This window comes from Manis pentadactyla, chromosome 16 (genome assembly GCF_030020395.1).
Source record: "Manis pentadactyla isolate mManPen7 chromosome 16, mManPen7.hap1, whole genome shotgun sequence".
Taxonomy (NCBI): Eukaryota; Metazoa; Chordata; class Mammalia; order Pholidota; family Manidae; genus Manis; species Manis pentadactyla.
In genome coordinates this window covers 53331902-53908617 of record NC_080034.1, presented here as the reverse complement: position 1 = coordinate 53908617, position 576716 = coordinate 53331902, and the positions used below count along the sequence as shown (strand labels likewise).

General features: G+C 40.8%; 5 protein-coding genes and 3 long non-coding RNA genes across 15 annotated transcripts; 4 read left to right on the top strand and 4 right to left on the bottom strand.

Annotated features, from left to right (window-relative positions):
• Nucleotides 1–99949: 99949 nt before the first annotated feature.
• LOC130681199 (uncharacterized) lies at nucleotides 99950–159581 on the bottom strand. 2 transcript variants are annotated; one of them, XR_008994264.1, is made up of 3 exons: nucleotides 159172–159581; nucleotides 158962–159063; nucleotides 99950–100604 (listed from the first exon to the last, which is right to left on the bottom strand). It is a non-coding gene; the product is annotated as an uncharacterized LOC130681199 (long non-coding RNA). The 2 variants fall into 2 exon arrangements; XR_008994263.1 differs by having other exon boundaries at nucleotides 99950–100582.
• Nucleotides 159582–159681: 100 nt separating this feature from the next.
• On the top strand, nucleotides 159682–204062 carry LOC130681196 (enoyl-CoA delta isomerase 2-like). Of its 2 annotated transcripts, XM_057493681.1 has the most exons (6): nucleotides 159705–159802; nucleotides 160788–160927; nucleotides 161501–161663; nucleotides 163787–163885; nucleotides 164092–164280; nucleotides 203791–204062. In XM_057493681.1, exons 3-6 carry the CDS (start codon nucleotides 161556–161558, stop codon nucleotides 203941–203943), a joined length of 549 nt encoding a protein of 182 aa, XP_057349664.1. In that variant the 5' UTR covers nucleotides 159705–159802; nucleotides 160788–160927; nucleotides 161501–161555; the 3' UTR covers nucleotides 203944–204062. The 2 variants fall into 2 exon arrangements, with proteins under 2 accessions (XP_057349665.1, XP_057349664.1); XM_057493682.1 differs by lacking the exon at nucleotides 160788–160927 and having other exon boundaries at nucleotides 159682–159802.
• A 14032-nt stretch (nucleotides 204063–218094) lies between these two features.
• On the bottom strand, nucleotides 218095–330107 carry LOC130681192 (bromodomain adjacent to zinc finger domain protein 2B-like). Of its 4 annotated transcripts, XM_057493672.1 has the most exons (32): nucleotides 329975–330107; nucleotides 317378–317471; nucleotides 316298–316414; nucleotides 310396–310520; nucleotides 305435–305568; nucleotides 304902–305023; nucleotides 293278–293488; nucleotides 288542–288634; nucleotides 288365–288426; nucleotides 285120–285185; nucleotides 283408–283473; nucleotides 276647–276712; nucleotides 274955–275020; nucleotides 267381–267446; nucleotides 265690–265755; nucleotides 258232–258297; nucleotides 255864–255929; nucleotides 251929–252147; nucleotides 249421–249675; nucleotides 248275–248489; nucleotides 247336–247410; nucleotides 246328–246538; nucleotides 241379–241441; nucleotides 240306–240450; nucleotides 235664–236248; nucleotides 235332–235487; nucleotides 234786–234946; nucleotides 230257–230567; nucleotides 229734–229869; nucleotides 221663–221799; nucleotides 221241–221390; nucleotides 218095–220966 (listed from the first exon to the last, which is right to left on the bottom strand). In XM_057493672.1, exons 6-32 carry the CDS (start codon nucleotides 304956–304958, stop codon nucleotides 220840–220842), a joined length of 3897 nt encoding a protein of 1298 aa, XP_057349655.1. In that variant the 5' UTR covers nucleotides 304959–305023; nucleotides 305435–305568; nucleotides 310396–310520; nucleotides 316298–316414; nucleotides 317378–317471; nucleotides 329975–330107; the 3' UTR covers nucleotides 218095–220839. The 4 variants fall into 4 exon arrangements, with proteins under 4 accessions (XP_057349655.1, XP_057349656.1, XP_057349653.1 ...); XM_057493673.1 differs by lacking the exon at nucleotides 310396–310520 and having other exon boundaries at nucleotides 317374–317471; XM_057493670.1 differs by lacking the exon at nucleotides 310396–310520.
• Nucleotides 327022–330388, top strand: LOC130681258 (basic proline-rich protein-like). Its single transcript, XM_057493891.1, has 2 exons — nucleotides 327022–327069; nucleotides 329429–330388. Exons 1-2 carry the CDS (start codon nucleotides 327022–327024, stop codon nucleotides 330386–330388), a joined length of 1008 nt encoding a protein of 335 aa, XP_057349874.1.
• A 26557-nt stretch (nucleotides 330389–356945) lies between these two features.
• Nucleotides 356946–374277, top strand: LOC130681193 (anthrax toxin receptor-like). Of its 3 annotated transcripts, none has more exons than XM_057493675.1 (14): nucleotides 356946–357037; nucleotides 359592–359944; nucleotides 365047–365118; nucleotides 366248–366319; nucleotides 367509–367590; nucleotides 367703–367736; nucleotides 368626–368705; nucleotides 368788–368856; nucleotides 369227–369307; nucleotides 369393–369453; nucleotides 370531–370623; nucleotides 371761–371830; nucleotides 372392–372482; nucleotides 374043–374277. In XM_057493675.1, exons 2-14 carry the CDS (start codon nucleotides 359757–359759, stop codon nucleotides 374247–374249), a joined length of 1200 nt encoding a protein of 399 aa, XP_057349658.1. In that variant the 5' UTR covers nucleotides 356946–357037; nucleotides 359592–359756; the 3' UTR covers nucleotides 374250–374277. The 3 variants fall into 3 exon arrangements, with proteins under 3 accessions (XP_057349658.1, XP_057349659.1, XP_057349657.1); XM_057493674.1 differs by lacking the exon at nucleotides 356946–357037 and adding an exon at nucleotides 358310–358565; XM_057493676.1 differs by lacking the exons at nucleotides 356946–357037; nucleotides 368788–368856 and adding an exon at nucleotides 358309–358565.
• A 25839-nt stretch (nucleotides 374278–400116) lies between these two features.
• On the bottom strand, nucleotides 400117–406302 carry LOC130681197 (uncharacterized). Its single transcript, XR_008994260.1, has 4 exons — nucleotides 405411–406302; nucleotides 405208–405261; nucleotides 404195–404310; nucleotides 400117–403366 (listed from the first exon to the last, which is right to left on the bottom strand). It is a non-coding gene; the product is annotated as an uncharacterized LOC130681197 (long non-coding RNA).
• A 2448-nt stretch (nucleotides 406303–408750) lies between these two features.
• Nucleotides 408751–414916, top strand: LOC130681257 (uncharacterized). Its single transcript, XM_057493890.1, is given in 3 exon segments — nucleotides 408751–410450; nucleotides 410453–411914; nucleotides 413077–414916. Coding segments are annotated over 3 exon segments (3249 nt in total). The 5' UTR covers nucleotides 408751–409031; the 3' UTR covers nucleotides 413445–414916.
• A 227-nt stretch (nucleotides 414917–415143) lies between these two features.
• On the bottom strand, nucleotides 415144–507194 carry LOC130681200 (uncharacterized). Its single transcript, XR_008994265.1, has 3 exons — nucleotides 507047–507194; nucleotides 416047–416150; nucleotides 415144–415565 (listed from the first exon to the last, which is right to left on the bottom strand). It is a non-coding gene; the product is annotated as an uncharacterized LOC130681200 (long non-coding RNA).
• Nucleotides 507195–576716: the final 69522 nt, after the last annotated feature.

The window sequence follows — 576716 nt, the reverse complement described above, 5'->3', positions numbered from 1 at the left end:
CAGAGATCAAGCAATATATGGAGACAAATGAAAACAACAGTACAAAACCCCAACTACTGTGGGATGCACCTAAGGCAGTTCTAAGAGGACAGTATATAGCAATCCAGGCCTATTTAAAGAAGGAAGAACAATCCCAAATAAATAGTCTATATTCACAATTATTGAAACTGGAAAAAGCAGAACAAATGAAGCCCAAAGTCAGCAGAAAGAGGGACACAACAAATATCAGAAAAATAAATAAATAAAATTGAGAAAAATAAAACAATAGAAAAAATCAATGAAACCAAGAGTTCTTTGAGAAAATAAACAAAATAGGTAAAGTCTTAGCCAGACTTATTAAGAACAAAAGAGAAACTACACAAATAAACAGAATCAGAAATGAGAAAGGAAAAATCACTATGGACACCATCAGAAATACAAAGAAAATCTGAATGCTAACAAACTGGTAACTGTCTTGCCAATGGGTTTCAGCCCCAGGCAAGTTTGCTATGGATTCAATGTGACCAAAGAAATTGACAGCAAAATGTTCTTGGGATGAAAGGGTTATACCCAACTTTATTTCCAGGTAGCAGGTCAGTCATTAGAATCCAATTCACTCAGAGCAAGTCTGCATGCAGCAAGCCAGTCTCTGCCTCTGGGCCCCTCTGTCTGCACAGCCGTCCTCTGGGTCTCTCTGCATAGTCGTCCCACACAGCCATCCTCTGGGCCTCTGTCCTTGGTGCTGCCATCACTCAAGCCTCCTCTCTGCTCTCCTGCAGCCTTGCAGCCCTGCCTCCATGTAATGCCCAGAGCACTGGGTGGAGCTCTTTATATAGAGTCAACAGCCATGTATCGCCCATAGGTGTGCAGTGAGTTAGTAAAACAGGGCCAGGTGAGAATCCTGGCCACAAGAAATCTCATTTTATCCACAATAACCTAGAAGAAATGGACGACTTTCTAGAAAAATGCATCCTTTCAAGACGGACCCAAGAAGAAACAAAAAATCTGAACAGACCAATTACCAGCAATGAAATTGAATCAGTAATCAAAAAACTACACAAGAACAAAACTCCTGTACCAGATAGATTCATTGCTAAATTTTATCAGATGTTTAGAGAAGACATAATACCCATTCTCCTTAAAGTTTTCCATGGAGTATGTCTAACTCCATACACAAAAATAGAAGACAAGGGAATACTTCCAAACTCATTCTATGAAGCCAGCATCACTCTAATACCAAAACCAGGCGAAGACACCAAAAAAAAAAAAGAGAGAGAAAACTACAGACCAATATCCCTGATGAATATAGATGCAAAGATACTCAACAAAATATTAGCAAACTGAATTTAAAAATGTACCAAAATGATCACCCACCATGACCAAGTAGGATTTATTCCAGGGGTGCAAGGATGGTACAATGTTAGAAAATCCATTAACGTCATCCACCATAACAACAAAAAGGACAGAAACCACATGATCATCTCCATAGATGCTGAAAAATCATTCAACACAATGTAACATCCATTCATGATAAAAACTGTCAAGAAAATGGGTATAGTGGGCAAGTACCTCAATATAATAAAGGCCATATGTGACAAACCCACAGCCAACATCATACTTATCACCAAAAAGCTGAAAGCTTTTTCTCTAAGATCAGGAACAGGACAAGGATGCCCACTCTCCCTGCTTTTATTCAACATAGGACTGGAGGTCTTAGCCACAGTAATCAGACAACACAAAGAAATAAATGGCATTCAGATTGGTAAGAAAGAAGGCAAACTGTCACTGTTTGCAGATGACATGATATTGTATATAACAAAACCTAAAGAATCCACTCCAAAACTACTAGATCTAATATCTGAATTCAGCAAAGGGGAGGGATACAAAATTAATACACAGAAATCTGTTGCATTCCCATACACTAATAATAAACTAACAGAGAGAGAAATCAGGAAAACAATTCCATTCACAATTGCATCGAAAAGAATAAAATACCTAGGAATAAACCTAACCAAGGAAGTGAAAGACCTATATACCCTGAACTACAAGACACTCTTAAGAGAAATTAAAGAGAACACTAATAAATGAAAATTCATCCCATGCTCTTGGGTAGGAAAAATTAATATTGTCAAAACTGCCTAAAGCAATCTACAGATTCAATTCAATCCCTATCAAAATACTGACAGCATTATTCAATGAACTGGAACAAATAGTTCTAAAATTCATTTGGAACCTCAAAAGACCCCAAATAACCAAAGTAATCCTGAGAAGGAAGAATAAAGCATGGGGGGATCTTGCTTCCCAACTTCAAGCTTTACTATAAAGCCACAGTAATTAAGACAATTTGGTACTGGCACAAGAACAGACCCATAGATCAGAGGAACAGAATAGAGAGTCCATACATTAACCCAAGCATATATGGTCAATTAATATACAATAAAGGAGCCATGGATACACAATGGGGAAACGAGAGCCTTTTCAACAGCTGCTGTTGGCAAAACTGGACAGCTACATTTAAGAGAACAAAACTCAATTACTGTCTAACTCCATACACAAAAGTAAATTCAAAATGGATCAAAGACCTGAATGTAAGTCATGAAACCACAAAACTTGTAGAAGAAATCACAGGCAAAACTCTCTTGAATATAAACATGAGCAACTTCTTCATGAATATATCTCCCCAGGCAAGGGGAAAAAAAGAAAAAATGAATGAGTGGGACTATGTCATGTTAAAAATCTTCTGTATAGCAAAGGAGACCATCAGTAGAACAAAAAGGCATCCTACAGTGTGGGAGAATATATTCATAAATGACATATCTGATAAGGGGTTGACATCTAAAATATATAAAGAGCTCACATGCCTCAACAAACAAAAAGCAAATAATCCAATTAAAAAATGGGCAGAGGATCTGCACAGACACTTCTCCAAAGAAGAAATTCAGATGACCAACAGGCACATGAAAAGATGCTTCACATCGCTAATCATCAGAGAAATGCAAATTAAAACCACAATGCGATATCACATCACACCAGTTAGGATGGCCACCATCCAAAAGACAAATAACAAGTGTTGGAGAGGATGTGGAGAAAGGGGAACCCCCCTACACTGCTGGTGAGATTGTAAATTAGTTCAACCATTGTGGTAAGCAGTATGGAGTTTCCTCAAAAAACTAAAAATAGAAATGCCATTTGACCTGGGAATTCCACAGTTAGGAATTTACCTAAAGAAAACAAGATCTCAGATTCAAAAAGACATATGCACCCCTATGTTTATCGCAGCACTATTTACAATAGCCAAGAAATGGAAGCAACCTAAATGTCTATCAGTACATGAATGGATAAAGAAGATGTGGTACATATACACAATGGACTATTATTCAGCCATAAGAAGAAAACAAATGATACCATTTGCAACAACATGGATGGAGCTAGAGGGTATTATGCTCAGTGAAATAAGCCAGGTGGAGAAAAACAAGTACCAAATAATTTCACTCATCTGTGGAGTAAAAGAACAAAGCAAAAACTGAAGGAACAAAACAGCAGCAGACTCACAGAACCCAAGAATGGACTAACAGTTACCAAAGGGAAAGGGACTGGGGAGGTTGGGTGGGCAGGGAGTGATAAAGGGAATAAGGGGCATTGCAATTAGCACACATAATGTAGCAGGGGGGCACGGGATTGGTAGTATAGCACAGAGAAGACTCTATAGCATCTTACTATGCTGATGGAAAGTGACTGTAATGGGGTATGTGGTAGGGACTTGATAATGGGGGTAGTCTTGTAACCACAATGTTACTCATGAAATTGTATATTAATGATACCAAGAAAAGTTATAGTTAATTTAGGGGACATTCATTATGCATCAGGATGATGTTAAGCATTTTTCAATCACTAATTTATTTAACCCTTACAACTTTACAGTGTGTATACTAATGTTACGCACATTTTGTAGACAGAGACTGACACTTAAAGATCGAAAGTTTATGCTGAAGTTTACACAGAGTCTGAACTTGAAACCCAGTGTGTCTAAATTCAGGATCCATGCTCTTTAAATTGCTTTTCTCAGTTATTCCAAATAGTAATAGCAGTGATAGCACCAGCAAACATTGATACACTGCTTGGTATGTGCCAGATCTTGTTCTAAGAGTTTTCCATTACTAACTCCATTAATCCTTGTACATCCCTTTACTAGGTAGGTACTATGACTGTCTCCATTTTTCAGGTGAGAAAACTGAGGTATTGAAAAGTTAAGTAAATGTCATAGCTAGTATTAAAACTCAGACCATCCAGAAGGCTCAAGAATCCATGCTCTTATTCCATATCATTTCAGTTACAGGATATTTGGGAATCAGGAAAACATGAAAGCCATTCACCAATTTGATGCAATCCTTATCAAAATTCCAATGGTATTTTTCATGGAAATAGAAAAAACTATCTTGAAATTTGTATGGAACCATTAAAGACTGCACACATAGCCAAAGCAATCTTCAGAGAGAACAACACCAGAGGCACCACACTTCCTGAGTTCAAACTATATTACAAAGCTGTAGTAATTAAAACAGTGTGGTAGTGGCATTAAAAATAGACACACAGTTTAGTGGAACAAAATAAGGGCCCAGAAATAAGGCATTCATATACAGTCAACTAATCCTTGACAGTGACACCAAAAATATATAATGACGCAAAGATAGTCTCTTCAATAAATGGTCTTGGGAAAACTGGATAGCTACATGCAGAAGAATGAAATAGGACTCTTAGACCATACACAAAGATTAACTCAAAATGGGTTAAAGCCTTAAATGTAACACCTGCAAACATAAAACCCCTAGGAGAAAAGCTAGACATTGGTCTTGGCAGTGATTTTTTAGATGACACCAAAAACAAAGCAACAGATGCAAAAATAAAATGGGAGTATATCAAACTAAAATATTTCCACTCAGCAAGGAAACCATCAGCAAAATGAAAAGGCAATCTATGGAATGGGAGAAAATATTGCAAACCATTTATCTGACAGGGGGTTAATATCACAAAAATATATAAGGAACTCATACAACTCAGTAGCAAAAAAAAAAATTACCCAATCAAAAAATGGGCTAAGGAACTGAATGCAAAGAGCCAATGGATACATGAAAAGGTGCTCCACCACTAATTATCAGGGAAATGCAAATCAAAACCACAATGAGATATCACTTCCCACTTGTTAGAATGGCTGTTCTCAAAAAGATAAGAGATAACAAATGTTGGCAAAGATGTGGAGAAAAGGGAACCCTGGGGTACTGCTGGTGGAAATTTAAATTGGACACCTACTATGGAAGCAGTATGGAGTTCCATAAAAAAAAATTAAAAAGGAGCTACTATATGATCCAGCAATTCCACTTTTAGGTATATACCCAAAGGAAATGAAACCTCTTACTTGAAAAGTATCTGCACCCCTATGTTCATTGCAGCACCATTCACAGTAGCTAGGATGTAGGAACAGCATAACTATTCATCAATAGTTGGAAAAGAAAATGTGCTGTGTATCTACACAGTAGAATAACACTCAGCCATAAAAAGGAAAACTGGCCCTTTGTGACAACATGGATAAACCTGGAGGACATTTGCAAAGTAAAATAAGTGAAGTAAAGTGCTAAGTGAAATAAGCTAGACACAGCAAGACAAGTGTATGGTCTCACTTATTTATTTATTTTTTACACTTTGTATTAAGGTATGATTGATATACACTCTTATGAACATTTCACATGAAAAAACAATGTGGTTACTACATTTACCTATATTATCAAGTCCCCACCCATACCCCAATGCAGTCACTGTCCATCAGTGTAGTAAGATGCCACAGAGTCACTGTTTTCCTACTCTGTGATACACTGTTTTCTCCCTGACTCCCCCACACCATGTGTACTAAACATAATACCCCCTAAACCCCCTCTCCCTCCCTGCCCACCCGCCCTCCCACACGCCTCCCCTTTGTTGACCACTACTCCCTTCCTGGAGTCTGTGAGTCTACTGACATTTTTTTTCTTCAGTTTTGCTTCATTGTTATACTCCACAAATGAGGGAAATCGTTTGGCATTTCTCTTTCTCTGCCTGGCTTATTTCACTGAGCATAATGTTCCCCACCTCCAACCATTCTGTTGCAAATGGTAGGATTTGCTTCTTTCTTATGGCTGAAAAGTATTCCATTGTGAATATGTACCACATCTTCTTTATCCATTCATCTACTGATGGACACTTAGGTTGCTTCCATATCTTGGCTATTGTAAAAAGTGCTGCAATAAACATAGGGGCACACATATCTTTTTGAATCTGAGAAGTTGTATTCTTTGGGTAAATTCCAAGGAGTGGGAGTCCCTGGTCAAATGGTTTTTCTATTTTTAGTTTTTTGAGGAACCTCCATATTGCTTTCCATAATGGTTAAACTAGTTTACATTCCCACCAGCAGGGTAGGAGGGTTCCCCTTTCTCCACATCCTTGCCAGCATTTCTTGTTCTCAGTCTTTTGGATGGTGGCCATCCTAACTGGTGTGACGTGATATCTCATTGTGGTTTTAATTTGCATTTCCCTCATGATTAGTGATGTGGACCATTTTGTCATGTGTCTGTTGGCCATCTGAATTTCTTCTTTGGAGAATTGTCACTTCATTTGTTAATTGGGTTATTTGCTTTTTGGGTGTTGAGGCATGTAAGTTCTTTATATATTTTGGATGTTAACCCCTTGTCAGATACGTCATTTACAAATACATTCTCCCACACTCTGGGATGCCTTTTTGTTCTGTTGATGGTGTCCTTTGCTGTACAGAAACCTTTAGTTTGATGTAGTCTCATGACTTCATCTTTGTTTTTGTTTCCCCTTCTTGCGGAGATGCGTTCAGGAAGACATTGCTCATGGTTATATTCAGCAGATGTTTGCCTATGTTGTCTTCCAAGAGTTTTATAGTTTCATGACTTACATTCAAGCTTTTAATCCATTTCAAGTTTACTTTTGTGTATGGGGTTAACCAATAATCCAGTTTCATTCTCTTGCATGTAGCTGTCCAGTTTTGCCAACACCAGCTGTTGATGAGTCTGTCGTTTCCCCATTGTATGTCCATGGCTCCTTTGTCATATATTAATTGACCATATGTGGTTGGGTTTATATCAGGGCTCTCTAGTCTGTTCCATTGGTCTATGGGTCTGTTCTTGTGCCAGTACCAAATTGTCTTGATTACTGTGGCTTTGTAGTAGAGTTTGAAGTTGGGGAGCATAATTCCCCCTGCTTTATTCCTCCTTCTCAGGGTTGCTTTGGCTATTCGAGGTCTTTTGTGGTTCCATATGAATTTTAGGATGACTTTCTCTAGTTCATTGAAGAATGCTCTTGGCATTTTGATAGGAATTGCATTGAATCTATAGATTGCTTTAGGCAGGATGGCCATTTAGACAATATTAATTCTTCCTATCCATGAGCATGGGATGTGTTTCCATTTATTGGTATCTTCTTTAATTTCACTCGTGAGTGTCTTGTAGTTTTCAGAGTATAGGTCTTTTACTTCCTTGGTTAGGTTTATTCCTAGGTATTTTATTCTTTTTGATGCAACTGTGAATGGAATTGTTTTCCTGATTTCTCTCTCTGCTAGTTCATTGTTAGTGTATAGGAATGCCACAGATTTCTGTATATTAATTTTGTATCCTGCAGCATTGCTGAATTCAGATATTAGATCTAGCAGTTTTGGAGTGGATTCTTTAGGATTTGTTATGTATAATATCATGTCATCTGCAAACAGGGACAGTTTAACTTCTTCCTTGCCAATCTGGATGCCTTTTATTTCTTTGTGTTGTCTGATTGCCATGGGTAGGACCTCCAGTACTATGTTGAATGGAAGTGAAGAAAGTGGGCATCTTTGTCTGGTTCCCGATCTTAAAGGAAAAGCTTTTAGCTTCTCACTGTTAAGTGTAAGGTTGGCTGTGGGTTTGTCATATATGGCCTTTATTATGTCGAGGTACTTGCCCTCTGTACCAATTTTGTGGAGAGTTTTTAGTGTGAATGGATGTTGAATTTTGTCAGATGCTTTTTCAGCATCTATGGAGATGATCATGTGGTTTTTGTCCTTCTTTTTGTTGATGTGGTGGATGACGTTGATGGATTTTCAAATGTACCATCCTTGCATCCCTGGAATAAATCCCACTTGATCATGATGGATGATCTTTTTGATGTATTTTTGAATTGGTTTGTTAATATTTTGTTGAGTATTTTTGCATCTATGTTCATCAGGGATATTGGTCTGTAATTTTCTTTTTTGTGGTGTCTTTGCCTGGTTTTGGTATTAGAGTGATGCTGGCCTCATAGAATGAGTTTGGAAGTATTCCCTCCTCTTCTATTATTTGGAAAACTTTAAGGAGAATAGGTCTTACATCTTCACTAAATGTTTGATAAAAATTCAGCAGTGAAGCCATCTGGTCCAGGAGTTTTTGTTTTTAGGTAGTTTTTTGATTACCAATTCAATTTCATTGCTGATAATTGGTCTCTTCAGATTTTGTTTCTTCCTTAGTCAGCTTTGGAAGGTTGTATTTTTCTAGAAAGTTGTCCATTTCTTCTAGGTTATCTAGTTTGTTAGCATATAATTTTCCTAGTATTCTCTCATATTCTTTGTATTTCTGTGGTATGTGTCATGATTTTTCCTTTCTCATTTCTGATTCTGTTTATGTGAGTTGACTCTCTTTTTTTGTTGATAAGTTTGGCTAGGGTTTTATCTATCTTGTTTATTTTCTCAAAGAACCAGCTTCTGGTTTCATTGATTCTTTCTATTGTTTTATTCTTCTCAATTTCATTTATTTCTGCTCTAATCATTATTATGTCCCTCTTTCTACTGACTTTGGGTCTCATTTGTTGTTCTTTTACTAGTTTCCTTAATTGTGAGTTTACGGCTTATATGGGATTGTTCTTCTTTCCTGAGGTAGGCCTGTATTGTAGTATACTTTCCTCTTAGCACGGCCTTGGCTGCATCCCACAGATTTTTCAGTGTTGAATTATTGTTGTCATTTGTCTCCATATATTGCTTGATCTCTGTTTTTATTTGGTCATTGATCCATTGGTTATTTAGGAGCTTGTGGTGAAGCATCCATGTGTTTGTGGGATTTTTCATTTTCTTTGTGTAATTTATTTCTAGTTTCATACCTCTGTGGTCTGAGAAACTGGTTGGTACAATTTCATTCTTTTTGAATTTACTGGGGCTCTTTTTGTGGCCTAGTATATGATGTATTCTTGAAAATGTTCCATGTGCACTTGAGAAGAATGTGTATTCTGTTGCTTTTGGGTGTAGAGTTCTGTAGATGTCTGTTAGGTCCATCTGTTCTAAAGTGTTGTTCAGTGCCTCTGTGTCCTTACTTATTTTCTGTGTGATTGATCTGTTCTTCAGAGTTAGTGGAGTGTTGAAGTCTCCTAGAATGAATGCATTACATTCTGTTTCTCCTTTTAATTCAGTTAGTATTTGTTTCACATATGTAGGTGCTCCTGTGTTGGGAGCTTAGATATTTATATTGGTTATATCTTCTTGTTGGATAGATCCCTTTATCATTATGTAATGTCCTTCTTTGTCTCTTGTGACTTTCTTTGTTTTGAAGTCTGTTTTGTTTGATACAAGTACTGCAACTCCTGCTTTTTTTCTCTCTATTAGTTGTATGAAATATCTTTTTCCATCCCTTCACTTTTAGTGTGTGTATGTCTTTGGGTTTAAAGTGAGTCTCTTGTAGGCAGTATAGAGATGGGTCTTGTTTTTTTATCCATCCAGTGCCTCTGTGTCTTTTGATAGGTGCATTCAGTCCATTTACATTTAGGGTGATTATCGACAGGTATGTCCTTATTGCCATTGCAGACTTTAGATTTGTGGTAACCAGAGGTTCAAGGTTAACTTCCTTACTATCTAAGAGTTTAACTTAACTCACTTAATATGCTGTTACACACACAATCTAAAGGTTCTTTTCTTTTTCTCCTCCTTTTTCTTCCTCCTCCATTCTTTTTATATTAGGCATCATATTCTGTACTCTGTGTCTATCCCCTGGTTGACTTTGGGGATAGTTAATTTAATTTTGCATTTGCTTAGTAATAAGCTATTCTACTTTATTTACTGTAGTTTTATTACCTCTGGTGACAGCTTTTAAGCCTTAGGAACACTTCCATCTACAACAGTCCCTCCAAAATAGGCTGTAGAGATGGTTTGTGGGAGGTAAATTCTGTCAGCTTTTGCTTATCTGGAAATTGTTTAATCTCTCCTTCAAACTTAAACTGTAATCTTGCCAAATAAAGTAATTTTGGTTCCAGGCCCTTCTGCTTCATTGAATTAAATATATCATGCCACTCTCTTCTGGCCTATAAGGTTTCTGTTGAGAAGTCGGATGATAGCCTGATGGGTTTTCCTTTGCATGTGATCTTTTTTCTCTCTCTGCCTGCTTTTAATAGTTTGTCCTTATCCTTGATCTTTGCCATTTTAATTATTATATGTCTTGGTGTTGTCTTCCTTGGGTCCCTTGTGTTAGGAGATCTGTGCTCCTCCATGGCCTGAGAGATTGTCTCCTTCCCCAGATTACGGAAGTTTTTAGCAATTACCTCCTCAAAGACACTTTCTATTCCTTTTTCTCTCTTCTTCTTCTTCTGGTACCCCTATAATGCAAACATTGTTCCGTTTGGATTGGTCACACAGTTATCTCAACATTCTTTCATTCTTAGAGATCCTTTTTTCTCTCTGTGCCTCAGCTACTTTGTATTCCTCTTCTCTAGTTTCTGTTTCATTTATCATCTCCTCCTCCACATCCAATCTGCCTTTAATACCCTCCATTGTGCTCTTCAATGATTGGATCTCTGACCAGAATTCATTCCTTAGTTCTTGAGTATCTTTCCATACCTCCATGAGCATGTTAATGATTTTCATTTTGAACTCCCTTTCAGGAAGATTCATGTGGTCCATGTCATTTAAATTTTTCTCAGGGATTATATTAATGTTACTCTGAACCAGGTTCCTTTGGTGTTTCATATTGGTATATAGCGCCCTCTAGTGTCCAGAAGCTCTACTGTCTGGAGGTGCTCAGCCCCTGAAGCAATGTCTGGGGTTGCAGGGGAGTTGTATTGGTGCCTGTGGGGAGGAAAGAGCTGTTTCCTGCTTCCCAGCTTCTATGCCTGTCTCCACTGCCTGAACCAATGGGCTGAGCACAAAGGTATAAGCCTCTATGCTTTGCATTTTTAGTTGCTGTAAACAGATCTTCTCTCTGGCTGGCCTAATGCCAGGGTAGGGTTTGCTGGTTTTGGAGCCAGGTGGGACTTGCCAGGAGAAAGGCGCAGTAGGCTGTGTATCACAGAGGGGGTCCTTGGAGCTGTGTAGCCAGCCAGGGAGCTGGAGCACCTTCAAATCATGAAATCTCCCAAGCTGCTGGGCAGAGTGCACCTCTAAAATTTTGTCTACCTGTCCTTCCACCTGAGCAGTAAGCTCTGTGCCATCCTTGCCCCTTTAGCAGCCCTCTTGCCAAGGGCTTCCTTGTTAGAAAATTTCTCAGACTGCCCACCTTTCTTTTTTCCCAGAGCAGCTGGACATGGATCCCTGCTTTCCACAAGTGGCTGGAATCTCAGTCTCTCCAGGAATTCTGCCTGTCTTAGCTTTCCAATCCCCTAATCACTAGAGTATCATGAAAGAACCATGAAATGTAGGTTTGTGCTCCCAATCTCCAGGGCTAGGTGTTCAGCAGTCCCAGACTTCCACTCCCTCTCTGCTCTGTTTCTCTTCCTCCCACCAGTGAACTGGGGTGGCGGAAGGGCTTGGGTCCCGCTGGGCCATGGCTTTGGTACATTACCCTGTTCCATGAGGTCTATTATTTTCTCCAGGTGTATGCAGTCTGGCACAGTCCTCTTTCCTGTTGCTCTTTCAGGATTCGTTGTATTAATTATATTTTCGTATTATATGCAGTTTTAGGAGGAAGCCTCTTTCTCACCTCTCATACCACCATCTTTAATCCTTTTTCTGGTCTCACTTATAAGTGGAATAAAAAAAAGTGTCAAACTCATAAAAATAGAGTTGAATGATGGTTTCCAGGAGCTCAGGGGTGGGGGAAATAGCGAAATGTTGGTGTGGGCAAAATTACAATATTTCTAGAATCTCTCACCTGGCCTTAGTGCATCTCTGTATCAATAGGTGTTTCCAAGGGGTGGAGAGTAGTCCATCTCCACATCAATAGGTAATTACAAGGGGCAACAAGAGCATATGTGGACCTGAGAGGTTGGGTGGGGCCCTTTCTGCAGCCAGGTCACAAGAGACACAGGCGAGCAGAAGTGGATGACTGCTTGTAAGCAATAACCGAGTTTCTCCCACTTTATTTCTCCCTTTGACTGATTTTGATTTCAAAGGTATTTTGACTAAGATTAATAATATTGTACTGCACACTTGAAATTTGCCAAGTGTATCGTAAGTATTCTCAGCAACAAAAATAGGTAACCATGTAAGGTGATGGGTGTGTTAATTAACTTGATTATGGTAAATATTTCACAATGTAAACATATAAATCATCACATTGTACACCTTAATAAAAAACATCACATTGTACAGCCTTTAAAATAGAAAACCACTAACTACTATCAACCACAGCTTAATTTATCTCTTGCTGATTTGAGGAGGATGCAACTGCCTACATCATGTCAGATGCTCCTTCACGTCAGGCTCACTTTTGGCTTTCTATGGCAGAAACCCTTGCAAACATCTTTCTTCATCTTGGAAATTCTTTCAGCAAGCTACGTCTCCTGACTTCTTCCAAATAAAGGGTATTGTGTTGCTTTCTTAGAATTATTCATCATCTCTTTGACAATCAAGTGTTGAATTTTTAAAATTCTATATGCAGATAAAAGGAAACAATTCCACTACCTTTTAAAGTGTGTGCTCCCTGGGAATCCATGTTTTCTGTGCTGGGATTATCCTTCCTATCAGAAGGTAGTCATTTCCCTTGCTTTCAACCTGGACAATTTACCCGGTGGAGTTGCCACTTACATTGGTTCTAATGTTTGTCCCTTAGGAATCATAGGTAATTCCTCACTCAACTTGCTTCAGCAAGAATGCCTTCAATAACAAGGTAGAATTATTAGTCCAAAATTCTTTATAACATGCTTAAAATGAAAACATAACAGTTTAAAACATGAAAGAGGTTTAGTCCAGCTCAGGTTCAAGCTTGCAACCTGGAGAGGAGAGGGCTACCTTTTAAGACACTCATTGAACAATCATAGTTAGTGTGCTAGCAAATGGGTGCATGGACACAGCTTTAAGGTGGGTCTGCCTTTGCCTGTATTACCCCTGCCATCGCCATCACTGAAAGTGCATCTACTCCAACCTCTGAATAAGCTGGGGCTGGATAAGGGGCCATGTGTATGACTTTGCCAAGTTGCTTATAATGAGGCCTAACGCAATTAAAATGGGATGGGATGTTAGGATTAATTTTATGTATGAACTTGACTGAGCTACTGAATGCCCAGAAAGCTGGTACAACAAGCATTTCCAAGTGTACCTGTAAGGGTATTTATGCAAGAGGTCAGTATTTGATTCTGCAGCTGAGTGAAATGATCACGCTCACCAATGTGGGTGGACATCATCTAAACCATGGTGGGCGTGAATGGAACAAAAAAGCAAATGAAGGGCAAATTCCATCTCTCCTTGAGACAGAATGTCTATCTGCTCCTGTCATTGGACATCAGAGCTCCAGGGCCTTTGGATGTCAGGACCCACATCAGCAGCCCCTTGGTTGTCAGGCCTTTGACCTGGGTCTAAGTTACACCATTGGTTCTCAAGCCTTCAGCGTCAAACCAGCTTATAGCACAGGCTTTCCTGGTTCCCAGCTTGTGAACAGCAGATTGTGGATTTCTCAGCCTCCATAATTATGTGAGCCAGCTCCTATGTGTGTGTGTGTGTGTGTGTGTGTGTGTGTGTGTGTGTGTGTATCCTAAATTTTTGGTTTTGCTGGAGAATCTTGACTAGTACAGTCACTATGAAGGATGGTTGCAAAAGGAGAGTTTGATACTGAGAATCTTGGTTATTCCACAAGAGGAGCTTACTGTTCTGACCATGGCCTGTCCCCACAGTTCTCAGACAAAAGCCTTTGACAGGGGGAAAGAAATGAAGGAAGAGCAGCTTAGAGGCAATCTCTGCAGCTTGGTGCAAATGAAGCTGTCCTTTTGTCTGACAAAATATAACCTGCTAACCATTCTACCAAATAGGTACACTCCTCAAAGGTGCTAACCACTCTGTTATCTCTATTCCCACCTTCTGGATTTAAGAGCCTCAGAGGCTAGCTTATAGTTCACATTCTAATGAGGTCTCGGATCAATTCAAACGTCAGAAAATCCAATGAGAAGAGGTGCTGAAATGTATGTGTTTATTTAAAGCTTGCTGTTCAACAGTCACATGCATCTTACTTATAATCAGCTACTACAGTTCATAAGGTACTACCCACAGCAGATTATGGGGCTTTTGAGATAGGAAAATAAATTAAGTTCTCTGCATTTTATGGTATGTCTATCTGACAGTCCAAGATGAGAAGCCATGAAAGCATTGTAACCAGGAGAGGTTCTGGTGTGTGTGTGTGTATGTGTGTGTGTGTCCTCTCTCCTTCAGCAAAAGGAGAGCATAGCTAAGGAATAGCACACTGCAAAAAGTTGGCCAACAGCTATTTACTGATATCTACTTTGTACCAGGCAGTCTGCTAGATGCCTTTCAGGAACCTGAATATCCATCTGAAAATAAGGCTAACACCAAAAGACCGATTGAGATAATTTTCAAAGAAACTTTAGACAGTAGATGTTGCTAGAGTTCAGAGGAGAAAGATGTGCACCTTCTGGGAGGCCAGGGAAGGCTTCCCGGAGAAGGATTTAATATGAGTCTTTAGAATGGTCAGCATTTGGGAGGCAAAGGCAAGGGGAGAGAGGATGTTCAGGGGGAACCATCTGCCCCAGGCACAGAGCTGGGGGCAGCTAAGGTGTCTGGGGAAAGAGAATTCACTCTCTGGGGTGGAAGGGATTAGGAAATAAGGCCTGAGGGGAGGCAGAAGCCAGGTGTGAGGAATCAGAATGCGCCTCTCCTCTGTGTCTGAAATAACGCTCAAATAGGTACTGACCCAGGGTGCCTGTTAGAGTAGCTTCACCCTGGAAGAAATGAAGTTGTAAGGGTGGGGAGACTTCAGAAGCCTCCTTCCCTCCTCAAGCTTCTGGGAGACCCCTGCTTGCCACTTAGTTCTAGTATACTAATGGTTCCCTGGTGCCTTCAGTGAGTGGGAAATAAAGATGCCACACATCCCTACCACAGGTAGTTGTTAACTAGGAAGGCCACCACTCCCCATCTCTTCCCCACTGTTTTTTAAAATGAAAACAATGAGAGGCCAAGAGAGGAAACAACTGCAAAAAGTCTCCCCTGGTGTACAAGGAACAAACTAAGCAAAACACCAAGGGTCTTGGCAGCAGCACTATAAGGAGTAAATTGAGATCCTGTTGTTGCCAGATGCCAGCTGTGACCAAACCAGATAAGGTCCAAAACCTCATGAATCTACCCAATGCATTGAGGAAAGTAGACATTAAGCAGGGGGAAATATGGAGGAAAAGAGTAGGGAGCCTGTAAGAGACTACAGTAGGGGAGCAGGGAGTGACCAACTGAGGAAGCGGCTTTGGGCTGAGATCTGCGGACCAGTGAGCATTGATTGGCCAAGGGAAGTGCGGTGGGGGCTGGGAACGACCCCTGGCCCTTCAACCACTCCTCACCCTCAATGCTAGCAACCCTCCTTCTGTTATTTTGACAACCTTCTCACTGTGACTATGGGCTGTAATTAGATCCCTGAAGACCAGGTGAGTCTGCAACTACTTTTTTTCCTCCTCATAATGCAGAGGCACCTTTCAGATTCCAAGGTGCAGCTCAGTTCGCAGGTCCTGGGTATTTGCAGATGCTGTGAGGAGGCTTTTCCTACATATTGGTTTACAGTTAACCCGGGGCCCCATTTACTTAAACCACCATTGACCTCTGAACCATCAAATACAGCGTCTTCATCCTCCTGCCTCATCCTCTCCCTCCCTTTGGGTCACTTCTTTGAAATTCTGGCTTTTTTGGTTTCCATGACACTGAATCACTCCTGTTCAAACTCTCTGCACACTTCTACCTCATCTATTGTTCCTTGTGCTGTGATAGTTAAGATTAAGTTTGGCTGCAAGCAACAGACCCATCATAACAGTGGCTTAAACAAGATAGAAGTTCATCTCTCCCTCATGTGAAGTCTGGGAATCGGAAGTCCAGGGATCAGAAGGCTGGGGCTGGTATAGTAGATCTGCAAAAGCATCTAGAGCCTTGAGCTCCATACCAACTTCTTTTGCTCCATCCTGAGGATGTAGCACTCATTCTCATGGTTCAAGGAGGCTGCTAGAACTCCAGCCCTTCACATTAGTATTCCAGAAAGGAGGATGGCACATGGGACAAAGGGCACATGCCCTCTTAGGACAGGTTCCCGAAAGCAATCACATGACACTGATTCTTACATTTCTTGGATAAAACTGAGCGCCATGGCCAAGTAGTGATAAGGGAAGCTGGGATATATGGTCTTCATTTCAGACAATTTCATGCTCAACTAAAAAAAATGAGAGTTGTGTTATTATGGAAGAAGGTGAGTTGTATAAGGGTCAACCACTAATCTCTGCACATACACATAGATGTGGGCCATGAAAGATTCTGACTTGGCTCTCATTCTTTATAGCCTGCACTTGGCAGTTCAACTTTTTTAAAAATTTGATATATAAGTGATACCATATAGTATTTGTCTTGCTATTTCATTTGTCTGGCTTATTTCATTTAGCATAATGTCCTCCAGGTATATCCATGTTGTTTCAGATGGCAAGATTTTCTTCTTTTTTTTATGGCTGAATAATATTCCACCTCATATGTATAATCACATTTTCTTTATCCATTCAGCCACTGATGAACAGTTAGGTGGTTTCTATTACCTTGATTATTGTGAATAATGTTGCAGTAAACATGAAAATGAAGGTAGCTCTTCAAGATATTGACTTCATTACTTTTGGGTATATATCCAGAAGTGGGATTGCTGGATCATATGGTAGTTCTATTTGTATGTTTTTTAATGTTTTCTATAATGACTGTACTAATTTACATTCCTTCCAACAGTGTACAATGGTTCCCTTTTCTCCACTTCATCATCAACATTATCTGTTGTTTTTTTGGTCATAGCCATCCTAACAGAAATGCAATAATTTTTCATTGTGGCTTTGATTTGAATTTCCCTGATAATTAGTAGTGTTGAGCACTTCCTAATGTACATATTGGCAATCTATGCATTTTTGGAAAAATGTGTGCTTAGTTCCTCTGTCAATTTTTTAACCAGGTTATTTGGTTTTACTGAGTTGTATGAGTTCCCTATATATTTTGGATATTAACCCCTTTCTGGATATAGGGTTTGCAAATATTTCCTCTTATTCCAGAGGTTGCCTTTTCACTTTGCTGATGGTCTTTTTGCTCTGCAGTAGCTTTTTAGTTTGATGTAGTCCCACTTGTGTATTTTTGCTTTTGTTTCCCATGCTTTGGTGTCATGCCAAAAAAAATCATTGCCAAGATCAGAGTCAAGGAAATTTTTTCTTACATTTTTTCAAGGAGTTTTATGATTTCATGTCTTATATTTAAGTATTTAATTCATTTCAAGTGAATTTTTGTGAATGGTATAAGATAGGAGTATAGTTTTTCATTCTTTTGCTTGTAGATATCCAGTTTTCCCAAAACCATTTATTTAAGAGACTATCCTTAACCCATTGTGTGTTCTTGGTGCCTTTGTCAAGATTAGTTGACCATATATGTGAGCATGTTTTCTGGGCTCTCTATTCTGTCCCATTGGTCTATGTGTGTCTGTTTTTATGCCAGTACCATACTGTTTTGATTACTGTAACTTTGTGATATACTTTGAAGTCAGGAAATGGGTTACCTCCAGCTTTGCTCTTCTTTCTCAAAGTTGCTTTGGCTATTCAGAGTCTTTTGTCATTCTGTACAAATTATAGGATTGGTTTTTCTATTTCTATGTAAAATGCCTTGGGAATTTTGATAAGAACTTTGTTCAAACTGTAGATTGCTTTGGGTATTATGGACATTTAATATTCATTCTTCCAAAACAAGAACACAGAATATCTTTTCATGTATTTGTACTTTCTTCAGTTATTTTCATCAGTGTCTTACAGTTGTCAGTGTAGGTTTTTCACCTCCTTGATTAAATTTATTTCTAAGTATTTTATTGTTTTTAATGCTATTGTAAATGGGATTGGTCTCTTAATTTCTCTTTCAGATGGTTTGTTGTTAGTGTATACAAATACAGGTGATTTTTGCTGTGTGTGTTCTGACTGCTCCATTGACTGGCTCCTCACTGTCTCTGTCCTTCTCTTCAGGTCTTTCTATGCACTGAGACAAAAACTATTGACATTAGGCCAATTAATAACCATATAATGACCTTTAAGTGAAAGGAGGAGAATCATGTTTCTCACTTTCAATCAAAAACTAGAAATGATTAAGCCTAGTGAGGAAGGTATGTTGAAGGCCAAGAATTAGCTAAAAGTGAGGCTTCTTGCCCTGAACAGTTAGCCAAGTTGTGAATACAAAGAAAAAAATTCTTGAATTGCAAGTGCTCCTTCAGAGAATACATGAATGATAAGAAAGCAAAACAGCCCTATTGCTGATATGGAGAAAATTTTAGTAGTCTGAATGAAAAGTCAAACCAGCCACAACATTTCCTTAAGCCAAACCTAATCTAGAGCAAGGCCTAACCCTCTTCAATTCCACGAAGGCTGAAAGACATGAAGAAGCTGCCTAAGAAAGGTTTGAAGCTAGCACAGGTTGGTTCATGAGGCTTAGGGAAAGAAGCTGTCTCCATGACATAAAAGTACAGGTGAAGCAGCAGGTGCTAAACTAGAAGCTGGAGCAAGTTATCCATAAGATCTAGCTAAAATCATTAAGAAATAGGCTACACTAAACAATATATTTTCAAATGTTTTAAAACATATTTTCATGTTTGTGTAAACAAAAGAGCCCTGTATTGGAGGAAGATGCCATCTAGGACTTGTATAACTAGAGAGGAGAAGCAAATGTCTGGCTTCAAAGCTGCAGAGAACAGGCTGCCTCTCTTATTAGGGGCTAATGCAGCTGGGGACATCAAGTTGAAGCCAATGCTCTTGTACCATTCTGAAAATCTCAGGGCCCTTAAGAATGATCCCAAATCTACTCTGCCCGTGCTCTCTAAATGGAATGACAAAGCCTGGAAGAGAGCAGAACTTTTTACAACATGGTTTGCTGAATATTTCAAGCCCACTGCTTAAACTGCTCAGAGAAAAATATTTCTTTCAAAATATTACTGCTCTTTGACAATATATCTACTCATCTGGAGCTCTGATGGTGATGTACAATGAGATTAATATTGTTTTCATGCCTGCCAACACCACAATCATTCTGCAGCACATGGACCAAGGAGTAATTTTGAATTTCAAGTCTTATTATTTAAAAAACACATTTTGTATGGCTATAGCTGCCATAGACAATGATTCCTCTGATTGGTCTCAGCAAAGTAGATTGAAAACCTTCTGGAAAGGATTCACCACTCTAGATGCCATTAAGAAGTTCTCATGATTCATGGGAAGAGGTCAAATTATCAACATTAATGGGAGTTTGGAAGAAGTTGATTCTAAACCTCATGGAGGATGTGGAGGGGTTTAAGACTTCAGTGGAGGTAGTAATTGCAGATGTGGTGGAAACAGAACTAGAATTAGAAGTGGAGGCTGAAGACATGACTGAATTGCTTCAATCTCATGATAAAACTTTAATAGAGGAGGGGTTGTTTTTTATGGATGAGCAAAGAAAGTAGTTTTTGAAATGGAATCTACACCTGGTGATGATGCTGTGAAGATTATCGAAATGACAATGGATTTAGAATATTCCATAAACTTACCTGTTAACACAGCAGCAAGTTTGAGAGGATCAACTCCAATTTTGAAAGAAGTTCTACTCTGGGTGAAATGCTATGAAACAGCATCACATGTTACAGGGAAATTGTTCATGAAAGAAAAATCAGTCAGTGTGATTCTTGAAAAACTTCACTGCTGTTTTATTTTAAGAAATTGTCACAGCCACCCAACCTTCAGCAGCCACCACCCTCACCAGTCAGCAGCCATCAACATGGAAGGAAGACCCTCCACCAGAAAAAAAGATTGTGACTCACTGAAAGTTCAGATGTTGGTTAGTACTTTTAGCAATAACATATTTCTTAATTAAAGTATGTACTCTTTTATACATAATGCTATTGAACACTTACTGGATTACAGATTAGTGTAAACATAACTTTTATATGCACTGGGAAACCAAAAAGTCATTTGACTCATGTTATTGTGATATTCATTTTATGGCACTGGTCTGGAACCAAATCCACAATATCTATAATGTATGCTTCTATTTCTTTTCCTTGCCTAGGTGTTCTGGCTAGGAATTAGTACTATATTGAATATATGTGGCAAGAGTGGACATCCTTGTCTTGTTCCTGATATTAGAGGAAAAGGTTTCAGCTTTATGTCATTGAGTAGGATTTTAGCTGTGGGTTTATCATGTATGGACCTTATTTTTTAAGGTACATTCTTTCTATGCTAATTTAAGAATTTTTGTGATGAAAAGGTGTTGAATTTTGTCAAATGCTTTTTTCTGCATCTATTGAGATGATCCTATGATTTTTATCCATCATCGTCTTACATCTGGTGTATTACATTTATTGACTTGCATATATTGAACCATTCTTGCATTCCAGGGATAAATCCCAGTTGGCCATGGTGTATGATACTTTTAATGTAATTTGCTGTTGAATTTGATTTGCTAGTATTTCTTTGAAGACTTTTTTCATCTATGTGCATAAGGAATATTAGCCTGTAATTTTCTTTTCTCATAGTGGCCTTGTTTGGCTTTAGTGTCAGGGTGATGCTGGCCTCTTAAAATGAGTTTGTAAGTATTCCCTTCTCTCAGTTTTTTAGAAGATTTTGAGAAGGATTAGTGTTGAATTCTTCTTTAAATTCTATATGTAAATAATTAAATTATTTCCCACATTCCCTTTTTGTTCTCCTGTGCTTCCTACTTTCATATATCATCTTTCTTCTCCCCCTCTTCCCATCGCCCACATCCAAATCTTTGCTGCCACGTAAAACTTCTCCTTGTCTCCTCCCTGCACATTCTCTCTGTGGCTAAGCCCCTGTTATCTTTTGCCTGGACTCCTGCAACAGCCTTTTGGTGGTTTCCTTTGTTTCTAGTGGTCAGTGTCTTCTCCAGTCTCCCTGGTATATGACTGTCTAATTAAAATTCTTAATATCTGGAGTGGGCTGCCTCCAACTCTTACTCCCAAGACATTCAAATGTCTCCCTGTTACTTACAGAATAAAACCAATACTCCTCAGCCTAGTGCTCAATTCTCTACAGAGTGATCCTAGGCTCTGTCACTCAACAAATGCTGTTAAGTTTCAAGTATGTGCCAGACTCTATTCCAGGTGCTTGAGGTCCATGATACAAAAAGCAGATACACACACACCGAACTCCCACACTGTGGAGCTCATATTCTCACTTTCCACTGTTTTGCCTCTTTACATACCTTCCATTCCAGGAAAACTGATTCACCTGCTGTCCATGCAGGGCCTGTTCTTCACTCATAATATTTACTCTTTCTGGAACATTCTTTTGCATATTCCTTTATAGCAGAGGCTCTCAACCAGGGTGATGTTTTTCTCTGTGGGGGACATTTGGCAATGCCTGGAAACATTTTTGGTTCTCACTACAGGAGGGATTCCTGCTGGCACCTTGTGAGTAGAAGCCTGGGATGTGGTTAAATGATGCGATGTACAGGACAGCCCCACAATAGAGAATCATCTGGGCCAAACTCGGTAGGGCCAAGGCAGAGAAATACTGCTCTAGATCCAAGTCCTAACCATCCTTCAATGCCAGCTCAAATTTCACCTTCATGACAGGCCCACGATTCTTTCTCCCACTCCTTTGCTCAAAGCTATTAACTCCCCAGCTGAATTCCCAGTTCCCCTGTGTATTAGAGCCGTTTACTGGCACTCAACACTTTTCATAAGGAAGAAAGTCTTCAAGGACAGATTTACACCTGATTCATCTGAGTTCTCAAAGGCTATCCTGGAGCTTACTCCACAGGGAAAGGGCCCTCAGACATTTGTTATGTGCCTGACTGGGGAATACCCAATGTCTGTCTTTTCTCCCGGACTTCAGCTCCTAGGAACTGAGCAGCCTGAAAGTTCCAGCTTCAGAGAGGAATCTTCCAGGCCCCTCCTGGCCAAACCTGGAAGAGACTCAACTGACATCAGGTCACAAGAAAGACTCTGCCTCTACCAGCCTGGAGGGAAGGGGCCAGTAAAAAAAGAGACTAAACAAACATGGCAAGAAATACGACTCTGTGCAAACAGAGGTTTCCTACAAAAATAACTGCCAGCAGGAAGGACATTTGACTGGATGGGAGCTTGACCAGTATTATTAAGTGCATTAGGGAAACCAGTAACCTTAGCTGCCCTTGAAATCCTAGTCCTAACAGTGCAGAAGCTAGGAGCCACACACAACCACACCAGGGGCTGGCTGCCAGCCACAGGGTCCTGTGCTGTCCCTGGGTCGCCTCCTAACAAAGGCCTGAGCACAGACACCGCTGCTGCAGGGTGCAGGATTGTGTATCAACCATCACTCATTAATACAACTTTTTCTATCTGAGTCCTGGGGCTGTCTAGGGGCCTGAAGTGTCCTGGCAAGACTAGGAAACTGCTAATCTCAAGAACTGGCTCAGTTACCTCAGAATTCTCCTGAATCCAAATGTGCCAGCTTGAGCTGTTTGGAGCAGGGAGCTCTGCCATGCACCACTTTTTTAAAATCTGCCTGGCAGCCAAAATGTCAAATAGGTCTGTGGAGTCCCAGCTCTGAATCAGGCACAAGGGAGCTGCGCGACTTTGCAAAAGGAGTGACTGAACTCAAGCGGAGGAGAAGAAAAATGGCTAAAAAGCTGCAATCAAAGCCCAGAGCCACAGAGCATTTGGTGAGCACTTCATAGCCAGATTTATTCCACCTGGAGGTATCTGTCACTCATCCAGCTTTACACAGAATGAATCTCACACTTAATAAAACAGCATAACCCACTAAATTAGTTCTCTCATCTATTACCTAATCCTCTGTTTCCTTATGCTCCAGGATAGGGTTGGATGTTCAGAGAGGGTGAGACAAGAAGAAACTTGCTGACAATTTCACCTCTTACCCAGGGTTCTGGAGGCTTGAGCAAAGAGCAGGGGGATGTGCATTCCAGGGGGAATGTTGGTGGAGTGCCCCAGACTCTAACTCTAAGCTCAAAATTAGCCAGTCCAAGAGAAATACAATACCAGCCACAAACACAAGCCACATACATAATTCTTAATTTTCTAGTAGCCACATTAAAAATACATAACAAGAAATTAATTTTAATAAAATAGTTCATTCAATCCAATATATCCAAAATATCATTTTAATATGTAACTGATATAAATATACTCTCAATAAGATAATTTATGTCCTTTTTATAATACAAAGCCTTTGGAATTCAACATGTATGTTAGTTTTACAGGATACCTCAGTTTTAACTAAACATATTTCAAATACTCAACTACAGTGCAGATCTACAGTAATTCAGCCCTTTTACAAGGCAACAGTTAGTGCCCAGGCATTAATTATGTATCATGTATACAATGGGGGCTAAAATAACACATGAAATAAAATGAAATGGGGAATTTTTAAATTATTATTAATAAGGTATCACTGATACTTTATAAAGTTTTCTCATGAGCAACATTGCAGTTACTGCATTTATTCATACTATCAAGTCCCCCCACACCCCATTGCACTCACTGCCCGTCAGCTATAGTAAGATGCTATAGAGTCACTACTTGCCTTCTCTGTGCTATACTGCCTTCCCCGTGAACCCCTACACTACGTATGTTAACCATAATGCCCCTTAATCCCCTTCTCCCTCCTGTGAGATGGGGAATTTTTAAAAAAATATTCTAGAAATCCCCCTGTGGGGAACACATCTCACATGTGGTTGGGAGAAATCCTTCGGAAAACTTGCTATAGCCAGGATGAGGGGAGGAGTTGGAGGTGGGAAACTCCCACAGAAAATGCTGAGGTAACAATAGATTGACAGTTAAACTTGAAGCTATCAGGGATTTCACTGACACCTGAAACTGAAGCAACCTTTAATTATTTTTCTAGGACCAAACAGATGACACAGGAAGATATAACAACACTGATTCATTTTATTATTGGAAAATTTATAATAGCGTCAATGTCTAATGAGAATAAAAATATTCTATTTTTAATTAAATACTATTTATTAATATTAAATATTAAATATTATATCTGATTAGAATTATATTTAGAAATACTATTTAGAAATATATCAAATATATTTGATACAGAATTAAGTAGGAGAGAGAAGCTGGATTCGACACAATTGCTTATATGAGTTGATCTGTATTTAATAAATGCAAAGAAAAGAAATATGCTAAATGTTTCCATTGTTTTTACTAGGAAGGAGCATTATGGGTGATTTTTCTGGAATTTCTAATGCTTTTGTACTGAATACATATTACTTTGAGAAATAGGAGGAAGAGAAAATGAAAAGCAAAATTCAGTGACTCACTTCCCAGAGATCCCCACTGTGTAAATACTTAACTACGTGCATATGTTGTAGTGTGTGTGTCTATAGGCATGCAAGTGTGTGTGTGCAAGGTTTATGTGCTGTCTTCCTGAGTCTTCTCCTGAACCTGATCCACGAATAATGTTCAGTAGCTCTGGAGAAAGGTAACCTCTTCCACTCTAACACAATTATTTCCTTGGGTTTTGTTAAATTGATTGAAATAACATTTCCATAGCTATTCTGGACTCATTCCTAATTCCCTCATCCCCAGTTGCTTTTTGAGAGACTGCATCTCTCATGCACATTTCCAGCTAAGTGTAGAATGGTTTTCCCCTTCACTTTATGTGTAAATAAGACAATAAATCACCTCTGATCTCCAAGTTCTAAACCCAGAGGCAAAGAATTTGAGGTGATTATGCAGCCAAAAAATTAAGCCACATCACTGTCATGACATGTAATCATATCAGCCTGACTGCACGATTTTTCAGAGGGTCATTTTTCAATTGCCTGTTTTATATTACTGGGTTACGAGGCAGAAAGAAAGCTGACAGTATATTGAAAGTAGAAATTTTAAACTATACAGAAAAAAATCCCCAAGTAATGATAAAAAAGTTTAATCACTAAATATTTATGACTGCCATATATTCAGTTAAGAAATGTATGTTAAGCAGTTAAGTGTGTGCAAAAGAAAATCATATATTGTGGGAAACTCTTTTTTCAGCAGTATGAAAAATTGGATACTCTGAATAACCTGTTCAAGTAAAATAACTCACATACTGAGTAAGAAATTTTTTTAAATCCTTTTTGAACACTATGCTTGTGCAAAATATATGCTCATCTCGAAATGTGGTATCCACATATAAATCAAGTATAAAAATCAAATGAGTATTCATATTTGAACTGACTGTTTATAGTTCATAATGCATGAGCAAAACCGAAGGTTTCTGCGATGGCTGCCCTTGTACTGTTCACCATGTAAGAACTCATTCACTATGTAAGAATTTGTTCTCCATGTAAGAACTTGTTTGTTATGCCTCAGAAGATTGGAGACTGACGAAAATTAGGCTTGGGGTGGATTAATGATTGTGCATTGAGCATTGACTCCCCTATACAGAATTTTATTGTTGTTAACAACCATTTGATCAATAAATATGAGAGATGCCCTCACAAAAAAAAAAAAAAAGCATACACTTCCAATGGTAAAATAATAAGTAACCGGGATGTAATGAATATAGTCAAGATATTGTAACAGCTTGGTATGGTGATAGCTGGTATCTAGAATTGTCATGTATATAAATGTTGAATCACTATGTTGTACACCTGAAACTAATGTAATGTAATACTGTGTGTCAACTACCCTTCAATAAAAAAATAATTATCTACAAAAAATAAAAAAATAAAAAATAAAAATAAAGTGTTGATCTAAACTTAAAAAAAAAAAAGTATATGCTCATCTCTGAAAATAAGTGAAACGAAGAACTCCAACAGTGCCAAAACCAGCATCTACCCTAGAAAATTTAACAAAACCTGGAATCCTTGAGCTTGTGTTTTAATGACTCTACCAGGTACAGGTGACAAAATGTAAAGCTTAGAGCATAGCCAATGTGAGGACTGAAATTGAGATTCGCATAAAAAGCTGGGACTCCAAAGAGCTTTACCCACAGTGAAGCCTCCCTGAGCAGAGGGGAACAGCAAGGAAACTGGCCGGCAATCCTAGAGGAAGGAGTAAAATTAAAATAATCCCCTGGGATACCCAAAAGTAATGTTGTATAACTACTATACATTTTATAAATCCCCTGGGAATTCATGACTACAAGTTGGACTTCATGACCATCCAGTTTCCTGTTACCTACATAGTCTAAAAAAACCTCATGGGGAAAATTTAATTTAAGGTAGTTATTGATCAGTAGTGCTCCAAAGTAACTGGCAGAGAAACACAAGTCCTCAACTTCAGCCCAGGCCTCAAAGAATCTCCATAGATAAATTTCTAGTAAAAGTGAGCAGTTCACAATAAAAAATAAAAAATAAATTAAATAAAGCACATTCTATTGGCTTTACATGATGGGTTAGTTTTCTGGACAAATCCTCCCAGTGGAGAAAGGGTAAACATTCTGGCTTAAGTCTGGGATAATCTCTTGCCAACAACATTGAATTGTTTAAAAAAAGTAAATCCTCCCTATGAAAACATCTTCCCCAAGAAAAGAGAAATGGATGTGGAGTACAGGGGATGTGCAAAAATGTGGGTGCATGTTTAAGGTGTCCATGGACATTCAAGTGAGGATACTCACTGGGAGTAGAAAATAAGGGACTGAAGTTCAAGGAAGAGGTTGGGAGTGGAGATACTCCAAGAAAACATGGAGTCCAAAAAGGACTTGGCACAATATATTTCAAGAGATAAAAGAAAAATAAAATATGTTAACCCAGAACCCTACACCCAGGAAAAATGTCTTTCAGGAATGAAGGGAAAATCAAGACATTCTCAGGTAAAGGAAAACTAAAAGAATTTGTCACCAGCACACCTACCGTAAAAGAATGGCTAAAAGAAGTTCTCTAAACAGAAAGAAATGATAATAGAAGGCACCTCAGGATATAGGGATGCAAAGGAATAGCATAGTAAGCCAAACTATGGGTAAATACAATATGAGTAAGTCTCCTGTTGAGTTTTCTAAATTATATTTGGTAGTTGAAGAAAGAATTACAGCACTGTCTGATGTCATTCTAAAAAATATTTGTAAAAACATCAAAGATTTAACAAGAAAACAAGATAGTAGCAATGTTTCTAAAGTTCATTTCTTGAAATAAAGGTTAACACACATGAAGGAAATTATAAGGTCCTATCTTCTGTCTTCTCACAGTTTCAGAATAAGACAATAGGGGAATAGGAAATGTTCTACAGATAAAAGATGAAAATTTTCCAGAATTATTGAAATACATCAATGCTCAGGTATAGGAAACCCAACAAATATCAAAAATAAAAGAAAGCCCCAGATCGACACTAGACTTATTATAGTGTAATATTAGAACATTGCAGAGATTTTAAAAGAAGCCAGATATCATCAACAAATAAATAGCCAATTAGACTGACTGCTGACCTCTTATAATAACAATGGAAGTGAGAAGATAATAGAACAAATACCTTCAAACTGAAAGAAAGTAATTATCAGTCTAGAATTTTATAAAGAGAAGAACTAACTTTCAAAGATAAGGGAAAAACTATCTAGACAAAAATTAAAGGTTTGTCACCACAACCTTCTCACTAAATTAAATTCTAAAGGATGTAGGTCAGGTAGAATAAAAACAAGCACAGATGGAAGGTCTGAGATGTAAGAAGGAATAGTGAGCAAAGATTCTGGTAAACATGTAGGTAAATTCAAACAAGCATTGACCTTCTCAAACAATAATTACAATAAGTGGGGAGAATGGGCTGTAAGTAAAATACTGGAAAACTGTGCATTAGTTTAGATAGAGGTGATTAGAGTTAATGCATTTCAAGCTCCTTACTTTATTGAGAAGGATAAATAATGTAAAAATAAAAATATTTAAACTCAAATATGGAAAACATTTGATCAGATGAATACTAATAAAAAGTCTGACTTGCTGTATAAATATCACAAAATATAGACTTTAAGGCAAAAGCTATGCTAGTATTAAAGAATGTCACTTAAAAATGATAAAAAGCCTCAATTAACCATAATCCTAAATTTGTATGCAGTTAATAACACAATCAGCCTCAAGGTAAGTGAGACCTATAAAGAAATATTGACAGACCTATAAAGAGAAAATGACAAGTCCACTTTATAGTGGGAAATTTTACTTTCCTCTCTGCACTTGGTGAATTAAGGAAACAAACAAAAAAATCAGAAAAGATATAGAATATTGGAATAGCACAATGAGTAAACTTGTCCTGGAAGATAGCACATGACAAACACACATGAAGCATTTATGAAAATTGATCATATACTAGATTTCAATGAATTTCAAAGAAGTGGTGTCATACAGACCAAATGTAATGATCTCACATGCACTTAAATTATGAATAAATAATACAAACAAGATGCAATTACAGGCTGTTTACAATGTCAGAAGTAAAAGGATAGAAAAAATACACCATGAATACACTAACCAAAGAATAGCTGGAGAGGTTATGTTAGTATTAGACAAAGTAGCAGTTAGAGCAAGAAGTATTACTAGATAAAGAGGAACATTTCATTATCATAAAAGGGTAAATTCAGTAAGTCAACACAGAAATCATAAATTGGCATATATGTAATACTTAGTTTCAAAATATAAAAAGCAAATAACAGAGCTAAAAAGGGAAAAGATTCCCTTTCTCAGTTATAATTGGGAATTTTTTATGAGCATACAGTTTAATGGATTTACACAGAGTGAACATACCCAGTTTGAAAAGAATGTTACTTATGCCACAGAAGCTCCCCTCAAGCCCTTTCCCAGACAACTCTCCCTCCCTTGACTTTTCAAAATACATTTTATTTCTTTGAGCTGTTTTAGATTCATGGCAAAACTGAGGGGAAGTTAATGGACCAGAATACATGGAACCTTGCTCTTCACATTTGTAACCGGCTCCATTAATCAAGATTCTCCACCAGAATGGTACACGTGTTACAAACAATGAACATATACTGATGCATCATTATCAGTCTACAGTTAACCTAACTAAGGCTTTACTCTTGATGTTGTACATTCTGTGGGTTTGGAGAATGTATAATGCCATGTATCCATCATTACACTATTATACAGGGTAGTTTCACTGCTCCCAAGATTCTCTGTGCTCTACCTATTCAGCCCTCCCTCCTCACTAACTCATGAAAACCACTGATCTTTTTACTGTCTCCATAGTTTTGCCTTTTCCAGAGTGCTAGAATCTTACAGTCTGTAACCTTATTATATTAGCTTGTTTTATTTAGTGATATGTACTTAAGTTGCCCCCATGTCTTTTCATGGCTTAATGTCTCATATATTTTCAGCACTGAATGATATTCCATTTTCTGGATATACACAGTTTATCCATTCACCTACTGAGATCATCTCGACTGCTTCCAAGTTTTGAAAATCATAAATAAATCTTCTATAAACATCCATATGCTGGTATTTCTGTAGAGTAATTGGGAATTTTAACATTTCTCTCAGTACCTGATAAAAAATATCAGCAAGAATATAGTCGATTAAAGCAACATGATTAATGGATTTGATCTAATTGACTTAAGTAGTACACAAACCCAACAATTATAGACTATAGAATCTTTCAAGAGCACATGGAACATTATCAAGACAGACTGTAAGTTAGGCCATAAAGCAGGTCTCAACAAATTTTGAAATTATACAAAATATGGAATTAAACTAGAAATTAATGTTTTTATAAGGACATTAGAAAATACCCAGAAACTGGGCAAAAAATCATACATAACCTTTTTGGAGGGTAAATAACCTCACTCTCCTTTTCCTCCATTCTTATATAGCATATATATGTGTATCTGTGTGTTTATAAACACACACACATACATATACATATACATATACATAACCTTTGATGGCTGCCAACCATTTTGTCCTAAATATGCTACATTGTATTAACATTTCTGTAAATTCCTGAAGGTCAGGAAGTTATCCTGCATCAAACCACAATGTCAATTGGACTCCAAGTCTCTGTACCCCAAAAGGAGCTCCAAAGCAAAGACTGCCCTTAGAAGAGTCCTGTGTTGGGGGGAAAGGGCTAGTCTCTTTCCTTCCATCTGTGTCAGTCACTGATTGAGATCTGCCCGAGAAGAGCATGCAATCCGATTACCACTGCTTTGCTTAGACATTAGCTGGGTGGTTTCTCCAAGAAAAGCAGGATGTTGGCTTGAAAACCGAAGCAGACCCTAAGGGAGATGATGACTGGAGGCTCATCTAACTCTGCTCATAGGAGCTGGGCAGGTTCTGTCTTGAGGGGTCATCTAAGCAGCATGTCTCCATGTCTGCCACAGCCTGGTCCAGAGGAGAAAGGCTGAAAAATCAGTAAGTCAAGTGTCCACATCAGAAAGCTAGAAAAAGAATAGGAAATAAATCTCAAATTAAATAAAGAGAGGAAATTATAAAGACAAGAGCAGGAAGCAATGAAATAGAAAGCAGATAAACAAGAGAGAAATCCATGAAGTCAAAAGTTAGGTCTTTGGAAAGACTAATTAAATTGATAATCCCCTAGTGAGACTTCAAAAAAAAATCAGAGAAAAAGGTAAAGATAATATAAGCTGTCACTATCAAGATTCAATACACTGAAAACATAATAAAAAGATATTTTGAACAATTTTATGTCAATACATTTAGCAATTTAGATGAAATGTCCAAATTCCCTGAAAGGCACAACTTACTAAAATAGTCACACAAAAACAGAGAATTTCAGTAGTCCTGTATATGCCAAAGTAATTGAATCCATAGTTAAAAACCTTTCTACAAGGAAAACTCTAGTCCCCCGAGGCATCACTCGGAAGTTCTTCCCAAGGTTTAAGGAAGAAATTAGACCTCTCTCAGGTAGACTCATTTAGAGATTAGGGACGAGGGCTCCCTTCCCCACTCACTTTATGAGGCCCTGGCACCACAATCTGACAAAGATACTACAAGAAAGTTAAATTGTAGGCCAAAATTTGAAACAAAGAAAACCCAGTAAATACGGTTTATCCCAAGAATGCAAGATTGATTTAGCATTCAAAAATCAATTAACACGCTAGGAAGAATTAATATCGTCAAAATGGCCATCCTACCCAAAGCAATATACAGATTTGATGCAATCCCTATGAAACTAACAGTAACATTCTTCAATGAACTGCAACAAATAATTCAAAAATTCATATGGAAACACCAAAGACCCCGAATAGCCAAAGCAATCCTGAGAAAGAAGAATAAAGCAGGGGGCATCTCACTCCCCAACTTCAAGCTCTACTATAAAGCCATAGTAATCAAGACAATTTGGTACTGGCACAAGAGCAGAGCCATAGACCAATGGAACAGACTAGAGAATCCAGACATTAACCCAGACATATATGGTCAATTGACATTTGATAAAGGAGCCATGGACATACAATGGCGAAATGACACTCTCTTCAACAGGTGGTGCTGGCAAAACTGGACAGCTACATGTAGGAGAATGAAACTGGACCATTGTCTAACCCCATATACAAAAGTAAACTCAAAATGGATCAAACACCTGAATGTAAGTCACGAAACCATTAAACTCTTGGAAGAAAACATAGGCACAAACCTCTTAGACATAAACATGAGTGACCTCTTCTTGAACATATCTCCCCGGGCAAGGAAAACAACAGCAAAAATGAACAAGTGGGACTATATTAAGCTGAAAAGCTTCTGTACTGCAAAAGAATACACCATCAATAGAACAAAAAGGAACCCTACAGTATGGGAGAATATCTTTGAAAATGACACATCCGATAAAGGCTTGACGTCCAGAATATATAAAGAGCTCACACGCCTCAACAAACAAAAAACAAATAACCCAATTAAAAAATGGGCAAAGGAACTGAACAGACGGTTCTCCAAAAAAGAAATACAGATGGCCAACAGACACATGAAAAGATGCTCCACATTGCTAATTATCAGAGAAATGCAAATTAAAACTACAATGAGGTATCACCTCACACCAGTAAGGATGGCTGCCATCCAAAAGACAAACAACAACAAATGTTGGCGAGGCTGTGGAGAAAGGGGAACCCTCCTACACTGCTGGTAAGAATGTAAACTTGTTCAACCATTGTGGAAAGCAGTATGGAGGTACATCAAAATGCTCAAAACAGACTTACCATTTGACCCAGGAATTGCACTCCTAGGAATTTACCCTAAGAATGCAGCAATCAAGTATGAGAAAGATCAGTGCACCCCTATGTTTATCACAGCACTATTTACAATAGCCAAGAATTGGAAGCAACCTAAATGTCCATTGATAGATGAATGGATAAAGAAGATGTGGTACATATACACAATGGAATACTACTCAGCCATAAGAAAAGGGCAAATCCAACCATTTGCAGCAACATGGATGGAGCTGGAGGGTATTATGCTCAGTGAAACAAGCCAAGCGGAGAAAGAGAAATACCAAATGATTTCACTCATCTGTGGAATATAAGAACAAAGGAAAAACTGAAGGAACAAAACAGCAACAGAATCACAGAACTCAAGAATGGACTAACAGGTACCAAAGGGAAAGGGACTGGGGAGGATGGGTGGGTAGGGAGGGATAAGGGGGGGCAGAAAAAGAGGGGTATTAAGATTAACATGCATGGGGGGGTAGGAGAAAAGGGAAGGCTGTACAACACAGAGAAGGCAAATAGTGATTCTCAACATTTTGCTATGCTGATGGACAGTGACTGTAAAGGAGTTTACAGGGGAGATCTGGTATAGGGGAGAGCCTAGTGAACATAATATTCATCATGTAAGTGTAGATTAGTGATATCAAAAACAAAACAAAACAAAAAAGGGCAGTTCCTGTGTGGTAACCTCCAATGAGTTCTACACAAGGGTATAAAGGGCATATAAAAGTGTAGGCAAAGGGTCTGTTTGTGTTTATACAGAAGATCAAAGCCTAATTGGGCTACCCCAAAAATGAACTAAGATACGATATGAAAGAGAACTTCCAACATCAGCACTCTCTGGAAGACTCATGCCAGAAGATGATCATCAAAAAACCCCAACAAAGATCCACACACTGCTACAGCTGTAGATGCACTCATCCCACCAGCTCCTGGACTTGCCACGGGAATGAAGGAGATATCTAAGCTTGCCTGCGCATACAGTAAAACAACAAATTTGACTGGATCTATACTGTTGGAACTCAACCAAGAATTAGGAGAAGTGCAAATTGTAGCGCTCCAAAATCTTACAACTACAGACTATTTACTGTTAAAAGAACATAAGGGTTGTGAACATTCCCCAGGAATGGGTTGTTTTAATTTGTCTGATTTCTCTCAGACTGTTCAAGTTCAGTTGGACAATATCCACCATATCATAGATAAGTTTTCACAAATGCCTAAGGTGCCTAACTGGTTTTCTTGGTTTCACTGGAGATGGCTGGTAATTACAGATATGCTTTGGTTATGTAACTATACTCCTATTATGTTAATGTGTGTGCGCAATTTAAGTAGTAGCTTAAAACCTATACATGCTGAAGTTACTCTACAAGAAGATATGTCAAAGAAACAATCAATCTTCCCATGTTTTCTTCCGCCTGCTACTTCTATAGCTTTGCTTCTTCCTTCCTAATTACAACCCTTAAATAGAATTCGTGCCTCATATCAAATTTACCGAGTATCATAATTCTTCCAAGTGGTAAAGATACCTCAAGACAAATGCTGGGCATAGAAGCTACAGGGCATAAATATGCAAAGAAATAAAAAGCTAACCATTTCAAACAATAAGGCTTCTCTCTCACTTACCAACTTGACATTTCCCTGTATGGCCCCGGAAGATGACTGGTTTGCCAGAGACGGGTAAGATTCCTGAAGGGAGGAACAACCTAAGACAGGCACAGTCGCAGGGGGCCATCAGGTGAGAAATTGGGGATCAACAGAGGTGAGGCTTAGAACCTCACCCCCCCGTTCTGAGAGAAATCTTCTGCATACGTGGATGTTTTATTGCCCTTGTCTAGCTTGGATTAACACATAGTCTACAGGCACACACCTGATCATCTACATTTGCTCTCTTACAACACTAAACTATGTTTTCTACCTTTATCTTGTATCTACCTACCACTTCAGCATTTTATTAAAAATAATAATAATAAAGAGAGAACTGTGGTATCCACATATAAATCAAGTATAAAAACCAAATGAGTATTCATATTTGTTTTTTTTGTTTTTTTTATTTTTTTATTTTTTTATTGAAGGGTAGTTGACAACAGTATTGCATTACATTAGTTTCAGGTGTACAACACAGTGATTCAACATTTATATACATGATAATTCTAGGTACCAGGTATCACCATACCAAGTTGTTACAATATTTTGACTATATTCCTTATGCTATACATTACATCCCGGTTACTTATTTATTTTACAATTGGAAGTGTGTTTATATATATATATATATTTTTTTTTTTTGTGAGGGCATCTCTCATATTTATTGATCAAACAGTTGTTAACCACAATAAATTTCTGTATAGGGGGGTCAATACTCAATGCACAATCATTAATCCACCCCAAGCCTAATTTTCATCAGTCTCCAATCTTCTGATGCATAACGAACAAATTCTTACATGGAGAACAAATTCTTACATAGTGAATAAGTTACATGGTGAACAGTGCAAGGGCAGTCATCACAGAAGCTTTCGATTTTGTTCATGCATTATGAACTATACACAGTCAGTTCAAATATGAATATTCATTTGATTTTTAAACTTGATTTATATGTGGATACCACATTTCTCTATTATTATTATTTTTAATAAAATGCTGAAGTGGTAGGTAGATAGGAGATAAAGGTAGAAAACAGAGTTTAGTGTTGTAAGAGAGCAAATGTAGATGATCAGGTGTGTGCCTGTAGACTATGTGTTAATCCGAGCTAGACGAGGGCAATAAACATCCATGTATGCAGAAGATTTCTCTCAGAACATGAGGGGGGAGGTTCTAAGCCTCACCTCTGCTGCTCCCCATTTTCTCACCAGATGGCCCCCTGCGACTGTGCCTGTCTTAGGTTGTTCCTCCCTTGAGGAATCTTACCCGTCTCTGGCAAACCAGTCATCTTCCGGGGCCATACAGGGAAATGTCAAGTTGGTAAGTGAGAGAGAAGCCTTATTGTTTGAAATGGTTAGCTTTTTATTTCTTTGCATATTTATGCCCTGTAGCTTCTATGCCCAGCATTTGTCTTGAGGTATCTTTACCACTTGGAAGAATTATGATACTCGGTAAATTTGATATGAGGCACGAATTCTATTTAAGGGTTGTAATTAGGAAGGAAGAAGAAAAGCTATAGAAGTAGCAGGCGGAAGAAAACATGGGAAGATTGATTATTTCTTTGACATATCTTCTTGTAGAGTAACTTCAGCATGGATAGGTTTTAAACTACTAATTAAATTGTGCACACACATTAACATAATAGGAATATAGTTACCTAACCAAAGCATACCTGTAATTACCAGCCATCTCCAGTGAAACCAAGAAAACCAGTTAGGCACCTTAGGCATTTGTGAAAACTTATCTATGATATGGTGGATATTGTCCAACTGAACTTGAACAGTCTGAGTATCACCATACCAAGTTGTTACAATATTTTGACTATATTCCTTATGCTATACATTACATCCCGGTTACTTATTTATTTTACAATTGGAAGTGTGTTTATATATATATATATATATTTTTTTTTTTTGTGAGGGCATCTCTCATATTTATTGATCAAACAGTTGTTAACCACAATAAATTTCTGTATAGGGGGGTCAATACTCAATGCACAATCATTAATCCACCCCAAGCCTAATTTTCATCAGTCTCCAATCTTCTGATGCATAACGAACAAGTTCTTACATGGAGTACAAATTCTTACATAGTGAATAAGTTACATGGTGAGCAGTGCAAGGGCAGTCATCACAGAAGCTTTCGGTTTTGTTCATGCATTATGAACTATACACAGTCAGTTCAAATATGAATATATTTGATTTTTAAACTTGATTTATATGTGGATACCACATTTCTCTATTATTATTATTATTTTTAATAAAATGCTGAAGTGGTAGGTAGATATAAGATAAAGGTAGAAAACAGAGTTTAGTGTTGTAAGAGAGCAAATGTAGATGATCAGGTGTGTGCCTGTAGACTATGTGTTAATCCGAGCTAGACGAGGGCAATAAACATCCATGTATGCAGAAGATTTCTCTCAGAACATGAGGGGGGAGGTTCTAAGCCTCACCTCTGCTGCTCCCCATTTTCTCACCAGATGGCCCCCTGCGACTGTGCCTGTCTTAGGTTGTTCCTCCCTTGAGGAATCTTACCCGTCTCTGGCTAACCAGTCGTCTTCCGGGGCCATACAGGGAAATGTAAAGTTGGTAAGTGAGAGAGAAGCCTTATTGTTTGAAAAGGTTAGCTTTTTACTTCTTTGCATATTTATGCCCCGTGGCTTCTATGCCCAGCATTTGTCTTGAGGTATCTTTACCACTTGGAAGAATTATGATACTCGGTAAATTCGACATGTGGCACGAGTTCTATTTAAAGGTTGTGATTAGGTAGGAAGAAGAAAAGCTATAGAAGTAGCAGGCAGAAGAAAACCTGGGAAGATTGATTATTTCTTTGACATATCTTCTTGTAGAGTAACTTCAGCATGGATAGGTTTTAAACTACTAATTAAATTGTGCACACACATTAACATAATAGGAATATAGTTACCTAACCAAAGCATACCTGTAATTACCAGCCATCTCCAGTGAAACCAAGAAAACCAGTTAGGCACCTTAGGCATTTGTGAAAACTTATCTATGATATGGTCTATATTGTCCGACTGAACTTACACAGTCTGAGAGAATTCAGATAAACTAGAACAACCCATTCCTGGGGACTGTTCATATCCCATACGTTCTTTTAACGATAAATAGTCTGTGGTTGTAAGATTTTGGAGTGCTACAATTTGCACTTCTCCTAATTCTTGGTTGAGTTCCAACAGTATAGATCCAGTCCAATTTTTGTTTTACTGTATGCACAGGCCAGCTTAGATATGTCCTTCCTCATTCCCATGGCAAGTCCAGGAACTGGTGGGATGAGTGCTTCTACACCTGTGACAGTGCGTGGATCTTTGTTGGATTTTTTTTTTTTTTTTGCTGATCATCTTCTGTCATGAGTCTTCCCGAGAGTGCTGATGTTGGAAGTTCTTTTTCATATCGTATCTTAGTTCATTTTCGGGGTAGCCAAATTAGGCTTTGATCCTCTGTATAAACACAAACAGACCCTTTGCCTACACTTTTATATGCCCTTTATATCATTGCGAAGAACTCATTAGAGGTCACCACATAGGAACTGTTTTTTTTTTTTTTAAATCATTTATCTACACTTACATGATGAATACTTTGTTTACTAGGCTCTCCCCTATACCAGGTCCCCCTATATACTCCTTTACAGTCACTGTCCATCAGCGTAGCAAACAGTTGTAGAATCACTACCTGTCTTCTCTGTGTTGTACAGCCCTCCCCTTTTTCCCACCCCTCTATGGATGCTAATCTTAATACCCCTCTTTTTCTCTCCCCCCTTATCCCTCCCTACCCACCCATCCTCCCCAGTCCCTTTCCCTTTGGTACCTGTTAGTCCATTCTTGAGTTCTGTGATTCTGTTGCTGTTTTGTTCCTTCAGTTTTTCCTTTGTTCTTATATTCCACAGATGAGTGAAATCATTTGGTATTTCTCTTTCTCCGCTTGGCTTGTTTCACTGAGCATAATACCCTCCAGCTCCATCCATGTTGCTGCAAATGGTTGGATTTGCCCTTTTCTTATGGCTGAGTAGTATTCCATTGTGTATATGTACCACATCTTCTTTATCCATTCATCTATCAATGGACATTTAGGTTGCTTCCAATTCTTGGCTATTGTAAATAGTGCTGCGATAAACATAGGGGTGCACTGATCTTTCTCATACTTGATTGCTGCATTCTTAGGGTAAATTCCTAGGAGTGCAATTCCTGGGTCAAATGGTAAGTCTGTTTTGAGCATTTTGATGTACCTCCATACTGCTTTCCACAATGGTTGAACAAGTTTACATTCTTACCAGCAGTGTAGGAGGGTTCCCCTTTCTCCACAGCCTCGCCAACATTTGTTGTTGTTTGTCTTTTGGATGGCAGCCATCCTTACTGGTGTGAGGTGATACCTCATTGTAGTTTTAATTTGCATTTCTCTGATAATTAGCGATGTGGAGCATCTTTTCATGTGTCTGTTGGCCATCTGTATTTCTTTTTTGGAGAACCGTCTGTTCAGTTCCTTTGCCCATTTTTTAATTGGGTTATTTGTTTTTTGTTTGTTGAGGCGTGTGAGCTCTTTATATATTCTGGACGTCAAGCCTTTATCGGATGTGTCATTTTCAAAGATATTCTCCCATACTGTAGGGTTCCTTTTTGTTCTATTGATGGTGTCTTTTTGCTGTACAGAAGCTTTTCAGCTTAATATAGTCCCACTTGTTCATTTTTGCTGTTGTTTTCCTTGCCCGGGGAGATATGTTCAAGAAGAGGTCACTCATGTTTATGTCTAAGAGGTTTGTGCCTATGTTTTCTTCCAAGAGTTTAATGGTTTCGTGACTTACATTCAGGTCTTTGATCCATTTTGAGTTTACTTTTGTATATGGGGTTAGACAATGGTCCAGTTTCATTCTCCTACATGAGCTGTCCAGTTTTGCCAGCACCATCTGTTGAAGAGACTGTCATTTTGCCATTGTATGTCCATGACTCCTTTATCAAATATTAATTGACCATATATGTCTGGGTTAATGTCTGGATTGTCTAGTCTGTTCCATTGGTCTGTGGCTCTGTTCTTGTGCCAGTACCAAATTGTCTTGATTACTATGGCTTTATAGTAGAGGTTGAAGTTGGGGAGTGTGATCCCCCCTACTTTATTCTTCTTTCTCAGGATTGCTTTGGCTATTCGGGGTCTTTGGTGGTTCCATATGAATTTTTGAATTATTTGTTCCAGTTCATTGAAGAATGTTGCTGGTAGTTTCATAGGGATTGCATCAAATCTGTATATTGCTTTGGGCAGGATGGCCATTTTGACAATATTAATTCTTCCTAGCCATGAGCATGGGATGAGTTTCCATCTGTTAGTGTCCCCTTTAATTTCTTTTACGAGTGACTTGTAGTTTTCAGAATATAAGTCTTTCACTTCTTTGGTTAGGTTTATTCCTAGGTATTTTATTTTTTTTGATGCAATTGTGAATGGAGTTGTTTTCCTGATTTCTCTTTCTGTTGGTTCATTGTTGGTATATAGGAAAGCCACAGATTTCTGTGTGTTGATTTTGTATCCTGCAACTTTGCTGTATTCCGATATCAGTTCTAGTAGTTCTGGGGTGGAGTCTTTAGGGTTTTTTATGTACAGTATCATGTCATCTGCAAATAGTGACAGTTTGACTTCTTCTTTGCCAATCTGGATTCCTTGTATTTTTTTGTTTTGTCTGATTGCCGTGGCTAGGACCTCCAGTACTAAGTTAAATAACAGTGGGGAGAGTGGGCATCCCTGTCTAGTTCCCGATCTCAGAGGAAATGCTTTCAGCTTCTCGCTATTCAATATAATGTTGGCTTTGGGTTTTTCATAGATGGCCTTTATTATGTTGAGGTACTTGCCCTCTATTCCCATTTTGCTGAGAGTTTTTATCATGAATGGATGTTGAACTTTGTCAAATGCTTTTTCAGCATCTATGGAGATGATCATGTGGTTTTTGTCTTTCTTTTTGTTGATGTGGTGGATGATATTGATGGACTTTCGAATGTTGTGCCATCCTTGCATCCTTGGGATGAATCCCACTTGGTCATGGTGTACGATGGTTTTGATGTATTTTTGAATTCAGTTTGCTAAAATTTTGTTGAGTATTTTTGCGTCTACGTTCATCAGGGTTATTGGTCTGTAGTTTTCATTTTTGGTGGTGTCTTTGCCTGGTTTTGGTATTAGGGTGATGTTAGCTTCATAGAATGAGTTTGGGTGTATCCCCTCCTCTTCTATTTCTTGGAAAACTTTAAGGAGAATGGGTATTATGTCTTCCCTGTATGTCTGATAAAATTCCGAGGTAAATCCATCTGGCCCGGGGGTTTTGTTCTTTGGTAGTTTTTTGATTACCGCTTCAATTTCGTTGCTGGTAATTGGTCTGTTTAGATTTTCTGTTTCTTTTTGGGTCAGTCTTGGAAGGTTGTATTTTTCTAGGAAGTTGTCCATTTCTCCTAGGTTTCCCAGCTTGTTAGCATATAGGTTTTCATAGTAGTCTCTAATAATTCTTTGTATTTCTGCGGGGTCCGTCGTGATTTTTCCTTTCTCATTTCTGATACTGTTGATTTGTGTTGACTCTCTTTTCCTCTTAATAAGTCTGGCTAGAGGCTTATCTATTTTGTTTATTTTCTCGAAGAACCAGCTCTTGGTTTCATTGATTTTTGCTATTGTTTTATTCTTCTCAATTTTATTTATTTCTTCTCTGATCTTTATTATGTCCCTCCTTCTGCTGACCTTAGGCCTCATTTGTTTTTCTTTTTCCAATTTCGATAGTTGTGACATTAGACCGTTCATTTGGGATTGCTCTTCCTTTTTTAAATATGCTTGGATTGCTATATACTTTCCTCTTAAGACTGCTTTTGCTGTGTCCCACAGAAGTTGGTGCTTAGTGTTGTTGTTGTCATTTGTTTCCATATATTGCTGGATCTCCATTTTGATTTGGTCATTGATCCATTGATTATTTAGGAGCGTGTTGTTTAGCCTCCATATGTTTGTGAGCTCTTTTGCTTTCTTTGAACAGTTTATTTCTAGTTTAATGCCTTTGTGGTCTGAAAAGTTGGTTGGTAGGGTTTCAATCTTTTGGAATTTACTGAGGCTCTTTTTGTGTCCTAGTATGTGGTCTGTTCTGGAGAATGTTCCATGTGCACTTGAGAAGAATGTGTATCCTGTTGCTTTTGGATGTAGAGTTCTGTACATGTCTATTAGGTCCATCTGTTGTAATGTGTTGTTCAGTGCCTCTGTGTCCTTACTTATTTTCTGTCTGGTGGAACTGTCCTTTGGAGTGAGTGGTGTATTTAAGTCTCCTAGAATGAATGCATTGCATTCTATTTCCTCCTTTAGTTCTATTAATATTTGTTTCAGGTATGTTGGTGCTCCTGTATTGGGTGCATATATATTTATAATGGTTATATCCTCTTGATGGACTGAGCCCTTTATCATTATGTAATGTCCTTCTTTGTCTTTTGTTACTTTCTTTCTTTTGAAGTCTGTTTTGTCTGATACCAGAATTGCAACACCTGCTTTCTTCTCTCTGTTGTTTGCTTGAAATATCTTTTTCCATCCCTTGACTTTTAGTCTGTGCGCATCTTTGGGTTTGAGATGAGTCTCTTGTAAGCAGCATGTGGATGGATCTTGCTTTTTTATCCATTCTATTACTCTGTGTCTTTTGATTGGTGCATTCAGTCCATTTACATTTAGGGTGATTATTGAAAGGTATGAATTTATTGCCATTGCAGGCTTTAAGTTTGTGGTTACCAAAGGTTTAGGGTTAACTTCTTTACTATCTTACTGTCTAACTTAACTCGCTTGTTGAGCTATTATAAACACAGTCTGATGATTCTTTATTTCTCTCCCTTCTTATTCCTCCTCCTCCCTTCTTCATATGTTGGGTGTTTTGTTGTGTGCTATTTTTAGGAGTGCTCCCATCTAGAGCAGTCCCTGTAGGATGCCCTGTAGAGGTGGTTTGTGGGAGGCAAATTCCCTCAACTTTTGCTTGTCTGGGAATTGTTTAATCCCTCCTTCATATTTAAATGATATTCGTGCTGGATACAGTAGTCTTGGTTCGAGGCCCTTCTGTTTCATTGCATTAAGTATATCATGCCATTCTCTTCTGGCCTGTAGGGTTTCTGTTGACAAGTCTGATGATAGCCTGATGGGTTTTCCTTTGTAGGTAACCTTTTTTTTCTCTCTGGCTGCCTGTAATACTTTGTCCTTGTCTTTGATCTTTGCCATTTTAATTATTATGTGTCTTGGTGTTGCCCTCCTTGGATCCCTTGTCATGGGAGTTCTGTGTACCTCTGTGGTCTGAGAGGCCATTTCTTCCCCTAGTTTGGGGAAATTTTCAGCAATTATTTCTTCAAAGACATTTTCTATCCCCCTTTCTCTCTCTACTTCTTCTGGAATACCTATGATTCTTATATTGTTCCTTTTCGTTTGGTCACTCAGCTCTCTTAAAATTCTTTCATTCCTGGAGATCCTTTTATCTCTCTCTGCATCAGCTTCTCTGCATTCCTGTTCTCTGTTTTCTAGTCCATTAACGGTCTCTTGCATCTCGTCCATTCTGTTTTGAAGTCCTTCCAGAGCTTGTTTTATTTCTGAATTCTCCTTCCTTAGTTCTTGCATATTTCTCTGCAAGTCCATCAGCATGGTTATGACTTTTGTTTAGAATTCTTTTTCAGGAAGACTGGCTAAATCTATCTCCCCAGATTCCTTCTCAGCGGAAGATGTAGCAGATGCCGAAGCTGTCTGGGTTAGTCTTGTCTAGATCATATTTTTTTGCCTTTTCATGTTGACAGGTGCTATTGACTGTCAGCTGGGAGGGCCAAACTTTCACTTGCTACTGGCCTTTCTTTACTGGGAGAACTGCGACCCCTAGTGGCTTGTGTTGGGTAATTGCGTGTAGACTGGGTCTTTGTGTCTTGCCTGGCCGGAAAGGAGAAATTTCCCTTTCTGTGGTCGGAATTTGTCTCAGGCTGCTTCTCTGCTTTCGCAGCGCCCAGTGGGGTAGTGGATGGGGGGGCTGCTTGACTGTTTGCCTCCGTGAGGGGTCTCAGAGCTGTTGCCCAGGGGGTTATTGCACCCGGTTTTCCCTGTAATTTCCAGCTGCTGTACTGTGACCTGGGTTGTTTCCGTCAAGCTGTTAAGTCCCTGTCCCTTTAAGACTTTCAAAAAGCCCCCGCTTTTCTTTGTCACAGGGGCATCAGCTTCGGCACCCGCTCAGAGGTCTTACTCCCAGTTTCCCCAGTATCCAGGGCCCCCTGGGCACGTACTGTGTCTGCGCTCTGGCCTGGATGGCTGGGGCTGGGTGTTCAGCAGTCCTGTGCTCCGTCTTCCTCCCGCTCTGCCTATTGTTCTCCCGCTGGGAGCTGGGGGGAGGGGCGCTCGGGTCCCGCCGGGCCGGGGCTTGTATCTCACCCCTTTCACCAGTGGCTGGGTTCTCGCTGGTGTAGCTGCAGTCTGGCCACTGTCCTGCGTCTTCTGGTCTCTCTTTTAGGGCTAGTTGTGTTTGTTGTATTTTCAAAAGTATATATGTTTTTGGGAGGAGATTCCCACTGTCCTACTCACGCCGCCATGTTGGCTCTGCCTCGAGTATTCATATTTGAACTGACTGTTTATAGTTCATAATGCATGAGCAAAACCGAAAGTTTCTGTGATGACTGCCCTTGCACTGATCACTATGTAACTTATTCACTATGTAAGAATGTGTTCTCCATGTAAGAACTTGTTTGTTATGCCTCAGAAGATTGGAGACTGACGAAAATTAGGCTTGGGGTGGATTAATGATTGTGCATTGAGCATTGACTCCCCTATACAGAACTTTATTGTCATTAACAACCATTTGATCAATAAATATGAGAGATGCCCTCACAAAAAAAAAAAAAAAAAGGACAGACTTCCAATGGTAAAATAAATAAGTAACCAGGATGTAATGTATAGCATAAGGAATATAGTCAAGATATTGTAACAGCTTGGTAGGGTGATAGCTGGAACCTAGAATTATGTATATAAATGTTTAATCACTGTGTTGTACACTTGAAACTAATGTAATGTAATACTGTGCATCAACTACCCTTCAATAAAAAATAATTATCTAAAAAAAAAATCAATTAACACAATTCACCACATGAACAGGATAAAGGATAAATATGTGATCATCTCAATAGACCCAGAAAAAATATTTGCTATAATTCCATACTCATTCACAATTTTTAAACCAGAAGGAAATTTCCTTAGTCTGATGAAGGGAAGACACAAAAACCTGCAGCTAACAACCTACATAAAGTTGAAATTTTGAGCCTTTTCCCCTGAATTTCAGACTGAGCCAGATAAGGAAATCCACAACTGTTGCTTTTTTCAACCTTTTGTTGGTGGCCTTAGTCTCTATAATGGAGCCAGAAAAAAAGATAAGAGGTATAAAGCTTCCATAGAAAAATATAAAACTCATTTGAAAATAATGTTTGTGTACCTAAAATTTGCAAAACAATCTACAAATTATTATAATTAAGGTTGAATTTAGCAAGCTTGTTAGAAACATGGTTAATATGAAAACATCAGACCATTTAGGAAGTAGTGTCACATATTCTAGAGGTCGGCTCAGTCTTCCCTACGCTTGGCACTTCTCCAAAACCCTTGGATTTTCTCCATCCAGGCGATCTTCTTAGTGTAGATAGGAGGAAAATGTCTAGAACAACTTCCATATTCCTTGGAGATGGTAAGGGTGCTTCCAAAAGGGGTAGTTGCTCTTTTGTTTAGGGAAATAGATCTTTAGAGGGTTGTTGGATGTGAAAGGTAAAACCCAAGGTATTGACTACAATGGGGAGGTCCCATAAAAGAAAACCAAAGTCCTCTTTATAATAACACAAAAGGCTGGTTCCTGTGAGGTGGAGTATGGCCTCATTTTAAATGATTCTCAGCTCCCTCTGGAAAAGGAGAAAAAAGAGACAGCAGAAAGGATGCTAGCTAAAGTTAAAAACATGATACTCATGCAAATATAGAATGAACATGCTTTGAAATTTACTTTACTCATTAATGAAAGAACTAGCAGAGCTGTAAACCTGGTTGAAAGAGGATTGGGGACACTGAATATGTAGGCACTGAAAGAAATAATGCTGTAATAATTGTCAGGTTAGACATAAAACTGGTTACTGATCTACAGGGACATAAAACCATAACCTTTATTACTACCTTTTCTAAAGGACAGAAAGTGTGTGCATCTCTGCTGGACAAAAACCATTTCCACCTTACAAACCTACAAGTTAACATTTACTTTCACAGAATCTGAGCCCTAACCACGAGTAAGTAATAAATAAAACAAAGATACAATCCTCCTAGATGATGCTTAAGTATGAACAATAGAGACATGGACATCTTTTTATTTTATATCCAAGTTTAAGATATTTTTTCTTAACACTTAGAATGTATGAGAATGAATAAAACAGACTGTAACACATGGTTGTAAGAATTTAGCTTTAGCTTTTCAACCAAAAAATGGCAACAAGTTTCCCTGGGACTTATGTTTTTATTGGTAGGTTTGTTTGTTCATTCCTTATTTATTTTTGCAACAAGCAAAGAGACCCCAAGATTGTTTTGTTTTCCCAAGAGAAAACACACTTCATGAAAATATCTGATCTCCTTTCCTTTGCTATTGCTGATGCCTTTAGCAAGGACAGACCAGAGGAATACAGAGTTGAGAACATTCAAACCTTTTCCTAAACCGTTGGACCAAATTTAAAGAACTTGATGATTATTCTTTAAAACAAAAATACAGAAACAAACCTTCAGGAAAACAGATCAGGCCAACTCTGAGAGAAACAGAAATTCAATCGACTTTGCTAAGAATATACCTATCAAATTTTATGAAGGAAGGTGGTTAAGAAAAGGCAAAACAGATGCTGGAGCAGCCTGCGTCATCCAAGTATGCTTCAGCTCTTATGCCTTGTTCTAGGGGTGAGAGGGCAGCCATGGCGTTATACAGGACATTTCATGATGGACATGGGTGGGACCCCTCTCCTGCTCAGACTCCTAGCAGGAAGGGGCTCTGAGCACTGAATACTGATGACAAAGAGATATCACAGTGAGGGAGAGCACACCAGGGCAAAGAGCAGCACTTACACGACACACAAAGATAAGGGGTTGTAGCCTTGTGCAGCCAGAGCCCTTAACTAAGGAAATTGGCAGCCATAGCACCTTGTAGGGCTACTTGGAGGGAAACAAAGTCTACCATAAAAATCAATAAATGAAAACTTGGTGTTTTATGACTCCTAAAAGTCCAGGCTCATTTGGAATCTTTAATCAGAAGCCACAAATGCCAAAAATATCAGCCCAGGCAGTCACATCCTCTAACGTGTCATGAGCCCTGTGGGGGTTTTAGGGAACTGGAAAGTCCCTGTTCTGTTGAAAGTGGATGACAACTTCCCGGGGCCACTGCTTCCATCCACAAACAATGGCCTAGTGTTGCTAATTCTTTCTCTTTATGCTGGGGATTTCACTTTGTATGCACGATCTTCTAGTTTTAACTCTGACTCCTTTTTTTTAATGTTAGTGAAAGACAAACAAAACACATCTAAGAGTCAATGGTTTGTGACCTCTGCACTGACGGCTCCCTTTCTTCTCAAATCCAATATCACCAATGCCCTATAAAAATCCTTCTTCCAGACCATCTGATCCTCATCCCCAGACGCCTCATCCCTAGATTATCTTTCTACCTTACTTCTTTGGAGAGAAGACTGACAAAATTTTGATTCAGGCCCTCCTAAGATTGCCTTTCAAATCATCTTTCTTGTCTTAATCCCCTGCACTCTTTGGATGAGTGATGTTCCACCTCTCTGTTTGACCTTGGTATCCGGAGAAGGCATCCCACTTTGGGTCTGGTATCCCTACCACTGCTTGTATAAACAGGAATTCTGAGCTAGAGTGTGTGTGTGAGTGTGAGTGTGTGTGTGTGTGAGAGAGAGAGAGAGAGAGAGAAAGACAGAGAGGATAGTAATAACAATGAAGAATTAACTTGGAACTGATTTGTTCTAACACATAGGTTGGGATATAAATAGAACAGAACATTAAGAATTAGAACTTGACAAATCAATACTATTCCCTTATCCACAATAGTTAATAATTATTGGCAGTGGCTCTCAACCCTGGCTTCACATTACAATTACTTAGGATGCCTATAACATACAAATGATTAGATACTATCCCAGAGATTCTAATGCAATTTGTCTGCATTATATGATTTGGTATATAAATTCTCCAGTGATCTTAATGTGCTGTAGGGTTATAAGCCATTGAGGAAAAGCCCCAGAGCATAATGGTTCTGATGGTGGACTTTAAAGTCAGCTTTAAAGTGAGCTTCTTCTACTTAAAGATGGTGGCATGAGAGGTGAGACAGAAACCTCCTCCCAAAACCACATATTATTTGAAAATACTGCAAATACAACTAATCCTGTAACAGGAAAGAAGGCTTTGACAGACTGCCTACACCAGGGAAACAGAGAAGACTTCACAGAAAAGGGTGAAGTACCAAACCTGTGATCCGGTGGGACCCAAGCCCTTCCCCCACCCCAACTCACTGGAGGGAGGAAGAGAAAAGGAGCAGGGAGGGGGTGGAGGCCTAGGACTGCTGAACACCCAGCCCTGAAGATCTGCTCTGGGAGCACGAACCTACATGACATGGTGCTCTGGAGATTAGTGGGGTTGGAAAGCTAAGACAGGCAAAATACTTGTAGAGACTGATATTCCAGCCACTTGTAGAGAACAGGTACATAGAACCATCTGCTCTGGGAGGAAAGAAAGATGGACACTCTGAGACTTCCTAACAGTGAGAGGGCTGCTGAAGAGCCAAGGATTGCCCAGAGCTTGCTGCTCAGGAGAAAGGACAGGTGGACAAAATAGTCCCAGAACACTCAGCCTAGCAGGATGGGAACTTTCAGGGGCTTCAGATGCTCCATCCCCATGGGGGGCAACATAGATATGAGGCCCCCCACTGTGATATGCAGCATGCCACTCATTCCTCACAGCCAGAACTGGCTCACGAACCAACTGCACCTGACACTGCACAAAGCCAGCCAGAGGGCAACCCCATATATGGCAGCAAAAAGTGCTTAGCATAGAGGCTCCTCCTTGTACACTCTGCCCACTGGCTCTGGCAGTGGAGGCAGGCACTACAGCTATAAAGAGGAAAGACCTCTTTCCTCCTGGCAGGCACCAGCACTGCTCAACTGCGAACCCAGCCATCACTCCAGGGGCTGAGCAGCTCCAGAAAGTAGAGCTTCCTGGCACAAGAGGGAGCCACCTACAAATATGAAAAGGCAAAGGAAATTGGTTCACACCAAAATCCCACAAACACCAAAAAAGAAGGCAAAGTGAAACTCAGTTCACCAATCTTCCTGAAAGATATTTCAAAATAGAAATCATAAACATTCTCAAGGAGCTACAGGAAAATATTCAAGACCTCAGGGAGGAATTCAAGAATGAGATACAAACATTGACAAAATACAGTATCAAAAATGAAACATACAATGGAGGAATTTAAAAGCACATCAGATGAAGTAGAGGAGATGGTAAATTAAATATAAATTAGAGAACAGGAATGCAAAGAAGCTGAGGCACAGAGAGAAAAAAGGATCTCTAAGAATGAATGAATATTGAGAGAACTGTGTGACCAATCCAAATGGAACAATTTGTAATTACATCATAGGGGTACCAGAAAAAGAAGAGAGAGAAAAAGGAATAAAAAGTGTCTTTGAGGAGGTAATTGCAGAAAACTTCCCCAATCTGGGGAAGGAGATAGTCTCTCAGGCCATAGAGGTGCACAGATCTCCCAATACAAGGGACCCAAGGAAGACAACACCAAGACATATAATAATTAAAATGGCAAAGATCAAGGATAAGGACAAACTATTAAAAGCAGCCAGACAGAGAAAAAAGATCACATGCAAAGGAAAACCCATCAGGCTAACATCAGACTTCTCTGCAGAAACCTTACAGGCCAGAAGGGAGTGGCATGATGTATTTAATGCAATGAATCAGAAGGGCCTTGAATGAAGAATACTCTACTTGGAAAGATTATCATTTAAATTTGAAGAAGGGATTGAACAATTTCCAGATAAGCAAAAGTTGAAAAAATTTACCTCCCACAAATTGTCTCTACAGTGTATTTCGGAGGGACTGCTATAGATGGAAGTGTTCCTAAGGTTTAATAGCTATCACCAGAGAAAATAAAACACAGTAAAGAAAGTAGACCAATTAATTACTAAGCAGATACAAAATTAAACCAACTACCCCAAAGTCAGTCAAGGGATAGACAGAGAGTACAGAATATGATACCTAATATATAAAGAATGGAGGAGGAAGAAAAGGTAGGGGGGAAAAAAACCTTTAAATTGTGTTCCTAATAGCATACTAAGGGAGCTAAGTTAGACTGTTAGATAGTAAAGAAGTTACCCTTGAACCTTTGGTAACCACAAATCTAAAGCCTGCATTGGCAATAAGTACATACTTATCAATAATCACCCTAAATATAAATGTTCTGAATGCACCAATCAAAAGACACAGTCAATAAATGGATAAAAAAACAAGACCCTTCTATATGCTGCCTACAAAAGACTCACTTCAAACCCAAAGACATACATAGACTAAAAGTGAAGAGATGGAAAAAGATATTTCATGCAAACAATAGGGAGTGAAAAACAGGAGTTGCAGTACTTGTATCAGACAAAATAGACTTCAAAACAAAGAAAATAACAAAAGACAAAGACAGACATTACATAATGATAAAGGGGTCAGTCCAGCAAGAAGATATAACCAATATAAACATCTATGCACCCAACATAGCACCACCTACATATGTGAAACAAATACTAACAGAATTAAAGGGGGAAATAGAATGCAATGCATTCATTTTAGGAGACTTCAACACACCACTCACTCCAAAGGACAGATCAATGAGACAGAAAATAAGTAAGGAAACATAGGCACTGTGTTGTCCAACAAAGGTTGTGCTAAGAGAGAAGTATGTTGCAATACAGGCTAACCCCAGGAAAGAAAAACAATCCCATAAGAACAGTCTAACCTCACAATTAATGAAACTAGAAAAAGTAGAACAAGTGAGGCCCTAAGTCAGTAGAAGGAGGCACATTATAAAGCTCACAGCAGAAATAAATAAAATAAAGAAAAATAAAACAATAAAAAGAATCAGTGAGAGCAGGAGCTGGTTCTTCAAGAAAATTAACAAAATAGATAAGCCCTTAGCCTGACTTATCAAGGCAAACACAACACAAAAAAAAGAAAACTAAAGACCAATATCCCTAATGAATATAGATGCAAAAATGCTCAACAAAATATTAGCAAACCAAATTTGAAAATACATCAAAAAGATCATCCATCATGATCAAGTATAATTTATTCCAGGGATGCAAGGTGGTACAATATTCAAAAATACATCAACATCATACACCATATCAACAAAAAGAAGGACAAAAAACACACGATCATCACCATAGATGCTGAAAAAGCATTCGACAAAATTCAACATCCATTCATGATAAAAACTCTCAACAAAATGGGTATAGAGGGCTAATACCTCAACATAACAAAGGCCATATACGACAAACCCACAGCCAACATCATACTTAACAGTGAGTAGCTGAACGCTTTTCCTTTAAGATTGGGAATAAGACAAAGATGCCCACTCTCCCCACTTTTACTCAGCTTAGTACTGGAGGTCCTAGGCAGGGCAATCAGACAATACAAAGAAATAAAAGGCATCCAGATTGGTAAGGAAGAAGTTAAACTGTCACTGTTTGCAGACGACATGACATTGAACATAAAAAACCCTAAAGAATATACAGCAAAACTACTAGAATAGCTGAATTCAGCAGAGTTGCAGGATACAAAATTAATACACAGTAATCTGTTGCATTGCTGTATACTAATGATGAACTAGCAGAAAGAGAAATCAGGAAAACAATTCCATTCATAATTGCATCAAAAAGAGTAAGATACCTAGGAATAAACCTAACCAAGGAGGTGAAAGACCTATACCCTGAAAACTATAAGACACTCATGAGAGAAATTAATGAAGACACCAATAAATGGAAATTGGATAGGAAGAATTAATATTGTCAAAATGGCTATCCTGCCTAAAGCAATCTAGAAATTCTATGCATTCCCTATCAAAATACTGACAGCATTCTTCAATGAAATAGAATGAATAGTTCTAAAATTCATATGAAACCACAGAAAACCCCAAATATCCAAAGCAATCCTGAGAAGGAAGAATAAAACTGGAAAAATTATGCTCCCTGACTTCCAGCTCTACTACAAAGCCACAGCAATCAAGACAATTTGGTACTGGCACAAGAACAGATCCATAGATCAATGAAACAGAATAGAGAGCCCAGATATAAATCCAAGCACATATGGCCAATTAATATGCAATAAAGGAGCCATGGATACACAATGGGGAACTACTGCTGTTGGCAAAACTGGACAGCTACATGTAAGGGAATGAAACTGGATTATTGTCTAACTGCATACACAAAAGTAAAGTCAAAATGGATCAGAGACCTGAATGTAAGTCATGAAACCATAAAGCATAGGCAAAAATCTCTTGAATATAAACACAACCATCTTTTTTTCTGAACATATCTCCTTTAGCAAGAGAAACAAAAGAGAAAATGAAAAAATAGGACTATATCAAACTAAAAAGCTTCTGTTCAGCAAAGGACACCATCAGTTGAAGAAAAAGCCATCCTACAGTATGGGAGAATCTATTTGTAAACAACATATCCGACAAGCGGTTAACATCCAAAATATATAAAGAACTCACATAAAGAACTCAACACCCAAAAAGCAAACAATCCTATTAAAAAATGGGCAGAGGATATAAACAGACACTCTCCAAGGAAGAAATTCAAATGGGCAACAGGCATATGAAAAGATGCTCATCATCATTAATTATCAGAAAAATGCAAATTAAAACCACAATGAGATATCACTTGGCATCAGTTAGGATGGCCAACAGGTGCTGGTGAGGATATGAAGAAAGGAGAACCCTCCCACACTGCTGGTGGGAATGTAAATTAGTTCAACCACTGTGGAAAGCAATATGGAGGTTCCTCAAAAAACTAAAAATAGAAATACCATTTGACCCAGGAATTCCACTCCTAGGAATTTACCCAAAGGAAACAAGACCCCAGATTCAAAAAGACATATGCACCCGTATGTTTCTTGCAGCACTGTTTACAATTCCATTCATAACTGCGTCAAAAAGAGTAAGATACTTAGGAATAAACCTAACCAAGGAGGTGAAAGACCTATATCCTGGAAGCCACTTAAGTGTCCATCAGTAGATGAATGGATAAAGAAGAGATGGTACATATACACAATAGAATATTATTCAGCCATTAGAAGAAAATAAATCTTGTCATTTGCAACAACATGGAGGGAGCTAGAGGGTATTATGCTCAGTGAAATAAGTCAGGCAGAGAAAGACAGTATCAAGTGATTTCCCTCATTTGTGGAGTATAACAACAAAGCAATACTGAAGGACTCCAGGAAGGGACTAGTGGTTACCAAAGTGGAGAGGTGGGGGAGGGTGGTTAGGGAGGGAGGGAGAAGGGGACTTAAGGTATTATGATTGATTTACATGGTGTGTGTGGGAGTCACGGGGAAGACAGTGTAGCACAGAGAAGATAAGTAGTGACTCTGTGGCATCTTACTAAGCTGGTAGACAGTGACTTCAATGGTGTATGGGGTGGACTCGATAATATGGGTCAAGGTAGTAGCCACAATGTTTTTCATGTGAAACCTTCACAAGAGTGTATACCAGTGATATCTTAATTTAAAAAAAAGTAAGCTTCTTCCAGCTTTGTCACCCATTAGCTATGTGACCTTGGCCAATGTACCTAGAATGTCTAAGGCTCACTCAGTCACAGAAAGCACAGAAACAAATGCCTGCTTCATAAGGTTGTTTAAGATGAGGCACTGTTTGTAAAGTGCTTGCAAGTATGGAATAAATGATAGCTATTATTATTATTATGCATTCCCTAGGTGTGCATATGATAGCTATTATTCTATGCATTCCCTATCAAAATACTGACAGCATTCTTCAACGAACTAGAATGAATAGTTGTTAAATTCATATGAAACCACAGAAGACCCCAAATATCCAAAGCAATCCTAAGAAGGAAGAATAAAACTGTGAGGGAGAATTTCCTGACTGTTCCTTATTTAACAATATTTTCAATAATCTTGTTATTTAAAAATAACATGTTAAGAACCCATATTAAAATACATATTAAACATAAATTCAAAAATAAATATATTATGGTACATCCATGTAATGAAATGCTATCCTATCATTAAATAAATCACTATACTTTCATGCTTTCAAATATTTCTAAATGACATAGGAAAGTGCTCACCAAAAAGTGTAAGTAATAAATATACATCCAAATAGGAAAAAATTAAGGGAAAACTTCAAAATGTTAGTGATTATCTCTGGGTAGTGGGATTGTGTGACTTCTGTATTTTTGCAAATTTTCCATAATAAACCTGCATTGTTTTTATAAAAAGAAACCTTTTATAAAACTTTTAAATATTATATTGCCAAAAGAAAGTAAAACAATATAAGCAGCTTCCTTGAAAGAATTATATTTTAATAAAGCTTATTTGTGTCTATAGACCAACATCACAAGTAAATTCTATTCAAAACATTTTGGAACAATGAGAGACTCTCTTGCCAACAAAACAGAATTGGTTAGTAGAATGAATCCTTCCCACAAAAGTACTTTTCTCAAGGAAATAGAAACAGGTGTAAGTGTATAAGGGGAGTACAATAATAAGGGTGTATGAAGTGCCCCTTGGGAATCCAATTAAAGATGTCCAATGGCAGCAGAAAATAAGGGACCAGAGCTCAAGGGAGAAGCTAGGACTAGAAATACAGCTCTAGAAGTTAAGGACATAAAGGTAGAAGCAAAGGATGAGATTAATTTACTTAAAATTATATATGTAAAAGGAATACATGGTCAAGGACTGAAATCTGGTAAAAATTATAATTTAAATAATGAGGATGAAAAAGATAGCAGTGGTGGACAGCCTCTCTTTTACTCTCCTCAAACCTTTCCACAAACACAATAAAAGAAACTAGGATGTCAAAACTAAAGCCCATGGACAATAGTTCTAATACAGTGAGATTGACAAGATGTTCCACAAATTCCAAAATCCGAGCAATTGTAGACAAATCTCTGGCAGCCACCAGATCTGCATGTCATTAGCACCTGTACCTTAGGAAGCTGATGGGAGAAACATGGCTCCTGATGGATCAAAGACTCCCAAAATAACCATCAGTTATTGAGAAGCTCAACAGCCGAAATGGAGGACAGCCAATGACACTGGAAGGCGCTTGCAAACCTCAATAACAGATGAGCTTGAGGGGTCCTGAGGAAGGTCCACAGGAGGTGAAATGGTCTACAAACTCTCCAAACAACATACCAAAGTTATGCACCACACTGAGAAACTGCTGGAAATAGAATCCCAACTGAACAGGACAGGGACAATGGACACAGGACAAGAGAAGACAAAGGAAGGGACAGTAAACATGGGGGAGGCAGTGGAACCAGGAAATAACAGGCAGCAAATGATGTATTTTTAAACACTGTGTAAAAATCAATAGAAGGGAAAGGTTTATGAAGTCAGGAAAGCTCTCTTGAACCCTATCTCATTCTAAAAGTTCAGGAAAACTAATTTCATATAACAATGATCAATAAAAAATGATTGAGGTCAGAGATAAAGAAGCAGAATAACATCCCTCAGAAAGAATCCCACAGAAACAGAAGAAAAGTAAAACCTAATATTTTTTTAAATGAACAAAAAGACATGTAAAAATGGTAAAATATATAAAAGGAAAGTACACATTTGAAACAGAAATCTCAGAAAAAAGTAATAAGATTCATCAAAGATTTAGAAATAAAGAAAACTAAATTAGAAGGAACACAGGAGCAAATAAATATAATCATACCTTAATAAAAAGAGTACATTAAGAAATGAAGAGAAAGATAGATTAAATTATGCAGAAAGTGACTAATACAGAAGACAGGTAAAGAAAATGTAATAAATAAATAAAAGGAGTCCCTGTACAAGAAAATTAAAGCAAGAAAACAGAACAAATACTAAAAATTATAATTCAGGTAAACTTTCCTGAAATAAAGGGATTTGCAAAACTACCTACATATTAGTAAGTATCTCACATGCCTGGGTTGACTCAGAGTAACCAATATCAAGACATATTCTGGTAAGATTATCAGACTTTATGAAAAAGAAAAAAATTCTTCAGGTACCCAGGTTAAACTAACAAGTTATATAAAAGGGAAAGAAAATGTAATCATGATCAGATGTTTTGATGGTAATAGTTTTTCCTGGAAGAAAATGGAGTAACATATTTAAGGTACCCAAAGGAAGAAAATGTGAGCCAAGGACTTTATATCCAGGCAGACTTATAAAGACAGCAGATGAATTGTCATCAGCCTTCAAGAATTAAGGGAATATTGTTCTCATGAGACCTTCTTTAGAATTTGCTAGAGAAAGAACTATAATCAACCAGAATGCCTCAGAGAGACATTAACTTAAATGGTAGTGAACATTAAAATATCTATTTAAATGTACAATATATTTTAATGAAAGATATGAGAGAGGAAGTATAGCATAGCTATGTGCTCTAACAATGTAGATTGAAATACAATTGTAAAAAATGGGGAAAGCATATGCAAAACATTTTTAATTTTGATTGTCTTCAATAATCCTTTTGGTATGTGTTGGGACTATTCTGCAAATGTTTTGGGAGAAACAAGTTAATGATTTTGTGATATCTAATTCTAATATCAATATGTCCTTGAAAACCAGGATTCTTGGTTTGGGGATAGATACAAATGTAAGATAGAAGAAGTTGATCATCCTGTACATTTGAATTCGAAATGAAAGTGACATTATGAATTCATGAGGTATTTCAATTTAATCTTTAAGTATCCTGGTTCAGCCCAGTGAAAGGGCCTACAAATGATGTGGTAACCAACAGTAATGAGTGTTACTAGTTTCCACATGGTGGTCCTGAAGAAATGGCTGATTGCAGGTGTGAGACAGGAAATGCCCCAGCTGAGCCTAGAAACTCGTCGTACAGCAAGAAAGCTACCAAAGACCATTTGGGTTGGCCAAAGAATGCAGGAACCAACTTGAAAAGATCCCCACTGAGCAAAGATACAACAACTTGAGCATTAATAAAGATAATTGCTGTCATGAGTTAAAATGTACTGAACATTATTTGACATAAGGTCATAAATCATACCCCATCCCCCCAAAAATACCCTAAACCTAACCAATTGCATTTAAAGAATGAGAGGGAACTGAGTTTATTTTGAAAAGCATTAAATAAAGAAGAGTATTTCAAGCTATTATCCTGTCTTTCCTTTAAAAACTCTACCACTGGATAATCAAATAGTAGATGAGGGAAAGTTTTTCTTTATACAAGTAGCCCAGCTAATAAATGAAGAAGAAATGGTGAATAGGGCTATCACCATTTTGCAATATCTAATAAAATAAAGGATCTAGACTTTGATTTTCAGTGGCTGCTAACAGCACAAAAAGAGAGACAATTAGACACTATATGCCTCTCAATGAAGAACAAAACACCACCTATGACAAGATTTACCAGAAAAAATTAGGAGGCACATAGGAATTAGACTTAGGAGACATATTTTAAAATAAAGCTTAGGCCATCCCTAAACTACAGTGTTTAGCAGCAGAACATGGTGATAAAACAGTAAAGAAAAGTAAGAGGTGACCATAAAGACCAGAAAGTGGTTATAGTGAGAGGTTTAGGACTGATCAAGGGAAGGTGGCTGCCAAGGTTCCATTCCTTGACCCGGCTGGTGGTTACAATGGTTATTGCCTTATGGAGGAGAGTGTGTGGTTTGAGAAAAGAGGGCTGGGGACAGAACCCTGGCAAGAGCATCAGTGCTTAAGGACAAAGTGGAAGAAGAACAGGAACCCAGGGGATAGAAAAGGAGCAAAGATCTAGAAGGAAACCTAAAAAAAAGTGGTCCAGAACCCCAAGGAAAAGAAGGCAGGAGTGAACGATAAAGAAACCAAGTGAAATAAGGATGATTCCCATGGCAACCATTGATATCCTACTTGACTCCTTAGTCATCTCACAGGATTAACAGCCAACATCTGGGAAGTTCTCATTCCCTGACTCAGCCCATGTGGTTGTTCTCATTCTCATCCTGTGCCTGTTTCTTCATGGACACATTTGCCTGATCAGATACTGTAAATATTAGGATTCTTCCCAAGTTCTAGCATGATTTTGTTTTTCTTTCTGAGCCATTCTCCAGTGCCAATTTCTAATGCTCCCACTATTTTATTATCATGTCCTTGGTAGGAAATCTATGTGTCCAGTTCTAAACTTTCTCTTTAGCTCCCAACTGCTTGCTGAACATTGCCACAATTGCTCCCATTAGCACTTCACGTCCAACATGTATAAAACCAGATCTGCCAACTCCCAACCATCATTTCCTTCCTCTGTCTGCCCTGATTCTGTGCGCACTGTCACCATTCTTTCCACGAGTTTGAAATCCTGTGATCATCCAGGCTTTTCCATCTCCTTCCTACCTAAGCGCCATATCCCATCAGGTCTGCCCTCAAAATTACCCTCTTTCCGTTTCTCCTGCTACCTCCCCAGTGCAGGACCTCCATATCACCACCCCTGCTTATTGCAATAGCTCCCTGACGGCCACAACTTTCTGGTCTGTTCTTGCCTGCCTGCCTCCAGACTAAGCTTCCTGAATAGTAATGTTGATTGTAAGGGGACAGCAGGATTCTCGTAACAATCCTAAAATCACACCAAATAAGTAATCCCTCACCATCTGCAGCAAATCATCACTCAAACAAAGGGAAACCATGTTATCATGGCATATGTTTTACCACCAGAAAACACAAAGTAAATGCAATACACCTTTATGGGTCAAGTTCACTGTTGTCAGCAAGTAGAACAAGTTGCCCTTATTCCTTTAAACTCTTGATTTTTCACAGAGATTGAGAAGGAGTTGCATAGGTACAAAAAGAATGCATGGAGAAGACAGCCACAGCAACATTGGCAATGGAAAAGCACACCAGGGCCCTGTGCTGTGCTGGAACTAATAATGAAAAGCATGTTGTACTTTCCCAACCCTTGGCACAGACCCATCCTTTCACTAATGCTGTCACACAGTCAGAATCACAGCTGGCTGGAGGATGATAAGCCAAGGGTTGGAGGCACACAGTGAGCCACCACTTGTCGTAAGTCTTTCCCATAACCCATTGCAGCAGTACACGTCCAGGCCATGTCATTTTCTTTATTAACATAATAAGCAGATAATTATACACCTATTGAATTTGCGTATTCTGAAATGTCTGTCCCATTCCATTTAAAATTTAATCCATTTTCTGCAATGCTGAAAATTGCAAGGGCGAGATGTGTGTGTGTGTGTAGAAGTCCTTGGAGGAGGAACATGCTAGGAATAGGATCTTCCAGCAGTTCTCAAACTTGGCTGCACATCAGAATCATTTGGGGAAAGTTCAAAAATCCCAGATGCATAGACTTTTTCCTCCTCCCCAAACCAAGTTAATCAGAATCTCCAGGGCAAGGCAGGCATCAACATTTTTCAGAACTCCCCAGGGTGTGTGCATGTGCAGACAATGTCGCAAACCACTGTCCTGTCTCCCAAGTCATCTAATCTTTCTCTTGGACCATAAACAGTACTACAAAATCATGCCTCACCATCTCCCACATTTAAAAACTCCTTTGACCAATGTTGGGAATCAACACTATCAACTGGGTTCCTTTAGGTTTCCCCAGAAATGGCTTTATTCTTCTCACTGTTCATTTTAATATAATGGAGCAGCCAAGTGAAAAAAAAGTTGGCCTCTGAAAGTCATTTGGGTTGGCTTAAAGTGAGGGTACTCCCTACCTCTTAACAATTTATGCTGGTCCCATTCATCTGGCTTTTCAAGGTGCTGTTGTTTGGTGATCATTCGGGCACACAGAGGCTACGAACTTCCTGAAGGTGGGGCTGCAGATGACACCGGACCACTCCCAGCACTTTGCATCATGCTTTGCAAACATTAGTGCTCTAGTATGGCCTTCTGGTTTTCCTAGGGTCTCATTTCCATTAGACAGAAATATTTAAAAACATTTTAAAACGTGTCATGCTTTTCTGCTGCCTCTGACTTTATTTCTGTTTGCATTTCTAATGTAATTCTGAGATCAATGCCTTCTCCCTTACCTCCCTTGTGCTTTGCCACACCCATTCTGACAAGCTCTGCCTCCCTGGGATGTTCCCTCTAGGTTTGGTTCCCATGGAAATCCATCTCTGGGGGAGAAAAGCAGATTTCCTGAAAAAGGCCTGTTGCCTCCTGGTGTAAAGGAGTCACCCAGGGAGGTGGACAGAGTTAGGAAAGAGTTGCACCAACTCCAGTGAGAAGCTGATGCATTTCATGCCCTCCAATCCTGTGTCCACATGGTCGAGGGTTTTTGAAAACTCACCTCAAGACAGTAGCAAATTAATAGCATTGCCTTGTCACACAGAGGCAGGCATACTGTTATAAAACAAAATTCAAATGGGTAAATTAAAAATCTTGTTGGCTTTATTCAATGATGCATGAGTCAGGCAGCATCCTGTCTAGCAGACAGAAAGGTGCTCTGAGAGATGGTATGAAATGGCAGATTTTCATAGGCAGAAAGGGGCAGAGACGGGAAGTTAGTCCAGCAAAAGGCAGGTGGGTTGAAGCAAGGTCACCTTCCTTTGGGGGATGGCAGGGGTCTATCAGGCAGATTACCTCTCTAGTGCTGACCAAGGGATTTCTGATGGACTGATCAAAGATTCCATTCCTGGGATTGAACAAAACTGTAAGTAAGTATTAAGTCTCGGTTTGGTGATATGGGACTTGGCTTTAAGTGACTCAGGTCAGGGTTGCTACATAGAACAGAGGCTGGGTGCAATCGCCAGCCATGCCCACAAGGTGTCACAGGGATTCTGTGTAAGGTTAATCCTCAACTTGAGAAAAAGTAACATCCTTAGCGCTTGCTAGCTCTGTTCAAAGATGCAGAGACTCTCAGAAAATCCAGAAGCGGTGGTACATTGAAAAGGAAGCCATGACAGCAGGGGCAGAGGCTATGCAAACAGAGCCTCCCCTCACCCACCCCAGCCCCCACCCCCGGTCCACCTAATGCACTTACCAGTCAGCAGGGCGCAGTTTCAGATGCAGCCAAAATGTGTTTTAAGTTTGTTTCTAAAAGAAACAGTGGGTGGTGCAGATACTGTAATAGCTGTCTTAATTTTTAAATGCTTTCATCTGTGTGCTTAAATACACATACACCCAAACTACTCTTGAATCTAATAACCACTTATTTCTTAACCAGGCAATCAGGAACACTGGGAAATAAACTCTGAGGGGAGGTGGGGGCAAAAGTACATGCCAGCTGTATACTGGAGTTCTCAGAAATCATCCCAGACCCCAGGCAGAAATGTCTGTCTCTGAGCCCTGACAGTTGCTTTGGCCACAGGGCAAACTTTTCGATAAACTACTCCAACTACACAGAGATATTTTCCCTGTCTCCACTGATTACTCATTTAATAAATATACACTTCCACTTAACTATACACATGCAGTGTGCTAGATGCTAGGGAATCAAAGATAGATAGTAGAGGGGGCCTCCTTTGAATGGACTCAAAATTAGGTGTGGAGATAGTTTTAAAGCCAAATATGGTAGTGCTTGTGGGGCCAATCAGCTATTGGGGTGGTATGTTCAGGCCCTAGTGGGGACTTTGAGGGCTAGCTAGTATTTAGTCTCGATAAGGCAGCATTAGAGATGCCCCTAACTTGAGCAAAGTATCCTAGGAGGAAAAAAACACTTGCCTTTAAGTGATGTCAAGATTCATAGACACCACCCTGCCCGCACCAGCTCTGCGGTCTGACAGTATTCCAGCGGCCCACCCAATGACCTGAGACAGGACCAGCAGAAACCCAATCAGCTAAGCCCGTGTTTAAGCCCCATGTACCATCTGAGACCTAAGCACTGCAGCGAGGCAGGAAGCTAACATTAGGAATCAAAATTCAACTTACTATGCATCATAGTAATTGACTGGCATAGGCCTCAAGTAGGTTCAAAATCCATAACACCCAAATTTCAGGTCCTGATACTAGATTTTAATATAACTGACTCTGCCTCTCTTTGACCTTTCCTCTTGCTTCCTCCTTCAGCTCCCTCTTCTGCCCTTCCATTCCAATAGTAACTATTTTCGTTGGTTATGTCCCATCTCTTTCTACCATTTCATTATTTGATGGTTGAGATGCCTCCATGGTGATGCTCAGATGATTTGCATAGAGATTCAGATACAATAAACTTTTAGGTTCTTAGCATGTCTTGCAAGACTAGTTCATCTGTCTCTGGGATCCAATTAAGTCCAAAGAGCAGTGGGCATCCCTCTCCTCTCTGCATCTGTGTGTTTGATGGGTGAAGGAACGTTGAATTTCCAGAGATGAGCACTTACATGGATCAGAGGAAGCAATCCTTGAAGATATTTCTTTTGTTGTCTTGAAGCTGCCTGCGTAACATGTCAATGAGGGCTTCCAGACTAAAATCTTGAGATCAGCAGGAAGAGATCCTCCTGGGAGTGATCTTGGTGATGCTACTCAAACGTCCTCTAATCTAATCTTTGAGAAAACTTGTCCTCTAAGAATTCACTACAGGCTGCATAAATCAAAGAAGAGACTACTTTGGGGGAACTGTTCTTGACAAAAGTTCTGACCACCTAACATTTTCCCGGAAGAGTTGCTCTTATTCATACAGGTGAAAGTTGGCCCTCCACCCGGTTACCCCAGTGGTGACAAATGGAGCCAAAGAAAGGGAAAAACAGTAGATAATACCAGAGCTCTCTCATTTGGCCATCATACTTAGTGAGGGTCTATTATATGCTAGGCACTGGAGAGGCACTGAGGTGGCAGATGTGTCACTTCTGGCTGGTGAGAAGAGCAGGAGCAGAAAGATAAGGACCTTAAAGCAGGAACACTTTGAAGACAGCAGAGGCAAAATAATCAGAACCCAAGGTGAAAGGAAAGAGGACAAGAAAGGGCTTTGAGAGCAGTTATTCCGCTGACAGCGGTGCCACTGTTGGCCCTGAGTGTACCCACATGGACCGGGAAATGGAAGACACAAAGGTAATTACCACCCAGAAGATGGGTGCTATTAATAGAAGCAGGAACAGGGCGGAGTGGGAGCACAGAGAAGATTCTTCCTGCTCCTCAGGGAGAAGACAGCAAGAAAGGAAGAGCTTTGCATTGAAGAGTAACGGTCCCAGTGGCCACAAGGAACCCTAGGGGGCAGATGGGCCTGGCTAAATCGTAACAGGGGCAGGGGCAGGGGTGCACCAGAAGTCGGATCGACGGAATAGAGATCTGTACGTAGGTGGATCCACCGATTACTTCAAACACTTAGAAATTGCTCTTTATCATCCAGGCAGGAAGTACTCACAGGCAAGCAACAAAATTCAAAGAGGAAAATGTGCAGATAAATGTGGTCTAAAAAGTACTTAACTCATAGGTTTCTGCCACCGCCTCTCAATTATCTGAAAAGAAATCGCTTGCTCCTTAATTACAGCTCTTTGGAGTCCACAGGGCTTTCCGAAATAATGGCATCTTGTGGTTAGAACCAGGGGCCCTTTCTCTGGATAGAAACTGTAACTTACAGCACCAGGAATAGGCAAGGAAGCTGGCAGGACGCCTCCCCTCCCGGCTGGCCTGTGGCTGCCCCTGGGGCACTGGCTGCTGTACCACGAAGAATTCTAGCAGGGAAGCCACCAGCAACCCAGAGGAGCCAGAGGCACATCAGCAAAGGAGCAGGGTGCTGGTTGGGTGCTATTCTGATGTAAGTAACTCTTGAAACACTGTACAGATAGCCTCAAAGCAGAAGTAAATCAACATTGTTTATCTGAAAATCTGAAAACAACCGTGTGAAGACAGACTAAATGCAATAGTAACTCCAGCCGAATTGTCAACCAGAAAAAGGGAAGAAAAAAGAAAGTGTCCAAAGCTAACTTGGGAAACATACATGTAAAATAAGTAAAACTCCCACATAATTATCATGTTTATTTTAGGGGTTACTGAACTGATGATCCGAATCTGCTTCTTGGTGAGTTGAAATCAAAAGCCTTCACTAGAAGTAAATTTTATTTGCAGCAAATAAGGAGACCACAGGGAATCACTTCTCAAAGCCACGACTGCTCACCCAAGGGAAGGCTAGTTCTTTTAGTGGGGCAGGGGAGGCATATTCAAGCAGGGAGGCTCTGTCATGACATGCAGAGGCAGGGTGAAGTCAGAATCACGAATGATTCTCTCAGTTTTCCACTCCACTTGGAACCACAGCTTTTACTTGTGGTACTCTTTGCAGCCTAACTAAGCTGTACTCAGAACCCAGAAGGATCAGAAGTAGTGTCCAGAAAGGAAAACTGAAGTGGGAATTGGGCAGTTGGAGTCTTAAAGGACTTTGCAGGGTTCTCAAAACTTGACCCTGAAATACATTAGCTGGCTTTCTGTGACCTTTAATTTTTCTCACCCTCACTGTGCCAGCCCCTTCTCTCATGTTAGTACCACTTCCTGTAACTGTAACGTCACTTCCTTTTTTGTGTTTTTCACCTATATTGCAGTAATGCTGAGTTTTCCTCAGCAGAAATAGAAAGTGTAAAGAATTTGATGTGGGGGCCTTTTCCATTTTGCACACTCTGGCCTTTAGACTTTTAACTATGATTGTTGCGGTAGGGTCTATTGCATATAACAATTACGGAAGTATTGTTTTTTTCTTTTAAACTCAAGACTTTAAGTAGATGTGGGTAAAACTGAAGCATTTCCAGAATCTCTCACCTGGCCTTAGTGCATCTCCACATCAACAGGCATTTCTAAGGGGTGGAGAGAAGTAGTTCATGTCCATATCAATGGGTAATTACCTGGGCCACTGAGGGCTTATCTGAACCTGAGAGCCTGGGGGGAGGATTCACTAGCTTCTGCTACTTGAGGAGAGAGACAGATGCCGCATGGTTTTTTTGTAAGCAATAAAAGGTTTTAAACTTTATTTCTCACTTTGACTAATTTCAGTTTTAGAGGTATTTTGCCTGGGGATTTACTCTCCCTGGAGTTACATCTGGTAGTAGTTGGCACGACCTCTGAACCCAAAATTTGTCTAAATAGGTGCGACTTTTGGGAGGGCTGCCCCTAGGATGGTGGGGAGATGCCTGGAGCACCCCCTGTGGATAGTTGTGAGGCCCCAGTGGATGCAGCAGCAGAGGGTTCAGCTTCACCTGGAAGCCCCCTATCTGTGGGGCTTCCAGTTTGGGAGCCCCTAGTGGCGAACTGGTCTAGGATAAAGCACCTCATAGAGGGGTAAGGTCTTCTCCAGAACTGTGGAAGGGTGGAGACACCGGGAACTGTGGAATTAGCCCTCTGTGAGAAAGAAGACTGCTTAGAGGCCCTGAGTGGCCATGTAGCAGCTGGCATTATAGGGTCCCGTTTCCTCGAGATAGTGGAAAATGTTCGAGAGAGAGAGAGAGAGAGGGCTACCAAGGAGAAAGAGAGGGTGATTGAGAGGGTTATCGAGGACAGAGAGGGACTTCAGCAGGAGAGAGACACACTTTGGCGTCGCTTGGAGGAGCTGAGTGATGACCTATGGGATTCCCTAAGGAAGAGAGACAGTTATTGAGAAAATGCATCACTGTCCTGGAAGACTCCTTAGCAGCGGAGAAGGGGGAGGCATCAGGAGCAGCCACGTTGCAGGAAGCAGTGGGGGAAGGGAAGGAAAGACTGGTGCCTTCAGCCCCAGAAATGGTGAAGAAGCCAAGGAGAGAAGATAAGGAGGGGCCGTGGGCCGATCTGCTGCCGAGGCCACTACCCAAGGTACCAGCCCCTCCCATATTAAAGGCCCACTCAGCTATAATTAAAAAACAAAAATGAAACAACTACGGGATCCTCAGGGCAAAGAGCCATCCCCTCCCAGGTTGTAGAGCACTCCATGCTCCACCCCTATGCCCACATGAGTGTCCAGTAGAGGCAGAAGCCATCAGAATCTCTGCCTACATGACTTTTACATTTCTGGGATATGGGGGTGGAAAACATTGTTATGTCGGGTTCTGAGATGAGTGGACTGGCTTCCTTGACAACTCACCCCTCCCCTCTGGCAGCAGTTGCAAGGTGTCCATCATGCCTCAGGGAATCAGACACTTCTGGAATGGCTCACAGCTTCCATCAGGGCAGTTTGGCCTAATCAGAGTGATTTACCATATTTACCCACCAGCTGGAAAACATACGTAGAGCTCCAACAGGTACTGCAGGAACTGGGTATGAAAAGTAGCATCTATAATATGGACGCCCAGGGCCCCAATGAATAGATGTTCACTATAGGAATGAGAAATCTGGTGCTGCATACAGCCTCCCCATCTCTCTTTGGGTCCCTAGTGACTCCTCTTGCCCCCACATGGGACTACTGGTAAGTGAGGCTATTCATACTTTAGCAGATCTGGGGGAGGTTGAAACAATAAGGGCACTGAGGAAAGTAGGGGCCACAACTGAAAGGACAGGTGCAAAAGGCCCCGTGAAGGTCTCAAGGACCCAAATCTGGGTTGATTTGATAAAGGCCGGGGTAGTGAAAGAAACACTTGATGGGCAGCCCAACAGAATCTTGTTAGAACTGTGGCACCAAATAAACCCAGAGCAGCAGCTCCAGCCACTGAGGTCCAGGACACGGAAACTGGAGTCAAGGCCACGTGCCCCTCCAGTGTCCCTGTGAAACTTCCTGGGGAACAATACTCAGGATACACCTGGGCCCTCACCCCCACAGGAGGATGATTGGGCATCACTGTTCAACAGGGGAGGTTCAAGGTTCCTACCTTCTGTGACGTGGTGGGGACTGGAGGCCACATGTAGAATTACCAGTTCATTGGTCTGCTGTGAATGTACGTGTCCTGCTGTTGGTGGACACAGGAGCTCAGTGTTCTCTGGTTTATGGCAACCCTGAGCATTTTCCTGGGTCCCCTGCTGTGATAGATGGCTATGGGGGTAAGGCAATTAGGGTGTAGAAAGCCCAAATCCCATTGGGGATAGGGCATTTACCACCAAAGGAGTATACTGTATACATTTCTCCTATCCTGAATATATTTTGGGGGTAGATATCTTGCAGGGCCTGTGGTTAGAGACCACTATAGGGAAGTTCAGAGTGGGGGTTCATGTGGTAAAGGCATTTCTGAGGGGACATGCTAAGCACCCACCTGTAGCTCTGCCTATACCTCAGCAGGTGACATTACTAAGCAGTATAAATTGCCTGGGGGCACAAGGAAATTGGAGACACTACAAGAGTTGGAGAGGGCAGGCATCATAAAGCCTACTCACAGTCCATTTAATTCCCCAGGGTGGCCAGTGAAAAAGCCAGACAGCTTCTGGCATATGACCGTGGACTACAGGGAATTGAATAAAGCCACACCCCCTTTGCATGCTGCTGTCCCCTCTATAGCAGCCATTCTGGACACACTCAGCCATGAGCTGGGCACATACAGTAATGTTGTAGACTTGCTAATGCTTTCTTCCCTATTGACATAGCACAGGAAAGCCAGGAACAGTTTGCCTCCACCTGGGAATGCCGGCAGTGGACAGTCACTGTCCTTCCACAGGGATACTTCCACAGTCCCACCATTTGTCACAGACATGTAGCCCAGGACTTGGCCACATGGAAGAAACCGCAAACAGTGCAGCTGTAACACTACATTAATGATATCCTGCTCGCATCTGATTCTCTTTCAGATTTAGAAGGGGCAGCTCCTAGACTGCTGCAACATCTACAAAACAAAAGATGGGCTGTGAACAGCACCAAGATTCAGGGACCTGGTCTGTCTATAAAATTTTGGGGGGTTGTCTGGTGAGATAAAACTAAAGTTATTCCTGAAGCAGTCATAGACAAGATCCAGGCTTTCCCCACCCCTACCACTGCGGCAGTATTACAAGAGTTTTTATGTCTTTTGGGCGACTGGAGTGTTTATCTTGCAGTTGGCACAAATCCTGAAGCCCTTATACCATTTGGAATGAAATGGCATCAGGTGGGACTGGGATGAGACATGGGAGCTACTTTTACAGTTGATAAGTAAGCAGTCAGTGCCATGCAGGCCTTGAGTGGAATGGACTCATCAAGGCCCTGTGAGCTAGACGTTCATGTAACCGAAGAAGGTTATGGATGGGGTCTTTGGCAGCAGCTTGAATGGACATGCCAGCCTATTGGCTTCTGGTCACAACTATGGAAAGGAGCAGAGGTACGGTACACCTTGATAGAGAAGAGACTGACTGCTATGCACCATGCTTTGCTGGCTATGGAGCACATAACTGGAGCAGCTCCGACCAAGGTAATAAACACCTATCCTATCACAGGGTGTGTATGAGACTGGACCCAAAGTCCACAGAGTGGCGTGGCACAGATGCCTACACTGGCCAAATGGAGTGCATATTTACAGCACTGTAGTGCCCTCTCTACTAGCCCCTCAAGTGGAGAACTCCAACGCTTATTGGACCAGTGACCTACACCAGTGGAAAGCTGGAAGAACTTGCTTTGAGCCATTGGTAGCTAAGAGGCCTTATCAGGAGGGAACCGGAAGATGCTTGGTATACAGACTGCTCCACTTGTGGTCAGCACCCAAAGTCGAGGGCTGTGACTCTCCATCCTAAGAATGAGACAATATAGATAGAAGATGAAGAAGGGAAGAGCAGACAATGGGCTGAGTTGCAGGCAGTATGGCTCATAATCATCCAGGAGCCTTCTCCTATAGTTGCATGCACTGACAGCTGGGCCATGTATCACGGCTTCACCCTGTGGCTACTGACATGGTACTGTGTCAACTGGATGGTTGGTCACCAGCCCCTTCAGGTGCAAGAGCTGTGGTAAGAACTATGGGCCTCTGGTCAGACTAAGACAGTTACCGTATGTCAGGTGACTGGCCATTTGCCTTTGGCATCCCCAGGGAATGATAAAACAGACACACTGGCCCAGGTGCATTGGCTAGAAGGAAAGCCTGCCTCTGATGTGGCCCAATGGCTACACCAGCATTTGTTGCGAGAGGGGCAAAAGACAATTTGGGCTGTAGCCCTTTGGTGGGGCTTGCCATTGACCTTTGAAGAAGTCAGCAGAGCCTGGAAGGAGCTCTTTGTATGCTTTAAGAGGGACTTACACCGAGTCCCACAGCAACATGGGACTGATACCTCTTGTCAGGTGGCAGATAGACTATATTGGGCCTCTGCCCATATCAGAAGGATATTGGTATGCCATAAAGTGTGGACACGGCTACTGGACTGTTGGTTGCTCTTCCTGTATGTTGTGTAGATCAGCAAGTAACAAAAGGGGCCTAGAGCATCTCTTTGCAACCTATGGCTGGCAGCAGGTGATTGAGAGCAATCAAGGCACCCACTTTACTGGACATGCATTATAAGAATGGGTGCTGTAGCAATTAGGACTAAAGTGGAAGTGTCATGTACCATATAACCCTACTGGGACAGGCATGATAGAGAGGTACAAGGGTTTGTTGAAATATGGCCTGAAGTCAGACACCAATAGTCTATGGGGCGGTCAGTTTGCTTATGGACAGTGCTATGGCATCTGAATGAGTATATCCCAAAGGAGCCTTGAGCCTGTGCACATGCTAACACATGCTGCTGCCTCTCCTATGCAATTGCATGTGCAAACCAAAGAGGACTTATTGAGGCCAGGATATGGCCAGCAGAGCAACATCCTGCTGCAGCCCCTACTGCATTAAACCCTGGAGACACTGCTGAGTGGATGGGGCCAGGGACACTTTGGCACATGGACCAGTGATGGCTGGCCCTTCTGGCACCTTGGGGGAAAGGCCCGGAAGCTGGCTTCCTGTGTGTTCCCGGAGTAATAGCAGAGCAGCCCCCAAAGATCATGGTAGGGTACCCAAAACATCTGGGAGGTAAGAGCATCTTACAGGGAAGTTTTGTTTCATCTTTATGTCCAGTGCATGTGCCTCCCGTACTCTATATATTGACCCATCTGTAACTTCCACAGGGAGGGGGGTGAACGTCTGGTATACTGGACCAGAATGAGATCCCATTCCTGCCACTGTCATATCCAGGGCCACTTGTTTGCCTGCATCCTATCTGATGGATAAGATTTGCCTATGCTGGTATCATTAAAACATGTATCTTATCACCCTTAAGGTTATTTTCTTCTACAGTCCCTGAGACCTGGAGCCAACCCCTGGCTGCAGCTGCCACATGATGATTGCTCTGAACCCTCTATCTCTTCAGCTGCTGCCTGCCTGTGGAATGGGCAAGCTATGGTCTTAATCTGTATAGGGCTTTGAACCTAGCTGGATCCTCCAGCTTGAGGATTATCATGATTTTATTGCTGTTGCTATTGTATGTCATTAGTCTATTTACAATGCTCTGGTTTTCTTGCACAGGGACCACTGCAGAAGATGGGGAATGAGTAGATTGTAAGATGAGATTTCTGGAAGAGTGGCCTGTGGGTAAAATAGCAGTATTTCCAGAATCTCTCACCTGGCTTTAGTGCATCTCCATATCAACAGGCGTTTCTAAGGGGTGGAGAGAAGTAGTTCATCTAATGGGTAATTACCTGGGCAACCAAGGGCTTCTCTAAACCTGAGAGGTTAGGGGGAGGATTCACTCACTCCTCCCACTTCAGGAGAGAGACAGACGCCAGACGGTTTTTTTGCAAGCAATAAACGGGTTTTAAACTTGATTTCTCCTTTCGACTGATTTTGGTTTCAACTAGGTATTTCATCCCGGGATTTCCTCCCCCCAGAGTTACAGTAGACAACTAAGGTATTAGTCAAGAATGACCACACTCATGCTGTGTAGTAAGAATTATGTTCAATCATAACATAATATATAAAAGATATAGAGTGCATTCTGAAATCGATTTCTCAGTTCTTCCAAGGAATCAAGAGTTAGTTAGACCGTGCCCTCCCCTGCATACCCCGCATTGTTCCTAAGTGTGGTGGTTTGAAGAATGACTGATCAGAAAGCTCCAGGGAGGCACAGGAGTGGAAGATGAATGGTACATACAATTTTTCAAAGTCTGATAGAAGAGTGAAAGATGCATAAGAGTAACAATCGTGAAAACACTGTGTGGTTCTCCCTGTTCTCCCACAGGGAAATCGCCACAGTCTCTTCCATGTACAACATGACTACCCAAAAGGGACCTCAGGGGCACCGCATAGGAACTACCAATTATCCGCACCTTTCACCTTCTCCAGTTCTGTTTTCTTTTTTCATGAGAGAACCTGTGATATCTACCTAAGCCAAAGACCACTGCCTGAAGGAACACCCAAATTATCTTAAGTGAAACAGGTCTAAAGTCACAGGAGGGAAATGACTGCTGTGCTGAGTAACAGGATAGGGAACGAGGTATGGTGAGTCACAGGGCAGGAGCCAGCAGGCGGATCCAGGCAGAATGCAAAGGCCAGTGGTGGAGAGCTCAGCTGAGGACAGCACGGAGGCCTGCTCTTACATCTACCTGCATGTGATGTGAGGGTGCGCTCAATAGCACTGAGAAGCCAGGTGGCAATGATAGGCAAATACAGCAATGGGACAAAGCAGTGAACCCAGAAGAATGTCCACACACACGTGTTAGTCCCTCTAGAAGCTCTGAGATAAGAATCTGTGTGCAGGCCTTTTTATTTGGGAGGTGTGAGCAAGTGCAGTAGGGAGAGAGGTAGTCTGTAAGGGGCGAGTAAGGAGGCAGCCTCAGCAGTGGGCTCTGGAGCTCTTCTCCAGGGGAAGCTCTGGGAAAAGGCCTAGAACATGTCTCAGAACTGTCCCACCTGCAGAGTGAGGGAGGGAACTGGGACACTCGTAAGCTGAGTCCTTTCAGACTCTGCTTGTGAACCGCACTCAAGCCAGCACCTGCCGGCTTCTGTGTTTCTGCAAAAGTCCTCTGGTCAGAGAGGAGATCTTGGCAATCAGAGGACCTCAGGAGCTCACTGAAAAGGCATAGCACACATGTTCTCCATGGCATGTGAAAGAGGTAACCCTACAAATGAGTGAGGGGAAAATGGACTGTTCAATAAATGATGTTGGGACAAATGACTATCCATATGGCAAAAGATAAAATTAGTTCCCTACCCCACACTACACAAAAATAAAGCACAGATGGATTAAAGCCCTAGACACAAAAAAAGAGAAAATATGTAAAATATCTTGGGGAAATATCTTTATGACATCCTAACATGGACAGACTTGTTAAGATGTGCAAATCACAAATTCCAAAGAAAAAAATTATATATATATATATATATATATATATATATATATATATATATATATATATATATATATATATATATCTCAATTTGACTTTTTTAAAAATTAAAACATCTGCACCATAAAAGAGGACAAACAGCATGAAGAACCAAACTATAGACTTAAGGATGTTACTGGCAGCCAGCAACCAACAAGTATGATAAAAGATCAATATCAAGAGTACACAAAATTATCCTTTCAACTGATAAGGAAAAGACACCAGGCAGAGTAGGGGGAAAAAGGTAATTTGCAAAGAATACTTAAATTATACCTTTAAACCATCTATTTAAACAAAAAGAAAAAGAGAGTGTAACTGTTCATGTATACAAAAATGTGCCAGCTGGTAAAAGAACAAAAGATATAAACAGGGTTTACAAAGAAGGAAACCAGTCCATTAATCATATGAAAAAATGTTCAATCTCAATAAAACTCAGGGACACGCAAATTAAAACAATAAGATAACGTGTCACACACATATCATGGATGAAGCTTCATGTCTGGTAACACCAAGTACGAGCGAGGATGTGGAGGAGCGGGAACCGCAGGCCTCCCTGGGGGCAGAGTGAGAGCGATTCTGTCCCCGTGAGGAAGCTGGGTGCCTACAATGGAGCGATTCCACCGCCAGATCCACCCCGGAGAGACGTACACATAACCCAGGAGACACCCAAAAGGGTGACCACTGCTGTTTGTGATAAAAAAAAAGAAGGAAAGGCAGCAGAAAGGGAGGGAGAGAGGGATGAAGGAGGAATCTAAATGTCCCTGAGTAGGAAGAACATACAAATTAACTACGTTTAATTGCATATGAAATATTGTTCAGCAGTTAAAATGGCTGAGGTAGGTATAAGCATATGGTTAAATCTCAAGAGCATCCTGTTGAGTAGGGAGAGAAAGGTAATTTGCAAATACTTAAATGACACCTTTAAACCATCTATTTTTAAGTTTTTAAGCCAAAAAAAACACAAAACTGTGTAATTGTTAATGGATACAAAAGAGTGCCAAAACATATGATGAATGTTGGTGACCTCTGGAAAGGGCTGGAAAAGGGAACTTCCAAGAAGGAAGAAAACTATTTAGGAATGTTTTAATGCTTCTTAAAAAGATCTAAACAAAAATAGCAAAATCTTAATTCACATACATTGAGCATCTGTGGCGGGTATATGGGTACCTGTTATGTTATTTTTGTACATTTGGAGATGTTTGAAATATTTCATAATTTAAAATGTTAAAAATAAAGTACAGCTATACATCATCTTATTGTGCTCCACAGATAGCGTGTTTTTTACAAACTGAAGATTTGTGCCAACCCTGCATCGAGGAAATCAGTCGGCACCATTTTGCCAATAACATTTGCTCACTTTGTGTCTCTGTCACATTTTTGTAATTCTCACAATGTTTCAAATGTTTTCATTATTAAATTTGTTATGGTGATCTATTATCAGTGATTACAACTTGCTGAAAGCTCAGATGACAGCATATTTTAGCATAAGATATTTTTAATTAAGTATATATGTGGGTTTTTTAAAGATATAATGCTATTGCAGACTGAATATAACTACAATACAGTGTAAACATAACTCTTACATGCACTGAGAAACCAAAAAATTCATTGTCTGAGCTTTGCTGTGATGGCCTGGAACCAAGCGCACAGTACTTCCCGGGTGTGCCGGTGTCACTGTCGGAAGCTGCAGTTGTAGGTATCTAGAGCACCCACCCCGGGGTTCTCACCCCGCGGGGTTTTCCCACACCCAGGCAGACATGACTTTGCAGAACATCACCCCATCACCTGTGATGGTACCTGGTACCATTTCCCAAGCCTTGCCACAAGCCATTCCTTTCCCGCAGACGTGATCATTTTGAGTCAAGTGGATTTGCCAAGCTCAGGATAAGCCAAGCTTGTGGCTTACATTATTTCATTAATAAGTAACCACATGAAATACTAATATGACTCCCCTCAGCAGTTATTTTATTTATATATGTATTACATAACATTTGTTTTTATAATTGTATTTATGAATTCATTCATAATGTGATCATATTTATAATGTATGTCTTAGTTTTATGATTTCATGTACAGACTTATGCATTTATATATAATTATTATAATTACTGTTGCCCCTGTTTTATAGATAAGTTAACAGATGCTGGGTGGCTCCAAGAGCTTGGATAGTTTCTCATGAGTACAATGGAGCCGAGCTGGGATCTAGACTGAAGTCTGTCTTCCTCTGAAGACAAGAGTCTTCTTTGCACCAAACTGTTGTGTGGGAAGAACATTTGCTAAGAAGCTCAAAGTTCCAAGATTGGCCTTCAGGTTTTTGTCACTTTTTGATTTTGATTTGGGGAGTGTGTATTGGAGGGGAAATAAGAGAATTTTTGAAAAAGGGATGATGAGATCATAGGGGTGCGTTTCCATTTCAACTGAGAACAGCTCTGGGAACTGGTGTCTCCTCCGCAGGCAGCATCCTTTTATCAAGTGGGTGGGTGTCAAATGGTGGTGCTTCTGCTAGGCTCACTCCAAGCCTGCGAGCTGGGGCTGCGCAGAACCTCAATAGCAGGACATCAGATTTGGAACACAGCACCTGCCTACACAGTCAGTTCCTGCCTTATCCTTCCTCCTTTCCCTAGGCTACTCTATTTTTGTTCCCCTAACAGCTCAGAGCTTATCCCAGCTCTGAGTCAATTCTCACCCCCAAGTCCAACACTGTATCAATATCAGGTTCACATGGCAGCCACCATGGCCCCATGTTCATACCCAAAGCTTGTTTGAGCCCCTCCCTTGTGCCCCAGGAGCCAACCTCCTGCAGCCTGGGGACCCCATGTGTTCATAGTTCCCACGGGGTGCTGCTTACAAACCCAGACTTGGGAGGAAAACCTAGGTTTTAATCTCAGTTCCTCTTCCTACTTTCCAGTTCTGGGACTTTGCGCAGACTACTTCACTTTTCTGGGCCTCAGTTTCCTCATTTGGGAATAGAATTAATGACAGTAATTATTTATAGGGTTATGTGAGGAGTAGATAAGGGATGAAATGTACATATTAGTACCATGCCTGTCACTGGAGGACCCCTTGGACTTTAGCTATTGTGAATATTAGGTTTCCATTCCAGCTGCCCTCAAGCTTTTGAATAACACCCTCTCCTGGATTGCCATTGTCCTGTTTCATCCGCCTAGGAGGCCTTCAGATTACATTGCTTCTGTCCCCACACATTTCAACTGCTGACTTATTTCTACAGATGGGTTTTCTCCCGGGGCTTATAGCTGCATATGTCCTCATGGTGCCTGTAATACCCTAGAAGGCTAAGACAAGACCAAATATTGGATGCTGGATTCTCCCAGTCATGGTCTCTCTGCAGTCTGGCAGATATCCAAGCTAGATTTTGCCCTAAGACATGACAGAAATTACAACAGACTGTTGGTGTTCCCCGAGAAAGGTCTGCTTGCCTCAGAGGTAGAAGAGTTAGTGAGAATAGAAGATTCAGTAGAAACCAAGCCCTCCAGCCTTAGACATTTCACTAACTCATTCACTTAACTAATTGCAAAGTAAAGAGAGCCATCAGTTTGTTGGCGCCTATGCCGTGGACATCTGGGGATGGATGATCCTTTGTCGAGGGGCTGTCGTCCACATTGTGAGATGTTCAGCAGTATCCCTAGCCTCTACCCCCTAGATGCCATAGCATTCCCCCCCACAACTTTGTAACAACCAAAAGTCCCCCAGGGTCCAAAATCACTCCCAGCTGAGAAACCAACCAGTGTTCACAAGTGTGGGGAAAATTGCAACATTTCCAGAACCTCTTCCTGGCCTTAGTGCATCTTCATATCAATAGGTGAATCTTACAAGGGTGAGTGGGGACATACACGGGAGAGCAGAAGTGGATGACTGCTTGTAAGCAATAAATGGGTTTCTTCCACTTAATTTCTCCCTTTGACTGATTTCAGTTTCAACGGTTTTTTGCCCAAGGATTTTCCCCCTGGAGTTACATCTGGGGGAGGGAGAGGGAAAAGCAGTGCCTTCAGCCCAGGAGATGGTGGAGGATATGCTGGGAGCAGATGAGGGGGTGTGACCAAAGGCCCCTCTGTTGCTGAGGCCACTGCCCAAGGCTCCAGTCTCTCCTGTATTAAAAGATCTGCCCAGTTGTAATTAAGAAAATAAAAACAACAATGGTGGGCTCCTCAGGGGGAGAGGTCAGCCCCTCCCCAGGCTGTGGAGCACTCCCTGCTCCATCTGTAAACCCAGGATGAGCTGGTGGACATGAGTATCCAGTTTCAACAGAAACCGTCAAAACCTCTGCCTATGTTGCTTTTGCATCTCTGGGATATGGGGGTGGAAAATTTTGCTATGTCGGGTCCTGAAATGGGTAGACTGACTTCCTGGTGATTCACCCTTACCTCTGGCAGTGGTTGCAAAATGTCCATTACAGCTCAGGAATCGGATGCTTCTGGATTGGCTGACAGCAGCCATCAGGGCATTTTAACCTAACCAGGGTGATTTGCTATACTTACTCACTAGCTGGAAAATGTATGCAGAGCTCCAGCAGGAGTTAGGGGGGCTGGGCAAGAAATATCATATATTATATGGACCCCAGGAGCCCAATGAGGAGTTATTTACCATAGGAATGAGAAATCTGGTGCTCCATACAGCTCCCCCATCTCTCTTATGGTCCCTAGTAACTATTCTGTCCCCCCACATAGGGCAACGCATAAGTGATGCTACTTGTATGTTAGCAGATCTGGGGGAGGTTGAAACAATAAGAGCACAGAAGGATATATGGGCTATGACAGAAAGGAGGCGTGCAAAGTGCTCTGTGAAGGTCTCGAGGAACCAGACGTGGATTGATTTGATAAAGGCCAGGGTAGTGAAAGAAAAACTTTATGGGCAGCCCAATACAGTCTTGTTAAAACTGCGGCACCAATTAAACCCAGAGCAGCAGCTCCAGGTGTTCAGGTCCAGGACATGGAAACTGTAGTCAAGGCCTCATGCCCCTCCAGTGTCCATGCAAAACTTCCTGGGGGACAGTACTCAGGATTTGCCTGGGCCCTCATCCCCACAGGAGGACCACTGGGCATCACTGTTCAACTGGGGGGGTGTCAAGGTCCCCACCTTGGGGGATAAGGTGGGACCAGAGACCACATGTACAATTAGCAATTCATTAGTCCGCTGTGATTGTACAATATGTCATGCCACTGGTGGGCACAGGAGCTGAGGGTTCCCTGATTTATGGCAATCCTGAGCATTTTCCTGGGACCCCTGCTGTGATAGATGGCTATGGGGATAAGGCAACTAGACTGAGAAAAGCCCAAATCCCATTGGGGATAGGGCGTTTACCAAAAAAGGAGTATACTGTGTACATTTCTCCTATTTCTGAATATGTTTTGGGGGTAGATATCTTGCAGGGCCTGTGGTTATAGACCCCTGCAGAGAAGTTCAGACTGAGGGTACATGTGGTAAAAGCAGTTCTGAGGGAACATGCTAAGCACCTACCTGTAGCTCTGCCTATACCTCAGCAGGTGACAAATATTAAGCAGTATAAATTGCCTGGGGGCACAAGGAAATTGGAGAAACTCTACAAGAGTTGGAGAGAGTAGGCATCATAAAGCCTATTCACCGTCAGTTTAATTCCCCAGGGTGGCCAGTAAAAAAGCCAGATGGCTCCAGGCATATGACCGCTGACTACAGAGAATTGAATAAAGCCACACCCCCTTTGCATGCTGCTGTCCCCTCTATAGCAGCCATTCTGGACACACTCAGCCATGAGCTGGGCACATACAGTAATGTTGTAGACTTGCTAATGCTTTCTTCCCTATTGACATAGCACAGGAAAGCCAGGAACAGTTTGCCTCCACCTGGGAATGCCGGCAATGGACAGTCACTGTCCTTCCACAGGGATACTTCCACAGTCCCACCATTTGTCACAGACTTGTAGCCCAGGACTTGGCCACATGGAAGAAACCGCAAACAGTGTAGCTGTAACACTACATTAATGATATCCTGCTCGCATCTGATTCTCTTTCAGATTTAGAAGGGGCAGTTGCTAAACTCCTGCAACATCTACAGGAGAAAGGATTGGCTGTGAACAAGCACCGAGGTTCAGGGACTTTTCCCTTTCCCTACCACTGTGGCAGTATTGCAAGAGTTTTTGTGTCTTTTTGGTGACTGGAGAGTGTTTATCTTGCATCTGGCACAAATTCTGAGGCCCTTATACTGGTTGGTATGAAAGAGCATCAGGTGGGACTGGGATGAAACATGTGTAGCTGCTTTTACTGTTGCTCAGTGAGCAGTGAAGGCTGTACACACCTTGAGTGTAATGGACTCATCAAGGCCCTGTGAACTATATATTCATGTAACTGATGATGGTTATGGATGGGGTCCTTGGCAGTGACTTGAACAGACAAACCAAACTATTGGATTCTGGTCACAACTATGGAAAGGAACAGAGGTCCAGTACACCTTGATAGAGAAGCAACTGGCTGCTGTGCACCATGCCTTGCTGGCTACAGAGCCCATCACTGGAACAGCTCCAACCAAGGTAATAATTACCTATCCCATAGTGGGGTGGGTGCAAGACTGGATCCAAAGGCCATGTAGAGACATGGCACAGATGCCTACACTGGCCAAATGGGGTGCATATTTACAGCAGTGTAGTACCCTCTCTACTAGCCCCTCAAGTGGAGAACTCCAAGGCTTATTGGGGCCAGTGACATATGCCAGTGGAAAGCAGGAAAAACTTGCTTTTGAGCCATTGGTAGCCGAGAGACCTTATTGAGAGGGAAAAGTCCCTATACCTGAAGATACTTGGTATACGGACAGCTCCAGTTGTGGGCAGCACTGGAAGTGGAGGGTTGGGCTTTCCATCCTAAGACTGAGACAATATGGATGGAGGATGGAGAGAAGAAGAGCAGCCAATGGACTGAATTGTGGGCAGTATGGTTCATGAGCTAGATGTTCATGTAACTGAAGATGGTTATGGTGGAATCTTTGGCAGTGGCTTGAACAGACACGCCAACCTATTGGATTCTGGTCACAAGTATGGAAAGGGGCAGAGGTCTGGTACACCTTGATAGAGAAGCAACTGGCTGCTTCTCTATCACCCAGGAGCCCTCCCATAGTTTTCTGCACTGACAGCTGAGCTGTCTTTCAGGGCTTGACCCTGTGGCTACCAACATGGTACCATGCCACCGGATGGTTGGTCACTGGCCCCTTTTGGGGCAAGAGCTGTGGCAAGAACTATGGGCCCCTGGTAAGACAAAGACAGTTACTGTATATCATGTGACTGGCCATTTGCCTTTGACATCCCCAGGGAATGATAAAACAGACACATTGGCCCAGGTGAATTGGCTAGAAAGAAAGCCTGCCTCTGTTGTAGCTCAATGATTGCATCAGCATTTATTGCACATGGGGCAAAAGACAATGTAGGCTGTAGCCCATTGGTGGGACTTGCCATTGACCTTTGAAGAAGTCAGCAGAGCCCGGTAGGAGTGCCTTGTGTGCTCTAAAAGGGACTTACACCAAGTCCCATAGCAACATGGAACAATAGTAAAGGGGCCAATACCCCTTTTCAGGTGGCAGATAGACTATATTGGGCCGCTGCCCATGTCAGAAGGATATCAGTGTGCCGTGACTTGTCTGGACACAGCTACTGGATTGTTGGTTGCTTTTCCTGCATGTCATTCAGACCAGCAAATGACCAAAAGGGACCTGGAGTGTCTCTTTGCAGCCTATAACCAGCTGCAGTAAGTACAATCAAGGCATTCACTTTTCTGGACATGCATTACAAGAATGGGTACAGCAATTAGGACTAAAGAGGAAGTGTCATGTACCATATAACCCTACTGGGGCAGGCATGATATAGAGGTACAATGGTTTGTTGAAATATGACCTGAAGTCAGACACCAATAGTTTATGGGGTGGTCAGGTCACATATGGACAGTGCTATGGCATCTGAATGAGAGGCCCCCAAAAGGAGACTTGAGTCCTGTGCACATGCTAACACACATTGTTGCTTCTCCTATACAACTGTATGTGCAAACCAAAGAGGAGTTACTGAAGCCAGGTCAGCAGAGCAACATCCTGCTACCAGCCCCAACTGCATTAAACCATGGGGACTCTGTTGGGTGGGTGTGGCCCTGGACATTTTGACACATGGACCAGCGATGGCTGGCCCTTATGGCACCTTGGGGAAAAGGCCAAGAAGCTGGCCTCCTGTGTGTTCCTGGAGTAACAGCAGAGTGGCCCCCAAAGATCACGGTAGCATACCCAAAATATCCGGGAGGTAAGAGCATCTTATAGGGAAGTTCTGTTTGATCTTTATGGCCAGTGCGTATACCTCCGTAGCCCTATATATTGACCCATCTGTACCTCCCACAGGGAGTGGGGTGAAAATCTGGTATACTAGAGCAGAATGAGATCCCTTTCATGCCACTGTCCTATCAAAGGGCCACTCTCTTGCATGCATCCTACCTGATGGACAAGATTTGCCTATGCTGGTATCATTAAAACATGTATCTTATCACCCTTAAGGTTATTTTCTTCTACAGTCCCTGAGACCTGTATCTGCCCCCTGGCTGCAGCTGCCATGAGATGACTGCTCACTAGCTGTTCAGCTACTGACCACCTGTGCAATGGATGAGCTATGGACTCAATCTGCATAGGATTTTGAATTTAGCTGAACCTTCCAGCTTGAGGATATTATCATGATTTTATTGCTGTTGCTATTGTATGTTATTAGTCTTGTTACAGTGCTCCAGTTTTTCCCCACTGGGGCCATTGCTGAAGATGGGGAACAAGATTGTGAGGTGAGATTTCTGGAGGGGTGGGCTGTAGGTAATATTGCAATATTGCCATAATCTCTCACCTGGCCTTAATGCATCTCCATATCAATAGGTATTTCCAAGGGGTGAGGAGAAGTAGTCAATCTCCATATCTAAAGATAATTACAAGGTCGAGTGAGGGCATATCTGGATTGGAGAGGCTGGGTGGGGGCCCTTCTTCTGCAGCCAGGTTGTGAGAGACAGGGGCAAGCAGAAGTGGATGACTGCTCATAATTAATAAATGGGTTTCTCCCACTTAATTTCTCCCTTTGACTGATTTCAGTTTCAAAGGTATTCTGCCCTGGAATTTTCCCTTCAGAGCCACAACCAGAAAGAGGATAGATTGATTTTGGGTGAAAATGAGAGTGACCTAGAGAAACTCCATTTCTGGAGTCTTCCAGGATCACCAGAGTAGTGATTGTTTTCAGTTTGTTATAATCAAGGTTCCCAGGAAATACTGTCCATCCACACTGGTGTTTTCTTAGTCAGCAAGTTGCTAAAATAACACACTGGGGCTTACTTGGGGCCAAATCAGTGATGCTGTGGATCCTGTCCAGGACAAGAATTCATTTTCATTGGAATGAGTATGCTGGCTGATTTAGAAGTAATTAATATCAAAATTCTATCATCTTGGGATTTTTATATTCTTGCTTATGCTTATTTGTATTTTCATATTTTCTATTCTAAACATGTTTTATTTGTATAAAATTTATATTTATTACTAATAAGAGCTTTTTCATAAAATTTTATTTGCTAAAATTAGGAAAAGAGACTAAAAAAGTGAAGCAAATCATATCAGCTTTTAGCTCAAGATTTCTCATCTGTAGCATGAGTTGTCTGGATTATCCATGAGATAGATGGGTAAGTAAAAAGGTGTTTTTATCAAAAATATCGTTAAAAAAGGGAAATTCAGACATATTTCTTTCTCTGTGGGAAGGATACACCCTAGAATCACCCCTAGTGAGTCACACCCTCCTTAAGTACAGGCATGTGACTTGCTTTTAACCAGTAGAATATGGCAAAGATGCTTGGATGTTACCCCCTTAAGTAAGTTATATGATTAGAAAAGATAATCTAATGATTACATTGTGTAACATAAGACCCCTAACTGACTAAGGGATTCTCCTGGTGTCCTTGATGAAGCAAACATCCATGTTGTAAACTGCCTATGAAGAGGGCCATGGAGCAGGGAAATGCAGGTAGTTAAGACCCTCAGTCCTACACCCACAAGGAAGTGAATTCAATCAACAACTTTGTAATCTTGAAAGAGAATATCAAACTTCACTGGAGAACAGAGCCTCAGCAACACCCTGAGCAGAGGACACAGTTAAATCATGCCCAGACTTCTGACCCAGAGAAACTGAGTTTAAAGGTGTATATTGCCTTAAATTGCTAAATTTGCAATAATTTCTTACACAGCAGTAGGAAACTAATCAGATAGAACTTCACATTTGGAATGCAGCATTTTTTTAAATAGTAGGTGAAAAATCTCTCAAGAAAAAATGAAATAAGAATTCCAGGTTAAAATGAGAGATTGAACATATAACTTCACTCCTAAAATCACACTAAGTCAATGGTAAGAATTTTTTAAAATCCCACAAATATGGGGAGAACAGGCATGGTTGATTGAAATAGGGGTTGATTCTTCATTACTCCCTATTATCTATGCCCTTTGTTATGTAGCTGTGCAATTTCCTTACACTAAAGGGGGAGTATTTCTTGCTTCTTTATATATTCAGCAAAAATAGTCTTAAAAAATAAAAGCAGGATATATAAATTGATATAATTCATCACCAGATGGTCTGCACTAAAAAAGAATACTAAAGGGAATTCTTCAGGCAGAAGGAAAATGATCCCAGATAGAGGTAAAAATGCAGGAAAGATAACTGGAAAAGTATATGCATCTAAAATATACATGAATATTGACCATAAAAAACAATATTAGTTATGTCTTATGAGGCCTTAAATATATTGATAATTCAAATTCAAGATACATATGCATAAAATGCAAAATAGGAAAATTTACAGATTAGAATAAAGAAATTTAGTAATGTTGAAGACTATAATGTCAATATACAAAAATTAACTTAATTTCTATATACTACCAAATATTAGAAAATGACATTTTAATCAGATTAGAAATTTTTCCAAGACATACAGATGGCTAACAGACACATGAAAAGATGCTGAACATCACTAATCATCAGGAAAATGCACATCAAAACCACAATGAGGTATCACCTTAGACCAGTCAAAATGGCTATTAGCAAAAAGCCAAGAAATAAGAAGTGTTGGTGAGGATGTGGAGAAAAAGGAATCCTTGTGTACTATTGGTGGGAATGTAAATAAGTGCAGCCATTATGGAAAAAAAGCATAGAGGTTCCTCAAAAAGTAAAAATAGAACTGCCGTATGATCTAGCAATAACTTGTTACCTGCCCCCCCACCGCCACATGTTCATTGCAACACTATTTATAATAACCAAGATATGGAGATAACCCAAGTGTCCATCAAGGAATAAATGGATAAAGAAAATGTGGCATATATATATATACACACACACACATACATACACAGTGGAATATTATTCAGCCATGAGAAAGAAAGAAATATTGCCATTTGTAACAACATGAATGGACATTGAGGGCATTATGCCAAGTGAAATAAGTAAGACAGAGAAAGACAAATGCTATATGATTTCACTTATATGTGGAATCTAAAAATAAAACAAACAAAAAACTGAGATCATACATAAAAAGAATAAATTGTCAGAGGCAGGGGGTAGGAGAATGGGTGTAGGTGGTCAAGAGGTACAAATTTCCAGTTATAAAATGATTAAGTCATGGGCATGTAATGTACAGAATGGTCACTTAAGTTAATAATACTGTGTTGCATATTTGAAAGTTGCTAAGTGAATAGATCTTAAAAGTTCTCACACAAGAAAAAAATGTAATTATATATGGTTAACCAGACATTGTGGTGATCATTTTACAATGTATACAAATATTGAATCATTATGTTGGACACCTGAAATTTGTTATATGTTGATTATACCTCCTTTAAAAAAAAAGAAAATGACATTTAAAAAATACTATATAAATAGCATCAGAAAAAAATTAATCTATGGTATAAATCAAACAAAAGATTTTTAAGACCTCTATGTAGGAAACTACAAAATGTGTCAGGGAAAAAAATTAAGGCTAAATAAATGGAATTTCCATGTTCATGGAAAATTGAAGATTGAAAGAATATTGTAAATATGTTATTCTCCCAAAATTCAACTACAGATTCAATGAGATCCAAATCAATACCCCAACAGAGTTTTGTTGCTTTGTTTTGGTTTGGTTTAGTATGGAAAGAGACAAGCTGATTCTAAATATATAGAAATGTAAGGGCCTGTAATTACCAAGATGATCTTATAAACAGAAGACATATACCAACATATATCGAGACTTAGTATAAAAATTCAATAATTAAAATAATATGATATTGTTGAAAGGATAGACAAATAGAGGAATGGGCTAGTATAGAGAGTTCAGAAAAAGACCCACACATATATTGTTATGGGGAAGGAATGGTCTTTTTAATAAATTGTTTGGGACAATTGGCTTTTATGGAAAAAAGTAAATCCCAGCCCCTACTTCACACTAGACACAAAAAATAGCGGATTTTTAAAAATCTAAATATGAGAGGTAACACAATAAAACTTCTTTAAAGTAAAACAGGGAAGGATATTCATGACCCTTTAGTAGGCAAACATTTCTTAAATAGCACATTTAAAAAGACCAACCCTAAAGGACAAGACTGATGTATTGGAGAAAGCTAAGAATTTCTGTACTTTGTGAAGAAGCAAGTCATCAAAAGAAAGAAAATATTTGCAACTATGTATCTGTTTAAAAATTCATCTCAGGAACAAAATGAAGTATCACAAATCAGTAAGAAAAATCAGATAACCCAACAGAAAAACAGGCAAAAACTTAGTCACTCCATGAAAGAAAATACATAAATGACCTAAAGATACATAACATCATTGTTGCTCATTCTATTTATGCACATTAAAGCCACAGTGAGATACCAATATGCACCCGTTAGAATGGCTCAACTTTTAAAATAGATAATCCCCAATACTGGAAAGAATATGGAACTGAAACAGCTAGTGAGTGCAGGTGGGAGCATTGCCGTAATTCTGGGAAAATGGCAGTATCAATGAAAGCTGAGAAAACACATCCTCTAAGACCCATAAACTCCATTCCTACATATCTGCTAACAAATGCACCCAAATGTACACCAAAAAGTATTAACAGTAATGTTCACAGCAGTGTTACTTGTCCAACAAGGAAAAGAAAGGCATGACATCCAGGAGAGCAGGAATACAGCAGATAAAGAAAACAGAATTCCAAGAACAAGAGCAAAGAAAAATCCCAGGAGACCAGTTGCACAGTGGGCCCAGCAGACACCAGCACAGGGAAAAGGACAAGGGAGGTCCCCAAAGGGGCATCTCCAAAGGAAAAATGGAACCAATGGATTATTTGATGTGAATCACCTTGAGGAAAATTGCACTGAGATTTTGCACTATGGGATGTTGGGATGTGTGCAAAGAAAGAATTACCAATGAACAGTTAATTTCAGGAAAAATGAAATCATCATGGCACAATGACAACTATTAGTGTGTAGATTATCTGCACATGTATCTTAATATTCTGAATATTGTTTTCACCAAATTGAGTAACTATGTAGGGAGCACTGGGGAGGAGCCTCATTGATAAAGACATTGTAAGATTTCCTGCTCAAGATAGTGGTGTGAGTAGGACAATGGAAACTCCTCCCAAAGCCATATATATTTTTGAAAATACAACAAATACAACTATTCCTAAAAGAGAGACCAGAGGATACAGTACAATAGCCAGGCTATATCTACATCTGCAAGAACTCAGCATCTCATGAAGGGCATAAGATACAAAGCCGTGAACGAGCAGGACCCGAGCACTCCCCCCGCCCCAGCTCACTGGCGGGAGGAAAGGAGTCAGAGTGGGGAGGGAGTGGAAGCACAGGACTGTTAAATAACCAACCCTAGTAATCTACATGGGGAGCACAGACACACATTGCATGGTGTGCTGGATATTAGAGAAATAAAGGGTAGGATCCGAGACGGAGACTGCGAGCGGGTCCCCACAGCCAGCTCCCCTGGGACAAAAGAAAAGCGGGCACTTTTGAAAAGTCTTAAAGGGACAAGGGCTCAACAGCTGAACAAAATCATACCAGCACACTCAGCCCAGCAGGCTGGGAATCTTGAGGAACTTCGGGCCCCTTAATGCCCTGGGGGGTAAAGCAGCCCCAAAGCCCCTCACAGCAATAAGCAGCCTGCCATTCATTCCCCCCAGCTGGCACTACCAGCAAACCAGCTGACCCACTACAACTGCAGAGCAGCCAGAAAGCAGCCCCGCCCACAGCAACCACACAGAGTCTTCTCCCAGCACACAGCTAACTGGGACAGGCAGCAAAAGCTGTAGCAAGGTCCAGAAGGCAAGAAGGGGTGCCATTCTCACAGGAGAACACACCTGGCATGGTTGCAACTCCATGCAATGATCTAGGCTACCCCAAGGGCGACCTCACCACGGCAGCTCAGGAGATTGTCCAAAAGTATGCTCCAGGTGTGCAGGTAAGCAGCACAGGCAGCAGAAACCAGAGCAAGGTCTGGAACGCACTAAGGGGCACAGTTCTCACAGAACACGCCCGGCACAGCTAAGACTCCCTGCAGCACCCTAGGCTAGTCTGAGGGCAGCCCTTCCCACAGCAGCTCAGGAGATTGTTCCAGAGTCTGATCCCAGTGTGCGGGTAACTGACACAGGCAGCAGAGAAGGGAAAGGTGACCAGCAAGCAGGAATGGACTTTGTTCTCCCAGCTGACACATGCACCACCTGCCTGTGACCACTTCTATCACCATGAAAAGGCAGAAGAATCTGGTCCACTCAAAAATCACTCAGACAATCCCAGAGAGAGGACCTGGTGAAATAAATATAACCAATCTTCCTGAAAAAGAATTCAAAATAAAAGTCATAACCTTGCTGATGGACCTGCAGAGGAGCATGCAAGAGCTAAGGGATGAAGTCCGGAGGGAGATAACAGAAATGAAACAATCGATAGAAAGACTTAAGAGCAGACTGGATGAGGTGGAAGGGACTGTTAATGGAATAGAAATCAGAGAACAGGAATACAGAGAAACTGAGGCAGAGAGAGATAAAAGGATCTCTAGGAATGAAAGAATATTAAGAGAACTGTGTGACCAATCCAAGCAGAACAATATTCACATTATAGGGGTACCTGAAGAAGAAGAGAGAGAAAAAGGGATAGAAAGTGTCTTTGAAGAAATAATTCCTGAAAACTTCCCCAAGCTAGGGAAGGAAATAGTCTCTCAGACCATGGAAGCCCACAGATCTCCTAACACAAGGGACCCAAGGAGGACAACATGAAGACATATAATAATTAAAACGGCAAAGATCAAAGACAAGGACAGAGTATTAAAGGCAGCCAGAGAGACAAAAAAGATTACCTACAAAGGAAAAACCATCAGGCTATCATCAGACTTCCCAACAGAAACCTTACAGGCCAGAAGAGAATGGCATGATATATTTAATGCAATGAAAAAGAAGGGCCTTGAACTAAGAATACTGTATCCAGCACGATTATCATTTAAATTTGATGGAGGGATTAAACAATTTCCAGACAAGCAAAAGTCCAGGGAATTTGCCTCCCATAAACCACCTCTACGGGGTATTTTAAAAAGACTGCTCTAGATGGAAGCACTCCTAAGACTAAGTAGATGACACCAGAGAAAATAAAAACACAGCAAAGAAAACAGACCAACCAAATACTAACTAAAGGCAAAAAATAAAATCAACTATCCACAAAAACAGTTAAAGGAAACACAAAAGAGTACAGAATAAAACACTTAACATATAAAGAATGGAGGAGGAGTAATAAGAAGGGAGAGAAATAAAGAATCATCAGATTGTGTTTAAAATAGCTTAATAAGAGAGTTAAGTTAGATGGTTAGATAGTAAAGAAGCTACCCTTGAACCTTTGGTAACCACAAATACAAAGCCTACAATGACAACAACTACATATCTATCGATAATCACCCTAAATGTAAACAGACTGAATGCACAACTCAAAAGACACAGAGTAAAAGAATGGATAAAAAAGCAAGATCCATCTATATGCTGCTTACAAGAGACTCACCTCAAACCCAAAGGTATGAACAGACTAAAAGTGAAGGGATGGAAAAAGATATTTCATGCAAACAATGGGGAGAAAAAAGCAGAGGTTGCAGTACTTATATCAGACAAAATAGACTTCAAAACAAAGAAAGTCACAAGAGATAAAGGACATTACATAATGATAAAAGGGACAGTCCAACAAGAGGATATAACCATTATAAACATATATGTACCCAACACAGGAGCACTGACATATGTGAAACAAATACTAACAGAATTAAAGGAGGAAATAGAATGCAATGCATTCATTTTAGATGACTTCAACACACTACTCACTCTAAAGGACAGATCCACCAGACAGAAAATAAGTAAGGAGGCAGAGGCACTGAACAACACACTAGAATAGATGGACCTAACAGACATCTATAGAACTCTACACCTAAAAGCAACAGGATACATATTCTTCTCAAGTGCACATGGAACATTTTCAAGAATAGACCACATACTAGGCCATAAAAAGAACCTCAGTAAATTCAAAAAGACTGAAATTCTACCAACTAACTTCTCAGATCACAAAGGTATAAAACTAGAAATAAATTGTACAAAGAAAACAAAAAGGCTCACAAACACATGGAGGCTTAACAGCATGCTCCTATATAATCAATGGATCAATGACTAAGTCAAAATAAAGATCAAACAATACATCAAGACAAATGACAAAAACAGCACAAAGCCCCAACTTCTGTGGGACGTAGTGAAAGCAGTTCTAAGTGGAAAGTATACAGCAATCCAGGCATATCTAAAGAAGGAAGAACAATCCCAAATGAACAGTCTAAAGTCATAATTACTGAAATTGGAAAAGAAGAACAAATGAGGCCCAAAGTCAGTAGAAGGAGGGACATAATAAAGATCAGAGAAGAAATAAATAAAATTGAGAAGAATAAAACAATAGAAAAAAATCAATGAAACCAAGAGCTGGTTTTTTGAGAAAATAAACAAAATAGACAAACCTCTAGTCAGACTTATTAAGAGAAAAGGAGAATGTCTACACACATAAACAGAATCAGAAATGAGAAAGGAAAAATCATGATGGACACCACAGAAATACAAAGAATTACTAGAGAATACTATGAAAATCTATACACTAACAAGCTGGAGAACCTAGAAGAAATGGACAACTTCCTAGAAAAATACAACCTTCCAAGACTGACCAAGGAAGAAACACAAAATCTAAACAGACCAATTACCAGCAACGAAACTGAATCAGTAATCAAAAAACTACCCAAGAACAAAACCCTGGGCCAGATGGATTCACCACTGAATTTTACCAGACATATAGAGAAGACATAATATCCATTATCCTTAAAGTTTTCCAAAAAGTAGAAGAGGAGGAAATACTTCCAAACTCATTCTATAAAGCCAGCATTACTCTAATATCAAAACCAGGCAAAGACCCAACCAAAAAAGAAAATTACAGACCAATATCCCTGATGAACATAGGTGCAAAAATGCTCAACAAAATATTAGCACAATGAATTGAAAAATACATCAAGAGGATCATATACCATGATTAAGTGGGATTCATCCCAGGGATGCAAGAATGGTACAACATTCGAAAATTCATCAACATCATCCACCACATCAACAAAAAGAAGGACAAAAACCACATGATCATCTCCATAGACACTGAAAAAGCATTTGACAAAATTCTACATCCATTCAGGATAAAAACTCTTAACAAAATGGGTATACAGGGCAAGTACCTCAACATAATAAAGGCCATATTTGACAAAACCACAGCCAACATTATACTTAACAGAGAGAAGCTGAAAGTTTTTAACCAAAGATTTGGAAAAAGACAGGGATTCCCACTCTCCCCACTGTTATTTAACATAGTACTGGAGGTCCTAGCCATGGCAATCGGACAAAACAAAGAAATACAAGGAATCCAGATTGGTAAAGAAGAAGTCAAACTGTCACTATTTGCAGATGACATAATATTGTACATAAAAACTCCTAAAGACTCCACTCCAAAACTACTAGAACTTATATCTGAATTCAGCAAAGTTGCAGGATAGAAAATTAATACACAGAAGTCTGTTGCTTTCCTATACACTAACAATAAACTAGCAGAAAGAGAAATTAGGAAAACAATTCCATTCAAAAAGAATAAAATACCTAGGAATAAACCTAACCAAGAAAGTGAAAGACCTATACCCTGAAAACTACAAGATATTCCTAAGAGAAATTAAAGAGGACACTAACAAGTGGAAACTCATCCCATGCTCTTGTATAGGATGAATTAATATTGTCAAAATGGCCATGCTGCCTAAAGCAATCTACAGAATCAATGCAATCCCCATCAAAATATCTACAGCATTCTTCAACGAACTGGAATAGTTTTAAAATTCATATGGAACCACAAAAGACCCCGAATAGCCAAAGCAATCCTGAGGAGGAAGAATAAAGTGTGGAGATCTCGATTCCCAACTGCAAGCTCTACTACAAAGCCACAGTAATCAAGACAATTTGGTACTAGCACAAGAACAGAGCCACAGACACAGTGGAACAGAATAGAGAGTACAGATATTAATCCAAACATATATGGTCAATTAATATATGATAAAGGAGCCATGGATATACAATGGGGAAATGACAGTCTCTTCAACAGATGGTGCTGGCAAAACTGGACAGCTACATGTAAGAGAATGAAACTGGATCATTGTCTAACCCCATACACAAAAGTAAATTTGAAATGGATCAAAAACCTGAAAGTAAGTCATGAAACCATAAAACTATTTGAAAAAAACATAGGGAAAAATCTCTTGGACATAAACATGAGCAAATTTTTCATGAACATATCCCCCTGGGCAAGGGAAACAAAAGCAAAGATGAACAAGTGGGACTATATCAAGCCGAAAAGCTTCTGTACAGCAAAGGACATCATCACTAGAACAAAAAGATATCCTACAGTATGGGATAATATATTCATAAATGACATATCCAATAAGGTGTTGACATCCAAAGTATATAAAGAGCTTACATGCCTGAACAAACAAAAAGCAAATAATCCAATTTAAAAATGAGTAGAGGATTTGAACAGACAATTCTACAAAGAAGAAATTCAGATGGCCAACAGGCACATGAAAAGATGCTCCACATCGCTAATCATCAGAGAAATGCAAACTAAAACCACAATGAGATATCACCTCACACCATTTAGGATGACCATCCAAAAGACAACCACAGGTGTTGGTGAGGATGTGGAGAAAGGGGAACCCTCCTACACTGCTGGTGGGAATGTAAACTAGTTCAGCCATTGTGGAAAGCAGTATGGATGTTCCTTAAAAAACTAAAAATAGAAATACCATTTGACGCAGGAATTCCACTCCCAGTAAATTTGAAATGGATCAAAAACCTGAAAGTAAGTCATGAAACCATAAAACTATTTGAAAAAAATATAGGGAATACAGGAGCCCAGTTTGAGAAAGACATATGAACCCCTATGTTTATCACAGCACTATTTACAATAGCCAAGAAATGGAAGCAACCTAAGTGTCCATCAGTAGATGAATGGATAAAGAAGAGGTGGTACATATACACAATGGAATATTATTCAGCCACAAGAAGAAAACAAATTCTACCATTTTCAACAACATGGATGGAGCTAGAGGGTATTTTGCTCAGTGAAATAAGCCAGGCAGAAAAAGACAAGTATCAAATGATTTCACTCATCTGTGGAGTATAAGAACAAAGAAAAAAACTGAAGGAACAAAACAGCAGCAGACTCACAGATCCCAAGAATGGACTAACAGTTACCAAAGGGAAAGGGACTGGGGAGGGTGGATGGGAAGGGAGGGACAAAGGGGGAAAATGGGCATTACAATTAGGAGACATAATGTAGTGGGTGGTGGACACGGGGAGGGCTGTACAACACAGAGAAGACAAGTAGTTATTCTACAACATCTTCCTATGCTGATGGACAGTGACTGTAATGGGGGTATGTGGTGGGGACTTGAGTCTAGTAACCATAATGTCACTCATGTAATTGTATAATAATGATACCAAAAAAAAAAAAGACATGGTAAGAAAGATGTATCTTGGTTTGCATTCAATAGATAACACCCAAAATTTGGAAATAGATGTGTAAGTATCTTTATTTGCACAGGTAAAAGAATTGCAAGTGATCATCGCTGGAGTGTGAATCCAAAGAGATAGGAAGCCAGTGTCTTTTCATAAACTATTTGATTCTTTTAAAATGCTGTGCTCATATTACTTTGATAAAATAAAAATTAAGTAATTAAACAAAGAAAGAATGAAATGAGAAAAATCTAGAACATAAACCAAACTATTAATAGTGTGTGTTTCTAAGTCATTTGATTATCGGTTACTGTTTTTTCTTTCTTTTTGCTTCTCTCATTTTGCTCACACAATGGACATTTTTAACAATAAAAAGATACAATGAATTCTTAGGCAGAATGTTGGACTTTTCTGAGTTCATAATTGTCTTATCCCCAGGAACTCCCGAGGGAGCCCTTCCAGGTTGCTTGGCAATAGAATCGGAGCCCAGGAAGCAAGCTGGAGCCTGGCAAAGGTGACCCTGCTGCATCAGGAGACAGCATCAGAGGTCCCAGCTCCACCCAAAGGGCGCACCAGGCTGGGCTCTAATTCCTGAAGCAGTGTATGCCAGCCTGATGGCGGGGCTGTGGACAGCGGTGTGAGGAAGCCAGCTGCTCTTGTTTCAGAAGAGCTGTCATAGGAGAGGCCCTGGATCTGGACATTAGATGTCCCAGCAGGATCTGGTTCCAGGGAGAGTCATCCAAGCTGGGGACAGTTGAGGCCTCAATCTTGAAGGGGACATAGAGAATTAGGCACACCATCCTACACTCAATGAGGTCAGAAAAAGCTGAGATGCGGAGCCAAGGGTTCTACCGGACTCCAAACCCAGGCTTCCTGAAGGTGGAAACACCTCTCCTCCTTCTCTGCCTCTTGATGGATGCTGGTTCTTGCTTCCCTCTGAGGCCCGCATGCTGTGGTGTGTTCTCCCCAGGGAGCCGTGAGTACAACAAAACAGTAAAACGCTTCCTGATTTCTTTCTCTTGATCTGTGTCTGGTCTCCCCACGGTAATATGGTTAACAGTCCATTATGTGTCAATAAAGATGTTTTTAAAAAAGGAGAATGTGCAGATATTTAAATCCACCCCCTTCATTTTACAGGAGCAGAATAGAGAAAGCCTTCATCCTCCCACTGAGTGTGGGGCAGGACAAAGTGTGGAGGTCCTGAGCCAACTCCTCAGCTGTACAAATGGAGCAATTTCTAACTAGAAGCATCTAAACTACATTTAATGGGATGAGGAGTGAGTGGGGACGTATAGCATCCCAGGAACATTTTCCTTTGCAAGGAAAATGACAGCAGCAAACCCCAGGACAAAGAGAATAGAACTGGTACGTGAAGGGTGGAGCTGGCAGTGCTGTGCACGATGAATGAGTAAATAGCAGGACTGACAGGCTCCAAGCAGAATTGATACCAAGGTGGCCAGAGGGAGCTGAGGAGTGTGAACAGCAATCAGAGAGCCTGGGACAAGCCTGACAGGCCCGTAGACCAAAGGAGCTTTTCCCCTCAGGTGAGATTCCGGTGGCCAAACTGTTTCAGATAACGATGATCTTGGCAAGCAAAGGACAGCAGCTGCAGGGAGGTGAGCAAGGTAACAGGTGACTCACCACATACCCATCGCAGCAGCAAAGACAGAATGTGCTGTCTGATCCCTCCACCCCAACTAGTAGTTCAAAGCAGCCTCCCCGTTCTCCTTCTTCCCAGCACTGGCACCTCATGTCCTTTCCCACAGGCACAGCTCTGTGTGCCTGCATTTTGCCTGCTGACTTCTGCTGCAGCCAGCTCCTGCATGAGCCCGGCTCTGGCCGTGGAGGGCACAGAGGCCTCAGGAAAATTCTGCCCGCCTGCCACATATCATTTTAAGCTCCGACTCAGCCCAGGGGCTGAGCTGAGCTTCTCTACTTAAATTTTCCAACCTAACTGCGTTCATTAGACTGTGAGACAGGCCCTGGAGGGTTCTCATTCATTTCTCCAAACATCAATTCTTTAAAAACTAATTCACCACATGACCAAATTTTCTAAAGGGCTGATTCACCACAAGCCAATCTGCTCAGCTGTGGCTTGAGGCTGACAAATTATCAATCAGGGCCCAGCAATCCTGGGCCAGGGACTCCTCCCAGGCTGGGGGCCAAAGCCATAATATGCAGAGATTTTTCCTGGTGTCCCCTCATCCTTCTGGCCTAAGCCTCCCAAAGCCTGGGGGTATAATTGGCTCCTGGTCCAATAATCTGGGGATGCTGGGTCCTCTTTGTTGCTCTCTCAGCCTCTGGCCCAGGAGACGTGAATCCTGGTCCCCCAAGCTAAGGTCTCCCAATCGACTTGTACCAGCACCACAGGCCTCTGTGTGGGCAGTCCAGGCCGGCAGCCACAGGGGCAGGGGGCACAAAGCCTCATTTCCCAGGCTTTCTGTCTGTAGTCTAGCCTGAGGAGAGGCACATAGTCAGCCTGCCATTCTTGACAGATAAATCATGGGGTTTGGGGGTTTTGTTATTTTATTTTTTTCCAAATGGTGTCAGAACAACATCCCAACCTCTGGGATAAATAAGCACAAGTCATTCTTTGGGACAGAGAGACCACATCAGCATATTGGGCTTCCCTTAGGATTGCATCCTTGAGTTGCATCCCATTCAATTCCAATGCATCCAGCCCTGTCCATTTATTGGGGATAATTGATCTTTGCTTTTTCAAATATCCCCATGGCCATTTGATCAACAATCAGCCTCATCTTAAGTCAAACAAATAAAGGATAAGATCCATCTGTACTCTGTGCCCAGGAGAATGTATGTCATCGGCAAATTGGAATTCTTAATATAGTGGGTGTCAGCTGTTGTATACATTGGATGGAATGCTTATCAGCAGAAATGAGGGCAGCTTCCCCAGCAAACTTTGGCCTTTTGTGGTTCCCCTTTTGCTAGATATTTTATCCTATGTTGCTGTCAAGCACTGCCTTCCAACCCATTACACAGTCTGAAATCGCAAGAGATAAGCCTGTATATAATTTAAACAATAATTTTGAAATATGCCCTTACTTGTGCTGGAAATACATTCTGCAGGTTTTCTCATGGCCTACTTCAAAAATTGCCCCTTTTCCACAAAAGTAGGAATGCATTTATCACTGGGAGCCATCCTAGCTACACGTAGCAACTATGAAGCCAGCGGGCTCCTGCAGTCCGAGCTGCACTGAGGCTAATTCCATGTGCTTCAGACCCAGTGGCCCTCTGGGAGGACCAGACCACACTGAATCCCCTCTCTAGAGCTTCTGCGGGCACTTCAGAACCTGCTTTACTGACTTCTTTCATGGCAGGTAGTTCAATATCCAGCATCTCCCCAGACTTTTTACAACTTAACAGCAACATTTTATTAATTAAGGGTCAATGCCATTGGAGAATTTCCCAGGCTGTTGTCTCTTCCTCCCTGCTCCTTCTGGCTGCCACCCCCCAAAGCCATTGAGGGCTGTCAGCTTTCTGTGATCCCCCCAGGCTGTTTCACTTCAGAGAAGGGAGACCTGACTCTATGTTCAAAAGCTATTTCATCACAATATCTCGTCTCTGATCTCTCCTCCACATTTCTCACAGCAGGAAGAGAATAAAGGGGGTGCTGTGCTGGGGTCCTGTGAGTGGGCCTGCAGCAGCATGGCGGGGCTAGGAAAATAGAGGCATGTCATGGGGTCACTGGCTCTATTATTCCTTTCTTCATAACGGTACTTCTCCAGAAAAACTTTCCAAGCAGTAAGAAACCTCTTTATGCTTCACAAGAGCCTAAAAAAGTGATACTTCTGTCTAGGTGAATTTGACTGTTGAAAAAAAAAATCTGTTTAAGTCAGTGCTTTGAAATCAAAGTGTCTCAAAACACCTGCTGTTTTCCTGACCCTCTTAGTGCCCCTGAGAGGCTTTGCTCCCCCCACAAATACCAGAGTCAATGCCTTCACATACCTTTTGTCAACAACTGGAACTCAGGGCCGAGCTCCCAACTTTGGAAGTAAACACTGTTCCAGAAATGCCTGGAAATCTCAAAATAAGAACAGATACAAGTCCCATTTCCCCCAGATCATGCCTGTCTTGGGACAATCAATGACTTGGATGACACTCCCACCAAGGTTTTACCCCAGTAGGTCCCCTAACCCCCATTGTCCTCCCCACCCTCTCAAGGACCCCACGTTTCTCTCCTTTGAGGTATTTTTGCTTTTCACTTCAGTGGTATTTTTCTTTATAATCCTTTGTGTGCTGCTGGGCCTCTCCTATTCATAAATTTTAAAAAGGAGTGCCTTAAATTATGACCAGTCTTTCAGCCAATGAGTGTCCAGGAAGCCTCCAAGCAGCCACTGCATAGGTTTGGCCTCTTTCTTGCTCAAGGGTTGGTTAAGTTTTCAGCAAAAAGAGAAAGCACATCATCAAAGGCTATACCATTGAGAAACAGGTTGAGGTCAAGAACTCAGTAAAGAGCAGGCAGCTCTAATCTGGATGAGGCTGAGAGGATCGTCTGAAGCCAAGGGCAGTCTGAGATCTGAGGGGACAAAGCTCAGGAAAGCGATAGGAAGGAAAATGGAGTTTTTGCCGGGTGGCCAGTACATGATAAATAAGGCACAGGTCTCTGGGCTGGGCAGCTGACAGCCCCCACCTTTGGTGGTCTTTAAGTAATCTAGCCTGTATGTGCCTACAGCCTCCAATCTGGCTCTAATAAATCAGACTTATAAACCCATCTGCTTAGAAACGCCAAGCACTGGTGGAGTGACAGCACCCACTGTGCACATAAAACCACTCCTCCAAGACACAGGCTAGTTTTCTAAGCAAAAGCACTTGTCTTCCAGCTTTCACTGGCTTGTGGCCACTGAGGGCCCGAGCTTAGGACACTGCATTTGTCAGAACTTTTTTGGTTGTGGATGACAAAAATCTGGCCAAGAAAAGCTTAAACTATATCTTACGAATTCAGTTACTATAAATGATTTATTGAATGATTAAGAATTTATTGGATGACAGTAGAACATATCATGTGATCCAGGGATGGGTTGATCAGCAAGCTGCAAGAAAAATGGGACTGTGCTCAGGAGAGTTTGTTCTGACCTATCCTTGATGTAGCAGCTCCTGGGCCATTCATTGCAGAAGACAAGACACTTCCGGAGACCCCGAGGGCAGCCTCCAAAGCCAGCTCTGGGCAACCAACGGCAGTCACAGAGTCCTCCAGGACAGGCTGGATCGTGTTCAGTTCATGTTGTTTAAAGCAGAGAACTCATGTATTTGTTAAGGTTTCCATTAGAAAATAAAAAATGATTAAAAGAAGGATCATTTCTTTGATTTCTGTGAAATTGTGCTTTCCAGATTCCCCTCTCTGTTTTTGGTGAGGGCACACAACAAGCACCTGCCAGCTGTGAGGCCGACAGCCCTGGGTGGCAGAGCTGCACAGGCTACTCAGCCTGCCGAGGCCAGTGCAGGTCTTTGGAGAAGAGGGCAGAGGTGCTCAGTCCTGAGGGCGAGGAGCAGAGGGGCTGCTCTGTGGAGGCTGAGAGTGTGTGGATTTGGGCATTTGGGTTGCAACCACAGCATCCAACCCTGGCCGACTGAGACTAATGAAGAGAGACTCAGGGAAGTCAGGAGTTGGAGCAGATATCCAGGGGTGCAGGGGGTCAGCCAGCAAGGATTTACTGGCCATCTGTCAGAATTTCACAGCTGCATGAAGGAGCTCTTAGCATTTCTCACCCTTCCTTGTCACTTCCTTGTGTCACATGTCCAATCCTGAGATGAGGGCCCAGGGGCTGAGCCTGAATCGCACACCTTTCCCTGAGCCACAGAAGGGTGGAGCTTATAACTGGCAGATCCGCGATTCTGCATGTAATGGTGGACTAGAAAATAAAGAGGAAAGGAAATGACCAGGCAGTACAGCAGAAGTTAGCTCAGTGCAGAGGAAGAGGAGCACCTGCCAGTTTTAATGGAGGTGCCATGCTTGTATTACTGGAGCAGAAGGCCCAGGTCAGGAGTGACAAGACGGAGCAAGAGGAATAGCTGGGGGCGACGTCAAGGAGCTCTGTGGGCCAAGCCACAGTCTGGGCTTTATCCCAGCAGCCACTGGCAGAGTGGAACCAAGAAGTGACATGATGGGATTTGTATTTTAAAAGATCCCTGGCAGAAGGGGAACTGGCTGGAGGGAGCCACCTGGAAGGAAGAAGACCTATCAGGAAGCCATTGCGGAGTACAGGAGTGATGAAGGACAGGCGGGAGGTGAGGGCAGGAGCGGAGGGGCACCTACAGAGGACAAAAGGGACAGAACCCCTTCCGTTGATGGTATTCTGAATGTGGGATTGATGACTTAATATGGGAAATAGGGGCAGGGAGTCAAGGATGAAAATGGGACTTCGTCTTGATGACAAAGTATGTGATGAGGGGAAACGAGGGCAGAGAAGCGGCCAGGGAAGAGGGCCTAACAGGGTGAGCTCAGTTTTGCACATGCTGAGTATGAGAATTACAGGTCTTAAAATCCCAAGTTTACCCTCCTCCCAGTATAAATAAACAACAGCAAAAATGGCAACATTACTCATTCACCAAACATTTTTGACTGTCTACAATGTGCAGGTGCTGGGAATACAGTACTTAACCCCTAGCTTTAAGGGCTTACCCTTTAGTTGAAGCTAAGGAAGGCATACAGCACAGTAAGATGATATGCTGTCACGTAAGTAGTAAGACAGCTACAGTGAATTTCCCATTTACCATTTGACCTAAAGGCAGACCTAGGTGGAAGAAAGATCAGAGATGATTTTAAGTGTGCCCTGAGGTAATTTGTCTCGTAATCCTTCAAGTCTCTATTTTTAACTCTCCAAAGGTCTTCAATCTTCACTCTGTAGAGACATGAAATAATAAGAAGTCTTCCTCTATAATTCGTTTTAGTTGGTTTCAATTAAAGAAGTGTATTCATATGCACACGTAGATATGTATCACGCTGCTGCACACCCCGTAACCAAAGGTTTCCAAAAAACTGCAAAGAACAAGTTGGTGAAGCATAACTTGATAGAAAGCCAAGCTGCCAAGTAAACCCCAGTCCTCCTCACGACTGCCGGACGCCCAACTCCAGGGCAGCTGGGGAGTACAGCCAAGGCAAGCAACCTGGGAACTCCTCTGTGGCCTTCCCCTTCTTCCCCTAGCTGGTCTCCAGTCCTGGATCCAGAGGAGAACTTCTTGTGTCTTCATGGACACACACATCCCTACAGTCACCTGTTTTCAAATATCATGGTGCTGAACTTCTCCTGGAAATGCACCGTGAGGACACCTCTTCAACTGTGAGGCGTTGCATAAAGAGTAGAGGCCGAGGCGAAGGGAGAGCCTGTCTAGCTGCCCTGAATTCAGGAATGGGACATGGTCTTGGCTGACAGCTTGCCGCTTTCTAACTGGAGGCATACAACTAACTGCCATCCAACTGGTAGCCACCAAACACACCTGCTAAATGTTTCCCTGGTGCCTTGCTGTGATGGTTAATTTTATGTCACCATGTTAAATGAGATTAACATGTAAATCAGTTGACTTTGAGTAAAGCAGATTATACTTCATAATACAGATGGGCTGCATCAAATCAGCTGAAGGCCTTAATAGGACAAAGACTACCCTCCCCAGAATGAGAAGGAATTCTTCCAGCAGAACACCTTTGGACTGGACTGTAGCTCTTCCCTAAGCCTCTGGCCCACCCTGCAGATGTTGGACTTAACAAAGTTCTACAATCACCTGAGCTAAATCTTCAAAGTCTTTTGCCTTCTCTCTGTCATTGTCTCTATATACACACACTTGTTGGTTCTTTTTCTCTGGAAAACCCTGACTGATACACTTGGCCTGTCTTCAGCTGTGTCGTCCAGATATTCCTCCCCCAGCACCTGAAGTCAGTGGCCACTGCCCTCAGTCCCACATAGTTGCTGGAAGCTGCGACTTTGTAGAGAAGAAGAAAGGTGGAAGGAGTTGGACGGCAACAGCAAGGCCCTCCCTCAGGCTCCATGACCTTTTTGTACCCTTGGAGCTCACCTCAACCCATCTCTGAGAAGAGTGATGAGGGGCAGGAGGTAGGGGAGGGCGGGAGAGGGGGGTATTCGCAATCCTGTGGCATTGCATCTGAGATAGTGGCAGGGAGAAACAACACAGAAGTCCCGGTGCAACACAGACCACCTGTCAGGGACCAGAGCACCTGTCGGCCCCTCACCCCTCCACACTTACCAGCATTTATGGAGCACCTACTGTGACCCAGCTGGTGTGAAACAAGGGACGTGAATATTAGTAAAACACAGTCACTGCCCCAGGGAACCAGAATTCCATGACCTCTTTTCTTTTATTCTTCCTCATAACTGGAAACATCCAGACATCAAAATGTCACCCATTTTTTTAATCCTTTCAGAAGCTACTTAAAGGGAAAGCTGCAGAAGAAAAACTGTAGACCGCTGAGGGACTGAAGGTTGACATGTCCTAGTCTTCAACTGACTGTACCCAGAGGCATGAGATAACTTAAGTGCTGAAGAATGACAGGCATTTTTTTAAACAAATACAGCAGAGTTCTTAGAGACTGCTGTTAAGTGAATCTTGTTTACTCCCTGAATTGCTGACAAAGCTTTTTGGTTCTTTAAAATGAGGATTAATCCCTTACAATGCAGATTCGTTTGAACATGCATAAGACTTGGTGGAGTTTTAAAAATATATTTTTTAAATTTTAGTCAAAAGAGAGGCTTAGGGAGGAATTACAGGCTTCATTTTGGAGAGGTAAACACACTTCAAAACTTTTTGTTCCCAGTAGAAGACACAAGACTCTTTGTAGTTGTAGTCACACGGTCGTCACTAGGTGGCAGCAGAGGGATTTCTGTGACTCCTGCCCGTTAGTTTTGGAAGGTCCGAAGAGGGCAAGAGCAGAGCTGCTGATCTTTGTCTCAGAGCTCCTGTGACTCCAGGTGACTGTGGCACTTTTCCTCTTGGCACTGTTAACCCAAAAGTAAAGAGCTGCAATGAGAGGCAAACCAGTGTTTACTTGGGATTAAAGAATTGCAATTCCAGGAGCACAGTCAGATAGAAACCCAAATAGCATCCTGCTTGTAAGGTGAAAGCCATGGGGTTTTATAAGGAAAGGGAAGGGGGGAAATTACATGAGCTGAAGAAAAGATAAAGAAGTTTTCCAGATGTTAACAAACTAAGTTACTCTGCGTTGTATACTGATCGACTGCTGATACTCTCTTCAAAAAGTCCACAAGGGTCAGTCTTGGGATCCTCATGTCCCATTCTCCCACTGACTTCTCAAATAACTGCTTAACACAATCACCATTTTGCCAAATCCAAAGGTTTGGTCCAGTTCAAACAAAGGTGTGTAGGGCGGTTTGTCTGCAGTGGGCATTCTGACTGTATTCTAAAATGACTCTGGTCATGTGCATCTTCATATCAGATATGTCAAACTGCCATAGTATCTATTTATATTAAAAGTAAGTACCCCACAGTGTGGAATTTATTTGAATACATTATTAATCATATATGTGGGCAGGAGTTCCAGGAGTATGAGTAGCTCGCCCTTATCTTACAAATCTTCACAAAACTAGAAATGCAGTTCTAGAGACAATTCAAAGTTCACCTATTCCTTTACCAATCTCCAAACCTTCCCTGTTTATGGCAAAGGGTTTTTAAATCATTGGCCTTAGAAAACCAGTCCTTCTTGGAGGAACTTGCATTCTTTCTCTGTCCCCTGAAGTTATAAATTTTATCATGTCTTTGAAATGTAAACAAGCTCACAATGGCTGAGGTTAGAAAAAAAAAGAGAAAGACCTCTTTTTAAAATATAAATTGCTGAAAGGGCTCTGTTGCCCAGAACACAGCCTTCCCAAGGCAAACACAAATCTTAAGTGTTTTCTCCACTATTACCAACAATCATAAGGTTTCTGAGTCTATATGTTCAAGTATATCTATATATGTGTATTGTATTTGTGTGATATTTTTCTACCCCCAAAGATTAATTTGTAAAAGAGTTCTATTTAGTTGGCAGAAGACAAGCACTTGTAAGGGTAGGCTATTCTAAAACTCTCAAAAATATAAAAACCAATCCAAATGTTTTTCACAAAACTGGGTTTAGTCTTAATAAATAAAGGCTAATTTAAGTTGTTGGGTTTAATTAAACATGTCTTTACAAGTATCAATGCGAAATGAAAACTTGGATTTACTAAGCATAAAATCATGTTCTGTTACAATAACTTAGTATGACATAATTTTTACTTAAAAATAACTTCCAAAATCTTTTTGGTAACCTGAAACCTTATAGTTTTGCTAAGATAAATGATGAATTATTTTGAACTCAATGGATATCTAGATCATTTCCAAATAAGAGACAATGAAACAGTAATTACTCATCATAGGCTTATCTACTTTGGCTTCTTATTACTGACTAACTAAAATACATGTGCATGTGTTAGCGTTACACTGAAAAATTGAAAAAGGCATATGCTTCTAGGAATTATGAAGTACACAGATCATTTGAAAATATAAAGAACATTGTGTAACAGGCAGTACACAATTGCTTACTACTCAGCTTTCACTAGAAAGCAAGGCTTCTAAAAGAATTCTAATGTAATTAAAGCTACCAGAAATAATAAGAGAAATACCTCCTCCCATGAACACACCAAATCTACATCTGCACACCAAGCAATTCATCCTGAGGAAAAACTGAGACCAAGTAAACACCTTCTGCAGAAGGAACAATAAAAAGACCACATAAAAAACATCAGAAGAGAGAGACAAAGAGACACAGTAACACAGGGAGCCCGACCCCCAACTCGGCTCTGCAATATGGAGCGATATAATTGAGGGACTGGATGCAGATTTGCCTACCATTGGGCACAGAAAAAAAGCCATGGTTTAAAGGGTTTAAAGGCCAATCACACTATAAGTGAAGGAAACCAACTTTCAGAATTAAAGAACCTGACATGCAATGAGTGGATGGCTAGAACTCTCTCCAGGCCCAGAGACGCTGGTGAGGGCCATGTTTATGTTCCCTTGCACATTGACAGGGTGGAAGGAAACAGGATGAGTGCCATTGCTTACGCTCCTCACCCCCTGCCGCTGTCCCTCACTTCACTAGTGTGTACTGGAACAGGAAGAGAACCATTTTTACATTCCCCCACCCCACATATTGGTAGTGCATATGAAAGTAGGGTCTTGGAGCACACACCAGCTCCAGACCTAACCAAGGAGGTATCCCAGACTTCACCTGTATCCAAACACACTTACCAGAGACCCAGTAGTCCCACAAAGCTGGCACTAGAGCAGTACCCACACAGACTCACTGCCCTTGTTCCTTCCATCCCCAGCTGCCCCGTTAGTGAGGTCCAACTAATGCCCACTCAGGAGACCTCCAAACTATTCCCTTCCACTCTTGGCCACTCCATCAGTGCAATACCAGCCACTGCCCACCTGAAAGACCCCCAGACTGCACCCCTCTGCACCCAGGTCTCCACTAGGGAGATCCCTAGCCCATTCCCTGGGAGCCCTGACAAAGGAACATCCTGGCCCACACCCACTGGCCTCCAGCCAGCAAACAAAAACCACCAGACACATGTGGTCAACCCAGGGGATGTTCCTACACAAGGCCACAACTTAATGACTGGGAAATGAAGCCCTTTTGCCTAACCTGTAGAAACACACACAGAAAATCAAACAAAATGAGGACACAGAGGAATATACTTTAAACAAAAGAATATGACAAACTTCAGAAAAAGAATTAAATGAAACAGGCAATCTATCCAATAAAGGATTCAAAATAATGGTTATAAAGATGCTCACTAGACTTGAAAGAGGAGTAATGAACTCAGTGAGAATTTCAACAAAAAACAGTAAATATAAAAAAGAATGAATCAGAAATGAAGAATTCAATAAGTGAAATGAAAAACATATTGGAGGGAATGAACAGCAGACTAGAAAATGCAGAAGAATAGATCAGTGACTTGGAAGACAGAGTAATGGAAAGCACTCAAGCACAACAGCAGGAAGAAAAAAGAATAAAAGAAATGAGAATGGATTAAGGGAGCTCTGGGACATCAAACGTCCAAACATTCACATTGTAGGAGTCCCGGAAGGAGAAGAAAGAGAAAGAGAGAGAGAGAGAGAGAGAGAAAGGGGCAGAAAACATATTTGACAAAATAATAGCTGAAAACTTCCTTAACGTGGGGAAGGAAAGAGATGTCCAGGTCTAGGAAGCACAGAGAGCCCCAAACAACATAAACCCAAGGAAGACTACACTAAGACATCATAACTAAAATGTTAAAGATCAAGGACAGTGTGAGGTCAAAAAAGCCAAGGAAATGCAGGAGTCCACACTGGTGATAGCAAGATTTAATATAAGACTTTACTACAGAGTCAGTGAAGGGCTGAATCAGAGAGACTACAGCACTGGAAGGAAAAAATTCTGGGGTTTTATATTAATCAGTTTTTAGCCAAGCAGATGTCCCCAAGGGTCTGAGAAGGACAAAGGTGCAAGAATTTCCATTTTTTGGCTAGCAGGACTTGAGTCCTGCAGATGTTCTCAGTGTTTGGGCCAGATGTTTTCCAGCTCCTCTCTGGGCTTGTGATTTTTCTGAGAATTAAACTCAAAAGATCAGAATTAATTTTCTCGGTTCTGCCTTTTCTACAGACAGAGACTATAAAAAGAAGCAAGAAAAAAACAATGAGTTAAGTACAAGGCAAACCCCATAAGGTTATTGGATGACTTTTCAGCAGGAACCGTACAGGCCAGAAGGGAGTAGCATGACATATTCAAAGTGCTGAAAGGAAAAAACTCCAACCAAGAATATTCTACCCAGCAAGGTTATCATTCAGAATTGAAGAGGAGATAAACAGCTTCCCAGATAAACATAAGTTAAAGGAGTTCACTACCCCCAAAATGCCAGAGGGACTTTAAAAGGAAAAGAAAAAGCCATAGCTACAAGCAAGAAAATTATGAAAATAAAAAAATTTTAGTGGTAAAACATATAGCAAAGGTAGTCAATCAATAATTTAAAAGCTAGGAGGAAGGTTAAAAGACAAAAGTGGTAAAACCACTTCTAAAAATTACTTAAGGGAAGCAATAAATAAGAAGATATAGGAGGGGCAGAAGATGGCAGCGTGAGTGGAGCAGCGGAAATCTCCTCCCAAAACAACATATATCTATGAAAATATAACAAAGACAACCCTTCCTAGAATAAAGACCAGAGGACACAGGACAATATCCAGAACACATCTGCACCTGAGAGAACCCAGCGCCTCGCGAAGTGGGTAAGATACAAGCCCCGGCCCGGCGGGAGCCAAGCGCCCATCCCCCCAACTCCCGGCCGGAGAAGAATAGGCAGAGCGGGAGGGAGACAGAGCACAGGGCTGCCGAACAACCAGCCCCAGCCATCCGGGCCAGAGTGCAGGGCGCTCGATACTAGGAAAACAGGGCAGCAAGAACAGTGAGCGGGCACTGGAGGCCGGGTGTCGGATGACATAAGAAAAGCTCGCGACCGTTTTTTTTGTTTGTTTTTTTTTTGCTTTTTTGCTGTTTTGTTTTGGCGAGCACTTTTTGGAAGTCTTAAAGGGATAGGGACCCCAATACTAGGGAAACAGGGGAGCAAGACTGGTGAGCAGAGGCACGAGGCTGGCACCGGAGAATAAGAAAAACGAGCGACTACCTTTTTTTTTTTAATTAAAAAAAAATTTTTTTTTTTTTAAATTTAAAAATTTTTTTCTTTTTTTTTTTGTGGTCGTTTTGTTTTGGCAGGTTCTTTTTGGAAGTCTTAAAGGGGCAGGGCGGGACACTTAATCCAGAGGTAGGGAATCCGGGGATCTCTGGGCACCCTAACCACTGGGCTGCAGGGAGCAGGGAGGCCCCTTACGGAGATAAATAGCCTCCCAGCCGCTCCTGCTCCAACGTGACTCCACCACTTTGGAGCAGCTGCCCAAGCCAGGCCACGCCCACAGCAACAGCGGAGATTAACTCCATAGCAGCCGGGCAGGAAGCACAAACCCTGTCTGCACACAGCTGCGCAGCACAAGCCACTAGAGGTCGTTGTTCTCCCAGGAGAGGAGGGCCACAAACCAACAAGAAAGGAAGTCCTTCCAGCTGTCACTCGTCCCAGCTCTGCAAACTATTCATATCACCATGAAAAGGCAAAGCTACAGGCAGACAAAGATCACAGAGACAACACCAGAGAAGGAGACAGACCTAACCAATCTTCCTGAAAAAGAATTCAAAATAAGAATCATAAACATGCTGATAGAGATGCAGAGAAATACGCAAGAGAAATGGGATCAAGTCCGGAGGGAGATCACAGATACCAGAAAAGAGATCACAGAAATGAAACAAACTCTGGAAGGGTTTATAAGCAGAATGGACAGAATGCAAGAGGCCATTGATGGAATTGAAATCAGAGAACAGGAACGCATAGAAGCTGACATAGAGAGAGACAAAAGGATCTCCAGGAATGAAACAATATTAAGAGAACTGTGTGACCAATACAAAAGGAACAATATCCGTATTATAGGGGTCCCAGAAGAAGAAGAGAGAGGAAAAGAGATGGAAAGTATCTTAGAAGAAATAATTGCTGGAAAATTCCCCAAACTGGGGGAGGAAATAATCAAACAGACCACGGAAATACACAAAACCCCCAACAGAAAGGATCCAAGGAGGACAACACCAAGACACATAATAATTAAAATGGCAAAGATCAAGGACAAGGAAAGAGTGTTAAAGGCAGCTAGAGAGAAAAAGGTCACCTCTAAAGGGAAACCCATCAGGAAAACATCAGATTTCTCAACAGAAACCCTACAGGCCAGAAGAGAATGGCATGATATATTTAATACAATGAAACAGAAGGGCCTTGAACCAAGGATACTGTATCCAGCACGACTATCATTCAAATATGACGGTGGGATTAAACAATTCCCAGACAAACAAAAGCTGAGGGAATTTGCTTCCCACAAACCACCTCTACAGAACATCTTACAGGGACTGCTCTAGATGGGAGCACGCCTAGAAAGAGCACAGCACAAAACAACCAACATATGAAAAATTGAGGAGGAGGAACAAGAAGGGAGAGAAGAAAAGAATCTCCAGACAGTGTATATAACAGCTCAATAAGCGAGCTAAGTTAGGCAGTAAGATACTAAAGAGGCTAACCTTGAACCTTTGGTAACCACGAATTTAAAGCCTGCAATGGCAATAAGTACATATCTTCCAATAGTCACCCTAAATGTTAATGGGTTGAATGCACCAATCAAAAGACACAGAGTAACAGAATGGATAAAAAAGGAAGACCCATCTATATGCTGCTTACAAGAAACTCACCTCAAACCCAAAGACATGTACAGACTAAAAGTCAAGGGATGGAAAAACATATTTCAAGCAAACAACAGTGAGAAGAAAGCAGGGGTTGCAGTACTAATATCAGACAAAATAGACTTCAAAACAAAGAAAGTAACAAGAGATAGAGAAGGACACTACATAATGATAAAGGGCTCAGTCAAACAAGAGGATATAACCATTCTAAATATATATGCACCCAACACAGAAGAACCAGCATATGTGAAACAAATACTAACAGAACTAAAGGGGGATATAGACTGCAATGCATTCATTCAAGGAGACTTCAACACACCACTCACCCCAAAGGATAGATCCACTGGGCAGAAAATAAGTAAGGACATGGAAGCACTGAACAACACAGTAGAGCAGATGGACCTAATAGACATCTATAGAACTCTACATCCAAAAGCAGCAGGATATACATTCTTCTCAAGTGCACATGGAACATTCTCCAGAGTAGACCACATACTAGGCCACAAAAAGAGCCTCAGAAAATTCCAGAAGATTGAAATCCTACCAACCAACTTTTCAGACCACAAAGGCATAAAACTAGAAATAAATGTACAAATAAAGCAAAGAGGCTCACAAACACATGGAGGCTTAACAACACGCTCCTAAATAATCAATGGATCAATGACCAAATCAAAATGGAGATCCAGCAATATATGGAAACAAATGACAACAACAACACTAAGCCCCAAATTCTGTGGGACACAGCAAAAGCAGTCTTAAGAGGAAAGTATATAGCAATCCAAGCATATTTAAAAAAGGAAGAGCAATCCCAAATGAATGGTCTAATGTCACAATTATCGAAATTGGAAAAAGAAGAACAGATGAGGCCTAAGGTCAGCAGAAGGAGGGACATAATAAAGATCAGAGAAGAAATAAATAAAATTGAGAAGAATAAAACAATAGCAAAAATCAATGAAACCAAGAGCTGGATCTTTCAGAAAATAAACAAAATAGATTAGCCTCTAGCCAGACTTACTAAGAAGAAAAGAGAGTCAACACAAATCAACAGTATCAGAAACGAGAAAGGAAAAATCACGACGGACCCCACAGAAATACAAAGAATTATTAGAGAATACTATGAAAACCTATATGCTAACAAGCTGGGAAACCTAGGAGAAATGGACAACTTCCTAGAAAAATACAACCTTCCAAGATTGACTCAGGAAGAAACAGAAAATCTAAACAGACCAATTACCAGCAACGAAATTGAAGCGGTAATCAAAAACCTACCAAAGAACAAAACCCCCGGGCCAGATGGATTTACCTCGGAATTTTATCAGACATACAGGGAAGACATAATACCAATTCTCCTTAAAGTTTTCCAAAAAATAGAAGAGGAGGGGATACTCCCAAACTCATTCTATGAAGCTAACATCACCCTAATACCAAAACCAGGCAAAGACACCACCAAAGAAGAAAACTACAGACCAATATCCCTGATGGACGTAGACGCAAAAATACTCAACAAAATTTTAGCAAACCGAATTCAAAAATACATCAAAACCATCGTACACAATGACCAAGTGGGATTCATCCCAGGGATGCAAGGATGGTACAACATTCGAAAGTCCATCAACTTCATCCACCACATCAACAAAAAGAAAGACAAAAACCACATGATCATCTCCATAGATGATGAAAAAGCATTTGACAAAGTTCAACATCCATTCATGATAAAAAAACTTTCAGCAAAATGTGAATAGAGGGCAAGTACCTCAACATAATAAAGGCCATCTATGATAAACCCACAGCCAACATTATATTGAACAGTGAGAAGCTGAAAGCATTTCCTCTGAGATCGGGAACTAGACAGGGATGCCCACTCTCTCCACTGTTATTTAACATAGTACTGGAGGTCCTAGACATGGCAATCAGACAAAACAAAAAAATACAAGGAATCCAGATTGGTAAAGAAGAAGTTAAACTGTCACTATTTGCAGATGACATGATACTGTACATAAAAAACCCTAAAGACTCCACCCCAGAACTACTAGAACTGATATCGGAATACAGCAAAGTTGCAGGATACAAAATCAACACACAGAAATCTGTGGCTTTCCTATACACTAACAGTGAACCAACAGAAAGAGAAACCAGGAAAGCAACTCCATTCACAATTGCATCAAAAAAAAATAAAATAACTAGGAATAATCCTAACCAAGGAAACGAAAGACTTATACTCGGAAAACTACAAGTCACTCTTAAGAGAAATTAAAGGGGACACTAACAGATGGAAACTCATCCTATGCTCATGGGTAGGAAGAATTAATATCGTTAAAATGGCCATCCTGCCCAAAGCAATATACAGATTTGATGCAATCCCTATGAAACTACCAGCAACATTCTTCAATGAACTGGAACAAATAATTCAAAAATTCATATGGAAACACCAAAGACCCCGAATAGCCAAAGCAATCCTGAGAAAGAAGAATAAAGTAGGGGGCATCTCACTCGCCAACTTCAAGCTCTACTATAAAGCCATAGTAATCAAGACAATTTGGTACTGGCACAAGAGCAGAGCCACAGACCAATGGAACAGACTAGACAATCCAGACATTAACCCAGACATATATGGTCAATTAATATTTGATAAAGGAGCCATGGACATACAATGGTGAAATGACAGTCTCTTCAACAGGTGGTGCTGGCAAAACTGGACAGCTACATGTAGGAGAATGAAACTGGACCATTGTCTAACCCCATATACAAAAGTAAACTCAAAATGGATCAAACACCTGAATGTAAGTCATGAAACCATTAAACTCTTGGAAGAAAACATAGGCAAAAACCTCTTAGACATAAACATGAGTGACCTCTTCTTGAACATATCTCCCTGGGCAAGGAAAACAACAGCAAAAATGAAGAAGTGGGACTATATTAAGCTGAAAAGCTTCTGTACAGCAAAAGACACCATCAATAGAACAAAAAGGAACCCTACAGTATGGGAGAATATATTTGAAAATGACACATCCGATAAAGGCTTGACGTCGAGAATATATAAAGAGCTCACACGCCTCAACAAACAAAAAACAAATAACCCAATTAAAAAATGGGCAGAGGAACTGAAGAGACAGTTCTCCAAAAAAGAAATACAGATGGCCAACAGACACATGAAAAGATGCTCCACATCGCTAATTATCAGAGAAATGCAAATTAAAACTGCAATGAGGTATCACCTCACACCAGTAAGGATGGCTGCCATCCAAAAGACAAACAACAACAAATGTTGGCGAGGCTGTGGAGAAAGGGGAACCCTCCTACACTGCTGGTGGGAATGTAAGTTAGTTCAACCATTGTGGAAAGCAGTATGGAGGTACAACAAATTGCTCAAAACAGACTTACCATTTGACCCATTAATTGCACTCCTAGGAATTTACCCTAAGAATGCAGCAATCAAGTATGAGAAAGATCAGTGCACCCCTATGTTTATCACAGCACTAGTTACAATAGCCAAGAATTGGAAGCAACCTAAATGTCCATTGATAGATGAATGGATAAAGAAGATGTGGTACATATACACAATGGAATACTACTCAGCCATAAGAAAAGGGCAAATCCAATCATTTGCAGCAACATGGATGGAGCTGGAGTGTATTATGCTCAGTGAAACAAGCCAAGTGGAGAAACAGAAATACCAAATGATTTCACTTATCTGTGGAATATAAGAACAAAGGAAAAACGGAGGGAACAAAACAGCAGCAGAATCACAGAACTCAAGAATGGACTAAAAGGTACCAAAGGGAAAGGGACTGGGGAGGATGGGTGGGTAGGGAGGGAAAAGGGGGGGGAGAAGTAGGGGGGTATTAAGATTAACATGCATGGGGGTGTAGGAGAAAAGGGAGGGCTGTACAACACAGAGAGGACAAGTAGTGATTCTACAACATTTTGCTATGCTGATGGACAGTTTCTGTAAAGGGGTTTATAGGGGAGACCTGGTATAGGGGAGAGCCTAGTAAACATAATATTCGTCATGTAAGTGTAGATTAGTGATACCAAAAAGAAAACAAAACAAAAAAAAAGCAGTTCCTGTGTGGTAACCTCCAATGAGTTCTACACAAGTATATAAAGGGCATATAAAAGTGTAGGCAAAGGGTCTGTTTGCGTTTATACAGAAGATCAAAACCTAATTGGGCTACCCCGAAAATGAGCTAAGATACGATATGAAAGAGAACTTCCAACATCAGCACTCTCTGGAAGACTCATGCCAGAAGATGATCATCAAAAAACCCCAACAAAGTTCCACGCACTGCTACAGCTGTAGATGCACCCATCCCACCAGCTCCTGGACTTGCCACGGGAATGAAGGAGATATCTAAGCTGGCCTGTGCATACAGTAAAACAACAAACTTGACTGGATCTATACTGTTGGAACTCAATCAAGAATTAGGAGAAGTGCAAATTGTAGCACTCCAAAATCTTACAACTACAGACTATTTACTGTTAAAAGAACATAAGGGATGTGAACATTCCCCAGGAATGGGTTGTTTTAATTTGTCTGATTTCTCTCAGACTGTTCAAGTTCAGTTGGACAATATCCACCATATCATAAATAAGTTTTCACAAATGCCTAAGGTGCCTAACTGGTTTTCTTGGTTTCACTGGAGATGGCTGGTAATTACAGATATGCTTTGGCTATGTAACTATACTCCTATTATGTTAATGTGTGTGCGCAATTTAAGTAGTAGCTTAAAACCTATACATGCTGAAGTTACTCTACAAGAAGATATGTCAAACAAATAATCAATCTTCCCATGTTTTCTTCCGCCTGCTACTTCTATAGCTTTTCTTCTTCCTTCCTAATTACAACCCTTAAATAGATTTCGTGCCTCATATCAAATTTACCGAGTATCATAATTCTTCCAACGGGTAAAGACACCTCAAGACAAATACTTGGCATAGAAGCCACAGGGCGTAAATATGCAAAGAAGTAAAAAGCTAACCTTTTCAAACAATAAGGCTTCTCTCTCACTTACCAACTTCACATTTCCCTGTATGGCCCCGGAAGATGACTGGTTAGCCAGAGACGGGTAAGATTCCTCAAGGGAGGAACAACCTAAGACAGGCACAGTCGCAGGGGGGGTCATCAGGTGAGAAATTGGGGATCAACAGAGGTGAGGCTTAGAACCTCACCCCCCCGTTCTGAGAGAAATCTTCTGCATACGTGGATGTTTTATTGCCCTGGTCTAGCTTGGATTAACACATAGTCTACAGGCACACACCTGATCATCTACATTTGCTCTCTTACATCACTAAACTATGTTTTCTACCTTTATCTTGTATCTACCTACCACTTCAGCATTTTATTAAAAATAATAATAATAGAGAAATGTGGTATCCACATATAAATCAAGTATAAAAACCAAATGAGTATTCATATTTGAACTGACTGTTTATAGTTCATAATACATGAGCAAAACCGAAAGTTTCTGTGATGACTGCCCTTGTACTGTTCACTATGTAACTTATTCATTATGTAACAATTTGTTCTACATGTAAGAACTTGTTTGTTATGCCTCAGAAGATTGGAGACTGACGAAAATTAGGCTTGGGGTGGATTAATGATTGTGCATTGAGCATTGACTCCCCTATACAGAATTTTATTGTTGTTAACAACCATTTGATCAATAAATATGAGAGATGCCCTCACACACACACAAAAAAAGTATACACTTCCAATGGTAAAATAATAAGTAACCGGGATGTAATATATAGCATAAGGAATATAGTCAAGATATTGTAACAGCTTGGTAGGGTGATAGCTGGAACCTAGAATTATGTATATAAATGTTTTATCACTGTGTTGTACACTTGAATCTAATGTAATGTAATACTGTGCGTCAAGTACCCTTCAATAAAAAATAATTATCTAAAAAAAAAAAGAAGATATAAAAGACATCATATACATAAAAATATCTAGTGCTGTTGGAATGAGCTCAAACTTAAGTGATCATTAACTTAACATAGACTCTTACACACATAAGATGTCATATATAATCCCATTGTAACCACAAACCGAAAACGTATAATAGATACACAAATAGAGAGAAAGGAAGCCAACCACAACACTAAAGAAAGTCATCAAGAGAAAGAAAGAAAAGATAGGATCAGAGAAGAATGACAAAAACAACCAGGAAACATTTGGCAAAATGGTAATAATTGTACCTATCAATAATTACCTCAAATGTAAATGGACTAAATGCTCCAATTAGAAGATATAGGGCAACTGAATGCATAAAAAACAAGACCCATCTATATGCTGCTTACAAGAGACTCACTTCAGACCTAAATACACAAACAGACTGAAACTGAAGGGACAGAAAAAGATATTCCATGCAAGTAGAAATGGGGAAAAAAAGCTGGAGTAGCAGTACTTACATAGACAAAATTGATTTTAAAACAAAGACTTTAACAAAAGACAGAGAAGGACACTATACAATGACTAAGAGCACAATTCAGCAAGAAGATATAACAATTGTAAATATCTACAGACCCAACATAGGAGCACCTACATATGCAGAGCAAATATTAACAGACATGAAGGGAGAAATTTATCATAATACAGTAATAGTAGAGTACTTTTAACACTTCACTTACATCAGTGGATAGATAATCCAGACAGAAAATTAGTAAGGAAATTTTTTTGAAGGCACATTAGACCAAAAGGACTAGATAGCTATATACATAAGCATTACTTCCAAAAGCAGCAAAATACACATTATTTTCAACTGCACATGGAAAATTCTCTAGGATAGTTCACATGTTAGACCACAAAACACGTTTTAATAAATTTAAGAAGACTGAAATCAAACCAAGCATTTTTTCTGATCACAGTGGTGTAAAACTAGAAATCAATTATAAGAAAAAATCTGAAAAAAACACAAATACATAGAGGCTAAATAACATGCTACTAAACAACTAATGAGTCAAAGAAGAAATAAAAAAAATACCTGGAGAATAATGAGAATAAAAACACAATGGTTCAAAATCTTTGAGATGCAGGAAAATCAGTCCCAAGAGGGAAGTTTATAGAGATAAAAGTCCACTTTAAGAAACCAGGAAAATCTCAGAAGAAAAATCTAAACTTACACCTAAAGAAATTAGAAAAAGAAGAAAAAAATAAAACCCAGGGTTAATGGAAGGAAGGAAACAATAAAGATTAGAGTGGAAATAAATTAGAGACTAAAAAATATAAAAGATCAATGAAATTAAGAGCTGGTTGTTTGAAAAGGTCATTAGCTAGACTTATCAAGAAAAAAAGAGGACTCTACATAAAGTCAGAAATGAAAGAGGAGAAGTTACAACTGATTCCACAGCAATACAATTATAAGAGATTATGAAAAATTATATGCCAACAAATTGGACACCTTAGAAGAAATGGATAAATTCATTGAAATATGCAATCTTCTAAGACTGAACCAGGAAGAAATAGAAAATATGAACAGATCATTTACTTTTAACAAAATTGAATTGGTAATCAAAAACTCCCAACAAACAAAAGTCCAGTACCATAACCAGATGGATTCACAGGTGATTTCCACTAAACATTCAAAGGAGAGTTGATATTTATCCTTCTCAAGCTATTACAGAAAAATTGAAGAGTAGAGAAAGCTTCCAAATTCATTCTACTAGGCCAGTATTACCTTGATACCAAAACCAGATGAAGACACCACCAAAAAAAAGAAAATTAGAGACCAATATCCCTGATGAACAAAGATGCAAAAATCCTCAACAAAATATTAGCAAACTAAATTCAAAAATGATTTAAAGGATCATTCACCATGACCAAATGAGATTTATTCCAGGGATGCAAGGATGGTTCATTATCCACAAACCAATCAATGTGATACATCACATTAATGAAAGGAAGGATAAAAACCATACAGTCATGCTAAAAAATCATTGAACAAAATTTAGCATCCATTCATGATAAAAATGCACAACAAAGTGGGTATAGAGGGAACATACCTCATCATGATAAAGTGATACTTCCATCATAAAGTGACAAATAGTTCACTTTGACAAAAACAGCCTCAAAAGTGAGCCAATTGCTTATACTCATATTCGAAGTTTTAAAGAAAAAGAGTATAGGTTTAAGACAATGATTCTTGCAGAAAGTGGAAGTTTTAGCTAATTATGGCATGCTTGTAGCTCTGTTGTCTAATGGGAATGGACCCACTAAAATTGCTTGGAAACATGACGGTTTGGCTCAGGCCATTCTCCCAGTGAGAGTTCCAGTCAGGGCCAAGCTGCCTTTGGAGAGAGGAGAAACACTGGTGGTTCCATTTTGGATTTTACTATATTTTATAGTAGAAATAAGAGTGTACAACAGAGGTCAACATGCTTTTTCTCTAAAGGACCAGATAATAGATATTTGAGGCTTTGTGGCCGTATGGTCTCTGTAATACACTGAATTGTACCCCCACACCCATTAAATTCATGTGTTGAAGTCCTAATCCCCAGAATCTGAGAATGTGACTATATTTGGAGATGGATGATCAAAGAGGTAAAATGAGGTCATTCAAGGGCCCTAACCTAATCTGACTGGTGTCTTTATAAGAAGAGGGTATTAGGACACAGACACACAGAGGGAAGGCCATGTGAGGACACAGGGAGAAGGCAGCATGTACAGCCAAGGAAAGAGGCTTTAGAACCAACCCTGCCAACAGCTTGATCTCAGACTTCCAGCCTCCAGAACTGAAAGGAAATCAATATTGTTTAAGCCATGCAGCCTGTGGTATGTTAAGGCAGCCCTCCCAAATTAATACATGGTCTCCATTACAACTATTCAGTTCTGCCATTGCAGAATGAAAGCCACCACAGATGACAGATTAACAAATGGGTGCAACTGGGCTCCAATAAAACTCTATTCACAGAAATGGGTGGGAACCAGATTTGAACCAGGAACAATAATTAGCCAACCTCTGATTTAGCTTGATCAACACTTGTGAATGTCATTACATATGCAACATATAAAACTCTCGGTGAGAACTATAGGCCCAGTGAGTGGATTAAAATAAAAGAATATAAGGCCTTTGTTACCACTACACTTGACACCTCATTTTACTTTGTATCCAATTTGCTTCTGGGAAAAACATAGAGATTATTCTCCTAATTGTACTTGAAGATATATTGTGTAGCTTCCAAGGAAAAAATAATTCTGTTATTTTATTTTTTAATTAATAATGGGAACTATTGCATATAGAAAAGCAAACCCAGCACCATAGCCTACCACTGCAGAAACATTGCCTGCTGGCCCTTGTGCTGTGGAACCCCTTTGTAGAGGAACTTGCCTCTTGACAAGGTATTTCAGTAACTAACACCCCTTGGGTAGAGTTCAAGATCCTTGACTCAGCAACCTTTGTCTATGTAATATGATGAGTGGATAAATGTTCTCCTAGACAAATGCTCTAGCATTTTGTGATTCTTCTTACTGACATCCTAATCAACACACAGCACAACAAAAGGCACCCAGGAAATTAGGAAACATAAAGCATGGCTGCTCATTAACTCAAATGAAACAATCCATGAATAATTTTACACCATACATGATTAAGCACTATGTTCTACACCCTAGGTCTCAAAGCCTCATACATAGGATAATTCAGAGAGAAGATAGATAAAAGGATCAGGACCACATCAGAGAAAATATCAGTGTGGCACTTCAGTTGGTGAAAGATAACTGGAGCTTCAGCAGTGGAAGGAGGAAGGCATTTGAGATGTGAGGGACAATGTTAACATAAGGATGAGGGCTGATGGTTTATAGAGACAGGTAAAAGGTGGGGTGCAAAAGCTGTACTCAGAAAGACATGGAAGGTAAAACAGTGGTTCTCAATTCCCAGTGGCAGGAGTGTGAGTAAAGTGAGCTGGGAAGTTTTCTAAAACACAGATGCCGCTTCTTCCAGCATAATGTACAGAGGTGGTTACAATCTGACAGACCTTCCCAGCTGACTATGATGCCTCACCCCCATTCTGATGGGTGAGAGGCCAGTAATTTTCAAAGTGTGGCCCCTGTACATCAGTGTCACCTGGTAACTTACTGTAAATACAAATATGCACATCCCACTGCCACTAGGACAGAAACTGCACTAATGCATGGTAAAACCTGAGAAACCTGGACAGGAGGCCAGTGCTTTTCCATCCTGGTTGCACAGTTGAGTCACATGATGAGCTTTTAAAGATTTTATTAAACTGGTCTTGGGTGGAATCCCAACATATATTTTTTAAAATATCCCTAAATGATGTGCATACAGGATTGAGAACCCCTGAGCAACAGAGTTGAGCTAAATCACCAATGTGGAAAATAATCAAGGGACTTGCATTTAACTTGAGTTAAAAATAGGTACTAATACTCAAATAAATTCTTGTACATGAATGTGCATAGCAGCACTATTCATGATGGCCAAAAGGCAGAAACCATGCAAATGTCCATCAGCAGATAAACAAATTGTGGTATATACACATAATTCATTATTCAGCCATAAAAAAGAACGAAATACTGATAAATGCTACAATGTGGATGAACCTTGAAAACATTATGCTAAGTGAAGGAAGGAAACCACTCACAAAAGGTCACATATGGTATACTCTCCTTTATGTGAAATACCCAGAATAGGTAAATCCATAGATTGAAAGCAGACTGGTGGTTGCTTAATGGGGTTTCTTCAAAGTGATTAAAATGCTTTGGAAGTAGTAGTGATAGTTGTACCATATTGTGAATGTACTCAGCACCACTGAACTGTACACTTTAAAATGGTTAATTTTATGTTTTGTGAGTATCTTAATAAAAACAATAGGGATTTTAAAATACATATAAAATATATGAAATATATATATAAGTATATAAAATATAAATAAAAACATGTAAGTATATATATAATAAGAGTACATGGTGAAAAGGGACATGGGCATGTGGTTTGACTGTCCACACTGTCCTGTGGTCCTGGGCTGCTTGATTTTCCCACCTGCTCCCATTTCTCTTTGAAAGCTTAAGGAGTTTGAAGGGGTCCCTTCAAGTGTTGATGAAGAACGGGAAGAACTGGGCACAAAGTTTGAGGGTGGTAGGAGAGGGGCGAAAGGCCAGGTGGTAAGAGAGGACTTTGGATCCAAGAGAAGGGGAGCCAGACCACATTCCCTGCTGGCCCTTCTAGAAAGATGGCAGGGCCTCTGAGGCACTGAGAGGAAGTCCTACCTCTGCAACAACTGCCAGGGGGTCCCCAAATCTTGTCAGACACCATCAATGCAGGTGCCAGCAGAGACTGTGTTATCTTGTGGATCAGAGGACCCACCGCCATCTCACCGCCACCTAAGCTTGTGAACCTAGAGAGGCGGTAAAGCTCTAATAAGGACTAGCATTAGAATTATACATTAGGCAGAATGGGGGATTTGAATGGAACTTAACTTGAATTTAAGGTGATATTTAAAAATTAAGAAATATGAGTCTTTGTGCACACCCACACTGACTGCATCAATAGAAGTGTCCTGCCCAGAACACGGTAGTGGAGGTAACAGTTCAGCTGTACCTTGAACTTTCAGACTACGTCTGGAGTGTGTTAACAAGGGACACTGACAAATACGAAATAACCACCGCAGTGATTACAACTACTATTTGCCATGTGCTAGGCACTCTCTTAAGCACCTATACCATTATCTTCCATCACCTTATCTTATAATATCTTAATTCCATCTTATAAATTTGGAAACCACTTAACCAATATAGTAAGTGACAGAGCAGGGCTTAAATCCAGTTCTGTCCGATCCCAGAGTGGAAACTTGAGAGCAACCAAGATTTTCAATATATTCAAAAATTGTGTCAGTTGAGGGAAAGACTGGCAAAGAAACTTTAAGGCAAGTGAAGCTGTTAAATACTGGGAGAAGTACTATAATGTGGGCCAAACTAGAACCATAAACAGAATTGATGAGGAGGCAGGTTTTTTATTTAATGAAAGACTTCTGCATGGAAAACTGAATTCTATATGGACTTCTTGGTTTGTGGGGGTTTTGGTTGTGTTTCTTAATTTTATTTTAGCCAAACATGTCTGTCTTATTTTTTATGTGAATACATATACACACATATATACACTTATAAACATGAGATGTATAAATATATACATATATATATTCAACTTTTAAATGTAAATGTTTACAAGTAGGCTTGATGTGTTTCCACCACAGACATACAATTCAGACCTCATTGTCTCCTACCTTCCACCCTCCTTTCTTTTTTTATAGTCTTGTATTGGTTCTAATAAATGGTGGCTTTCCAAAAAAAAGTCTAGAAGAGCTTTCTAGCATTCATATTGGTACTAGTGAGACATGTGGGAAACAATGCTGGAGCAGCAAAGTGGGACCTCGGGGACCAGGCAGAGGAAGGGGAGGACTACTTAGAAGTGAGCAGGGCCCTGCGGGGTGACAGATGATGGCTGCATGTAAGCACAACCCCCTTGCAGTCAGTAATGTGGTTCACTTTCATTACATCATTTGTTGAGCTTCCAGTCTGATCTTTTGCATTCTTCTGAAGCACTTATATTTAGTCACCCTCCTGCAACTCTACCTTGAGTTATCTATGTTCATCCATACAACCACGTACACTGCAATCCACCAGGATTTCCAATAACCCATTCTACTTACAGGCTTCCAGACTCAGCTGTCCATTAGAATCACCTAGGGAATTTTAAATGGCCCCAAGCCCAGATTTCACACCATATCCATTAAATAAGAATGTTAGGGTGTGGAAGCAAGGCATCAGGACATTTTAAAGATCCCTAGGTAATCCCAACACACAGCAAAGTTTGGGAACCACTGCAGTACCATAATTACTTCGTGTGAGTTAATTTTGCAAATATTGAATTGTGCCAACACAAACACAAGGCACTGTTCTCATTTTCCTTTGAGTGCCTGAGTATAGAGAAACTTCCCTTTATGCATTCTACATAGGTGATAGAAGACTGCCATTTCAGGACAGGGTGCACTATGTATGTTCTATGGAATTGATCTTTTTTTTTTTTTTTTATTGAAGGGTAATTGACAACAGTATTACATTACATTAGTTTCAGGTGTACAACACAGTGATTCAACATTTATATACATGATAATTCTAGGTACCAGGTATCACCATACCAAGTTGTTACAATATTTTGACTATATTCCTTATGCTATACATTACATCCCGGTTACTTATTTATTTTACAATTGGAAGTGTGTTTATATATATATATATATATATATATATATATATATATATATATATATATATTTTGTGAGGGCATCTCTCATATTTATTGATCAAATAGTTGTTAACCACAATAAATTTCTGTATAGGGGGGTCAATACTCAATGCACAATCATTAATCCACCCCAAGCCTAATTTTCGTCAGTCTCCAATCTTCTGATGTATAACGAACAAGTTCTTACATGGAGTACAAATTCTTACATAGTGAATAAGTTACATGGTGAGCAGTGCAAGGGCAGTCATCACAGAAGCTTTCGGTTTTGTTCATGCATTATGAACTATACACAGTTCAAATATGAATATATTTGATTTTTAAACTTGATTTATATGTGGATACCACATTTCTCTATTATTATTATTTTTAATAAAATGCTGAAGTGGTAGGTAGATATAAGATAAAGGTAGAAAACAGAGTTTAGTGTTGTAAGAGAGCAAATGTAGATGATCAGGTGTGTGCCTGTAGACTATGTGTTAATCCGAGCTATACGAGGGCAATAAACATCCATGTATGCAGAAGATTTCTCTCAGAACATGAGGGGGGAGGTTCTAAGCCTCACCTCTGCTGCTCCCCATTTTCTCACCAGATGGCCCCCTGCGACTGTGCCTGTCTTAGGTTGTTCCTCCCTTGAGGAATCTTACCCGTCTCTGGCTAACCAGTCATCTTCCGGGGCCATACAGGGAAATGTGAAGTTGGCAAGTGAGAGAGAAGCCTTATTGTTTGAAAAGGTTAGCTTTTTACTTCTTTGCATATTTATGCCCTGTGGCTTCTATGCCCAGTATTTGTCTTGAGGTGTCTTTACCCGTTGGAAGAATTATGATACTCGGTAAATTTGATATGAGGCACGAAATCTATTTAAGGGTTGTAATTAGGAAGGAAGAAGAAAAGCTATAGAGGTAGCAGGCGGAAGTAAACCTGGGGAGATTGATTATTTCTTTGACATATCTTCTTGTAGAGTAACTTCAGCATGTATAGTTTTTAAACTACTAAGTAAATTGTGCACACACATTAACATAATAGGAGTACAGTTATGTAACCAAAGCATACCTGTAATTACCAGCCATCTCCAGTGAAACCAAGAAAACCAGTTAGGCACCTTAGGCATTTGTGAAAACTTATCTATGATATGGTGGCTATTGTCCAACTGAACTTGAACAGTCTGAGAGAAATCAGATAAATTAAAACAACACATTCCTGGGGAATGTTCACATCCCATATGTTCTTTTAACAGTAAATAGTCTGTGGTTGTAAGATTTTGGAGTGCTACAATTTGCACTTCTCCTAATACTTGGTTGAGTTCCAACAGTATAGATCCAGTCAAATTTGTTGTTTTACTGTATGCACAGGCCAGCTTAGATATCTCCTTCATCATTCCCATGGCAAGTCCAGGAACTGGTGGGATGAGTGCATCTACACCTGTGACAGTGCGTGGATCTTTGTTGGAGTTTTTTTTTTTGCTGATCATCTTATGTCATGAGTCTTCCTGAGAGTGCTGATGTTGGAAGTTCATTTTCGGGGTAGCCAAATTAGGCTTTGATCCTCTGTATAAACACAAACAGACCCTTTGCCTACACTTTTATATGCCCTTTATATCATTGTGTAGAACTCATTAGAGGTCACCACATAGGAACTGCTTTTTTTTTTTTTAATCATTAATCTACACTTACATGACGAATACTTTGTTTACTAGGCTCTCCCCTATACCAGGTCCCCCGTATATACTCCTTTACAGTCACTGTCCACCAGCGTAGCAAACTGTTGTAGAATCACTACTTGTCTTCTCTGTGTTGTACTGCCCTCCCCTTTCTCCCACCCTGCTATGGATGCTAATCTTAATACCCCCCTACTTCTCCCCTCCCCCTTATCCCTCCCTACCCACCCATCCTCCCCAGTCCCTTTCCCTTTGGTACCTGTTAGTCCATTCTTGATTTCTGTGATTCTGTTTCTGTTTTGTTCCTTCAGTTTTTCCTTTGTTCTTATATTCCACAGATGAGTGAAATCATTTGGTATTTCTCTTTCTCTGCTTGGCTTGTTTCACTGAGCATAATACCCTCCAGCTCCATCCATGTTGCTGCAAATGGTTGGATTTGCCCTTTTCTTATGGCTGAGTAGTATTCCATTGTGTATATGTACCACATCTTCTTTATCCATTCATCTATCGATGGACATTTAGGTTGCTTACAATTCTTGGCTATTGTAAATAGTGCTGCGATAAACATAGGGGTACATTGGTCTTTCTCATACTTGATTGCTGCATTCTTAGGGTAAATTCCTAGGAGTGCAATTCCTGGGTCAAATGGTAGGTCTGTTTTGAGCATTTTGATGTACCTCCATACTGCTTTCCACAATGGTTGAACAAGTTTACATTCCCACCAGCAGTGTAGGAGGGTTCCCCTTTCTCCACAGCCTCGCCAACATTTGTTGTTGTTTGTCTTTTGGATGGCAGCCATCCTTACTGGTGTGAGGTGATACCTCATTGTAGTTTTAATTTGCATTTCTCTGATAATTAGCGATGTGGAGCATCTTTTCATGTGTCTGTTGGCCATCTGTATTTCTTTTTTGGAGAACCGTCTGTTCAGTTCCTTTGCCCATTTTTTAATTGGGTTATTTGTTTTTTGTCTGTTGATGTGTGTGAGCTCTTTATATATTCTGGACGTCAAGCCTTTATCGGATGTGTCATTTTCAAATATATTCTCCCATACTGTAGGGTTCCTTTTTGTTCTATTGATGGTGTCTTTTGCTGTACAGAAGCTTTTCAGCTTAATATAGTCCCACTTGTTCATTTTTGCTGTTGTTTTCCTTGCCCGGGGAGATATGTTCAAGAAGAGTTCACTCATGTTTATGTCTAAGAGGTTTGTGCCTATGTTTTCATCCAAGAGTTTAATGGTTTCGTGACTTACATTCAGGTCTTTGATCCATTTTGAGTTTACTTTTGTATATGGGGTTAGACAATGGTCCAGTTTCATTCTCCTACATGTAGCTGTCCAGTTTTGCCAGCACCACCTGTTGAAGAGACTTTGTCATTTTGCCATTGTATGTCCATGGCTCCTTTATCAAATATTAATTGACCATATATGTCTGAGTTAATGTCTGGATTGTCTAGTCTCTTCCATTGGTCTGTGGCTCTGTTCTTGTGCCAGTACCAAATTGTCTTGATTACTATGGCTTTATAATAGAGCTTGAAGTTGGGGAGTGAGATCCCCCCTACTTTATTCTTCTTTCCCAGGATTGCTTTGGCTATTCGGGGTCTTTGGTGTTTCCATACGAATTTTTGAATTATTTGTTCCAGTTCATTGAAGAATGTTGCTGGTAGTTTCATAGGGATTGCATCAAATCTGTATATTGCTTTGGGCAGGATGGCCATTTTGACGATATTAATTCTTCCTAGTCATGAGCATGGGATGCATTTCCATCTGTTAGTGTCCACTTTAATTTCTTTTAAGAGTGACTTGTTGTTTTCAGAATATAAGTCTTTCACTTCTTTGGTTAGGTTTATTCCTAGGTATTTTATTTTTTTTGATGCAATTGTGAATGGAGTTGTTTTCCTGATTTCTCTTTCTGTTGGTTCATTGTTGGTATATAGGAAAGCCACAGATTTCTGTGTGTTGATTTTGTATCCTGCAAATTTGCTGTATTCCGATATCAGTTCTAGTAGTTCTGGGGTGGAGTCTTTAGGGTCTTTTATGTACAGTATCATGTCATCTGCAAATAGTGACAGTTTGACTTCTTCTTTGGAATCTGGATTCCTTGTATTTTTTTGTTTTGTCTGATTGCCGTGGCTAGGACCTCCAGTACTATGTTAAATAACAGTGGGGAGAGTGGGCATCCCTGCCAAGTTCCCGAACTCAGAGGAAATGCTTTCAGCTTCTCGCTGTTCAATATAATGTTGGCTGTGGGTTTTTCATAGATGACCTTTATTATGTTGAGGTACTTGCCCTCTATTCCCATTTTGCTGAGAGTTTTTATCATGAATTAATGTTGAACTTTGTCAAATGCTTTTTCAGCATCTATGGAAATGATCATGTGGTTTTTGTCTTTCTTTTTGTTGATTTGGTGGATGATATTGATGGACTTTCGAATGTTGTACCATCCTTGCATCCCTGGGATGAATCCCACTTGGTCATTGTGTACGATGGTTTTGATGTATTTTTGAATTCAGTTTGCTAAAATTTTGTTGAGTATTTTTGCGTCTACGTCCATCAGGGATATTGGTCTGTAGTTTTCTTTTTTGGTGGTGTCTTTGCCTGGTTTTGGTATTAGGGTGATGTTAGCTTCATAGAATGAGTTTGGGAGTATCCCCTCCTCTTCTATTTCTTGGAAAACTTTAAGGAGAATTGGTATTATGTCTTCCCTGTATGTCTGATAAAATTCCGAGGTAAATCCATCTGGCCCGGGGGTTTTGTTCTTTGGTAGTTTTTTGACTACCACTTCAGTTTTGTTGCTGGTAATTGGTCTGTTTAGATTTTCTGTTTCTTCCTGGGTCAATCTTGGAAGGTTGTATTTTTCTAGGAAGTTGTCCATTTCTCCTAGGTTTCCCAGCTTGTTAGCATATAGGTTTTCATAGTATTTTCTAATAATTCTTTGTATTTCTGTGGGGTCCGTCGTAATTTTTCCTTTCTCATTTCTGATACTGTTGATTTGTGTTGACTCTCTTTTCTTCTTAATAAGTCTGGCTAGAGGCTTATCTATTTTGTTTATTTTCTGAAAGAACCAGCTCTTGGTTTCATTGATTTTTGCTATTGTTTTATTCTTCTCAATTTTATTTATTTCTTCTCTGATCTTTATTATGTCCCTCCTTCTGCTGACCTTAGGCCTCATTTGTTCTTCTTTTTCCAATTTCGATAGTTGTGACATTAGACCGTTCATTTGGGATTGCTCTTCCTTTTTAAAATATGCTTGGATTGCTATATACTTTCCTCTTAAGACTGCTTTTGCTGTGTCCCACAGAAGTTGGGGCTTAGTGTTGTTGTTGTCATTTGTTTCCATATATTGCTGGATCTCCATTTTGATTTGGTCATTGATACATTGATTATTTAGGAGCGTGTTGTTAAGCCTCCATGTGTTTGTGAGCCTTTTTGCTTTCTTTGAACAGTTTATTTCTTGTTTAATGCCTTTGTGGTTTGAAAAGTTGGTTGGTTGGGTTTCAAACTTTTGGAATTTACTGAGACTCTTTTTGTCTCCTAGAATGTGGTCTATTCTGGAGAATGTTCCATGTGCACTTGAGAAGAATGTGTATCCTGTTGCTTTTGGATGTAGAGTTCTGTAGATGTCTATTAGGTCCATCTGTTCTAGTGTGTTGTTCAGTGCCTCTGTGTCCTTACTTATTTTCTGTCTGGTGGATCTGTCCTTTGGAGTGGGTGGTGTGTTGAAGTCTCCTAGAATGAATGCATTGCATTCTATTTCCTCCTTTAGTTCTATTAATATTTGTTTCAGGTATGTTGGTGCTCCTGTATTGGGTGCATATATATTTATAATGGTTATATCCTCTTGATGGACTGAGCTCTTTATCATTATGTAATGTCCTTCTTTGTCTTTTGTTACTTTCTTTATTTTGAAGTCTGTTTTGTCTGATACCAGAATTGCAACACCTGCTTTCTTCTCTCTTTTGTTTGCTTGAAATATCTTTTTCCATCCCTTGACTTTAAGTCTGTGCGCATCTTTGGGTTTGAGGTGAGTCTCTTGTAAGCAGCATATGGATGGATCTTGCTTTTTTATCCATTCTATTACTCTGTGTCTTTTGATTGGTGCATTCAGTCCATTTACATTTAGGGTGATTATTGAAAGGTATGAATTTATTGCCATTGCAGGCTTTAAGTTTGTGGTTACCAAAGATTTAGGGTTAGCTTCTTTACTATCTTACTGTCTAACTTAACCTGCTTGTTGAGCTATTATAAACAGTCTGATGATTCTTTATTTCTCTCCCTTCTTATTCCTCCTCCTCCCTTCTTCATATGTTGGGTGTTTTGTTGTGTGCTCTTTTTAGGAGTGCTCCCATCTAGAGCAGTCCCTGTAGGATGCCCTGTAGAGGTGGTTTGTGGGAGGCAAATTCCCTCAACTTTTGCTTGTCTGGGAATTGTTTAATCCCTCCTTCATATTTAAATGATATTCGTGCTGGATACAGTAGTCTTGGTTCGAGGCCCTTCTGTTTCATTGCATTAAGTATATCATGCCATTCTCTTCTGGCCTGTAGGGTTTCTGTTGAGAAGTCTGATGATAGCCTGATGGGTTTTCCTTTGTAGGTAACCTTTTTTTTCTCTCTGGCTGCCTGTAATACTTTGTCCTTGTCTTTGATCTTTGCCATTTTAATTATTATGTGTCTTGGTGTTGCCGTCCTTGGATCCCTTGTCATGGGAGTTCTGTGTACCTCTGTGGTCCGAGAGGCCATTTCTTCCCCTAGTTTGGGGAAATTTTCAGCGATTATTTCTTCAAAGACATTTTCTATCCCCTTTTCTCTCTCTACTTCTTCTGGAATACCTATAATTCTTATATTGTTCCGTTTCGATTGGTCACTCAGCTCTCTTAAAATTCTTTCATTCCTGGAGATCCTTTTATCTCTCTCTGCATCAGCTTCTCTGAGTTCCTGTTCTCTGTTTTCTAGTCCATTAACGGTCTCTTGCATCTCGTCCATTCTGTTTTGAAGTCCTTCCAGAGCTTGTTTTATTTCTGAATTCTCCTTCCTTAGTTCTTTCATATTTCTCTGCAAGTCCATCAGCATGGTTATGACTTTTGTTTAGAATTCTTTTTCAGGAAGACTGGCTAAATCTATCTCCCCAGATTCCTTCTCAGCGGAAGATGTAGCAGATGCCGAAGCTGTCTGGGTTAGTCTTGTCTGGATCATATTTTTTTGCCTTTTCATGTTGACAGGTGCTATTGACTGTCAGCTGGGAGGGCCAAAATTTTCACTTGCTACTGGCCTTTCCTTACTGGGACAACTGCGACCCCTAGTGGCTTGTGTTTGGTAATTGCATGTAGACTGGGTCTTTGTGTCTTGCCTGGCCGGAAGGGAGAAATTTCCCTTTCTGTGGGCGGAATTTGTCTCAGGCTGCTTCTCTGCTTTCGCAGCGCCCAGTGGGGTAATGGATGGGGGGGCTGCTTGACTGTTTGCCTCCGTGAGGGGTCTCAGAGCTGTTGCCCAGGGGGTTAGTGCACCCGGTTTTCCCTGTAATTTCCAGCTGCTGTACTGTGACCTGGGTTGTTTCCGTCAAGCTGTTAAGTCCCTGTCCCTTTAAGACTTTCAAAAAGCCCCCGTTTTTCTTTGTCACAGGGGCATCAGCTTCGGCACCCACTCAGAGGTCTTACTCCCTGTTCCCCCAGTATCCAGGGCCCCCTGGGCACGCACTGTGTCTGTGCTCTGGTGGGGGTGGCTGGGGCTGGGTGTTCAGCAGTCCTGTGCTCCGTCTCCCTCCCGCTCTGCCTATTCTTCTCCCACCGGGAGCTGGGGGGAGGTGTGCTCGGGTCCCGCCGGGCCGGGGCTTGTATCTCACCCCTTTCACCAGTCGCTGGGTTCTCGCTGGTGTAGCTGCAGTCTGGCCACTGTCCTGCGTCTTCTGGTCTCTCTTTTAGGGCTAGTTGTGTTTGTTGTATTTTCAAAAGTATATATGTTTTTGGGAGGAGAGTCCCACTGTCCTACTCACGCCGCCATGTTGGCTCCACCCTTCTGGAATTGATCTTTGGGGTCTCATGTTAGATGGCCCCATATCTGTCTTCTTAGGAAAATCTGGACTGAGGAAAGTATTCAGTTGGTCTATCATGGGAGTCTTTTTATTGAGGCCTAACAAGTACCCAGCATAATGATGATGATTTATTGCAAAGTTTCAGGACATTGGACACAAACATAAGATCTCACAAGCTTTCCAAGAGAAAAAGCAGAGGTCCTATATGAAAAGGTAAGTGATCAGAATATGCCTGCATTCTTTTTTTTAAGGTATACAGTCTCATGAAGATTTCACATTAGAAGCACTGTGGTTAGTACAATTTGCCCTATTATCAAGTCCCCACCACAACCCCATTATAATCACTGTCCATCAGCATAGTAACATTCTATAGAGTCACTACTTGTCTTCTCTGTGCTATAATGCCTTCCCCATGTCCCCCCTTTATTATGTGTGCTAATCATAACACCCCTTAATCCCCTTATCCCTCCCTTCCCACACACTCTCCCTAGTCCCTTTCTTTTTGGTAACCACTAGTCCACTCTTGGGTTCTGTGAGTCCATTGCTGTTTTGCTCTTGCAGTTCTTTTTTTTTTTTTTTTTAGAGGTTGAAGTTGAGGATTAGGGGTTAGTCTTAGGGTTAGGCTTAGCTTTAGGTGTAGGGTGTGCACATGGTTAAGGTGAGAGTTAGGTACAGGGTTCAGTGCTACGGCTGAGTTTAGGTTTTGGTTTAGAGTTATGATTAGGTGTGGGTGAAGGTGAGGGTGAGGGTAAAGGTTTAGGATGAGTGGCCAGAGTTAGGGTTTGGGTTATGTCTAGTGTTAAGGGCAGGGTGAGGATACGGTTATCGTTAGAGTTAGGTTTTGTATGTTAAGTTAGGGTTAGTGTTAGGTTTAGTTTTAGGATTATGATTAGGTGTGGATGAAGGTGAAGATGAGGGTGAAGGATTAGGTTGAGTGTCCAAGGATACGGTTAGGATTAGTTTTAGGGTTCAGTGTTGGGTGAGGCTAGGGTTACGGTTAGAGTTTAGTTTCAGTTTTACTTTTAGGGTTTGAGTTAGGTTTAGGTTTAGGATTATGGTTAGATGTGAGTGAAGATGAGGGTGAGGATGAGGAATTAGAGTAAATGGCCAGGGTGAAAATTAGGGTTAGCATTAAGCTTCAGTGTAGTGTGAGAATAAGGTTATGGTAAGAGTTAGGGTTCTTTTTTTTTCCTTTTTCCTTTTTATTAAGGTATCATTGATAAACAATTTTATGAAGGTTTCACAGGAGCAACATTGTGGTTACAACAATCCTCCCTATTATCAAGTCCCCACCACATATCCCATTATAGTCACTGTCCATCAGCATAGCAAGATGCAATAGAGTCACTACCTGTCTTCCATGTGCTATACTGCCTTCCCCGTTCTGCCCCCATATTATGTGGGTTAATCATAATACCGTTTGATCCCCTTCTCCCTCCCTTTCCAACCACCCTCCCCCACCCCTTTCTCTTTGGTAACCACTAGTCCCTTCTAGTGTTCTCTGAGTCTTCTGATGTTTTGTTCCTTCATTTTTTGCTTTGTTGTTATAATCCACAAATGAGTAAAATCATTTGGTACTTGTCTTTCCCCACCTGGCTTATTACACTGAGCATAATACCCTCTAGCTCCATCCATGTTGTTGCAAATGGTAGGATCTGTTTTCTTCTTATGGCTAAATAGTACTCCATTGTGTATATGTACCAAATCTTCTTTATCCATTCATCTGCTGATGGACACTTAGGTTGCTTCCATTTCTTGGCTATTGTAAATAGTGCTGTGATAAACATAGGGGCGCATATGTCTTTTTGAATCTGTCTTCTTGTTTTTGTAGGGTAATTTCCAAGGAGTGGAATTCCTGGGTCAAACGGCATTTCCATTTTTAGTTTTTTGAGGAACCTTCATATTGTTTTCCACAATGGCTGGACTAATTTACATTCCCACCAGCAGTGTAGGAGGGGGTCCCCTTTCTCTGAATCCTCACCAACATTTGTTGTTCTTAGTCTTTTTGATGCTGGCCATCCTAACTGGTGTGAGGTGGTATCTCATTGCGGTTTTAATTTGCATTTCTCTGATGATTAATGATGTAGAGCATCTTTTCATTTGTTTGTTGGCCATCTGAATTTCTTCTTTGGAGAACTGTCTGTTTAGATACTCTGCCTATTTTTTAATCAAATTATTTGCTTTTTGGATGTTGAGGTGTGTGAGCACTTTGTATATCTTGGATAAAAGCTTTTTAGTTTGATGTATAAGCTTTGTATAAGCTTTTTAGTTTGATGTAGAACCATTTGTTCATTTTTGCTTTTGTTATACTTGTCTGAGGAGATACATTCGGAAAAAATTTGCTCATGTTTATATTCAAGAGATTTTTGTCTATGTTTTCTTCTAAGAGTTTTATGATTTCATGACTTACATTCAGGTCTTTGATCCATTTTGAGTTTACTTTTACATATGGAGTTAGACAGTAATCCAGTGTCATTCTCTTACATGTAGCTGTCCAGTTTTGCCAATACCAGTTGTTGAAGAGGCTGTCATTTTTCCATTGTATATTCATTGCTTCTTTATCCTGCATTAGTTGGCTGTATATGTGTGGGTTTATATCTGGACTCTCCATTCTATTCCATTAATCTATGGCTCTGTTCTTGTGCCAGTACCAAATTGTTTTGATTACTGGGGCTTTGTAAGTAGAGCTTGAAGTTGTGACCCATAATCCCCGCCCCTCCCCCCACCCACTTTCTTCTTCCTTCTAAGGACTGTTTTGGCTATTTGGGGTATTTTGTGGTTCTATATGAATTTTAAAACTATTTGTTCTAGTTTCTTGAAGAATGCTGGTATTTTGATAGGGATTGCATTGAATCTGCAGATTGCTTTAGGCTGGATGGCTATTTTGACAAAATCAATTCTTCCTATCCATGAACATGGAAAGTATTTCTATTTACTAGTGTCATCTTTAATTTCTCTAAAGAGTATCTTGTAGTTTTTAGGATATAGGTCTTTCACTTCCTTGGTTAGGTTTATTCCTAGGTATTTTATTCTTTTTGATGAAGTTGTGAATTGGAATTGTTTTCCTGATTTCTCTTTCTGCTAGTTCATTGTTAGTGTATAGGAATGCAACAGATTTCCGTGTATTAATTTTGTATCCTGCAAATTTGCTGAATTCGGACATTAGTTCCAGTAGTTTTTGAGTGAATTCTTTAGGGCTTTTTAGGCACAGTATCATGTTATCTGTAAACAGTGACAGTTTAACTTTTTCCTTGCTGATCTGGATGCCTTTTATTTTTTGTGTTGTCTGATTTCTGTGGCTAGGACCTCCGGAACTATGTTGAATAGAAGTGGGGACAGTGGCATCCTTGTCTTGTTCCTGAACTTAGAGGAAAACCTTTCAGCTTTTCTTTGTTAAGTATGATGTTGGCTGTGGGTTTGTCATTTCATTGAGACAACAAATTTTATACCCGTTTTGTAAAGAGTTTTTATCATGAATGGATGTTGAACTTTGTGTGATGCTTTTTCAGCATCTATGGGGATGATCATGCGGTTTTTTAACTTCTTTTTGTTGATGTGGTGAATGACGTTGATGGATTTTCTAATATTGTACCATCATTGCATCCCTGGAATAAATCCTATTTGATCTTTTTGCTGTACTTTTTAATTTGATTTGCTAATATTTTGTTGAGGATTTTTGCATCTATGTTCATCAGGGATATTGTCTGTAATTTTTTTTGTGTGTGGTGTCTTTGCCTGGTTTTGGTATTAGAGTGATGCTGGCTTCATAGAATGAGTTTGGAAGTTTTCCCTCCTCTTCTATTTTTTGGAAAACTTTACAGAGGATGGGTATTAGGTCTTCTCAAAATGTCTGATAAAATTCAGCAATGAAGCCATCTGGTCCTGGCATTTTGTTCTTGGGTAGTTTTTCTTTTACCAGTTCAATTTCATTGCTGGTAATTGGTCTGTTTAGATTTTGTTTCTTCCTTGGTCAGCCTTGGAAGGTTGTATTTTTCTAAAATTTGTCCATTTCTTCTAGGTTATCCAATTTGTTAGCATATAATTTTTGATAGCATTCTCTCAGAATTCTTTCTATTTTGGTGATATCCATAGTGATTTTTTCCTTTCTCATTTCTGATTCTGTTTGTGTCTGTAGACTCTCTTTTTTTCTTGATAAGTCTATGTGTTTATCTATTTTGTTTATTTTCTCAAAGGACCAGCTCTTGGTTTCATCAATTCTTTCCATTGTTTTATTCTTCTTGATTTTATTTATTTCTTCTTCGATCTTTATTACATCCCTCTTTCTACTGACTTTGGGCCTCATTTGTTCTTTTCCTGGTTTCATTAATTGTAATTTTCAACAGTTCATTTGGGTTTGTTCTTCCTTCTTTAAAAAGGCCTGAATTGCTATATACTTTCCTCTTACAACAGCCTTCACTGAGTTCCACAGAAGTTAGGATGCTGTTCTGTTGTTTTCATTTGTCTCCATACATTGCTTGATCTCTGTTTAAATTTGGCCGTTGATCCATTGAATATTTAGGAGCATGTTGTTAAGCCTCCATGTGTTTGGGTGCCTTTTTGTTTTCTTTGCACAATTTATATCTAGTTTCATAATTTTGTGACCATAGGAGTTGTTTGGTACATTTTCAATCTTTTTGAATTTACTGAGGCTCTTTTTGTGGCCTAGTATGTGATCTATTCTGGAAAATGTTCTATGTGCACTTGAGAAGAATGTTTATCCTGCTGCTTTTGGGTGGAGTGTTCTGTAGATGTCTGTTAGGTTCGTCTGTTCCAATGCGTTGTTCAATGCCTCTGCCTCCTTACTTATTTTCTGTCTGGTTGATCTGTCCTTTGGAGTTAGGGGTATGTTGAAGTCTCCTAAAATGAATGCACTGCATTCTATTTTCCTCTTTAATTGTTAATATTTGTTGCACATGTTTGGGCGCTCCTATGTTGGATGCATAGGTATTTGTAATGGTCATATCCTCTTGTTGGACTGACCCCTTTATCATTATATAATGTCCCTCTTTGTCGTTTGTTACCTTCCTTGTTGTGAATTTTATCTGATACAAGTATTGCAACTCCTGATTTTTCTATTGTTTGCATGAAATATCTTTTACAATCCCTTCACTTTTAGTCTGCATATGGCTTTAGGTTTGGAGTGAGACTCTTCTGGCAGCATATGGATTGGTCTAGCTCTTTTATCCATTCTGTAGCTCTATGTCTTTTGATTGGTGCATTCAGTCCATTTACCTTTAGGGTGATTATTGATAGATATGCATTTATTGCCATTGCAAGCTTTAGATTCCTGTTTACCAAAGGTTCAAGGGCAACTTCTTTACTATCAAGTCACTTATTATGCTATTATGAACAGAATCTGAAGATTCATTTTTTCTCCCTTCTTTTTCTTCCTCCTCTACTCTTTATATGTTAGGTGTCATATTCTGTCCTCTTTTTGTATCCCTTGACTAACTTTTTGGGTAGCTGATTTAATTTTGTGTCTGCTTCCTTTACTGTGGTTTTATTTTCTCTGGTGACAGCTATTTGGCCTTAGCAGCACTTCCATCTAGAGCAGTCCCTTTAAAATACACTGTAGAGATGGTCTGTGGGAGCTAAATTCCCTCAACTTTTGCTTGTCTGGAAATTGTTTAATCCCTCCATCAAATTTAAATGATAATCTTGCTGGATACAGTGTTCTTGGTTCCAGGCCCTTCTATTTTATTGCACTGAATGGATATATATACACATTCTGACCTGTAAGGTTTCTTCTCAGAAGTCTGATGATAGCCTGATGGGTTTTCCTTTGTATGTGATCTATTTTCTCTCTCAGGCTGCTTTTAATACTCTGTCCTTGTCCTTCAACATTGCCATTCTAATTATTATATTTCTTGGTGTTGTTTTCCTTAGGTCCCTTGTGTTGGAAGATCTGTGCACCTCTTTGGCCTGAGAGACTATTTCCTTCCCCAGATCGGGGATGTTTTCAGCAATTATTTCATTAAAGGCACTTTCTATCCCTTTTCTCTTCTTCTTCTGATACCCCTATAATGAGAATATTGTTCTGTTTGGATTGGACACACAGTTCTCTCAATATTCTTTCATACTACAGATCCTTTTTTTCTCTATGCCTCAGCTTCTTTGTTTTCCTGTTCTCTAATTTATATTCCATTTACTGTCTCCTCTACCTCATCTTATCTGCTTTTAAATCCCTCCATTGTATATTTCATTTCAGCTACTGTATTTTTCAACATGTCTATCTCTGTCTTGAACTTGTTCCTTAGATTTTATGTGGTTCCATTAGCATGCTTATGACTTTTATTTTGAATTCTTTTCCAGGAAGATTGGTGATTTCCATTTCACTAAGCCCTCTTTCTGTTGTTTTAGGGATTTGGGATTGAACAAAGTTCTTCTGCCTTTTCATAGTCCTGGGATGATGGCAGGGGTCACAGGAGAGGGGTGCCAGTGCCTACCATTAGGAGGGAGCTCTTTCCTGCTTCCCAGCTGCAGTGCCTGCTTCTGCTGTCAGGGCCAGTGAGCCACGTGCAGGGAGCAGCCTCTGCATTAAGCCCCTAAGATGCTGTAGGTGGGGCTGCCCTCTGAGTGGCCTGGAGCCGCAGGTGAGTGACACTGTGGCAGAGGTCACAGGTCAGTGACACTGGTGATTGTCAGGAGGACAGAGCTCTTTCTTGCTTCCCAGCTGCAGTGCCTTCCTCCGCTGTCAGAGCCAGTTAGCTGTGCACCCAAGAAGCAGCCCTGCTTTAAGCCACTGTGGTTGCTGTAGGCAGGGCTTCCCTACAGCTGGCCTGGAGCAGTGGCAGGTGCAGCTGGTTTGAGCACAAGTGCTGGCTGGGAGGAAAGAGCAGCAGGCTGCTTATTGCAGTGGGGAGCCTCAGTGCTGCGCTGCCAGCCAGGGGGATGGAGCACCTAAACCTCCTGAAAGTTTCCAACCTGCTGGGCTGAGTGTGCTGAGACGATTTGTTCCACCTCTTCCTTCTCCTGAGCAGCAAGCTCTGTGTAACCCTTGTCCCTTTAGCAGCCCTCTAACTGTTGGGAAGTCTTTCAAAGCATCCACCTTTCTTTTGTCCCAGAGCAGCTGGTTGTGGGAACCTGTTCTCCACAAGTGGCTGGAATCTCAGTCTCTCACTTTACTTTTCAATCCCTTTAATCTCCACAGCACCATGCAATGTGGGTTTGTGCTCCAGATTAGATCTCCAGGGCTGGGTATTGGGCTTCTATTCCCTCCCTGCTCTGTTTCTCTTCCTCTGAACAGTGAGCTGGGGTGGGGAGAGGGCTAAGGTCCCACCAGGTTGTGGCTTTGTTACTTTACCCTTCTCCACGAGATGTTCTCTTCCCAGGTGTATGCTGGCTGGTGCAATCTTATTTCTCATCACTCTTTTAGGATTATTTGTATTTGCTCTATATTCATATTATATGTGGTTTTGGGGAGGAGATTTATGCCTCACTTCTCATGCTGCCATCTTTCCCCCTTTATGCTTGAATTCTTAATAGTAATACTGGTAGCCAGAAGATAATAAAGCAATGTGTTCAACATTTGAGGAAAATAAATTCTAACTTGGAATTCCTTACCCAGCCAAACCACCAATAATGTGTCAAGTATTCAGAGAAAAAGATGGCAGAGTTGGAAGGCAAGGCAGAAAGCTCATCCCAAAAACACACAAAAGAAGAAAATACAGCAAACACAACTAAATCTGAAAATGGTAAAGTGGCAGAGCCATGATCAAGAGGGACCCAAGCCCTCCACCAACCCCAGCCTACAGGCAAGAGAGGAATGGAGTGGGGAGGGGATAGGAGCCCTTCACACTGGCTTTCGAGATCTGTTATGGGCCCACATTACACTGGGCTCTGGTGATTAGTGGGGCTGGACACCAGGGACAAGTGGGAGGCTGAGACTCCAGCCACTAGTGGAAGACAGGCATGCTCTACCAGTCTTGAGATCCAAAGCAGAGGCAGCAGTTTGAAAGAATTGCCAGCAGTGTGATCGGTGCAGGAGGGGCGAGGGTTGGAATGAGCTCTCCTCAGGAGAAAGGGCACATTGACAATACCTCCCCAGCCATTCCTCAGCCCCAAAGGCCAGAAACTCTTGGGCACCCCAGATGCTCCAAGCTCCAAACTGGCAACTCACCCCTGAGCCACCACCCTGTGTTTACTTCTGGTGAGCCAATCCATTCAACCCAGCAGCAGTGTCAGATTTTGTTGCCTGGCAGGAAGAAGGAGACTCTTCCAGCTTTTTGGCCCCTTTTCAGCCCAACCAGGGCAGTGCCTGAAGAAGCCAGCCCCAAGAGCTCCTTCCTCCACAAAGGTGTTCAAACCCAGTGGTGCATATCCTGCCATGCCCCAGAGCTGCATATCAGTCCATCCACCCCCCCTTAATCCTACATTCCCTCCATTGCTGCAGGGCAGGCAGAGGGTGGCTCTGCCCAATGCAATCACAGAAGAGGCTTCTGTTCAGATCTCAAAGGTGGCAGCTAGAGTAAACTGCCAGTGCAGACACTACACAAGACAGACAGCAAGATGGTCCCACCAACTGCACACCAAGAACTGGGGATCCTGCAAAGTAGAACCAGGCACTGGAGAGTAAAGAGTCTTGAGCTTCTGCACTCCATAGGCTTCCTCCTTCATAAAGCTGTTTACTCTATAGGCCAGGGAGCAGAGCACATCCATCTGACTCAAAAGAAGAAACACAGAAACCCTGACAAAATGAGGGGGCAAAAGAATATGTTCCAAACAAAACTACAGGACAAGCATCAGAAAGAGGGCTAAATGAAATGGAGATCACCAATATTCTTAATAAAGATTTCAAAGTAAAAGTCATAAACATGCTCACTGACTTACAGAAAAATATTCAAGAACTCAAGGAGGGCCTCAACAAAGAGACGGAAGGACTGAAAAAGAGCCTCTCAGAACTGAAGAATACAGTAACTGAAATTAACCATACAATGGGAAGATTTAAGTAGATTACTGTAAGTAGAGGAGATACTCAACTAAGAGAAAAAAATGATCTCTAGAAATTAAAGAATTATAAAAGAGCTATGTGAGCAATTCAAATGAAATAATATTTGCATAATAGGAATACCAGAAGGAGAAGAGAGAAAAAGGGTTAGAAAGTCTCTTTGAGGAAATAATTGTTGAAAACTTCCCCAGTCTTGGGAAGGATATAAACATTCAGGTCATGGAAGTACAGAGAGCCTCTAACAAAAGGAACTCCAGGAAGACAACACCAAGGCACATAATAATTTAAATGGCAACAACAAGGATAAGGAGAGAGCACTGAAAGCAGCCATAGAAAGAAAGGAAGATTACTTATAAAGAAAGTCCCATCAGCCTATCAGCAGACTTTGCAGCAGAAACTTTCCAGGCCAGAAGGAACCTCTAGCCAAGAACCCTCTACCTGGAAAGATTATCACTTAAACTTGAAGAAGGGATTAAATAATTTCCCAAAAAACAAAAGTTGAAGGAATTCACCACCATTAAGCCAGTTTTACAGGATATGTTAAAGGCACTGCTGTAGATGGAAGTATCCCTAAAATAGCTTTCACCTGGTGAAAATAAACCCACAGTGAAGGTGGTAGACCAATTAATTACCAAGCAAGTATGAAATTAAAACAGAAGATCAACTATACACAAAATCAGTCAAGGGATACACAAGAAATGCAGATTATGACATCAAACACATAAAGTGTGGAGGAGGAAGAAGAAAAAGAAATGTAAATGGACTGAATGTACCAATCAAAAGACATAAAATGGCAGAATGGATGAAGAAATAAGAACCATCTATATGCTGCCTAGAGGAGACTCATGTCAGACCCAAAGACATACACAGACTAAAAGTGAAGGGATGTAAAAAGATATTTTATGCAAATAATAGGGAGAAAAAAAGCAGGATTAACAATACTTATATCTGACAAAAATCCGTTTCAAAACAAAGTAGTAAGAGACAAAGAAGGACATTACATAATGATGAAGGGGTCAGTCCAATAAGAGAATATAATCATTATAAATATCTATGTACCCAATATAGGAACACCTAAATATGTAAAACAAATACTAACATAATTATACAGGGAACTAGATTGCAAACATTCATTTTAGGAGGCATTAACACACTATTCACACCAATAGGCAGATCAACCAGACAAAAAATGGATGAATGGATGTTGAATTTTGTCAAATGCTTTTTCAGCATCTATGGAGATAATCATGTGGTTTTTGTCCTTCTTTTTGTTGATGTAGTGCCTGTTGATGGATTTTCAAATATTGCACCATCCTTGCATCCCTGGAATAAATCCTACTAGATCATGATGGATGATATTTTTGATGTATTTTTTAATTCAGTTTGCTAATATTTTGAGTATTTTTGTGTGTATTTTCATCAGGGATATTGGTCTGTAATTTTCATTTTTTGTGGTATCTTTGCCTGGTTTTGGTATTAGAGTGGTGCTGGCCTCATAGAATGAGTTTGGAAGTGTTCCCTTCTCTTCTACTTTTTGGAAAACTTTGAGGAAGATGGGCATTAAGTCTTCACTAAATGTTTGATAAAATTCAGCAGTGAAGCCATTTGGCCAAGGGGTTTTGTTTTTAGGTAGTTTTTTTATTACCATTTCAATTTTGTTGCTGGTAATTGGTCTGCTCAGATTTTCTGTTTCTTCCTGGGTCAGCCTTGGAAAGTTGTCCATTTCTTCTAGGCTATCCTGTTTGTTAGCACTTAATTCTTAATAGTATTCTCTAATAATTCTTTGTGTTTCTTTGGTGTTCATAGTGTTTTTTCCTTTTCATTTCTGGTTCTGTTTACATGTGTAGACTCTTTTTCTTCATAAGTCTGGCAAGGGGTTTATCTATTTTGTTTATTTTCTTGAAGAACCAACTTCTGCTTTCACTGATTATTTCTATTGTTTAGTCTTCTCAATTTTGTTTCTGCTCTAATTGTTATTATGTCCCTCCTACTGATTTTGGGCCTCATTTGTTCTTCTTTTTCTAGTTTCATTGACTGTAAATTCAGACTGTTCATATGTGATTGTTCTTCTTTCCTGTCATAAGCCTGTCCTTGGGCTAGTTTTTATATATAGTACAATTCTAGCACAGATCCACAACAAGTACCTAATGTAAATAATGGCCTCCTTGCCCTATACTAACAACCTGTGTTATTAAGCCACATGTAATGTAACTATAGCAATATAAAATATCTTAATCTCCCAACATCAAATCTTTTATTAGTAGATACAGGATGTTTCCTAATATATGTTTCCTATTACAAACCTTGTTAAAAATACGCCATCATTGCCTGTTGGGGAATACTTTGATAACCCAATTTATGGAGGCAGTAATGGGAAAGGGAAGGTGGAGTAGGGTGGATGCAAGCAGATGACAGTAAGGAGGAAGGCTGGACAATTTTGGTATGTCAGCATGTGCAACTGGGGCATGAGAACGATTAATTCCACATGTAATACTATTCTTTGTTTCCTTTGTAATTTACACCTACTTATCCACATTCTTGTTACATTTATAAATCTTTCTATATTCAATCTTTGCATTTCCCAATGTTCAACTCTATCAAACCACGAAAGCCATATTTCAGTTAAAACTTTGCTTTCTTAAACCTAACTCATCCCTCAGCAAGTTAAAATGTTTTCCTACCTAAATTGACCTTCCTACATTATTATGATATGAACACATCTTCTTTTAAAAGAGTATACAGTCACCCCCTTTTCATTGTCTTCACTGTGTTATCTTTCTTACTTACTATTTTCCTGGTTCACTAGGCATCTCTCTCAAAATCTTTAGGCTTCTTTCTTGCAAATTGTAATCAGCAGGAGCATCAGTGATATCTCCTATACTATAATGCAGTTTTTTACTGAAAGAAAACTGTTAACTAGAACCTCTCTGATACAAAAAGTTAACTTAGGTAGTTATCTGAATCTCAAAGTGAGTAGATGGGAAGCTGCTGAGTGTGGAGACACTGTCCTGGTCACTTTGGTCTTTCTCAGTACCAAGCACAGTTGGGTGCTCAAGAACTCTGCTTGAATGTAATTATCTTAACTGCAAGTTAACATCTCCATTTCTAAGTCTAATGTGCATTTTATAACAGTTGTATCTCATTATATATTGTAATCATTACATTATCCTAATATATATTATTCTATCTGTATCAAAACACTTTATTTCCTCTTTACTCAACTGTTCCTCTCCTAGTCTTCAGCTTTACTTAAACAGTACCACCACCTCTATCAAGCCAAATGTCTAGAAATTTTCCTTGATTCTTACCTTCCCACTTATCCCCTATCCATTCATCCAACCTAAAGTCCTATAAGTTCCCCATCCCTACTCCTCTTCATCTTCACTGATCCATTTTGGTTCAAGTTCATCTCTTACCTGAACTACCACATTGACAGCCTAACTATTCTTTCCCTCCCTAATCCTTTTTTCAACTCTGCAGCCAGATTGGTCTTGTTACAATATCTTTCTACTTTAAATTTTCCAATGACTTCCCTTCTAATCTTAGGATAAAATCCAAACTCTAAACACAACCTACAAAGTCCTACATGATCTGGTTATTTCCTGTTCTTCCTCCTTAGCTTTGTCCATTCTCCCAATAACTTGCTAGACTCAAGCCACATTAGTCTTCATTCTGTTGCCTGAATTTACCAAGCTTCCTCCTTCATCAGGGCTTTGGCACTTGTTCTCTCTCCTTAGAACAGTCTTCCCTGATATTCATGTGTAGCTTTTTGTCATCATCTGGGTTTCCACTCAAACATGACCTCCTCTGAGAGACATCTTTCTTGACAAACTCTCTCCCAGCACCTTTTAAAATCAGCACACTGCTGTTTTATATAAATAATATTTAATATGTGAAATTACTTTATCTATCTGCCTATTATTTTTTGCCTCCCTCCACCGGGATGTGAGTACCGTAAAAGCATGACCCTACCTGTCTGGTTTATCACCATCTCCCTGGTGCCTAGGACAAGAGTGGCACATGGTAACTGCTCAATAAGCACCTCTTCAAGACTTAAAGGAATGAACCCAAACTTTCAGAATCTCTAATTTATCAAAAAAAGTAAGCACTTTTCTGTGGAAAATTTCAGTAAGAAGGAACAAAGCTATCCAGAATAAAATGTGTATGTATTTTTAATGGGCTTCAGATCAGCAATAAGAACTTAATGTGAATTCAAAAAAGTATAACGGCAACAAGGAAGTTTTTGTCTTCTGACAATTAATAAAGGTGAGTACAAAGTTTAAGGAATAATTGCCTAGAAATCCACAATTACACATATTAGTTGCTGCTACAAATAAAAAGATTTGTGGCCTTTGGTGTGTCAGCCGCAACTTTAAGAAGGAATTTACTGCCTTTAAATAAGTAGAATCAGTCACAGAAAAGGCAAAACAGCCTATAGATCATCTCATGTTTTATCTAATATTTTTCTCTTTAAAAATATACCCTCCTACTGAGTTCCTTACTCCCTTGTAGATATTATATATAGTAGAATTCTCTGAAATACACATAAGTTTAGCACTACCTTCTATGGAGTTCTTACAGATGAATAGTGCATACTGTAGTTATATCCTACAATAGTGCATACTACTGATCTAAAACCCTGCTATCTGCCATGTGGTATGGGTGCTGCCTCTTAATATAGCTTAAGTATCTTCTGAAGATAGAGCATCTTCCCCACTCCTCGTGTTTCCATTCTTGCACATTCCTAAAGCCTTTCCTGACCCTTCCAGTCCACAACAGCAACTCCCATCTCCAACTCCACTAAGTTTGCCTATACAAATATTTCCTTAATATTTGCTAAGTCAAAATGCAAGGACTTTGCTTGTTTTGATGTTGGGAACAAACATTTATTCAGTCTCACAGTGTAGCTGCCCTTAGGGCCACCGGCGTACTTTGGAACAAGCACAGTTGTACAAGATTCATTACCTAAGAGGGCCTGGAAAAGGGACAAGTAGGGGCTGAAATCCAGCCATTCTGGTTTGCCAAACCAGGTGCTGGCTAAGTCATGTGTTCATGAGATGGCATGTGCCCAGCTGTGTCACCCTTTCTAATTCAAATAAAAATATGTCATGTAGATTAAGTTGATCTTGATCCTCATTTTGTGGAAAGGAAAAAAAAGATTTGTCAATGCACAACAAGGAGGCGGTCTCTCTTCTCAGACCAAATTTTGATTCTTTCAATTGAGAAGAGATGGAAATTGCAGAATATCAGAGGTCAGAGACTGACCCAAAGGGTTTTTATGGTCCCTTCATTCCCAAAGAAATGCAGTGCTAGGCAAAATTCAGATATTGTCCACACTGCTTCCAGACCTCTGCCTGAAGGGAGTACTCCAGTTGTCGGGATCATGCCCTCCTTTAACTGAGAGTTGATAACCAAGGGAGTACCATGTTATCCAGCTGAATGTCTTCACACTGGTGGGACATCCTCCAAAGCAGGGAGGTACTCAAAGCTCTTTGACTTGCTCTGGGGCAGAAATTATGGGAATTGGGATTAGTTACCATAACACTCTTATCTCAATTGGTTCAATGAAGAACAATTATTTCTTAGTTATTTTTCTGGGAGAAAATGGAAAGCTAGCTCATACAATTTATAAACCAAGAGAGTTTTTTCCAGAAGATTGGCAGAAATTACCTATTCTCCCCACTTATTACAATATGTAGCTTATCTTCTGGGAAAGAGACTCACAGATATTTGAAGAACATTAGTTAAAAATAATCAACTGGGTATTTACTCAAAAGAACTGGAAGCAGAGTATGCCTATATTTATAACAACACTATTCACAACAGCCAAAAAAAGGTAGGAGCAGCCCAAGTGTCCATCCACAGATAAAGGATAAACACAACATGTATTCATGCAGTGGAGTATTCTTAGCCTTATAAAAGAAAATTCTAGCACAGGCTACAACACAGATGAACCTTGAGGACATTATGTTGACTGAAATAATACAGTTGCAAAGAAGACAAATACTGTAGATTCTATTCATTTGAGGTCCCTACCATTGTCAAAGAAAGAACTAGCAGCACCAGAGGCTGGGGGTATGGAGGAATGGTGAGTTAATGTCTAATGGTATAGAATTTCAGGTCTGCTAGAAGAAAAGAGTTTTGCAGGTTGGATGTATGTACAACAATGTGAACTTATTTAACACTACTGAACTGTGAATTTTAAATGGTTAAAAGATAAATATTGGAGTGCCGGACGATGGTGGCATGAGTAGAGCAGCAGAAATCTCCTCCCCAAACCACATATATCTATGAAAATATAACAAAGACAACCCTTCCTAGAATAAAGACCAGAGGACACAGGACAATATCCAGACCACATCCGCACCTGAGAGAACCCAGCGCCTCGCGAAGGGGGTAAGATACAAGCCCCGACCTGGTGGGAGAAGAGCGCCCATCCCCCCAGCTCCCGGCGGGAGAAGAATAGGCAGAACGGTAGAGAGACAGAGCACAGGACTGCCGAACACCGAGCCCCAGCCATCCGGGCCAGAGTGCAGACACAGTACGTGCGCAGGGGGCCCTGGATGCTCGGGAAACAGGGCAGCAAGAACAGTGAGCGGGCACCAGAGGCCGGGTGCCGGAGGACACAAGAAAAGCGCGAGACCATTTTTTTTTTTTTTTTTTGCTGTTTTGTTTTGGCGAGCGCTTTTTGGAAGTCTTAAAGGGATAGGGCCCCCAATACTAGGGAAACAGGGCAGCAAGACCGGTGAGCAGTTGCCTGAGGCTGGCACCGGAGAATAAAGAAAAACGAGCGGCCACTTTTTTTTTTTTTAACTTAAATTTTTTTGTGTGTGTGTGGTCGTTGTTTTGTTTTGGTGGGTGCTTTTTGGAAGTCTTAAAGGGGCAGGGTGGGACACTTAATCCAGACATAGGGAATCCGGGCATCTCTGGGCACCCTAAACCCTGGGCTGCAGGGAGCAGGGAGGCCCCTTACGGAGATAAATAGCCTCCAGGCCGCTCCCCCTCCAACGCGACTCCACCACATTGGAGCAGAGGCCCGAACCAGGCCACACCCACAGGAACAGCGAAGATAAACTCCATAGTAGCCGGGCAGGAAGCAGAAACCCTGTCTGCGTGCAGCTGCCCAGCACAAGCTACTAGAGGTCACTGTTCTCCCAGGAGAGGAGGGCCACAAACCAACAAGAAGGGAAGTTCTTCTAGCTGTCACTCATCCCAGCTCTGCAAACTATTACTATCACCATGAAAAGGCAAAGCTACAGGCCGACAAAGATCACAGAGACAACAACAGAGAAGGAGACAGACCTAACCAGTCTTCCTGAAAAAGAATTCAAAATAAGAATCATAAACATGCTGACAGAGATGCAGAGAAATACGCAAGAGAAATGGGATGAAGTCGGGAGGGAGATCACAGATGCCAGAAAGGAGATCCCAGAAATGAAACAAACTCTGGAAGGGTTTATAAGCAGAATGGATAGGATGCAAGAGGCCATTGATGGAATTGAAACCAGAGAACAGGAACGCATAGAAGCTGACATAGAGAGAGATAAAAGGATCTCCAGGAATGAAACAATGTTAAGAGAACTGTGTGACCAATCCAAAAGGAACAATATCCGTATTATAGGGGTCCCAGAAGAAGAAGAGAGAGGAAAAGACATGGAAAGTATCTTAGAAGAAATAATTGCTAAAAACTTCCCCAAACTGGGGGAGGAAATAATCGAACAGACCACGGAAATACACAGAACCCCCAACAGAAAGGATCCAAGGAGGACAACACCAAGACACATAATAATTAAAATGGCAAAGATCAAGGACAAGGAAAGAGTTTTAAAGGCAGCTAGAGAGAAAAAGGTCACATATAAAGGAAAACCCATCAGGCTAACATCAGACTTCTCAACAGAAACCCTACAGGCCAGAAGAGAATGGCATGATATATTTAATACAATGAAACAGAAGGGCCTTGAACCAAGGATACTGTATCCAGCACGACTATCATTCAAATATGACGGTGGGATTAAACAATTCCCAGACAAACAAAAGCTGAGGGAATTTGCTTCCCACAAACCACCTCTACAGAACATCTTACTGGGACTGCTCTAGATGGGAGCACTCCTACAAAGAGCACAGCACAAAATACCCAACATATGAAGAATCGAGGAGGAAGAATAAGAAGGGAGAGAAGAAAAGAATCTCCAGACAGTGTATACAACAGCTCAATAAGCGAGCTAAATTAGGCAGTAAGATACTAAAGAGGCTAACCTTGAACCTTTGGTAAACATAAATTTAAAGCCTGCAATGGCAATAAGTACATATCTTTCAATAGTCACCCTAAATGTTAATGGGCTGAATGCACCAATCAAAAGACATAGAGTAATAGAATGGATAAAAAAGGAAGATCCGTCTATATGCTGCTTACAAGAAACTCACCTCAAACCCAAAGACATGTACAGACTAAAAGTCAAGGGATGGAAAAACATATTTCAAGCAAACAACAGCGAGAAGAAAGCAGGGGTTGCAGTACTAATATCAGACAAAATAGACTTCAAAACAAAGAAAGTAACAAGAGATAAAGAAGGACACTACATAATGATAAAGGGCTCAGTCCAACAAGAGGATATAACCATTCTAAATATACATGCACCCAACACAGGAGCACCAGCATATGAGAAACAAATACTAACAGAACTAAAGGGGGAAATAGACTGCAATGCATTCATTCAAGGAGACTTCAACACACCACTCACCCCAAAGGATAGATCCACTGGGCAGAAAATAAGTAAGGACATGGAAGCACTGAACAACACAGTAGAGCAGATGGACCTAATAGACATCTATAGAACTCTACATCCAAAAGCAACAGGATATACATTCTTCTCAAGTGCACATGGAACATTCTCCAGAATAGACCACATACTAGGCTACAAAAAGAGCCTCAGTAAATTTCAAAAGATTGAAATCCTACCAACCAACTTTTCAGACCACAAAGGCATAAAACTAGAAATAAATGTACAAATAAAGCAAAGAGGCTCACAAACACATGGAGGCTTAACAACACGCTCCTAAATAATCAATGTATCAATGACCAAATCAAAATGGAGATCCAGCAATATATGGAAACAAATGACAACAACAACACTAAGCCCCAACTTCTGTGGGACACAGCAAAAGCAGTCTTAAGAGGAAAGTATATAGCAATCCAAGCATATTTAAGAAAGGGAGAACAATCCCAAATGACTGATCTAATGTCACAATTATCGAAATTGGAAAAAGAAAAATAGATGAGGCCTAAGGTCAGCAGAAGGAGGGACATAATAAAGATCAGAGAAGAAATAAATAAAATTGAGAAGAATAAAACAATAGCAAAAATCAATGAAACCAAGAGCTGGTTCTTCGAGAAAATAAACAAATAGATAAGCCTCTAGCCAGACTTATTAAGAAGAAAAGAGAGTCAACACAAATCAACAGTATCAGAAACGAGAAAGGAAAAATCACGACGGACCCCACAGAAATACAAAGAATTATTAGAGAATACTATGAAAACCTATATGCTAACAAGCTGGGAAACCTAGGAGAAATGGACAACTTCCTAGAAAAATACAACCTTCCACGATTGACCCAGAAAGAAATAGAAAATCTAAACAGACCAATTACCAGCAACGAAATTGAAGCGGTAATCAAAAACCTACCAAAGAACAAAACCCCCGGGCCAGATGGATTTACCTCGGAATTTTATCAGACATACAGGGAAGACATAATACCCATTCTCCTTAGAGTTTTCCAAAAAATAGAAGAGGAGGGGATACTCTCAAACTCATTCTATGAAGCTAACATCACCCTAATACCAAAACCAGGCAAAGACCCCACCAAAGAAGAAAACTACAGACCAATATCCCTGATGAACGTAGATGCAAAAATACTCAACAAAATATTAGCAAACCGAATTCAAAAATACATCAAAAGGATCATACACCATGACCAAGGGGGATTCATCCCAGGGATGCAAGGATGGTACAACATTCGAAAGTCCATCAACATCATCCACCACATCAACTAAAAGAAAGACAAAAACCACATGATCATCTCCATAGATGCTGAAAAAGCATTTGACAAAGTTCAACATCCATTCATGATAAAAACTCTCAGCAAAATGGGAATAGAGGGCAAGTACCTCAACATAATAAAGGCCATCTATGATAAACCCACAGCCAACATTATATTGAATAGCGAGAAGCTGAAAGCATTTCCTCTGAGATCGGGAAGTAGACAGGGATGCCCACTCTCTCCACTGTTATTTAACATAGTACTGGAGGTCCTAGCCACAGCAATCAGACAAAACAAAGAAATACAAGGAATCCAGATTGGTAAAGAAGAAGTCAAACTGTCAATATTTGCAGATGACATGATACTGTACATTAAAAACCCTAAAGACTCCACCCCAAAACTACTAGAACTGATATCGGAATACAGCAAAGTTGCAGGATACAAAATCAACACACAGAAATCTGTGGCTTTCCTATATACTAACAATGAACCAACAGAAAGAGAAACCAGGAAAGCAACTCCATTCACAATTGCATCAAAAAAAAAAAAATACCTAGGAATAAACCTAACCAAGGAAACGAAAGACTTATACTCGGAAAACTACAAGTCACTCTTAAGAGAAATTAAAGGGGACACTAACAGATGGAAACTCATCCCATGCTCGTGGCTAGGAAGAATTAATATCGTCAAAATGGCCATCCTGCCCAAAGCAATATACAGATTTGATGCAATCCCTATGAAACTACCAGCAACATTCTTCAATGAACTGGAACAAATAATTCAAAAATTCATATGGAAACACCAAAGACCCCGAATAGCCAAAGCAATCCTGAGAAAGAAGAATAAAGTAGGGGGCATCTCACTCCCCAACTTCAAGCTCTATTATAAAGCCATAGTAATCAAGACAATTTGGTACTGGCACAAGAGCAGAGCCACAGACCAATGGAACAGACTAGAGAATCCAGACATTAACCCAGACATATATGGTCAATTAATATTTGATAAAGGAGCCATGGACATACAATGGCGAAATGACAGTCTCTTCAACAGATGGTGCTGGCAAAACTGGACAGCTACATGTAGGAGAATGAAACTGGACCATTGTCTAACCCCATATACAAAAGTAAACTCAAAATGGATCAAAGACCTGAATGTAAGTCATGAAACCATTAAATTCTTGGAAGAAAACATAGGCACAAACCTCTTAGACATAAACATGAGTGACCTCTTCTTGAACATATCTCCCCGGGTAAGGAAAACAACAGCAAAAATGAGTAAGTGGGACTATATTAAGCTGAAAAGCTTCTGTACAGCAAAAGACACCATCAATAGAACAAAAACGGTCCCTACAGTATGGGAGAATATATTTGAAAATGACACATCCGATAAAGGCTTGATGTCCAGAATATATAAAGAGCTCACACGCCTCAACAAACAAAAAACAAATAACCCAATTAAAAAATGGGCAGAGGAACTGAACAGACAGTTCTCCAAAAAAGAAATACAGATGGCCAACAGACACATGAAAAGATGCTCCACATCGCTAATTATCAGAGAAATGCAAATTAAAACTACAATGAGGTATCACCTCACACCAGTAAGGATGGCTGCCATCCAAAAGACAAACAACAACAAATGTTGGCGAGGCTGTGGAGAAAGGGGAACCCTCCTACACTGATGGTGGGAATGTAAGTTAGTTCAACCATTGTGGAAAGCAGTATGGAGGTATATCAAGATGCTCAAAACAGACCTACCATTTGACCCAGGAATTGCACTCCTAGGAATTTACCCTAAGAATGCAGCAATCAAGTATGAGAAAGATCAGTGCACCCCTATGTTTATCGCAGCACTACTTACAATAGCCAAGAATTGGAAGCAACCTAAATGTCCATCGATAGATGAATGGATAAAGAAGATGTGGTACATATACACAATGGAATACTACACAACCATAAGAAAAGGGCAAATCCAACCATTTGCAGCAACATGGATGGAGCTGGAGGGTATTATGCTCAGTGAAACAAGCCAAGTGGAGAAAGAGAAATACCAAATGATTTCACTTATCTGTGGAATATAAGAACAAAGGAAAAACTGAGGGAACAAAACAGCACCAGAATCACAGAACTCAAGAATGGACTAACAGGTACCAAAAGGAAAGGGACTGGGGAGGATGCGTGGGTAGGGAGGGATAAGTGGGGGGGAGAATTAGGGGGGTATTAAGATTAGCATGCATGGGGAGGTGGGAGAAAAGGGAGGGCTGTATAACACAGAGAAGGCAAGTAGTGATTCTACAACATTTTGCTATGCTGATGGACAGTGACTGTAAAGGGGTTTATAGGGGGGACCTGGTATAGGGGAGAGCCTAGTAAACATAATATTCATCATGTAAGTGTAGATTAGTGATACCAAAAAAAAAAAAAAAAAAGCAGTTCCTGTGTGGTAACCTCCAATGAGTTCTACACAAGAGTATAAAGGGCATATAAAAGTGTAGGCAAAGGGTCTGTTTATACAGAGGATCAAAGCCTAATTGGGCTACTCCGAAAATGAACTAAGATACGATATGAAAAAGAACTTCCAACATCAGCACTCTCTGGAAGACTCATGCCAGAAGATGATCATCAAAAAACCCCAACAAAGATCCACACACTGCTACAGCTGTAGATGCACTCATCCCACCAGTTCCTGTACTTGCCATGGGAATGAGGAAGGAGATATCTAAGCTGGCCTGTGCATACAGTAAAACAACAAATTTGACTGGATCTATACTGTTGGAACTCAATCAAGAATTAGGAGAAGTGCAAATTGTAGCGCTCCAAAATCTTACAACTACAGACTATTTACTGTTAAAAGAACATAAGGGATGTGAACATTCCCCAGGAATGGGTTGTTTTAATTTGTCTGATTTCTCTCAGACTGTTCAAGTTCAGTTGGACAATATCCACCATATCATAGATAAGTTTTCACAAATGCCTAAGGTGCCTATCTGGTTTTCTTGGTTTCACTGGAGATGGCTGGTAATTACAGGTATGCTTTGGTTATTTAACTATACTCCTATTATGTTAATGTGTGTACGCAATTTAAGTAGTAGTTTAAAACCTATACATGCTGAAGTTACTCTACAAGAAGATATGTCAAAGGAATAATCAATCTTCCCATGTTTTCTTCCGCCTGCTACTTCTATAGCTTTTCTTCTTCCTTCCTAATTACAACCCTTAAATAGAATTCGTGCCTCATATCAAATTTACTGAGTATCATAATTCTTCCAAGTGGTAAAGACACCTCAAGACAAATGCTGGGCATAGAAGCTACAGGGCATAAATATGCAAAGAAATAAAAAGCTAACCATTTCAAACAATAAGGCTTCTCTCTCACTTACCAACTTTACATTTCCCTGTATGGCCCCGGAAGATGACTGGTTAGCCAGAGACGGGTAAGATTCCTCAAGGAAGGAACAACCTAAGACAGGCACAGTAGCAGGGGGGTCATCAGGTGAGAAATTGGGGATCAACAGAGGTGAGGCTTAGAACCTCACCCCCCCATTCTGAGAGAAATCTTCTGCATACGTGGATGCTTTATTGCCCTTGTCTAGCTTGGATTAACACATAGTCTACAGACACACACTTGATCATCTACATTTGCTCTCTTACAACACTAAACTATGTTTTCTACCTTTATCTTGTATCTACCTACCACTTCAGCATTTTATTAAAAATAATAATAATAAAGAGAGAAATGTGGTATCCACATATAAATCAAGTATAAAAATCAAATGAATATTCATATTTGAACTGACTGTGTATAGTTCATAATGCATGAGCAAAAGCGAAGGTTTCTGTGATGGCTGCCCTTGCACTGTTCACCATGTAAGAACTTATTCACTATGTAAGAATTTGTTCTCCATGTAAGAACTTCTTTGTTATGCCTCAGAAGATTGGAGACTGACGAAAATTAGGCTTGGGGTGGAGTAATGATTGTGCATTGAGCATTGACTCCCCTATACAGAATTTTATTGTTGTTAACAACCATTTGATCAATAAATATGAGAGATGCCCTCACAAAAAAAAAAAAAAAGTACACACTTCCAATGTTAAAATAATAAGTAACCGGGATGTAATGAATATAGTCAAGATATTGTAACAGCTTGGTATGGTGATAGCTGGTACCTAGAATTGTCATGTATATAAATGTTGAATCACTATGTTGTACACCTGAAACTAATGGAATGTAATACCGTGTGTCAACTACCCTTCAATAAAAAATAATTATCTACAAAAAAAAAAAAAGATAAAAGTGTATTTTACAATTTTAAAAAATCAACAATTACAATCCATTAATTTCACTGGTGCCCTTTAAGAAAATTAGAATTTCCATGTTAATGTCTAATGGTTTTAGAACCTTAAATACATTTTCCTGAGTTTTCCTCGCACCTCTATAATTTGCAATTCTTTTCCATTTATGTAAAATTCATTATCCAAATTCAATTTAACATAGATTAGATTAATTTGGATTAAAATAACAAGGTATTTGATTTTTTGACACAGTAATTATATTTTCTGACTTTTATAAAAAGCACTGCTCATCAGAAACTCTGTATGTTCTCACAATAATCCATTTTTTTGGTCCTCTGATCACTGTAAGAATAATCAGCAGAGAGAACACCATGTTTCAGAGTTTAAGCTACAAGATCAGATAGCCACTTATTAACTCTGAGACATGGGCAAGCTATTTAGATTCTCTGTGCTTCAAAACTTTGATTTGTCAAATAACAAAAATAACTGTATCAACCTCCAAGGTTATTCTGATGAGGCACGTGGCACATTGTGGCCTATGACTATTGCTAAACTTGTTAATGAACTCTTATTGATAATGTTGTCATACGGTAGATATGAGCCTTAAAAACCCTCCCTCCCCTATGTATGCCTTCTCTCTCTTCTGGAATCTCAGTATCTCTTCTTTGTATCAACAGAAATTGCAGAGACCTGCCATTCCATAACTTGTCCTTAACTAACTAGTCAGCCCATAGGTACCCAGGGCTCTGCAGAAAAGCAGCAGCCTCACACTAACAGTCTTCCACTACTGCCTGACATATAATAAATGACCAATAAGTATCTGCTGAAGAAATGACTGAAGAATGAATCAATCAATCAGTCAATCAATTTTCCAGCCTTGCTAAATGCTGAAATATCTTAATGAAGAAGGTGACCATGCCAGATCATTACTTTTATATCCAATCATGTTAATAAATGCTATCTTAATATCCTGTGATTGACAGCAACACTGATACATTAATTCCATCTAGCCTGAGTACCTATGGAGTCTTTGTAAGATACAGAATTAGATTTATGAGAGCTCCCTGCATTTGTAATGGGGCTGAAAATATTGGGAGGTATGGCATGTGCACTACATTTCTGCTCCACGAAATTCCAAAGATGCTTGAAATGGAAGGAGTTACTCAAGATAATAATCACATTGTAATAAACAAAGTACTACATTGGCTGGACTGGACTTGTGATTTTTCTATCAGTGAATACATTTACTTTAACTTAATTCAAATTGTCCAACATGATCAAAGACACTGTTGGGAGGGAACAAAGAAGGAATCAGTGGTCCTAACCTAATCAGCAAAGATCTTATAGCCTCACTTGAGGTCCCAGGGCACTTTTGACATGGCATTCTCAAAAGCAGAACTGCCCAGTGCAGGGCTGGGCAATGAGAGTGGGCAAGCCAGCAAACAGTCTGGAGTCCCAAAGCCTCAGAGAAAATCCAAGTAGTCAAATGCAAAAGATCAAACCCATGAGGCAGTGTGAAATAAAACCAACAGGAGTCAATAATTTAAAGCAGACATTATAATCTTCCTCCATGAGATAAATGTGAGACTTCTGAAATGAAAATAAAGATGGGTGTTGTCAGCAGAGAAACTATTAAAAACAACCAAATAGAAGTTTTAGAACTGAAAAATATAGAAATGTCTGGCAGGAAAAAATACACCAGGTACGCTCAGTAACAAAATGGAGATGACAGAGAAGTGTCAGTGAATTTGAATCAATAGAAATTATTCAATCTGAAGAACAGACAAAAAATGGATTAAAACATAAACAGTCACTGGAACCTGTGGATCAATATCAATATCATTGGGATCCCTGAAGAAAAGGAGTAAGGTATGTGACAGATAATATTTGGAGAAATATGACTAAAAAACACCTCAAATTCAGTGAAAGACATAAATTTATAGATTCAAGAAGTTTACTGAGCCCCAAAAAAGATAAAAGCAAAAGGAAACAGTGCTTACACATCAAAACCAAACTGCTGAAAACCAAAGATAAAGAAAAAATGTTAAAGCAGCCATAGCAAAATGATCAATTACATATAGGGGAACAATTCACCTACTACAGATATTAGAGAACACTAAGGATTATTCCTCAGAAATCATAAAGGCAGTGGAGCAAAATCTTTCAAGTGCTGAAAGAAATGTCAATTCAGGTTTCTATATCAAGTGAAAAAAATCCTTCAGGAATGAAGGCAAAATAAGGTTATCCTCAGATGAAGGAAAACAAAGAGCATTCATTGCCAGTTTATCTGCTCTAAGAGAAATTGCTAATGGAAGTAAGGCTAAAGGAAAATGTTCCCAGAAGGGAACTGGGAACTTCAGGTATGAAGAAAAAAACAATAGAAATGGTAAATATCTAGTCAAAGGATATTTTCTTAAGTTCTCTAAAATATGTTTGAAAACTTTAACATTATCTGGAAATATATCAACATGCATAAATGTAATACATATAACAACTATAAGATAAGGGAGGAGGTAAAGAGGCCTACATTGCAACATAGAAGGTTGCAAGTCTTTTATATTTTACCTTAAGCTGTAAAATATTAATTCTAAGTAGACTGGAAAAATGTAGTCATGCCTTTTAGAATTCCCTAGACCAACTCCTGAAAAAAAAATACAAAGAAATATAGATACAAAAATACCAGCACTACAAAAATACAAAAAAAAAAAGCTAACAGATAAATTAAAATGGAATCCTAAAAAAATATTCATAAGAAGGCAGAAAGGGGAAGAGAAAAACAAAAGTAACAAAATGGTAGGTCCCACTCAACCATAGTAGTAATCACATTAAGTGTAAATGATTGAAACACACCATTTAAAAAACAAAATTGACATATTGGATTTAAACAAAAAACACCTATATACTGTCTACAAGAAACCAACTTTAAATATAATGATATACAGTTGACATTTGAACAACACAGGGGTTAGAGGTACAAACCCCAATGCAGGCAACATATATTACTCTGACTCCCTAAAATCTGACTACTAATAGCCTACTGTTGATCAGAAACCTTACCAATTAAGCAGTGAATTAACATGTATCTTGTATGTTATGTGGATCAGACACTGCATTATTACCATAAAGTGGGCCAAAGAAAATTTTTCAAATTGTTGCAAATCTCCTAAAAATTTACCAATATATTTATTGAAAAAAACCTGTGTATAAATGGACCACTGCAGTCAAACCCACGTTGTTCAAAGGTCAAATGTACAAGCTAAGAAGCTACACCTACAATTAATTCTCGTTATTCATGGTGGAAGTTAGATTCTCTAAAGTCACTATGAACATTGAATTAGTGAGTACTGAACCACATTGCTCTTAGGAAAAACACACAGGTAGGTTCCTGCAAGCCTCTGGTCACAGCACTGTCACCAACTAATCAATACATAACCTTGTTTTATGTGTGTTTCTGTTTAAAGACATACTTGACATACATTGTTGACTCATTAAGATCAAATTCAAACCAACAGCACTGTACATGCCTGAATGGCACTTATTTAACAGACATATTTTCTCCATAAGGCACATCATAGCCTTTTGCATTTAGGTGTGCTAGACAGCACTTCAGCACTGAACTTGGAGGCCATTTTAAACATTGAAATCACCAACCAACTAACAAAAAAAATATGTGGAAAACATAGTACTAAATAGATCATATAAAGAACACTTGTCAACAGTATGAGAACTAGAACAAGGCAGAGCATCTTCTTTTGTTCAACCTCAGCTGGGAACATGCAGACAGAGAGAAAGACTCAAACTTTTTGATGCTCTGCATGTCTGCAAATAACTGCACACCCTGGGAGTAGTTTTTGAGGTCACAAATAAGTTTTAGCAAGTAGTTGAATTCTCAGATACTCTGAGGATAATGAGGATTAACTATGTCTTTTTGAAGTCTTAATTTGGTGATTTATGAATTGAACTTTTAATTTACTTCTTTCTTATACAGAAAAGAGAGGCCAGGTCACCTTTGTTAGTTAACAAGGATGCCACCAGCTCCAGCAACTGCGGATGCCATTCTCTGACATCCTTCTCAGCCCTGGAACCAATGTGTGTTATGTAACACTGTGTTGAATACATAGCTTATGATTCTTTTTGTGACTTTCTTTGGTTCACTTTTTGTTGTAGCCATTGTTCTAATTCTATGTACTTTGACAGGTTGAAAGTTAAGCTTTGGTGTAAAAAAAAAACTGGAATGACTGTAGAAAAAACACCCACTTCTTAAACAATAATGGCTATAAGTTCCAATCATTCTCAAAGGATGAGACCAGATGGAACAGGATAGAGGAGGTGAAAAGTAATCCTTGAGTACAAGGTTGGCTGAATGTGCAACACACAAAAAATAAGTGGAAAAGCCAATTTTGGGGAAATGAACAAATCATACACATGTAGGAGTAAGGCAGAGGTGATACAGAGAGTCAAATGTTTGCTTCTGAAATGTCTTTCTTCTCTAAATTCTAACAATTGGGAAAAAGAAAGAACACTCGAAAGCATATAAGATCCCAGGATACTGTTTATGATATTTATGTTATGAATATCTAAGACTGTGTAGGAGGATGATACAAAACCTAAGAAAAAAAAAGAGGATTATTTGGGTAAAGAAGAAGAATAATAGCACAGATTTAACCGATCTCAAGCAATGTCACCGAATTTAAGCAGGAAATAATTATAATACAAAACACAGAACATGGACTAATAATCTTTAATGATTAACAGAAGATGTAATGTATTTCCACTCCAGAAATTATAGAGTTAAATAATACCGTGGTTTCCTTGGTACCACTTTTTCTAGTTCATTTTAGTGCAGGAACCTGGGAATAGTCAAATATTTCTCAAGTTACCATTCATTTAAAAAGAAATATTTCAAAGCACAAAAATACTTATGTTAATTCCTTCTGGCAACTTAATAAAAAGATAGCAATTCACTCACAATTTATTACCGAATATGGAAAGACATGGAGTAGGTAGAATGGCTCATCCACCATTCAACATGCATTCAGAGTATTTAGTGGCAGCAGTGTATCAGGAGATGGGAAACGAGGTTTCCTGGGAAGAATTCTCCCCAGGGTGTGCAGTTGGTAAGTAATGAGACAAATTACTAACCAGACACATAGTGGTAACACAGGTGCTAAGAGGAAGAGGAGACCTGGGGAGTGACAGGAGCTCAGCAGGAGAGAACATGCCTAGTGTAGGGTCAGAGGAGACTTCCTGGACTGAGGACATCCCAAGTTCATCTGAAACAGAAAGTCCAAGTGTGGGGCTGATAAGTGATGAATGGGCAAGTAGGCGCTTGAGGGCTAAGAAGTTTGGATTTGTTAGGAAGGCAAAGGTGTCCCACTACAAGGTTTATAATCACAGGGGATGATTAAGGGAGAATTCTGTGTAGTGTCAGGTTTATAATTTATGGAGATCAGTCAGGGAACAAGTACAGAATGGACTGCAATGTGGGGTTCAAGCCAGCAAAACTGTAAGTGGCTGTTACAGCAACCTAAATACTGATAGTCCAAGTAACAGTGACCCAAACATGATGAGGGCCTAAATTAAGCCAGTGGTAGAGGGAAAAGGATAAAAAAAAAAAAAAAGACAAACTATTTAAGAGACAAAAATCACTGGGACTTGGCAACTCACAGAAGTGAGGAGTCAGACACAGAGAGACCAGGATGCTTCCAGGTTCCTAGTTTGCATTGCTAATTGGACAATGGTGTCATAATAGTTCCTCATGACTGAATGTAATATACTTTTTACATATCATGACAGTATCTGATAGCTTAAATATTAGGAAAAAAATAATGCAAGCGACAGGAGAGTCATAAATGGTAGATTCTACCCTGTGACCTTAAAAAATAAACATTTAGCCCCACCACTGAGCACAATATTGTGAAGTGGACATCCTGGCCCCTAAGGTTCATTACAGCAGGACACAGCTCCTTCTGGGCGCCTGTGACTACTGGGGAGGCAATGAGGGGGTGGTGTTGACATTCTCTGTACCCAGAACAGCATTAACTCCCCATCTAGGCAGACCTCTCCCCTGCAGTCAGTCCTCTAAACTAGGACCTTATCTAATTCAGATAGGGCCTCCCCTACCCAAGGCTTTCATAAACTCCAAGGGAACCTGATCTTTTGACAGGGAGATTAAGGCTTTGGAAGAGTTCTTTCTTGCTCTTATCCAGAAGCATTCCCCCTGAGGATATAGTGGGAGTACAGGACGGCACTAAGAACTGGATAACGAGTCACACCAGTTATGTCTTCAAAGGTCCTCCACTGCTCTCAACACACAATCCAGACTCCATAGCCTCGGTACAGTGGTCTTCATGCTCACGTAGAGCATCTAACCAACTCACACTGCTTCCTTTTGGTGAGAACTGGTCTCTTCACCCACAGGCCCATGGCAACAATATTTAAATGACATGGTCTGGACTCCCTGTAACAGTTTAATAGACCACAGGTGGACCCAAGATGAACTTGGCTGGAGTATCTGTCTTCTTAACCATCTTCCCTCTCTCAAACACTAGTATATAATGTGTTCTTAGTAAATGACAGTGATTAGAGATGCAAATGATTTGTCCAATAGAAAAAAAAATTGCCCCAGAGGTTATGGTTTTAATGTTTTGTAGAATATTAACCAGTTTTGCACCTAAACTTGTAAACTGTTCTAGCGTTTTTTTACACTGATTATATAAAACAGCCTTTCAAATTCTTTACCATCATAATTAGTGAGCTAAGTTAATCTTTGACATATGCTCCTATGTTTTAAATTAGTCTTTGACAAAGATGGCTAATTCCCCACACCTCACTTTTGTGTGAAATATAGCATAAGCCTGAGAAAAGTTCACTTATATTATGAACAGTGTTACAATCCAAATATGCTTACTTTAAAAATACTCTTTCTATGAGAAGTGTTTCATCTTCTGGAGCCTAGTGAATCTTCCAGTATCTGTAATTTCTGGCTAATGCTTTTCCATTACCGCTGAGGGTCACCTAAGGAGACCTAAGGTCGCCCGGGAAAGGGTCAGGGTCTTTGATTCTGCTCAGCCTACCGACCATCACCTTGTAATATTTGAAGAAAGGTTTTAGAATAAGTCCAAATTGGTCCACCCAGACTTCAGTCTTGTCCCCACCTACACTATTATCCAGATCTACCTAATGAAACACAAATAATGGGATAATTATTGGAATAATCAGCACAGAATAATAAAATTCCTTGACACTTCAGCTCTAAGCACTGAGTTGAATCAGGACTCTACTTGCAAGTTTCAGATCTTTGGGAAAGCCTTTTGGGATCTCAATTTCCACATCAGCAAAAAGGGTCCACACCATTTTCCCCACAAGATTGCTGAAAGAAGTACAATTGGCCCAGCTCACTCACTGTAAGTAGTCCACAGTATCAGTTTCATTAATCTGGAACTCTGATTGGCCCCAGGCATACTTGGATACTATACCTTGAACACTTAAAAGAAAAATTTCAAGTAAGTATATCTGAAGATCTACTTGGCTTTATTAAACCATTCATCAATCAGCCAGTATCCCAAACAGCAAGTAGAAAGGAGCTCTGTCAACCTATAGAAGAGTTTTTAAAGGCAGACAGGGAATAGAAAAAAGGAAATCGCCAGTCAAGAATGCCTTGTTTTAAGCAAGGCTGCCCTCCTAACTGGAGTGGAAGGGTTTTCCTTGTGCTGGCCAGGAAATGCCACGCTGAGGTCTGAGGGTTACATTCCGGGGAGGGGGAAAGGAGCGTTGATTTTTAAATTGCAGTTAGGTTCGTAGGTCTTAAGTTTGCTGACCTGGGGCCTTAGCGTAAGTGACTCCATCTTGGCCTGTGGTTTTCTTTATAACAGCACCCGGTTCCAAGCAGTGATTTTTTTTTGTTGATTTTTCTCCTGGAACTGGGCGAGACGACAGTCAAAGGCCCTTCCAACTCTTAAGAACTCTTACCCAAATATTTTGTTAAATGCTTTGACAGAACTCGTAATTATCCATAGACGGTTACTGACCTGAAAAGATGGGTATGAAAAACCTGATAGACCTCGTTTGATACCCCAACCTCTAACAGGTCTGGAAGCCTTTCCTCCTTTGGAATGAATACAGTGTTTACCGTGCCCCTGCCCCTCTCTAACGGAGGGCTCCTCCGAGCCGGCGCCAGGCCTGGGGGGAAGCGACCCCTCCTCCGAACCTTCGCGGGACCGCCGCTCTCCCCCGGCATCCCAGCGCCCGCAGAGCTCCCGTGCTTCCTTTACACACTTGGCTCCTCCTCAGGCGCCAGTCGCGAGGCGCTCGCACAGCCGCAGGGACCAGCTTGCGCCTCCATCTCTCTGCCCTGGCCCCGCCGCGGGGGAAGGCGTGTCTCCACCGCGCGCCGTCACGCCCGGCTCCCGGACGGTGAGCGCACGCTCCCGGGAAGTCCCCGAACTACCGCCTCCTGGCCCACACAGCGCCCACCAGCCCCCGCGCGCAGGCCCCGCCCAGGCCCCGCCCCAACCATCGCGTCCCTGACCATCCCCGGCCCCGCCCCCGAACCCGGCTCCGCCCCTGCCCGAGCGGCTACCGGCCCAACCCACCCGGGGTGGCTGTGGCCGGGTTGGCTGCGGGACTGCGGCGACCCTGGTGTTCCAGCGCGGTCAGAAGGTAAGCGCTGAGTCTGGGCCAAAGGTAGCGGCCCACAGGAGCCGCCTTTTCTGTTACCTTGTCTCGGTAGCAGCAAGGTTATGCTTCAACGGTTTTCCAGGCAAAGAGCGACATCGAGTGTCCGCCAGCGCTGGGTCGGAGAGGGTCGTGAGGCCTGAGCTGCGGCTCTCTGTCCGCGCGTCCCGCGGGCCGCAGCCGGGTGGCTGCTTGCCGCCGCCCTGGCTGCTTGTGGTTGCACACGTAGTTTGCTAAAACGAGGTGGAACATGTAAGCACGCTTTGCTTATTTGCTGAACAGTGTAGATAGACACCCGAGCTGGTTATCGTCAGTGTGCGATTTAACTGTTTGCCCCTTGGGTGATACTTCTGCTGTAATGCTAAGCGGCAAGATACACAAGCTATGTAAAAACAGAAAACGAAGCTATGCAGAGGAAACAAGAAATCTTGGAAAGTGGTTGTTTCCTTGAAATGGTGAAATTACGAGTGATTTACCTGTTTTATGTATTAAACGTGTTTTGTAATTTTTTTAAACTCACTTTATTTTAAATAAATAGTTTTGCGTTATATTTTGTGAGAACTTGAGCAGTTAAGGCCTCCTATGGGCACTGTAGATTTTCCTTTCGTTTTCTGCTTGGAACTTGCCATTTGCCAAATAGACTTAGGATGCAGAACTTTTTCCCATTTCGGAAAGAAAAAAAAAAAAGGAATTCAAATATTTAATATGAAACTTACTGAACACTAATTTTGTTGAACTACACACCAATCCTTTGAATATTTCAAGGTTTGAACCTAAAGATCGTTATGCTGTTTGAGTTACATTATTGCAGAGATTATACATTTGTTAGATTTGGGCTTTATTTGTAACTGTATTATCTTAATCTTTGATGCCATTAACTTTATTCTCAGGGTCATCATTGTGAACATCCATTGTTTGCCTGTACCTCCATAGTGTTCATTGAAGCTTCCCCTTCTCCTTTGCTTAACAGTGTGTGTTTAAAAACTTAGCCCACCATGCTTTCCTGTTTTTACTCTGCTACTAGTTGGCTGGTTAAACATCAGGGGTGAAGACTGAGCATGCTCAGCCTGGCTTCACAGACTAACGTTCACGCCAGTAGATTTCCCCCAGGTAGGTACCCCACCTCTAAGAAAGAACTGGCTCTCTGGAGTACCAGTGGCTGCTCATCTGTACTTTTGAACATTTCTGGTCTCTCCTCCGCTCCTGCATTTGGGTATGTTGCAACAGACATTTTGCTGAGCAGGGAGGAAGGAATTGACCTAATAGTTTATAAATCCCTGAGTGCAGAGGCTGTTTCTCACCTTTGGACACAAACACCTAAACTTTTTCTGTGCACTCTACCCACTTGGTCTGTTTCCTGGTCACTTCTGTCTTGCATTTTCTGTACTTTCGTTTACTTGTTGTTTGGGTCAAAGTTTACTTAAGCCGTTTGGGTTCTGGCTACTTTTATCTCTATTTGATTAGAATTGCTACAAATACTGTGCTGGATTGTAACTTGCTTTTCCTTTATTTTAGAATTACTACAGTTAGTTTCTGTATTGATTTTGTATCTAGGGATTATTTTGGAAGCCACTAACCATTTGCGGCCAGCTATATAGGGGCAAGTATAGGGAAAATACAGGGAAACGGCATTTTGGTATATAAGATTTGAGAACAATTAGAAATCTGCCTGCCTGTTTGCAGCCCTCTGCAGGTGATTAGTTTCCAAGTATTTAAGCTGCATGTGAGTAGAAGCACAATGAGAGCCAGTCAGAAGGACTTTGAAAATTCAGTGAATCGAGTGAAACTGTTGAAGAAGGATCCAGGAAATGAAGCGAAGCTAAAACTCTATGCCCTATGTAAGCAGGTAAATGCCTAAGATCTGATATAAATTTGGAGCCATTTTGAACAAATGACTCTTCAAATAAATGCGTCATATATTTTACTAAAATGTAGCTTTAATATTTTCAGGGTTTGTCTTGCTGCCTTTCCTCTAAAGAGTGCATACATGAGAATTTTTGTATATTAGACTTTGATGAAAGTAATCTCTCAGGATCACTCCAGAGTAAAAGAGATTTAACAGATAAAACAACCAAGTGTGTGGACAGTATTTGGTGACATTACTGTAATCAATGAAAAGGTTATTTTGAGACATCTCGGGACATTTGAATATGGACTGAGTATGAGATAATACCTAGGAATTATTGTCAGTGGTATCAAGGTTCTGTAAGAAAATAAGAAAATGTTGATTTTTTTTTTTTTAGGAATGCACACTAAGTAGGTAGGGGTAAAATAGTGTGGTATTTGGGTTTCACTAAAATAAGAAAGAAGAAAAAGACTGACAAAGCACGTTTGGTAAAAAATGATCATTGTTGAACGTGGGTGATGAGTATAGGGATTTCATTATCTACTTTTGTGTGTATTTGAAAAATTTTATAATGAAAATTTAAAGTTAAGTTTGTAAAAATTAAGTTTGCAATGTTTAAAGATTACCCTGAAAAGTCAGCCCCTCAGGGCTCCTGTGTTTTATCTGTTTTTCTCTTTTTGTGATTCTTGTGTGCAAAAGAATTTTAACTTTGCCCAAAAAGAGTTCTGGACTTTGCCCTTGGCCTCTGGGAGGTACTCCCTAACCCTTGAAATGCCATGCCTGATAGGAGTTCTTTGTTTGCATCGGGAGTCTAACAATGTCATTTAGAGTGGGGGCTTCAGGTTACATTCAGTGATGCCTGAATATGCAGCTGCAAATGAAAACTGTGAACACGGAGGCTAGAGTAGTCTTCCCTGGCAGGCAGTGCTCCATGTGCGTTGTCACACATCATTCTAGGAGACGAATGCTGTCCTGACTCCATGGTGGGGGCTGGGGGGCGCTGGTGGACTGTGTTGCCTCTAATTTCTCAGGTGGCTTACTCTTGCAGAGTGATTCTTGTCTCTGTCTTTGGAAAGTCAAAGCCTCCTTTGTCTTCCCAATGGGTTTCAGCCCCAGGCAAGTTCGCTGTAGATTCAGTGTGACCAAAGAAATGACAGTAGAACATTCTTGGGGTGAAAGGGTTTATTACCCGGCTTGTTCTTTCGGCGGTAGGTCGAGCACTAGCGTCTCTGCCTCTGCCCAGAGCATTGGGCCGAGCTCTCTATATAGCGGGATTATAGCTTATTGCCTACTGGTGTGGAAGCACTAGCCTAGCGACAGGCCAGTTACATCATCAAGTGGTTTAAGTTCAGTGAGAATCCTGGCCATAGGAACCCTAACTTCCCCACACTCCTTTACTGCCTTTGTTTTTCAAAGTCTCTTCCTTCTTTCCTCTTTTAGCTAATTATAAAATTAAGAAATTTTTAATGTGGCTAAGTGAAGTTTTAAATTGTCATTTGTATTTTATTCATCTCAAAATACTCACCCCACCTATTCTCAAACAAGTGAAATTTAGTTGCTTTTTGCTTTCTCCTTGCTTCATCCTTCAGTTAAGTTTCCTTAGGGCCACTGGCTCTGACCACCTCCACCCCTGCTCCCCAGCTACAGCTCTGTTGCTCAATTACCAGGAATCTACTACTGAATTAATGGTGTTTTTTTAAATACCTTTGAATGAGCCTTTAGAATGTACTGTGGATTTCCAAGCATTTGTTGGCTAGTTACCTTCAAAGATTGTTTGCTTGGATACTTTGGTTGTGTGTGAAAAAAGTGATCATCAACATAAAAACAATAAACTATTAGAATTTTTTTTAAAGTACTCTTCCAAATCCCTTTTCTTACATTATTTTCATATGCGAGTTGTTATAACTTTAGGGACTGATAGCCAATTGCACATTTTGTCTTTCCACTCTTTTTTCCATTGTGCACTTTTAGCAACAGCATCAAAGAGAGGGCAAGAGGAAAGTTCAGATCAATTTATGTACTTATGGAAGTATTTGGGAGGGGAAGGTGCATTCATCCTAGTTGTACATTTTATGGATCTTAAATATTGAAGACTCCAATAATTCCCACTCTCATTTCCACAGGCAACTGAAGGACCTTGTAATACACCCAAACCAAGTGTTTTTGACTTGATCAATAAGGCTAAGTGGGACGCATGGAATTCTCTTGGCAGCCTGTCCAAGGTACATTTACTTGATTCACTTGTTTGCTCTTACTCTACTTGCTATACTCTTGAAGGAAGTTGGGTGCTTCTCATGAAACCATCATAGATGGAGCCTTTGAGATCTTGAGTGCTTCTGTTGAATCAGAACCTCTGTTCTTTCTTCACTGTAGGGTGCTAGTTTTTAGCCTAGAAAGTTTCTCAAAATGCTGTCATCTCCTCCTTCAGGAAACTGCCAGGCAGAACTATGTGGATATGGTGTCCAGTCTGAACTCTTCTTCTGAATCTTCTAGCCAAATAAAGCCTGGAGCCGACGGGGAACAACCGGGATATGAAACCCTGGTGGTGACCTCTCAAGATGGCATCACAAAGATCATGTTGAACCGGCCCACCAAAAAGAATGCCATCAGCACTCAGGTAACATCACCTGCCCTGACAGTTTGTCTGCTTTTCTTTTCTTCCTCTGTCTATTGCACTCAAAAACTCTAGTGTTGCAGCATCATTCCTATTTTTGTGTTATCTGTTGTTTGATCTGTGTGGGAAGATTAATAATTGTGGCTGCTACTTCGTGCAGCAGAATTGAGCATTCGTTATTTAGGATTTGTGAGCTTTGGGTAGATTCTACATGCTCAGAAGGCACTGCAACTTTCCTAAGGATGGAAGCACAAATAAATTAATATAAAAGAAACATACAGTGTTCTAATAGAATATGCATAGATGTTCGTTCTCTAGGTTTGTATAGACCATCCCCAGAAGTATCTTCATGTCAGTTAGACTTCAGAGTCAGTACTGTTCTACCTGCATGAACTTTATTTTCTACAGGTAGAGGAATGAAAGGACTTCATCTTAAATATATTTTAACCCACCTCTGCTTGAAATGAGCTTCTTGGCAAGGGTAACTTAGTCTTTCAATCTGTTACTGAACTAGAATGATAATGAAAATAACCACTTTAGCCCTTTCCCTTTGAAAAAAATATATAGGGAATTAGTTGGAAGTGTGGTGCTGAGCTGGGAGTAAAATTTGAAAGGGCTCCTAACTCCTTTCATGGGGCTTATTATCTATGTTGTGGTAGAAAGAGCAAACAAACTTAATATAGTCTTAAAGTAAGAATTCCTTGAAGTTGCATACATGCCACTCAGTTAATGAAGCATTGGATTCTTAAAACTTTATTTACTCTCCTCCTGACTCATTTTTATATAATCAGGGGAATAATATAGTGGTAATAATGATAGCTTCTCCTTACAATGTGCCTGGTATGTGTCAGTACTTCCCATTAATTCTCGTAAGGAGCATTCCATTAGCAATAATTAGATTAAGTAGTAACTTGCTCAAATTCATGTAACTAATAAACAAGAAAATCTAAATCCCTGATATATCCAAGTCCTAATCCTGGCTCTTGCCAGTACCCCATCATACTGTGTCATCATAACAATAGTAATAATGGAAGTACTTCCTGATTCCCACCCTCATGGATATGTTTTCACATTTATTTATATATGCAAAATCCATACATTTGTTTATTTCAGTGTCTCTGTTATCTAAATGTCAGTCTGCTTCGTCATTCTCTCCCACATTGATGTCTCATCTAAGATAGAAGCTGCACCTGTTTTAAAGGCAGGGAAGCTGTGATAACTACACATCCTAGATTTTTCAGAGATGTTGATGATTTAAAATACGGGGCCCATTGTCCTTCGCAACTATTACCATGTCTTGGAAATCCCAGCATTTTAACAATCATTAACCCCTCCCAGAATGCCTGGGACACTTGTGCTTCCTTTTTTTTTAACAATTTTTTTTATTCGGGTATTATTGATATACACTCTTATGAAGGTTTCACATGAAAAACAACGTGGTTACTATATTCACCCATATTATCAAGTTCCTGCCAATACCCCATTGCAGTCACTGTCCATCAGTGTAGTAAGATGCCAGAGAATCACTACTTCTCTGTGCTGCACTGTCCTCCCCATGAAACCCTCCCATGTATACTAATCATAATACCCCTCAATCCCCTTCTCCCTGCCTGCCCACCCGCCCTGCCCACCCCTCCTCTTTGGAAACTGGTGGTCCCTTCTTGGAGTTTGTGAGTCTGCTGTTATTTTGTTCCTTCAGTTTTGCTTTGTTCTTGTACTCCACAAATGAAGGAAATCATTTGGTACTTGTCTTTCTCTGCCTGGCTTATTTCACTGAGCATAATACCCTCCAGCTCCATCCATGTTGTTGCAAATGGTAGGATTTCTTTCTTTCTTATGGCTGAATAGTATTTCATTGTGTATGTTCACCACATCTTCTTTATCCATTCATCTACTGATGGACATGTAGGTTGCTTCCATATCTTGGCTATTGTAAATAGTGCTGCAATAAACATAAAGAATGCATATGTCTTTTTGAATCTCAGAACTTGTATTCTTTGGGTAAATTCCTAGGAGTGGAATTCCCGGGTCAAATGGTATTTCTGTTTTTAGTTTTTTGAAGAGGAACCTCCGTATTGCTTTGCACAATGGTTGAAATAGTTTACATTCCCACCAGCAATGTAGGAGGGTTCCCCTTTCTCTGCATCCTCGCCAGCATTTGTTTCTTAGTCTTTTCGATTCTGGCCATCCTAACTGGTGTGAGGTGATATCTCATTATGGTTTAAATTTGCATTTCCCTGAAGATTAGCAATGTGGAGCATCTTTTCATGTGCCTGTTGGCCATCTGAATTTCTTTGGAGAATAGTTTGTTCATAAACTACGCCCATTTTTTAATCAGATTATTTCCTTTTTGTCGTTGAGGCATGTGACTTCTTTATATATTTTGTATGTTAACCCTTTGTCAGATATGTTGTTTACAAATATATTATCCCATACTGTAGGATGTCTTTTTATTCTATTGATGGTGTCCTTTGCCGTAGACAAGGTTTTTAGTTTGATGTACTTCCATTTGTTCATTTTTGCTTTTGTTTCCCTTGCCCAAGGAGATCCGTTCAGGAAAATGTTGCTCATGTTTATATTCAGGAGATTTTTGCCTATGTTTTCTTTTAAGAGTTTTATGGTTTCATGACTTACATTCAGGTCTTTGATCCATTTCGAGTTTACTTTTGTGTATGGGTTAGACAATAATCCACTTTCATTCTCTTGCACATAGCTGTCCAGTTTTGCTAACACCAGTTGTTGAATAGGCTGTCATTTCCCCATTGTATGCCCATGGCTCCTTTACCATATATTAATTCACCATCTATGCTTGGGTTTATACCCGGACTCTCCAGTCTGTTCCATTGGTCTGTGGGTCTGTTCTTGTGCCAGTACCAAATTGTCTTGACTACTGTGGCTTGGTAGTAGAGCTTGAAGTTGGAGAGCATAATCCCCCAGCATTATTTCAGGATTGCTTTGGCTATTTGGTGTCTTTTGTGGTTCCGTGTGAATTTTAGAACTGTTTGCTGAACTTTGTTGAAGAATGCTGCTGGTATTTTGATAGGAATTGCATTGAATCTGTAGATTGCTTTAGGCAGGATGGCCATTTTGACAATATTAATTCTTCCTGTGCATAAGCACGGAACATATTTTGATTTATTGGTATCTTCTTTAATTTCTCTCATGAGTATCTTGTAGTTTTCAGGGCATTGGTCTTTCACTTCCTTCCGTAGATTTATTTCTGGGTATTTTATTCTTTTTGATGCAATTGTGAATGGAATTGTTTTCCTGATTTCTCTTTCTGCTAGTTCATCATTAGTGTATAGGAATGCAACAGATTTCTGTGTATTAACTTTGTATCCTGCAACTTTGCTGCATTGAGATATTAGATCTGATAGTTTTGGAGTGGATTCTTAAGGGTTTTTTATGTACAGTACCATGATATCTGCTAACAATGACAGTTTAACTTCTTCCTTACCAGTCTGGATGCCTTTTATTTCTTTGTGTTTTCTGATTGCTGTGGCTAGGACCTCCAGTACTATGTTGAGTAAAAGTGAGTGAGTGAACATCCCTGTCTTGTTCCCGATCTCAGAGGACCTGCTTTCAGCCTCTCGCTGTTCAGTATGATGTTAGCTGTGGGTTTATCATATATGGCCTTTATTATGTTGAGGCACTTCCCCTCTATGCCCATTTTGTTGAGAGTTTTTATCATGAACAGATGTTGAATTTTGTCGAATGCTTTTTCAGCATCTACGGAGATGATCATGTGGTTTTTGTCCTTCTTTTTGTTGATGTGGTGGATGATGTTGATGGATTTTCGAATGTTGTACCATCCTTGCATCCCTGGGATGAATCCCACTTGGTCATGGTGTATGATCCTCTTCATGTACTTTTGAATTCTGTTCGCTAATATTTTGTTGAGTATTTTTGCATCTACGTTCATCAGGGATATTAGTCTGTAGTTTTCTTTTTTGGTGGGGTCTTTTCCTGGTTTTGGTATTAGGGTGATGTTGGCTTCATAGAATGAGTTTGGGAGTATTCCCTCCTCTTCTATTTTTTGGAAAACTTTAAGGAGAATGGGTATTATGTCTTCTCTGTATGTCTGATAAAATTCTGAGGTTAATTCATCTGGCCCGGGGGTTTTGTTCTTGGGTAGTTTTTTGATTACCGATTCACTTTTGTTACTGGTAATTGGTCTGTTTAGATTTTCTGTTTCTTTCTGGGTCAGTCTTGGAAGGTTGTGTTTTTCTAGGAAGTTGTCCATTTCTCCTAGGTTTTCCAGCTTGTTAGCATATAGGTTTTCATAGTATTCTCTAATAATTCTTTGTATTTCTTTGGGTCCATCATTATTTTTCCTCACTCATTTCTGATTCTGTTAATGTGTGTTGACTCTCTTTTTCTCTTAATAAGTCTGGCTAGAGGCTTATCTATTTTGTTTATTTTCTCAAAGAACCAGCTCTTGGTTTCATTGATTTTTTTCTATTGTTTTATTCTTCTCAATTTTATTTATTTCTTCTCTGATCTTTATTATGTCCCTCTGTCTGCTCACCTTAGGCATCATTTGTTCTTCTTTTTCCAATTTCGATAATTGTGACATTAGACTATTCCTTTGGGATTGTTTTTCCTTCTTTGAATATGCCTGGATTGCTATATACTTTCTTCTTAAAACTGCTATTGCTGCGTCCCACAGAAGTTGGGGATTTGTGTTGTTGTTGTCATTTGTTTCCATATATTGCTGGATCGCCATTTTAATTTGGTCATTGATCCATTGATTGTTTAGGAGCATGTTGTTAAGCCTCCATGTGTTTGTGAGCCTTTTTGCTTTCTTTGTACAATTTCTTTCTAGTTTTATACCTTTGTGGGCTGAAAAGTTGGTTGGTAGGATTTCAATCTTTTGGAATTTACTGAGGCTCTTTTGTGGCCTAGTATGTGGTCTATTCTGGAGAATGTTCCATGTGCACTTGAGAAGAATGTGTATCCTGTTGCTTTTGGGTGTAGAGTTCTATAGATGTCTATTAGGTCCATCTGTTCTAGTGTGTTGATTAGTGCCTCTGTGTCCTTACTTATTTTCTGTCTGGTGTATCTGTCCTTTGGAGTGAGTGGTGTGTTAAAGTCTCCCAAAATGAATGCATTGCATTCTATTTTCTCCTTTGATTCTGTTAGTATTTGTTTCACATATATTGGTGCTCCTGTATTGGGTGCATATATGTTTATAATGGTTATATCCTCTTGTTGAACTGAGCCCTTTATCATTATGTAATGTCCTTCTTTATCTCTTGTTACTTTCTTTATTTTGAAGTCTATTTTGTCTCATACTAGTATTGTAACACCTGCTTTTTTCTCTCTATTGTTTGCCTGAAATATCTTTTTCCATCCTTTGACTTTTAATCTGTGTGTGTCTTTGGGTTTGAGGTGAGTCTCTTGTAAGCAGCATATAGATGGGTCTTGCTTTTTTATCCATTCTATTACTCTGTGTCTTTTGATTGGTGCTTTCAGTCCATTTACATTTAGGGTGATTATTGAAAGATATGTACTTATTGCCATTGCAGGCTTTAGATTCGTGGTTACCAAAGTTTCAAGGTTAGCGTGTTTACTACCTTACTATCTGACTTAACTTGCTTATTGAGCTGTTATAAACACAGTCTGATGATTATTTCTTTCCCTTCTTTTTCCTCCTCCTCCATTCTTCATATGTTGGGTGTTTTGTTCTGTGCTCTTTTTAGGAGTGCTCCCATCTAGAGCAGTCCCTCTAAGATACCCTGTAGAGGTGGTTTGTGGGAGGCAAATTCCCTCAACTTTTGCTTGTCTGGGAATTGTTTAATCCCTCCTTCATATTTAAATGATAATCGTGCTGGATACACTATCCTTGGTTCGAGGCCCTTCTGTTTCATGCATTAAATATATCATGCCATTCTCTTCTGGCCTTTAAGGTTTCTGTTGAGAAGTCTGATGATAGCCTGATGGGTTTTCCTTTGTAGGTGACCTTTTTTCTCTCTCTGGCTGCCTTTAATACTCTTCCCTTGTCCTTGATCTTTGCCATTTTAATTATTATGTGTCTTGGTATTGTCCTCTTTGGGTCCCGTCTCTCGGGAGTTCTGTGTGCCTCCGTAGTTTGAGCAACTATTTCCTCCGCCAGTTTGGGGAAGTTCTCGGCAATTATTTCTTCAAAGACACTTTCAATCCCTTTTTCTCTCTCTTCTTCTTCTGGTTCCCCTATAATGAGGATATTGTTCCTTTTGGATTGGTCACACGGTTCTCTTAATATTGTTTCATCCCTGGAGATCCTTTTATCTCTCTCTGTGTCAGCTTCTATGCGTTCCTGTTCTCTGGTTTCTATTCCATCAATGGCCTCTTGCATCTTATCCATTCTGCTTATAAATCGTTCCAGAGTTTGTTTAACTTCTGTTATCTCCCTCTGGGCGTCTGTAATCTCCCTCTGGACTTCATCCCTTAGCTCTTGCATATTTCTCTGCAGCTCTGTCAGCATGTTTATGATTTTTATTTTGAATTCTTTTTCAGGGAGACTGGTTAGGTCTGCCTCTGCAGATCCTTTCTCCGGTGTTGTTTGAACTATCTTGGACTGGACTAAATTTTTTTACCTTTTCATGGTGATAGCCGTGCCTGTAGGCAGGTTGCAAGTGTGTCAGCTGGGAGAAGAAAGTCCTTTCCTGCTTGCTGGATGCCTTGCCCTTCTCCGCTGCCTGTGTCGGTTACCCGCACTCCTGGAGCAGCCATTGGGTTAGTCCCCTAAGCTGCTGTCGGTGGTCTCTCCGTCCGAGCAGCGCAGAGCCCTGCGCAGGGTGGCAGGCACGCCAGGTGCGCTCTTCCGTGATACCGGTGTCCCTGCCGGGCAGCTGTGAGCAGCAGCGGCTTTTAGGTCTGGCCTGGGTGGCTGTGCGTTGGGCTGGGATTCTGGACGGCTGCTGGGAGCACACCTGCTCCCTCTGGCTCTGCTGCAGGTGCGCATGGGGCTCTTACGTGTGGTCATCTACCAGGCTCCTCTGGCTTCACTACCACCAGTGTGCATGAGCTGCGCCCGGGCTCTTTGGTTATGCCGCTGCGGGCTCGCACAAGCCTTTCCTGGTCCCGTCTGGCACCGCTGGTGCATGGATATGCTCCCGGTCCCTTCTGGCGCTGCCATCCCCGGTGCGCGCTGCCACTCTCCCGCTACTGGGCCGGTGTGTCGGGGTCTGCGCCAGTGGGAGGAACGACTGGCAGGGTGCTTAGTGCCATAAGGGGCTTCAGAGCTACAGTGCCTCCCCAGGGTTTAGGGCACCTAATTTTCCCTGATATTCCCAGCTGCCGGGACAAATTTCGTCCAGCTATGGGGTCCCTGTCTCTTTAAGACTTGCAGAAAGCACTCACTTTTCTTTTGTCTCAGGGGTGCCGGTTGCGCAGACCCGCCCACAGGTTTTGCTTTTCCGTTTCTCTAATATCCAGCACCCCATGCACCTTGTGTATGCGTTCCGGGTGCGGATTTCTAGAGCTGGTTGTTTAGCAGTCCTCGGCTTTCCCTCCCTCCCCGTTCCGACTCCTTTCTTCCCGCCGGGTTCTGGGGTGGGGGAGCATTCAGGCCCTGCCTGGCCACGGCTTATATCTTACCCCCTTCGTGTGATGCTGAGTTCTCACAGATGTAGATGTATCTTGGCTGTTGTACTGCATCCACTGGTGTCTCTTTTAGGAATAATTGTATTTACTGTATTTTCATAAATATATATCTTTTGGGGAGGAGATTTCCTCTGAACTACTCACCCCACCATCTTCCTGTGATCCCAAAGGAGTAGTTTTTGTATGCAAGTTAAGTTGGTAACAATTTAAGGTTGTCATGACTTTAGCATGTTATATGTAATCCCCATGGTAACCACAAAGAAAATATTCATAGAAAATTCACAAAAGGAAATGAGAAGGGGATCAAAATGTGCACTACAAAAAAAAAAATCAACCCAAAGGAGGAGAGAAAAAAGAGATCAAGCAATTATTTGAAGAAATAATAACATCATCTACTTCTGTGTCCAAGAGTTTTCTCCCAATGAGGACTCCTTCCCAATGCTTGGAGTGTGTGAAAATGGGCCCATCATGTGCTTTTGTACAGAGCCAGGCAGTTTATATTTTTTAGACAAAGAGCCAATAAATCTGAGTAATTGACACGGTTTTGTAGAAGGAAATGTGAGTCTTAATGGAGGAAATAAGGGACAAAAAAAGATCTAAGACATACAGAAAACAAAATGGCAAAAGTGCTTCCCTATCAGTAATTTACTTAAATATAAAGATTAAACTCAAAAAACACGAATTGACAGAATGGGTTAAAAAAAAACAATTCAGGATTCAACTATATACTGCCTACAAGAGTCTCACTTTAGATCTAGGGTCATGCATAGATTAAAAGTGAAAGTATGAAAAAGATATCCCATGAAAATAGCAACAAAAACAGAGTAGGGACAGCTCTGCTAATACCTGACAAAACAGATTCAAAAACTGTTAAAAGAGATAAGGACATACTATAATGATAAAAGGGCCAATACAACAAGAAGATACAACAATTATAAACGTTTACATATCAAGTATTAGAGCTCCAATATATATATATAAGCAGACATTGGCAGAATTGAAGGGAGAAATAGCTCTACAGTAATCGGAGACTTGAATAGCCCACTTTGATCAGTAGTTAGAAAATGAGACTGGATCAATAAGGAAATAGAGGATTTGAACAACACTATAGACCAATTGGGCCTAACAGAAATATACAGAACACTCCCCACAACTACATCAGAATACATTATTTTTCTCAAGTGCACATGGAACATTCTCCAGGAGAGATTATATGTTAGACCACAAAACAAGTCTTAATAAATTTAAATGATTGAAATCATACAAAATACCTATTTTAATCACAACAGAATGAAACTACAAATCAACAGAAGGAAAACTAGAAGATCCACAAATTGAGTGGAAGTTAAACAATATAGTTTTAAACAACCAACAGATCAAAGAAGAAACCACAAGAAAATAAGAATATATCTTGAGACAAATGAAAACACAACATACCAAACACCAAAACATACCAAGTGATAAAAAAAAAACCACTTCAGAGTATATACCCAAAAGAGTTGAAAGCAGTGATTCAAACAGCTATTTGAAGAGCTGCATTGTTTATGATAAACAAAGGTGGAAACAACCTAACATCCATTAACAGATGAGTGCATAAACAAAATGCAGTATACTCCTGTAGGCCTGGGAGCAAGTAACATCATCTACTCCTGTATCCAGGAGTTTTCTCCCAATGAGGACTCCTTCCCAATGCTTGGAGTGTGTGAAAATGGGCCCATGTGCTTTTGCACAGAGCCAGGCAGTTTGGTAGAAGGAAGGCAGTTTATATTTTTTAGACAAAGAGACTATAAATGTGAGAAATTGACAGGACACTTTTTTGTAGAAGGAAATGTGAGTAAATATGTGTTGTTTCTTATGTTCCAACAATCTAGCTATATTTTCAGAAACTAAACTAGAATGTAAAGTAAGATATATTAGCTAACATGAAGACACTATGGCCTAAAATTGAGGGGTATAAACTTCCTATGGTTGTGTAACTTTTTCTTTTTTATAGGCCTCCAAAGTAGGTCAAAAAATTTTAGCTTGAGTAATTAGGGATCATCGCTTAAAATAACTTCTACCCTGAACTGACAAAACTTCAGTGCTTTGCATTGTCCAAGAAGAAAATACCATGGCTCTAATCTTTCATAACACATCTCTGTCTTCCTTGAATAAGGATTTTTAAATCAAATTATGCTACTGAGGACACTAAAAACAAACTGGACAAGGAAATTATTTCCTTCAGGCAGTGACCCGGGGGAGGTTCCAGGACAGGCACATTCCTGAGCTGGAATTCTCTTCTTGTGTGTGTTACCTTCAAAACAGAGGACTCTGTTTTTGTAACAAATTATACATTCTTCCTTCATCACCCTAGCAACATTTTTTTAATACCTACTATGTGCAAAATGTAGGAATCATTTATCAGATATTGTACAGCAATACATGCAGCAATACTAAAGAAACAAATACAGGAACACCACCTGCCTGGCATAATCAGAGAAGGAAGTGTACCAACAAAGATGAGTTACCAAGGAACCAAAGTTTATAACTTTGAATGCCAGAATCCAAACAATTCTACATCCCCACCTCCTCCCACAAGAATCCGTATGGGAGCCAGAGAGGATTCAAGTTAGATGACATCACCTCTCTTTTTAAGAACGTGCAATGGCCTCCCATTTCTGCCACTATAAAATCAAACAGCCTGGGGATAAAGACAAGGTTCTACCATTCATATATATGGTACCCTAGACCCCTAGTCATGCTAGGGGTGACCTCGTGCCTCCTGACTCATGCAGCTATATGGCTGGGTCTTCCAGAATCCTACTCCAGCCTGTCTACATCTCTGCTCGCTAACCTGGAATTGCAGTGGGCCATGGGGAACCCACACACCTGCTCCTGTCTCCATGAGTTTTCCCAGTGAGGGTTCCTCCAGACCTGGGGGGTGTGAAAATGGGCTTACATGCTTTTTGTACAGAGCAGTGCTTGTTTCCATATTCACCATGTTTCTCGAAGACCACATTAAGTCATTTTTTTAGCTAAGGCATAAAAAGGTTTGTGTATATCTCTAAATATGTCTGCATAAAGCAAAAAATAGACACCTACCTGACAACTATGGTTGACATTGGAGGCTCTTTTATGTTTTTATTCCATAAGTAGCATTTCTTCCACCCATAACTTGCATTGTTGGTGACTTTCCTTTTCCCCAGGGGCATACTACTTGGTTTTGGGGTCAGATTAACCTCTCTTGGAAACTCATGTCTTGCTAAGATCCTTTCTAAGCCAGAGAGTTCAGAATTCTCACCTAGTAATAGAATAAGCATCAATGCAATTCAGTGTTCCTTTCCATCTTTGCAGAACACAAATAATATGGCATTCATTTGAGAAGGAATATTTATGCCACTTAATAATTGTTATATAGCTGTGCCATTCCTACATTGCAAAAATATTACTGAGCAACATTTAGCCTGGTCCTGGACATCTAATAGATGCACAGCCAATGAATGAACGAATGAACAAATAGATGTGCTAGAAACACCACAAATACTGTGCATGATTCTCAAGCTAATGGCAAGTTACTGTACAGTTATTTTTATCTTCAGTGATATTAACCACACTCTGAATTCACTTTGCTCCCACTGGCCCCTAACCAAATTGACCACCCATGATGAGACAAAGGTGTATCAGGACGTAATTCAATACACTGCCGCCTGCATCAAAACAGTTTTGCTTAATGAAAAAGGAAGGAAATGCTGGGAAGGGAATATTTTCCTCTACCCTGCAAGATTCTTATAGCTCGACTAATAATTAAATTGACATAAGACAGATCAACAGGAGAAAAAAACGGAAGTTTAATTAGGTACACACAGAGGTCCAATAATGAAATTGAGACCTAAAAACAATGACCAAGCCAGGCAGTGTTTATATTTTTTAGACACAGAGAAAATAAACCCATGAGGAATTGACAGGACAAAAAAACAAAGCAAAACAAAAAACCTTATGTTGGGAGCTTTTGTTAGTAAAGAATTTTAAACAGAATTTGGGCTGGGGTAATAAATTAGTAAACAAGGTTTGTTTACCGCCTTCTCAACTCTGAACTCCCTGTCTCTGGTGATAAGGATGTCTCTCTACTTCCTGTACAGGGAGGGCACCTTTCACACAGACTGATTCCTGGCTTTCTGGAGACAAAGTGGAATCAAGAGTATTCTCTTTGCACTGGCTGTTTCTTAAGTAAATTTTAATTCAAAATAATATGCCAAAGCAGCACATTTGGGGGCATCCAGCCCTTGGCCCCTGGAAGGAAGGAAGGAAGGAAGGGAAGGAAGAAAAGGGAGTCAGCTGAACCACATAGTGTGTTTAGGAACATGGTTTGGCTTTGGGGTCATGAGATGAACCGAAAGCCAGTTTGCAGTCTACACTGTGTGGAGCTTTGCAGTCCATTCGGGTGTATTAGAAACTAAGAGAGCTATTATAACGCAGGAAGAGACGCTGAGCGTCAGAGAGATTCGGGGTGACCCTGCACAGGAATTGATCAGAACTCATCCGTTCTGTTATTTCTCAGGTTGAATTACTGATGGTCCCTTCCAGACAGGGTAATTGGCACAGACCCCAAAGAACCAAGAATTGGCTCAAGGGACTTAAAGCTTAGTAATCCAAGTGATATAATGACTTGATGAAAAGAACAACCCATAGAGGCCTGAAAACCACTTCAAGTGAGTCAAGGCCAGAATGAGTATCCAGGGCTCCTGCCTAGAGGTGTGAGGCCTGCCCAGCTTCCCCTTCGCCCTTAGCAGCAGCTTCTTGGCTCACTGATCACAAGCTGGGGCTCCTGGAAACTCTCCCAGGCACACCTGGACAGGAGCAGTCATCACATATGGTTTGCTTTGCTTGTCAGACTCTGAAAGCTAAATTTAATATTCAACTGAATTAATTAACCCAATTTAAGTATTTGGTGACATCCAGTTTAAAAAATCTCTTTTTTCCCTCAAATTATATTTGTCTTATTGTATACACATATTTTAATACTGTAAACTGCCTCAGATCCTTTTTGTAAACAATGGTATAATATAGAGAGAATAACATTTAACATAAATTATCAATTATCATATTCTCCAGTATGAATAATTATATTTAGTACTGCACACCAAAAATAAAATAAAAACTCAGAACTCTCTTTAAATATTTAATTGGGTCTGACAGCCAGCCTTATTTGAAATTAAAGCAGAGTTCCTGGTTGTGAAAGAAAGTGCAATGAGCATAGGGATGCCTCAGGAAACTACTGGAAGTTAAACCAACATTGATAATAAATCTGTAGGTGAGATTTTGGAGATATTGGACTGTAAGCTGTTTGAATTTTTTTAATTTCTTATTTTAATGTGTGGAGTACAAAACTTGTTTGATGGATGGATGGACAGATGGAAGAAATAGATGGATGAATTAATAATGACAATACAAATCAGCATAGGTAAGGTATGTAAACCAGTATACAAGTCACCGTGCACACGTGTGCATGCATGCATGCATACATGCTTTCTGTGTGTGTGTGTGTGTGTGTGTGCATCAGAAACAGTACAAACAGGTACTTAAAACTGCAGGCTTCATGGTGATTTGTTACTTCTGCATCTCATGGCTGTCTTCTTTAACATGTGTACAAAATCCATGGGTTTGGTGGCCATCAGTGGCCTGCCAGCACGTGACTAGCACACAGGCCACTTCTAGAGTTGCCCCGCTGGTCTCCCAGGCCTGCTCTCATCTCCCACTGGGGAAACCACTCTTCCTGCCCACCCACCTCTCTCTGCGCCATCCCCCACTGTCCAGTTAGGCAACCTCCCAAAGCATCTGGAGGGAAAACTGTGAATTATCCAAAAGAGCTATCTTCCTAGGCAATAAGAACAGCAAACAAAAGCTCTAACCTTCCTCCCAATTCCTACTTTTTGGTCTGGTGCCAGTCGTTTAGGGAACTGTTATGGAGAATGTACTAAACATCGTAACACCTGTACAGATGAGCTATCAGGACCGCCCCTCACATTGCTGTCCTGGGGGTGGAATGAGGGGAGGAAGAGGGTAGAGTCTGTGATGTTTTGGAGACAATTATCTGGAAAGCAGTATTTCTAAATACTAGAGTAAAAGGTATCTTCATTGCTCAGTTTTAGGTGTTTCTTTGACTTAACTTCCTATTATTTAAAATGCAAAAGAAAAACCTGGGTTTTTAGCTATAAATTATCAGTTCTTTTTCCTTCTTTCTTCTTACAGTGGCTCTGGGTAGCAAATACAGTCAAATACAGGCAAAACTCCACCGCAGATGCAAAGGTGGCTTGGAGGTGGACGTGGTATGGATTAGGTCAGATGAAATTTCTATAGGAAGGAAGGTTTTAGACACAGTGGCAGTGAGACATCGGTATCCATTATCAATTCATAATCCAGCGGATGAAAGTGTGAGAAATAGGGTCATTGTTTCAGGGTGCGCCTTCAAGGCAATGGAGGCAAGTATCTCCTCAATGTCTGGATTCTGCCTTAGGCCCAGGTCCATCAAGCATAGAGTTGGGACTCAGAGGACACATTTCTTCTCCCGAATGCTGTTCACCTCAGCTAACTCATGCTTTTCTTTCAATTGGCTTCCAACTGTAGCAAAACATTCCCTTAACACTGGGCAGCAGTTTACAGGCAGGAACGCTACCAGTTGCTGACAGTGTATCACTGTCTATTCATGCCTATGTTGGGAGGCTAAGGGAACAAAAGTTCAATCCGCATGTAGTTGGAATATCACCAGAAAACCAAAACCCATTTCTCTACCTTCACATAAATACTACATTTCCAATTTTAACACTGAATTTTAATTACAAACTACATAAGAAGATTTCCACTGGAATCAAGTCAACTTAATGAAGCATACGTACTCAAGGGGAAAGCGTTTCTTCCTCCGACCTCTATCCTTTCTCCAGCCACAGACCTCAATTTGGTATGTCTCCTGCCACAACTCTTTTGTACACATTTACATACATATTTGTACATACAATTATACAGTCTTCTTTGGGCATAAATGGAATCATGGTTTCTTAGTTTGCAGCTAGTTGGTTAAAATTCTATGTTTTTTGTAGATATTTTAATGTCAACTTCCCTCTTAACAACATTGCACAGTATGGATGTATCAGTTTACTTAATTATTCTGCTATTGAATGGCATTAGGCTATTTGCATTTTTTCACTCGTATAAACAATACTTCAACACATACCCTGTTTCATGCATCAGTGGTTGCAGACGTATTTCTCTAGGATACTGATTAGAAGTGGAATTGCTAAATTGAAGGATATGTGCTATGTAACGGGATGCTGAAAAAATGAACTTTTTTTTGTTTCCTTGGTTTTGTCCTGAGGCCACAGCGGCCAAGAGAAATCCAGTAGGTGCTAGATACCCCGCTGTGTGCCACATATCTATCTGTATTAAAAAAAGCTGAAAATTCTTTAAGGTACGTGAAGTTGTCTTTAGGCAGAGTTGTTAAGCACTCTGTTCTATAGCAATCTCCCCTCCCCCTGGCAATTGAAGCTGGGCTGTGTCCCCTGATGCTGATGCGTTAGTTTCCTGGGGCTGCCATCACACAGTATTACAATCTTAAAGTGACTCATTGATTGTCTCACAGTTCTGGAGGCTAGAAATCCAAAACCAAGGTGTCATCAGGGCCATTGTCACTCTGAAACCTCTAGAAGAGAATCCTTCCTTGCCTTTTCCTTGTTTGTAGTATTTTCTGGCACTTTTTGGTGTTTTTTGACTTAGAGTTGCATCATTCCAATCTCTGCCTCTGTTGTCACATGACTATCTTACTGTGTGTCTGTCCTATAAGGACCAGTCACATTGGATTAAGAACCCACCCCACTCCAATATGACCACATCCTAACTTAATTGCATCTGCAACTTTGTAAAGACTCTCCAAATGAGGTCACATCTTAGGGTAGTGGGAGTTAGGACTTTGACATATTTTTGGGGGGGACACAATTCATCTCCTAAGACCTTGAGAACTAATGGTAAGTGGCTAGAGCCACAGCTGTCTGTGGCCACAGAGAAACACAGTCAGAGTTGGAAGCCAGTTGTACTTTGACCAACAGAGTCAAGATATGGAGGACAGGGGTTCAAAGTTTCTACAAGCCATATGTGAAGCTTCTGGAAAGTAGTTGGTTGCTTGACAATCAAGTTGCTTGAATAGGCCCTCAAGGGGGCCTCTGTCAAAGGGGAGGCATTCTGGGTTGACATAGGATAGAAATGGATCATACAAAAGCTGGGGAAGGGGTGGGGATGGAGGAAGGAAATGGCAGCAGGATGCTGTCATCTGACAGCCTCTAGCAATAAATGTGAAATCCACAATAGGAGGAAGGAGTAGTAAGGAAACAGAGCAAAGGAGTCAACTTCAGAGCCTGACCTTCAATATGGAAGGTCTCTCACTGTTCTTACAATCAAATATAAAGCTGAAATTGTAAGTTTAGTGGTATTTCCCATTTAGTCCCCTTTCCATCTTTCTGCAGATAATGCTATGCCTAAAGAAAGAGTGACAGACCTATCTGGGCTCATAAAAGACTACTTAAATGAAAGGGCATTTCAGAAATGATGGTGAAGTCAGTGCACAGGTAAATTCTACAGTGAGCTCTGAGGACATGAGCCCTACAGCATAATCAGTACAATGGGGCCATGTGTCTCAAAGACTGACCACATCTGCAATGGAAAGGAGAGCTCTTTTGGCTAGAACAAGAGGCATTTTGTACCAGGATTAAGCAAGTTCCCACCCTCCCTCTACACACATTTTGTTTTGTCCTCTTCACCCTTGTAGGTGTGAAGTGTCTCCATCAGATGATTTGGAAGCAGTTTGTGAAGGTTAGATAGAGTCCCAAAGGTGTGACGCAGAACTTCAGGATGGTTATAGTTTTGGGGGGTTTTACACTGCTCAAGGAGTGGGAGTTTCCACACAGTTTGATGTTTCTGGCTGTTCCCATGATGACCCATTGAGTCACAGAGAAGAATGAATAGAGTTTTTGAAGGGTGGAGTCCCTTGCAACTGTTCTTTCTCCAAGCTTCCCTCCATCCAGGAAGATAGCATAGAATCTATTTTCTGCTCTTAATGCTCAGCATTCTGACAGTCACAATGGCTCAGATCATAGACTGGAACCCTGAGTCCTCATCCTGCATCTTCAAACCAGAAGAAATCATAAATAAACCTCTCAAAAATACCCTACCAGGTCATATGGGAATTTTAGGCAGAAACTCCAGTCTCCTGTCTGGACACAGACAATGTCTGAAGAAAGCTGAGCACTTTCCTAAAGGGAATAGGGGGAGCTGGTGCACAGACATCCAGGGCCACTCTCCAATCTGGCACTTAGTAGGGGCTGTGCACCCACGTGTACATAATTAAGGCACCACAGACCTACCGGGTCCTGAGGGGGAGTGGTTACATCACACAGTCCTCCAGCAGAACAGAGGGAGGAGCTTCATCAGCCAAAACTGAGGAAATGTCCACATTAACACAGGTAAGGTCCCAAGATAATTTCTCTTATCCAAACTAACACTGAGGAAACAAAGTGAACAGATAAAAATGATCAACTCTAGCTTTACTGGAAGAAGCCATTTTTCATTGCAGACAAAAGCAGAGGGGCAGAAGTAGTAAATAATCTTAAAACCATCATGCATTATAGCACAGTCCTGAATAAGATAGAAGCTGCCAAGAACTCCCAGATTTGGGGCAGTAATGCAAATAATGAAATGTGTTACAGCTACCCCTTAGCCTCAGGGCACTCCATCAGCTGGGCCACGTGGGTCATAATTGCTCTCCATGTGCTGGCTGGGTCACACTGTGAAGTGGTAATAAACAGGGAAAGACATGTGAACCAAGCATGCCACAGAGAAAGCTGGTGGTGTTTGCCAGCATTTTACCACTTTAAAACCCCTGGCCAAAACTATCAATACATCATGATTGCATCATATAATACATTAGCACCCAGAAAAGGAGATATAAAATTCCACTTCTTAATTTTCAATTTGCAAACTTAAAACTAAAACTTTAGAGGGGGAGCCAACACGGCGGCATGAGTAGGACAGTGGGAATCTCCTCCCAAAAACATATATATTTTTGAAAATACAACAAATACAACTAATCCTAAAAGAGAGACCAGAAGACACAGGACAACAGCCTGACTACATCCACACGTGCGAGAGCCGAGAGCCTGGGGAAAGGGGTAAGATACAACCCCCAGCCCGGCGGAACCCGAGCACACCTCCCCCGAGCTCCTGGTGAGAGGGAGAGGGAGCCCAGGACTGCTAAACACCCAGCCCCAGCCACCCACACCAGAGCACAGACACAGTGCATGCGTGGAGGGATGGAAACTAGGGAAACAGGGCAGCAAGACCTCTGAGCGGGAGCCGAAGCTGATGCCCCTGGGACAAAGAAAAGCCAGTGCTTTTTGAAAGTCTTAAAGGGACAGGGATTTAACAGCAAGACGGAAACAACACAGGTCACAGCCCAGTTGCTGGAAATTACAGGGAAAACCGGGCGCACTAACCCCCTGGTCACAATCTCTGAGACCCCTCACGGAGGTAAACAGCCAAACAGCCCCCCCACATCCATTACCCCTCCTGGCGATGCGAAAACAGAGAAACAGCCTAAGGCAAAATGCCCACAAAAACGAAAATTCTTACACTTCGGCTGGGCAAGACACAAAGACCCAGCCTACACGCAATTAACCCAACACAAGCCACTAGGGGTCGCAGTTCTCCCAGTAAAGAAAGGCCAGTAGCAAGTGAAAGTTGGCCCTCCCAGCTGACAGTCAATAGCACCTGTCAACATGAAAAGGCAAAAAAATATGATCCAGACAAGACTAACCCAGACAGCTTCGGCATCTGCTACATCTTCCCCTGAGAAGGAACCTGGGGAGATAGATTTAGCCAGTCTTCCTGAAAAAGAATTCAAAACAAAAGTCATAACCATGCTGATGGACTTGCAGAGAAATATGCAAGAACTAAGAAAGGAGAATACAGAAATAAAACAAGCTCTGGAAGGACTTCAAAACAGAATGGACGAGATGCAAGAGACCATTAATGGACTAGAAAACAGAGAACAGGAACACAGAGAAGCTGATGCAGAGAGAGATAAAAGGATCTCCAGGAATGAAAGAATTTTAAGACAGCTGAGTGACCAATCAAAAATGAACAATATACACATTATAGGGATACCAGAAGAAGTAGAGAGAGAAAAAGGGATAGAAAGTGTCATTGAAGAAATAATTGCCGAAAACTTCCCCAAACTAGGGGAAGAAATGGCCTCTCAGACCACAGAGGTACACAGAACTCCCATGACAAGGGATCCAAGGAGGGCAACACCAAGACACATAATAATTAAAATGGCAAAGATCAAAGACAAGGACAAAGTATTACAGGCAGCCAGAGAGAAAAAAAAGGTTACCTACGAAGGAAAACCCATCAGGCTCTCATCAGACTTCTCAACAGAAACCCTACAGGCCAGAAGAGAATGGCATGATATACTTAATGCAATGAAACAGAAGGGCCTCGAACCAAGACTAATGTATCCAGCACGAATATCATTTAAATATGAAGGAGGGATTAAACAATTCCCAGACAAGCAAAAGTTGAGGGAATTTGCCTCCCACAAACCACCTCTACAGGGTATCTTAGAGGGACTGCTCTAGATGGGAGCACTCCTAAAAAGAGCACAGAACAAAACACCCAACATATGAAGAATGGAGGAGGAGGAAAAAGAAGGGAAAGAAATAATCATCAGACTGTGTTTATAACAGCTCAATAAGCAAGTTAAGTCAGATAGTAAGGTAGTAAACACGCTAACCTTGAAACTTTGGTAACCACGAATCTAAAGCCTGCAATGGCAATAAGTACATATCTTTCAATAATCACCCTAAATGTAAATGGACTGAAAGCACCAATCAAAAGACACAGAGTAATAGAATGGATAAAAAAGCAAGACCCATCTATATGCTGCTTACAAGAGACTCACCTCAAACCCAAAGACACACACAGATTAAAAGTCAAAGGATGGAAAAAGATATTTCAGGCAAACAATAGAGAGAAAAAAGCAGGTGTTACAATACTAGTATGAGACAAAATAGACTTCAAAATAAAGAAAGTAACAAGAGATAAAGAAGGACATTACATAATGATAAAGGGCTCAGTTCAACAAGAGGATATAACCATTATAAACATATATGCACCCAATACAGGAGCACCAATATATGTGAAACAAATACTAACAGAATCAAAGGAGGAAATAGAATGCAATGCATTCATTTTGGGAGACTTTAACACACCACTCACTCCAAAGGACAGATACACCAGACAGAAAATAAGTAAGGACACAGAGGCACTAATCAACACACTAGAACAGATGGACCTAATAGACATCTATAGAACTCTACACCCAAAAGCAACAGGATACACATTCTTCTCAAGTGCATATGGAACATTCTCCAGAATTGACCACATACTAGGCCACAAAAAGAGCCTCAGTTTGATTAATGATTGTGCATTGAGACCCCTATACAGAATTTTATTGTTGTTTACAACGATTTGATCAATAAATATAAGAGAAGCCATCTCAAAAAAAAAAAAAAGAGCCTGAGTAAATTCCAAAAGATGGAAATCCTACCAACCAACTTTTCAGACCACAAAGGTATAAAACTAGAAAGAAATTGTACAAAGAAAGCAAAAAGGCTCACAAACATATGGCAGCTTAACAACATGCTTGTAAATAATCAATGTTTAAATGACCAAATTAAAATCGAGATCCAGCAGTATATGGAAACCAATGACAACAACAACGCAGAGTCCCAACTTCTGTGGGATGCAGCAAAAGCAGTCTTAGGAGGAAAGTATATAGCAATGCAGGCATATTTCAAGAAGGAAGAACAATCCCAAATGAATAGTCTAATGTCACAGTTATTGAAATTGGAAAGAGAAAAACAAATGAGGCCTAAGGTCAGCAGATGGAGGGACATACTAAAGATCAGAGAAGAAATAAAAAAAATTGAGAAGAATAAAACAATAGAAAAAAATCAATGAAACCAAGAGCTGGTTCTTTGAGAAAATAAACAAAATAGATCAGCCTCTAGCCAGACTTATTAAGAGAAAAAGAGTGTCAACACACATCAATAGAATCAGAAAAGAGAAAGGAAAAATCATGACGGACCCCACAGAAATACAAAAAATTATTAGAGAATACTATGAAAACCTATATGCTAACAAGCTGGGAAACCTAGGAGAAATGGACAACTTTCTAGAAAAACACAACCTTCCAAGACTGACCCAGAAAGAAACAGAAAATCTAAACAGACCAAATACCAGTAATGAAAGTGAATCGGTAATCAAAAAACTACCCAAGAACAAAACCCCCAGGCCAGATGAATTAACCTCAGAATTTTATCAGACATACAGAGAAGACATAATACCCATTCTCCTTAAAGTTTTCCAAAAAATAGAAGAGGAGGGAATACTCCCAAACTCATTCTATGAAGCCAACATCACCCTAATACCAAAACCAGGCAAAGACCCCACCAAAAAAGAAAACTACAGACCAATATCCCTGATGAACGTAGATGCAAAAATACTCAACAAAATATCAGAAAAGCGAATTCAAAAATACATCAAGAGGATCATACACCATGACCAAGTGGGATTCATCCCAGGGATGCAGGGACGGTACAACATTCGAAAATCCATCAACATCATCCACCACATCAACAAAAAGAAGGACAAAAACCACATGATCACCTCCATAGATGCTGAAAAAGCATTCGACAAAATTCAACATCCATTCATGATGAAAACTCTAAACAAAATGGGCATAGTGGCCAAGTACCTCAACATAATAAAGGCCATATATGATAAACCCACAGCTAACATCATACTGAACAGCAAGAGGCTGAAAGCTTTTCCTCTGAGATCAGGAACAAGGGAGGGATGCCCACTCTTCCCACTGTTATTCAACATAGTACTGGAGATCCTAGCCACGGTAATGAGACAAAATAAAGAAATACAAGGAATCCAGATTGGTAAAGAAGAAGTCAAACTGTCACTATTTGCAGATGACATGATATTGTACATAAAAAGCCCTAAAGACTCCACTGCAAAAGTACTAGAACTAATACTGGAATTCAGCAAAGTTACAGGAAACAAAATTAGCACTCAGAAATTTGTAGCTTTCCTATACAGTAACAATGAACTAATAGAAAGAGAAATCAGGAAAACAATTCCATTCACAATAGCATCAAAAACAATAAAATACCTAGGAATAAACCTAACCAAGGAAGTGAAAGACCTATGCCCTGAAAACCACAAGACACTCTTAAGAGAAATTAAAGAGGTCACTAACAAATGGAAACTCATTCCATGCTCCTGGCTAAGAATAATTAATATCGTCAAAATGGCCATCCTGCCCAAAGCAATATACAGATTTGGTGTAATCCCTGTCAAATTACCAACAGCATTCTTCAATGAACTGGAACAAATAGTTCAAAAAATCCATATGGAACCACCAAAGAGCCCAAATAGCCAAAGCAATCCTGAGAAGGAAGAATAATGTGGAGGGAGATCTCGCTCCGCAACTCCAAGCTCTCCTACAAAGCCACAGTAATCAAGACAAATTGGTACTGGCACAAGAACAGAGACATAGACCAGTGGAACAGAATAGAGACTCCAGACATTAACCCAAACATATATCGCCAATTAATATATGGCAAAACTGGAAAGCTACATGTAAGAGAATGAAACTGGATCACTGTCTAACCCCATACACAAAAGTAAATTCAAAGTGGATCAAAGACCTGAATGTAAGTCATGAAACCATAAAACTCTTAGAAAAAGATGTAGGCAAAAATCTCATGGACATAAACATGAGCAACTTCTTCATGAACATATCTCCCTGGGCAAGGGAAACAAAGGCAAAAATGAACAAGTAGGACTATTATGAAGCTAAAAAGTCTCTGTACAGCAAAGGACACCATCAATAGAACAAAAAGGTATCCTACAGTATGGGAGAATATATTCATAAATGACAGATCTGATAAAGGATTGACATCCAAAATATATAAAGAGCTCACACACCTCAACAAACAAAAAGCAAATAATCCAATTAAAAAATGGGCAGAGTTGCTGAATAGACAGTTCTCTAAAGAAGAAATCCAGATGGCCAACAGGCACATGAAAAGATGCTGCACATCGCTAATCATCAGAGGAATGCAAATTAAAACCACAATGAGATATAACCTCATACCAGTAAGGATCGCCATCATCGAAAAGACAACAACAAATGTTGGCGAGGTTGTGGAGAAAGGGGAACCCTCCTACACTGCTGTTGGGAATGTAAATTAGTTCAACCATTGTGGAAAGCAGTATGGAGGTTCCTCAAAAAGCTCAAAATCGAAATACCATTTGACCCAGGAATCCCACTTCCAGGAATTTACCCTAAGAATGCAGCACTCCAGTTTGAAAAAGACAGATGCACCCCTATGTTTATCGCTGCACTGTTTACAATAGCCAAGAAATGGAAGCAACCTAAATGTCCATCAGTAGATGAATGGATAAAGAAGATATGGTACATATACACAATGGAATATTACTCAGCCTTAAGAAAAAAACAGATCCTACCATTCTCAACAACATGGATGGAGCTAGAGGGTATTATGCTCAGTGAAATAAGCCAGGTGGAGAAAGACAAGTACCAAATGATTTCACTCATTTGGTATAAGTATAAGTATAAGAACAAAGGAAAACTGAAGGAACAAAACAGCAGCAGAATCACAGAACCCAAGAATGAACTAACAGTTACCAAAGGGAAAGGGACTGGGGACGATGGGGGGGAAGGGAGGGATAAGGGTGGGGAAAAGGAAAGAGGGCATTATGATTAGCATGTATAGTACATGGGGGGCACGGGGGGGGCTGTGCAACACAGAGAAGACAAATAGTGATTTTACAGCATCTTACTATGCAGATGGACAGTGACTGTGAAGGGGTATGTGGGGGGTACTTGGTGAAGGGGGGAGCCTAGTAAACATAATGTTCTTCATGTAATTGTAGATTAATGATACCAAAATAAAATAAAATTAAAAATAAAAGTAAAAAAAAAGAAGAGGTGGTACATATACACAATGGAATACTATTCAGCTATAAGAAAGAAACAAATCCTACCATTTGCAACAACATGGATGGACCTGGAGGACATTATGCTCAGTGAAATAAGCCAATCAGAGAAAGACAAATGCCAAATGATTTCCCTCATATGTGGAGTATAACAATGAAGCAAAACTGAAGGAACAAAATAGCAGCAGACTCAGAGACTCCAAGATGGAACTAGTGGTTACCAAATTTGAGGGGTTTGGGAGGGTGGATGGGGAGGGAGGGAGAAGGGGATTGAGGGGTATTATGTTTAGTACACATGGTGTGGGGGATTACGGGGCAAACAGTGTAGCACACAGAAGGCAAATAGTGAATCCATGGCATCTTACTACACTGATGGACAGTGACTGCATTGGGGTATGGGGGGGCACTTAATAATATGGGTAAATGTAGTAACCACATTGTTTTTTCATGTGAAACCTTCATAAGAGTGTATATAAATAATACCTTAATAAAAAAGTTTTTAAGTGAATAACCCATGGTTCTTCTCCTCAAGGATGTCAACACATTAATCTATACCCATGCTGGGAAAGGATGGGCTCAGAATTTCGGGGAGAGCTGGGAGTTCCTGTAGCTTTAGATCAGCCATATATTCATGGCTGCTTTGGGAGTCCATGAATGAATCTCCTCATTTCCCCCCAGTGCTGTCATGTATTTTTCTGTAATTTGATGTAGTGGAAAGAGTGTGGAAATCCTGCTAAGAAAATGTGGTTCCTGCCATCCGCTGGCTGTGTGATCCTGGGCATGTTCCTTCAATTCTCTGTGCCTGTCTCTTTGCAGTAAAAGAAGGGGCCTGGGCTGACTTGACTAAATCTTCAAGGTCGCTTCTGGTCTAATAGTCTTGTATGTAATTAGGAGTCCCTATTTCCTTTAGCCTGATGTGCTCTTCCAGGTTACCCCCCCCCCCCATCAGGAAGTAACTGAGCACCACAGTGGGAATCTAAGCTCTTAAGATGCTGAAAGCCCATGTCTTGGAAGCCATACTGTCCCTCATGTCCATGGTGCAGTACCAAGGCACAGCCTTCCTGTCCCCCTGAGGAGTCCATGACCTCTCTGGCTCCTGCCCGGCCCCTCAGAGCAGTGAGGTGCTGCAGCACACCCCAGTATGCACACTGGGGCTGGAAGGGGCCTTTCCCTTTCAAGAAATCAGCTTCCTATGCCATGGAGCATCACCTCCCCATTGGCAGGACAGATTTCTGTGTCTCCCTGCTGCTCCTTGGCTGGAGTTGCTCTGCTTTTTGTAACATCAGTTCAGGCCTTGAGAGAGCTGTGTCCTTTTCTACCTGTTTCTCCTCTTTCTCCAAAGTGCAGATACCCGGAAAACAGCTGTAGGGAGAGAGTTGAGTCAGATCTTTGCTCTGTTCCTCTGCTGAGAAGGGCGATTCAAAAGGCAGGGGGCAAGTTTCTCCAACTCATAGGACTTGGTAGGGAGCAGTCCATCAGTAAGGAGTCTGAGGGCTTTGGTTTAATATTTGGTCATTAAGGATACATGATGTGTCTTTCTTCTGATCACATTAATCAAATGAAATTATTTCTTCTCTGGAAGCTAGGATGAGACCTCAAGCTTCCAAAGAACAAGGACTATGTCCTTTTCCTCTTTGAGATGTGACCTTGAGGAGAGAGCTGAGGCTTGGAATCAGCCAGCCTGGGCTGGAGGCTCCTGACAGTGTTACCTCAGGGATAAAATGACCACTGTTGGGCTTCTCAGTTCACTGGAGGGTGTAGATAGTGTGGACAGCAGTCCGTATCCCCTGCACCCAGGACACTTCCCTCCTAGGGTACCTGTAAGCAGGTGGTCATGACACATGGTTAGAGCCTCACTTTCAGTAGTTGGCATCTGCATTAAGAGCCCCTGGGAGGGCAGGGACTGTGCTGGGGGTTTCCTTTAACCAAAAAGATGGTGTAATGTGCTGGGGTTTCCATGGGATTGGAGATGAGGCTGACTTTGGCCATCTTCTCTTAAGTCACTTAGTCATCATTGTCAAAGATGAAAGTCTTTATGCCAGGCGCTTGGCACAGATTTAATCTCAAGAACACTCTGGGGTTGGTACTATTATTCGTATTTGGCCTTATGGATGGATGAGTGAACTGAGGTTCAGGGAGTTAGGGGCAGAACCCAAATTGGAAGCCCGCCTGAGTGTCTGCAGGTCCTGCTCCCCACATACCACCTGCACTGCCACATCTCCAGCCAGGCAAGCTGTCATGTTGGTCAATTTGGAAAACCCTTATCCTGGATTGCTCTGTGTCCCTCAGGTGTTAGCTGTTCTCAGGCCAGCCCTTAAGGGTCCTGGGGGTCCCTACTGCAGTATGCCCTCCAAGCTTGCCTGGGGCTTCTGTTTTCTCCTCAAATTTAACTTAATCCAACATTTTCTGAGCTATGTCTGTGTGCCAGGGACCATGCTAGCTTCTACAATAGATACAAAGGCTAATAAGAAAGCTTCGTGGGCCAGGAAGCTTGAAGTTTTGTCAAGGGATAGGACAGTCTTAAAGTAAGTAGAAAACGTGGCAAAACAGGTAAACATTTTAAGAGAGGTTCAAAGGGCTGAAGGAGAGGATCACAGTAAATGTGTCTGACACTTTGTAAGGTGGGAAGCACTATAAAATACACAATAATAAATGCCATTGTTGAGGGTCACGTAGTAGGCAATTCACATTTGTTCATTTGCATCCTCACAAAAGTCCTCCAAAAGACATATTATTTATGGTTCCCATTTTTGCAGATGAGAAAAATCAAGTTACAGTCCAGAGACTCTGACTATGGCTGTGTAGCCAGCAATAGCAGAGCTGAAATGCAAATACCTGTCTTCCTGGCCCCCAGGTCAGTCTATTCCCATCATCCCCCATCATTACCTATCACTTCATTTTAATCCCACTGTGTGGAGTTGGCTACCTTATGACCACCCCGCTGCTAAGTGGAGGGCTCAGACTCCTCGAGTCTGTTGTTTTGTCTGGGTCAAAGCTACTCAAGAGCTTCCAGCAAAGGCCTTGGTGAGAGTGCGCGTTTGGGAGAGTCTTAATAAAAATTAAGGCATGTTCACGTGGAGAGAAAGAGCTACAGGAGCATTTCAGGGGATTGGTGCTCATCTGGGAGTTGGAGAAGGTGGTGTGAGGTTGAGTTAGAGCCCCCTGTGGATGGCCTTCAGTGATACAGCATTTGAAACACAGACCAATCTATTCTCTATGGATTGAGACTTTCTAGTCGGAGGGTTTGTTTTAGCAGTTTCCTGACCTAAATGAGTTCACCTCTGGCTGCCAGTTAACATCTGTCTTCTGCCACCACAAGTTGACACTGAGTATTGTGGACACTTCTCCTCATGGCAGGAGGTCCCACTCCTGCTTTTCCTTCTTTATCAGCTGTTGCTTCCCAAGAAAGTACTGCTGCATGGCTGCTGCTGGGGCCCTGCTGGCTGTCAGCTGCTGATCCGTGTCTGGCTCTTGCCTGCAGCCCCATAGCTGGGACAACCTGGGGGCAGGCTGCGGGGAGCCGGAGACCAGCGGTAAACCAGGGCCAGCACCCCACTCTCGTGGCTGCCCTCTTCTAGGAAAGGATACCATCGTCCATTCACAGCTTCATTTGCCCACAGTACATTTGTTGTTTACCTGGTCCCAGTTGGCAGGTGCTGGGGATACAGGGGTGTGGCCCTGCCCTCGGGGTTCTAGTAAAGAACAGATGCCCTGTGATTGGATATGGCAACTTAAGGAGAATGCTCTAAATCCTTCTTGGTGGCAAACTAGATCTCTGTTCTTCAGAGGCCAGTGCTAGCCTCCTCCACCCTTTCACACAAGTGTTTGCTCCAGTCCCGACTTCTCCTTGTTCTGGATTCCAGGGGTCTGTGTGGGAAATCTGGCAAAGGGAGCCTCAGCCTCCACCAGATGGGTCTGGGCTCTGGACCAGATCAGTGGTTTAGGGAGCGTTGCAGGCTGTGGACCTATTTTATTAGTATTGCTGTATGGCTCTCTTAAGTGGGAAAGAAAACAGTGGGTCTAGAGTTCTTTTTCTGGTATGTTTACTACAGTGGATAAATATTGCAGGTGTATTATGGAGGACATTAACTGTTAGGGGTTAACTCTTAGGGGACATTAACTTTTAGGGGCTGACATAAAAACAAAACCATTACTTACACATTATATCTAAGAGCAATTACTCTGGGTTCCAAGCTAGCATATAGTTATATTTAGAATACCACTTTAGAATCAGGTAATGTTTGAAGTGTATTGTCATGAAAATGTAAAACACTGAATTTATGTCAAATTTGAAGTTGTCATAAATTCTTCTGCCTTTGCATTCCTGCACCTAACATTCTAAAATCTTTTTATGTAGTTGTTTGCTTTCAGCTGCCTCTTTTTTTTTTTTCCTAAGTTCAGTTTCCACTTATGGCAGCATGCTTTCTGCTTTAAATATTTTCTGTTGTCTGATTTTTGGCTAGTAATCAGGAATATTACACTTGTGAGAACTGGGCAGAAAGAGTAAATGGATCTTTAATGAAGATGGGGCTCACTTATGTCTGGTGCACAAACTTTGCTGCATCTGTTTTTCTGTTTAGAGATCTTCCGTTGTTTACTCCCAAATTATCAGATAGTTGAAATTGGAGACTAAGTTCCTGGAGTGTCTATTTTTTGTAGGTGGTTCTGGTTCTTTTTTTTTTTTTTTTTTTTTTTTGTGAGGGCATCTCTCATATTTATTGATCAAATGGTTGTTAACGGCAATAAAATTCTGTATAGGGGAGTCAATGCTCAATGCACAATCATTACTCCACCCCAAGCCTAATTTTCATCAGTCTCCAATCTTCTGAGGCATAACAAACAAGTTCTTACATGGAGAACAAATTCTTACATAATGAATAAGTTACATAGTGAACAGTACAAGGGCAGTCATCACAGAAACTTTTGGTTTTGCTCATGCATTATGAACTATAAACAGTCAGTTCAAATATGAATACTCATTTGGTTTTTATACTTGATTTATATGTGGATACCACATTTCTCTCTTTATTATTATTATTTTTAATAAAATGCTGAAGTGGTAGGTAGATATAAGATAAAGGTAGAAAACATAGTTTAGTGTTGTAAGAGAGCAAATGCAGATGATCAGGTGTGTGCCTGTAGACTATGTGTTAATCCAAGCTAGACAAGGGCAATAAAACATCCACGTATGCAGAAGATTTCTCTTAGAACGGGGGGTGAGGTTCTAAGCCTCACCTCTCTTGATCCCCAATTTCTCACCTGATGACCCCTCTGCGACTGTGCCTGTCTTAGGTTGTTCCTCCCTTGAGGAATCTTACCCGTCTCTGGCTAACCAGTCATCTTCCGGGGCCATACAGGGAAATGTAAAGTTGGTAAGTGAGAGAGAAGCTTTATTGTTTGAAATGGTTAGCTTTTTATTTCTTTGCATATGTATGCCCTGTAGCTTCTATGCCAAGCATTTGTCTTGAGGTATCTTTACCACTTGGAAGAATTATGATACTCGGTAAATTTGATATGAGGCACGAATTCTATTTAAGGGTTGTAATTAGGAAGGAAGAAGAAAAGCTATAGAAGTAGCAGGCGGAAGAAAACATGGGAAGATTGATTATTTCTTTGACATATCTTCTTGTAGAGTAACTTCAGCATGTATAGGTTTTAAGCTACTACTTAAATTGCGCACACACATTAATATAATAGGACTATAGTTACATAACCAAAGCATATCTGTAATTACCAGCCATCTCCAGTGAAACCAAGAAAACCAGTTAGGCACCTTAGGCATTTGTGAAAACTTATCTATGATATGGTGGATATTGTCCAACTGAACTTGAACAGTCTGAGAGAAATCAGACAAATTAAAACAACCCATTCCAGGGGAATGTTCACATCCCTTATGTTCTTTTAACAGTAAATAGTCTGTAGTTGTAAGATTTTGGAGCGCTACAATTTGCACTTCTCTTAATTCTTGATTGAGTTCCAACAGTATAGATCCAGTCAAATTTGTTGTTTCACTGTATGCACAGGCCAGCTTAGATATCTCCTTCATTCCCGTGGCAAGTCCAGGAGCTGGTGGGATGAGTGCATGTATAGCTGTAGCAGTGCGTTGATCTTTGTTGGGATTTCTTGATGACCATCTTCTGGCATGAGTCTTCCAGAGAGTGCTGATGTTGGAAGTTCTCTTTCATATCGTATCTTAGTTCATTTTCAGGGTAGCCCAATTAGGCTTTGATTTCTGTATAAACACAAACAGACCCTTTGCCTACACTTGTATATGCCCTTTATACCCTTGTGTAGAACTCATTGGAGGTTACCACACAGGAACAGTCCATTTTTTTTTGTTTGTTTTGTTTTGTTTTGTTTTTGGTATCACTAATCTACACTTACATGACGAATATTATGTTTACTAGGCTCTCTCCTATATCAGGTCTCCCCTATAAACCCCTTTACAGTCACTGTCCATCAGCGTAGCAAAATGTTGTAGAATCACTACTTGCCTTCTCTGTGTTGTACAGCCCTCCCTTTTCTCCTACCCCCCCATGCATGCTAATCTTAATACCCCCTACTTCTCACCCCCCTTATCCCTCCCTACCCACCCATCCTCCCCAGTCCCTTTCCCTTTGGTACCTCTTAGTCCATTCTTGAGTTCTGTGATTCTGCTGCTGTTTTGTTCCTTCAGTTTTTCCTTTGTTCTTATACTCCACAGATGAGTGAAATCATTTGGTATTTTTCTTTCTCCGCTTGGCTTGTTTCACTGAGCATAATACCCTCCAGCTCCATCCATGTTGCTGCAAATGGTTGGATTTGCCCTTTTCTTATGGCTGAGTAGTATTCCATTGTGTATATGTACCACGTGTTCTTTATCCATTCATCTATCGATGGACATTTAGGTTGCTTCCAATTCTTGGCTATTGTAAATAGTGCTGGGATAAACATAGGGGTGCACTGATCTTTCTCATACTTGATTGCTGCATTCTGAGGGTAAATTCCTAGGAGTGCAATTCCTGGGTCAAATGGTAAGTCTGTTTTGAGCATCTTGATATACCTCCATACTGCTTTCCACAATGGTTGAACTAACTTACATTCCCACCATCAGTGTAGGAGGGTTCCCCTTTCTCCACAGCCTCGCCAACATTTGTTGTTGTTTGTCTTTTGGATGGCAGCCATCCTTACTGGTGTGAGGTGATACCTCATTGTAGTTTTAATTTGCATTTCTCTGATAATTAGCGATGTGGAGCATCTTTTCATGTGTCTGTTGGCCTTCTGTATTTCTTTTTTGGAGAACTGTCTCTTCAGTTCCTCTGCCCATTTTTTAATTGGGTTATTTGTTTTTTGTTTGTTGAGGCATGTGAGCTCTTTATATATTCTGGACGTCAAGACTTTATCGGATGTGTCATTTTCAAATATATTCTCCCATACTGTAGGGATTCTTTTTGTTCTATTGATGGTGTCTTTTGCTGTACAGAAGCTTTTCAGCTTAATATAGTCCCACTTACTCATTTTTGCTGTTGTTTTCCTTACCCAGAGAGATATGTTCAAGAAGAGGTCACTCATGTTTATGTCTAAGAGGTTTGTGCCTATGTTTTCATCCAAGAGTTTAATGGTTTCGTGACTTACATTCAGGTCTTTGATCCATTTTGAGTTTACTTTTGTACATGGGGTTAGACAATGGTCCAGTTTCATTCTCCTACATGTAGCTGTCCAGTTTTGCCAGCACCACCTGTTGAAGAGACTGTCATTTCGCCATTGTATGTCCATGGCTCCTTTATCAAATATTAATTGACCATATATGTCTGGGTTAATGTCTGGATTCTCTAGTCTGTTCCATTGGTCTGTGACTCTGCTCTTGTGCCAGTAACAAATTGTCTTGGTTACTGTGGCTTTATAGTAGAGCTTGAAGTTGGGGAGTGAGATTCCCCCCTACTTTATTCTTCTTTCTCAGGATTGCTTTGCCTATTCGGGGTCTTTGGTGTTTCCATATGAATTTTTGAATTATTTGTTCCAGTTCATTGAAGAATGTTGCTGGTAGTTTCATAGGGATTGCATCAAATCTGTATATTGCTTTGGGCAGTATGGCCATTTTGATGATATTAATTCTTCCTAGCCACGAGCATGGGATGAGTTTCCATCTGTTAGTGTCCCTTTAATTTCACTTAAGAGTGACTTGTAGTTTTCAGAGTATAAGTCTTTCACTTCTTTGGTTAGGTTTATTCCTAGGTATTTTATTTTTTTTTGATGCAATTGTGAATGGAGTTGTTTTGATGATTTCTCTTTCTGTTGGTTCATTGTTAGTATATAGGAAAGCCACAGATTTCTGTGTGTTGATTTTGTATCCTGCAACTTTGCTGTATTCCGATATCAGTTCTAGTAGTTTTGGGGTGGCGTCTTTAGGGTTTTTTATGTACAGTGTCATGTCATCTGCAAATAGTGACAGTTTAACTTCTTCTTTACCAATCTGGATTCCTTGTATTTCTTTGTTTTGTCTGATTGCCGTGGCTAGGACCTCCAGTACTATGTTAAATAACAGTGGAGAGAGTGGGCATCCCTGTCTAGTTCCCGATCTCAGAGGAAATGCTTTCAGCTTCTCACTGTTCAATATAATGTTGGCTGTGGGTTTATCATAGATGGCCTTTATTATGTTGAGGTACTTGCCCTCTATTCCCATTTTACTGAGAGTTTTTATCATGAATGGATGTTGAACTTTGTCAAATGCTTTTTCAGCATCTATGGAGATGATCATGTGGTTTTTGTCTTTCTTTTTGTTGATGTGGTGGATGATGTTGATGGACTTTCGAATGTTGTACCATCCTTGCATCCCTGGGATGAATCCCCCTTGGTCATGGTGTATGATCCTTTTGATGTATTTTTGAATTCGGTTTGCTAATATTTTGTTGAGTATTTTTGCATCTACGTTCATCAGGGATATTGGTCTGTAGTTTTCTTTTTTGGTGGGGTCTTTGCCTGGTTTTGGTATTAGGGTGATGTTAGCTACATAGAATGAGTTTGGGAGTATCCCCTCCTCCTCTATTTTTTGGAAAACTTTAAGGAGAATGGGTATTATGTCTTCCCTGTATGTCTGATAAAATTCCGAGGTAAATCCATCTGGCCCGGGGGTTTTGTTCTTTGGTAGTTTTTTGATTACTGTTTCAATTTCGTTGCTGGTAATTGGTCTGTTTAGATTTTCTGTTTCTTCCTGGGTCAATCTTGGAAGGTTGTATTTTTCTAGGAAGTTGTCCATTTCTCCTAGGTTTCCCAGCTTGTTAGCATATAGGTTTTCATAGTATTCTCTAATAATTCTTTGTATTTCTGTGGGGTCCGTCATAATTTTTCCTTTCTCGTTTCTGATACTGTTGATTTGTGTTGACTCTCTTTTCTTCTTAATAAGTCTGGCTAGAGGCTAATCTATTTTGTTTATTTTCTCGAAGAACCAGCTCTTGGTTTCATTGATTTTTGCTATTGTTTTATTCTTCTCAATTTTATTTATTTCTCCTCTGATCTTTATTATGTCCCTCCTTCTGCTGACCTTAGGCCTCATCTGTTCTTCTTTTTCGAATTTCGATAATTGTGACATTAGACCATTCATTTGGGATTGTTCTCCCTTTTTTTAAATATGCTTGGATTGCTATATACTTTCCTCTTAAGACTGATTTTGCTGTGTCCCACAGAAGTTGGAGCTTAGTGTTGTTGTTGTCATTTGTTTCCATATATTGCTGGATCTCCATTTTGATTTGGTCATTGATCCATTGATTATTTAGGAGTGTGTTGTTAAGCCTCCATGTGTTTGTGAGCCTCTTTGCTTTCTTTGTACAGTTTATTTCTAGTTTTATGCCTTTGTGGTCTGAAAAGTTGGTTGGTAGGATTTCAATCTTTTGGAATTTTCTGAGGCTCTTTTTGTGTCCTAGTATGTGGTCTATTCTGGAGAATGTTCCATGTGCACTTGAGAAGAATGTATTTCCTGTTGCTTTTGGATTTAGAGTTCTATAGATGTCTGTTAGGTCCATCTGCTCTACTGTGTTCAGTGCTTCCGTGTCCTTACTTATTTTCTGCCCAGTGGATCTATCCTTTGGGGTGAGTGGTGTGTTGAAGTCTCCTAGAATGAATGCATTGCAGTCTATTTCCCCCTTTAGTTCTGTTAGTATTTGTTTCACATATGCTGGTACTCCTGTTTTGGGTGCATTTATATTTAGAATGGTTATATCCTCTTGTTTGACTGAGCCCTTTATCATTATGTAGTGTCCTTCTCTCTCTCTTGTTACTTTCTTTGTTTTGAAGTCTATTTTGTCTGATATTAGTACTGCAAACCCTGCTTTCTTCTCACTGTTGTTTGCTTGAAATATGTTTTTCCATCCCTTGACTTTTAGTCTGTACATGTCTTTGGGTTTGAGGTGAGTTTCTTGTAAGCAGCATATAGATGGGTCTTGCTTTTTTATCCATTCTGTTACTCTGTGTCTTTTGATTGGTGCATTCAACCCATTAACATTTAGGGTGACTATTGAAAGATATGTACTTATTGCCATTTGCAGGCTTTAAATTCGTGGTTACCAAAGGTTCAAGGTTAGCCTCTTTAGTATCTTACTGCCTAACTTAGCTCGCTTATTGAGCTGTTATATACACTGTCTGGAGATTCTTTTCTTCTCTCACTTCTTGTTCCTCCTCCTCGATTCTTCATATGTTGGGTGTTTTTTGCTGTGCTCTTTCTAGGAGTGCTCCCATCTAGAGCAGTCCCTGTAAGATGTTCTGTAGAGGTGGTTTGTGGAAAGCAAATTCCCTCAGCTTTTGTTTGTCTGGGAATTGTTTAATCCCACCGTCATATTTGAATGATAGTCGTGCTGGATACAGTATCCTTGGTTCAAGGCCCTTCTGTTTCATTGTATTAAATATATCATGCCATTCTCTTCTGGCCTGTAGGGTTTCTGTTGAGAAATCTGATGTTAGCCTGATGGGTTTCCCTTTATAGGTGACCTTTTTCTCTCTAGCTGCCTTTAACACTCTTTCCTTGTCTTTGATCTTTGCCATTTTAATTATAATGTGTCTTGGTGTTGTCCTTCTTGGTTCCTTTCTGTTGGGGGTTCTGTGTATTTCCGTGGTCTGTTGATTATTTCCTCCCCCAGTGTGGGGAAGTTTTCAGCAATTATTTCTTCTAAGATACTTTCCATCTCTTTTCCTCTCTCTTCTTCTTCTGGGACCCCTATAATACGGATATTGTTCCTTTTGGATTGGTCACACAGTTCTCTTAATATTGTTTCATTTCTGGAGATCCTTTTGTCTCTCTCTCTGTCAGCTTCTTTGCGTTCCTGTTCTCTGATTTCAATTCCATCAATGGCCTCTTGCATTCTATCCATTCTGCTTATAAACCCTTCCAGAGTTTGTTTCATTTCTGCAATCTCTTTTCTGGCATCTGTGATCTCCCTCCGGACTTCATCCATTTCTCTTGCGTATTTCTCTGCATCTCTGTCAGCATGTTTATGATTCTTATTTTGAATTCTTTTTCAGGAAGATTGGTTAGGTCTGTCTCCTTCTCTGGTGTTGTCTCTGTGATCTTTGTCTGCCTGTAGCTTTGCCTTTTCATGGTGATAGGAATAGTCTGCAGAACTGGGACGAGTGAAGGCTGGAAGGACTTCCTTTTTTGTTGGTCTGTGGCCCTCCTCTCCTGGGAGAACAGCGACCTCTAGTGGCTTGTGCTGCGCAGCTGCGCGCAGACAGGGTTTCTGCTTCCTGCCCGGCTGCTATGGAGTTAATCTCCGCTGTTGCTGTGGGCGTGGCCTGGCTCGGGCAGCTACTCCAAAGTGGTGGAGTCGCGTTGGAGCAGGAGCTGCTGGGAGGCTATTTATGTCCGTAAGGGGCCTCCTTGCTCCCTGCAGCCCAGGGGTTACGGTGCCCAGAGATCCCCGGATTCCCTTCTTCTGAATTAAGTGACCCGCCCTGCCCCTTTCAGACTTCCAAAAAGCACCCGCCAAAAAAAAACAACGACCACCAAAAAAAAAAAGGAAAAAAAAAGAAAAAAATTTTTTAAATTAAAAAAAAAAAGGTGGTCGCTCGTTTGTCTTTATTCTCCAGTGCCAGCCTCGGGCCTCTGATCACCGGTCTTGCTGCCCTGTTTCCCTAGTATTGGGGTCCCTATCCCTTTAAGACTTCCAAAAAGCGCTCGCCAAAACAAAACAGCAAAAAAGCAAAAAAAAAAGAAAATGGTCGCGCGCTTTTCTTATGTCCTCCGACACCCGGACTCCAGTGTCCGCTCACTGTTCTTGCTGCCCTGTTTTCCTAGTATCGAGCGCCCTGCGCTCTGGCCCGGATGGCTGGGGCTGGGTGTTCGGCAGCCCTGGGCTCCGTCTCCCTCCCGCTGTGCCTGCTCTTCTCCCGCCGGGAGCTGGGGCGAGGGGCGCTCGGCTCCCGCGGGGCCGGGGCTTGTATCTTACCCCCTTCGCGAGGCACTGGGTTCTCTCAGGTGCGGATGTGGTCTGGATATTGTCCTGTGTCCTCTGGTCTTTATTCTAGGAAGGGTTGTCTTTGTTATATTTTCATAGATATATGTTGTTTTGGGAGGAGATTTCCGCTGCTCTACTCACGCCGCCATCTTCCGCCCCTCGGTTCTGGTTCATTTTATTAACAGTTTCTAACACATATTTGTCATGATTCTCTATATGACATCATTATATTTTATATTTTTTAACTTTCCGTTTTTATAGCAGATTAACTTTGGGAAATTTGTGGGATGACTACCTAAAGGCAGAGAAAGACACTCCAACCCTTTTGGACTAGAGCGCATGGAGTTCACCTTCTGCTTCTGAGTATATTTTGCCTCGTGTTCTTCTCTAATGGCATCATCTTCTCTCTTCAACCGAATTGTATGTTCCTTTTATGCAGGAATTCATGGTACCTAGCACACTCTAGGTAAATAAACTCTCAATAAACTCCTGCTGATAAGAACTAAAATCAAGTGTGTCTTGGGGATGGCCTTACAGTGCCTGATAATGTGGGCTCCCTCAACGGGTATGTGTCCAGACTCCTAGGAATGTGCCAATATGGTGATGGGAGTCCTATGTAGATGTCAACTTTTTTAAAAGCCCCATAGGAGCCTTACCTAATGTGATTATGCCTGTAATACATTGTCTTTGCTTTTGCTAGGATCCCTTATAAACTTTTCTCATTCTAAGGAAAAAAGCAAACTGGCAGCTCCAAAGGGCACAGGCCCGTGGGCTCAAAGGAGGAGGGTTTCCTGCTGGGCATCTGAGGGCACTAGGTGCCAGCAGTTTCACAGTGGCCGGACTCACTGAAATGTAGTTGTTCCATGCCAGAAACCTGAGGCACACGCACACCTCTCATGTCCTAATGAAAATGCAGACGGCTTGGAAGACTGAGCCCACCATGCTGGAAGACCCTGGCAGGGAAGGGGCCACAGGGACTGGGTTATATGTCTTTGTTGATGTGGTGATGTTTGGTTGGCAACTGAAGGGGTTTTATAAGGAATAGAAAGAAACCAAAGTCAGCTCATTATCTGGTTCCTCTTATGACTGAAACAAAACCACTGTCAGTACAGAAGCCTAATGTTTGGGGTGTGTGGGAGTGAAACCTGGGTTCATCACTTCAAGGGAGTACCCAAATGAACTACAGGACCACCAAGTCCATAACAACTCATCCCCCACTCCATCCATCCAGTGAATCCATCATCCATTCATCCCATCCATCCATCCATCCATCCAACCAAACATCCATCCATTCATCCATCACCAATTCATCCCATCCATCTGATCCATCATTCATTCAGTCTATCCATGCATCCATTCAACTGTCCATCAACACAGTTTTAAAATTCATACCTATCAGATGTCAGGCATTCTGCTTTATGCTTGGAATAAAGAGGAGAACAAAACAGATGTGGTCCAGCTTTTGTTCTCATGAAGTGAATCTTACATTTAAGTAGATGAAACTAAGACAGATAATAGAACCTACTTAATAGATCAATTGATGCCTGAAAATCTCACAGAGGAATAGAACTGGTGTGACTCAACCCAACAGCTCATGCTATGAGAGGCTAAATATATCTCAGTGTCCCCTGAACATGGGTCATAGCTCTCCCTCCTCCACAGGAATCTCCTCCAGAAGGAAGTCATATGACCATTTCCTATAATGAATTCACCAGTGTCAACCACCTACAACCTTTACATGTGATAATAAAACTAAAGGGTGGAATTCAAACTATCTTTATTACAATTTGTGTGGTTTGGGGTTTTCTTAAGTAAGATGGTGACAGGCACAGACATATTCAGACTTCACAGGATATTGTGGTTCTGGAAAACACGAGCAGTGGGGCCAAAGGAAAAAAGGCTAAATACTGTCAATGTCAGAGGAGTTCTGGCCCCCACAGCCACGTCAGGTGACCCATGAAGCACAGCCCTCTTTGCAGGTATCTTCATTTCAGGATTCTTCAGGAGGTACCTGATTTCCAGCACAGTTCTGAGGTTTATCATTGGAGAGTGGTCATGTTTTTCATTCTGAGCCACCCCTATGGGACAGATTAGCTTGGCCACCAAGGGTTTCTGGGTTCCCTCTCAAGGGGCCCAAGAGTCCCCTGCCTTATAACTCTAGAGCCAGAGGATGTTTTCAGTGAAAAGCCAGGAGGAGTCTTTTAGTGAAAGGAAGCAATGTAATTATTCAATGTTAAGTGACAAAAAGCTGATTACAAATACAGAATATACAGACTGATACAACTTCATATGAATGGAATACTACAAAGACATCTACCAAAATGTTAACATTTTCATAGCTGATGTTTTACCTTGTGTCGGGTATGAGGCATGGGTTAAGCTCATCTTTCCACATATGGATAATTATCCCAACACTTTCCTGAAAAGACTCCTTTCCCCATCAACTTGTTTCTGCACTTTTGTCAATACTTTATTGGCCATATCAGTGCAGATCTATTTTTGGACTCTCTGTTCTAATCCATTGATCTATATTTATCTATCTTTAGCAAATACCACACTGGCTTAATTACTGTGGCTTTATAGTAATTCTTGAAATCAGGTGGTGTGAGTCCTCCATCTTTATTCTTCCCATCTACTTAGTTTTGGTACAATATTTCAGATATTAGGTATTTACAGACATTATGACATTTTCTCTTTATAGTTCATTATGCAGTGATATCACAAGCCACCATAATTCTTAAGAAAATTAATAGTAATTCCTTATTGTCCTCTAATTCTTTCCTCCTTTGATATTTCTAGGACACAATTACCTTTAAAAACTTTTTTATTGACGTATAGTTGATATACAATATTATATTGGTTTTAAGAATACAGCATAGTGATTCAACAGTTATATACATTATTAAGTCATCACCCCATTAGTGTAGTTACTGTCAACATAGAAAGATGTTACAGAATGATTTAATATATTCTCTATGCTGTACTTCCATCCCTGTGACTAATTTATATTATGATTGAGATTTTGTGCCACTCTATCCCCTTCACTTATTTCAGCCACCCACCCCAACCCCTCCCCATGGTAACCAGTCACTTCTCAATGTCTCTGTGTCTAGTGCTGTTTTGTTTTGTTTTGTTTTTAGATTCCACATATAAGTGAAATCATATGGTATTTGTCTTTCTCTGCCTGGCTTATTTCACTTAGCATAATTCCCTGTAGATCCATCCATGTTGTCACAAACGGCAGCATTTCTTTCTATGGCTAAATAATATTCCATTTATTCCATTGTGTTTATGTATCACCTTTCTTTATCCATTCTTCTACTGATGGACACTTCGGTTGCTCTAGGAAGCAATTACCTTTTAATTCTTGTTCCTCTCTCCCATTTAGATCCTTACCACCCTTCTAGAAGAAAATAATACAACTGGTCACCTGCCATCACCCACCACACCTCTTTCTTATCACTTCTTACCACATGCTGCTGCACTACAAAACCCTCCGCTAAGCACCTGCCCCACAAAGTACAGGAGAATGCAACTCTGACAATACATGCATTTTAATTCCACCATAACAAAATCATTGGGTCATCTTCTGTTTGGTGATATTTTGTTCCTACATGAAATTCAATGCATTAAAATTTTATAAATAAAATTCCAATTTTATCTCTGAATTGCTTCGTGGTCCTGAACCCATTCTCTCCTCATCCAACTAATCTTCTTAGAAGAATTATACTTTCTCTGAATCCTTGCATGAGATTAATAAACCATAAAAAATGTATGTGAAAGATATCAAGCAAATGACAAATGCCTCTTAATGTGACTGTGCTTTCAGAAACACTATCAATTAATCACAGTCTATTTCTGGTGTCACAGTAAGTCATATAAGGCAAGCACATAGAACTAGGTCCCTAAAAGGTCAAGAAAATCAATATTTCCAGAATAAGAGAATGATCAGAAGCATGCTGAATCATGGTGCAGTTAAAAAAAGGACCGAGGAAATTTCCTCAGTCTTGTTAATATTCTCAAGAGGTTTAAAGTAAAATGAGAAAAAGGAAATAAAGAGGAGAGAGAGGAAGGAAAACCCAACAGATGTGCATTAAGGAAGTTACTTTTTTGAAACGTGCAAGGTGCACCTCTGAGTGGCAGCCCATGTGGAAGACTGGCCACAACGTTCTAGGCACTACGCCTACGTGTAGGAGTTGATCATCAGTGGGAATGCCCCAAGGTGCTCCACTTCTTAAAACTCAGAAGGTAGAAAGTACAGGCAAAATTGTGTAAGCCTCCCACCCCAAGCCTAACTCAGACAAGAACTTGACTCAGGAATCATGTCCTGCAGTGATTATGATTTAACCCCAATTATAATAAGGGACACATGGGGAGTATTGACTCTGTCCCAGGCCTCTAAGCACAATACATCTAATAGTTCATTTAATCTTCACACACTGTTAAATAAGGACTCTATTCCCATTTTACAGATGAAGAAACTGATGTTCAGAATCTCGCCACATGGTAGCACTGAAGTCTGAAGTTAAGCAGTCGGGCCCTAAATGCAGAGCACACACAGTGATGCAGTGCACCATCTCCCTCAGCTTTCGGGCATCCTCTGTCCCAGGCGCTCAGCCCCTATGCAGACATGTGCATGCTGCATGGGCGTGCCCTGACATGCATGCGCAGGCAGCACACCTCAGCTGTTCAGGTCATGCTGACATTGATTTGATCAGTTACCATTGTCTCCCGCTGGCGGGCAGCATCCTCCCTTGGCAGGTGGCCACCAACTCTCATGCCTGCTGGGGACGGACAGATACATTGCCACCTGATTACTGGATTCTGTCTTGTCCCTTCCCAGGTGGCTGGCTCCTTCCTCGCTATCTAAGTCCTGCTTGCTTCGGGGACCCATTCTGACTGGGCTCCCCGAGCAGGTCTCCCTAGGACTGCTCACCCTGATCCAGGTGACCCACACTGAGCACACTGCAACTAGTTTCAAATAAAACTCAGGCTCTTAGGTTAAATTTGTTTTTCTTAAAGAACATTTTTATTTTTATATGTAAACATATATAGAAACACATCAGGTGCACCCATACTGTGTTATTATAAACAAATATTCCAGCCAGTGCCCGCACTGCAGAAAGGACAGAGGCTCCACGTGTGATGGGAAGAAGCAACCAGGGGACGCAAGCTCTGAGCAGGGGCCCTGGGGGGGCCGGGTGTGGGTCACTGTGCTCCCACCATGTGGGGCCAGCCCTGACTTCCAGGCGGGAGGCCTGACTGATCACAGAAGGTCTTATGCTCAGAAGATCCCCACACTTGGCTTGATGCTCTGCTGATGTCACCATCTTGATATTTTTTTAACAATATTTTTTGATAATTTTTGTACAAGGAATCCCTCACATTCATTGTGCACTGGGCCCAGAAAATTATGTATCTAGTCTTGGGTGGGCCTGTCTTCAGGGTAGAAGTGGCTCATTCTCCTGCCGTGTTGGCCCTTAGGGACCTATTCTCATGGTTTGACCTCCAAATGTTTCCAACTCCAGTCCTGACACAAACCAAAGCAGGACCTTCAGAGGGAGCGAGCCAGCCCTTCCATTTCCCTCTGCCTTGCCCCCAGGCCCCAGCAGCATCAGGTCCCAGAGGGGTTTCCACCTTACAAACGCTAGGGCTTCCATCATGGGCTGAGAATGGTCCTCTCCTCTGGGGGCTTTTAAATGCCCATGCACATCTCTTGCATTTTCATTGTGAAGTAGCATCTGTCTCATCTGCAGGTGAAGGCTGCAGGTGTTCAAGTAGAAACGGCCACTGTCGGGGCTGTTGTGGGCACATGGGGAGGCAATGACCTCTGATCTCAAGGTTCCTTTTGGTTACTTCTCTGTTGATAAAAGTAATCAAGAAGCCCATTGGTTAAGGTTTTCTTGTGCTTTGTTCACACAGTACCCTGAACAAAGGTCAGGGCTAAATCCTTCCCCTTTGGGCAGCACATTGGGAAACATCAGGACATTCCTTCACCTGCCTCTTGGCAGGCCATAGTTGTCAGGGGTACAGGTGATCATCAGCAAACCTGTCCAGGTGCCTGCATACGAGCCTCCCCCTGAAAATCTAAATCACTCTTCCTGTGTCCATGAAGGTCTAAAAACACAGTACTTATCGAAAGGAGCTTTGGGACACAGGGCATGGTGGGGGGCTTCCAGCCATTCTACACTCCCTGCTGAGCTAGACAATGGTTCTGAGGTTGCCTCAGTGAGGACAATGCCTGGAGCAGCATAGCCCCTAGGGAGCAATTCTCTGTCACACTGAGGCCCCCTCCATCATCACAAGTGAGGATTTAATGAAGTGGCCAGCAGGCGTGGAACCCTGCCCTTAGCATCGCCTTTCAGCCACACAGTCATCAAGTAAGTCACTCTTTCACCCACCAAGTCATAGATCACTTATTTTTCACCTCATTCACCCAACATTTATGGATATCTTGTATGTCTCAGACACTGTACTGGGCAGGGATGGCAAAAGAAATGCCACCTGTGGTCCTGCCCATATGCAGCTCACAGCCTGCTTGGAGAGACACACATAAAACAGCCAAATGAATTGAGGTTGGAGCTGTACAGTAACCTGGTCAGACTTGAGGAGGGAACCATCAGGGAAGGTGTCACTGAAGAAGTGTGACTGAAGAAGGCTGGCTTTTAAGTGTGTACAAGTTTGGACCAGGCAGAGGAAGGTTTTCTGGGCAATGGAAATAATGGGAGGCTTGCAAACAGACTAAACAGCTCACATTTGGGGGCCACTGAAAACCAGTCAGCCTCTCCACAGTGTGGCGACGTACCTGCAAGACCTCCCAACTTGATTCTGAAACTACTAGACAGTTGGTGTGTGTCCTTGAGCAGCCAGAACAATGTAACAAACCTAGTGCTGTATGGTTTTCGGACTACAGCAGTTTGCAGGGAGGATGGGCTAGAGGAGATGGGTTGGGGTCAGAGGTCACCTGGAGATAAAGGTGCAGGCCAGAAGGTGGCCATGGAGAGAAGCAATGAAACTTGGCTAAAGACTGGGTTAGGGAGCCTGGAAGCAGGAGCACACACAGTAAGTCTAAGGTTCCTAGCTTGGGCATTGCTTTGGATTGAATTGTGTTCCCCTCAAATTCATATGATGATTTTCTAGTGTCCAGTACCTCAGAATATGACCTTATTTGGGGATAGGGTCTTTACAGAAGACATCAAGTTAAAATGAACTCCTTAGGGTGGGCCGTAATCCAATATGACTGCTGTCCTAATAAAGGGAAATTTGGAGACAGGGAGAATCACACACACACACACACACACACGGAGAGCCTGGTGAAGATGCACACACACACACACACACACACACACACACACAGCCTGGTGAAGATGAACCAGGGAGGAGGTGCACCAAAAATCGTCAGCAAACCGCAAGGAGCCCTCAGAATGACCAGCCCTGCCAACACCTTATCTCAGACCTCTGGCACCCATTCTGTGAGAGAATAAATTTCTTCTGTTGTGTTTTTTTTTTAAAGCAGAAAAAAAAACTGTATTCTGAAATTCTGAAATAACAAGAATTCATAGACAGGCTTCAAAAGCTTGTTTTATCCTTCAAAAGAACACCTGCAAAGATATAGTCAAACCAATGTGAGCATCGACACTCATAAGAGGGGGACCCTTGTGTTAAATTTCATGGAAATACCTGAGTTGTTACCTATACCTACACTCAGGTTTCATTTCTACATCAAGTAAGAGAAGTCAATAAGTTGCTCAGAAAGAAACACTCAGATTTATAAGATTACAGTGATTTGGGAGTTAGGTAAAACTGTTTAAAAGGAATGTTTTGCAAATGAGTTGGCCAAACACACCAAAGAGGGTGCCTCAAATCTTTCCCCCTCTCACAGTCATCTGGCTCCCTCTAGAGGACCCCTTCGCCACACAAGAGTGATGGAGAACCTTTATGGTTTCACCCATGGTAGCTGACCTATCTTCCTCTCAACTTCCGCCCAGAACTGTGGGGAAAGGAAGCCCCAAATATGGTTTGTGGTTGAAATTCAGGAGAAACTCTTGGCTCAGACTTCATTCTCTTCAAAACATCCTTTTAACTGAATTGACATACAATAAATATTATATTGGTTTCAGATGTATAATATAGTAATTCAATTATATACATTATGAAATGCTTGCTTACAGTAAGTATAGGTACCATGTGTCACCATACAAAGTTATGACTATATTCCCTATGCTGTACTTCCATTCCCATGGCTTACTTATTTTATAACTGAAATTTTGTCCCTCTGCCTCCTTCACCTATTTCACCCTACCCGCAACCATCTCCTCTATTGCAACCACCAGTTTTTTCTCTGTGTCTATGAGTCTATTTCTGTTTTGTTTTGTTATGTTTTGTTTTTTTGATTCCACATATAACTGAAATAATTTGGTATTTCTCTTTCTCTGTCTGACTTATTTCACTTAGTGTAACACCTTCCAGGCCCATCCATGTGGTCGCAAATGGCAAGATTTCATTATTTTTTATGGCTGAGTAATGTTCCATTGTATATATGTACCACTTTTTTATTCATTCATCTGTTGACAGACACTTAGATTGTTTCTATATTTTGGTTATTTTAAATAATGCTGCAAAAATAAACATATCTTTTTGAGTTTGTGAGGGTTTTTCCTATGCGTAAATGCCTAGAAGTGGAGTTACTGAATTGTATCATATTTCTCATATTAGTTTTCTGTGGAACCGCCATACTGTTGTCAATAGTGGCTGCACCAGTTTATATTCCCACCAACATGTAGGAGGGTTCACTTTTCTCCACATCCTTGCCAATGCTGTTATCTCTTGTCTTTTTGATAATAGCCATTCTAACAGGTGTGAGGTGATATCTCATTGTGGTTTTGTCTTGCCTGTCCCTGATGATTAGTGATGGTAAGCATCTCTTCATTTATCTGTTGTCCATCTGCATGTCTTCTTTGGGAAAATATCTATTCAGGTCTTCTGCCCATTTTTAGTCAAATTATTTAGGTTTTTTGATGTTGAGTTGTATGAGTTCTTTATAGTTTTTGGATATTAGCCCCTTACCAGATATATCATTTACAAAGTATATTCTCCCACTCAGTAGGTTGCCTCTTCATTTTGCAGAAAGTTTCCTTTGTTGTGCATAACTTTTTAGTTTGATGTAGTGCTACTTGTTTATTTTGTTTTTGTTTTGCTTGCCTAGGGAGACATATACAGAAAAAAATTGCTAAGGCCAATGTCCAAGAGTTTATTGCCTATGCTTCCTTTTAGGTGTTTTATGGTTTCAGGCCCTCCATTTAGGTCTTTAATCCATTTCAACTTCATTTTTGTGTATGGTGTATAGAACAAGATAGAGAACCCAGAAATAAACCTGGGCTTATACAGTCAACTAATCTATGACAAAGGAGGCAAGAATATACAATGGGGAAAAGACAGTCTCTTCAATAAATGGTGTTGGGAAAACTGGTCAGCTACATGCAAAAGAATGAAAATGTCACCTCCTTTGTGAAGCCTTTCTAGATCTCCTCAAGTGGTTTATCACTTGCTCATGTGTGTTGATGCATTATGGCATAAAATATGTAATAGTTCATGCATGCCTGTCTTTCCCTCTTAACCATAACGTGCTTGAGTATGTATTTCTTTCTTTGTTCATTTTGTCTTCTTGGCACCTAGCCACAGGGCCAGACACATAGTAACTAAGTGTTTAATAAATAAATGCTTATTGACTTAATAAATGAAATGTTAGCTGATTCGTTCAGTCTCCTGCCTACCACATATTAAGGATTGATGCTTCCAAGGCTAATATCCTGTGATCAGTGAACTTGCTTCTGATCTGTAATAATGAAGGTATTGGGAGATAATAAGCCTTTTGTAATAGAGATAGTTAAAGAGATTTAAGGCATTAAGTTTCCTGGAAAAAATAAAATTTTAACTGGATGGCCAAACTTTTAACTTTCATGGTGAAATAAAAGTGTCCTTTTTCACAGATGAGCACAGGGCCCCACAGACAGAGAAGTTTTGATGAATGACTGAGGAAGCCCAGAGGGTCCCAGGGCTGCCAGAGGCAATGGGAAGAGTCTGGGGGCAAGGAGGCTCTCACTGAGTAGGTCTGATGGACTGAAAAGTTTCAGGCCCTCCACAGGAAATGACAAATGTGTGCTAAATGGAAATGATGCAGTATATGCTATGTGAGAAGCAGAGTATAAGGGACTTCAGGCCCCAGCAGCAGGTGGCTGGCTCAGAATCACACAGGGCGTCAGAGCTCCAGTCTTTGAATCATGCCCTCAGACTCAGCAGCACCAACGTGAGATCCTTCTTCCTGCTGCAATGACCAGCCCTTTGAATGTGTCCAGAAGTTCTGTCTGAAGCTTGAGGCCATAGGTCAGAGGGCAGCAGCTCTATCAGCAGCCACTAGGCAGGCAAATTGGTAAGAGTCAGCAGAAACCAAGGTGGCTGACCTGCAGGGCTCTCAGACTGCGGGACCAGATCAAGATGGATATTTTTGGATTGGCTATGACTATTGGGTCTAGGATTTGGGTTCAGGTCCAAGCAGTGTTCATAAGTGAGCCGGGTATGAGTCCCAGCTCTTCCACTTACTAGCTGGCTGATGTCAACAGCAATGGACTCTTGCTCACATTGCTTTTCTCTCCTTTGAAATGTAGCAGCTTAGTGGCTCTGGCCTCTGGCCTTCAGTATGACTGCTTGTTCTTATTCAAGCACTGCTGCTCAGCAGCAGGTTGACTGTGGACAGGCCAGTCACCATTTTGTTGGTGGATCTTCTCAAATGTAAAATGGGATGACAGTTATGTGCTCACAGAATCCGTGGGATGGTGAAGAGCAAGTTAATACAGGAGCCTACACATAGTAACTCAATAAATGTTAGCCATTTCTCGCAATTATTATTGGCCTTACTTTGGGGTTAATGATGCACAGAGTTGTGCCTAAGGTCCACTGTATGTGAAAGCCCTTTGTAACCTAGAAAGTGGAGGGTATGGGCACTGAAATGTGATAAATTTGGAAAATCACCTAGAAGAGGGCCTGGCACCAATCACGGTGTTTTTAACTGTTAGTGAGCAATAGGAGATATGATTGCAAAGTGCCAGTCTAGCCTTCAAACCACCTATTTGGGTTTGATTCATTCTCAGAACTTGCTCCTTATACACCTCTGCTCCTTCAATCCATCAGTCAATGAATGTTCATTGAAGCTGACCCTGTGCTGTGCTTTCTTCGGTGCTGGGAAAACAGTGGCAAAAAGGGCAGACATAATTCTTATCCCCTAATATCTATAGTCTGGTGGGAAAGAGAAATATTAAATAAATAATTACAAATTGGTTTTGCAATAATGTTAAAGTCTGAGATTGGATTTCAGCCTACTTATAAGCTAAGTCAGCCTGTTCCTGTGTCGTGAATGCAGGCAGAAGACATGAGAAAACTAGGTCAGAGACACTGGACTACCACCCACAGGCACATTCACCAGCCAGTGCTCCTCAGCCCAGTCCCCACTCAGGTGATGCCGTGGACTCAGAGGGACGCTCGGCATCACAGCTGAGGAACACAGAGCTTAAGTAATCCACTGCCTTTATAATAAGCAATAAGCAAGTCTATTCTTTGACTGGGGAGCAATATTACCTCATCTCTCAAGGTTGACAGCTGCACCAACCCAGACCAACAGGGCTGGAATTCCCAAAAAGATATGTAAGGAGTCAAAAGGCCCAAAGTGGACAATCTCTTCCAATAAAGACAAAAAAGATAAAAGACACAGTCCTATCACTTTAATGCGTTATTTTCCTTTTTTGGTTTTATCCTTACAGAATCTATCTTTGTACCTAAATATTTTTCGGAGTTATAACCATGGTATATATGCTACTGAATGTTGTGCTGTATTCATTTAACTTTATGTCACAAACAGTTCCCATGTTTCTGCAGTTTCCATAATTATCCTTCACACTTCACTGTGTTATTAGACCAAAGTGGTTGGGCATTTATGTTGTTTCCATTTTTGTTCTTGGCTTGTCTTTTTAAAAAACCAAGGTTAAGCCCTCAGCACAGTAAGGAAAACACTTGGGATATGGGCAGAGAAGACTCCAAGGCTGTGTTTTCTTTCTAGATCTTCACTTGCCCTTCTTCTGCCTCCCATTTTGCCACCACATTTGGCATCTTCATCCCAAGCAGACAAGAACATCCAGAGCTGTCAGATTCTTCCTGCTCAAAGAAAGTACCTGGGTCACAGAATCCCATTGTAGCAGTAAGTTTAAATGTTGTCCTACATCTATGTAGAGGGCTTCATTCCAGAAGAAAATGCCAAGGGCAGGCAATAATAAAGCCAAAGAAGAAATCCATTAACATTGTGCTTAGAGACCTAGGTAGGAGGCTTTAGGGACATAGGAGCTGCCCCTGGGTGCTAAGTGATATGTCCATGCCATGGTGGCCCTGGGGTTTGTTGAGATCTTGCAGTGAGATTCTTCATCAATTTATCCATCTAAAATCTACAATTCCTACCAACACATCTGTATATTGTTCTCTCTTAAATAATTGTTTTATTAAGAGTGATATTGTTTCAGTGTTCCAGCATATCCAGTGTATTCTGAAATTAGGAATTTGAACAGGGTTTAACAAAGGGGTGTATTTATAAAAGTGTGGACAGGGAATAAGGAAACCACAAAATAAAGTGAAGTTTACTCCTGCCCTTGTGAGAGGATCTTACCACTCCTAAGCATACTGAGAGCCCAGAACCTAGAAAAGGCCACGCAGAGGAGTGTGGGCTGGGATGTGGCTGCCCCCAGTAGAGCTGGGCCTGAAGGAAGGCTGCCCTCCTCCCTGGGCCCATGTGTGGTTCACTCTGACTGGCCCCCTGGGTCACCAGGCAGGTGGAGAATAGGTCTAGAGGGGCAAAAGGAAGAACTCTGGGACAAATTCTTAAGACAATTGTAAGTTTCTCAAAGGGCACAGACCATTTTCTAAGTCCCTAGCTTGGTAGAGTTAGACAAGAATATAGAAATATTTCTCATCTGTAAATGGGGAGCATAATAGTATGACAGTAATGAGGCCGCAGCCACTGCAGGAGGGCCAGCCTGAAAAACAGTATACTAGAAGAGGTTTACACTGATGAACAGGGTTCAAAGGTGTGTGGGTGATTAGGGGCCACTCTCCCTAATTCCTTCCTAGGGGCAGAGCCTTCATTCTAGCAGCTGCCACCTCAGGAGAGCCGCCTCGGGAAGGTAGCAGGGGGTATAGGAAGCAGCCCGCCCTAGCCAGTCTGCCCCAGGTACCTTTCACCAGTTCCTTTTAGTTTGCTGTTCTTGGCAACACCTTTGTCTCCACTCTGTTGTAATTGCCCAAGAGGAGGCCCCTACTACCCCAAAATTCGCTCAGCACCTGTGTGGGTAAACTTGCAACATTTCCAGAATATCTCGCCTGGCCTTTAGTACATCTGCATATCAATAAGGCATCCAGAGGTGGAAAGAAGTATGGCTTTAGTGCACTTGCATCATTCCTCAGGGGTGGAGAGAAGTTCCTCTCCATATCAATGGGTAATTACCTGGGTGAGGAGGGCTTATCTGTACCCAAGGGGTGCGGAGAGGGCCGGTTTTGCTTCTCCTGAAGCACGAGAGAGAGAAGGCCCCAGACTGCAGTTTGTAAGCAATAAACGGGTTTTAAACTTTATTTCTCCCTTTGACTGATTTCAGTTTTCAGAGGTATTCTGCCCCAGGATTTCCTTTCTCTGGACTTACAACCTGTTTGCCCAACCCACTCTCCGTCTGGGGGCCTCCTGGGGAGGAACAGAAACAAACAAAGGGCACCTTCTCCCTCGTGGAGCACCACTGCCCCCTCCCACTTGCTGCTCTTCTTTAACTGATCCTTCAGACTCCTGTGCTGAGCGTCTGGGCTGCAGGCAGCCCCCTCTGGAGGCAGAGAGTTGGGTCTCCAAAGAAAGCCTGGTGGTTGATGAGCAAGGCTGGTTCCTCCTGTCCTGTAGGTGCCTGAAGTCCGGGGAAAGGAAATCTTGGGGCAAAATACCTCTAAAAATTGAACTCAGCCAAAAGGGGAAATGAAGTTTAAAATCTGTTTATTGCCTACAAACTGCAGTCTGGGGCCTTCTCTTTCCTGCTCCAGCAGAAGCAAAACCGGCCCTCCCCTCACCTCTCAGGTATAGATCAGCCCTCCAGTTACCCAGGTAGTCATACATTGATATGAAGATGAACTTCTCTTCACCCCTGAGGAATGATGCAAATGCACTAAAGCCATACTTCTTTCCACCTCTGAATACCTATTGATATGCAGATGTACTAAAGCCAGGTGAGATATTCTGGAAATACCACAATTTTACTCACAGTGCCCCAGTCCTGTGCCTGTGCATCTAGGAACGTAGAAGCAGGAGTGTGGGTAGGAAGGAGTTGGTAAGGCCTGAGGTGGGAGGGAGAGAAGGAACCAGAGCTCTAAGTTAATGGATTGACCCACATCATGTTTGCTTTATGCATGTTTCTAGAATCAGGAGGCTGAGATATACAGGATTGTAATTTTCTCTAAATCCAATTTCAGTGGTGCCAGTGACAACAGGCATATAGGGGTGGGGAGAAACAAGGACTCTTAAGTCACCATCATCCAGAAGTAAGGCCAAGGCCCCTTGTTGGTGCCATGCAGCCTTGGGCTGGTGCTTTCTGACCCTTGTAAATGGATGCAGTTTTAGACATCCTCTCTCCAGCCCTCCAGCAAGGCCATTTGTCCATTCAGTGAAGCAAACCTTGTTACTTGCCAAGCTTTTTAAAAATGGCCCTTTAAAAAAAAACAAAAACATTACGAAGGTGTGATTGATACACAAAAAGCTGTACATATTTCATGTGTACAGCCTGATGAGTTGTAAATCTACATCCATGACCATCACCACAGTCTATGCCATAATGTATCCATCACTCCAAGTTTCCTCTCCACTCTCCTTTTTATTACCGCTGAGGAAATGTTACCTGATATTTAGCTGAATAATCAAAAACTGTCTAATGTAATGTTCACATCCAAATAAACTTCTCTATGTCGTTAAGTGGATTAAGAAAATTACAAGCATCAGATATCTTGAACTTAGCCTTGAAAGTTAAAATGAGACTTGATGTCAATAGCAGGGGCCTCTGAGGAAGCTATTGCTTTTGAGATTGTTAAGTACTTAATAACCGTTAGCCTTCACTTAGAAAGACAAGAGAGATTTAGCAAACACGTACATATCTTGGTACTAAGTATTTTAAATTGAATCTATACTTATTTTGTATGTTTTCATTTTTTAAAATGTGTTTATAAGTCTGTTTGGTTAGGACAGAAATTTCTAGGTAATATTGAAAGGTTTGGGTTTTCTTATTGTGTCCACCTCAAGACATGGATGTTTATCATAGGAAATGGTATTTGTTAGATTGCTTGTGGTAGAAAATTATGATGTGCAGGTCAAGCTGTAATCTGTTTGCCACAGAGGTTTGGTCTAATTCCCTAATCATGTAATGACTTGCCTGCTGATTATCACCTTGCTGATCTCTAATGTGTTAGCTTAAATACCAAAAGACTATATTGACCATTTGTAAGTCTGGGGAAGGGAAATCCCAGGGCAAAATACCCCTAAAAACCAAAATCAGTTAAATGGAGAAATAAAGTTTAAAACCCGTTTATTGCTCACAAACTGCAGTCCCAGGCCGTCTTCTCTGCTCAAGCAGCCACAACATCCCCCTTCCCTTTCACCTCTCAGGTACAGATAAGCCCTCTGTTACCCAGGTAATCACCCACTGATACGGAGATGAACTTCTCCACCCCTGAGGAAAGATGCAAATGCACTAAAGCCATACTTCTTTCCACCTCTGAATGCCTATTGATATGCAGATATACTAAAGCCAGGCGAGATATTCTGGAAATGTTACAGCCTCAACACCCGAAGAGCAAATAACCCGATTAAAAAATGGGCAGAGGATATGCAGAGACAATTCTCCAAAGAAGAAATTCAGATGGCCAACAGGCACATGGGAAGATGCTCCACATCACTAATCATCAGGAGCATGCAAATCCAAACCACAATGAGATACCACCTGACCCTTGTACACTGTGGGTGGGAATGTAAATTGGTGTAGCCACTAAGGAAAACAATATGGAAGTCCCTAAAAAACTTAAAAAAAGAAAATCCAAAATACCAATTCAAAGAGATATGCACCCCCATGTTCACTGCAGCATTATTCACAATAGCCAAGATAAGGAAGCCACCTAATTATCCATCAGTAGATAATTGGATAAAGAAGATAAATTTACACAAAGGAGGATTACTCACCAATAGAAACGAATGGAACCTTGCCATTTGTGACAACATGGGTGGACCTGAAGGGTAATATGGTAAGTGAAATAAATCAGACACAGACAAATACCATATTTCACTTGTATGTGGAAACTAAAAAAACAATACAAAGTAAAACAAAACAGACTCATAGATAAGGAACAAACTGTTGATTACCAGTGCAGGGAGCAGTGGGTAGTAGGTGAAACAGGTGACAGGGATTAAGAGGTAACTATAGTGTGAAGGTAACTTTTATATGCACTGGGAAACCAAAAAATCCATTTCACTTTCTTGCTTGAGATGCTTTATTGTGGTGTGGAACTGAACCGGCATTGTCTCTGAGATATGAGTGTCATTGGATACTGCATGCCAATTATACTAAAAAACAGAAAATAAACCTTGGGAGGAGCTTTTCTGGGTTGTGGGGCTTAGGATCTCTCAGCAAGTTGCAGTCCAGATGTTGTCTTGGGCTCCAGTTATCTGAACGAACGCTTGACTTGGGCTGAAGGATCCACTTCTAAAATGCCACAATCACATGGCTTCCAAGTTGGTGCAGTTCTTGGTTGTCCGTAGTTGGTTTTACTGAGAGCCAAGTGATCCAAGAGAACAAGGTAGAGGCAACAGCATATTTTATAACCTAGTCTGGGAATTTACCTGCCATCACTCTGCCATATTATGCTGGTCATCCGGGCTAACCGTGACACAGTGTGGAAAAGGATTACACCAGGGCATGAATACCAGAAGGTGAGAATCATTTGGGACCATTTTGGAAACTGGCTTCTACCCATGAGTCTGCATATGACACGTATGACAAGTCATTGCAGTGAAAAGGAGCTGCAGGCAACTCAAGTTTGCATTCCTAGAGAAATCTGGATGTTACTTACTTGTGATATATCCCTGTGATGGAGTACCTTGCAGCATCAAAGTCATTAACTAGATTTATATATTTTATTCAACTTGAAACAAAAACAGAATGAGGTTTATAGTATAATGCAACTGATAAGTCTAAAAACATTGCATGTACATATATTCTTCACACTATTTTTTTTTTAATTTTAAGGTTATTGATATACTCATAAAGGTTTCAAATGAAAACACAATGTGGTTACTACAGTCACTCATATCAAGTCCCCACCCATACCCCAATGCAGTCACTGTCCATTAGGGTAGTAAGACGCCACAGATTCACTATATGCCTTCTGTGCTACACTATTTTCCCCGTGACCCCCCATACCATGTGTACTAAACATAATACCCCCTCTATCCCCCTTCTCCCTCTCTCCCCCCACCCCTCCCCCCTCTGGTAACCACTAGTTCCTTCTTGGAGTCTGCTGGTCTTTTGTTCCTTCAGTTTTGTTTCGTTGTTATACTCCACAAATGAGGGAAATGATTTGGCACTGACACTACATTTTTTTTTTTTTTGAGAGGGCATCTCTCATTTATTGATCAAATGGTTGTTAACAATAAAATTCTGTATAGGGGACTCAATGCACAATCATTAATCAAACCCAAGCCTAATTCTCAACAGTCTCCAATCTTCTGAAGCATAATGAACAAGTTCTTACATGGTGAACAAGTTCTTACATAGTGAATAAGTTCTTACATGGTGAACAGTGTGCAAGGGCACTCATATCACAGAAACTTTCAGTTTTGATCACGCATCATGAACTATAAACAATCAAGTCAGATATGATTATTCGTTTGATTTTTATACTTGATTTATATGTGAATCCCACATTTCTCCCTTATTCTTTTTTTAATAAAATGCTGAAGTGGTAGGTAGATGCAAGATAAAGGTAGAAAAGATAGTTTAGTGCTGTAAGAGGGCAAATGTAGATGATCAGGTCTGTGCCTATAGACTAAGTATTAATCCAAGCTAGACAAGGGCAACAAAACATCCACAGATGCAGATTTCTCTCAAAATGGGGGGTGAGGTTCTAAGCCTCACCTCTGTTGATCCCCAATTTCTCACCTGATGGCCCCCCTGTGACTGTGCCTGTCTTAGGTTGTTCCTCCCTTGAGGAATCTTACCTGTCTCTGGCTAACCAGTCATCTTCCGGGGCCATACAGGGAAATGTAAAGTTGGTAAGTGAGAGAGAAGCAATATTCTTTGAAAAGGTTAGCTTTTTACTTCTTTACAGATTTATGCCCTGTGGCTTCTATGCCCAGCATTTGACACTACCTATTTTTAAAGATACATGTTGCTAAATAAATATATAAAAGGTTGACTGGAAAGACATTAAGGCTATCTATATATGGGGGAAGGAAACTGAAGAGCTCAAGGAAATTAGAGGAATTACCTCAATTTTATATAGTTGAAGTTTAAAAAAAAAATGTTTTTTAAGACAGATGCACCCCTATGTTTATTGCAGCACTATTTACAATAGCCAAGAAATGGAAGCAACCTAAATGTCCATCAGTAGATGAATGGATAAAGATGATGTGGTACATATACACAATGGAGTATTATTCAGCCATAAGAAGAAAACAAATCCTACCATTTGCAACAACATGGATGGAGCTAGAGGGTATTATGCTCAGTGAAATAAGCCAGGCAGAGGAAGACAAGAACCAGATGATTTCACTCATATGTGGAGTATAAGAACAAAGAAAAACTGAAGGAACAAAACAACAGCAAGAGAATCACAGAACCCACGAACAGTCTAACAGAAACCAAAGGGAAAGGGACTGGGGAGGATGGGTGGGGAAACAGAAAGGGGGCCTTACAATTAGCATGTGTAGTGGGGGGGGCTAGGGGAGGGCTGTACAACAGAGAAGACAAGTAGTGATTTTACAGCATCTTACTATGCTGATGGACAGTGACTGTGAAGGGGTGTGTGTGTGGGGACTTGGTGAAGGGGGAGCCTAGTGAACATAATGTTCTTCATGTAACTGTAGATAAGTGAAACCAAAAAAAAAAGTCTTTTTTTAAAGGTAGAGTTATAAAACGGCCCAAGCAAGCCTAAGAGATCTTATTGAAGTGAAATTCCTAGTAGATAAGGCTCTACTAGTTTCCCTGTGTTGTATGACAGTCATATTTCTCTGGAAGGAAAATTTTGATTCTCTTAGAATACCTCCCTTAACTTCTAGTTGTAATTAAATTATTTTAACAACACAAACTTCTTTCATTTCTTAAATGGAAATACTTAAGATATAAATAACGTTGAAAGAAGCCCACAAATAAAACTTACAATAAGGAGTAAATGATTGATATCAGATTTCCTTGTTGAGGATGTGTTTAATGAGAGGCTAAATTAATAGGATTTTAAATTTTTTGAAAAGGTATTGGGGGTGGAAGAAATGGAAAAAAGGAGCACAGAGGGGGTGCATAAGGTACCAAAGGCAGATTAGATTCCCTCATTTTAAAATTAGTGCTTTTAACAAATTTCATTTTGAGGTTGAAACAAGGAAAAGAGATCACTGTGCATTTATGATGACTTAATTCTTCTGAGTTCAAGATATCCCCATACCCATGGATAAATTTCACTTGATTTTCACTATGGTTAACAACTAAATAAACATTACTTTATTCTCTACATATTATTTCAAATTGATGATACCCTGGGTTTAACAGTAGAGCACTCATTGGTTATCATTCATTGATTACCACTTGAATGGCAATCGAAATATAAACTTGAGGGTAGGCCCGGGTTCTATAATCTGCAGAGCAATCAGGACTGAAATGATGGTGGTTACGGTGAAGGCCTCGTGCATCCGAATGAAAGTATGCTGTGGATACCTGTAACTGGGTGGCAGCAGAGGCTTAGGAGGACTTTGGTTATTTGAGGAGCACCGTGCCAGGGGCTTGAGGATACACTCAACCTAGGGCACCTCGAGTGCAAGTCAGTCACAGAACAAATGATACCCACAGGTACAGTGACAATGATTACTGGGCCAACTGCCATTTTCATACCATGCCCACTACTTCCTGCCCAGCTGCTCCTGCTGAGTATGTACCACCAGTGATGAAAACACCAGCCCAAAGTAGCCAATGTGCACACCAAGCTTTCCTTTTTTCAGGGATGTTGTATTTGTTTAAAAGAAAATGATCATTCTTGAAAGACTGTTCCGTGTGTGTGTTTAACCACTTTATTTCTTGTTGATGAGACCCCCAGATACCACACGTTATTATAAAGCTGCTTACGCATTTTTAATAACAACGTGTCTTCCATCCCTGAGGCGGAAACGCAGACGACTCCGTGTGCTGCGCTCCGGCAGTTCTACAAAAGGCCGTGCGTCTTCATGACTGTCCATTTCAGTAAGGGTACTAGAGAAAGTAATGTTTGAAATCAATATCCATGCTTTAGTTATCTACCTTTAGTAAAAGTTTAGCTTTCATTCTCTTCCAAGTAAAGACAATGCAAATTAATTCATAAAAACACATGAAAGAATACATTTACTTATAGTACACAGTTGACATTACATAGGAAAATTCCTATTTACACAAACGGTCATAAAGTCACTTTTAGTATGGTGGAAGGTTTCTAAACAAATACAATGGTATGTTATGAATATATAGGACAGGGGAACAAAAATTATACCTGGAAGGAGTCAGGTCGGAGTGGTCTTGCTTCATTTTCTTTACAGAATTAAAGCTTTCCTGGTTTGGTAAGTTACTGAAGGTGTTTTCCTCTATTTTTCTTTTTTTCATGTCTTTATTGAGACGAGTTTGCATTTTAGTAGGGCTTGTACTAGAGAAAATAATGTTTGAAATCAATATCCATGCTTTAGAGTTATCTACCTTTAGTAAAAGTTTAGCTTTCATTCTCTTCCAAGTAAAGACAATGCAAATTAATTCATAAAAAAAGATGAAAGGATATGTTTACTTATAGTACAGAGTTTACATTACATAGGAAAGTTCCTATTTACACAGTCAAAAAGTCACCTTTAATATGGTGGACGGTCTTTAAACAAATACAATGGGGTGTTATGAATATATAGGACAGGGGAACAGAAATAATACCTGCCAAGAGTCAGGTCAGAGTTGTCCTGTTTCAGTTTCTTTCCACGAGTACAGCTTTCTTGTTTTACTCCAGTACTGCAGGTGTTTTCCTCTATTTTCCTTTTTCTGTCTTTGCGGCCCCTTTTCAGTGAACTTGCCTTTAATTAAAAAAATAATATATGAGGTATAAGAAAATAACTGTCTATAGACCTTCTATTATTTTAAATGATGAAACTCTGACAGAATAAACAAAAAGAATACTCTTTCTCACCCAAAAAGTTGATAGTTTTATTATTTTCAAGAGAGATCTATGAATTTGATCTCCGATAATACTAGGCTAAAATCTAATGATGCATGAAAACTCTAAAGAATTTTAAAAACTCGAATATGTTGATCTCATGGCACCATGTTTGGTGCTACAGAACTTAGCAGTTTTCCTTTAGACTTTGAACGAATCAAAGATACTATTCTTTTGAATGAACTGAATGTCACTAATGGAATGAATTTAAAGACTATCCTTTAGAGCACAATATAATTAAGAATAAAAGGTGAATATACATAGAAATATAGAGATTACTAATAAGAAAGTTGAGGAGGTTATTAAAAAGGTAGCCGAAACATGAAAGAAGGCTCATGAAGTGTCAAACAGGAAAAAAAGTCTTTTATAAATGGTCAAATCTTCCGGAAACTGTTATTTTTTTGAAAAAAGCATTTGCTGTTAAGAAGAGAGTTCCAGAAACTTGTGGTTCCCAGGTGTGAACAAAGCAGTGTTATTAAAGATGAGGAGAAAAAAAAAAAGATGTGTTTTTGGGGAAAACAATAAAGAAATAGCATAAAATAGATCATATTTGGAATTAAAGTGTATGAATGCCAGCTATGCTCTGTCAGTAATTAGCTATAGAACTTTGTAAAAAAATATCTGTGAGGCTCTGTTTGCTTATCTGTAGAAGAAGATAAGTCACACAGTTGGTAAGGTCATTCTAGCTCTGAAAGTATATGGAAAAAAACAAACGAACCCCAATGTGGCCCTTATGCAATCTAACAATTTGTAGACAGCACATCAAGGTAACAATGAGAACCCACCCTCCTCCCAACATCCCCCAACTCAGAAATTGGGAAATAAGCATCTATTTTGTGAATTAAAGTTACAATGAATATAATAGATCAAAGAAGAGAAATATGCAAGGTCACTGGTAATATATGGTTTGTGTTTTGATTCTCTACAATAGCGTTTATCCTCTTTTAGGAAATTATTTACTCCTTACTCAGACTGTTAAGAAATCTTGAAAAAAAAATCTTAGAATGTGGAGTTAGATATTCAGTCTAGCCCTAATTATATGTTGCCTATATTCTTGAACTGAACTTGGCGGAAAACATTTCTTTAGAGTATTTCGTATCAATTTCCTCGAGGATTTCATGATTCTTTTAGCAACATTTTTTAAAAACTGCTTTTAAGCAATTACAATTATTTGGTTCTCTATTGGGATGTTAAACGCATAATTAAGGAGTTGTTTTAATGGATTAAAATAAGGCAAACTATAAATCTAACACCTTTCCCATATCATATCAAAGAATCACTACCTCTTGTCACTGATTGAAATAATTAAAATGTTTTACTAAGTCTCTTCTCCATTTAGTTTATTAATTTTTACTCAATAAAATCGGATGGAGTTTTCATATTATACTGAGCTTTTAGAACCCCCAAATCATAAAACAAAAGAGAAAGGAGAATGCTGAATATATAATGAGGAAAAAGTCCATTTAATTAAGATTAAGTTAGACTGAATAGTTGTCTTACATAAAAAGAACATTTCATGAATAATGGGCTAAAGCTTCTAGTTCCTATTTGAACTAAGATGTTACTTGAGATCATTTTCTAACAATACTCACAGTAAGAAAACATGAAATTTAAACCACAGAATCCAAAGACTTTTGTTACAAAATGGTAATAAAATCTATTTTTGTTTCTTTAATTATTGATGCTTGTCAGACAACTTCATTAGATTGTGCACATAGATACACTTTTAAAAACAAGCTTTTATTCAGTTACCTGATTACTTTATTAGACAGAGATATTTCCCTTGCACCCTTTCTACCTTGTCAGAATGCACAGAGGACCTTCAGTATGTCTTAAGCAGGACCTATCAGATTGTACATACAATCGCGTATTTGTTTTTGTACATTTATGTATCAGAAGTTGTAAAGCGGTGGCTCACAGACGGTAAACAGCCCACAGCATGTGTTGTTACTATGTTTGGCTCATGCTTGTAAAAATTCTGAATTTGTTGCCAACATTTAACATTTGTGAGGACATGCATAAAGATCCATAATCTTGAAATATTGGTAGATCCTAGAACACTGGACCTACATGTCTACATGACAATTGGCAGGAGTTGAGTGATGACTGACACTTAAATGGGGGCATGACTTCCCTGTTTGCCATAGTCTCAACTCTTCTGTGTTATTTGTGTGGCTTTCATAGGCATTGGACTTTGAAACTTCTTGTGTGTGTGTCTCTGTGAGTGTGTATAAATACGTATACATACACACACAAGGCTTTTTGATTCTATGTATATATCTTGGCATTAATATGCACATACACACAGGATAAAAATACTTAATCACAATAATGTGTATAGAAATAGCCATTGGAGTACAAGGTATACAGCATAAAAATTTGTAAATAACCACGAATTAACTAGGAAGATATTTCTAAAATTTAACTTTAAAAATCCTTATAAATCAAAATAGAATGTTTATTTTTTTATTGCTACAAGAAATGTAACATCTAATTCACTACATTTAAAAAACTAAGAAGAGGAGAGAGGCTCAGAAAGCTGTATTTACATAGAAGGGCTTGAATGAGGTTATATTTACATCTCCTGGTCTATACCCTGAATGAGAGATAGCCAGAATACTATTTAACCAAATTTATCGAATCAGAAATCTCCTATAGCCTACCAGATGATACCCCAGGACTTAAAACCCTAATTTGTTAGTAATTCATAAAGTATTAGAAAAACTTTCTATAGCTTGACTATGACTAAACTAAAAGATAATTCATGTACAACCAATAAAGGTTATTATTAAACTATAGTTGACTATATATGACAAAGATGATCAAGTAATAAGAAAGCAACTTAGTAAATATGATGCCATGTGAGACCCTCTGCTATTTTGTAAAACAGTCTGAAATACCATACACATTAATATAAACGTGTCACAGAACTTTAAATTCATAAAAACATTTACACTCGTGACCTTATTTTATCTTTACAAATCCTCGCCAGGCAGATAATATCCCACTTTACAGATGATAACCCTGAAGCTAAGAAAGCACTCCAATGCTTATCGATCAAGAAGGTAAGAAAACCAGCACAGGAAACTGAAAAGGAGCAAAGGCAGAAAGAAAACCAAGTATGGTACTAGAAGCCAAGTGAAAACAGGGTTTCAAGGAGGGTGTGCTCTGGAACTGATGGGTGGGTCAGGTGAGGCCTAAGCACTGATCCCCAGACTGACGAATGGCCACGATAGGAGCACTTTCAGAGAAGCTGTGAAGGTGAGAATCTGACTAGAAAGAGTCCCAGAGCGACTTGGAGAAGAGAAATCAGAGAGAATCAGAACAAAGCTGTCCAGCAGGAGTTATTCTGTAAAGGAAAGGAGAGAAATGCGGGAAGTGGATGCAGGAGAAGTGAAGCTAAGGAGAAGAACCCAGGGGAGGAGGAGATGCTGATGCAGGTGAAGAGAACAAGGGGGTGGGATCTGAGGCACAAGATGGGAACAGGCTTAGGGAGGGGCACTGAGCATGGCACCGAGAGAGGGGTTCTTGTATGAACGCAGTCTGATAATAAGCATATGCATTTTAAGTCTCTTGCCAGTCACATTTAAATTAGAACTGTGAAGGCTCATACCTATTGGTTAAAGCAATATGATAATATAGCAAAAAATGAGTTGGCCGAATTATAAAGTAAGGAGTAAGAAGTGTAAGGGGCAGCATGAACTGAGGGCCAGACTCTTTACTAGATGTTCCCTCCGTCAAGCACTCTTCTCCATGTTTACTCGCCTGACCTCATCAGTACGAGCAACTACCTTTCCATAAACTCAGTCCCAAACATCCACCTGCCCATTGCCTCTTTTTCTTTCCAGACCATTTCCTTTAGCACTTGAAACTACTGTGCTAAGGGAAGGCAGATACAAAAGGCAAACTATTTTATGATTCAGTTTATATATAATGACCAGCAGAGGTAAATCCGTGGAGATAGAAGGTAGATTAGTGGTTGCCAAAGGCTGAGGGAGAAGGGGGAGAGTGACAACTAATGGGTACAAGGATACTTTTTTACGGTCATGAAAATGTTCTGGAGTTTAATAGTGGTGATCATTATATAACTGAATATATAAAAAACCACTGAATTGCACACCTAAAAAGTGAATTTTATGTGAATTCTATCTCAAAAAAATCCTCACAAAACTCTAACTCTATTTTGATCTGGCCATTAAAAGGTTCCGTTTCCGATCCCTCTTACGCGTGACAAGGGCCGTCATATGTACTGCCATAGACCTAAGATTACAGCTATACCAGATGGATACTGCCAGTATCCTGTATATCTGTATATCCTGGTATAGCTGTAATCTTAGGTCTATGGCAGTACGTATGACAGCCCTTGTCACAGACATCACAAAGGAGGAGCAGTTCTTCATTATCGCCCTTTCAACAGATCTGGCAGTACTATGAAACATGAAAAATCATTTAAAATTAATACTATTATGAAGAACAGTTATTGGGATATTAAACATACCATAATTCCTAATTCATATTAGTAATGAACATTCTGCTTGCTAACAAATATACAGTAGCCATACACATCTATGTATCTCTTGTTACACAGATAGGGACCACATGACGGGGTGAGCAGTTTAGTTGGGGTAAATGCACATTTCAGGTACACTGCAAAGAACAAAGCTAGAGGCTGAATGCCTGTACACACTTTCGAAGCATGTACACATTAACATATGAAATAATTAACAGACATTAGAGCCCATAAAGCGATGAATGGCTTTAATACAGGGTGTGTAAATTTTTTAATATATTTCATTTTTTCCTTATCTTAGCATCCTCATGATCTCCTGAGAAAGAAATAAGAGTTAGAGTAATTTTCAAGATCAAAATTAGGAAACTTGTATTAGTATCAGAACTGTGTGTAATAAAAGGATATTCCTATATTTTGACTAAAATTGTCCACCCATTTGTGATTGATTAAAAAAATCAAACATGTCCAACCCAGGAAACTTGGGGAAATCAACCCATATCAAACAGATGACACAAATGCAGAAAATGGACCCTACAAAATGATTTCTAAGGGAAAAAAACATATAAAAATTAAACCAAATAATTTAAGAAGTCATAGATTTTCTAGAACTAAAAATAAAATTTCTCTCTTGAGAAATTTCTAATACCATTAAGAACTTTAAAATCTGTAAAGACAATGCTTTCTCCCATGCATACATATTCTGTATAACAAGTTTCACAAAGGGAAAGGAGGGAAGTTGGACAGTAAAAACTTTCAAGATGCCTTTAAAAAATGGTAAATAGTAACATCATATATTTTGACACTTCGTTTATACTCCCAGTCACAGTAGAGAATGTTCTGCAACCAGTATTTTCAAATAATGAAAAGACTTAAACTATAAGTTATTTATACGAATTGAAAGTTATGGATTCATATATTCTTATAAGCAAAATAGCTTAACTATTCAAACTTAACTTCAATACACTAAGTCTTAATCCACAAAAGTCTAAATAGTCTTATATAACACAGTATGTACACTAATGATAGCTTAAGAATCTTATCAAAATGGCAAATAGAAAACTATACAATTTAGTAAATACCTATCAACTATATGAGTACATATGTCATACTAAAATTGGCATGTGTACTAAGAGCAAAAGCTGCAGTTTAATGTTCTAACAGTTTTATTTTATGACCCTTCCTAATACCATACCACTAAATATGGTATTATTTCTCCAAAACTGAGTTACATCATTACACGTTCTATTGTAAAAATAGTCGCTGCAAAACATTTGGAAGGTTATACTTCAACCCCTCTAACAACAAATTTAATTCATAAATATTAAGTTAATTGTTTTCTAAATATACTAAAAATACCATGAAGTCTGTTTTACTTCGCACATTTTTCATTTAAAAATAAAATTATTTTCTGACACTTATTAGGAAAGGGTGACAGATAGCAACCTCGTATCACTTTTGAAAAATCACAGTAAATAGCTCACAATATGTTAGAACAAATGTATTAATGTTGGTTTTAATTCCTTTGCTGCTACAGTAAAAAATAACAGATGTTGCCTACTGTTTAATATTAGCAACAATATGAAGAACACCCTGGACAGAAAATTATCTAGAGGCAAATTATGCCGGCTCCTTCTTGGTAAGGCTGGTGTCTGGCAAATGGGTACTTCTAAAGGTATTGAGCACTTAAACATTATGCTAGGACTTCGAGGATTATTATAGGCACTGTTACATCTAACTAAAGGTTACAATGTACTCATTCAACTTGGACATGAAACTCTGCCTTCTTTTTAAGGTAGTTTCACAGCAAATACTGTATTATTGAACATTAAAAAGAGAATTATGAGAGATGGTGTTAATGAGAAATGTGTATTAATAATCTGGAAAAGGTTATGAATTTCCAAAAACAGAAAAAATTCTGTAAATTGTAGGAAGTAAGTATACTACAAATAAGCAGCTTTTGGTACCGGTTTTGTTTTTTTGTGTAAAGGTTGTAACAAAACTGGCCACATTGTGATGATTCTCTTGGTGGATGAGAAAAATAACCATTCAAATTTAATTGTGTTGTAGGAATTCACTATTTTTTGATCATTATAGCCTAGACTCCACCAAACATATTTGTCTAACGTGACTTTAAAATGGATTTTAATAGTTTTTACAAGAAAATATTTTTACCTGGTAAAAAATGCTACCAGATGAACTGGACACTGTCTTAAAACTCATGGTAAATTCTAGTCTACATTGGGAAAGACCAAAATTTGAGGATACTGTGAAAACTGCAGATTCACTATTCTGTGGACATTTTAGGAAGAACTGAAAAAATACAGAAGAAACCGAATTTATTTCTATAGAATGAATAAGGTCTTCAGTAAAATAAGCACAGATATGAGAATGAAGGAAAGAATGCTAAATTATTTAAGGCTCACTTCTTTTCTTTGGGGAATGACTATTGTTGAGTAATCTTACTTCCGGTCATTCATGCAGACAAATGTCAAATGTTTGAATGTTAAAGCTAATCTATAATTTAAAAGCAAATGGTAAAGCAATTCACAAAAGTCTATGTATAATAAATATTTCTCTATGTGATAAGAGACAAAAGGGACACAGACATGATTTAACACATATTTGGTGCCTGGTACAAAACAGGGGTCACTACATGATAGTAACTAACTGGGCTCAAACACAGAAGATGAAAAAAATTTTTGAATTATTAGACAAAAGACTTAAAAGATCTACTTTTCATGTGAACTGCATCTGATGTCAAATACATGATATTGGATAAAGTAAGAGCTCTCTGCTTATTTTGTATTTATTATCTAAGAATTTCTTAGCATTAAAAAAATTAAAATTGATAAAAACATAAGGAACATTTTAGGGATGCAATGAATGTATACTACAGGTAATGTTAGCAACTGCCATGTTTACAAAAGCAAAAGAATATTTGGATTAACAACTTCAGAATATTTACATTAACAACTATGATTAGATTAACAACATAATTAACTATTATGCTGACTGAACACAGAAGACAACTTCAGTCCATTATAAACAATATCTAAAGGAGGGAGAATCGAGATTAAAGATGAACACATTTGATTGATTACTTCAAAAAGCTCACAACAAGGAGGAAAGTATCAAACCATACAGCATTTAAGAACTAAGAAAACTCGGGTACAGCATACATTATTCTGACAGTAAGAAATGTAGAATTAAGAAAAATCTGGAGGTTGGGAAAAAAACAGGACAGAGTAAACTAGTTATAGTATTTCTTAAATAAAAACACTTACAGCTTTCATAATTGATTTTTCCCATGCTATGGATTTCTGTAACTGCTGAATGCACAGAGCCACCTGTGCAGCACTGCGAGCTTCTGATAATGCCCATCGCCATACCCTGAGACCGGGAACAATGTCCTCTTCAATTCTGCATTGAAATATAGAAAAATTAAGTAGGTCATGTCCACACTTACGGTTACTGAATCTGAAACAATCATCACACTGAAAGCCAAGTGATGATGAAACATGTAACAGCCAATAAGTATAAGGTTTAAGCAACTAAATTTGATGTAGTGCACAGACTGTGGCTACGTGCCTCAAAGCTTAGTCACAATCAGGTAAATGTAAGATCACTTCGCAGGATTATCAACACACATAACAAAAGAAAAAACATTTTTTACAAAGCACCATGCAAATAGCATGATCCATGTGGATCACAGACATACAAGAAGATACATAGATAACAGGCAATAGAAAATAGGCTCCAGTTAGCAAAGAAGCACAATAATTTTTCAAGTTAATTTCAATAACCTACCTGTCATCATCACCACTAATGGATGGTGCAGGAGCAGGGACAGTAACTGTGCCCACATTATCCAGTTTGATCTGAATGGTGGTACTTAAGGGGCTCTTCAGATACCTTCTTTCAATGTTTCGCTCCAACTCAGAGAGCCTGGTTACAGCTATATCTAGGGGGTTGTCACTCTTCCGCTCTAGTGCATGCGCACTGCTTTCTTCTTCGCCAGTAAATTCTCCATCGTGCTCCTTGCACAAGTTAGAAAATGACTTATGTTCAAAATAGACCAAGTCCTCCCTTTCTGATGCCGGTTCTGGACACATCCAACCCTATATACCAAGAGAGTAATGTTATCATGGTTTCCTCTTAAAATGCCTGATGGGTGAATTACCTTTACTTAAAATACAGAGCCGACACCAACAGATCTCAAGGATCATTACTACAAGTTTTTACCTTGTGTTTCCTAATGCTAGGTAAAAATAAGGAAGAAAATTATTAAAAAGTTAGAAGTTTGAAGAAGAAAATTTAACAAGTTTTGATATTATGAGAGGTAGAGTGGAGATCAGCCAAGTATTCCGAGGGACTTCACACCAACTGCTTGTTCTTTCACGGGCCCACTTTAGATGGGAATCTCTCGACAGCAGGGACTTTGTGCCTCCTGTTTTTTCATTCCTTCCGCCACTCCTCCTGCACAGGCCCTTGTACTGCCCATCCTGGCCTCAGGAGCTCTGCATGAGCTGCTACATTTGCCCGCAGAGCTTTTCCCCTCTCCTTTGCACCTAGTTAGTGACTGCACTCAGCCTGTGGCCCTCACGTGAGAATTTATTTCTTCAGGGAACCCTTCCCTGACCTCTTTTAGGAGGCAAGCCTCTCTCTTACAGACTCTCATAGAACCATGTGATATTCCATACCTGTGGCAGTCACAATCTGATACTGCTGTGATTATTTAATTAATATCTTTCTACTTCTAAATTCCTTGAGGGCAGGGACCATGTCTACTTTTACTCATTTCATCTCCAGCAGTGGGAAGGCAAATATTAGACACTCAAAATATATGTTGATCGAATAAATGAATGGTCTTATAATTCAGCTTGCTTACAATGATCCTTTGGCTCAAAACCCTTCAGAGTTCCTAATGTTCAGTCAAGTCCAGTTTACCATGACATTCAAGTACCTCAATCTCCCTCTTTCGCTCATATTCCCATTCAGGCATCCTACACTGCAATCGAATTCCATGACTTGTCACACCACAGACATGTCCTGAGCTTCCTGATCCTGGTGCTCTGCCCAGTTATTAACTCTTCCTAGTAGCACTCCTTGTTCTCTGTCAAAAGCTTCTCCATCTTCTCAAGTTCCATCTGGACTTCTACAGGCAATCTTCCTTGATCTTTCCCCTATCTTCACGAGAATCAGTGTATCCCTGTCCTAAATTCATGAATGACTTTGTACGTCTTCACAATCCGTTACTAGATTCTGCAGGGCTGTATATATGTATTATTGCCCTATTGTACGGAATGCTTTCTGAGGGCAGAAACCACATTTTATTCAACTTTGTGGTGTCCACTCTGATGTAGAATAGGTACTTTGTAAAAGAATATTAAGTAAAAAGTAGAATGAACATGATCCTTTTTATTAAATCTCTTTAGAGATAATTATTTTTCTTATATATCAGAATTCTTCCTCTTTACCTCAAGAGAATATTCATTTTTAGAAAGTATGGATGAATTTATAAAGGGTACATACAACACATTACTGCATCATATATGCCATGACAAATGAACCTCAGTCCCGTATTTTGAAAGGGATCTGAAATTGCTAAATCAAGGGAATCCTATAAATGTAACACATCTTGATTTTTGCAAGGCAAAAGACAAGAAAATGAGGACTGGATTAGAATTTGAGAAGGTGGATGGTTGAAAATTGTCTGCAAAGCCCTGTGACAGACACAGCTTACCACCTCAGAAAAGGTCCTCACTGCCACTCTCTAAGGGCTCTTTCTATATTTGGCTTGTCATGTTAATATACTTGTGAACAGCTCGGTTCAACTATTAAATATGCAGGTGACTTAACTAGGAAGGAAGTTTAATATTCTCTATGACAGGACTGTGATAAAAATAGTTTCATATGCTGAAAAATATACCCAAATGAAATTAATAAAAATAGAACAATGATAAATGTAAATTTCAGCTTTGAAGTTTAAGCAACCAATCAAAGAAATATTGGATGTGATACAACACACTTAAAAGCACAATAAAAGATGCAGAAGGATTTTTTTCTAAGAATGCATACTCAGTTTAGCAACGGTATGGTTTGGATGTTAAAAAGCTAGTACAAATTGGCATGAAGAGAAGTATAGTGCCAGTTTAAGGGAAGTAAAAGTCCCATGAACACATTAGGCATCTCTGTGTATAGTGAGGGGTACATTTTAAGAATATAGACACTGCCGTTTAATCAGAAGAGAATCGTGTGCCTGGAAACCATTTCACTGGACCGATGGCTGAAGGAATTAATCAGCTTATAAAAGAGAAAACTGAAAGAGAGACACAGGAACTGTGTTTACAGGAGCTAGAAGAGTAATTCGGCTTTCTACAGAATCAGAAGTAGATTCTTGCAGATTTTCCTACAATATAAAACAGAATTTCCATATTATCAGCAATATTGAAAATAGAAATGAATGCATCTAAGTAGTACCAAGGCCACCTGCTTAATGTGTCTTCACAATGGCTGGTTCCCAGGGCTGACCACATAAATATTTTGTTTTTAGGAAAAAAAATCATTAAATCTTTTATAGATGGTAAAATGTTTTGTGGTTATTTTCATCACTTGTTGTTTTAGATTCCTCAAGACTAATATAATTACAATTCATTTCTTTAAAAAATCCATAATAATCCCATAATACTGTATTAATAGGATGTTAGAGCATCTCACTTAAAAAACCAATTTCATTTATCTTAGCTAGTGAGAACATGGGCAAGAACATCTAAGCAGTCGGTAATGTGATAAGTCAATAAACCAAGATCTCAGTATGTCCCCAGGAAAACGTTAGGCCCACGCTCTGACTTTACATACAATTTCAAAAAGCTGATGATATGCTTTTCCAACCAATGGCCAATTAGAACCGGCAAATTAAAACCAGAGGGAGATGGTTATGGGAGGAAAACAGGGATAGTAGAACTAACCAAATTCAAACCGGCAAGTAGTAACAACCAACCATGAGAGATGATGAAGACAGACTATGGAAAGCAGATGTAGTAGTTTAAAAGGTAAAGCACACTAGGGCCTTTTAAATTACTGTAGGGGCAAAATCCCTTCACAGTCCCTGAGGGAATCATTACCCAATATTTGGTCTTCATACTGATGATCCGGTGTCACCAAGAGAATTTAAATCAAACTCACTATTCTCAATTTAAAAAGGCAGGGTAATGGTAACCTAAGCGATCCAACACACATGCTAAAAAATGATGGCACTAAATAGAATAATTTTCATTTCTCCAGAAAATTAACTTGTGTAGAAGAAAGAGTTCATTTGTTGAAGATGCCAGAAAGGTGAGGCATTTTTATATTGTATTATAGTACCAGGAGGAGGATACATATAGTTTGCTAGCACAATTTCAGTAAATGATAAATTTGTTTCCCTAAGTTGGTAACTATGTCTGTGGTAAAAAAAGGGACATTTTGTTAGCTCTGAAAAAATGACATTTTTTGAGATGAGATCCTCCAAAGTATTAAAGTAATTAATGCAGCTAGTTTGTAATCATGGTAGAACAGTATCATGGCATAAGTCTCACATTCTGAGTGAAATATGAAATATTCAATCAAATTACACAGAAACTACATTTTCTAAGCCTTTTCAAGTGTCTGTCTCATGCTTATTCATCATCCATCCATTTATTCTCAGAGACATCACATTATCAATTGAGAAGAGACATTTATATTCTTTTTAAAACCAAAAATTTTTGCACAAAGGTGAAGCTTTTCTTTTGTTGTCCTTTTAGTTTCAATCATTGCTGTGACATGGCAATGCCCAGTCAATAAATAATTAAAACTTTACATATATACATAGGATGTGAGTATGTGTAGCACAACGTAACGTATTTTAAAATTAGCAGTTTTAAATCATAGAGTGAAAGTTCAACATGTAACATGGCTATATAACATGGCTTGCATACAAGACAATTACCAGGCACATAGAAACATTGCAGAAGTAGTTTGCCATTACATTTATCGTGGCTGAAACTATGAAATCCTGCTTGTGGTGAAGAACTGCAGACCAGAAATGATATTTCTAATGCCACTGAGGAGGTGGGCAAGGTTTAGTAAGAAGAACTCGGGAGGACAGAGCTGGTTTGATCCCACATTTAGCCACTTACTATATTATGACCACTGACAGGTTACTTACTCTGAGTGTTGTTCCTTACCTGTAAGATGGGGGGAAATTAATCAAAGTGAGAACATTTAGCGCAGTAACTGGCATGTATCAGGCATACAATAAATATTAGTTACCTTCCATTATTCTAAAAACAGATTTTATTACAAGTCAATTTTACCTTTACTTGCAAACTTGCTGATGCGACTCTCCTTTCCAGATCTTCTACCTGTTGAAGAATCCTCAAATCCACTTCCATTGCTTGTTCTTCTACTGACCAGTTCTCCACAATATCTCGAGTTACCTGGTTTTCTTCATTTTCATTTAATTCAATAATGGTAACTATATTTGAAAGGAAATTTATTTTAAAATCCACTTTATCTCTCAATGATTTCTTCCAGAATGTGAATGAAATTCCAGGGGTACCACGTACAAGTACATTTAACACACACAAATTCACTTGTGAATAAGCAAGGCAGCTGACTCTTGCAAAAGGAGCAATAAGTACTCTTCTTTAGAAACAGAACAGTATGTCTGCAGGTTGTAACAAACTATCAAAAGTAGTACCAATTTAAGAAAATGTAAATTGTTTTTGGGCAAGATAGGAAAAAAAAAGCCTATTAGTAAGAAATTAAGATTAAGACATACTAAAATATGCTTTAAGATGAAAGAATTAATTCTCATAACTAAGCAAGAGAGCAGAAATAAATCTCTTTTAGGTGCCCACCATCCTTATTCTCGATGCAGGCTTGAGTGATGTAATCCAGGTGTTTCTGAATTTGTTTTTGTAATGCCTTTTCTCTTATGCCTCTGGGATGTAGCACTTTGAGCAAAGCTTTTAAATGCTCTGGGTCAGTAATTCTCCACCAGCCAAACTGCATTTCTAAGCCAAGATAAACATGTAGGGCATTTACAGATATTCAGAATATGAATTAATGGCATGCTACAAATGAAAAAATTTATAACTATATAAAAGCATCAAAGATTCAGCTATAATATAGAGATCTGTAACAATACAATAAAGTAAGTGGCTACAGCAAACCCTCTCAAGGTACCCACCTTCTGGAATAGGCTTTGGACTAGGATAATCTACTGGTTTGGCTACTTCAAGAGCTGCAGGTGACTTAGAGGGCGGCTGGGCCCGAGGAGTTGGTGAAGAAGCAGCTGGCGCATCGGCTTGGGTAAGGGAAGTGTCCTCCCAAGGTGTTCTTGGCAGTAACAACTGGTCCCTGGGGAGAGGACTGTAGACCTTGCCTGCACCACCTGAACCGGTACTGACCAGATTCGAGTCTGTCTCTTCCACGCTGTTCTGTGTCACCGTTGGCTGCATGCTGCCCGGTGAGTGTCTCCCACGGTTCTGGTGAGGCAGTGCGCACCCATCTGCACCGCTCTTTGGTTTGGGGGTCGTTACATCTGACTCAGGAGGCACCTTAGCTACTTCTAAAAGCTTGCTTAATTTGGAAAAAGAGCCAGGATTCTGAAGAATTAGATTTGTGTTATCTTTTTCGTTAGGATCTTCCTTTTGCTCACAATGATCCGGATTTGAACAATTTAAAGGGTCGTCAGAAGTATCAAATATTTCTTTGGTCTGGATGCTTTCTGCTTTTTTTAGTTTTTTTCTTTCTTTTGCAATTTCTTTCAGCCCTACAAAATCCAAAAGCATTAAGAAGATCAGTTCCTCTAGATCAAACCATACTATATTTACTGCTATTTATCAAATCATATGCATAAATACTTTAACAAATTTCTCTAGCTTACTTAATACTCTTCATTTTTTTCTTTTATACACTAGCTTGTTACGCTCATTGGAAAAAATTTTGTAATTTTGTAACTAACCACAAAAAATTACAATAATAAAAAATATTAAAAGCCATAATATACAAATTACTGCTAACATTTTTGTATTAATTTTTCCAGGAATTCTCTATGCACACATGAAATCCTATTTTACAGATTTCCAACCTGTACGTTTTACTGAATAATACTCTTTAATTATTCTGATGTGTCAATAAATATATACCTACGCCTTAAATTGTAATTACTATATTCAGTGGAATATATCATAAAAAATCAACCTTCTATTGATAGTTATTAATAGGGTCCAATTATTCATTAGTAGAAACAATGCTAGAAATGATGAATGATCTTAGATCTGTGTTAGGATTTTTTTTCTCCTGATTTACTTCCTTAGGATACATTTCCAGAAAAAAACTGAGTCCTAAGATATTACTTTTCAGAGTTTTTGAAATATATTGTCAAATTGCCCTCCAGAAAGTCTAGATCAATATACAATCATACTTACACAAGGGCATCTGTTTGCCTACACCCTCAATGAAACTGAAGACTATCAATAACTTTTGTCTTTGGAAATATCCGGGAGGTGAGAATCTAAACTCTATTTTTTTCTGATCATTAATAAGACTGGATATTTTTCTGTAGGATAATAGGTATTTCTCCTTAGTGAACTTCTTGTCCATATTTTTTACCAGTGTTTTAATAATAATTGATAAGAAGTGTTAGAAAAATATAAACCTACTTTATTTAATTTGAAAAACGATGTATGTTCACAGTAAAATATTCAGTAATAAGAGGCTAATGTAACCCTTTCCTGCCCTACTCCCTCAGTTCCTATTTCTAATCTTCAGATGTAACTGCTTAATCAATCATGTCCATACATCCATCCTTTGGGAAATCTTACATGCATGCATATGACTATTAGTTTGTGCTGTTACATAAATGGGATGCTACTGTTTTCTGCAACATTTTTATTTGGATAAAATTCAAATGCCTAAGCAAGGCCTCCAACACTGTATGATCTGGTTCCTGAAAACCACTCTTGTCCTTGCTAACCTTGCTCACCTTTCTCCCTTTTTTCAGCTTCTCAAACATGGTAAGTTATGTCCTTTCTTGGGGCCTTTGCACTGGGTGTTCCTCTGCCTGAAATCCTGTTTTGTTGACTGGCTCCTTACCCTTCATGTTTCAGATTAAGTATCACCTATTCACAAAGGTTTTCCCTGACTACTCTATTTCAAGTAGGGTCCCCATCTTATTATTCACCTTAGAATATCATCATCCTATATGTTTCTTTTGCAGAATTTACCATTATACACATTAACCTGCTAATTTTTAAATATTTCATTCCATACCCCACCCTACACACTACAATTTAACTCAACAAACGTTACTTAAAGGCAGAGCAATGTTTATATTGCTTTAACAGGATCCCAGCTACCTAACATGGTGGCTGCTATGAAACTGGGGCTCAATAAATACTTTTTGGATGATGAAATAAAAGGATGACTTTACTATTTTCACTATATACCTTAGATTGCTTTCTGTGGTGAAACATAGAACTGTACCACATTTTCCTTCAGTCAGCTGCATAATATTCTTATATGGGTATCATAATTTATTTATTCATATATCCAAAGCTCGCAAATTTCCTTAATTTTGTACAAGTTACTAGCTAGCAAGGAAGTACTAATATTTGTGCTTGATTTATTCTGAGAACTAGTATCTCAAAAATCACTTTCATATATCCAAAAACAAACAGATCAACTAACCACACTAGGTCTGAGACTAGTAGGGGATTTCAGAGGTGATACATTTTAATAGCCTATTCATGGGGTCGTTAACTTTAATATCCAAATTCTTACTTATAGACAGTTAAACCTCTCATTAAAATGTAAAAATTATTTTTAAAATCTTGGAAGTTTATAAGGATGTTAAGTACACAGAGATTTTTTAGATAGTTTTTCTTTCACCAATTTCACACAATCCCCTGTTCTTTCCAGCCCTTACTATGCTTCAACAGACACTTAGATTGGTCCCCTATCTTGGCTATTGCAAATAGTGCTGCAATGAACACGGGGATGCAGATACTGATTTGAGTTTCCATTTTCATTTGTTTGGATAAGTACCCACAAGTGAAAGTGCTGGGTCATATGCTAGTTCTAACTTTTCTGAGGAACCTCTGTACTGTTTCCAATAGTGGCCGCAACAATTTACATTCCCTGCAACAGTACCCAAGAGCTCCCTTCTCTCCACATCCTCACCAACACTTATTTCTTGTCTTTTTGATAAGAACCACTCTAACAGGATGAGGCGATATCTAATGTAGTTTGCATTTCCCTGACAGTTAATGATGTCGAGCCTCTTTTCAGGTACTTGTGGCCATCTGTGTGTCTTCTTAGGGAAAATGTCCACTGAGATCTTTAGATTGTTTATTTTGCTATTGAGTCATATTTGCTTTTGAGTTCTTTATATACTTTGGATAACAGGCCTTTATCAGATATAAGATTTGCATATATTTTTTCCCATTTAGTAGATTGCCTTTTCATTCTGTTCATGTTTTCTGTTGCTGTTCAGGGGCTTATTAGTATGACAGTCCCACTTACTTATTGACTTATTAGTTACTTAGTTTATGTTTTCCATGCTTTAAAATATTTTTATGTTTAAATATTTTAAGCAATCAGTTAAAAAAAGAACTCACTACACTCTCCTGTTTAACTAACATTCTGACCCATTCATATCAATCTTTAAAAATAAACACAACTGAAGCCTCTAAGTGCCCTCCCTGATTCTATCTCTATCAGCAACTTTTACCCTGGGAAGGCAGACCATGACTTTCACGCATCATTCCAATATACGATTTTATACCCATTCTTCATATTCTTTGACTCACAAGAAATAAATTACTGTGCAGAAGAGTAACTCTGCTTGTTATAGGCCAACAATATTTACATGCCAGCCACTATTCTAAACCATTTTCAATTATTATTAACCGTCCTTTGTGCCCCAAGGGTACTTACATTGTTATATAGTACCTGTTCTAGACACCTATGTGATTAATCAGTCCCTTCTTTACATTGGACTGTTAAACATCTACATGGATGGCATGGACTAATGTTTTGTTTATCTTTGAACATCCAGTGCCCAGAAATGCCCGACACATACTGCGTATTCAAAAAAAACGAGCTGAAAGAAGTTTTCGCCTCCCTACACCACCCTCGGGCAATGGCTACATGTAAGCACTGACTTGACGCTGTGGCCCCATCAGAATCTAAGCATTTGAAAATGCCCAGACATAGTATTCTGAAACATTCAATTCAAGACAGTTTACCGGGCCTATAAATGCACTGTGTACTGCGCTAGTTAATTTAACAGAAACGGAGCCAGAAAAGCAGAGTCTAAAGGTAGAATATGAAGGATGTGTGATAATACTTAAGAAAGTAAGAAGTTTAATGGAGAAGAAGGTAATCACAAATTTCAAACACATACAAGACTTCAAGATGAATGAGTCTTATGCTAAGGGTCTTAGATTTAAGCAGTTTACCTCCAGGGCTACCGTCAGGATGGATGGTTGCTGCAAAGGTTAAAGAGTAAAGCACATGTTGGAAAATTTGACAGTGCGAAGGAAGAGAAACGGAGCAGCAGCCACACAGTAAAATACAGGTAAACATCTGTGTCCACTAAATGGGTGGATGTCAGAAAGTGCAGAAGAAGAAAAATAATGGACTGGAAAGGAATATTTATCAGTGAAAGGGGCATTATGAGTTCAAAAGAAATGAAAAACAAGGTTTTACAATGTTTATCCACAATGCACATTTGATTCTGAAAGCACACAATATATCGAAGGAGTAACAGGGTTTTAAAACGTATGATTTGTTATATTACTTTGTAACAGATTAATGGCTCCTACCTGCAGCGCTCTCCATGCCTTCTACAAAAATCCCCCCACACTGGGGAAAAATCCAATACCGACGTCTGTAACGATCCTGGCCAAACATCATCGAACGTAAAGAGTGAGACGCATCAAAGAGCTCCCTTCTGTACTGACTCTGTTGCTGTTAAAAAATGATGCATACAATTACGCTATGGGTGTTAAGCACTTTAAAAATTGATATTTAAGTGACTTTATACTTATCATGGCTTTAGAGCAGGTAGATTTCACTATTGAAGAAAGGCAGCAAAAGAACTAATATCACACATCTGACTTCAGTTCCAGTAACAGTTGTAAAGACAGAAATTACTTTGAGGGTAATTAGAATATTTTTGTTGCCAAGGATTAAAAATGTTTTGTTTTATTAGGTATCTTATAGTAAAGCATGTCTTATATTTGGTAATAAACAATGTGATCAAGTGTTTCACTGAGCCAAAGAAAATTGGCTCAATTCTAATGTTACAGTGTGTAACAAATAACACTCACATATACCTGTATTTGCCAATTTTTATACTCATGCTGCAAACCTTAGGCAGCACATCACTAAATTTTGGAATAACTGTGTGATGAATCTAATGACATAAAATGCAGATATCTCATAATACTAATCCTGAAATACTTCACTAATGCTACTGAAATTCAGTTTTACATGAGAAGTACATACATATACAGTTTATAGATCCAGTGCAAATAAAACCCACAAATACACTAATGTAAAATACAACACAGGATGCTGAAACTATTACCATGAAATCTGACTGAATTTTAAAAGTAATGAATTCCAAGAAATAATTTATTGATATTTTGTATTTAAATAAAGAGCTAAAGAATATAGTTCTTGATTAAGTTAGTACCATGTCTTAAGAGGGAGGCCTTTAACATTGGCAAGAAACTTTTACGGTTTAATTGTGAGAATGTTTCTGGAGCTCTCCATTTTAATTACTTACAAGAAGCTTGCTTTTATTTAGCAGTCACAAAAAAGGAATCCCATACAAGGTGGATTTTTAAAACACTGCAAAAATGATGTACGCTATAATCTGAAAAGTGCTTACTTTACTCAGCTTTTCAATCTGTTTTTCTAGCTCTTCAACACTTGCTGCTTGGTCACCTTCATCCTATACATGACAAAATACTGTATCATTTACCGGTTTTAAGATTTATTCAATCAATCAGTGGATATTTAATGAAGGCCTCCTATATGCAAAGCACTAGGATAGGCCCTATGGAAATGAGTAAGCCTCAGCTCTCAGTTCTTTGTAAACTAATAATCTGGTAGGGAGACACATGCACATCACACTATGAAAATAAAAACCACTACACAGAGGAAGCCATAGGGACCCCAAAAGAGGTAGAGATTTAAGAGTCATGGAGTTCAGGAGAGGGTGAGATTACTTTTAGTGGGAATCTTTACCAGGAGAGGCTACATGGAAGAAGTTGTGTCTTAATTAGCTACCGAAGAGTGGTTCGGATTTGATCAATCAGAGAAAGGGCAGGGCATTCCAGAAAGAGTATGATGTATCTTGACATGAAAGGTACATGAAGAGGTAAGACAGGAGATGAGGCAAGGATGAGTTCAGGGTTAAACGATCTAGAGCTATAAATGCTTGACCACGGTCAATAACGTAATCCTTTGAGGGAGGTTAAAAGTGAGAACTATGCTTACAAAGATAATACGGCAATAGTTCTAAGATGGCCTGGAGCAGGGAAAGGATTAACATTGTCAAATCTGGTTAGGATTCCACTGCAGTGATTCAAGAGGGAGGGAGAATGTGGGACTTACATAGGTAAAAGAAACAGAAACGGACAAAAACAAATGGATATAAGAGATTATTACCTAATTAGAAATGTTAAGTCATGGCAACTCATGGGTATGAGGCAGAGAGGGGTGAGGGAGACAAAGGAAGGAGTAAATTATGGTAAGAGTTTAAATCTGGGAGACTGCAAAAATACTGGTACCATTCACCGAAGGAGTCATTTTTAGGGCAAAGAAGGTAAATTATATTTTGAACACATTGAGCTTTTAGAAGAAAAATAATCCGTACAATATATATTACTAATTTCATAAGTGGTACTTTACTGGTGATTACATGAAATTTTTCATTCTAGAAAATGAATATAGGAAAACAACCACCAAATTATATGTTTTAGAGGGAAAGCATCAAGTAAAAGGTACATGTCTTTTCTTTGTATCTTAGCCACGCTACTTCCTATGGGCAAACTACTTAACTCTTCTAAGACTATTTCCTTACCTGTAAATTGGTAACAACATTTCCTGTAACATGGGGGCATCTGTGAGGGCTGAGAAGAACAGATCTGAAAGTAACCAGCAAACTTCCAGGCACACAGTGTGCAAACTGGTTACTTTCCCTCTTTCTGAAAATTGTATCTAGAAAATGCAGGTACCTCTTAGGTTTAAAAAAGTAAAATTTGTTTCTGGTGCTCATTTTCTAGAAGCATTTTTAAAAAGCCACACTGCCACCAGCCACTCATGAGCAGGTATTTCTGGATGAGTATAGTTATCTCCGCAACAAAAGGAAAAGAAAAGAAAGCCTCAGTAGCTTTAGTATTAACTATCATTTATCTACTTCTCATCCACTTTAGGGGAGCAAGTTACAGAGGCATTTAGGCATACTATTTGTGCTAACAGTAACACAATTTCTACTTCAGGAAAGAAGCCTTAAAAGAGAACAGGCCCAATGACCCTCAAATAGATAATTACATAATTACATGTCTGTATGGTTCTAAAGTGATCTTTTTGACTCGCAGGGCAAATGTTTGATAATATGCTTACACACAAATACAATTCAAGCAGCAGTAATAAAAAATACTTGCAAAAGACATCAAAGTAACTATGTATCAGTCAAATAAACTTAGTGCTGTTTCTAAGACTCTCCCTAAGATGAAAAGGAAGTAAAGTGTCTACTAAGGTTTGTTTAAAGCAAAGCAGTTTTGACTAATAGTCCTTATAATTTTAAGAGATGTGTAGAACTTGAAAGGTCAGAGAGAAAGGCAAGGAGACTAGGCACAAAGAACTTGTCTCTGCCATGGTTCTCCATGATTTCCCAACCAAAACAGAGGTCATTGTATGTCCCTGTGTGTCAAAGTTCAATCATCCACATAACCTGTTACCAGGCCAACTTGTGAAGTTAGAGCTCACGTAGGTTTCAACACAATTCTAAGGTTTAGGTATACAGACTCCATGTGCTGAAGGAATGAGGAGTGTGGAGAAGAGGGAATCATCTTTGAGACAAAGGGGGATGGACTTAGTCAAGGGCAGGACCTTCTAACTGAAAGCGATCACACGGGTCTCAAGGGAAAGGCTACCTGAAATGCATCTTCCAGGGAGTTTTAATTCCTGGCACTCTCCCTAAACTTTAATCAAGAATCTAAACCTACTTTTTGAGGAATAATGTATCTATCTTTTCATTGGGCTCACTAAATAGTTAAATTTTTTAAGGCAATTGATAAGTGGCTACCAGTTCTTCATCATAACAGATAACTCTAAAATCACTTAAAAGAAATGTTATTTTGACTTGTTAGGTCCTAAAATTATCTTAAAAAGTTTTTAAACTGTTTTCTCACATTAATAACATATACATTTGCCAGGATTTTGCTCAATGAAACCCTATAATCTAACTATAATTCAATTAAAAAGTCACTTTAAATGATATATGTGGTTAAGATTTATCTACCTTGCCCCGTTGATTATTTTCTTTATATTTTCAACCCCCTCTCTTAATGACTCCCTTCAACCCGAAATCATATTTAGCCTTTCACATCTGAGTAATCCTTGGTTATCTGTCCCCCTTCAGGAACCACCTTTTCCTCTGAGGCACAATGCTTACAGAAGTCATCTCACCTCCTCACCTTCTACGGTGCTCGATCCGTCGCCGCCCAGCTCCTGCTCTGACCCGACTAACGACTATGCTGCCACTGGTCCCCAGTGACCTCTGCCTTGCCCGATCCCACGATCCCACAGACACTTTCGATCCTCATCACACTAGACTCCTGCTGCATTGTTTATCACTCCCTCCTTTTTGAAATGTTCAGTTTTCTTCATTTTTGCTACTACTACATGTGTAGAAAAGAGCTGACATTGCAGGTCTGACTGCTCTCCTTTGAAAGGCCTGCGCAAAAGGCTGGTCCCTGGCTGGTGTCTGGGAACTTGGATTTCAGAGGGTTTCCTCCCACGCTGATAGATTGGCTCACTGGAACCCAACTGTGCTAATGGGGTGTATACTGAACACCTGTTTTTCTCCTGGGAGTTTTATACTTGTCATAACTCATTCCTAGAAGACTTAAGCCCATCCTGTGTGATTCCACTGGGAAAAGACTCTTAACAGTGTGGGTCTGGTTTCCTCTGGGCTGTGGCTCACACGCCTTTTCTCTCTGCTGATTCTGATGTGTGAATCTTCCTAGTGAGTCACTGACTCTGGTGATGGCCTCAGAGATCCTTGACCCATTACAGACATCTCCTACCTCTACGACTGCTCCTTCTTCAACAAGAAGCCCTACGGGATCTTCTGAAATATTGACATCCCCTGGGGTTCCAACTTCAGTCTACTACTCTGTTCCCTAAACCAATCCCCCTGTACAGAAATCACCCACCTCATGATTTTAAACTACTGTCTGTGTGAATAACTTCCAGATCTATACGTTCATGACTGAACTGACCTTTACGCTTCAGATTCTTATATCCAACTTACTGCAGAACTGCTGCAAAGGCACCTCAAACTTAACTTGTACAAAATAAACCCACCATCGTTTCTTGTCTTCCATTATCTGTTCTGCACTCCCCTTCTCCTCTATTATCTATTTATTCTGTTCCTCCTGATTTCTCTAACTCAGTTAATGGCAAGAATACCATGCAGCCTCCCAAACCAGATGGTTGGGAATCAATCCTACCCTTCCATCAACCTACCAGTTCAAATACTACTCATTCTTCTTCCTAAGTATTTACTGAAATCTTTTCCTCCTTCTTCCCAACTACCATCGGACTCGTTTTGGACCCTACAACTCATTAAACTCTTGCAACATCTCCTCCTGACTGACCTTCCCACCTCTGATCTTCCCCTACCCCAAATCTACTTCTATTTTCCATGGAGCTGCCACAGTGAGCCACTAAAAAAAGCAAGTGTGACTCTGTCATTCTGTTACTTACAAAGAGGAAGCAATGGCTTCCTCCTACCAAAAAAGTGTAAATCCTAGTTCACAGTTGTTGCTAGGAGGCTCTCTAATAACAATGAAGCACTTGTCAGTCACTTAAGGCGCATCGTGTTTTCAGATTCCTACGTCCGTTTATGCTGTTCTTTCTGCCCGAGCACTTCTCTATGGGTTCTTCCCCAGGTTAACATTCAGCCCACCTTTTAGCCTCAGCCAGTGGGCCCAGAAAGCCTTCGTTGAGGACCTATACCTCATAAAGGTTCAATGCCCTTCCTTTCCGCCTGCCTAGCACAGCGTAAATACCACCGGCAAAGCAGTTAACATGTAGTACATTACATTTTCTTATGGCAAATCTTCCTCAGTGAGACTGCAAGTTGAGAGGACATTCGGTACCTTACTCATCTTTGATCAAAAGTGCCCAGAGCGAGGCACATAATAAACTGATGCTTCTGAAATACATCAGTTTCACTAAATGTGACAATACTTTCAAGGCATCAAGTATTGTACACATATAAGCTAGTATTTTACCAGAATGAAAGAGGATAACTGAAATTAAGAATCTACATGGTTCTTTGAAGAACTCTCAATATGTTCTATAAAAAGAAAAACTTGACTTTGTTTATTCAGTGTAAGCCCATCCCATGTGTGGGCAATTATTAAACCATCACAAAAAACTTTACGAGGTGATTGTTATAAATATTCAGTTTTCAGATGAAGAAACTGAGGCAAGTAAGTGTCAAAATGGAATTCAAACCCAAATCCACCTGACCCCCAAATTCTGTTTTCAGTATGTTATGTTACCTTTGTCAAGTAATAAAATCTACCTAAACTTGATTACCTCATCTTCACAGACATCAGTTTTCTTTCCTTTTTTGTCTTCCTTGTCTTCCTCCTCCTCCTCCTTGTTGCCATCAGCGTCATTGTCCCCGCCCTTCCTTCTTCGCTTGCATCCTGCAGTGGGGGTGGCCGACTCGTGCTGCTCTTCTCCAAGATCGATGCCACCTGAAGTGTCTCTCTTGCCTGCTTTCTTAGCATAAATGATTCGGAGCCTTTAAAATGTAACAAAATTATGATGTACAAGAAAACCTTCTCTTCATACTTTTTAGAGAAAATAATGTGTTTTAAGCAAAAATGCCTTACGGTGAGTAATAAGTCAATGGCAATAAAACTAGAGTTAAGGAAATTTAAGAAATATGTTTCCAGAAATTACAGAATATATTGACTTTTAAGAATTATTCTGGATCTCTTTGGAATTAGAATATATTTAAAAAATAAAACTTAGCTGAAAAAATTAACTAGCAATGACCAATGATAATTCCTGATCCCATGCTATCAGACTGAATAAATTTCTGTTCAAATTATGCAAAGAAATATCCTCTTACATAGAAATTGAGTAATTTCAGCATTACATTTCCTGGCGGGAAACTAATTAAGCTTTAATTCTGAATACATTTGGATATTTTAGACTCTATGAAAGCAAACTTTAATTAGAAAGCAATTTTAAAAAGTGGCAGTTCTAAACAGATTCTACTTATGACAAAAGTAACTTGATAACCAACAACAATCTTAGAAAACGTGATTGCTTGACTTCTTTGGGAGCAAAAATGTAAACTGACTTTTTTCTAAGTTTGAAGCATAAGATGTTCAATGACTCTAATTACAACTTTTGTCCATTGCAGACTCTCACCCTAGGTTTTATTAATTTCTTAATTCATCTTAATTAAGCTTTACCTTTTTTTATTTCTTAGACATAATAAACTTTAAATTCTGTGTTTGGAATTTATGTTTTACTGGGGAATTTATACAATGGGAAACAGTATACTAACTTTAATAAAACAGGACTTACTTGCGGAGTTTACCTTCTACCATCCATTTCTCTCTCCTCAAGTTTGACATATAATCAGTGTTCTTGTCAATTTCACTGTCAATGCAAAAATTTATTAGAAGACAGAAATTAATCCATTATGCAATATGTTAACATGGTGAGTAAACTGTTGCCATTTCTTGCTAAGTAAAAGTGATGTCAATGAGTAGTGAAAACAAGTGAAAAATTATATCAATACAGTATATCACAGCTAGGAGATGTACAGAAGACTTAGTATGTCCACCAATGGTAGTAAATGCATGGCTCTGAAATATACAGATTGATCCTTTTCCTAGAAAGGTAAAGAACTAAAAGTAACAATAATTAAAATATGCAAAATAATGAATAGAAAGAACAAGATGAATATGGATTTGTTCACCGGAACTTGAAATACTAGAGTGCAAAATTTACTTTGACTCTTAAACTTAAGTTTTTAAAAGTACATCACATCAATAAACTAATATTAAATTGTTATTAGCACATAAAAAAACTAAAAAGCTGGATAATTCTATTAATGGCTATGAAGGAAAATCACGTAGTTATTTCTCACTGAAAGATGTCACAGAAAGAAAAAATTCCGGATTCTTGCAAAGGTGCTACCTTCTGGTGCCATAGTAAGAAAAAACTATTTTTATGTTTCCTTATATGAATAATTAACAGAATTAAGTAAACAAAATGGTTGCAAAGCACATGCAGTTAAGATTCAAACTTTCAACAGACTGCAATAAATACATTAAAATAGTAGTAGTAGTAGTAGTCATCTCTGAATGGTGAGATTAAGTGTAATTTTTTTTTCTTTGTGCTTTTCTGTAACTTTGGATTTTGCATTGGTAATCTGTGTTACTTTGTAATATAAATCATTTCGATGAGACAAATTGAGAACAGGAAGGAAGCGCCAGAGAAGTCTAGGCACAGGCTCACCTCACCACCCTCCTGCTGCACGCCAGCTCACTGATCAGGAAGGCCAGCGCCGAGGCTTTCTGGGCCGGAGTGTGGGCCTGAAAAGCCTTGGTCCTCAGGCTTTCGGTGAGCTCAGTCTGTCCACAACGGGCCTCCATAAAGATCTGCAAGATCTCGGAAACATTGTCTCGATTCATACCAACATTCAGCAAATGTTCTCCAAGAGCTGTTTCGGCCTATAAAAGTTTGGCATTTTTGTCAGTATTGATCCTAACCGTACAGAACATAAAAACAATTAAGATTTTTAAATGTTTTTATTATATTATCTATATATTACTGAAAAGGGCTTTATTCAGACTTTAAATGAAGTGAAGATAAAAATAGACCACAGATGACAGACAGGTATTTGAGTACTTGCGTCTTTCTATTCCTTCTTTAGACAGGCAGGAAGGAGAGTATGTGAACTGATGAGTAGATATCATACCTTCTTCGACTATAGAAACTATCTCAAGCTTTCTAAGGCTTTATCTAGGCGTTCTATCAGTACTGGTTGCGGGAGGCCCAGGGGCACTACTGTTGTGTTTTCCAGCTCTAGAGTGTCATGGACTTTATTGTCTGGTATACTAAATAGGAAAATGGAAGAACAAGCAACTGGTGCACCTGGAAACTTCTCTCTCCATCATATTATCTACAGCAAAGCTGACTGAAATGTGTATCTTAGCTGGAATTATGATCCATTTGAATTTCTTGAGTATCCACTGAGAGGTAGAGTCTTAACATGCTGATCTTAGAGGTGCTGCCATTAGCCTCAATTGTTCACAGTGATTGAGAGCACACAGCATAATTTCAAAAGGCATACATAAATTTTAATTCTTTATGATTTATAAATTCTCTTTTGCTAATATCACTTTTCTTAAGTCAGCTTGGTTTTGGCCAAAAGCTAGAGAAAAATAAGAGTCATCTGGGAATATCTACATTCCCTAGGCTTTATGAACCAGGTTTTCCTAGATGTGGACCATTTGCAACTGAAAGCAAATCTACGCTTAACTTTGTGAGATGCGGAAAAAACTAGATCAGTGTATACACTCTTCTGCTAATATGCTAAAGCCAGTTATCAGTGCACTGAGGGTACAAATTAAAATAATTTTTTGTATTTTGTTTTTTTACCTTGTATCCTGTAATTAGACCTGGATCACACACAGCAGCTGACAGGAGCCTCACAAGCAGGTCTTGTACTTTATCCATGCTGTCCCCTAGATTCAGCAATCCCTCTTGAATAATACTCAGGTTTGGAACATCAGTATTTCCATTAAAGCCTAAAGCTTTACCAAACTCTCCTAAGAACTGCAGCACCACGAGACAGTTTGAAAATGTACTTCCAGAGAGAACAAGTCCTGGAATACGAGGCAACTCTGGCAAAGGCTGAAAAATAAAATAAAAAACTAATTAACTAAAAAGGCGATGACTTCAGATCTTCTGAAATAGAACAAGTTGCTGTCTTTCTTTGCTCTTGAATTCTGCCAGTGGTTTTCTGTCTAGACTGTGGATTCCCTGAGGGCATTTCTGCAACCCCATAGTACTAAGCACGGGATTTTGAAACCAAGCAACCATCAATAAATTTTAGTTGAACTCAATACGAACTCAGAATTCTGAAAAAAGAACACAATTTTAATTAACATATTGATAGAACATGGGTTACATAACTGGAGCAACAGAAGAAATAAGCATTTCAAAAGTACTTGGCCATGGACATACTAAGTAGGGCACGTGTACTAATTTCTTCTAATGACAGAGACTGATAATTCACGCTTTTTTGGTAGCTCAGAAACTACCGTGTATCTATGGGCCGATGGGAGGATGGTACCATCTTTGGCTAATTAATGCAGATAAATTATTCGGTCCACATGACCAGAACCCATGATCCTATCAAGAACCCAGTTACACTGCAACTAATAGTCTCTAGGCTTGTAGCAAAACACTAATATTGAATTTCAACACTAAAATTAGAAAGCAGCCTCTTTTGCTACTTCTCAAATATGCTCACATATTAACATTTTAATAACAAAGCTGTAGTACCAGTTGTCATGAATATTTAAGAAGTAAATAAGGCAATAAGGTCCATGAATGAGACTTAATAATAGTATTTTAAATTTTGATTAGAAAAAAATGAACTTTTAAATATTTCTATTTCACTGGTCTTTGTTAAACAATGTTCCTCCACCCTGCAGTTACTGAAACAACTAACCAATGACCTTTTCTAGTAATACTGTGTGGAAACACAGAACGATGGATAATATCTGATAGCATACAAACCTTACATGTTCCATTTGAAAACCATCTAAGTCTGAATCTTTTTTCTTGAACATATCAGACATACACATACCATATGATTAAAAAAATTTATATAACAAAGCTAACAAAAGTAAGGCTTAAAATGGACTTCTATATTTGATTTATTGCATATGGATTTAAACGGAAGTAACAAATTCAAGAAAATAGAGGTCATTTAGGATTTTTTAAATATTGCTCACTGTGAGCCTACTAAATGTGTCAACTAACCTATGTACCCTCTCTGGACATAGGAAAATTTAAACATGCAGTTTTACTAAAACTAGTGTTTATACTTTTATTTGTAGTTAAAAGCATTTGTGCAAAGAATATTATTATCACTAAATCCCCACTAGGATATTTTTGCTTTAAGTGCTTTAGAAAAAGCTGAAAAGAGACAATCACTCTTTGTATTATCAGATGAACATGGCATATAATATAGATGCTATTGACTAACTATAGTATTATCGACAGTATTACACAAATATGTATTATTGACGATTTTCTAGAAATACCATCTTAACTATAGCCAAACATAATTGATTTCTTCTGATAAGTATGTACATTATGCCAGTTAACATGATTATCTCGCTCTTTCCAAATTTCTACTTTTACGTATTTTAGCAACATCTGTGAAAACAACAGGAGAGAAAACACATGAGGTCCTCTGACTGGACACATTTCTTGGCTTTCAAGGTGATAAACAGTATGGACCCTGGAGTTTAACAAATTGGAGTTTGGATCCAAGGTGCCACTTATTAGTTGAGTCATCTTGGGCAAGTTCCTTCACCTCTTTGTGTCAAAGTTTCTCACTTGTAAATGGGCATAAATACCTCTTCTACAGGATTGTGGTGAGGATTAAATGGGAGAATTCATACATAAAAAACACTTAGCACAGTGCCTGGAAAGTAGTCAACATACTCAATGAAAGTTAGCTAACAAGGCTAAAGCACTGAAGGAGGTTACAGATTATAAATCCTGATTTATTTAAATATCTAAGGGGGTTTGAGGAGAAGGTAGATCTTTCTGTATCTAAACGTATAGGAAGGACCAAATGAAACAGAAATCTTATATACTTTTATCATTCACCCTTGTAGATTTGTACAGTGTTTTTATTTCAACGAAAAAGATTGGCAGCACTCCACCACTTATATATTTAGAACTTCCATTTCCAGCGCAGGAGGTTGATAGACTTATTGGTGGCCATCCAGGAGAAGCACACTGACCTAGACTTGGAAATCCACTGCTCAGCTGGAAGTGGAAACCTTCGTACTGGCAGCTCTGGCAGACGAATGAGGTGAGAACACAGCAAATTTATTTATTGAAATGGTTTACATGATAAATTACCTTTTGGTCTGCTAAGCACATGTCTTCATTAGGCTTCTTTAGTTCTTTTGCAATTTCTAATTCTAATCTTCGTTGCTCTAGTTTAAGCTCTTTCTTTAATCTTTTCCCAGCACGTTTTAGTTCTTTTGCAATTTCTAATTCTAATCTTCGTTGCTCTAGTTTAAGCTCTTTCTTTAATCTTTTCCCATCACGTTTTTCTTGCTTCGACCGTTCTTTTTCCTTAAAAAGAAAACCATGCCCACATAGTCTCTTTAACCATTATTAAGTTTGAAAAACCTTTAGTTAAAATTTAAAAAGTGATCTGTGTTATGTCCATGAACAGAACTGTCCAAGCAGGTTTAGCAACAGACATAGGATTGCATAGAAATAACTTATTTTGCTTTTCAGTATTGTCACTCTTTGAATTTCAAAATAATCTTATGACTGTATATATTTTTGTGCAGTTGATCCTTGAACAGCACAGGCTTGGACTGCATGGGTCCACTAATATGCAGGTTTAAAAAAAATACACACACCGGTAACTTTTTGGAGATCTGCAACAATTTGAAAAAAAAAATTTTCTTTTCTCTAGCTTTAGTGTGAGAATACAGCGTATAATACATATAACATACAAAATATGGTTGATGATCTGCTTATGTTATCAGTAAGGCTTCCCAGTCAATGGTAGGCTATTATAAGTAGTTAAGTTTCTGGGGAGTCAGGTGTTATATGCAGAGTTGTTTCCTTAATGTCACATTGTTCAAAGGCCAACTGTGTGTTGTGTGTGTGTGTGCGTGTGTATTCTTGGGCATCATTTTTAACTAGTGATGTGCAGTACTTTTTCCAATTAAAAAACCATAGCTATAATATGGAACAGAAGGTAAGAGTGTGGTCAATTTTTAGGATAAAACGGAGATTTCCAAGAAATCTTTGAAAATAGTAGGATCTTTAATACTTGGTGACAGGCATCCATTTTTTACTAATACAGATACTTCAAGGGAAACATGGCATCTCAAAATTCAGTGAATTTAGTGAACTTATCCACTAATTTATTATTTAGTCAAATTAGTCACTAATTTATTTAGTGAATTTTAATGAATTGTATAGGACTAATGCAAATCCTGCGGTTCTGGAGTAAGATGACTCAAAGAACCAGCTTCAAATGGCATGTGTAGACAGTCACAACCTAGCCCCACACAAGGTCAGTCTCACGTCTTACTCTCAGGGCATTCTCCAGGCCCTAGTCACACTGACACAGCTGGGTTGAGAAAAGTCTGCATGACAGTTGGAGGCACTGCTTGGATGATGATGTGATGATGCTGCTGAAGATGGAGGAGGAGGAGGAGAAAGAGAAGGAGACGCAGCAACAAAGCTAAGACAGGTGTACATACAAGGTTAAAACTGACTCGCTCTGCCCCTTCGTCTTCCCCACCCCAAGGGCGCTAACTCAGTCATCAGGCTGTACCTTAGTGTATGTCATCCCCGCCCTGCTTAGAATTCACAGCTCCTCCTCCTCAACACATACGCCTTTTTTTTTTTTTTACTCTTCCCACAACTACTTTAGGCACTTTAATATTTCTTTTTTGGCTTCCACATAATATAGCATTTATTGAACTCTGGGACAATTATTTGTTTAATGTCTCTCATGTTACTATAAACTTAGACTGGTCAGAAGAACTAATTTATTCACCCGTTTCTTTATGCACCTATTCAATTTCCAGCTGTACAATTTGCCAGGCACAGTTTTTAGTGATTTTTATCCTTTTCCCTGACTCTCAAGTCTGTATCATTTCAACATTCCTCACCCACTGGTCTAAATATTGTTTTCATTTCTGATTACAGTAATTATCATCTGACTCTAACAGACATATTTGGTGTGCTTTAGCATATAAAACTTATTTAAGCATGAATTAATGATTAATTCTACAAATGCCACATAAATAAAGATACGTTAACATCTATACTAGTAGTCATTGAACATATTCAATAGCCAGTCTTTTCTTTACTTTTTATACTTTATATCATGGACAAACATAATTGATGTTTTCAATTTTCATTTATACACAAACCTTGTATCCAAAAGGAAAGATGAATACATTTGTTAATAATTCTCAAGTTATATTTAGGAATTTTTAAGTATCTGAAATCACAGTCATGAAACCAATTTTTAACCCCTCAAAAGACCCTCAAACAACATCCCGGTAATTAACGGTAACTACTTTTATTATGGGTAAATAACTGATAAGTTAGGTTTTTGTTTCTATAGGCTTCACTTTTTAATACTGAAACAAAGAGAAAGTTATAATCTAAGGACATAATCAGATTTCAGATGCCATTTGAAACTTATAAGCAACACAAAATAGCTTTAGGGAGATCATTCTGATTGACAGAAACACCACACAGTACAAAGCATTATCCAACAGTTTGCATTTCTGAGTTGGGGGGTCTGCTACTTAAAGAGCTAAAGACATCACAAAAAACCCATATATAAACAAATATACACATACAATAAAAGCACACATTATATACATTTATCTGTGCTAAACATTATTTCATATAGTCATTTTGAGTTTTTATTTTTAATATAATTGATACTGGCATACCATGGCAGCGTTTATTTAAAAAAAAATAACATGCTGATTCAAAATGGATCAAAGACCTGAATGTAAGTCATAAAACCATAAAACTCTTGGATAAAAACATTGGGAAAACTCTTTTTGGACATAAACATGAGCGAATTCCTAGTATCTCTCAGGGCAAGGGAAACAAAAGCAAAAATGAACAAATGGGACTATATCAAGCTGAAAAGCATATGTACATCAAAGGACACCTTCATTGGAAAAAAAAGGAACCCTGTACTATGAGAGAATATATGCATAAATGACAGATCTGATAAAGGGTTGACATCCAAAATATATAAAGAGCTCACGCACCTCAACAAACAAAAAGTGAATAATCTAATTAAAAAATGAGCAGAGGAGCTGAACAGTTATCCAAAGAAGAAATTCAGATGGCCAACAGACACATGAAAGGATGCTGCACATCACTACTCATCAGAGAAATACATATTTAAATCACAATGAGATATCACCTCACACCAGTAAGGATCGCCACCATCCAAAAGACAAACAACAACAAATGTTGGCGAGGTTGTGGAGAAAGAGGAACCCTCCTACACTGCTGGGGGGAATGTAAATTAGTTCAACCATTGTAGAAAGCAGTATAGAGGATCCTCAGGAAGCTCAAAATAGACATACCATTCGACCCAGGAATTCCACTTCTAGGAATTTATCCTAAGAATGCAGCAGCCCAGTTTGAAAAAGACAGATGCACCCCTATGTTTATCATAGCACTATTTACAATAGCCAAGAAATGGAAGCAACCTAAGTGTCCATCAGTAGATGAATGGATAAAGAAGAGGTGGTACATATACACAGTGAAATATTATTCAAAAGAAGAAAACAAATCCTACCATTTGCAACAACATGGATGGAGCTAGAGGATATTATGCTCAGTGAAATAAGCCAGGTGGAGAAAGACAAGTAACAAATGATTTCACTCATATGTGGAGTATAAGAACAAACAAAAACTGAAAGAACAAAACAGCAGCACAATCACAGAACCCAAGAATGGACTCACAGCTACCAAAGGGAAAGGAACTGGGGAGGATGGTTGGGAAGGGAGGGATAAGGGCAGGCAAACAGAAAGGGGGCCTTACCTTTACCATGTATAATGTGGGGTGGGGGCATGGGGAGGGCTGTGCTACGCAGAGAAGACAAGTAGTGATTCTACAACATCTAACCACGCTGTTGGACAGTGACTGTAATGGGACTTGTGGGGGGGGACTTTGTTGAAGGGGGAAGCCTAGTAAACATAATGTTCTTCATGTCATTGTGGATTAAGGATAACAAAATAAATTTAAAAAACTAAAAACTCTGACTGTCCTCTAAATTTACCTGTTTTCGTTTCTCAGCCTCCAAAAATTTGGCTTTTGCAGCTTCTTCCTTCTTTATCCTCTTAGCCTGTGCATATAAAATAGGTCTCAAAGTCATGCAACAGCACCACCACAACCTGAATATAACCTCAGACTTGAAAATGGAGCTCCATGCCTTGCAAGGTACAAAACAGTATGTAACATGTATGTAGACAATTACAGATTTCCCCTCAGTTTGTTACATTTAACATACTAATTTCATTTCTAACATAGATTACAATTAAGATATGCAAAAAATTCTTAAATTTGTAAGAGTATGTCAGGTTTTTTACTTCAAACTTGTAAAAAGTCTGAAATAATTTGAGTGTTATTTTACCTTAAAACTTAATCACAGAAAAAATGATGTTATGGCATTTTTTGCTTTTTCTGATTTTTGAAAGTAAAACATGATCACTGTACAAAGTTTACAAAAACGGGATAGATTTTAACAATAAAGGTTAAAGGACAAATAAGTAGCATTTAAAAATGCATGTGTCTTACTTTATTTGAAGTTTCTTTTGTAATACTTAAAATTTGAGATAAATCCATTACTTAAATAACATAAATAAAACATGAAACCCAGAAATTGGGGATCAACAGAGGTGAGGCTTAGAACCTAACCCCCCCTGTTTTCAGAGAAAACTTCTGCATCTGTGGATGTTTTCTTGCCCTTGTCTAGCTTGGATTAATACTTAATCTATAGGCACACACCTGATCACCTACATTTGCCCTCTCACAGCACTAAACTATGTTTTCTACCTTTATCTTGCATCTACCTTCCACTTCAGCATTTTATTAAAAAATAATAATAAGGGAGAAATGTGGGATTCACACATAAATTAAGGATCAAAATCAAACGAATATTCACAATTGACCTGATTGTTTATAAATCATGATCCGTGATCAAAACTGAAAGTTTCTGTGATGACTGCCCCTGCACTGTTCACCATGTAAGAACTTGTTCACCATGTAAAAACTTGTTCGTTATGCTTCAGAAGATTGGAGACTGTTGAGAATTAGGCTTGGGGTCGATTAATGATTGTTCATTGAGACCCCTATACAGAATTTTATTGTTGTTAACAACCATTTGATCAATAAATATGAGAGATGCCCTCTCAAAAAAAAAAAAAAAGAAAACTGAAAACTCAGCAAAAATGGCAAATTACAGACCTCCAAAAATTTGCCCCTCCTTTAATAAAAGCAGTAACAACAACAACAACAAGAAAAAATACATTAAACCCTATTTAACCTACTGTAGTTAAATTCAAGGTTTTTTTCCTAATATAATAGAAACATAACCTTTAATGAAGCACATTCTGAATATCAAGCTCGTGCTATCAAATTTGAGCTTTATAATCTTCAAGTCATTACCTAGTAGCTTCATAATTATCTAGTAGTAATTGCCAATGTACTTTAATATTTTCAATTTGGAGGGTTTTAAAATTAATTTGAAATGGGTAAGAGAGTATGTGTGTATGTTTTTAGAAGGAAAAAACCTGTAACTGAAAACCTCAGCTAACCGCATTGCTCAGGGAATAACCCAATTTTTATGACAACAGTTTCCTGAACAGCTAAGGGTTTGGGTTATAATAATTTTCAACATTAAAAAGCTTATTTTGGACAAAAGTACTTTGGATGATTTTGAGACATATACACGTACAGCTTAAATAGACACAGTACACTTAACATAATTTGGCTTTTTCTTGAGGACTTGGGCAGTTATTCTTGACATCAGTTACTATACTACACAGTTTGATAACAGAAATGCCTTTGGGCCATTAAGATGTTGAAAATTCCTTCCTACTTAACTACCAGATTACAGACTGTTGCTAGGCTTCAGAGTTTCTGTTTTTCCTATTTTCCCTTGCTGTCTTTTAGCTATTCCTTTTGCTGTTGCCAGCATGTCCTTGAGCCCTATTCTGTCAGCCCAGTTCTGTCCAAACTCAGAAAACAAACCTGCTTAGACTATTTCCACATTAAACACAATTTTACTTTGGTCATGTTTTATTTCTAAATGAAAAGCAGGTATCTGACTATAAGACTTAATGACGTTTTGAAAAGTAAAGAACATGAGTTTTAACGTATGATCTTTATGACTATATTGGCTATTGAGAGGTTTCCCCTTTCTTTTTTTTCCTTTACTTATTTCCTGGATTTTTACTATTAGGATTAGATAAACTTGCCTAGTAAGGTTCAGAGAGGTCCTTATTCTATGCATTATGTTTAGAGATAATCTGTGATGGACATGTTAATTTGTATGAGTGAGAGAACATACTGATAAAATTTTCATTTTTCAGACTTGAAAATACATAACTATATTACTTTAATCATATCAACTTTAAAAATTCTACCTCTAGAATTTGCTGGGCTCGAAGTTCTTTTTCCATTCTGATTTGTTGTATTCTCTTAATTCTTTCCTGTAGGAAAAATTATGACAATTTTAGATAATAAACTAAATATCTAGGTGGAACGTATTTAAGTGTAATCAAATAATTAAAGATATAAGTACAGATTTTCCAAAAGTAGCCCATGCTGGATATAAATTTTAATTATTTACCTTAACATTATATATATGCCACCTGTCTTAAATTGGTATCACTTTATAAAATGTCTCAAAACAATTTTAAAATACAAATGCTAAATAAGTATATAGAAACAACATAAACCAAGCTGATTAAACTCAAGTCTTTATAAATATTTGCAAGTACAAGTAATACTCATTCGGAAATAAATATTGGACAGACAAGTAGGATAAAACAGTCTATCAGGAAATCAGGACCCCTAAGGATAGTCCTGAGTTACTGTCACTCATTGCATGAACTTGAACAAATAGAACTACTCTTGCATAAAATAGGGGAGGCACTTGCTCTTTTTTCTCACTGTCACAATTATATTAAAAAAGTTTAAAAAAGTGCACAGTACATCACGATTGTGTGAAGTATTAACAATTGCCGTAACATGATAAATGACATTTCTTTCAATAAATGCAGTAGGCCAAATACAGAAATAATTTGTAATAAATTATAAGTGGTGCTCAAATTCTCTAAATGTCATGTACTAGCTATTGTTTGAATTCAGCAATCTAAATTTTGATGTTACATTTTCATTTTAAAAAACCATTCCATATGCTATAAGCACATCGTTAACAATTTTGAATTCATATATCCCTTTGAAAGTTCCAAATTGGCACTGATGAGGATACTTTTAAAACAATACACCTAAATCCCCCTACTTGCAAATTGCAGCTTTCCTAGGATTTTCAGAGCCAACACATTTTATACTACTGTTTATTACAATACTAACCCCTATTTCCAATGCTAGTTGTACCTTTTGAAGCTATACTTTAATACATTTTTATTTCTTTTTTTCAATTGATGTTATTGATCCCCTGCAGGATAATGAGTTTTCTGGAATTTCTGTTGTGATTTTAGAAGTCTGATCACATTGTATGATTTTGCTAATTGTGATCTTGGTTTTGAATATTATAGCTCAACAAAAATAAACATACAAGTGTATCTTTTCTTTTATCTCCAAGTCTTAGAGAAGGTTGCACTGGATACACATTTGAAATATTTATTTAGATTAGAACTTCAGACCAAAGTATACTCTGAATTTAATCTTTAATCAAGTCAACAAAAGGCATTCATTATTCTCTTAAGCACAGAAATAGGTATAGAATCTTGGCCTTTACTCACCCAGTGTAGAGCTTTCTATTAGTCTGAGTGATTTATATGGATATACGAATATATACTTGGTAGTGCTTTCATTAGAAACAGCAGAGATAAGCATTATTTATAAATCATTACAGTGGAAGGAGCCAAGATGGCGGAGTGAGTAGAGCAGGGAAACCTCCTCCAAAAACCATATATATTTTTGAAAATACAACAAATACAACTATCCCTAAAAGAGAGACCAGAAGATACAGGACAACAGCCAGGCTACATCCACACCTGCGAGAACCCAGCGCCTCCGAAGGGGGTAAGATGGAAGCCACAGCCTGGCGGAACATGAGCACCCCTCACCGCAACTACAGGCGGTAGGAGAGGAGTCAGAGCGGGGAGGGAGAGGGAGCCCAGGACTGCTAAATACCCAGCCCCAGCCATCCGCACCAGGAGCATAGACACACAGTGTGTGGTGAGCTGGATGCTAGAGAAATGGGACAGTAAAACCTGCGAGCTGTCCCTGCAGCCAGAGCCCCTGGGACAAAGAAAAGCGAGTGCTTTTTGAAAGTCTTCAAGGGACAGAAGCCTCACAGGTGGACGGAAACGCCCCGGCGCAATCAGCCCAGTAACTGGGAATTCCGGGAAACTCCGGGCGCCCCAACCCCCTGGGTGGCAGTGGTACTCGGAGGCCCCTCACGGTCATAAACAGGCTCCCTCCCATTTCCACTCCAATGTGGCTCCGCCATAGCAGAACAGTAGCCTGAGGCCGGCCACTCCCACGGAAGCAGAGCAGAGCTTCCTCCACAACCGCCGGGCAAGAATAAGAAACCTCGTCTGCGTGCAGCTGCCCAGCACAAGCCGCTAGGGGTCATCGTTCTCCCAGGAGAGGAAGGCCACAAACCAGCAAGAATGGACCTTCACCCAGCCAACATACACGCCAGCTCTCCACAACTACTTCCATCGCCATGAAAAGACAGAAAAATTTGATACAGAACAGACAAACCCAGACATCCTCCCCTGAGAAGGAACCTGGGGAGATAGACCTAACCAATCTCCCTGAAAAAGAATTCAAAATAAAGGTCATAACCATGCTGACGGATCTTCAGGGAAGTATGCAAGAGCTAAGGGGATGAAGTTCGGAGGGAGATTACAGAAATAAAACAATCTCTGGAAGGACTTAAGAGCAAACTGGATGAGGTGCAAGAGGCGGTTAATGGAATAGAAATCAGAGAACAGGAACGCAGACAAGCTGACACAGAGAGAGATAAAAGGATGCCAGGAATGAAAGAATAAATGAGAGAACTATGTGGCCATTCCAAACGAAACAATATTCGCATCATAGGGGTACCAGAAGAAGAGAGAGAAAAAGTGAAAGTGTCCTTGAAGAAATAATTGCTGAAAACTTCCCAAAACTGGGGGAGGAAATAGTTGCTTATACCATGGAAGCACACAGAACTCCAAAGAGGACAACACCAAGACACATAATAATTAAAATGGCAAAGATCAAGAACAAGGACAGAGTCTAAAAGACAGCTAGAGAGAGGAAAAAGGTCACCTACAGGGAAAACGCATCAGGCTATCATCAGACATCTCAACAGAACCCTTGCAGGCCAGAAGAGAATGGCATGATATATTTAATGCAATGAAACAGAAGGGCCTTGAACCAACGATAGTGTATCCAGCACGATTATCATTTAAATATGAAGGAGGGAGTAAACAATTCCCAGACAAGAAAAAGTTGAGGGAATTTGCCTCCCGCAAACCACCTTTACAGGGTATTCTAGAGGGACAGCTCTAGATGGGAGCACTACCAAGGCTAAACAGATGTCACCAGAGAATATAAAATCATAGCAAAGAAACCAAACCAACCAAATACTAACAAAAGGCAAAAAATAAAATCAACTACACACAAAACCATTTAAAGGAAACACAAAAGAGCAGAGAATAAAACACCCAACATATAAACAATGGAGGAGGAGGAATAAGAAAGGAGAGAATTAAACAATCACCACACAGTATCTACAATTGCTCAATAAGCAAGTGAAGTTAGGCAGTAAGATACTAAAGAAGCTAACCTTGAACCATTGGTAACTACAAATCTAAAGCCTGCAATGGCGGTAAGTACAAATCTTTCAATAGTCACCGTACATGTAAATGGACTGAATGCACCAATCAAAAGACACAGAGTAACAGAATGGATAAAAAAACAAGACCCATCTATTTGCTTACAAGAGACCCACCTCAAACCCAAAGACATGTACAGACTAAAAGTCAAGGGATGGAAAATGATATTCCACGCAAACAACAGGGAGAAAACTGCAGGTGTGGCAGTACTGGTAGCAGACAAAATAGACTTAAATACAAAGAAAGTCAAAAGAAATAAAGAAGGACATTACATAATGACAAACGGGTCACTGCAAAAAGAGGATATAACCATTGTAAATATCTATGCACCCAACACAGGAGCACCAGTATATGTGAAACAAATACCAACAAAACTAAAAGGAGGAAATAGAATGCAATGCATTCATTTTGGGAGACTTCAACACACCACTCACTCCAAAGGACAGACCCACCAGACAGAAAATAAGTAAGGACACAGAGGCACTGAACAACACACTACAACAGATGGACTTAAAAGACATCTAGAGAACTCTATATCCAAAAGTAACAGGATACACAGTCTTCTCAAGTACACATGGAACATTCTACAGAATAGACCACATACTAGGCCACAAGAAGAGCCTCAGTAAATTCAAAAAGATTGAAATTCTACCAACCAACGTTTCAGACCACAAAGGAATAAAACTAGAAATAAATCATACAAAGAAAGCAAAAAGGCCCACAAACACATGGAGGCTTAACAAAGTGCTCCTAAATAATCAATGGATCAACGACTATATTAATATAGAGATCAAGCAATATATGGAAACAAATGACAACAACAGCAAAAAGCCCCAACTTCTGTGGGATGCAGCGAAAGCAGTCTTAAGAGGAAAGTATATAGCAATCCAGGCATATTTAAAGAAGGAAGAACAATCCCAAATGAATAGTCTCATCTCAATTATCGAAATTGGAAAAAGAAGAACAAATGAGGCCTAAAGTCAACAGAAGGAGGGACATAATAAAGATCAGAGAAGAAATAAATAAAATTGAGAAGAGTAAAGTAGAAAAAAAAAATCAAAGAAACCAAGAGCTGGTTCTTTGAGAAAATAAACAAAATAGATAACCCTCTAGCCAGACTTATTAAGAGAAAGAGAGAATCAACACACATCAACAGAATCGAAATGAGAAAGGAAAAATCACGAGAGACCCCATAGAAATACAAAGAATTATTAGAGAATACTATGAAAACCTGTATGTGAACAAGCTGGAAAACCTAGAAGAAATGGACTTCTTAGAAAAATACAACCATCCAAGACTGATCAAGGAAGAAACACAAAATCTAAACAAACCAATTACCAGCAAAGAAATTAAAGCGGTAATCAAAGAACTACCCAGGAACAAAACCCCAGGGCGAGATGGATTTTCCTTGCAATATTATCGCACATACAGAGAAGACATAATACCCATTGTCCTTAAAGTTTTCCAAAAAATAGAGGAGGAGGTAATACTCCCAAACTAATTCTATGAAGCCAACATCACCCTAATACCAAAACCAGGCAAAGACTCCATCAAAAAAGAAAATTATAGACGAGTATCCCTGATGAACGTAGATGCAAAAATACTCAAAAAAATATTAGCAAACCAAATTCAAAAATACATCAAAAGAATCGTACACCATGACCAAGTGGGATTCATCCCAGGGATGCAAGGATGGTACAACATTCGAAAATCAACCAACATCATCCACCACATAAACAAAAAGGACAAACACCACATGACTATTTCCATAGATGCTGAAAAAGCATTCGACAAAATTCAACATCCATTCATGATAAAAACTCTCAGCAAAATGGGTATAGAGGGCAAGTACCTCAACATAATAAAGGCCATATATGATAAACCCACAGCCAACATCATATTGAACAGCGAGAAACTGAAAGCTATTCCTCTGACATTGGGAACAAGACAGGGATGCCCAATCTCCCCACTGTTACTCAACATAATACTGGAGGTCCTAGTAACGGCAATTACACAAAACAAAGAAATACAAGAAATCCAAACTGGTAAAGCAGAGGTTAAACTGTCACTATTGGCAGATGACATGATATTGTACATACAAAACCCTAAAGACTCCATTCCAAAACTACCAGAACTGATATCGGAATACAGCAAAGTTGCAGGATACAAAATTAACACACAGAAATCTGTGCTTTCCTATACACTAACAATGAACTAACACAAAGAGAAATCAGGAAAACAATTCCATTCACAATTGCTTCAAAAAGAATAAAATACCTAGGAATAAACCTAACCAAGGAAGTGAAAGACCTATACCCTGAAAACTGTAAGATTCTCTTAAGAGAAATTAAAGAGGATACTAGCAAATGGAAACTCATCCCATGCACCTGGCTAGGAAGAATTAATACCGTCAAAATGGCCATCCTGCCCACACCAATAAGCAGACTTGTGGCAAGCCCTACCATATTACCAACAATATTCTTCAATGAACTGCAATGAATAGTTCAAAAATTCATATAGAAACACCAAAGACCCCAAATAGCCAAAGCAATCCTGAGAAGGAAGTATAAAGTGGGGGGGATCTCGACTCCCCAACTTCAGGCTCTACTACAGAACCACAGTATTCAAAAATTGGAAAACTATATGCAAGAGAAAGAAACCAGATTATTGTCTAACCCCATACAAAAAAGTAAACGCAGAATGGATCAAAGATCTGAATGTAAGTCATGAAACCATGAAACTCTTAAAAGAAAACACAGGCAAAACTTACTTGGACATAAACACGAGAAACTTCTTCATGAACATATCTCCCCGGGAAAAGGAAACAAAAGCAAAAATGAACAAGTGGGGCTATGTTAGGCTGAAAAGCTTCTGTAGAGCAAAGGACACCTTTATTAGAACAAAAAGGTACCCTGCAGTATGGGAGAATATATTCATAAATGACAGATCTGATAAAGGGTTGACATCCAAAATATATAAAGAGCTCACACCCTCAACAAACAAAAAGTGAATAATCCAATTAAAAAATGAGCAGAGGAGCTGAAAAGAGAGTTCTCCAAGGAAGAAATTCAGATGGAAAATCAGACACATGAAAAGATGCTCCACATCGCTTGTCATCAGAGAAATGCAAATTAAAACCACAATAAGATACCACCTCATACCAGTAGGGATCGCCACCATCCAAAAGACAAACAACAACAAATGTTGCTGAGATTGTGGAGAAAGGGGAACCCTCCTACACTGCGGGGGGGAATGTAAATTAGTTCAACCATTGTGGAAAGCAGTATAGAGGATCCTCAGGAAGCTCAAAATAGACATACCATTCGACCCAGGAATTCCACTTCTAGGAATTTATCCTAAGAATGCAGCAGCCCAGTTTGAAAAAGACAGATGCACCCCTATGTTTATTGCAGCACTATTTACAATAGCCAAGAAATGGAAGCAACCTAAGTGTCCATCAGTAGATGAATGGATAAAGAAGAGGTGGTACATATACACAGTGAAATATTATTCAGCCAAAAGAAGAAAACAAATCCGACCATTTGGAACAACATGGATGAAGCAAGAGGATATTATGCTCAGTGAAATAAGCCAGGCGGAAAAAAGACAAGTACCAAAAGATTTCACTCATATGTGGAGTATAAGAACAAACAAAAACTGAAGGAACAAAATAGTAGCACAATCACAGAACCCAAGAATGGACTAACAGTTACCAAAGGGAAAGGGACTGGGGAGGACAGGTGGGAAGGGAGGGATAAGGGCAGGCAAACAGAAAGGGGGCCTTACGATTAGCATGTATAATGCGTGGTTGGGGCACAGTGAGGGCTGTGCAACACAGAGAAGACAAGTAGTGATTCTACGAAATCTTACTACGCTGATGGACAGTGACTATAATGGGGCTTGTGGGGGGGACTTTGTTGAGGTGAGGAGCCTAGTAAACATAATGTTCTTCATGTTGTTGTGGATTTAGGATAACAAAATAAATTTAAAAAACTGTAAACTCTGACTGTCCTCTAAATTTACCTGTTTTCGTTTCTCAGCCTCCAAAAATTTAGCTTTTGCAGCTTCTTCCTTCTTTATCCTTTTAGCCTGTGCATATAAAATAGGTCTCAAAGTCATGCAACAGCACCACTACAACCTGAATATAACCTCAGACTTGAAAATGGAGCTCCATGCTTCGCAAGGTACAAAACAGTATGTAACATGTATGTAGACAATTACAGATTTCCCCTCAGTTTGTTACATTTAACATACTAATTTCGTTTCTAATGTATAGATTACAATTAAGATGTACAAAAAAATTCATAAATCGTAAGAGTATGTCAGGTTTTCTTCTTCAAACTCTGTAACAAGTCTGAAATAATTTGAGTGTTACTTTAAAGAAAAAATGATGTTATGGCATTTTTTGCTTGTTCTCTGACTTTTTTAAAGTAAAGCATGATCACTGCAGAAAGTTTAGAAAAACAGGATAGATTTTAATGATAAAGGTTAAAAGACAAATAAATAACATTTAAAAATGCATGTGTCTTACTTTATTTGAAGTTTCTTTTGTAATACTTAAAATTTGAGATAAATCCATTAATTAAATAACTTAAATGAAACATTAAACCCGATTTAAACTGTGGTTAAATTGAAGGTTTTTTCCCCCTAATATAATGGAAACATAACCTTTAATGAAGCACATTCTGAATATCAAACTCATTCTATCAAGATTGAGCTTTATTATCTTAAAGTCATTAACTAGTAGCTTCATAATTATCTAGTAGTAATTGCCAATTTACTTTAATATTTTCAATTTGGAGGGTTTAAAAATTAATTTGAAATGTGGAAGGGAATATGTGTATATATTTTTAGAAGGAAAAAACCTGTAGCTGTGAAAACCTCAGCTAACCACATTGCACAACGAATAAGCCAATTTTTATGGCAACAGTTTCCTTAACAGCTAAGGGTTTGGGTTATAATAATTCTCAACATTAAAAAGTTTATTTTGGACAAAAGTATTTTGGATAATTTTGAGACATATACATGTACAGCTTAGACACAGTACACTTAACATAATTTGGCTTTTTCTTGAGGACTTGGGCAGTTATTCTTGACATCAGTTACTATACTACACAGTTTGATAACAGAAATGCCTTTTGGCCATTAAGGTGTTGAAAATTGCTTCCTATTTAACTACCAGATTACAGACTGTTGCTAGGCTTCAGAGTTTCTGTTTTTCCTATTTTCCCTTGCTGTCTTTTAGCTATTCCTTTTGCTGTTGCCAGCATGTCCTTGAGCCCTATTCTTTCAGCCCAGTTCTGTCAGAACTCAGAAAACAAACCTGGTTAAACTGTTTCCACATTGAACATTTACTTCTACTTTTGCCATGTTTCATTTCTAAATTAAAAGCAGGTATCTGACTATAAGACTTAATGACATTTTGAAAAGTAGAGGGCACGAGTTTTAGCGTATCATCTTTATGACTATATTGGCTATTGAGAGGTTTCCCTTTTTTTCCTTTACTAATTTCCTGGATTTTTACTATTAGGATTAGATAAACTTGCCTAGTAAGGTTCAGGGAGGTCCTTATTCTACGCATTATGTTTACAGATAATTTGTGATGGACATGTTAATGTGTATGAGTGAGAGAACATACCAATAAAATTTTCATTTTTCAGACTTTAAAATACATGACTATATTACTTTAATCATATCAAATTTAAGAATTCTACCTCTAGAATTTGCTGAGCTCGAAGTTCTTTTTCCACTCTGATTTGTTGTATTCTCTTAATTCTTTCCTGTAGGAAAAATTATGACAATTTAAGATAATAAACTAAATATCTAGGTGGAAGGTATTTAAGTGGAATCAAATAATTAAAGAAAAAAGTACAGATTTAACAAAGGTTGCCCATGCTGGATATAAATTTTAATTATTTACCTTAACATTATATATATGCCACCTGTCTTAAATTGGTATCACTTTATAAAGTATCTCAAAACAATTTTAAAATACAAATGCTAAATAAGTATATAGAAACAACATAAACCAAGCTGGTTATACTCAAGTCTTTATAAATATTAGCAAGTACAAGTAATACTCATTCGGAAATAAATATTGGACAGACAAGTAGGATAAAACAGTCCATCAGGAAATCAGGACACCTAACGCTAGTCCTGAGTTACTGTCACTCATTGCATGAACCTGAACAAATAGAACTACTCTTGCATAAAATAGGGGAGGCACTTGCTCTTTTTCTCACTGTCACAATTAAATTAAAAACGCTTAAAAAAGTGCACAGTACATCACGATTGTGTGAAGTATTAACAATTGCCGTAACATGATAAATGACATTACTTTCAATAACTGCAGTAAGGAAAATACAGAAATAATTTCTAATAACTTATAAGTGGTGCTCACATTGTCTAAATATAATGTAGTAGTTATTGTTTGAATTCAGCAATCTACATTTTGATAACGTTACATTTTCATTTTAAAAAATCATTGCATATGCTATAAGCACACCGTTAACAATTTTAAATTCATAAATCCCTTTGAAAGTCCTAAATTGGCACTGATGAGGATAGTTTTAAAAAAATACACCTAAAATACCCTACTTGTAAATTGCAGCTATCCTAGGATTTTCAGAGCCAACACATTTTATACTACTGCATATTATAATACCCACCCCTATTTAAAATGCTAGTTGTACCTTTTGAAGCTATATTTTAATATTTTTATTTCTTTTTCTGCATTGATGTTATTGATCCCCTGTAGGGATTCACTGCAGGATAATGAGATTTCTGGAATTTCTGTTGTGATTTTAGAAGACTGATCACATTCTATGATTTTGCTGATTGTGATCCTAGGTTTTGAATATTATAGCTCGCCAAAAATAAACATACAAATGTATCTTTTGTTTTATTTCCAAGTCTTAGAGAAGGCTGCACTTGATCCACATTTGAAATATTTATTTAGAGTAGAACTTGAGACCAAAGCATACTCTGAATTTAATCTTTAATCAAGTCAACAAAAGTCATTCACTATTCTCTTAAGCACAGAAATAGGTATAGAACCTTGGGCTTAGCTCACCCAGTGTAGAGAGCTTTGTTTCAGTCTGAGTGATTTATAAAGATGTACATATATATATTTGGTAGTACTTTCATTAGCAATAGCAGAGATAAGCATTACTTATAAATCATTATAGGGGAAGGAGCCAAGACGGCGGCGTGAGTAGAGTGGCGGAAACCTCCTCCAAAAACCATTTATTTTTCAAAATAGAACAAATACAACTATCCCTAAAAGAAAGACCAGAAGATACAGGACAACAGCCAGGCTACATCCATACCTGCGAGAACTGAGCGCCTCCAAAGGGGGTAAGATGGAATCCGCACCCGGCGGGACACAAGTGCCCCTCAGCTCAGCTCACGGGGGGAGGAGAGGAGTCAGAGTGGGGAGTGAAAGGGAGCCCAGGACTGCTAAATACCCAGCCCCAGCCATCCGCACCAGGAGCGCAGACACACAGCGTGTGGGGATCTGGATGCTAGAGAAACAGAACAGTAAAACCTGCGAGCTGTCCCCACAGCCTGCGTCCCTTGGACAAAGAAAACGAAGTGCTTTTTGGAAGTCTTAAAGGGACAGGAGCCTCACAGCTGGAGGGCAGCGCCCCAGCGCAATCAGCCCAGTTACTGGGAATCCCGCAGAACTCCAGGTGCCCCACCCCCTTAGTGGCAGCGCAGCTCGGAGCCCCGTCACAGTGATAAACAGCCTCCCTCCCATTTCCCCTCCGACGTGGCTCTGCCATAGCAGGACAGTAGCCTGAGGATGGCCAAGCCCACGGCAACAGAGCAGAGCTTCCTGCACAACCAACGGGCAAGAATAAGAAACCCCGTCTGCGTGCAGCTGCCCAGCACGAGCCGCTAGGGGTCGCCGTTCTCCATGAGAGGAAGGCCACAAACCAGCAAGAAGGGACGTTCTCCCACCCGACATTCACGACAGCTCCCCACAACTACCTCTATTGCCATGAAAAGACAGAAGAATTTCATACAGACCAGACTAACCTAGACATCCTCCCCTGAGAAGGAACCTGGGGAGATAGACCTAACAAATTTCCCTGAAAAAGAATTCAAAATAAAGGTTATAACCATGCTAACGGATCTTCAGAGAAATATGCAAGAGCTAAGGGATGAAGTCTGCAGGGAGATTACAGAAATAAAATAATCTCTCGAAGTACTTAAGAGCAGACTGGATGAGGTGGAAGAGGCTGTTAATGGAATAGAAATCAGAGAACAAGAACGCAGAGAAGCTGACGCAGAGAGAGGTAAAAGGATGTCCAGGAATGAAAGAATATTAAGAGAACTGTGTCGCCAAATCAAATGGAACAATATTTGCACTATAGGGGTACCAGAAGAAGAAGAGAGAGAAAAAGGGATAGAAAGTGCATTTTAAGAAATAATTGCTGAAAGCTTCCAAAAAATGGGAGGAAATAGTTGCAGAGACCACGGAGGCACACAGAACTCCAAAGAGGAAAACACCAAGACACATAATAATGAAAATGGCAAAGATCAAGGCAAAGGACATAGTTATAAAGGCAGCTAGAGAGAAGAAAAAGGTCACCAACAAGGGAAAACCCATTAGGCTATCATCAAACTTCTCAGCAGAAACCTTACAGGCAAGAAGAGAATGGCATGATATATTTAATGCAATGAAACAGAAGGGCCTTGAACCAAGAATACTCTATTCAGCACGATTATCATTTAAATATGAAGGAGGGAATAAACAATTCCCAGACAAGCAAAAGTTGAGGGAATTTACCTCCCGCAAATCACCTTTACAGGGTATTGTAGAGGCACAGCTCTACATGGGAGCACTACCAAGGCTAAACAGATGTCACCAGAGAAAATAAAATCACAGCAAAGGAACCAGAACAACCAAATACTAACGAAAGGAAAAAACCAAAATCAACTACACACAAACCAGTTAAAGAAAACACAAAAGAGCATAGAATAAAACACCCAACATATAAAGAATGGAGGAGGAGGAATAAGAAAGGAGAGAAATAAACAATCACCACACAGTGTCTACAATAGCTCAATAAGCAAGTGAAGTTAGGCAGTAAGATACTAAAGAAGCAAACCTTGAACCTATGGTAACCATAAATCTAAAGCCTGCAATGGCAATAAGTACATATCTTTCAATAATCACCGTACATGTAAATGGACTGAATGCACCAATCAAAACACACAGAGTAATAGAATGGATAAAAAAGCAAGACCCATCTATATGCTGCTTACAAGAGACTCACCTCAAACCCAAAGACATGCAGAGACAAAAAGTCAAGGGATGGAAAATGATATTCCAAGCAAACAACAGGGAGAAAAAAGCAGGTGTGGCAGTACTAGTAGCAGACAAAATAGACTTAAATACAAAGAAAGTCACAAGAGATAAAGAAGGACATGACATAATGATAAAGGGGTCACTGCAACAAGAAGATATAAAAATTGTAAATATCTATGCACCCAACGCAGGAGCACCGGTATATGTGAAACAAATACCAACAAAACTAAAAGGAGGAAATAGAATGCAATGCATTCATTTTGGGAGACTTCAACACACCACTCACTCCAAAGGACAGATCCACTGGACAGAAAATAAGTAAGGACACAGAGGCACTGAACAACACACTACAACAGATGGACTTAAAAGACATCTAGAGAACTCTACATCCAAAAGTAACAGGATACAGTCTTCTCAAGTGCACATGGAACATTCTACAGAATAGACCACATACTAGGCCACAAGAAGAGCCTCAGTATATTCAAAAAGATTGAAATTCTACCAACCAACGTTTCAGACCACAAAGGAATAAAACTAGAAATAAATCATACAAAGAAAGCAAAAAGGCCCACAAACACATGGAGGCTTAACAAAGTGCTCCTAAATAATCAAAGGATCAACAACCAGATTAAAATAGAGATCAAGCAATAAATGGAAACAAATGGCAACAAAACAATGTCCCAAGTTCTGTGGGATGCAGCGAAAGCAGTCTTAAGAGGAAAGTATATAACAACCAGATTAAAATAGAGATCAAGCAATAAATGGAAACAAATGGCAACAAAACAATGTCCCAAGTTCTGTGGGATGCAGCGAAAGCAGTCTTAAGAGGAAAGTATATAGCAATCCAGGCATATTTAAAGAAGGAAGAACAATCCCAAATAAATAGTCAAATGTCACAATTATCGAAATTGGAAGAAGAAGAACAAATGAGGCCTAAAGTCAACAGAAGGAGGCACATAATAAAGATCAGAGAAGAAATAAATAAAATTGAGGAATAAAATACAAAAAAAAAAAATCAGTGCAACCAAGAGCTGGTTCTTTCAGACAATAAACAAAATAGATAAGCCTCTAGCCACACTTATTAAGAGAAAAAGAGAATCAACACACACCCACAGCATCGGAAACGAGAAAGGAAAAATCACCATGGACCCCATAGAAATACAAAGAATTATTAGAGAATACTGTGAAAACCTAAATGCTAACAAGCTGGAAATCCTAGAAGAAATGGACTTAGAAAAATACAACCTTCCAAGACTGACCAAGGAAGAAACACAAAAATTAAACAAACCAATTACCAGCAAAGAAATTGAAGCGGTAATCAAAAAACTTCCCAGGAACAAAACCCCCGGGCCAGATGGATTTACTTCTGAATTTTATCAGACATACAGAGAAGACATAATACCCACTCTCCTTAAAGTTTTCCAAAAAATAGAAGAAGAGGAAATACTCCCAAACTCATTCTATGAAGCCAAAATCACGCTAATATCAAAACCAGGCAAAGACCCCACAAAAAAAGATTACACACCAGTATCTCTAATGAACGTAGATGCAAAAATACTCAACAAAATACTAGCAAACCAAATTCAAAAATACATCACAAGGATCATACACTATGATCAAGTAGGATTCATCCCAGGGATGCAGGGATGGTACAACATTCGAAAATCAACCAACATCATCCACCACATGAACAAAAAGGACAAACACCACGTGAGCATCTCCATAGATCCTGAAAAAGCATTCGACAAAATTCAACATTCATTCATGAGAAAAACCGTCAGTAAAATGGATATAGAGGGCAAGTACCTCAACATAATAAAGGCAATATATGACAAGCCCACAGCCAACATCATACATAATAGTGAGAAGCTGAAAGCTTTTCACCTGACATCGGGAACAAGACAGGGATGCCCATTCTCCCAAATGCTATTCAACATAACACTGGAGGTCCTAGTAACGGCAATTACACAAAACAAAGAAATACAAGGAATCCAAACTGGCAAAGAAGAGGTTAAACTGTCACTATTGGCAGATGACATGATACTGTACAAAACAAAACCTAAAGACCCACTCCAAAACTACTAGATCTGATATTGCAATACAGCAAAGTTGCAGGATACAAAATTAACACACAGAAATCTGTGCCTTTCCTATACACTAACAATGAACTAACAGAAAGAGAAATCAGGAAAACAATTCCATTCACAACTGCAACAAAAAGAATAAAATACCTAGGAATAAAGCTAACCAAGGAAGTGAAAGACTTCAAACCTGAAAACTATAAGACACTCTTAAGAGAGATTAAAGAGGACACTAGCAAATGGAAACTCATCCCATGCTCTTGGCTAGGAAGAATTAATATCATCAAAATGGCCATCCTGCCCAAAGAAATAATACAGATTCAATGCAATCCCTATCAAATTACCAACAACATTGTTCAACGAACTGGAACAAATAGTTTAAAAATTCATATGGAAACACCAAAGACCCCGAATAGCCAAAGCAATCCTCAGAAGGTAGAATAAAGTGGGGGAGATCTCACTCCCCAACTTCAAGCTCTACTACAAAGCCACAGTATTCAAAAACTGGACAACTACATGTAAGAGAATGGAACCAGATTATTGTCTAACCCCATACAAAAGAGGAAAATCAGAATGGATCAAAGATCTGATTTTAAGTCATGAAACCATAAAATTCTTTAAAGAAAACATAGGCAAAACTTTCTTGGACATAAACACGAGCAACTTCTTCATGAACGTATCTCCCCGGGCAAGGGAAACAAAAGCAAAAATGAACAAGTGGGACTATATCAAGCTGAAAAGCTTCTGTACAGCAAAGGACACCATCATTAGAATAGGAAGGTATCCTACAGTATGGGAGAATATATTCATACATGACAGATCCAATAACAGGTTGACATCTAAAATATATAAAGAGCTCACGCACATCAACAAAAAAAAGCGAATAATCCAATTAAAAAATGAGTAGAGGAGTGGAACAGACAGTTCGTCAAAGAAGAAATTCAGATTGCCAACAGACATATGAAAAGATGCTCCACATCGCTTGTGATCAGAGAAATGCAAAGTAAAAGCACAATGAGACATCACCTCACACCAGTAAGGATCACCACCATCCAAAAGACAAACAACAAATGTTGGCGAGGTTGTGGAGAAAGGGGAACCCTCCTACACTGCTGGTGGGAATGTAAATTAATTCATCAATTGTGGAATGCAGTATGGATGTTCTTCAGAGAGCTCAAAATAGATATACCATTTGACCCAGGAATTTCACTTCTGGGAATTTACCCTAAGAATGAAGCAGCCCAGTTTGAAAAAGACAGATGCACCCCTATGTTTATCGCAGCACTATTTACAATAGCCAAGAAATGAAAGCAAACTAAGTGTCCATCAATAGATGGATAGATAAAGACGAGGTGGTACATATACACAGTGGAGTATTATTCAGCCATAAGAACAAAACAAATCCTACCATTTGCAACAACATGGATGGAGCTAGAGGATATTATGCTCAGTGAAATAAGCCAGGTGGAGAAAGACAAGTAACAAATGATTTCACTCATATGTGGAGTATAAGAACAAACAAAAACTGAAAGAACAAAACAGCAGCACAATCACAGAACCCAAGAATGGACTCACAGCTACCAAAGGGAAAGGAACTGGGGAGGATGGTTGGGAAGGGAGGGATAAGGGCAGGCAAACAGAAAGGGGGCCTTACCTTTACCATGTATAAAGTGGGGTGGGGGCATGGGGAGGGCTGTGCTACGCAGAGAAGACAAGTAGTGATTCTACAACATCTAACTACGCTGTTGGACAGTGACTGTAATGGGACTTGTGGGGGGGACTTTGTTGAAGGGGGAAGCCTAGTAAACATAATGTTCTTCATGTCATTGTGGATTAAGGATAACAAAATAAATTTAAAAAACTAAAAACTCTGACTGTCCTCTAAATGTACCTGTTTTCGTTTCTCAGCCTCCAAAAATTTGGCTTTTGCAGCTTCTTCCTTCTTTATCCTTTTAGCCTGTGCATATAAAATAGGTCTCAAAGTCATGTAACAGCACCACTACAACCTGAATATAACCTCAGACTTGAAAATGGAGCTCCATGCCTCACAATGTACAAAACAGTATGTAACATGTATGTAGACAATTACAGATTTCCACTCAGTTTGTTACATTTAACATACTAATAATATCATTTCTAATGTATAGAATATAATTAAGATATACAAAAATATTCTTAAATTCGTAAGAGTATGTCAGGTTTTCTTCTTCAAACTCTGTAAAAAGTCTGAAATAATTTCAGTATTATTTTACCTTAAAACTTAATCACAGAAAAAATGATTTCATGGCATTTTTTGCTTTTTCTCTAATTTTTGAAAGTAAAACATGATCACTGTAACAAATTTAGAAAACGGGATAGAGTTTAACGATAAAGGTTAAAGGACAAATAAGTAACATTTAAAAATGCACGTGTCTACTTTATTTGAAGTTTCTTTTGTAATACCAAAAATGAGATAAATCCATTACTTAAATAACTTAAATGAAACATTAAACCCGATTTAACCTACTGTGGTTTAAATACAAGGTTTTTTCCCCTAATATAGTGGAAACATAACCTTTAATGAAGCACATTCTGAATATCAAGCTCATGCTATCAAATTTGAGCTTTGTAATCTTAAAGTCATTAACTAGTAGCAATTGCGAATGTACTTTAACATTTTCAATTTGGAGGGTTTTAAAATTAATGAAATGGGTAGGGGAATATGTGTATATATTTTTAGAAGGAAAAGACCTGTAACTGTGAAAACCTCAGCTAACCACCTTGCTCAGGAAATAAGCCAATTTTTATGGCAACACTTTCTTGAACAGCTAAGGGTTTGGGTTGTAATAATTTTCAAAATTAAAAGGTTTATTTTGGACAAAAGTACTTTGGATAATTTTGAGACATATACACGTATGTACAGCTTACACACAGTACACTTAATGTAATTTGGCTTTTTCTTGAGGACTTGGGCAGTTATTCTTGACATCAGTTACTATACTACACAGTTTGATAACAGAAATGCCTTTTGGCCATTAAGGTGTTGAAAATTGCTTCCTATTTAACTACCAGATTACAGACTGTTGCTAGGCTTCAGAGTTTCTGTTTTTCCTATTTTCCCTTGCTGTCTTTTAGCTATTCCTTTTGCTGTTGCCAGCATGTCCTTGAGCCCTATTCTTTCAGCCCAGTTCTGTCAGAACTCAGAAAACAAACCTGGTTAAACTGTTTCCACATTGAACATTTACTTCTACTTTTGCCATGTTTCATTTCTAAATTAAAAGCAAGTATCTGACTATAAGACTTAATGACATTTTGAAAAGTAGAGGGCACGAGTTTTAGCGTATCATCTTTATGACTATATTGGCTATTGAGAGGTTTCCCTTTTTTTCCTTTACTAATTTCCTGGATTTTTACTATTAGGATTAGATAAACTTGCTAAGTAAGGTTCAGAGAGGTCCTTATTCTACGCATTATGTTTACAGATAATTTGTGATGGACATGTTAATGTGTATGAGTGAGAGAACATACCGATAAAATTTTCATTTTTCAGACTTTAAAATACATGACTATATTACTTTAATCATATCAAATTTAAGAATTCTACCTCTAGAATTTGTTGGGCTCGAAGTTCTTTTTCCATTCTGATTTGTTGTATTCTCTTAATTCTTTCCTGTAGGAAAAATTATGACAATTTAAGATAATAAACTAAATATCTAGGTGGAAGGTATTTAAGGGGAATCAAATAACTAAAGATATAAGTACAGATTTACCAAAGGGTGCCCATGCTGAATATAAATTTTAATTATTTACCTTAACATTATATATATGCCACCTGTCTTAAATTGGTATCACTTTATAAAATGTATCAAAACAATTTAAAAATACAAACGCTAAATAAGTATATAGAAACAACATAAACCAAGCTGATTATACTCAAGACTTTATAAATATTTGCAAGTACAAGTAATACTCATTCGGAAATACATACTGGACAGACAAGTAGGATAAAACAGTCCATCAGGACTGTATATTACCATACCCACCTCTATTTCCAGATGCCAGTTGTACCTTTTGAAGCTATACTTTAATACATTTTTATTTCCTTTTTTCCATTGATGTAATTGATTCCCTGCAGGGATCCACTGCAGGATAATGAGATTTCTGGAATTTGGGTTGTGATTTTAGAAGACTGATCACATTCTATGATTTTACTGATTGTGATCCTAGGTTCTGATTATAGCTTGCCAAAAATAAAAATACAAGTGTATCTTTTGTTTTATTTCCAAGTCGTAGAGAAGGTTGCACTTGATTCACATTTGAAATATTTATTTAGATTAGAACTTGAGACCTAAGTATACTCTGAATTTAATCTTTAATCAAGTCTACAAAAGTCATTCATTATTCTCTTAAGCACAGAAATAGGTATAGAATCTTGGGCTTAACTCACCCAGTATAGAGCTTTGTTTTAATCTGAGTAACAGCCAGGCTACATCCACACCTACGAGAACCCAGTGCCTCGCGAAGGGGGTAAGATACAAGCTGCGGTCTGGGGGAACACGAGCACCCCTCACCCCAGCTCAAGGCGGAAGCAGAGGAGTCGGAGCGGGAGGGGTAGGGAGCCCAGGACTGCTAAATACCCAGCCCAAGCCTTCCGCCCCAGGAGTGCAGACACACAGCATGTGGGGTGCTGGATGCTAGGGAAAAGGGACAGTAAAACCTGCGAGCTGTCCCCACAGCCGGCGCCCCTGGGACAAAGAAAAGCGAGTGCTTTTTGAAAGTCTTAAAGGGACAGGAGCCTCACAGCTGGATGGAACTACACAGGAGCAAGCAGCCCAATAACTGGGAATCCTGGGGAACTCAGGGCACCATAACCCCTGGGTGGCACTACAGCTCGGAGGCCCCTCACGGTGATAAACAGCCTCCCTCCCATTTCCCCTCCGACATGGCACCGCCATAGGAGAACAGTTGCCTGAGGCCAGCCACTCCCACGGAAGCAGAGCAGAGCTTCCTGCACAACTGCCAGGCAAGAATAAGAAACACCGTCTGCGCGGAGTTTCCCAGCACAAGTCGCTAGGGGTCGCCGTTCTCCCAGGAGAGGAAGTCCGCAAACCAGCAAGAAGGGACATTCTCCCAGCCAACATAAACGTAAGCTCCCCACAACTACTTCTGTCGCCAAGAAAAGACAGAAGAATTTGATACAGACCAGACTAACCCAGACATCCTCCCCTGAGAAGGAACCTGGGGAGATAGACCTAACCAATCTCCCTAAAAAAGAATTCAAAATAAAGGTCATAACCATGCTGACAGATCCTCAGAGAAATATGCAAGAGCTAAGGGATGAAGACCGGAAAGAGATTACAGAAATAAAACAAACTCTGGAAGGACTTAAGAGCAGACTGGATGAGTGGCAAGAGGCCGTTAATGGAATAGAAATCAGAGACAGAAATGCAGAGAAGCTGACACAGAGAGAAACAAAAGGAAGTCCAGGAATGAAAGAATATTAAGAGAACTCTGTGGCCAATCCAAATGGAAAAATATTCGCATTATAGGGGTACCAGAAGAAGAAGAGAGAGAAAAAGGGATAGAAAGTGTCCTTGAAGAAATAATTGCTGAAAACTTCCCAAAATTGGGGGAGGAAATAGGTGCTCAGACCATGGAAGCACTCACAACTCCCAACGTAAGGGACCCAAAGAGGACAACACCAAGACACATAATAATGAAAATGGCAAAGATCAAGGAGAAGGACAGAGTTTTAAAGGCAGCTAGAGAGAGGAAAAAGGTCACCTATAAAGGAAAACCCATCAGGCTATCATCAGACTTCTGAGCAGAAACCTTACAGGCCAGAAGAGAATGGCATGAATATTTAATGCAATGAAACAGAAGGGCCTTGAACCAAGAATACTCTATCCAGCACGATTATCATTTAAATTTGAAGGAAGGATTAAACAATTCCCAGACAAGCAAAAGATGAGGGAGTTTACCTCCCACAAACAACCTTTACAGGGTATTATAGAGGGACAGCTCTACATGGGAGCACTACCAAGGCTAAACATGTCACCAGAGAAAATAAAATCACACCAAAGAAACCAGAACAACCAAATACTAACTAAAGGTAAAAAATAAAATCAACTACACACAAAACCAGTTAAAGGAAACACAAAAGAGCACAGAATAAAACACACAATATATATAGAATGGAGGAGGAATAAGAAAGGAGAGAAAGAATCACCACACAGTGTCTACAATTGCTCGATAAGCAAGTTAAGTAAGCCAGTAAGATACTAAAGAAGCTAACCTTGAACCTTTGGTAACCACAAATTGAAACCCGGCAATGGCAATAAGTACATATCTTTCAATAATCACCGTACATGTAAATAGACTCAGTGCACCAATCAAATGACACAGAGTAAAAGAATGGATAAAAAAACAAGACCCATCTATTTGCTGCTTACAAGAGACCCACCTCAAACCCAAAGACATGCAGAGACAAAAAGTCAAGGGATGGAAAAAGATACTCCATGCAAACAACAGGGAGAAAAATGCAGGTGTGGCAGTACTAGTAGCAGACAAAATAGACTTAAAAACAAAGAAATTCACAAGAGATAAAGAAGGACATTACATAATGATAAAGGGGTCACTGCAGCAAGGGGATATAACCATTATAAATATATATGCACCCAACACAGGAGGACCAGCATATCTGAAACAAATACCAACGGAACTACAAGGAGGAAATGGAATGCAATGCATTCATTTTGGGGGGACTTCAACACACCACTCACTCCAAAGGATAGACCCACCACACAGAAAATAAGGACACAGAGGCACTGACCAACACACTAGAACAGATGGACCTAATAGACATCTAGAGAACTCTACATCCAAAAGCAACAGGATACACATTCTTCTCAAGTTCACAGGGAATATTCTAAAGAACAGACCACAGACTAGGCCACAAGAGGAGCCTCAGTAAATTCAAAAAGACTGAAATTCTACCAAACAACATTTGAGACCACAAAGGAATAAAACTAGAAATAAATCATACAAAGAAAGCAAAAAGGCCCACAGGCACATGGAGGCTTAACAACATGCTCCTAAATAAACAATGGATCAACGACCAAATTAAAATAGAGATCAAGCAATATATGGAAACAATGACAACAACAACACAAATCCCCAACATCTGTGCAACGCAGCAAAAGCACTCTTAAGAGGAAAGTATATAGCAATCCAGGCATATTTAAAGAAGGAAGAACAATCCAAAATGAATAGTCTAATGTCACAATTATTTAAATTGGAGAGGGAGAACAAATGAGGCCTAAAGTCAGCAGAAGGAGGGACATAATAAAGATCAGAGAAGAAATTAATAAAATTGAGAAGAATAAAATAGAAAAAAAAAATCGATGAAACCAAGAGGTGGTTCTTTGAGAAAATAAACAAAATAGATAAGCCTCTAGCCAGACTTATTAAGAGAAAAAGAAAATCAACACACATCAACAGAATCAGAAACGACAAAGTAAAAATCAAGACATACCCCATAGAAATACAAAGAATTATTAGAGAATGCTATGAAAACCTATATGCTAACAAGCTGGAAAACCTAGAAGAAATGGAGAACTTCTTAGAAAAATACAACCTTCCAAGACTAAGCAAGGAAGAAACACAAAATCTAAACAAACCAATTGCCAGCAAAGAAATTGAAGCGGTAATCAGAAAACGAGCCAGGAACAAAACCCCCGGGCCTGATGGATTTACTTCCGAATTTTATCAGACATACAGAGAAGACATAATACCCATTCTCCTTAAAGTTTTCCAAAAGATAGAAGAGGAGGGAATACTCCCAAACTCATTCTATGAAGCCAAAATCACCCTAAATACCAAAACCAGGCAAAGATCCCACCAAAAAAGAAAACTACAGACCAATATCCCTGATGAACGTAGATGCAAAAGTACTCAACAAAATATTAGCAAACGAAATTCAACAATACAGCAAAAGGATCATACACCATGACCAATTGGGATTCATCCCAGAGATGCAAGGATGGTATAACATTCGAAAATCCACCAACATCATCCACCACATAAACAAAAAGGACAAAAACCACATGACCATCTCCATAGATGCCGAAAAAGCATTCGACAAAATTCAACATCCATTCATGATAAAAACTCTCAGTAAAATGAGTATAGAGGGCAAGTACCTCAACATAATAAGGGCCATATATGATAAGCCCACAACCAACATTATACAGAATAGCGAGAAGCTGAAAGCTTTTCCTCTGAGATCGGGAACAAGACAGGGATGCCCACTCTCCCCACTGTTATTCAACATAGTACTGGAGGTCCTAGCCACGGTAATTAGACAAAACAAAGAAATACAAGGAATCCAAATCCTTAAAGAAGTCAAACTGTCACTATTTGCAGATGACATGATATTGTATATAAAAAAAACCCTAAAAACTCCACTCCAAAACTACTAGATCTTATATCAGAATACAGCAAAGTTGCAGGATACAAAATTTACACACAGAAATCTGTGCCTTTCCTATACACTAACAATGAACTAATAGAAAGACAAATCAGGAAAACAATTCCATTCACAACTGCTTCAAAAAGAATAAAACACCTAGGAATAAACCTAACCAAGGAAGTGAAAGACCTATACCCTGAAACTATAAGACACTCTTAGGAGAGATTAAAGAGGACACTAGCAAATGGAAACTCATCCCATGCTCTTGGCTAGGAAGAATTAATATCGTCAAAATGGCCATCCTGCCCACACCAATATGCAGATTTGATGCAATCCCTATCAAATTACTGACAACTTTCCTCAACGAACTGGAACAAATAGTTCAAAAATTCCTACAGAAAGAGCAAAGACCCCGAATAGCCAAAGCAATCATGAGAAGGAAGAATTAAAAGTGGGGGAGGTCTCGCTCCACAACTTCAAGCTCTACTACAAAGCCACAGTATTCAAAAACTGGACAAATATATGCAAGGGAAAGAAACCAGATTATTGCCTACCCCCATACAAAAAAGTAAACTCAGAATGGGTCAAAGATCTGATTGTAAGTCATGAAACCATAAAACTCTTTAAAGAAAACATGGGAAAAACTTTCTTGGACATAAACATGAGCAACTTCTTTGAACGCATCTCCCCGGGTAAGGGAAACAAAAGCAAAAATGAACAAGTGGGACTATATCAAGCTGAAAAGCCTCTGTACATCAAAGGACGCCATCATTAGAACAGAAAGGTACCCTACAGTATGGGAGAATATATTCATAAATGACAGATCCGATAAAGGGTTGACATCCAAAATATATAAAGAGCTCACGCACATCAACAAATAAAAAGTGAATTATCCAAATAAAATATGAGCAGAGGAGCTGAACAGACAGTTCTCCAAAGAAGAAATTCAGATGGCCAACAGACATATGAAAAGATGCTCCACGTGGCTTGTCATCAGAGAAATGCAAATTAAAAGCACAACGAGATATCACCTCACACAGTAAGGATCGCCACCATCCAAAAGACAAACAACAAATGTTAGCGAGGTTGTAGAGAGAGGGGAAGCCTCCTACACTGCTGGTGGGAATGTAAATTACTTCAACCATTGTGGAATGCAGTATGGATGTTCTTCATAAAGCTCAAAATAGACATACCATTTGACCCAGGAATTTCACTTCTGGGAATTTACCCTAACAATGAAGCAGCCCAGTTTGAAAAAGACAGATGCACCCCTATGTTTATCGCAGCACTATTTACAATAGCCAAGAAATGAAAGCAAACTAAGTGTCCATCAATAGATGGATAGATAAAGACGAGGTGGTACATATACACAGTGGAGTATTATTCAGCCATAAGAACAAAACAAATCCTACCATTTGCAACAACATGGATGGAGCTAGAGGATATTATGCTCAGTGAAATAAGCCAGGTGGAGAAAGACAAGTAACAAATGATTTCACTCATATGTGGAGTATAAGAACAAACAAAAACCGAAAGAACAAAACAGCAGCACAATCACAGAACCCAAGAATGGACTCACAGCTACCAAAGGGAAAGGAACTGGGGAGGATGGTTGGGAAGGGAGGGATAAGGGCAGGCAAACAGAAAGGGGGCCTTACCTTTACCATGTATAAAGTGGGGTGGGGGCATGGGGAGGGCTGTGCTACGCAGAGAAGACAAGTAGTGATTCTACAACATCTAACTACGCTGTTGGACAGTGACTGTAATGGGACTTGTGGGGGGGACTTTGTGGAAGGGGGAAGCCTAGTAAACATAATGTTCTTCATGTCATTGTGGATTAAGGATAACAAAATAAATTTAAAAAACTAAAAACTCTGACTGTCCTCTAAATTTACCTGTTTTCGTTTCTCAGCCTCCAAAAATTTGGCTTTTGCAGCTTCTTCCTTCTTTATCCTTTTAGCCTGTGCATATAAAATAGGTCTCAAAGTCATGTAACAGCACCACCACAACCTGAATATAACCTCAGACTTGAAAATGGAGCTCCATGCCTCGCAAGGTACAGAACAGTATGTAACATGTATGTAGACAATTAGAGATTTCCCCTCAGATTGTTACGTTTAACATACTAATTTCATTTCTAATGTATAGATTACACTTAAGATATACAAAAAAATTCTGAAATCGTAACAGTATGTCAGGCTTTCTTCTTCAAACTCTGTAAAAATTCTGAAATAATTTGAGTGTTATTTTACCTTAAAACTTAATCACAGAAAAGTGATGTTATGTCATTTGTTGCTTGTTCTCTGATTTTTTAAAGAAAAACATGATCAGTGTAGAAAGTTTAGAAAAACGGGATAGATTTTAACAATAAAGGTTAAAGGACAAATAAGTAACATTTTAAAATGCATGTGTCTACTTTATTTGAAGTTTCTTTTGTAGTACTTAAATTTGAGATAAATCCATTACTTAAATAACATAAATGAAACATTAAACCCGATTTAACCTACTGTGGTTAAATTCAAGGTTTTTTTTCCCTAATATAATGGAAACATAACTTTCATGAAGCACATTGTGAATATCAAGCTCATGCTATCAAATTTGAGCTTTATAATCTTCAAGTCATTAACTAGTAGCTTCATAATTATCTAGTAGTAATTGCCAAAGTACTTTAATATTTTCAATTTGGAGGGTTTTAAAATTAATTTGAAATGGGTAAGGGAATATGTGTATATGTTTTTAGAAGGAAAAAACCTGTAACTGTGAAAACCTCAGCTAACCGCATTGCTCAGGGAATGAGCCAATTTTTATGGCAACAGTTTCCTGAACAGCTAAGGGTTTGGGTTATAATAATTTTCAACATTAAAAAGCTTATTTTGGACAAAAGTACTTTGGATAATTTTGAGACATATACACGTACAGCTCAGATAGACACAGCACACTTAATATAATTTGGCTTTTTCTTGAAGACTTGAGCAGTTATTCTTGACATCAGTTACTATACTACACAGTTTGATAACAGAAATGCCTTTGGGCCATTAAGGTGTTGAAAATTGCTTCCTTTTTAACTACAAGATTACAGACTGTTGCTAGGCTTTGGAGTTTCTCTTTATCCTATTTTCCCTTGCTGTCTTTTAGCTATTCCTTTTGCTGTTGCCAGCATGTCCTTGAGCCCTATTCTTTCAGCCCAGTTCTGTCAGAACTCAGAAAACAAACCTGGTTAAACTGTTTCCACATTGAACATTTACTTCTACTTTTGCCATGTTTCATTTCTAAATTAAAAGCAGGTATCTGACTATAAGACTTAATGATGTTTTGAAAAGTAAAGAACATGAGTTTTAACGTATGATCTTTATGACTATATTGGCTATTGAGAGGTTTTCCCCTTTGTTTCCCTTTACTTATTTCCTGGATTTTTACTATTAGGATTAGATAAACTTGCCTAGTAAGGTTCAGAGAGGTCCTTATTCTACGCATTATGTTTACAGATAATTTGTGATGGACATGTTAATGTGTATGAGTGAGAGAACATACTGATAAAATTTTCATTTTTCAGACTTTAAAATACATGACTATATTACTTTAATCATATCAAATTTAAGAATTCTACCTCTAGAATTTGTTGGGCTCGAAGTTCTTTTTCCATTCTGATTTGTTGTATTCTCTTAATTCTTTCCTGTAGGAAAAATTATGACAATTTAAGATAATAAACTAAATATCTAGGTGGAAGGTATTTAAGTGGAATCAAATAATTAAAGAAAAAAGTACAGATTTAACAAAGGTTGCCCATGCTGGATATAAATTTTAATTATTTACCTTAACATTATATATATGCCACCTGTCTTAAATTGGTATCACTTTATAAAGTATCTCAAAACAATTTTAAAATACAAATGCTAAATAAGTATATAGAAACAACATAAACCAAGCTGGTTATACTCAAGTCTTTATAAATATTAGCAAGTACAAGTAATACTCATTCGGAAATAAATATTGGACAGCCAAGTAGGATAAAACAGTCCATCAGGAAATCAGGACACCTAACGCTAGTCCTGAGTTACTGTCACTCATTGCATGAACCTGAACAAATAGAACTACTCTTGCATAAAATAGGGGAGGCACTTGCTCTTTTTCTCACTGTCACAATTAAATCAAAAACGCTTAAAAAAGTGCACAGTACATCATGACTGTACGAAGTGTTAACAATTGCCGTAACATGATAAATGACATTACTTTCAATAACTACAGTAAGGAAAATACAGAAATAATTTCTAATAACTTATAAGTGGTGCTCACATTATCTAAATGTAATGTAGTAGTTATTGTTTGAATTCAGCAATCTACATTTTGATAACGTTACATTTTCATTTTTAAAAATCACTGCATATGCTATAAGCACATCGTTAACAATTTTACATTCATAAATCCCTTTGAAAGTCCCATATTGGCACTGATGAGGATAGTTTTTAAAAAATACACCTAAATTGCCCTACTTGTAAATTGCAGCTTTCCTAGGATTTTCAGAGCTGACATATTTTATACTACTTTATATTACCATACCCACCCCTATTTCCAGATGCCAGTTGTACCTTTTGAAACTATACTTTAATACATTTTTATTTCTTTTTTTGCATTGATGTTATTGATTCCCTGCAGGGATCCAGCGCAGGTTAATGAAATTTCTGGAATTTCTGTTGTGATTTTAGAAGACTGATCACATTCTATGATTTTGCTGATTGTGATCCTAGGTTTTGATTATAGCTTACCAAAAATAAACATACAAGTGTATCTTTTGTTTTATTTCCAAGTCTTACAGAAGGTTGCACTTGATCCACATTTGAAATATTTATTTAGAACAGAACTTGAGACCTAAGGATACTCTGAATTTAATCTTTAATCAAGTCAACAAAAGTCATTCATTAATCTCTTAAGCACAGAAATAGGTATAGAACCTTGGACTTAACTCACCCAGTATAGAGCTTTGTTTTAGTCTGAGTGATTTATATAGATGTACATTGGTAGTACTTTCATTAGGAATATCAAAAATAAACATTATTTATAAATTATTACAATATGTGTTCACCTAATAATACTGAGTATCCATGCAATGAACTGGGCATTTTATATAAAGTAGCTTATTGATCATTTAAAAAAATAACAATACAGGAGTTGAAATTATCTTCTTTTCACCTAAGAGAATATTGAAGGTCCTAGAAAATAAATATTTTGCCTATAGTCAAGCAGTTAGTGGAGAGCCCTGGTCAGTTCCCACTGCCTCTGCTCCTGCTTCATAACAAGGCCTCTTTACACTTCCGGAAAACTGCCTTGAGGACTGTCGGGTGGTATTTTTGGCCTACTAGGTGGAAAAAAAAATCTTGAGGATGAGAAGCACATGCTATTATTTTAATTATTTTATTCTAGATCTACTGCAACCTTTAAAATAGACTCTGCATGACTTTAATTTACTTTGCTGGCAATTAGGAATAAGTCAGATGGTAATCTAAGACTAGTCTCAGATAAGCATCTTGATCAATATCTAATATCAGTTCACTTGTATTACTGCTCCTGGAAACTTGGAAAATCAATTTTTTTTTTGATGAGTAGCACACTATGTAGGCTTAGGTCACACAAAGCCTAATTTAAAATGCTAATGGAATACAACTGGTCTCAAGCCATTTGGAAATAGGATAAACTATTAAAAACTGTAACAGAAACAACAGTATTTCAGCTTCAAATGAACTTATTTTCACATATACTGTAGTAGGCAGTAAATATTTACAGTATTTTAATAAATATATTCATCACACTATATATTTTAAAGTCAACCTTACAGTGTCTTTAGCAGTTACAATTAACAGAATTCAAGTTTACATTAAATTACAGTAAGAGTATACCAAACATTTTGATGTTTTATATCTATCTTTTAGAAAGCAAGCATTTGCTTTTTTTCCAGTCACGGTGGTAGGCACTTTACATTCATTCAATGTTCACATAATACAATTGTTTTTCTTTTACAGTGGAGGAAATCAAGGCTGAGAGGTTAACTAATTCATCTAAGGTCATGAATTATTAAATAGGAGAGCCGATATTTAACTCTACAAATGACCTGCATGCGTGACTACAAATTCTAAATTCTCTCTCAATTTTACATCAACTCTAATCATACTACTTTAGTCAATACAGAAAGTATTTAAGTAAATGTATTCATTACATTATTAGAGATAACCACATCAAGAACAAGCCAAGCCATTATTTAGCAGCTTCTCTATAAAACAACTGACTCAGAAATAACTACTTGCAGTTTAAAATTTTTAAAAGAATAGTACTTCCCCCCATTTCCTTTTTGCTTTAATAGATGAGTATGTGGAGATAGAGTAGTTTACACATTCTCATCTTAGAGGAAGTTGAGTATATTCCCATGTAGGCTTTATCTGTAAGAGTTAAAAAGTTATTTCATCTATCTATATTTAATTTTAAAAACTACACAGAGGAGAGCACTGGGTAAAACACTGGATATGCAAAAATAATGCTTTCTCATTTTGGGGGATAATTTTTAAACATTCAGAAGCAATGGGACCAAATCTTCAAAGTTGTTCAAGATGTTAATTTACATTCAGTCTATCAGGATACTAAAAGTACTTACATAATTGTATTGTTTGGTATCATTTCTTTAGAGACTTGGTTTAAAATTTAGGTGAATTTTAAATAAAGGAAGATGATAACTCTCTAAATAAGATATATAACAAGTATGAAAGTTATTTCATAAATTCAAATAAGAATAATGTACATATACAATAAGTATATCGACTCCCAAAGTACCACCTGTTATAAAACCAGTTCAGTGCATGAACATACCTGTTGTTTCATAATGTTTATCTGCTCTTTTTGCTGTCGCTTCTCCTCAGCAGCCATTATTGCTATGATGAAAAGCCAAAACACAGGTATCATCAGAAAAGGAACAAAGAAGAGAAGCCTCCTGTGAACTCCCCAGTACTCACTCTTCAAGTTTATGTTTTCGTTTAACTCACTCACCTTGTTGTTTTTTAGCTTCCTTGGCAATGCGAGCCTGTTCCTGCTTTTGGAGTTTGCTCAAAAGCTTTATTTGTGCAGCTTGTCGGGCTTTTTCTGAAAAACACAAAATTTCAAGGAATACTTTTAACAACTTTACCTAACTGTAAACCAAAAAACAATTAACTATGTGAATGGCATCATGATAAAGGACATACTTTTTAAGAAAATTGTTTAAAGTTAGATACTGGTAGAAAAATGGTGTGGCAGAAAGTACCAATGCTTACTTCCTTTAGAAATTGACCAACTTTTTCATCACATACAGCTCCATATACAGAAGCACACAAAAATGATGCTTCTCTTAATTATTATCACAGAAGCTAATTTAAGTCCATTTCTTTTCCACATTTCACATAATCCCTGTTTAGGAGGAAAGTAGCTGCTAATATGTAAAAAGAATGATTTAGCTTGTCTTACAAATAACAATAATGCAAAAGAACTCAAAATAGAATACAAAGCCCCCCCGCCAAACATAGTATTTCACTCAGCTATAAAAATGGTAAAGTTTCTGAATCCAGTGATTATTTCATTTATGACACAGAGGGACTAAATCTAAATAAAAATAATACAGAATATCAACAAGGTTTAAGGACAATCTAGTTCTCATTATTTTTAAGGACAATGTATGAAACTGGGAGAGATCTACATAATCAGTGGCCCCAATTCTTCATTCCTCCCTTTATCCATGTTACGTGCAAATGTGACTGCAGTTCCTTTCATCAAGAAGTGAAATTTACTTTCTTGTCCCTTGATACGAACTTCAGACACGTGATCTTTGCCCAACAGGATGTTAGCAGTTGTGACTGCAAGTGTAAGTTTGAGAGTGTACTCTGTACTAGTACAAGTGTAGTTTCACTCTTCTGTCTTGACCTTTATCATCAGGACATGTTAAGGCTGCGCTGCCAGAGGCTGGAACACAGGGAGTCAGCTGACTCCACACACGTGAACAAAGCCAGGTAAGATCAGTAGAGCTGCCTACCTTACCTCCGGTGGACTCTATCAGCCTAACCAATTACCACGTGGCATTGTTCACCACTGAGGTTTTGCGGGTGCTTGTTTCCCAGCATTACTGTGGCAATAGGTGACTGATACAGAAAGCTTGTAATGTCATGCTTTCTTCTGCTGGCAAACTTGGTCAGAATACTTCTAACTATAAAAGTGGTCTATCATAATATCACTTACAAAATCACTCTAGAATACTTAACATTAGATATTGCTTTAAATTTTGTAACAGATGAAGAGTTTTAAGAAACCTATATATTATATTCTCACTAGTAATGAATATACTTGACTAAAACCCAAATCACTTGAACTCCACTAATTTCCACCATTTATTGAACTGCCGTATTAAATTTACATGATCTTGTTTAATCTTCATAACAACCTTAGAGGATATGCAACATTACACACTGGTTACAAATGAAATAACTAAGGCTCACAGAGGTTAAATGGCAGAGCCAAGATATAAACCCACATCTTTCTGACTCCAGGTCTATATATGATACTAGTCCTAAAAATCTTTAAGAAAATTTAAATGCCTTGAGATTTTAAAAAGGACTTAACCATATGTTCTGTGACAGCTGAGAAACTCTGTAATGTATATGGTGTGTATTTGTGTGTGAATATATCAGCAATTTCAAACTCTACACAGGTGCACAGTTAACTTTTATTTTTAAACCCTTGGGACAGAAAAACACTAAAAAGTTCAACTCGCTATCTTTTCACTTTAGCAAGGAAGACATAATTTTTGTAAGTCATTAAAAATTCATATAGCTTAAAATTTTTTATTATAAGCAGTTAGAGAAGATGGGAAAAACAGGTTAAAAAATCAGGCACGCTATGGAGGAGGTACGAGAAGTTAAGAGGCACAGAAACTTCACCCAGGCTCTGAGGGATAAGCTACTACCAACGTCTCATTTATTTGGTTTATGATTGTTGAATATTATCTGTTATGACTAACTTTTGAAATGTTAACTTGACAAGTATCTTTTATGGTTTAGGACATTACTTTCTTAAATATCAAAAAGAAAAGTTTATTTTTGAAATGAAGTGTTTAAACATGTCTAAACCAGCATGTATCTAACAATTGGCAGCACTTTCCTTCTGCACTGGCCTATCTTAAAACAATGAATCATTGTACAGCAATGGCATTTCAGATTCTATGATAAATAAAATTGACTGGTATATTATTAGATATATTAGAGCATTTGAGATATTAATAGTATTGGTCAATTAACAAGCTAGTTTGTTTATATAGTTTGAAAGACTTTTTTATATTCAAACTGTCAGATTCTTATCTATATTCTCTGACAAGATAGAGAGCTCTCATTTCACATTCAAAATCCACATTTATTTTATTGTTCTAGACCTTCCTTCAAATTAAGACGTTTTACAAGCCTAGATGAGTCCAACTAGGATAATAAAATATGACAGAAACTCCTAGAATCTCCTCTGACAACACCCCAAAGTGTTAATGTAGAAGTCTTTTAGCAATAAAAGGGGTGATAAGGTGACTCATTTCTACTTTCTTTCCTTCCAAAGAACATGCATATTATACCAAATATACTTGTAAATATTAATAACATTTACTTACATTAACTATTTAATATTTATATATATATGTTGAGAAAAAATATGTACATAGGTCAAAGGTAACAATTTACGAAATGCAATATAATATAAGGGAGAGCTACGTCATAGAATACAAACCAATTTGAAATCTAAAAGGGGTGAAAACACTGGGCAAAAGTTGAGTAATCACCTTCTATTTTGTTAAAATAAAATCTAGTTAATTTTGCAAATATGAAGTTGCCATTTTGAATACTAAGTATGAATGGTACTTGTGATAGACATGCAAAACAGGCGTGAAAATCCCTTGCTTTGGTTATCAGTTAATTTCAAGCTTTCCTATTTTCATGTAAAAAATGCACACTTCCCACTATTATACATTCTTCAGAAAAGTCAGTGGTTTATTGACAATACTAATTTTAAAAATTCATCATGTATGTATATATCTTCATATATTAACATTTTTTAAACCTTCTCTAGTAACTATTTAGGAGAGATTAAAGTCTTAATAGTAACCCAATGAAATAACACAAAAAGTACTAAATTAACATTCTAAAGGAGAGAAAAACTTACAGGACATTAAGTTACAGGCCAGGCAGTTAACTTATATGCCACTGGTGGAAGTATGAATTGGAACAACCTCTTTGGAGACACTATTTGCCTGCTTTCTACCAAAATTGACAATGCACATACCCTTGGAGTAGAGATTCTATCTCTAAAATTTTATACTGTGGATAGCCATACCCGTCAAAGAATGAAGATATGTGTAATGTTTTTATTGCAGCATTGTTTGCGATAGCAAAGATGAGGAAATAGCTGAAACACTCATCAAAGGAGACTGAGTAAGTGAAGTATGGTACAGCCATACTTTGCCTCACCTACTATTCAGCCACTGGAAGTGTAAGGTTGATTTTTAAGTGCTGTATAGAAAGATGCCCAAGAAAAACTAAGTGGAAAAAAACAAAGCTGAATGGTATATACACCAGTAAGTTCATTTATTTTAGAAATCAAAAAGAACATATACATATATGAACATCACATTTGCATGTGTACACATAAGTATGTGTTTGAATGTGTGTCTGTGAGTGTATGTACACACTTCTGGATAGACTACCAAAAGTCTGTTAATTATGATCCAACTTGTGAGTGTCTTCTATTTTAAAGTCAGTGAGAGTCAATGTCTTACTTTAAAGCATTATGCTCTATGAGCTTTTATCATGCATACTTGTTTTATAATAAAAACAACAGAGCTACAGAGAAGTCAGTATTATAATGGTGTATACAATAAATAGAAGTCAGTCAACCTTTCCCTCCCAAAAAAAAAAACTATGAGAAGTAGTAAAATCCTGTCAGTCTTTTAAGTCAGTTTTTATTATTAAACCCTTATGGATATTATGTTTATGATACAAGCACGTATTGATATACATTTACATATATGCTTATGAACATAAGACATGAACACATTGATATATATCGAGACAGCCTCAAGAGGCTTCACACTTGTAACTACTTAATTCAAACTTCATAGCAGAACTATTTTATTGTAGTCAGCATTCTCTGTGTGAGACATAGCATGGGAACTTCATGTTGATAATTCAAGATAATTTTGAATCATGAACACATTTGAGGTTACTTTGAGCACGTTGTACTTGATAAATGATACTTTCTAGTGATCTTAAGATACTTTTTGATGTAAGTTTATTAGTTGGGCATTTTGAAAATAAATGTTATATATCCAGGCTACAGAAGAACCCAAACTAAAACTTACCGCTAATTGGAGTTCTCTGACTGAAAATTTACTCCACAGATCCACATATTTTGGAGTTACTCCCTTGTACCACCACAAGGAATTGGGAGCTGTTCAAATGAGTTTCCAGCCTGAAAAGTTCATCACCTACCTTTGTAATTCTAAACACACAGGGTATGATGTGTTTATGAGTATGACTCTTGAAAGGCGCTTATTAAATCAAAGAACTCCAGTTACCAGTGGGACTCCTTCTCATTTTATTTGAACACAATTACCTACCTTTTAGAAACTGAGAGTAGTTATCAATCATTCCTATGTCAAATACATGTAGAAATAATTAACACATTTTAGTACAGTTCTTACAGTGACTGATGCATGTTCCTACCTTGAGCTTGCAGTTGTCTTAGCAATTTGGCATCTGTGTTATCTACACATTCAGCACCGCCAACATCAGGAGGCCGACCGCTTCGCTGTCTCACGCTGGTATCCTCTCCTGGTCGCTCTCTCTCTGGATCTGGTGGTCTTCCTCCATGAGCTTCCATTGCCCTCACATGGGGAATGGCATCCTCTTCTTTCAAAGGACACCACTGCATTCCCTTTTAATTAACATTTTATAGAAATAAAATATTATGAACAAAATAAACACAAGTGATCAATATGTTGGAAAATTCTAGGTAAACCTGCACATATTAATTTTTATAAAGCTGTTGTAACCTTTAGAAATTTTAGTTTCTAATTCAAGTTACATTTATAATTGTTCATGGCTTTTGGTATATATTTGGTATTCTTACTTTAATGATTTCAACTTTAAATACACTGACAGATATATACCTGTAACTATAAACATATAAAGACATATATCTTAATCACCATTTCTGAACCATAATGACTATAAAGTTGGCAGGTATTTGAAAAGATTAGTTGAGTGATGACACCTCTATGGATTGCTCTCAGGAGTATCAGTTCAACCAAACATGAAGCTATCCAAATAACAACCAAAAGATTCTCTTTATAGAAAAAACACAGCTAATAAATCAAGAAGGAAAGTAAGAGTCAGACTATTAGCATTTTGCAATATCTGATGAATTAATGGATCTAAGCATTACATTTGAATGGTTGCCAATCACCAAAAAAGGGAGACAACTGGACCAACAGCCTCTTGATGGAGGTTCACTTCATCACCTATGAACTAATCCTCCCCCTCCCCAAAAAACCAAACCTGGAAATGATTAAGCCTCTAGATTAAATCACTATAACTTAACAACGGGGAAAATTTATTTGCCGTGTATATTAAATTACATGGCAAAATCCAGTCTGAAGGAAATCCCACAAATTACCCAGTTTATTCAACAAATAAATTTCAAGAAGTGAAAACACTGTGGGAAGATTAAAGGGGCCTTAAGGGATGTATCAAACATGCCCAATGTTTGGATCTTACCTAGATTTTCATTCAAATAGACAAACTGTCCAGGAAATTCTGACAGTTAAGAATTTAAACAATGAAAATTTTAACAATGTCTGATATTTGATGATATCAAGAAATTATCATTTTAAATTATGATAATGGTATTCTTGGTATTCTGATACTTTTGTAGAAAACAAGAATTCTTATCTTTTAGATACAATTACAGATGAAGTACAACGTCTAAGATTTGCTTCATCAAATTATGTAAGAGAAGGAGGAGATGGGAATACATGTAAAACAATATTGTTGATACGATAATTTCTAAAGCTGATGATAGATACATGATGTACATTATTTTGTCTACTTTTGGGATATTTCGGATTTCCCACTTTAAGTCTCCTCATGGAAACACATACACCAGCATAACACCAGTGTATTACAGGAATAAGCCTGCTTAGTGCAGAGGTAATAATCAAGAGCTGGTTGTCCTCCGTAAGGCAATCAAAACAAATATACTGTTACATGACCTCATTTAGAGTCCAAAGTAGTATGTCCAGACATAGGAAAAGCATCCTTTCAAAATAACCTTTCTAAAACAATTTTAAATTACCTTATACTTCTTCTCTGACAGAGAATTCCTTTGGTGTGAAGACTTAAGAAAATTTTTTTAATGTTTCTTATTCCTTCAAAGAATATCAAAGCAGGATTCAGCCTGAACCTGAACCACTCTGGGCACTTCTGCAGCCAGAGCCAGCAGTCCTGACTGCCCTTTATGCTGTGGTGCCAGGGTCAGAATCATGGCATATGATGACCTCACACAGCGGGTGCCATGGACACAAGCACTGCTCTTGCCCCCATCATGGATGACAGTTACACCCCACAGTCCAAGCACCGTGCTTTGTCCGAGGCATTTTGAATGCACTGTTTACTTTAATCTTCATAATCATTTTACCTAGGAAGGTGGGTTTTACTGTCCCTATATTACCATTGAAGGAATCACAGGCCCAGTGAGGTTAAATCATTCCCTGAGGTACACTGGCAATAAGGAACAGAAATGTGTGATTTGAACCCAGGACTGTCTCTCTCTCTAAAACCTGGGGTCTTAGCCACTACATGTACTTCACTGATATTACAAAGACATTTTTATACTTGATACTGATCACAGTATTCAGGCATGAAAGCATAGTCAAGATGATGCTATGGCAGGGTTACAGAAAAAACCAATGCATATACTCAGTGTCTACATGTCAAAAAAATCTCTATACTAAATCTTTTCAGTAATTCCCATTTTAAATATTAATTCTGAGAGAATTTTTGCTGAGATTTCAAAGGAAGTCAGTAGGATCAGTAGTTGTACTAACTGCATTTTTACACCATAAAACTCTAAGAAGGAAGCCAGCAGAACGGCTTTATGTTCACCAGCATGGGGAGCTTTTGATTGAATTTCAAGGGTTCAATCAATCTTTTTTTTTAATCCAATCATAATATTTAATAGTTATATTTTACTCAGTTAGGAAAATATACCTGTGTCCAAAAAGGAACAGATTATGTTGATGTCCAAAATTCACCTGACAAATGACATCATTTACATTTTTGCTTTTGGCATTTATAAATAAATACTTTCTAACGGCGTTTCATGTAACCGGCTATCCTCTGACTCCAGGATTTCATAAAATGAGAACTGGATTGTTAGGAAAATGTCAAGTTTGTATTAAAACTTTAATTCACTCAACAGTCAAAACAATTGTGGGTGACAAGAAAAAGAAGTATTTTTCTCAGTTAACTTTTCCTTAGAAAAAGGAAATACAATTTATATCATTTGATTCCTATGCTTTTTCATCATTCAGAAATTATGCATGAAAAGGAGTTTATTCTTTTTTTAATTTCTAAGACTAAGATAGTAAATGGTTCTTGAAAATCTTAAGATTTAAAAGAAACAGGATAAAGACAAAAGATGACTAAGAAGATAGAGATGGTGACAGATCAAGCCTTTTATACCATTATAGTTCTTTCTACAGTTACTAATTTTAATCATTAGCAGTAACACATTCATTTCTATAAATGCTATGGTGAGAGAGAAGAAAAAAAAAGGTTTATGTTTTTCAGACAGAATGAAATAATCACAGTAAATGAGTAAAATTCACTCTACACTGTAACACATACCAGTATACTATTAGCCTGTAATGATAAAGACAGTTTCCGCTACTTAAGACACTTGAGGCACCTACTCTATAAAGGCACATTCTCTACAGAGGTTAAGTTGGAGAGCGTCCTCTCCTCAAAGGACAAGCATCTCTAACTGGGAGCTCAGACTCGGGTCACTCTGACTCAGGCGATCCCAGAACCTCACCTTGAGTAGGTGATGAGACTGAAAAAGGATACAGAGGTCGGGACAGAAAGTTGTCTCAAATGTCCACTTAACAAAATAAAGATGGTCTGACTTAGGGCCTGAGAACTAGAGCTAGAAAAGCAGGTAAGTAATGAGGCTCTTTTCTTGGAGAGAGGACTGCCTGGATGTGACGGAGAGAAGCCTGACTGGAGACCAGGCAGGTCTGAAGTGGCCTCTCAGTAACATGGAAAAGGGAAAAAGTAGTAAAGTTTTCTTCCTGAACGAAGTTAAGATAGAAAATGGAGAAATACTTGAGGAAAATGGCGAATAAATTTATTGCTTTCAAGTATTTCAAGATTTTTAAAATTACCTCAAATGAATTGATTTTAGAATGTTTCCATTATTCAGAATTTTTTTAAGATTATGAAATTTTATTTAAATATGAGTTTCTATTTCAACACTCCCATTACTCTTCATAAATGATACTCCAAAGTATAGCTGAACGTCTCATGAGCAACTGGTCTGGGTTCACTGTGCCTTCTGGATACTGAGCTGTCTAAGTAACTGGACTTCCTGTCTCACTGACAGCCGGAGTCCCCTGTCCACCGGCCCATGTTCAGGTCTTAATAGGACGTGTGCTCAAGTCTCACTTGTGCTTTTATATCATCGCCGTCTTTATGTTCCTTTTGTTGCTCCCATTTTTGTTTGAGTTTATATACTTCAGGATGGTTTAATGTGGGGGGAGGGGAAGCAGTAAATAAGTAAATGAGGAAACACAATCCACCAAAAGTCAGCTTTCACTGAATGATTTGCCAACTTATTGAGATTTTTTTTGCTGTTGTTTTGTTCTTTAAGTTTTAGTATCACCAAACCTTTGCTTCAGGTATTTCCTCTCAGATCTGCAGTCCTAGGGAACTGTCAATTTCTCACATTAATATTTGGGATGCCTAGCACTTCCTGACTGATCAATGTTATATAAATGAATGAATGAACTTACATTTTCCAGAATTGGGAACTGTACCTATTCTAGGCCTGTTTCTTAGAGAAAATAAACAAAATAGGTAAGTCCCTAGCCAGACTTAAGAAAAAAAGGAGTCTACACAACTAAGCAGAATCAGAAATGATAAAGGAAGAATCACTATGGGCACCACAAAAATACAAAGAATGATGATAGAATACTATGAAAAATCATATGCTAACAAACTGGATAACCTAGAATGGACAACTTTCTAGAAAAATACAACCTGCCAAGACTGACTCAAGAAAAACAGAAAATCTGAACAGACCAATTACCAGCAACAAAACTGAACTGGTAATCAAAAAACGACCTAAAGAACAAAACCCCCAGATCAGATGCCTAAACCACTGAATTTAATGAAACATTTAGAGAAGACCTAACACCCATCCTCCTTAGTTTGCCAAAAAGTAGAGGAGGAGGGAATACTCCCAAACTCATTCTATGATGCCAGCATCACTCTAATACCAAAACCAGGCAAAGACACCACAAAAACAAGAAAATTACACACCAATATCCCTGATGAACATAGATGCAAAAATACTCAACAAAATATTAGCAAACTGAATTCAAAATTATCATCAAAAAGATCATCCACCATGACCAAGTAGCATTTATTCCAGGGACTCAAGGATGGTACAATATTAGAAAATCCATCAACAAAAAGAAGGACAAAAACCACATGATCATCTCTATGGACACTGAAAAAGCATTCGAAAAAATTCAACATCCATTCATGATATAAACTCTCAACAAAATGGGTATAGAGGGCAAGTACCTCTACATAATAAAGGCCATAAATGACAAACCCACGGCCAACATCATACTTAACAACTTACTACTTTTAAGATCGGGAACAAGACAAGAATTCCCACTCTTCTCACTTTTATTCAACATTGTTATGGAAGTCCTTGCCACAGCAATTAGACAGCACAAAGAAATAAAGGGCATCCAGATTGGTAAGGAAGAAGTTAAACTCTCACTGTTTGCAGATGACATGATATTGTACATAAAAAGCCCTAAATAATCCACTTCAAAACTGCTGGATCTAATATCTGAATTCAGCAAAGCTGCAGGATACAAAACTAATACACAGAAATCTCTTGCATTCCTATACACTAACGATAAAAGAGCAGAAATAGAAATCAGGAAAACAATTCCATTCACATATACACCAGTAAGAATAAAATACCTAGGAATAAACCTAACCAAGAAGTAAAAGACATATACTCTGAAAACTACAAGACACTCATGAGAGAAATTAAAGAAGATACCAACAAATGGAAACACATCCTGTGCTCATGGATAGGAAGAACTAATACTGTCAAAACGGCCATCTTGCCTAAAGCAATCTACAGATTCAATGCAATCCCTATCAAAATACCAACAGCATTCTTCAATGAACCACAGCAAATAGTTCTAAAATTTGTATGGAACAATAGAGAACCCAAATAGCCAAAGCAATCCCAAGAACAAAGAATAAAGTGGAGGGTTCGGGGGATCATGCTCTCCGACTTCAAGCTCTAATACAAAGCCACAGTAATTAAGACAATTTGGTACTGGCACAAGAACAGACCCATAGACCAATGGAACAGACAAGAGAACCCAGATATTAACCCAAGCATATATGGTCAATTAATATAAAATCAAGGAGCCATGGATACACAATGGGGAAATGACAGCCTCTTCAACAACTGGTGTTGGCAAAACTGGACAGCTACATGCAAGAGAATGAACTTGGATTGTTGTCTAATCCCATACACAAAAGCAAACTCAAAATGGATCAAAGACCTGAATGTAAGTCATGAAACCACAAAACTCTTAAGAAGAAAACATAGGCAAAAATCTCTTGAATATAAACCTGAGCAATTTTTTCCTGAACTCATCTCCTCAGGCAAGGGAAACAAAATAAAAAATGAACAAATGGGACTACATCATGTTAAAAAGCTTCTGTACAGCAAAGGATACCATCAGCAGAACAAAAATGCATCCTACAGTATGGGAGAATGTATTTGTAAATGACATATCCAACAAGGGGTTAACATCCAAAATACAGGACTCACACACCTCAACACTCAAAAAGCAAATAAACATTTTAAAAAATAGGGGGAAGATGTGAACAGACACTTCTCCAAAGAAGAAATTCAGATGGCAATCAGGCACATGAAAAGATGCTCCACATTGCTAATTATCAGGGAAATACAAATTAAAACCACAATAAAGTATTCACCTCATACCAGTTACGATGGCCAACATCAAAAGATTACGAACAACAAATGCTGGCGAGGATGGGGAGAAAGAGGAACAGTCCTACACTGCTGGTGGGAATGTAAATTAGTTCAACCATTGTGGACAGCAGTATTGGAGGTTCCTCAAAAAACTCAAAATAGAGATACCATGTAACCTGGGAATTCCACTCCTAGGAATTTACACAAAGAAAACAAATTCTCAGATTCAAAAAGACACATGCAACTCCCCCCTGTGTTTATTGCAGCACTATTTACAATAGCCAAGAAATGGAAGCAACCTAAGTGTCCATCAGTAGATGAATGGATAAAGAAGAGGTGGTACATATACACAATGGAATACTACTCAACCATAAGAAAGAAGCAAATCCCACCATTTGCAACAACATGGATGAAGCTAGAGGGTATTATGCCCAGTGACATAAGCCAGGTGGAGAAAGACAAGTACCAAATGATTTCACTCATCTGTGCAGTGTTAACAACCAAGCAAAAACTGAAGGACCATAACAGCGGCAGACTCACAGAACCCCGTCACCAAAGGGAAAGGGACTGGCGAGAGTGGGTGGGAAGGTAGGGAGAAGGGGAATAATGGGCATTACAATTAGCACCCATAACATAGTTGGGGGAACGAGGAAGACAGTATCACACAGAGAAGAAAAGTAGTGACTCTAGCATCTTAGTATGCTGATGGACAGTGACTGTAATGTGGTATGTGGTGGGGACGTGATAATGGGGGGAATCTAGTAAGCACAATGTTGCTCATGTGATTGTATATTAATGATACCAAAATAAAATAAATAAATATTTGATGAAAGAATAAATGAATGAAAAAAAAGACAGAACACTTGCTGTACAAGAGATTCCGGTAACTGGAGAGCTTCGCTGGAGAATTCTACCAAACTCTTAAAGAATTAATGTCAATCTTCCTCAAAATCTTCCAAAAAACTGAAGACAACAGAACACTTCCAAGCTCACTCTATGAGGCCACCACTACCCTGATATCAATCCAGATTAGTATGCCATGAAAAAACACGACTGCAGACCAATATTCTTATTGAAAATAGATGCAAAATTCTTACTATGCTGATGCACAGTGCCTGTAAAGGGGTATGTGTTGTGGACTTGATAATAAGGGGGAATGTAGTAACCACACTGTTGCTCATGTGAAACATTCGTAAGACTATATATCAATGATACCTTAATAAAAAAAATAACAATAAAATAGACGAGCATTTTCGAAAAATATTAGTAAACCAAATTCAAGGTCACATTAAAGGATTCCCCACATGACCAGCTGACGCTTATCCCAAGGAGGCAAGGATGGTTCAATATGCAAATCATGAGATTAGTAGAAGTAAATGAAAAAAATCACATCATCTCAGTAGAGTCAGAATAAGCATGCTACAAAATACAATATACTTTTACCATAAAAACCTGCAAGAAACAGCAGAGAAGGAACAACCTCAGCATGATAATGTCCATATACAACAAACCTATAGTTAACATTATACTCAGCAGTGAAACATTGAAAGCTTCCCCTCTAAGGCCAAGAAGACAAGGACTCTTAAGCCTGCACATAATGATGTTGGGAAAACTTTGGACTCTAACCCAACTGAGGTGACAAAAATGACAAAGTCTAAGGACCAGAATGCAGACATATTTTTCTCATAGTTGATGTACTTGCTGATATTTAAAGCTTGTCTGCAGGTAAGAATTATCAACAATTTTGATTTCCTAATGTGGGTCATGTAATATTTCTGTGGTAAATTGTGCCTCTAATTGGAAAAATACAGTGGACAATTTTCTATGATGGTGCAAATGTAGTGGTGCAGTGACCACTGGAAAATCTGAATGAAGGAATATCAGGGATATTGCAGGTTTTCTCTAAGTCTGAAATTATCTGAAAACACTCTTCTAAATGACTGTGTTCATACTATGCCATTAAGCCAATCTGACCACAAAATGTTACAGATGAAGAGCTTGATTTACCCCAGATGAACCAAGTTATAAAGCTAAAGCTAATCAACCTTGTAAGAAACTGAACATTTAGAAGGTAGTACATGAGTATTGTATTAATGTTACTGTACCTTCAGTGTGACGGATAATTTGTGGAGCCTGGGGAAACACTGAGAACTTTAAACCCCTTTTTCTATCATGATGCCTTTCCTCACCTGGTTACTATGAAAACTCTCTAACCCTTGCCACAGGGCACAGGACAGGGACAAGGGCATTCCCTCTTACCGCCGCTCCTCCCGTTAAGGCCCATGGCACCCCCAAACTACTGCATCCTGTCCTCTCCATCAGGCTGACGGAGGACGGAAGCTGGGGTCTCAGCTGTCATTTTGATTCTTGCGTGGTGCTGCTCTGAGTCTGTCCCTGCAGGTATGACCCAGCAACATGAAGAGGGGACTGGAGAGAGAGAATCACCACTCCGGCTCTGTTGGGGTGGGATTCTCTTAGGACAAATTACCAGGTAAGCGGCAGGAAGGAGCAACGTGACCTTGCAGGGAATTCATGGTGCAGAGGTATGTGGGCTATGTGATGGAAAAGACTAACCCCTGTGCTGCCGTAGGGGACTATATGTAATTGGTGCACTATGACACAGGTTAACATGACTCACAAGTTAATATATGGAATATCAAAGAATATACACTATGCTGAATCCAAATCTTGATACAAAATCATTATTAAATTGTATGCAAATTAGCACTGTGGAATGATATTTTGAGTACTGGAAATAAATTTTAGGTGTCTCCTGACAATTTTAAGACTCCTGAAAACTGAATTTAATCAAGCAGCATGATTATTAGTTTACTTGTTTTTAAAAAAACAATGAGAGGATATAAATTTAGAAGCATGTTGTATGAATGTAAAACTTTAGTAAGGCACACATATATACTTTATGAATTTGAAAATTAAAAACAGTAAATTGAAAATATTTCTGGCTTTATTTAGTATACAAATATGTATACTTGAAATATTACATTGTGAGATATAATACATACACTCTTTAAATATTTAAGAGAATTTCAATTATTCCAATGTCATAGGAAATTAACCATTAAGAGAATTAATAGAAGCATTGGTAAAAAGCATTTGAATTCCATGGTCAGATACTGCCCACAATTGAAGCAGACAATCCCCTGAATGTACACCTACTTCCCCTGTATGTGAATCTGTGTCAGGCTTCCTCCATGAAAACAATTAAGAAGTAAAACCTACAGCATGCTAATAGGTTTTATATACAGACACCCTTGTAAAATAAAGATTCTATACAATAGTTATGAGAAACTAAAACAAAACCCCTGTTAGTAGTCCAGAAAATTTTAGATTCCTTAAGTAATTAAGAAAACTTCCTCAGGAGTTGTAACACATAAAATACACAGTGCTAAACTCAGAAGCATGCTGGCACAGATAGACTCTCAAATTTAATGCAATTCATCATGATGAGATCATCATATGAATCATAAGCAAATGGTTAAAAAACAGCTCTAGTGAAAAACCAGGACAATATGTAATTCCTCCTGCTTATTAGAATGCCTGTCGTCTAGCATACCAATAAAGAACATTAGGTAGAAAGTATAGTAGAGGAATGTAAAGCTAAAGCAAGGTTTATGCACATTTTTTTCTGAAGCTCAAAATAGACCAAAAAAGTAAAGGAATGAGCATGCTAAAAAGAAACTTGAATTTTCCATTATTACAAGAAGGAAGCACATAAAAAAGGAAGGAGATTAGAAACATCTGTTATCTCAGAAACCAAGATACACAAAAGTAAAGTACCTTCAGATTTTCTACTTAGAACCTGAGAAAATCTGTTTTCCATAAATGCATCTCATTTAGAAAAAGCAGCCAATGTTTTGGCTCTTAAGCGTTAACGGTGATTTCAGTCCTAAAGATGTTTTGTAACTGTGCAGGTATTCCCTGTCTAATAAAGGCCCTCAGACATGTCATTGATACAGAAGACTGGGTCCATCAATTATCTCCCACAGTATGGGAATCAGAATGTATAAGTTAAGATTAAACAAAATGGGAGTTTGCAAACCAAGGTAAAGCGAACTAAAATGGCCCAGGACTCTGGTTTCCCCCTCAAGGCCACAGACAGACTCTTGACTCATGTATCCTTGACTTGTTTTCCAGGAATTTAGGCCCCACCAGACGAGCCACCTCCTGACAATGAGGAGCACGTGGACTCTAGCCTCGGTGGAGCCAGAAGGCTGACAGCTAACACTGCTCAAACAGTCCCCTGTCACCTCACCACGGACCCGTCAGAACAATGCCACAAGCTCATCACACATCCTGCAACCCTTTCCCATAACCTTTATAAGCCCTTGCTTAGAAGCCAATAGTGAGTGCAGGGCTTTAAGCTTTAGCTATCCATTCTCCTTGCTTGGGGAACGCCCACCTTCTTTCCCAATGTCAAAAAAGCCACATCCCAAAGTCAGGGTTTGGTTTCACTGCTAGGTCAGTGTTTGGCTTTGCTGTATGTTGGCTGAGTGGAAACAGGTTTGTTTCATTTGGTAACAACTTCACCTTAGATGGTTTTAAGCAGCAAGCAGTAGGTGGCATGAAGAGAAAAGACATCATATTTTGATCTTCTAAATCTGATTCATGAAATCTGCTCACTCCAATCATGTATCAAAATAGACAGATGTTCCCTTGGTTAATTTATGCATGTTTTAACAAATACATTCACACAGAGGTCTGGCAAAGAACATATTAGTGGATGAAGATAACTTTTAAAAATTATGATCAACACTAATTCAGGAGAAATCATCAAGCACAATGATAATCCCGTTTGAAAATGACAAGCTACAAGGGATATTAACATATTGATAAGTTAGCTTTTTGAAAGCTAGGGACATTAAAGCATACTAAATTCTGGTTTGGCATCAATAAAATAGTAGAACTCAAAATAATGTTCTGAATTTTAATGTACTTAAACTTCCACTTTTCAGTGGATCCCAATTACTTTAATGTTGGAAAAGTAACAATACAGGTGAGTGAAGGGACTTACTAGGGTATGACATTTTTCTCTTTGCCTCAGGTTGCAGGGAAGACTGGCTGGTCCCATTTCTTGATATGAATTTTATGACTGTGTATATGATGCTCAAGTGGGATTTCTCTACAGAAACAATCCTGAATCAAAATGATACAGAACAATATAAAGTTAATCCTTAGAAACCCTCAGTGAATGAGGAACATTGCACATTAATTATTACAGGGTCAGATCTTTAAAGATGATTCACAGAAGGGCACAAAGCTCTAAGAGCTGGCTCATTCCTCACTTGATCTGCTTCCATAAAGCATTTCAAATTCATGAAATATTATTCTTTCTGGGCACACACTATGCCCCAGACCCTGGAGGTATTATGTAATCTAATTCTGGTCTTTCGTAACAGTTTTATTGTATAGATAACACCAGCCCTATTTACCTTTCTAAGAAATTTTATGTAACACATGTAAAAAAAAAAAATGTTACAATACTATATGAGAATTTAATAAAGAAAGCATTTAGGTATGATAGAAAATGGCAGGTTCTGTACTCACTCCTTACAGAAACATCCAGAAGAAATAATGGCAAAGCCCCATGTGCAGGTGTCAGGACCCCACGCGGGAAGCATTTTCCTCCTGGTGGACTGCGCTCCAAGTCATCCCAAAGTTGCAGCCCAGCCTCCTGGGTCCTGCAGATACAAAAGCTCAAGTCTTCACTCTAGCAAACATACCAGAGCGCACAGGAGGAGCACACATGCTCAATGCGTGCCAGAAAAGGCAGGTTCAGGCATCCGATAGCTCAAACATAGTCACTACTGATGGTTGGGCCCCTTCTTAGAAGTCCTGGTAAAGGGCTCAAATCCAATATATGATTATTCAGTGAAAATATATGGTTAAGTTCAAACAGAAATGGAGCCTGATGTTCTGTGCCCAGATGGGATTTTACACATATACCATAAACTTAAGATCAAAGTGAACATAAAAATTTCTGATTTTCAGTCAACCATTAACATATGATTGGAATATGTAAGAAACAGTATCATTTATATACACCAAAACTAAAAAATGCAAAAATACAAATGCTCAAATATAAATGCAACAAAATACTTGTAGATCTCTGGGGAAAAACATGTAAAACATTTTTGACAGCAATGAAAGAAAAAACAAAACAACAGAGATATACTGTCCATGATCAAAATTCCATTACTTAGATGTCCATGTTCCTCAAATTGACTTAGAGACCCCAAGTAATCCCAACAATACCCTTACCACACTATATTGCAGGAATTGACAACTCATTTGAATACCTGTTCATCTATACAATGATAAAGAAAAAGGTGAACTCAAATGTTAAAATTTCAAGCTACAATAATCAAAGGAACATATTTAAAATGAATACACACAGGGACTCTATTCTCCCCACCTGGTGTGAGCCAGGAGTTCTTTATCTCTAAATAAAAGCCTGTACCTTGCTCTCCTACCATGAGAGTTTATGAAGCTCATTCTTCGGCTTCGTGAACAAGAACCCCGGCATCAGAATGACCCAAAACAACAAGTCTCCTAACAACAAAAGCACTGACACTTTCTCTGCCCTGATAGAAACCACTGAAGAAACAGAACTTGACAGCCCTTGACTGAGACTTCATGGTAACTGTCCAAAGCAGCAATTTCATCCTAATGGATCCAGAAGATGACCGAGAAATTAGATTTTGCCTTGCTATTAAAAAATCATCAAACTAACTACCAAACTTCTAGAAAAAAAATAACAGAGAACACATCTTATTAGTTGCCCTCTTTGTTATCTGTGCTCCAACAACAAGAATCCTCTTGGCTGCAAGTGGATAACAGACTTGCCAAGCATGTTAACTCCAATTTCAGGAGGCAAGCAACTTACATATTAGATAGTTATAAAACTGCACTAGATTAAGTGAACAAATTGCATTTCCATTCTACGGTATTACCTGATCTGTACACCTGTCTTCATTAGCCTGAATATTTTCAAACACCTAAAACTCAACTAGTTCTAATCATCTGCTTTACCAGTCAAAACCAAATGTGTGCTTGACACCCTCCATTTAAAAACCCCAGCTCTCTTGATGTTGATGTCTAGAACAAACACTACCAGAGGTTTCCACAGGTCATTCACACTTCTATTGGGCAGGTGTGTTTAGATGAAAACTTCTGATTTAAATGACAAGCCACACTATAAATTACACTTCTTTTCTCCTGATTAATAAAATAAAAATAAAATAAATAAATGAATACACACAAATAAATGAAATAGAACAGAGAGTTCACAAATGGAACCAACAAAATTACAGAAACTTGGACCTCGCCAAAGAAATGAAAGCACTTCCACATAGAAAACAGGACCTTTAGACTTTATTCTTCCATTTTCTTATTTAGAGTTCACCACCATCAACAAATGGAGACGAGGCAAAAGGATGGCCATATGTAAATGAACAGACAACTCAAGTCAGAAATGAAAGTGACAACTGACACAAAAGAAACACAAAGGACTGCAAGAGGCTGTTATAAAAAGCTCCTAGAAATGCACAATATTCCAAAACTGAACCAGACAGAACAGAAAATCTCTACTGACAGATTGACAGTAATGAACTGCACTGATAATCAAAAAAAAAAAAAAAAAAAAACAATCCTTACAAAGTCAAGGACCACATGGTTTTCAAAATTACTTCCATCAAACATTTTAAGTACAGTTAATATTTACCTTTCTCAAACTACTTCTAAACCTTGAAAAGGAAGGAAAACTTCACACCTTTTTATTAGATCAGCATCACCCCAATACCAAATCCAATAAAAACAGTACAAAAAGGGAACACTAAGACACCACCATCCTTGGTGAACACATTTGTAAAAATCCTCAAAAAAATTAGCAGCAAACTGAATTAAAAAATACATTACAAAACTCATTAACCAAGAAGAAGAAGTAGGATTTAGTCCAGGGATGCAAAGATGGTGAAGTCTCTGCAAATCAATGTGACACATCCCATTAACAAAAGGAAGGATAAAAACTATCGTCATCACAATAGGTACTAAAAAGGATCACAAAACCCAACATGCTTTTATGCTAAAAACTCAACAAAGTGTGTATAGAGGGAACATACATCAACATAACAAAGGCCATATATGACAAACTCACAGCTGCCATCACACTGAATTGCAGGTCAGGAACAAGACAAGAATGCCCACTGTCACCACTTTTATTAAACATAGTCCTGAAAGTCCTAGCCATGGCAACCAGACAAGTAAAAGGCATCCAAGTTGGTAAGGAAGAAGTCATATTTCCCCTACTTACAGGTGACATGATACTGTATAGAGAAAACCCTAAAAACTGCATAAAAAAACTACTAGAATTAATAAATGAACTCAGTAAAAGTCACAGCAAACAAAACCAATGTGCAAAAATCTGCCACATTTACACATACAAATGAACTACTAGAAAGAGATTTAAGAAAGAATCCCATTTATGATTGCCTCAAAAAGGATAAAATCACTGGGAATAAAATTCAACCAAGGCAGATAAAGACGTATACTCTCAAAACTCTAAGACACTGATGAAAGAAATTGAGGAAGACACAAATAAATGGAAAGCTATCCCATGCTCCTGGATAGGATGAATGAATATTGTTAAAATGGCCATATTATCCAAAGCAACCTACAGATTCAATGGAATCCCTATCAAAAAACCAATGGCATTTTTCACTCAACTAGAGGAAAAGATCCTAAAATTTATATGCAACCTCAAAAGACCTTGAAGAGTCAAAGAAATCTTGACAATGAAGAACAATGCTGGGGGTAAAGAGCTATACTACAAAGCTGCAGTGTATTAAACAGTATGGTTGCAGTGTATTAAACAGTATGGTACTGACACAAGAATATATGAATCAATGGAACTGAACAGATAACTAAGAAACAAACCCACACGTATATGGTCAGTTAAAATATGACAAAAGAGGCAAGAACATACAATGGGGAAAAGACAGTCTCTTCAATAAATGGTGCTGGGAAAACCAGACACCTACATGCAGGAGAATGGTATTGAATTGCTGTCTAACATCATGCACAAAACTTAATTCAAAATGGATTAAATACCTAAAGGCATGAAAGCACAAAGCTTTTTAAAGAAAAGATGGGCATGAATCTCTTGAAAATCAGCAAGAGTAAATTTTTTCGACACACCTCCCCAGGCAAGGGAAACAAAAGAAAGAATAAACAAGAGGGGCTTCATCGATCTAAAAAGTTTCTGTATAGTAAAGGACAACATCAACAAAATGAAAAGACAACTTACTGTAAGGAAGAACATACCTGAAAGTGATATATCTGATAAGGGGCTGACATTCAATATATATTGGATAAATGCACCACAAAACAAAGAACCCATTAAAATATGGGCAGAGAACCTGAATAGACATTTTTCCAAAGAGGGCACACAGATGGCCTACAGTCACATGGAAAGATGTGACACATCACTAATCATCAGGCAAACGCAAATTAAAACCACGAGGGGACTCACTCAAGATGGAGATGTGAGTAGGGTGGCAGCAGTATCCTCCCAAAACCATACAGATTTTGAAAATACACCAAATGCAACTACTCCTAAAAGAGAGACCAGAAGATACAGTACAACAGCCAGGCTACATCTACACCTGCGAGAACTCAGCATCTCACGAAAAGGGTATGATACAAAGCTGTGATACGGTGGGGCCAGAGGACTCCCCCCAACCCCAGCTCACTAGGGTGAGGAAAAGAATCAGACTGGGGAGGGAGTGGAAGCACAGGACTGCTAAATAACCAGCCCTAGTAATCTGCATTGGGAGCACAGACACACATTGCATGGTGTGCGGGATATGACAGAAATGGAAAAGCAAATTCCGAGATGGAGACCACGAACAAGTCCCCACAGCCGGCTGCCCTGGAACAAAAGAAAAGCGGGTACTTTAAAAGTCTTAAGGGGACAAGGGTTTAACAGGTGGACTAAATCGTCCTGGCACACTCAGAAAAGGAGGCTGGGAACGTGAAGGACCTCCAGGCGTCCTAATCCCCTGGGTAGCAACACAGCTCCGAAGCCCGTCACAGCGATAAGCAGCCTGTTCATTCCCCCCGGTGGGCACTGCAAGCAAACTGCTGACGCACCATTGCTGCAGAGCAGCAGGGGAGCAGCCCCGCTCACAGCAACCACACAGAATCTTCTCCCAGTGCTCAGCTAAACAAGTCAGACCCAGAAACTGCCCCCTGTGCGCAGCAGCTGCCTGGCACAAGCTTAATGAAGCCGGCGCAAAGTCCAGAAGTCATGAAGGGGTGCCATTCTCGCAGGAGAACACATGCGGTTTGCCTGCAACCCCTGCCAGTGCCTAAGGCTATCCTGAGGGCCGCCCCACCCAAGGTAGCTCAGGGGATTAACCCAGAGACTGCTCCCTGTGTGCGGTTAACTGGCACAGGAAGCAAAGAAGAGCAAGGTGACCAGAAAACAGGAAAGGACTTTGTTCTCCTACCTGACACACATACCACTCGCCAGGGATCACTTCTATCACCATGAAAAGGAAGAAGAACCTGGTTCAGTCCAAAATCACTCAAACGCCAGAGAGAGAGCCTGGTGAGACCAGTATAACCAGTCTTCCTAAAAAAAGAAGTCAAAATAAAACTCATAACCAGGCTGATGGAGCTGCAGAGAAAAATGCAAGAGCTAACGGACAAAGTAGGGAGGGAGACTACAAAAATAAAACAATCTCTGGAAGGACGTAAAAGCAGAATGGATGAGATGCAAAAGGCCATTGATGAAATAGAAACCAGAGAACAGGAATGCATAGAAGCTGACACAGAGAGAGATAAAAGGACCTCCAGGAATTAAACAATATTAAGAGAACTATGTTCCCAATCCAAAAGGAACAATATCCACATTATAGGGGTACCAGAAGAAGAGAGAGAAAAAGGGATAGAAAGTGTACTTGAAGAAATAATTGCTGAAAACTTCCACAAACTGTGGGGGGAAATAATTGATCAGACCATGGAAGTACACAGAAATTCCAAAAGAAGGGACCCAAGGATGCCAACACCAAGACACATAATAAATAAAATGGCAAAGATCAAGGACAAGGGGAGAGCTTCAAAGGCAGCTAGAGAGAGGATAAAGGGCACCTACAAAGGAAAACCCAACAGGCTATCATCAGACTTCTCAACAGAAACCTTAGAGGCCAGAAGAGAATGGCATAATATATTTAATGCAATGAAACAGAAGGGCCTTGAACCACGATTACTGTATCCAGCACGATTATCATTTAAATATGAAGGAGGGACTAAACAACTCCCAGACAAGCAAAAGTTGAGGGAATTTGCCTCCCTCAAACCACCTCTACAGGGTATTTTAGAGGGACTGCTCGAGATGGGAGCACTCCTAAGGCTAAACAGGTATCACCAGAGAAAATAAAATCACAGTAAAGATAGCAGACCAACCAAATACAAACTAAAGGCAAAAAATAAAATCAACTATTCACAAAAGCAGTCAAAGGAAACACAAAGGGGCACAGAATAAAACACCCAACATAGAAAGAATGGAGGGGGAGGAATAAGAAGGGAGAGAAATAAAGAATCACCAGACAGTGTTCATAACACCTCAATAAGCGAGTTAAGTTAGACAGTAAGATACTAAAGAACCTAACCTTGAACCTTTGGTAACCACAAATCTAAAGCCTGCAATGGCAATAAGTACATATCTTAAAATAATCACCCTAAATGTAAATGGACTGAAGGCACCAATCAAAAGACAGAGTAATAGAATGGATAAAAAAGACAGACCCATCTATATGCTACTTACAAGAGACGTACCTCAAACCCAAAGACATGCACAGACTAAAAGTCAAGGGATGGAAAAACACATTCTATCCAAACAGGGAGAAAAAAGCAGGTGTTACAGTACTAGTATCAGACAAAATAGACATCAAAACAAAAAGAGTCACAAGACATAAAGTAGGACATTACATAATGATAAAGGGGTCAGTGCAACAAGAGGATATAACCATTATAAATATATATGCACCCAACACAGGAGCACCAGGCATATGTGAAACAAATACTAACAGAACTAAAGGAGGAAATAGAATGCAATGCATTCATTTTAGGAGACTTCAACACACCATTCGCTACAAAGGACAGATCCACCAGACAAAATAAGTAAGGACACAGAGGCACTGAACAACACATTAGAAAAGATGGACCTAATAGACATCTATAGAACTCTAAACCCAAAAGCAACAGGATACACATTCTTCTCAAGTGCACATGGAACATTCTCCAGAATAGACCATATACTAGGCCACAAAAAGAGCCTCAGTAAATTCAAAAAGGTTGAAATCCTACCAACCAACTTTTCAGACCACAAAGGTATAAAACAAGAAATAAATTGTACAAAGACAGCAAAAATGCTCACAAACACACGGAGGCTTAACAACACGCTTCTAAATAGTGAATGAATCAATGACCAAATTAACATGGAGATCCAACAATATATGGAAATAAGTGACAACAACAACACAAAGCCCCAACTTCTGGGGGATGCAGCAAAAGCAGTCTTAAGAGGAAAGTATACAGCAATCCAGGCATATTTAAAGAAGGAGGAAGAAACCCAAATGAATAGCCTAACGTCACAGATATCAAAATTGGAAAAAGAAGAACAAATGAGGCCTAAAGTCAGCAGAAGGAGGGATACAATAAAGATTAGAGAAGAAATAAATAATATTGAGAATAAAACAATAGAAAAAAATCAATGAAACCAACAGCTGGTGCTTTGAGAAAATAAAAATAGATAAGTCTCTAGCCAGACTTATTAAGAGAAAAAGACAATCAACACACACCAACAAAATCAGAAACGAGAAGGAAATATCACGATGGACCCCATAGAAATACAAAGAATTACTAGAGAATGCTATGAAAACCTATATGCTAACAAGCTGGAAAACCTAGGAGAAATGGACAACTTCCTAGAAAAATACTACCTTCTAAGACTGACCCAGAAAGAAACAGAAAATCTAAACAAACCAAATACCAGCAAGGAAATTGAAGCGGTAATCAAAAAACTACCCAAGAAAAAAACCCCCGGGCCAGATGGATTTACTTTGAATTTTATGAGACATACACAGAAGACATAATATCCTTTCTCCTTAAAGATCTCCAAAAAAATAGAAGAGGAGGGAATACTTCCAAACTCATTCTATGAAGCCAACATCACCCTGATACCTAAACCAGGCAAAGACCCCACCAGAAAAGAAAACTACAGACCACTATCCCTGATTAACGTAGATGCAAAAATACTTAGCAAAATATTAGCAAACCGAATTCAAAAATACATCAAAAGGATCATACACCATGACCAAGTGGGTTCATCCCAGGGATGCAACGATGGTACAACATTTGAAAATCCATCAACATTATCCACCACATCAACAAAAAGGACAACAACCACATGATCATCTCCATAGATGCTGAAAAAGCATTCGACAGAAGTCAACATCCATTCATGAAAAAGACTCTCAACAAAATGGGCATAGAGGGCAAGTACCTCAACATAATAAAGGCCACATAAGACAAACCCACAGCTAACATCATATTGAACAGCGAGAAGCTGAAAGCATTTCCTCTGAGATCGGGAACTAGACAGGGATGCCCACTCTCTCCACTGTTATTTAACATAGTACTGGAGGTCCTAGCCACAGCAATCAGATAAAACAAAGAAATACAAGGAATCCAGATTGGTGAAGAAGAAGTTAAACTGTCACTATTTGCAGATGACATGATACTGTACATAAAAAACCCTAAAGACTCCACCCCAAAACTACTAGAACTGATATCGGAATACAGCAAAGTTGCAGGATACAAAATCAACACACAGAAATCTGTGGCTTTCCTATACAACAACAATGAACTAATAGAAAGAGAAATCAGGAGAACAATTCCATTCACAATTGCACCAAAAATAATAAAATACCTAGGAATAAACCTAACCAAGGAATTAAAAGACCTATACCCTGAAAACTACAAGACACTCTTAAGAGAAATTAAAGAGGACACTAGCAAATGGAAACTCATCCCATGCTCTTGGCTAGGAGAAATTAATACCGTCAAAATGGCCATCCTGCCCAAAGCAATATACAGATTTGATGCAATCCCTATCAAATTACCAACAACATTGTTCAACGAACTGGAACAAATAGTTCAAAAATTCATATGGAAACGCCAAAGACCGCAAATAGCCAAAGCAATCCTGCGAACGAAGAATAAAGTGGGGGGGATCTCGCTCGTCAACTTCAAACTCTACTACAAAGCCGCAGCAATCAAGACAATTTGGTACTGACACAAGATCAGAGCCACAGACCAGTGGAACAGAATGCAGACTCCAGACATTAACCCAATAATATATGGCCAATTAATATATGATAAAAGAGCCATGGACATACAATGAGGAAATGACAGTCTCTTCAACAGACTGATGAATGTAGTGCTGGCAAAACTGGGCAGCTACATGTAAGAGAATGAAACTGGATCACTGTCTAACCCCGTACACAAAAGTAAATTTGAAATGGATCAAAGACCTGAATGTAAGTCATGAAACCGTAAAACTCCTAGAAAAAATACAGGCAAAAATCTCTTCTATATAAACATGAGCAACTTCTTTATGAACATGTCTCCCCGGGCAAGGGAAACAAAAACAAAAATGAGCAAGTGGGACTGTATCAACTGAAAAGCTTCTGTACAGCAAAGGACACCATCAATAGAACAAAACGGTACCCTACAGTATGGGAGAATATATTCATAACGACGTATCCTGTAAAGGGTTGACATCCAAAATATATAAAGATCTCATGCACCTCAACAAACAGAAAGCAAATAATCCAATTAAAAAGTGGGCAGAGGAGCTGAATAGACAGTTCTCTAAAGAAGAAATACAGATGGCCAACAGGCACATGAAAAGGTGCTCCATATCGCTGATCATCAGAAAAATGCAAATCAAAACCACAATGAGATATCACCTCACACCAGTAAGGATCGCCACCATCCAAAAGACAAACAACAAATGTTGGCAAGATTGTGGAGAATGGGGAACCCTCCTACACTGCTGGTGGGAATGTAAATTAGTTCAACCATTGTGGAAAGCAGTATGGAGGTTGCTCAGAATTCTCAAAATAGAAATACCATTTGACCCAGGAATTCCACTACTAGGAATTTACCCTAAGAATGCAGCACTCCAGTTTGAAAAAGACAGACGCACCCCTATGTTTACCGCTGCACTATTTACAATAGCCAAGATATGAAAGCAACCTAAATGTCCATCAGTAGATAAATGGATAAAGAAGATGTGGTACATATACACAATGGAATATTACTCAGCCATAAGAAAAAAACAGATCCTACCATTCGCAACATGGATGGAGCTAGAGGGTATTATGCTCAGTGAAATAAACCAGGCAGAGAAAGACAACTACCAAATGATTTCACTCATATGTGGAATATAAGAACAAAGGAAAAACTGAAGGAACATAGCAGCAGAATCACAGAACCCAAGAATGGACTAACATTTACTAAAGGGAAAGAGACTAGGGAGTATGGGTGCGAAGGGAGGGATGAGGGCAGAGAAAAAGAAAGCGGGTATTACGATTATCATGTATAATTGGCATGTACGGGGTAGCATGGGGAAGGCTGTGCAACACAGAGAAGACGAGTAGTGATTTTACAGCACCTTACTGCACTGATGGACAGTGACTGTAATGGGGTTTGTGAGGAGGACTTGAAGGGGGGAGCCTAGTAAACATAATTTTCTTTATCTAATTGTAGATTAATGATAAAATAAAAAATAAATAAATAATTTGAAAAGTGCAATAAGGCCACAGCTATCAATTATCAGAATGAAAGGACAGACTTTCAATGCTCCAATCAAAAGACACAGGGTTAAAAGAAGGGATGAAAACTCAGGACCACCTACGTGCTCCCTTAAGGAGACTCACTTGAGATCCAAGGACAGAGACAAACTACAAGTCAAAGGGGTGGGGAAAGGTACCCTACACAAGTGAAATTGAAGGAAAAAAAAGATGGACTGATGGGATTAAAGACAGCGGCATGAGAGGGAGGCAGAAACCTCCTCCCAGAACCACATACATACGTACAATATGGAAATAGAACAACTACCCCAAATCCTGGAAGAGCAGCAGGGAAGAAGGCTGCTGCAGCAGGCTTGTCACCTCAAGGAGAAGGTTGACGTACAAAGCCGTGATCCAGACGGACCCCAAAGCCCTTCCCACACCTGAGCTCACAGGAGGGAGGAAGAGAAACGGAACCGGGGAGGCGGGTGGAGGCCTAGGACTGCTGAACACCCAGCCCTGGAGATGTGCTCTGGGAGCACAAACCTACCATACATGGTGCGCTCTGGAGGATCGGTGGGGTTGGAAAGCCAAGACAGGCAGAATACTTCCAGAGACTTGAGATTCCAGCCACTTGTGGGACAACACAGGGATCCACATCCGGCCGCTGTGGGACAAAAGAAAGGCGGGCAGTCTGAGAGACTTCCTAACAGCGAGACAGCTGCTAAAGGGACAAGGCTTCCAGAGCTTGCCACTAAGGAGAAAGGACAGGTGCACCAAACTGCCCAGATGCACTCTGCCCAGCAGGCGGGAGAACTTTTAGGAGCTCCAGTCGCTCCATCCCCCTGGCTGGCCTCGCAGCTCCGAGGCCCCGTACCGTGCTGTGACTGATACACGGCCTGCCTCCCCACCAGCACTGGCTTGCTAACTGGCAGCCCCCACCATTGCACCAGGCCAGCGAGAGGACGGCCCCACCTACAGCAGCTTCTCCCTGCGTGCTCCACAAACTGGCCCTGGCAGTGGAGACACGTGACCGGGAAGCAGGAGAGACCTCTTTCCTCCCGGCAGGGGAGGGCACCAGCGCCGCTCCCGTGACCCCTGCCATCCCCCCAAAGGGCTGAGCAGCTCCAGACAGTAAATCTGGGAGCTAGAGGGCACCACCTACAAATATGAACCGTCAAAGGAACCTGGTAACAGGACTCAAATCAATCTTCCTGAAACAGATCTCAAAATAAACATCAGGAACATGCTCATGGAGCTACAGAAAAAAACTGCCCATCTCTTGAGCGTAATTCTGTCTCTCTCTCTCTCTCTCTACCAGGAGCACTGCTGAGGCCTTGTTCTGAGAGGGATGATGGAACAGCCCAGGAGGAATGGCAGAATTCTCAGGTCCACCCCCACCGGTGCCAGGACAGTACCACACAGGGTCTGACAGAACTGCAAATGGGGGATGCCGCACGTCTAACTCTGCAGGAAAGATAACAGTGCCACATGCTAGCGTTCCCATTAATGGCTAGTGACTAGGTGGCTCCACTGATACCAGGTGATGTCAACACCCCGGGCTTTATCTCCTTAGCAACCTTTTTTTGCTATGACCCTTGAAAGCAGCACATGGAAAGATACTACCTACCAGTCTCCACACCATCTCACTTCTCAGCTTAGGCTCGATGTTCCTGTATCACATCTTCTCCTCTTCCTAACAGTTTTCTCGGTCAGTTGGTGTTCTGGAAAAAAAAAAATTAGAATTGGAATGAAATGGCAGGGGGTATAAGATTCTGTTTGGAACACCATCAGTAGAACAGAAAGAGATCCTACAGTATGAGAGAACATATTCATAGGTAACATATCCGATAAGGGGTTGCCATCCAACATATGTATTAAGAGCTCACGCACCTCAACACACAAAAAGCAAATAATCCAATTACAAAATGGGCAGAGCGTCTGAACAGACACTTCTCCAAAGAAGCAATTTCAGGTGGCAGACAGGTACATGAAAAGATGCTCCACATCGCTGATCAGAGAACTGCACATTAAAACCACAATGGGGTATCACCTCACACCAGTAAGGATGGCCACCATCCAAAAGATAGACAACAGATGTTGGTGAAGATGTGGAGAAAAGGGAACCCTCCTATACTGCTGGTGGGAATGTCAGTCAGTTCAACCATTGTGGAAAGCAGTATGGAGGTTCCCCAAAAAACCAAAAAACAGATACACCATTTGACCCAGGAATTCCTCTCCTAGGAATTTACCCTAAGAATGCAGGAGCCCAGTTTGAAAAAGTCAGATGCACCCCTATGTTTATCACAGCACTATTCACAATAGCCAAGAAATGGAAGCAACCTAAGTATCCATCAGTAGATGAATGGATAAAGATGTGGTACATATACACAATGGAATATTATTCAGCCATAAGAAGAAAACAAATCCTACCATTTGCAACAACATGGATGGAGCTAGAGGTTATTATGCTCAGTGAAATAAGCCAGGTGGAGAAAGAAGTACCAAATGACTTCACTCATATGTGGAATATAAGAACAAAGAAAAACTGAAGGAACAAAACAGCAGCAAAATCACAGAACCCAAGAATGGACTCACAGTTACCAAAGGGAAAGGAACTGGGGAGGATGGGTGGGGAGGGAGGGATAAGGGCAGGGGGAAAAAGAAAGGGGGACTTACGATTAGCATGTATAATGTGGGGGGGGATGGGGAGGGCTGTGCAACCCAGAGAAGACAAAGTAGTGATTCGACAGCATCTTACTATGCTGATGGACAGTGACTAATGGGGCATATGGGGGGGACTTGGTGAAGGGGGGAGCCTAGTAAACATAATGTTCTTCATGTAATTATAGATTAATGATAACAAAATGAAAAATAAAAAATTAATTAATTAATTACTTCTGGCAAGTAAATTGTAAAGACAAAGCAAGATTTGAAAATAAACTAAGAACAACTGTTCAAAACCTCCTAAATATAAAAAAAAGCCTCTAAATTTCAACTGCTTGATGAAAGTAGAAGTTGTAATCAGAGAGACCAAAAATCAAAGCATAATAAGCCTAATTTTTTTATTAAGAGAAGTTCCTGAAAAATAAGATACTTTGATTTTATGTGGGAATCTTTAAGGAAAAAAATCTCAATTACACAAATCAAAAAGTCACACACCTAGAAGCTATTGTTGGCATCATTTTAAATTCATACTTCAGAAAAACAAAACTTAAAATATTTACCTGTGAGCATTAAAAAATCAAATACTTAATCAGGTTTACATTTACTGTTTGCAAAATAAAATTCTAATGTACTGATACAGAAAACAAAAATGACAATAAAATCAGTAACAACAAAAATAACACCCAAGTAGATATGACTGCAGCAGGAGTACAGAATCTCAGAGCAGGTTTCATTACAAACACTTAACTGTGTGTCATTTGAAAAGAGTATTCAGTCTTGAATAACTTTGATGCAAGTTGCTAATCACCACCTTTACTATGATGATACATTAATAACAAATTTTCAGAAAACTATGACTAAGTAGTTAAGAGTTCCAGCTGAACAAATCAAATGAAATACTTCAAACATCCTATTGCTACCTGGAATGCAAACACAACCTTTATTTCCTTTATAGAAAATTTGATATAATTCTTACTAAATAGGTAGCTTTGATTATGTAATGCATGTAACAAAACAAAATTTTAAATTAGAAAATTATTATTTCAACTATTTCAAAGATCATGACTATCTTAGTTCAACACAATGAGTCAAATTTAGAGGGTAATGGAATAGAAATAAACGGGTGAAGAAAATTAATTTGAACTTTTGCTTCATTCAAGGTAACTTTTATCATTAGTCATTAAATTTTAGTATTAGTTTATAACTCAATCAAAAGGGCAGGGACAAAAACCAAATAATATCACCCTGTGAGTTAGAAAAAGACCCTTTCTGAGCCAACAAATGAGAATAAATCACCTTTTCCTTCTCTAGGATGTATTTTAGCCCTACTTGTTCTCTCAGTCAGGCACTTTCGTGTAGGGCACACTTAGCCTAACAAACTATACCTGGTAACTCGGTACAAGCAAAAAGCTTCAGAAAGGAGTTCACTGCCTCCTTGCAAGTCTGAGAAAGTACAGAAGAGTTCAGTCCTCCATGACTTAAGAAATTCGTGCAAGATGAAGGAGGGAGGATGCCGGGAAGGGAACACAAGGAAGAAGAAAGGCTCCTCCTCTTATTTGCTCGCCTTCTCCTTGAAATAAATAAGCTTCACATAGTTATTTATATCCCATGTTACTCCAAAATTATTTAGTGTAACTTACAGAAATATTAGTAGTAGAATAGAATGCTTTTGAAATACAAATTAGTATGAATAAAGGGAAAATAAGAGGATGCAAGAAAGATGAAACACAAGGTAAAGTTGGACCACAGAAACACCCAAGGCCTTGCACAACTCTAAAATGTGGGTGGTTCAGCTCTTAGCTTCTCAGCAACCCATCAAGTGGGAAACAAGATCTAATTACAAAATTTTCATTCCATATACGAAGTAATTTACAAATAAGCACCAGAACTTTTCCTAGTGCTCAGAAGTAAGAGAAATTTCTTCTATAGTTTTCAGTAACAGGACACTGGACAGTACTGTAATTTTCTAAACAGCATCTTTATATAAATTAAGTAATAGATTTCCTATGAAAGTTTCTTTTAACATTTCCTCAACACAGCTAGGGTCATAACATAAGGAAAGTTATCCAGAAAATGAACCATCTTGCTGCTAAAACCTTTTACAATTTAATCTGGGGTTATATGTATTCATTTATCAGCTTTGAAACATTTTTTATAGTGTGTTGCTTTTAGTAAATAGTTACACGAGAAAGTATTCATCTGGGACTTTAAACAAATACTAACAATCCTCAGGATATTTGTTACATAGTCCATTTTCATATTCCAAAGTCCTATTTCATTTTCTACATTCAGGTTCTTCTGATGGATGAGTAAGTAAAATGGTCATGCAAGCGACAACTGTGGCTCCAGGTCAGATGAAGATGACACTAATACATAGGTCCAAACACTACAAGGAGACCTCTTTTTAAAACTTAAAACAGTCCCTGTCTTACTTTCCCAGGGGGCCTTCTATCATCCTGCTTAATTCAGCAAGTGGGAGCCCAATCTGTGATGATTTTTATTCCTCAATTTGGTATTTCTAACCAAGAAATGGTAAAGTTTCTAGATTGATATCTTCCCATTCAGTCTACAGCAATTTAGGTTCATTTTAGAGTAAGAATCTTTACACACTTTGTGGCAGGTTTTATTTTTACGTTACTGGTGGGGGAGAAAAGACAGTAAAATTAGTATCAAAAGAATTTCCTATCTCCCATTTTGTCATACAAGAAAAAATAAGGTCCACAATGGCAGCATCTCAATATACCATATGTCTGGACTTAATACTACTAAAATTTAGCAAAGCTACAATCTGATATTTAATAAATAGGCAGTAGTAAATTGTATCTTCCATTACAGTTGGGTTTCCTCTTCTCTGTCTCCAGAGATGCCAAGTTTATATTCTCCTACCGCCTACTTTATGGTCATGTTATACCCCGTTGCTTTCCTACCTCATTATCAGTTTGAATCTCATCACTTTCAGGATGCTCCTCTCTCATAAGCCTGGCTATTTGGGCCCACATAACCTTCTCATCCTACTTGATTTAGCCCTGTATTACTCTCTAATTATTTTAGTATTTCCCTTACTAGATACTGGAATTCCTAGTTTTTACGTTACCCACTATGAATAATGAAATGCAAATGCTCTAAGTACAAATTAACTTAATATGATGCATTAATCAACTACATACTTATAACAGTTTATAACAAATTAACTTAATATGATGCATTAATCAACTACATACTTATAACAGTTTATGGTTGTTCAACATAACTAAGATATTTATTAGGCTTTCATCAAGTAAGCCAGAGGCCAATTTTTTACCACAAAGGTAATTTCCAAATGGCATACAATCAACCCATATTACATCAAACCTTAGGCTTTTCTACTTTCAAGATTGTCAGAAGAATTTTAGTTGTGAGGACAACTTTTGAGAACACTACCAAAAACCAAATAGATTTTGTGAATTACTGTCAGACCTCAAAATGACTAGATTAAATGACAGTGGTATCCAATACATTTTGATCCATATTTGAACTCATATACATAACCCAGAGTCAGGCAACCTCTTCTACTATTAAATGAACTCTTCCAGTGTGTAGCCACTGAAATTTGTTATTTCTGAATTTCCTATTTTATGAAAATTCAAACCTTAGTGATCTCAACATACAATCTTTAGTACTGCAAAAGGTAGCGGCATTTACATTTGGCATAATACGTACACTTGCTTAACATTTTTCTTGCAATTAAAAAAACACTCCTACATTTAAAAATATATTGGAAAGCATAAGCTTAAGAAGCTCAGTATTAATCATAAGCTTAAATCAATCAGTATTATATTCGATTAATTTAGAAAGTTATAGGATAATTAGAATTTTATATTAACCACATAAAATTGTTTACTTCAGAGAAAGTAGGAAACATCTATAAATTGAAAAGCTTTTACCAATTTAACAAGAGAAAGAATGTAATTCAATTTTTCTTTTTCTTAAAAGACAGACTGTAAAGAATAAACCAAAGAAAGCTACAAATATGTATGTATTCATTTAATGCAACATTAAATAGATACACAGAGCCTGTGAGAATACAATATTTATTTTGCTGCAGAAGAACAGACATTGCACAACAATGAGATTTGCTAATGAAATCAACCATCAACCTGGATGGAATACATATGTATTAAACCAAGAGCTCAGTGTCATTTTCTTTTTCTTTCATTTTTTTCTTGACCTTGTCAGCATTTCTGTCCTTTAGATTTTGGAACTTTGGTAAAGAAAAATCAAGGCTATAATGCAGTGTAGTGCTTTTTATTCATCACATTTATTTTTAAAGTAAATTCTAACTGTTCTGCTTCTATCAGCACTATTAAAGTATCTTTGAGAAAAAAAAAATCAATGGATGCTACCAGAAGAAACAAAGGAAGTTTATTCCTATTCAGAATTGCAACATCTGACATAAATTCCACACGAAAACTTTTATAGCAATGTTAGTACCTACTTGACAAGGAATATGAATATTTTTAAGTCACTTTTGTAATAATGCAATTCCTCCAGCAATTTCTACTACTGACAATTATTAAGTGAAATACTGTAGGGCTGACATAATAACTATCAGTATGAAAATTATTCTAATGTGTTTAGATAAAAATTCTGATTTTCCCCCCAAAACTGCTCTGCGGTCCTGATCTACAAAGTTAATTACTAATTTCCATTTATCAAAAGTAAATAATTCTGAGAGTTTTCTTTAAAAACTATTATTTAAATCTATGATTTAGTTATAATTTTCTATAAAAGCCCAAAAGACTATGAAAATGGTTATTACATATTTTAAATAAAATAATTAATGACCCTCAAAACTGATTTCTTTTTGAGTATAAGCTATTTAGCTAAATAACTGTCTCATTGGTTGTTTACACAAATTAGGTTTTCAATTCACATGTGCTACAGATAAAATTAACAGCTTAACTTGCTGTGGCATATAATTGCTGTTAATTCATGATAATAACAATTGCTTAAAAAAAAAAGCAGTACTTATACCAATACCAACTAAAACAGCCTCAGCCAAACAAAATAAAGCGCATGTGTGCAGTGGCCAAGAGGACACCTGGAGCTGTGAGCAGTATAACAATGATTTCTCCCAACCTGCCCTTTCCCTTGACTTACTTTGGTTTCACTGGAATTAGTTTCTGGAGGGGAGCCCCCCACCCCTTACTCCTGGAGCTACAGCCAAAAATTTCTATCAAAATGGCAAAATATAAATCAGACTGTAGAGAAACAGGCAGTTTAAGCAAATGTCTACTGTAATAATGAAACCCTGCTATCTAGTGCCAAGACTGCAGTCCTAAAATGTGGTGATAGGCTTTGGGAAGTCAGCTAGCTCCTTGCTACTCAAAATGTGGCCCACAATCCAGCAACGCTGAAACTTTTTTTTTTTTTTTTTTTTAAGAAAATCAGAATTTCAAGCCCCAGCCTACATGTACTGAATCAGAATCTTACACACATTAAAATTTACAAGCCATGATATAGAAAATTCTTCAGCCTAGCTAACAATTTGTATACCAATTCCCGTAATTTCTGATATTCTAACAACTCAGAAATTCACATTCAGATACAGAATATTCAGAAAACAGACAGCTTACTTGCTATACCCAAAGCCCATTACATATCATTTGCTTAACTTTTTCAAGTCTCGTATTCACTATAAACTACTGATCTGCAGTTTGCGGTAATAAAGGAGTAAGAGGGAAGGTCTTTTTGTAAGATCTTGGAAAACCTTAAATATATGGATAAACTTGAAGTATTTACACTCAGCGATTATTTTAAACAATTTCATCAGAAGAGTCTTTCCTAAATAAAATCTTGTTTAGGAAGGAGCCCAGCATAGTAAAATATAAATAACGGGCTGTGCTTTGGGGCAAGGAAGGCATCCAGCAGTAGCCAAAGCATCTCAACAGAACCAAGTGATTGGATTCCTCAGAGTGCACTTTGGAAAACTCGGCCTTAAAGGAACTACTTAAAAGTCTAAAAAACAAACTGAATAACTGTTACACTAATCACAAGTAAACTTCATTATTGATCAAAGTGAGCCCTAAAGATTTCTTTATAGAAACCTACTATTCTATTCAGTTTAATTTATTCTATGGTGTTTTAAAGACCACTACGTGTAATTATATAATTAAGCATCTTTTCTAATTCAAATTGATCTCTTCCCAAAATACTCCAATTGCTGAGGTTGGTTTTAATCAATATATTATTTTCAATTAAATTATTTTAGTTAATAGTATGCCTACCATATATAACACATTATGTTAAGTTTTACAAAGACAATATAAACAAACGAATGGACAAAGTAGTCTACTTAACACCTTGGGAAGATAATACATTGAACATAGCAAGTGCCAAAAAATCTATAATATAAATATAGTACTATGGGAGCAAAATTAACTGCAGGTGTTAGAGCAATTTAATTACTTCTAGGCAAACAGTGAATCTGTGGCATCTTACTACACTGATGGACAGTGACTGCAGTGGGGTATGATGTGGGGGGGACTAGATAGTATGTGTGAATGTAGTAACCACACTTTTATGTGAAACCTTCATAGGAGTGTACATCAATAATACCTTAAAAAAAAAATCTTACCGGTTTAACATCCTGGGTGTTAAAGTGCAATCTTATCTTTTAGATGAGATGCTTCCTGCCTTTTATTACATTGTCTGTGGCTGGGCTTACTTGCCATATTAATTGCCCAGGTTATATGTCACTTGATTAAGGGCTGGAGGAGGAAAAGCAGCATCTGGGCAAAGTTAAAGATAAACTGGGCCTTTTAGTGGGCTAAAATAAATTTCACAACAGCCTCATTTAATCGACACAATGAAGTCACGGGCCACTTAACTTCCTGGATGTTAAAATGCAATCTTATCTCTACGACAGGATGCTTCCTGCCTTTTACTATGTTGTCTGTGGATGGGGTACTATACATTGCTTGATTAGGGGCTGGGGGAGGAAAAGCAGCATCTGGACAAAGTTAAAGATAAACTAGGCCTTTTAGCAGACTGAAGTAAATTTTACAACAGCCTCATTTAATTGACACAATGAAGACGTGCGCTATGTGGCGGTATTTTCTTATCTGGGGGATGTTTAAACATACATTCCAGTCCGGGTTACTCCTGGCTTTTTAGTTTTAACTAATCTTCACTGAAAAATGCTTATACTCCCCCTAATTTGGTATTTTACGTTAGAGAATTAATGTGAATCTGACTTTGCTGAATTGTTTATTATTTGCTAGTTTTGGTAGGGGTCTTTTTCCAGAGGCCCTCACGCTACTCTGACTACACCCACGGTCCCTGTCTCAATTTTTGTGGCTAGTTATAAATTACTCGGCTGCAGATTACAAACAGAAAAGACAGAAAGATATTAATTTCTAAATACAAGAAAATGCACTGACAGTTCCAAAGTAAAGAACCTTCATTCAAAAAAAACACACGGGAGGTGCCTCGTGAAAAATTTTAATTCTAACGGCGCTGCGTATGGGCGGCCTCTCATCCGCCGCGGGTCACACTTGAACCTCAGCCCGTCCGGCCCGCGCCGTCGAGGACCCTGCCGAGAAAATCCACACACGGCAAAACGCTCACCGGCCTCCCCGTCTGCGCGGCGCGGCCCGTCCAGTCCCCTCCGCCTGCGGCCCCGTCCCGGACGGACGCGTGCCGCGGGGCAGAGAGCAGCCACCCTCACCACCCGGGCCCAGAAGGAGCAGCGGCTCCGGCGGACCCCCTCTCCCCCCGCCCCGGCGAACTTCGCCGGCCGCTCGGATGTCTGCCGCGAGCCCACCTGCTCCGCTCCCTCCCTTCCTGGGAGGCCCCTCCAGCGGAACACGCGAACTCTAGGCCCCCGGCCGGGCCCCGCGAACCTACCACGCGCGTTAGCCGCTTCCCATACCAGCGGGCCACGAGCTGCCCACCGAGCAACGTGCACGGTCGACCCCATGTCCGGCCCCCGACACCTTCACGCGGAGGCAGTGGTTCCCGCGCCCCGTCGGGTTCCCGCTGTGCCCCGTGGCCACGTAAGTTCCAACCCGCAGAGGTGTCGCTGTCGCCTTCACTCCTTAGTAGGGCACGATCTGGACCCTCCAACGAAGATGCGCGGCAGTGGGAGCCGTTTCTCCGCCGAGCTCTCTGAAGTCCGGACAGGGCAGCGGCTCCAAGTCCGGGCTGATCTCCACCACGCGCGGGGCGGCGCCCAGGCTGACAGCCGCCCTCCGCCCGCCGCGGGAGAGCCAAGAACGGGCGACTGCAGGCAGCGCTGATGATACCAGCGGGCGCGAGGCGGAGATACGACGCTGGGAGAGAGGTCGGTGCCGCCCCCGCATGCGCGCCGAGAGGATGGCGCCGCCGAGCACGCGACACATCTGGTCTCCGCGGACCCACTGCGCGGAAGGGACGGCGCGGGCCGCTCCTGCCCGGGCCGGCCAAACGAAGCACGGAGGAGCTGCCAGGAGCTGCTTCTCTCAGCGGCGCCCGGGACACTACTGATGAATACAGCGGCGGCGGCGCCTGCAGCTACTGCGCAGCCGCCGGACTTACGCTTTATGCGCCCAATGGCTGCCCGTCCCCGACAGACGGCCCTCACGGCCAATGAGCGCGAGGCGCCACGGCGCAGGCCCGCCCCCGACCAACGGCAAAGTTAGAAGATACAAAGAAGGAAAAAAATTAAATCACAGTGCAAGTAAATGAAATAAACACTTAAAAAAATGTAAAAGAACAATGAAACTAAGAACTGATTCTTTGAAGGCAAACAAAATGGGTAAACACTTATCTAGACTTATCAAGAAATAAAAAGGACAGGACTCAAAATCAGAAATAGAAATTTAAAGAGAAGTTACAAGTGACACCACTGAAATACAAAGGATTGAAGAGATAAGTATGAAAAATTATATGGCAATATATTTGGCACCCTAGAAGAAATGGATAAGTTCCTAGACTCATGTGATGTTAAAACCTGTTCTGGAGAAAATAGAAATCTGAACAGACTAACAACTAGTAACCAAAAACTCCACACAATCAAAAGTCCAAGATGTTTTCATAGAATTCCACTCAAACATTGAAATAAGAGTTAATACCTATCCTTCTCAAACTATTCCCAAAAATTGAAGAGGAAGGAAAGCTTACAAATTCATTTCTATGAGGCCAAAATCACACTGTTACCAAAACAAGATTAGGACACTACCAAAAAAAAAAAAGACAAGAGAGGAGCTGAAGAGACAGTTCTCCAAAGAAGAACTTCAGATGGCCAACAGACACATCGAAAGATGCTCCACATCGCTTGCCATCAGAGAAATGCAAATTAAAACCACAATGAGATATCACCTCACACCAGTAAGGATCACTACCACCCAAAAGACAAACAACGACAAATGTTGGCAAGGTTGTGGAGAAAGGGGAACCCTCCTACACTGCTGGTGGGAATGTAAATTAGTTAAACTATTGTGGAAAGCAGGATGGAGGTTCCTCAAAAAGCACAAAATAGAAATACCATTTGACCCAGGAATTCCACTTCTAGGAATTTACCCTAAGAATGCAGCAGCCCAATTTGAAAATACAGATGCACCCCTATGTTTACCGCAGCACTATTTACAATAGCCAAGACATGGAAGCAACCTGTGTCCATCAGTAGATGAATGGATAAAGAAGAGGTGGTACATATACACAATGTAATATTATTCAGTCATAAATGAAAACAAATCCTACCATTTGCAACAACATGGATGGAGCTAGAGGGTTTTATGCTCAGTGAAATAAGCCAGGCAGAGAAAGACAACTACCAAATGATTTCACTCATACGTGGAATATAAGAACAAAGGAAAAACTGAAGGACAAGAGAGCAGCAGAATCACAGAACCCAAGAAGGACTAACAGTTACCAAAGGGAAAGGGACTGGGGAGGATGGGTGGGAAGGGAGGGAGAACGGGGGCGGAGAAGAAAGGGGCCTTACAATTAGCATGTATAATATGGGGGGGGCCACAGGGAGGGCTTTGCAACACAGAGAAGACAAGTAGTGATTTTAAAGCATCTTACTACACTGACAGACAGTGACTAATGGGGTATGTGGGGGGGACTTGGTGAAGGGGGGAGTATGGTAAACATAATGTTCCTCTCATGTAATTTTAGATTAATGATACCAAAATAAATAAAACAAAATAAAATAAAAGATTCTTACTTCTTGGCAAATAGTGAATCTGTGGCATCTTACTACACTGATGGACAGTGACTGCAATGGGATATGAGGGGCCTGGACTAGATAATATGGGTGAATGTATTAACCACATTGTTTTTTCATGTGAAACCTTCAGAGGAATGTGTATCAGTAATACCTTAGTTTTAAAAAAAAGTATCTTGTTAACTTCCTGGCTGTTGAAATGCAATCTTATCTTTAAGATGGGATGCTTCCTGTCTTTAACTTTGTTGTTGGTGACTGGGCTTATTGCCATATTAGTTGCCCAGGTTATAAAGTACTTGATTTGGGGCTGGAGGAGGAATCTGGGCAAAATTAAAGATAAACTGGGCCTTTTAGCAGGCTAAAGTGAATTTTACAATAGCCTCATTTAAGGGACACAATGAAGACATGGGCTATGCTGAGGTACTTTCTTATCTGGGGGATGTTCAAACATTCCAGGCCGGGTTACTCCTGGCTTTTTAGTTTTAACTAATCTTCACTTAAGAATGCTTATACTCCTAGTTTGATATTTTACTTTAGAGAATTAATGTGACTCTGACTTTGCTGAATTGTTTAATACGGAGTTTTGGTAGGGGTCTTTTTCCAGAGGCCCTCACGCTACTCTGACTACACCCATGGTCCCTGTCCCAGAATCTCTGTGGTTAGTTATAAATTACTCAGCTGCGGATTACAAACCGAAATGACAGAAAAATACGAATTTCAAAATACAACAAAATGCCCTGTCAGTTCCCAGATCAAAGTAAAGAAACTTCATTCCCAAATAAAAAAGACGAGAGGTACCTCAAGAAAAAATGTTTTATTTTAAAGGCGCTGCCTCCAGGCGGCCTCTCCCCTGCCGCCCCGCCGCCTGTCACTCCTGAACTTCAGCCGCCCGGCCCTCGCCCTCGAGGCCCCCGCCGAGAAAATCCAAACACGACAAAACGCCCACCGGGGCCACCCCATCTGCGCGGCCACGTTTCGGGCGGCGGGGGCAGGTCGGCGGCGCGGCCCCGGGCCGGGCGGACGCGCGCCGCGGGGCGGGGACCTGCCGCCCTCACCACAAGGGCCGGGACCGAGGAGCAGCGGCTCCGGCGAGCTCCTCCCGCCCTTCCCTGGCGAACTTCGCCGGCCGCTCGGACTTCCGCCCCGGGCGCACCTGCTCCGCTCCTTCCCTTCCCGGGCGGCCCCTCCGGCGGAGCGCGCCTACTCCAGGCCCCCGGCCGGGCCCCGCGAGCCCACCACCCGCGTCGGCCGCTTCCCGGCCCCACGGGCCACGCGCTGCCCGCCGAGCAACTCGCACGGCCGCCCCCTTGCCCGGTTTCCCCGTGCCCTCAGGCGGAGGCATTGGTCCCTCCGCGCCCCGCGGCCACGTACCTTCCAGCCCGCAGAGCCGTCGCTGTCGTCTTTTCCCCTGAAGCGGGACCCGCTCTGGACCCTCCACCGCAGATCCGCGGAAGAGGGAGCCGCTTCTCAGCCGAGGTCTCTGAAGTCTGGCCGGGCCAGCGGCTCCAAGTGAGGGCCGTTCGCCGCCCTCCGCCCGTCGCGGGAGAGCCGAGAAGGGGCGAGTGCGGCGCCGGGAGCCCAACGGGTGCGAGGCGGCGATCCGACGCTGGGGGCCGAGATCGGGAGGAAGGCGCAGCCAAGCACAGAGCGGGCCCAGAACTTCGCGGGCCCATCATCTGGTCTCCGTCGGGCCGCCACGCAGACGGTACGGCGGCTCGAAGCACGGAGAGCGCAGCAGCCGCTGGTGTCCCTGCAGCGCTCAAGATGCTACTGACGGTTGAATAAAGGCGGAGGCGGTGCCTGCAGCTACAACTCCGCCCCAGGCTTACGCGTCTGCGCCCATTGGCTGCCCGTCCCCGACTGACGGCCCTCAAGATCATGTTCGGCTTGCCTGCCAAATTAAGTTCTGATTTTATTCTTTCAGAGATTGAAGGGTTTTAGATCAGGGGAAAGGATTCCATTTTTAAATGATCACTCTGGCCTCTCTTTGGAGACTGGATTCTTGGGGGCAAAGTGATAGCAGAAGGACTACTCAGAGGATGCTACAGGCATCCACAAAAGATTTGATGGGGTGATGTACAAGGGCGGTTGAATGGGTATACAGAGCTTAGACTGCAGAGATGTTTAGGAAGTAGGGTGGGTAGGACTTGGTGACTGGTGGGAGGGAGAAGGCACTCCTGCTCTAACAGGAGTCCACAGACTGGGTGGCTTAGTCAACAGAAACTAATTTTCATGGAGTTCTGGAGCTTAAGGACCAAGATCCACAGGCTGGCTGGGTTGGTCTGGCCCAAGGCCTCTCTCCTTGGCTTACAGACGGCTGCCTCCTTGCTGCACCTTCACATGGTCTTCGTGTCTGCCATGCACATACCTGGTGTTTCTCCATAGGCCCCAACTTCTCATAAGGACATATGTTGGAGTGGAGTAAAGCTCCACCCGAATAGCCTCATTTTTTTTTGGTATTATTAATGTACAATTACATGAGCAACATTATGGTTTCTACACTCCCCCTATTATCTAGTCCCCACCACATACTCCATTACAGTCACTGTCCATCAGCGCAGTAAGATGCTATAGAATCACTACTTCTCTTATGTGTTATAGTGCCTTCCCCGTGCCCCCGAGCCCCCAAATTATGTGTGTGAATCGTAATGCCCCTTTTCCCCCCTTACCCCATCCTCCCAGGTCCCTTTCCCTTTGGTAACTGTTAGTCCATTCTTGGGTTCTGTGAGTCTGCTGCTGTTTTGTTCCTTTAATTTTTACTTAGTTCTTATACTCCAAAGGTGACTAAAATCATTTGATACTTGTCTTCCTCCACCTGGCTTATTTCACTGAGCATAATACCCTCTAGCTCCATCCATGTTGTTGCAAATGGTAGGATTTGTTCCTTCTTATGGCTGAATAATATTCCATTGTGTATATGTACCACATCTTCTTTATCCATTCATCTACTGATGGACACGTAGGTTACTTCCTTCTGGGCTATTGTAAATAATGCAGCGATAAACATAGGGGTGCATCTCTCTTTTTCAAACTGGAGTGCTGCATTCTTAGGGTAAATTCCTAGAAGTGGAATTCCTGGGTCATATGGTATTTCTATTTTGAGCATTCTGAGGAACCTCCATACTGCTTTCCGCAATGGTTGAACTAATTTACATTCCCACCAGCAGTGTAGGAGAGTTCCCCTTTCTCCACAACCTCGCCAGCATTTGTGGTTGCTTGTCTTTTCGATGATGGCGATCCTTACTGGTATGAGCTTATATCTCATTGTGGTTTTAATTTGCATTTCTCTGATGGCAAGCGATGTGGAGCATTTTTTCATGTCTCTGTTGGCCATCTGAATTTCTTCTTTAGAGAACTGTCTATTATGCTCCTCTGCCCATTTTTTAATTGGATTATTTGCTTTTTGTTTGTTGAGGTGTGTGAGCTCTTTATATATTTTGGATGTCAATCCTCTTTCGGATCTGTCGTTTATGAATATGTTCTCCCATACTGTAGGATACCTTTTTGTTCTATTGGTGGTGTCCTTTGCTGTACAGAAGCTTTTTAGCTTGATATAGTCCCACTTGTTCATTTTTGCTTTTGTTTCCTTTTCCCGGGGAGATATGTTCATGAAGAAGTCACTCATGTTTATGTCCATGAGATTTTTGCCTATGTTTTTTTCTAAGAGTTTTATGGTTTCATGACTTACATTCAGGTCTTTGATCCATTTCAAATTTACTTTTGTGTATTTGGTTAGACAGTGATCCAGTTTCATTCTCTTTCATGTAGCTGTCCAGTTTTACCAGCACCATCTGTTGAAGAGACTGTCATTTCCCTATTGTATGTCCACGGTTCCTTTATCGTATATTAATTGGCCATATATGTTTGGGTTAATGTTTGGAGTCTCTATTCTGTTCCACTGGTCTGTTGCTCTGTTCTTGTGCCAGTACCAAATTGTCTTGATTACTGTGGCTTTGTAGTAGAGCTTGAAGTTGGGGAGCCAGATCCCGCCCACTTTATTCTTCCTTCTCAGAATTGCTTTGGCTATTCGGGGTTTTTGGTGGTTCCATATGAATTTTTGAACTATTTGTTACAGTTCATTGAAGAATGCTGTTGGTAATTTGGTAGGGATTACATCGAATCTGTATATTGCTTTGGGCATGATGGCCATTTTGTTGATATTAAATCTTCCTAGCCAGGAGCATGGGATGAGTTTCCATTCCTTAGAGACCTCTTTCATTTCTCTTAAGAGGGTCTTATAGTTTTCAGGGTATAGGTCTTTCACTTTCTTGGTTAGGTTTATTCCTAGGTATTTTATTCCTTTTGATGCTATTGTGAATGGAATTGTTTTCCTGATTTCTCTTTCTGTTAGTTCATTGTTAGTGAATAGGAAAGCTACACATTTCTGTGTGTTAATTATGTATCCTGTAACTTTGCTGAATTCCGATATTATTTCTAGTAGTTTTGGAGTGGAGTCTTTAGGGTTTTTTATGTACAATGTCATGTCATCTGCAAATAGTGACAGTTTGACTTCTTCTTTACCAATCTGGATTCCTTGTATTTCTTTCTTTTGTCTAATTGCCGTGGCTAGGACCTCCAGTACTATGTGGAATGACAGTGGGGAGAGTGGGCATCCCTGTCTTGTTCCCGATCTCAGAGGAAAAGCGTTCAGCCTCTCGCTGTTCAGTATGATGTTAGCTGTGGGTTTATCATATATGGCCTTTATTATGTTGAGGTACTTGCCCTCTATGCCCATTTTGTTGAGAGTTTTCATCATGAATGGATGTTGAATTTTGTCAAATCTTTTTCAGCATCTATGGAGATGATCATGTGGTTTTTTTCCTTCTTTTTGTTGATGTGGTGGATGATGTTGATGGATTTTCGAATGTTGTACCATCGTTGCATCCCTGGGATGAATCCCACTTGGTCATGGTGTATGATCCTTTTGATGTATTTTTGAATTCGGTTTGCTAATATTTTGTTGAGTATTTTTGCATCTATGTTCATCAGGGATATTGGTCTGTAGTTTTCTTTTTTGGTGGGGTCTTTGCCTGGTTTTGGTATTAGGGTGATGTTGGCTTCATAGAATGAGTTTGGGTGTATTCCCTCCTCTTCTATTTTTTGGAAAACTTTAAGGAGAATGGGTATTATGTCTTCTCTGTATGTCTGATAAAATTCCGAGGTAAATCCGTCTGGCCTGGGGGTTTTGTTCTTGGGTAGTTTTTTGATTACTGATTCAATTACGTTGCTGGTAATTGGTCTGTTTAGATTTTCTGTTTCTTTCTGGGTCAGTCTTGGAAGATTGTATTTTTCTAGGAAGTTGTTCATTTCTCCTAGGTTTTCCAGCTTGTTAGCATATAGGTTTTCATAGCGTTCTCTAATAATTCTTTGTATTTCTGTGGGGTCCGTCGTGATATTTCCTTTCACGTTTCTGATTCTGTCGATGTGTGTTGACTCTCTTTTTCTCTTAATATGTCTGGCTAGAGGCTTACCTATTTTGTTTATTTTCTCAAAGAACCAGCTCTTGGTTTCATTGATTTTTTTCTATTGTTTTATTTTTCTCAATTTTATTTATTTCTTCTCTGATCTTTATTATGTCCCTCCGTCTACTGACCTCAGGCCTCATTTGTTCTTCTTTTTCCAATTTTGATAATTGTGACATTAGACTATTCATTTGGGATTGTTCTTCCTTCTTTAAATATGCCTGGATTGCTGTATACTTTCCTCTTAAGACTGTTTTCACTGTGTCCCACAGAAGTTGGGGCTTTGTGTTGTTGTTGTCATTTGTTTCCATATATTGCTGGATCTCCATTTTAATTTGGTCGTTGATCCATTGATTATTTAGGAGCATGTTGTTAAGCCTCCATGCGTTTGTGAGCCTTTTCACTTTCTTTGTACAATTTATTTCTGGTTTTATACCTTTGTGGTCTGAAAAGTTGGTTGGTAGGATTTCAATCTTTTGGAATTTACTGAGGCTCTTTTTGTGGCCGAGTATGTGGTCTATTCTGGAGAATGTTCCATGTGCACTTTAGAAGAATGTGTATCCTGTTCCTTTGGGTGTAGAGTTCTATAGATGTCTATTAGGTCCACCTGTTCTATTGTGTTTTTCAGTGCCTCTGTGTCCTTACTTATTTTCTGTCTGCTGAATCTGTCCTTTGGAGTGAGTGGTGTGTTAAGGTTTCCAAAAATGAATGCACTGCATTCTATTTCCTCCTTTAATTCTGTTAGTATTTGTTTCACATGTATTGGTGCTCCTGTATTGGGTGCATATATGTTTATAATGGTTATATCCTCTTGTTGGACTGAGCCCTTTAACATTATAGTGTCCTTCTTTATCTCTTGTTACTTTCTTTATTTTGAAGTCTATTTTGTCTGATACGAGTATTGCAACACCTGCTTTTTCCTCCCTCTTGTTTGCATGAAATATCTTTTTGCATCCCTTGAGTTTTTTTTTAATTTTATTATTTTGGTATCATTAATCAACAATTACATGAAGAACATTATGTTTACTAGGTTCCCACTTCACCAAGTCCACCCACATACCCCTCCACAGTCACTGTCCGTCAGTGTAGTAAGATGCTGTAAAATCACTACTTGTCTGCTCTGTGTTGCAGAGCCCTCCCCTTAACCATTGTGGAAAGCAGTATGGGGGTTCCTCAAAATGCTCGAAATAGAAATACCATTTGACCCAGGAATTCCACTTCTAGGAATTTTTCCTAAGAATGCAGCACTCCAGTTTGAAAAAGACAGATGCAACCGTATGTTTATCATGGCTTCACTTTTAATCTGTGCATGTCTTTGGGTTTGAGGTGAGTCTCTTGTAAACAGCATATAGATGGGTCTTGCTTTTTTATCCATTCTATTATACTCTGTGTCATTTGATTGGTGCATTCATTCCATTTACATTTAGGGTGATTATTGAAAGATATGTACTTATTGCCATTGCAGGCTTTAGATTCGTGATTACCAAAGGTTCAAGGTTAGCTTCTTTACTACCTTACTGTCTGACTTAACTTGCTTATTAAGCTGTTATAAACACAGTCTGATGATTATTTCTCTCCCTTCTTATTCCTCCTCCTCCATTCTTCATATATTGGGTGTTTTGTTCTGTGCTCTTTTTAGGAGTGCTCCCATCTAGAGCAGTCCCTCTAAGATACTCTGTAGAGGTTGTTTGTGGGAGGCAAATTCCCTCAACTTTTGCTTGTCTGGGAATTGTTTGATCCCTCCTTCATATTTAAATGATAATCATGCTGGATACACTATCCTTCGTTCAAGGCCCTTCTGTTTCATTGCACTAAATATATCATACCATTCTCTTCTGGCCTGTAAGTTTTCTGTTGAGAAGTCTGATGATAGCCTGGTGGGTTTTCCTTTGCGGGTGACTTTTTTTCTCTCTCTGGCTGCCTTTAATACTCTCTCCTTGTCCTTGATCTTTACCATTTTAATTATTATGTGTCTTGGTGTTGTCCTCTTTGGATCCCTTCTATCGGGAGTTCTGTGTGCTTCCGTAGTCTGAGCAACTATTTCCTCTGCCAGTTTGGGGAAGTTCTCAGCAATTGTTTCTTCAAAGACCCTTTCTATCCTTTTTCTCTCTTCTTCTTCTTCTGGTACCCCTATAATGCGGGTATTGTTCCTTTTGGATTGGTCACACAGTTCTCTTAATATTGTTTCATTCCTGGAGATCCTTTTGTCTCTCTCTGCGTCAGCTTCTATGCGTTCCTGTTCTCTGGTTTCTATTCCATCATTGGCCTCTTGCATCTTATCCATTGTGCTTATAAATGCTTCCAGAGATTATTTCATTTCTGTAATCTCCCTCCGGACGTCATCCCTTAGCTCTTGTATATTTCTCTGCATCTCTGTCAGCATGTTTATGATTTTTATTTTGAATTCTTTTTCAGGGAGACTGGTTAGGTCTGTCTCTGAAGATCCTCTCAGGTGTTGTCTGAACTGTCTTGGACTGGACTAAATTTTTTTGCCTTTTCAAGGTGATAGCAGTGGCTGTAGGCAGGTTGCGTGTGTGTCAGCTGAGAGAAGAAAGTCCTTTCCTGCTTGCTGGATGCCTTGCCCTTCTCTGCTGCCTGTGTCGGTTACCCGCACTCCTGCAGCAGCCACTGGGTTAGTCCCCTAAGCTGCTGTGGGCGTCTCTGTCAGAGCAATGCAGAGCTCTGTGGGGAGTGGCAGGCACACCAGGTGCACTCCTCCGTGATAGCAGTGCCCCTGCACGGCAGCTGTGTGCCAGCAGCGGCCTTTGGTTCTGGCCCAGGTGGCTATGCGTTGGGGCTGGGATTCCAGTAGGTTGCTGGGAGTTTGGCTGCTCCCTCTGGCACCACTGCAGGTTTGCACAGCCCTCTCCCGTACAGACCTCTACCGGGCTCCTCTGGCACCACTGCCACCGGCATGCGCAAGCTGCACCCAGGCTGTTCAGTCGCCACTGCTACGGGCTCACGTGAGCCTCTCCCGGTCCCCTGTGTGTGTGTGTGTGTGTGTGTGTGTGTGTGTGTGTGTGTGTGTGTGTGGTGCTGCCGGCACATGCGATCTGCTCCCGGTCCCTTCCGGCACCGCCGACCCCAGCGCGCGCTGCCACTCTCCCACTACTGGGCCGTTTCGTTGGGTTCTGTGCCAGTTGAAGGAATGACTGGCAGGCTGCTTGGTGCCGTCAGGGACGTCAGAGCCGTGCTGCCTCCCCAGGGTTTAGGGCACCTAAAGTTCCCCGGGATTCCCAGCTGTTGGCTAAGTGTGCCAAGATGACTTCGTCCAGCTGTGGGGTCCCTGTCTCTTTAAGACTTGCAGAAAGCACTCGCTTTTCTTTTGTCTCAGAGGTGCCAGTTGTGGTGACCTGCCCACAGGTTTTGCTTTTCTGTTTCTCTAATATCCAGTACCCCGTGCACCTTGTGTCTGTGCTCCAGGGGCAGATTTCTAGGGCTGGTTGTTTAGCAGTCCTGGCCTTTCACTGCCTCTCCGTTCCAACTCCTTTCTTCCTGCCCGGTTCTGGGGTGGGGGACCGTTCGGGTCCCGCCTGGCCGTAGCTTGTATATTCTCCCCCCTTTGTGTGATGTTGAGTTTTCGCAGATATAAATGTATCCTGACTGTTGTACTGCATCCACTGGTGTCTCTTTTAGGAATAGTTGTATTTATTGTATTTTCATAAATATATGTTTTGGGGAGGACATTTCCACTGAACTACTTATGCCGCCATCTTCCCGTGATCTCCATTTGTGTAATTTAGATTACATCTATCAGCACCCTGGAAAAACAACAGTGGTCTCTGTTTACAGGTAGCAGGTCAACAGTCTTACCTTTATGTAGTAAATAAAATGAATTTCAGTGCACTTAAAATGGAAGGGTGGAGGTCCTTTTAAGGTAGGGCTGTATTGGCGTTTGGTTGGTCTCAGACTGGCCTACAGACTGAGCCTAGCGTCTGGCCTGGTCAGCAGTGACAATTCCTATGTATCATTATAGAAGACTCCTTTATAAGCAGCAGGACAGATCAAGCTCAGAAGTTACCCCATGATTACATAGTTTGGATGTTTAAATTTTTGAAATAAGGTCGGTTTCAGCCCACCTGTTAGGGGGGTGCAAAACTAAGTGGCGAAGGATTGTGGGAGAGGGGGCACCAAGCTGCCTGGTTATATTTGCAGTGTCTAATGTTTAACCCAGAACATTTCTCTCCAGGGAATTTCTGATGGCAGCCTAGGTGGCTTTTTGTTTTCCTCTCACCTTCTGGCAGTAAATGCGAACTTTCTGAGTTTCAGAGATTTATGAGCCTCCTTGTCCATCTTTGCTATTTCAAATATACCCCCTAATGTAACTGAGCTGCCACCTCTTAGAAAACGTTATAAAACAAGCCATTAATATTATCCAAGTTGCACTTTATAAACTTAATGTTAATTGATAAAATTCTGTATTCACAGACTGTTTTCCTAGAAGTAAAAAAATTAACACAATTTCCAGCACTACAAGTTTTGCATTAGCTAATATGGAATCTTTCACAGCTGGTTTTTAAAAGCTAGATTTTAAAAAGTGGTTTGAAATATCAATGTTTAAGTCATAGATGTAGCAAAGAGACTCTTTTAGTATGTCTTTTGCAAATATATGCAAATATATAGCTTATTTCTAACAAATGCTCAGTTGGCTAATATTTAATTTAGTCAAATAGTGTACAGAAATTGGACTAAATTACCTTCTTCTAGCTGGCACTTCTACTAATCAGATTGCTATTCCCTTGTGTTATTCCTGTTTCAATTATTTTATCAATTATATTGATTAACTTGGTTCTTCTCACCTATCAGTCCATCTAAACGCATTTGCGTGGGTGTATATGTATGTGATGAAGTATGGGCAATGTGATCTGCCCTTCAGGATTTTCAGCATTATTACTTAGTGACTCTTACTTATTTCTAAACTCCCTTCCCTTCCTCCACTCCCATAATTCAATTGCTTATATACAACCATGTTCAAATTGTGGTTCCCCATCAGTTTGGGAATTCCCTGTGCTCTGTGTGACACAAGTCAAGTCAGCGGAGTGGTGTGCACTGGAGTTCCTGTCCAATGGTTATTGTAAATAAGTTCATTCCTGGAAATAACAGCCTTCATTAGGGTATAGCTTGTGTGTCCCAGGCACCATGCGATTACTCTGAACATATGGACAGAATTAGAAATCACAATGGCATTCTTCCTCTCCCATTTAGGTGCTCCTAAAGGATTACAGTAGATGTCTTTGTTCGCGGTATCTGGGAAAGGGGAGTCTGGAGGTGAATTGCTCTGTCTCTGCTCTTATTTTAGGCATATTTTCATGTGGGAGGGTTTGGAGCTCAAGGAAATGTTACTAATCACAAATTTATGGCTCTTTTTGGTAAGAAAATATTAATATCACACATTTTTTTCATCAAAAAAGTTTTGAGCTCGGATTTATGTGCCAGGCTTCATGCTAATTATGTTTACAGTCGTGAGGAAGCCAGACAAGGTCACAGCCTTCGTGAAGCTTGTGGTCTAGTGGGAAGGCAGGTGAATAAACAAGCCATCATAATGAAGCACGCTGTATAGGGGCAGTACAGTGGCACAGGTGCCCAAGGGGCAGCTCCCACAGCCTAGGGGAATCCCCAGAAGCTTCCTGGAAGAAGTGGCATTTGAGTGGAGATCTAGCGGGGATGAGTAGATTGCAGCCAGGCAGATGGGGAGGAAGAGGGTTCCAGGCAAAGGCAGCAGCATGTGTGTATGTCTGCAGATGAGGGAGTGCATGGCACATTCACAGTCTTGCACAGATCCTGTTTGGCTGAAGCGTGGGAGAGCACTGGGCTGCAAGGGTGGGGATGGAGGCATCAGAAAGGGACCAAGGCTTTTAGGCGTTTTGACTTTCTCTGAAACCGATTGGAAGTTATGGAAGGGGTTTTAGCAGGGAATTGATATTATCACTCTTGCTGCTGCAGCAAGTTTGGTGGCCAGAAGACCACGCGATGGGCATGAATGTGGTACTTGTGACAGGAGAGGCTGTGGAAATGGTAGAAGGATCAGCTTTGAGAGGCAGGACTTAGTGACCAGTGGATGTGGGAATAATGAAAAGAGATTCACTGGACGATTCTTGAATTTCTGTCTTGGGCAGCTGGGTTCACTGAGACAGGGACAATGTTTGTTCCTAGGTAACAGTGGCAGAAATATTTGAAGTTTTAACTGTGAACATGGAGTCAATCCAAATGCTGGAAGATGTCTGAAACCAAACCTCACCATGAGTGTGTGACTGTGAGTGTGTGAGTGTGCATGAGTGTGTATTTCTTTACTGTGTGCTTAGTAGGGCTTAGGCACTTTACAAATACTACCTGATTTAATCTTCCCAACAACCTTATGAAGTAGGGATTGTTTTTATCCCATTTCATAGAGGAGGAAATTGGTGACTAAGTCATGGTCTTGCAAACCTCAGTCAGGAGGGACTGTGTGTTAGTATATTGTGAGTTAGTGCAGAGAGAAACATTTTCTACTGAGCTGACAGAATTAAATGGAGATGATCACTGGATGTCTTCTTGTTCTTAAAAGGGCATTTTGAGGGTGACCGGTTTTATTTATTTATGCTTTGATTTAATGATGATAGGAAGGAAAAGATATATAAAGGAAGACTAAAATTAGGAATTGAATCCAAAAAAGGGGCACAGTTTTCTTTCATTTTTCTTAATGTTCTTCTTTAACAAGCCGTCCTTGCCTAGAGTTATTTTAGTTGTATTTTCTATTGACCTTCTTTTTGCCTTTGCTAATATTCCCCATAGGACAGGCTATTTCTGTTGAATGTTTCCAATACAGCACTTGAAGTGGCTTTTACATGTCTGCTTATAAAAGGACTCTCACAGGAAACTAAAGATATTTTTACATGGAAATTTACTACAGAGTGCAAAGAGATTAAAGAAGAGATACTGAGCCAAGAATCACGAATTATTTATTTTTGTTTTCATGATGTTTACTGTCAAAAGGCCATTTTGTTTCTTTAGCATTTCTGACCAGATGGTTTGAGTAACATCTCCCAAGTCACTAGGCAAACAAAGCAACTTTGTAGGATTGGGAGAAGGGAAGAGGGAATGCACCGTGTGTTGGAGACAAACTGCAAACTGCATCGCCCCCCCAACCCCCCAGTATCTCAGGGTATAAGTCACTTGATCTCTATGGACTTCACATTCTTCATCTGCAGTATGAAAATAATAATACCTTCTTAAAAGAACTGTTGTGAAGATTAAAGACACGTAGATGTATACTAAATTCCTGGCACTGTGCCACTTACATTGGTGGAACTCAATGGATGGAAGTTTTACCACATTCCTTCTGCTGGTAATAAGGCTCATATGAATAGAGTAGCTGGTAAATGGAATAAGACATCATACTGGCTGCTTTTGCAGACCATGGCTGAAAGGAGAGGATGCACACATTTAAGTGCCCGATTGACTGTAAAGCCCTCTGCAGATGCTAGGTGATACTTACCAATCCTTCCCCCTGGAGTGACCATAGAGTAGGTGTTTTAAAAATGGTTGACATCATCATTACATAAATACATGAAAAAGGAAATATATCAGTAAGTAAAATAGCATAACATGAACTTTTTTGTGTTATTAAATCTTTGAGTTGTTCTTCAAATATTAAGGTTTTAAAATCTTCAGTGACTTCCTTTTTCTTGACATAGAGATAAATGCCTTAACATAGCCCATAATGCCGTAGGTTGGTGTTTTCCAAACATCAGGTCATGATGCTTTAGTATGTTGAAAGTCAATTTAGTTGTGACAAATATATACAAAAATTAAATAGACAATATTAGATTGCCATTTGGTAGCAAGGGTTATGTACTGTTTTGTGAAATGGTGATTTTGAATAAGTGTGTGTGTATGTGTGCGTGAATCAGGTTGCAGTGTAAGGTGTAGTCCTTGCTTTGAGTGGTGGTTAGTAAAATTTGAACAGTGCTGTCCTGTGCCTCATACCCTTCCAGACCCACTTTTCCACCACTTCCTTTGCTTTATGTTCTCTGCCATTACCACTCCCGCAGTAAGAGGTGGAGTCTGTTTTTCTCTCACCTGAACCTGGATAAGACTTTCGACAGCCTGGAAGAAAAGAATGCAGCGGACACAATGCTGTGGGACTGCCGGCCTTTGGCTCACGGTGCACCTCTCGGAGCTCTTATCTTGGGGCTTTTGCCTTTGGCTGTTCACTGCATTTGGCCCAACCTTCCCCATTCCTCCCTCTGCCTCTTCCACACACACTTACCCCAGCCAAACGCCACTTCCGCAGGCACGCCCTCTCTGACCGTCCTGACTGGACCTTGTCCCCAACTGTTGGTGCACATTGGGCCTTTCTCTTTTTTAGCACTTGTTATGAATGAACTCACCTTTGTGAGGTGAAGTAGTGGATTGAAATGTATCTCTCCCCTTAGACTGTGAACTCTAGGATGTCAGGTGTCGTGCCTGCTTATACTCCTCTGTGTACCACGCCAGGCATCAAACACAGTGCCTGGCACACAGAATTATTTATTTAATGAATACTAATCATGCTACTTTCTTGGTATATGAAAATGGCTATAGTCAGTTTTTGCCTTAAATACTTCTGTTTCCTTCATGTTTAACTTCTTATGATTATTTTTTAAACAAGGCATTCCAGTTATTCAGGGTGCACAATAAATTACCCCAAATCTAGGAGCATAAGGCAGTGATTTATTTTGCTTATGGACGCTGTGTGTCAGGAATTCAGGGAGGGCGTAGCAGGGATGGTTTTTCTCTGCTCCATGATGCCCGGAGCCTGAGATGCAGCTTTGAGAGTTGCAGGCTGGGATCTGTTGAGGGCTTTTTCACTCACGTGGGTGCTGGTGGCTGACGTGTGCTGTCAGCTGTGCCTCAGTTCCTCCTCCGCTTCCCTGCCCCATGGGGTCTCTCCCTGTGGGGAGCCAGATTTGGCTTCTTCACAGAATGGTGGTGGCTTCCCAGGATGAGTGCTGAGTGAAAGAGAGGGTGGGAGAGGAGGGAGGGGGGCAGGTGGCAAGGCTCGGGAGAAGGATGTGGGTCAGAAATACTGCTGTGGCCATTTTTAGGAAATGTAGTCTTCTACACCAGGAATTTGTTTCACTTCCAGCATTTAGACACGGTTTTGCACACCTTCAGGTGTCGGTGTGTTTGATGATGACTTGTTGGTTTAGCACAGAGGCTCTCCTTTCCTTATCTTATCCTGTAGCATCCCAAAATGAAGAATGGATTTTTCACTTAATTGCTTTTAGATTTAACTACACTATATAATTAATTGGTTCATTCTAATCCATAAACACTTTCTCATTCTTGGTTTTCTGGTTGCTGTGGAAGCACCACTCTGCTCTGGGAAGTTTTTCCTGTCCTGTAGAATATTGCCAATACAAGGAAAAGAACAAGAAGGAGCCATTTAATTTATATTCTGCAATATAATTTGTCGCTTGGACTCAATAAATATATTACTAACATGTAACACTTAGTCTTGATAAAATTGAACATTCAAGATACAGATAATCTAAAAGAAACACTTCATATAATTATGACAAAAATACTGAAAAGCATTTAAATATGTCCAGATATCGCTAAAAATTTTACAATCAGATATTTCTAAATATGTCTAAATATTATGTACAAATATATGTATTTAGATTTAATATAGAGGTTAATTCTAAATACAATTGTTTAATAACTTACATGCTAAATTTTTTTGTATCATAATATACAATTACATGAGCAGCATTATGGTTACTAGACTCCCCCCATTATCAAGTCCCTACCTCATACCCCATTATAGTCATTGTTCATCAGCATAGTAAGATGCTATAGAATCACCACTTGTCTTCTCTGTGCTATACTGCCTTCCCCGTGTGACCCCCCCAACATTATGTGCACTAATCATAATGCCCCTTTTCCCCCCTTATCCTTCCTTTGCCACCCATCCTCCCCAGTCTCTTTCCCTTTGGTAACTGTTAGTCCCTTCTTGGGTTCTGTGAGTCTGCTGCTGTTTTGTCCCTTCAGTTTTTACTTTGTTCTTATACTCCACAGATGAGTGAAATCATTTGATACTTGTCTTCCTCCACCTGGCTTATTTCACTGAGCGTAATATCCTCTAGCTCCATCCATGTTGTTGCAAATGGTTGGATTTGTTTTCTTCTTATGGCTGAATAATATTCCATTGTGTATACGTACCACATCTTCTTTATCCATTCACCTACTGATGGACACTTATGTTGCTTAAATTTCTTGGCTATTGTAAATAGTGCAGCAATGAACATAGGGGTGCATATGTCTCTTTCATACTGGGCTCCTGCATTTAGGGTAAATTACTAGGAGTGGAATTCCTGGGTCAAATGGTATTTCTCTTTTGAGTTTTTTGAGGAACGTTCATACTGCATTCCACAATAGTTGAATTTACATTTCCACCAACAGTGTAGGAGGGTTGCCCTTTCTCCACATCCTCACCAACATGTGTTGTTGTTTGTCTTTTGGATGTTGGCCATCCTAATTGGTGTGAGGTGATATCTCATTGTGGTTTTAATTTGCATTTCACTGATGATTAGCAATGTAGAGCATCTTTTAATGTGCCTGTTGGCCATCTGAATTTCTTCTTTGGAGAACTGTCTGTTCAGATCCTCTGCCCACTTTTTAATTGGATTATTTGCTTTTGGTTTGTTGAGGTGTGTGAGCTCTTCATATATTTTGGATGTCAACCCTTATCAGATATGTCATTTATAAATATATTCTCCCATACTGTAGGATGCCTTTTTGTTCTACCGATGGTGTCCTTTGCTGTACAGAAGCTTTTTAGTTTGATACAGTCCCACTTGTTCATTTTTGCTTTTGTTTCCTTTGGCCTGGGAGATATGTTTATGAAGAAGTTGCTCGTGTTTATGTCCAAGAAAGTTTTGCCTATGTTTTCTTCTAAGAGTTTTATGGTTTCATGACTTACATTCAGATCTTTGATCCATTCTGAGCTTACTTTTGTGTATGGGGTTACACAATAATCCAGTATCATTCTCTTACATGTAATTTTCCAGTTTTGCCAACACCAGTTGTTGAAGAGGCTGTCATTCCCCCATTGTATATCCATGGCTCCTTTATCATATATGAATTGACCATATATGCTTCGGTTAATGTCTAGACTCTCTATTCTGTTCCACTGTTCTGTGCCTCTGTTCTTATGCCAGCACCAAACTGTCTTGATTACTGTGGCATTGTAGTAGAGCTTGAAGTTGGGAAGCGAGATCCCCCCTGCTTTACTCTTCCTTGTCAGGATTGCTTTGGCTATTCAGGGTCTTTTGTGGTTCCATATGAATTTTAGAACTATTTGTTCCAGTTCATTGAAGAATGCTGTTGGTAATTTGATAGGGATTGCATTGAACCTACAGATTGCTTTAAACAGGATGGCCATTTTGCCAATATTAATTCTTCCTACCCAAGAGCATGGTATATATTTCCATTTATTAGTGTCCTCTTTAATTTCTCTAAAGAGTGTCTTGTAGTTGTCAGGGTATAGGACATTCACTTTCTTGGTTAGGTTTATTCCTATGTGTTTTATTCTTTTTGATGCAGTTGTGAATGGAATTGTTTTCCTGATTTCTCTTTCTGCTAGTTCATCATAAGTGTATAAGAATGCAACAGTTTTCTGTGTATTAATTTTGTATCCCACAACTTTGCTGAATTCAGATATTTGTTCTAGCAGTTTTGGAATGGATTCTTTAGGGTTTGTTATGTACAGTACCATGTCATCTGCAAACAGTGACAGTTTGACTTCCTCCTTACTCATCGTGATGCCTTTAATTTCTTTGTGTTGTCCAATTGCAGTGGCTAAGACCTCTAGTACTATGTTTAACAAAAGCGGGGAGAGTTGTTATCCTTGTTTTGTACCGGATCTTAACGGAAAAGCTTTCAGCTTCTCTGTGTTAGGTGTAATGTTGGCTGTGGGTTTGTCATATATGGCCATTATAATGTTGAGGCACTTGCCCTCTACACCCATTTTGTTGAGAGTTTTTATCATGAATGGATGTTGGATTTTATCGAAAGCTTTTTCAGCAGCTATGGAGATGATAATGTGATTTTTGTCCTTCTTTTGTTGATGTCGTGGATGCTGTTGATGGATTTTCGAATGTTGTACTATCCAAGCAGATGAATCACACTTGATCATGGACAAAATTCTTGATGAATTTTTGAATTTGGTTTGCTAACATTTTGTTGAGTATTTTTACATCTATGTTCATCAGGGATACTGGTCTGTAATTTTCTTATTAGGTGGTGTCTTTCCCTGGCTTTGGTATTAGAGTGATGCTGGCTTCATAAAATGAGTTTGGGAGTATTCCCTCCTCTCTATTTTTTGGAAAACTTTTAGGAGAATGGGTATTATGTCTTCTCAAAATATCTGATAAAACTCAGCAGTGAATCCATCTCATCCAGGGGTTTTCTTCTTGGGTAGTTTTTTGGTTACTGATTCAATTTCATTGCTGTTAATTGGTCATTTTAGATTTTCCTTTCATTGCTTGGTCAGATTTGGGAGGTTGTATTTTTCTAGAAAATTTTCATTTCTTCTAGGACACCCAGGTTACTAGCACATAGATTTTCATAGTAATTTCTAATAATTCTTGGTATTGTTGCAGTGTCCGTAGTGATTTTTCCATTCTCATTTCTGACTCTGTTTATACATGTTCAAGCTGTCTTCCAGCTACTGTGCACTCTCAGAGTGACTGTGTGGACTTTCATCCATATTGGTTTGCTTGTTGCTGATCTTTATATAGGAAGAATCATTTTGCCTGTCCTTTTGCGTCTGTCTCCTTCCACTCCAATCTATGTTTGTGAGATTCATCCATCCATGTTGTTGAATATAGTTTTAAATTGTTCATCTCTATTGTTGTATAATATTTCTTCATGTGAATACATGTAATATATATAAATGAAAACACCATGATGTATTTATTCATTCGACTGTTTTGACAGATGTTTGAGTAGTTTCCAAGTTTGGATCTATTGCAAATAATGCTGCTATAAATGTGTTAGTGCTGTATGTGAACACATGTATACAGTTCATCGGTGTGTGGACATACATATGCAGTTCTGTTCTGTATATTCCTGGGAGTGGAATTCCTGGTTCATAGACTAAGTATATGTTCGGCTTCTGTAGATACTGACAGGTAGTTTTCCAGAGCAGCTGTAGTAATTTGCAATCCTATCAGCAGTGTATCAGAGTTCCAGTTACCCACACTCTTCCCAGCACTTAGTATTTCCTACCTTATTTCTTTAGCCAAACCGGTGTGAGTGGCATCAAGGCATGATCTCCACTTCCATGATGACATAGGAGGCTGAACACATTTTTGGTACCTTTATTGGTCGTTTGTATAGCCATTCTAGTTAATTGTGACTTTGAGCCTTTTGCCTTCTTTTCAATGGGTTGCTTCTTATTTTTCTGATATCGTTAATGTACACTTACTTGAACAACATTATGGTTATAGACTCCCCACATCATAAAGTCCCCACCACATACACCATTACAGTCACTGTCCATCAGCGTAGTAAGATGCTATAAAATCACTACTTGTCTTCTCTGTGTTGTATAGCCATCCCTGTGCCCCACTCACATTGTGTGTGCTGATTGTAATGCCCCTTTCCCCACCTTGTCAATCCCTTCTCACCCACCCTCCCCAGTCCCTCTCCCTTGGGTAACTGTTAGTCCATTCTAGGTTCTGCGTGATGCCTGGTGTGTTATTCCTTCAGTTTTTTACTTGTCCTTATACTCCACGTATGAGTGAAATCATTTGATACTTGTCTTTTTCCGCCTGGCTTATTTCACGGAGCATAATACCCTCTAGCTCCATCCATGTTGTTGCAAATGATAGGATTTCTTTCCTTCTCGTGGCTGAATAGTATTACATCCTGTACATGCACCACCTCTTCTTTATCCATTCATCTACTGATGGACACTTAGGTTGCTTCCGTATCTCAGCTTGTGTAAACAGTGCTGCAGTAAACATAGGGGTGCACATGTCTTTTTGAATCTGAGAAGTTGTTTTCTTTAGGAAGATTCCTAGGAGTGCAATTTCCAGGTCAAATGGCATTTCTATCTTCAGTTTTTTGAGGAACCTCCATACTGCTTTCCAAAATGGTTGAACTAGCTTACATTCCCACCAGCACTGTAGGAGGGTTCCGTTTTCTCCTCATCCTCGCCAGCATTTGTTGTCCCTGGTCTTTTGGAGGTTGACCATCCTAACTGGTGTGAGGTGATTCCTCATTGTGGTTTTGATTTGAATTTCCCTGATGATTAGTGACATGGAGCATCTTTTCATGTGCCTGTTGACCATCTGAATTTCTTCTCTGGAGACGTGTCTGTTCAGATACTCTGCCCAATTTTTAATTGGATTATTTCATTTTTGTTTGTTGAGGCGCGTGAGCTCTTTATATAATTTGGATGTCAACCCTTATCGGATATGCCATTTATGAATATATTCTCCCATACCGTGGGATGCCTTTTTGTTCTACTGATGGTGTCCTTTGCTGTACAGAAGCTTTTCAGCTTGATATAGTTCCACTTGTTCATTTTTGCTTTTTTTTTTCCTTTTCCCACGGTGACATGTTCATGAAGAAGTTGCTCGTGTTTATGTCCCAGAGATTTTCGCCTGTGTTTTTTCCTAAGAGTTTTATGGTTTCATGACTTACGTTCAGGTCTTTGATCCAATCTGAATTTACTTTTGTGTATGGGGTTCGACAATGATCCAGTTTCATTCTCCTACATGTTGCTGTCCAGTTTTGCCAATAGCAGGCTTTGAAGAGGCTGTCATTTCCCCCATTGTGTATCCATGGCTCCGTTATCATACATTAATTGACCATATATGTTTGGATTAATATCTGTTCTCTCTATGGTGTTCCACTGGTCTGTGGGTCTGTTCTTGTGCCAGTACCAAATTGTCTTGATTAGTGTGGCTTTGTAGAAGAGCTTGAAGTTAGGAAGCAGTATCTCCCCTGTTTTATTCTTCCTTCTCAGGATTGCTTAGGCTATCCATGGTCTTCTGTGGTTCCAGATGAATTTCAGAAGTATTTATTCCAGTTTGTTGAAGAATGCCGTTGGTATTTTGATAGGGATAGCACTGAATCTGTAGATTGCTAGGATCGGCAGGATAGCCCTTTTGACAATATTAATTCTTCCTTATCCATAAGCACGGGACATGTTTCCATTTATTGGTATCTTTAATTTCTCTAATGAGTGTGTTGTAGTTTCATGGTGTATGTCTTTCACTTCCTTGGTTAGGTTTATTCCTAGGTATTTTATTCTTCTTGATGCAATTGTGACTGGAATTGATTTCCCGATTTCTTTCTCCTAATTCATCATTAGTGTATACAAATGCAAGAGATTTCTATGTATTAATTTTGTATCCTTCAAGTTGGCTGAATTCAGATATTAGCTCTCGTAGTTTTGGCGTGAATTCTTTAGGGTTTTTTATGTACAATACCATGTCATCTGCAAACAGTGACAGTGTAACTTCTTCCTTACCAATCTGGATACCTTTTATTTCTTTGTGTTGTCTGATTGCCATGGCTAGGAAGTCCAGAACTATGTTGAATAAAAGGGGGGAGAGTGGGCATCCTTGTCTTATTCCCGATCTGAAAGGATAAGCTTTCAGCTTCTCTCTGTTAAGTATGGTGTTGGCTGTGGGTTTGTCATATATGGCCTTTATTATGTTGAGGTACTTACCCTCTATACCCATTTTGTTGAGAGTTTTTATCATAAATGGATATTGAATTTTGTTGAATAGTTTTCCAGCCTCTATGGAGATGCTCATGTGGTTTCTGTCCTTTTTGTTGATGTGGTGGATGATGATGAAAGGTGTTGGAATGTTGTTCCATCCTCGCTTTCCTGGAATAAATCCTAGTTGATCATGATGGATGATCTTTCTGATGTATTTTTGAATTTGGTTTGGAGTATTTTTGCATCCATATTCATCAGGGATACTGGCCTGTGATTTTCTTTTTTGTGGTGTCTTTGCCTGGTTTTAGAGTGGTGCTGGCCTCATAGAATGAGCGTAAATCCCTCCTCTTCTACTCTTTGGAAAACTTTAAGCAGGATGGGTATTAGGTCTTCACTAAATGTTTGATGAAATTCTGCAGGGAAGCCATGTGGTTCAGGCGTTTTGTTCTTAGGTAGTGTGTTGATTGCAAATTCAATTTCGTTGCTGGTAATTGGTCTGTTCAGATTTTCTGTTTCTCCCTGGGTCAGCCTAGCTAGGTTGTATTTTTCTAGAGAGTTGTCCATTTCTTCTAGGATATGCAGTTTGTTAGCATATAATTTTCCATAGTGTTCTCTAATAATTTTTTTTCCTGTGGCATCTGTTGTGATTTTTCATTACTCATTTCTGATTTTGTTTATGTGTCTAGACTCTCTTTTTCTTCTTGAGAAGTCTGGCTAGGGGCTTATTTATTTTATTTTCTCAAAGAACCAGCTCCTGCTTTCATCGATTACTTACTACTGTTTTATTTTTCTTGATTTTTTTTTCTTCTCTAATCTTCATTAGGTCCCTCCTTTTTCTCTCATTGTGTCTCATTTGTTGTTCTTCTCCTAATTTCATTTTTTGTGAGTTTAGACTGCTTAGATGGGATTGTTCTACTTGCTTGAGGTAGGCCTGTATTGCAATGCACTTTCCTCTTAGCACAGCCTTGGCTGCATCCCACCGATTTTGTATTATTGACTTATTGTTGTCATTTGTCTCCATAGATTGCTTGATCTGTGTTTTTATTTGGTCATTGATCAATTGGTTATTTAGGAGCATGTTGTGAATCCTCCATGTGTTTTTCGGATTTGTCATTTTCTTTGCGTAATTTATTTCTACTTTCATACCTTTGTGGTCTGAGAAACTTTTTGGTAGACTTTCAATCTTTTTGAATTTACTGAGGCTCTGTTTGTAGCCTTGTATATGATCTATTCTTGAAAATGTTAAATGTGCATTTGAGAAGAATGTGTTGTTTGTGTGTGTGTGTTTGTAGAGTTCTGTAGGTGCCTGTTAGTTCCATCTGTTCTATTGTGTTGTTCAGTGCTTCTGTCTCCTTACTTATCTTCTGTCTGGTTGATTTTTCCTTCAGAGTGAGTGGAGTGTTGAAGTCTCCTAGAATGAATGCATTGCATTCTATTTCCCCTTTTAATTCTGTTATTATTTTTTTCTCATATGTGGGTGCTCCTGTGTTGGGAGCATAGATATTTATTATGATTATATCTTGTTGGATTGACCCCTTTATCATTATATAATGTCCTTCTTTGTCTTTTGTGACTTTCTTTGTTTTTGAAGTCTGTTTTGTCTGATACAAGTACTGCAACTCCTGCTTTTTTCTCTCTGTTAGTTTCATGAAAAATCTTTCCAGCCCTTCACTTTTAGTCTGTGTATGTCTTTGGTTTTAAAGTGAGTTTCTTGTAGGCAGCATATAGATGGTTGTTGTTTTTTATCCATTCAGTGACTCTTTGTCTTTTAATTGGTGCATTCAGTCTATTTACATTTAGGGTGATTATTGATAGGTATGTAGTTATTGCCATTGCAGGCTTCAGATTCATGGTTTCCAAAGGTTCAGGGTTAAATTCCGTACTATCTAAGAGTCTAAGTTAACTCACATAATATGCCGTTACAAACACAATATAAAGGTTCTTTTCTTTTTCTCCTCCTTTTTCTTCCTCCTTCATTATTTATATATAAGTATCATATTCTGTATTCTTTGTCTATCCTTTGGTTGTCTTTGGGGATAGTTAATTTAATTTTGCATTTGCTTAGTAATTAGCTGTTCTCCTTTCTTTACTGTGGTTTTATTTCCTCTGGTGACAGCTATTCAACCTTAGGAACACTTCCATTTATAGCAATCCTTCCAAAATGGACTGCAGAGATGGTTTGTTGGAGATAAATTCTCTCAGCTTTTGCTTATCTGGATGTTGTTTAATCCCTCCTTCAAATTTAAATGATAATCTCACCAGATAAAGTAATCTTGGTTCCAGGCCCTTCTGCTTCATTGCATTAAATACATCATGCCACTCCCTTCTGGCATGTAAGGTTTCTGCTGAGAAGTCTGATGTTAGCCTGATCGACTTTTCTTTGTATGTGATCTTATTTCTCTCTCTGGCTGCTTTTAATAGTCTTTCCTTATCCTTGATCTTTGCCACTTTTATTACTATACGTCTTGGTGTTGTCTTCCTTGGGTCTCTTGTATTGGGAAATCTGTGGATCTCCATGGTCCGGGAGACTATCTCCTTCCCCAGATTAGGGAAGTTTTCAGCAATTACCTCCTCAAAGACACTTTATATCCTTTTCTCTCCTCTTCTTCTGGTATCCTTATTATGCAAATATTATTCTATTTGGATTGGTCAAACAGTTCTCTCAATATTCTTTCATTCTTAGAGATCCTTTTTTCTCTCTGTGCCTCAGCTTCTTTGTATTCTTCTTCTCTAGTTTCTGTTTCATTTATCATCTCCTCCACTGTATCCAACCTGCTTTTAATACCCTCCATTGTGCTCTTCAATGATTAGATCTCCGACCGGAATTCATTCTTGAGTTCTTGGATATCTTTCTGTACCTCCATCAGCATGTTGATAATTTTTATTTTTGAACTCCCTTTCAGGAAGAGTCATACGGTCCATGTCATTTAAATCTTTCTCCAGAGTTATATTAATTTTACTTGGGACCAGGTTCCTTTGGCATTTCATATTTGTATATGGCACCCTCTAGTGTCCAAAAGCTCTACTCTCTGCAGCTGCTCATCCCCTGAAGTAATGTTGGGGGTCACAGGGGAGCGGTATTGGTGCCTGTGGGGAGGAAAGAGCTGTTTCCTGCTTCCGGGCTGCTATGCCTATCTCCACTGCCAGAAGCAGTGGGCGGAGCACACAGGTATAAGCTTTTGTCCCAGAGCAGCTGGATATGGATCCCTGCTTTCCACAAGCGGCTGGAATCTCAGTCTCTCCAGGAATTCTGCCTGTATTAGCTTTCCAACCCCATAATCACACGAGTATCACGAAAGCACCATGAAATGTAGGTTTGTGCTCCCAGAGCAGATCTCCTGAGCTAGGTATTCAGCAGTCCCAGGCCTTCCACTCCCTCCCTGCTCTATTTCTCTTCCTCCTGCTGGTGAGCTGGGGTGGGGGAATTGCTTTGGTACTGTTACCCTGTTACATGAGGTCTGCTCTTTTCTCTTGGTGTATACAGTCTGATGCAGTCCTCTTTCCTGTTGCTCTCTCAGGATTAGTTGCACCAAGTATATTTTCAAATTGTATGCAGTTTTAGGAGGAAGCCACTGTCTCACCTCTCACGCTGCCATCTTTCTGATAGGTGTTCTTTGCTGTACAGAATCTTTTTAGCTTGATGTAGTCCCATGTGTTCATTTTTGCTTTTGTTTCCCTTGGTGTTAAGTCCCTTTTAGAGCATACAGTGCACTCGTGCTGGGCTCTGATGACTTCTTCAAAGGTTAAAGTCCAGGCCCTGCTGAAGGGCTACAGCCCACATTGTCTTTTGCCCTGGATGCAACAAACATTTTTTTAACCATTGGGCGACATCAGAGTCAGGCTTTCCTTCTAGCCAACATACCTGGGCCAGTTCATCTGCTTCATCAACTCATGGAGATGCCAGCAGCAAATGGCATCTGCTCTTTTTTGGAATTTTGACCAGAATTCAATAAGTTGGTGAGTCCATTCAAGCTACTTCCAGGGAACCCAGCCATAACTGTCTTTGGTCACATGGACATCCATCTCACAAGGTCTTGACAGGTCTATCACACTCAAGGCCTAGAAGGCCTTGACTGCCCATTTTGCAGTGGTGAAAGAAAATGCACATGTCTCATCCTAGGCCCAACTGATGCCCTTATATCCCACATGGTATAAGGGCTTTATCATTTGTGCCAAGTGTGGGATAAACACTCTGCAGTAGCCTAAAAGACCAAAAAACTCTTGCAATAGTGTGATGGTTGTGGGGGTAGGAAAAGCCTGAACTTTATCTATAATCACTGCTTCTGTGATAACTTAAGTCTTACCTGACCAGACAACCCCCAAGAATTTGACTGGCAAACCAGGTCCCTGAAACTTGGTGCAGTTCACAGCCCATCCTTTCTCCTGTAAGTGTTGCAGCAGTCTAGGTGCTGCACAATGTTTGTTGCATGCAGGACTTCTGGTAAGAAAATAAACAGTAAGCATGATATCATCAATATAATCGTACAGCTGCACCATTGGCAGTTTCTTCCATGCTGCAAATCCTGGGCTCCAAGTCCATGACAGACAGTGGGGCTGTGGAGGTGCTCTCGTGGAAGGACAGTGACAGCCCACTGCCATCCTTCCCATGTGAAGGAAAACTGTTCCTGACTTTCTTGTGCTATGTTTATGGAGAAGAAAGCATTAGCAAGATCCACAACACAGTATGTCCCTAGTTCATGACTTAGGGTATTCATGAGGGCTGTAATAGAGGGGACAGCAGCCTGCAGAGGGGGTATGCTTACTCAGTACCCTGTAATCCACAGTCATATGCCAGGAGCCATCTAGATTTTTTACTAGACACACCAGGAGATTAAAAGGGCTATGAGTAGGCTTTATAATGCCCACTTTTCTAGTTCCTAGAGGGGTTCTCCAATTTCTTTATGCCCTCCAGGGAATTTGTATTCCTTGGCATTAGTCACCCGCTGATGCACAAGAAAAGCTACAGGCAGGTGCTTAGCATGTCTTCTCAGAACTGCCTTTACCACACATATTCTCAGTCTGAACTCACCTGCAGTGGTCGGCAACCACAGGCCCTGGAGGATATCAATCCCCAAAATATATTCCGGGATTGGAGAGATATACACAGTATATTCCTTCAGGTATAGATGCCCTATTCCCAATGGGATTCAGGCTTGTTTCACTCTGATAGCCTTACCTCTGTATCCAACTATAACAGTGGGGGGGGGGGTCCCTGAAAACCACTCAGGGTTGCCATAAATCAGTGACTATTCAGCTCCTGTGTCTACCAGAGCTGGGATGTGTTGAACATTCACTGGGTACCAATGAATTGATATTTGAACATGTGGCCTCTGGTCCCTACCTGGTTCCCCAAGGTGGGTGCCTTGACCCTCCACTCAGTAAAACTGTATAGCCCAATCACCTTCCTGTGTGGTTTCAGGTGAGGATGGCTCACTGTCTAGCAGGAAGTCTTGCAGGCTCACAGGCCAAGACTTGTGGCTTTGTCTCCATTTCTTGATCCTCAGCTGCTGGAACTGCTGCTCTGGCTTCAGTTGTTGCCACAGCTCCAATAAAATTCTATTTAACTTCCCATCCAATTTCTCTCTGTCCGCTCCTGCCCCTCTCAAATCAATCCATATCTGGGTCCTTACGACCGTCCGTCACAAGGGCCCTTTAAGCCCTTCCTCTCAGTAGGGGACCGCACTCCCTTCTGTGCCTTCATCACTTCAGCTTCCCCCAAATCTGTCACAATATTGGTAACCTCATTTATTGGCTGCCTTAAGTGAGGGGCAAGAATGGCTACTAAGGGCCCAAAGAGGGTTGAGGGAGCCATTTGCAGCACCATACCCTTATCCCCACCATAAACAGCTTCTGATTTGAGTCATAATTTACTGGGTTATACATGGTATTTTTCATGCCCCAATTCTGTAACACCTGTTAGAGCTTGGCATGCATCTGCCATCTAGTGGGGAATATGGTAAGTCACCCGGATTGGGCTGTACAGTGTGGAGTGTGGCCATCAGCCATTTGAGAAGGGAGTGGGTCCTAGGGGTCTGGTGTACATTCTGCACTGGCTGTTGCAAGGCAGGATGAGTTGTCAGGGAAGCCCGCTTTCCCATCTCTGATTCAGACAGGAGGATACTATCCACCTCTATGTCCCAAAGGTACAGGAGCCAGGCTGATATGGATTCTGTGGGTTTCTGCTGAAACTGGAAGCCCAAAGCCACCAGCTCTGCCTGTGTCTAGGGGAACATAAAGTGCACTATGCCCTGGAGAGGGGGCTGTACCTCTCCTGGAGGAACCTGCAGTTGCTATCTCTTCATTTACTTGATTACAGCTGGGCAGGCTTTCAATAGAGGAGGGTTGGTGTCTCCAGCACCACCTCTACCTCCTTATTCTTCTTCAGTGAACCCTCTGCCACTTCTGGAGCTGATGGGAGCTATCTTGCTCCACAGAGCATGTCCTCTGCTACATCCTTTACCTTCTCCACAGTGTCTCTCAGGAACGCTATCTCAGTGTGGGGAAATGGAAGCTCCTATGGCCAAGATCCTTACCTGACCCTAAACTACTTGATGATCTAATTGGCCTACTGCTAGGCTAATGCTTGCGCATCCATAGGCAATAAGCTAATATTGACTGAGCCTCGATCTAAAGAGCTCTGCCCAGTGCTCTGGGTGGAGGCAGAGACGGAGGAGGATTATGGACCTGCAGACAGTTGGATGCAGATGTGATTCTAGTGCTCATCAACCTTTCGCCAGGAGAATGAAGCTGGGTGTAACCCTTTTACCCCAAGAATGTTTCGTTGTCATTTCTTAGTCTCGCTGAATCCATAGTGAACTTGTGTGGGACTGAAGCACTCAGTCAAGACAACTGGCTTAGCCAGCAGGATTCATTGTAGACCAAGGAATGGAAAAGGCTACCCTCATGGGAGGGTTATTTCAGCAGGATACCCCTATGAATGGGGAGATATTTGAGCGTCCCCCAGTGGGCATGTGATCTGAGGTGGCTTGCCTTCTACAGGACTGGACCCTGTCCCAGGACTTGAGGAAGGTGGAGCCCACAGCATAATAAGGGGGTTCTTTAAGAAATAGTGTGGCCATTGGGCAGTGGGAACCGTGGTTTGGCTGTTTCTAATAGTACTGAAAAAGTCTACGGATGACAAGAATGTGCTCCTGCAAGAGACATTAGAAATGGCAGCACACGAATGTGAACTGCGAAGGTCTGCGGATTTACTGAAGAATAAAATGGCATTGATACAGGAGGAAGCAGCATGAGAATGCAAGCTGTAAGGTGCTGTGGAGGAAGTAAAAGATTTGTTAAAAAATCTTCCCAGGGAGCTGCCCGCCTTCCATCCCCTGTCCCTGGATCCCAGGCAGCCTGTTGTATAACTTTTCTCCCAGAAAGAATGCCCTTCCTTCCGGAAAGGATCTGTCTCCATCCTGGGGCGGCAGGTCCCTCTGTGCTCTCAGAGCTGGTGGGCAGTGGGAGTGTAGCGGGGGAAGTACAGCTCCCTGCAAGCCGGCTGCGCTCACTCTTGGATTCCCTTTCTTCTTGGGGTTTTTGCTGTTGGAGGAACAGGGTGAGGGCAGATAGAATGTAAAAGGTGCAGCTGTCTGGGCAGAGCACAGCGCTTTAACTCAACATCTCTGCTCAAAACCCTGAAACCTCATCCTGGCCCCACTTGTCTAAAATTCCCAGAGTGAACCAGACCCCTGGGAGCTGTAGTTCCTGCAAGAGGACAAGTGGTCAAGAGCAGGGCCTGAAGGGCAGCAGGGACACAAGGCAGGGTAAGATGCACGGAGCAGAGGGGCGCTGTGCACCGTTCCCAGGAGTGCCAGCACCTGCTGTGCCCTGGGCTCTCAGCCCTGCCCTGAGCTGCCACACTCCCTGTGTGTCACAGACATGGGAGTAGAGGCTGGGCCCAAACTTCCCCATGAGGCTCAGGCCAGCCAGGTCCCCTCTAGGGTTTCAGGCTCAGCAATCACAGCCCCATGAGTTGAAAACCAGAGCCCAGGGCATTCCAGAGGAGCTGCGTGATAGCTATTCAGCTGGGTCTAGAGCAGAGGTGCATCTTCTGCGGTCCTGGATTGGGCCCTGAGATCAGATCCTGAGCCTCTGCCTGCCAGGTGGTGGGGGGAACCACGTACCCTATTGAAACCCCACATTCTCTTTCCGCAAGAACAGGCCTGGCTTCCCTGGTTTCCATTCTGTCATAGGCCCCCAGAAAGACAGGGGGGAGGAACAGAAAATTGACTCCAGGTGGCAGAAAGTCCCCAGGCCCCCAGGTGTGCGTGTGCAGCTGAGACATGACCCAGGGCTGACTCACCAGGAGGTCTTGGCTCCTCTCTCAATTGTGTAAGGGTTGCCTGGTCCCTGCCTGTGCCCATTAGGGGGCATCTTGGTATTTCAGAGCAGAAACCCATGGCTGGGTTTGCCCCTAGGGATGGAAGTAGGCCGGGTGCCTTTAATGGGCTTCGGGGGTCATAGGAAGTGGGGAGCGGCCCCTGAGTGCCCTGGGCCCAGCCCAGGCTCCTGAGAGTAAGCCCTCAGTGACCCCAGGGGAGGATCCGGCCAGAGGGCTGCCCAGATGTTGGTTCAGATGCAGGCTCGTCCTCACAAGTTCCTGGGAATTCTGTTTGGGGGCGGCCTGCCATAGTTGTGATCTGAGGAAAATACCTCAGCCCTTCCTCACACAGACATATTGATGTTACTCTTGCAGTTAACAAGAACTTGAAGGTTTTTGGAAAAGGCTTTCAAAATGTAGACAACACAGAGGAAGTTATTTGTCAATTCAGATTTGGTAGCAAGAAATCCCCAGGTACGTAGGCCCTCCTTTCCTCCAGTGACAACCGTCCCGCATCAGGCTGCCTCCCCACAGTGAGCCCAGCCTGGACACCTGCCAGTGACACCCAGGAATTAATCCGTCCCCAGCACCACCACACACCTGGGAGTAGCCTTCACTGCAGCCCATGCTGGGTTTGGGGCAGGGTGTGCCCTCAGAGCTGTGTCCCCCTCTGTGTACCCCTGCCTGCACCCATTAGGGGGCCCCTTGGCATTTCAGATCAGAAACCCATGGCTGGTTTGGCCCCTAAGGAGGGAAGTAGGCCGGGTGCCTGATGTTCACTGGTAGGAGAATCCAGATAGCAGATTCAAATCCCTCCAAATGCATCTACATATTTAACTTTATTTTGCTAAGATACTGAGAAGTTTAGGTGAGTGGAGAGTTTTATGATATGATTCCAAAATTTACATGAAAGAGCAAGTGGGTTTTCCATGGAGGAAAGTCAACCCACTCCCACTCAGACATTTCTGAATTTCTAATCCACAGAACCTGTGAGCATATGAAATGTTTCTGTTTTATGTCCCTAGGTCTGGGATGGTTCAGTACACAGCAGCAGATAACTGGAATGTCCCTCATTCACAAAGGACACTGGCCTGCTTTCACAACCTTCCTCTAGATCCTTCTATCCCTTGGGTGACTTCAGTGTCCCCACAAATAAACTTTACAACACTCCTGTCTCCCCCTCCTCACTCAGTGATGTCCGTGTGTAGGCCCCCTCAGTACCCTCCTTCAGTTTACCAAAGGGCTGGGTTTCGTTGAAATTGTAAAGACCCTGGGATGGTTTGGGATAAGGGACAAATGGAGGCCTCATCTGACTACCCCTTCAAACTCCTGCCTGGGGTTGCCCACAGGGAGAACAGTGGGCAGAGCTGCAGTTCACAAGGTCACCATGGCAACTTATTGTCCATCATAATGGACATACCTCAGCAGGGCGCGGGGTGAAGGTGCATAAGTAGTGGGGCTGTCACCCCATAGCCAACCACTTGCTACTTGGACCCACAGGGCAGGTATCAGGTGGCTGCTTGCAGGTGCAAGGTATACTGATTAAAGTGTGAGTAGAGCTGAGTTTGGGAGTGCCGAGGCCCCTGAGCACAGGAGGAAGCAGAGGAGGTGTGGCTAGAGGAAGCCTGTAGTTTTCTGGGATGAGACAAGAACAGCGGCCCCAGGATGCTGGGTCCCACGCTCGTCATCTTCCTGCTGCTGCTGCTGCCGTCTCCGCTCCTGACCACCGGGAGCACCCTCCACCGCTACCTCACCCAGGACCAAGGTCACCACCCCAGCTCCAGGCTCCAGGAGAGCCCAGCAGATGGGGACTCCTGCTGGAGCACTTACGACGTGTACTTCGTCTTAGACTCGTGAGTGGCCCACCGGCTCTAGTCAGTGCCATAGAGCAGTGCTGTCCCTGGGGTCAGTTTGGGGCCCCAGGCTCTGAGAGAGGGAAGCAGGGACTGTCTTGGTCACATTCAAGGAACAGACTCTCTGTGGTCTCCCTGTTCCTAGGGCAGAAAGAATGCCCCAGGCATTTGTTCCCTGGGACTTTTTCTCCTGAAAAGGATGAAAGGCGATCATCTGGTTTCTAGATGACACAGTCCCTCCAACCACATGGCCCAGGTCTGTGACCTGCAGGCCCCTTAATCAGCTGGCGGGGAAATTCCTGGGAGCAAACTTCTCAGCGGTTAGCGCCCTCTGGGCTTCGCTGTTGGGTTTTGTCTGTTGGCTTGCTTGTTTTGTTTTGTTTTGTTTTTCACACCGATGACTATTGTGTAAATGGGCCCCAGGGAGATGGCCAGGTGGCTTTTGGGCATCCCCAGTGTCACTACTGAGAAAGGCCTTTGCTTTCATGCTGCCAAGTGCTTTGCTTCTTTCTTGGACACCTTGGAGACCCAAGTTACAGTGTATGTGCACTTCCAGGACACTTTGGTTTGTCCAGAGCCTGGGGGAGCTAGGCTGTGGGTTAGGCACCTGCAAGCCCTCAGAGAAGGAAGGTGGTCTCTGTCTTTGGAGGAGATGACCTTGCTTCCATTTTCACCTCCTGTGTTGGGCTGGGAATAAATGCTGCGTATTCAGTGTTGACAGTGGTATGACTGTCAATATATTTAAAGGATTCTGTGGTGTCCAAGGACTTTCTTGGCCTTTCTGTCATCCTCAGAACCATCCCTGGAGCGAGAGCAGGGCAGGCCTGTGATGTGCAGTCTCCTGAAGGGGGGCAGCTCCTGGGGGCTGGAGGAAACAGCCCAGAGACTTGGGGGGGGGCTGCAGGACCCAGGCCCACTGAGCTGAATCATTCCCTCCCAGGGGAGACGGCCTCTGACTCCCCCTAGTCTCCCTGGAGCCTGCTGATAGGGGAGTGCAGGCCCAGCTGAACCCGCAGAGCTGGGAGCGCCCCCTGCCAAGGAGGGAAGGTCCCTCGTCACTGTCTCGGGGAAGGCTCTGCGTTGCCCTGGGCAGCTCTTGCCTCCCTGATCCCCAGCCCAGCCCAGGGGGCTAGTGATTCCCACCTGGGGCTTGGGTTGCGGTCTGAATGGTCCTGGGGGACTGAGAGCCTCCTTGGGTCTGTCTTCCCAGAGAGGGCCAGTGGGCGCAGAGGGGCCTCTCAGCTGCCATGCTGTTTTAGTGCCCCTGCCTGCACCCTGGTCTCTGCTGGTGGGCCTGCTCAGGCACATCTAGGCCCTGGGGTGCATGGGGAAGGGCTCAGGGTGCAGGAGGGGCATGTGTAATAATAATAATTGGGCACTATGTGCCAGGCAACGTGCCCTCCCATGTAGGCCTCCCAAACCTTAAGGCAATGGATCTTTCCTGATTTGGGGATGACGGAACTGAGGCTGAGGTGCAAGTGATTTACTCAATGTCAGCCAAGCTTATTTGCTTCCAAACGCTAGACGGTGGGAAGATACTCCCCTCTCCCCCAAGGAGGTGTGACACGGGCGTGTGAGAAAGGCACTAGGGAAACAGCTCTTGGAGCCAGGACCTCCCCACTCCTGCCCCTCTCTTCCCACTGCCTCCTTTGGCTTCTTAAATGCTGGCAGGCAGCCCTTGCCCCTCCGACCACAGCTGGCTCTCCCGGCAGCTCAGGGTGAGGAGTACAGGCCTTGCCCTGAAGGTGGAGAGGGAAGTAGAGGGAGGGGAGCCACTGAAGTCCCTTGCACCCCACTCAGGCTCCAGGACAGGAGGTGCCACGGCACTGTGCCCCCCACCCCTCACCATGGCCGTCGCCTTGACACTTGCCATTTTGGTTGGCCAGGACTAAATCCTGCCAGATTGTGCAAATGGGAGGAGCAGCTGAGGGTGCCCAAGGAAGCATTTACACACCCACTTCCCAGCCCTGGGCCACCAGTGGGGAATGGGCCCAGAGTGTTGCTGCTGTGGCCAGGCCAGACCTGAAACCACGGCAACCTCAGCCCCGGGGCTGGGAGCTGCGCAGCCCCAGACAGGGCTGGCTGGGTGAGAAGTGCTTGGGGGTGAGAACATCCTCCCTCCTGGGGCCGCTCCCTGCCCTTCCAGGGGAACAGGCAGTGGGAGCCAGCCCCACCCCTATAATCAGGCAGACTCCATTCGCCATCAGAGAGGCTTGGGCCAGTTGCTTCATCTCTCTGTGCCTCAGTGTCCCCATCTGTACAGTCGGCGTCTTCATACCCATCTCACCGTGTTGCAATGAAGGTGAAGGGGAATTTGTAGGTAGTTTGCTCAGCACAGCATCAGACATAGTCACGCAAGATAAGTATAAAGTGAACTGCCAGTTAAGCCAAAATCACACCTCCTGGGATCTCCCTGCCCCCCAGGGGCCGCCGACTCAGCCCAGATTCCCTGACTCAGCCTTCCTCCCCATGGGCCTTCTGGGGTGGGGGATGTGTGAGCCTAATGTCTCTGCTGGGAGCCCTCCGGAGGTTCTCTGGGCGCCGTCATCATGTGATGAGTAGGCCTGTGCATTCATTCTATGCTGGGGGAAGTCAAGTAGGGTCCCGAGGTTGGTGTGCCCAGTGAGAGGATAATGGAGAGGCAGAATCCAGGGGAGCACCCACACGTGTGACAAAGGTGGAGGAAGAGGGGATGGCCTAGGGGCGAGAGCAGAGCTTCAAGATCCGTCCACTCCGGACATGGAGCCTGGGCAGGATGCTCATTAACCAACACCTTGGCGCCAACCCCTGTGCGACAGCATGGGCAGAGGTAGGATTAGGTGGAGCTTCCGTGCAGGTCTGACAGCCTCAGCTGGCACTCAGGGGTGTCCCAAGTTGGACCAAATGTTAGGGCCTCCCTTCACTGCGTGGGGCTACCTCGGGAAAGGCAGGGTGAGAGGTTCTCAGAGAGGATGACAGCTGAAGGGGCGTCGTCAGTGAAGCATCTGGACTCAGCATGTGTGCGTCCTGCACGGCTTCCTCCCGAGTTCCGGTGAGCGGAAGAGCAGAGCTGTGCAGGCCTGGCTGATGATCTGCGCTCCCCTTTGGATGGGCCGTTCCATGTCTTTTGTTTTTTCCTTCTCAGGGCCCTTCCCAGCTGTTCCTCACGAAGCGAGCCATGGCTTCTGTGCTTTCTCAGGGACAGAGGCTTCTCAAACTTGTGTAAACAATAACTCCACATTCATCCCTCCCCAACTCCTGGCAACCTCCTGTCTATTTTCTGTATCCACAAATTTGCCTGTCCCAGACACTTCAGACACTTCCGTTGGCATTTTGTGTTTGCCTTATTGTGTGAGGTCCACCCATGGTGTAGCATGTATCAGATTTAAGCCTCTGTTTGTTCAGTGTTTCTTTGTGGAATCTAAGGCTTAGAGCCTCCACGTCTGACATTTTCACACTTCATGCCACAATTCGTCTGTAATTTCATTTTTAAATTTATCAAGGAAATGCTTGAACATAAATTTAACATGGAACACTATTACAAATACACACACACACACACACACACACACACACACACACACAAAACCTTGAGGCTCTTGCCCCATACCACCCACTTCTGATCCTATTCCTCAGGGACAGCCATTTGCAAGTGTTCCAGATAGTATTTTTTTGACATTGTGACCATGTATCTAATAATATGTTCACACTCTAAAACGTGTTTATACTCTGTCATGTTCCTTGCTGCTTGAGGTTATGTAGTCTCTGTTAACTTCTTACTGTGGAAGAAGGGAAATGAGTTGAGTTACATCTCAGCTCCCTCACATGATTCTGCTCTATGTGTCTGTTCTCCCAGAATAGTTATATCACCAGGATGTTTTGGCCTCAAGGTTTAATTGTGGAGCTGTCTATGGATACCCATCTCTCCATTCTCATTTAGGAGAGGGGCACTGAATCATGACTGGAGCCCTGAATGCCAGAAGCCCACATGCCTGCTCTGTTCCCTACTGCCTCCTTGCTGGGGAACTGTAGGTCCCTGTGGTTGCCTGTGAGCTCTCACATTCTTGTGTTATAGAATCAAGGGTTTCCTTCAAAATTATCATAAATTAACAACTATCCCAGAGTAGATAGGTGGGTTGAAGACTCTTGTTTCCTATAAATTGTCTTTGGAGTGTCGTTTTCATTCAATGGGAAAACAGAGGAGAGAGGTAATGGGGAGGAAAATAGAAAGTGTTACCATCATTAGTTAGGCATGGAGTTGTCTTGGACTTTGGTGTGGGTCTGAGAGCAAATCTCTATTTCAGTAGGTGGACAAAGTCTGCTGCTTTGCTACCCAGCAGTTGTCTGACTCAGGGTCACTCTGATCTGCCAAGTGTGATGGGTAGAGAGTGGATTTTGCAGCCAGGGCTAGGTTCACATCCATGCTAGCTACTGGAATTGTGTCACATTCTATGACCTGTGGAATCCTGTTCTCTCATCTGAAAAGTGGGAATAATTGTACTACCATAGGGTTGTTCTGGAATCAGAAATCATGTTTGTAAGGGCCTGATAGATATGTAGTCACTGGGGAATCTTGATGTTCGGGTCATCTATCCTTAGTTTCCTCACTATTTGCTGACGGTTTTAGATGCAGCCGTGGAGGCAGAGGGAATGGTGGGGAGGAAGAGCCGAGAGCCATGACCCACCCCCGTGTTCAAGGGCTGGAAGAGGAGCAGAGGGCTGGGAATGGCGATTCCCAAGGGGAAATGGGGGACCAGGAGAGCCAGCATATCAGAATCTCTGGAGGCTTTACCGACCAATGCATCCCACCTCATTTCCTAACATTCCCAGGTAGCATGATCAACCATCCGTGTTTGCCACTAAAAGCCCCTCATCTGAGAAGTCCCTCATCCCCTACCACACAAGTCTAATTGGTCAATTGCTGCCACTCACATTGACTAAAGTCACTACGAGGGTAACCCACTGATTTCACTCCAGGAGCTGTGGTGGCCTTTAGCTATTTCAGGAGCTGGGGGCTCTCGTGGAGGAGCTTGCTAAGGGCCTGCAGGAAGGCAGGGAGGCAGAAACTATGCTCACATGATACATGCACCTCCGTCTCTGACTCATGTCTTCTTCTTTTTCAGATCCCACTGTGTAAATGACAACTGGGAGTTCACACAGAGCTTTGTGAAGGATTTGGTGAACAGATTTAAAAAGTACGGCTTTTCAGCTCTGTTGCGGGGCGTTTTCCTCTGACTGAGTACATTGCTATTTAGATGCAGCAGACATGGGACTGCCTCAGGTCCCAAAGCTCAGGGCAGTGTTCTGAAGCCGGAGAAAAGTACAGCTCACACTTGTTTCCTAAGATCTCTGCAGCCCTGCTTGGCTCCTTCCTGGGGGTCAGGCCTTGTTCTCAGGGGCATAGTCTTCCCTGGAGGACCTCACAGACTAGGAAATAGGCAAACTCCTTAACACTGTAACTAAACATCTGGATGTGGAAATTTTATCTAGATCTTGAAGGATGAGAAACACAGGGTAACAAGAACTATGAAGGTCATTTGAGCAGTAAGGGGTCTATTTGGCTGAACATGGTTAACATGGGAAGGCTGGGAGATGAAGCGAGAGGTCCACTTGTGGCCAAGGCAAAAGAGGCCAATAATGCCAGGAAGCAGGGCCTGGATTTCCTGCTGTGGGCTATAGGGAGCTCTGGGTGACGTGTGATCAGAGGGGACTAGTGAGACTCCAACTGTACTCTAGGCAGAGAAGTCTCATAATGGTGGGCAAGAGCCAGGACCAGTGGGGAGCTCATATAGGGACCTGTGGGAACAGTGTAACTAAAGGATAACGAGGGCCAGGTGATCAGAAGAGAGGGGCCAGAAGGTGAAAAGGGAGGGGAGAATATGAATGGTGATGAGGGAGGATGATTTCTTTGAGATGAGGGGAGGGAGGTGGGGAAAGATAGCCCAGGGAGGAGGAGAAGTGAAAGTACAGAGAATTTGACAGGAGAGGAGAGGCCAGCTTGGGAGGGCCCTCGTGGAAGAGCATGTCGCTGTCTATCCCCTTGTGCATGTAGCAGCCCTGTGTGCACGTGTGTGTGTGAGAGAGGTAGAGAGAGCAAACAGCCTTTTGGGATTTGGATCTACAGGGTGCTGGGCTGCACGCCTTCCAGGCCTCATGATCCTTCACAAAAGTGATGAGAACTTCTGGAGTCCAGGAAATGGACTCCACACTAAAAGAGACAGAATGGAGAACAGGGAACTTGGTGGGCACCCCCTCCCTGTTACATATCAGCATCACTTCCAGCCTGTGTGTATAGTTGCTCACAAGCCCATGTTTCCTCCCAAGCTCCACACAGCGTATGTCATTCATTACCTACTCGACACATGGCCACATCAATATGAAGCTGACCTCGAACAGGTAAGTGTTCCATTGATCCCCTAAAGCAGACCCAGCAATCAGAGCACAGGGAGGCCAGGGAGCAAAGGGGGCCCCTGTGCCCACACTGAGGAACCTACTGGTGTGCAGGCACGGCTGTCCTGGACCCTCCCCTCACTGCCCACCCTGACCTTCAGCCCTGGCCCCCTCTGCACTGGCACTGGCTGGACCCTGTACTAGTAGACAGACTCCTCCCTTCAGAGCCCAGCCCTCCACCCCACCCGAGTCCTTCCCTCTGTGCTCTACCCTTTCCCTAGAGCAGGCTGACTGTGAAGATTCCCAGATCAGGTGGAGCAGATGTGGGGGGCCTTTTGGGACATAGCCCGGCACCTGCTGTTGTGTGTCACTTTTTGCCCTGGGCCGCTGGGGAAAGGGGCAGACAGTCAGAACTAGGGAGAAAGGGATGGGTGTCATCCAAGTGTGGGTGCCTCAGTGGAGGGGAACATGTTCCCAGTGAGTCTGGTCAGGTGAGCCCAGGAGTGGGCTCTGAACCCCAGATGGACAGGGTGCTGGAGGAAGGCACCATGGGCCTGCATCTCAGGAGGGTCTAGGTGGGAGGTGGGACATCATGGAACTTCTGAGTAGCAGAGAGGTTAGCTTCTCATGTAGGAAAATGACTGGAGCCCCCCTGAGAGTGGGAGGAGCACCAGACAGAGCCCAAGGACACTGCACTGGAGGGTCCCAGGGTCTGTGGACAGGAGGAGCCAGTGGTGAGCATGGTGACCTTTCCAAGCTCTGCCTTAAGTGTGGGGGTACAGTGTGCCCTCACCAGGGCCCCCGGGGGGCAGTCATGCTGCCAGTCACACTGTGATGGAATCACAGTTGGGATCTCCCCATACTCACCATGGATAGTCAGCGTGTACCCCTGGGTGAGGCCCCCAGTTCTGCACGGCTTAGACAGAGCTGAGCACAGAGAAGCCCAGGCCATACCTATGAGGCTAGAAAGCAGCGTCCCCTTGCCACCCTGCTTACCAGATAGGGGACTGGAAAGGTGGGAACTAGGCCAGCCAATGCCAAAGGCACAGGACAGAGGGCTGGGACAGGGCTCCTTGATTTGGCCTTTCCCGTCCCAACAGGGCTGCATGTGCAGATGGACAAAGACAGCCAGAGGCTGGTTGTAAGAGGCAACCCCTCATTCCATCTCCCACCTGCTCTGATTTTTTTTTTTCAGAAAAAAAATAAGCACTTCTCTTGTCAAATTGCTCAATGTGCTGCCTACAGGAGCCCTAAATATGCAGCATGGATTGAAAAAGGTACAGAATCTAGATTTCTGAGATGTGGCTCTGCTTTATTAAGTTCTCAGAGGGTCATCATTGGGTCATCTCACTGTCCCCACAACACACATTTTCCTTCATTTTGTTGCAGGCCAATGAGCAGATCGAAAGAACACGTGCTGCAGGTAAGTGAGCTGCTTCCTGCCTTCTTGGTGATGATGTCCGGGGGAAGAGCCAGGCCTGGGCCTCAGTGAGGTCGGTGATGTTCCACAGCACAGCAAGGGGTCGCGTGTGTGATGCCATGGTTCCTAAGAAATAGGAGGCACTGGCCCTGGAGCTGGGCTGCATGAAGAAGAAAGTGGGAAACCCAGAGGGTCCTAGAGCAGTGGGGCCTAAGTGTAAGAAGGGAGCCTGACCTTCCCCCTTGCTGGGCACACACTGCTCCCTGACTCGTCCTCCCTCCAGCTCCCTCCCTTGGGCTGATGCTCCTGCTCTGTGTCTCCTGTAGTGCAAATGACTGTGCCTGTCCCAGAAACCTCTTCATCTTGGCTGTAGGGTCTAGGAAAGATGTGTGGCCCAGGGAGAGGCACTGAGCTGGGGAGGGGGTCTACTGCTCACCTGCCTCTGACCTCGAGCCCTGAGCCTGAGTCTACAGGTGCCCGCGGGAGAGCTGTGGGTGAGGCCCAGAGCTGGAACAGGCCTGCATGGACCTGCAGGAGTCTTGCACAGTAGGTGTGCCCACTCCTGCTTTTGCTCACCTGGAAGGCTGATGCTTATCCTGTGAAATTGCTGGAGTTGCCTTTCAGGGCAAAGGTTGTACTGTCTGGTAGAAGTGACAGTTCTGTAAGAAGAACCCTAAGCTGGGCTCAGTCTCCTCACCTGCAAAGTGGGTCCTGGGCTAGGGGCCCTTCTTGTTGCGTGATAAGCTGCAAAGCCTTCCAGGCATGTAGGTGGCAGGTGCTCAGGTCTGGTGGCCTCTCTCCAGGAGGGTGAGGTGTGGGGAGCAGTGCTTGGGACCTGGAAGCCTGTGGCAGTTGCTCTCATTGACCCAGTCATGCCCTGCCTCTCCCACAGGAGTGAAGGTACCCAGCCTCATCATCGTGCTGACAGGTGGAGAACTGCTGCCAGAATCGTTCGCAGAGACACAAGTTGAAGTGAGTCAAGCCCATTGTTACCAGCCTTTTGGTCCACAAATTTGGACCAAATTTATTATACCCAACACTTCCTCTATCTCAGGCTGCAAAATCCAAGCAGTTGGGGGCAACTCTGTATTTCGTGGGTGTGCAAGATTATCAGCTGTCCCAGGTAATTCTGAGCAGGTAATGAGGGGTCACTTGTGAGCCTAGCTGGGGAAAGCTTCAAAGACGGCTCTCTCAGGGTCGCCCAGAGGATGGGCCTCTACTCACCAAGGAGTGCCTGGGGAGTGGGGTGGGGGCCCTCTCTGCTTAAGCTGGGCCCAGGGAGTTGAAAGATGTGCAAGGTGGCCCTTCAGAATGAATAACAATTGTTGTGTAAGACCTACCCAGCAGAGGTGAGGGTGGAAGAGCTTTCCCTCCCCTGAGGGCGGGCTGCTGGCGGGTGCCAGGGTCTAGCCCTCAGTGTCTGTCTCCTGGGATGGGGACCTCTGGGTCATCACCCCTGGCTGTGGGCCCAGGCTGTCTCCTCTCCCTTTCAGCTACTGGAAATTGCTGGCGAAGAGGGTCATGTGTTTGGAGTGGACACTGGATACAGCGGACTCGAAGACATCGTTGACCCAGTGAGTGGGGGGAGATGAAGGGGGCTGCACACCGTGCCCCGCCGTTCCCTCCCGTGACCCTGCCACTCCTCTCTCTCTATTTCAGCTCCTAGAGAGGTCTTGTGTGCAGATTATATCTGTGAATTTCTCCTCTATCTGCACTAGAGGTAATAACTGGGGTCGCTGTTGTAAACGTAGGAGTGTGTGTGTGTTTGTTTTGTGCATGTGCCATGTGTGTGCTGGGAGTGGTGTACGTGGTTCCAGTCTGTGTGGTGTGTTTGGGCGCACCGTGTGTGTGTGTGGCACATGTGGTGTGAATGTGTATAATGTGCTGTGTGTACGTGTATGTGGTGTCTGTGGGGGGACTGTGGTTTGGAATGTGCATTGGGTCCATAGAATGTTTGTGTCAGGTATGTATGTAAGTCTGTGTGAGGTACGGGTGCCTGCGGTGTGCTGGGGTTGGGCATGTGATGACATCTTTGCCCAGGTTTGTAATGGGCCCCCTAGAGGCAGAAAACCAGAGCCCAGGGCGTTACAGAGGAGCTGCGTGATAGCTATTCAGCTGGGTGTAGAGCAGAGGTGGTATCCTGTGCAGTCCTGGATTGGGCCCTGAGATCAGATCCTGAGCCTCTGCCTGCCAGGTGGTGGGGGAAGCCACGTACCCTACTGAAACCCCATATTCTCTTTCCGCAAGAACAGGCTTGGCTTCCCTGGTTTCCATTCTGCCATAGGCCCCCAGAAAGACAGTGGGGGAGGAGGAATAGAGAATTGACTCCAGGTGGCAGGAAGTCTCCAGGTCCCCAGGTGTGTGTGTGCAGCTCAGACATGACCCAGGGCTGACTCACCAGGATGTCTTGGCTCCTCTCAATTGTGTAAGGGTTGCCTGGTCCCTGCCTGTGCCCATTAGGGGGCACCTTTGTATTTCAGAGCAGAAACCCGTGGCTGGTTTGCCCCTAGAGAACTAGGCTGGGTGCCTTTAATGGGCTTCGGGGGTCATGGGAAGTGGGGAGGGGCCCCCAAGGCTAGGCCCAGCCCAGGCTCCTGGGACTAGGCCCTCAGTGACCAAAAGGAGAGGATTTGGCCAGGGGGTTGCCCAGATGTGGGTTCAGCTACAGCTGCAGCTATAGCTGCAGTCTCCCAAGAGTTCATGGGGTTTCTGTTTTGGGGGCGGCCTGCCATAATTGTGGTCTGAGGAGGATAACTCAGCGCTTCCTCACAGAGACATTTGGATATTACTCTTGCAGGTAACAATGAAGTCAAGGTTATTGGAAACGGTTTTGAAAACATAGACAAAGATCAAGTTATCTGTCAATTTCGAATTGGAAAGAGAACCATCCGTAAGTAGCCCCTCCTTTCCTCCAGGGACAGCTGTCCCACAGCAAGCCAAGCCTTCAAAGCCCGTGCTGACCATTCGCTATGTACACACCGAAAACAAGTGACATAGACAGTGGAAGGGGTAACTGTTTGGGAGCCTGGGCACCTGCCACTAGTGCCCAGTACTTAATCGATCCCCAGCACCATCACACCCCTGGGAGCAGCCTTCCTGCAGCCCTGGCTGGGTGTGGGGTGAGTGTGCCCTAAGAGCTGCATGCCCCTCCCTTTCCTGGGCTCTCCCTTCCCTTGAGAGGCAAGGACTCAAGTCCATTAGTCTGTGGGAGGGAAGTTGAGGCAGCCCCAGGGCTCTGAGTCTCGGCCAGGTCTCCCAGGATGGTGTGTTCCCTTGAGATTGAAAGATGATGTCATAAAAAATCCTAAAGTATCCACTCCAAAACTACTAGAGCTAATATCTGAATTCAGCAAAGTTGCAGGATTCAAAATGAATACACAGAAATCTGTTGCATTCCTAATCACTAATGATGAACTAGCAGAAACAGAAATTAGGAAAACAATCCCATTCACAATTGCATCAAAAAGAATAAAATGCCTAGAAATAAACCTACACAAGGAAGTGAAAGACCTATACCCTGAAAACTACAAGACACTCTTAAGAGAAATTAAAGAGGACACTAATAATTGGGAATTCATCCCATGTGTGTAATATTGGTTTGAAAACTCCTTTCCAGTCAGTCATGTCTGTCCAGGCCTCTCTGCTTGCTGGGCTGCCATCCCATCATTCTCCTCTCTGGACGGTGCACATCCAACGGGAAAGTCAGCTTGCACCTCTTTGGGGATTTTTTCCCTATTCAATCCTAACCATTCCACACCCAGACACCTATCCTCTCCCCTGACCATACTTAGCATTTAGTGTTCATTATGAGCTCCGACAAAGGGGTAAGAATGTTCAGAAGGTCATAGCTAATCTGACAGTCGAGTCAGCAGCCTGGCACTTGGTGTGAGGTAGGTGCTCTGAGGAGGCAGAGAACAGAGGCTGACATCTGCCAAAGGGTGAGCTCTGCTTGCCAAGGGCCACAGGAGGGGAGACGGGGATGTGGGGACATGTCCATTTACATTATTTGCATGTAAATTTCTTCCAGGAAAAAAGGCAGTGTCTGTGCAAGATACCTCCGTTACATGCCCAGGACCAAAGATAAATAATCCGGGCCAGTAAGTGAAAAGCTCAGGGAACAGTGGTCAGTTTTTGGCACTATGGCGTGACCAGCGTGGAGGATGCCTCCTCTGGCGGAGCTGCTCACACCTGTTCTGGGAGGACTCAGGGCTTCCTCTGCACCCACCTGTGCGGGTGGTCCCCTGAGGGGCTGTGATCCCCCATCACCCAGGTTCTATCAAGGAGGGCAGGATGCAGGAGGTGACGGGCCCCAGGGATGGTCCCTTTGGCCCAGGCAGCCTTTCAGGGCCAAGTCAGCACACTGTGTCATAGAAAAGAGTTTGGAAGGTGACACCAAACAGCCAGCCTGGCCACAGAGCCCATGGCCACGAGGGCATCTGGGCCATGCAGGGCTCCTCGGCCCGCTCAGCCTTCATTGCAGAGGTTGACCTCATCTCTGCAAAGGGAAGGGAGAGTCCCGTGCTGCCTCCTACATGGTGTCCTGAATGCCTACTGATCAGAGCCACTACAAAGAGGACCACTGTTGGGCTGCAGGTTGAGCCAAGTGCACGCACTGCTGTCTGGGCTGCTGGTCACCGTCTGCCCTTTCTGTCCTTTAGGGCCGTCTTCATCGATATCAGCCTGGATAATGGCCTCACCTTCATCAAGACAGATTTAGATGTCAGCAGGAGGAACTGTGTGACTTCCAGGGTAAGACTGCTGCCTCCCTCTGGGACTATACTGAGTCCATTCACTGGACGGAGACACACACGCACTGGGAAGCAAAAGGCAGGAACAGTGTCCAGGGCTGGCCCAGCAAGTAGCTTGTACAGCTGGGCACCTGTGCAGCACGTCACAGCCACTACAGCCCCTTGAGCCCTTCCCTGGGGAGCTGTGCCCCACTCAGGCTTCAGAAGTGCCCTGGGGGTACCTCTGTAAAGCGTCTGGGGCCATGCAGCTCCTCTGCCCTGTTGCAAGCCCAGGGTCCCTGAAGGCACACGGCACTGACCACTTGGAGCTCTAAATAGACTCCGGAACAATGCTGAGACTGGCCCCCTGACTCCCACCTTGCTGCCTCCCTGGCCTAGTTCTCCTGGTGGGGAGTTCAGAGCTCCCTCTGGGTCTGGCTTAGGTGAGGGGTGGAGGCTGGAGGCTGTGTGCAGGGAGCTAGAGTCCAGGCCCTCGAACTGGGGTCCCAGACCCAGGAGCCCTGGAGGCTGGGACACCTGTGACCCTACACAGTCGAGGTGAATTTCCACTGCACTGGTGCTCCAGCCCAGCTGTGGGTACAGCCCTGAGCCCAGTTGTGACCATCACAGCCCCTGCCCCCAAACCTGGCTTCCAACAGCACTGACACTCCTGGGCATGTCTGTTTATACTTATCCCTGGATGTCTGCTCACAGATCAGCAGACAGAACTGACCCATTTGCCCATCAGGAGTCCCACCCGGTGACAACCGCCCTTCAATAGGCACATTGGGAAAAGAACTCAGGAGCCAAGCGGTGTCTACTCCCAGCACAGTGGCTTCTCCCCCAGCCCTGGCCTGGCCTCTCCTCTCCTGGGCCCTGCCTCCTGGGCACTGAGTCACTCTCGCCCTGTCCCTCTCCCACTTCTCTGACCATCTCACTTGGTTGAACGGTTCAGGCCTTGCAGCACCTGAGTGCACAGATGTAGTGAACTTCTCCTTGGCTATGACTAACAACAGGACAGTTGCCCCCATTCCTTATGGGCCTGCCCTGTACTAAGACATGCTATGAACTCTAAACCTCACAGGTGTCCCCTCACTTGCTCCTGCAGATGTGGAAGTGCAGGTTCAGAGGGGCTGAGCGGCTCTGTGGAAGGGGGCAGGGAGGGCAAGGCTATGCGGAGATAGACCCAGGGTGCTGCCCTGATCCTGCAATCCCCCTTCATCCCAGCCCCAGCAGCCCCCCCTGCACCCGCTGTGTGCCGTCACTGGTGTGCTCCTCCCCAGGCCCCTGTGCTGTCAGCCCAGCTGTGCAGTGGGGGCTGCCTGTGGCCCAGCACGGAGGATACCGGACTCCCTGACGGGGCTCTGGGGCAGAGCCTCTGAGCAGGGTCTGTGCCCCAGGGCTCTTCAGGGGCCCTCAGGGTCCAGCCCTGGGCTCCTAGTCCCACCGTGCCCTCTCAGAGTGGGGCAATCAGAGTGTAAGGGGGAAAGGAGGTTTGGAGGTATGGGGTGGGATGCCAAGTGACAGGCACCACAGGAAGCTGCCCAGGTGCACGAGGACTTAACATGTGTGCTTTCTTCAGGAGGGGACCCCACCTGCCCTACTGGATGCCGTACCACCAGCTGCCCAACAACATGTCGTTCAAATTGCTGAGCTGGAAGTCACACAGGATATTTCCCTGGATGAACAGTCTTCCCTTCAAGTTTTCTTCACTACCATCTCTCTCTACAGCTCTGTGTCTCTCGGGATTCTGCTCTTTTTTCTGCTGCTGTGCTGTTGTATCTGCTGACTGCATTAAATGTGTGGGTGACTCCTGACTACACAGCCCTGTGGCCCAGGCCCTCCCCAGCCCCCCAAAGTATCGGGACTCCTGGCTGCCCCAGGATTCCGCCTGTGGGAAGGTTCCCATCAGTTCCGAGGTCATCACCTGAGCACATGGTGGCTCAGAGCTGCCCTCCCATTCCTGGGTGCACAGCTGGCCTCTAAGGGGCTTTGTGCCTCAGACTTGCCTCAGAGAGGGGACCTGTGAGCTGCCCTCCCCCTGAGGAGAAGTGACCCCAGGCCCTGACTCAGGCTTCTGAAGGACTGAAAGGGGAGAGACCTCTACTGTGGATTGGAGGAAAACAGAGACCCTGCATGGGCAGGGATGGCCCCAAAGGGAGGGCCAGGTGCCCCAGGATTCCTCTCCACTCTGGCAGCTGTGCCTTTAAAAAGACATGGCCTCTGCCCGTCTCTAGAGCCCTGTCCTGCACCAGGGTGTGCTGGGCCCCATGCTGGGCAGGGGACAGAAATGAAGTGACCTCATTCCTGCCATGGCAGCTCCAGGTCTGGTGTGTTGACGAGTTTTGGACCCTGGGGTACCGGGGGAAAATGTCACCTTCATGGCATGTGTCCTGTGTCCTGCCTAACCAGAGCAACAGCAAAGCCAGAGGCAGCCCCTGGGGAGGGTGGGCACAGAGGCCTGGCTAGCTGGGCTCCCAAGGACAGGTGTGGGGAGCCCTGCGGGAGGAAGGACCGGCGGAGGTCAGCGCCAGCAAGATGCCGGCAGGCCTGAGGTCTGCAAACTGGGGACATGAGGACAGGAAGCCAGGGTGCTGGGTGGACTTCCCCTCAGGGCTGGGCACAGGGGCAGTTCAGAGTGTGCGGAGGAAGGGGAGAGAGCAGGAAGGGAAGGGGAAGATATCTTGTCTTCATAAGACATAGAGGCTGCTGATGAGAACCACCTGGTAGACACCTGTCCCAGGACGAGGCATGTCTCCCCAGGGACCCACAGGGAAGTGTGGACTCAGGCAGGGGGAGCCAGCCGGCCACAGACCCACATGCAGTGAGCACTCAGAGGGACACCCAAGGCCCTGGTCCGTCCCTCTGCTGCAGAGCAGGTCCCCTCCTGGGGGTGTGGCTGAGCCAGAGCCCTTCTCACCCTGCGTTCATCACTCCAACTTTCTATTTCCCAGAAGCTGCCACCAGAACCAGACGGGGTAGGTCCTGTTTGGTTGTGATGGTGTCAGAGCCTGCGGGCACCCTGGCCTTCACAATGAGGCCTCCCGAATCCCAGGGAGATCCCCCCACACCCTCCAGCCCTCATGACCTGAGCAGAGAGAGAGAGGGACCCCCTATAAGATGTGGGACTCACAGTGTCACACAGAGGACACCCTTCTCGTGCTCCCATCAGAGCCTGACCAAGGGCCTCTTTCATTGAAATAGCAACTCGGGCCTGTTTCAGCAACTGCTATGATTCCCACTGAAACAAGGTCTTTTGTTCAATTCCCAAAGGCCTGTGTGTTGGAGGCTCTTCCGTAGGACTCAGGGGAGTTATGGTGAAGTGACTCAGGTTTCAGGACCCGGTCCCCTCCTCTGGGCTCTCAGGTATGTGGCGCTGCATTTCCCAGGCCTTCATCCCTGAATCCTGGCTGAGAGAGGGGCTACAGTGGGGTTGGCCTTTGGGGGCAGCAAGGCTGGGGAGAGTGGAGGACATCTTATGTGGCATTAGGCTGTGAGGGAGGCCCAGCCCAGGTGTGCACAGAGCTCTTTCTTCCTCAGTACCTGCCAACCGAGTGCCCATCCACCCCTGCCATCTCTGGGCCCTGCAGGACTGGGTTCTCCTCACTGGGTGGGGCCCTGGTTCTTCCTGGGGGTGGTGGGTTCCTTCAGGCCCCTCCTCTAGGCGCCCGTCACCCTTTCTCAGTGGGTCACAGGGACCCTGCCGTTCTCTCCCTCACTCTGCTGAGGGGACTTCTGCAAGAGCAGCAGGTGACACTCATATTTCCGGGGAGTGTTAATGGCAGAAAGAACTTGGCACAGAACTTCCCCGCCTTTCCCTGACCTGTGCGGGCTCGTGCCGATCAGTTTGTTCTCCCCGATCCACCTGAGGGCCGGTGAAACCCGAGCTTTGCTGGGGCGGACGACAAGCTCTGCCCGAACCACGGACTGGCACCTGTCGGGCAGCCACCCGCATCCAGGAGCCAGAGCCAAGGGGGAGCCCTGGGGGCTGGGACCAGCCTGCTGGTGGGGGGAATATGGGCCCTCAGGCCTTTTCTCTCTCCCAGGCCTCTAGGGCCAGGATGGTGGCTTGTACAGTGGCGCCCAGTGATCGAAGCCCAGCACCCATGACCTCAGCACCACAGAAGCCAGGCCTCCTGGGCCCGTGCCTGTGGGGCAGGAGCCGGCTGCCCCTGTCCCCCTCCCGCCCAGCCTGGGGTATCAGCACCTGTCTAGGGCCCTTCTCACCTGCGCTCCTGTTTTGCCTTTATTACAACATGACATAATCACCACGGGGCACATCTGTGGTGACACAGGGCTCTAGAAAGAGAAAACAGTGTCTGCTTCCTCGCAGGCAGCTCCTGGGGTAGGGACACTGTAGCTGTTGCCCTGCACCTGTCACTGGCCACTCTGCAACGTTTGCTGGGACAACCCAAGGACCAAGGGGTAGCACCCTGTCCCTTAGGAGAGAGCCGTCCTGGTGAAAAGCCAGCAAACTCTTAGTTTGCAAAAAAAGCTGTTCCCCAAAAGGGCAAGAAATTCCATCATATCCCCTTCGTTCCGAGGCAGCTCTCCTTAGAGAAAACTGGTCCTGGGACTCTGTGACTCAGAGGGTGGCCAGGGTGAGAGCATTCGCAAGGACAGGGCTGTGCTCACATGACCACCCCCTCTCGAGGTCCTTTTTAGACAAAATGAGTGTCATTTCCTCCTACAGCTCCCTGCAGGGACCAAAGCTGCTGTTTACACACACTTAGGGAATTTGATCAAAATGATTCTAAAGTTGACCTGAAAAAATAAACAGTTAAGAATGTGCCCAAGAGAGAACAGTTCATCTCTTTGGGACTTCCCCATGGGCACAAGAAGACTGATGTCGGTGCTGAGAAGGGAGCTCCAGGTCCAGTGTTCTGGGGGCTGTAGGGCCAGAGTGCCCCCAGTTTGGCCTTAGGAATGTGGCATGACAGACAAGGTGGGGGAATGGGTGAGGAGAGTCTGCAAATGTGCAGTGGGCTTGAGAGGACGGGGTGTCGCTGGGCCCCTTGTGGCCTTTCACGCACTAACATAGGCAGCCTTGTTTGTTCTGCTCTGGCAAAGAGGTCAGGGGCTAGGCCAGGGGAGTGGACAGCTCTCAAGCAGAAAAGCACCAGGGACAGTGGGAGCTTAGGGACACACAGGGCAGGGTCACAGGCTTTGCATGCATGCAGGCCAGGCTGGGGACAAGGGAGGGGCTTGGTGGTGAGGAGTCTGGCAAGCCAGCTGGGCCCTGGAGCTGGATTCCCAGGCAGAGGGGAAGCACAGCTGCAGGTGGCAGCTGCCAGGAGCTTCTCAGGGAAGGTGATTTTGTGAGGCCTGGAGTGGGGTAGAGCAGAGCCAGGTGCCTAGGGGAGAGGAGAAGCTCGAGTAGGCCTGAGAAGGGAGGCCAAGGGCCTGGCCAGGCAGTAGGTACACAGGGAGCTGAGAGTGGACTTCCGACCAGAGACAGAGGAGCCTAGGACAGGATATGGGCAGAGTGCACTCTGGGGCTTGATGCAGGAAAGACAGGTTCTGGAAGCCTGATGTTATCACGCTCCATGGTGCCCCTACGCAGACCTGGCGGGGGGATCAGTGGGATTCGGGCCAGCAGGACAAGGGTGGGCTTGAGAAGACAAGGAACCTGGCCAACCCCATGAGTGAGGGAAACTACAGTCTTCAGCCCCCAGTTCCAGCGGCTTCTTGGTGACTTTCTCTCTCTCTCTCTCCTCTTCCCCACAGGTGATTCTGCTGTCCCCCAACTGATACCCCATTGTGGATCGTTGTCCTGCCACACATGGATCGATGATCAATCCAGCTGCCATTGCTCCAACCTCAGCAGCACCTGCTCATGGTGCCAGGGTGCCCAACCCAGTTGCTGCCAGCTGAATGATGCCACTCATAGCTGCTGCAGTCTGGACGCTCTGGAAAGCTGCTTTGCAACTCTCACCCCAAAACATCATCTCTGCAGCACCAAAACCCCAATATTATTTTCTTTGTGTGTTTCTTAAAATTTTGGTATCATTACTATACAATTACATGAGCAACACTGTGGTTACTAGATTCCCCCATTACTAAGCCCCCCCCACATACCCCATTACAGTCACTGTCCATCAGCATAGTAAGATGCTATAGAATCACTACTTGTCTTCTCTGTGATGTACTGTTTCCCCGTGCCCCTCCCCCCCCCACATTGTGTCTGCTAATCGTAATGCCCCTTTTCCCCCTTCTCCCTCCTTTCCCTCCCATCCTCCCCAGTCCCTTTCCCTTTGGTAACTGATAGTCCATTCTTGGGTTCTGTGAGTCTGCTGCTGTTTTTGTTCCTTCAGTTTTTGCTTTGTTCTTATACTCCACAGATGTGTGAAATAATTTGATACTTGTCTGTCTCCGCCTGGCTTATTTCACTGAGCATAATACCCTCTAGCCCCATCCATGTTGTTGCAAATGGTAGGATTTGTTACCTGCCATTGAGGAGTATCAGCTCCTTAGTTATCATCCCAGGTTGCTGTGGGACTTGGTGTAAGTCCCTTTTATTTTTTTATTTTTTATTTGTATTAAGGTATCATGGATACACACTGTCATAAAGGTTTCACATGAAAAACAGTGTGGTTACTACATTCCCCCATATTATCGGGACCCCCCATACCCCATTGCAGTCACTGTCAGTGTAGTAAGATGCCACAGTCACTATTTGCCTTCTCTGTACTACACTGTCTACCCTGTGATCACCCCTACACCATGTGTGCTGTTCATAATACCCCTCAAACCCTTCTCCCTCCCTCACCACCTGCCCTCCCCCACCCCTCCCCTTTGGTAACCACTAGTCCCTTCTTGGAGTCTGTAAGTCTGCTGCTGTTTTGTTCCTTCAGTTTTGCTTCGTTGTTATACTCCACAAATGAGGGAAATCATTTGGTACATGTTCTCCGCCTGGCTCATTTCACTGAGCATAATACCCTCCAGCTCCATCCATGTTGTTGCAAATGGTAGAATTTGTTTCTTTCTCATGGTTGAATAATATTCCATTGTGTATATGTACCACAACTTCTTTATCCATTCATCTACTGATGGACACTTAGGTTGCTTGCACATCTTAGCTATTAAGAATAGTGCTGTGATAAACATAGGGGTGCATATGTCTTTTTCAATCTGAGAAGTTGTTTTTTTTGGGTAAATTCCTAGGAGTGGTATTCCCAGGTCAAATGGTATTTCTATTCTTAGTTTTTTGAGGAACCTCCATACTGCTTTCCACAGTGGTTGAACTAGCTTACATTCCCACCAGCACTGTAGGAGGGTTCCCCTTTCTCCACATCCTCGCCAGATTTCTTGTTCTTAGTCTTTTCTTTGGTGGCCATCCTTACTGGTGTGAGGTGATACCTCATTGTGGTTTTAATTTGCATTTCCCTTATAATTAGCAATGTGGAGCATCTTTTCATATGCCTGTCGTCCATCTGAATTTCTTCTTCGGAGAAGTGTCTGTTCAGATACTCTGCCCAATTTTTAATTGGATATTTCATTTTTGTTTGTTAAGGTGCGTGAGCTCTTTATATAAGTTGGATGTCAACCCCTTATCGGATATGTCCTTTATGAATATATTCTCCCATACTGTAGGATGCCTTTTTGTTCTACTGATGGTGTCCTTTGCTGTACAGAAGCTTTTCAGCTTGATATAGTCCCACTTGTTCATTTTTGCTTTTTTCCCCCTTGCCCAGGGAGATATGTTCATGAAGAAGTTGCTCATGTTTATGTCCAAGAGATTTTTACCTGTGTTTTTTTCTAAGAGTTTTATGGTTTCATGAGTTACATTCAGGTCTTTGATCCATATCCAGTGTCCTTTTTTTTTTCTTGTTCTAACAGGAGACAACCAAATTTAATTTTGTACATATGGGAACCCCACATACATGAGAGGTTCAAAGATAGAAAAGTAAAGTGAGTTATCGATGCCATCCTAGGCTAAAGAATCCGATAAGGGCCTGGGGCGCAGAGGGGAGGCGGGCAATGCACTGAGCAGTTAGATGTTTGCCCTACCATACAGATACATCATCACTCAGAGAAAATGTGTTTCTGGTATTAACTCCTATTTTGTGAAAGACTCCAGTTTAAATTCTTCTGGAGAGTTAAGGGATAGGCACAAGTCTCTCTTAAGCCTATGGGGTCTCAGTTGCCTTTAACTCAAAATAATCCACACGCCAGTGAGGTACATGTTGGGGAAGCCTGCTCTGAGCCACTTCAATACATTATATGTACTTCTATTTGAGTGAATTAATTTTATTATTATTATTATTTCAAAAGAGCTCTTTATATCTAAAGATGTCAGTCCTTTGCCATTGTAAGTGATCTTTCCATTTATATTTTCTAATTTTATAAATTACATTGTACGTATACAGCTTTGCCTGTAGTTTTTTCATCTCTTTTTACGGTGAGAAAAGTTTCCCTCCTCCCTTATCACAAAGGTCACCAACAAGCCTCACCTTGAATTTTCCTCTTACTGCTTTATGATTTCATGTTTATATAAATATTTTTATGTAAGCAAACAAAAGTTTAAAGACACACAATATATGTATACTTTGAATTCAACTGCACTTGATTTTAGTGATGGTTTAAGGAAGGTATTAATTTTTTTCCCATCTAACTAGTTAATACATTGCTTCAACACTATTTTTAGTAATTCTCCTTTTCCTTGCTAATCCAAAACACCATCTAGAACACATACTTAATTCTTTCATGTGCCAAAGTATATTTCTTGGAACATGTTTAACATGTTCCATTGATCTCTATTCCTCGTCTTGGGCCAATACCATACTTTCTGCATTCTTGTAACTTCATAATGTGTTTCAGTAACTGTTTTCTTCTATTTTCCTTTAGTCACCCTTATGAGGAGTTCTAAGATGTTTTTAATTTTTTATTGAAGTACAACATACAGATGAAGGGTGCTTATGTCACAGTGATTGGCCTAGTAAATTTTCACAGAACTGACTACATCTACGCAGTTAGCAGGTAGATCAAGAAACAGAACATTACCGGCACCCAGGAGCACCGCCGACTGTCAAGCTCTCTTCCAGCTCCTGTGCACTCTCAGAGTGACCGAGTGGACTTTGATCCATATTGGTTTGCTTGTTGCTGAACTTTTTATAGGAAGAATCATTTTGCCTGTCCTTTTGCGTCTGTCTCCTTCCATTCCAATCTATGTTTGTGAGATTCATTCATCCATGTTGTTGAATATAGTTTTAAATTGTTCATCCCTATTGTATAATATTTCTTTATGTGAATACATGTAATATATATAAATAAATACACCATGATGTATTTATTCATTCATCTGTTGATGGATGTTTGAGTAGTTTCCAAGTTTGGATCTATTGCAAATAATGCTGCTATAAATGAATTAGTGCTGTATGTGAACATGTGTACAGTTCATTGGTGTAGAGGTTTTTTGGGGGGACCATGTAGTGTGAATTCCTATCCTTAGCTCAAGAAAAGGGAATGTATCAGTCAGTCCAATTTATCCTCTTATATTAGGCCAGGTTGCCCCAGAAACATAGCCTGAGAACTGAGTTGAGTGCAAGTAGTTTATTTTGGGGGTGATGTCAGATTGCCCCAGTAGGGGAGTTGGGAGTTAAGACAAGAAAAGTAATGGAGGAAGATGTTTGAAAGAGGAGGGGGTTATCTTTGGATATCTGGGATCAGTCCCACTGAGGTCCTCTGGGAGATGGCACAGACTGTGCATTACATTTGCCTGGTATGAGGGGTGATGAAATTCGGGTATTGACCAATTCCCAATCATTTATTGAGGACCACTCCCTCCAGGGCAGTAGCTACCGCCCTTCCAGCCCACCCAGCATGTAGAGAGAGAACAGCCAGGAACAGTCTTCAGGAAGACAGGCAAACTCCTGTTTGTAAGAGGAGAGTTCTCTCCTAGGTGCCTTGCCATTCAGAGAACTCAAGTAGTGCCTCCAACACACTTCTTTGCCTCACTGTTAGTCTGTACTCCTGCGACGGTTAATTTTGTGTGTCAACTTGACTGGGCCATCGGTGCCCAGCAGTTTGGACTAGCATTATTCTGTGTGATCTGTGTAGGTGTTTTTAGATGAGATCAACATTTGAATCAGTAGACTGAGTAGAACAGATTGCCCTCCCCAATGTGGGTGGTTGGGCCTCATCCAATCAGTGGAAGACTCACATGGACCAAAGGGTGGACCTTCCTTCAAACAAGAGGGAACTCTTCTTGTCTGATTTCCTGGGACGTTGGTCTCTTCCTGCCTCCAGACTGAAACTGAAACATCAGCTCTTCCTGAGTCCTGAGTTGCTGGTTTGGGGATTGGAATTTCCGCTCTCAGCTCTCCTGGGTCTCCAGCTTGCTGACTGACCATCTCGGGCCTTCTCAGCTGCCATGACCTTGTGAAGCAATTCAAGCAATCAATAATCTTCTAGTGGTTCTATTTCTCTGGAGGACCCTGACTAATACAGGGTGTTACTGAAACTGTGACTGAAGCTGAATATGAGCTTCCTAATTTTAATCTATTTTTTCCACCAGTAAGGGTTATGGAATGGCTTCCTCCCTAAGTTCTTTATGAAGTAAACAGATTACAGAGACAATTTTCCTCAGGGTCCAGTATTAGTCCAATCTTATATCAAAGAAAGGATGTTCTCCTATGAGCATGGCTCCGGTTTTACTCTCTAGGAGCTGTGAGTCCCCCTTGTTACTGTGCAGAAATGCAGCAAGCCCACTCCTATTCTCCAGACCCTGCAGGCATCACAGAACCCTGCAGAAATGTTTATAGTTTCTATTTTTTTCATTGTAACATGATGGCCACCCAGTCTTACAAATTTCTTTTTCTCCTGGATATCAGGGAGATTGACCAGTTGATGCCACAATACATGTGAAAAATACAGATGTTAGAACTGTGTTAGATTAGGCCAACTCAGGGAGAACAGACCTAGTAGACTATATAAGTGGGGGATTTGTTAAGAATGATAGAGAAACTGAGTTTATTTCCTCTATTATAAAAATTGAAGCCAATCAGCAACATATTTATTTTAATCCATCTTCATTACAAATGAACCATAAGAATACAAAAATAGGTAAGTAGGTTCATAATATTCAGCACTGGTAGTATATTTATGTGTAGCAGTCAGACAAGGTGTGTGTAAGTGTGGGAGGAGGGCCTTGGTAATGACAACAAGTGGATTTTAAACAGGTAGGGAGGTGGAGCAACAGAAACTGGTGGGAAATGGACACTTCTCAGTAGGAGTCTTGCTACATCCGTCTGTCCCGTCCAGTTTCTAATAGAGGATGTTTTCCATAGAGATGGAATAGAGCATTTCAGTGTCATGGCTCCCCACCTAGACCAGCGCTTCTCAAACGCTACAGGGCATATGCCTTTCCTGGGGCCCTTGTTAAACCAGAGATTCAGATTCAGTAGGTCTGGGGTGCTGGCCTGAGCGTCTGTATTTTACAAGCCCCTAGGGATCTCAGTGCTGCTGGTCCAAGGATGACATTTTAAACAATAATGCCTTAGAAAAATATTTACCCCGTAGTTCACTCTTACCTGCCTCAAATGCCACTATGAACACTACTTCTTAAAGTGCAAATGCTATCAACAGTCATTAACACACTATGTGAATTTGTTTATCAGAACTTTGTTGATTAGGTGGCAATCACTTATAAGCAAGGAATCATTTTCAACAAGAAAGTATTACTGAAAAACTGTTTCAGCTAAATCCCATTTTACATCACAGAAGACAGAGAAAAGACAGGAGTACCTCCTGAATAGTAGCTGTCAGTTCATGAATATGATGAGTTTCAGGTCTTATGAGGAGAGTAGGGTTGAAAGTGAAACGGTTGTGTAATAAGGATACTGTACTGAGCTTTCGCCACGTGCTGGACCCCGTCCCAGTGTGTTATGTGCCATGTGGTCCATCTCATTTAATCTCTGAAAACAACCTTGCTGTGAGTATTGCTCCCACCTTCATGTACATGCAGGGACACTGAGGCCTGGAGAAGTTCTCTAAATTCCCTACAGTTACTTCGGTGGTAGGTTGCAGCCCTATCTATCACCAAGGATCATTCATAAAATTTCATTTACCCACCTATCTAATCATTCAACAAATCCTTATCAGGTCTCTTTGTGCCTGGAGCCCTGCTTATGTGCTGAGTGTATAACAATGGATAAAGACAGTTTGTGTCCTCAGACTAGACTCAAAGCTGACTGAACACTCACTCAGAAAACCACCCAATGCTGACTAAATGGTGCTGTGTTGACGGCCTTCAGGAAGAAGACTTCTGACGTTTGCCAGTGTAAGATAACAGTGACGTCTGCCACAGAGGCAAGAGTGAGTCTTCTTAATTCCTCATTAACAGCAATGTTTCATACCTGCATGTGGCACTGCTCTCAAGGTGTAAACAAAGGATGGCTTGGTGGCAGCTGAGGCCTCTACTCCTAAAGTGGAAACAAGTAGTGGCTTGTGGCCTTGGTGGGTGAAGGCAGTCTGAGGTCCCTGGCATTGCAGGAAGCAGCCTCAGGGTCCCCATCAAAGCCAAGGAGATCTGGGTGATGGGGTCTGAAGTGTCTCTTGCAGAAGGAAAACATGACAGAATTCGGCAGGCCTAGGAAAGATGTGGCCCAGCTTTGTGTCTGGAGGATGGCCTTCTAAGGAAGGCATACGGCCTGGGTCTCATCCTGATCATGTCGAGGGAAAGCAAAGAGCTTTTATGGGAGCCTCAGAAGGTGACCACCCAGACCCCCACTTTCCTCTCGCTCTCATTCTTCCCATTTCTCATTGAATGTTTGAAATAGTAAATGATGCAGGACCTTGTGGATTCTTCCCATGTGTTCATTCTCTCCTCAGGCCTTAGTCAGAACCTCATCAAAACAGGGCACCCCAAATCCTACACAGGAGGTCTCCCTGGAGCAACAAGAAGCTTTGGGGGCCACTCTTCACAAGGCAAAGTGCTTCTCAATGATTATTTGGAATACTGTCTGCAGGGAAACCTTGGGTAGTCACTATTTGGTCAGGAGAGTGAAGAGCTTCCTTAAAACGTCCACAGCATGACTGGCAAGTAGGTGAGCATCCCTTCCGGAAGGGTGCTGCTGAAGGGCTCCATCCCGCTCCTTCACCGAACGGATTTCTGTCAAGCACCTCTGACTTGCCAAGCCCTGGGTCTGCCAATAAACGAATGTGTGAAGATGTCAGCAGATGCTACGGAGAACAATGAAGCAGGTAAGAGGGCTGGAGATGTTGTGGCCCAGGTGCTTGTGTTAGTCTGCACGGAGCGTTCAGGAATGCTGTCTCTGCCGATGGTGAGCGAAGACCTTCTGAAAAAAAAAACTATATAATTATATTTAGTTTCATACCAGGTGTAGCAGAGAACCAAAATTATAGGTGTACCCAACCTTCAGAAAAATGGACACATTAACATTCTCATACACAGTTATACTTGGAATGGATTTTTCACATTAAACACCTTTTGTTTCATTGAAATAATTTCCCCAGTGTAGTTGAAACAAGATCAACTTTTCAAAAAAATTCAGTTTACATCCAGCTTCTCAGCCTCTGTGGGAAGATGTTTATTGCATAGACAGGTACATCTGTCATGCTCTTTTCTCCCTCCCTCCCCCTGTAAGCTGTCACCCGCAGCGGGGGGCCCCCTCTGTGCCTGCCCACAGATCACACCCAGCCAGACCCTGGGGCTGGAGCTGTCCCCTGAGGACCCTAGGCTCCCCAGTCTTCTCTTGATCCCAAGCCCATTCCAGCTATTGCCTCATTTTTTGCTCCTCTTTCCACCAAACTCTTCAGAAAGTTGTCTGTGCCCATTGTCTCCAGTCCCTCTCCTGCATTCACCGGGCTTGCCCCTCAGCACTCCTCCAAAATTGCCCTTGTCAAGGTCACTGGCTGAGCCTGGTGGGCACTGCTCAGTCCTCATCTCAGCCTCTCAGTAATGGTCACACTCTCTGCTGTGAAAGCCACTGTTACTCGGCCTCGGGACCATCACGCTGTCATGTTTCACTTCCGGCCTCACTTGTCTCTCTTTGTCCCCCGCATGTCAACAGTCCCCAGACCCCGGGATATTCTGGGACTTGCCCCTCAGACTCCTCTCTTCCTCTGCACTCCCTCACTAGGTGGTAGCTTTGCTCACGTGGCCTTAGACATATCAAGAAACTATCGAATTCATTTTTCAGTTGGGACTTCTCCCAACTTCAAATGTAAGACCCAATGGCCTTATTCCGGGCTGCGCTTCCCCGCAGTGAGGAGACGAAGGCCACGGCAGATCGATGCAACAAGCAAGAGGTTTATTGTTATTCCAGCTAGCTGGGGTCCAAGTGTCTGCCCGACACAACGGGTTTCAACAAGGACCCCGAGCGCTCAGAGCAAAGGGTTTATATAGCATTTTCAAAGCACTTAACTCATAGTAATTTTCCACAGCTATACATTATTCTTGCAAGACATACATCCTGGGGTTAGGCAAGAGCAAGATAAGACCATTCCTCAATTGTCAGGGCGGTTCCGCACGATAAGCTTGGTATGTAGGATTAACTGACCAAGGTTAGCTGACCAAGGGTCACCGCTGCCTTAGTCCAGTGTTCATGATTGATCATCTTGTTTTTCTCAGCCTTACCCAGTTCCAGTTCACACACACTCAGGAAATGGCTATTAGGCCCTTAAGATGGCTACTCTTATGCTAACCTATTTCTATTCTTACACAAACTCATATGTCTTCCTACTTGCCCTTCTTGTTCATCTACAGTCTAGTCCACTTAAATGCCAGAGGGATCAGGTTGAAACATAAATTAGACATTAACATTGCTTTTTGGAAATGCTGAATGGCTCCCCATCATTCCATGTGGAACAAAAGCCCAAGTCCTTATCGAGGCCTAGGAGGGCCTGCACGATCTGGTGCCCGGATGCCTCTCTGAGCTCATTTTCTGCCCCTGCTTCGTTGCCCTCTGCCCCAGTCACACCAGCATGCCCTGGTTGGCGGGAGGTGCACCCTTCACAAAGGAGGACTTCCTGCTAGGAGCTGCCGCCCCAACACCCCCAACAATCCCCGTGACAGCCCCTGCTGAATGACAGGGATGCAAGGGCCCAGCCCTCTCTGTCCAGTGTGGGCTGGCTTGGAGGGGTCATCCCATCCTCAGAACTCGCTGTGGGCTTGTCCGAGGCTTTCGTTGGGACCGTGTTACAGCTCGTTTCCTTCTCCTGCCCAGTGTCCCTGCCCTCCCACCCTCCCCTCCCCCAGGCTGAGCCCCAGAGAATTCCCTAATAAACGCCCTGTTAATCACCCTCTCAGAGGCCGCCTCCAGGAACTGACTCGGAAAATGACTCCTTGGCTGTTCCTGACACTCCAGGCACCCTCGTCCTCAGGGCTTTGCCGTTCCTGCTCCTCCTGCCTGCAAAGCTCTCCTCCCAGACAGGGGCACAGCTCACTCCCCACTTCCTTCAAGTTTCTGCTCAAATAGCCTGTGGAGAGAGGCCCTCCCTGCCTACCACATGGAAAATAGCAGGCACTACCGTCACCAGTATTAGTATCCCCTTACAAAGAGGAATTGTTTTTGATACTATTTATCATCATTTGGTGTATATTTCCTTGTTTATTTCTCTCATTGTACTGTAGCTCCATAAGGGCAGGGACTTGACCTATTTCGTTCACTGCTATTTCCATGGCAACTAGAATAGCACCTGCCACATAGTAGAATCTCACCACCAAGTCAGGCTGGTGCTCGTCTTGCTCTGACCTGATGCTAGTCATTGGCCAGTGTCATACCATCTGTGACAAAAAGTCCTGCCTTCTGGGTTCCCACCTTGACCCTGTTGATCCCTTTGATTCTGAGTCACTGCCTTCAGGGTTCCCATGATCTCCTCCACCACTCATTGTTGCCTTATTATCTTCCCCTCAGACTTTCTAGAGATTGCCACCCTGCCCTCGAGGCCAGTGCCTGTCCATCTGCTGCTAGATTAGCAGGAATCCCACCTCTCACTCTCCAAATGCCCTTGTATTGTTGATTGCTGGAACGTCCCTTACAGTCCAAGTCCCCATTCTCATCAATCTCATCAATCAGTCCCACCAAGGTCTGCTTAGCTTCCCTGAAAGCCATGTCCAAACTGTGAGCCTCACCTTAACCTTCGGCATCAAAGAGAGCATCAAAAGGCAGCTTCATGCTGCAGGGAAGGAAGTGTGCATTTGGGCCGGCAGGGCCTGGGTGTGCACCCCCCGCTCTGTCACTCACAGTGGGGCACCCTTGTGCAAGTTGCTCACTTCCCTGTGCTACAGCTTCCTCCCTTTGAAAGCACAGTCAGTGACAGCCAACCTGCAGAGCGGCTGTCTACAACACACGAAGACATACAAAAGTGTCTGGCACATGGCTGGCAGTCAGCAAGTTTCTCCTGATTATACTGAAATCCTCTGAAACATCTGCTCCACTGTGTTCCATGGAGCAGCACAATGTCCTCAGGAGGAAACTTTGAGACTGGGTAGCTCTACATGCAAAATAAAATATTTCCCACGGGAAAACATTCAGCATTACAGGAATTCCCATGATAATTTCAACCGTACTGGAACAAAACAACAATAATGTATGCAGCAAAATTATGTTGTTGGCCAAGGGTACTAGGTCCAGGCATTAACCCCTGCACGGGAACACATGGCTTCATCTCTGAAAGGGAGCTGAACAGGAAGCACTAAAGCATAAGTAGTCCCATCCTTGCCTCTCCCAGATTTAATGGAAACTGTTATACTAACCCTTGCCAAATCCACAGGAGCTTCTCTAGTTCCCATTACTTTGCTGCTCAAAAGGAAGGCAGTAATTGCTTTAGCCATAGGGTGTGGTGTATTTAACTGTGGGATGAAAGCAAGTTCAACACAAATGGCCAAGGTTGGCAGATTGCACAATTCTCAAGTTATTTTTGTGATGGGCAATGCTTTTCTTTTTTATTCTGTTTTCCTCCCTTTTGAGCTGGCTAACAATTCCCAATGAATAGAACTCTGTCTAGTTCAATCCAGTTAGTCCACATTGCATGTATAGTGGCAAAGAGAGGTGCTGTGTTGACACTCATTATTTTAATGGACTCCCAGTGTAGTAAAAATGGAAAAAGAAAGGTCATTGGGCTGTTCATTTGTAATTTGTTCTCTGGGTTTGGAAGTGGGTCACCAGCTCAGCAAAGAGAATATAAGAAATATGCAATAAGGCGATTTCCGAAGCCTGAGCCATCATCTCCTGGAGAATGCAAACATGTGGAGACACGTTACGAAAGTGTTTGATATTCTTCTACATGACCAAGTATGGTGCTTCCCTGTCCAAACTGGATGAGCTGTTTTGTGCTGGCGTGGCAGGCAATTCAGGCATCATGTGCTGTACGGGTCTAGCTCCCTGCAATTGGCAGGCTGTCCGTTCCCCACCAGCTGCATTTTCTCTGCCATACTGCCAGGATGAATGGCTTCAAGTCATCATTGATTCTGAATGTGACAGACATAGTATCTGCTCTGAACATGCTTCCCCCATGGCGGTGGATAGGGGTGAAGAGCGCGTCCTTGAGGACATGAAGTATGTGCCCAAGGGGACAGGCAATGAACTTCCCCATGGCAGCCCCTGGCTGTTCAGATTGTCCCAGTTTCCTCCTGGGGAGCTGAGGGCAGGTCTCAAGGGGATATTTGAGTCATCAAAGGTTTTCCAAGGGAAGCCTTGGCATTTAAGCTCTAGTTTTCATTTTTAAAAAGTATTCCATGCTTATGGTAGAAAAACAGCGACAAAACTAAAACAGCACGTGGGGAAGAGGGAGTCTCCCTCAGCACACGGACCCACTTCCCTTCTCCAGAGGCAGCTACCGCCAAGTTTTGTGTGTCCCCACAGACGGGGTCGATGCGTAGAAGACGAGCTTTGACTCTGGAACTGCATTTTTGTGTGTTTGGCTAACATGGTTCATTTAACTCTCCTTGGTAATGGGACTTTGGGCCACACACTGCCCACAGTCACACAGACCCACATTCACACACGGTCATTCTCTCAAGGATAAAACAGGAGAAATGATACAATGGAGTGACTGGAAGGTATGTCATAGTAAACCCCAGTGGCTAGTGGATTCTCAGATGGTTCTGGTCAGCTTGTTATACAGAAATAGCCTGGTGCAAACACCCCAACCTCCTCAGACTACAGAACAAATCCTGGTAGCTTGCCTGTGTGCAACCTTCGTGTTGAAGCTTGAGTCTCAACAATGTCAGAGCTTGGCCGGGCTGCTTGGGCACAGTAGGTGACAGACAACATACTCTAGATCCCCAGGCCTCTTCCCTCTGAACCAGAAGATTCTTATCGATTGCACCTGCTCCTCTCCCACCCCAAACACGTGCAGAATCGGAAAACCCCTCAAGTTTCTCTGGGTAATGCTGTTGAATAAAGCCGAACTCACTCTCACACAATAAAGGAAAAGAAAAAAAACTGAGATATATGCGTTCATGTTTGGCAAAAATAAGGAACACCATGCTGTCTGCGAGAGCATTCTGGAGCTCAGGGACGCCTAGTGCTGCTCAAACTGGGAAGCTGTGTTTGTCTACGGAGTAGAGGCGGCTGCATGGGAGTGATGCGGAGTCACTTGAGAAGCTATTGTTCTAGAGATTTCCCATAACGGAAGTGTAAGCCAGAACAGCAGAGGACTAGCTTTACTTAAGTCATGATTCAGAATAAAAGCTGTTTACTTTTTTATTTTTAGTAAACAATAAAATCAGTTTTTAGTAAAATCAGTCAATCTGTGGAAGCCTGGGTAAAAACCTCTCACCAAAACACATGGTTCTAATACAGGAACCAGGTGGAAGCCAACAGAAAACGAGCATTTCCACCATGTAGCAGATGCATTTGGGAGAGCAGTTCTTGCTCCTGGTTAAGGTAATAGCTGCTTGTATGCATGGTGTTGGGACTACTGGAAAGAAACACTCCAAGAAAATACTGCTTCATCTGCTGGCTAGTATCTGAAAATTCTTTAGTAGTTGAGAAAGCCTTAAGTTCCTCAATAACAGAAACAAAGTCCCCTGAAAAGAACTGCAATGATAATAATGCTCATTTCCTGAGCCCTTACTTATGGTCAGTGCTTACATTCAGAGTCAGGATTTTATGAATGATCTCCTTTAATCCCTGTGGTAGCTGGTCCCCAGGGTGGCCCTTCAATGACCCTTGCCCCTGCATATTCATGCTCTTGTATGCTGCCCTTCCCTTTAACAGGGATGCCCTGTGACTCACATGTCACCAGGAGAATGGGGCAGAAGTGTCACTGTATGAGAAACCTTACAGCTTCTGCCTTGGTGTCTTGGAGCAGTCATTCTGGGGAATCAGTTGGCACATAGGAAATCCAGTTCTCCTGAAACCACCACGTTGTAAGGAAGCCCAGGCAAGCAATGGAGAGTGGCTGAGTGGAGAAAGAGATGCCTTGCTGGCTGGCCCTCAGCCATCCCAGCCATCTCACACTAGGTTTATGGGCCACTTAGGGGTCCTCCTGATCTGACTATGCTAGTAGTTCTCTGTGTGGTCCAGCAGCATCTGTATCACTACAGAGCTTGTTAGAAAGGCAAATTCTGAGGCTCTTCTTTGGACACACTGCATCAGAAACTCTGGCACTGAGGCCCTGTTACTAAATCCTTTTATGTAATTCCGATGCATGCTCAAGTCTGAGAACCACTGGTCTATTTACTAATAATGGTATCCTGTCCCTATGTTGCTAGCAATTGGTTTAGGATCCCAGACCAAAGCCAATCAGCACACAACAGCCCCTTGGTGTCAGGCATTACTTGCTGGTCAGCAGGGGCCCCATCTTTCTGCTGGTGGCCAGTCTGTGAAAGGAGCCAAGCTTAAGAAGCAGTTGACAATGGAGGTGGAAGGCAGAGGTGCATAAAGGGCCTCTGACACCAGGGTTCAGTGTTGCACGTCAGGACTTTCAATTTATGGGCCAATTTCCTTATTGGTCAAACCCATGTGCGTTGGCTTTCCACTACTTGCAGCTGAAAGCACATTGCCTTATATCTTGCATTTTACACAGGAGAGGTTCGGTAGCATGCAGTGGTCCAGATGACTAGGAAGCAGAAGAGCTAGGATTTGAAGCCATGTCTCCAAAGCTAGCCCTGTCAATGAAGCCATGAAAGGGTAGGATTTGCTCTTTTCCTGAGAGTAGCATGTTTTGTGTATTTTTTTGGTGGGTCAGGGTACTAAGAATACATGACAGCCCTGGGCATTCACAGAAGGGATGCCCTGAAATGAGAAAGTCCAGGGAGAGGAGGGAGGATGCATGAAAGACAGGTAATGCCTGCTGAATTCTGTTCAGGGATGGCCTAGGCACTGGTATTTCTTCATGGCATTAAATTGAATGGTGTCCTTTCTTCTCTCCTTGCCCCCAGAACAGATTGACATACTAAGCTGTTTTGTAAGAATGACCCTGGAAGAGTATAAAGAAAGTATTCCTTTGAGGAACATGTTGATTGTTCCAACTTCTTCTATAAACAGCATCCTTCTACAGCATACAGTTTGTATGTCGAAGACAGTTTATAATCACAAAAGGAACAGTCTGGAAGATTCCAGTTGTCAATGCAGCTAAAGTAGAGCAGCAGCAGATCTTGCACAAGAGACTTATGCCATGGCATGAATTCAGGATTTGTATAACCTTGGCCTCCCTGGACTCTGTGACCCCTCAGTGGACACCAACTTCTGTGGGGTTTCTGGCCTCTGCTCCACCACACCGCCGTCTCTGTTGTGGGTCTGCTTCATCCACTACCACCACAGTCCTGCCTCTCCTGGTACCCCCTTCACAGAGGGGGTGGCTAATTTTAACCTGTAATCTGAAGCCGAAACAGAGCAGTCCCAAGGTACCAGGGTGGCTGTGGCTAAAGGACATTTTCAGGGAAAACATGAAACAGGTTTTAGAGAACAAGGCAAACAGGAAGGCAGACAGCTCTTTTCTCCAACAATCATCCAGAGTTTGAAATAAGGGCAGATCATCCTTGATAAACAGTCCAATAAAGGAATTTCTCCTAATCTGAAACAGATTGCTCTGGGAAAAAAAAGGCAAGCATTTATTGAAGACTCTGCCATATGCGTGGCATTATTTCAGCTCTGGGAAAGGATACCCGTTAGGGGCCTTCCTTGCAATGATGTTTGGAAACAACCATAAAACATGTAGAAAATCACATACTCAAGATAATAAGATGTGCTAACACTTACAAAATTATTACATATATACACGAATTGAATCCTCATAATGAACCGATGGTGTAGGTATGTTATTATCCCTACTTCACTGATAAGGAAACTGAGGCCCTGAGAGGTTAGGTCATTTGCCCAAGGTCACACCGGATGCAAACGGAAGCAGCATAGCTCTGGAGGCCATGCGTGCTACCAGGGAGGAACACACGGAGGATGGGGTTGATCCAGACAGTGCCCTGGAGGAGGTAAGTTTGACAAAAGAATGATGGAGATTCAGGGCAGTGCTGACAGTAAATGAGAATGAGTTGGATTTAAGGAAGGGGCTGCCTGCTTTGCTATCCTGTGCTACTTTTAAGGCAACAGGCATTCTGTAATGGAAAGTTTCCTCCTTAAATGCTTGACTTTGACCATTCTATGAATCCCAAGTACTGGGGGCCCTGCTTGCCCTGAGTTCCAAGACAGGGTGCTTTAGAAGCAGAGTCGTAGGTGTGGGAAGGACAATCAAATCACCTGGCTCGCCCTCCGTATTGTATAGACAAGGAAAGTAAAGCTCACAGACACCCCGTGGTGCCCAGACCACCGGGCTGCAGCCTCCTGATTTTCAGTTTAGGCCTTCCCCCCACCCCACACCCTCCTGCTCGTGACCTCCCGCAGGCAGCCACCTGCTGGGCCTGGGACCACGCCGGCAGTGCTGAGGATACTGGTTCACCGGTGGGGGATTCTTAGGCACATTCTGAGACTTACTTAGATTAGCTAAGGTGGCATCAGTTGAGAGTTTGGGGCACACTGAGGTCCTGTCAGAGGGCTGTTCTGTGGAGTGGGGCGCTCTGGGCTCCTCGGCCACCCTCTGGGCCCTGCTGCCTGTTACAGCTGCACACAGACTCCTCCCTAGAAGAGGCCTCGGCTGGTGTGATGTGCGGCCTCCGCACCCACTGGGCTTCCTCAAGCTCGATGCCGGCCACTGGGGGTGAGATGAGCAAGACTTGACCCTGCCGCAGGGGCGTCTACTGCCGACGGGGAGACAAACGCGTTAAACGGACAAGTCCAGTCTCTTTCCCCGCACTGACCAGGAGGAGGCTCAGCCCCTTCTAACGCATTTTAAATACAGGGATGATAACTGGGTAATTTCATTTAGTTATCAGTGAGCGCCAGTAAAGGGTAATCTAGGATTTAACATAACCAGAGAATCACCTCGGGAGACTAGTTAGGAGTTGCACTGCTACCTGGATGTGGCTGGAGGTGGAGCTGGGCCCGCAGACCGCACAGGGGCCTCCATGCAGGGCGCCAGGGGCGCCATCCGCGCAGCCAGCCGCACGGTTGCCCATCTAAAAGCAAGTGGAGTGGACATGCTTTTAAACAACAGCCTTATGGAGATGGAGTTAACATACAGTTTACCCATTTAAAGTGTGCCAGTGGTTCTCAGCATATTCAGAGTTGTGCGGCCATCACCATGGTCAATCTTTAGAACTTCTTCCTCACCCCAACAGAAACTCATAGGATAACACTCATTCTCTATTACCACCACCTGGTCCCCAGCCCAAGGCAACTTCAGTCTACTTTCTGTCCCTTCCCTTGGAGTTGCCTATTCTGGTGCAGGAGTGTGTGTGTGTGTGTGTGTGTGTATACACACAATTTATATACTTTTTAAAAAAATACAGAGGTGGGGGTGAAAAGCATGGTGTTCCTGTCAAGTGTGCCCATTTCTCTTCCCACCTCTTTGAGTTCTGAGGTCCTGCTTTGCTGGGGAAGAGTGGGAGACACACGGTTTCCATGGAAGGCTGGGAGCAGGCAGGCAGGGTTTTGTACAAACAAAATGGAAGTTTCGTGAGATGTGAATGTTCCCAAGGGCCTGGTTCCCAAATCCTTTTGGGTAACCCAGCTTTCTAGAAGCCCAGCTTTTGAGAAGAAGCTAAAACTTGTTTTCTTTTCACATGTAGTGCTAGAGATGGCTGACTTGATTATGAATGAAATCTTCTTAACTGAATGATAAGGAATTATTTAAAGTCTAAACTTTGGATAAATATAAGGCTCAGACAGTGGCCCCCATACGAACATGAATTCCTTTGTATGAAGACTTCCAAAAAATTATGATCATTCACAATCAGCCTGGAATTTATATAAGGACTGGTGGGCTGTTAACACTAGCTTTTCAAAGGATTATGGTTTTGTGCTGGGATAGCCCATCTTTCTCAATAAATTCATGTGTCTTGGCACTCTGGGTGGTTGCTAGGGAGCAACTTAGGGAAATGTACTTGCTTGGCTATTGGTGTAATATTTCTTATTAGAGTAAGAGGTCCAGCATAAGGACTACTTTATACTTTTAGTGAATGCGTGGTTTTAAAATTTACAAAATATTTTCACACTTTGGACCTCATTTGAGCCTTACCACATGCTATCAGTTGGGTAAGGTCTCTATTCCTTTAAGTCAAAATGCTTGGGTTTGAATCTGGGGTCGCCTCTTATTAGCTAGGCGCTCCTGGGCAAGTTACTTCAACTCTCTGCTTTGATTTCCTCATCTGCGAAGAGATTGTCCTAGTGCTTACTTAATGGGAAAGTCATAAAGCTTAAGTGCACGTGTAAAGCCTTTAGAACAGTGTCTGGAATACAGTAAGCAAATGTTCTATAATTATCCTCATGATCATTATTAGCTTTATTTTAGAAATGTGGGAACTCAGACTTGGGAAGTTAAATGGCTTTCCCAAGAGCCTAATAAGTGGCCAGGCTGGGTGCCAAACCCAGGGCTCCTGACTCACCATATTAGTGGTTGTGAAATGATCTGCCTGTCAAAACTGGTGTTTGGCAACCAGACCAGGACACTCAGCTGCTAAAACAAAATAATCATGGTTTTGTTAATTGGCAGGAAGAAGTTAATAGGCTTTCCTCCATCTTAAACGTCTCCCTTTGGGGACCTGCTACTGCTTTGTCTGCTAGTGCTCACTGGAGCTCATAACCACAGAGAGGCAGCCCCTGAAATATGACTGGCGAAACCTCAGAACTGACGGTGCGTGGTTCAATGGCTTTTTTGTTTCACGAACACCCGACTTTGTGGTCTAGTCGCATATGCCTATCATGGGCAGGCTTTCTGCAGGGACACTCATCTGGGGTCACAGGAAGGACCTGGATTGATCAGTAATTTGCAACACCCCACAAAGAACCTATTGTTCAGGAGAGAACGTGATGTCCACCGCCCCCCAAACAAGCCTGAGGGCCACTGACTGTGCCATAGTCGCTCCTCCCTAACCTTGAATTCGACCAAATATAGACTTACTTTTTACACTTTTTGTGCAACCATGTGAATTTCAGTTTAAGTATATGCGCTCTGGGTTGTTCTTGTACAAGATAGTTACAGAAGAGGGTATGGAAGCTGGAAAGAGGAGGGGGAGGGTAGGATAATATTCTGCCACACAGCCTAGGCGACTCGGGCAGGAACAAACCGCTGAGTTGAGGAGCACAGTACCTGCGGCCAGTTCCCCTGCTCCTTTGGAGTGGAAAAAAGTGGCACCCGGGTTATGCTGTGCTTGGCTAAAAGAATACGGCAAAGCTAAGGGTGTATAACCTTGTATATAGAGGAGGGATTTTGAAATACTCAAAGTATGTGTATAACCTTGTATATAGAGGAGGGATTTTGAAATACTCAAAGTATGTGTGTGACTTTGTTCAGTAACAACTATATTTTTCCTCAATTGCACAAGTTACTTGGAACAATGGTGGGGATCCTGGGAACTAGTTATAAAATAAAACAAGAATTTTGAAGTTTTAGTTAGTGAACCAGTAAAAATATTTTGTTACAGGGAAAAAAATTACCCCTGTTATTGGACCTAAAGGGAAAGGACATTCTTAAGTGTTTCTAGCCAGTAAGGGATGGTACCTTACAGCTTTGGTATGGTTCTCTTTAGTATGCAGCCTGTGTTTTATCTTCATGAACATTGTAACCAGACTTGTTGGATGCCAACCCCACAACACTTCCAGCCTCCTTCTTTGCTCACCTCCTAACAGAGGGGCTGAAAAAGATCAACATTCCTTTTGACAACTGCCTTGCTGTAGGTGTGACCTAAACCTGGCCTGTGGGACATGGGGTCTTTTGTGTTGTGTGTGTATATGTGAGGACAGCTGTTATCTTTCTCCTTTATTAAAAGGAGAAAAACCTGAGAACCGTTTTGTACCTTGTTTGTTTTGGAAGCTGCCTTCTGAGTATATGATGCCTGGAGCTGTGGCAGCCATGCTGTGATTGGGTAACCCCAGGGCTGAAGTTGAAAGCTACCCCAGAGCAAGCTAAGAATGGAAAGATGAACTGGGCCGTTGAAGGCAACACTGAGATGCCAACCCAACACTGAGAATCACCTCTTTCTATACTCAAGTAAGTAAAGTCATCAGGTATGGGACACTATTAGTTTCATGTTTCCTGCAGATGGTAGAAAAATCTGTTTTCCTGGGTTCACTTAATCTTGATCCCCAGGGTTTTCCCTGCAATGCCTTACCAGTTTTTCAGAGATTGCAATTCTGTGATAGAGGCACTGCCTGTAACAGTGCCTCTTACAATGCTGTGAGGTTCACAAACATCAAGTACCATAAAAGTAAGAAATAGTAAGAAAGGCTTCTGTGTTAGGTAAATACACTGACTTTCATGCCTTATGGAACAGGATGCCACTAAGCAGCTCTTTCCTTTCTCCTGGAAAAATGTGTGTTGTGGAGCCTCAGGAAGCTGAGGAGGAATCGAAAAACCTCTAAAAGACAACGGCAGGAATGACATGCTAAGCTCCAGGCATGATGGCCGCTTTCCTGGGCTTTAGTGTTAAAGCTGACCTGAAGCTTCAGAATCATGAGAAACTTAGGGAAAAAAAGATTAAACTGAGAGGAAGTTAGTACCTTGTAAAATGCCCACATATTTCAACTTCTTATTCCTGAGAGTATTGGCCTAAAAAGCATTATCTTCATATTTGTAATATGCAAAAACCAAAAGCTTACTGTGCTCTACTTAAGGATGCTGATGCTCAGACCCCTCGCCATCACCCGGCAGTCTGATCCTGGGGAGGAAGCTTCAGGATTAAGCTGGAAAGGTCGGCAGCACAGGGAACAGCAGGCCCGGCTGTGGGGTGCCAGAGGTTTGGATTCCAGAGAGAAAGCAGTTTTATTTTTAAAGAATTCAGACCCAAGACAAAGAAAAAGTTTTCAGCTTGTTTGCAGACCACAGATGTCAATGTGGGACCAAGGGGAGAAGTTGTGGATGGACGACCAACATCTAACACGTTGCACACGAAGGCTGGTTGCAAATCACTTAGGGCCTTTGAGGAACTTTATGGCCCACCCACAAATCTGGTTTGACTCTCTAACCTTAGTAAAAGATTTCTGGTTGGAGAAAATGAAATGTACCTAAAATTAATTTCCAGGCTATCTTTCTAGTTCATTTATCCCATTTATCTGCTTTCCCAAGGTGTTCCTTTGCTTTCCTGTTGAGTAGACATTTCACAGTGACAGACTGATGGATGGAAGTCAGTTTCCAGAGGTGGGACATGTGCTCGACAGGCCCACAGGAAGAAGTGCACACCAACGAACCACAGCGGCCCTCAGGACCCTTCCACTGGCCAGGCTCAGGGCCTTGTTTGGAATGCTTTCTCCCAGACGTTTCCCGAGTGGAGCTCTCCAACCACTAGCCACAGGGCACAGCTGGGTGCTTCCAGGGGGTTGGTCTGAGAGAATTACGCCCATCCAAATAAGTGGAGGTAAGAGGTACAAAGGTAAGTTCTGATGGCATTTCAGTTTTGCCCCTTCTGAGCTTTGATCATGCAAGCCAAAAAAAAGCATGTTCCTTTTTGCTCAAGCTGATCTGAACTGGATTTCTATCTCTTGCAACCTGAGTTCTCAGTTATTTATTTTATTTTATTTTGGTATCATTAATCTACAATTACATGAAGAACATTGTTTACTAGGCTCCCCCCTTCACCAAGTCCCCCCCACATACCCCTTCACAGTCACTGTACATCAGCGTAGTAAGATGCTGTAAAATCACTACTTGTCTTCTCTGTGTTGTAGAGCCTGCCCCGTACCCCCTCCACATTATACATGTTAATCGTAAGGCCCCCTTTCTTTTTCCCGCCCTTATCCCTCCCTTCCCACCCATCCTCCCCAGTCCCTTTCCCTTTGGTAACTGTTAGTCCATTCGTGGGTTCTGTGATTCTGCTGCTGTTTTGTTCCTTCAGTTTTTCTTTGCTCTTATACTCCACAGATGATTGAAATCATTTGGTACTTGCCTTTCTCCACCTGGCTTATTTCACTGAGCATAATACCCTCTAGCTCCATCCATGTTGTTGCAAATGGTAGGATTTGTTTTCTTTGTATGGCTGAATAATATTCCATTGTGTATATGTACCACATCTTCTTTATCCATTCATCTACTGATGTAGTCCTCAGTTATTTCTAAAACCTTGTGTATAAACCTCATTTCTCCTCAAACAAGTAGTTAAAATATTTTACATGAGCATGCTAAAATAATTCTTTTGAATAAAAATTTATTTTCTAAGTTGAAAAATCACTTTCAAATTTATCTATGTAAATGCAGATTTTTAGGTATTAGACTTATCATACACAATTGGAGAGAATACAGTTGAAATGCAGCATAGGCTTAAGTTGTCCTAGTTTTTCATATTCAATTAGAATGAATAGGAAAGTATATTAGTCACAGAATATTTCACTTTAGACAATAAAAATGTTATATCTTCTATGTTATATAATAAAATATAACAATATTTGCTTAATAAATGGATTTTTAAGAAATGATTTGGTTTAAATCAGAGTATAGCTGTAAATCTGGAAAGATATTTCCCAAGTAAAATGCCAATAAAAGGTTAAATATTATCTAACATTTTACATAAAGAAAAAATTATTTCTGGTTAACATGTTTTTGCTTTTGTGTCAGAACAGCCACAACAAATAGGATAAACATATGTTAAAGCCAAAGTTTTCGAGCTGTGGGTTCTGCAGTACTGTTTACACTGTATTGGTTCAGAAATCAGCATCAACATAGGGTATCGAGGCGCGGGTAGAGTGATGCCTGCCAGTGCTGACATGGCTATCTAACAGGCAGAGAGGCTGAAAGGAGACAGGCCTAAGAGGGAAGATCATGTCACCAAGTGTGGCTGCAGAGAGAAAAGCACGAGCTGAGCTGGAGACGACCCAGGCATGACACACTCACGCTCACTGTGGCTTGGGATTTGTTTTTAAAGTGTTCAGAGACAAAGTCCAGCAAGATGTCTTGTTTGAGTCAAGCTTTTCTTCCTGAACTTGTGACTTCTCAACTGAATGAAGTACTTGGCATACTTTAGGGAAAAAATGAATACACTCAGATTTAGCTTTATTAGATATTAAGCTATTAAAGCAGCTGAGGAGTAAGACCAGCACACAAACTGAACTCGTGTTTCCTGTACACACAAACAGGTTTTGCTTAATAATGGAGAGTTCTGGCTCTTTAAAAAGGATAAAAGGCAGGGGAAGGGGAAAAGGGATGGGGTGGGGTGGGGGGTAGAAGAGTGGGAAAGCAGAGGACTCCTCACAGAGTGATCAGGGCAGGGAAAGGAAATGCAAAGATTCTGTCCACTTGATGTTGTGCTTTAGGTCTCTGTGCCCAAGGAAGCTGTGCCTAGAGGGGTGGGCTTTCAACATGCAGCTATGGTTATTTTTGCAACGTGGTAGACACAGGTCATCTAAGTCTTGCCATGCATCTTCCCGCTTCTGAGGGCTGATCCCAATTTCCTAAAGTGATCTGAATCCTTCTAAGCTAGACTAGCTCAGGAAGTTGTCACACTGTGTCCCAATATAGCATGCTTACTGTGCACAGTTCAGACTTCCGGGCCAGCAGGGGGAAGGGTGCACTGGTATATCTGGCTCATTTGCTTTTCAAAGACAGTACATTTAACTAAATAAATGGAACACAGTCCTGGGCCCTCATAATGTCCCTGTATGCACGCAATCCACAACACTGAGAGGAGTGCTCATTGTTCCCCAGGTGGGTGGGGAGGAAGGCTGTTCTGTACTGCAAGGAACGTTTCAACAAAACCAATGGCCCAAATTAAGTACAGACTGATGCAGCCCACTGTCACCACCAGGAATGCCATTTGGAATACTTTTGGCAGATGAAAGAATGTCACCCCACTCAATGTTATTTAAAAAATATTTTATCAGGACAGAAGGTCACTTCACTCTCTTTTTAAACTATACAAGTTAGTGTTTTTTTGAAACATAATTGCATTCACTACTTTCTGTGCTTGGGTATTAGTTCGGAGTAGCTACACTCTAGGCCCTTGATTTCCATACATTTTAAGTTCAGAATTTTTTGTGCTACACAAATGTTTTAAGAAAAGGCACCAACTTACACTTGCCAAAGCTTAGAAGGGACATCCAAAGGATAAGAGGTAGCTTTTTATGTGGTTGGAACCGTGATGATGGGTAATTTATCCCACCAGATTGGTCAGAAGTCTCTATGTGGTTTCTCCACCACACAGATGATAGGCACATGCATCCATGTGGAGAAAGGCAGAAAAGCTGCTATTAATGCCATCGATTCCAAATGCTTACTCTCTCCCAGGTGCCAGTTGTTAAATAAGATGGCACTGCTCCAAAAGAACCCCAGGTGCATCTAGGAATTTGTATTAGATATAGAAGGCAGGCAGGTATGCGAATGTCTTGAACCACCAAAGAAATCGACCTACACTAGGATGATACCTGGCATGACAGTTCTCTAATTTTGAAAGCCTATGATCTGAGTATGTAGTGGGCAAGAGCGTATTGATTAAAGACATTTCTAAGAAGCGTGCACATTAACTATCCGCACACTGCTACACAGGGATGGAGTGCCGGCCCCTGTATAAGAAGCAAGTGAAGACCAGCAGGGAAGTAGAGGCTGTCCCACAAACTGAAGTAGGCATCCATGCCGAGACTCTCTAGGCAGGCAATGCCACAAGTGGAGGATCATTATAGCGCTCAAGTTCAGAGGCAGAGGAGAAGGACCAGTGACAGGGAGGGAGAGAGAAGCCTAGCCCTCTAAGAGGTAAAGAGAGTTCCCATTACAATTACAACACTTGATTAAGCAACAAGATTTTCTACTGGAAGACACGTAAAAAATAGCTGTAACAATAATTTACTAAGACAGTAGAAATTTAAAGAAAAATACTCCTTTCAGTGTACAGTACAGCTGTATCATTAACATACCAAACACTAAACACGATCCTCTTCAGACAGAGACTGGCTGCCCTCAGGGATGGGCCGTTAGGTGAGGAGGAATTGCTGCTCTTGGTTTAGTTTCGATGATTCTTTGGCACTTAGTAAAGCCATTGTGCCTTTAAGTGGAGACCCCAAATTCTCCATGTGACAAAAGATTTAAAATTAAAGAGAGTTATACAATATTTACTGCTGGTATATCCCACAGGTTAGACCAAGCTCACTGGTCCAGCTGCGTGGAGTCTTCAATGCTTTGTCCAAAACCACTCAGTGTTATGAAGTCAATTAAATAGAAGAGGTGAAAGGGGCAATTATGAAATTCCTGACTTCTTTGCCTTGGTTATATGTCCATAAATTGCATAAAATAAATAATGTAAATTAAATCAAAATCAGCATTAAAATTTGAAATGAGAAAAACAAAAAGCACAACAACCTGGTATTTTTAAGGCAAAACAATTAAGAGAGCTCTTTAAATAGAGAGTTTATTACATCCTTAGGCGATAAAATCCCAGAGCTACTGTTAGGCATGTAAACACAGACCCTGTAAGAAAAAAACAATTGAACACGACATTAGTTTTATTAAGTTACTTGAGGGAACATCTTTTTATTAAGAAAACATACAGACAATTATATAGCAAAGTGAAAAAAACCCAAAAACCTTAGATTGCTCACTAATGTACCATAGTCCATGAACTACCTGCCTATCAAAAAATCCCCACACCTTGAAATCATTTTCAAAGCACAAATGTGTCCAATATGCAAAAAAGTTTTGAATCACAAAAATTCTGTGGTCATAAAATATATGTATATGTACTACACAGGAACACACCCTTTATGAGGAAACTTTATGAGCAAAATTTCACTTCTATTTAATTTAAAAATATCGATTAATCCAAAATGTTAAATGTGAGTTAAAATACAAAGACTATTTTTTTGGTACATGAATCTTCATTCCCTCTTATGGCTCAAAAACCGCAAAAGCAAAATAACTCCTTAGAAGGAGGGTCATCAATTGAAGCAGAAATATCACAACTCAAAAGCTTGTTCATGCTATCTGTGAAATATTCCGTCTTGACTTTCACTAAAAAAAATTCCAAATAGCTATAGCTCAAAGATAATGCCTTATCAATTCCATCAATTATAAAGTATTTAATTTTTAAGTTACCACTAAGAAAGGAAAAATGCCAATCATAGTATGATACTCCATTGGTGGGAAATTGTTAAGATCTTTCTAATTTTGGAGATGTTAAAGGATGAGAAAAGTTATGTTAGAATCAACGAAGTGCAAATTTGTCTTTGACTTGTTTTGCAAATCTTATTTACTTTATTTTTCACCTGTTTTTAACTACCTAGATACAAAAAAGCTCACCTGCTACATATTTAATCTTGTCAAGCTTGTGTGACTCGAGCAATAGTTTTAAGGCCAGCGACCTCCGTGTCTATCTTCCTGTCAGTCTGGGTGACACCACGATCTTGCTGGGCAAGCTTTTAAAACAGAGATTCATTAGTGTTAAACCACTTTGGATGCGTTCCCTCTGCTCTGCCAGTCCCAGAGGTCCTTCCCAAGAGGAATATTCCAGTATTCTCTCACAGAAGCTCTTTTAGGTTTCAGAGATCCCAGGTAAAACAAGATAGAGAAGTAATGCATGCCATGACTCAAAAACACAGAAGTCTCCATTCCTTATTATTCTCAATCACTGAGATTTAAACTCTCATTAAGATAATCAAATATTTTGTTAGATGCAAAAAAACTTAGGATACTGCACTTCTGGGTATATACCCCCCAAAATAGAAAACGGTCTCTAACAGCTATTTGGAAGCCCATGTTCACAGCAGCATTATTTACAATGGCCACAAGAAGGAAGCAACCCAAGTGTCCATTGACAGGATAATCAAAATGTGGTTATGTTCACACAATGGAAAAAAGGAAGGAAATTATGACACAAACTACAACACAGATGCCCTGGAGGACATTGTGCTCAGTGAAATAAGCAGCCACAAAAGGACAAATACTGTATGATTCCACCTGTATGAGGTCCCTAGAGTAGTCAAACCATAGAGACAGAAAGTAGAAGGGTGGCTGCCAGGGGCTGGGCAGGGTGGAACGGGCAGTTGGTGTTTCATAGGTGAGTTTCAGTCCTGTAAGATGAGAAGAGTCCTGTGGATGGATGGTGGTGATGGCTGCATAATAACGTGAATGTACCGAAGGCCACTGACCTGTACACTTAAAAATGGCTAAGATGGTAATTTTTCTGTATTTCACAATTTAAGAAAAACCTGTGACATTAAACTTGCATACATCTATTAACACGTTACTACACACAGCAGTAATCACATAAGATGAAGCAAAGATGAATAAAACTACTAAGTCTCATTTCTTACCAATGCCACCATTTCTGTCTTTATTTCCAGCAGTTTCCTTTCATTCAATGAATACTGAAACAAACAAGTAATGTAGGTCAGATTCTGATTTATTCTTTTCTCTCTCTCTCTTCTTCTCTGGTGCCATAAATATTCTGTCTCAGTACTTCCAAGAATATGTAATACTAGAAATCCCACCCCTTGGCATAAAGTAGCCAACTCACCCCTCTCCCTTGGATCTGCTTCTTGAGGTTTCTTCTGTATGTTCACTCACTGCTCCAGCATCTGGATTCCCTTTTGTCAGCCTTCACCTTTGTGCTACATGTTTATCTCCGCATCTCCTCTCTGGGAAGTCTAGGTTCCTCTCACTGTTAAAATAGCATTCATTCCCTGGGGCCAATTTAGATGGAGGCTGAGTCATGTGCTTTTTGGATTTGAGAAGGCTGAAAAAAGTAGGAAACAGTTTAATTTAGGAGTTATTCCATTGTAACTACAAACAAAACTGGTCATTACTTGAGGCTTAGACAAAAGATGGGAAAGGTAAAATTGGGAAAAAAATAGTTTCAAGGCAATACTATTCTGTGACACAGATATTGCCTTGTGATTATAAAACACAATGGAAATCAGTAGCTACAATTACACTAAACCATCACAAGTTGGCTTTAATTTGAAAAACAAAAGAAAACAAAACACTTGGACTTAGTCACAATGCAGTGTTACTAAAGGAACTGACTAGTTCTACCCAGAATTAAATTGGTGTCCTGCCTTTGGCTATTAATGTCTATGCAAATATTTAGGCAATTTGGTTGACATTGAAACCAAAATCAGGCATATCTCTTCAGTGGTGGGTATTAGCTTTTAACTGAGAAGATTCAAATTTGTAATTTAAGTGAATAATTTAAAATTCTTCACTAACATTGGACTAGGGGGAAAATTAATGCTTTTGAACTATCTAGACACTACCTGGTTATAAAATTTTCCCCTGGAACTACCAGGGGAGTAGGTTATTATTACTTCTAAGCATTGTTTAGAACAGAAAGGATGGAAAAACCTCAAAACCTCAAACTAAGGACTAGTATTAGGACCAAAGTATGTTCATCTTTCTCTTTATAAATGTCAGGGTTTCACATGAGCAGAGAGCTATGCATCATATCACCACAAGAGGGTAGGATGCAACTGCATTTTCTGTATGCCTTCAAACTCCAGTCGTTACATCATCAATGTTGATTCAGTCCCAAGAGAAAAGAAAGGCCTAAATTTTAACACTACCATGATTTTTAACATCACATCTATGTGCTCCATCTCCTTGCACCCCACAGCAGTTTACAGGGCATCCTGCTTTTCAAACTGGTGGTAAATATTACCACAGTTCATTTAATTGAAACAATATTATAAGTTTATTATATAAGGGAATGAGAGGGTCAAATAACTTATCTTTATCAATGCATGTTTAATACATGCTAGCTGCATAACAGTATACTATACTGTCCTGCACTTCAAAATAATTCAAGTTTACTATTAACAAGAGCAACTTCTCAGCTGGTAATTCATTGGCTTTAATCCATGTTCACATTCCCAAGGTTCTTGTTCACAAAGCCAAAGAATGAGCTTCACAAACAGTCAAGGTAGGAGAGCAATGTACAGGCTTTTATTTAGAGATACAGTGAAAAGGCAGAGCTCCTGGCTCATGCCAGGAGGGGACAGGAGAGTCCGTAGTGGTGCGTTGTCTAGGGGGTTTTATTGGTAGCTGAGGATTTTTCGAGAACATGAAAAACTTAGGGGTGTGGACTTGTTAAATTGTCCCTGAATATTTAGAATTAATTTAACACAAGTAACTTCCTCTGATGATTTCTCCCTGAGATACCAGCATCTTGGTCTGGGAGCATATGAAACAAGGCCACCTGCTCAGCCCCCAAGGTGGGCTGAGGTATTGTTTGCTAAAGAGTAAGTTAAGAATTTCTAACGTCTTAACTTCTTGGGTATTAAAATGCAATCTTATCTTTAAGGTGGAATCCTTCCTGCCTTTTACTGTGTTGTTTATGCCTGGGCTTACTTGCTGAATTAGTTGCCCAGTTTGCAAAATCACTTCATCAGATCTGAAGGAGAAAGACTGCACATAAGCCTGGGCCTTTTAGCATGCTAAAGAGAACCTTACACATGATTATAAATGGTTAGCATAATAAAACATGTGCTCCTCTTCTTTACCTGGGGAACATTAACTGATTTCACTGAAGAATGATTCTAGAGCTCAATGTTTAACATAGAGTTTTAGTAGGGGGGTTTCCTTGCATGTAGTTACATTGCTCTGACTGCAAATATCCCACCCTGCCCCCTCCCGAGGCCCTCACCCTACCCTGACTACATCCACGGTCCCTGTCTCACCAGCTTGGTTAGCTACAGGCATCTTCCTAAATCAAGTGAATTCAGAATTTTTGCTAAATATACACCTATAAGGACAAAGGTAGCTGAAAGTGTTTCTAGATGTCACATGCAAGTGATTATTTTAGTGCTAGTAGGTGGTTTAATCTTCACTGTTGAAAAGTGTTTTGTGAATAAAAGGATAGATAATATGGGCATAATAATGGTTGTGAACAACAAACGTCAACTGTATATCCAGTTCTGTTAGTGAAAAATGCTTTTATCTGCTCTATTTCTCATTATGTCAAGAATAAAAAAGGTATCTAATTAGTGTTATCAAACCCAAATAAAGCTTGAACATGTAGATGGGTTAAACATCACTAGAGGCAACCCAACTCATCTCCCTTTTTTAAAGGTATCATTGATATACAATCTTATGAAGGTTTCACATGAGCAACGTTGTGGTTACTACATTAACCCATATTATCAAGTCCCTCCACATAGCCTATTGCAGTTGTAAGAATGAGAATAAGTTAGCATAAGAGTAGCCATCTTAAGGGCCTAGAAGCAGTTTTCTGAAGTTGTGACTTAAAAGAGAAAAAAAAACTGGAACTGAGTAAGGCCTTGGAAAACAAGTTAATCATGAACACCGGGATGGGGGCAGCTGTGGCCTTCGGTCAGCTAACCTTGGTCAGTTAATCCTACATACCAAGCTTATCGTGCAGAACCTCCCTAACAATTGAAGAGTGGTCTTATCTTGCTCTCGCTTAACCCCAGGATGTATGTCTTGCAAAGATAATGTGCAGCTGTGGAAAATTACTAAGAGTTAAGTGTTTTGAAAATGCCATATAAACCCTTGGTTTTGAGTGCTCGGGGTCCTTGTTGAGACCCGCTGCGTCGGGCTAACTTGGACCCCAGCTAGCTGGTTCCTGAATAAATTCCTCTTGCTTGTTGCATCAAGAGACGCCTTTCGTGAGTGATTTGGGGTGGCGTCCTCCTCTGGGAGAATCCAACATTTGGGGGCTCTTCCGGGATCTGCGCTCACCCCGCTTCACTCCCGAAGTCGCTCTTGGAGGAAGAGGTAAGATTAGTGGCACCTTGGGTTGTCTGTGTTCTGTTTTCTGTTTTTCAGTGAGACCGGTCAGAATTCTGAAAGGGTACCCGTGGTCTGGCAGCCGTCCCGGTCCCGTAAGGGGTCGCGACTGCGGTCGGTAGACGTACTAGGAGCACCGCAGGCTGCAACCCTGGGGGATGCCTCGGGGAGGTTGGGGGGCCAGGGACGCCTGGTAGCCTCCCGTCTGTTTTTCCGGCGAAGTGAACCTGATGAGATAGGATTGATTTTTGGGCGCCGAGAGTATCAGCCCTCTGATTCCTTTCGGTTTCTGTTTGAGACTCTGAGGAGAACTAAACGCGGCTGCTGTGTGTCTAATTTGTGTGTGTCTTTGTTTTTTGTGTCTTTTACGTGTCTAATTATTGTTATACTGACAATGGGACAGGCAGTGACGACCCCCCTTAGCCTGATGTTAGATCATTGGACGGAAGTCAGAGCGAGGGCACATAACTTGTCAGTAGAAGTGAAAAAGAGACCTTGGCAGACTTTCTGTACCTCCGAATGGCCCACCTTCAATGTTGGGTGGCCCTTGGAGGGGACTTTTGATCTCCCCACTTTATTAGCAGTAAAAGCTGTTGTCTTCCAGGATTCGTCTCAAGGACACCCGGATCAGCAACCCTACATTGTAGTCTGGCAAGAGTTGGTGGAGAACCCCCCACCCTGGGTAAAGCCCTGGGTACAAAAGAAAATGGGCCCTCGAGTTTTAACTGCCCAGACTCAACCTCAGAAAAAGGAAAAAGAAACTACCAAAGTTTACCCCGATACTCAAGATTTGCTTATGGTTGATGATCCCCCTCCCCCTCCTTACCCTCCCGCCCCTACAGCACCCCCGGCGCCCCCAGCCCCGGCACTCCCAGCACCGCCAGCCCCGGCACCCTCAGTCCCTGATGCTGAGGCAGTGGGGCCGGCTCCAGGACCTGCCCAGGGAACTTGGCGCCGCCGAGGGGCCACCTTGGACCCACCGGGTATTTTTCCTCTCCGGTCTTATGGAGTTCCCATCCTTGGGGAAGAAGGGGACCCGCCTTTCCAACCTCTGCAATATTGGCCCTTCTCCTCTGCTGATTTGTATAATTGGAAACCGCAGAAACTAACTGGTCTGGTAGAGTCCCTGATGTTTTCCCACCAGCCCACCTGGGATGACTGTCAGCAGCTTTTGCAGGTGCTCTTCACCACGGAAGAGAGAGAGAGGATTCTCCTGGAGGCACGAAGGAATGTGCCTGGAACCGACGGGCGACCTTCGCAACTCCCTCATGACATAGAGAGGGGGTTCCCGTTGACTAGACCCAACTGGGACTTTAATTCTCCAGAAGGTAGGGAGCGACTAACCATCTATCGTCAGGCTCTGGTGGCAGGTCTCCGTGGGGCTGCAAGACGCCCCACCAATTTGGCCAAGGTAAGAGAGGTCAGCCAGGGAGCCACTGAAGCACCCGCAGTATTCTTAGAGCGCCTGATAGAAGCCTTCAGGCGGTATACTCCCTTTGATCCCACTTCTGAGGGGCATAGTGCTTCAGTGGCCCTTGCTTTTATCGGACAGTCGGCACCCGACATTAGAAAAAAACTTCAGAGATTGGAAGGCTTACAGGATTTGTCGCTGAGGGATTTGGTGAAAGAAGCAGAGAAAGTTTATCATAAGAGAGAGACTGAGGAAGAGAAGGAGTTAAGGAAGGAAAAGGAAAGGGAAAGTAAAGAAGAAAAGAGGGATAGGAAGTATGAGAGAAATTTAACAAAGATTTTGGCCGCAGTAGTAGAAAGTAAGGGACGCCCGCCCTCTAGTGGTAGAACTAGTAAGGCAGGGTCCTGGGCAACTGACCTCCTTTGGATAAAGATCAGTGTGCGTACTGCAAGGAGAAGGGGCATTGGGTGAAAGAATGCCCTAAGAAACCACCGCGGGGACCTCCGAAGAAGGTGTTGTCTCTGCTAGAAGATGAGGATTAGGGAAGACGGGGCTTGGAGCCCCTCCCCGAGCCTAGGATAACTCTGAAGGTGGAGGGGCAACCCGTTGAGTTTCTGGTAGATACCGGTGCTCAACATTCAGTACTGACCCAAGCTAGAGGCCCCCTTTCTAGCAAAAAGTCTTGGGTGTTCGGGGCCACGGGTCAGAGACAATATGCATGGACTACCCAAAGAACAGTGGACTTAGGAGTGGGACAAGTAAACCACTCATTCCTTGTTATACCGGAATGCCCTACACCCTTGTTAGGAAGAGACATCTTGACCAAAGTCGGGGCCCAAATATCCTTTCGGGCTGAAGATACCCGAGTGACTGATAGAGAGAAGAAACCTTTGGGCCTAAGTATTCTGTCCATAAGATTAGAAGACAAGTACCGCCTTTTTAAGGAACCAGAACCCTCCCGAGTTAATCAAAGGTGGCTTACTGAAGCCCGGAAGCAGACTGTGACGCAGATCCCGGTCCCTACTACTCCGCGCCAAGTCCGCGAATTTCTGGGAACAGCAGGGTTCTGTAGATTATGGATACCCGGATATGCCACCTTAGCCGCCCCCCTGTACCCCCTAACCAAAGGGGCAGCCCCGTTTGTTTGGGGACCTGAACAGCAACAGGCCTTTGATGAGATCAAGAAGGCCCTCCTGTCGGCACCCGCTCTGGCCTTGCCAGACGTGACTAAGCCATTCGTCCTTTTTGTGGATGAACGGAGTGGAGTGGCTCAGGGCGTGTTGACCCAGCAATGGGGACCTTGGAAGAGACCTGTCGCCTATTTGTCAAAAAAATTAGACCCAGTAAGTAGCGGATGGCCTGCCTGTTTGAGAGTAGTGGTGGCCGTGGCCCTCCTAGTTAAAGATTCTGACAAGCTGACACTGGGACAGAAACTTACTGTGGTTGCTCCGCATGCGTTGGAGAGTGTAATTCGGCAGCCACCCGAGAGATGGATGTCGAATGCCAGAATGACTCACTACCAAACCTTACTCCTGAATCGTGATCGTGTGGAGTTTGCCCCCCCTGCCATTCTAAACCCGGCCACTCTGCTTCCCGATTCAGGGAAGGAAGTGCTTCATACCTGCCAGGAAATCCTGGCTGAGGAGACAGGCACCCGCCAGGACTTGCAAGATCAGCCCTTAGGAGGACCGGGACTCCTGACTTGGTATACGGACGGGAGCAGTTACATCATGGATGGTAAGAGAATGGCTGGAGCTGCAGTAGTAGATGATGACCGGATTATATGGGCCAGTGGACTCCCAACGGGCACCTCTGCACAGCGAGCAGAACTCATCGCCCTGACTCAGGCCCTAAGGATGGCAGAAGGTAAGAGACTTAACGTCTACACTGACAGCAGATACGCCTTTGCCACTGCTCATATACACAGGGCTATTTATAGACAGAGAGGGCTGTTAACTTCTGCCGGGAAAAATGTTAAAAACAAACAAGAGATTTTAGATTTGCTAGAAGCCATCCATAGGCCTAAGGAAGTAGCAATAATACATTGCCCTGGACATCAGAAAGATGACTCTCCAATAGCTCGAGGAAACCAGAGGGCAGACCAAGCCGCAAAGCAAGCGGCTCAGGGAATGAACATTTTGCCCCTCCAAGTGTGTCCGGAAGCCACCCACATTAAGAGCTTCCAGTATACACCTGAAGATCTCGTTTGTATAAACAAATTAGGGTTCAAAAATTTCTCGCCCCAAGAGATATACAAGTCTGAAGAAGGGAAAGTTGTCCTGCCCCAGAGAGAGGCAGAGGAATACTTAAGGCAATTACATCAATTGACACATCTGGGAGCAAAAAATCTAAAAACCTTGGTTCGAGATTCCCCTTATCATGTTATTGGATTAGGAAAATTGGCTGACGAGGTTGTAAAAAATTGTGTACCCTGTCAATTAGTAAACGTGAGCAAAAATCAAGCAATATCTGGAAAAAGACTTCGAGGAGATCGCCCAGGAGCTTATTGGGAAGTTGACTTCACTGAAATTAAGCCTGCTAAGTATGGATATAAGTACCTTCTAGTTTTCATAGACACATTTTCAGGATGGACAGAGGCGTTCCCCACAAAAACTGAGACAGCCCAGACGGTGTCTAAAAAGATCCTTGAAGAGATATTTCCCAGATTTGGGATCCCAAAGGTAATCGGCTCCGACAACGGCCCTGCCTTTGTTGCCCAGGTAAGTCAGGGATTGGCCAAGATCCTGGGGACGGATTGGAAATTGCATTGTGCATACAGGCCCCAGAGCTCAGGACAGGTAGAAAGGATGAACAGAACTCTAAAAAAGACCTTGACTAAATTGTCCATAGAGACTGGCTTATGTGATTGGTTAGTCCTCCTTCCCTTTGCCCTGTTTAGAGTCAAGAACACTCCCGGCTGCTTTGGACTAACGCCTTGTGAAATAATGTTTGGGGCCCCGGCCCCGCTTCAGTCAGCACATCTTCATACATTCCCTGAGTGTGCAACTAATAAGTTTTTGCTTGAAAGGTTACGAGCCTTGGAGGCTGTGCAGAAAGAGGTGGGCCTCCATCAAGGAAGCCTATCGGCCAGAGGACCTCTCAGTGCCTCACCAGTTCCAGGTGGGAGACCCCGTCTACGTGAGAAGGCACCGGACAGGAAACCTCGAGCCACGGTGGAAGGGACCTTTCATCGTCCTCCTGACTACTCCCACAGCTGTGAAAGTAGACGGCGTCTCTTCCTGGATACACGCTTCACATCTAAAGAAGGCACCCCCGTCGGACTCGGACTGGCGAGTAACTCGGACTGATAATCCTCTTAAGCTTCGCTTGTGTAAAAGGAACTATGTTGTTAGTAATTCTAATGCTCCTGCTGTTTCCAACCCCCCAGAGCCTTAATCCTCATGTCCCTTATCTGCTTACCTGGAAAGTAGGAAATGGGCAGACCCAAGAAGAGTATAATCACACCACCCATATTGCCCCTTTGGGCACTTGGTTCCCGGACTTATATTTTAATTTAGATAAAGTAACTGACATAGACGGGATGGAAAGAGGAGACTGGCGGAAAAAGCAACGCCGAGTCTCTGTAAGTAAGAATAGATTTTATGCATGCCCAGGGTTTCGAACGGGAGCAGAAAGGCAGAAGTGTAGAGGAATTGAGTCCCTCTACTGTGCACAGTGGAGCTGTGTCACTTCCAATGACGGAGAAAAAAAAATGGGATGTGAGCCCGCAGCTTATCCACCTTTCCTTTGTTAGACCATGCACTCGAGTGAAGTACAGCCCCAATTGTAACTTACTTAGACTCAAATTTACAGAACAGGGAAAGAAAGACCCCCGATGGGGAACAGGAGGGTTGACTTGGGGACTGTATCTCCACCAGACACCCCCGAGTAGTATCCTTCTACGAGTGCGACTCAGCGTCCAGGCCCTCCCAGCCGCTCCGATAGGACCTAATACTGTCCTACGAGATCAGCTGCGTCTTCCAACCCCTACTCCAAAGCAGTATCCCATCATTATGACTACTCACCCCCAGCCCTCCGTATCCCCTCCTAACCAGGTGGTTCCTTTTATTGGTACCGGACAGCGCCTCCTCAACCTCGTCGAGGGGGCGTTCTTAGTTCTGAATGTCTCCAACCCTAAAGTTACCGAATCCTGTTGGTTATGTTTTTCTTCTAGACCTCCTTATTATGAAGGGTTGGGACTGTCAGGTAGTTTCAATAATACAACTCTGATATCCACTTTAGCCGGACCCTTGCTCATTCTTGTTCTGCTTCTTACTTTTGTCCCTGTGTTTTGAACCGGCTAATATCTTTTGTTAGAGAGAGAGTAAGTGCTGTTCAAGTACTAATGCTAAGACAACAGTATCACTCGCTCACACATCGAGAAGAAACAAACATTCCATGATTGGAATGCCCCAAAAAGAGAAGTGGGGAATGTAAGAATGAGAATAAGTTAGCATAAGAGTAGCCATCTTAAGGGCCTAGAAGCAGTTTTCTGAAGTTGTGACTTAAAAGAGAAAAAAAAAACAAAACTGGAACTGAGTAAGGCCTTGGAAAACAAGTTAATCATGAACACCAGGATGGGGGCAGCTGTGGCCTTCGGTCAGCTAACCTTGGTCAGTTAATCCTACATACCAAGCTTATCGTGCAGAACCTCCCTAACAATTGAAGAGCGGTCTTATCTTGCTCTCGCTTAACCCCAGGATGTATGTCTTGCAAAGATAATGTGCAGCTGTGGAAAATTACTAAGAGTTAAGTGTTTTGAAAATGCCATATAAACCCTTGGTTTTGAGTGCTTGGGGTCCTTGTTGAGACCCGCTGCGTCGGGCTGACACTTGGACCCCAGCTAGCTGGTCTCTAAATAAATTCCTCTTGCTTATTGCATCAAGAGACGCCTTCTGTGAGTGATTTGGGGTGGCGCTCTCCTCTGGGAAAAATCCAACAAAATAGGACTGAAAACAAAAAGTAAGATGCGAAGATAATACTTATTTAAATGCTGATCCCATCTGCCATACTTGAAACTAAGGGATATTTTAGAGCCTCATTTATTCATAACCCAAAACTGGAAACAATTCTAATGTGCACCGTACTAGAATAATGTGGCATATTTCACATATGATAGACAAAGGAAAAGAATGATCTGCTGCTCTAAGACACACTGTACGATCTCATCAGCTGAAGCTCCGGAATACTCAAAACCAGTCAATGTTAAAGTGAGCCAGGATACTGGTCTCCTCAGAGGAGGGGGTTACAAGAAGGGCCAAAGGCAGGCCTGGAGTGCTAGCAATGTCCTCCCTGATCTGACTGGCAGGGTACATTGTGTCAAGATGCATCAAGATGAATACTTGTGCACTTTCTGCACATTATGTCTCAATGTCTTAATAGAAAGCATTTCATAAGTATGAGCAGCTCTTTACCTCATTTTTCTGCTCTAAGGGCTGAAAATTCACTCTTCTCCAAAATAATCATGTATTTTTACACATTAGCAATCTGAGACATTACTTGCTGAAGAGTGATTTCCTAGAAAAAGAACAAAACGTATGACCTAGTCCAGCCAAGGAGGGCCCCCTCCCACTGCCCCTACCTACGATCAGCTTAATGAGAAATTAGAAGGCTGTGGGCATGAGAAAAGAGGTTCAGCAAGGTCATCCTCTTTTCCAAGGAAAAGAATAAAATCTCAAGTCCAGTGTCACTGTCCAGTGGATCACAGCTGAAAGGGTGGCAGTCTGAGGGCCAGTAGCTCAAAAACACACTGCTGTAATCCTGGCCACACCTCTATTTCATTAAGTAGGATTGACTAGTGTTTTTAGTTTCCAGGCCGAGTAAGTTTTCAAGCATAAGGACTCTACAATAGTTGGCTAAACAGCTTTGAATAAATATTTCTTATGCCACTGTAACCATTTGCTTCCCAACTATGGTTAAAATTACATGTTTTTCAAAAGCAAACTATATCAGAAATAGCATTCCGCCTTTAGATTTAAAATTTGCTCAATGCTCTGACCTCCTGCACCTTGGCGACCATGTCTTTGTACATGATGTTCATGTTGGCCTCCACGGTCTTGACCAATGCAGAAACAATGGTTTCTGCTTGTTGAGTAGTAAACTCTAAGTGAACACACAGAGACAATTACACTCAGGAAACTGTCAGGAAAAAAATCCCTTTATAGAAAGGTAGAAAATGTGAATGTACACATCTGGGTGAATGTCTGACATCAGAAGCAGGTGGAAAGCCTAGTGCAGTGGGAAGGTGAGGAGACGAGACTCACAGGTTGACGTGTCTGTCACATCTGAGCTCATTTCCTCATGTAAAGTGTGGTTGAGCTGACTGATCGCTAATGTCCTACCAAGCTGTCAAAAATCCTATTTTCAGAGACTGTCTAAAGATATAGGGAATGCCTGCAATTCAAGGTCAGGGGAAAAGAAGTAAGACTGAATATTATGGATACAACTTACTGCTTTTGTAATCTAACAAAGACTCTAGGTAATTTTTACTTTTTTCTAAGTGAGTTATTTTTTTATAATGGCTATGACTTCCTTAATTTTAAAATGTGTATGTTAGTAAAAAATAATTAACTTAAGTGGGAAAGTGCAATTATTTTATATCCAGCAAAAATCAGTCAAATTATGAATTATATGAATAGTAATTTAGCTGTTAGCTTATTTAATGTTAAGAGACAAAGTCAGTTCTTTTGGTTTTCTTCCATAGTTATCTTTAGTTACTAGTGAGGGGACCCAGATTAGAAAAAATATATTCTTCTATACTCAATAAATATTGCTGAATTGAATTATATAAAGATTCAACAGTGTTGCTATATCTAAAAACTTTAGGTAGAAACTTACATTTCACACTGGAAATTCTAATGAAATGCCTAAAACTAAATCCCTGGAAAGTAATTCTATTAAATACTTCTATTTGTAAGAACGTCAGAAGAATCTGTTGATTCTTTAATTTGTGTGAATAAAATTATAACCAACACATTGGGTAATAAGCATAGGGCTATAACTAGAAAAAAACAATGACAGAGCCACCATCCAAAAGACAAACAACAACAAATGTTGGCAAGGGAGAAAGGGGAACCCTCGTACACTGCTGGTGGGAATGTAACTTAGTTTAACCATTGTGGAAAGCAGTATGGAGGTTCCTCAAAAAGCTCAAAATAGAAATACCATTTGACCCAGGAATCCCACTTCTAGGAATTTAGAACTAAATTGTAAAAAGAAAGGAAAAAGGCTCACAAACTCATGGAGGCTTAACAACATGCTCCTAAATAATCAACAGATCAATGACCAATTTAAAATAGTGACCAAGCAATATATGGAAACAAATGACAACAACAACAGAAATCCCCAATTTTTGTGGGACACAGTGAAAGCAGTCTTGAGAAAAGTATATAGCGATCCAGGCATATTTAAAGAAGGAAGAACAAACCCAAATGAATAGTCTAACATCACAATTATCAAAATTGGAAAAAGAAGAACAAATGAGGCCTAAAGTCAGCAGAAGGAGGGACATAATAAACATCAGGGAAGAAATAAATAAAATTGAGAAGAATAAACAATAGAAAAAAATTAATGAAACAAAGAGCTGGTTCTTTGAGAAATAAACAAAATAGATAAGCCTCTAGCCAGACTTATTAAGAGAAAAAGAGAATCAGCACACATCAACAGAATCAGAAATGAGAAAAGAAAAATCATGGCAGAACCCACAGAAATACAAAGAAAAACTAGAGAATACTATGAAAACCTATATGCTAACAAGCTGGAAAACCTAGAAGAAATGGACAACTTCCTAGAAAAATACAACCTTCCAAGACTGACCAAGGAAGAAACACAAAATTTAAACAAACCTATTACGAGCAAAGAAATTGAAGCGGTAATCAAAAAATTACCCAAGAACAAAACCCCTGGGCCAGTTGGATTTACCTCAGAATTTTATCAGACATATAGAAAAGACATAATACCCATTCTCCTTAAATTTTTCCAAAAAATAGAAGAGGAGGGAATACTCCCAAACTCATTCTGTGAAGCCAACATCACCCTAACAACAAAACCAGGCAAAGACCCCACCATAAAAGAAAAGAACAGACGAATATCCCTGATGAACGTAGATGCAAAAATACTCAACAAAATATTAGCAAACTGAATTCAAAAATACATCAAAAGGACAATACACCATGACCAAGTGGGATTCATTCCAGGGATGCAAGGATGGTACAACATTCGAAAATCCATCAACATCATCCAACACATCAACAAAAAGAAGGACAAAAACCACATGATTGGGGTGTAGCCAAGATGGTGGCGTGAGTAGAGCAGTGGAACTCCCCTCCCAAAACCACATATATTTTTGAAAATACAACAAAGTCAACTCTTCCTAAAAGAGAGACCAGAAGACACAGGACAACAACCAGACTACATCCAAACCTGCGAGAACCCAGTGCCTCATGAAGGGGGTAAGATACAAGTTGCAGCCCGGCAGGACCCAAGTGCCCCTCACTCCAACTCCTGGTGGGATGAGAGGAGTCGGCATGGTGAGGGAGAGGGAGCCCAGGACTGCTAATCACCCAGCCCCAGACATCCACACCGGAGTGCAGACACAGTGCATGCGTGGGGTCCTGGATACTAGGGAAACAGGAAAGTAAGACCTGTGAGCGGGTCCCTGCAGCCAGCGCCCTGGTGACAAAGAAAAGCGAGTGCTTTTTGGAAGTCTTAAAGGGACAGGGACCCCATAGCCATACGGAAGCATCCCGGGACACTTAGTCCAGCAGCAGGGAACTCTGGGCACCCTAAACCCCTGGATAGCAGGGCAGCTCAGAGGCCACTCATTGAGATAAACAGCCTCCCACCTGTTCCCCCTCTGATGTGGCTCCGCCATATTGGAGCAGCAGCCTGAGGCAGGCCACACCCAGAGCAACACCAGAGATAAACTCCATAGTGGCTGGGCAAGAATCAGAAGCCCCGTCTGCATGAAGCTGCCCAGCACAAGCCACTAGAGGTTGCTGTTCTCCTAGGAGAGGAAGGCCACAAACCAATAAGAAGGGAAGTTTTTCCAGCCGTCACTCGTGCCAACTCTGCAAACTATCTGTATCGCCATGAAAAGGCAAAATTTGAGGCAGACAAAGATTACAGAGACAACACCTGAGAAGGAGACAGACCTAACCAGTCCTCCTGAAAAAGAATTCAAAATAAAAATCATAAACATGGTGACAGAGATGCAGAGAAATATACAAGAGCTAAGGGATAAAGTCTGGAGGGAGATTACAGATGTCAGGAAGGAGATTACAGAAGTGAAACAAACTCTGGAAGGATTTATAAGCAGAATGGATAAGATGCAAGAGGCCATTGATAGAATAGAAACCAGAGAACAGGAACGCATAGAAGCTGACACACAGAGAGATAAAAGGATCTCCAGGAATGAAACAATACTAAGAGAACTGTGTGACCAATCCAAAAGGAACAATATCTGCATTATAGGGGAACCAGAAGAAGAAGAGAGAGAAAAAGGGACAGAAAGTGTCTTTGAAGAAATAATTGCTGAAAACTTCCCCAAACTGGGGGAGGAAATAATTGAACACACCACGGAAATACACAGAACTCCCAACAGAAAGGACCCAAGAAGGACAACACCAAGACACATAATAATTAAAACGGCAAAGATCAAGGACAAGGACAGAGTTTTAAAGGCAGCTAGAGGGAGGAAAAAGGTCACCTATAAAGGAAAACCCATCAGGCTATCACCAGACTTCTCAACAGAAACCTTACAGGCCAGAAGAGAATGGCATGATATATTTAATGCAATGAAACAGAAGGGCCTTGAACCAAGGATACTGTATCCAGCATGATTATCATTTAAATATGAAGGAGGGATTAAACAATTCCCAGACAAGCAAAAGTTGAGGGAATTTGCCTCCCACAAACCACCTCTACAGGGTATTCTAGAGGGACTATTCTAGATGGGAGCACTTCTAAGACTAAACAGATGTCACCAGAGAAAATAAAATCACAGCAATGAAAGCAGATGAAACAAATACTAACTAAAGGCAAAAAATAAAATCAACTACCCACTAAAAGCAGTTAAAGGAAACATGAAAGAGCACAGAATAAAACAATCAACATATAAAGAATGGAGGAGGAGGAATAAGAAGGGAGAGAAGAAAAGAATCTCCGGACAGTGTATATAATAGCTCGATAAGTGAGCTAATTTAAGCAGTAAGATACTAAAGAAGCCAACCTTGAGCCTTTGGTAACCATGAATCTAAAGCCTGCAATGGCAATAAGTACATATCTTTCAATAGTCACCCTAAATTTAAATGGACTGAATGCACCAATCAAAAGACACAGAGTAATAGAATGGATAAAAAAGCAAGACCCATCTATATGCTGCTTACAAGAAACTCACCTCAAACCCAAAGACATGCACAGACTAAAAGTCAAGGGATGGAAAAACATATTTCAGGCAAACAACAGAGAGAAGAAAGCAGGGGTTGCAGTACTAGTATCAGACAAAATATACTTCAAAACAAAGAAAATAACAAGAGAGAAAGAAGGACATTACATAATGATAAAGGGCTCAGTCCAACAAGAGGATATAACCATTCTAAATATATATGCACCCAACACAGGAGCACCAGCATATGTGAAACAAATACTAACAGAACTAAAGGGGGAAATAGAATGCAATGCATTCATTTTAGGAGACTTCAACACACCACTCACTCCAAAGGATAGATCCATTGGGCAGAAAATAAGTAAGGACACGGAGGCACTGAGCAACACAATAGAACAGATGGACCTAATAGACATCTATAGAATTCTACATCCAAAAGCAGCAGGATACACATTCTTCTCAAGTGCACATGGAACATTCCCCAGAATAGACCACATACTAGGCCACAAAAAGAGCCTCAGTAAATTCCAAAAGATTGAAATTCTACCAACCAACTTTTCAGACCACAAAGGTATAAAACTAGAAATAAAATCTCCAAAAAAAAAACAAAAAGGCTCACAAACACATGGAGGCTTAACAACATGCTCCTAAATAATCAATGGATCAATGAACAAATTAAAATAGAGATCAAGGAATATATGGAAACAAATGACAACAACAACACAAAGCCCCAACTTCTGTGGGACACAGTGAAAGCAGTCTTGAGAAAAGTATATAGCGATCCAGGCACACTTAAAGAAGGAAGAACAATCCCAAATGAATAGTCTAACATCACAATTATCGAAACTGGAAGAAGAACAAATGAGGCCTAAAGTCAGCAGAAGGAGGGACATAATAAAAATCAGAGAAGAAATTTAAAAATTGAGAAGAATAAAATAATAGACAAAATCAATGAAACCAAGAGCTGGTTCTTTGAGAAAATAAACAAAATAGATAAGCCTCTAACCAAACTTATTAAGAGAAAAAGAGAATCAACACACATCAACAGAATCAGAAATAAGAATGGAAAAATCACGACAGACTCCACAGAAATACAAAGAATTATTAAAGACTACTATGAAAACCTATATGCTAACAAGCTGGAAAACCTAGAAGAAATGGACAACTTCCTAGAAAAATACAACCTTCCAAGACTGACCAAGGAAGAAACACAAAAGTTAAACAAACCAATTATGAGCAAAGAAATTGAAACGGTAATTTAAAAACTACCCAAGAACAGAACCCCCGGGCCAGACTGATTTACCTCTGAATTTTATCAGACACACAGAGAAGATATAATACCCATTCTCCTTAAAGTTTTCCAAAAAATAGAAGAGGAGGGAATACTCCCAAACTCATTCTATGAAGCCAACATCACTCTAATACCAAAACCAGGAAAAGACCCCATCAAAAAAGAAAATTACAGACCAATAACCCTGATGAATTTAAATGCAAAAATATTCAATAAAATATTAGCAAACTGAATTCAAAAATATAAAAAGGATCATACACCATGACCAAGTGGGATTCATCCCAGGGATGCAAGGATGTTGCAACATTTGAAAATCCATCAACATCATCCACCACATCAACAAAAAGAAGGACAAAAACCACATGATCATCTCCATAGATGCTGAAAAAGCATTTGACAAAACTCAATCCATTCATGAAAAACTTTCAACAAAATGGATATAGAGGGCAAGTACCTCAACATAATAAAGGCCATCTATGATAAACCCACAGCCACCATCATACTGAACAGCGAGAAGCTGAAAGCTTTTCCTCTGAGATCAGGAACAAGACAGGGATGCCCACTCTCCCCACTGTTGTTTAACATAGTACTGGAGGTCCTAGTCATGGCAATTAGACAAAACAAAGAAATACAAGGAATCCAGATTGGTAAAGAAGAAGTTAAACTGTCACTATTTGCAGATGACATGATATTGTATATAAAAAACCCAAAAGACTCCACTCCAAAACTACTAGAACTGATATCAGAATACAGCAAAATTGCAGGATACAAAATTAACACACAGAAATCTGTGGCTTTCCTGTACACTACAATGAACTAATAGAAAGAGAAATCAGGAAAACAACTCCATTCACAATTGCATCAAAAAGAATAAAATACCTAGAAATAAACCTAACCATGGAAGTGAAAGACCTATACCCTTAAAACTACAAGACACTCTTAAGAGAAATTAAAGAGAACACTAACAAATGGAAACTCATCCCATGCTCCTGGCTTGGAAGAATTAATATCGTCAAAATGGCCATCCTGCCCAAAGCAATATACAGATTTGATGCAATCCCTATCAAATTACCAGCAACATTCTTCAACAAACTGGAACAAATAGTTCAAAAATTCATATGGAAACACCAAAGACCCCGAATAGCCAAAGCAATCCTGAGAAAGAAGAATAAAGTGGAGGGGGATCTCACTCCCCAACTTCAAGCTCTACTACAAAGCCATAGTAATCAAGACAATTTGGTACTGGCACAAATCTTTTAAGCATTAAAAAAAATTAGGTTGTTTATATTTATGTTACTGAATTGTAACAATTCTTTATATATTCTGGATACAAATTTTTTCTCAAAGAAATTTAAAGAAGCCTTAATATTTGAAAATATTTTCTCCCACATTCTGGCTTGCCTTATTTTATTAACATCTTCAGTGAAAAAGGTGATTTTAATTTTGATAAAGTTCCATTTATTTTTTTCTTTTATGATTAGTGTTTGTTGTGTCCTACGAATGAGATCTTTGCTACTTTAAGATTGTGTGTATTTTCTCCTGGAAGTTTTATCTTTGACAATTAAATCTATGAGTTAACATTTCTCTGGTTTGAAATAAGGGTCACATGGATAGCTGGTTGTTCTAGCATCATTTGTTTGAAAAGACTGTCCTTTTGTCATTGAATTACCTTGTTACTTTTGTTGAAAATCAGTTGAACATTTTTATATGTGAGTTAATTTTTAGATTCTCTATCTGTTCCATTGATTTATGTTCCTATCCTTATGCTAGTACTTCACTATCTTAATTTCAGTAGCTATTTAGTAAGATTTAATCTCAGTGCTAAATAATCAAACCTTTTCTTCTAAATTTTTTGGACTATCCCAGGCTCTTTGAGTTTCCATATAAACTTTGACATTTTAAAATCAACTTGTAAATTTCTACAAAACATTGCCTTGTTAAGTCTATAGATAAATTTGGGGACAGTGATATTTTAGCAATATTAAGGCTTCATATTCATGAATAGGCATATTTCTCCATTTATTTATTTAAGTCTTTTTATTTCTCTCTGCTACATTTCAGTTCTCAGTGTATACATCTTTACCATAGGTATTTCATAATTTGCATTGCAAATGATAAAGTTTTTTAAAAATTCACTTTTCAATTGTTTATTATTGGTATGTAGCAATACTATTGAGTCTTCCAATATTGATAAAATCGACATTAATTGACATTAACTGACATTAATTGACATTAATACTAAGTTTAAGGTGTACAATGTGATGATTTGATAGACATATATACTGTGAAATGTTTACCACAGTAAGGTTATTTAACACATCTTTTACATAATTGCCATTTTGTTCTTGTTGTTATGGTGAGAACATTAAAGCTCTACTCTCATAGCCACTTATACTATATATAATACAGTATTATTAATTATGGTCAACCACGCTGTACATTAGATCCCTGGAAGCAATTAATCTTATAACTGGAAGTTTGTACTCTTTGACAATGTTACCTCATTTCCCCCACCCCTCAGTTCCTGACAACCCACCATTATGCTCTTTGTTTCTATGAGTTTGATGTTTTTAGATTTCACATATAAGTGAGATCATACAGTATTTGTCTTTTTTTGTCTGACTTTACTTCATTTAACATAATTCCCTCAGTTCCATTCATGTTGTTGCAAATGGCAGGATATCCTATTTAATGGCTGAGTAATATTCCATTGTATATATATATATATACCATATCTTTATCCTTTTATCTGTCAATGGACACTTAGGTTGTTTCCATGTCTTGGCTATTATGAATAATACTTCAATGAACATGGAAGTATAGATATCTCTTTGAGGCAGTGATTTCATCTTCTTCAGATATATACCCATAAAAAGGATTGTTGGATCACATGGTAGATCTATTTTTAATTTTTAGAGAAAACTCCATACTGTTTTACTTAGTTGCTATATCAATTTGCAGTCCCATAAACAGTGTATTAGGGTTACCTTTTCCCCACATCCATGCCAATATTTATCTCTTGTCTTTTGGAAATAGCCATCCTGAAAGGTGTGAAGTGATATTTCATGGTGATTTTGATTTGAATTTATCTGATTATTAGTGAGTTTCTTCATGTACCTGTTGGTCATTTGTATGTCTTCTTTGGAAAAATGTCTATTCAAATCCTCTGCCCATTTTTTAATAGGGTTTTTTTTTTTTTTACTTTTGAGTTGCATGAATTCTTTATATACTTTTGGTCCTAACCTCTTATCAGATATATGGCTTGCAAATATTTTTCCCATTTTCTAGGTTGCCTTTTCATTTTGTTGATTGCTTCTTTTGCTGTGAAGAAGACTTTTAGTTTGATATAGTACCACTTGTTGATATTTGCTTTTGCTTCCTTTGTTTCTGGTGTCATATTCAAAAAAGTCATTGCCAAAATCCTCATCAAGCAGATTCTTTCCTATATTTTCCTCTAGGAGTGTAATGGCTTTGGGTTTTATATTTAAGTCCTTTATCTATTTTGAATTAATTTTTTGTGAATAGTGTTAGATGGGACCCAATTTTATTCCTCTGCATGTGGATATCTAGCCTCCCCAGCACCATTTGTTGAACAGACTATCCCTTCCCTGTTGATATTCTTGTCTCCCATGTCAAGTATTAGACCATATATGTGTTTATTTCTGGGCTGTCTATTCTGTTCCATTAGTCTGTAAGTCAGTTTTTATGTTAATACCATACTGTTTGATTATTATAGCTTTGCAATATAGTTTGAAACCAGGAAGCCTGCCTGCCGCTTTGTTCTTTCTCAAGATTGCTCTGGGCATTTGGGTTTTTTTGTGGTTCCATATAAATTTTGGGATTTATTTTTCTATTTCTGTGAAAAAATGCCATTGGAATTTTGATAGGAATTGCATTGAATCTACAGGTGGCCTTGAGTGGTATGGACATTTTAATAATATTAAGTCTTCCAATCCTTGCACATGGGATATCTTTCCATTTATTTGTGTCTTCTTCTATTTCCTTCCTCAATGTCTTATAGATTCTGGTGTACAGATCTTTCACTTCTTTGGTTACATTTATCCCTATGTTTTTTATTGGTTTTGATTCTATTGTAAATGGTATTGTTTTATTTCTTTTCCAGATGGAACATTGTTAGTAATGCTATTGATTTTTAAATATTGACCTTGTATCTTGAAACTTTGCTAAATGTACTTATTAGTTCGAGTAATTCCAGTAGCTTTAGTATTTTCCTTAGGATTTTCTATGTAGATAATCATGTCTGCAAATTAATAGTTTTTCTTCTTCTTTCTAATCTGTGTGACTTATAATTCTTTTTATTTCCATATTGCATTGGCTATGACTTCCAGTTCAGTGTGGATGGGAGTGGGAGAGTGAACATTCTTACTCTGTTCCTGATCATAGTGGGAAAAGAGTTTTTCACCATTTTATGTTAACTCTAAGTTTTTGTAGTTGCCCTTTGTCAGACTGAAGAATTTCCCCCTTTGCTGAGAGTTTTTATCATGAATAAGTGTTAGATTTTGTCAAATGTTTTTTCTGCATACTTTGAGATGATCATGGTTTATCTCTTTTATTCTTTTAATATGGTGAATTACACTGATTTAAAATGTCAAATTATCCTTCAATTCCTAGATAAACCTCACTTAAACATGATGTATTATCCTTTTAAAATATAGTTTGTTTTCTTTGATAGTATTTTGTTAAGGATCTTGACTCTATAATCATGAAGATTAGCCATAGTTTTATTTTCTTATAATGCCTTTTTTCTTTAGTATGAGGGTAATGCTGGCCTCATAAAATAAGATGGAAATGTTCCTTGTCTCCTATTTTCTGAAAGTATTTGTGTAGAATTGATATTATTTCTTCCCTAAGTATTTGATAGAATTTGTCAGAGAAGGTTTCTAGACCTGGAAATTTATTTGTGTGAAGGTTTTTAATTATCATTCCATTTCTTTGGTAGATATAGTTTTATTCATAGCTTTTCTTCTTGTGCCGTTTTTGATAATCTGCACCTTTTAATGAATATGATGATTTATCTAATCTGTCAAATTTATTGGCATATAGTTGTTTCTACTCTTACCTTATTATTTTTTTAATATTTGTAGGAACTATGATGTTCCCCCTTTCATTCCTGATATTGGTACTTTGTGTCTTCTTGGTTAACCTAGTCATACTCATCCATTTCATCAATCTTCTCAAAGAACAAGCTTTTGGTTTCATTGGTTTTTCTCTATTGTTTGCCACTTTCTGTTTCTTTTTACAAGAGAGAAAATTGTAGTCATAGTTTATCCTTTGCCTCAACAGTGAACAATATTAAATATTCCTATTTATGTTAATACTGACTCAAAAACACACAATTAAAAATTATTATGTAACTCTATTTGAAGGCTGAGAAAAATGGAGGAGGGAAGATAGTTTATGAAAATCTTATTTTAATCCTCATAATAGGAAGTCAATGGATTAATCAACAAATAGGCATATCATTTTGAAATGTGAGGTAGATACTCAAAAGAGCTAAAGGAATTGAAAATGGTAGTATTTAGGAGATGAAACTAGGAAGTTATGTAGGAGGCTGTCATTTCTTACTATAAGGTGTTTTTGTATTGATTTTTAAAATACATGGATGTAATATATATTGATAAAGTAAAAATCAATTTAACATTTCATTTTAATGTTCAATGTCTCAGTGTAGGAGAAAGCACACCTAGGAAACAACAAATTTGGAGGGGCAGCTGCTCTTGAAGCTTGCATCCCAGGTAAAGAGAGAAAAAGAGTAATAAGTCTAGAGAGGCAGTTAAGAGTCCTGGGAGAGAGTGCGGACCAGGTCTCAAGGCGAATGCCTCTGACTTTGAATATTGCTAAAAGATGCCTTTATTTTTCATTTAGTTAAGAAAATTCTGCATTTGCTTTTATTCGAATGAAATTATCATAAAGGTGAAATTATAAAGCCTATTGTGGCCAAACTTATGATTGCCACATACATATCTCCATAAATAGTAATATTAGATAGTTCTTTATAGTTTATAATTTTCATGTGAGTTGCTTTATTTAATCCTCAGGTTAGTCCTGCAAGTCCAGTATTTATAGATAGTATCTTCACTTTGTAGCTGAATGTAGTTTAGAAGGTTTGCTCAAGGTCACACTGGTGATAAATGCCAGAAGGAGGACTCCAATCTCATTACTTCCACTAGTATTTCCATATACATGGTCATACCATCAAACAATTTCAAACATGTTGATATATTTATCTGCATGTCTTCAAAACTAATCTGACTACTTGAATGGTAGGTAGCAGGATGGAATATATACTGACCTTGGTTGAACAGGTTTGGGTATAAACTGTACTACAGTAGCTTGCTGCACGACCTTGGGGATATCACACCATTTATCTGAGCCATATTTTCTCCAACTGAAACAGTATTATTACCTTTTTCATAGGGATATTCTTAAGAGTTAATATATATAAAATGCTTATTACAGTACCAGGAGGTTAGTATGGACTCAATAATTGCTTCATAGATTTATCACTTTTGTTAAGTATAAAGGAGTTATATACTCTCTCTCTCTCTATATATATATATCTAATGATTCATGCTTTCTATTTTTTACATAAGAGAATAACAATATTGCCTCATTATAAAAATGATATTAAGTTTTTTGAGTGAAATGCTCAGATAAAAAAAAAACGAAGCATGCATATATAAACATCAAAGTTAAACTGAAACTACTTTAAAAATTAATTTACTTTTGGAGATCATCTTTACAGTACATGAATCACTAGAAATCAGGCTACATCTGAATAAATCCTACTTTTGTAAAGTGGTATAAATGCAGAGAAAAATATGGATAAATATATATCAAACAGTTAATAATGGTGGTCATCTGTAAGGGTTGGGATCATGGTCGTGGGCATTGACCCATTTACATTTTTAGTACTTTTTAAAAAATAATGAACACATACTACATCTATTATCTGAAAAAAATATGATTTAAAAACAATTATATGAAATAAGCGTCTCTTTTATCAAAATGTTTGTCATGATTTGCTTCATGCTGGTTCCTACTGATCACTGCTTCCTAAATGCTGAAGTCTTCCTCATGGTTGGCATAAGCTAATGTTCCTATTTCTAGAATTTCTGGAAGCTAGAATTTGCATCTGTGTCCCAGAATTTGCATCTGGTTTCCATATAGGAGCTGTGTTCTTTGGTTGTCTCTAGGTCTGGTAATCAGAACATTTTTGGATCAGAGAAAATTTACTCATCTGAAAGGAGAAATATCACTGCTAGGCTTTCCAGCCATGAATATGATTTGCTAAGGACACTATTGCTGTCAAAACCATTTTAATTAAAATATTTATAAACAGAGATTAAGAAGAGAGTTGGCTGTTACCTCATACCCCAAGATGGCATTAAAGCTTTTCTTTTCAATTATTCCTAGTTATTTCTAAAACTAATGCTACACTGGATTTTAACCTTTGTCTCCCTTTCTGGACCAGTTGGGGGTCTATCCAAAGCTCCTTTCCTCAATTCCGTCTCCCCACGTTTTCCCTTTGCCCCTTCTCTCTGGAGCTGAGGCTTCTTCCGGGAGCTGGGAGGCGGGGGAGAGGCTGGCTTCAGCTTCAACAGCTGTGGGAGCGGCTTGGCTCCCTGCGTCCCCAGGCAGTCTCGCTTCTTCCAAGGGCTCTTGGAATTGGGTGTCCAGCAGCTTCCAGGAAAGTCCTAGAGTTTCAAATGCTTTCAGATCTCACCTTATCACTGTCTTAAAGATGGCATCATTCTCCAAGCTGACAACTTGTCTACAAAGGAGGAAGACTGGAGAACGTTAGTTCTGTCCAGGTGCTCCCGTTACTGACTGGTCCTGTGGATGCGAGCAAGCGCAGTCCAGGCACTACTCCTCTCAAGGCAGTGTGCTCTAACATCAGCAAAACCTTTCCCCTCGTGCCGCTGCTGAGCTTCGACTCCTGGAAGGAGCAGGAGCTGGCTGCTGTTCTGGTAGCGGCGTGTGGAGCCACCCAGGAGGCCCTGCGCCACCCCCACGTGAGCTCATGAACACTTGTTGTCCAGACTCAAGTTCACGGCATCTGCATCAATGTTCTCACTTGAATATGAGACTTTAAAAGAAATTACATCTGGGATGACTCCCCTTTTGAAAGAATTGAGGCAAGTTTTAAAAAGGCTGTCACAGGTCGTGAAGGAGAAAGCTGACGGGCTTGTCCGATGGCTCAGGCTCTGGGGAGTGGGCCGAGCGTTCCTGGTAGGTCGCCCGTCAGAGGTGTGGACGGCTGACAAGACCTGTCCTCAGAGTCTTCAAAACCAAGATCAGAGTAAAATTGGTGTGTATGTTTGGCAATGACCCCATTCAAAGTTGCTTTTTGAGAAGTGTGACCATATATAGAGAGACTCTTGTGATAAGATAGGACGTGGCTCAGGCTTTAATTTTTAAAACAAAACTGCAACTTGGACACCTCCCTCTGAGTACCTGGAGCTTATGGTTCCCCTTTCAACCAGCAATGTGAGTCTTTACCCTTGGGCAGAGGTATAAAACTTGGTGGTTCAGAGCATATGATTTGGAGTCAGACAGCCTAGAGTCAGACATTCAGTTCTGCCACATGCCACTGAGAACACTTAACATGCTTGTCCTTCAGTCTTTCCTTCTATAATCTGGGCACAATAATAGTACTGACCCACAGGGTGGCTGTGAAGATGAGTGAAATAGGGTGTGTTGAGCACTGGAGATCTTGCTCTGTGCTAGTGGGTGGTACCACAACCAGAGAGGCTGAGGGAATGCGGGGCAGTTTTTGTTAGTTATCTTAAATGCTCAGCTCCTGTCAAAGTTCAATGAGAACATTGATCTTTGAGAATAATGACCATGAGAATTGCTGATATTTGTTCGGTGCACTTACCATGGGCACGGTCTTACTCATTTGCTCCTCACCACAACCTAGGAGGAGAAGCCCACAGCACATGCGATCCACCCATTCCTCTACGGTAGTTCCCGTAGAAGGTCGGGTGAGATGAGCACAAGGCTGCCTCCAGAGCGGAAAATTCTTTCACAGGCTATGATGTAGCTTTATGTCCTCAACCTTTCTTGAAAGTCAATGCGAGCAATAGCCATGCGATAAACACTGTTATTGAATACAGTGCATTTCATTGCCCAGCAGCCTTTATAGAAACCATATGTCATGAATTTCTTTCAGAGCTAAGAAAGAGGTTGTATCTCTTGATGTTTTCTTTTATTAGACAGATAACTGGGCTTAATGCCTAGAGACTCTAATTCAGTAGATTTGGGCAGGGTTGGATAACTGCCTTTAAAAAATGCTCAGTCCCTCTGTGAATCAGGCACAGCCAGGGTTAGGAGCCCCTAATGGGGCTCGCCAGCTTTCCCTGTGGGCCCTGGTTGTTTGGCATCATGGAGCTAAGATCTGTGCTCAGAGATAGCTCACTGCTCTTAACTGAATGTTAGTGTCCCTCAAAATCCGTATGTTGAATGCTAAGTCAGATGTGATAGTACTAGGAGGAGGGGGCTGTAGGAGGCGATTAGATCATGAGGGTGGATGAATGGGACCAGTGTCCTTATAAAAGAGACCCCACAGAGCGCTCTCACCCCTCCATCATGTGAGGACACAGTGAGACGGCCTCCAATGAACCAAGAAGTGGGCTCTCAGCAGACATGGAATCCGCAGGCACCTCGATCTGGGACTTCCCAGCATTCAGAACTGTGAGAAAAAGTTGTTTACAAGCCACAGGTCTATGGTGTTCTGTTTTGGCAGCCTAAATGGACTGGGATAACTCCTTTTACCAAGATTTTCTGATAGAAATTTTGCTCCTTTTTCATGCCTCATCTTTTGTTCTTTAATTTACCTTCTGTTAATAATTTTATTATTCCCATGTCACTTCTTGTAAAATGCCTCTAATCTGGCTTCCTTCCCTACAAAGTGTCTTGAGGCACTGTGACGTGAAGAGAGACTGCTCTCGGGGGAGGAGCTCAGCCCCGGGATCGTGAGGAGAGGGCCGTGATGAGTCCACAGGAAGGCACTGGAGTGAGTGCAGACGCAGAGGTGCGGGACAGAGGGCAGGGTTTGTCTCATTTCGTGGACCTCCCACTTGGTTCCACTAATGTCGGTTCAGATGCATTCCTGGCTCACAGTGAGTCAGCATGCAGCAATTATTTCATGCTTGTTAACAAGGTGATGGGACTTCTGTGACAATGAACTTGGCCTAGGTGGCTCGACACAGAACTTACAATCAGCGCTCCTTGCTTTACAGCAGCCTTCATAGAATAAAAAGAGACAATTCCAAAGGTCATTGCAAGATTACAAAATAACCAGTCTGACACATGTGCTGTTCCATTTGGGAAGCTGACTGATACGGGTCTGGACGAAATGACATTGGCTTCAGTCTGGAGCTGGGTCTAGGTTAAGACAGAAATACATAATGTGACTAGCTGCAGGCATTTGTTGGTTTTACTTTCTCTGTAGGAAAAATAATTTTTTTTTCATTTAGTGTGAAAAATACTCCAATATTACCAGACTGTATTAAAATAATGGGATTGATGGAACAGTTTTCAAGTTAAATTTTGAGTGAAGCTTTGTGCTTTTTCCTCCTCTGTTAATCAGTGTAAATGAATTAAAACTAAGTGTAACCAGACTTTTTCATTCCAGAGGTGATCATAATCCAACTATTTAATCTGGACACAGTCTTCCTGCTTTCCAAAGAATGATTAGTTTCATTTATACTTTCCAAGCAACTGCTCTGTGTATACTTTTGCATTGGATACTGTCACTGTCCATCAGGAATTCACCATTAAATTGGGACAATGCATTGTGCATAAGATACAGAAATGAAAATGATTAGCATCATGAAGCAGTGTAAATTAACTGACAAAAGGAGGTGGAAACACAAGTTAGCAGGAATTCGGAGGCAGGCATAATCACATAGGCCTCCCCAGAGCCCTGTGCGGGTCTGGGTAAAGCCATACGTTTGGATACCACTCTGCAGCATCTCTCCCCTCCCCAGCCACAGGGTCTGTGCACCTGGGGGAGCCTGCTTTCCCCTTTCCAGTACCACATGTTTGCCAAATGCCATTCCCCCCACTCAGAGCATCCATCCCCCTTCTTCACTTAGCATAATTCTCCAAAGGTTTACAAATGGAAGTCCTTGAATGTTGGGCTTCGAATATGCGCTTTCTGTTAATGGAATCACTCCTTCTGAGTAGGGTTGTAAAATGGTAGGTGTGAACCAAGGCCTGAATTTGTGAGAAGAGAATCATTTCCACATAACATTCCACATAACAGGTTTATGTCTCCTATTTATTATTTACTTTAGGATATCTGAGAAGGTGCTAGAATAATTTATTTATTAGCCCCCTCTGTGAGAAAAGGGATAAAGACAAAGCAACCTTAGTCATGACAAGAACTCAAAAGATCTTTCTACACTCTGGATCCCAGAGATGATGTCTGGAAGTGTCGCAGCTTGCGAGGGTGGAGCAGTTGCTACCAGCATCTTGTGGGTGGTGGCCAGGGATGCAGCTAAGCACCCTGCGATGCACAGGACAGTCTGTCTGTCACAAAGAATTATCTGGATGAAAATGTTAACAGTGCTGAGGAAGTTTGCACCAAGGAATCTTAGAAGTTACTGATTGACTCCCAGCTCAGAGAAGGTTGCTTGGAAAGTTATATCTCAGAAAAAAAGGAAAACAAAATAGTAAATCTGTTCAGCCTACAGCATTTTGACCAGTCCAATGAAGAGTCCAGTTTATTCATTAGAACGCCCATTGCCAACTGTTCTTTGCCTTTACAGCCATGCATTCAGTGCAAAGCTGACATTTCTGACTGACCTACACATAGCAATGCCAAACAAATGGCTTCGGGGAGGGCATACACTGTATCATTGCTAATGCAGTGCTGTCAGCTTTTTAATTTGTTTAGTTTCCTCTTGGGTGTGTCAAGAGCTCCCACTTTCCCAAGTATGACTGGGTTAGACAGTTCTTCCTAGTTCTCATTTTTCTCTGGAGGAAATGCCATGTGTGTGGTGAAGGCTGGGGAAGGCAGGAGTCTACAGTGAAATCCTGAGGGGACCTGAAAGCCTCTGTCTGGATTTTCCCTTCATAGGGTTGTGGCCTTAGTTGAACAGAGGCTGTTGATGAGCGGTAACTATTGTTTTGCATGTTTATAATACATTTATTTGGGGGGACCAGGTTCAGAGGATATTTTAACTTTATTCTGATGATGAATGTATAGAACTTATGTACATGTTTTAATAATAGAAATGATCTGCACACTTAGGTGTCATTTGTATTAGCATAATTTTTAACCCATGAAAATTAATTCAACAAGTATTTATCACATGCCAACTATGTATAGACTTGGTACTATGTACAATGACATGGGATTCATAGTCTAGTCCAGGAGACAGCCAAGTAAAAGGGTAATTCCAATATAGTGAGCTAAGTGCTATAGCAGGACAGGTATACAGCTCTGTGGGAGCATAGTGAGAAGTCCCTCAGCTGAGACCTGAGACCTGAAGGTAGTTAGAAATTAGTGATAAGAAGCATATGCAGGAGTGGTGGTGAGGTGGGGTGGGGTGGGATGGTATTCCACTGTGTATGTACTGAAGTTCTCAAGTCAGTGAACTTTAAGATGGTCAGCAGAGTTATTTTGAAGATATAGATTAAGGATTCAGGAGCACAGTAGTTGAAAAGTTCATTCATTGGGCTGATCTACTAAGAATAGTATATAGAACAAGAAGAGAAAAGAAACACAAACAAGAAATGGCCAGATGATAGGAACCAAGACTTATAGGAGCTGGCAAGAGAAAGTAAAGGGCCAAGCCATAGCTGGTAGAATGTATTTGCAATATCAATATGTAAAGAACCTTGGAAAATCAATAAGAAAAAAGTGAATAACCCAAGGGATAAATGGACAAAAGAAATGAAAAAGCATTTTAAAACAAATGAAAGAAACTTAACCTTGTTGGTAATCTGGGAAATGCTAATTAGAGCCACAAAGGATAGTTCTCACCTATGAGATTAGCAAATTTAGAAAGGCTGACAATACCAAATATTGGGAAGAATATGGAACAATGGGAACTCTGATATGCTACAGATGGGAGTGTAAATTAACACAACCAGTTTGGAAAAAAATTGGCATTAACTTAGTAAATATGAAGATGCATATATCTTACATGTTCCAGGGTGCCAGGAGGTATGTGGCAGTATTGTTTACAATAACAGAAAACTGGAAATAACCAAAATAATTGTTGATGATAGAAAAGAAAAATTTATTCCTGTCTATTCACAGAATACTATACTATTGGGCACTATAGGGCAGTGAAAATTAACAAACTGAAATTCCGTGTGTTGTGGATCCAACTGGGCTCTTGTAAAATTCCTATGTTGAAGTCCTAATGCTTAGTACCTAAAAATGTGACTGTACTTGGATATAGTCTTTATAAGAATAGGAAGTTGGGACCCAGACACATAAAGAAGGAAGATCCTGTGAAGGCCCAGGGAGAAGACAGCCATCTGCAAGCCCAGGAGAGTGGCCTCAGAAGAAACCAACCCTGCTGACATCTTGCCCTCTGGTTTCTAGCCTTCAGAAATGTGAGAAAATAAATTTCTTTTATTTAAGCCACCCGGTCTATAGTGTTTTGTTATGGCAGCCCTAGCAAACTAATACAGTGTGTCAATATGAATCAGTGTCAAAAATATAAGGTTCGATGAAATTGCAAGTCACAGAACACTTATAGTGTGGTTCCATTTAGGTAAAGATTAAAAAGAAAAGATTTATAATTTGGGACTTTATGTATAACTTCACACACAGACATATTATAATAAACTCTTACATTTTGACACTTTTCAAGTGATGAAGCTGTATTACCCTCCCTTTGAATGTAGGCTGGACTTAATGACTCACTTGTAATGAACAGAATAAAGCATAAGTGACAGTGTGTGACTTCTGATACTAGGTCATGAAGGGCAGTGACTTGTCCTCTCTTAAATCACTTGCTCTGGAGGAAGCCAGGTGTCATGTTCTGAGGACACTCATTTAGCCTAATGAAGGGATCCATGTGGCAAGGACCTAATGCCTCTTGCCAACAACCATGTGAGTATGCCATCTTGCAAATGTGTCTCCAGATCCAGTCCAGCCTTCAGATGACTGGGTGACATCTTGATTGCAACCTCATGAAACATCTGGATCCAGATATGCCCAACAAAGCTATTCCAATTTATGACCACAGAACCTGCAAAATAATAAATGTTTATTGTTTAAAGCTGCAAAATTTTGGGATAATTTGTTACACAGCAATAGATAGCTAATACAGTATATCATACAGAATGAATTTAAACATAAATGTCAGGATAATGGGAACCTCTTGGGTGGAGGGAAGGAGATACAATTAGGCAGGGGAACAAAGATACCTCTAAGATATTGGTAATACTTTATTTTTAATTTAGGTAGCAAGCACACATTGTATTCATTTTATTATTTAAAAAAACTGTATAGATCTGTGTCATGTACACATAAATGTTACATGTCTTTTGTATATGGGAGCTATTTTATTAACAGAAAAACTGTGGCCAGAGAAATAGAAAGAAATCCGAAAGTTGTTTCATGACAGCTTAGAAATGAATGAAGACACAGAGAGTGGGTAATGGTGCTTAAGAAGTAGGGCTGACTAGAAGAACACAGGAGGCTTGCCAGCCAGCACTGAGCATCTGGCACACCATGGATGTGAAGTGGGCAGCCACCTGTTAGGCTGGTGGCTTCCTGCCATCCATGCCCAGTGTCCCAGATTAAGCATCAAGAACACACCTCATAAAGAACCCTGAGGAGCAAAGTGTTGCCCTTGCCATTATACCTCAGTCCAAGTGTCAGATCTTCCATGAAGTTCCCATGGTCTGTCTCTCCCTCCACCCCCAGGTTGGCAGATGATTCCTTTTCTTGTGCCTTTACCAAAATAACAACACTGATGATTGTTAATACTTACCGTGTTCCAGAATCCCTGGGTTAATGGTTCTTATACATAACTACTTTTCATTTTTACCACCATCCTGTGCAGTAAATATTCTTATTATCTCTATTTCAGAAAAGAGATTACACAGTAGTCATAGTGGGGCCAGGAGTTGTTTAACTCTAAGATATCAGGGCATAACCACCACTCCACTGACAGGTAGTCAGAGATCCCAGCTCATGTTATAATTGATGGCAATGTTAACTTTATGTTTTTGAGCTATACTATGAGCTACAAGATGGTTCATACCTGTCGTAACTCAATTTTGTGTCCTGCCACCTGTTCAACCAAATGAATGAATGAATGAGTGATGGGCAATGAGGTGAGATATTCTGTTGGTCACAAGTCTCTGTTCTCCTGTAGCAGACCAGGTTGGTGCTCTTTGCCCGTGTAATGGACTAGATTTTTGTGTCTATCTTAAATTCCTGTGTTGAAACTCTACCTTTCAAGGTGATGGTATTTGAAGGTGGGGCCTTTGGGAGATGATTAAGATTAGATGAGGTCATGAGGGCAGAGCCCTTAGAATGGGATTGGTGCCATTATATGAGTCACCAGATAGGCTGCTTCCCTTCTTTGCCCTCCACCATGTGAGGGCAACCAGGAGATAACATCCTGAAACTTGAAAGAGAATTTTCACCAGAACTTGACAATGCTATCACCCTAATCTTGCACTTCTAGTCTCCAGAAATTTGAGAAATAAACTTCTGTTGTTCATAAGCCACCCAGTCTTTGGTATTTTGTTGCAGCAGCCCAAAGGGACTAAGGCAACCCGTATCACCTAAGATCGCTTTTCAGTTTCATACACATCGGTTCCCACATTGCTTTCAGTTCCAAGGGCCTGCATGTGTCTCTGTCACACACATTGTCACAGGGCTGTCCCCAGGCTGCCAGAGCCTGCTTTATGTACACTCATAGACAGAAGTGTCTGGAAATTTATGTTCTCCTAGAGCAGCCTGTGGCCAATGATAAATGAGCATGTGGGTATAAACAGTACAACTCCTTTGCTCCTGACTGGGACAACTTTGAAGTATGACCAATGCTCTCTTTAAAGCTCCTCATGAGGGAACAGCCCAATGGTACCCTCCCTGGGCCTTTGTTGGTATTTTCAAAGATGGCCACAGTGGGCTTTCCCACCAACATGCTCTTCTGCAATGGAATCTTGCCTAGGCCCATCAGGGTTTGGAACCCAGTTCTCCTCCCCTTGCATGGGGGCAGTCTGATTACTTGTAACCAATAGGATGTAGCTGAATCAATAGAACTTCCCCATTGACCTCTTAACTAGGTCAGAAAAAGTCTTGCAGCTTCTGTAATGGTCTCTTGGAACACTTCTTCTCCAATAACATTGTTGGGAAGTTTACTCTCAAAACCCAACAGCCATGCTTTGTGAAGCCCAAAGCCACATGTAGGCCCACTGCTCGACAGTCCCAGCTTCAAGTCATCCCACCTTAAGAGCCACACATGTAAATAAAGAAGCTTCTAGTTGGCTCTAGCCCTTATTTGTTGAACCATCTAGCCTCTGAGTGTTCCCAGCTCAGCCCCAGATATGATGGAACAGAAAAATCTGTCCAATTTGCCCTATTCAAATTCCTGACCCACAGAATCTGTGGACATAATAAAAAATAGCAGTTAATCTACACCTAAGTTGGGATGGTTTGCCATGCAGGAGTAGAAAACTGGAACATAATATTACATTTTTGTGTGGCTTCTTTCCTTTCCCTGTCCTCCTTTCCTAGCCTCCTGCCATTGGAACACATCCCAACAAATCGCTTTCATACTAATTTGTGTCTCAGAGTAACCTTACCAAGGACACCTCCCAAGCTCATCTAGTCCGGAAGTTGGGGCTGGGAAAATGAGCCATGAGGAGCCTGGAGGAAGAGCACAGACACACCTGTTACTGCCTGTCATCACCAAGGGACTCTTACCTAGAAAAGAAACACCTGGGTGTGTTTTTGGCTGTGGGAACCTGGACATGAATTTGTTGGTGAGGATGTGAGCATATCTGGTTATAGATTCAAAGGGAGAGAAGCTGGGACTGAGAAGGTTGGAGGCAGGGCACGTGACCTGCAAAAGCCGAGCTGGTACCTGGATGGGACATGTGGGCGAGAGCTACCATGAGGCCAGTGCCCAGGTGAGGACCATGCTGGGAAATACAAGGTCATGTAACAGGATCATGGGAGGCCATACAAAGGCTCACATCCCAAGAACAACAAAAAAACAGCTACTACTAGAGGATGGTCAGAAGTCTGATGTCACTGGTTGGAGCTGACACAGAGCAGACATGCACATGGGGCCCCTGTGACCCTCGGAGACCTTGTTAGATGAGGTGATATTTCCTCTTTTTGGCTAAAGTCTTCTAGGTGGTTCCTGTGGAAGCTGCCCCTACCATAGCCAGGCTGTCCACACTGAGTCGATGCCTAGGGTCACCAGCCAGGAAGAAGTGTGTGGACCTGGGCTGGCAGCAACTTTATTAGCTGATCTGTGAGCACAAATGCAGCCTGGGCATTGGAGAGCCAGGGAAATACAGTCTGGAAGACTTGGCATGTGGGAAGTAGTTGGCAGGTGGAGTGCTGTAGCCTGCCTTTCAAAATGCCAGAAAAATTGGTTAAGGGGAGAAGCATACTTAATTTTTCTAGGAAAGATTAACAAACAAAAATAGAGGAAGAAGGGAAGTCAAGGCCTTGCCATGTGGCCAAAGCTCTTGAGGTTGTTTGCAGGCCAGTGTTTCCACCTGGGAGGAGCGCTGATTCACTGGTCTGTCACTCAGCCTGCAGAGCGCCTTGCCCTGATGAACTTTAACCTCAGGAGGCACATCCACCTGGACCCAGCCAGAAGTTGGGCTGTGTCAGAGCACTCTACCATCATGGCCTGGACTCTCCAGTGAGAAAGAGAAACAGGAAAACAATTATTTGACAACCTACTTAAAAAAATTAAATAAAATTTTAAGTGTAAAACAGGAATATGACAAAAAGTTCAAACTATACAAAAGAATACACAGTAAAGAATAAATCTCTAGTCCACTCTGAACCCTGGAAGCAAGGACTGTTCTAGTTGCCTACCTAGAGCCAAGGACTGTTGTCAGTTTCTTATGCATCTTCCAGAGCTACTTTGTGCATGCAGATTATATGGATCGGTAGCCACACCTTCCCTTACCTGTTTTCACACCCTAGATATTTCACCACATCCAGTGTGTGCTGGAGCCTGCCTATCGGCTCATAGGAGCCCACTGTTAAACTGTCAGGACTTTTGTGAGCTGGTTGTTACACTCGGCATTATTAAAGATGAAATTATATGACCTTACATTTAAATACATTATATAAAACATTCAAAACTCCTGGCTTCCCACTTGTTTTAGTATATTTTACTCTTATGTATGGCCTTGAGGTTATGTCTATTGCATCTGTAGTGTGGAAATACTATTTATAATATAGGCGAGTGCTATTTGCATCTCTTCCCATCTCTGTGTTAAGTGAGGACATGCTGGTGGCTTGGAAATGGTTATGGTGGAAATATTTACATCTTGGATATCAACACACACTATAAATCAAAGCTTGGTTTATTGTTTTGTTGATGCTTTAGACTAGGGGTCCACAAATTTTTTCTGTGAAGGACCAGACAGTAGATATCTTAGGCTTTGCAGCCTACAGTCTCTGTTGCACCTGCTCAACTCCACTGTTGTAGCAGGAAAGCAGCCAGTGATGATAGGTAAGCAAATGAACATGGCTTTGTTCCAAAGTTTATTTACAAAACTAGACAGCAGGCTAAACTTTGCTTGAGGGCTGTTGTTTGCTGACTCCTGTTCTAGACTTAAGTAAGTGATGGGGAAATAATGCAGATTAAATGTAAAAGTGTTGTGTCTAACTCCTTCATGTCGTGAAGAGCACAAAAAGTTGAAGTAACATTCTTCCGGGAGTCAAAGACTATCATCTGATCCAGCAAAGCTGCTCTCGTAATTGATTAACAAGTGAAGTTCCAACACACATTGTTTTATTCATGAATAAAAATGAAATATCAATCAATCTTCATGTTTGAATCACACTCAGAAGTCAATGATATAACTGAGTTTTTTTCCTGATTGAATAGTATTTAAGCTCTTCTCATGGTCTGATTCTGTGACATGATTGTCAGTCACAGAATTATAAATCTGACAATGGATTTTATAAGAAATATCAATCACATTGATGTTATAGAATGGAATTTACAAAGAGTGTTGTATATTTTATTATTTGTATATTGTGCACTATATATCCTTTACATTAGTAACATTTATAATTATCTTATGTGCATATATACATTATAATTTGTTTACATTTTAAACATTTACCAGCTCAGTGTTGCATAAAACCATTGCAATAGTTTTGTTCACAATATATTTTGAAGATCTAAATAGATCTGCCTCATGCTTTTTCAGCAACCATATTTTTTTAAACAACTTATACTATTTTAGATATGTTCACATTTGTTTAACCACTCTCCTACTGATGGGTATCTATACCAGTTATGTCTTTCATGTTTAGAAGCCATGCTACAATGAACATTCTTGTATACATTCCATTGCCACATATACAAATATATCTGTAGCATACATTCTTAGAAACAGAGTTGTTGGGCTAAAGAACGCATGTATTTGTAATTGTGGTAGATATTGACAAATTGCTTTTCAAAGAAGTTGAGCGGAATACCTATACTCCCCACTAACATGCAAGACAGTGCCTTTTGCTTTATACATTTGCCAAATGGTATATTATCACACTTTTTGATTTGGGAAAATCTCATGGATGAAAATGGTTCTACTAATATCCAAGATTTCTTTATGACCCTCCCAACAGAGTATGAGCTCCAGAAGGCAAGGAGTTTTAATTATTTTGAATTCCCAAAAGCTTAGAATGGTGCCTGGCACATAACAGTTACTCATTAAGTATTTGTTAATTAATTAATTACGAAGGGATGTTGCCATATTCTCTCCCAGTTCGTCATTTGCCTTTTGACTTTGTTTGACTTAAAGTATTTTTTTCCTTTGTAGGAGTTTTTTATTTTTATAGAGTCAAATTTAGAAATTTTTTCTTTTATGGCTTCTGTACCTCTGTGTCTTATTTGGAAAGATAACCTTTTCTAAAAATAATAATTCTCTTGTGCTATCTCCAAATAATTTACAATCAGATTGTTCTATGTTTAAATCTTTGGAACATCTGGAAATTATGTTAGACTAAGTGATGAAGTAGGCATAAAACTCATTATTTTTCCATTTGGTTGCCCAGTTTATTCATTGAGGTATCTCATTCCCCCAATGATTGAAATTCACTTGATCATATACCATATTCCTATATGTGGGTGATCTGTTTCTAGTCTCTCTATTTCTCCATCTGTGTATTCATATGCCAACACCAGGCTGTTTTAATTACTAGTGCCTACTCTTTTACATGGTGTTTATAGCATTTGAGTGGTCAAACTCATGTAAATACCACAGTTTGATCAAGCCATTTTTGGCCTTAGGCCTAAAAATATAGTTTTAAAAATATGGAGAAAGTGCTTTTGCAGGCATCATTTCACTTGAGTTTTACACTTCCATGAGGGAGGTGGTATCAGGGCTTCTGTTGTCCCACTTTACAGATCAGGAAGCTGATGCCGAGAGGTCAGGGGCTTGTTGCCCAGGATCACTGGTCTGGTAGTGTCTAACAGTACGGATACTCGGTCCCAAACAGCCTCCTACTCTTTTCTATAACAAAATATTGCTTAATGGAAAAATAACAACTTAATTAAAATAACTAAGACAAAAATTACTCAATTTTACATATTTTTCTTTTTCTTTGTACTCTCTTATGCTGTCTTTCTCAGATCTAATCAAGAAGCAGAGATGACTTAATGTCAGAGCACCTTGGAAAAGATAATAGCTTGTATATTGAAAGAGTCTTAGCACAGCTCTTGGCAGGAGTATGCACTCAGCAAGTGATAGGTATTATTTATGCTCCTATTCATTTGATTAAGAGCATGAGTTTTGAAGCAAGACAGAGCTGAGTTCTAATCCCCACTCTTCCATTTATTTGTGGGTGACCTTGGGCAAGTTACTCAACTGCTCTGAGCCTCGGTGGCCTTGTATGTAAAGTGGGTACTGTGATAAAATAGAACCCTCAGCGTTTTGTGATGACTAAATGAGATACTATTTGAAGCTCATCTGAGCACAGTGTCTGGCACATAGTAAACACTCAATCAATGTTAATAGTTTTCTCATTGATTATTTTTTGAAGGTCCTAAATTTATTTCCCCCCAAATGGGGATGTTCCTGCTGTCTTTCTTCAAGAAAATCAGGGATAGTTAGTTCTCCAGTTATTCTGTATTTATGGATACACTCTTTCGTACCTGATGACTCTCTGTTGTCTTATCTGAAAAAACAGAAATAAAAACCATGCAAGAAGCTTACTTTAATTTAGTCTCCACTTGCTCTTGCTAAGTCCCACTGGATCTGTCTGCATTATTTGCTAAGAAGGGTTTCTGTAATAAACTTATAGTGTAAATAGGATTTGGAAAGAGTGCTGAAAATAATTAAGGAAACTCTTTCCAAACATGCTTAAATACTTGAGAAGTAGCATTTATCTGAGATTCCTGAAGCACTCATATGTATTTATTGATTAGTGATTGCTGTTACTTGTGTACTGTTATGGATTGAATATTTGCACTCCCTAATTCACATGTTGAAGCCCTAATCCCTGGTGTGATGGCATAGGAGGCCATCCTTTGGAGGAAATTAGGGTTACACAAGGTCATGAGGATAGGGTCCTGTGATGGCATTAGTGCCCTCGTTAGGAAGAGACACCAGAGTGCTTTCTCTCTCTCTCTCTCTCACCTTGCCATGTGGGCCCCCAGCAAGAAGAGGGCCATCTGCAAGCCAGGAAGCAGGACTTCAGCAAGAATTTAATTGGCCAGCAACTTGGTGTTGGACTTTCCAGCCTCCAGAACTATGAGAAAAAAGTGTTTGTGTTTAAAGCCACCCAGTCTGTGGCACTTTGTTACCGCAGCTTGAGCAGTCTGAGAGAGGTACCGATCTTTCTCCTTGACTCAGTACATTCATAAGGACAGGTTGTGCTCTGCCCTTCTCCACACCCACTGTGCCCAGTGTGGTGTGCCTGGCCCAGAAGCAGGTGACTGTGAAGGGTGGGGAATGAAAAGATGTTTGTGGAAATAATAAATATGTCCCAAGAACTTTTCCTTGGAGATACTTGGTTTTTCTAAATTAAGTGATTAATTTATCTTTAATTGCTCATTGAAGAGTCCTACTCACATATCCTGTGGTCTCCTCAAATTAGCTAACTGCATCCTTTTATTCTATAAAATCAGCTCCCCAGCCCAGTTTCCTAATTTTTCCCCCCTAGGCACCATCATGTTTCCAGGCTCAAAGCTTGGAGATGTTTTTGCTTCCTCTTCCTCTTTTCTCTCCTCCATATTTGGTAAGTCACCAAGTCCACCATTCCTACCTTCAAAGCATCTCTCGTCTCTGTTACCTCCTCTGCCTATGCCCTCCTCTAAGCCTAAGGCCCATCGCTCACTTCTGCACTACTAGAATGATCTTACTCTCTTTAGCAGAAACCTTTTACATCTCACATGATAATACATTACCTTTTGTTTGTTTGCTTCTTTTTTAAATATCAAAGTCAAGCAGTCACAAAGGAGATGTACAAGGAAAAGATACTAATTTCCCTTCAATTCCCCTTCAACCCCACTTTCTTAAAGGCAATCAGCATTAACAATTTGATATGTACCTTTCTACATTTTTTTCTATTTTTATATATACATATAGCTTTAAAAAAAGGTCATACAGTACATGTAATTCAATGGAGAAAAGATAGTTCTTTCAAGAAATGGGGCTGGAACAACTGGATATTATGTAGGGAAAATGGACCTCTACCCTTATCTTGCACCATATGCAATAATTGAAATGAAATAGATGATAGACCTGAAACTTCTAAATAAAAACAGGAAAAAATCTTGGAATAGGTAAAGATAGCTTGAATAGAACACCAAAACACTACTCATAAAATAAACAATTGGAAAGTGTGGTTTTATTAGCAAAGTTAAAATTTTCTATTCTTCAAAAAACACCATTAAGAAAACAATAACTCAAACCACTGACTTTAAGAAAATATTTTACTATATATATATATATAATAAATATCTATATATACATATACATAATTGGTGTCCAGATATAGAAATAGCTGTCAATTCAACAAGACAACCTAATTAAAAAACAGGTAAAAGACTTGGAAAAACAGTTCATAAAAAATATACAAAGATGTACAAATAGCCAATAAACACATGAATAGATGCTCATCATTAGTTTTCATGGAAATGCAAATTAAAGGCATAACAAAATACCGTTATCATCCAACTGAATGGTTAAAATGAACAGACTGACAATATCAAATGTTGATAAGGATATGGAACAACTGGAAATCTCATATATTGCTGCTGGGAAAATTGTTCAGTGTTTCTTTATAAAGTGAAACAGATACAATGTGACCCAGGAATTTTCCTTGTAAATAGTTACCCAAGAAAAATGAAGACATGTTTGCACAAAGATTTGCATACAAATGTTCATTGCAGTTTATATAACAGGAAAAAACCGGAAACAACCCTAACATCTATCAACAGGTGATTGTGGTATGTCCCTATGATAGAACCATGCACAGAATTAGAAAGGAGTGAATTACTGATGCAGGCAACAATAAGGATGACTCTCAAAATACTATGCTGAGCAAACAAAGCCACATACACAAGAGTACACCATTCCTATAAGTATCCCAAACAGGCAAAAATATAGGAACAGAAAACAATCTCATGGTTGCCTGGGACTGGAAGATTCACTGCAAAGGAGCACAAAGGAGCATTCTGCATGATGGATTTTTGAATAGCCTGATTGAGGTGATGGTGAATGGAGGTATGTTTTAAAACTTATTGACTGATACACTTTATGTGTATATTTTATTGTTTGTCAATTACAACTCAATAGAATGTGTGTGTGTGATAACAAGAGAGTGCTGTACATATTATTCTGCTCTCTTTGCTTATCAGTGCATTGTGGACAATGCTCTCTGTCAACATCCTGAAACCTAGTCCATTCTTTTTAATAATTGCATAAAATTTCATGGTATGGACAATGGACAAGTTCTTTTTGATAGACAATTAAAATGTTTCCTTTTTTCATTTTGATGACATGGCTGCTATAAACATCTTTTTATGTCCATTTTTATATAGTAGGGCTTTTATTTTTGAAAGGGTGGATTTTCAGAGTTTGCACTGCTGGTTCAAAGGGTTATGGACATTTTACATTTTAATAGATAATGTCAAGTACTTTTTATAAAGGAAAGACACTTTCTTCAACAATGTGAGAACACTTGTTTCCTGCATCATCAACAGCCTTGTACAAAGCACACTTCAGAGATTTTGTGGGTTTGATTCCAGACCATTGCCATAAAGTGGAATAGCAAGAAAGTGATTCAAATGAATTTTTTGGTTTCCCAATGCAAATAAATTTTATATTATACTATAGTCTGTAACTGTACCATGGCATTATATCTACATAAAAATGTACATACCTTAAATAAAAAAATACTTTTTTGCAAAAAAGTGCTAACAACATCTGAGCTTTCAGCCAGTCATGATCCTCTTGCTGGTGGAGGGTCTTGCCTCTGTGTTGATGGCTGCTGACCGCTCAGGGCGGTGGCTGCTGAAGGTTGCGGTGGCTGTGGCAATTTCTTAAAATAAGACGTAATGAAGTTTGTGACACTGACTCTTCCTTCCTTGACTGATTTCTCTGTAGTATGCACTGCTGTATGATAGCATTTTACCCACAGAACTTTCAAAATTGGAAGTTCTTTTCAAACCCTGCTGCTGCTTAATCAACTAAGCTTAGGTAATCTAATAGGCTAAATCCTTTGTTGTCATTTCAACAATCTTCATAACATCTTCACCAGGAATAGATTCTATCTCAAGAAACTACTTTCTTTGGTCATACGTAAGAAGCAAATCCTCACCCATTCAAGTTTTATCATGAGATTGCAGCTATTCGGTCATGTCTTCAGATTCCGTTTCTAATTCTAGTTCTCTTGCAGTTTCCCCCATATCTGCAGTTACTTCCTCTACTGAAGTCTTGAACACCTCAAAGTCATCATGAGGGTTGGAATCAGCTTCTTCCAAACTCCTGTCAGTGCTGATATTTTGAATTCTTCCCATGAGTCATCAATGCTCTTAATACATTCATCTAGAATGGCGAATGTATTCCAGAAGGTTTTCAATTGACTTTGCCCAGATCTGTCAGAGGAATCACTGTCTATGGAGGCTATAGCTTTACAAAATATATTTCTTCAATAATAAGATTTGAAAGTCAAAATTACTCCTTGATCCATGGGCTGCAGAATAGATGTTGTGTTAGCAGATCTGAAAAAATACTGATCACATTGTCCACATCTCCCTCTGGGGAGACCAGGTACATGATCACTGAGCAGTGATATTCTGAAATGAATCTTTTTCTCTGAGCAGTAGGTCTCAACAGTGTGCTTAAAATAAGTCATGTTGTAAACTATGTTGTAAACAGATGTGCTATCCAGGCTTTGTTGTTCCATTTACAGAGCACAGGCAGGGTAGATTAAGCATAGTCTTAGGGTCTTTAGGATTTTCAGAATGGTAAATGAGCATTGGCTTCAGCTTAAAGTCACCAGCTGCATTAGCCCCTAATAAGAGAACCAGCCTATCCTTTGAAACTTAGAAGCCAGCCATTGACTTCTCCTCTCCAGCTATGCAAGTCCTCAGTGGCATCTCCTGCCAGTGGAAAGCTGTTTTGCTGATATTGAATATCTGTTGTATGGTGTAGCCACCTTCATGAATCATCCCAGCTAAACCTTCTGAAAAATTTGCTGCAGCTTCTACATCAATGTTTGCTGCTTCACCTGTGGAAATGGCTTTTTCCCTTAAACCTCATGAACCAACCTCTGCTAGCTTCAAACCTTTCTTCTGCAGTCTCCCCACCTCTCTCAGCCTTCAAAGAATTGGAGAGAGTTAGGGCCTTGCTCTGGATGAGGCTCGGCTTCAAGGAATTTTGTGGCGGGTTTGATTTTCTATCCAGAACACTACAACTTTCTCTGTATCAGCAACGAGACTGTTCTGTTCTCTTATCATTCACGTGTTCACTGGAGTAGCACTTTTTTTTTTTGTAGATAATTATTTTTTATTGAAGGGTAGTTGACACACAGTATTACATTAGTTTCAGGTGTACAACATAGTGATTCAACATTTATATACATGATAATTCTAGGTACCAGCTATCACCATACCAAGTTGTTACAATATTTTGACTATATTCCTTATGCTATACATTACATCCCGGTTACTTATTCATTTTACAATTGGAAGTGTGTACTTTTTTGTGTGTGTGTGTGAGGGCATCTCTCATATTTATTGATCAAAGGGTTGTTGACAACAATAAAACTCTGTATAGGGGAGTCAATGCTCAATGCACAATCATTAATCCACCCCAAGCCTAATTTTCATCAGTCTCCAATCTTCTGAAGCATAACGAACAAGTTCTTACATGGAGAACAAATTCTTACATAGTGAGTAAGTTCTTACATGGTGAACAGTACAAGGGCAGTCATCACAGAAACTTTCGGTTTTGCTCATTCATTATGAACTATAAACAGTCAGTTCAAATATGAATACTCATTTGATTTTTATACTTGATTTATATGTGGACACCACATTTCTCTCTTTATTATTATCATTTTAAATAAAATGCTGAAGTGGTAGGTAGATACAAGATAAAGGTAGAAAACATAGTTTAGTGTTGTAAGAGAGCAAATGTAGATGATCAGGTGTGTGCCTGTAGACTATGTGTTAATCCAAGCTAGACCAGGGCAATAAAACTTCCACGTATGCAGAAGATTTCTCTCAGAACAGGGGGGATGAGGTTCTAAGCCTCACCTCTGTTGATCCCCAATTTCTCACCTGATGGCCCCCCTGCGACTGTACCTATCTTAGGTTGTTCCTCCCTTGAGGAATCTTCCGGGGCCATACAGGGAAATGTAAAGTTGGTAAGTGAGAGGGAAGCCTTATTGTTTGAAAAGGTTAGCTTTTTACTTCTTTGCATATTTATGCCCTATGGCTTCTATGCCCAGCATTTGTCTTGAGGTATCTTTACCACTTGGAAGAATTATAATACTCGGTAAATTTGATATGAGGCACGAATTCTATTTAAGGGTTGTAATTAGGAAGGATGGAGTAGCACTTTTAATTTCCTTCAAGGACTTTCCCTTTGCTTTCACAACTTGGCTAACTGGCACAAGAAGCCTAGCTTTAGGCCTTTCTTGGGTTTTGACAGAAGCTTAATTATGTCTAGCTTTCAATTTAAAGTGAGATATTAGTGACTTTTTCTTTCACTTGAACACATAGAGGCTGTTGTGGGGTTATTGCCTGCCCTAATTTCAATACTGTTCTCTCAGGGAACAGGGCAGCCTGAGGAGAAGGAAAGAGGTGGGTAATAGCCAGTCTGTGGAGCAGCCCGTCTATACACATTTATTAAGTTCACTCTTATATGGGTATGGTTTGTGGTTCTCCAAAACAATTATAATAGTAACTTCAAAGATCAATGATCACAGATCACCATAACAACCATAATCATAAAATTTTTGAAATATTATGAGAAGTACCATAATGTGACACAGATGCAAAGTGAGCAAATACTGGTGGAAAAATGTCACCCATAGACTTGCTCACCACAGGGTTGTCACAAATCTTCAGTTTGTAAAAATTGCAATGTTGGCAAAGAGCAGTAAAATGAAGCACAATACAACAAGCTATGCCTGTATATTATAACTTTTTTTGCCATGCATTTGGTGGAAAATAATCTCACTCTAATTTGCATTTCTCTTGATACCAGATGTGTTGACCATCCTTTTCTTGTTCTTTGAGGATACTTGGATTTTATCTTTCATCAATCACCTTTTCATATCATTTGCCAAATTCTCTATGGGGTTATTTTTCTTCTTTAAAAGTTCCATTTTCCTACCAATATCTTAGCAGGGCATTTTTTGTAATGCCTATTTTGTTATTAGAAAATTATTTTTGTTGCCACTCACCTATCTAATTATTTAATGGACACAGTGTAGTCATTGAATGAATTTCTCTGAAATAACCTGTAAGGCCTAGCACCCTGTAGAAGTAAAGCCTTATGGGAAATTTATAAACTGTTAAGAGTTATCAGAAAAGAAGTTCTCACTTTCTGACTTTACATACATTTCTGATGATTCAGATATTCCTTCACCCAAAAATGAAAATATACAAGCAAGGTTATAAAAATCAAATGCTATATTCATTAATATAGATACTTAAAAGTAGTGTATTGGTTTCTTTCAGAAATAATAAACTCAAAGGACATTTTCACATGATACCAATACTAGATCAGTGTCACTTCCCTGTGACTAGGAGAAAATTCTATTAATTAATAATGGAATAAAGTCTCAATGATTTAGACTGAATATTTCTTGTGCTCCCACAACTCTAGACCCCAGTTAATCCTCTTCCATATTTTAATTGGTGGATTGGTAGAGCCCTGAAACTTTGTTGATGAGGGTAATTTCCTCACAAAAGTATTCCAGCTTGTTAGAGAACCTGGCAATTTCTTTTCCAAGAATTGTCCATCCATAAAAATCCAATGGGATGCAGATGCATTCCAAGACTGGAAAAGGAAGCACTGAGTTTGGACTGTTTAGTGCATTAAAACAACACAAGATTAAGAAATATAATCCTCTCACTGTGAAATGAAGAGAGGTCTCTCCCTGCCCATTGATTATTTGCCCAGAAAGCCTTATGTCTGGTACCCAGGCTCAGTTGCCTTAAGTCCAGTCCTTGAAAGCTGGACAATAGAGGATAAATCGCCCTTCCCTCCACACCTATGGCCATGAAGAAGACAGCACCCCTCTGCCTGTCAGCCAGCAGCCTGCATCACTAGTGTGATTCCCCTGCCTTCCTGATAAACAGCCCTGTGAGTGAGGCCAGCCTGGCATGATGTCTCCAGGCAGGGGTGACAGTTGCAGCTAAGAGCTCCTAGGAGACAGCTGCCAGTCCATTTGGCCCACCATTCCAAGCCAGTCATCCTACAACTCCTCTTTTTCACCAATCCCTTCCAAAATGTTAGCAGTTTCCCACTTTTTACTGGATAAAGAACTTCAAGAAACTTAAAACCTGGTCCCCGAAGGAGCTCTCACTGTGCCCTGCCGGATAGGGCTGTCCTCCTCCTCATAGCGTTCCTGGCCACGCCCACTGGGTCCTTCTGCTCCTTGTACATGACCCCCATCTCCCTGCCCTCCACGGTCCAATTCAGGTGTGTCCTTGTTCACAGACTTCTCCAGGTCTACTGGTCTGTGATGATCTGCCTTTCACCTGACTTTACTAGAATCTGGTTAACATTTACCTGGGCTTTGAATCATCTTTTGGAAATTACAGTTTTGTAAGTTTTTGTTCTCTTCTTTCTGCTTTAGCATGTGGCATATACTCAATGAATTGTCATTGAATGCTGGCAGGGGGCAAAGACCATGTCTATGTCCTTTCTGTTCCCCTCCTGGTCTGCAGTGCTGTAGCAATGCTGAGCACATGTAATAATCCTGTCACCTCTCCTGGGGTGACAGGGAAGATGGAGAGAACAAAGCTTCATAGTTAAGAATTGTCAGGGCTTCGTGAGGAACTGGATCTGGGGCCAGGAAAAGAGGAGGGCGTACAGATGCCAAGATCTCCGAGGAGCACAGCAGGATTGACAGCTGGTGCCACGCACCCGGATGGAACACTGCCAGAAGTCCAGACTTGGGAGGCAGGTGATCATGACTTTGGTTTTGGACATATCAAACTTCAAGTGCTTTTGAGATACCTGCAGTAGAGAATGTTAATACCCTACCAATAGCCATTCTCCCTTACTCTTTCAGTAAGAAAGGTTGCCCAGTTAGAGATGACTTTTCCCAACCTTTCTTGCATCTAGGTGTTTCCATAAAACTAACTTCTGGCCATGGAATGTGAGTGGAAGTGATGTGGGTCATGCTCTTAGGAGGAAGTCACGTGGCTTCCCTTGCCCTTGTCCTCTTCCTGCTGGCTGGGAAGCAGTTGTGATGGGATTGGAACAACCGTCTTGGATCCAGAGCCAGGGATGTCATAGGGAGGACAGCAGAACCTCTCTATCAGCTTGGGCCTGCTTAACGCTGGACTGTGGTGCGAGGAGGAAATACACTTCTACCTCCTTTGCATTTGGGGGTCTATTTGTATCTTAATCACGCAATATCCAAGAGGGGACGTCAAGTAGGCATTTGGGTGTATGAACCTGGACCTCAGTGAGATTGTCTAGAGGCAGAGGTTAGGGAATGAGAGGAGGAGTGGTTTGGGATACAGCTTCTTTGAGTCACTGGGTCTGAGGAAGATCAAGTAAAGGAAACTGGCTCTGCTAAAGCAGGAGATGGAAGCCCAGCAAGGAGCAGTGTCAGGGGGTCCAAGAGGAGCCGGTGAGCACTTTAGGTGGAGGGAGGGGTGAGTAGTACTGACCTCACACAGTGTCCTCTGGTGCCATGTGTGGGCCAGCCTGGTCAATGATGACTCGAATGTGCTTGTCAAACCAAGGGATTGTTTGCTAACATTGATTATTAGTGCTAATGCAACTTCATAAAAATCCACATCTCTGGCAAGAGCACAAGGAGATCTAATTATTATCTCTCAATCCAATTTTCATGATAACTTATCCAGAAATCATCAAACTTAATTTGATGCTTTATATGAAACCCTACACAACCCTAAGTGTGTTTGTACCATATCTCCAGATTCCATATATTCATTTTTTTTAATTAAAAAATTTTTTAATTGTGGTGAAAAAATTTTTTAATTTACCATCTTTACTATTTTTAAGTGTATAGTTCAGTTGTGTTACATACATTCACATTATTGTACAATAGATCCCCAAAGACTTTTCATCTTGCAAAACTGAAATTATTCCCATTAAACAACTTCCAATTCTCCCCTCCCCCCACAATTATACTTTCTGTGAATTTGACAACTTTACATGTAAGTGTAGTCAGGTGACATTTGTCCTTTAGTGACTGGCTAATTTCACTTAGCTTAGTGCCCTCAAACCTCGTTCACTGGGCTCTGTGACAGGATTTCCTGCCTTCTTCAGGCTGGAAATATTTTGTTGTGTGTATCTACCACATTTTGCTTTCACAAACTCATTTTATGAACTTGACTTTCCAAAATATTTATTCCTCTGGTGAAGTTCCTTCTGGGCTTCTCTACCTAGAAAGGATGTAGAGGAGAGATGGCAAACTGGCTAACCATTTTCTTCAAGGAAACTGGCCCTCTAAATCAGGGTGGGCAAGCTTCTGTTAAGGGCCAGATAGTCAATATCCTTGGCTCTGTGGGCCAGACAGTCCTGTCACAACCAATCGATGACTCACTCCAAGGTATGCCTGCCTGTGTCTTGCATTTTTGTAGTTATTGATGTGTTTGCTCATTGTCTTCCCTCTTAGACTGTAAGCCTTGAAGGCAGGGGCTGTCCTCTCCTACCCTCAATGGACAGTTGGCACATCAAACACATAGTAAGGAGTTCACATACACTATTTTTCCTCGTGAGTGATGTAATTGATGACTGCTTAAAATAAGGGAAATACGGTATTTGCTGACTGGCTGCCTTCATGTGAGTGTCCCTGTGGCACCAAGTACCCTGGGAAAGGACTGGTTCACACATGTTTACCTAGTGGACAGTGTCCAGCCATTTAAAATGTTCATTGGTTATTTTAATCTATGGCATTCTCTACAATGAGAAGTTCTCAACTGAATGTCTTGTAATAGACTGTCGGGGGTTTGTATGTCAATGTGCTGGAACCAAAGATCAGAATGTAAGACAATTTGATAGCACTGTGAGGGGTTGGGGCAGAAATATTCTCAGGTAATATAGGAGGTAACAGTTTATGCATTAACATGAAAGGAGATGTTTTATCCTTCTTTCTGTTCCTACTGACACTGAAATTACTGAGGATAGTGGTGTTTGTTGATCACTGTTCTAGGGCCCTGGCCAGTGGGCAAGTGGGGCTGACCTCTTCTCTTTGTTTTGCTCTCCAGGCCATGTGCCCCAGCATGGGCCATGTCACCTGGCAGGGGCACATCTTTCTAATTCATACATGGCATCTTGTGGGCTGGCTGTGTCTGGACTGACTCTTGCTTAGTTCCACTCTGTATAACTTTTTGTCTGGCTTATCCAGACCTAGTTTGTATACAGTGAAGTCAGACACCATTTGTCCTTTTGTGTTTGGCTTCTTTCACTCAACTTAATGTCCTCAAACGTCATCCATGTTGTAGCATGTGGCAGGATCTCCTGCCTTTCTTTCTGTCTCTGAGTTTTCCTCCATATAATCTTTCACCCAGATTCTCCGAGGTTGCTGTCATCATTCCCATGCTCAGAAAACTTCCGTGGATACCTAACACTCACATGATGGTTGCCCGATCTCCTAGCTTGGCAGCCCAGGCTTTCTCTGGGTCTGGTCCAGTGCCACCTGCCTTTTCTGCCTTTATCTCCCACTACATACTCAGGACTGGCCCTACCTGACTGGACACTTGCTGGTTTCCCAGCATTACTTTGCTGGTGGTCAGAGTAATAACGGCTTACACTATTGACTCCTCAATGTGTGCCAGGTATTGTTCCAAGAGCTTTGCATGCCCTGTCTCATTTACTTCTCAGAAGAGCCCTCTGAGATAGGTTCTACAAAAGTACATCCTTTCAACCTAAATGTTTTACATGCTGTATCTGCTTTATTAAGAACAACCCAATGAAATAGATTCTATAAAGCCATATCTCATGAATGCCACATGCTGTTGACATCTATTTTTTAATCTTTCCTATGTATGATCTCACTTAGCTGTCTCAAGGACTCTGTTCAGTATATTATTATTGCTGTTTTTCAGCCTCAAACAACTGAAGCTCAGAGATGTTACATAGTTTTCAAAAAAGCACATAGTTAATTATAGGTAGAGCTAGTTCTCAGGCCCTCTGTTGGTTTGATTCCAAAGACTGGGCTCTCAAAAGGCCACTGATTCTCAAACATAATCACACATAAGGATCATTAACCACTGGGAGCCAGTTTAAAATGGGCACTAACTCCAGCAATCCTGTCCATAGACCTGGATGAGGGCCTGGGAATATGTAATTTTTTACACATAACCCAGGTGGTTCTGCTGTAGGTGCTTAGGTGCTTTGTAGAACACACTCTGAGAAACCCTGTACTAGACCATCCTGCTTAAGTGGTGACTATAGACCTCTTCTTCAGCTGCCCCTGGATCAGGATTATTGGGCTTGCTCAACCGAGCAGAGCAGGATGCTTCCATCTTATCTGTGTGGTAAGAGGCAATGCACCCATTTCATCCTGAAGAGGCCCTGAAATCTTTCAATATGGATTTCAGAGGCAGAGCAAAGATCTGCTTCACACCACTTAAAATAGCAATCTGCTTCTTCAGAGGGACAGTGTTTCTCATTCTGATTCGGAGGCGAAAGAAGGAGTTCTCTGGAAGAGCACTGCAAGTGTTGGTGGTACACTGAGATCCTGCAGCGTGGCCAGTGATAGATCTATGAATGCTTGGGAAATCCTTGATTTTCCTGATAGGTTTTACAGAGGATAGTAATAGTCAACAGTGGACTAGCTGAATGCAAACACTGAATATTGCTTCTGTGGAGTGTTAGAGTCACAGACCCAGGCTACGGATTGCTGAAAGAATGAGAATTGTGTTGAGTGTAGAATCAATGGACTGTACATCTACATTTGGGAGGCCTGGCAAGGTTCCCTTTTAGTACTGTATCGAATGCATTCATGAAGGGAAATGAACTTGCAAAAATCAGGATCAACCACAGAGCTTTGAACCAAAGGGGATTATTCTCAAGCTGTAATATATTATGCAATTTATCTTATTAGATTTTAGAGTTTCTTGGGGGACCAATGAGTCTTTTTTCCTCCCAATTTCTCCCTTTTGGAATGGAAATGTCTATCCTAGGCTTGTCACACCATTGTATTTTGGAAGCAGATACTTTGTTTGGTTTCACAGGTTCACAGTTGGAGAGTAATTTTGCCCCATGGTGAATCATACTCCAAGTCTCACCCATAACTAATTAAGATGATATTAATTAGTTGAGACTTTGGACTTAGAGTTAATGCTGAAATGTGTTAAGACTTTTGGGTATGTAGAAAAAGTGAATATATCTTTTTTTTAATTTTTAAAATTCATTTTATTATCATTAATCTACAATTACATGAAGAACACTATGTTTACTAGACTCCCCCCTTCACCAAGTCCCCACCACAAACCCCATTACAGTCACTGTCCATCACCTTAGTAAGACGCTGTAAAATCACTACTTGTCTTCTGTGTGTTGCACATCCCTCCCAATGCCCCCCCCCGACATTATACATGCTAACTGTAAGGCCCCCTTTCTTTTCCCCACCCTTATCCCTCCCTTTCCAAACTGCCTCCCCAGTCCCTTTCCCTTTGGTAACTGTTAGTCCATTTTTGGGTTCTGTGATTCTGCTGCTGTGTTGTTCCTTCAGTTTTTTTTTTGTTCTTATACTCCACATATGAATGAAATCATTTGGTACTTGTCTTTCTCTGCCTGGCTTATTTCACTGAGCATAATACCCTCTAGCTCCATCCATGTTGTTGCAAATGGTAGGATTTGTTTTTGTCTTATGGCTGAATAATATTCCATTGTGTATATGTACCACATCTTCTTTATCCATTCATCTACTGATGGATACTTAGGTTGCTTCCATTTCTTGGCTATTGTAAATAGTGCTGAGATAAACAGGGGTGCATCTGTCTTTTTAAAACTGGAGTGCTGCATTCTTAGGGTAAATTCCTAGAAGTGGAATTCTTGGGTCAAATGGTATTTCTATTCTGAGCTTTTTGAGGAACCACCTTACTGCTTTCCATAATGGTTGAACTAATTTACATTCCCACCAGCAATGTAGGAGGGCTCCCCTGTCTCCACAACCTCACCAACATTTGTTGTTGTTTGTCTTTTTGATGGTGGCGATCCATACTGCTGTGAGGTGATATCTCATGTGGTTTTAATTTGCATTTCTCTGATGACTAGTGATGTGGAGCATCTTTTCATGTGTCTGTTGACCATTTGAATTTCTCCTTTGGAGAACTGTCTGTTCAGCTCCTCTGCCTACTTTTTAATTGAATTATTTGCTTTTTGTTTGTTGAGGTGTGTGAGCTCTTTATATATTTTGGATGTCAACCCTTTATCGGATCTGTCATTTATGAATATATTCTCCCATATTGTAGGGTACCTTTTCGTTCTATTGATGGTGTCCTCTGCTGTACAGAAGCTTTTCAGCTTGATATAGTCCCACTTGATCATTTTTGCTTTTGTTTCCCTTGCCTGGGGGATATGTTCATGAAGAGGTCACTCATGTTTATGTCCAAGAGATTTTTGCCTGTGTTTTTTCTAAGAGTTTTATGGTTTCATGACTTACATTCAGGTCTTTGATCCATTTGAAGTTTACTTTTGTGTATGAGGTTAGACAGTGATCCAGTTTCATTCTTTTACATGTAGCTGTCCAGTTTTGCCAGCACCATCTGTTGAAGAATCTGTCATTTCCCCATTGTATGTCCATGGCTCCTTTATCATATATTAATTGACCATATATGTTTGGGTTAATGTCTGGAGACTCTATTCTGTTCCACTGGTCTGTGGCTCTGTTCTTGTGCCAGTATGAAATTGTCTTGATTACTGTGGCTTTGTAGTAGAGCTTGAAGTTTGGGAGCAAGATCCCTCCCCCCACTTTATTCTTCCTTCTCAGGATTGCTTTGGCTATTTGGAGTTTTTGGTGTTTCCATCTGAATTTTTGAACTATTTGTTCCAGTTCATTGAAGAATGCTGTTGGTAATTTGATAGGGATTGCATCAAATCTGTATATTGTTTTGGGCAGGATGGCCATTTTGATGATATTAATTCTTCCTAGCCAAGAGCATGGGATGAGTTTCCATTTGTTAGTGTTCTCTTTAATTTTTCTTAAGCATGTCTTATACTTTTCAGGGTATAGGTCGTTCACTTCCTTGGTTAGGTTTATTCCTAAGTATTTTATTCTTTTTGATGCAATTGTGAATGGAACTGTTTTCCTGATTTCTATTTCTATTAGTTCATTGTTATAGTATAGGAAAGCCACAGATTTCTGTGTGTTAATTTTGTATCCTGCAACTTTGCTGTATTCCGATATCAGTTCTAGTAGTTTTGGAGTGGAGTCTTTAGGGTTTTTTATGTGCAATATCATGTCATCTGCAAATAGTGACGGTTTAACTTCTTTACCAGTTTGGATTCCTTGTATTTCTTTGTTTTGTCTAATTGCTGTGGCTAGGACCTCCAGTACTATGTTGAATAACAGTGGGGAGAGTGGGCATCCCTGTCTTGTTTCCGATCTCAGAGGAAAAGCTTTCAGCTTCTCACTGTTCAGTATGATGTTGGCTGTGGGTTTATCATATATGGCCTTTATTATGTTGAGGTACTTGCCCTCTATACCCACTTTGTTGAGAGTTTTTATCATGAATGGACGTTGAATTTTGTCGAATGCTTTTTCAGCATCTCTGGAGATGGTCATGTGGTTTTTGTCCTTCTTTTTGTTTAAGTGGTGGATGATGTTGATGGATTTTTGAATTTTGTACCATCCTTTCATCCCTGGGATGAATCCCACTTGGTCATGGTGTATGATCCTTTTGATGTATTTTTTAATTCAGTTTGCTAATATTTTATTGAGTATTTTTGCATCTACGTTCTTCAGGGATATTGGTCTGTAATTTTCTTTTTTGTTGGGGTCTTTGCCTGGTTTTGTTATTAGGGTGATGTTGGCTTCATAGAATGAGTTTGGGAGTATTCCCTTCTCTTCTATTTTTTGGAAAACTTTAAGAAGAATGGGTATTATATCTTCCCTTTATGTCTGATAAAATTCTGAGGTAAATCCATCTGGCTCGGGGGTTTTGTTCTTGAGTAGTTTTTTGATTACCGTTTCAATTTCTTTGCTGGTAATTGGTTTCTTTAGATTTTGTTTTTCTTCCTTGGTCAGTCTTGGAAGGTTGTATTTTTCTAGGAAGTTGTCCATTTCTTCTAGGTTTTCCACCTCATTACCATATAGGTTTTCATAGTAGTTTTTAATAATTCTTTGTATTTCTGTGGAGTCTGTCGTGATTTTTCCGTTCTCATTTGTGATTCTGTTGATTTGTGTTGATTCTCTTTTTCTCTTAATAAGTTTGGCTAGAAGCTTATCTATTTTGTTTATATTCTCAAAGAACCAGCTCTTGGTTTCATTGATTTTTGTTATTGTTTTATTCTTCTCAATTTTGTTTATTTCTTCTCTGATCTTTATTATGTCCCTCCTTCTGCTGACTTTAGGCCTCTTTTGTTCTTCTTTTTCCAATTTCCATAATTGTGATGTTAGACTATTCATTTGGGATTGTTCTTCCATCTTTAAGTGTGCCTGGATCGCTAAACACTTTCCTCTTAAGACTGCTTTCGCTGCATCCCACAGAAGTTGGGGCTTTGTGTTGTTGTTGTCATTTGTTTCTATATATTACTTGATCTCTATTTTAATTTGTTCGTTGATCCATTGATTATTTAGGAGCATGTTGTTAAGCCTCCATGTGTTTGTGAGCCTTTTTGTTTTCTTTGTATAATTTATTTCTAGTTTTATACCTTTGTGGTGTGAAAAATTGGTTGGTAGAATTTCAATATTTTGGATTTTACTGAGGCTCTTTTTGTGGGCTAGTATGTGGTCTATTCTGGAGAATGTTCCATGTGCACTTGAGAAGAATGTACATCCTGTTGCTTTTGGATGTAGGGTTCTATAGATGTCTATTAGGTCCATCTGTTCTACTGTGTTGTTCAGTGCTTCCATGTCCTTACTTATTTTCTGTCTGGTGGATCTATCCTTTGGGGTGAGTGGTGTGTTGAAGTCTCCTAAAATGAATGCATTGCAGTCTATATCCCCCTTTAGTTCTGTTAGTATTTGTTTCACATATGCTGGTGCTCCTGTGTTGGGTACATATATATTTAGAATGGTTATATCCTCTTGTTGGACTGAGCCCTTTATCATTATGTAGTGTCCTTCTTTATCTCTTGTTACTTTCTTTGTTTTGAAGTCTATTTTGTCTGATATTAGTACTGCAACCCCTGCTTTCTTCTTGCTGTTGTTTGCGTGAAATATGTTTTTCCATCCCTTGACTTTTAGTCTGTACATGTCTTTGGGTTTGAGGTGAGTTTCTTGTAAGCAGCATATAGATGGATCTTGCTTTTTTATCCATTCTATTACTCTGTGTCTTTTGAATGATGCATTAAGTCCATTTACATTTAGGGTGACTAGTGAACGATATGTACTTATTGCCATTGCAGGCTTTAAATTCATGGTTACCAAAGGTTCAAGGTTAGCCTCTTTAGTATCTTACTGCCTAACTTAGCTCGCTTATTGAGCTGTTATATACACTGGAGATTCTTTTCTTCTCTCCCTTCTTATTCCTCCTCCTCCATTCTTCATATGTTGGGTGTTTTGGTGTGTGTTCTTTTTAAGAGTGCTCCTATCTAGAACAGTCCCTGTAGGATGCCCTGTAAAGGTGGTTTGTGGGAGGCAAATTCCATCAACTTTTGCTTGTCTGGGAATTGTTTAATCCCTCCTTCATATTTAAATGATAGTCGTGCTGGATACAGTATCCTTGGTTCAAGGCCCTTCTGTTTCATTGTATTAAATATATTATGCCATTCTCTTCTGGCCTGTAAGGTTTCTGTCGAGAAGTCTGATGTTAGCCTGATGGGTTTTCCTTTATAGGTGACCTTTTTCTCTCTAGCTGCCTTTAAAACTCTTTCCTTGTCCTTGATCTTTGCCATTTTAATTATTATGCGTCTTGGTGTTGTCCTCCTTGGATCCTTTCTATTGGGGGTTCTGTGTATTTCCGTGGTCTGTTCGATTATTTCTTCCCCCAGTTTGGGGAAGTTTTCAGCAATTATTTCTTCCAAGATACTTTCCATCCCTTTTCCTCTCTCTTCTTCTTCTGGTACCCCTATAATATGGATATTGTTTCTTTTCGATTGGTCACACAGTTCTCTTAATATTGTTTCATTCCTGGAGTTCATTTTATCTCTCTCTATGTCAGCTTCTATGCGTTCCTGTTCTCTGATTTCAATTCCATCAATGGCCTCTTGCATCCTATCCATTCTGCTTATTAACCCTTCCAGAGATTGTTTCATTTCTGTAATCTGCTTCCTGGCATCTGTGATCTCCCTCCGGACTTCATTCCATTTCTCTTGCATATTTCTCTGCATCTCCATCAGCATGTTTATGATTTTTATTTTGAATTCTTTGTCAGGAAGACTGGTTAGGTCTGTCTCCTTCTCTGGTGTTGCCTCTGTGATCTTGGTTTGCCTGTAATTTTGTCTTTTCATGGTGATAGGAATAGTCTGCAGAGCTGGGACGAGTGACGGCTGGAAGGACTTCCTTTCTTGTTGGTTTGTGGCCCTCCTCTCCTGGGAGAACAGCGGCCTCTAGTGGCCCGTGCTGGGCAGCTGCGCTCAGACAGGGTTTCTGCTTCCTGCCTGGTTGCTATGGAGTTAATCTCCGCTGTTGCTGTGGGCGTGGCCTGGCTCGGGCTGCCCTTTTGCGAGGCGCTGGGTTCTCTCAGGTGCGGATGTGGTCTGGATGTTGTCCTGTGTCCTCTGGTCTTTATTCTAGGAAGAGTTGTCTTTGTTATATTTTCATAGATATATGTGGTTTTGGGAGGAGATTTCCACTGCTCTACTCACGCCGCTATCTTAGCTCCGCTGAGGAGTTCTTAATGTGGTATCAATGGGTATGTGTCCTAAGATGAGAAAAAAATTATGTCTTTGTACTATCTGTAATTAAAATTTAGCATTTCCTTCATTAATGAGTTCAGGAGACAAATCACAGTACTATCAGAGGTACTGGTGACTTTATCACCAGTAGAAATCAGGTATTTTCTTCTCACACTGCAATTATTGCAGACATCTTGGGATATCATTTATACTCATCACCATTTCAAAATCACAGTGGCAGTAGATCTTGTTATTTAATGTGTTAATAAGGGAACACGTATACTATTGTAATGCAAATCTGTCTTAATATTTCGATAAGTGTATTTCCAAATCATTAGTTTTCTTTGTAATCCTTTATGCTTTTGTTTATTCATTTTAAAACACTGTTTCAAAAAGGAGACCGTAGGCTTTCCCAGACAGCCAAAGGTGACCATGGCCCAGAAAAGTTAAGAACCTCTGTCCCCTGACATGGTCCCCAGGACCCAAACAACCCAGCTTCCATAGAAGGGTTTAACTGAGAGATAAATACTAGTAGATTCTTTCCATTTTTACAAAGAATCAATAAGTAAGCTGAACACAGACCTTATAAAACATTTTATTTGCAAATGAAGTATCCAGTTAGGGAAAAATGTAAAAATGAAATGAACATGTTTACAAGTTATCTTATATGATTATCTAGAATTATTGTCACTCTGTATTGATCATTAATAGGTCATATTACCAAGGAAAGATTTGTCTAGATTATCAGGGTGCATTTTGAAGACTCTGTATATGCATCAGAGTATCTGAATAATTTACAGAAAACACACATTCCTTTTTGTGTGTGTTCAAATATACTGAATAGTTAAATATATTCTTTCCTAGCAGAGACTGAGGAGTCCAGGCAAACTGGCCCAAGTCTCTGAGCTGCATGGAGGAGCATGGGCACAGTAAGGCCCAGAGTCTCGGTAGAAGTCACCAAGACAGCATTTCCGTGGGACACGACGCCCAGGGGCACTTTGGCCTAGTGAAAGCACAACAGCCCGAGTGCAGTAAGGCTGAATTCCAGGTGGCTCTGCCTCTGAGCAGGCATGGAGGTTGGCATCCTCTGCAGCTGTTTCCTCCTCGGTGACAATGGGGAGCCTGGGCTGTGTCTGGTCTCCCTCTCAAGGCTGCGGGAGGTTTGCTTGAGATAACCGACGTAAAAGCATTTTGTGAACTACAAAAGTGCTGTGTGAATATGAAACATAGAATGATTCTTTAATTTCTTGTGGCAACATTAAGATGGGTGTAAGCTGATAACCTTATCTTGTATTATAAAAAGAAAACTGGCCTCTTTTATCTTAATCCCTCATGGACACCCAAACCTCAGAACCCCCATCCAGTGCCCAGAAAGACGCTGCGGTTCCCAGCCAGGCTGCAGGGAAGTAGGTCAGCAAGGTCCAGGATTTCTTTTCCTGTCCCTTTCCCTCAAGGCACCCAATGACCTGTGTAGCCCCAAAAGTGCAAAAGTGACCTCTGCTGCCCTTTTCTCTGTTCTTCCCAACAAACCATCCTGCAGGCAGCTCACTCACGGTGGAGGGCCTCGTGGCTGGCTGCCCAAGAGAGCCATCTGGGGTTAAAAGCTTCTGTTTCAACCCTGGCACCCTTCTTATTAGCTTTCTGAAAGAAGTGTTTCTTGAATGTTCCCCTGCACACCTCAGTTCAGGCCCAGACACATTGCTTCCATCAACCCTCGTGATGTTCTTTATTCTTTGGGAGTTATCCTCAGTTTCCGCCGAGAAAGCTGAGTCCCTGCTGGTTCCATTAATTTGCCTGCTGCCTCATAATGGAGGGAAAGTGGTGGTTTAAGCTGAAGTCATCCAGGCTGACTCTCCCAGAGTGTCACAGACCCCTTCTGCTGAAAAGTGGGACTGAACAGGGGCCCTGCAGCTCTTGCTGCAGCCTCACCTCCATTTCTGCATTTGGCTGCATTAGGAGACAATTCCTGGAGTTGGGAGAGGATATATGTGACTTCTGTCCCTTTGGTACCTTCTTATGGCCACTGCTGACCTCCACCGCTTTACACATTCAAGGTAAGGATTGCGGGGGGGACCTTCTGGCAGGCAGGCAGGCACACAGGCCTGCAGCGCGCAGGAACACACGTGGACTAAGAGTGTTTGCTCTGCATCCACAGTCTTATCTTCCTCAACCTGGACCCTTCACCTAGGTCATTACAGGGGGCCTGCAAGCCAGCCTGCTCAAGGTCCAGGCACTTCCCCAGGAGGCCATTGCCCTGTGGTAAGGTTCTGACTTCCTAAGCTGCCATCATGTTGGGATTTGAAAAGCCTTGTGTAAGGGACCTTCCTATTGTGTCCCACTAGTCTTCCCAAGCCCCTGACGTTCCCAGCTGAAATTCCATTTCTTCACCAAGCCATATGCTTCCAAGAGCCCTGTGTTGAAATGTTTATGTCCTCTGAAGGTTTATCCATTTATCTGTTGCCTGACATTACTCCTTCTAGAGCTCTGTGATACAGCATGAAACTACTCTGAGGTCTGGAATCTTAGTTGTGCGTTAAATCACTTATGTTCTTGAAGATCAGTGTGCTTGTCATGAAATGAAGGTTTTTGTCTTTTCCTCACATACTTCTATAGGACATTGGTTGGGATCATTGGATAATAGACAAGAAATTGATTTTTCTACAGAGAAGCCCATTTGACAACATGGAGGATAGTTTCATTACTGTTTCTGGGGAAAAAAATGTATTGGTTTGCTTCCCAATATGCTTCACAGAGAGCAAGGGAGAAAAGGAGCATGAAAGTTTCGAAGGAGTAAGTTTGGAGAAAAAACTGCTGTCTGTGAAGGTCTCACTTAGGTCGGTGGCTGCAGTGACAAGCTCCAGATACCCTGGGCATGACCCCAGAGTCTTGGGAATCCAGAGAAGATAGACTCAGAGGGGAGAAGAGAAAATTCAGTGGGAATGCAGCACAACTTCCCTTATTCACATTTGGTCAGATGGCAGCTCATCCCACCTCTGAGGTAGGAGAAGAAACAGCAAACCCTCTGCAGGCTCCTGTGAGCACATTTCAGACTCAGTAGGAGGATGGGCCACCTACCTAGAAGGCAGCAGACCAGCAGGCAGGGCAGGAGACACCCTAATGGAAAGAGAGGAAACAGGCCCATCTAGGCCTGGCCTCCTTGGGGTGGACTGACTGAATGGCACCAGGCAACATAGGTGGACACTGGGTGTGGTGGCTGATGGGGCCAGTAGACCATCCACCTGGTGCAGCACCCAGGTCTTGGGAAACTTGACTTGTGCAATGGGGCAGGATCTTAACTTTGCACCCATGCTGGGTGAGGGCAAGCTCCACCCAAAGCACTTCCTTCTCTGGGGGCCATGTTTCCCGTGTGGTCAGCAGATTTGGGTACCTGCTTCCACAGGTGCTCCTTCTGAAGTCCAAGGTACAGGCCCAGGTTTTGCCCTGATTCTCTTCCCTGGGGCTGTAGGCAAGTCACATCACCCCCCTGGGCTGCCCTGCTTGTTTCTATAAGGTGAGGAGATTGGCCAAGATGACCTCTAGGATCTCTTCCAGCTTGGCATCAGCTTGTGCTATGATCCAAGGCTAGTTTCCAAGGAACTTAAGGAAAAAAATATGGCAGATATGGCCGGAGCCTGTGAGATGGGATTTTACAGATTTTCTGAAATTAAAGAATCTTTACATTAAAAGCAAACACTGGAGCATAGCATGCCTGAAAAACACAAAAAAAGAAGAGTTACCAGATGATCCAGAAACTCCACTTCTGGGTATATACCCAAGGGAATTGACAGCAGAGACTCACACAATTGCATCCCAGTGTGCACAGCAGCATGGTTCACAAGAGTCAAAATGTGGAAACAACCATTGAAGGTGACCATTGACGAATGACTGGAAACCAAATGGGATATATACATGTGATAGGATATTATTCAGCTTGAAAAAGGAAGGAAATTCTGACACATTCTACAACCCTGAGGACATTATACTGAGTGAAATAAGACAGACACAGAAGAACAAATACTATATGGTTACATTTATATGAGGCACCTAAAATAGGCAAATTCATAGAGACAGAAAGTAGAATGGTGGCTACCAGGAGCTGGAAAAGAAGGAAATGGGGAATTATTGTTTAATGTACAACATTTAATATACAGGATACAGCATTTCAGTTGAGATTATGAAAAAGTTCTGGAGATGGAGGGTGGTGAAGCTTGCACAACACGGTGAACGTTCTTAATGTCACTGATCTGTATGCTAAAAAATGTTTATTTTTATGTTATGCATATTTTATCACAATAGAAAAACAAAGATTGGGCTACTTATATGTGTTAACATCTTTAATTTGGCATACAAAATAATGGTAATAAAGCATAATTTGAATTTATGCTGGCTTATAGACCTCTTACTGATGTGAATGAAACCATTCATTGAATAATTAACAAAAAAATTAATTAGAGTGGGGAATTTCTAAAAATGATGTTTCTGTATTACATTTTGATTTAACTCAAAATATTTAAATGTACATTTATTTATCAAACTTTTGGTCTTTTCTTTTGTGTATAGGTTTGCTGCATAGAATTCAGTATGGCCTCCCTTGATAAATTGCACCCAAGGAATAACATTTACAAATTCCAATTTCAGGGATTTTAACATAGCATGAGATCTTAGAGACACTTGTGAATACAGATGAATGCAGAATTCTTCTAGATTTTTATAACTCTTCTTTGTTCCCAGTTCTTTTATAATTGCAATCCCAACCCAACTCCATATCTCTATATAAATGTCTACATAAATATATTTAAACAACTAATCTTCATAAAGTTTTTCCAAAACATTCAACATGTTCTGTTGTGAAAATAAAATGACAGTTACAACCAGCCTAAACAGGCACGGGACCAACAATTCCCAGTTGTAAGCATAGAACTCAGTTAGAGGGAGCAGCAGCACGCAGTGCATCATAAAATGAGGGAAAAGATAGGCCATAAAGTGGGAGAAGATATTTAGAACATATAAACTGACAATGGGCTGGGTTGTTAAATATATAAAGAATTTAACCAAATTAATAAGAAAAAAGTAACCCAATAGAAAAATGTGTTTAACACTTCAACAGGCATAAAACCAAAGAGGAAATCCAAATGGCCAGTAAACATGAAGAGGCTCATTTCATTAGTTATTAAGGAAATGCAAACTAAAACCATAGCGAGATACCATTATTTATGAGACAGGCAAAAACTAAAAATTTGAAAATATTGTCAGCTAGGATTTGGAGCAGCAGGAAATCTGGTGAAAGTTGTAAGCTTCGAATACCTTTTTGGAAAACAGCTTGCATGATCTAGGAGACTGAAGATGCAGAAGATACAGATATCTATGGTCCAGCAATTCCACTCTTGGGGACATACCCAGAGAAACTTAGGGAAATGGGAGGTTAGGTATACATATGTGCAAAAATGCTCATTGCAGCCTGTTTCACCTCAGCTGCATTGGGAAACAATCCATAAACTTACCACCTACAGAATCATACACAAATTTTAATATGATCAAACAATGAAAACTATATAAGAATGAAAATGGACAAACTTACAGATACATAAAACAATAGGAATAAGTCTTCAGCATAATTTTGAGCAACAGAAATGAGACAATGAATACAGTGTGCCCACATTTATTTTAGGTCAAAAAGCAGGCAAAAACTAAACTCTGGTATATCATTTGATGATGTATATATACATAGGTGACTGCCTCTGGGGATGTTATGAGCTGAATATTTGTTCCCCCCCATCCAATTCACGTCGAAGCTCCAACCTCCAATGTGATGGCATTAGGAGGTGGGGAATTTGGGAAGTGATTAGGTTTTGATGTGGTCATGAGGCTGGAGACTTCACGATGGGCTTATAAGAGAGTCACCGAACGGCTTGCCTCCTCTTCCTCCCTCTGCCATGGGTAGACTCGGTGAAGACAAGGTGGCTGTCTGCAAGTTAGGCAGGGGGTTCTTATCAGATCCTAAGCACTCTAATCTCAGGCTTCTTCCAGTCTCCAGAACTGTGAGAAATAAATATCTGTTGTTTAAGCCACCTAGTTTATGATATTTTGTTATAGCAACCCAGACAGACTGATACCGGGTTGGGTTGAGTTGAGGGGCACAAGGGGGTTTCTGGGTACTGGCAATGAACCCTCAAGGAGGTTTACAGGGGAGTTCGCCTGATTATTCATTAAGCTGTATGTGTATGTTTTATCCATGTAAATCTATGTACATTTCAATACAATGATTCATACTAAAAATGAGAAAAGAAGTATGTGGGTGTGCCAGTTAGTAGCTTCTTTGTCACCCAGCCGAATGCACATTGTGGCATGTCTTACAAGGGAGCAGGGGGCAGTGGTTAGCCTGGAAATACCTGTGAAGCTGGGTGGAGGAGATGAGAGGGGCATCTGAGAAAAACATGGTAGAAATGAAATGATGATATGTTCAGGTTGAGAATAGAAGTTCTGAGGAATTATAATAATATTCTCTTTTTCATTTTACATTGTTTATTACCTAAACCACAGTATGACAAGTCTAGTGCATTTTTCTCTTCTTGGTGACAGTTCTTTTGAGTTCCTTCTCTGGTTTAGTCCTTGTATTTGGGAGACACTGAGCATTTTATGGGTATTTTGCAGGTATAATATGGATAAAGGCAAAGAAAGGAACTATATTCAGAAATAATCTTATCACAATATATAAAGCTTAATCATGAGACACAGTCTCACAAAATATTCATAAACAAAAATATCTCAGGCCTACCTGTATATCCAAAATGATTCCATAGGACCTGGCAAGCTCCCACAGAAACCTCAGTTTCTTGAGATGGAGTTTGAAACCCTGTTTTTGGAATGAAAGATGCAATGTTGGGAGTGTAGGAGGAGAAAGGGGTGCTGACAAATGCCCTACTCTAGTAACTCATTCTTCATTATTCCATGATGGCTTTGTTTTATTTTGAGGCTGTTGACTCATGGGTCTGATGACTGAGATGCTAGAGGAAGAGGCACTCTCTTTCTGCTCCCTTCCCCCAGCATCCAAGGACAACTCTAATTTCATTTGCATTCAGTACGTGTTTGTCGAATTAAATTCTTGAAAGCATCTAAATGGACATCAAAGAACTCTGAGGATTAAGAGGAATAAGGTTTTCTAAGGGATCAATTATGACTAGGAAATGGGAGAAGACTTCTTGAAAAGGAAGGAAGTTGTGCTAAGCCTTGAAAAATAAATAGGTCAGGGATGAGGTTGGATTTGAGGAGGTTACAAAGGCACAGGGCAACAGAGAACATGCATGGTTGGATATTGGGGTTATGTCTGATTGAGTTTGTGGAAAATCAGAATGAGAGAGTTAACTGGAAGTGGAGTTGAGGAAGTTTATGCTGGAACCAGAGACAGTGCACTTTGCTTCATGGGCAAAGGGAAGATGAACGATTTGAAACGGAGGTGTGCCTGGGTCAAGGTCCATCTGGTGACAGTATATAGGCTAGATTAGAGAAATGACTGGCTGGAGACAAGGGAATGAGTTAGGGGACTGTTACAGGAGGTCTAGGCAGTAGGTGAGAAGGGTCGGACAGACAGGGCTGGAAAAGCAAATGGAAAGTTAGGAGTAAATGATGCTCAGAGCAAGGAAAAAAGGGAATTAGTGTCCAAATGGTTTGAGGGGTGCAGGTAAGGACAGAGATGGCTGAGGTTTTTAAGACCCAGTAACAAGGAGTATGAAGGAACCATGAATGGAAAAGGCCCTTGGTATGTGTGGGCAGGTAAGTGAGTTGTTTTCCACTTCCGGGGTTTGAGGGGCTGGCAGACCACCTAGGTGGAAACATTGCACAGCTAGACATTTAGAATTGGAGGCCTGGAAAAAATTTGGGGCTAGAGCAACAAACTTGAGAGACCAGGTCCCAGAAGTGAGCCCTAGATGTGGCTTGGCTTCAGAGGGAAGAGTGTGGAGCAAGAGAAGACAGGATTTGGTGAAGGCGAATATTTTAGTAAAGAGGGATTAAAGAGATGTCAAGAGCCAAAATCAAAGGACAATATAAATTTTTGTCATTTTGTAGATGAAGAAATTATTTGGCACTTAGCTGTGTCAACTCAGCCCTAAAATCCCCATAGCCGGAGGCATTTATGCCTCAGTTCAGGATTGGGCCAGTCTTGGGTTCTGCGAGGAAACCCATCATGGTGATTTTAAGTCGTTCCAGGAAGTTGACTTACTTGTGGAACAGTCTTCTGCTACACCATTTGTCTTTGTTGCAGGTTGTATCTAATACCTGTAACAGATGGGGGGTGGGGTGCTTAAACCTTAGCAGACTGATGAATGGCTATAACTCCACTTAAGAAAGAACAATGAGAATTAATACAAAGCTCTTACTTAGTATGTATCAGTCATTCATTTTACAAGCATTATCTGACTTCATCTTTAATCCACTTGACCAGATACTAACACCTTCCCATCTAATAGAAAGGAAACTGATGCTCAGAGCAAGTAAACTCACAAAGCTAAAGTAGCAAAAGGTTGAAATCCAAATAAGCTAACCCCAAAGCCCTAGCTTTTAACTACTACATTATCTTGAGAGAGAAAGAAAAGAAGCAGGAATGAAAGTGTGGATGTAAGAAAGATGAAAGTGAGAGAGCTTTCAAGAAGATGAATTGAAAATGTTAATTACCAATGAAGCCTAGAACTGACAGGAGGAGAGTTTCCCAAGTCTATAAAACTAGTGGAAGTTCTTTAAGTCCTGGGCATTATAGGAAAAATAATGGTGGTCTGACCCATTCTCCCCACTTACAGACAGACAGAGCCATCTCTGATAAGACTTACAAAGTACTTGAGAATCATGAAATTCAAAGTGAAGTCTAAGGAGAGTGATGTCAGCAAGATGGCAGAATAGGAGTTTACTACTGGCACCCCACAGAATACTGGTTTTGACAATGTCCCATGGATGAAAGCACTTTTGACGGAGTCCAGGGGTCTAGTGGAGAAGTTCCAGCAGACTGAAAGAGCAAAAAATCTCTAAGATTGGATGCAGTGAAGAGGGTGAGAAGAACAGCTTCCCTTTAAACCTTCATCACCTCTCCTCCAAGGTGACACAGTGCCAGAGAAACCCCCCTCACCTGCACTTCTCCCATGGGGGAAAGGGGCAGTGTGTGAGTGAGCACCCCACTTCCTCCGCTGTGTGGGAGGCTGTCCAAGAAATCCACTTCTCTTCAGCCCCACCCAGAACCCTGAGGTGATTTGTATGGCTGAAGGGTTGAGAGAGGCTGGGATCATAGCAACTAAGGCTAAGAAATGCTTCACAGACTCCCTCAGGAAGCCTCCCATAAGCCACTTGGGATGCCTCACCTACAGTCCACCTCACTGGCCCGTGGGCACCTCCAATGTTGTGTGCACTTCAACCTCCTGTCCTGCCCCCTACACCCACCATGTGGCCAGCTCCTGGTGAATGCTCATCTCGGTGGTGAGTGAAAGCCTTTCCAAATGATTGCAGAATTGGGAGAAAGCTCACAAATGAGCATTTCATGGCACTGCTCTAGGGAAAACAACTGCGATGCTCTTAGCACCTGGCTTGGTCTTGTGTGATTGAGAGAAAGCATACAATCTTGAGAATCCCCCTCCAAGAGGGAGCAAAAAGTGCGAGGTGGGTTCATGCATAGAAAAATTCTGAGAAAGCCTCAGAATCCCTAACTGAACAGACTGCTGAAAGCATTTCTCTTTGAGCTAATACATATAGACTAAAGGAGGTGACAGCTTTTTTAAATGCAAAGACAGCAGTGCAGGACTCCAAGGAACACAAAATATTCAAAGAAATGTGATAACACCAAAGGAACACAATAAATTTCCAGTAACCCACCCCAAACAAATGTAGATCTATGAATTGCCAAAGAATTCAAAATAATTATTTAAGGAAAGCTAAAAGAACTACAAGAGAGAACAGATAAACAGCTCAATGAAATCAGGAAAACAATATGTGAATAAAATGTGGGGCTCAAAAGACAGACAGAAACCATAAAAGAAAGCCAAACTGATGATTTGGAACTTAAGAATATGAATGAAATGAAAAATGCAATAGAGAGGGCATCAGTATCCACTTGATCAAGCAGAGGAAAGGATCTGTGAATTCCAAGAAAGATTTTTTGAAATTATCATTCAGTCAGAGAAGAAAAAGAAAAAAAAGAATGAAAAACAGCAAAGAAAGCCTATGTGAATTATGGGATACCATCAAGCCAAAAAACATGAATTATGAGAGTCCCACAAGGTGAAAAGGAAGAGATGATAGGGATATAGATATAGATGGTAGATAGATAGATAGATAGATAGATAGATAGATAGATAGATAGATAGATAGATAGAGACTGAGGGAGAAAGAGAAAGGGGACGATAGCTTATTTAAAGGATAATGGCTGAAAACTTCCCAAATCTGGGAAGATAGATGGGCTTCTAGTTCTTAAGTCCCCAAATATATTCAACCAAAAGAGGATTTCACTGAAACCCATTACAATAAAACTCAAGAATCAAGGACAAAGAAAATCTTGAGAGCAACCAGAGAAAAGGAACATATAGCATCCAAGGGCACCCCCATAAGGCTGTCAGTGGATTTCTCAGCTGAAACCGTGCATGCCAGGAAAGAGTGGGATGATATATTTGAAGAGCTGAAAGAAAAATCTGCCCAACAAGAATACTTTACCTGGCAAAGCTGTCTTTCAGAAATGAAAGAGAGATAAAGACTCCCAAACGAACAAAAGCTAAGTGAGTTCATCACTTCTAGACCTGCCTTGAAGAAATGTTAAAGGCAGTTCTTCAAGTAGAAATGAAAGGACACTAAATTGTAAGATGAAAACATGAAAGTATAAAACTTACTGGTGAAAGGTAGTATAGTCAAATTCAGAATATTCTGACACTGTAATGGTGGTGTGTAAATCACTTAACTCTAATATAAAGGTTAAAAGACAAATATATTTAAAAACTCTAGATACAATAATTTGTTAATGCATATACAATATAAAAAGATGTAACTTGTGACATCAAAAACATAAAATGTGGAGGAGAGTAAAGGGTAGAGTTTTTGTATGTAATGGAGTTTAAATTGTTAGCTTAACATAGCTGTTGTAACTATAACATCTTTTATGTAAGTCTCATGGTAATGACAAAGCAAAAACCTATAGCAGATGTGCAAAAGATAAAGAGGAAACAACCTAAGCATACATTGTGGAAAATCACCAAATCATAAAAGAAGACATCAAAAGAGGAAGAAAGAAACAAAAGAACTACAAAACAGCCAGAAAACAATAACAAGATGGCAAAATAATTGATAATTACTTTAAATGTAAGCAATTAAATTCTCTTATCAAAAGGCATAGAGTGGCTGAATGAATAAAAAACAAGACCCAACTATATGATGCCTATAAGAGACTCATTTTAGCATTAAGGACACACATAGGCTGAAAGTGTATACAAAGAAGTTCATTATGTAATGATAAACGAGTCAGTTTGTCAAGGGACATAGTAATTGTTAATATATACACCTAAAATTTGAGCTCCTAATATATAGGCAAATATTTAAAAATCCAAGGGAGAAATAGACAGCAATGCAATAATAGTAGGGTAGTTCAGTATCCTACTTTCAACAACAGATATGTCGTCCAGACAGAAAATCAGTAAGAAGTGCTGGACTTGGACTATAGTTTAGACCAAATGGACTTAACAGAACATTCAGTGTAACAGCAGCAGAATACACATTATTCTCAAGTGCACACAGGACATTATCCAGGATAGATCATGTGTTAAGCCACAAACGTCTCAAGAAATTTAAAAAGATTGAAATCACATCAAATACCTTTTCTGGCCACAATGGTATGAAACTAAAAAACAATAACAGAAAGAAAGCTGGAAAATTCACAAATATGGGGAAATTAAAAACTACAACCCTGAACTACCAATGGGTCAAAGATGAAGTCAAAAGGTAAATTAAAAAATACATTGAAACAGAAATGGAAAAACAACATACCAAAAACTGAAGGGATACAGCAAAAGCAATTCTAAGAGGGTTTACAGAGATAAATGCCTACATTAAGAAAAAACACATTTCTCAAATAAGCAACCTAACTTTTATACCTCAAGGAACTAGAGAAAGAACAAACCAAGCCCAGAGTTAGCAGAAGGAAGGAAATAACAAAGGTCAGAAAAGAAATAAAGTAGATATAAGAAAAACAAAACAGTATCAATGAAACTAAGAACTGGCTTTTTGAAAAGATAAACAAAATTATCAAACCTTTAGCTAGGCTAAGGAAAAAAAAGAAAACTCAAATGCAGCAGACACAGAGACTCCAAGAAGGAACTAGTGGTTACCAAAGGGGAGGGGTGTGGGAGGGCGGGTGGGGAGGGAGGGAGAAGGGGACTGAGGGGTATTATGTTTAGTACACATGGTGTGGGGGATCATGGGAAACCAGTGTAGCACAGAGAAGGCACGTAGTGAATCTGTGGCATCTTGCCGCACTGATGGACAGTGCCTGCATTGGGGTATGTGTGGCAACTTGATAATATGGGAAAATGTAGTAACCACATTGTTTTTTCATGTGAAACCTTCATAAGAGTATATATCAATAATACCTTAATAAAAAATTAAAAAATAAATAAAATAATATCAGAAATGGAAGAGGAGATATTATAAGTGATATCATAGAATTACAAAGGATCATAAGATACTACAAAGAACAATTACATGCCAAGAAATTGGAGAACCTAGAAGTAGAAAAATTCCTAGAAACATACATACTATCAAGGCTGAATTATGCAGTAGAAAATTGGAACAGGCTGATAACAAGTTAGGAGATTGAATCAGTAATCAAAAATCTCTCAGTAAAGATAAATCTAGGACCAGGTGGCTTCATGGGTGAATTTTACCAAACATTTAAAGAAGAATTAATAATAATTTTCAAACTGTTTCAAAAAATGAAAGAACAGGACACATGTCAAAACTCATTTTAAGAGGCCAGCACTGCACTGGTACCAAAGCCAGACAAGAACATTAAAAGCAAAGAAACTTTAAAGCTAATATCCATGATGAACATAGAAGCAAAAATCCTCAACAAAATACTGGCAAACTGAATTCAAGAACACATTAAGAGGATTGTTCCCCATGACTAAGTGAGATGCATCCCTGGGAAGCAAGGATGGCTTGACAAATGCAAACCAATGCATAACCTTAACAGACTGAAGGATAAAAATCATATGATCATCAAAATAGATGCAGAAAAAGCATTGGACAAAATTCAACATATTTTCATGGTAAAAACATTCAGCAATTAGGTATAGAGCAATGTACCTCAACATAATAAAGGCCATATATGAAAAGCCTATAGCTAATCATACTCAATTATGAAAAGCTGAAATCTTTTCTTTTAAGATCAGGAACAAGACAAAGATGCCAACTCTTGCCACTTTTATTCAACATACTACTGGAGTCCTAGCCATGGCAAACAGGAAAAGGAATAAGGCATCTACATGGGTGAGGAAGAAGTCAAATTGTTCCTGCAGATGACATGATCTTATATATAGAAAATCCTAAAGACTCCACCAAAACACTGTTAGAACTAATAAATTAGTTCAGTAAAATTGCTGGATACAAAATCAACATACAAAAATCAGTTCCATTTCTATATACTACAACAAAATATCTGAAAAAGAAATTAAGGAAACAATGCCATTTACAACACTTAGGACTAAATTTAACCAAGGAGGTGAAAGGCCTGTACTGAAAATTATAAGACTTTAATGAAAGAAACTGAAGAAGAAACCAAAGGAAAAATATTCCATGTTCATGGAATTAATATTATTAATTGGGGAATTAATGTTCACTGGGGAATTAGTATTGTTAAAAGGTTTATACTATCCAAAGTAATCTATAGATTCAGTGCCATTCCTACCAAATTCCAATGGTATTTTTCACAGAAGTAGAAAAAAGAAATCCTAAAATTCATAGGGAACACCAAAATACTCTGAATGGCCATAGCAATCTTGAGAAAGAAGAACAAAGCTAGAGACATTACACTTTCTGATTTCAACCATATTACAATGTTATAGTCATCAAAACAGTGTAGCACTAGAATAAAAACAGACACATCAACCAATGAAACAGAATGGAGAGCACAGAAATAAACTATCAACACATCTTTGACAAGGCTGCCAAGAACACACAATAGGGAAAGGTTAATTTCTTAAACAAATGGTGCTGTTGGCAACCATTTGATCAATAAATGTGAGAGATGCCCTTTCAAAAAACAAAACAAAACAAAACAAAAACAAATGGTGCTGGGAAAACTAGATATTCTCATGTAAAATAATAAAACTGGATCCCTATCTTAGACCGCTCACAGAAATTAACTCAAAATGTATTAAGAACTTGAATGTAAGACCTTAAATCATAAAATTCCTAGAAGAAAATGTAGAGAAAAAGCTCCTTAACATTTGGTGTTGGCAGTGATTTTTTTGGACATAGTACCAAAGCACAGGAAAGAAAAGCAAAAATAGGCAAGTGGAACTACCTTAAACTAAACACTTCTGCACAGCAAAAACAAAAAACAAAAAGCAAAAAACAATTAACAAAATGAAAAGGTAACCTATGGAATAGGAGAAAACATTTGCAAACCATATATCTGATATATTTAAAATATATAACAAACTTATACAACTCAATTGCAAAAAAGCAGACACCTTTATCAAAAAATGGGCAAAGGACTTTGATAGACATTTTTGCAAAGAAGACATACAAATTGCCAACAAGCACATGAAAAGGTGCTCAACATTGTGAATCATCAGAGAAATGAAATAAGAAACACAATGAGATACCATCTCACATGTGTTAGAATGCTATTTCAAAAAGACAAGAGGTAAATGTTAGGAGGTGGAGAAAAGGAAACACTTGTACACTGCTGTAAGGAATGTAAATCAGTACAGCTACTGTGGAAAATAATATAAAGTTTCCTCAAAAAATTAAAAATAGCACTACCATATGATCCAACAATTCCACTTCTGGATATATATCTGAAGGAAATGAAATCAGTACCTCAAAGAGATATCTGTACTCTCACATTCATTGCAGCACCATTCACAACAGCTAAGATAAGGAAAAAACTTCACTGTCCATCAACAGATGAATGGATAAAGAAAATGTGCTATAGATATACAGTGGAATATTATTCAGCCATAAAAAGGATGTCTTGGCATTTGCAACAACATGGATGAACCTGGAAAACATATGCTAAAAATAAATCTATGCCTGAGAAAGGCAAACACCATATGATCTCACTTATATGTGGAATTAAAAATGAAAGTCAACGGATAGAAACAGAGTAGCATGTTGTTTGTGAGGGACCAAGGGGTGGAAATAGGGAAATGTTGGTCAATCAGCACAGTCTTTTAGATATAAGATGAATAAGTTCTGGGGATCTAATGTACAGCATGGTGACTATATTTAACCACTCTACTGTGTACTTAGAAGTTGCTAAGAGGGTAGATCTCACTGCCCCCCACCCTCCACACACAGAATGGTAACTAAATTGTGAGGTGATAGATGTATTCATTAACTAAACTGTGGAATTCATTTCACAATGTTTATACATATCAATCATCACTGTTGTGCACTTTAAATATATACAATTTTATTTGTCAATTTTACCTCAATTAAGCTGGAAAAAATTTTAAACCAATCCTGAATCCAGAGTTAGTGGGAGGCAGGTGGGAGTTGGTGTGGCCTCCTTCCCCAGCCTACCTCCAGCTTGTGAGTTGGCCTCCTGGGGTGGCTAGCATTCTGTTGAATTGATGAAGGTGAAAAGTGAATTATGAAGCATCACCAAGAAGCACAAACTTCTGTCTTGCCTTCAGGGAACCTTGGGGAGGTAGGCTCAGAAGGATGGGGAGAGACACAGCCTTAAAAATGACAAACTCCCAATTTTATTTTTATGAATGGATTAATGTAGAGAAACACTTAATGATATAGAAGGATGTCTCTGTTGTTGCCACATTAGATAATCTTTAAGGATCCCTCCAGTGGTTCCATTCTGCAATCCTAAGAGTAAGAATGTGTGTGTGTGTGTGTGTGTGTGTGTGTGTGTGTGTGTGTGTGTGCACGCTCATATGTGGGGCAGTTCCCTGTGTATGTGTAGAGGTGAAAATGCCATATTCTCCAGGGCCTGGGAGAATAACAGAGCAATGTGGGCCCAGGTAAGAAGCTGTAGGAGCTGGTGGAGGCTGAAGGAAGGAGCATTGGTGGTGGTGTGTGTATATTTTTAGGAAATGGAGGGAGACTTCCTTTTGTGGCTTGGAATCCCTTCTCACCTGGACAGGTCTTCACCTTCAGTGACTTTTCTTAACTCTGTATCTGTGGTCCGATGGGCCCCCAATAGCCTCAAATGCACAGCCTGACCCAAGGGCTCTGCAGAGAAGTCAAGAAAGCTTGTACGTGGCCCCCAGTGAAACAGATGTCACTGCAAAAGCCACCTCCTTTGCTTTCCCCCTGCCTCTAGTGACTGGAGGATTAAATGAGATGGAGCATGAGAAGAGTTTAGCTCAGTACCTGACACATCAGCAGTAATTGGCAGCTCCTGTAATATGGCAGGGACAGGACTAGGATCTGAGTCCGTGACTCTCCCTCTGATCACAGTCAGCCTGGCCTGTCCCATCACAGGCTCTGGACACCTCTCTTTCATCTTCAGGGATCTCTGAGAGCAGAGAGTGTTTAACCTAGCTCACCCGTGACTGTATCTCTAGGGATTGGCATATAGTAGGTGCTTAATATATATATTTATTAAGGGACTAAATGGATGAATGAATGAGACAGTGGGTGGACATCCTGGGAAAAGTAGGTTATAGTTAGATCGTAGAAGATCCGGGATAGGAACTGGGGACTCATTGAAAGTTTTGAATGGGGATATTATCTCTCTGCAGGGGGTGTTTAAGAAAGAGTAACCGGAGGCCTTTATGGAGAATGGGCTGAGGGGCAGAGTTTTTAGAGAGCGGATGGAATAGAAGCCAATGAAGAAGCAACCAGGGTCAGGGAGGCATCCAGTGGTGAGACTTTAGACTCATCTGTTATCAGTGGGGGTGAGATAGAAAAGAAGGTGTAGCCAGGAGATGAACTGACAAGTGACCACAAACATTTTCATCCTGTGACCTCTGCTTCCAGTTTCTGCCTATTTTTCACCATCCATAATAATAAAAGTAAAATTGCCAAAAGACTCTAAACAGCTAAGAAGAGTAGGGGAAAAGCTACAACTTCCCACTGTTTTGCCCATCTACCCTGGCTTTGGACAGGAGGTGGACAGGGATGGGTGGGCGAGGTGTGGTCTGGGCCAGGGAGAGGGTGAGAGGGCTGGGCCAGGGGGAAGTGCTGAGCACCTCAGCACAGTGATCACGGCATTCTCATCTTCGCAAATGGTGGAAATTCTGGACTTTACTGGTATGGAGTGAGACATAGAAGAGGAGAAAGGTGAGTAACTTTTTATTTTCTGACCATTTTAAAGCCTTGATACTTAGGTGTTTTGAAATGGTTATATACAGTGTTCCAAGGATTTTATAAATTCCTCTCTGGGGACAGGCCCCCAGGGGAGAACATGCCATAAGGGAATATTCCTGCTTGCGGCACAGGGCCAGCAGGGGGTTGAAAATTTCCTCAGAAATACAAACAATCATCTTCAGATTAAACCTTTGCATTCGGTTATATTTTGCTTTGCTGGACCTTGAGGTGTTTAGATACCTGTGGTTTGATAAGATCTACCTTCAAGGACATATATAGAAAACAGAGACCTGACATTTCCTTTTACCACCTCAGAAAGGGGACCAAGAATTGGGTCAGGGACAGGACGAGCACAGCATGATTTCCCATGCCTGGAATCTCCACATTTGTAGTTTTTATTATATCTTGTTTGTTTCTAGACATGATTAGTAACAAAATCTTACAGACAAAATAGGCCTATATGCCTTGTCTTTAGTATAGCATGCTGAGGAGGCTGAAAGTTCTGAGAAAAGTCTTTGCTACATTTATTATGGGATGTCTAGATGTTATTTAGATTGTTACAGAAAATACTGGAAAGCCTGGACTGGTTCACTGATGGAAGAACCAAGGAGCACTCGGAGGTCTTGGAGTGTTGAGGCTTTATTTTACACCGGTGGGCTCAGAGGGGAGTAATCTCCCAAAAGTCTGAGCCCTGAGCACAAGCAAGGGAAGCAATTTATATTATTTTGATATGTGGCATTTCAGCATGCACAGGGCAAAAGAGGAGCCCGGAGGAGGGGAGGGGTGAGCTGGGAGTGCTTTGCCAACTGGAGGAAAAAAGTGGTTTGCTGACCTTGATGGCTGTGTTGAATATTTTCCTTATCAAGATAAAAGAAGGCATGATGACTACTTGCCAAATAGGATTCCCTTGACTCAACATTAGAAAACTGACATGGAACAGAGGGCACAATATTAGGAAAACATTTTTCTTCAATAATGAAGTTTATTCTGAAGTAGATGGTTACCTCCAAGTATACTAGTCTATCTTAGTATTCTGATTCAACCAAGTTTCAGTTGATTAACATCCTTGACTTGGTACAATGCAAGGCATAGCTTTATGATTTGGACCATGTTTGTTGAAGTGAATGGTTTTCCTCACAGTCCAGGTGAGCAGCAATCATGGCTGACATACTTGTGCAGAGTAGGCTGCTGAAGCTGTTCAGTGGAGAAAATAGAGCACAGGTCTTTCTGGCCAGAAGTAATTTCGGAGAAACAAGAGCTGTGCCAGATGTTCTGACAATCATTGTTAAACAGATGCCCATGAATCCAAGAACAGTATCAGCCATGATTATACCCTAGCCACAGGAGGCCAAGGAGAACTGACCTTCAGCCAGTTAAAGAGGGGTGGGAAGAACTAGTCTTAGCTCCAACTCTTAGTGCTAAAAGAAAATGTTGGCCTAATTAGTTTAGTCTTAAATCCTGATGTTATTCCATGGTGGGGGGAAGGGGCAGCGATAAATTTCTAGCAAAAACAGAGAAGTTGATTTCAAACATTTTCATTGTAAAAACACAGCCTTAAAACACTGTTCAAATGCCAGGAGTGAAAATAACACACTAGGCACTGAGGCTTTAGTGGGAGAAAAGTGAACCTCCTATGACATATGCTCTGGCCTTACCAAATTACTTGCTAAGCTCCTAAAAGGCCATGATCTCTCCTCATTCTGAATCTTTCCGTCTCTTTGCTGAAGACTACCTAAGGTCCTTAAACATTTATTCTCTCCATGAGAGACCCATTCACTTCCAGAACTCCTTCTTGTTCCTCCTTTGTGCCCTCACAGCCCTGCTGCTTACTCCTTGCAGCTCTTCTCAGTAATAGAATTGTTGCCTCCTAGACCATATGATCCTAGACCATTGAGGGAAGGAGGTGTGACTTGTGTGTAGTTATATCTCCACTGCTTGGAACAGGCCCTGGCACAGTATAAGCAGCTCACTTTTAGTCTCCCTGAAGTTTGGCCTTGCCCCAGACTCCTTTGGATCTGATTCAGTCCCAAAGCAGGGGCACTACAGAGCTTATTTATTCTTATCCAGATGATCCCATTGTTTGGTCTGCTTTGATCACAGAAACCTACTTCCTGCATTTATTCCTTACTATATAGCCACTGTCTGCTACCCCAGTTCTTCCAGAGAGTGGATTTCCTTTCTTTGGGCCTCAGTTTCCCTTGACTATATCAGACACCTGCAACTAAGTGTCCCCAGTTCTGATGGTAGTTAAGGTCGGTTGGCTCCACTGAAACTGTGCATCACCTGTTTGCAGCACTTGGCAAAGATATGACCCTAGATCCTAGGCTACATCTAAGCCATCACCAAATGGAAATTTTGCCTTGCATTCCCTTCTTAACCTATTTTGGACCTAACTTTAAGTGCATTTCCTTTAATAGCTGATCCCTGCTCTTGCTGCATAGTCTAGCACTGGGCTCTCCCATTTCTCTGAGAGACCTCTTGGACTCCAGATCCTGGCTTTCCTGGATCTGCCTGTGCTTCCTAGCAGTTCCCCAATGTTGGGGATGGGTGGTAGGTGCAATTCCATAAGCCTAGGGATGAACAATAATGTGGCTCAGAAACATGCTCATAGGGCTAGACTTTCTTTATTTGGAGATACAGTTTTTCCCCACATATTGCAAATCAAAGACCTGCTGTACTTTACCAAGAAAAAGCCCATTGTGTCCATACCAGGTGGGGTCCTACTTCTGTTCTGTAAATGTAGGGGTCTGTCAAATAGAGATCCAATCTGAGTCCCTAAAGATGTCACAACTCTAATACTTAGAACCTGGGCATACCTTACATGGCAAAAAGCTTGCCAATGTAATTTAGGTTACTGACCTTAAAATAATGAGATTATCCGATCTAATAATCTGAGCCCCTAAAAAGCAGAGAACTTTTTCTGGACAGAGTCAGAGTGACGCAGCAGAAGGGAAAGGCAGCGAGATTCATGAAAGGGATTTAGTGTGTCTTTGCTTGTTCTGAGATGTAGGGGCCAAGCGTAAGAACCCGAGAGAGGTCTCTGGAACTAAGGGTGGCCCCCAGCTGATTACAAGCAAGGAAAGAGGGATCTGCCTTCTTTAACCACAAAGAACTGAATTTGACCAGCAATCTGAGTGATTTTGGAAGCAGACTCTTCTCCAGAAATCTCAGTTAGGAATTCATCCCTACTGATAGCTTGATTTTACCCCTGTGAGACTCTAAAAAGAGGACCCAGCCAAGTCACACTATACCCACCCATCCAAGCCATACTGTACCCCTCAGACAAGCCATTCTGTACTCCCCAGCCAAGATAGCCTGCACCCAGACTTCTGAGCTGTGGAATTGGGAGATAATAAATGGTGTTGTTTTAAGCTACTAAATTTGTGGTGATTTGTTCTGCCAACAGTAGAAACCTAATACGGGCCTTTGTTGAGTTCATAGCCTTTGGGAAGATATGCCATTTCCTGTAGCATCCAAGATTCTCAGGCTGCAAAGCATCTCTCTGAAGCTCATCCTTGTCCATGGTTGGTGCAGAAAACCCTGTCAGGCAAGAGCAGGGGATTTTCATCTTGTCTCACAACAGCTTTCTTCCTGGCTAGAAGCTTTCCTCAGCACAATATACCTGGAGTTCCACAGTCTTCCTGGTGAGCAGAATGTGGTCATTTCATCACCTGGCCAGGGACAGGGAGCTTGCCCAGTCCAGCCAGACTTCAAGAAAGCCATCATAAAAATGTGAACATTCCCTGTCTGTTAAGGACCTCTGCATGGTTCCTGGTAATCCACCCCATGCTCCAGTGAGGAACGGATTATTGATACAATTTACAGGTGAGGAAACACACTCACCCTCACTGTCAGCTGGCTGAACCCTGGTGGAGATGAGATTAGAGATCCCCCTTCCCCCATTTCTGTAAAATGAGCTAACAGTATCTATTCTGGGGGGTTGTTGTGAGGACTAAGTGAGTTTTCAGATTACAGTCTGGGTTCTTAATACCAGTTTCTTCTCTGTTGATAATAGTAATATAATAACAACAACCACGTGCCAGGAACACTGTATGTGCACTCACCCTACAAGTCTATGGGGTACATGGTGTCAGCACTCCCATTTTACAAAGGCTGTGAAGAAGGCTGGGGCTGTGAAGCAAGGCTGTGAAAACTTTGGTTTAAGAAAGACACAGCTATGAAATGGAGTACTATGCAACCCTTAAAAAGAATAAAGCTGTGCTGTTATGGCATGAGCTCCAAGATTATACTTATCACATAAAATTATGATTGCCTTTGGCAGAAAATAACTGAATATCCTTCTGTAGTGGCTTAAACTGACAAAGGTTAATGTATCTCATGCAATAAGTAATCCAAGGTGGGCAGATCTGATGCTTGTGTGGGTTGTGGTGCACCATCAGGTTCTAAGTCACCTTTTCTTTTTAAACTTTAAAAATCTTAAAAATTGTGAATCATAATATATAAGCAGTGCACAAAACATAATGTTCAATTTAATAAATTATTGAAATGTGACTATTATGTAACTACTGAAGTTGAGAGTTGCTACATCCCAGAAACTCCCCCTTACTCTTTTATCATTCACAAACCCTTCCCACTCTCTAGAATTAACCAGTCCCTGACATTTATGGCAAACATTTCTTTGCCTTTAGAACAGTGGGTCTGAAAGTGAGGTCCCTGGATCTGCCATATCAGCATCAACTAGGAGTTTGTTAAAAATGAAAATTCCCAGGTCCTACCCCAACCGTACTTAAGTGGAAACCCTGGAATGGGTCCTAGCCATCTGTGGTTTTAACAAACCTTCCAGATGATTCTGATGCCTGCTCAAATTTGAGAACCATTGCTTCATATAAGACACCATGCAGATGTGCATCCATGAACAATAGTCTAGGTATGTTTGAATTTATATAAATATGCATATACATTATCAGATACTATGTATTCTTTGTCCTCTTCTCTTACTTAATATTAATCTCTTGTTTTTATACTAAAATATATCACTTTCAGAAAAGTACCCCAAAAAATGTGAACATTTGTTCCATGCATCTGCCACCTCCAGCTGCAATATTTTTACTTTGCAGCGAAAGCATAGGTAGCATCTCAAATGTTTCTAAGAAAGGCCTGTTAAGCAGGCGAGTCACCTCTCTGAAGACTGCCTCTTATTCAGCAAAGTGAAATATCCATCTGCAGAAATAGGGCTGGAACAAAGGGCTCTGGCAGTTTTGCCTGGATTCCCTGTGAATGGGTGGCTGCCTAGAGTAGGGCCCAGTGCTAATGAGGCCAGCACCAGGCACTAGCTCTGTAGGCTGGCCAGTTAGCTTCAATCTGTTCATTCAAAATACTTTTACTGAGCACCTAATATAATATTTGTAAGGCCTTGTGCTTGGGGCTGGGGGAACCAAGAAAAACAGAGTCAGACCCACAAAAATTTACAGTCTAGGGAAGAGATGGACCTGTAAACAACTATCACCAGCAGAGTGAGGGATGAACTGATGTTACATAAAGGATTGGGAAATCATCTGTGTGTGGAGGCAGGAGATGTTGATCCTACCTGCATATTCCAAAGGAGGTTTCACAAGGGAGATGACATTTGAGCCAGACCGTGGTGGAGAGGCAGGGATAAACAGCAATCGATGACATACATTTGGTACTTTACATTTTGTAATTTCATTTCAGTGAAATTTTGATAGGCAGACCATGACAAAGGTGTTTAATGTAGGCAACTAGGGTTAGGCATAATTAGCATAAATCATTAAAAATTCATGTTATTTCCTGTGAGTAGGTGTTCTCATTGATTACTAGGGTGTTAATGCCTCTCAGTGCATGGGAGATAGATCCTGATGTACACCTCCACTATGTCTGCTGTTATTTCTATATTCATCCATCCATACTGAAATCTTTGAGTTCACACTAATGTCTTCAATTCCAAACAACACGTCAGGGTTTGGTTTAGTTTTTTTCCCCTGTTGATATTTGTACCTCCCTTTTTTAGCAGTGGAATGTAGCCTGTCTTAGTCTATTCAGGCTGCTGTAACAAAAATACCATAGACTGGGTTGCTCATAAACAAAAGAAATTTATTTCTTACAGTTCTGGGGTCTGGGAAGTCCCAGATCAAGGTGTCGGCACATTTAGTGTCTGGTGAGAGCTTGCTTCCTGGTTCACAGGCAGCTGTCTTCTCCCTGTGTCCTCACATGTGGAAAGGACAAAGGAGCTCTCTGGAATCTAATTTATAAGGACACTGATCCCTACATGGGGGCTCCACCTTCATGATCTAATCACCTCTCAAAGGCCCCACCTCCTAACACCATCACATTGGGAATTAGGTTTTAACATATGAATTTGGGGGGGACACAACATTCAATATATGTTATAGCCCCATGTGAACAGCATGGCTGGAGAATATAATGTATATTTAGAGAGATAAGATATATTTAGTGAGAGGTGGTTTGGGGTCTGCTTGGACCTTAAGTGTCATGAAAAGAAAAGACTATCTTTTAGGTATTGGTGAGTTAGTCAAGGTTTCTGAGGAAAGAATAATAAGATTCATTTGAAAGATTAATAGAAAATTAATAGAAATAAATAGAATTAAATAAGTTCTATAGGTAGAAAAGGAAAGACTGCGGAAAATTTTTTGCCGACTTGTAACAATTCTCTTGGACTATGTTCAGCTTAGTTACATGATTCCTCCACTCAGTATTCAGCCCTGTCCTGCCGAGGTGCCCCACAGTGATAAACGAAGCATACATACTCCTTCACCCTCTGGCCTCCCTTTTGCTTGGAATCTGGAAAGTCACAGGGAATGGGCTCTAGAAGACAACCAGTGCATGTATGTCCCCACTCTCCATGTTGGTGAAAAGGATCCATTTTACCTACTGAAGAGCAAAAGTTCTACTAAGAATTTAAGAAATGGACATTAGTTATAATGGGAGTGGGTTTCATTATTATTAAAGGACCCTGGCAGCCTTTTTTTCAATGAATATGAATAAGTCAGGAAGCTTTTGGTGGCAAATAATTGAAAACCCAACACAACCAGCTTAAATGCTAAGGAATTTTAATGATTCCTGTGCCTGGAAGTCCAGAAGAGGGCTGGGTTCTGGGCTGACTTAATCCAGTGGCTCTGGACCCATTCGTCTGGATCTTTTTGGCTCTGCTTTCCTCTCAAGTTTGTAGTGAGATGATTACGCCACTCTGAATCTCCCTGCAATTCCTGACATCACCCAGGAGAGAAAGAAGAGTTTCTTCTAGCATCTCCTCAGGAAGTGGTAGAACTTTTCTAGAAGTTTCCTGCAGTGGTCTCCTTGTATCTTAGAAAAAATTTTTCCTTTTTTTTCGTTTTTTTTTTGTCTCTGAAACAATCTTAAATTTACAAAAAAGCTTCAAACAGTACAAAATCTTTTTTTTTCTCAAGTATTTGAGTGTGATTTGCCAACCTGATGTTCCATCCACCAGAATAACTCTGTGCATATGTCCCATGAACAAAGACATTCTCTTACAATTCTCTTCGACAGACTCCATTTGAGTTTAGCTACTCATCCCAGTAGTGTCTTTATATAATCCCTGACTTCCATGACTTTGACATTTTATGAGTATAGCCCAGTTATTTTATAGAAAGTCACTCACTTTGGGTTTATCTGATGTTTTCTCATGGTTGTGTTCAGGTTTTGCATCCTTGGCAGGAATAGCCCAAGAGTGATGCTGTGCTTGTGTTCTTGCATCCTGTCACCTGGCACATGACTCCAGTTTGTTTCATCACTGGACATGCTTATTTTGATCACTTGATTAAAGTTGTGTCTGCATATTTCTCCACTGTAGAGTTACTCCATTTTCTTTCATAATAAGTATTTTGTAGACAAAATATTTTGTAGGAAAAATATTTTGTAGAAAAAATAAGTATTTTGAGACAAAGTGAACGTATACTTCCTCATCAAACTTTCAGTACATTTACTTATCTATATATTTACATCATGAATTCCTATTTTGTTCAATGGTCTATAATCTGTAACTATATTTTTATGATCGAATTGATTGGTGGGAGCCTCTTTAAGCTGAATTCTGTGTCCTTTTGAAATGTTCCCTACTTTCTTGGTCACTTCTTTGCTTTCTGATGGAACAAGATGTTACAGGCTCATCTTGTCATTTCCCTGCTGGAATCATCAACTCAGCCATTTCTCTAACAAGCCCTGGCTCCGTTCAGTGCAGAATGATATTTAGAAGCCAGAATTTGGATAATGAAGTGTTCTTACTGTTACTGGGTGTCATTGTTTCTAGATCCTCTCAGAAGATAGGGAGAGGGAATGTATTTTAGAAATATACTTGCATTTACCTCTGTCTTTACTTCTACATTGAGATACATCCTCTCTATAAAGATGTGTATTTTTATATATTTCTATACCTATGTCCATAAGTTGATACCAATGTCTCCAATTCCAAAACAACACCACAGAGTTCTAACTAGTTTCTCCCTCTCCACATTTATAACTTCCTACTCCAACAGTGAGAACTCGGCTCCCACAATTCTCATACTTGTTTGTTTGACTAGTTCCCTCACTGCGATCAGTTTCCCATCGCTGCAGTCACCTGCTGGGCCGGCCATTCCCTCTGCTCCAATGCTCTTTCTCACTCTACACCTGGTTTACCTGGTAGAAACCTGTTCTGCTTTCGACTCAAACCAAAGGTCACCACATTTATAACATTTTCTTGTATGTTTTTGTTTTATTTTAGCCCCACTCTACTCTGTACAGACTCTTATCACATACTTTAGGCAACATATTTGTTTACATGACTAGTCTCTGAGCTTCCTGGAGGGAAGGGGCTAGATCTTATTCACCTTTGAATCTTTCCATCCCCAGAGCCAAAACAGTACCTGGCATGTGATGGGCTCGTGGTTTAAAACAAAGGAATGATCATGAAAGGCCTCAACTGAGTGTCAGTCCTGCTGGAGGAAGTGCTCAGATCATGGAAATAGAAGCCAGACTCCTTGGGATGGGTGATGAAAGGGGAGGGCAGTGGGTACCAGTAACATAATTCATATAGACTTTAATTCTTCAAGTCATCGAAGCCCTAAGCAAGCAACACATGAAGTCAACACATCATAAAGGAAAAATGTAATGCTACAATATAGAAGCAAAACAATATTGTCTCAAAAAACCTATCACAAAAAGGGGAAAGAAAAGACAAAGTGTGGAAAAATATTTGCAATTCATACCACAAAGAGTTAACTGTCTTAATATACACAGAGCTCTTACAAATCAGTAAGACAAAGATCATTCAATAAGAAAAATTAGACAGGCATTCAGAAAAAAATGAAAATCACTTTCAAGCATATGAAAAGATGCTCAACATTTTTCATAATTAAAGAAATGCAAATAAAAACAATAAAGCACACCAATTTTTCCTATAAGATTGGCAAAAATTTTAAGTCCAATAATAGCCATTGTTGGCCCAAGTGACACAGGTTTGGAGAAGCATGCATCTATCAACACTTCAGTGGAAGCAAAACTTTGTCCAACATTTTGATAGAGAAATTTGTCAACATTTTGAGATTTTAAATTCACATACTCTTTAGTTCAAATAACTATACAGGGAAGAGGAAAGGGAGGAGAACTGAGATAGACTGTTTTTTCAGAATACATTTATTCTGCCCTGACTGGGTTCTACTCCAAAATCCTTGCTCACATAATTTCCATTCCTGGTGGTTGTTTACATTACTGGTCTTTTCTCAGCAGTCAGACAACATTGCCCCTTGGCTCCAGCACCAAGGAGCTGTGCTTCACCTCCTTGGAAAGATGATTCCAGAGAAATGCCTTCAGTTTGACATGGTTGCTGGAATGAGAGCTGTTTGTTTTCAGTAACAGGAATGTGTTTGTCTCACTCCTTAGTGGGGAATTGTTGTTGCTACCTTAGCATGCATTCTTTCTTCTTCCTACCTAACAGACTGGAAGAGGCCTGGGACCAGGCGGTAAGTAGTAGAGGGCATGGAAAGCAGAGGGTGGGTATGAAAGGGGAAAACTTGTCAAATTTCATTCTTATTGGAAGGGGCAGTTTGTGTGTCAGTGGAGCGAGGAGGCTGGGGGGTGTGGGAGTGAAGTGAAGAGTGGGATCTAGGGGTACCCCAAGGTTTCTTTTGGTGTGTATGATGATGCTGATGACCAAGAAGAGAATGTGGGGGAGAGGCAGATACGTAGGGCAAGGTAATTAGTTTCAGAATCTCTGTGTTTTATGCGGCAGTGGGACAACCAAATAAAGACCACCAATAGACAGCTGGAAATAACCAGCTGGGATTATGGAAAAAATTCAGATAGAAGATACAGATTCCTGTCACTCAGTGGTCAAAGTTGACAGTGAATGAGATGATGAAGTAATGAAGGGAAGTCCTGTATCTTATATATGCACTTTAATTTACATATATGTAGCACTTGCTATGGACTAGGCACTTTGCAAATATTTACTCATTTAATGCAAAACTTTGAGGAAGATATTATTATTCTCTACTTTGTGGATGAGAGAATTGAGGCTAGAGAAGTCCCTCAATCTGACAAGGTCATAGTGGCACACACAGGATTTGAAAACAGGCTATCTGGTCCCAAAGTCCATGTTCTAACCCACTCCACTATGCCACACTACCACTTTACACTGGATGGTGATTGTCAATGTATTTCTAGGAAGTTTATAGGAGCAAGAATAACTCCCCCTTGTTCTGTCTGGGACTCCAGGTATGTTTGTGTACTCCCTGCCCTTACAGGTAAAATTGAGACATCTGAGTTGCATAGCATCCTCTGGTTTTTGAGTAGAGGTACCATGTTATGTTATTGGTGCCTCTTACTTCTCCATGATGCAGGACATTGAAATGACAAAAGGTGACTTACAGGGAGGGCCACTGGGCTGACTGGCACAGCTGGTTCACTTTCAGTTGATTTCCAAGCACTTTTTCTACTCTTCCCCTCAGTGACTTTAGTTTTGTACAGATGATATTGTAAATTTACCATTCCCACAATAAATCATCTCCACAGACATCATGTGTCAGTGACAGACAACACACAAAAAGAAGACATTAATAGGTCATGGCACATTTGAAAACAAGACAAAATTTTCACAGTCCAAAAATGTAACAGAAGCATAACTCAGAGGGATGTGCTGAAGTCATTGGCCTTCTGGGCTTAGGTCCTGAAATAACTACAATGGATGGGAGTTTATGTTCTGCAAAGCCATGGGCACTAAAAGCACTTTACATGGGTGGTGGCTTTGAGCCAGGCTCAGAACATGAAACAAGGTGCTAGGATACCCCCCACCCCCCACCACTGAAGTGATAGAAGCTGGAAGAACTTACTACTGATTTTTTATTCTGTTTGGGGGCCCCGGGTTATACAAATATCAGGGAGGTGGGAGGAAGCAGACCCATCCCTATAACCAGGACCTGGATCATGCCCTCTGCTGTTTCAATGTGATATCCCATTCACTGTGACATGGAGATCTTGAGAAGATCTGTATTATTTGGTTCAAGATTGGGAAAGGGCCTGGACAAGTAGGTGACTACCAAACTGCTGGGCAGGGAGTGATAGGCATAGGAAGAGGAGGGAGGCAAAGGGAAAGAGAGAAAGACAGACAGAGCAGGTAGGGTGGCACAGATGAAGTCTTCTTCAAGATGAGCCTGCAAACTAAAATTCCTAAACATGTTTGAAATGAATGCAAAGAAAGACTATCAACAGAAGAAACTTTTGGGAGATTAATTCACTCTTGACAAAATGATAGTAATAGAAGACCAATTAGCTAGTCAAATTGCACTTCCTTTTCTTTCTTTTTTTAAAAATTCATTTATAATTGACATAAAATATCCTATTAGCTTCAGGTGTACATCATAGGGATTCAGTATTTTTATACATTGTAAAATAATCTCCATGATAAGTCTAGTTACCATCTGTCACCATACAAAGTTATTATAGTGTTGTTGATTATATTCCTTATGCTGTATATTACATCCCCATGACTTATTTTATAAATGGAATTTTGTACTCTTATTCCCTTTCACCTCTTTAACCTGCCCCCCAACACCTCCCCAGTTTGGTAACGAACAGTTTATTTTCTGTATCTATGGGTCTGTTTCTGTTTTCTTTTGTTTGTACACTTATTTTGTTTTTAGATTCCATATATAAGTGAAATAATACAGTAGTGGTCTTCCTCTGTCTGACTTATTTCACTTAGCATAATATTGTTACAAATGGCAAGATTCCACTCTTTTTTATGGTTAAGTAATATTCCATTGTATAATATGTACCACGATTTTTTATCCATTCATCTATCAGTGGACACTTAGGCTACTTCCATATCGTGGCTATTATAAATAATGCTGCAATAAACATAGGGGCGCATATACATCTTTGGATTGGTTCTTTTGTTTTTTTTTGGATAAATACCTAGAAGTGGAATTGCAAGATTCTATGGTAGTGATATTTTTAATTTTTAGGAACCTTCATGCTGCTTTCCATAGTGGTTGTCCCAATGTACATTCCCACTAACAGTATACTAGGGTTCCCTTTTCTCCACATTCTTCCCAATACTTGTTATTTTTTTATGACAATAGCCAACCAACCTGACAGGTGTGAGGTGATATCTCCTTGTGGTTTTGATTTGTATTTTCTGATAATTAGTGATGTTGATCCTCTATTCGTGTGCCTGTTGGCTATGTGTATGTCTTCTTTGGAAAAATGTCTGTTCAAGTCCTCTGCCCATTTTTTAACCAAGTTTTTTTTAAATATTAAGTTGTATAAGTTCTGTATATGTTTTGGATATTAACCCCTTATTTGATATGTGATTTGTAAGTATCTTCTCCCATTCAGTAGGTTGTCTTTTTATTTTGTTGATGGTTTCCTTCACTGTGCAAAACCTTTCTAGTTTGATGTAATCCCATCTGTTTATCTTTTGTTGCCCTTGCCTGAGGACACTCGTTCAAAAAAATATTGCTGGGACCAATGTCAAAGAGCTTATTGCCTATGCTTTTTTTCTAGGAGTTTTATAGTTACATTAAAATCTTTAACCCATTTTGAATTTATTTTTGTATATGGTGTAAGATAGTGGTCCAGTTCTATTCTTTTGTGAAAAGCTATCCAATTTCTCAACATTTATTCAAGAGACTGTCCTTTCCCTATTGTATATTCCTGACCCTTTTGAGATAGATTAATTGACCATACATGTATGAGTTTTTTTCAGGCTCTCTATTCTAGTCCATTGATCTATGTGTTTATTTTCATGCCAGTACCATACTGTTTTAATTGCTATGGCTTTGTAATGTAGTTTAAAATCAGGGTACATTGTACCTCTAGCTTTGTTCTTCTTTCTCAATATTGCTTTGGCTGTTTGGAGTTTTTGTGATTTCATACAATTTTTAGAATTCTTGGTTGTAGTTTTACAAAATGGCATTGGATATTTTATAAAGATTTCATTGAATCTGTAGATTGCTTTAGATAGTATGGACATTTAAACAATATTAATTCTTCTAGTCCACGAGAATGGAAGAACTTCCTATTTAATTGTGTCTTTTTCAATTTGTTTCATCAAAGTCTTACAGAGTACAGCTCTTTCACCCCCTTGGTTAAATTGATTCTTAGGTATTTTATTCTTTTTGATGCAATTGTAAATAGGATTGTTTTCTTAATTTCTCTTTCTGATAGCTGATACCAATTTCTGGAAATATTATATTCTGTAATTCTACTGAACTCATTTATTAGTTTTAATAGTTTTTTGGTGGAGTCTTTAGAGTTTTCTATATATAGCATCAGGTCATCTGCAAACAGGGACAGTTTTATTTCTTCCTTTCCAATTCTGATGGTTTTTTCATTTCTTGCTTAACATCTTGAGTGTGATGTTAGCTGTGGATTTGTCATATATAGCTTTACTCTGTTGAGGTATATTTCTTCTATACCCACTTTCTTGAGAATTTTTATTTGTAAATGATACTGAATTTTGTCAAATGCTTTTTCTGCATTTGTTGAAATGATTATATAATTTTTATTGTTCATTTTTAAAATGTGGTTTATCATGTTGATTGGTTTGTAGATGTTGAACCATCCTTGCACCCTTGGAGTAAATCCCACTTGGTCATGGTTAATGATCCTTCTAATGTATTGTTGAATTCAGTTTGCTAATATTTTGCTGAGACTGCATCTATATTCATCAGGGATGTTGGCCTGTAATTTTATTTTTTTGGTGGTGTCTTTGTCTGGGTTTGGTATCAAGGTAATAATACTGGTCTCATAAAATGAGTTTGGAAAACTTTCTTGCCAATTTTTTGGACTATTTTAAGAAGGATAAGTACTACTAACTCTTTAATACTTTGTAGAATTGATCTGTTAGGCCATGTGGTCCTAGACTTATGTTTTGGGGAAGTTGTTAAGTTACTGCTTCAATTTCATTACTTGTAATCAGTCTATTCAGATTTTACTTTTCTTTTTGATTCAGTCTTGAAAGGCTTTGTGTTTGTAGGAATCTACCCATTTATCCTAGGTTTTCCAATTTGTTGGCATATACTTGTTTATAGTAATCTCTTATGACCCTTTGTATATTTGTGGTATCAGTTGTACCTTTTCTTTCATTTCAAGTTTTATTTTATTTGGAGCTCTCTTTAGATTATTTGGGATTTCTCATATTTCTTGAGGTAGGCCTGTATCACTGTGAACTTCCCTCTTAGAACTGCTTTTGCTGTGTCCTACAGATTTTGGGAAGTTGTATTTCCATACTCACTTATCTCAAGGCATTTTTAAATTTCCTCTTTGATTTCTTCATTGACCTATTGGTTGCTAAGTGACATGTTTAGTTTCCGTGTGTTTGTGTTTTTTCAGCTTTCTTCTTGTAATTGACTTCTAGTTTCATGCTGTTGAGGTCAGAAAAATATGTTTGATATTATTTTAATGTTTTTTAATTTATTGAGCCTCATTTTGTGACCTGAAATGTGGCCAGAGAATGCTCCAAGTGAACTTGAAAAGAAAATTTATTCTGTAGTTTTTGGATGGAATGTTCTATATATATCTGATAAGTCCATCTGGTCTAATGTGTTATTTAAGGTCAATACTTCCTTATTGATTTTCTGTCTGAATGATCTATCCACTGATATAAGTGGGGTTGGGTAGTCAAGTCCCCTTCTATTATTGTGTTCCTGTCAATTTCTCCTTTTATGTCTGCTAATGTTTACTTTATAATTTAGGTGCTCATATGTTGAATGCATAAATATTTACAAATGTTATATCCTTTTCTTAGATTGACCCTTTTATCATTATGTAATGCACTTTTTCTTTTGTTTCAGTCTTTGTTTTATAGTCTATTTTGTTTGATACTTATATTTACTCATGGAATACTTATTGCTGCTCATGGAATATCTTTTTTCATCCCTTCACTTCTAGTCTGTGTATTTTTTCAGATTTGAAGGGAGCCTCTTGTAGGCAGCATATAGATGGCTTTCTTTAGTGTTGTGTTTGGCTCCCTTTCTCCTTATTTTTTTTTGTTCCTACTGTAAGTTTCTCATTGGTGGTTGTCATGAGGTTCATATATAGCAATCTATTTTAAACTGATAGTTGTTTATGTTTGAACACATTCTAAAATCACTACATTTTTACTCTCCCCACCACATTTTATGTTTTTGACATCTTATTTGACATCTTTTTATTCTGTGCATCCCTTAACTACTTACTGTGTAGCTGAATTTACTATTTTTGTCTTTCAATCTTCAAGTTAACTTTTAAAGTAGCTGATTTACTGCCTATACTACATATTTATCTTTACCAGTGTGATCTTTTTCTTTCATATGTTTTCTTATTTCTAGTTATTGCCTTTTCTTTTCTGGTTAAAGAAGACCCCATAACATTTCTTGTAAGTCCAGTTTAGGGGTGACAAACTCCTTTGGTTTTTGTTTGTCTGGGAAACTCTTTATCTCTCCTTCAATTCTCAATGATAACCTTGCTGGGTAGTGTATTCCTAGTTGTTAAGTATTTCCCTTTCAGCACTTTAAATAAGTCCTTCCACTACTTTTTGACCTGAAAAGTTTCTGCTGAAAAATGAGTTGATAAACTAATGAGATTTCCCTATGTGACTCTTTTTCTCTTTCTCTCTGTAATATTTTTCTCTTTATCTTTAAAATTTGCCATGTCTTGGTATGGATCTCTTTAGGTTCATCCTGTTTGGAACTCTGTGCTTCCTGGACCTGAATGTCTATTTCCTTTCCTGTTTTCTTTTCTCCAGGTTAGAGAAGTTTTCAGCCATTAATTATTCAAATACATTTTCTGCCCCTTTCTCTCTCCTATCCTCCTGGAACCCCTATATTGTGAATGTTATTATGCTTGATGTTGTCTCAGAAGTTCCTTAAACTATTCTCATTTTTTAATCCACTTTTTCTTTTTGCTCTTCTGATTGGGTGGTTTCCACTATCCCATCTTCTAGATCACTCATCTGTTCTTCTATATCTCTAATATTTTGTTTATTCCCTCTAGTGTATTTTCAGTTCAGTTATTCTACTCTTCAGCTCTGTGACTTCTGTTTTGTACTTTATTATATTTTCTAGCTCTGTTAAAGTTCTCACTGTGTTCCTCTACTTTTTGCCTAAGTTCAGTGAGCATTTTTATGACTATTATTTAATCTCTTTATCTGGTAAATTACTTATCTCCATTTCACTAGGTTTAAAAAAAACTGGGATTTTATCTTATTCTCTCATTTGGAACAGATTCCTCTGTCTCTTCATTTTGTATGACTTTCTATGTTTGTTTCTATGAGTTAAACAGAAAAACTATCCTACCCAGTTTTGAAGGAGTGGCCTTGTGTAAGAATAATCCCTGTGTAGACTGTGTGTGCCCAGTGGCGGCTAGAGCTGCATGGGCTGGGGGATTCTGGGGGACTCCTTGCTGGGGCTGCCTTGGTGGGCTGGTGGAGCTGGAAAGATGCAAGCAAAGGGAGTGCTTGGGGGCTCCATGCTAGGAATGCCTTAGTGTGATGGCTGGAGCTGGAGTGGGCATGGGCTAGGGTTTCCTAGGGCACTCCATGTCAGGCCAATCTGGCAGCAGCTGGAACAGGTATGTTGGCCAGGGTGCTTTGTGAAGGGGGTACCATGGTAAGATGGCAGGAGCTGGAATGGATGTGCAGCAAGTGTTCCTGAGGCACTTGGTGCTTGGAATACCTTGTGGGGATGGCTGGAACTCGTGTGGGCTGGCACCAGGGACTTTCTGGGATGGCCCTATCGGGGTGGCTAGAACATGGACACTGTTCCTATCCATGCTGTTAAGGTGGAGGGGATGATGTAAACCATGGTACTTGGTGTCTCTGACACCAGAGAGAAGTTCAGCTGTTTCCCCATCATTTGATGGACGCCCTAGGGTTAGTAAATAGATTTCCTTCATTTACAGTCCACTTACCCTTTAAACCAATTTTTTTTGCTCTTCTTCAGGGCTGGTGAGTCTGCACACAGGCCCTTCAGTGATATCCCTCTCTTCTGTGGGTTGCTGTATTCTGGGTGTGGTTCCCATCCTTACTGTAACCACAACTCTCCTTCTCTATGTGTTCTTTCTATCCTTTGTTGTACAGAATCTGTTCATTCAACCCTCAGTTCTTCTTCAGTGGGAGGACTTGCTCCATTTAAGCTGTAGATTCAGTGTATCATGGGAGGAGGTGAGTTCAGAGTCTTCTTTTACTGCCATCTTTACTGACTTCTATTTCCCATTTCCTTTTATTATTGATCATGCAACTAGACTACATTTCTTAGCTTTCCTTGCAATTAGGTATGACTATATGTTTGAATCCTAACCAATAAAATGTGAGTAGGAATTAGGTATGCTATTTGCATAGCTGGCGCACAAAAACTTCCTACATTCAGGAGAAAGGTGAACCCTCCTACACTGCTGGTGGGAATGTAAATTAGTTCAGCCATTGTGGAAAGCAATATGGAGGTTCCTCAAAAAGCTCAAAATAGAAATACACTTTGACCCAGGAATTCCACTTCTAGGAATTTACACTAAGAATGCAGCAGCCCAGTTTGAAAAAGACAGATGCACCCCTATGTTTATCACAGCACTATTTACAATAGCCAAGAAATGGAAGCAACCTAAGTGTCCATAAGTAGATGAATGGATAAAGAAGATGTGGTACATATGCACAATGGAATATTATTCAGCCATAAGACAAAAACAAATCCTACCATTTGCAACAACTTGGATGGAGCTGGAGGGTTTTATGCTCAGTGAAATAAGCCAGGCAAAGAAAGACAAGTACCAAATGATTTCACTCATATGTGGAGTATAAGAACAAAGAAAAACTGAAGGAACAAAACAACAGCAGAATCACAGAACCCAAGAATGGACTAACAGTTACCAAAGGGAAAGGGACTGGAGAGGATGGGTGGGAAGGGAGGGATAAGGGCAGGGAAAAAGAAAGGGGGCATTACGATTAGCATGTGTAGTGTGTGGGGCAGGGAGCACAGGGAGGGCTGTGCAACACAGAAATGACAAGTAGTAAGTAGTGATTTTTTTTTCCTGGATAATTATTTTTTATTGAAGGGTAGTTGACACACAGTATTACATTAGTTTCAGGTGTACAACACAGTGATTCAACATTTATATACATGATAATTCTAGGTACCAGCTATCACCATACCAAGTTGTTACAATATTTTGACTATATTCCTTATACTATACATTATATCCCGGTTACTTATTTATTTTACAATTGGAAGTGTTTATATATATATATATATATATAGTGTGTGTGTGTGTGTGTGTGTGTGTGTGAGGGCATCTCTCATCTTTATTGATCAAATGGTTAACAATAAAATTCTGTATAGGGGGGTCAATGCTCAATGCACAATCATTAATCCACCCCAAGCCTAATTTTCATCAGTCTCCAATCTTCTGATGCATAACGAACAAGTTCTTACATGGAGCACAAATTCTTACATAGTGAATAAGTTACATGGTGAACATTACAAGGGCAGTCATCACAGAAGCTTTCGGTTTTGTTCATGCATTATGAACTATAAACAGTCATTTCAAATGTGAATATTCATTTGATTTTTATACTTGATTTATATGTGGATACCACATTTCACTCTTTATTATTATTATTTTTAATAAAATGCTGAAGTGGTAGGTAGATATGAGATAAAGGTAGAAAACATAGTTTAGTGTTGTAAGAGAGCAAATGTAGATGATCAGGTGTGTGCCTGTAAACTATGGGTTAATCTGAGCTAGACGAGGGCAATAAAACATCCACGTATGCAGAAGATTTCTCTCAGAACAGGGGGGTGAGGTTCTAAGCCTCACCTCTGCTGATCCCCATTTTCTCACCTGATGGCCCCCGTGCGACTGTGCCTGTCTTAGGTTGTTTCTCCCTTGAGGAATCTTACCCGTCTCTGGCTAACCAGTCATCTTCCGGGGCCATACAAGGAAATGTTAAGTTGGTAGGTGAGAGAGAAGCCTTATTGTTTGAAAAGGTTAGCTTTTTACTTCTTTGCATATTAATGCACTGTGGCTTCTATGCCCAGCATTTTTCTTGAGGTGTCTTTACCACTTGGAAGAATTATGATACTCAGTAAATTCGACATGTGGCATGAATTCTATTTAAGGGTTGTAATTAGGTATTAAGAAGAAAAGCTATAGAAGTAGCAAGCGGAAGAAAACGTGGGAAGATTGATTATTTCTTTGACATATCTTCTTGTAGAGTAACTTCAGCATGGATAGGTTTTAAACTACTAATTAAATTGTGTGCACACATTAACATAATAGGAGTACAGTTATGTAACCAAAGCATACCTGTAATTAACAGCCATCTCCAGTGAAAACAAGAAAACCAGTTAGGCACCTTAGGCATTTGTGAAAACTTATCTATGATATGGTGGACATTGTCCAACTGAACTTGAACACTCTGAGAGAATTCAGATAAATTAAAACAACCCATTCTTGGCGACTGTTCACATCTCATATGTTCTTTTAACAGTAAATAGTCTGTGATTGTAAGATTTTGGAGTGCTACAATTTGTACTTCTCCTAATTCTTGGTTGAGTTCCAACAGTGTAAATACAGTCAAATTTGTTGTTTTACTGTATGCACAGGCCAGCTTAGATATCTCCTTCCTCATTCCCATGGCAAGTCCAGGAACTGGTGGGATGAGTGCATCTACAGCTGTAGCAGTGCGTGGATCTTTGTTGGGGTTTTTTGATGATCATCTTCTGGCATGAGTCTTCCAGAGAGTGCTGATGTTGGAAGTTCTTTTTCATATCGTATCTTAGTTCATTTTCGGGGTAGCCAAATTAGGCTTTGATCCTCTGTATAAACACAAACAGACCCTTTGCCTACACTTTTATATGCCCTTTATATCATTGTGTAGAACTCATTGGAGGTCACCACACAGGAACTGCTTTCTTTTTTATCATTAATCTACACTTACATGACGAATACTTTCTTTACTAGGCTCTCCCCTATACCAGGTCCCCCCTATATACTCCTTTACAGTCACTGTCCATCAGCGTAGCAAAATGTTGTAGAATCACTACTTGTCTTCTCTGTGTTGTACAGCCCTCTCCTTTCTCCCACCCCCCTATGGATGCTAATCTTAATACCCCCCTTTTTCTTCCCCCCTTATCCCTCCCTACCAACCCATCCTCCCCAGTCCCTTTCCCTTTGGTACCTGTTAGTCCATTCTTGAGTTCTGTGATTCTGCTGCTGTTTTGTTCCTTCAGTTTTTCCTTTGTTCTTATACTCCACAGATGAGTGAGATCATTTGGTATTTCTCTTTCTCTGCTTGGCTTGTTTCACTGAGCATAATACTCTCCAGCTCCATCCATGTTCTGCAAATGGTAGGATTTGCCCTTTTCTTATGGCTGAGTAGTATTCCATTGTGTATATGTACCACATCTTCTTTATCCATTCATCTATCGATGGACATTTAGGTTGCTTCCAATTCTTGGCTATTGTAAATAGTGCTGCGATAAACATAGGGGTGCACTGATCTTTCTCATACTTGATTGCTGCATTCTTAGGGTAAATTCCTACGAGTGCAACTCCTGGGTCAAATGGTATGTCTGTTTTGAGCATTTTGATGTACCTCCATACTGCTTTCCACAATGGTTGAACTAACTTACATTCCCACCAGCAGTGTAGGAGGGTTCCCCTTTCTCCACAGCCTCGCCAACATTTGTTGTTGTTTGTCTTTTGGATGGCAGCCATCCTTACTGGTGTGAGGTGATACCTCATTGTAGTTTTAATTTGCATTTCTCTGATAATTAGCGATGTAGAGCATCTTTTCATGTGTCTGTTGGCCATCTGTATTTCTTTTTTGGAGAACCGTCTGTTCAGTTGCTCTGCCCATTTATTAATTGGGTTATTTGTTTTTTGTTTGTTCAGGTGTGTGAGCTCTTTATATATTCTGGACGTTAAGCCTTTATCGGATGTGTCATTTTCAAATATATTCTCCCATACTGTATGGTTCCTTTTTGTTCTATTGATGGTGTCTTTTGCTGTACAGAAGCTTTTCAGCTTAATATAGTCCCACTTGTTCATTTTTGCTGTTTTTTTCCTTGCCCGGGGAGATATGTTCAAGAAGAAGTCACTCATGTTTATGTCTAAGAGGTTTTTGCCTATGATTTTTTCCAAGAGTTTAATGGTTTCGTGACTTACATTCAGGTCTTTGATCCATTTTGAGTTTACTTTTATATATGGGGTTAGACAATGGTCCAGTTTCATTCTCCTACATGTAGCTGTCCAGTTTTGCCAACACCATCTGTTGAAGAGACTGTCATTTCGCCATTGTATGTCCATGGCTCCTTTATCAAATATTAATTGACGATATATGTCTGGGTTAATGTCTGGATTGTCTAGTCTGTTCCATTGGTCTGTGGCTCTGTTCTTGTGCCAGTACCAAATGGTCTTGATTACTATGGCTTTATAATAGAGCTTGAAGTTGGGGAGTGAGATCCCCCCTACTTTATTCTTCTTTCTCAGGATTGCTTTGGCTATTCGGGGTCTTTGGTGTTTCCATATGAATTTTTGAATTATTTGTTCCAGTTCATTGAAGAATGTTGCTGTTAGTTTCATAGGGATTGCATCAAATCTATATATTGCTTTGGGCAGGATGGCCATTTTGACGATATTAATTCTTCCTAGCCATGAGCATAGGATGCGTTTTCATCTGTTAGTGTCCCCTTTAATTTCTTTTAACAGTGACTTGTAGTTTTCAGAGTATAAGTCTTTCACTTGTTTGGTTAGGTTTATTCCTAAGTATTTTATTTTTTTTGATGCAATTGTGAATGGAGTTGTTTTCCTGATTTCTCTTTCTGTTGGTTCATTGTTAGTGTATAGGAAAGCTATAGATTTCTGTGTGTTGATTTTGTATCCTGCAACTTTGCTGTATTCCGATATCAGTTCTAGTAGTTTTGGGGTGGAGTCTTTAGGGTTTCTTATGTACAGTATCATGTCATCTGCAAATAGTGACAGTTTAACTTCTTCTTTGCCAATCTGGATTCCTTGTATTTCTTTATTTTGTCTGATTGCCGTGGCTAGGACCTCCAGTACTATGTTAAATAACAGTGGAGAGAGTGGGCATCCCTGTCTAGTTCCCGATCTCAGAGGAAATGCTTTCAGCTTCTCACTGTTCAATATAATGTTGGCTGTTGGTTTTTCATAGATGGCCTTTATTGTGTTGAGGTACTTGACCTCTATTCCCATTTTGCTGAGAGTTTTTATCATGAATGGATGTTGAACTTTTTCAAGTGCTTTTCATCATCTATGGAGATGATCATGTGATTTTTTTCTTTCTTTTTGTTGATGTGGTGGATGATGTTGATCGACTTTCGAATGTTGTGCCATCCTTACATCCCTGGGATGAATCCCACTTGGTCATGGTGTACGATCCTTTTGATCTATTTTTGAATTCGGTTTGCTAATATTTTGTTGAGTATTTTTGCATCTACGTTCATCAGGGATATTGTTCTGTAGTTTTCTTTTTTGGTGGTGTCTTAGCCTGGTTTTGGTATTAGGGTGATGTTAGCTTCATAGAATGAGTTTGGGAGTATCCCCTCCTCCTCTATTTTTTGGAAAACTTTAAGGAGAATGGGTATTATATCTTCCCTGTATGTCTGATAAAATTCTGAGGAAAATCCATCTCTCCCGGGGGTTTTGTTCTTTGGTAGTTTTTTGATTACTGCTTCAATTTCGTTGCTGGTTATTGGTCTGTTTAGATTTTCTGTTTCTTTTTGGGTCAGTCTTGGAAGGTTGTATTTTTCTAGGAAGTTGTCCATTCCTCCTAGGTTTCCCAGCTTGTTAGCATATAGGTTTTCATAGTATTCTCTAATAATTCTTTGTATTTCTGCGGGGTCTGTCGTGATTTTTACTTTCTCGTTTCTGATACTGTTGATTTGTGTTGACTCTCTTTTCCTCTTAATAAGTCTGGCTAGAGGCTGATCTATTTTGTTTATTTTCTCGAAGAACCAGCTCTTGGTTTCATTGATTTTTGCTATTGTTTTTTTCTTCTCAATTTTATTTATTTCTTCTCTTCTCTTTATTATGTCCCTCCTTCTGTGACCTTAGGCCTCATTTCTTCTTCTTTTTCCAATTTTGATAATTGTGACATTAGACCGTTCATTTGGGCTTGTTCTTCCTTTTTTAAATATGCTTGGATTGCTATATACTTTCCTCTTAAGACTGCTTTTGCTGAGTCCCACAGAAGTTGGGGCTTTGTGTTGATGTTGTCGTTTGTTTCCATATATTGCTGGATCTCCATTTTGATTTGGTCATTGATCCATTGATAATTTAGAAGCGTGTTGTTTAGCCTCCATGTGTTTGTGAGCCTTTTTGCTTTCTTTGAGCAGTTTATTTCTAGTTTTATGCCTTTGTGGTCTGAAAAGTTGGTTGGTAGGATTTCAATCTTTTGGAATTTACTGAGGTTCTTTTTGTGGGCTAGTATGTGGTCTATTCTGGAGATTGTTCCATGTGCACTTGAGAAGAATGTGTATCCTGTTGCTTTTGGATGTAGAGTTCTGTATATGTCTATTAGGTCCATCTGTTCTAGTGTGTTGTTCAGTGCCTCTGTGTCCTTACTTATTTTCTGTCTGGTGGATCAGTCCTTTGGAGTGAGTGGTGTGTTGAATTCTCCTAGAATGAATGCATTGCATTCTATTTTCTCCTTTAGTTCTGTTAATATTTGTTTCAGGTATGTTGGTGCTCTTGTATTGGGTGCATATATATTTATAATGGTTATATCCTCTTGATGGACTGAGCCCTTTATCATTATGTAATGTCCTTCTTTGTCTTTTGTTGCTTTCTTTATTTTAAAGTCTATTTTGTCTGATACCAGAATTGCAACACATGCTTTCTTCTCTCTGTTGTTTGCTTGAAATATCTTTTTCCATCTCTTGACTTTAAGTCTGTGCGTGTCTTTCGGTTTGAGGTGAGTCTCTTGTAAGCGGCATATGGATGGATCTTGCTTTTTTTATCCATTCTATTACTCTGTGTCTTTTGATTGGTGCATTCAGTCCATTTACATTTAGGGTGATTATTGAAAGGTATGAATTTATTGCCATTGCAGGCTTTAAGTTTGTGGTTACCAAAGGTTTAGGGTTAGCTTCTTTACTATCTTAGTGTCTAACTTAACTCGCTTGTTGAGCTATTATAAATGCAGTCTGATGATTCTTTATTTCTCTCCCTTCTTATTCCTCCTCCTCCCTTCTTCATATGTTGGGTGCTTTGTTCTGTGCTCTTTTTAGGAGTGCTCCCATCTAGAGCAGTCCCTGTAGGATGCCCTGTAGAGGTGGTTTATGGGAGGCAAATTCCCTCAACTTTTGCTTGTCTGGGAATTGTTTAATCCCTCCTTCATATTTAAAGGATATTCGTGCTGGATACAGTAGTCTTGGTTCGAGGCTCTTCTGTTTCATTGCATTACGTATATCATTCCATTCTCTTCTGGCCTGTAGGGTTTCTGTTGACAAGTCTGATGATAGCCTGATGGGTTTTCCTTTGTAGGTAACCTTTTTTTTCTCTCTGGCTGCCTTCAATACTTTGTCCTTGTCTTTGATCTTTGCCATTCTAATTATTATGTGTCTTTGTGTTGTCCCCCTTGGATCCCTTGTCATGGGAGTTCTGTGTACCTCTGTGGTCTGAGAGGCCATTTCTTCCCCTACTTTGGGTAAGTTTCCGGCAATTATTTCTTCAAAGACATTTTCTATCCCTTTTTCTCTCTTTGCTTCTTCTGGTATACCTATAATTCGTATATTGTTCCTTTTAGATTGGTCACTTAGCTCTCTTAAAATTCTTTCATTCCTGGAGATCCTTTTATCTCTCTCTGCATCAGCTTCTCTGCATTCCTGTTCTCTGTTTTCTAGTCCATTAATGGTCTCTTGAATCTTGTCCATTCTGTTTTGAAGTCCTTCCAGAGCTTGTTTTATTTCTGTATTCTCCTTCCTTAGTTCTTGCATATTTCTCTGCAAGTCCATCAGCATGGTTATGACTTTTGTTTGGAATTCTTTTTCAGGAAGACTGGTTAAATCTATCTCCCCAGGTTCCTTCTCAGGGGAAGATGTAGCAGCTGCCGAAGCTGTCTGGGTTAGTCTTGTCTGGATCATATTTTTTTGCCTTTTCATGTTGACAGGTGCTATTGACTGTCAGCTGGGAGGGCCAAAATTTTCACTTGCTACTGGCCTTTCTTTACTGGGACAACTGCGACCCCTAGTGGCTTGTGTTGTGTAATTGCGTGTAGACTGGGTTTTTGTGTCTTGCCTGGCTGGGAGGGAGGAATTTCCCTTTCTGTGGGTGGAGTTTGTCTCAGGCTGCTTCTCTGCTTTCGCAGCGCCCGGAGGGGTAAATGACGGGGGGGGGGTGCTTGACTGTTTGCCTCCGTGAGGGGTCTCAGAGCTGTTGCCCAGGGGGTTAGTGCACCCGATTTTCCCTGTAATTTCCAGCTGCTGTACTGTGACCTGGGTTGTTTCGTCAAGCTGTTAAGTCCCTGTCCCTTTAAGACTTTCAAAAAGCCCCCGCTTTTCTTTGTCACAGGGGCATCAGCTTCAGCACCCGCTCAGAGGTCTTGCTGCCCTGTTTCCCCAGTATCCAGGGCCTCCCGCCCACGCACTGTGTCTGTGCTCTGGTGCAGGTGGCTGGGGCTGGGTGGTCGGCAGTCCTGGGCTGCGTCTCCCTCCCGCTCTGCCTATTTTTCTCCCACCGGGAGCTGGTGGGAGGTGTGCTCGGGTCCCGCCAGGCCGGGGCTTGTATCTTACCCCTTTCACCAGTTGCTGGGTTCTCGCTGGTGTAGCTGCAGTCTGGCCACTGTCCTGCGTCTTCTGGTCTCTCTTTTAGGGCTAGTTGTGTTTGTTGTATTTTCAAAAGTATATATGTTTTTGGGAGGAGATTCCCACTATCCTACTCACGCCGCCTTGTTGGCTCTGCCTCCTCGTAAGTAGTGATTTTACAGCATCTTTCTATGCTGATGGACAGTGACTGTAATGGGGTTTGTGGGGGGGACTTGGTGAAGGGGGGAGTCTAGTAAACATAATGTTCTTCATGTAATTGTAGATTAATGATACCAAAAAAAAAGACTTCCTACATTCACTCTCCTAATTTTTTCTCCATTTACAATCTGACTGAGGTAGAGACATTCACTGTAACTTTGAAAGCACATGTGGAAAAGGTCAGAGCCTCCATGAACCTGGGTCCTTCAATGACCTTTTGGAGGGGAGATGGCTTGCCAGCCTGTTCACCCACAGAAGACTGTTATAGGTATTGAGCCATTACATCTTTGGATCCTCAAAGAGATCAAAGAAAGAAAACTTATTTAAAAGATGAATAAGACATAATGAAAATCAGGTAGAAACAAAGCATCAGTAGGTAATTTGAAAAAATAAACCAATAAAAAAAACTAGAAATGAAAACAATAATAAATGAAAATTAAAAACTCAATAGCTGGAGTACCCACACATATAAGGCCAATTAATATATGATAAGGAGCCATGGATGTACAATGGGGAAACAACAGCCTCTTCAACAACTGGTGTTAGCAAAATTGAATGGCTACATGTGAGAGAATGAAACTGGATTATTGTCTAACTCCATACACAAAAGTAAACTTGAAATGAATCAAAGACCTGAATGTAAGTCATGAAACCATAAAACTCTTAGGAGTAAACATAGGCCAAACTCTCTTGCATATACACATGAGCAACTTTTTCCTGAACACATCTCCTTGGGCAAGGGAAACAAGAGCAAAAATGAACAAATGGGACTACATCAAACTAAAAAGCTTCTGTACAGCAAAGGATACCATCAGTAGAACAAAAAGGCATCATAGAGTATGGGAGAATATATTCATAAATGACATAACTGATAAGGGGTTAACATCCAAAATATATAAAGAACTCACATTCCTTAACACCCAAAAAGCAAATACCCGATTAAAAAGTGGGTGGAGGATATGAAGAGACAATTCTCCAAAGAAGAAATTTCAGGTGGGCAACAGACACATGAAAAGATGCTCCACATTGCTAATCATCAGGGAAATGCAAATTAAAACCACAATGAGATATCACCTCACAGCAGTTAGGATGGCCAACATCAAAAAGACAAGGAACAACAAATGCTGGAGAGGATACAGAGAAAGGGGAACCCTCCTACACTGTTGGTGGGAATGTAAATTAGTTCAACCATTGTGGAAAGCTATATGGGGGTTCCTCAAAAAACTAAAAATAGAAATACCATTTGACCCAGGAATTCCACTCTGAGGAATTTACCCAAAGATTCCAGATTCAAAAAGGGAAAAGATTCCAGATTCAAAAAGACATATGCACCCCTATGTTTATCACAACACTGTTTACAAAAGTCAAGATATGGAAGCAACTTAAGTGTTCATCAGTAGGTGATGGATAAAGAAAATGTAGTACATATACACAATGGAATATTATTCAGCCATAAGAAGAAAACAAATCCTACCATTTGCAGCAACATGGATGGAGCTAGAGGGTATTATGCTCAGTGAAATAAGCCAGGTGGAGAAATACAAGTACCAAATAATTTCACTCATTTGTGGAGTATAACAGCAAAGCAAAACTGAATGAACAAAACAGCAGCAGACTCACAGACTCCAAGAAGGGACCAGTGGTTACCAAAGGGAAGGGAGTGGGGAGATTGGGTGGGGAGGGAGGGAGAAGGGGATTAAGGGACATTATGATTAACATAGATAATGTAGGGAGGTCATGAGGGAGGCAGTATAGCACAGGAGATAAGTAGTGACTCTAGCATCATAGTACGCTGATGGACAATGACTGCAATGGTGTGTGTGAGGGACTTGATAATATCAGTGAATGCAGCAACCACAATGTTGCTCATGTGAAACTTTCACAAGATTGTATATCAATGGTAACTTAATAAAAAATTCAATAGCTGGAGTAAATTCTACACCATACACAGGTGAGAAAAGAAAACTGATGAATTGGAAATATCACCAAATGTAGTCTATAGGGAAAAAGAAACAAAATATTAAAAAGAAATTAAGAGTCACAGAGGGTGCTCAATGGGGTTCTAATAATTATATAAATGGAGTTAGAGAAGAAAAGAATTGGCTAATGGTGGAAAGTAAAACTTGAAAGCATATTGATAACTTTTTCAGAATTGGGAAAGCCATTTCTTCTCAGATTAAAAGTATGTACTGAATCAATAACAGTAATTCCACACCTAGATGCATTGTAGTGAAACACTGAATATCAAGAATAAGGTTAAGATAGTAAAGGCTATCTGGAAAAATAAACAGTAAACCTATAAAAATAAAACCTATAAAAAATAATTACATCAGACACCTACTTAACAATAATAGATGTCAGGAGACACTGAAGTAATATCTTCAGAGCACTGATGGAAAGTAGTTGATAACCTAGAATTCTCTACCTGTCTAAACTATTACTTATGAAAGAGGGCAAAGCAAATAAATAAAGTGAGTTCACCACCTACAGATTATTACTTGAAAGAACTAACAAAGATGTATTTCAAACAGAGGAAAAGTGAACTAAGAGGGAAGAAGGAGGACCTGAGAAACAGAAAAAAATCAATAAAAAATCTAATTTTTGTGTGTATGTTTAAAAAGAAGCACAACTCAAGTTCTTAACAATATTCTCAATCAGGGGATGTTCAGAGGGTAATTGAAGAATGCTGAGTTTCTTGTCAGGAGAAGAAAGGAGAATAAACAGACTGAATAAATTTAACTTTCTTTTTATGGTTAATTGTAATTGTTAAAAATTGAAGAGTAAAATTAAAAGAATAGAACACAAAATATCCTTCCAAATCAGCAAAGGCAATAAGAAGAAATAAAGAAAACTTAGATATTTAACAGAAGTTAGGAAAGGAGAAAAGAAGAAATAAAGGAAAAAACATAGTAAACCAAAACCTCAAGAATAAGATGATAGAAATATGTCCAAATGAATCAGAAGCACATTAAATATAAGAAGCTGAAGGCCTTTAAAAAGACAGCTTTGTGCTATTCACAAGGAACATATTTAAGAAATGACACAGAAGAGTAAAAAGCTAAATTGGAAAAGTTAATTGGAAAAATCAAATTGGCATACAAATTTTAGGGCAAAGATGCATTAATAGGGATAAAAAGGAGCATTCATAATAAGAAATGAACAATTCTGCAATAAGAAGTAACAATCATAACTTTATATGTCATTAACAATACACCCTCAATATAAAACAAAACCAACAGAATTACAAGGAAAACTCATAAGGAAATTTAAAGATTAAACTGATAGAAATAAAGATGGAAAAGATTTCAACAGCACAATAAAAAAATGGTTTAATTAAATAATAGGTCCAGGGTTCCTATAACTAACAGAGAAATTATACATATCTTCAAGCACAACTGTGAACACTTATAAAAATTGACTCTATAAATAACACAATCATTATTCTCTATCAAACAATTAAATTAGAAATCTATAGTAAAAAAGTGGATATGACAAAAGATAAACTCATGTATTTGTAAACCATAAAAATAGCTGTTAGATTAAAGGGAAATCAAGGTAGAAATAATCAAGGGAACAATTGTGGCTCGCTACTTATTCCAATTAGCTTGTTAACTTGCTAATGTACCAGCTTGTTTTATTACCTTGATTTATGTCTAAATAGTTCCTCTTGTATATTTTCCTTTCCCCCTTCTGCCATTTTTCTATTTTGCAATCCTTTTGCTTTTATTGCGCTTAAGAACATTTTCCAGAAATCTTTACTTTTGTAGCTTTTTTATTTTTATTTTTTTATTCTCAATACTGTCTGCCTTTACATTGTAAACTTACGGTCTCAATGATTTTTTACTTTGAGTGCTTACTTTTTTTGAACATCTAAATCTCACTGACTTCTAATCTTCCCTCTTAAACATCCATTTTACCTCATTATTTCACACTCAATCTTTTAAAATAATTACCCCACTTAAAAGTTTTAGTCCTTTCAAACTTTTTTTCTCTACCCTTTGAAAAATCTTCTACCTTGTATTATTTCTTAATCATGTATAATTTTACCTAAGTATTTTTCTTCTTCACCCTAATTTTTAGAATAAGAGCCAGCCTTGGTTGCCTGGTGTCAAAGTGCTGGCATGGAGGACACTCAGGGTTGTGGGTACCCTTCCCTCCTTCCAAACACCAGGCTCCACTTTGGCTCCTGCTGATGGATCTCAGAGCGCACTAAGGCTCGGTGTCCACTCCAGGGACTCTGCTCTACAGTTTTCTCTGTGGAGATGAAGTACTTGATTTACTGGAACAATTTTTCTTCCTCAGTATAACCTTTGTACTGTGGCGCTTCTTTACCACCAACGTGCCACGAGGCTGCAGGGACCAGATGAAAAGCAGGCGGTCATGCCTGGAGGCCTTGGCCTGAGCCAGGAGGGAGGTGAGTGGTTTTGCATTCTGTGAGTCACAGTAGTCTCTCTTAGGCTGCATCACTCACTCTTACACTTTATTTCCAAACTGACCTGCCTCTCAGTGGGAATATAGAAAATGTTTTGTTGATATATGATTCTTTTTTGTTTTCTTGTCTATTAGGGAGTTCAAGAAGAATTTGGGTAGGGCAAAGGTTTTTCTGGATAAGGGTTTAAACAACAGGATGGCTGCCATCCTGCTGGGTAGAATGACTCACCATTTGGCAAGACCCAAGTGGAGCAGCCAAATCAGAACCGATAGGACTGAGAGGCTGGATTCACCCCTTCAGTGGGGCCCCTTGGCAGAATTCTCAAAGCACAAGAAAATTTCCCTGCCTTTTTGTCCGCAGGAAGAGGACACTCTTCTGAAGAGGTTAGAGTCCCTGAAATAAAATGTGGCCAACTTTTGGAGCCTTGGCCTTACTGACAATACCATCTTCCTTACTCAGCTTTCCCCACCATGGCTTCCTTTTGGCTTCCTAAGTCTACCCCTCACTCAATGATTAAAGAGTTCTTTCTTGGATGTTTGAAGAGCTAAAAGTAAGGATGCTGTTGTTTAGGTTTTTATGAAAAATTTTATAGTATGTCATTACGGGAGACCTTAGTTTAGAACTTGCATCTTGCCATTTTCAAGGAGGTTTCGATCCCTTATCCTTCCCATTATTAAGGAAACATAATTGGAAACAGGATCAGTACACTTCTACGTTTGTCACCTGTAGTGACCCAGCTGAGCTGACAGGAGCACCTGTCCAGTTTTGATTTGTTTCCCTGGCAAGCTTCCCTGTTTTTCCTGACTTGTGCATTCTCTCAGTCAACATGCATGCTCTCAGCCCATACATATGGTCTCCTTTGGCTGTCTTTTAACTGTTTGTTTACTTTCAATATCTTAAGGCAGAATTAATCATCTCTGGTTATCTGAAAGTCAAAATTGGCTCATTTATTCACTTAACAAGTGTCTATGGTGTTTCTACTACAAGCAATATCTGAACATTATTAGAAAATGGATGAATTACTTCCCAACAAGCCATTCTTTTAGAGGTGAATGTACCCATCTAATGGAAAATTTCTCACTATACTTATTTGAAGGACAACAAATATAGCCTGACTCTTTGCCAAGACCCATAGGTTTTTTTGTCTTCTATGCCTCTGGACCAACCAGACAGACCCCTTCATGGGGCAGGTGTCATTACCCTTCACTGTATATGACAGCAGAATGTCTTGCAGTGAGCACCGACTACGCATTTGTCAAATAAGTGTGTATTCCCCACCAATAAGGCTTTAGAAGACTTTACTTTCTTTCTAAAAAGTGCATTTAGCACCTTCCACAGCTCTCATCTTGGACTATAGGTCAGCAACATTTCAAAAACGAGATGCCAAGTTGGAGACTCTACCTTCTTAGGTATGCGGAAGTTCTCACATGATGACTCTTGATATTGTTGGGGATGGAAAAAGGGGGAGGAGATAGTGTTCCTCTTACTATCAGAATGGGGGTGCCACATAGCAATTGACCAGGGCAGCAGATGGGGTGTTTAGAATGGTGGCGGAAGCTTTGCCTGCTCCTAAGGAAGTGATTCCACGAACTACCTTTGAGGTGTGTGTTGAAGTTTTCAGTCCTCTGAATTAGAGAGGCAGTCTTCCTCAGTGGCATTCATGGTACCAGGAACCTGAACAGACTCCTTCCAGGTAATAGGAGATGCCAGGCTTGGGGTTTCCATGTGCTGCTAAACCAGCTCAACTTGATCCCCCATGAAACCTTGGTGCCCAAGATTCCCTTCAGAATGTCTGCTCTTGGAATAATTCATCTGCTATTTTATTCTGCATTTCCTTCAATTTTCCTTCTTTTCCCCTGACTTCTATTGTCTGCATGATATGCCAGAGAGCAAAGTGGGTGTCTATGAATTCCCTTATCCTATCAGTATCCGTAAGGAGTGGTATGCTTGCAAGTGATTAACAACCAGCTCTCCAGGGGGGAAGAAAGCCTTGATTTGCAGTGTTTGCCAATTTCCACCATGGATGATTTCAAGATGCCAATCTCCATCACTGACACGGAGCTGGAAGGAGATGCATAGTCTCGCCAGCTGGTATGAGCTGGTTCAAGTACGACTGTATCTAAAACCTCTTATTTGAGGAGGCCCCAGGAGATACAGCCCCCAAGCTAGAGACTGTGGGTCATAGTGGAGCCATTCAGAGTTGCAGAGTGGGTTCCCTGGAAGCAGGCTCAGAGATGGCGACTGGGGAGGAAGCAGCATTAGGGAGAAGCAGCAGCCAGACTGTGACAAAACCCTCAGAAGTGTCCTGTGCGGGGCTGAGGCAGCTGGGCCTTAGAACCCAGCCTGATCCAGTCTCGGGATAGACCCTGAAAGAGCTGACAGGTGGGGGTTCCCTGCTGACACATCCCCGCATCTAGGCAGCTAGTCTTCTTCAAAGGGAGACACGGGCGGTGCATCTTGGGGACAAGCACACCCAAGTGTACCTAAGCCAGAGCGTGGCCACCCAGCCACAAGGGTGGGGTTGATGCTTTCTGCAGGAGCCCCTGACAGCCTGTTTTTGTCTTCAGAGAACCACCTAGAACATACTGTCCCTCACCTGGTTACTGTCTGTGCTAGAGCTCAGCTTTGCCTGGAGCCTCCATTCTTGGGCCCATCCTGCTCATACTTGGGCCCCTGCCGGCTCCTTCCCGAATCCTACCCAAGTTCTGCTCTGCTTTGCCCTCACAGTGTGAGCATGGGCATTTCTGCTGCATCCTTCCAGACATCATACCTCGGTTGCTTCCAGTTTCTGGCCTCACTCCTTGGTACTGGCAGCTTGTGGTGAACCTGCCTTTCTGAGAAGATGGGTCTGACCCTGGGCTCCTGGCTCTGTGCTGGAATCTGGCCCAAGGGTAGGAAGCAGGGCCAGTTCTGTGCATGGGTGGGGCAGTCAAAGGTAGCAGTCCACCTACCCAAACCAGTGTGGAGAAAGCGAGAGGACTTGGCCCAAAGAGAAGCATAGGAGCTGAGAGTGACAGTAGAGCTCTTATGGCTTATCCTCCTCATTTCCTTTTGGGGACACGAGGACACACAGTAAATGACTGCCCACAGTACCATGGCTGGTAAGGGACAGAGCTGGGAGCAGAACCCCGTCCAGCTCCATTTTTATATATCCTTCCCCCTGAAGTCTGATTTGTTCCTTGAATTACAGTCCCCTTTAAGCCCTCTCCAAGACAGTTTGTGTGTTTTGAAATGGCCTCATTAGCAGACTTCTGTTCTCCTTGGTTAGCAGCCCTGAGCACCCCACCCCTTTCTGGCAGGTGGCCTGTCTGTTTGAGGAGGAATTACTCTGCCTGCTGCCAACTGGGAGCTGGATTTACATGCCAGCTGGGCTGCAGGGAAATCATCTGGCATAGCTATGGGGCTCACCAGACTTCCTGGCCTGCAGGGCAGCTGCACCATGTGGACACCTTCTGCCCTGTGGGAAGTGGTCCTGAGCCTAGGCCTGTGTCCCCCCAGGCAGCCACTCAGGCTGCCCCAGGACCTGTTCTTCTGGCCCCAGGCCCTGTTGCTCCCACCGCTCCCTCTTGTATTGGCTGACTTTTCCTCTTTTAGGGCGCTCTTTTAGTAAACATTGTATCTGAAAGAAATCATCCCGTTTCACTCTTTTAACGTGGTTCTTTAGTATATAACGCTTTGTTACCATTAAAACTTCCTAGATTTTATCTGTAATTATGTATGTCATCCTGATTTCCATTATTTTATAGTAAATTTATCTTTCTAACTTATTCTTTTTGCAAATTTTAAGCCAATTATTTAACCAGTTTTCCCCCTAAATGATGAGCAAAGAGGTGTAGGCTTTGCGGGTTGGGGTAGGGCTGCCCTGGCTGCTGAGGAGCTGACGCTCTGCAGGGAGGCTTGAGGGACTCTGGGTGTTACTGGGCTGTGTCATGTCCCTCTGGCCCTCTTTCACTAAATTCTCTTTCTTCCCTCAGACAAATGTGGTGATACAGAAATAACCAGCAATGAGGACTGGCAAAGCTCCCACAACCTACACATAGCGGGTAGAAAATAGTTAGGTACCAAAGATGAGGAAGGACAGGAGGTGGGGTGTGATGTTGTCACATAACAACAAGCATTGAGTCAAGGAAACCTGAGGAATGGCAGAAAGTTGTTTTGTTGGCAACAGTGTCCAAATAACAAGTTTCTTTCTTTCTTCCCAAACCCTGGGTCATATATCAATACTCCACCCCTACCCCCCCAAATCACAGGACAAAGCAAAGAGCAGGAATAGTGAAAGAAGCCATTTTCCAGCTAATGAGCAGCTGCTTTTGGAACACCAAGGAGCGAGTGTCTCAAAGAGAGGAAAAGCATTGTGCATTTCAACACTGTACAGCACCCGCCTTCACCAGAGTCTAGAAATGCATTGATGGAAGCTCTGCACTTAGAAACGGAGCTCTGAAGAATGGCAGACAATGAGAAAAAGGGTCTCTGTGATGGGCATTAAAAATCCAGAATCAAAGAAGGGCCAGACATAAGGAAAGGATTGGGGCATCCAAGCCAAACCAAGACAGAGGCATTTGCCCCAGCCAGGTCCTCTCCAGTGAGGAGACTTAAAAATTAGCAACAGATCTCCAGTGGTTATAAAGTGTACCTCCATATGTGAAGAATTATGCTTCAGTTAACCCTTTAGTCAACTGAATGTTTTTCTCATTTTTTCTTGTATAGGTTTAATCATTTGTAGTAATTTCTCTTGTGAAAGAACCTGTATTAGTTTGTTATAACTGCTGTAACGAATACCACAGACTGGACGGCTTAAACAATAGACATTTATTTCGCATAGCTCTGGGGGCTGGAAGTCCATGATCAGGCTGTAGGGGGGATGGTCCCTTGAGGCCCCTCTCCTTGGCATGTAGATGCTGCCTTCTCCCTGTGTCTTCATGAGGTCTTCCCTCTGTGTGTGTCTCTGTCCTCATCTCCAGTTCTTATGAGGATGCCAATTAGATTGGATTAGGACCCACTCCAATGACCTTGTTCTAATGTAATTACTCCTTTAAAGGCCCTGTGTCCAAATGCAATTACATTCTGAGGTTCTGGGGGTTAGGACTTCAACACATGAATTTGGGGGAACATAATTCAATCCATAACAGGACATTTCCAGATACTGTTAAGGGTGGCTATCTGGTCAGCCTTCACTCAAGTGACAGTTTCTGCCAGGATTCTGCCAGGATCCATGCCGAGCAGATAAGCAATGCCCTCTTAAGAATACTGCCTTATCAAGGATTATTCCTTTCAGAACCTAAATCCATTAATCTGGGTACACTAGTGGGCACAAGGGCCCACATTGTTCAAAGCTGGGTCCTGATCCTGTCATAGTGATAGCACAACACTGCTGTGGTTCTTACACTTCCCACTCTCCTGGCCCTCAGTGAGGATGGTCTAAAATCCATTGTCTCCATTCTCTGATCAAATGCATACTGCATGTGAATATTTGTTAGATTAAAGTATGGAATTCTCTGGTCAGAGGCTGGGCTTTCCATGCCTGGGGTTGATTCTGTGAATGAGCTGGCACTGGGCATGAGAGTGCTCTATGTAATTGGGTCATGGAAGAGAGGTAGCAGATCTTGTTAGATCTCGATCTCCAACGTCCGTTCTCTCCATTCAGAGTCACACTTGGAATTCTCCAGCAGGAAGTCTTACTTGGAAGTAATGGAAACAGTAAACCTAGGTTTAGAATGAAGTCAACTTTATGCCTTCATCATTTATTAGCTGTGTGATGTTGGACAAACTACATCACCTCTCTGAGCCTCACTTTCTTGAGTGCTATCACACAAGGTTGTTATGGGGGTTAGTGAGATAACGCACGTAAAGCACCTGGCTCTATTCTTGCACACATGTGACCCTATCACTCCAAACTGTATCACCTGTGCAACACCAGAATGTACCACTGTACCATACCATGCCTGGCTATGCCATGCCATGCCATGTGCTTATTAACAACTCCAGAAGGTGGACCCAGACTTGCCCTACTCGGTTTGGGGCCCTTTCTAAAGTGTTCCCCTGTGCTCATCCCAGCCTTGTCCCCTTTGGTTGGGTTAACCTATATGAATTCCATTCTTGACTTCTAAAGTGGGCTCCCAGCTCTGCTGGCATCCTTGGATTTTGGCATCTCCCCATTCTCTCTGAGAGACATCATCTCTGCTTCCCTAGCCTGCAGCACACCCCTCCTCCACACCCACCAGGGCTGGGAGAATCACTACGTTTTGCAGGAAAAAAAGATTTCTTTTTATGTTAATATACAGCTATATGTCAATATAAAACTTTAAGACTTAAATGTAATTTAATGCTTAATCTAAAAAAAACCAATGAGTTAGCTTAAGATTTACTAATGATAACTTATCTGGTACATAATGGTTACTAATGATAACATGTGTTTATAGATGCACATATATATACATATATGCATTCTTTAAAATTAGGGCCATTATGTATATTTAAGTAAAACATTTAATTTATGCAAATCATGTTTATCTCTTTTACATATTTATTATCTCAAATGAAAATAGAAAAATATGATCTACAAAGAAAATCCGCCTTATTGGCCATGGTTTTGGTATGATTTACACTTCTAGTTCTCTTCTGACTCTTAGTACCTACAGCATCTTTACCTAGTGTCTGTGAATGAATGTACTTCATTCACATTATTTAACTACTGAATTTGTCACTCCTCTTTTCCTGGTATTTCTCCACTGAGGAAATGGACTAATGTCGCAATAGATAGAGGACATTAAAAATATTTTTACATAAATCGAGGTTAAATGTGCATATAAGGATACATTTTCATTGCCTGACATTCATTTAGCATGTGCTTTACTGTTCTGGCGAGTAGGATCACTAAACACATGGGTCCAGGAAGCTGTTCTGTCTGATAAGAACTTGGACCAGAAATGGCAGCAACGTTTCCATTTGTCAGGTTACCTTTCCTGGAAACCTTCAGAGTCATCTGCTTCTCATCCAGTCATTTTGTTAGTGAGAAGTTCAAACTATGTTGGGAAGAGTGGCACTGCGGGTATAGAGAAGAAAGTTACTAATCCCTCTTGTGGGAGGTTTTTTGGGTGACATCTGAGCTGGGTCTGAAGGATGACAGAAAATTTGGCAAATTTGGTGGAGTGTTGAGGAAGGTACTTCTCATTTGCAGTTGCAAATAGTAATTAAAGATGTCTCCCTTTTTTGGGGGGCTCATACCTTGGGTTTATTCCATTTTTTTCTTATTCATGACTGTCCTAGTTCAGGCTGAGGATCATGCCTTAACCTTGGGCTACAGCCTCTGGACTCACGTCCCTCCTTCCGCTGCATCCTGCCTGCCCCTTAGAGTCCAGCACAGTCTCTTCTACCTTCAGTGTTTATTGAGTCATTTATGGACTAAATGAGTCATCATGAAATGCGGCCCTTATTTCTTTCTGGTTTTCTGTTGTCTGTAAATGTGCAGGATGAAGACTAAGATCTATTTATGGCATTTAATGTCTTCCATATTCTGGCCCTAACCTGTCCTTGCTTCTTGCTTTCCCATTACATTTCTGCACCAACTTTTCTGCCCAATGGATCTGCTTACTCTTCCTTAAACTCACATGGAAAGTTCAAACCTCCAGGCCTTGTTTATATGTTCCTGATTTCTCTACAGCTCTCCTCATCTTGAACAGCCTTTAAGACCCCACTGAAGGTTTCTCCCTTCACAAACCTCTGTTCTCCTTTATCCCTGCAATGTAGATTTCTTTCTTTCTTTCCCAATCTTCTGGTTTTCCCAAACTGCTTCTTTTTAAAAACTTGTAATTTATATATTTACCAATCTATTTTGGAATTAACCAGCCCCGTATTGTTGCCTTTTCTTATACTGAGCATGTTTCCATGTGTATTATTTTAATGGAAAGGTCATAAGCTCTTTTTTTTTTTTTTACAAAAAAGCAGGAATTTTGTTTTATTTGTATGGGAGCAGTAATTTTATATTTATGTGTATGCCTTAGACTAGTGCCATGCAAACAGTAGAGTGAAGATCTCTGTCCATCGGCAAACTCCTATGGATCTGGAAGTACATGAGGTAAGTACAGCAAGTGAGTGTAAGATCTTAGTTTTCATGCAGTGTGCCATTGCCATGACATCCATATCCAAGCATGAGTCATGGGTTTGTTGGGTCAACAGGGAATAGAGCAGATGAGGTTCTGTTGAGGTCTTGCATTGAGGCTCATGTTGTACAAAGTGCATGCAAGCCTTGAGCAGTAGGCTAATCATCAGTCTGCATGGGCTGGGGATGATGCTGGCTGGGCCTTTACCCCAGAGAGAGAAGCACCACCTGAGCATCTAGGATGAGACCTTGCACATCTCAGGTGCTTAGGTGGTGTGAGGAGATTGATAAACACCAGAGCTGAGCATGTCGATAGCCATGTTTTCTTCTCTATCCCTGTGTAAAAGTCAGAAGTATCAACATAAATGCAATGCAAATTCAATTCACATTGCATACATAACCCAGATGTTACTAGGGTTACCCTGACCCCTAGACCTAAATGAGATTGCCCTTTTATTCTACAAATTATGGGAAGTCTAAAGCCTTCCTCAAGATTTATGCAAGGTTTTGGAGACTTAGCAACTCATAGCCACCAGAGGCTCTTAGGACTTACTCCCACATCCATCACCCTGAGCTCTCTAAAGCCTTGACCCCAATGGGAAATTCAGCCTTTTTACTAATTTTCACAACTCCCTATGCTCTCAGATAGAAAAAAGTCACCAAGGCCTTTGCACAGGTAGCAGACTTTACTAAAGATTTGGGGAGACAGAACAATTCTTATAATGCAGAGGTGTCTTATTAAAAAATCATTGCTCAAATGTTTCACTACTTGTAATGCTTCTGGAAGCATCTCAAGGATCTGACTTTCTGGTCCTTTCCTTCCATCCTCACCTTGGTCTTATGTGGATGATACAGTCAGTTCGTCTAACCTTTCCTGAGTCAGTGTTTTTCAGGGGCCCTTGACGACGCATTAGTCTCCTCCTGGGGATGCTGGCACAGTCATCATCTTTCACTTCCTACAAAATGAGTTTCATGGCTTTATTAGTCAGCCTCAAACTCTTAAAATTATCCAGACATTCTTCCCACAGATTCACCGGTGTGTGTGGACTGTTCATGGGAACTGAGGTCCACTGAGAAACAGATGACGCATACCTCATGTCCCGCTTCTGCTCACTCAGGGGCGCGTGTTCATGCAGCAGATTCATGGAAATCAAATGCATGTGTGATTGGCTCCATCTACCACCCAATTGAGCCTCTTCTTCCCCCCATTAAATTCTCTAATAAGAATAAGGTGGAGTGATTTTTTCCCATTATATCTACATATAAAAACCACTTGTCCTGAGAAACTAGGAGACTCAGCTGCTACTTTCTCTTTGTAACCCACTCATGTGCACCTAGACGTCCATGGCTTGGTAGCAGAGAGGACACATTTGCAGAACAGTAGGAAACCTTTTGGATATGGGAGGTCACGCTCCCTTACTCTGTGAACTGCACTTTGAGCAACGAAACTGGGTCAATGATAATTAAACTAGCCAAAGCCTTACCTAATTCCACGGGGCTGCTTTTCTTACCTATTTTCCAACATCTTCATTTTCTTGGTGCAAAAGACTTCCCTGTTCTATTTTCAAGACTCCATGGATGCTGCCCAACGGTGGCATTGTGAGAAGGGAGAGCTCAGCTGTAGTCTAACAATAGGAGAAACCCCCTCAGGACAGGCGGTGGTGTCATTGGGAGGCAGATAAAGGCGATGCTTGTGTCTGGGACAGCCCAGAACTGAAAGGGAAAGAAATCCAGGCTCCTGGAGTCTCAAGATGGGCGATTATTCACTCAGAGCCAGAAGTTGCTGAATCCTGGGTGTACCAACTATATCTCCCTGCAGACGGGCCAGGGAAATCACTCCTGCCAGTGCCAAGGGAGGAGGGATGGGAGGAGAGGGGGCGTGTGGAGCCGTGGTGGCAGCTGTTCCCCAGGAGGGGGCGGGGTGAGCAGCACCAGTCTTCCTACCCCGGTGCCTGGGCGAAGGGATGAACCTGAGCCTAGAGGAAAGGAGAGAGGGAGGTGCAGGGACATGGCTTTGTGTGGCCAGCACTGCCAGTTGCCAGGGCTGGGCAATGCCAGCTCCTTCGCTGTCTCCCCAGACTCTTCCCAAAGCCCTGCCTCCTCTCCCACATTTAAAGGATCCTTCTCAGTTTATTGGGAGTAGATGGCTGGCACCTTGTCCCCAACGACTGACAAAAGAAGAATGTGTCAGCCAAATTCTGTGGTTTTCCTCCTGGGCATGGCCAGATGAGTTGAATGCCCCCGCGCCACCCTCTCCCCAGCCCCCACCCACTGCCCAAGTACAAGCAAGTGAGAACATTGCTGGCTGGGACTTCAGCAGAAGGCAGGGGTGTGAGTGGCAGAAGTAAACTGAGCCAGCAGGGCTGAACCTCAAAGTGGCACCTTTGGGGGCCTCTGCCATGCTTCCAGCTTGGGAGGGCCAGGCTGACCTTTCAGGGACCTGGAAAGGGCTGAGCTGGTGGCTGCTGTGTGTGGGCTATTTATGTCCATGTAATAGTTGGTATGTCATTGCCTGGACAGTGTCCCTGGCTCCACTGTTTTTGTCAATTGATTTCACAGGAATTCACTCATACAGTTGCCAAAATCCAGGACTGCAGTACACATCTGCTTGTTTCATTGACATGTATGTTCTTCAGTTCCTGTAATTGGGGTAGATCTCATGTCACCGTGAGCTGCTATGCTTGATGTCAAAAGCTCATTCACCCCTCTTCCCACTGCCTGCTGAGTCTGTGTGAGCTGGGGGGGAGGCAGGAGGGCGGGGGAGACAAGGATGGAGAAGGAGGTGGGAAGGAGGAGAAGAGCTGGCAAAGGTCTGCAGTCCAGCCCAGCTGTACCTTGCAATACCCTGGGTGTAGGAGGGCTATCAGAGGGCCCTGAGCCCCGCTAGGCTTCTCCCCCATAAACAGAGTCTCTGCTGGTGGGGGCAGCTGCCGCATTTTTAAAACCTCCCCAAGGCATCACTCCATGGAGAACCACCACACTAAACCCACGGCACAACGGTGCCAGAACTCCGGCCCACCATGGAAAATCCTATCAACAGATCTCTCCCTCCCTCACTACTGTTCATTCGCAAGAGAGTTTGGGGGCCTCTCCAGGGGCAAAAGCCTTGTAAACTCCTGGGAATACACGTAAGATGCTCTTTGTGGGAGGAGTGAAGGCAGTGTCCTCATTTAATTCCCAAAAGAGTTCTGTGGAGCAGATTTTACTACCCGCATTTGTCATGGGAGAGACTAGGCTTTGCAAGGCTGCTGCCCCCAGACCACAGCTGAAAGGTCCTGGAGCCAGCATTCAAACTCGGAGAGTTCTGGTTTGTGGGTTCACACTCTGTTTGCCTCTTTGCCTCCCTGGGCAGAGGAGGTGTCTGAAGAGTCTGGAAGAGCTGATGTTTACCTGTTCTTCACACTGGCATCGCCGCGCCGCTCCCCAGGCAGATACAGGAGACCAGTGCAGCCCAGGCGGCGGGGACCTCGCAGGCAGAGGCAGGCGGCTGCTGGCAAGGCGGGCGCTCTGCCAGAAGTCCAGCCCGGAGGGCCTGGGTGGGTCAGGAAAGGGCCCGACATACATTCAAAGGAGAATAGCTCTTATTCTGAAGGATATGAGGAGTCATAGAGGACTTCAGTGCAGGGGATGGCTAGAAATGTGCCTTAGATGCCTTGCAGATAGCGCCTGGGCCAGGAGCCATGGGAGGTCCGAGGGCTACTTGGGACACAGTGCTGCCCAGGTGGGTGGAGCCCCCGGCAGGAGGACCCCCAGGCAGAAGGAGCGCCTGCAGGAGGACCCCCCAGGCAGAAGGAATCCCTGCAGGAGGAAACCCGAGGCAGAAGGAGCCCACCCTGCAGGAGGACCCCCCAGGCAGAAAGAGCTCCCTGGGGCAGGTGGAGCCCTGACAGGAGGACGCCCAGCAAAGAAGCTCCCCAGGAAGGTGGAGCCCTGGGCAGGTGGAGCCAGCCAGACTCGCCAAGGACGCTGGTCTTTGCGAGGACATTCGCATTAGGCCGACTGCCCTTTAAGAAATGCCAGTCAGGCTTCCTGGGCTGGTCAGCAAGACTCATCTTTTTGTCTGTGAATAACAGTTCCTCTTCTTTCTCCTCACTGATTGTTTTACACATTTCTAGCCTTGCATACGGTCACGTGGGGCTCATTTCTGAGGTGAACGTGATGAGACGGCACAGGGCTCCGGAGTGCCTCCACGCCCCTGAAGTAGCTTTGCAGGCCCCAGGCCCCAGGCCCCAGTGGGCTTCAAGGATGGCTCTTTCTGGACCGCGCAAGGCTGAGCTTTCTCCTACGGCTGTGCTGGCCTCTGTCTCCTTGGAACCGGGCCTTCCTGAGTCCCCTGCATCGGTGCCGGCACTTTTGGTCCTGTCTTTACAGTTGAGGAAAGAATGGTGTGAACTACGGCGTTCCAGGTCTGCTCTGAGGACCGCAGGAGCCGCAGCGTGCCCTTGGGAACCAGCCGCGGCGCGGCACCACTGTGCTGCTTTCCCCTCTTCAAGGATTGCAATATGAACACTTCAGTTAGAGTTGGATACGGTGCTCCAGAACGTACTTCCCACATCCACCCCACACCACTGTTGTGACCGATAAGAGTTCCAGCAGGAGTGCAGATGAGGAACCGACGCACACAGATGAACTCGGAGGATATGAGCTACAGCCCGGACATGCGTGGGTGACAGAGCCTGGGGGAAGGGAATCTGAAACGCAGAACAGACATCGAAGGAAATGCAGCTCTAGTTCCAGGCTCTGGCAGCTGTTCCCATCCTTCCTAACCCTCCCCAACTCCACCTTCAATTATTGATTAGAGAAAACCTAGGGTGACTGGTTTTAATGAATAAGATGGAAATGATGGGAAATTAACATATCAATGACTTGCGTTCAAATAGTTGCTTTTGAAGTGATTGAAAAATTATTCTCTTAAACATTATAAATCCTCTTCTACATTCTGGTTTTTGACACTAAAAACTGACTTAAGCCAAAAAAAAAAAAAGGTTGCTTTTTTTTGTTTTTTCCCTTTTTGCATCTGACAAAGGAAAGTTTCAACCCAGCCTAGGCCCAGTCTTCTTCAATTAGATACTAAAGACTTCCAATTTAATTTAAAAATATTTATACAGTATTTTTATTTCTGATCACATTAATAATACATGTTCAGTATGGAAAACTTGGAAACTAAAGAAAAGTAGAAAGCTGAAGATAAAATGACCTATATTGTAACTCTCTCTTTAATACATTTATGTAAATTTTTTAGTAAAACTATATGCATAGTGGACTTGCTGTTTTTAACATCTAGTGATATATTGAGAACATTTTCCCATGCCACTATATATATGTCTTTGACAATATAGTTGTTATTAAGTGCACAGTGACAATGTAACACTGGAGATCGGAGTTTGAAAATATCTTCTTCTCATTGAAACTTGGGTCAAAACAGGGTGCATTCACCTACCTTTTCTCCCAGACCATAGCTGCCTTCCCCTTTAAGTTCAGAAGGTCATTTTTCCCCCAATATTTTTTACTGTGGTAAAATATGCATAACATAAAATTTACCATCTTAACCATTTTTAAATGTATGGATCAGCAATACTACATAATTCATGTTGTTGTGCAACCATCCCCACCATCCATCTCCAGAAATTTTTCACCTTCCCAAACTGAAACTTTGTACCCATTAACAATAACTCCCCATCCCCTTCCCCCAGCCCCTGGACACCACCACTCCACTGCTGTCTCTATGAATTTACATACTCTACATACCATATAAGTGGAAAAATACAGTATTTGTCTTTTGCAATTGACTTATTTCACTGAACAAATTGTCTTTAATACTCATCCATGTTGTAGCGTATGTCAGAATTTCCTTCATTTCTATGGCTAAATAATATTCCAGTGTATGGATATATCACTTTTGTTTTTACATTCATCCCTCTGTGGACACTTAGGTTGCTTCCACATTTTGGCTATGGTCAATAATGCTGCTATGAACACGGGTATACAAGTATCTATTCAAGGCCCTGCTTTCAGTTCCATTGGGTATATATCCAGAATAGAAATTGCTTTATCATATGATAATTCTATTTTTAATTTTTTGAGCACCTGAAATACTTTTTCTATAGTGGTTGTACCATTTTACATTCTCACCAAAAATGTACAAGTGTTCCAATTTCTCCACATGCTTGCCAACATTTGTTATTTTTATTTTTTTAATGCCATCCTAATGCATATGAGGTGATATTTCATTGTGGTTTAAATTGCATTTCCTTAATGATTAGCAATGTTGAGTATCTGTTCATGTACTTGGCCATTTTTATATCTTCTTACAGATATGTCTATTCAAGTCCTTTGCCCATTTTGAATTGGGTTGTTTACTTTTCAAGTAAAAAATGACCCTGTAAGTCAGCCCTTTTAATTCCTACTCTATGCCCTCTCACCCTGCCACTTCCTCAGGGTCTGGCAAGCTGGCCATCCTGTCCTCATGGAGGGTCTGCCTCCGCTCCTATGGCTAATTTAAGCAGATGTGTAGGAATATGACTCAGCATAAGTTATGTTTATCATTTATATTGTGGGTCCCACACAGATGGGAACTTGCAGAACAGGTAAATTACGGAGTGAATACTTAGATTACAAGAATATTCTACAAGGGTGGAGCCAACATGGCGGCATGAGTAGGACAGTGGGAATCTCCTCCCAAAAACATATATATTTTTGAAAATACAACAAATACAACTAATCCTAAAAAAGAGGCCAGAAGACACAGGACAACAGACAGAATACAACTACACCAGCGAGAACCCAGCGCCTGGTGAAAGGGGTAAGATACAAGCCCTGGCCTGGCGGGACCCAAGCACACCTCCCCCCAGTTCCCGGCGGGAGAAGAGTAGGCAGAGCGGGAGGGAGAAGGAGCCCAGGACTGCTAAACACCCAGCCCCAGCCACACCCACCAGAGCGCAGGCACAGTGCATGCGTTGAGGGCTGCTAACTAACTAATGAAATAGGGCAGCAAGACCTCTGAGCGGGTGCTGAAGCTGATGCCCCTGTGACAAAGAAAAGCGGAGGCTTTTTGAAAGTCTTAAAGGGACAGGGATTTAACAGGTGGATGGAAACAGCATAGGTCAGAGCCCAGTGGCAGGAAATTACAGGGAAAACCGGATGCACTAACCCCTGGGCAACAGCTCTGAGACCCCTCACGGAGGTAAACAACCAAACAGCCCTCACCCCCTGTCCATTACCCCTCCGGGTTCTGCGGAAGCAGAGAAACAGCCTAAGGCAAACCACGCCCACAGTAAGGGAGATCCATCCATATCGGCCAGGCAAGACACAAAGACCCAGCCTACCCGCAATAACCCAACATAAGCCACTACAGGTTGTAGTTATCCCAGTAAAGAAAGGCCAGTAGCAAGTGAAAAGTTTGGCCCTCCCAGCTGACAGTCAATAGCACCTGTCAACATGCAAAGGCAAAAAAATATGATCCACACAAGACTAACCCAGACAGCTTCGGCATCTGCTACATCTTCCCCTGAGAAGGAATCTGGGGAGATAGATTTAGCCAGTCTTCCTGAAAAAGAATTCAAAACAAAAGTCATTACCATGCTGATGGACTTGCAGAGAAATATGCAAGAACTAAGGAAGGAGAATACAGAAATAAAACAAGCTCTGGAAGGACTTCAAAACAGAATGGACGAGAAGCAAGAGACCATTAATGGACTAGAAAACAGAGAACAGGAACGCAGAGAAGCTGATGCAGAGAGAGATAAAAGGATCTCCAGGAATGAAAGAATTTTAAGAGAGCTGAGTGACCAATTGAAAAGGAATAATATATGCATCATCGGAATAGTAGAAGGAGAAGAGACAGAAAAAGGCATAGAAAATGTCTTTGAAGAAATAATTGCCGAAAACTTCCCCAAACTAGGGGAAGAAATGGCCTCTCAGACTACAGAGGTACACAAAACTCCCATGACAAGGGATCCAAGGAGGGCAACATCAAGACACATAATAATTAAAATGGCAAAAATCAAAGACAAGGAAAAAATATTAAAGGCAGCCAGAGAGAAAAAAAAAGTTACCTACAAAGGAAAACCCATCAGGCTATCATCAGACTTCTCAACAGAAACCCTACAGGCCAGAAGAGAATGGCATGATATACTTAATGCAATGAAACAGAAGGGCCTCGAACCAAGACTACTGTATCCAGCACGAATATCATTTAAATATGAAGGAGGGATTAAACAATTCCCAGACATACAAAAATTGAGGGAATTTGCCTCCCACAAACCACCTCTATAGGGCATCCTACACGGACTGCTCTAGATGGGAGCACTCCTAAAAAGAGCACAGAACAAAGCACCCAACATATGAAGAAGGGAGGAGGAGGAATAAGAAGGGAGAGAAATAAAGAATCATCAGACCGGGTTTATAATAGCTCAACAAGCGAGTTAAGTTAGACAGTAAGATAGTAAAGAAGCTAACCCTGAACCTTTGGTAACCACAAACTTAAAGCCTGCAATGGCAATAAATTAATACCTTTCAATAATCACCCTAAATGTAAATGGACTGAATGCACCAATCAAAAGACACAGAGTAATAGAATGGATAAAAAAGCAAGATCCATCCATATGCTGCTTACGAGAGACTCACCTCAAACCCAAAGACATGCACAGACTTAAAGTCAAGGGATGGAGAAAGATATTTCATGCAAACAACAAAGAGAAGAAAGCAGGTGTTGCAATTCTGGTATCAGACAAAACAGACTTCAAAATAAAGAAAGTAACAAAAGACAAAGAAGGACATTACATAATGATAAAGGGCTCAGTACATCAAGAGGATATAACCATTACTAATATACATGTACCCAATAAAGGAGCACCAACATACCTGAAACAAATACTAACAGAACTAAAGGAGGAAATAGAATGCAATGCATTCATTCTAGGAGACTTCAACACACCATTCACTCCAAAGGACAGATCCACCAGACAGAAAATAAGTAAGGACACACAGGCACTGAACAACACATTAGACCAGATGGACCTACTAGACATCTACAGAACTCTACATCCAAAAGCAACAGGATACACATTCTTCTCAAGTGCACATGGAACACTCTCCAGAATAGACCACATATTAGGCCACAGAAAGAGCCTCAGTAAACTCCAAAAGATTGAAATCCTACCAACCAACTTTTCAGACCACAAAGGCATTAAACTAGAAATAAACTGTTCAAAAAAAGCAAAGAGGCTCACAAACACATGGACGCTAAACAACACACTCCTAAATAATCAATGGATCAATGACCAAATCAAAATGGAGATCAAACAATATATGGAAACAAATGACAACAACAACACTAGGCCCCAACTTCCGTGGGACACAGCAAAAGCAGTCTTAAGAGGAAAGTATATAGCAATCCAAGCATATTTAAAAAAGGAAGAACAAGCCCAAATGAATGGTCTAATGTCACAAATATCGAAATTGGAAAAAGATGAAGAAATGAGACCTAAGGTCAGCAGAAGGAGGGACATAATAAAGATCAGAGAAGAAATAAATAAAATTGAGAAGAATAAAACAATAGCAAAAATCAATGAAACCAAGAGCTGGTTCTTCGAGAAAATAAACAAAATAGATTAGCCTCTAGCCAGACTTATTAAGAGGAAAAGAGAGTCAACACAAATCAACAGTATCAGAAACGAGAAAGGAAAAATCACGACGGACCCCGCAGAAATACAAAGAATTATTAGAGACTACTATGAAAACCTATATGCTAACAAGCTGGGAAACCTAGGAGAAATGGACAACTTCCTAGAAAAATACAACCTTCCAAGACTGACCCAGAAAGAAACAGAAAATCTAAACAGACCAATTACCGGCAACAAAATTGAAGTGGTAATCAAAAAACTACCAAAGAACAAAACCCCCGGGCCAGATGGATTTACCTCGGAATTTTATCAGACATACAGGGAAGACATAATACCCATACTCCTTAAAGTTCTCCAAAAAATAGAAGAGGAGGGAATACTCTCAAACTCATTCTATGAAGCTAACATCACCCTAATACCAAAACCAGGCAAAGACCCCACCAAAAAAGAAAACTACACACCAATATCCCTGATGAATGTAGATGCAAAAATATTCAACAAAATTTTAGCAAACAGAATTCAAAAATACATCAAAAAGATTGTACACCATGACCAAGCAGGATTCATCCCAGGGATGCAAGGATGGCAAAACATTCGAAAGTCCAACAACATCATCCACCACATCAACAAAAAGAAAGACAAAAACCACATGATCATCTCCATATATGTTGAAAAAGCATTTGACAAAGTTCAACATCCATTCATGATAAAAACTCTCACCAAAATGGAAATAGAGGGCAAGTACCTCAACATAATAAAGGCCATCTATGAAAAACCCACAGCCAACATTATATTGAACAGAGAGAAGCTGAAAGCTTTTCCTCTGAGATCGGGAACTAGACAGGGATGCCCACCCTCCATACTGTTATTCAACATAGTACTGGAGGTCCTAGCCACAGCAATCAGACAAATCAAAGAAATACAAGGAATCCAGATTGGTAAAGAAGAAGTTAAACTGTCACTATTTGCAGATGACATGATACTGTACATAAAAAACCCTTAAGACTCCACCCCAAAACTACTAGAACTGATATCGGAATACAGCAAAGTTGCAGGATACAAAATCAACACACAGAAATCTGTGGCTTTCCTATACACTAACAATGAACCAACAGAAAGAGAAATCAGGAAAACAACTCCATTCACAATTCCATAAAAAAAAAATAAAATACTTAGGAATAAACCTAACCAAAGAAGTGAAAGACTTATACTCTGAAAACTACAAGTCACTCTAAAGAGAAATTAAAGGGGACACTAACAGATGGAAACGCATCCCATGCTTGTGGCTAGGAAAAATTAATATCGTCAAAATGGCCATCCTGCCCAAAGCAATATACAGATTTGATGCAATCCCTATGAAACTACCAGCAACATTCTTCAATGAACTGGAACAAATAATTCAAAAATTCATATGGAAACACCAAAGACCCCAAATAGCCAAAGCAATCCTGAGAAAGAAGAATAAAGTAGGTGGATCTCACTCCCCAACTTCAAGCTATATTATAAAGCCATAGTAATCAAGACAATTTGGTACTGGCACAAGAACAGAGCCACAGACCAATGGAATAGACTAGACAATCCAGACATTAACCCAGACATATATGGACAATTAATATTTAATAAAGGAGTCATGGACATACAATGGGGAAATGACAGTCTCTTCAACAGGTGGTGCTGGCAAAACTGGACAGCTACATGTAGGAGAATGAAACTGGACCATTGTCTAACCCCATATACAAAAGTAACCTCAAAATGGATTCAAGACCTGAATGTAAATCATGAAACCATTAAACTCTTGGAAGAAAACATAGGCAAAAACCTCTTAGACATAAACATGAGTGACCTCTTCTTGAACATATCTCCCCAGGCAAGGAAAACAACAGCACAAATGAATAAGTGGGGTTATATTAAGCTGAAAAGCTTCTGTACAGCAAAAGACACCATCAATAGAACAAAAAGGAACCCTACAGTATGGGAGAATATATTTGCAAATGACACATCCGATAAAGGCTTGACGTCCAGAATATATAAAGAGCTCACACGCCTCAACAAACAAAAAACAAATAACCCAATTAAAAACTGGGCAGAGGAACTGAACAGACGGTTCTCCAAAAAAGAAATACAGATGGCCAACAGACACATGAAAAGATGCTCCACATCGCTAATTATCAGAGAAATGCAAATTAAAACTACAATGAGGTATCACCTCACACCAGTAAGGATGGCTGCCATCCAAAAGACAAACAACAACAAATGTTGGCGAGGCTGTGGAGAAAGGGGAACCCTCCTACACTGCTGGTGGGAATGTAAATTAGTTCAACCATTGTGGAAAGCAGTATGGAGGTACATCAAAATGCTCAAAACAAACATACCATTTGACCCAGGAATTGCACTCCCAGGAATTTACCCTAAGAATGCAGCAATCAAGTATGAGAAAGACCAGTGCACCCCTATGTTTATCGCAGCACTATTTACAATAGCCAAGAATTGGAAGCAACCTAAATGTCCATCGATAGATCAATGGATAAAGAAGATGTGGTACATATACACAATGGAATACTACTCAGCCATAAGAAAAGGGAAAATCCTACCATTTGCAGCAACATGGACAGAGCTGGAGGGTATTATGCTCAGTGAAACAAGCCAAGCAGAAAAAGAGAAATACCAAATGATCTCACTCATCTGTGGAGTATAAGAACAAAGGAAAAACTGAAGGAACAAAACAGCAACAGAATCACAGAACTCAAGAATGGACTAACAGGTACCAAAGGGAAAGGGACTGGGGAGGATGGGTGGTTAGGGAGGGATAAGGGGGGGAGAAAAAGGGGGTAATAAGATTGGCATCCATAGGGGGGTGGGAGAAAGGGAAGGGCTGTACAACACAGAGAACGCAAGTAGTGATTCTGCAATATTTTGCTATGCTGATGGACAGTTACTGTAAAGGGTATATAGGGGGGACCTGGTATAGGGGTGAGCCTAGTAAAGAAAGTATTCGTCACGTAAGTGTAGATTAATGTTAAAAAAAAAAAGGCAGTTCCTGTGTGGTGACCTCCAATGAACTCTACACAAAGATATTACGGGCATATAAAAGTGTAGGCAAAGGGTCTGTTTATGTTTATAAAGAGGATCAAAGCCTAATTGGGCTACCCCGAAAATGAACTAAGATACGATATGAAAAAGAACTTTCAACATCAGCACTCTCGGGAGGACTCATGCCAGAAGATGATCATCAAAAAAACCCCAGCAAAGATCCGCGCACTGCTACAGCTGTAGATGCACTCATCCCACCAGCTCCTGGACTTGCCATGGGAATGAAGGAGATATCTAAGCTGGCCTGTGCATACAGTAAAACAACAAATTTGACTGGATCTATACGGTTGGAACTCAACCAAGATTTAGGAGAAGTGCAAATTGTAGCGCTCCAAAATCTTACAACTACAGACTATTTACTGTTAAAAGAACATATGGGATGTGAACATTCCCCAGGAATGGGCTGTTTTAATTTATCTGAATTCTCTCAGACTGTTCAAGTTCAGTTGGACAATATCCACCATATCATAGATAAGTTTTCACAAATGCCTAAGGTGCCTAACTGGTTTTCTTGGTTTCACTGGAGATGGCTGGTAATTACAGGTATGCTTTGGTTACGTAACTGTACTCCTATTATGTTAATGTGTGTGCACAATTTACTTAGTAGTTTAAAAACTATACATGCTGAAGTTACTCTCCAAGAAGATATGTCAAAGAAATAATCAATCTCCCCAGGTTTTCTTCTGCCTGCTACCTCTATATCTTTTCTTCTTCCTTCCTAATTACAACCCTTAAATAGAATTCGTGCCTCATATCAAATTTACCGAGTATCATAATTCTTCCAACGGGTAAAGACACCTCAAGAAAAATGCTGGGCATAGAAGCCACGGGGCATAAATATGCAAAGAAGTAAAAAGCTAACCTTTTCAAACAATAAGGCTTCTCTCTCACTGATCAACTTTACATTTCCCTTTATGGCCCCGGAAGATGACTGGTTAGCCAGAGACGAGTAAGATTCCTCAAGGGAGGGACAACCTAAGACAGGCACAGTCGCAGGGGGGCCATCAGGTGAGAAAATGGGGATCAACAGAGGTGAGGCTTAGAACCCCCCTCCCGTTCTGAGAGAAATCTTCTGCATACGTGGATGTTTTATTGCCCTTGTCTAGCTTGGATTAACACATAGTCTACAGGCACACACCTGATCATCTACATTTGCTGTCTTACAACACTAAACTATGTTTTCTACCTTTATCTTATATCTACCTACCACTTCAGCATTTTATTAAAAATAATAATAATAAAGAGAGAAATGTGGTATCCACATATAAATCAAGTATAAAAATCAAATGAGTATTCATATTTGAACTGACTGTTTATAGTTCATAATGCATGAGCAAAACCGAAAGCTTCTGTGATGACTGCCCCTGTAATGTTCACCATGTAACTTATTCACTAGGTAAGAATTTGTTCTCCATGTAAGAACTTGTTCGTTAAGCTTCAAAAGATTTGAGACTGACGAAAATTAGGCTTGGGGTGGATTAATGATTGTGCATTGAGCATTGACCCCCCTATACAGAATTTTATTGTTGTCAACAACCATTTGATCAATAAATATGAGAAATGCCCTCACAAAAAATATATATATATATATATACACGCACTTCCAATTGTAAAATAAATAAGTAACCGGGATGTAATGTGTAGCATAAGGAATATAGTCAAAATATTGTAACAACTTGGTATGGTGATAGCTGGTACCTAGAATTATCATGTATATAAATGTTGAATCACTGTGTTGTACACCTGAAACTAATGTAATACTGTGTGTCAACTACCCTTCAATAAAAAAAAGAAAAATAATGAAGAGCCAAGCACAAAAGAAAATTAAAAAAAAAAAAGAATATTCTATGCCCTGCCATATAGTTTCAGAAAGAATAGCTACAGATCAAACATATAAAATTAAGAGTGATTTTCTATGGTACTTTTACCTTAACTTTAATCTGGTTTTTTAATACTAGAAAGGAAGTCACCAAGTCATGCATATTGCAGCTTTTTACTCACCAAGTAGTTCCATTACTAAAAGCCAGGCATTCTATAGGTGCCCTATTAAAATGCTTAAAGCTTTTTCCAAGTTAAAATGATGTTATCCATCTTAAAGACATAGATTGTCCATATCTTATGTTGTTTAAGCATAAAACTTTTTTCCAGGCAGAAATCATACTCGAAAGTCATAAATACAGTCCATAGAAGTGCATTCATTGAAGCAGGACTGAGGAGCCCACTGCCCTCGCCCTGGGTCTGCCTTCCTCCTCCTTCCAGCTCTGTACAGCTCAGGGCAGCAGCTCTGAGGGTTCTGAAGCACAGCTTGGGGACACGGGGAAAGAGGGTGGTTGGGTACTTAGTGCAGTCTAGATTGGGAAGAATTTAGTACTGACCTTAGATTGTTTTGGGGAAGCAAAGATTTGGCTGGGAGAGGAAAGATGGGTCACTATTGCGAGTCATAGAGAATATGGGATCCAGAGACAGTGTCCCAGGCAAGGATCTGGAAATCAAAGAGGTGAACAGTGAGAAGAATCAAATCTGGGGCAAGGAAACTGCTTCAGTGCCCAGGCAATTCTGAGTGGGTAGACTCAGGAGAAGGTGAGGGTGAGCTCACAGGAGCTGTTCACCAGGGGCAGCAACTGTTTATAGGATGGTCTGGCTGGTGTGGGGTGTTGTGGGGTGTGGGATGTGGGAAGTGAAGATCTACAGGTACACACTGATTCTGGAAGTCCATGTGGATGCAGGACTGCCATGGACAGCTGAGCAGATCATGTACTGCGAGGGTGTGAGTGGGACAAAACTCAGGTCACATGTCATTTGCCAAGCCCTCACTCTAGTGCGGGGCTGCAGCTGCTAGGAGGAAGGGACATCCTTTCTAATTCACACAAAGGTACTTCATGAGCTAGACGGTTCTCTGAGTGAATGCAGTTGTTTTGGGGCTAGAATTCTAGAGTCCTAGTCCTCTGCTCAAAGGATCTCAATCATCTCACATGACTATCAACATAAATGGCTTTTAACTGGAAATGTAACACAACTGCATTCCAGTTACTGGTCTCAAATTCACTATTCATTCATCCATTCATACATCCAACAAATATTTATTGAGTTCTTACTAAGTGCCAACCACTGTTTTGCGTGTTTGTGAAACATCAGTGAACAAAGTAGACTAAGAGTTCTGCCCTCATGTGGATTACATTCTCACAGGGGAGTTAAGATAATAAACAATAAACATAAAGGGTAAATTTTCTTGTATGTTGGAAGGTGGTAAGTGTTAGGGAACAAAGAAAGAGGAGGATAGGTGACTGAGTCAGGAGTTCTGGAATGGGGGAAGCAGTCTGCAGTATTAAACAGAGAGGTCAGGCTAAGGCCTCACTGAGAAGACGGGAGTCCAGGAAGAGCAGTCCAGGTGGTAGGTGGAACAAAGTGCTGGAGCAAAGATCCTAGTATTTGCATGTGGCTGCTGTGGTTGAGGGAAAAGCTCACAGGGAGGCCAGAGCAAGTGGAGCATCATGAGCAACAGGAGATTGGTAAGAGAGGGGAGCAGAGAGGTGGGCCACTTAAAGCCTTTGACTTCTCTCTGAGTGAAATAAGGAGCCACTGGGGAATTCTAAGCGAATAGTGGGACAATCTGACTTGGATTTTAGCACCATTGAGAGTGGATGATGGGGGAATAATCTGGAAGCAGAAGCTCCATCAGGAGGCTATTGTGGAAATTCATTTGGGAGATGATGGGCACTTGGGCCCAGAAAGTGACAGTGGAGAAGGTGAGAAATGGCAGAATGTAGATAATATATTGATGGTAGAGCCAGTGTGATTCCCTGGCAACCACTCATCAGCTTTGTATCTCTATAGATATGCCTTTTATGGACATTTCATATAATGGGATTATTTTTATGTGTGTTCTTACGTGTGGTTTCTTTCATTGAGTGTAATGTTTCTAAAGTTCATTTATGATGTAGCATGTATCATTCATTTCTTTTTATTGACTAATATTCTCTGTTGCATGGATATATTACATTTTGTTTATCCATTTCCAACTGACAAACATTTGGGTTATTTCCAGGTTTGGGCTATTAAAAATAATGGTATGATATTCATGTGCCAGTTTTTGTGTGGACATGGTTTTATTTCTTTTGGGTAAATATCTAGGAATGGGATTGTTGAGTTGTATGTGAAGTATATATTTAACTTTTCAGGAAATTGCCACACTTCCTTTCCAAAAGTGGCTGTGCTGTTTTACATTCCCACCAATAATGTATAAGAATTCCATTTAATCCACATCCTTGACAACACTTAGTATTGTTAGGGTTTTGGATTTTAACCATTCTATTGGGTTTGTAGTGGAATTTCACTATAGTTTCAATTTGCATTATGACTATGACTAAAAATGTTGAGCATTATTTCAAATGCTTATCAGAATTCATATATTTTTCCCATTTTTAAATGATAATTTAACATTTGCTTTAAAAACCCTTTTTATCTTGAAATAATTTTGGATTTATAAAAAAAAAGGAAAATAGTACAGAGAAATCTCATATCAGCTTTACATAGCTTCTCCAAATGTTATCATCTTGTATATGATGGTATGTTTGTCAAAACTATTATATTAACATTGATATAATACTATTTACTGACTCATAGACTTTATTTGTACTTCACTACTCTTTCCACTAATGCTCTTTTTCAGTTTTAAGATTCATTCCAAGATCCAACCCTTTATTGAGTGGACATGTCTCCTTAGTATCTTTCAATCTCTGAATGTCTTTTAGTCTTCCTTTGTCTTTCATGACCTTGATACTTTTGAAGAATACTTGTCAGTTATTTTGTAGAATTTCTTTCATTTGGGTTTTCAAGTGTTTTCTCATGACTAGATGAATTTCACTTTTGGCAAGAATATCATAGAAGTGAAATGCCCTTCTCAGGGTATCATATTAGGGGTTACATGTTGTCAATATGTCCTATTGTTGGTGATCATTATTGGTATTATTTTACTGATTAAGTTTGTGCATGATAGATTTCTCTACTCTAAAGTAACTATTTTCCCTAATGAAATTAATACAAATATTGGGGAAGATACTTTGAGACAAGGTAAGTATGCTGTTTTCCCTGAAACTTTTCCCCATGAAGTTTAGCATCCATTTGTAGACTTGTCTACAGTAATGATTACTGTGGTGTTCCAGTAGCAATTTTGTATTTTCTTCATTTCTTCTTTATTTATTATTTGAAATTCTTCTGTTAAGAAAAGCTTCTCATTATTTATTTGTATCAGTTTGGATTCATGGAGATCTATTTTAATTTATGGATAATAATCCAGTACTGTTATTAGTTATTTTGCTGCTCAAATTTTTCCATTTGTCACCTGTGTCCTTTCAACAGACTGTCATCTGGGGGAGGAGCCAAGATGGTGGTGTGAGTAGGGAAGCAGAAATATCCTCCCCAAACCATATATATTTTTGAAAATACAACAAATACAACTATTCCTAAAAGAGAGACCAGAAGATACAGAACAACAGCCAGGCTACATCTACACCTGTGAGAACCCAGTGCCTCATGAAAGGGGTAAGATACAAGCACACCCCTGACCCCAGCTCCCCATCAGGAGGAGAGGAGTCAGAGCGGGGAGGGAGAGGGAGCCCAGGACTGCTAAACACCGAGCCCTAGCCATCCGCACTGGGAGCGCAGACACACAGTGCATGGTGTGCTGGATACTAGGGAAACAGAACAGCAAAACCTGTGAGCGGGTACCCACAGATGAAGCCACTGGGACAAAAGAAAAGCGAGTGCCCTTTGAAAGTCTTAAAGGGACAGGAGCATCACAGCTGGATGGAAGCATCCCAGCACACTCAGCCCAGCAGCTGGGAATCCTGGGGATCTCCAGGTGCCCAAACCCTCTGGGCAGCAGCGCAGCTCTGAGACCCCTCACGGTGATAAACAGCTTCCCATATGTTCCCCTTCCAGCTCACACCCGCCATAGGGGAGCAGCAGCCTGAGACCTGCCAGAACCACAGCAGCTGCGCGGAGCATCCTGCACAGCTGCCCGGGCCAGTCACAGAGACCCTGTCAGAGCACAGCTTCCCAGCATAAGCTGCTAGTGGTCACCATTCTCACAGGAGAGGAAGGTGACAAACAAGCGGGAAGGGACTTTGTTCTCCCAGTTGACACACGTGCCAACTGCCCACGACTACCTCTATCGCCATGATTTATCTAAAAATAAAAAAGAACAGCAAACTTGTGGAATGTTTACTAAGCCATAGACACTGTTCCAAGTATTTTATATACGTGAATGAGGCTCAGCTTCACAACAACACTGTGATGAAGGCATTATAATTATCATCAATTTGGAGAAGAAAATAGAGCCCATGGAAGGTAAGTGAGTGCTTAATGTCTCATGGTCAGCTAGCAGTAGGCCCACTGTTCAAACACAGGCTGCCCAGTACCCAATCCACTGGACATGCTGCCTCTCAGCCACAGGGCACATTTATATTTGTAGTGATTTCACATTGTTAAATGCAAATACAATGTGTATTCTGAGCCCTAACATACAATTACTTTCAGATGCGAAGGGTCATAGTGACTTGATAGACCAATGTATCTTCCAAAGTTTTTTGAAAATTGCCCTTTACAGAGGAGTTTAACATGATTGGTATGTTATTTTTATTTCATATTGTAAGTGCCCATAAATGGCCCATAGGGCCTAAATGAATGAAATCAGTGCTTATGTTTCTGGAGCTTCTACTGTAAACATTGATCCCTCCCACAATATCAGCCAAGGCTCATGGCAAAGAACGAAAGCTGCTCTAGCTAGCCTATGCAGAAAGGGATTTGATACCAGGACTTCGATGTTCACACAGTTGTTAGGGCTCGATGTGACGTCCCAACAGCACTTGGCCTCCAGACTCACATTTATAGCTTCTGCTGTGAGGGGCAGCTTTGCCACTGGAAACAGGAGCAGAGTGCTGGCCCTGCAGCACCATGCGAACTAAAGGGAGCTGCCCACACAGGTCATCAGTAATGGCCTCGACCAAGATCCACATCCCAAATGATGATTCATGCCTGCCTCTCTATTATTCCCAGTTTCCAATTGAAATCTGGCCGGAGGGCATCAGATCAACAGGTCCCAGTGGCACTACAGCCCAGAAAATGCAACTTTTACCTTTCTGGCCTTTTCAGGATGGGGTGGCACACCACCAGGGGGCCAGAATGGATGTGCAGAGAGCCGGTCCCTGGTGCCCACTGCAGCCCATCCCTGGGCACTCAACATCCACATGCATCAGCCCTTCTGTGGTGAACTTCTCGCCAACGACAGTGACATGCTTCCCTGACAAAATGAATTACCCATGTTCAAACATGCTCATCCTTTCCTCACAAGAGGACACCCAACTCCTCTCCTGGTGGCCTCAGTGTCTGTTGATGCTCTCTCCTCCTCCAGTTCAGCCCTAATCCAATTTTGATTCCCTGAAAACTGAACATCAAAATGTACAGTTAACAACAAATAATACACTCTATATAAAACAGCAGAGAAAAGATGAGGGGAAAAGGGAAGTTGGTATGTGTAAGTACATGCCTAACAGAGAAAGGAATAAAATATATGAGTAGTCATTACAATATTAATCTTCATAATGGGCCAGAAGGCCACAGCTGGTGTGTATAAATCCCTTTCCTCTCCTACTCATCCTATGTTTCTTTTGCCCTCAATCAGAGCCTCAGTTTGTTGGGATTCTTTACGGGGTGATAGAATCCTTAATGTTAGGGGTCTGAGGGTTGGTGGTTCTATATGACTCTGTTGAAAATGGTCTTAAGAGTAATAGCGAGATTTGCTGCCCTACTTCCTGTATTCTAGCTCCACTTGTCTGTGAGTCAAGGCACATCCTACCTCCCTTGGGGCAACAGCACAACCTCACAGTGCTGCCTCTCAGCTGGTGTTGTGAGTCTTCCTACATTTTTAAAACTGGCTGCTTCTGGGTGATGAGAAACATTGTTAGGCCAGTGAGCACTACAGGCAAAGCCATAAACTCTTCTCTTGGTGCGAAATGAAGCATTGTTGAGTGGAATATTAGATGAAACAATTTAATAAGCTCATTGATAGTGTCTTTGGAGAAAGTAGAGAAAGGCTGGAAAAGCAAATCCATACCTTCAAAGTATCTGTTCTTGTGAGCAGAGGGATGAGAGGGACCCAGTGTTATCAACCTGTTGCCAGGTGACCAGTCAGTCCTCCCAGGAACAGGTGACTGCAGAAACAGGCTGAAGGTCATCCACAGACTGGCTGTACTATCTACCTCTGCTCTCAGGAGCCTTTTGGTGAATATCACATGACACACAAAAGTCTCCATGCTCTGCCACCCTTCTGAAAGGTCCATCCACAAGCACTTTTCCCAAACATTCTTGTCAGTATTCCTCTTGTTTTGAGCTTTTCATGTCCTTGACCATCTAGCTAAATATTCAGACACTGCTTGCAAATCAGTATAGATCCATACATACATCCAACCACCTTACCTTGTAGATAGAATGGACAATTAGAAGTAGCACTCAAATTTCTGCCCTTGAGACAACTTCTCTTCCCCACTGTGCTTCAGGGCCATCTCTAATGGGCATAGAATGCTATACTGGCCCTCCTCTGACTGGAATTCAGGTATCATGCAGAACTATCTGCAGAGTAAGATTGAATATTTTCTTCATCAGCCATCTGTCCTTACGGAACAGAACACGAGGCCATAGGTGAAGGTTGAAAGAGAGGTAATGACATTGTAGGACTAGATGCCATAGGAGTAGAAGCCATTGATGAATGCAAATTGCTTATATTTTCAGGAGTTCCTCGGGTTCAGTTTGGATATTTCACTCTTACTGATGATGGAGTACTTTTGGACGTAAATGACTGGTGGATCGGTAGGTCAAAATACCAAGTTCATAATGGGCAGTCAGACTCTAAAAGGTACAAGCAGCAAGCCAAGTACCATTCCTTAAAGGTACAGACATGGATTTATTCCAAACCCTGGGGACCTGAGCTGCTTTCTCTGCCATAGCTTCCTATAGGCTCCATACAGCACTGCGCTCCGTCACAGACACTTCAGGCACTATCTGTGTCCTAAGCCCCAAGTGACAAAGCTGCGTTGTACTGTGGCCTGAACCAGCTGGAGAAGACTGCAGCCAGAAAACTGGCTACACTGTGGTTACCCAGTAAATGACTTGGATCAGCACAACCGGTTTGGAATAAGTTAACTCCATAATACAAAGATACTTACCAAATTTTGCACCTCTTTATTAATGGTAGGGGTGCAAGGCACAGAACTGTATTTAATTTCAATAGGTACCCCATCATGCCCCAGACTGCTCTGCCGTACAGCAGAACCTGGCTAAACTAACACACTAATATTTTTATGGAGCTTATCTCTGACACACACATATCATATCAACTTATCTAGGTACCTGCTATTTCCTGCTCATGAGTCTTATCAGCATTACATAATCAAGGCAGTGGTTTGGTGGTGAAATGTTCTGCAGACTCCATATGACACAGAGGCATAGGACTGATGCAGTCTTGAGGAATGTGGTGAAAATGTATTGCCATCCCTGACAGGTGAAATTAAAATGTTTTTTTATTTGCTGCTTATGATAAAGGAAGAAATGTTTTCTGGTTCAATAGCTATACACCAGGTTCTAGCGGTTATATTGATCTGCTCCAGCAAACAGTATGTATCTGGAATAGCATCTGTTATCAGAGTCCCCATTTGGCTGATTTTATAAAGGTCCACTATTGTTCTGCAAGACCTATACCTGACTTCTACACAGGTCACAGGTGAGTCCGAAGGTGGTATGATGGGAATCCTAACTCCTGCATCCTTAAAGTGGTAATCTTCTTTGAAATTTTCCCTTGGATGATATATCGTCTTTGATTATTTTAGCTGGGAGGGGTAATTCTATAGGCTCCCACTTAGATCCTCCTACTGCAATAGCCCTCACTTCACAGGCCAGGGAGACAATGTGGAGATTCCCAAGTATGTGTATTCCAAATATGTAGTTCAGGGATTAGGATGATGAGCACAAATAACTTTAAGAATGCATTTCCTGTGCAGTGGAACACACTTGATCTGAAAATTTATATCAAGTGAAAGCTTTTTAAGCTCCACCCCCACCCCAGTCTGGTACACAGGGGCATTCTCAGCAGCGAGGCATTCACAGTGCTTAGACCCAAGATCCAATGATGGGATAGCCACCTTCCTAATGACCAGAGGCCCCTTTTGATGATGGCCAAAGGGAAGATGAACACCCTGCTCTTGTGGAGGTGTTGCCTTCAAAGGGGCTGCTCCCCTCACTTTGTATCTCTGCATGGCCCCTGTGGATGCTGAGAGCTATGACTCCACAAGGGTGTCTCAAGCCCCAATATATCATGCAAGAGTCAGTCTAATCTGGCCAAGATGTTTTGGTGGCTTGTTTATTTTTGGTTTTTGGTTTCCATTTCTGGATTTTTTTCTTTTTTAGTTAAATGAATCAAGTAGGACTTTGGTGAGTGGATTGACTAGAACTCTTTTTAAAAAAGTTCTGGGACCTCAGCATCACAGTTCCTCTGAGATTACTTTGTAGTGGAAATTATCAATATGGGTATACTTATTCAAGATTTTGGGTTCTTAAATCTCTGGGGGTGATTCTGTTTGCTTGTTCAGTTGACTGAAATGTAGGTATCTTGCACGAATTTAAATGAAGATGCCAGAAATTCTTAGATATGTTTAAAAGAAGCATACACCCAAGGAGGTAGGACTACTATCAGAGTGGATTTAGTAAGGTCCTCACCCATCTTCTAACTATGCTCTTAAGACGGCCCACAGAAACACACTGGATGCCAGCATTTCTAAAAGTACTATAGTGGTTGCCCACGGTGGGCTGGGAGGAAAGATTGCTATTTCTGACATGGGCTCAGTGATTTCAGTGGGGAGGATGGGTACGGCCAAGCAGCGGAGCTTATGTGCCAGGGATAAGGTGCTGTGGCTCCTGGGAAGGTCAACTGGGCCTGAGTGATATTCAGAGTGACCTGCCTCATTTTTGGCAAGGAGTGGTCAACCATGTGGTCCCTCCCTGCTTCCAGAAAAAACTTTGCACAAACTGACACTCCTTAGAGCAGAGATTTTCAAACTTTTATGTGCACTTGAATCACCTGGGATTTTGTCAAAACGCAGGTTCTGATAAAATGGAGAATAAAACAATAGGAAGAATCAATGAAAGCAAGAGCCAGACTTATCATGAAAAAAAGAGAGTCTACACACATAAATAGAATCAGAAATAAGAAAGGAAAAATCATGATGCACACCACAGAAATATAAAGAATGATTACAGAATAATATGAAAATGTATATGCTAACAAACTGGATGACCTAGAAGAAATGGACAACTTTCTAGAAAAATACAACCTTCCAAGGCTGACTCAGAAAGAAACAGAAAATCGGAACAGACCAATTACCAGCAATGAAATTGAACTGGTAATCAAAAAACTACCTAAGAATAAAATTCCTGGACCAAATGGCTTCAGCGCTGAATTTTAGATATGTTTAAAAGAAACATAAAAGAAACATTTAGTGAAGATCTAATACCCATCCTCCTTAAAGTTTTCCAAAAAGCAGAAGAAGAGGGAAAACTCCCAAACTCATTCTACGAGGCCAGCATTCTTCTAATACCAAAACCAGACAAAGACACTACAGAAAAAGAAAATTACAGACCAATATCCCTGATGAACATAGATGCAAAAATACTCAACAAAATATTAGCAAACCAAATTTTTAAATACATCAAAAAGATCATCCATCATGATCAAGTAGGATTTATCCCAGGGATGCAAGGATGGTACAATATTTAAAAATCCATCAACATCATCCATCACATCAACAAAAAGGACAAAAAACACATGATCATCTCCATTGATGCCAAAAAAGCATTTAACAAAATTCAACATCCATTCATGATAAAAACTCTCAACAAAATGGGTATAGAGGGCAAGTACCTCAACATAAAAAAGGCCATATATGACAAACCCACAGCCAACACCATACTTAACAGAGAGAAGCTGAAAGCTTATCCTTTCAGATCGGGAATAAGACAAGGATGCCCACTCTCCCCCCTTTTATTCAACATAGTTCTGGACTTCCTAGCCATGGCAATCAGACAACACAAAGAAATAAAAGGCATCCAGATTGGCAAGGAAGCAGTTAAACTGCCCCTGTTTGCAGATGACATGATATTGTACATAAAAAAACCCCTAAAGAATCCACCCCAAAACTACTAGATCTAATATTTGAATTGAGCATAGTTGCGGGATACAAAATTAATACACAGAAATCTGTTGCATTACTATACACTAATGATGAACTACCAGAAAAAGAAATCAGGAAAACAATTCAATTCACAGTTACATCAAAAAGAATAAAATACCTAGGAATAAACCTAACCAAGGAAGTGAAAGGCCTATGCCCTGAAAACTACAAGACACTCTTATGAGAAATTATAGAGGAAACTAATAAATGGAAATTCATCCCAGGCTCTTGGGAAGGAAGAATTAATATTGTCAAAATGGCCATTCTGCCTAAGCAATCTACAGATTCAATGCAATTCCTATCAAAATACCAATAGCATTCTTCAAGGAACTAGAGGAAATGATTCTAAAATTCATATGGAACCACAAAAGACCCCAAATGGCCAAAGCAATCCTGAGAAGGAAGAAAAAATCTGGTGGGATCTTGCTCCCCAACTTCAAGCTCTACTACAAAGCCACAGTAATCAAGACAATTGGTACTGGCACAAGAACAGAACCATAAACCAATGGAATAGACTACAGAGCCCAAATATAAACCCAACCATATATGGTCAATTAATATATGATAAAGGAGCCATGGGCATACAATGGGGAAATGACAGCCTCTTCAACAATTGGTGTTGGCAAAAATGGACAGCTACATGCAAAAGAATGAAACTGGATTATTGTTTAACCCCATACACAAAAGTAAACTCAAAATGGACCAAAGACCTGAATGTAAGTCATGAAACCATAAAACTCTTACAAGACAACATAGGCAAAAATCTCCTGAATATAAACATGAGCAACTTCTTCCTGAACGCATCTCCTCAAGCAAGGGAAACAAAAGCAAAAATGAACACATGGGACTACATCAAACTAAAAAGCTTCTGCACAGCAAAGGATATCATCAACAGAACAAAAAGGCATCCTACAGTACGGAAGAATATATTTTTAAATGATGTATCTGACATGGGGTTAACATCCAAAATATATAAAGAACTCACATGCCTCAATGCCCAAAAAGGAAATAACATGATAAAAAAATGGGCACAGGATATGAATAGACAATTCTCCAAGGATGAAATTCAGATGGCCAACAGGCACATAAAAAGATGCTTCACATCAGTAATCATCAGGGAAACGCAAATCAAAACCACAATGAGATGTCACCTCACACCATTTAGGATGGCCAGCATAGAAAAGACTAACAACAAATGCTGGTGAGGATGCGGAGAAAGGGGAACCCTCCTACAGTGCTGGTGGGAATGTCAGCTAGTTCAACCATTGTGGAAAGCAATATGAGGGGTTCCTCAAAAAACTAAAAATAGAAATACCATTTGACCCAGGACTCCCACTCCTTGGAATTTACCCAAAGAACACAACTTCTCAGACTCAAAAAGACATATGCACCTTATGTTTATTGCAGCACTATTTACAATAGCCAAGATATGGAAGCAACCTAAGTGTCCATCAGTAGATGAATGGATAAAGAAGAGGTGGTACATATACACAATGGAATATTATTCAGCCATAAGAAAGAAGCAAATCCTACCATTTGCAACAACATGGATGGAGCTGGAGGATATTATGCTCAGTGAAATAAGCCAGGCAGAGAAAGACAAGTGCCTAATGGTTTCCCTCATTTGTGGAGTACAACAATGAAGCAAAACTGAAGGAACAAAACAGCAGCAGACTCAGGGACTCCAAGAAGGGACTAGTGGTCACCAAAGGGGAGGGTTTGGGAGGGTGGGGGGGGAAGGAGGGAGAAGGTGATTGAGGGGTATGTTTAGTACACATGGTATGAGGGGTCACAGTGAAAACAGCATAACACAGAGAAAGGAAATACTCTGTGGGATCTTACTACACTGATGGACTGACTGCATTGGGCTATGGGTGGGAACTTGATAATATGGCTAAATGTTGTAAGCACATTGTTTTTTCATGTGAAATCTTCATAAGAGTGTATATCAATGATATCTTTATAAAAAATTTTTTTAAAAAACAGTAGGTTCTGACTCAGTAGTCCTGAGTGAGGTCTGAGATGCTGCATTTCTCACAAGCTCCCTGGTGGTGCTGAGGCCGCAGGTCCAAGGCCCCGGTGTGGAAGGGGGGCTGAGAGGTGGGTCCTCCCTCCCCTCCCCAGCCTGCTCTGCCACTCTGCTTTAACCAGGTGCTTTAACCACCTTTATGTAGGAGTCTTCTTTTTTTTTTTAATTTTTCATTAAGGTATTATCAGCAATGTAGCAGGGTTCCCCTTTCTCCACATCCTTGTCATATAGGAGTCTTCTATTAGATTTTATTTGAAACAAAAATAGTTCTAATTAAAAATGTCTGATTTTTTTAAACATCTGGTCTAAATATTCATAAGGAAATTTTGATAAAAAGAGACAAATAATCAAGTAATTCCGTGTCCCATTGTTAAAGGGAGTGTAAAGAGTTTAACTCTTGGAATTCCTTTATGGATGTAATTTTCATTTATTCAAGAAATAATTTTCACAGGGCCATTCTGTGCAAAGCACTATAAAGCCTGAATTTGTCTAGTATCAGCTTTTGCCAAATGGAACTCTCCATCTTTTGCCCTCCTGCCCGGGAACTATCTCCCTGTAAAGCTGCAGTCACTTTTATTAAATCATAACCTTCCCTCTCTGGGTGCAGTCGGGCTTTGGCGGTTTGCACATGCTCACTAATGTTGGCCAGGCACTGCATTTCAACCTTCTGCTATGGGGAGGGGACATCAGTGCCCACGGCCTGGGACCCAACAAAACATTTCAGATGGAGTTTGTGAGGACCCTTTTGGTGGGGAGAACATATTTCTTTAGACAAAATCATGAGGATCTGAGGAAAGGCAGGAGGAAATGGCTTTCAAATAGACCTCTCATCTATGCATTTGATGTGCTTCTAATTTTGATAAATGCCAACAACTTTCAGTTCCAGAAAGGTAGAATATTTATTGCTGGTTCACCTTCTGTTGGTTGCATTTCCAAACATGTTAATGTTACATCTTTCCATCTGTTGAAATTCTTTTCAAATCACACTCAGGTTTCCATTTAAATGTCACCTTCTCTGTGATGTTCCTGACAAAGCTATTCTTGTCAGAAATAATTGATCCTTACTTTGCCCTCTTGTGTGGAGGTTCCCAATAGATTTAAGGTATTAATAATAGATATATATTTTTGAAGCAATTTTTATAAGGCTCTTAGAGTACTGTCTTTAATGTAACCCAAACAGACTTGGTTAATACCTGTCCACTCTACCTGATAAATACATGTGATTAAATTATGTACCCATTTTATTGGTGCACTGTATATCTTTTATTATAATCCTTAACACATTCCTATGTATTTATTCTTCACATTAGGCCTAATATATTGTACTGTATCTACAAGCTGCTTAGCAGTTCTGTCAAACTCCCAACATTGTAAGTGAAGTTTTATGTGTATATGTGGGAATACAATTTTCCAGGGAAAGAGTTCACAGCTTTCTTTAATTTCTCAAAAGAGTCTGAGAACCTGTAGACATTAATAACTGTTGGCTTAAGGCATCTCAAAATGACGCTGTTATGAAGCAAAAATCTCTAATAGAGATATGTTTGTAGTGCTCACTGTGCATAAATTTATAGGTTTTAAGATTTGAAATTTTGGGTATTAGCTGTAGTTAAAATGGGACCCACATATATAACAACTCAGCTGTTGTTTGCTGTGGGATATTACAGCTCCTTCTTTGGTTGGCTGGCTGGCTGTCCATGGGCCTGTTCAGTACTTAGCACTCCCCCTGGGACGCAGACTGAGAGAAGGGTAAGAGGAAGGGTGAAAAACAACCAAGGTAGCTATGCTGTCAGCAGCTCCAATAAGAGCTTGTTTGGAGGGGGATTGAAATTACTGATCTAAATGCTATTTGGAGATTATTGGTGGATATCAATTATCCGTGACCTGGTGGTCTCCCATGGCTACCAATGACTAAATATTGCCTGGAAGCTTAAATGATTTGTTTTAATTAAATGAAAAGGATCAAATTCATAAAGACCAGTGAGCCTTGTGAGCTGCTGCAAAGGTTCCATCATCTGGGCTGGGGTCCTGGCCTGGGGAACATGGGGTTGGCAGGAAGGAGCAGGGTTTCATTGGCCTGTGCTCTGATCTGTTAAATGTATGAAAGCACATGAGCTTTCTGCGGGGAAATGTCCCTAAAAAGGACAATGCTTCTTTGAGCAGAGGGCACCAAAATCCCAGTGAAAGGATGGGGAAAAGAGGATGACTGGTATATGAGGTCTGAAAAAGTCCAGGGGACTGTCAGGCCCTCCTCTCACCCACAACCTATATTGAGAACATGCTGGTCTGCGCAGAATGAAATAAAATGTGTAAGACACGGTGTGCTTCTTGGCAAGATGTGTATTTAACCAATGCTTGCTGGCATTCAGTGGTAAACTTTCCTTAGCATAGGATATACGATCTGCATATTCTAACGTATCAGCTTCCCCATTTGTCTTTGTTCTACTTATACCGGCTGTGACTCTTTCATACTCGTGGTGTGTGAATTAAGATGGAAAGGACATGGTCAAATGGCAATCTCGGGTAATGCCTCAATAATGTTTCTCCCTGGAAAGTGGGAATATTTTTTGGAAGTCTCATTTGCTTCATTTTGTTGACCGTTGAGTAATAAAAACCAGCTACATCATCTCCCCTCAGGCTGGAGTGCAGGGGGAGGAAAAACAGCTCTGGGAGCTTTTCCAAAAGGAGCTGATATCTCAGAGGGCAAAGCCAGGGACTTGAAGCCACTCAGTTGGGCATGTGCCTAGAGAATTTGCCCCACTGGAAAAGGAGAAAGTTCGTCTAACATTAGAACTCTGTGTTTCCCATTAACTTTCTGGAAAAAACAGAAAATAATAGCAATCTTGGCCCTTATAATGCAATAACACAACACCACCCACCTCAAGGTATAACTGAAAGGGTATCTCGCCGCGACCCTCCTTACCCAGAATGACTCAGGAGACACGGGCCCACGCAAGAGACTTTATTATCTGTAGGAGAAAGTGGCTGCCCCAGAGGGGGGTGTGGGGGGAGAGAGAGAGAGAGAGAGAGAGAGAGAGAGCGCGCAGCAGCAGCGTGGTGCCTTTTATTGTGGCAGATCCTTTCTGCCTGCTGCTTTGGGGGAGGGTTGGGATGTTTAGAGATAAGGCGGAGTAAGCCCAGTGAAGCCCCAGGCAAGCCCAGGCATAATTCTCACCGGCTTCTGTGCTTGGGACCATGGGGCAAATGGAAGATAAATTACAATTTTCTTACAATAACAGCATTATTTATCACTTTTAGGACTCTTCATGTTAGTGTAAAGAGGCCCAGAAAACCATATATTTGAAGGAACACACACACGTGCGCACACATGCACACACAGAGCTATTCCTACAACGTTCTCGGATCTTATGAGCAGCATAAGGCTCAGGGAAGTTCAGTAATTTGCTCAAAACCACGCAGCCATCACAGGGACTGCTGCTCATATTTCTGTGGTTGTTTTTTCAGGCCTACAATTTAACCCTGGGTGTTGCTACTTTGGGCTCTCTTTCCTTTTAATTTTGTTTTGCTCCCAAAAAAGAACCCAAGAAAAAGAATGTTTACACAAAGAGGAGCAGAACAGAATTATGTGTTTTCTCATTATATTCACAGAACTCCAAATCCAGAGAGCATCTCAGGTGAGTGGGTAGCAGTGATGGGAGTGAAGCCTGAGGGGCACCCACTAGTGTGACTCTGCTTCCGGCCGAATGTCACGGGAACCTGTCATGTGGCCGCCTTCCTGGGGCCGCAGGGCCAGGCACGCCCTCTCAGCCCCGCTGTGGGTAGTGTCAGGAGAGGACAAACTTGCATTCAGAAGCGAACCCACTCTGGCCACAGCCCCGGACAGGCTCTTCTGAAGCTGAGCCACCTTCTCCCTTCTCGGTTTCTGCTTCCTGCCTCATTGCACCCGGCTTCTCTGGAATCAATCAAGTCAAGGTCAAATAGCCAAAGCGGGAAGTCAGATCCGGGGATGTAGATATACAGAACTGAACGGACACCCTCGCTGTCAGCTCACAGCTGTGATTCAGCAGAAATTCTGGAATGAAGAGCCTGAACTGAATGCTTGTGGAAGAGAGCAGACTAGATGCTCACAGAATTGGCACAGAATAAACAAATGCCATGGCTGATGAATGAAGAATTAATGAATGAGTAAATGAATGAAAGGCTAGGTCTTCCACTCCACCGAGCAGCTCTGAGGAAATGCAGCTGAGGTAAAGACTGCCATGGATTAGTCGGAGGGTGCTGCACAGCCCACACTGGTGTCCTCAGGGAAACCTGGCGGTGGTATTTCCTGTCGCTGCACTGCACCCTAAGTGGCCAGGCAGAGCCCCAGGCAGCTGGTTTCTGACTTGAGCAGAGGAAGACATCCTAAGGCCACGGACACGGAGAAGGCTCTTGGCTTCCAGCCATCAGGTGGCCTACAGAAGCAAGGTCGGAGGGCAGGAAGAGACAGCTGGCAGGTGTCCTTCGCTGAAGTCACAACAGCTGAAGATGGATGGTGAGCTTTGGTGACCACCTGCACCCCAGAGGGGTGTGCTCCCAGGGGGAGCTGCAGGGAATGCTGGCACTGAGGCCAAAGAAGGAGGCAGGTCCACTCCTGGCTTTGAGGGCAGCACAGGGTGGAGGCCCGGCTGACGGCAGATTCTCCCTGTGCATTCTGCCCAAGTGGGAGCACAGCATGTGCTGAGAACAATGAAGAAGCCAGATGCCATAGGCAGCCTCACCCAGGGCTTCTACAGGGGTAAGGTGTGACACTGGGCTCCTGCCTCAGCAATGGAAAACCATTCATTCTGCCCTGTTCCTACTAGCTGGGTCAGGGAAAGAGGGCAGGAAGGCCCACCAGGAAACATCTCCACTTTCTACCAAGTGGAGATTCCTTCTGTTATTTCTTTTGAAGTGTAAACTTCAGCAAGTTGCCCAGTCTAAATGATTTCAAATGATGAGTTTGCTTTCTTTCAACTATTCCAACATCATGCTTCCACTCAATCAACATTTATTGGGAATTGTTTATGTGCAAGGCCTGGTCAGGAGAGTGGAGGTGGCCTGGGAGGAGAAGGTTTCAAAGATTGACATCACCATTCTTTTCTACATAGATAATTCTTACTAGTATGGAAAGGATTTTCTTCCCTCTCTTGAAAACTAGAGTAAAGTGAAAATAAAGTAGTATGGACTGGCACTGTCCAGAGGGGCCTCCATTTCTTCCTTTGCCCGGAGCACAGGACAGGTGAGTGGATGGTGGTTTGTGCAAACCCAGAGGGCAGTCCCTAGATCCACTCGTGAGACCAGGAGAAGGCACCAATGATTCGCAGGGATGCTGAGGCAGAGAGAACTTTGAATCAACTCAGATAAACTTTAAAAGCTAAGGCATTCACAAGCTTCCAGTGAGATGTGTCTTCACCTGCCTGTAACAGCATGGCCCTTGGGGCACGCCGCTCTGCTGGTGCTGTGGCTGAGCAGTGTAGGTTCACACCACCAAACCTGAGCAGTCCCAAATGGCCAGGTCCCTCAGGGAAGAGCAGGAAGGAACAAGGTCTCAAACCAGGAGACAACATGAGGGCCCCGCCACGAGGCTGGAGGCTGGAGAAGAGAGGGTCTCAACAGGGGAGGTGAAGGGGGCCATCCAGGCCCAGGGAAACCTCCAACTGTCCCCTTGTTGTCATCCAGACTCTGGCTCTCAATGTGTTCCCACAGCTGTACAGTGAAGGGGGTGGCAGGGGCCAGGGGCAAACTTGGAGGCACTGCTGAGTGTCTGGTGCACAGGGAGTGGTCAGTAAGTGTGTGTTGGAGGAAGTATTGCCTGGGAGTCAGCTGGAGGCTGAGTTCTGCCAATTCCCTTCCTCTCCTCCCTCATTTCTCCCTTCATCTCTCCTATGAAGGAAGGAGGAAGCTGGTGGGGAGTCCCTAAATAGAAGAGTCACTTTTCCTCACCTTAATTGCTTTGAACTGCTGATGGGGAGCAGGGTTCAAAAACCCAGCTTTAACCAGAGGCCAGTCCAGGCAGATGAGGTGTGCACTAAAGAGGTGTGCAGAGAGGTGTTTCTCTTACACATGGTGGAAAGCCCAGCTGGATGGCTTGATTACAGAAGGCCTGGACCAGACACTGGCACAGCCTGCGGGCTAGGGCATGGGTCCTGGTGCTAAACAGCCTGCAGAGTCAATATGTCCATAAGCCAACTGGTGAGTCCAGGTGTGAATGTGCAGTTTACATCTAGGATTTCATTCTCAGGACAGTCAGGGAGCCAAGTATTGTTAGTCCTATTTTACATATGAAGAAACGGAGATTCAGTTAGGCAGGCTCAGCAGCTAAGAATCTCAGAGCCATCATTTCAACACCCTGCCTCCCTTTATCCCAGGCCACATCTGCAGAAATAGCCAGCCTTGATCCGGATTGTGCTGGATCAGTGCTCTCCACAGGGAGTCCTGAATCCCAGAGGCAGTCACCTAGGGAAAGTCAGGATCTCCTGGGAACTCATTAAAAATGTGAGTTCCAGAGCCCAGTCCAGCCTCGCTGAGGGACAACATTCCAGGACAGGGCTGAGGATAAATCTGGAGCAGTCTTTTCTCTGGCTGCGGATGGGACATGGCCAAATGCTTCCCCAGAATGCCCTGGCCCCTGTTCAACCACTGACAGCTGCTGAGATTCATTTCACTTTTCTTTCAAGAGGCTTTAAAGGAGCGATAGCAAGTTGAGAGGTTGTTTCTGCTGCAGAAAATTACTTCTGCAGGAAGTAATTCAAACAATGACCAACCAAATCTGGGTGCATTAGTGTTTGCATTCTGTGACTGCTTTCCAAACAGATATGTTGTATTCCAACATGCCCGCCAGTCCCCTGTTGACCCTAAATTTAAACAAGAAAACTAGTGGACTGATGGCCCAGAGTAAATTTTGTAGGGTCTCAGTATCACTTCTGTCCCAATTCCATTTCACTAAACAATGACAAGGGGATTTCTAGCCTTGCTCATGGAACTTCTGTATCAATCAGGATTCCTAGTTTGCAACTAGTGGAAAAACCTGTCTCAGATAGGCTTCAGTAACAAGAAAATGTATTCTCTCCCATCACAAGGGGGCACAGAGTGGGTGTCCAGAGTTGGTTAATACAGCGGCTCCACAGGTCAGAATGGACCAGGTTCTTCCTGCCTGGCCATCTCCAGTGTTGGCTCTGTCCCCAGGCAGGTGGGGACAATTTTGGTATGAGAGAAAACTTTCTCGGAAGCCCGAGAAGAGGTTCCCTCAGATCTCAGGCTCAGCAGCCTCACAAACCCAGCTTAAAGTGCCCCCTGGCAAAGGGAGAGGGTAAAGTCCCCACTGTCTCTCCTCGGGGACAGGGCTCAAATCATGGCTGGGGCACCCCCTGAAACACGCAGAGAGAAGGACAGACAGAGACATCTTAACAAAATCAGGATTCTGCTCAGATGGAGAACAGGCAAGGGGAGGAAACAGGTGACGGACTGGCACCTAAACGGTGGCAGCTACAGCTTCTTGCCCAGAAATAAGAGCTGGTTTGGAGAAGTGAATTACATGAGCTGATCCCTCGGGTGCTGATTGCCCTAAATAAGACAGAGGTTCACCGGGCCCCCCGCTAACCCAAGAGAAGGATGAAATTAACCCTCCTCTGCTCTCTGCTCCTCTTGCCTACTTCCCATCCTGGAAGTGTGTTCTGGAAGCAGATGCAAGTCAGCAATTAGGGGGAGGGGTGGAACGCCGAGGGAGGGGCGGAGAAGCTACTTGTCCGTGTCCCAGCAATTCCTCCCAAGGGCTATCTGACTATATGCTATGTTGTCCCTACAAATTAAACCTTTGACACCTCTAAAAAATAAGATTATATCCATGAACCTAGAGCTTCTTTCTTTTGTAGAAAGCCAAGCAGAGTGCCTTGAACACAAAGGTACTTGACAAATATCTGTTGAATGAATAAATGAGGGACAGATGAATGGACGGTGCGTTTAACCAGCTCAGCTACATACGCTTTCCTTTGAGACCTTTTGCAAACAATGATGAGGGCTCTACAGAATGCAGCTGCTGAGGTCAGCAGCGGAGCTGGGACGGTGGCCTCTCGGAGTCGTGATCTGGTCCCTAGGTGTATTCGTGACCAGTCTGTGGGGATCCCAGCTGAGGTCAGCCCCTGGCCTCAGCTCAACTCTACGCAACGGGAATGAGGAAGCCAGTGACTGGCCAGTGCTCTGCCTCTGGGCCTGGGCCCTGGGCCCTTTGTCCGGGCCACTCTGTCTCTCTGGGGGTCCCCAGGAACCGAGGCAGGCAGCTTGCATCATTTGTAAGTCTGTCTGCTCGACTTGGTCACAGAGCTTGGTGAGCCCCAGCAGAGCACTGTGTTTTTTTCTTTTTTTTTTCTTTCTGTTTGCTCTATTATATGGAGACTCCCTTGTTTAAATTTAGGTAAATTCTTTATTAGAAAGTGATTATTTTGGGTGACAGGTATTAAAAATATAAGAAACGAAGTTGAGGTTTAAAAAATACTGATATGGGAAATCAGTGGAACTATATATAGAATAGTATTACATTGTTAACATCTTCATCAACACATTATGTGGAGGAGTGAAGGTTGGCTACATTTTATTTTATTATTTGGGCTTAAAATGACAGGAATTTATTCTTCCACAGTTCTGGAGGTCAGAAGTCCAAAGACAAGGTGTCAGCAGGGTGGTTCCTTCTTTCTTTCTTTTAATTTGTTCTATTAAAAATTTTTACTTGTAGGAAAATACATGTAACATAAAATTACCATTTGGCCATTTTAAGCATACAGCTCAATAAAATATATGTATTCTATTCTTTCATATGTAATCATATATATATATGCATATTCATGTTATTACACAACCAATTTTATGTAAATTTTTGTGGTATAACTACAACAGGAAAATGCACAAATCCTAAGCACACAGCACAATGAATATTCACAAAGTGGAACTTGTATAATAGAATACTAGCAAAGCCCAAGAAACAGCTCCCCTTAACCCCCCATTCACCATCCATCCACCTCCAAAAAGTAGCCACAACCTGACTCCTACTGCCATAGATGTAAACTTGCCTGTTTTGAACTTCATATAAATGGAATTATATAGTATAATCTTTTGTGTCTGGTTTCTTCTGCTCAAAGTCTTGTTTGAGAGATTTCTCTGCAATGCCGTTGTGAAGGGTATATTCCATTAGGTGTTAAAATGAATAATATTCATTATTAGCTCAATCAATGCTTCTGGGAGCATTTTTGTGCCTGTCCTGTGGTGCACATCTGTCATGTTAACCCAAGAAGAGGATTGCTGGGCCATAGGGTCTGCATGTGTTCAAGGAGCAGATACCGTCAGAGAAGTTTCTGAAGCATTGTACCTGTTCATATTCTTACCAGCAGTGTGTTTGAGTTCTGGTTACTTTACATCTTTACTAACTGTTGATACAGTTTGTCTTTTTAATATTATCTATTTGGGGGCATGTGTGGAACCTCATGGGAGTTTTAGTTTGCATTTCCCTGATGAACAGTAAGGTGGAATACCTTTACATTGTTTATTGGCCATTTGGATACCCTCTTTGATGAGGCACACATTCAAGACTTTTACCTTTTTTTTTAAGTCAACTTTTTCTGACTGATTTATAGAAATTCTTTATATATTTGGGCACACATCTCTTGCTGAGTACATGTATCACAGTATCTTCTCCCTCCACTCTGTGGCTTGCCTTTTCAATCTCTCTCCTACTAGTCTTGTTGATCAGAAGTTTTTAATTGTAGCACAACCCAGATTACCAGTTTTTCCTTGAAGATCAGTGTTTTGTGTACATCCTGTTTGAGGAATATTTGTCTATCCCAAGAGTCTTGAAGATATTTTCCTAGACCTTTATTGTTTTACTTTTCAAAATTAAATCTACCATCCACTCTGGAATTTATTTTGCATCTGGCATGAGGTAGGATCATTCCTTTTGTTTTAAATCTTGGCCTTGTTTCTTTCAAAAGCCATTTATTGTAATGTTTCAATCTAACTAATTCAGACATGCCAGAGAAGCCTGGCTTCCAGGGCAAAACCTCCATTTTTTTTTTTTTTTTGGTCTCTAGTTTGAGAAAAGGCTCTTTTTACCCCAACCAGTACAAGAAAAAATGGAGGTAAGCTAAGCCTCCTTTTATCAACAACTATGCAAGTGATGGGGAACTGTTGGTGTTCCCAGTGCTTCTAGAACTTTCTAGAACTTCACCTTATGAATAGAGAGCACTTCTCTATGTTGCACTCTTGTGATTTATTTTCCTAAAAGTGAATATAAGTATTTCCCTTTCCCTTGAGGTGCCATGCTTGGACCTATGAACTCCTGTCTTGCTCTGCTCAATTTAAAGAGCCTTGGGTCACAATGTTGCTTATGTGAAACTTTCATAAGACTGTATATCAACAATACCTTAATAAAAAAAAAGAGCCGTGGGTCACCTACTGTGGGGTAAATCCCAGAATTTCCAGTATCTCCTGCATCTCCTGCCTGGCCTTAGCCGTTTACATATCAGTAGGTGTTTACAGCTGCAGCCTCCTGCAGCCTCTGGGGAAAGGGGTGGAGAGAGGACGGCCATTCTCTACTCCCTTCTGTTCCTGGTACATAATTGGTCTGGCATCTTCCAGTCACCAAGGATCTGTCAATGGAGTTCCTCCCAGAAGGTCTGGGCAGGAAGTGAGCACATGCCATGGCTGCAGAGACACTGAACACCAAGCAGGAGAAAGTATGAGAGGCAGGCAGAGGAGACAATCTAGGAGGCTGGGCCCAGCGGGTGAATTAGAGTAAGCTGGAAGCAATAAAAATGCTTTCTCCCAACTTACCCTTTCCCTTGACTTATTTCAGTCTCACTAGTTTCATTGGGGATTTGCCCCAGGCTGGGAACACCCTTCCCCCAGGAGCTACACCTACCTATCATTTGCTTTTGTAATTCACTATTACCTGCCTCCCGATGATGCATGATCTCTGGTCAGATGACCGTCTGGCTGCATCGCCTTGGATTGGGGGTACTTCTCCTCAGAGTAGATTATTTACTTGCTAGGTCATAAAGCTGTCTTCTCATGATATAAGAAACTCATCACCACACTGTGCTTTAACCCAGTTTATCCATCAGTAGTTGAAACTGCTAGTGAAATCCATGAGATACAGTGTTGTTCTGATTAGGTTTCCTTCTCTCCTTCCTCCTTCAGTCCTGCTGACATGCTGCTGGCTGCTTCCCTTTCATTCTGCCCACCTTCTTTGTTAGCCTGATGGATTTTGTCATTATGCTGTTTGTTGACATCCACTTCTCCCTTGGTGCACAGTGCAACGTTTTCTCTCTGGCCTCTTCTTTTCACTTTTTATGCCTATTATATATAATCTGCAATAGCTTTATTGGACTGCCATTTTGTTTTGAGAATGATTTATCTTTTAGCAAAATCTTATCTGTTCAGAATTTTAGGACCTTTGTTTTTTGTTTGATTTCATCACACACACACACACACACACACACACACACAGAAAAAAAAAAGGGCAAAATTTTTAAAAGACATGCTTTTAATGACTGGTTAGCCAGAGACAGGTAAGATTCCTCAAGGGAGGAATAACCTAAAACAGGCACAGTCACAGGGGGGCCATCAGGTGAGAAATTGGGGATCAACAGAGGTGAGGCTTAGAATCACCCCCCCCCACCCGTTTTGAGAGAAATCTTCTGCATCTGTGGATGTTTTATTGCTCTTGTCTAGCTTGGATTAACACATAGTCTACAGGCACACACCTGATCATCTACATTTGCTCTCTTACAACACTAAACTAAGTTTTCTACCTTTATCTTGCATCTACCTACCACTTCAGCATTTTATTAAAAGTAATAATAATAATAATAAAGGGAGAAATGTGGGATCCACATATGAATCAAGTATAAAAATCAAACGAATATTCATATTTGACCTGATTGTTTATAGTTCATAATGTGTGATCAAAACCGAAAGTTTCTGTGATGACTGCCCTTGTACTGTTCACCATGTAAGAACTTATTCGTTATGCTTCAGAAGATTGGAGACTGATGAGAATTAGGCTTGGGGTGGATTAATGATTGTGCATTGAGCATTGACTCCCCTATACAGAATTTTATTGTTGTTAACAACCATTTGATCAATAAATATGAGAGATGCCCTCTCAAAAGAAAAAAAAAGTATCTCTCATAGAAAAACAAAAACAAAACAAAACAAAAGTCATGCTTCTAAAAAAGCAACTTTAGTTTGGTTTTGAGAAAAGGTCAAGAAATTCGCAATATCACAGCGTAATATAATGGAAATATCACTTGGATGGGAGTGAGCAGAGTTGATTCTGGTCCCAGCTCTGCCATCAGTTAATTATACAACCTGACCTTACTTTTCCAGGTCTCAGTTTCTTTGTCAGTTAAATGAAGGAATTGGCTCTTTGAGGGCACTTTCAGCTCTAATATTGTAGATTTCTCTGCACATGGATACAACAAAGGTTAAAAAGTCAGGGCTGTGAATCATGTTGATTGGGTTTACCTTTAAGGTTTTGTATTTTTTAAATTTTTATATGGAAACATTATTATTATATTTTTTTTTGTTAGGGCATCTCTCATATTTATTGATCAAATGGTTGTTAACAACAATAAAATTCTGTATAGGGGAGTCAATGCTCAATGCACAATCATTAATCCACCCCAAGCCTAATTTTCGTCATTCTCTAATCTTCTGAGGCATAACAAACAAGTTCTTACATGGAGATCAAATTCTTTTTTTTTTTTTCACATGGATCACAAATTTCTTTATTCCAGAAACTGTGTTATAAACCCCTTCTCTTTGTTAGCTAAACAGAAAACCAGGCTAATGACATGGAAGAAAATGTTTCAAATAAAAGTATATTTGACCATTTCTAACTTTTTTTTTTTTCTTTTTTATTTTTTTATTTTTTATTTTTTATTTATTTATTGTTTTTATTGAAGGGTAGTTGACGCACAGTATTACATTACATTAGTTTCAAGTGTACAACACAGTGATAAAACATTTATATACATAATTCTAGGTTCCAGCTATCACCCTACCAAGCTGTTACAATAACTTGACTATATTCCTTATGCTATACATTACATCCCAGTTACTTATTTATTTTACCATTTGAAGTCTGTCCTTTTTTTTTTTTGTGAGGGCATCTCTCATATTTATTGATCAAATGGTTGTTAATGACAATAAAATTCTGTATAGGGGTGTCAATGCTCAATGCACAATCATTAATCCACCCCGAGCCTAATTTTCGTCAGTCTCCAATCTTCTGAGGCATAACAAACAAGTTCTTACATGGAGAACAAATTCTTACATAATGAATAAGTTACATAGTGAACAGTACAAGGGCAGTCATCACAGAAACTTTCGGTTTTGCTCATGCATTATGAACTATAAACAGTCAGTTCAAATATGAATACTCATTTGGTTTTTATACTTGATTTATATGTGGATACCACATTTCTCTCTTTATTATTATTATTATTTTTAATAAAATGCTGAAGTGGTAGGTAGATACAAGATAAAGGTAGAAAACATAGTTTAGTGTTGTAAGAGAGCAAATGTAGATGATCAGGTGTGTGCCTGTAGACTATGTGTTAATCCAAGCTGGACAAGGGCAATAAAAGATCCACGTATGCAGAAGATTTCTCTAAGAATGGGGGGGGGTGAGGTTCTAAGCCTCACCTCTGTTGATCCCCAATTTCTCACCTGATGACCCCCCTGAGACTGTGCCTGTTTTAGGTTGTTCCTCCCTTGAGGAATCTTACCCGTCTCTGGCTAACCAGTCATCTTCCGGGACCATACAGGGAAATGTAAAGTTGGTAAGTGAGAGAGAAGCCTTATTGTTTGAAATGGTTAGCTTTTTATTTCCTTACATATTTATGCCCTGTAGCTTCTATGCCAAGCATTTGTCCTGAGGTATCTTTACCACTTGGAAGAATTACGATACTCGGTAAATTTGATATGAGGCACGAATTCTATTTAAGGGTTGTAATTAGGAAGGAAGAAGAAAAGCTATAGAAGTAGCAGGCGGAAGAAAACATGGGAAGATTGATTAGTTCTTTGACATATCTTCTTGTAGAGTAAATTCAGCATGTATAGGTTTTAAGCTACTACTTAAATTGCACACACACATTAACATAATAGGAGTATAGTTACATAACCAAGGCATATCTGTAATTACCAGCCATCTCCAGTGAAACCAAGAAAACCAGTTAGGCACCTTAGGCATTTGTGAAAACTTATCTATGATATGGTGGCTATTGTCCAACTGAACTTGAACAGACTGAGAGAAATCAGGCAAATTAAAACAACCCATTCCTGGGGAATGTTCACATCCCTTATGTTCTTTTAACAGTAAATAGTCTGTAGTTGTAAGATTTTGGAGCGCTACAATTTGCATTTCTCCTAATTCTTGGTTGAGTTCCAACAGTATAGATCCAGTCAAATTTGTTGTTTTACTGTATGCACAGGCCAGCTTAGATATCTCCTTCTTCATTCCCACAGTTAAGTCCAGGAGCTGGTGGGATGAGTGCATCTACAGCTGTAGCAGTGCGTGGATCTTTGTTGGGGTTTTTTGATGATCATCTTCTGGCATGAGTCTTCCAGAGAGTGCTGATGTTGGAAGTTCTCTTTCATATCGTATCTTAGTTCATTTTCGGGGTAGCCCAATTAGGCTTTGATCTTCTGTATAAACGCAAACAGACCCTTTGCCTACACTTTTATGTGCCCTTTATACCCTTGTGTAGAACTCATTGGAGGTTACCACACAGGAACTGAACTTATTGTTTTGTTTTGTTTTGTTTTTGGTATCATTAATCTACACTTACATGACGAATATTATGTTCACTAGGCTCTCCCCTATACCGGGTCTCCCCTATAAACCCCTTTACAGTCACTGTCCATCAGCATAGCAAAATGTTGTAGAATCACTACTTGCCTTCTCTGTGTTGTACAGCCCTCCCTTTTCTCCTACCCCCCCATGCATGTTAATCTTAATACCCCCCTACTTCTCCCCACCTCTTATCCCTCTCTACCCACCCATATTCCCCAGTCCCTTTCCCCTTGGTACCTGTTAGTCCATTCTTGAGTTCTGTGATTCTGCTGCTGTTTTGTTCCTTCAGTTTTTCCTTTGTTCTTATATTCCACAGATAAGTGAAATCATTTGATATTTCTCTTTCTCTGCTTGGCTTGTTTCACTGAGCATAATACCCTCCAGCTCCATCCATGTTGCTGCAAATGGTTGGATTTGCCCTTTTCTTACGGCTGAGTAGTATTCCATTGTGTATAAATACCACATCTTCTTTGTCCATTCATCTATCGGTGGACATTTAGGTTGCTTCCAATTCTTGGCTATTGTAAATAGTGCTGCGATAAACATAGGGGTGCACTGATCTTTCTCATACTTGATTGCTGCATTCTGAGGGTAAATTCCTAGGAGTGCAATTCCTGGGTCAAATGGTAAGTCTGTTTTGAGCATTTTGATGTACCTCCATACTGCTTTCCACAATGGCTGAACAAACTTACATTCCCACCAGCAGTGTAGGAGGGTTCCCCTTTCTCCACAGCCTCGCCAACATTTGTTGTTGTTTGTCTTTTGGATGGCAGCCATCCTTACTGGTGTGAGGTGGTACCTCATTGTAGTTTTAATTTGCATTTCTCTGATAATTAGCGATGTGGAGCATCTTTTCATGTGTCTGTTGGCCATCTGTATTTCTTTTTTGGAGAACCGTCTGTTCAGTTCCTCTGCCCAGTTTTTAATTGGGTTATTTGTTTTTTGTTTGTTGAGGCGTGTGAGCTCTTTATATATTCTGGACGTCAAGCCTTTATCGGATGTGTCATTTTCAAATATATTCTCCCATACTGTAGGGTTCCTTTTTGTTCTATTGATGGTGTCTTTTGCTGTACAGAAGCTTTTCAGCTTAGTATAACCCCACTTATTCATTTGTGCTGTTGTTTTCCTTGCCTGGGGAGATATGTTCAAGAAGAGGTCACTCATGTTTATGTCTAAGAGGTTTTTGCCTATGTTTTCTTCCAAGAGTTTAATGGTTTCATGATTTACATTCAGGTCTTGAATCCATTTTGAGGTTACTTTTGTATATGGGGTTAGACAATGGTCCAGTTTCATTCTCCTACATGTAGCTGTCCAGTTTTGCCAGCACCACCTGTAGAAGAGACTGTCATTTCCCCATTGTATGTCCATGGCTCGTTTATTAAATATTAATTGACCATATATGTCTGGATTAATGTCTGGATTCTCTAGTCTGTTCCATTGTTCTGTGGCTCTGCTCTTGTGCCAGTACCAAACTGTCTTGATTACTATGGCTTTATAGTATAGCTTGAAGTTGGGGAGTGAGATCCCCCCTACTTTATTCTTCTTTCTCAGGATTGCTTTGGCTATTCGGGGTCTTTGGTGTTTCCATATGAATTTTTGAATTATTTGTTCCAGTTCATTGAAGAATGTTGCTGTTAGTTTCATAGGGATTGCATCAAATCTGTATATTGCTTTGGGCAGGATGGCCATTTTGACGATATTAATTCTTCCTAGCCACGAGCATGGGATGAGTTTCCATCTGTTACTGTCCCCTTTAATTTCTCTTAAGAGTGACTTGTAGTTTTCAGAGTATAAGTCTTTCACTTCTTTGGTTAGGTTTATTCCTAGGTATTTTATTTTTTTTGATGCAATTGTGAGTGGAGTTGTTTTCCTGATTTCTCTTTCTGTTGGTTCATTGTTAGTATATAGGAAAGCCACAGATTTCTGTGTGTTGATTTTGTATCCTGCAACTTTGCTGTATTCCGATATCAGTTCTAGTAGTTTTGGGATGAAGTCTTTAGGATTTTTTATGTACAGTATCATGTCATCTGCAAATAGTGACAGTTTAACTTCTTCTTTACCAGTCTGGATTCCTTGTATTTCTTTGTTTTGTCTGATTAACTTGGCTAGGACCTCCAGTACTATGTTAAATAACAGTGGAGAGAGTGGGCATCCCTGTCTAGTTCCCGATCTCAGAGGAAATGCTTTCAGCTTCTCGCTCTTCAATATAATGTTGGCTGTGGGTTTATCATAGATGGCCTTTATTATGTTGAGGTACTTGCCCTCTATTCCCATTTTGCTGAGAGTTTTTATCATGAATGGATGTTGAACTTTGTCAAATGCTTTTTCAGCATCTATGGAGATGATCATGTGGTTTTTGTCCTTCTTTTTGTTGATGTGGTGGATGATGTTGATGGACTTTCGAATGTTGTACCATCTTTGCATCCCTGAGATGAATCCAACTTGGTCATGGTGTATGATTTTTTTGATGTATTTTTGAATTCGGTTTGCTAATATTTTGTTGAGTATTTTTGCGTCTATGTTCATCAGGGATATTGGTCTGTAGTTTTCTTTTTGGTGGTGTCTTTGCCTGGTTTTGGTATTAGGGTGATGTTAGCTTCATAGAATGAGTTTGGGAGTATGCCCTCCTCCTCTATTTTTTGGAAAACTCTAAGGAGAATGGGTATTATGTCTTCCCTGTATGTCTGATAAAATTCCGAGGTAAATCCATCTGGCCCGGGGGATTTGTTCTTTGGTAGTTTTTTGATTACCGCTTCAATTTCGTTGCTGGTAATTGGTCTGTATAGATTTTCTGTTTCTTTCTGGGTCAGTCTTGGAAGGTTGTATTTTTCTAGGAAGTTGTCCATTTCTCCTAGGTTTCCCAGCTTGTTAGCATATAGGTTTTCATAGTATTCTCTAATAATTCTTTGTATTTCTGTGGGGTCCGTCGTGATTTTTCCTTTCTCGTTTCTGATACTGTTGATTTGTGTTGACTCTCTTTTCTTCTTAATAAGTCTGGCTAGAGGCTTATCTATTTTGTTTATTTTCTCGAAGAACCAGCTCTTGGTTTCATTGATTTTTGCTATTGTTTTATTCTTCTCAATTTTATTTATTTCTTCTCTGATCTTTATTATGTCCCTCCTTCTGCTGACGTTAGGCGTCATCTGTTCTTCTTTTTGCAATTTCGATAATTGAGACATTAGACCATTCATTTGGGATTTTTCTTCCTTTTTTAAATATGCATGGATTGCTATATACTTTCCTCTTAAGACTGCTTTTGCTGTGTCCCATAGAAGTTGGGGCTTAGTGTTGTTGTTTTCATTTGTTTCCATATACTGCTGGATCTCCATATTGATTTGGTTATTGATCCATTGATTATTTAGGAGCGTGTTGTTAAGCCTCCATGTGTTTGTGGGCCTCTTTGCTTTCTTTGTGCAGTTTATTTCTAGTTTTATGCCTTTGTGGTCTGAAAAGTTGGTTGGTAGGATTTCAATCTTTTGGAATTTTCTGAGGCTCTTTTTGTGGCCTAGTATGTGGTCTATTCTGGAGAATGTTCCATGCGCACTTGAGAAGAATATATATCCTTTTGCTTTAGGATGTAGAGTTCTATAGATGTCTATTAGGTCCATCTGCTCTACTGTGTTGTTCAGTGCTTCCGTGTCCTTACTTATTTTCTGCCCAGTGGATCTATCCTTTGGGGTGCGTGTTGTGTTGAAGTCTCCTGGAATGAATGCATTGCAGTCTATATCCCCCTTTAGTTCTGTTAATATTTGTTTCACATATGCTGGTGCTCCTGTGTTGGGTGCATATATATTTAGAATGGTTATATCCTCTTGTTGGACTGAGCCCTTTATCATTATGTAGTGTCCTTCTTTATCTCTTGTTACTTTCTTTGTTTTGAAGTCTATTTTGTCTGATATTAGTACTGCAACCCCTGCTTTCTTCTCACTGTTGTTTGCTTGAAATATGTTTTTCCATCCCTTGACTTTTAGTCTGTACATGTCTTTGGGTTTGAGGTGAGTTTCTTGTAAGCAGCATATAGATGGGTCTTGCTTTTTTATCCATTCTGTTACTCTGTGTCTTTTGATTGGTGCATTCAGCCCATTAACATTTAGGGTGACTATTGAAAGATATGTACTTATTGCCAGTGCAGGCTCTAAATTCGTGGTTACCAAAGGTTCAAGGTTAGCCTCTTTAGTACCATACTGTCTAACTTAGCTCGCTTATTGAGCTGTTATATACACTGTCTGGAGATTCTTTTCTTCTCTCCCTTCTTGTTCCTCCTCCTCGATTCTTCATATGTTGGGTGTTTTGTGCTGTGCTCTTTCTAGGAGTGCTCCCATCTAGAGCAGTCCCTGTAAGATGTTCTGTAGAGGTGGTTTGTGGAAAGCAAATTCCCTCAGCTTTTGTTTGTCTGGGAATTGTTTAATCCCACCGTCATATTTGAATGATAGTCGTGCTGGACACAGTATCCTTGGTTCAAGGCCCTTCTGTTTCATTGTATTAAATATATCATGCCATTCTCTTCTGGCCTGTAGGGTTTCTGTTGAGAAATCTGATGTTAGCCTGATGGGTTTCCCTTTATAGGTGACCTTTTTCCCTCTAGCTGCCTTTAACACTCTTTCCTTGTCCTTGATCTTTGCCATTTTAATTATTATGTGTCTTGGTGTTGTCCTTCTTGGATCCTTTCTGTTGGGGGTTCTGTGTATTTCCGTGGTCTGTTCGATTATTTCCTCCCCCAGTTTGGGGAAGTTTTCAGCAATTATTTCTTCTAAGATACTTTCCATCTCTTTTCCTCTCTCTTCTTCTTCTGGGACCCCTATAATATGGATATTGTTCCTTTTGGATTGGTCACACAGTTCCTTTAATATTGTTTCATTCCTGGAGATCCTTTTGTCTCACTCTATGTCAGCTTCTATGCATTCCTGTTGTCTGATTTCAATTCCATCAATGGCCTCTTGCATTCTATCCATTCTGCTTATAAACCCTTCCAGAGTTTGTTTCATTTCTGCGATCTCCTTTCCGGCATCTGTGATCTCCCTCCGGACTTCATCCCATTTCTCTTGCATATTTCTCTGCATCTCTGTCAGCATGTTTATGATTCTTATTTTGAATTCTTTTTCAGGAAGACTGGTTAGATCTGTCTCCTTTTCTGGTGTTGTCTCTGATCTTTGTCTGCCTGTAGCTTTGCCTTTTTATGGTGATAGGAATAGTTTGCAGAGCTGGGACGAGTGACGGCTGGATGGACTTCCTTTCTTGTTGGTTTGTGGCCCTCCTCTCCTGGGAGAACAGCGACCTCTAGTGGCTTGTGCTGCGCAGCTGCGTGCAGACAGGGTTTCTGCTTCCTGCCTGGCTGCTATGGAGTTAATCTCCACTGTTGCTGTGGGCGTGGCCTGGCTCGGGCAGCTACTCCAAAGTGGTGGAGTCGCATTGGAGCAGGAGCGGCTGGTAGGCTATTTATCTCAGTAAGGGGCCTCCCTGCTCCCTGCAGCCCAGGGATTAGGGTGCCCAGAGATCCCCGGATTCCCTACCTCTGGATACAGTGTCCCACCCTGCCCCTTTAAGACTTCCAAAAAGCACCCGCCAAAACAAAAGAACGACCACAAAAAAAAAGAAAAAAAATTTAAATCAAAAAAAAAAAAAAGTGGCCGCTCGTTTTTCTTTATTCTCCGGCGCCAGCCTCAGGCCTCTGCTCACCAGTCTTGCTGCCCTGTTTCCCTAGTATTGGGGTCCCTATCCATTTAAGACTTCCAAAAAGCACTCGCCAAAACAAAACAGCCAGAAAGCAAAAAAGAAAAAAAAAAAACGGTCGCGTGCTTTTCTAATGTCCTCCGGCACCTGGCCTCCAGTGCCCGCTCACTGTTCTTGCTGCCCTGTTTTCCTAGTATCGAGGGCCCTGCACTCTGGCCCGGATGGCAGGGGCTGGGTGTTCGGCAGTCCTGGGCTCCGTCTCCCTCCTGCTCTGCCTATTCTTCTCCCGCGGGAGCTGGGGGGATGGGCGCTCGGCTCCCGCGGGGCCGGGGCTTGTATCTTACCCCCTTCTCGAGGCGCTGGGTTCTCTCAGGTGCAGATGTGGTCTGGATATTGTCCTGTGTCCTCTGGTCTTTATTCTAGGAAGGGTTGTCCTTGTTATATTTTCATAGATATATGTTGTTTTGGGAGGAGATTTCCGCTGCTCTACTCACACCGCCATTTTCCGCCCCTTTATTAAGATGCCATGAAATAGTATGTCCTTCGGGGGTATCACAAAAAGGGTGTAGATGTAGTAAATCAGTCAAAATTATGCCCTGAAAGAGGGAAATTTCTTCCTCAACCTGGGGAAACAACGTTCTCCGTGCGCACACCTATGCTCCACTCCAAGGCTCCTCACACAGTACACTTAGACACCCGACCCTGGCAGGCAGCAAGCGTGCGGCAAAAAAAAAGCCAGATCAAATTCTTACATAGTGAATAAGTTCTTACATGGTGAACAGTACAAGGGCAGCCATCACAGAAACCTTCGGTTTTGCTCATGCATTATGAACTATAAACAGTCAGTTCAAATATGAATACTCATTTGATTTTTATATTTGATTTATAGGTGGATACCACATTTCTCTCTTTATTATTATTATTTTTAATAAAATGCTGAAGTGGTAGTTAGATACAAGATAAAGGCAGAAAACATAGTTTAGTGTTGTAAGAGAGCAAATGTAGGTGATCAGGTGTGTGCCTGTAGACTATGTGTTAATCCAAGCTAGACAAGGGCAATAAAACATTCACGTATGCAGAAGATTTCTCTCAGAACAGGGTGGGTGAGGTTCTAAGCCTCACCTCTGTTGATCCCCAATTTCTCACCTAATGACACCCCTGCGACTGTGCCTGTCTTAGGTTGTTCCTCCCTTGAGGAATCTTACCCGTCTCTGGCTAACCAGTCATCTTCCGGGGCCATACAGGGAAATGTAAAGTTGGTAAGTGAGAGAGAAGCCTTATTGTTTGAAATGGTTAGCTTTTTATTTCTTTGCATATTTATGCCCTGTAGCTTCTATGCACAGCATTTGTCTTGAGGTATCTTTACCACTTGGAAGAATTATGATACTCGGTAAATTTGATATGAGGCACGAATTCTATTTAAGGGTTGTAATTAGGAAGGAAGAAGAAGAAAAGCTATAGAAGTAGCAGGTGGAAGAAAACATGGGAGATTGTTTAGTTCTTTGACATATCTTCTTGTAGAGTAACTTCAGCATGGATAGGTTTTAAGCTACTACTTAAATTGTGCACACACATTAACATAATAGGAGTATAGTTACATAACCAAAGCATACCTGTAATTACCAGCCATCTCCAGTGAAACCAAGAAAACCAGTTAGGCACCTTAGGCATTGGTGAAAACTTACCTATGATATGGTGGCTATTGTCCAACTGAACTTGAACAGACTGAGAGAAATCAGACAAATTAAAACAACCCATTCCTGGGGAATGTTCACATCCCTTATGTTCTTTTAACAGTAAAGAGTCTGTAGTGGTAAGATTTTGGAGCGCTACAATTTGCACTTCTCCTAATTCTTGGTTGAGTTCCAACAGTATAGATCCAGTCAAATTTGTTGTTTTACTGTATGCACAGGCCAGCTTAGATATCTCCTTCCTCATTCCCATGGCAAGTCCAGGAACTGGTGGGATGAGTGCATCTACAGCTGTAGCAGTGCGTGGATCTTTGTTGGGGTTTTTTGATGATCATCTTCTGGCATGAGTCTTCCCGAGAGTGCTGATGTTGGAAGTTCTTTTTCATATCGTATCTTAGTTCATTTTCGGGGTAGCCCAATTAGGCTTTGAACCTCTGTATAAACACAAACAAACCCTTTGCCTACACTTTTTTATGCCCTTTATACTCTTGTGTAGATCTCATTGGAGGTTACCTCACAGGAAATGCCCTTTTTCTTTTTTTTGGTATCACTAATCTACACTTACATGACGAATATTATGTTTACTAGGCTCTCCCCTATACCAGGTGCCCCCTATAAACCCCTTTACAGTCACTGTCCATCAGCATAGCAAAATGTTTTAGAATCACTACTTGCCTTCTCTGTGTTGTACAGCCCTCCCTTTTCTCCTACCCCCCCACGCATGCTAATCTTAATATCCCCCTACTTCTCCTACCCCTTATCCCTCCCTACCCACCCATCCTCCCCAGTCCCTTTCCCTTTGGTACCTGTTAGTCCATTCTTGAGTTCTGTGATTCTGCTGCTGTTTTGTTCCTCCAGTTTTTCCTTTGTTCTTATATTCCTCAGTTAAGTGAAATCATTTGGTATTTCTCTTTCTCCGCTTGGCTTGTTTCACTGAGCATAATACCCTCCAGCTCCATCCATGTTGCTGCAAATGGTAGGATTTGCCCTTTTCTTATGGCTGAGTAGTATTCCATTGTGTATATGTACCACATCTTCTTTTTCCATTCATCTATCGATGGACATCTAGGTTGCTTCCAATTCTTGGCTATTGTAAATAGTGCTGCGATAAACATAGGGGTGCACTGATCTTTCTCATACTTGATTGCTGCATTCTTAGGGTAAATTCCTAGGAGTGCAATTTCTGGGTCAAATGGTATGTTTGTTTTGAGCATTTTGATGTACCTCCATACTGCTTTCCACAATGGTTGAGCTAACTTACATTCCCACCAGCAGTGTAGGAGGGTTCCCCTTTCTCCACAGCCTCGCCAACATTTGTTGTTGTTTGTCTTTTGGATGGCAGCCATCCTTACTGGTGTGAGGTGGTACCTCATTGTAGTTTTAATTTGCATTTCTCTGATAATTAGCGATGTGGAGCATCTTTTCATGTGTCTGTCGGCTATTTGTATTTCTTTTTTGGAGAACTGTCTGTTCAGTTCCTCTGCCCATTTTTTAATTGGGTTATTTGTTTTTTGTTTGTTGAGGCTTGTGAGCTCTTTATATATTCTGGACATCAACCTTTATCGGATATGTCATTTTCAAATACATTCTCCAATACTGTAGGGTTCCTTTTTGTTCTATTGATGGTGTCTTTTGCTGTACAGAATCTTTTCAGCTTAATATAGCCCCACTTATTCATTTGTGCTGTTGTTTTCCTTGCCCGGGGAGATATGTTCAAGAAGAGGTCACTCATGTTTATGTCTAAGAGGTTTTTGCCTATGTTTTCTTCCAAGAGTTTAATGGTTTCATGACTTACATTCAGGTCTTTGATCCATTTTGAGTTTACTTTTGTATATGGGGTTAGACAATGGTCCAGTTTCATTCTCCTACATGTAGCTGTCCAGTTTTGCCAGCTCCATCTGTTGAAGAGACTGTCATTTTGCCATTGTATGTCCATGGCTCCTTTATCAAATATTAATTGACCATATATGTCTGGGTTAATGTCTGGATTCTCTAGTCTGTTCCATTGGTCTGTGGCTCTGTTCTTGTGCCAGTACCAAATGGTCTTGATTACTATGGCTTTATAGTAGAGCTTGAAGTTGGGGAGTGAGATCCTCACTACTTTATTCTTCTTTCTCAGGATTGTTTTTGCTATTCGGGGTCTTTGGTGTTTCCATATGAATTTTTGAATTATTTCTTCCAGTTCATTGAAGAATGTTGCTGGTAGTTTCATAGGGATTGCATCAAGTCTGTATATTGCTTTGGGCAGGATGGTCATTTTGACGATATTAATTCTTCCTAGACATGAGCATGGGATGAGTTTCCATCTGTTAGTGTCCCCTTTAATTTCTCTTAAGAGTGACTGGTAGTTTTCAGAGTATAAGTCTTTCACTTCCTTGGTTAGGTTTATTCCTAGGTATTTTATTTTTTTTGATACAATTGTGAATGGAGTTGTTTTTCCTGATTTCTCTTTCTGTTGGTTCATTTTTAGTGTATAGGAAAGCCAGAGATTTCTGTGTGTTAATTTTGTATCCTGCAACTTTGCTGTATTCCGATATCAGTTCTAGTAGTTTTGGGGTGGAGTCTTTGCGCTTTTTTATATACAGTATCATGTCATCTGCAAATAGTGACAGTTTAACTTCTTCTTTACCAATCTGGATTCCTTGTATTTCTTTGTTTTGTCTGATTGCCATGTCTAGGACCTCCAGTACTATGTTAAATAACAGTGGAGAGAGTGGGCATCCCTGTCTAGTTCCCGATCTCAGAGGAAATGCTTTCAGCTTCTCGCTGTTCAATATAATGTTGGCTGTGGGTTTATCATAGATGGCCTTTATTATGTTGAGGTATGTGCCCTCTATTCCCATTTTGCTGAGAGTTTTTATCATGAATGGATGTTGAACTTTGTCAAATGCTTTTTCAGCATCTATGGAGATGATCATGTGGTTTTTGTCTTTCTTTTTGTTGATGTGGTGGATGATGTTGATGGACTTTCTAATGTTTTGCCATCCTTGCATCCCTGGGATGAATCCCACTTGGTCATGGTGTATGATCCTTTTGATGTATTTTTGAATTCAGTTTGCTAATATTTTGTTGAGTATTTTTGCATCTACATTAATCAGGGATATTGGTCTTTAGTTTTCTTTTTTGGTGGGGTCTTTGCCTGGTTTTGGTATTAGGGTGATGTTAGCTTCATAGAATGAGTTTGGGAGTATGCCCTCCTCCTCTATTTTTTGGAAAACTTTAAGAAGAATGGGTATTATGTCTTCCCTGTATGTCTGATAAAATTCCGAGGTAAATCCATCTGGCCCGGGTGTTTTGTTCTTTGGTAGGTTTTTGATTACTGTTTCAATTTCGTTGCTGGTAATTGGTCTGTTTAGATTTTCTTTTTCTTTCTAGGTCAATCGTGGAAGGTTGTATTTTTCTATGAAGTTGTCCATTTCTCCTAGGTTTCCCAGCTTGTTAGCATATAGGTTTTCATAGTATTCTCTATTAATTCTTTGTATTTCTGTGGTGTCCGTTGTGATTTTTCCTTTCTTGTTTCTGATACTGTTGATTTGTGTTGACTCTCTTTTCTTCTTAATAAGTCTGGTTAAGGCTTATCTATTTTGTTTCTTTTCTCGAAGAACCAGCTCTTGGTTTCATTGATTTTTGCTATTGTTTTATTCTTCTCAATTTTATTTATTTCTTCTCTGATCTTTATTATGTCCCTCCTTCTGCTGACCTGAGGCCTCATCTGTTCTTCTTTTCCAATTTTGATAATTGTGACATTAGTCCATTCATTTGGGATTGTTCTACCTTTTAAAAATATGCTTGGATTGCTATATACTTTCCTCTTAAGACTGCTTTTGCTGTGTCCCACAGAAGTTGCGGCTTAGTGTTGTTGTTGTCATTTGTTTCCATATATTGCTGGATCTCCATTTTGATTTGGTCATTGATCCATTGATTATTTAGGAGCGTGTTGTTAAGCCTCCATGTGTTTGTGAGCCTCTTTGCTTTCTTTGTAGAGTTTATTTCTAGTTTTATGCCTTTGTGGTCTGAAAAGTTGGTTGGTAGGTTTTCAATTTTTGGAATTTTCTGAAGCATTTTTTGTGGTCTAGTATGTGGTCTATTCTGAAGAATATTCCATGTGCACTTGGGAAGAATGTATATCCTGTTGCTTTTGGATATAGAGTTCTATAGATGTCGGTTAGGTCCATCTGCTCTACTCTGTTGTTCAGTGCTTCTGTGTCCTTACTTATTTTCTTCCCAGTGGATCTATCCTTTGTGGTGAGTGGTGTGTTGAAGTCTCCTAGAATGAATGCATTGCAGTCTATTTCCCCCTTTAGTTCTGTTAGTATTTGTTTCACATATGTTACTGCTCCTGTGTTAGGTGCTTATATATTTAGAATGGTTATATCCTCTTGTTGGACTGAGCCCTTTATCATTATGTAGTGTCCTTCTTTATCTCTTGTTACTTTCTTTGTTTTGAAGTTTATTTTGTCTGATATTAGTACTGCAACCCCTGCTTTCTTCTCACTGTTGTTTGCCTGAAATATGTTTTTCCATCCCTTGACTTTTAGTCTGTACATGTTTTTGGGTTTGAGGTGAGTTTCTTGTAAGCAGCATATAGATGGGTCTTGCTTTTTTATCCATTCTATTACTCTATGTCTTTTGATTGGTGCATTCAGCCCATTAACATTTAGGGTGACTATTGAAAGATATGTACTTATTGCCAGTGCAGGCTCTAAATTCGTGGTTACCAAAGGTTCAAGGTTAGCCTCTTTAGTACCTTACTGCCTAACTTAGCTCACTTATTGAGCTGTTATATACACTGTCTGGAGATTCTTTTCTTCTCTCCCTTCTTGTTCCTCCTCCTCCATTCTTCATATGTTGGGTGTTTTGTGCTGTGCTCTTTCTAGGAGTGCTCCCATCTAGAGGAGTCCCTGTAAGATGTTCTGTAGAGGTGGTTTGTGGGAAGCAAATTTCCTCAGCTTTTGTTCGTCTGGGAATTTTTTAATCCCACCATTATATTTGAATGATAGTCATGCTGGATACAGTATCCTTGGTTCAAGGCCCTTCTGTTTCATTGTATTAAATATATCATGCCGTTCTCTTCTGGCCTGTAGGGTTTCTGTTGAGAAGTCTGATGTTAGCCTGGTGGGTTTTCCTTTATAGGTGACCTTTTTCTCTCTAGCTGCCTTTAACACTCTTCCTTGTCCTTGATCTTTGCCATTTTAATTATTATGTGTTTTGGTGTTGTCCTCCTTGGATCCTTTCTGTTGGGGGTTCTGTGTATTTCCGTGGTCTGTTCGATTATTTCCTCCCCCAGTTTTGGGAAGTTTTCAGCAATTATTTCTTCTAAGATACTTTCCATCTCTTTTCCTCTCTCTTCTTCTTCTGGAACCCCTATAATACAGATATTGTTCCTTTTGGATTGGTCACACAGTTCTCTTAACATTGTTTCATTCCTGGAGATCCTTTTATCTCTCTCTATGTCAGCTTCTATGCCTTCCTGTTCTCTGGTTTCAATTCCATCAATGGCCTCTTGCATTCTATCCATTCTGCTTATAAACCCTTCCAGAGTTTGTTCCATTTCTGCAGTCTCCTTTCTGGCATCTGTGATCTCTCTCCAGACTTCATCCCTTAGCTCTTGTATATTTCTCTGCATCTCTGTCACCATATTTATGATTTTTATTTTGAATTCTTTTTCAGGGAGACTGGTTAGGTCTGTCTCTGCAGATCCTCTCAGGTGGTGTCTGAACTATCTTGGACTTGACTAAATTTTTTGCCTTTTCAAGGTGATAGCAGTGGCTGTAGGCAGGTTGCGTGTGTGTCAGCTAGGAGAATAAAGTCCTTTCCTGCTTGCTGGATGCCTTGCCCTTCTCTGCTGCCTGTGTCGGGTACCCGCACTCCTGCAGCAGCCACTGGGTCAGTCCCCTAAGCTGCTGTGGGCGTCTTTGTCAGAGCAACGCAGAGCTCTGTGGGTAGTGGCAGGCACACCAGGTGCACTCCTCCGTGATAGCAGTGCCCCCCTGCAGGGCAGCTGTGTGCCGGCAGTGGCCTTTGGGTCTGGCCCAGGTGGCTGTGCGTTGGGCTGGGATTCTGGTTAGTTGCTGGGAGTTTGGCTGCTCCCTCTGGCACCGCTGCAGGTTTGCACAGGCCTCTCCTGCACAGACCTCTACCGGGCTCCTCTGGCGCCACTGCCACCGGCATGCGCAAGCTGCACCCAGGCTGTTCAGTCGCCACCGCTATGGGCTCACATGAGCCTCTCCCGGTCCCCTGTGTGTGTGTGTTTGTGTGTGGTGCTGCCGGCACACGCGATCTGCTCCCAGTCCCTTCCGGCACCACCGCCCCCAGAGCGTGCTGCCACTCTCCTACTACGGGGCTGTTTTGTTGGGGTCTTTGCCAGTTGGAGGAATGACTGGCAGGCTGCTTAGTGCCGTCAGGGATGTCAGAGCCGCGCTGCCTCCCTGGGGTTTAGGGCACCTAAAGTTCCCCGTGATTCCCAGCTGCTGTCTAAGTGTGCCGAGATGACTTCGTCCAGCTGTGGGTTCCCTGTCTCTTTAAGACTTGCAGAAAGCACTCGCTTTTCTTTTGTCTCAGAGGTGCCAGTTGTGGTGACCTGCCCACAGGTTTTGCTTTTCTGTTTCTCTAATATCCAGTACCCCGTGCACCTTGTGTCTGTGCTCCAGGGGCAGATTTCTAGGGCTGGTTGTTTAGCAGTCCTGGCCTTTCACTGCCTCCCCATTCCAACTCCTTTCTTCCTGCCCGGTTCTGGGGTGGGGGACCGTTCGGGTCCCGCCTGGCCGTAGCTTGTATATTCTCCCCCCTTTTTGTGATGTTGAGTTTTCGCAGATATAAATGTATCCTGACTGTTGTACTGCATCCACTGGTGTCTCTTTTAGGAATAGTTGTATTTATTGTATTTTTATAAATATATGTTTTGGGGAGGACATTTCCACTGAACTACTTATGCCGCCATCTTCCCGTGATCTCCATTTGTGTAATTTAGATTACATCTATCAGCACCCTGGAAAAACAACAGTGGTCTCTGTTTACAGGTAGCAGGTCAACAGTCTTACCTTTATGTAGTAAATAAAATGAATTTCAGTGCACTTAAAATAGAAGGGTGGAGGTCCTTTTAAGGTAGGGCTGTATTGGCGTTTGGTTGGTCTCAGACTGGCCTACAGACTGAGCCTAGCGTCTGGCCTGGTCAGCAGTGACAATTCCTATGTATCATTATAGAAGACTCCCTTATAAGCAGCAGGACAGATCAAGCTCAGAAGTTACCCCATGATTACATAGTTTGGATGTTTAAATTTTTGAAATAAGGTCAGTTTCAGCCCACCTGTTAGCGGGGTGCAAAACTAAGTGGAGAAGGATTGTGGGAGAGGGGACACCAAGCTGCCTGGGTATATTTTCAGTGTCTAATGTTTAACCCAGAACATTTCTCTCCAGGGAATTTCTGATGGCAGCCTAGGTGGCTTTTTGTTTTCCTCTCACCTTCTGGCAGTAAATGCGAACTTTCTGAGTTTCAGAGATTTATGAGCCTCCTTGTCCATCTTTGCTATTTCAAATATACCCCCTAATGTAACTGAGCTGCCACCTCTTAGAAAACGTTATAAAACAAGCCATTAATATTATCCAAGTTGCACTTTATAAACTTAATGTTAATTGATAAAATTCTGTATTCACAGACTGTTTTCCTAGAAGTGAAAAAATTAACACAATTTTCAGAACTACAAGTTTTGCATTAGCTAATATGGAATCTTTCACAGCTGGTTTTTAAAAGCTAGATTTTAAAAAGTGGTTTGAAATATCAATGTTTAAGTCATAGATGTAGCAAAGAGACTCTTTTAGTATGTCTTTTGCAAATATATGCAAATATATAGCTTATTTCTAACAAATGCTCAGTTGGCTAATATTTAATTTAGTCAAATAGTGTACAGAAATTGGACTAAATTACCTTCTTCTAGCTGGCACTTCTACTAATCAGATTGCTATTCCCTTGTGTTATTCCTGTTTCAATTATTTTATCAATTATATTGATTAACTTGGTTCTTCTCACCTATCAGTCCATCTAAACGCATTTGCGTGGGTGTGTATGTATGTGATGAAGTATGGGCAATGTGATCTGCCCTTCAGGATTTTCAGCATTATTACTTAGTGACTCTTACTTATTTCTAAACTCCCTTCCCTTCCTCCACTCCCCTAATTCAGTTGCTTATATACAACCATGTTCAAATTGTGGTTCCCCATCAGTTTGGGAATTCCCTGTGCTCTGTGTGACACGAGTCAAGTCAGCGGAGTGGTGTGCACTGGACTGGGTGTCAGGAGTTCCTGTCCAATGGTTATTGTAAATAAGTTCATTCCTGGAAATAACAGCCTTCATTAGGGTATAGCTTGTGTGTCCCAGGCACCATGCGATTACTCTGAACATATGGACAGAATTAGAAATCACAATGGCATTCTTCCTCCCCCATTTAGGTGCTCCTAAAGGATTACAGTAGATGGCTTTGTTTGCGGTATCTGGGAAAGGGGAGTCTGGAGGTGAATTGCTCTGTCTCTGCTCTTATTTTAGGCATATTTTCATGTGGGAGGGTTTGGAGCTCAAGGAAATGTTACTAATCACAAATTTATGGCTCTTTTTGGTAAGAAAATATTAATATCATGCATTTTTTTCATCAAAAAAGTTTTGAACTTGGATTTATGTGCCAGGCTTCATGCTAATTGGGTTTACAGTGGTGAGGAAGCCAGACAAGGTCACAGCCTTCGTGAAGCTTGTTGTCTAGTGGGAAGGTAGGTGAATAAACAAGCCATCATAATGAAGCACGCTGTATAGGGGCAGTACAGTGGCACAGGTGCCCAAGGGGCAGCTCCCACAGCCTAGGGGAATCCCCGGAAGCTTCCTGGAAGAAGTGGCATTTGAGTGGAGATCTAGCGGGGATGAGTAGATTGCAGCCAGGCAGATGGGGAGGAAGAGGGTTCCAGGCAAAGGCAGCAGCATGTGTGTATGTCTGCAGATGAGGGAGTGCATGGCACATTCACAGCCTTGCACAGATCCTGTTTGGCTGAAGCGTGGGAAAGCACTGGGCTGCGAGGGTGGGGATGGAGGCATCAGAAAGGGACCAAGGCTTTTAGGCGTTTTGACTTTCTCTGAAACCGATTGGAAGTTATGGAAGGGGTTTCGGCAGGGAATTGATATTATCACTCTTGCTGCTGCAGCATGTTTGGTGGCCAGAAGACCATGCAATGGGCATGAATGTGGTACTTGTGATGGGAGAGGCTGTGGAAATGGTAGAAGGATCAGCTTTGAGAGGCAGGACGTAGTGACCAGTGGATGTGGGAATAATGAAAAGAGATTCACTGGACGATTCTTGAATTTCTGTCTTGGGCAGCTGGGTTCACTGAGACAGGGAAAATGTTTGTTCCTAGGTAACAGTGGCAGAAA

Bases quoted from the DNA above. Each gene is read 5' to 3' on its own strand.
- LOC130681193 (XM_057493675.1), top strand. From the start codon at position 359,757: ATGCTGGGTCCCACGCTCGTCATCTTCCTGCTGCTGCTGCTGCCGTCT. The intron at 367,737-368,625 runs GTAAGTGAGCTG...CCTCTCCCACAG, and splicing joins CGAAAGAACACGTGCTGCAG to GAGTGAAGGTACCCAGCCTC. The intron at 368,706-368,787 runs GTGAGTCAAGCC...CCTCTATCTCAG, and splicing joins TCGCAGAGACACAAGTTGAA to GCTGCAAAATCCAAGCAGTT.
- LOC130681258 (XM_057493891.1), top strand. From the start codon at position 327,022: ATGAGCGCGAGGCGCCACGGCGCAGGCCCGCCCCCGACCAACGGCAAA. The intron at 327,070-329,428 runs GTTAGAAGATAC...TTTATTTTAAAG, and splicing joins CGCCCCCGACCAACGGCAAA to GCGCTGCCTCCAGGCGGCCT.
- LOC130681196 (XM_057493682.1), top strand. From the start codon at position 161,556: ATGAGAGCCAGTCAGAAGGACTTTGAAAATTCAGTGAATCGAGTGAAA. The intron at 163,886-164,091 runs GTACATTTACTT...CTCCTCCTTCAG, and splicing joins CTCTTGGCAGCCTGTCCAAG to GAAACTGCCAGGCAGAACTA. The intron at 164,281-203,790 runs GTAACATCACCT...TCTCCCATTTAG, and splicing joins AGAATGCCATCAGCACTCAG to ATCCTTACCACCCTTCTAGA.
- LOC130681192 (XM_057493673.1), bottom strand. From the start codon at position 304,958: ATGGGACCAGCCAGTCTTCCCTGCAACCTGAGGCAAAGAGAAAAATGT. The intron at 252,148-255,863 runs GTAAATTTAGAG...TTTCTTTTTAAG, and splicing joins AGGCTGAGAAACGAAAACAG to GAAAAAGAACGGTCGAAGCA. The intron at 248,490-249,420 runs GTAAAAAAACAA...AAACTTTTATAG, and splicing joins GTCTAATTACAGGATACAAG to GCCGAAACAGCTCTTGGAGA.